Below are 562,592 nucleotides of genomic sequence, written 5' to 3' on the forward strand. Positions count from 1 at the left end.
TTGTTGTTCGTACTGTGACGCAGCAGTTATCACAACGTTTATTATGCGTCGGAGATGCGGTGAACCGACCACACCAAAAGAACTAATCACACTCAAGAGAAAGCCCCCACGTACAAGCGATGATGAAGAACCCCATGTGAACCCCACGTTATGCTGCTCATGTACAGATGACAACAAATAGCTTCATAATTGCCCACACTAATGTCCCCCCACGCGATAGCAGCCATCTTGGCCGCAATTCAGAGGGGCAGAGAACGCCTCGTGAAAGGCTTCATGCGGTAAACATGGGCAACCTCCGTAGCGCGGCAGCGGCAGTCATTCGGAGCAATAACAGGTGCCACACGATAGATAACCGGAGAGGTCTGCTACAATATTTTGTAGGGGCCGATGAACCGAAGCTGAAACTTATCGCACAAGCTAGGATTACGAACTGGTGTCCACAGTAGCACTTTTTCGCCAGGGCGGAAGCACAAGACGCGATGAGAGGCGTCGTAATGCTGCTTGCGGTCCTGTTGCCGTGCTTCGGTGTTGATGCGGGCGAGCTGGCGACAACGCAGAAAGCGGGAAACATATTCTTCACAGGAGTATGGACATGGATTGACAGTTGGCGCGAAGAAGGAGACGTCAAGACAGGAAGAGGGCGAACGACCATTGTCAAGGCAGAATGTCGAGTAACCGGTATTATGTTGAACGGTGGTATTATACGCAAAAGTCACGAATGGCAAAATTGTGTCCCAGTTTCCGTGATCTGGTTCAATGTACACGGCTATCATGTCTGAAAGCGTGCGATGAAATGGTTCTGTTAAGCCGTTGGTTTGCGGATGGTAACTGGAGGTAGTGTTGTGGGTGGTTCCGGAGGGTCTGAGTACTTCGCCTACGAGTTGCGAGAGGCATGTTTTTCCACGGTCGCTGAGGATGACGCGAGGAGCACCGTGAAGCAGTATTAAGGTTTGAAGTATGAATGCAGCAACTTCAGAGGCTGAGGCAGAACTCACACAAGATGTTTCGGCCTAGTGTGTCAAGTGGTCAACGGCTGTCAGCATCCAGCCTTTACCGGTGAGAGTGAGGACCATACAGGTCAATGCCAACGACTTCAAATTGTTGCGACGGACACGAAACCGGTTGCAGTTCTTCCCTGGGATCTGATGTAGGGAGCTTTCGACGCTGACATAGGGCGCAGGAAGCGACATACCTCGCTGCACTGGCGGACAAGCCAGGCGAGTAGAAGCGACCTTTGATGAGGTCATAGGTTTTCTGGAAACCGACGTGACCAGGAGTCATGTCGTCATGAGAAGGCTGCACGACATGAACATGAAGAGACCATGGCACTACCGGAACGCAGCGTTGACCGTCAGGGTGATTGACATGGCAGTACAGACAGAACGCGGTTGTCAATCTTAAATTGCGTCAGCTGTCTACGAAGGCGGCCGTTGGGCGGACGCGAAGTTCCTTGAAGGTGGTCTATGATGCGCCGAAAGTAAGAGTCAGCAAGTTGGTGAAATTGGAATAATGTGTTGTCATGTAGAGGCATCTCCTCTACAGTGGCCAACGAGAAAGCATGTGAAGAGGGATCGTGCGAAAGCTTGTCACGGAAGGTAGTTGGAGGACCATTGCATGGTGTCACATGAAGCGGACAGCGAGAAAGCGCGCTGCATCCTGATGTTTTTTTATCGCACTTGTAGGTAATAGTAATGTCGTATTCTTGCAGACGAAGAATCCACCGACCAAGTCGTCCAGACAGGTTCTTCAGCGTCGAAAGCCAGCGTAGTGCATGATGCTCTGTAACGATGGTAAAATGGCGGCCGTGAAGCTAAGGTCGGAACTTCTGCACAGCCCAAACGATAGCTTGGCATTCCTGCTCCGTGATGGTGTAATTCTTCTCGGCGTTTGTCAGAACGCGACTTGCGTACGCGAAGACTCTCTGACCTAAAGAGTTATCTCGCTGTAGGAGAAGGCCACCAATGCTGTGGCCACTAGCATGCATATGCAGGAGGGCAGGAGCAGCTTCATCAAGATGGCCAATTACTGGTTCAGATGTGAGAGCGCGCTTCAGATGGGCGACCGCTGATTCACATTCGAAAGACCACACAAAGGGAAAATTAGAACCCAGTAATTTGTCCAGAGGTGACGCTATTCAGGCGAAGTGTCGTATGAATTGGCGAAAATAGGAAGCGACGCCTACGAAACAGCACAAATCGTCGGTCTTTTTGGGACGAAGAAAGTGCCGAACTGCCGAAACCATGTCAGGATCAGGATGAATGCCGTCTTTCCTTACAATGTGACCTAACACCTTGATTATTTTGCACTCAAAGTGGCATTTCTTGGTGCTTAGCTGAAGTCTAGCGGTGGCAAGGCACGTGAGAACTTCGTCCATACGTTTCAACTGCTGAGAGAAGGTTGAAAAAATAACAATATCATTTAGATAGCAAAAGCACGTCTTCCACTTCAGGCCACGAAGAAAGGCGTCAATCATGCGCTCGAACGCTGTGGCAGCATTGCAGAGGCCGAACGGCTTAACGCATCGGGCCGGCATTGCACTACATTTGGGATTGGCCAACGTTTGGGGAGTGCTTAACGCCTGCTTCGCGTCCGCCGCGGGTCCGCTCGGCATTCCACTATCTTCAGGATCGGCCGACGCATGTGGAGTGCTTAACGCCTTCTTTAACTCCGCCGTGGGTGGGCAAGGCATTGCACTATCTATGGGTCGGTCCACGTATGGAGAGTGCCTAACGCCTGCTTCACCTCCGCCGCGGGTCGGCCCGGCTTTGCCTCTTAACACACACATCTGATTCTTGCCTATTCCTAGTTTCTTCTTCACTGCTTTTAGGCTTCCTCCGTTCCTCCAGCCGGCTTTGTCTCTTAACCCACACATCTGATTCCTGCCTATTCCTAATTTCTTCTTCACTACTTTTAGGCTTCCTCCGTTCCTGAGAGCATGCTCAATTATATCCACATTATAGTTCCTTATGTCAGCTACCTTGCGCTTATTGATTAACTCGGAACGTTCTGCCAGTTCCATTCTAGCTGTAGGGTTAGAGGCTTTCATACATTGGCGATTCTGAATCAAATCTTTCGTCTCCTGCGATAGCTTACCGGTGTCCTCCTCTAACGAATGTACCACAGACTTCTATTGTACACTCCTTAATGATGCCCATAAGATTGTCATTCATTGCTTCAATACTAAGGTCCTCTTCCTGAGTGAAAGCCGAATACGTGTTCTGTAGCTTGGTCCGGAATTCCTCTGTTTTCGCTCTTACCGCTAACTCATTGATCGGCTTCATATTTACCATATAACACTTTCTTCCGTTCCCTCCTCAAGCCTAGGCTAATTCGAGATCTTACCATCCCATGGTCACTGCAGCGCACCTTGCCGAGCACGTCCACATTTTGTATGATGCCAGGGTATAGCGCAGAGTATGAAGTCTATTTTATTTCTAGTTTCGCCATTCGGGCTCCTGCACGTCCACTTTCAGTTATCCTGCTTGCAGAATAAGGTATTCATTATCCACAAGTTCTTCCGTTCTGCAAACTCTACTAATAACTCTCCCCTGCTATTCCTAGAACCTATGCCATATTCTCCCACTGGCTTGTCTCCGGCATCCTTCTTGCCTACCCGGGCATTGAAGTCGCCCATCAGTATAGAGTATTTTGTTTTGACTTTACCTATCGCTGATTCCACGTCTTCATAGGAGCTTTCGACTTGCTGGTCATCATGACTGGATGTAGGCGCGTAAACCTGTACGACCTTCAATTTGTACCTCTTATTAAGTTTCACAACAAGACCTGCCACCCTCTCGTTAATGCTATACAATTCCTGTATGTTACTAGCTACATCCTTATTAATCAGGAATCCGACTCCTAGATCTCGTCTCTCCGTTAAGCCGCGGTAGCACAGGACGTGCCCGCTTTTTAGCACTGTATATGTTTTATTTGTCCTCCTAGCCTCCCTGAGCCCTATTATATCCCATTTTATGCCCGCTAATTCCTCCAATAGCACTGCTAGACTCGTCTCGCTAGATAACGCTCTAACGTACTTAGATATAGGTGCACCTTAAAGAACCCCAGCTGGTCCAAGTTATTCTGGAGTCCTCCACTACGGCGTTCCACATAATGAGATCGTGGTTTTGGCACGTAAAGAATCGTAATTTTTTTAGGTGGGCTTGCTTAAACACCTGACAGAGTCATTTCGACTGCTCAGAGTTCTGTTATGTGGGTGTACGTGATCAATAGCAACAAAAGAACGCGCGTCTAAATAATAAACTCTTCTATCAGGAAGTGCATCGAGTAAGATGCAATCTCTGAATAAACGCACGGAAGCGCGAACCTACAATCAAAGTTCAAAGGGAAAGAGTAAAAGAATTAGCGTATGATTGCGAAGATTATTGGCCCAGAAGTGCAATATAATAATACTGAACTTCTGGGCCAATCACCTTCGAATGACTTGTCTTAGCGGAGGCATCAGTCACGTAAATTCTCACGGCATGCACTCGTGTAGGAACGTTCTGCTGCAATATCTCGGATGCCGCCAAATTTGTGCTTAAAGCAAACACCACCGATAGTGCTCGTGATAACTGAAATAATGGCTTGAGAATTGTATAGGGGGCTGACGGGCAGTAATTAGACAACCCTTCACTGCATCATAGTTGCCATAAATTCAATACTAGGCGTTACATTAAAAGCGAGAGAGAAAATTGTGCAGATTCCATTCACAGGAGTAACTAAGTCCTGTGCAAAGTATAAGATTTAAAATTATTGGCTCTATGTCTGGCTGCCTATATATATGACTGCATCGGTAGAGCATCGACGAGGTAAAAGATGACGGTTCTAATTTTTCTGTGTAAAAAATCTGCTTTTTCAATTGAAGAGGCCCCAAACCAGGAGAGACGGGAACCTACATACTGCAATGTTTCACAAAGGCGCGAAGGATGTGTTCCATTAAAACACACATTCCTATAACCACGCCACCACTTATCTATATTCGTGCGACTGACAAAAAATATGACGGTGTTAGCTTGCAGCGTAATACAGCAGGCGAGCGTTAGTATAGCTATATCAGTACTCGTCTTCAGCTCTACACAGGCACTCATGGCAACACAGTTTTTATAGCAATGCCTTCCGCTCAAAGCTGTGCCACTCTTGTCCTTCACCGTTGACATTGACGTTGGTTCTGTTGACAAGTTCCGTTGAGAACGTCGCTTGCATGCGAAAATGGATATCCCTGGAAAAGGCGCCGCTACCACACTGTGGCCCAGATAATCCACCTGTCAATTATTGTGGGCAATCACCATTATTAAATAAGACTAAATTGTCCACGTTTCACTGCTGCCCTCAATTTGCTACTCCGTCCTCAGCTATAGCGAACCCGCCCGGTGTCAACAAGAAGGAGAATCTCTCGCTGACTTTTCCACGGCTACAAGCCTAGTCAGCATATCCAGTGGTCTAGGTTATACAGCGGTGCCATGCAACTGCTCAAATACATTGTGGCTTTCTACTGTCGTGCTTGTCGCCTCCCAAAAAGCCGATGCACGATACGAGGGATACTCAATAGCAACGGGTAGTCAAACTAGCATGGGACCTTTATCCAAACGCATTTTTATCGCCACACCTAAGCATTCCTACCACAGGACTGCAGGCAACACTTTAACAGTGGCAATTACTCCACACACTGTACCTCTTCGCCTAATTGATGCATTCCTTATTTAGATGAATCTTCACCTCAGAATGAATTGAGGTTCGGGCCAGACATTCAGGGCAGATAGCATGGTTATCGAGTATATGAGTAATCGCCTGCTGCCTCCGACTGTGGCACTTAACTCTATCATACCTTCGCAAATTTTGGCCACGTTTCACAGGTGATCGCATATAATGTCTCAGCCTGGCAGATTTCTGGTTGCACCTCCAGCATCATAGTCTGCCCAGAGTAAGCCAAGTGAAACAAAAAACCTGCGAACGCCTCTTTTCTACTTTAATTGTTCCGTTACGTACGTCAAAGGTACATGCGAAGACGTCACTCACGATATTATTGTCAGCATGCTGAGGTGGCCGGTATTTCGCGATGTGAACAGCTACGTGTACAGAGTATCCTTTGCGCGCATTGATGATAGCCGAAAGTCGAGACAACGCGCCGCCCAGAAGAGCACAATATGAAGTCATTTTTTTGCTAAGCGGCATACTAAATTTTATGAAGATCGTTGTAAGGCTCATTAGACATGAGAGCAACCACGAAACACAGCTCAGTGTTGAGTGTCCACCTAGGATATGTACATCTGGGTGGCCGCGGAAAGCTCCCGCAAGTGCATGCGCGGCACTAGTTAGTTGTGGCTCCCATACCTTTCTGCCTGAGGCATCCCGATCGCTTCGAAATACTGAATACGAAATGGCGCTTTACTTTTTATTTTCAATACTGCCAGTACTATTAGAGACCATAGCAGATGGACATAAAAATTGAAATACATGGTAATAAACGTGCACGTACAAATTGCGCGTCGATAAGCCAAACAAGGAACGCAAAGGAACAAAGTGAGAATACATAAAAAACAAATATAGATATCACATGCCTAGCAATACAGAGAATACATCATGAAAACGACAGAAAATGGGAGAAAAAACCCTAACACCTTCACAATAACCAGCACGGCTTACAAGAGTTGCAAAGCATATTATGTGAATAAGACTGCGTTACTGATTGCTTGACATAGATTCTAACCGTGATGTGAACTGAGATGAGTCTGCAGAAATGACTGAAGGTTCGAGGCGATTCCATTCCCTTATCACGAGGGGGAAATAACAGTACATGAATGTGTCATTATGGCATGAATATTCTGTTAAAGCACGTACATGTTTATGTCTCGATGATCGTGATTGCGAAAAACATGTATTTTGTTAGGTCTCTCCTATAATAGTTGTGAATCAAGTCAAATAAAAATTTCAGCCGTGCTTATTTCGCTCTTGATGATAGCGTCGGTAAATCCGATATAGCCGCAAGGTTAGTGAGTGAATCTGTACGCTTGTACTAGTTTTGTTGTGCATAAACCGCAGCGCTTTTCGCTGTACTTTTTCCAGTTTCTTAATATTAGTTACTGAGTGGGCAAACCAAACTGTGTTAGCGTACTCCAAAACTGGTCTAACGAAAGTAGTGTAAGCGAGAAGCTTAGTCGACATGGGTGCGAGGCGGAGACATCTTCGGAGATAAAATGGCTTGCGTAATGCCTTCGAGGTCACATTGGCAATGTGCGCGCCCCATCTCAGGTCAGAAGTTAGTGATGTCTAAGTACTTATGCTGGTGAACTTTTGTTAGCATTGTGCCGTTAATAAAGTACAGAAAATCGGAAGGCCGTTTTTTTCTTGTTACCGTCATGCAAACTGATTTAGTTGTGTTTATCGTTATTTGCCATTTTTTGCGCCATTCATTTAGCTGGTCTAGTGAATTGCTAAGCGAAACATGATCTTCGTAGGTGTTAATTGTTTGGTAGGTGATGCAGTCATCAGCAAACAGTTTGATGTTACAGTCAATATTTCTGGTTATGTCGGTAATCAAAATTAAAAATAACAGTGGCCCCAACATGGATCCTTGAGGGACGCCTGATGTGACAGGCACTGTCGCAGATTCCGCATGCTGAAATAGTACGAATTGTGTCCGGTTTGTTAAGAAATGTGTTACCCAGTCTAAAATTTCCCCATTCCCAATAAAAGCCCGCAATTTTGTTAATAATTTACTGTGGCATACGCGATGAAAAGCTTTCGAAAAGTCTAATGATAATATATTAGTCTGGCTATAGTTATTGATGTTAAATACGAGGTCATGAGCAACTTCCATAAGCTGCGTGACGGTTGACAATCCATGGCGGAATCCGTGTTGGTGTGGCGTTAAAAAGTGTAAGTGTCAAGAAAGTTTGTTAGGTGTTTAAGGATGATATGCTCGAGCATCTTGCAAGCGGTGCTAGTGAGAGATATTGGTCGATAATTAGAGGGCAATGAAGTATCTCTTGTTTTGTGTATTGGGATTATTTTCGCATTTTCCAGTTGTCGGGTAAGGATGATTGTGATAGGGATTTTCGAAATATCAACCCCAAGTATCGGCTGCACCACTCTGCGTATCTCTTCAGAAAATGATCTGGAATGTCATCTGGTCCGCATGATTTTTTATAGTCAAGCTTGAGCTACATGTTAAGGATACCCGCGTCAGGTATGATTAACCCTTTCGCTGTCACTGACGTACCGGTACGTCATCGCGCTTCCCCCCCACGGTGTCACTGACGTACCGGTACGTTCTCTATCGTGCGTTCAAAATTTCGCGCCTGAGCGCAAAAACAGGCGCTCCTGGATTTGCCACGCCATCTGTTGACTCTTTCTACAGGTTCGTATATTCGCTCCGACCTGTGTTAACCCATGTATTGAAGAGTACGGTGCGACTGCCACTCCCCACTTTCTCTTTGCTGAGTGGCGCGGTGGCTCCGCGTTCGCTGGATCATGCGTCGCGCGCGTGTGGTTGTGGGTTCAAGGGTTGTTCTGTAATCTCCGCTGGTTTGAACGTTTTTATTTTTATTCTGTTGGTGTGCCTGCTACGGCGCGTCAAGTTCAGGCGCACGTGCCGTTGCCTCTCCAAAAAGGGTGACTCGATTGCTGCTTTCGCTCTCTCGCCGCACCCTCGCTTCCGACTTGCAGCAGTAAACGTAAAGCCCTTCGAACTTTGTTTAGCCTTTTTTCATCTCCCTCTGTCTTCTTGATCACGCAACGTCCCATTTCTCTCCGTTGCGCGGGCGACTGAAAGCGCATCCTCCCTGCGCGCGGTTACTTTCGGATGGCTGGGCGCGCGGGACCTTCGTCTGCTCATGGGAGCGTTGGCTGAATTCCGATTCAGAATACGAGCCGAGCTCGGATTCGGACTCGGACAAAGTCGCTTGAGACGAAGAGGGTTCCGCATCGTCAGATTCGGATGTTGAACAGATTTTATAGTCAGGCTGATGATGATGATGATGTTTACTAACAACAGCTGCAGAACACTGAAATGTGCATATTGCATTGACTATGTTATTTGTATACCAATCATAATCAAAAATAAATTGCTATGTTCATTCCCTGTTATGCTCGTTCCCTGAAACCAAGCCGACACTGGGGGTGCGTCACGGCCAGAAACGTCCGACAGCGAAAGGGTTAAAGGATCGATGCGCGATGTTGAACTGCTACTAATGTCGGAAAGGTTGCCTTCATCTTTTGTGAAGTTCGAGTGAAAATAGTTATTGTAGGCATTGGCGTTGTTAGGTCTTTCCTCAGGAGACAGGTCCGATAAGGTGTCCTTAGTAGGGCGGAAATGGTTCCAGAATCGCTGAGGGCTGTTTGTCAGAAAGTTAGGCAGCGTTACATGAAATTATGTTCCTTGGCTTTTTTGGCTGCCTGTCGAAAATGTGCTACTGCGCATGCTAGTTTGTTAGTTTTGAAAGGGCATGATCCATGATTTTGATAGAGTTACGTATCCTTTTTACGTGACGCTTTGCGTGGATGACTTCCCGAGTTATCTATGGGCTTGTTCTTCGTGGTCGCTATTTTTTCACGGGACATAGTTAGGCAGTAGGAAAGCATATTCTTAAAATGGAGCCAGGCTGTGTTCACATCAGTTGACGGGTCGGAGGTTATTTCAGTAAAGGCTTGAAATTCGTGCGCAAGGTGGGTTAGTATGCTGGCGTCATCCGCCTTCTCGAAGTTGGGTACTGTAGATGTACTACAACGCGTTCCTATTGAGCGGTCGAGAGGCAACAAGCATACCGGTATGTTGTGATCTGAAATGCCTTCAATAATTTCTGTTTGTGCCTGGTGCCCTGAGAAACGATCACTGATTAGTGTAAGATCAAGGATATTGTTTGCTGAACCGTGCTTCCGCGTCGGTTCTAGAATTATTTGGCGAAGGTTAAATGATAATATTAGGTCAAACAGAAATTCTGAAGATGACGTGTGATGCATAGTTACCCAGTCCACGTCGGGAAGGTTAAAGTCTCCCATAAGGATAATTCTGGAGTTCCTAGCACATCGGTGTAGAAACTCATGAATGGAATCTCATCACCCGAAGAGGGGCTTCTATAGGAGCAACCCACACATATAGTAGTATTATTACAAAGAAGCCTGCAAAACACGCTTTCAGCACCTGACACATCTGGCAGGAAAACAAATGGGAGGTCTTTCTTTATCACAAGAGCCACGCCACCGCCACGGGAACCCCGATCTTTGCAAATGACTGAATAGTTCGGTGGCATGATTTCATGGCTGGAAACATCCGGTGAAAGTCACGTTTCCGTAACGGCGGCTATATCAGGTTCGTGATTAATTAACAGGTTTTCGAAAGATTCTATTTTGTTTAGTAAGCTTCTTGCATTTACATTTATGATTGTTAGTTGTCTCATCGAGCTCTTCTCCGCGTCATTGGCGGGCCGTTTATTTTGCTTGATTCCGCGTCGTTTTTTTTTAAGGGGTACTTTGTCATTGGTCACGTCGTCCCAAACAAAGGCGCGACTGTTAATGTACAGTTTGTCCAAGGCGAGGGAGACTTTGTCGCGATTTTCTTTGGCACTGTTCCACAGTTACTTTCTGATGTCCCGAATATCAGGAGAAAAATCTTCCCCAATGGCCAATTTTGAGCCTTTAAGTTTAATGCCTCTCCTCAATATTGCCGATTTGTTAGGGGAATTTAGCAGTTTAAAAATTACCGGCCTAGTCTTTTTCGCTTGCGGTCTGCCTAACTGGTATATGCGTTCTATGGTAACTGGGTCCAGCTCTAGGATATATTGTATGATATCTCTGCTAACTGTCTGCTCAAGACTGTAGCTCGTTTCTTCTTGCGATTCCGGTATGCCGTAAACTATTAAGTTAGCTCTCCTGCTTCTGTTCTCAAGGTCATCGATTTTTTGTTCCATGGTTTATATTACGCGACTCATGCAGGAAATCTCAGTCTAACAAGAGTGTACTTTATTTTCTAGAAGTACTATGGTATCTAACTTGGTCTCTATATCTGCAAGACGTTCTTTCTTTATTTCTTTGATATCAGCGGCAATTTCCTTGAGTTGCTTAACGATGTCCCTTAGTTCCGGGCCGGGGTTTGTTTCTATGTCTCCTGATAACAATAGCAACTTCCACAGAAGTACAGCCATATCGTACCCAGCCATACAGCCGTACAGCCATAGCCATACCCCGTGGCATAGGTGCGGGCACGGCAGCACCACCAAAAAACGGTCGCTAGAGCGGAAGCATTTTCCAAAATGCCTTCTCACCTGCACAATGAAGACGAGAGTATTAGTGCACCACATACTAGTAGTGCCGCCGTGCCCACTGCCGGTGTAATGCCCATGCGGGTTATATATGGTCCACTCCTGTGGTGACGCTCGCAGCGGCTTACGCGCCGAACACTCTGCGCACGTCGCCGTCTCAAGGTGACTTGGCCGATGAAGATCTGATGATGTCAGCGTATCCCACACGTGGACATGCTTTCCATTCACTGGTGGGATGACAAAAGCTATCCCGAAATGGTCGATGCTGCTCTTGGCGCCATGAAAGCACAGACTAAGGGCGAGCTGCACAATGAAGGCGAGAGGATTAGTGCACCGCATGCTAGTACTGCCGCCGTGCCCACCCGTATCTTTATCTCATATAAAGTCCAGCTGCAACGAAATTTCACTTGGGCTAAGTTGGCTGTAAATTAGTAGCGTATATGCTCTCATAGCAGTGTTGGCACAGACGCAGGGCTGGTAATTGTCTCATTTCGTCTTTTTATTTTTAAGCCAGCAAGTATCACATAAGAAGACGGCGCGTGCACAGCGTAGTTAGCGGACATGACGCAAGCCCCAAACGTATTCTCAAAGTATTGAGCTAGCTAATTCTCATTGTTTTGAATTCCACGTTATTACAGCGAGTGGCGTTTATGTAAGTTTCAGTGAGGATAGCGTGTATTTTTCTAGCTTATTCTAACGCACCCCCTCGTGTTTCAAGCGTTTTGCGCGAAGGTTATTGCTGTCTACGCTTTCTGAAACAAGTCCATTTTTGCTGCCCATAATTTTGATGCAGTTGGTCTTCAAAGAAATAAAACTTAATTTAAGTGGCAAGGCACAGTAATTTTCTTAAAGCGAAGCTTTCTTTGCCTCTCCCTTCGACTTTCCCACTGCTGCTGCTGCTGCTGTGGGCTGCTGCTGTCGCGCACATCGCGTCGGGAGTGATTCAGAGCGATAATAGGCCCGAGTAATAGAGGAAAGGCGACGGGAGAAACTCGTTTTCCCCCCACCGCGTCGAATGTGCACAATACCCTCTGGAGCTACCTGGCCGTCACCATATGAGCCGCTTGACAGCTGTAATTAACCGTGACTCCCCTCAGGAGCATTGCACAAACTGCAGCGCTTCCCTTTCTACTAACGTGCGAGGCCAGAGGCGACGCAGATAGAACTGTAGAGAAGAGGAGAAGGAGAGGGAGGAGAAAAGCCAGCTCTCATACAAGAGAGGGGGAGAGGGGACGTGAGAAGGCAAGGAAACCACAGCGGTTGCGGGGACACAGGATAAGCTACTAGGTACAGTACAGTACGTTGTTGCTATTTCTGAAAAAATGACCGCATGAAAATATGTCACGCGGGCAACTTATGCAGGACGTGCAGAAGTAGAGCCGCATCAATTAAATCGCACCGCAGGGTCCAGGAGACACTATGGAAGCGGTCGACCGTCAAAGCAACACTTCTGTGCCCGCCGCGTCAGCTTCACGGCTGTGACATTGCTAGAGTTCGTGGATTTGATCCCAATAGCGGCAGCCGCACTTCGACGGAGGCGAAATAGAAAACGCACGTGCACTTAGATTTTGGGACACGTTAAAGGACATCGCGGTGTCAAAATTAATCCGGAGCCCGCCACTACGGCGTGCCTCATAATCCCATTGTGGTTCTGGCACGTACAGCCCCATAATCCAATTCAAGTTTAATACTTCTGCCACAAAGCGATGTGCCATGTGAGGAAATGACAACGTTCAACCCTCTCAGAGGTTATCAACTATGGCGCACAGCAACGCCTCAAGCAAACACCTCTCCCTGTGTGTTCTGTGTGCTACACAAACAGCAGTGGTGCGGGTAAGGTAAACGCTCAACATCAACTCACTACTCTCATGTTAGCCTAGACGTTGAAGAAATTATACTTTCGCCACTAACATCACCACTATTATCGTCAATGAAAGCATCGAGCCCGGAAAGCTTCCCTTACATCGATTGCCACAGTGCATGGCATCTGCATAATTTTTCTCCTATAAGACGGCGATACCTCTTTGAGCTCCAGTGAGTCTTGTAGAGAAAGCAATGCATAGCGCTGATTTGTCATTTCTGCACGTTCCTTGCCTGCAGCCCATTGCCCCTCTGCTACTCAAAAAGCCTAGATTGTTATTTGATTTCTCTGCCGCAAATGTTGAGGCCTCTAAAAGCAAGATTAGGTCACTATATGCTGCTTGTTTTGTGGGACCTGTTAAACTTTGCGTTGTAGGTGCACTCCGTGCTGCAGGGCATTGCAGTCTTTTCTTTTTTTTTTTACCTAAGCCAAAGATGTGCACATGCTTGTAGTTATGTTGTTCAAGGAATAAAATCTGATTTTTATAGCGAACACTTAAGACATGAGCAACAGAGTGCTACGTTTGAGGAAGGAAAAACAGAAAGTATATTTGAAGAGCACCACTCAAAAACCAAAACCGAAACCAAATCTTCAGTTGTGTGTTTCTGCCATCTGGTGCGAGACTGCGGCACTAAGTCCTATGTGACCTAAAAAAAAAAGAATATCCGGAGCACGGTATTTAACAGCTATCAGTACGACGCGGGACGACAGGGGCGTGCAATTAAACAAGTCAACCGCAGCTACCGATGATTCCGCAATGATACGCTTGGGTTTATCAAGACACCTTGTGAATTGGCCCAACGGCGTTTCAAAAATCGCTTTTCGGAACAATGTTCTGCCATGTGCAGAAAGCCGAGATAGGCATCGATCGAAAGCCGAGTTTCCGGAATACATACGCTCTAGTGGCTTTTACGGTAGTAGCCGTAGTTTTATCAGAGCAACCGTGTTGTTTCTAAAGTTAGGCAGAAATTTTCATCGTTTCCATATGCTTCCATTGCTGAATCTTTAACTACTCCGGGAACGAAATTCTTGCTTTCAACAAAATATTCACATTTGTCTCGTGTGGCTAGTCTTCTAAAGCCTGTCTGTCACCTGCGTTTTGCAATAATCAACCTGTACTCTTAATTATTCGCGAAAAACCCACTTGTTGTATAGAAAACGCGCTAGCTTAGCACCGCTGCCGCTTGGGGTGCTAGTTGGTACGTGTCCAGAAAAGCTGGACATGCGCTTGCCGCAGACCGAGACGTACCCTGCAACCCTTACAAGAGAAGCGTACTTACCCGTTTAAAAAAATGAGTTGTCATCTCTCCAGGCTGATCTGGCAATGTAGTCGACGGCTGGGGAGTGTACGGTGACCAGTTAGCCTTAACTTGCGGCATCTTCGTAATTCTTCATGGCTGTCGTTGAGAGAAACGCGTGAATATTCCGCTGCCTTGGTTTTACTGGCCCCAGCACTGGCGAAAGGACAACAACGAACGAGCATTTCCTTGCTAGTTTTTGGCTAGAACTAAGCATTTCCAACCGCCGGCTGCAAATCGGTGAAGTCACACCGCCGGTGCGGACAGGCACTAGCAAAGGTGCACCAGAAGGCACCCCTCCCCGCGCTACCGAGCGCCGCTGCGTTCTTGTGGCACGCGGGGGGCAATGAAGGAAGTTAATTTTTCCAGCGTGGCGAAAAAGGAGGACGATGCGGCTTTGTTTCCTGTGAAATAAGGGCGAAAAAAATAAGATTGACAATAAACGCAGGTACCATCATCCTTGAGTTGCTCATTTTCTTCATCAAAAAGAAGAAGAAAAGAGGAGGCCAAATTGGACACTTGCCCCCGTCCACCCTGTTCGGTGCAGCAGCCCCCGATGCAGGTTTTACCTCTCATTCACGGCGCGTCCCTTGGCTAGAAGGGAGTAGGGCAAAGCGTCGCTGTGACAATAATTTATCGCACAGCTATATGGCACGCCAGATTCATCCGCCGGCTTCAGTCACATCTGCCGCTGCTTTACATACCGCAAGTATTTGTGGTTACCACTGGCGCGAAGGCCGCTGCATAGGCTTGTTTGAGGGCGGAATATATTAATTAAAGATCGTCCACCCAAAGAGCGAACAGACGTTTCACTGCATCAGAGAGTGACGTGGTGGATTGAAGCCGTAGAGGTCGGTTCGATTACACGCGCGGTTAACTACTTATTCGGATGATTGAGATGGTCTGAAAAGAACGCATCGATAAAGTAACCTTAAGAAGGCTTCTGTACTGCATGGGCAGTCAACTATAGTGACAGTATCAGCTCAGAGTAGCCGGTAACGAGAGGGGAGAAAAATGTCCATTAGCGATGGCTGCCGCTGACGATGCAGCGACATGGGCGACGATTGGATAAAGATGAAGTACGTGAGATCTATAAAGCGAAAAATTAATGCGGTAAAATAACGTGAAACGGCAAACAAATTTTAGCGCGATGCTCCGCACGTGCGGCACAAACACTTCGTGCAAAGATTATACACGTACGTAGGAGATCGGGCGGTATGATGAGAAATTTCAGCAGCACATGCGTAAGTCAGCGTTCGAATGTGCACAATAAATAACAACCAACTGTTATAGGTGAATATGTCGAGACATGCTTTCGGTGCCTTATAATAACATAAATGGTTTTTGGCCTTCTTAGTTTTCGTCGCAGTGCGACATTTCAGCTAGCATTTCCGTGTTCAATACCTACCATACCAATTACAGCGGAGTAATTTAACTTCTTTACGGTAGCGAGCAAAACGTGGCATTGCCTTAGGAATTAAATGTACATTGTTAGCCATTCTCTAAGAATGTACAGACTAACAAGCAAAGCAGGCCCATTAGGAACCCAATGACAGAAAGCCCGTGGCCATTCCGTAACAGTCCACTTGCTTATAGTCGCAAGCCTATTTCATATAAAACGTGAGGAGCAACAAAACACTTTTTACGTCAACCTGGCATTGCAGAGAGGAACCGGAAGCTGGGGGCACGCATATCCTCTTCGGTCGTACAGCTCCAGCGAATCAGGGTGACCGAATTGGACAGTCGACTAGGCTGACTCTTGCTTTCTTCACATAAAAGGAACCACCTTTTACTACCACAGTAGTTAAGTACTACGAACACACCCCCGGGCTATTGAGACTTCGAAATATCATGTACGAGACCTTTCCAGCGTTTCGGCCGCAACATTTCAGACGAAAAAAATACTAATCGTCTTTCCTGTTCTGTCTTATTCAAAAGTTTGTCAGACGTACAAGAAGCACCAGCAAAAGTAATGATCACTCTTGTGAGGTCTGCATGTGGCCGTCTCTTTACCAGCACGAGCATGTGGAAGCGCACTCCCGAAGCACGCTTTTGGTGGCAGTGTTTGTGGCTTGCTGGAATTTATAATTCTCTGATGCAAGCACTGAATTATCACGACCAGTAGTCTAGTTTACAAATGGCCCATCCTGGCACATTGTTTAGAGATTATCATATGTTAGGTGAGATTATCAGTAATACACACATTATTTAGATGCGTAATTGTTGCACGAAACAAGGAATTGAAATATTGTCGTCGTTTCTTATTCGTCCACGATAATCTTGCAGTCAGCGAAGGCATTGATTGCCTTATGTCTTAGATAACTTAGCCGCCTCCCTGAATCTGTACAGAAATATCGTATGCAAAATATACATTCAACTCAAACGAGCTAGCCATTCGTGGACGGAACCTAGCGCTTGCTTGCAGTGGGCTCTTTCTGGACAAGTCGTCCCGTTTACTATAGGCTAGCCTTAGCGAGCCCCCATTAACCCCACCACTCTAGCTGTGGGTGACCAAATGGTAACCACGGGCCACCTGCTCAATCTGGCGACCTGGTGGCGCGTTTGTCCATCCTGTCACGTCCTTTGTGAGCAATACACAAATTATGCCACCCCACTTGCTTCACTACTGGAACCCCCTGATGCCGAGTGAGGGGAACACTTGCCCATCCGAGCCCGCACACGTGGAATAATTTGAGCGGGTGTCAGCGAGAAGCTTGGTAGCGTTCAATAGCGCATAAGCACAAGCAGATTTGCATCAGCGAGCGTGGGCCCAGTGCGCTAAGTGCTGAAGACGTGACCATACGAAATGACAAATTTCAAAAATATATTTATGAGCCCTGCCTCGACAAGTCAAACTAATTCTGTCGACATGTTGGTTCTGTACTTGGTCTTTCTCTCTCTCTCTCTCTCACTCGTTTTTTTTTTTTTAGAGAGGTTCAAGCATATGGCTTAAACTTCTGTCTTTATGGTACGTGTACTTTTGCGCTCTGCAGAATGTCGTGTAGCACGCGCCTACTCACAAGATAGCGCATACTAATTACGCTTACACTTGTGTCAAGGTTGTCCTTTGTCAATTGAGGGCATTCAACCCTTCGAGTATCACGGTAACCTAAGGCTCTTTGTTCCGGACGAGCGCGTCTCAGGGCGTCCTGGCATAGCAGTCAGCGCCTGCTCCCATGTACGCAGGCCACCTCTGCTGCCGGAAAGGCAGCGGGCCGGCGCATCGGTCACAGATGCACTGCAGGCGCACGCGGTACACGGTCATCTGGCCCATGCGCCGGTCGAACGGGTCGTAGGCCAGCTGGTTGTCCTCGTCGCCCTGGCCACACTCGGCCACGGCCAGCTGCTCGAAGGCGTCGTGGTCGAGCCCGTACAGCGGGCTGTTCGCTTGAAAGCGGGCCGCCTCGTGCGCCCGCATCCGCTCCAGGCAGCGCCGCTCCTCCGCCGACATGGCGCGCACGCGCGTCGGCCAGAACCAGAAGGTGGCGAACACCAGGTCGACGCTGCGCGGCCCAGAGCCCGGCAGCAGGGTTCCTGCGCAGTGGAACGCTCAACACTTGCGCTGCATCGAGAGAGATCGGCGCCGTACCGGTCGAGATGGTGCGCTGCACCCCGCCCGCGTCGTGCGGCCCCACGTGGCGACGGATGCGCCGGTATTCCGAGTGCTGCTCCAGGAAGCGGGCCCCGATGGCCGTGAAGTTTGGCAGGCCGCCGTACTCGAGGGGCCGCTTGCCGTCTGCGAGGGTGCTCGGTAAGCGGAGCTGCCTGACTGGCTGCACGGTCGTGCTCACCGGAGTCGTAGACGAGCGCACCAGGGGGGCCGGCGTCGGACCACAGGGCATACAGCCGTGTGTAGAGGCGCGATCCGAAGCGTAGCCGGCAGAAGTCGGCGCGACTCCGCAGGTACACGCTGGTGCCAGCGGCCAGCGCGAACTCTCGGTCATCGTGGTCGGCGGCCGGGCCGCGGTGGCAGTCCGAGAGCCAATAGAGGAACAGGTCGCGGCCCGTGCCGGGCATGCTGACGGCCAGCGGCGACGCCTGTGCTCCAAGCGCCGAGCGCACGGGCCGCGGAAGCAGGGGTAGACCCGTGCGGCCGTCCAGCACGGTCGTCTGGCTGGCCACGTACAGCGGGAAACCCGGCCCCGTCTGGTAGCTGACCATCACGTCGGGCGTCCCGTCGCCGTCAAAGAAACCCACGGCCGGAGTGCTGTACGACTCGGACTGGGCAAAGCGGCGTGACCAGAGCCGCGTAAAGCTCAGGCCGTCCAGCGCGAACGCGGTCGAGTTGAAGGCGGCCATGACGAGGTCCGCCACGCCGTCGCCGTTTATGTCGACCAGCGCCGGCGGGGTCATGATACCCTTGCTAGGGTCCGTGTAGATTGCACGTGCCGCGTGGGCGCGGCCGGCGAGCAGCTCGCGCAACGGCAGGCTCCACAGCGAGCCCCCGTGCGTCTCGCCGCCTGTGCCGAACAGCACCAGCTCGGTGCCGTCCGGGTAGAGCATCAGCTGCGGCGAGTAGTACGTCTCCCGGCCATCTGGCACCATTGCCCAGCTGAGCAGCCTGCCCGAGCGCCCGCTGACGACGAGCAGGCGGCCCGCCAGCCGGTCCGAAGGCGCGCCCGGCTCGCGCAGCGGGTCTCCTCCGTGGGCGACCAACAGGTCGGGCGTGCCGTCAGCGTCTACGTCGCGCATGTGCTGCGCCGTGTACATGTTGGAACGCTCGACCACGGCCTCGTCCGCTCCCGATAGCTCCCAGAGCACGCCGCCCGTTCGTCCGCTTACCGCGTACAGCCCCTGCGCAGGTACAGCGCTGCCGCCAACGCGCTTCGAGGCCGGGCCGCGCGCCGTACCGCCATGCGACCTCCGGCGACGCAGTCCGACACGCCGTCCGCGTCCAGGTCCAGCCGGCAACTGAGCGCGAACAACTCGTGGGCCACGTAGAGGCGCCACAGCTCGTGGCCCGAGCGGCCGTCGAGCGCCGCCAGGCCTCCGCCGCAGCCCCGGCCGCCGGCCGCCGGCAGGTAGACGTCGCACGCCACCCGCGGGTACCGGTACGCATCCAGGCCTGCGCGCGCGCGCTGTCGGTCACCGCGGGCGCGTGGCGAGCTCCGCGCACTGACCGGTTCCGAAGCCGAAGACCACGTCGAGCGTGCCGTCCCCGTTGACGTCCAAATGGCGGAAGGCCGACTCCGTGGTCAGCATTGGCATCGTGTTGTGCCACACGTCGTGCACGCGCAGCTGCCGGCAACCGTCGGAGCGCGCTGCCCGCCGGCGTTGCCGGTGGTGGCGCAGCACCAGCGCCGCGGCGCCTGCGAGTGCCAGCTTTCGTTATGGGAAGGCGGAGTGTCAGTGAAAACAAGTGTCGACAGCAAAACCTCCTTGCTCGACACTGTCCACTCACGGATAGAGCCAGCTATGACGTCACAAAATATGAAAACGTACGGACCATTTCCAGCGCTGCCTCATGGACTCTGACATCTTTGAGCCGGTGGCCGTACGGCTATTGAGCACCTTATGCTTTTGCCGTCCAGATCGTGAACCACATGCATGCTGAGCAAACGCGAAATAAACTGTTTTTGCTTTCTAGATGAATTATTATCCGCAAGTAATGCAACGCTTTCAACCAAAAGCGCAAGCGAAATGTTAGTGCTAGTCGTTCGATAAACTTGGCCTTATTTTATCCTGACGATCCTGAAGCGAATACCTGAATACCTTGAAGCGAATACGCCAAGTCGGTGCGTGTGCGTCCTCCGATGAAGAGACACTCGATTGCACGTAATTATTTTGCTTCTCTCGTAAAAACAGATAGCTCTTAACACCTCCATACTGGGTAATCCACTGTGACAGTAGTCATGTGCGAGAAATATGTCGATAACATTGTTTTCAATGTCATTCGATATGTATCCTTGCAGTTATCAGTGCCTCTCGGAACGAATGGTTCTGAACATGACTGACAGTCCCTCGAGATTCACAAGCAGTGATAAGAGCCCCAGCTATGCACTGCTAACTTACCTACGCTATTGTTACGTTAGCTTATCGGTCACCGATTTAACCATTAAGCTAAAAAATACAAGTAATTATCATTTTGCGTCCAAAGGGACTTGTTGTTTTGCGCTTTATGAAATTGCGATCGATTATGGATATTTCGTTGCTTTACGAGCTCGAAACAAAACTTGCAGTGAAATACATTTTCAAGTCCCGTTCTTGCCACAACATAGGAAATTATGTTTGCGCGAGAGACGTTGTCGGTATATCATCATGACTGCATGCACAGTTTACTGCGTACGTACGAGTCTAGACTAGTTGTTTCCTCCTGCTAATCAAATGTGTATAACCGGACGTGATGTCTCCGTTAAGAAGGACGTGCTCAAGAAAAAAATAGTTCGGCTTTACGTCTTCGCGTTGAATCATCGCTTTTCTGCTAGACATGGGTTTTCCACGCCACAGGGGTGTGAGATAGTTTGACTTCGGCGTCCTTTCAAAGAAGGGGGTAATATAGTCATGATACTTTTATTGCCCACAAGAGTGTGTGAAGTGCAGTTAACTAACAAATTTGCCCATTCAATAAATGTAAGCAGAGTGCCGGGCAGCTGAGTTCGACGAAACAGTCTCAACAAAAAATTAAAAGAATGGGTGGAAAGATGGAGAAAAATTTAGCTAGGAAATATTACGCTGTGTTATGACTTTGCATCACACAGCGTAATATTTCCTAGCTAAATTGCAAGGGGCAGCGGTGGCATAGAGGTAGAACACCCGCCTCGCGTGCAAGAGGTCCGTGGCTCGAATCCCGGTGCCGGCAATTTTCCACCGGAATAAAAAAAAATCCGCGTGTTGATAAAATTGCATAAACAGGCCTGATCCCGGTGACCAGAACCGGTAACGCAGTCCCTCACTAGAGCAGGATTGGCCACCCTAGTGCAGTACTTGGCCCCAATCTCCTATATGAACACAACAATCAGTCCCCGGCAGCGGCGAAGCCACTGACCACGGCGGCGCTCAGACCTGCGACGCAGCAGAGGGTGCTAAGAATCCCTGGCTCCGGACAGGCCGCCATTAGAATATGAACCTGGCAACGTTTAGCGCTCGAACGTTATCTAGTGAGGCAAGTCTAGCAGTGCCATTGCAGGAATTAGAGGGCAGTAAATGGGATATAATAGGGCTCAGTGAAGTTAGCAGGTCAAAAGAAGCATATACAGTGCTAAAAAGTGGGCACGTCCTGTGTTACCGGGGCTTAGCGGAGAGACGAGAACTAGGAGTCGGATTCCTGATTATTAAGAATATAGCTGGTAACATACAGGAATTCTATAGCATTAACGAGAGGATGGCAGGTCGTGTTGTGAAACTTAATAAGAGGTGCAAAATGAAGGTTGTACAGGTCTACGCCCCTACATCCAGTCATGATGACCAGGAAGTCGAAAGCTTCTATGAAGGCGTGGAATCGGCGATGGGTAGAGTGAAAACAAAATACACTATACTAATGGGCGACTTTAATGCCAAGGTAGGCAAGAAGCAGGCTGGAGACAAGGCAGTGGGTGAATATGGCATGGGCACTAGGAATAGCAGGGGAGAGTGATTAGTAGAGTTTGGGGAATAGAATAATATGCGGATAATGAATACCTTCTTCCGCAAGCGGGTTGGCTGAAAGTGGACGTGGAGGAGCCCGAATGGCGTGACTAGAAATGAAATAGACTTCATACTCTGCGCTAACCCTGGCACCATACAAGATGTGGACGTGCTCAGCACGGTGCGTTGCAGAGACCACAGGATGGCAACAACTCGAATTAGCCTAGACCTAAGGAGAGAACGGAAGAAACTGGTACATAAGAAGCCGATCAATGAGTCAGCGGTAAGAGGGAAAATAGAGGAATTCCAGATCAAGCTACAGAACAGGTATTCGGCTTTAATTCAGGAAGAGGACCTTAGTGTTGAAGCAATGAACGACAATCTTGTGGGCATCATTAAGGAGTCTGCAACAGAAGTCGGTGGTAACTCCGTTAGGTCGGATACCAGTAAATTATCGAAGGAAACGAAAGACCTGATCAAGAAACGCCAATGTATGAAAGCCTCTAACCCTACAGCTAGAATAGAGCTGGCAGAACCTTCGAAGTTAATCAACAAGCGTAAGACAGCTGACATAAGGAAGTATAATATGGATAGAATTGAACATGCTCTCAGGAACGGAGGAAGCCTAAAAGCAGTGAAGAAACTAGGAATCGGCAAGAATCAGATGCATGCGTCAAGAGACAAAGCCGGCAATATCATTACTAATATGGATGAGATAGTTCAAGTGGCTGAGGAGTTCTATAGAGATTTATACAGTACCAGTGGCACCCACGACGATAATGGAAGAGAACATAGTCTAGAGGAATTCCAAATCCCACAGGTAACGCCGGAAGAAGTAAAGAAAGCCTTAGGAGATATGCAAAGGGGGAAGGCAGCTGGGGAAGATCAGGTAACAGCAGATTTGTTGAAGGATGGTGGGCAGATTGTTCTAGAGAAACTGGCCACCCTGTATACGCAATGCCTCATGACCTCGAGCGTACCAGAATCTTGGAAGAACGCTAACATAATCCTAATCGATAAGAAAGGGGACGCCAAAGACTTGAAAAATTATAGACCGATCAGCTTACTGTCAGTTGCCTACAAACTATTTGCTAAGGTAATCGCAAATAGAATCAGGAACACCTTAGACTTCTGTCAAACAAAGGACCAGGCAGGATTCCGTAAAGGGTACTCAACAATAGACCATTTTCGCACTATCAATCAGGTGATAGAGAAATGAGCGGAATATAACCAACCCTTATATATAGCTTTCATTGATTACGAGAAAGCGTTTGATTCTGTCGAAACCTCAGCAGTCATGGAGGCATTGCGTAATCAGGGTGTTGACGAGCCGTATGTAAAAATACTGAACGATATCTATAGCGGCTCCACAGCCACCGTAGTCCTCCATAAAGAAAGGAACAAAATCCCAATAAAGAAAGGCGCCAGGCAGGGAGATACGATCTCTCCAATGCTATTCACAGCGTGTTTACAGGAGGTATTCAGAGACCTGGATTGGGAAGAATTGGGGATAAAAGTTAATGGAGAATACCTTAGTAACTTGCGATTCGCTGGTGATATTGCCTTGCTTAGTAACTCAGGGTACCAATTGCAATGCATGCTCACTGACCTGGAGAGGCAAAGCAAAAGAGTGGGTCTAAAAATTAATCTGCAGAAAACTAAAGTAATGTTTCGCAGTCTCGGAAGCGAAAAGCAATTTACAATAGGTAGCGAGGCACTGGAAGTGGTAAGGGAATACATCTACTTAGGGCAGGTAGTGACGGCAGATCCGGATTATGAGACGGAAATAATCAAAATAAGAATGGGCTGGGGTGCGTTTGGCAGGCATTCTCAGATCATGAACAGCAGGTTGCCATTATCCCTCAAGAGAAAAGTGTATAATAGCTGTGTCTTACCAGTACTCACACACGGGGCAGAAACCTGGAGGCTTACGAAAAGGGTTCTACTCAAACTGAGGACGACGCAACGAGCTATGGAAAGAAGAATTATGGGTGTAACGTCAAGGGACAAGAGCTGATTTGGTGAGGGAACAAACGCGAGTTAATGACATCTTCGTTGAAATTAAGAAAAAGAAATGGGGGCATGGGCAGGACATGTAATGAGGAGGGAAGATAACCGATGGTCATTAAGGGTTACGGAGTGGATTCCAAGGGAAGGGAAGCGCAGCAGGGGACGGCAGAGTTAGGTGGGCGGATGAGATTAAGAAGTTTGCAGGGACGACATGGCCACAATTAGTACTTGACCGGGGTTTTTGGAGAAGTATGGGAGAGGCCTTTGCCCTGCAGTGGGCGTAACCAGGCTGATGATGATGATGACTTTGAACATCACCGCGTTAGTCACGAGCGATGTCTAGAAGACTACCCACTTCAATGTGGCACTCTAGCGACGGTTAGCGCGGTAAGCTTTTTTTCGAATCGGCACTGAGACTTTCAGCATGATGTTACGCTTCAAAACGCATATGCGTAGGCCTCCTACTTTAGGGTGGGTGTGTGGCCTTACCGCACGTGAACGCTTCCTCTAAAGTAAGCCAAGCGGGTCCTGCGTCTGAATTTATTTCCGTCTCGTTCGAAGGTTGCGCTTCCCTTAATTGCAATAAATAATGAACCAACCAGCCTAGCAACTCATTTTTGTCAAGCTTGAGCTTCGGTTGCGACAACGACTCATTGACAGAAAACCGCATTTCAAGACTGGCGTTTACAAAAGGCACTTTATGTGCACTCTAGCCTACAAGCGTTGATCCTTTCTAACCAAATGGGACGCTTCCTAATGGCAACCGGCCGTCGACACAGTGCAGGACGTCTCGAGAAGCCACATTCGGCACAACCGCTTTACCGAGCGCGGCGCAGGCCAGCAGGAGCCACAGGGCGGCACCACAGCGCCGTCGCCGCACGCCGGCAGTCGGTCCCCGCACGCACACCTTGCGTGGAGCCATCAGCGGACGGCTCGGTTCTTCGTCCGACATGGCCGGTCGGCGCGCAGACCGGCTGGCGTTCACGGAGTCATGCGTCGAACGATGTCATGTCTCACGGATGGCAAATCCCGCTAGCGCGCGAACCGCACCTACACTTCCAGACAGTCAAGTCGATCGCGACGAGAACACACAGAACGGTCTCAGTCAATGGTCTCCGGGTTTCACAGACGTGCTCCAATATGAGCGGCGGACATCGGAAGGAAGGCACCCGCAAAGCTGGCTGGAACCGCGCGGCCAACAGCTACGCCGCGCCAGCAGCGCGAAAGCGAGGCTCGGCCACCGCGGCCTTGCCGCGCCTTTCCCTATGACTCCAGCCGCGTCGTGTGGCGACATTCGCGTTCTGGTCCTGCGCTGCGCTGTCGGCCGGCGTCTCTCTCCAAACGGCGCTCTCCGCCAGGTGGCGTTTAGTCGCGGTCGATACAGTGGGCGCCGCCTGAATCTGTCACGTGACCTGCGCAAGGTGGCACCGAGTAAGCTTGCTCATGGGTGATCCATACTTCTTTTTTTTTTCGTTATTCATTTATGTGTTCCCATCATTTCATCGCCCGGAGGAGATTAGTTAGAGGAGCGGCGTACAAAATATAAAAAAAAGCAGATACAAGGTGTGCGCAAACACACATCCACAAAAAAGCAACACTCAGGCTAAATATTGTACAACAGAAAATATTAAGGGCTCTGAATGCACTAGACACGAAAGTTACACATCGCACACAAATAAAATATTCTAAATGTCCTCAGGCAACGAAAGTAGCAATACAAGCGCTGCGACAAAAAATGAAGCGCGAGCTTTAGAACATTCACAGGCGCAAATGTCGCAACAAGAATGGGGGGAACGAATGGGCACCAACAGTAACAATCACGTTGAGTAAACAGTTCTCTGCTTCAATAGTGGCAGGGAAGAACGAAGAATGGAAAGTGTTTCTGTGCGGTAGGAGCGTTCGTCTTTTCTGTTTGTTATCCCTCCTCCTATACATGTATGACGGTGGCTTGATGTATAATTACCGAGCTATGCCAGTAAAATTATTTAAGGTGAAGTTAAAGCGAGTCCCGTTTAAGTGCTTTTTTATATAGCTGTGACACTGGCATCGGCGTGGTAAGCGGTCGTGGCAAAAGGGACAGATTTATCTTGAAGTGGACGAGCCGGAGCTGGAGCTCAGAGTCCGAGCTGCGCAGCAAGGTCTCCCACGTTTCTCTACTACCTACTCGTATTTTGTGCGTTCCCCCGGGAGAGTACGGACATTCCCATATTATGTGGTCGAGGGTCCCTCTCGCCCCCACAAAGATTACATCTATCGCTCCTGACCTCGGGGAACATGTGGGTCGCCATAACCGGGTGCGGATACGTATAAGTTTGTTGTCGTCTCCACGCGACTGCTTGTCTGTCGTTTAATTTTGGGTCTGGCGGGGATACCAGTCGGTCTCAGACCCCACAAGTATAGTCGTAGATAGGGCGAATTCTCAAGACGTATAAAGTTTCCCTCAGATCGCGGGACTTTTCGCACGTTTTTTTTTTTTTTTTTTCGTGAAGTGCTCGGCCGTCATTCATCGGGATATATTCAATATATTTGTTCTGTAATAAGCCCGAAGAAAAACAACTACTCCTAGGTATTTTTCGTTATCGGCCGACAGAACTAGTAACGGGGGACAAGCAGTACTCTGTAATAAGAGTGTCATGCTGCGGATAATTACTAAACCACCGTTTTGCCATGTGTTTTCGTGCATGTTACGAGATTCATAGTTTGTTTCTCTGGTGTCCTCGGCGAGCTAAACAAGACATCTTGTTCATATCTGGGGAAAATTAGGGGTATGGTATGGCCAATGTGTAGGCAATGTTCTAAACGGGTGGGTTAAATGCGCATTTTCCAGTACAGTACGCATGCAAGAGGTCCATAGTGTTTTTAGTCTGTTTTAGGAGGGGTGTAACACTTTGACGGCTGCGCTGGCATAATTACGACTACAATAGAGGTCAACTTTTGCGAACATAAGGGGAACAATACGCCAAGTCTATGTGCGATGGTAAATGCGTGTTGATAAAATACAGAGTTAGAAAAGTGTAAGCAGGTGTTCGAAAGTATGAGGCTGCTGCTAACAGCTAGGCTTCCTAATGTCCCAAGAGAACTCAACTCTGCGTTTCAGATATATTGCACATTAAGGAATAGGCAGCATTTTAAGTGGAATGTCTCGCATAGTTTTAACATTTCTGACTGATTTAGAAGCACTACGAATAATTATTGAACTTCCAGCTTCTTTTTTTTTTACTTTTTCATGCATTATATATTAGTTTTGCCTGGTGTCCTGACTGAACTATAAAAGGCAACTTCGTTATGTTTGCTGACTGTAAGAATAAAGTAAATGGTGATGTGGAGGTCAAGTTCAAAATAGATGAGGAATTGGGGTTTTGCCAAATAATTACGCATGCAAGCACTCCAGAGTGTTGGAGCGTGCTTGCCGAGCGGGCCCCAACACGCAGGTCAGGGGGCGAGTGCCGCCGCCTCAGATGCAAGCTGGGAGGTCTTGGGTCCCAGCAGCCTCTTCAGCCAGTTGGACGAGCCGGAGCTGGAGCTCAGAGTCCGAGCTGCGCAGCAGGGTCTCCCAGGTTTCTCTACTACCTACTCGTATTTTATGCGTTCCCCCGGGAGATTACGGACAGTCCCATATTATGTAGTCGAGGGTCCCTCTCGCCCCACAAAGATTACATCTATCGCTCCTGGCCTCGGGGAAAATGTGGTTCGCCATAACCGGGTGCGGATACGTATAAGTTTGTAGTCGTCTCCACGCGACTGCTTGTCTGTTGTTTAATTTTGGGTCTGGCGGGGATACCAGTCTACGAGCCAATCTATAATGCTGCGTGATCTCCACATATTTTTTTAGCATGCGCTCTCCGTTCCCTCGGTCATCGAGGGACCCCGTAGCGGCTCGGCGGTAGCGATCTCGAGCCAGCTCGTGGGCCGCCTCGTTAGCGGGGACGGCATCGTGCGCCGGAGTCCAAATTATTTGAATTTTTCTATCTAACTTTCTCTGGCCGAGGATTCTGGCCGCTAAGGGCGAGATCCTTCCCTTGCTAAAATTTTGTATGGCAGTTTTGCGGTCACTTACACAAATTTCGCGCCCGTTCAAGCACAAGCTAATACGATCGTAATTTCCTCGGCAACTTCTATGTTGCGCCCGCGCAGAGTGACAGCGGTCACGGGAGTACCCCGGCCGCTGACGGCCGTTGCCACCGTAAAACTGCCGCTACCTCCCGCCGCGTCTACATAGGCCACCTCACGTTCCGAAATTTTACAAAGTTTAATCTTTAATGTTTCGGCTCGTTTATGCCTTCTGTCTTTGCTATGTTCCGGGTGCAGGTTTCTTGGCGGGGGGGGGGGGGGGTGATAACCAGATTTTTTCTCACTTCCCTATCTACTTCCACCTTTTGGGTAGGGGCTCTGTCCGTATTTATTCCAACTTTGGCTAATATGGCTCTTCCTCTCCTCGTGGTGCTAAGTCTCTCAATTTGAGAGGTTCGCATCGCTTCCGCCAGTTCTGCCCATGTGTTGTGCACTCCTAGAGCCATCATTCTCTCTGTTGATGCGCACATGGGCAGTCCAAGCGCCCCTTTTACGCATTTCCTGATTAGAGAATCAATCTTTTTTCTTTCCACCACTTTCAAATCGAGATATGGCGTTGCACCTGGCTGAATATGTATGCCTGTATTAGTTTAATTTTTTCTCCTTTAGCCATCGGCCTTTGCTGGCCACACGCCTAATTAGGCTCAGGGTAGGTATTGCCTGATTCTGCAGCCTCTTGACGGTCTCGCCATTGTGGCCGTGTGACTGGAGAATCAGGCCCCAGATTCTAATTTGCTCGACTATTGGTACCTCCTTACCGGCCACTTTAATTTTGATCTCCGACGGTGCCTTGCACCTTAAGTGTTTCGGATTGTATATAAACAATTCTGATTTCTGCGGCCAGCATGCTACGCCCCTCTCGGCCGCGTAATCGACTATGATGTCGGTGGCGGCCTGGAGCAGGCTTTCGACGGCTGAATCACTTCCCCGGTTGACCCAGAGGGTGATATCATCCGTATATATACTAAATTTGAATCCCTCGAGCTTTGCCAATTGCTCGGGGAGTTCTCTCATAGCCACGTTGAAGAGTAGGGGGGACAGCACTGATTCCTGGGGCGTACCTCTACTCCCTAGCTCAATTATGGGGGATTCCAGCGTTTGGAACCTCATGCAGGCAGTTCTTCCCGTCAGGAAGTCCCTGATGTATTGATATGTCCTGGCACCTACATTAATCTTGTTCAGCCCTTCCAGGACCGCCTCATGCTTTACGTTGTCAAAAGCCTTCGTGAGGTCCATTCCCAGAATTGATTTTGCATCTTTAGACCTTGAGTCTATTATATCATGTTTGATTTGGAGCATGACGTCCTGCGTACACAAGTGAGGTCGGAACCCGACCATCTCATGTGGCCACAGATCGCCCTGCTCCATGAAGCCCATCAGTCTGGTCTGGACGACGCGCTCCATCAATTTCCCCACGCATGAAGTTAAGAAAATTGGCCGTAAGTTTTCCAATTGCGGAGGCTTCCCGAGTTTCGGTATTAAAATAATGCTTGCCGTCTTCCACTGTTGTGGGAGCTTGCCTTTATCCCAACATTCCTGCATGTACTTCGTTAGATAACTAATGGAATCATCGTCTAAGTTCCTGAGCATTTTGTTCGTTACCCCGTCAGGGTCCGGAGCCGACTTCGTTCTGAGTCTTACAATCTCTGCCCTCACTTCCGCTTCTGTGATGGGGGCGTCCAACGCCTCGTTAGGCGCTCCACCATAGTCGGGAAGTGGAGTTCGCGATGTTTCCCCCACGAACGTCTCAATTAATTTCTTCATGAAATAATCATCGTTCCCTACAAACGCATGCCTAGCTTTTGCCAATCTTATACCGGATTGAGTTTTCGAGCTTGCGAGGTCCAACAAGTGCCGGAGGATGTTCCACGTCTTGGAGAGGTTCATGCTCCCCTCCATTTCGTCACACTTGTTGGCCCAATTTTGTTCGCATAATGTAAAAGTATAATCTTCGATTTCCTTATTATGCCTAGCAATCCTCAGAAGAAGGGTTGCCGAGCGGGTAAGAACTTAATCGACTGACCTGCACTCGTAGGCAAAGTTACATCCTTCGGGGTGTATCTCTGCCACACAACAATAATCGTCACCTGCCTTGCTTGCGTTTCCTTGCTTGAAAACGCCGCGCTCGCTACTTTCCTGTCGCGAATGCTATGTCATGCTGATAACGCGCATGCCGTTCGTTACTGCAAAGTACCGGGTTCACCGCGTTAAAGAAAGGAAATGCGGACAAGACAGATGACGATTATCGTTGTGTGACAAAATGGTGTAACGTTGCTTAGAGTGTGGCAGAACTGTTAAGACGCCAAGGGCCAAATTTAGTGAAAATTGGTGGCACTCTACACTCTAAAAACTACGGAGGGTATCGCAGGAGTGAAGCGGCCGATTTATTCTTCAAAGCGTTGTTTTACTCTCGCAAAATGTCGAGTGGAGTGAAATGCATTGCTCACTCCGTGACCAAGTAGAGAGTGAAATGTGCCTTTCATTCTGCACGTCTAAGAGAGAGTAGAATGCCCGTTCTACTCTTGCGGCAATAAAGAACAAAACGTAGCGTAGTATTCAGCTTCAACTGTAGGAAGCTGGCCCCGTACATGGCAATGTATCAGTCACGCACGCTGAGCAAAGAGCACACCGTTCTGCTTCTAAGAGAACAGGTAGCCACAGTCCAAAGGAACGCGGAGCGAGTGTTTTACGTTTTCACTCGGAGTTGCTCCACCGCGCGCGCGGTCAACAACGCGGCACAGCAGAACACCGGAGAAAGGTGATCCGTCCAGCGAGCAGCAACGGAGGCCACTGGCCCCGCACACACTAAAGTTCAAGAAATGGCCAAAGATGGTGAAAAAATCGACCGCGCGCCGCTGCTAATGAAACAAGCATAGTAGAAGCACTCAAGGGATTCCCGAGTTAGTTTTAATATCTCCCGCGATGGGCGCCGTAATAAGAGCAAATTTTTTTTTACAAACTTTCTCCTACAACTACAGAAGCATGTTTATTACATAATATAGTCCATAGAATTATCATTGCAAATTAGATACAGTACTTTTGATTAGTAAGTTTTCTGTTTTTCGTCATTATAAACGCAAATAGCCTTCAGCATCATCGATCTTCCACGTGACCTCTGGCCAGTATATAAAATTTTTACCGGTATTTTCGAGTGCATGGCGGCACGGATTTATTCGTTCGTAGACGTAGACTGGTTGCTCCTTTGTTGCTAGAACTAGTTTATTGCGCTTCGATGTCTCTAGTTATTTACCTTGTGGTGAAGTGACGTATTTGCAAGCGGACATGTAAGCCCGAAAGCTACGTTTCCGTCGTGAGGCATGCATCTGCATCGAAACGGGAACCCTATTCTGCGACTGAGGACAGCAGTACCGGTGAGTCGTTTAATATCGTCACGTGGTAGTGACGTTAAAGAACACAGTAGCAATACAGTAAAAGACAAAACTAGGTTTTATTGGGGTAACCTGAGCCCACAAAGACAGGCTACACTTAAAGCACAACGATAGCGGCGAACACAGTCGGCGATCGTCGAAAATCTGATCAGCGGGTCAAGCGCTTCGGCTTTTATACATCCGTCGTCGAATGTTCCAGAGTAATCGCTGGGACCCGCGTGCCTTCCACAAAGTTCTACATTATTCGCGTCTACATTCAAGAAACTTATTTTACATGCAGGCGTGTCCTGCGCTGTACGATAACATTTGTTAGCTGGTGAGAAGTGGTCGCCCGATAAAGATGAAGAAGTACACGTGTCATTACCCCCCTCAAAACCATCGTCCCGATGCTACAAATATAAGAGAGCGAAACACAAAAGGACACTTATTAAACAAAAGTGACAAAACAACGAAAAGAAGCAAAGTTCAAATGTCATTTACGCGAAGCACCAAAGTTCATTAGCGCTGGTAGTACGGCTTGAGTCGCACAACGTGGACTATTTCAGGTCGGGAGCGGCGCCGCTGTGATAGCGAAATACAGTCTGGCACGACCTCATAGTCCAGTGCGCCATTACGTCGGATGATCTTGTACTGTCCGAAATAGCGACGCAAAAGCTTCTCGATCAGTCCTCGTCGACGTATAGGGGTCAAAACCCAAACACGGTCACTGGGCTGGTACTCGACGAAGCGTCGTCGGAGGTTGTAGTGTCGGCTGTCGGTGCTCTGCTGGATCTTGATTCGCAGGCGGGCGAGCTGTCGGGCTTCTTCGGTGCGCTGGAGATAGGTCGCGACCTCAATATTCTCTTCGTCGGTGACGTGCCGCGTGTGGCAGCATGGCGTCAAGCGTCGTCATCGGGTTCCGGCCGTAAACCAGCTTAAACGGCGTAATCTGTGTTTTTTCTTGCACCGCCATGTTCTAAGCAACAGCTGTTGTGTTGTGTTGGCAGCTGTTTTCTGCGGGTCGGGGCGTACTCCGGATTTGCTGATGACGTGGCCTAGGAACAGAAGCTCATCGTAAGCAAAGCGGCACTTTTCTGACTTCAGAGTGAGCCCTGATGATTTGATGGCCTCCAGTACTGTCGCAAGCCGCCTAAGGTGATCGTCGAAATTTCCGGCGAAGACGACGTAGTCATCCAAGTAAACAAGACAGGACTGCCACTTCAATCCTGCTAATACCGTGTCCATGACGCGCTGGAACGTTGCAGGTGCCGAGAACAGTCCGAATGGCATGACCTTGAACTCGTAGAGGCCGTCTGGCGTCATGAAGGCAGTCTTTTCGCGATCTCCCTCGTCGACTTCTATTTGCCAGTAGCCAGACTTGAGGTCCATCGACGAGAAGTATTTAGCGTTGCAGAGCCAATCCAATGCGTAGTCTATCCATGGAAGGGGATATACGTCTTTCTTCGTGATCTTGTTAAGTCGACGACAATCGACGCAGAAACGTAGGGTTCCGTCCTTCTTATTCACCAGGACAACAGGAGATGCCCACGGGCTTTTCGACGGCTGAATGATGTCGTCGCAAAGCATTTCGTCGACTTGTTGCCTAATAGTTTCACGTTCTCGCGTCGAAACTCGGTAAGGGCTCTGGCGGAGTGGTTGAGCGCACTCTTCGGTTATTATGCGATACTTTGCAACTGATGTTTGTCGAATCCTCGATGACATCGAAAAGCAGTCCTTGTATCGTCGAAGAAGACTTCTGAGCTGTTGCTGCTTGCTCATGGGGAGACTTGGATTCACGTCGAAGTCTGGTTCGGGAACTATGGTCGTCGGGGTAGATGCGGCAGAACCGGACAGAACAAACGCATTACTGGCTTCCAGAATTTCCTCGATGTACGCAATCGTAGTGCCCTTGTTGATGTGTTTAAACTCCTGGCTAAAATGTGTCAGCAACACTTTAGTTTTTCCTTCGTGCAGTGGAGCGGCGATCCCTCTTGCAACGCGAATTTCATGGTCTAGCAGTAGACGTTGGTCACCCTCGATGACGCCTTCTACGTCGGCAGGTGTTTTGGTCCCGACGGAAATGACAATGCTGGGAGAAAGGCGGGATGCTGCCTTGACTTTCGAGCACGCCTAAGGTATGGTGACTACGAGAGCTCTCCGGCGGTATCGCTCGATCTTCCGACCGCGTTATCGACTTCGACTTCAGGTCGATGATTGCGCCGTGTTGGTTCAGTAAGTCCATGCCGAGAAAGACGTCTCGTGAACACTGTTGGAGGATAACGAAGGTGGCAGGGTACGTCCTGTCATGAACGGTAATTGTTGCCGTGCAGATTCCAGTCGGCGTAATGAGGTGTCCTCCAGCGGTCCGAATTTGAGGGCCTTCCGATGCAGTTTTAACTTTCTTCAACTGGGCGGCGATGGGTCCACTCATTACGGAGTAATCGGCCCCTGTGTCCACTAAGGCGGTAACTGCGTGGCCATCGGGAAGCACGTCGAGGTCGGTGGTTCTTTGTCTTGCGGTAAAGTTAGGTCTTGGCGTCGGATCACGGCTGCGTCGCGTTGACCTATGGCTCGTATGTGGCGTCGTCAGGTCGTCTTTCGTCGTCGTATTGTTTGCTTCCACACTTGGTCGGGACGGCGGCGTGTTGTTATGTCGTCGAGGTAGTTTCTTCTGCCTCTTCGTCGGCGGCGGAGGATCTTCGTGAGTTCCACGAACAGCAACCGCGCATCCATCGGTTGCTGCTTTTAGTTTTCCGGATATGGGCTCGCTCACTGGCCCCGTGCTGGGCCAGTGTATGGACGGCGCTGCAGCGACAGGGCGCGGCCTGGTGACGGCGAACGGGGCGGTCGTCGAGGGCTCCACTGAGTAGCGGCGAAGTAGTCGGCGATGTCACGAGGGCGTTCAGCTACCCGAGGGCGCGGTGCGTTGACGGCGAACCCTCGCAATCCCAGGTCGCGGTATGGGCATCGGCGGTACACACGGCCGGCTTCGCCGCCGTGGTAGCAGAGCGGGCGGTGGTCGGGGGCGCGCCAAATGTCCGTCTTCCTCGCGTGGGTGAGCTGGGCGACGGGTGGCCGTGCTGGCGGCGGCGGCGGCGGCGGACGACGGAATAGCGGCGTTACAGGGCCCTGACGTGGTCGCGGAGGGGGCCTTGACGTCGTGCGACGGCGGCGTAGGTCATCGCTTCTGGCTGGGGATGCGGTAATTGAGGCTGCACCTCAGGAACTCCCAGCGATCGCTGAACCTCATATGTTACGATGTCAGCGATCGAAGCTACTTGAGGCTGCGATGAAGGCAAGACCTTGAGAAGTTCTTCGCGCACAATGGCCCTGATGGTCTCTTGGAGATCAACGGAGCCCAGCGCTTGGATGGCGAACTGAGGCGTGAGCACTTGGTGGTTATATTGCCTAGTGCGCTTTTCTAAAGTTTTCTCAATCGTCGTAGCCTCTGTCAGGAACTCTGCTACGGTCTTCAGTGGGTTTCGGATTAGTCCGGCGAAAAGTTCTTGCTTTACGCCTCGCATCAAGAAACGTACTTTTTTTCTCTTCGGACATTTCCGGGTCGGCGTGCCGGAAAAGACGGGTCATCTCTTCTGTGAAGATGGCGATGGTCTCATTGGGTAGTTGGCCTCGGGTTTCCAGCAGAACTTCGGCCCTTTCTTTTCGGACAACACTCGTGCACGTCCTCATATAGTTACTGCGGAACAGGTCCCATTTTGTAAGGGTGGCCTCCCGGTTCTCGAGCCAAGTCCTCCCGGCAACTTCTAAGGGGAAGTACACATGTGGTAGCTTATCCTCAGATGTCCAGTTGTTAAAGGTCGAGATCCTTTCGAAGGCTTCGAGCCAGGTTTCCGGATCCTCTGACGTAGCTCCACGGAAGGTAGGGGGCTCTCTGTGTTGTTGAAGTACGACGGGTGACACTGGGGCTGCCATTGTGGTTGTCTTGGCCACAATCTTTTTGGTCTCCTCAGGTAAAAGTCCGTGCTCCGGGGGCAGCTGTTGCTGACGACGGCTTGCTCGATGGTCCGGTACTACGTTGGTGCTGTCTTTGCGGTCCAGTCTTGGATCACGGCTTGTCGGGGGCGTCCGGTACATGGACGAAAAGCACTTCCACCAGATGTCACGTGGTAGTGACGTTAAAGAACACAGTAGCAATACAGTGAAAGACAAAACTAGCTTTTATTGGGCGAACCTGAGCCCACAAAGACAGGCTACACTTAAAGCACAACGATAGCGGCGAACACAGCCGGCGATCGTCGAAAATCTGCGGGTCAAGCGCGTCGGCTTTTATACATCCGTCGTCGAATGTTCCAGAGTAATCGCTGGGACCCGCGTGCCTTCCACAAAGTTCTACATTATTCGCGTCGCGAACACATGCGATCAGATTATACAAGGTTCGGTCACAGACAGCGGATGGAACCATCGATAACATTCCAGAAACTTCTTTTACATGCAGGTGCGTCCTGCGTTGTGCGATAACATTTGTTAGGTGGTGAGAAGTGGCCGCCCCATAAAGTTAAAGAAGTACACGTGTCAATATCGCTGCCTGAATCCATATGTAATATTGATCTCGTTAACTAATAGGCGGAGACAAGTTAACAAAATAGATGCTGCATTACATATGGGCAGTCAGGACCCAACGTTGCTGTTTCCGAAATAAACTTTTAGTTGCGAATTCACAAAAGGGAAAGCGATATCGGAACGCGCGTCACATTTGTTATCTCGTTGTAGCCGTAGCCATGGGTGACTTTTTTTTTTTTCAAGTCCCTCTGCAAGTTCTTTGGTCCACAGAGCCGAATAACCCTTTGATAAACTGAAGCTAAAGTACTGAATTTAATGTATCAAACAGTTTCACGCATACTAATTCACCCATATTTCGTACCCGTTGGTTCATAATGTTATTGCTGTGCAGTTTGGTTTGAATTTAATGTATCAAACAGTTTCACGCATGATAATTCACCCATATTTCGTACCTGTTGGTTCCAAATGTCCTTGCTGTGCAGTTTGGTTTACCTCAGGACATTTATTTTTGTATTAGTAAAGCGGTCCATCGCGTTGATGCAGAAAAAGAATGCATCATTTCTAATAGCTTCATGTCTTTGATGCATTTGATTGTGAAACTAGCAGTGAGATCTCTTCTAGGGCATAAATGAGAGCACAAGTGTTCTCATTTGTGATCTTAGTAATACTTAAGCTATTGACATGCATTGTAGTTAGGCAGACATCAATTTTATGAAGAGTAGCAATATTTATTAACCTAGCTGCTAAGCACCCTAGAACAAACAGTGTACATTTGCATGTGTTCTGTAGTCAGAAACCATTACAATATATATGTCACACCTTTTAGCATTTCATATTGCAAAATTGTGCTTATTCAATTTCTGATGCCGCCAAAATTTCTGTTCCAGACATGCAGTAATGAGGACGGCACAAATATAAAGCAACAATCTTCACGCACTGAAGAGAAGCTACTGCCTGCTACAACAAGGCCATTGTTTGGACTTTGGCTGCTACTACAAGGTAAACAACACCTGGTTCAGAAATAAATATGCTTGATATATGCTGTATTGGCTTGCTAGTCTTGAGATACATGTAATTTGTTTGTAGCAGATGATATGAACGTTTGTTCGTATTTACAGTTCAGCATAATTGGTTCGAACATAAGAGAAAATGCTACATGACTTTGGATAATCTCTGCTGTATCTCATGTGTCACTGTTCTGCCCCAAGAGAGTCTGTCCCAAGCACATCTTGGTCATCGCGGGAGCCCCCATCTACACCAACAGGGAGGGGCTGAAGCCGAATTCACAAGGCTTTACACCGCAAACAAAGAAGTCGTTCTAGAAGTATTTGGATGAGATATCAAGTCTACAGACGACTGTGGCACGAGTGAAAAGAGCCTCTGCCATCCTTCCACCAGCACGGATATTGGCGGAGTCCTCCAGGTACCTCAACAACAAAAATTCTGTGTCTTCAGGTGTACCTTCAACCTCTGAACAAGCACAGACGCTGGCCAAAAGAGTTCCGTCAGCTTGCCCTTCCTTGATGAGCTTCCTGGCCTTGTGAAATACCATTTGTGCCAAGTATAATTTTTTAATGAATGCAAGCTTTTTCATTCCACACTCTTGTTAAAGATCATTCCTCTTCCTCATCCAAACATTAAAGGTCAACCAATTCTTTGCTCATATTTAATGCCAGTCACTGTCTAGTAGCATAACATATGTGTAGCAGTATTTTCTAGTGCACGTTGCCATGTGCAATTCTTCTCCTGAAATAGCTGATGCGGCATTGGCATGTGTCTTGCATTAAAATTTGCACTGTGTGGTATGTAGCATTAAACTTTTCTTAATGCTTTTGGCTTTCAGTGCTTGCGAGGTAGAGTGGCTTCTTTCGTGAATGCAAGCTTTCTCATTCCCATATTTAATTCCTAGTTTTGTTCAGAATCGCTATTCTTGCTCAACAGCCTGTGATTTTGCGCAAGCTACATTGAAGTGATCTATTGCGGAATCTTGTTTCGCTGCTGTCCAACTTGGTACTCGTCACCATGCTACGTTTCTCGTATGTAGGAGCCTGGTCAGTTGCATTGGGAAACAGTCTCTCGAGGCAAGCACCTGCTCCTGCCAGTCCGCACAGCGACATAGACTCCGAATTTACACACACCGTGATTGGTGCTCCCCATTCCGTCCTTTCCTGCTGCTGCCATGTGCAAATTTTGCTTGTGGCCTTCCTCGGTCATGATTTGGAGTCAACGGAGACTAACAATAAAGGAAAAAAAAACGGACCAGGACAAATTTTTCTTCAAGTCTGAGGCTTTTCTTTCGAGGAACCGGTAAGGGTTTCCTTTGTAGCAGTTGCTACAAACGGGTAGATGTCCGATTTTCCCTTTATTAATTACTTCTCTCCACCTTGCGAGCTTGCGCAGAACTACTACGTCAAACGGAGACTATCATACGTGATTACATGGTCCGAAGTGTATGAAGTTGATATCCACATGGGTGGAAAGGCCTGCCAAAGTGGCTGCAAAATGGGAATGCCCACAAAACCGACCATGCCTATATTAGGAGAATGTGGGGCACCAAGTGTGAGTTACTCATTAACGGCACGCGAAAAAACAAAAAGAGATGTGCAGGTTAGAAACGAGGTAACGCTGAAATTCCGGGTACTTGTCGCTATGCTGGCTGCGGCGCCAATGTTTGCGTCACCCGATTGCTTTTCAATGCAAGTTGCTCATCTTCAGTGGCGACTGTCAGTGCAAACAGGTAGGACACACTCTTCAATGTGCTTGCGCTGTTGGTTGTTGCTTGTTACCAGACCACCATGTGCTACGAAGGCAAGCACTATGCCTGCAGTCGGATGGTTGAATGTGCCGTAAGCGACCTGTGTGCGGGTATGCTCACTGTTGTCAGGTTGATAATAGCCAATATATAGTGTATAGTGCCAGTTTGTTGTTAGAGGTATGCTGACGTGATTTGATTGCATAGCCTTATTTCAATACTGTACCACTTGGTCATGGTTGCCATGTTACATTTCTCGGATGTGGCGGCCTGGTCAGTTGCATTGGGCAACACCCTCTGAGGGTAAGCATCTGCTCCTGCACTCCGTACAGCGACATAGACTCCCTGTTTACACGCACCGTGATTGATGCTCCCCGTTTCGTCCTTTCCTTCTGCAGCCGTGTGCAAATTTTGTTTGTGGCCTTCCTCGGCTATGATTTGGCGTCAACGGGGGCTATCATACGTGATTACATGGTCCGAAGTGTATGAGGTTGATATCCACATGGGTGGAAAGGCCTGCAAAATGGCAATTCCCACAAAACAGACTATGTCCATATTGAGAGCAGGTGGTGCACCAAGTGTGAGCAACACATTGAAGGCCCCCGAAATAACAAAAAGAAACGTGCAGGTTGGAAAGAAGGTGACGCTAAAATGCTGTGTAGCTCATGTCGCTGTGTTGACTATGGCAGCAGATGCGCGCATCGCCCAATTGATTTGCAAAGCAACTTACAGCGACGGTTGATGCAAACAGGTGGGACACTGTGCAATCTGCTTGCGCCGCTGGTTGTCACTTGTTACTAGACTACCATGTATGACGAAAGCAAGCACTGTGCCTGAAGTCAGATAGGTGAATGTTCTGTAATCTACCTATAGTGCGTGAATGCTCACTGTTGTCATGTGGATCTTAGCCAATGTACAGTGTATTGTCTGAACCTTATGCGGTGATTGAATGCCGATTCTCATTTGATCATGGTTGCCATGTTGTGTTTCTTGGATGTGGTGACCTGGTCAGCTGCATTGGGCAACAGTTTCACAAGGTAACCATCTGCGCCTGCAGTCCACACAGCGACAATGACTCCCAATTTACACGCACCTTAATTGGTGCTCCCTGTTCGAGCTTTCTTGCTGCAGCAGTGGGCAAATTATGCTTGTGGGCCTTCATAAGACGTGATTTGGCGTGAACGGAAACCAGCATATGTGATTACATGATCCGAAGTGTATGAAGTTGATAGCCGCATGGGTGGAAAACCTCTGCAAAAGTGGCGGCAAATAGTGATGCCCACAAAACCGACCATTCCCATATTGAGAATGTGAGGCACCAAAAGCGAGTTACACATTAGCGGCACGCGAAAGAACAAAAAGAAATGTGCAGGTCGGAAAGCAGGTAACGCTAAAATTCCGGGTAGTCCATGTCGCTCTGTTGGCTGCCACAGCAGATTCCTGCGTCACTTGATTGCTTCCCAATGCAAGTTACAGCGACTGTCGATGCAAGCAAGTGGGGCACTGTCCAATTTGCTTGCGCTGCTGATTGTCGCTCGTTACCAGACCGACATGTGCGACGACTTAAGTGAGCTTCTCAGCGTACCTCGAGATGCAAATTTTGTTTCTGCTCTTGTACGAGAAGGTGCACTGCTTTTCTTCTGCCAATAAACTTGCACGTCCTGTTCACTCACTTGTGCGTTGTTTGTATGGGCGTCAGTAGAGGCTCTTTGGTCTCCTGGCAATTATAACGCACCAGCTACGCGGCAGCCTAGGCAATGAGGCATGCCGCATAGGCAGCACGGCGAAGACCACGCGTACCAGCGCACGCGACCGGCGGAAAGCGGCCATATTGGATTTTGATCTAAAAGAACAACCACTTCCGCTTCCTGGTTGAGCAACACCATCTAGCGTCCACCCCGCTAAGTTCCATGCGCTGCCGCTGCTTATTTTCGTACCACTGCGGAAGGTACAGTTTCCCTTCTCTAAGGTTGGTTATTTATTCTATGGAGGCCATCCAAAGGGAGATCGTGTGTCAGCCATCACGCGTCGGCGCGAAAACACGACAGTCGTTCGTCATTCGTTGGATATAACTCCAAATCCTCCACGGTAAGTGAATTCTGACTTAGGTGAACATTCTGCGTATATGGCATCCTATCGCCAGGAAGTCGTCGCGGCGCTTAGCCGACGCAATTGACTACGGACTAGACAAGCGCGCCGTGTCTCGATGTCAATCGAAAAAGTCAGTCGTCGCGATAACTGCATGTGATTCTATCACTTGCCACTATCCTTAAGAGCTTTGAAAATCGCAAACGATACCGGAACCATGGTATGTTCAATAAGACGTGAGGCGAGAGGACGCTTAAAATGGTTTGCTCACCAGCCCATGATTCCGAACCTATGCGGAGCGTGCTTAGCGTACGTTTTGTGTGTTTGAATTTATTCAATTTGGCAGTCTACTGTGCACGGAACGCTGTTGAAATAAGCAGTCACATATCAGTAGGCGTCATTTTTCTGGCGGCATGCTTTCGTTATAAATAAGCCGCGCGTATAACGGTGTCTCGCCCATGGGTAATCTGCGACCACTGAAGTTACGTGCAGCCCCAGTGCTAGTTAGAAACTTTGCCGCAGGAATTCAGCTGCATGCTGAATTCTGCGGCAAAGTTCCGCGTTATCTTGAGCTTACTGAAAACGCATGAGGAATTTATGTTTTATGCTGAATAAAGCATAAACCCCATATAAGCGATCTTGCGCGCGACAGCTACAAGCGATGCGATGAAGATGGCTGTCGCGTTCGCTCGTCGCCTACAAGTCGTACTCTGTGCGAGCGACGATTTTGAGCGACGCCTTCCCGGTGCTGCCGGTATGAGGGCTGCAAATACTTTTCGATACTAGCGTGACGCCTGCTTTAGTAATTTAAGTTGATGTATTTCACTGTAAAAAGTAGCATAAAATATTTCCCAAGGTCTTGGAGTAGGTTCTTATCCTTGCACGTATAAAAATTCAATCGTTTGCTTGTTCCGCGTGACAATCGGTTCTATTTGAGCGATCTACATATATCCAGTTCCGGCTTCGCGCTATTGGCTAGTCGCCCACAGCCCTCCCGGGAGACGAGCGACGATTTCTAGATTTGCAGAACCGAGCGATCTGTTCAAGCTACGGCCCGTTTTGTCGCTCGAAGCCGTGGCTCGTCGTCGTCGCGTACTAAATCGCTCTCATGGTGTTTAGACCTAAAAAGAGACTGAACTGTTTTTCCTCATGTATTGAAATGGTGTGATTACATGTCTGATTTTATGTCTCCTGTTGCGGTTTTCGAGGCCGGTGCGATCTGAAAGGGTGCTTATGTCAAGGAACTCGGTGAATTGTGAAGCAGCGAGTTATGCATCGGCATCGAATATAACGGCTGTTGTGTGGAATTACCATTGCAGGGGCGCTTTGCATACGCTTAATGTTTTGGAATTGCCTGTGCATTTGCTAATATGAGTTGGCGTTTCAGAGTTATGTCATATGAACAGCTAAATCAGCCTCCATCTGGCGGTTACAAGCGTTAAGTGTGCATCTTGCTACTGCATGGTAAATCAAACTGTGTTTATCGCTTTATTATTTTAAGTAGAGAAATAAAGTGTAAAAATAAAACGTTGCTTTAATTCCATGTCACCAGTCGTCTGTCGTACACAAGACAAAGAGTTGGTCTAATAAACTAATAACTGCAGTCTAACTGAAACTTTTACATGCCTTCAAGTATGTAAAATGCTAGATTTCAAACTGCAGCAGCAGTCGAGTCTGTCAAAAGTAAACTCCATTGCGCACCTCATAAATTAAAATAAGTTCATGCCTTTTAGTACGCTTTGATGCAGGGGCAGTGAACTTTCTTGTTATTGTTGAAATGTGAGTACGCTCGCCATAACAAGCCTTGTCGCCCTTTCTTATAGGCACATCCAGTCATATCCATTGAACTGGAGCATCATATTTTCATCCCTACTGAGCATCATGTTTGCAGATATGACCCTCAAATTATGGATTGAGCAGTGGCACAACCAGAGATGGTGCGGGGGGCACATTGGGCACGGTCTTAGGATGCGTCACAAGTGGTGTTTGCGACACACCAGACAAACGACAGACCTATGACATCAGACAATGACCAATATTCTATTTATAAGCAGGAATATTTTACATTGGTGCCGAACGAGTATGAACTGTCGGTTATTTCTTTTTGTTTAAATCTAAAAATGGAAGTTGGTTTAGCAGTTGACCGTTGCACTCATTTAGATGTTTCGCATGCATTTCAGTAGGAAGACTAAGAGCTAAGACTTTCTTTTAGTGCCATGACCTTGACTGTCTTGATCTTGTTCTACACCATGTCCTTGTGTTGACTTTTGCACACGATCTTTTTCAGGCACCCGCTTTATATAACGCAAGAAGGCAGCTGCAAGGACACAAGGATGTTAAAGAGCCTGCCCAGCGTGACTTCACGTAGTGCAGAGGAGCGCACGCCAAAGAATCAAAATACATTGTCATGCAATTTGGACAAGAACTAGAATCTGGGTATATTGGGTGTCCCATTTGACTAAATGTCAGCAAAATTAAAATACAGTATGTAACTCCAACATGAAAATTCTCATATATCTAAGCAGTAGGAAAAAACCTTTAGTTTCAGGTAGTTGGTTCATTGTGCAACTATATGCATTATCGCATGCAAAGTCCACGTGAATGGAAAGGATATGTGAAACAGGATGGTGCCAGTGTCAATTTATGTTTTGCTTCCTTGTTTGTCCTTTTCGTGCACTTCCCTGCCTATATTTATGCTTATGTCGCCTTTGATGCATCATATCCATCACATCTGATTTCGAATTCACATCTGAAGCCGTGCTATGCTTTAGATTGCATATTGTCACGGCTCACTGGCGTCGCGGCAATATTCAATGAGTCACAATAATTGATCATGTAATTATAAAAGCTGCTCGTCAGAAGTATAGCATTCTTACCCTTATGGGAATGAAAAGCTACCATATATGACAGGAAGTTTGATGCGCAAGATTTTATTGCCAATGCTCCTTGCAGTTTTATACTGATTTGCTACACACTGAGAAGAAGAAGTCGCCAGTGGGAGCGGAAGCTTCTCGACTCCATCGATTTACGAGTGTTTCCGCAGTTTTTTTTTTTTTTTTTTTTGAGACCTACACCCGAAAACGGCATATCATCTGAAAGATCAAGTCATCGCGAACCCAGGGATACCAACTTTTTGGGTGAGCGTGAACTGTGCGAGTTTTTACGGCACGAAAATCGCACGAGTCCCGTGTGAGCGCGGCCAGGCCTAACGACGGCTGGGCCTGGCGCATCCTTCGTTGGACGCGGGGATTGAACGATATACTACGGAGATGGAGATAGACGAGGCAGGAACTGGAGAGACACCGGACAACGGACCCAAAGACGCAAAACGCGTTTCCGTGGGAGAAGACGCTCAAGGCGTTGCGGACGGTTGGATCGAAGTTGCACACAGAAGGAGGCACCGCCCGAACGCTGCCCAGATGGCGGGAAAGGACGACACCCGCTCGCGAAGCCCTATGCCCCGAGGCGGCCGAAGCATAGTGAGCAAAGTTCTCCGAGCAAGTAGGATGCCCAGACTAGCCAGGGATGATATCAAGATAATTCTTCGACCGAAAGACGGGCTGAATATAGGGAACACGTGCGGAACGAGTCTCGACGAGGCGATACGCAAAGAAGCGGTAGTGGGCGACGACGAGATGATCACGATCTGTCCCAATCCCATTCAAGACATCCTGGTGATAAGCACACCGGACGAGACAACTGCGACGAAAATCGCTAAGATCAAGGTTTTGACGATCAACGGAAAGAGGCACGAGACCAACGCGTACGTTTCGGCGCCCGAGCAAATGGCAAAAGGGATTATCCGCAACATTCCCCTGAAGTATACGCAAGACCAGCTCCTGCATGCTCTGGTGAACTCGAGAAACCCCTCTTTAACATACACCAAGCGGCTCGACAGTACGACCACCGTAATATTGCTATATGAGGGAAACAGAGTCCCCACGTGGGCTTACTTCAATAGCGTCATGATAAGAGTATCATTATATCGGAAACAGATTGACTTTTGAAAAGAGTGCGGCAGGCTCGGCCACCGTCCCGACGTATGCCCAACACCGGAGATCGAACTATGCCCGGCCTGCGGATCGAAGAACCCGAGCATCGAACACGACTGCACGCCCAAGTGCCGGATCTGCGGTGAGGCGCACCCCACGGCCGACCGAATGTGCAAGGCAAAATATAAGTTGCCACACATAGTGAAGGAGAGAAGGTGGCGGGCGAGAAGCAAAGAAAGGGAACACTCATTGGAAGAAGGAAAGACGACCCCTCAGCGGACCCCATCACCATCGGGGTACAGTATGGCGCAGGGAAAAGGCCAAAGTCGCTCGAAATCCGGATCCCTCTCGCCGATAAGAAGACGTAGCCGAAGTCGTAACAGACCTAGGAACAGAAGTCGAAGCCGGAGTCGGAGTGGAAGCCGCAACCGAAACCGCCCCTTGCCAGACAGCGTGCGGGCCACACATGGCGAGATACAGACAGGGCCACGCAAGGTCACCTGGTCCGACATAGTCGCGGGAAGAAATGGAAACTCTGTAGAGAGCACACCCCTTTCTGGCAGCACGAGGGAAGCCCCCGACTCCCTCCTGGCGGCGAGGATGGAGAAAATGGAGCGAGAGAATAAGGAACTTCGAGAAGAGCTGGGCAGGGCCAGAAAGCAGAACGAACAATCAGCGAGGAAAATCGACGAGCTACAACAGACGCTCAACTAAGTCTTGAAGGGCATGAGAGAATCCTCCTTCACCTCCCGCGAGGCCGCCAAGCGAGGCGATGCGGCAGGAGGCGAAGTAGGGCAGATGGACATGTGTTGCGGTGAAGAAGAAGCGCAGGCGACGGCGGGCTCCAAGCGCAAGGGCACAAGCGATGCGCCACCTACGGAAGACGCTTTGGACCATACACATGCACTGAAGAGGCCCAGGTCAGGAGCCAGAAAGATAGACGCAATTGAAGAGATGGTGAACAAACTGACGTACAAGACGGAGCGAATGTTTGACATAGTTCTGACAAGGCTGAACGAATCCGACGCCGGACGGAACGCGCAGTACGCAGCGGTTAACACCCAACTCAGGGCCATGAATAAGCGCATCGAAGATCTGGAACGCGGGACGATACAGCTGAAGCAACAGCAACATCACCACCACCTGCCTGGAAGGGCCGGGGTACCATCGTCACAAGCGGTAAACGCACCGGCCATCCTCGCCAGCGACAACAACGCCAACACCACCCACACCGGGGCAGGAGGGACGCACGGACAGTTGTGTCCCCCCAACACCTCTGCATAACAATCATGGCTGTTTCCCGCAAGTCCGACAACAGATGCATAGTCTGGCAGTAGAATTGCAGGGGCTTCAAAAACAAGAAAGCAACGATGGTGCAATACATGAAAACGCTTGCCAATAACAAACTTCCTGTCGTGATTGCCTTGCAAGAACCTTTCGACCGGGCCTAGCTCCCGGGCTATGTGACGTGTGGTCCCCCCTACAAGTGCATGGGGAGGGACGTCAGGGTGTGCACCCTGGTTAAGCGCGGGACGGCCTTCATCGAACACGAACTCGTGCTCCACGAAGAGTCGGACATAGACCACGTACTGATTGAAGTCGTGCCAAGAATTTGAAGTAGGAAAACCGGCCTTTTTGTGCTCAACGTATATAGCTCCCCGTCGCAAAGATAACGCACTCACACTTTCGACGCCCTGTTTCGCGAAGCAATGGCCAAGGCCGCCTCCAGTCCCTTGCTGATATGTGGAGACTTCAACGCGCCGCACACGCAATGGGAATACGGAGCCGACTCGCCGAAAGGGAAGAGGCTAGCCGGACTGATGGACGAGCTCGGCCTGACTGTACTCAACGAACCGGCTTCGCACACCAGGATCGGACAGGGAGTGTGCCGCGACACATCCCCCGACCTCTCCGTCTGGTCAGGCGCGGGCGTGGTCACTTGGTCGAACTCCTTCGAGGACCTGGGGAGTGACCACAGGATCCTGTGCGTGACCGTGGGAGAGGATGAAAGCGAAGAGGACGTCTGCCGGAAGGCCAGAATGGTAGACTGGGACAGATTCCGGAAAAATAGAGAACAAGACAAGAAGGAGGGCCCGATCGAAGATATCAGCGAATGGTGCAGAGTACTACTACTCGCGGACGTAGAGAAAGCCACCGATGAGATTGAATGGACGGGCTGGCGACAAGAACCAACCAAAGCAGACGCAGACAGATCCCGCGGAGCCATGGACGACGGCGCTCCCCAACCGTCCAGAGTGGACAGCCGGCTGGCACATCTCGTTGCGGCCAAGAAATCCATGCAACGAAGAGCGAGTAGGCAAAAACTCAACAGGAAGATACGCAAGAAGATCGCCGAAATCAACCGGGAGATCGATACGCATTGCGCCCGCCTGTGCGAGCAAGAATGGCAGGAGCTGTGCGACACGATGAACGGGAACATGAGCGCTGGACGCACGTGGAAGATCCTCAGGCACCTGCTTGACCCGGCAAGCACCAGAACGGCGACCCGTACAGAGATGGCCAAGCTGCGACACAAGTACAAGGACGACCCTCAGGCCTTCGCGGAAGAGATCGTGCAGACGCACCTCGCACGCCCGGAAGGGTAGAGTCACCCAGAGTACCGCGGGTCTCCCAACCAGGAGCTGGACGCGGACTTTTCCGTGCAGGAAATTAGAACGGTCCTCCAGCTACTGAAGACCAACTCGGCGCCCGGTCCTGACAGGATCACCAACAAAATCCTGACGAACCTGAACGACGACGCCATCGAGAAGCTATGCGAGTACATCAACGCGTGCTGGAAGGAGGGCAGAATTCCGCTAGAGTGGAAGACCGCGGACGTTATACTGATACCAAAGCCGGGCAAACCTCTGGAGGTCCGAAACATGAGGCCGATCTCCCTCACGTCCTGCGTCGGGAAAGTGATGGAGCTTGCCTGCCTTAACAGGGTGACGACGCTGCTCGAGAAGCAGGGCGCCTTCGGCACCCACATCATCGGTTTCCGGAAGGGACTTTCCACGCAGGATGTCATGCTGCAGATCAAGGAACAGGTCGTGAACGCTCCGAGCACGCACGTGCACGCCCTACTCGGGCTAGACCTCAAGAGCGCCTTCGACACTGTGAAGCACGTGGCCATACTGGACAAGATCAGCCGACTCAATCTCGGGGTAAGGTTCCACCGATATGTCAGCAGTTTCCTGAATGGACGCGAGGCGACAGTCAAGATTGACGGGGCCCCGCCACGAACGGTCCGAATGGATGGTGCGCGGGAACGTCCCAGGGCTCCGTACTCTCCCCCATGCTTTTCAACCTCGTCATGATCGGCCTGCCGGAGCTTCTTGACGCGATAGAGGGCATAAATCATACGATATACGCAGATGACGTGACGGTGTGGACCACGGAGAACACGAGCGTCGGCGAAATGCAAGACCGACTGCAGCGGGCCGTCCGGGAAGTGGAGCGACACCTCGAAGACACGGGACTCGTCTGCTCACCCGACAAGTCGGATATCCTGCTCCACAGGCCGCTCAAGAAAGGACCCCTTCCGCAGGGCGTGCTAGACGCCCGTCGTTTGGGAGTCCGCGTCGCGACGAGAGAGGGGACCCGAATACCGACGGCGTCCAAGTTGCGAGTGCTCGGCCTGTGGCTGGAAGAGAACGGCGCCAACCGCGAGCTGGTTGCCCGACTGCAGAAGAAAGTGGCCGCCGCCACACACCTCGTGCGGCGAGTCGCGAACAGCAGGAAAGGAATGAAAGAACACAACGTTACGAGGCTGATACAGGCGTACGCGCTGAGCCACGTAGCGTACGTCGCCGCGTACGCCGACTGGAACAGGAGCGAAACCGACAAGCTGAACGTAGCCATCCGCAGGGCCTTCAAGACCGCCCTGGCTTCTCGAGTTGGGCGTACACCACACGCTCGAAGAGATCGCCGAGGCGCAGAGAATCGCGCAGCTGGAGAGGCTGTCGAGCACCGTAACGGGAAGACGAATCCTAGACTTGCTCGGGATTCGATATCACGAGGCGCGTAGACTGAAGGAATCACTGCTGCCGGAAGTCAGGGACGCCATACAGACGGAAAACATACCGAAGAATATGCACCCTGTGCATGACGTGCTAAGACGCATACGCAGGGCGGTAGCAATCCTCGAGAAGCATGGAAGACGAGAAGGCGTCCTCTTCGTCGATGTAGCCAGGTACCCGCGGCCAGTCAGTGGCTCTGATGGCGACGAGGGACGTCGACCACCACCGCCGCTACAAGGGAATGTGCGAGCTGACCGCAGTCACCAGCACCACCATCACTACTACTATTACGACAAAAACGGGAGCAGCAACAGCGGCAACATCGACACGGCCGGCCGACGGCGGCGGCGCCCGCCTTCTCCATGGCAGTCGTGGATACAAAGGGAACGATCCGAGTCACAGCGAGGCTGCCGTCGGCCGAAGCAGCGGAAGAGATGGCCATAGCCCTCGCTGTACTCCACGGAGGTGCGGAGGATAACCTGATTATCAGCGACTCCAAATCAGCGATTCGGAACTACACCAAAGGTTGGGTGTCCGCGGATGTGGCGCGCATGCTCAACGCCCGAGCCGGGGACTTTGGATCCGGCACGCTTACAAACAAGTCCCTCAAGTGGTTTCCCGCGCACGTCGGGGAGCTTGGAAATAACAACAACAACAGCCGCGACAATAATGACAACAACAATGCTAACGGCCGAAGACGCACCGACGCTTCACCCAACCACAACGAGCACGCCCACCTCGTCGCGAGGCAGCTTACCCACCGCGACGCGGTCCCCGAGAGGGCAGCCGCTGCCGTTGTTGTGCGGGACCCCAGCGGAGGAGTGACGGCGGCGGCGGCGGCCACCCCGTTAGGGTGGCTAGAAGGGGAGGTGTGAATACCGGCGGCGCAAACGTGACCCCACAGCGCACCGATGCCGCGGGGCGGCGCTGTTGACCAAGGCGGGGTCAACAGCGCCGCCTTAGTAGGGAAACGACAAAAGACGGAGACGTACAAAAGCACAATTCGCAATAGGGGATCAGAAAGTTTGGACGCGGTAGTTCATAGTGTTTTTTTTTTCGTTGGTTAACCTAGGTAGGATATTAGGCAGCATAGTAGCAAGAGCTTGGTGCCGCAACCCACCACCCCGTTCCAAAGGGGACGCTCATAACATCCATCCATCCATCCGGGTAAGCACGCAGCTGAAATGAGCGCCTCGCCAGCCTCGCGTCGGCTGCATCTCTACCACCGAAGTGAAAGTGAGCCCGTTTCGGGTATCGCGCGCTTTCTGCGAGCGTCAAAGAATGAATCTTTAGCATGAAAACAATGTTATGTCAGCCCACATCATTATTCCTGTGAAATTTTACGGGCCCAGTTCGCACTGTATCGAGATTCAAACGCGTTTTGTCTGTGCGCATTTCGTGAGCTGGCTTTGGGTGTTAGGGGCTAGTGGGGGGCTTCGAAATAATTTCGACCACTTCGGGTTCTTTAACGTGCACTGACATCATACGGCACACGGGCGCCTTGCATATCGCCTCTCTGAAAATGCGACCGTCGTCCTCGAGATCAGCAGTCAATCACCCTATGCGTACCGTAGGACCTGTAAACTGCAGACATTACCTGATAAAGTCTGGACGTATTTACAAACCACTTTTTGTCGGCTCTTGCAGACCTGAAGCATGTCATTTTGACGCTCATATAAGCAATTTACTATGATTGCAGACAGTGAAGCAACAGATCTGGTCATGAAATCATTTATTTACAAGTGAGGAAAAAAATTTACAACACACAAGGTTTCAGTGTTTTCCGTTTCTTCTCACTGCTCTGCTGATTGACACCTTTAAGCAAAAAGTGAATCCTTGTGAGGCAATAAAAACGTATAACTGAGGCTGTCAGGGTAGCAGAATGGTCTAAAGCAACCAATCTTTGACATTTAACCAATTGACTGCAAAATCTCGGCCACAGCTTTGGCATGCTAGCGTGTTACACTGAATTAAAAATTATGGGGTTCTACGTGCCAAAACCACTTTCTGATTATGAGGCACGCCGTAATGGAGGGCTCCGGAAATTTTGACCACCTGGGGTTCTTTAACGTGCACCTAGATCTAAGTACACGGGTGTTTTCACATTTCGCCCCCATCGAAATGCGGCCGCCGTGGCCGGGATTCGATCCCACGACCTCGTGCTCAGCAGCCCAACACCATAGCCACTGAGCAACCACGGCGGGTGTCACACTGAATAAACAAGTGAGCTTGTTTTCAAGGGCATTGTCCAGCTTATAGAACGGTTCTGAGGGATATAAAAGGCCCTCAAGGTCCCACTCTTTGGATGCCTCTGGTGGAAGCTCTCTGGGTACAGTGGCTCTGGGTACAGCCCCTGTACTCTGGGGATATTGCCTTTATGGTGCTTCGCAGTCTTCACAATGTGTGGGCAAAACACGCCTTCTCGCCACGTAACCTGCAATGTAATAAACTAGCCGTGCGTCGCTGCGGTGCTCAACATAACTTTGGTGGTCCACAGCATCTCGCCCTCGAATGACGGAATGTCGGGAGGAACACTCCACAACAGGCGACGAGACCAACTGACAGCGGAGGGCGCAGGCCAGCGCGGAAGTACCACGCCGTAATACGGTAATACCACGCCACGAGCAGCAGCGCCACGTTCCCCCTGGTGGCATCGGTGCGCAAGGGGGGCACGCGCGCCCAAAGGAAAGCGCCGCCGGTATTCACACCTCCCCTTCTAGCCACCCTAACCCCGTCTGGCGCGGCCGCTGTAGTTGCCAACACAACACAAATCGCGGCAGATGGAGTTGGGGATCACGTGGACGCCGACTGCGATGTCAAGGAATTTCCGGCAACATACAGAGAGGTGCTTGGCCACTATAAGAAAGAACGAAGAAAATATCCACAACCCCACGGGCGCCTAGACAGGTCCCAGGCGGTCGACCTGAAGCCTGTTTCACATGATGCGATTTTCGTCGCACCGGAAGTGCGATTTCCGTCGTTTGCGATGAAAATCGCAGTCGCAGTGCCGACCCCCCGATTTTCGGCTGCGACCAACCGGTTGGTCGCACAGTCGCACCGTCGCACCGATCGCTGCGATTTTCCGTCGAAATTGCGCGGAGAGCTGTCAACGGAGTTATTTCGCCGGTTTGTATTGGAAAATGGCGTCCCGCAAGACAAGTGCAATGCGCGGAGACGTGGATCGCCGAATTCGGTACGTACGCGAAGGGAGAATAAAAAACTTGTACCGCAGATTGCATTCTCCGATTTCTATGCGTTTTTTGACACGCTACACAGCAAGTGAAGTGCATTTTCACGTTTGCTTCGTACGCCTTTGCGAGCTGTCAGTGCTAGGAGGTGTTCGATCCCCAGCAGACGACGAGGTCGTCACAATTTGCTTGCATGCAAAAATCGTGCTTACGGAGCAGCTTGAATTATTTCAACCTCGGCAAGGGCAAATGACAAGACAGCAAAGTACCCGAAGTTTCAACGTTGCGCTGAGCGCGGTACCATTCAGTTGCATTCTTTTGTCGGTTTTCAAGCATGAATTTCCCGATGCATCTTGAAAGCTTATCTTGCCTCTTATTAAATTTGACAGAGCGAATGTGTAGGCTATCGTAATGAATTTGCTACGATAGCATTAAATCCGTGGCTTGAATAAAACATTACATGCACGTTAAGTACACCTCTTCTCTGGATAATTTTTTTTTCTTGCACAGAAACCAATAAACATCGACTATGTTACGGACTTTGTATCCTTACTGCATCTGTATGAACACTTGCTCTGCAAGGTAATTAACTGTACAGTTAGTAGATTAAGTATATTGCTTGCTATAGTGGCACAGTGACAACGTACCCTCCTGCACAATTATGTAGAACTCGTGCAACGATGCGAAAAGCAGGCAAACGGCCGGTTCTTGTGGGGATAAATCAGTATAAAACGAAACGCTGAAGAAAAGTAAATCAAAACTGTGCAGTGAAGTCAGCCAGTACAAGCAGTTCTTGCACATTCACAGCTGATCAAGTGTGCAGAAACATTCATTCCTTACATGTTTCTAGTAAGTTTCTAATAAGTTTGTGGCCACATGTATTAGTGTGTAAGCCCATATATCTTTATAAGTAATGAAATACCATGATACTTGCAAGAACATATATCACCCGAGGATTTTAGAACAAATTTCTGCATTTCAACTATACACAATATGTGGTTTATTCAATAAAAGACCACAAACTGGGCTTTTTTGCAATGACAAACTTATTCCAAACTTTGCTTACATACAGGCAAGAAAAAAAATGATAGACAGAAATATTGTTCTTCAATTTGTTCACCTGCCACTGTGGCTATAGCATTCTGCTGCTAACACAAGGCAAGGGGTTGATTTGCCAGCCATGGGAGTCATAGGTGAAAAAAAAAGCTCTTGCACTTAGATTTAGTTCATCACCTTTCATTGAACCCTTACACTTCAAAATACTATTGCATAGGGGGGCATGCTTATGCAAAATCTAACACCAACAGCAAGCAAAGGGCAGAATTGTAAAACAACCATCTTTCATGATAATTCGAGTGTGTAAATATTCATTGCATCAATATATATTGTTCAACAGCACTGCACAAATAAGCATGATCAGGTATAGCAAGTACTCGGTCAGGAAGCTGGTTCTACAGATGTATAAATGTCAAGGCAGGAATGCTCATACTACGGCGCACACATAGCACAAAGAAAACCTTTTTCAAGAGTTGTCCCTTCTGGCAGATATGAGTGGGCCATAAGCAGCAGAAACTTTATTGCAGGACATTGTGTAATACCGCTTATGAAAGAAGGAAGAGAGTGAAGAGGCTTTTAATAGCAGTACCTCATGGTACTCTAATAAGAGGAACTATGAGCAAAAACATTTCTGGTAGAGCACTTAAACAGGAACTTTCTGAAAGACAGAAAGTTCCAGGTGAGAGTTGGAGGTACACTTGGCCCACACACACCAACAACACGGGCATACTACAAGAAACACTACAGCCTATGGTCTATGGGAAAGCTATCTTATACAGAAATCAAGAATGATGCAACGAGCCCTCGACAACACTGCAGACTTTCTTGGCCAGTCTGGCCTCTTGCTTTCTGATAAGTCAGCTCATATCGACGTGGGAAAAAAAGAAAGACTAGAATCAAGAACTACCACAGATTGCACATTGTGATCCACATAGCTGGACAAATATGCCCGCAAGTCAACATCCACAAATCCTCAGCTAGTGTAAGCCCATGACGGCAGAGCCAGCATGTGGGTGAAACAATTATGCAATGCCTGGACGCAACTTCCACACCTGGTGAAAAGAATAATCTCGAAATAATGGGGGTGGACGAGTGGATACTATAGAAAATCGCAGATGCTGTGCTTGTGTCCAAGGTATGGTACGGTATGAATTACCAGCAGCACACAAAAAAGACATCTCATCGAATACAGGCATCGGGTAGTAATAACAGGTCTTTCCAACTTTACCATGCTTGAAGACCTCTATGAGAAAGAGCTAACGAACAAGCACCTAGACAGAGTAGAGTTGCAGCCTGCAGCACAAATTCTTTGTCTCAAGAGCTCAGAACCTCGTCCCAAGATACTATGCCAGCTAGCATATGAGATGCAGACGACTACCCCTCCCTTCAGAAACACAACCTCAGGAGTACCTGAACTTGAAACACAACAGGCCCATACTGTGGAATGTGGGGGCAAACAACTAGGCCAGGAGACTATATGCAACTGCCAAACACACAGAGGAGGTTGCTAATCATGAAGATGCAAGCAAACATAAGGCACATATGGCATGGCAATAGCAGTGTAACAGTAGTATGACACTACATAAAACTAAACCCCATATAAGTGAGTACCATTCCAGGTCATCCTACACCTAGAAAAGCTGAACTGAAAGCAATCAAAGCAGCACTTGTAGTGCAGATTACACCCTGCATGGATTCACCAGAAACTGTCTGGGCCTGCCCATCACAGAAGCGGGCTTATAAGCCCGACATAACTGAAAACTAGATGAGCTTGTGTGTATTCCTTATTAACTAAAGTGCAACAGATAGACAACACACAAGAACGAAGTGCTCTGTGTGTTCACTTCGTTCTTATCCACCGTATTTCTGTTGCACTATAGTTAATGAATTCATAAGGCTGCACAGGAGAAGAATGATACCTCTGCCCAAGGGCCCGATCTCACATCCAAATTCACGCGTGTGCACACACACACACACACACACACAAATGTTGCAAGAGTGCATAGCATGAAGCAGTATCAACAGGATGACACTAGATATGGATGAGGACTAACTTTCAACTGAGGTTCATTTATAAAAATGTGGCGAGTTATATAAATTACCAGAAAAAATAGGACGATGAGCAAAACGAGAACAAGGTGAAAGCAGGAGCCAACGTTTCGACAAGTGGACTTGTATTCTTCAAGGTCCACTTGTGGAAACGTTGGCTCCTACTTTCACCTTGTTCTCATGTTGCTCATCCTCTTGAATTTCCGTCTCCTGCCTTCCCTGAGTTTTCCCCAGAAAAAGAAAGACATCTTTGAAGGATAGATAAAAATTGGTGCTTGATGCAGCCAAACATAAATAAAAATGCTACAGAAAGAAAATAGAGAAAAATTCCAAGTGCAGGAAAAAATCATTACAATTGCCAATCCTGCATGCCAGCACCTTTCGAGAAATACTGTTGTTATTCCAATAGACAGACTGACAGCTTGCTGATGCAAGCACATTCTTCGAGTTCCATGCCATTGGGAAAAAAATGAGTTTCCTGGAAGGTAGCCACATGCACACTTGGTGATCGCATTGTTTTTTTTTCCTGGACTTGTATATATATATATATATATATATATATATATATATATATATATATATATATATATATATATATATATATTCTCCCTTTCCTGCTTTTATGTTTCGTTTCATCAAGCACTAGTCTTTATCAGGTTTTATTGCTGTACTACCTTGTGGTAACCTTTATAGATCACTTCATTTTCACAATAAACCTTTTAATTAGAAGTTAGCGTACCCTGTTCTTACTGCTTCACACTGTACATTCTTGCTACATTGGCCAAACAAAAGATTTTATAAGGTATCACGAGGGCCATTAAAGTGACTTGTTGCAGTCTATAAAAAAAACAAATAGCCTGGCTGCAAATGGCGCCAGAGAACACATAGGACAAACAGGAAAACCGAGATGATTTAACAACCAAAAGTTTAATGTACACATTGAGTAAATGTTCGCTGACAAGCAATAGACTGAACATACACAAAAAGAAGAAGCAAGAATTCATGTGCGTTTCCTGACAGGAAATGCATCCATTTCTAACGGAGGCCGTGCTCACAAGATTAACCCAGCATTTTTAGATCTACAGCTTCTGTAATTTCTCTAGGCAGCCGATCTGCACAGAATGCTAGCTTCTTCCTCTGCAATGCACGCTCAGATGTGGAGAGTGCATTGTAGAAGAAGAAGCTAGCATTCTGTGGAGATCGGCTGTCTAGAGAAATTATGGATGCTGTAGATGCAAATACACTGGGAGAATCTTGTGTCAGCATGGCCGCTGTTACACTTTCAGAGATGGATGCGTTTCCTGTTGGGATCTGTATGGACACGCATCAGATCTTGCTTCTGCTTTTTGTGTAAATTCGATGTATTGCTTGTCAACCAGCATTTACTTGGCATGTTCACTAAACTTTCATTTGTTAATACACCTCATGATTGTCTTGGTCTCTAGCAGAAAGGTGTTCATTCTTTTTACCGTGAAGCTGTATATGCCTAGGCGAAACACTCATGGTCCGATCCCAAAAACCTTAGTGTAGGGGTATGAGCCATTGTTTAAGGGGGTGTGAGCCATTGCATTCGTCTTGCATGATGGACGGAGACATTTCTTCTTGGGTAGACATAGCAATGCTTATGCATTTCAAACATACATTTATCTGCGTATTATTGCAGGGAAGGGACACAGAGGGGGATGGGGTTAAGACAAGATCATGATGTCATTATTATCTCGCAGCAAAGGTGTGGTGGGCCATTGGCTAGACCGATAGTGACGTCGTTTCTCTCTAGCAGCAAAGCGCGCGTGCAGCAGTCTCTCTCCGACTTCCCAATAGGTTCAAAAATGTGTCCCTGTATTTAATTAAATGAAATGTGCAGCCCCGGTGTGTCACTTGGTAACTACAGTGCATAACTGAGTCATAAACATTATGATTTACGCATTACAAAACACAAGTGCGTAACATAATTCAGAAAGACTTTGATGGACCCGCTGGATTAACACAATGAACCACTCATTGCACTTTCCATGATGGTGATCTTGCAAAGTGCGATGTGTGGCATTCCAAATAAACAATGTGATAAACCCAAGCCAAACATGTGCATAACCTCATTAAGAAACATAGACATAACCAATAATATAGAAAGAGGTAAAACACGTTGGGCTAGCTGGTGTAATGTATTGGTACTGCTTTTTTTGCTGGTTTTTTTTCTTAATGTTGTGCCCTTCTTCCTTTTGTAACAACTTTTTTATTCCCTCTTGCATAATACTCCAACCTTGCAGCCTGCGAGCTACGTAAATAAATAAGTACATAAGCACGTCATTCATTCATCTGCATACACCTCGCACCATTTCTTGCTCAACAAACGTCACTGTGTTGATGTCTCGCAGCGTGCATCTACATTAACTGCCATTTGGGTTTCGGTACGGTTTGTGAACAGTGTAATGCATAAAGATTACATGACATTAAGGTTGTGACCTATGCAGTGCATAAGCAAACCTTGCAAACGATCACATGTTGGATTGTTGAAAATAAGACAAATTGTATATACTGCAGTTGCTTTAACAGATTTAATTGACCACTTGACAAAAGCTTCACTTCGCATAGATTTCAACACGTACACTGAATCTGCAGTTTTTTTTTTGCTTATTAATGTAGTCGTTACTGCATGGCCACATAGCAGATTTCAAAACAAAGTTAAATAAATTTGTTTTTTTGCAATATAACAATGTGTAGATCACTGCGATTGTAACACCAGAACTTGATACAAACATGCAGAGTATAGGATGCAGACAAATGCTCAGGACAAACTCCAGAATGTTTGCATCCTGATACTTATGAAAGTGAACGGTTTCATTCCATGGCTGTCAATGAGAGGGAGAGAGAAAGCTTAATTGTGTTCGTGGAACAAAAACGCATGGATAAGCTTATACATATAGTTATTGCTTAACACTTTCGAACTGAATAATTATAGCTTGCTATCGACATTTAAGCAGCCTTTCGACAGCAAGAAAAGGAATCAGTTTTTCCAGCTCTGAACATTGAACTGCAGGAAATGCTAGCAGGCATAAAATTCTGCCAATATAATCTGTTTAGGAATACCAAATTGGAATAAACATTGAGACTTGCATTTGTACTTTCTCTTGCTGAGCAATCTAGTTTGAAATGACTCCCATAAGCATGTCGTAACAATGTTGATGTAATACAGGTTAAATGCATGACTAGCTTAAGAAATCTGGATGATTGCTATAAAAACAGTGAAGAAACTATAATATCTAATAACATTAATAATATAATAGTAATATTTATTTCCACGAAACAGGCTAACCGTGAGCGGCGTGCGAGGCTGAGCACAAAGCTGAAAAATTCTACGGTAAGTGCGCCTGCCGTGGGCCTACGATCCTGCATTATGAATAGCGCGTATTGATATGGTCTTCTTGTTAGAAGTTCCGAGTATACCACCAGTGCGAGACACGGGACAACAAAGTGGACGAGAAGCGTGTCTTTTAGAATGCTATGTTACAACGTACAGGGTTCTACAAAAGGGACGGTAACTGCTCGAAACATTTGATGCGTCGGCTTTTGCGCCTTTAGAAATATTTAGAGAGGGCTCCCACATATATATTCGCAGCGCAAGCACGGCGATGGACGAACCAGGCTAACGCTAAGGTTGAATTTCACAACACAATTTTCGTTCCACGTCGTAATCACACAGATCGTTTGAGGCTTCGTTCACGGGCACACGCGGACGTTCGGGTTGGTGCTTTTTGTTGCATTTGGCGTAAGAATACGGCTAGGAGCAGGCACCACATATGCGTAATGACGGGCAATGTACACGCATCATTTCTCCAGAAGCTGACGCCGAGCACGGGTAGCGCGAGGATCTTGTTGGGCTGACCCGACAACTTCGTGGCAGCCGAATTTCGAATACTGCATATGCGGTGAGGGTAGCTATATGAATTTGTCGATAGGTCATCTTGTAGATTGTTGTAGCGCAGGCAGAACGAAACGGTCATAGAAGGTAGATAAGACAACACACAGCACTGAACAATGGAATAAAGAATCGCTGAATCACCTGCGAACAGCTGTTTACGTGCGCGATGTCGCACTGAACTACAGACATTTCTCTATGCTACAGAAACCGCCGTCGCGCACTCCACGACAAATCTTAACTAACGTTTTTAAATTAGTAAACGTACATATTATTTGCTTCCAATAAAGATAAGTCAATAATATTATAGTGTAAACGTCTTATTCACTACAATAAAATAATTATGCAGCGTGTGCCACGAAACCTGGCAGTAAGCAACCCTGGGCGTCGCAACGGTCACATTGTTAAAATCGCAATCATGTGAAATGAGCCCTCTAAAAATCGCACTGCGACGCGTGCGACAGCACCGATTTTCGTCGTTGCAGTCGCAGCATGTGAAACAGCCTTGAGACGGCTGCAGACGGGCACTTTCACCAACCCCTACCACCTGCACCGCCTGTGGCCCGCGCTGCACCCGTCGCCCGGCTGCCCGTGGTGCGAGCACGAATGGGCCGATATGGCCCATGTGCTTTGGGAATGCCAACGCCATGAGGAAGAAGGACAAGGAGGAAGGAAGAAGACAACATCAGGACCCTCTGAAGCGGGGAGCCTCAGTGAGAGATGGCAAGCCGCCCTCCTGAGCGAGGCACCCGAAGACCAGGAGTGGGCCGTCCAGCGGGCCAGGACCGTTGCCGAGGATCTCGAAAGATTTTCCTCGGGCGATGGACCCCTGGCAGCCTAGCCCCGGGCCCTAACATTAAATAACCGTTGGACAAATAAAGTTTATTCCTATCCTATCCTGCTACACACTAGATAACATTGTAAATTTAATTTTATTTATTTGTGAGGAAGTGTAACGGATGAATCCCAGCAGCACCAGGAAACTACATTCTTGAGGAGGCCAACCGAATAATATAATATGTCGCTGTTCCGGTTTGAGACCGGGCAGGATATTGCTGCAGAACCACGACAAGACACACTTAGAAACAATGGCGTGCAGCCCATACATGAATAGCTTTATTTGAAATATCAGCAAAGCTAGCTAGACCTGCAGCCTCACATGAGAATATATAACACATTTCTAAATGCACTGTACTCTCGGTCAGGAGCATCCATACGCTGTATAGGACGTTATCAAATGAGCTGCTGTCTTAGAATATGGCACACAAAAAAAGTTTCTTGCACAATTTATCTACTTTACCAGCCCCATGCTTAGCAGCTCAACTGATAACCTCTGCCACATAAGTGCACGCGTTTTGTGCTAGATATGCGTTTGCTGGCCAGTAATGTGGCGCATATTTCTCTTCGATCATAGTGTCAATACTTTGTGAGTTTACACACGTTTGTTCTATGTTTAACTTTCCATTGTAAACTTTATTTTTGAAAAGGAGCTAATTGAAATTAAAGAATATTTCTACAGTCTAATACTGATGAAACTTTAGAGAATATACTTATGTTTTATTACAAGATGTGTTCTAAGTCATGGGCATCATTGTAATCTGATTTTACATGCTTGTCAAATTATTATTGAGTTTGTCTTCCGACTGATCAATCAAGATTTTGTCCTTTAAGAGAGAAAATGTTTCATTTCAGTAACTCGGCAACTACACATTACATCCCATTCACCAAGCATAAGTGCAGGAGATGCTTAATAAGGATTCAAATATTCCCCTCATGTAAGTATTGCAAATCCCTTCAAATGTGACCATGCATCTACATCTTGCTTTCACACTATTGAGGAGAGTACTAGCACTCAGTTCGAAGGAGTACAAGCACTCTGGGGGAGTAGAAAAACGGCTTGGAGGAATAGAAGTACTCGGTTCGGAGGAGAAGCACTCGGTCTGGGGGAGTACTATTACCCGTGTGGGGAGAGTATTAGCACTCTGCGGAAGAGTACTAGCACTCCCTTGCGGTGGAGTAACAAAACTCTGTCGGGAGAAGTTGACCAATTCTCTCTCAAAGAGGGTCGATATACTCTCGAAAAGAGTGAAATATGGGACAAGCACATACTCCCTCAAAGAGAGTGCCCGGAACTCTCTTTGTTTTTAGACTGCATGGAAACTCTCTCTGCGATGATAAATGCGGTTGGATCAAACACAGCCCCTGTAAAAAGTTTCTAATTCAAGTGTTAGAGCATGTAGTCCTGCCGCTGTCAGCGGTGCTACCCAGTTTCCCGACATAGCTGCAGTTTACAACAGGTTTATATATTGTGGAAAGGGCAGTGGGGACAAGCGAACTGCAATGTGCAAGAAAATTTTTGCGCTCCTGGTCCGGTTAGAAGTGTAGGAAATAATTAATGAGCCGTTGTACTTCTTCCCGTATTTTCAGCTGTTATAACAAGTTCCGATTTGGTTTCTGCGATGTCTTCGGTGAGCAAATAAGACATTTTGTTTATATTCGGCGAAAATAAGGGGCGTGTTATGCGCAATATATGTAGATAAATTTGAAAGACACGGGACTAATTATGACATTTTGAGTAACTTGTGCATGCAAGCGGTCCTGAGCTTTATGAATGTGTTTTGCGAACAAAGAATTTATCCCGTAGCGCCCTGGGATAACTGCGAAGACAACCGATATCAAATCTAGCGGAAATTGAGTAGGGCGGGGGGGGGGGGAGGGGGGGGGGTCAAGGAGCGAAGTACGACACCATGGTAAATGTTATGGTGAAGTAACGTGTGTATTAGTGAAGTACTGGCTTTTTAAAAACTCCCAACAAGAAATGCTCCGAAACATTACATGCGGGAATGTTGTGAAACGGTATAGTCATATAAATACGGGCAACTTTACAGCGTATTGGATATAATCACAAGAAACTGAAACGTCTATAATCAGCTGTTCGAAAGAAAGAGCTTCGTTCAAAATAGGGTTGCGATTCTTCAATGTCGCTCACATCTGCAGTCTTTTTCTTGTGAATATTGCAGGTAAATTATGTTGATTGTACTTCGTTACGTATCACCTCGACAATAATATTACCTAAACTAGCGATATATTTATGCTGTAGGCTCAAACACGAAGTAAAATATTTTGATTGGTTATAAAAATTGCTTGTAGCGAATGCCCATTTTTTATGTGCATTGTACTGCTCCTATTGGGCGGGATCTGGGACATCTGTGAGGCACTCATTGCCTTTTGTCCCTGTATCTGGACATTTTATATAGTTGCAAGAAATAAATGCACATTCAAATAATTTTTCGGGCCCCGGTGGTTCACAATGTGTAATTATGAATAGGTTTTTGTCTGCTGTTAAATATAAATATAACTGACAGAAGCATTTCCATGCTGTTTCACTTATTCGAATAGCAATTCGCAACACACACACACACACACACACACACATATATATATATATATATATATATATATATATATATATATATATATATATGTGCGTGTGTGTGTGTGTTTGTGTGCGTGTGTGTGTGTGTGTGTGTGGCGAATTACTTTTCACAGTTGCCAGTCTTCTGTTCCGGGCCCTTTCTCTGTTGTGGACCCCGCAACCGTAATCAATTTGCCCTCTCTCCCGTTACAACGGCGGCAAGCGCACTGGTGCTGCGCAGCGACGGTTTTCTCCCTCCTTGCCTCGTGTCAACGGGCACGTAGATACCGCTACTCTGTGCGCCCCTTCCAGTCTCCGACTTATGTCTCCTGCCTCCTGTTTCTCTTTCTTTTTTTCTCTTCACTGATCTCCTTGCCCCACATACATGGGACTCCGCCTTTTGTTTGCACTGCATCGTTGCCAATGAGGCAGCCGGAAATCTGCCGAAGCGCCGAGAAAAATCAATTACTATCACAACTCTCTCTTTCAGTTTGATGTATCTGATAACGAACGGGCACCCGGTCTGCTGTCTTCACTATCAGTGCCGAACTGCTATTTTCTTGTAAACCCATTATGAAGATCGGTCCACCGGTCGATACTGTTGAAATTAAATACCTCTGTTTACCTTGCAGCATCGCTCAAGTTCTTTACCTTGGACGGGTAGCCTGAATAATCTCTTTTTATACATATATATGTACATATATGTATACATGTATATATATATGTGTGTGTGTGTGTGTGTGTGTGTGTGTGTGTGTGTGTGTGTGTGTGTGTGTGTGTGTGTGTGTGTGTGTGTGTGTGTGTGTGTGTGTGTGTGTGTGTGTGTGTGTGTGTGTGTGTGTGTGTGTGTGTGTGTGTGTGTGTGTGTGGGCCTGTGTGTGTGTGTGTATTTCTCATTTTTCGCGGACGTGATCCGCATGTTCTTTAAATCCCACGCACAAATAAAAAATCGCCTCTAAAATTTTGATAGTGTTTCAACCTGCCATCACCCATGCACACCTGCAGATGGGCTCCCGCACGGGGGCGCTACCGTGGGGAAAGGCCAGAAAGAAACACTTCGGCACAGATAACTTCGCGCGAGAAGACCAAGAAAACTCGCTGTAAAACGAGAGCCGCAGCACGCTCCATCGCGGCGCGGTTGTCGGCCGGTGCCACAATAATGGCATCGTCTGCGTAAGATTGCATTCGGACGCCCGGAGGCAGCGGAACGTCTAAGAGACCGGAGATGATAATGTTCCAGAGCAGGGGACTGAGGTGGCGCCGAAACCTCTCCAATGTGACAACGATATGGCACCTGCCGGCCAGTAAGCAAGGAAGGGAGGCGCTAGAACAAGTTGCGCGGGCATCTGTGTCTTTGCGAAAAATTCAAGACCTAGTGGGTGCCAGACGCAATTGAAAGCACCTTTAAAATCCAATGAAATGAGAACGGCCGAATGATAACTTTTTTTAATGAAATAAATTTCGCCGAAGTTCATACAAAGCAACGACGGCGCTCTTCCGGTGTGTAAAGACGAATTGGTTTTTGTGGAGAAGGTTGGACGAATGTAAGAAGAAATGTCGCGAATTAAGTAATCGTTCTACAATTTTGCCAAAAAGCAAATTCATGACTTTCGGACGGTAAGAATAGGTGTCCTCGGGGGGTCTCTGCTTTTCCGGGATGAGCATGATGGGGCCCGTTTTCCACGCAGTGGGAAAATGTCCGAGCACCAATGCAGAATTAAAAACGAACAAAAAGAGAGCGGGGTACGAAACGAAGAGGGATATTATGACGGGGAGAATGATGCCGTCAAGGCCGGGTGCCGAAGCAGGTTCACCTAGGGTGAGCGCGAGTTCTAGCTCCTCCGTACTAAGATGATTAAGTTATAAAGCTGCACGCACGGCAGTTGATTGGGTACACGCATGTATGTTGCTGAATCGGCAGTTACACAGTGCTGCACACGCGAGCGCACCGCCTTTGGCGTGTACCGGCGAAACGTTCATAGTAACCCTTTCACGCTGGGCAACTGTGTTTAAAAAGCCTAATAAACAATCTGATCAATGCAATAGAAATAACTCGCGAAGCGGGTTGATCTGTGCAAGCCGCGACAGTGTTCTTGCCTACTAGTACAATGCATTGATACTGGACGACATAATACTCAAACAATACTCTAGCGTGTATATAAACATCATGTATATTACGTGTATATTATTGGCGAGACAAATAATTCTTCGTTTTGTGCTAGCACTCGACACTAAAAGGAATTTGTCCACCAAACTAGCCTCAAGAGCCTTCTTCCAACTGGAAGCAAGCCGCCAACCCGAAGCCTCAAAACAAGCGTGCACTTACGCGCTGCAAACGTACAAAAAACATCTGCTTGCGCCAGTTTCATAGTGTCCCATAATCGCTACTAGCACAGCACACGATAATCAAGCCTTAACTGCGGTAAAAATTCATGCGCAAGCACCCAACAACAATTTTTAACGTCTCACCTCGTGTAACTCTATGGGTGGCTTCCGAGCGAACGGCCCAACTGCGAGGGCGAGCTACAAGAGAAAGAGCGAGCTGCGAGAAGGCCAGGAGAAGGAGAGGCCAGGCGAGGAAGAATGCCACACCTTTAAGTTTTATTGAGGGACTTAAGCCGCTCGTGGTGCAAAGACTCATTTCTGGGTTAGAAACTATCGCTCGGCGCTACCCTGTATGAAGACTTTCCTGCGCTTGTTAGAACCCATCGTTCGGCGCTACCCAGTGTGAAGAAACAAAAGCGCCGTCATCTCTGGCAGTAGTCTGTAAAAGAAGAAGGTGACCGCATTCGTCTCGCATTCAACAAGCTTCACATTAATAACGATACTTATGGACGGGACACTGAGGCTGCTCGCGTATTATGTGTATCTCGGCATCCCACGCAAGAATGCTGTTCGTCTGTCACTCCCTCAAATCAGACCCCAGCTTTCCATTTTCCTTAAAGACCGCCATGTAGTGCTTCCAAAACCATTTCTTTCCTTTACACTAACATCAGAAGTGTTGTATGGAAGGATGTTGCTATCTCTTCACTAATCGACTCATGCTCCGCATCACTTGTAGCGCTAACCGAAAATGGCTGACTGTTCTTATTCCTGATAATTCAATTTATGTCAGCCAGACACGTTTTAACATCTTTCGATGCGACAGACCGTACCGTAAAGGAGGTGGTGTGCTTTTGGGGATAAGGGGTGATTTGCTAACCGTGCCTGTGATGATTAGTTCTTTTCTTCAATGTGTTTGGGTTTATTTTAAGAATTATTCAACTGATGTAATTCTTGGTGCTGTTTGCCGTCCTCATAATATGAATGATGGTTTTTCGTCTGAATTTTATCGAATTCTGTGTGAAACATGTACGCGTTTCCCTAACTGCACTTTACTCATATTTGGAGACTTCAACTTCCCTAGTATAAACTGGTTCTAACAATCCGTCACAGAGAGTGAAACCGAAGCTAACATGTGTCACCAGTCATGTCTTGATTTTTGACTAACACAACTTATTACCAATCCCACGCATTGCACGTCGTGTACCGCCAACATTATATATTTAATATTAGCGAATAATCCTGATATTTGTTCAGACATTATTCATCTAGACGGCATCTCGGATCATGACGTAATAACAGGACGCATTACCGGTTCCTTTAACGAAAAGAAAACTATTAAACAAATCAGATGTTACAACAGAGCTAAATATGAAAAAAATAAATTCCGAATTAGATTATTTCACCACCCAGTTCATGAATCAATACTTATTGCGCAATACTGAGCAGAATTGGGATTTATTCAAGAATACTTTTAACAAACTTGTTGATGACTTCGTTTGCACTTATGACCATCCAATGTAGCAGCAGTGCACCGTGGTTTAATCAGAAGATGCGACGTAAGAATAATAAGAAAAAGCGATTTTACCGAAAGGCACTTAAGAATGGTCTTCTAAGCGCGTGGGACAATTATAAGAAATGCGACAAGGACTACCAGTCACTCCTAAAATCCACTTGACGGCAGTTTTTCAATCACGACCTATCATCTCTGCTAACCAACAACCCTCGTAAGTTCTAGCTTTCATAAATCTTAACTTTCAACCTGGCATTTCGCTTACCGACAGTAACGGCATCATAATTAAAGAGTCTGAATGTGCTCAGGTTTTTAATGACACCTTTTCATTAGTATTCACCAAAGAAGACATTAGCTCAACCCCTGTCTTAAATACAATCCATGACATTTGCATGCCTGAAATTGTGATTAATGAAACAGTTATCTTAGCTTTACTAAACAATCTTAAAATTACTAGTAGTTCGGGTGACCTCAGCTTTAACAATAAGATACTTAAGAGTATCTTAAGAGCTCAATGCATTTGCGCTGTGTTGTCCTGTTTGTTTTCGCAGTCATTATCACACCGACTAATTCCAAAGTAATACCTATATTTAAATCAGGTGAGTGTTCCTCTCTATTGAAATATCGACCCATCTCTTTAACCAACACCGTTTGCAAACTTCTTGAGCATATCGTTCACAGCCAAGTCATTAACTACCTCGAAGACCATAACATTATTTTCAATTATCAGCACGGTTTCCGTAAGGGATTTTCATGTGACCATCAACTAGCTGGCTTTGTTAACGACTTACAATTATCATTTGACGCGGGCTTTCAGGTCGACGCAGTGTATCTAGATTTTTCAAAGGCTTTTTATCGGGTTCCTCATCACAGGCTTCTACTGAAACTAGCACAGCTTAACATACACCCTATCGTGCTCGCTTGGATTAAGCACTTTCTCTCATCTAGAACACAGTTCACCTCGGTTAATAATTCGAACTTCTCCTCTGCTTATGTGACATCTGGTGTACCACAAGGATGTGCGCTCGGACCTTTGCTTTTTTTAATCCATTATAATGATTTACCAGGCTGTGTAAGACCTAGAATTCGACTTTTCGCTGATGAGTGTAATTTACCGTAACATTACTAGTGATAGTGACCGACAAACCCTACCATCTGATCTCAACACAGTTCAGTTCAGTTCAGTTCAGTTTATTACCTTAAAGGTCCCCCGTAGGGGCATTACATAAGGGGTGGGTTTTTATAAGTAAGCAAAACATCGTCAGAAATAATTATTTAAAAAAATGGTCGGTTACAAGTTCGGTGAACGAAGATGGACAAGTCGTATTAGCGATGTTGGCGGGAAGGCCATTCCAGTCTGTGGCGGTACGGAAGAAAAAGGAGGCTGCGGAGGTGGTTGTACGTGCACGTGGGCGTGCCACTTGAAGTGGATGGCTGGTGCGATGAGATATGCGTGCTGCTGCTGTGATGTAAGGCTCTTGATTAAGGGAGGAAAAGAAGAACTTGTGGTACAGGGAAAGACTGGAAATGCGACGTCGACATGAAAGTATTGACAAGCCGGATTCTGATTTAAGTGATGAAACGCTGACGTCATATGAATATGAGGTATGAATGAATCTAACAGCACGATTTTGAACTGATTCTAATGCGTCGGTGAGATATGCTTGATGCGGGTTCCAGATAGCTGACGCGTATTCCAGTTTCGGCCTGACAAGTGACTTATATGCTAGTAATTTTAAATCTGATGGGACCAGCCGTAGGTTCCGTTTTAGAAAACCTAAGGTTTTGTTAGCTGCAGAGATAATGCTAGTGACATGTGCGCGCCAAGACAAATCGTGAGACAGGGTTACACCTAGATATTTATAGGATTGTACTGATTCTAATAGTGTGGTATTAATTTCATATGGGAAGAAGGAAGGGTTGCGACGGCGGGAGAAGGACACGAATTTACATTTCTTGGCGTTAAGGGTCATCAGCGAATTGCTGCACCATTCTAAAACACTGTTAAGATCATTTTGGAGTGCAGTATGGTCAGATGAGTTATTGATAGAGCGGTAGATGACGCAGTCGTCTGCAAACATGCGTATATTACAGGAGACACACTGAGGTAAATCATTAATATATATTAAAATAACAGGGGACCAAGAACAGATCCTTGGGGCACGCCAGAGGTTACTGGGAGGGGACTCGATAGGTTACCGTTGATAAAAACCATTTGTGTGCGATTAGACAAAAATTCATTTATCCAGATTAGAACGTTAGGGTCCAAGTTCAACAGTTGAAGTTTTAGTAGCAAATGTTGGTGGGATACTTTATCAAATGCCTTTGCAAAATCTAAAAAGATTGCGTCAGTTTGTACATTGATGTCAAGGTTAGTATGCAAGTCATGAACGAAAATAGCTAATTGAGTTTCGCAAGAAAAACCTTTGCGAAAACCATGTTGTGACGGGTGAAAAAAGTTATTACTGTCCAAGAAGGCAATGATTTGAGAGTAGATGACATGTTCCATGATTTTGCACGGCACGCTTGTTAGCGAGATGGGTCGATAATTTAATGGAGAATTCCTGTTACCGGTTTTGTAGACTGGAATGACCCTTCCCACTTTCCAATCACCCGGCATGTTTCCTGAAGAGAGTGACTGTGAGAACAGTAAGGACAAGTATGATGCAGCCATGTGTCTTGTGTTTCTTAGAAGTTTAGAGTTAATTTCATCAATGCCAAATGACTAAGCTTATGGTGCTCATCCTGGTTAAAGTCGATAGTATGACGGAAGCCCGTATGGTCGGGATGATGCATACTTAAAAGGATGAGGTCTGGACACCGACCAAAAATGGTTTAAAATAGTTATTTACGTTTCGGCTCCCCCATGGGAGCCTTGTTCACAATGAAAGAAGCGGCAGAGCTGGCGCCCCTTTTTATGTGCGTCTCAAAACATGATTAAGGCACCTGACATACATGGGCGGCAGATTGCCTTCGTTGCGATTAAGAGTGTGCGTCGTGGTTTGTATGATTAGGGACTCAAGGTAAAGACGCGAAGAATGATTTCGTTCCTTGGTAATCACGCGAGATTTCTCCCAGTTAATCTTATGTGATGTGGCTGCGCAGTGTTCGGACAAGGCATTCGATGCAACGTGTCGTTTCTGGACGTCATTCATGGGTTGCTTAAGTCTTGTTTTGAAGTTGCTAGTTTCACCGAAGTAGACATACCGACAGTCCGCACACGGAATGACATACACCACGCCTGGGAACTTCTCCTTTTCCAAAGGGTCTTTCACATGCACGAGCTCGTGTCTAAGTTTCCGGGAGAGAACGTGCGCAACCTGCACGTCATATGACCGCAGGACGCGTGCAAGAGTCTCGCTTATGCCGGGGACGTACGGAATCGAAGCCCGTCTTTTGGGGGGTCCAGGCTGGGTGGGTACTGTGCGAGCAAGCTGGCGCCCTACTGAGTCAATAACGTACTCAGGGTATCCGCAAGCCATTATATTATAATTCCCTCCACACAAGTGCATTGTCCGCCATGCGGTCTTCCGCTGTTGTGCACACGTTTTTTGCCCGACGAAGAAGAGAGCCGACAACAGACCTCTTTTGCGAAACAGGGTGCACCGATTTGTAGTTTAGGTAGCGGCCCGTGTGAGTGTGCTTCCTAAACACCTTGAATAACAGGTTTGGCCCTTCTCGCTGCACAAGGGTGTCCAGGAACGGCAGTTGCCCTTCAGATTCAACTTCAACGGTGAACTTGATTGCTGCTTGTATACTGTTTAGGTGAGCCGTGAAAGGGTCAAGGTTTTTCCTTTGCAAAATACTGAAACAGTCGTCGACATATCTGAGGAAGACTTTAGGTGCCGGTGTAAACGAGAACAACGCTTGAGCTTCGATAGCCTCCATTGTTAGGTTAGCTACTGCGACCGAAATCGACGCACCCATTGCTGCTCCGTGTACTTGCCGATAAAATTTCTTCTGGAACGTGAAATACGTATTTGATAGGCAAAATTTTTGTAGCCTACCTAGGTCATGCACATCCATGGAGGATCTGTCAGGCAACGTCGGGTCTTCGTCAAGGGCGGCGACGCAAACTTCCACGGCCATGTCTATTGCTACGCTTGTAAACAGTGAGACCACGTCAAAAGAAACTAAGACTTCGTCGAGGTGGACGCTTGTCCTTTTAACTTTGTCAATGAAGTCGTACGTGTTGCGTACGTGCGTGGCACGTTTTCCAACGAGTGGCGAAATGATTTTGTGAAGAAAATTTGACAGCTTGTGGAGCGGCGAACGTGTGAAGTCCACAATGGGGCGCAGGGGAACATCGGGCTTGTGCACTTTCGGTAGGCCGTATATTGCTGGAGCAGATCCATTGTGGCAAAGCAGTCTGCAGTACAACTGCTTGTGCTGAGGCGGCACCATACGGAAGACGTCGGCGAGCAGTTTCTGCAGGTCCCTCTGAAGCTTGGGTGTCGGGTCTCTTGCGACGCTGGCGTACGTGTGAACCTCACACAATAGCAAGCACATTTTTTCGATGTATTTGCTCCTGTCTAGAAGTACGGTAGCGTTCCCCTTGTCGGCGGGAAGTACGACAATATCCCGATTCTCCTGCAGCCTCTTGACGGCACCACGTTCTTGCTTGCACAAGGTGTCCACGGTGGGTTGGGAGTGCAACTTTGACAATACGTTCACAACGCGTGTGCGAGCCTCGTCACGGCGGGATTGGTCGACCAAGTTCACAGCGCGCTCAGCGGCGCATATCACTTTATTCGTGTCCGTTGCAGGTCCCGTGTTGAAGTTGAGACCGAGACTTAGAACTGCCATTTCGTAGCCGTCAGGCTGGTACGAGGACAAGTTGTACACAGAGTTTTTTAGGGCATTTGGCGAACGTGCTGTGCGGCACTGCTTTAGCCTTTCGAATTTCCTGTCGTGGCATTGCTCATCTTTCTGAGTGCGAAGATTGGCTTGAAAATTTGCATGCAGTTGTATGCGTGCCACCTCTTCTGGGCAGTGATCCTCGAGACGCCGCCGAGAAAAGAAAGCATCATTCGTAAGTCTTCGTACTTGGTCCTTGCAATCCATGATCCTCGCTTGCAACAGATGCCGTTCTGCCTTGGAAACCACGCTTAGTCCAAATCTCGTCGACACGGGTCTGTGAAGACGGAGCGAGCGCGGGATCAAACCCTGGGACTTGCAGGCAAGGTTGAACGTCAGATGCCCGTTGAATGCCAGAATGCGCGTAGTCAGTGAGACGAACCGGCGAATTTCAGTGATCACTTGCTGGCCGTACGCCTGTCGCAAATGGATGGAGTCGAGAGTATGACGGAAGCCCGTCTGGTCGGGATGATGCATACTTAAAAGGACGAGGTCTGCACACCGACCAAAAATGGTTAATCCTGGTTAATGTCATTAAACGTTTCTTAAACAAAACAGATATCTTTCACTCGTCGCACAGATCGCATTGCAACCACTTATATTCTTAACGACAATACTGTAGAACTAACAACATACAAGTCAAGGTATGTACCTTCACTTTGACCTATCATGGCATCACCATATGGACCTCACCCTAGCGTCTGCTAACCACTGACTTGGTATTCACCAGCGTAACCTCATACACGCCCCTATGCACGTTAAAAAACTGGTTTATATAACTCTAATACGCCCTAAAATCGAACATGCTGCGGCCATCTGGGACCCTCACAAGCCTACGTTATCAATAACATCGAATCCTTGCAGAACCGCGCTGTTCGCTTCATATTTTCAGACTACTCACCCTTCACAAGTGTTACAGCATTAAAAAAAACGTGCAGAACTGGAAGATTTGTCATATCGCCGCAAACTTGCTCGTTTAACACTTTACCATAAGCTTTATCACCACTCCTCCCTTAGAAGTGATTTGTTTCAGTCACCTCATGCCATCTTTCCACGCCATGATCATTCTTTCAAAATTAAACGTGTGAATTGTCATTCCTCGTCTTACGCCAATTCATTCATTCCCCGTACTATCATCGAATGCAATAATTCACCATCAGCCATCGCCACAGAAACTGACATCATAAAATTCCAAGAGTTTCTTCGCTGTGACGGAAATGTATAAAATTATCTGTTTTCGCTTGTGTTCATTTTTCCTTTTTGTGTTATGCCTTATGTTTTATTGCACTTATTACTGAAATGTATCGCGTTTATTAAAAGCTGTATCGCCCCCCCCCCCCCCTATGTAATACCCTCTCCTGGAGGGCCTTTAGGAGTAACGTGAATAAATAAATAAAACACGGCCGTGGCTTAGCTTGGTTAAGCCTGGTGATTGCGAAGCAATAGTGTGTTATTCTCGGATCAGCTGGTAGTATGGCTGGTGGTAGTCTTGGGTTATGCTAGTGTTACGGCTTACAGTGAATCATCTAAGCACCAGCACGTCCAGGTGCATCTCGGACTTGAGCACGGCGTTGACGAACTCCCGTATCGAGCTGAAGGACGAGAGGTCTAAGTAGCGCATGACGACGTTCTCGATGCTCGACACCCGCCGAACGTCGGCGGCTGCGAGGAGGCCGCTGCTGATGTCGCGACACGCGAGGATGACTCGGGCGCCGCGCCGCGCCCCTGGTGAGAGGAGCGGGAGTTAGGCCGCCGTTGGCACGGCCGGTCTCGAGGGGTGCGCGCGCTCCCCTAGAGACCGGCCGTACCGTTGGTGGCTACCGCCTCGCCTCGCGACGGCGTGAGATGGGGCCCCGTTTTTACACAGCTGGTGTGACGTCACTCTAGGTCACGTGGTGTGACGTCACACAGCGAGGTCCCACTAAAGATCAATGGTGCCTACCACCGCCTCGCCACGGAACGGGCTGAAGTGCGACCTAAAGTAGTATTGCTTCGCAATAAAAATAAATAAATAAATTGCAAAGTAACGGAAAATAAAGCGTAGTTTTCTGACCCTTTGCTTTTGTATGAATATTTTCCGGCATGCTGCGCCGCACTTACATACACGGCACGCCCGCGGCACAGCACTTCCTCGATATCCGACGCTCACTTCATCTTTATATATTGTCGCGAAAAGAGTATACCACGGACCCCCATTCTTTCTTTCCGCGAATTTTGTGGGTTCCTGGATGCGAGAGCAGCCTTTGTGTGGAAATGACCGCAACGGCACCTCGGGCACCCGCCCGGCCGCGTGCACGTGTCGCGCCTTACACGCTCGGCTGTATCGGGTCTCAAAAATTGATCAGTTATGTGCAAATTGATTTTGTTTGCGGAGTGTTTTCGCGACCATTTTCGGCCTCAAACTCTGGCCCTTATTGGATCCCGTCGGCCTGCCTGATTGGTCAAAATAACCCATTGGTGGAAAAGCCTGCGTCTATGCCGGTCCGCAGGTCCCTTGAATGCTGCAGAAACTAATTTGCGGAATGGTCTGGGTAGTTTTGAAGAGAGCAATGAGACAGCAGCGCACGGCGCCACTCCACCACGGATGTCGGGCCGGTCAGGCAGTCAGTCGACGACAGGTATGACATCATTTTGTATTTGATAAGTGTAGAGTATAAATCTTAATGCCAAGGTAATAAATCTAGATATTGAAATGACTCTCGTCGTCTTCGTACCTGTGGATCTGCACTTGCCCCTGCCAGAGCTCATCCCCCTTATTGTCGTCTGCCTGGTGAGCTGACGCGTCAGCCCACTTACAGATGCGTCACTTCGCTACTATATAAGCGCGAGCAGCGAGAGATCTTATAAAAGCCCAGTGTAAAAACTAGAAAAAAGGAGGTTAACCGAGGGGCCCGATTTTTATTAGTGACATCATAAGAAGCCAACAAACACTGACACCAAGGACAACATAGGGGGAATTACTTGTGCTTATTAAATGAAATAAGGAAGCGATAAATTAATGGAAATTAAAGTGGATGAAAAAACAAATTGCCGCAGATGGGAACCAAACCCACCACCTTCGCATTTCGCGTGCGATGCTCTATCAATTGAGCTACCGCGGCGCCGTTCCCCCGCCCACTTTCTCGAGTATTTAAGTGTCCTATTACAACCCTGGTAGTGTTAGCCAGCGCCACCACACACAGACCTTGGCGGCGGACGTGGAACGTCCTTTTTGCCGCAGGCGTCACGAGAACGTGGTCTTTTTGGGTGAAGGCAACTGGTCAATAAACCCACACATGCTACCTGAACGCATCAATGTTGCCGGATTCGAGACCCTCGTTATGTAATAAACGAGAAGAAAGGGGGTTAAACGAGGGGCCCGATTTTTATTAGTGACATCATAAGAAGCCAACAAACACTGACACCAAGGACAACATAGGGGGAATTACTTGTGCTTATTAAATGAAATAAGGAAGCGATAAATTAATGGAAATTAAAGTGGATGAAAAAACAAATTGCCGCAGATGAGAACCAAACCCACCACCTTCGCATTTCGCGTGCGATGCTCTATCAATTGAGCTAGCGCGGCGCCGTTCCCACGCCCACTTTCTCGAGTATTTATGTGTCCTATTACAACCCTGGTAGTGTTAGCCAGCGCCACCACACACAGACCTTGGCGGCGGACGTGGAACGTCCTTTTTGCCGCAGGCGTCACGAGAACGTGGTCTTTTTGGGTGAAGGCAACTGGTCAATAAACCCACACATGCTACCTGAACGCATCAATGTTGCCGGATTCGAGACCCTCGTTATGTAATAAACGAGAAGAAAGGGGGTTAAACGAGGGGCCCGATTTTTATTAGTGACATCATAAGAAGCCAACAAACACTGACACCAAGGACAACATAGGGGAAATTACTTGCGCTCAATAAATGAAATAAAGAAACGATAAATTAATGAAAATTAAAGTGGATGAAAAAACAACTTGCCGCAGATGGGAACCGAACCCACAACCTTCACATTTCGCATTTCGCGAGTGTAAAAACTAAGCGCACACCAATCTGCGCTCAGAAAAGCGCGTGCAAGCACGCAGCGAGCCACGCTAATCCAATCCAGAAGGCAGATTAGGAGGGGGAGTACTAGGTGACACTAAGCTCAGCGTTATCGTTGCCTTGTCATTCGGAGCAGAAGATGATTACTGCAGCTACAAAATCAATGAAATATATTTCCTAGTGTTCGTTCTTCATGTCGTAGTGCACGTATAACGAAAAGTTTCACGAAAATCACCCTGATACGTATGGATGTTGCTAAGAGCTTCATCTATTGTTTATTTGCTTTCTGTTATGAAGTATGCTAGTGCCGGGGATCGCTTGGGGTGAACGGGCACAAGAAATCAAGCAGGGAATGTCGCTGCTTCTGTACGTAATTTCTCAGCAAGAAATCATGTAGACATTTCTAGAAGTACGTTGATCACAGTTACGTCAACGCGTGACGGCACCCGAATGCTCAGTGTAACTCTTGAGAAGATTTTAGCTTGTATGCAAATTTTACTGTTTATAGATTGTCGCCAAGGCAACCTGAATTTCTTGTGTTTAGTGTTCTGTGTGCTTTCGTGCCTTTGACACATTAAATAACCGCCTGTGATGTAAGAATGATATTTGTCTAAGCGGATGCAGCTTCATGTAGGTGACTGTACGAGAGCTTTTCACAATTTAACGCGATGTTGTTAAATCACAAGTTTTCGCTTCCAGCAGTGATTACAATAAGCTGAACATTTCTTATTGCTGAGGTATGTCAAAATTTCCTGAGACGGAGGCATCTCTGCAACACATAGGAACCTGTGGCACTAATGCAGCCTGAACAGTATGACAAAGCATCTGATCTGCTTGCCTTGACAAGGTGCGTACAAAACGGTCACGACCACTGATGTGTTCTAGGTTCTGTTCATGTATATGGTACATGCCAACTTCCCTAAATCTCTCGTGTAATTTACAAACTCTTGCTCATTCTACAATTTTACTAACGTTCCATTAAGGAATGAGAATGAAGTTCTATTGGTGAAGATGTTTTAAAGCTGTTAAGAGATGGGGTGGCATGAGATTGCGAAAATGCATGTAAAAATATTGTCTTGGCACTTGTGCTTCTTTTTTAATTCTTAGCAATCAAAAATTTCTAACGAAAATACCAGAAGGGCACTTGCTTTAGGCAAGTTGAATAAGATACGTTCCTGAAGCAGGCTAAATTGGTCGCAACAAAAGCACTGAGAAAAACTCACTGATCTAAACACATGTCGTCAGTTTCTGCTGTTCCAAGTGTGCTGTCTGTGTGCAGCGTGTCAAGGAGACTAATGAGTAATAATGTATGCATAGAAAAATGTGGGTGCTGAGAAAGCATTAAAGAAAGTGCATTTTGTCTTTCCAACGCAGGATTTCTGTCTTGGATTTTTGCAAAATATAAAGGGCACAGGCTGGCAGGTTTGGCATAAAAATGTACACTTTTGCTTTAGATTTCAATGTAGCCAGTCCATAATATGTCCCTAGTACAGCTTAGCATCAAGATTAAAGCTGATCGCTGATGTCACATCAGTTGCAGGTTTCAATAACGTGGTAACACAAACTGCTTGTTACGCATGTCAGCCTGGTGCAGTGGTCGCAGGTGAGCGTATAACAGAAAGCTGGATATTCTTTGCCCTTCTGCACATGATGTGGGATAGAGCTTGAACTATGCTATTACTTTTCTTAGTGTCCCCATTTCCCTCACCTTCTCCTCCTTATTATTCTGTCAATTTGCTATTTTACACAACTTCTAGAGGCTTGATTATGGTGTTGACTTCTGAACTTGGCTTATGTGAGTTTCAGTAATTTGTGATACCCTCAAAGACATACTGTACTTTGCATGCATTTTAAAATGGTCAATTTGAAATACGTAATTGGCTCTGGCATTCTCAGAAACAAGGCCTTTTGTTGTGAATGATGCATATATGCATTAGTCACAAAGTGTTATATGCACGCCATGCTCAAGCCGTGGTGTCCTACAATAATTATAGCTGCTATGTCAACAGCTACACACTATTGAAAGCAGCAAACAAAGGTCATAACGGACTTTAATTTGACGGTTAAAATGTTGTGGCTAGATAAGGTTTAGCCTTAGCCCCCTCTGGCCTAGACAGAATTAGTGCAAAGGGAGGCGTATGTCATTAATAAGCCTTTGGGATAACTACACACTAAATAAGCACATGTTAAGATATTAAGGTAGTACCATAATATGGGTCCCCACTCAAAGCTTAATTTCATTTTTATTTTTCTATTTAGGCCATGAAGCCACGTTTCTCTTTAGCCTGTGCAGTTGCTTCACACTAGGGGAATCCGATTCATTTTTCACTTTACAGTGACTCCTGTTGTTCAGTTTCATGTTGCTTGGCATACAAAGGCACTTTAAGCAAGGCCGAGGATAAGTAGTTTGAATGGGTGAAATATGAGTTGGGACACATATCTCTCTGAATAGACTTATGGACATGGCCTTAAAGGAAGACTAAGGAGAAACCCTAAATCAGTTCAGATGCATGAAGTATTCTTTCATTTTGGGCTTATTTTCTGCCGAGAGGTTATTTATAGAAGAGTGTGTGAAGGTCAAAGCTACATTTTCTGCCAAATGTTGCGCCAAAACGCTGGTACGTTAAAGGGACATTATGCATTCCAGAGTATTTCACTGTATTTTGGCTGCTGCGGCTCAGTAAATTTGCTCCAAAATTGCTAAGTAGAGTATTTGGCTCTGTTAGAAGGCTATATAATCAACATTTGTCAAAAACAAATTAATTAGGCCTGAGCGGACGGTGAGCAAGTGCGGCAACTTTATTGTGGTTTCACCACCTCTATTTCGTTCTTGTCTCTTTGCTGGCTTACCAAGCCTCCTCTTTCGGTAACTGCAGTCTTCTTTTAGTGTTGCAGAAGAGTACTTTAATAATGCAGTTCAGATAATTATTTTTCTCTTCAGTGTCCCCTTAACGATTTGTCTGAATGATCTGCCATGAGACAACGCTGCCCGAAAATTGTTTTGCATGTCAGCAGTTTGTGTTGCCATGTAATCACCAGTACTGTCTGAGGTGCTCAGAGATGTCACTGCACTTGCTCCTCATTTCCGAAGTCACTAAGAAGCCATAAAGAGCATCTATTTGAAATGTCCTGCAGTAAACTATATCATACTGTGTTCGCTGGAGCTCTGGTTGCAGCAAACACAGTGTTGCAGACATAGACAGCAAACACATAATATTGCAGCAGAAAAGCACCGTCTTATTCAAAGCATTTACAGTGTGTAAGGAATATGTTTGCGCTTCTTTTTACCTCAACAATCATGGAAAGATTGATTTACTGTGTTGACTGTGGCACATTTATATCAAGCCTGATCTTTGTAGCTGACTGTATGCTTATTTATTACTCAAAAATTACGCTAGTTTTCGATGGTGCCACCTTTTCACAATACTGCAGAACCACCAGTTTGCCGATTTAGAATAAACGTAACTATATTTTCTTTAAAAGCAAACCGCTGTCTTGCACAAGAACTTGAGCAAGCTTTTTCAGCGCAGTGGCAGGCTTAGGATGTTAGTTAAGAATTAAGCCGCTTGAAGGTGTGCCGCATCGGAAGGCACGATTCTTGCTCTTTGTATCCATTGTAGCATTATATGCTCTCAGTGTTCCTTTCCATGCTATTCACAGTGCACACATACTAAAGAGATAAGGGGCAGACAGGTGATGGAATGTGCAGCGTGCAAAATCCAATAAGGGACACGCAGCGGGCTAACGAAGACATCGTTTTATCACTCTCTGCTGTTAGTTGCTTATTTTTGGGGTGTGTGCGCTATGAACACCATGAAAACGAACTCTTACCAACTTACCCGAACTTCAGCTCTTGGGATTGTTGTTTTTGTCCACAAAATGCGCATATCTCAGTAGTAGTGCTGGTGATATTTGCAGGTATGAAAAAGAGAGTGATTACTTGATTCGAGAACAGTTTGATTTGTTCTACACATGATATGGAACTTGGAAGTCTTATAATAAACATGAAATTAAGTAGGAAGCTATTGTGGTATCTTGTATGGTAGCCTGGTGCATTCAGCTTGTGCAGCTGCTTCAGTGCATGAAAAGTGCATGAAAGCCTCCTGATAGATACGCCGTGTTGTGCTGCTGTGGACACCTATTGGTTAGCCCTACTGAGTAATGGTGTTAGGGTTATGGCTGATTTGACACTGTAGGGCCTACAGGATGGCTAACATTACAAAATACATTAAAACAACTCTAAGGATTTATGTAGTGCTATGGTATCTTAATTGGTCCGAGAAGTGACCACCTTGGCTTACACTATGTGGCAGTCTGGTCCAGTTTACTTAACCTGACTGTTACCTATGCACAAAGAGGAAGACGCAGGCAAAAAAAGGACCTTCGAATATTATTTTTGCACAGATGGCTCATACATTGCATCTTTCTTATCCTGCAGGATATGTTAGTCAAAGCTTTCTATGGGCGAATATCAGCATTTTATTCCTATTTATACCTAATAAGGATTGCTTTGTTCACAGCGTCACTTTTTATATTATACTCTCGTGACACTAAGCACACTTGCTTTAATTCAGGTGTGGCTGGCCCTCCAGAAGAAGTGTAAGAAGACTGCTGTGTTGTTGATCAATGCTGATCTCCACATCCGAGATGGTCCCACAACCTCCAGGCACCACTGTGCTTTGACAAGGTACTATGATATGGACACCTTGCACCTCAGTATCAGTTTTGAGTGTGAGTTTTGATAAATATGTTAAGAAGACACAAGGGTTGGCCTTGGTGATAAATATACTCACGTTCTTTTTTAAAATGCTCTTTTTGCAGTGTTCCTCATGGACATGTTTTAAAAAGAGGCTCACACTCCTTAATTGCAAACTGCCATAGAGCTTGCCATTGCAAACTGTCATAGAGCCTCAAATCATCACTCTTTCACGAAAAGAAAGTCTTATTTAACGCACAATTAATAAGAAAGGTAAGGAGGTGACAGGACATAGCATAGTCTAACAACCACCTAATTTGACTGCTTGCACATCAATATCAAGCGAGAGGCGAAATGGCGAGAAGAGATAAATCAACAATGCATGTTGCTCGCACAACTGCGAAAAGGACACATTGCATGGCTACAATGACAGTGATAAATACAGTGATAAATAAGCAGTCTTCCTATCTTGATAATCCTCTGGAGGGGGAACCAACTTGCAGATTCCCTGTCACACATATAAGGAAAGCCTCACAAATTTCGCCAGCCCTATGGCCCTTATACATTGCCACAGTTGCACAGTTTTCAAACAAAATAGTACAAGTTAGCTGTGCACTACCAAGTGACCGCCAAATGACCTGAGCATCAAGTTAACATGGTTGAAAATCCAGTCATTTATGCATTGGGCTGTTTTGCCGACGTAGTGTCTACTGTACGATATTGGTATTTAATATCCATAAACGCCTCTGTGCTTTACGTACTCTTTTTCTTGCAAGATTTTTTTCACAGGTAGTAATGCATGCCTCTACCTTATTTACGTGCATACACAGCAGAGCAAGCTTCTGCCATGCCGAGAAAAAATTGCAGGAAAAGCCGACATGAGGCTACATTTCTCAGCACTGAACAAGCTAGATTTGTTGGTTTGGGTTTTTTTCATTGGTTCTATGATTTTTGGAGCCCCATACGGGTTCTTTGCTCACACTAAGGCAGAAAAGCTTGTCGGATGTGGTTCTGAAATTTGTACAGCGCACTAAAAGTCCACGTGTGGGCCTCATCTTAGGAAGGAAGTCCACTAATGGCACCATTCCCGACGCAAATGACTCTCATTTAGTTGTGCAAGGCACCAGTGTTGATGTTTGCTCCCTTGCCCAAAACAACAGGTTTAGGTTCAGTGTGGTTGAAGGAAGACATGTTAAACATTACTTCTATGCTTTCAGTGGGCGCATTTATCTTAGGGCATAAAGCTATTTTTTTTCTTGCAGCTTTCTGCACTAGTGCTTCCTTAGCATCGGCATGAAGTTGCGCATCAGGAAAGTCGTGAACAATGACCCTTTGATTGGCACATTGCGAAGAAGGAATCAGCTTTGATGCCCTTCATTTTCTGTTGGCATACTTGTGCTGTCAGTGATTCCTTCTTAGCTTGTTGAATTATTTTGAGGCCCCAAGCTGACGCTACTGATATCTTCAAATGCAGACTTTTCAGGATAAGGCTCCTGGCTTTGGAAGTGTGGTTGAACAAAAGGTGGCACTCACATTTCGCTATTGTAGATGTGAGTGAAACTAACTGGCGAATCTTGGTTACATCTTGTGTTTAGTTGTGTAGGAGGTAAAGTTTTGACGAAAATTCGTCTCGTCTCTAACCTGATGATAATCACTTGCTTGGTCAGTAACCGTAACTTCACAAATCGTGTTACCTGACTAAATGAATTTTCGTCGAACCCTTCACAACACCTTCTACCGAACTTATTGACAGAACATTGTAACCGAGACTTACTGGTTGGTCTCACTCCCATCCAAAATAGAAATCTGTAAGAGCCACCTTTCCTCCAAGCAGACTACCAAAGCAAAGAATCTCAATTCAAAAACTGCATTTGAAGGCATCGGTAGTGTCAGCGTGGTGCCTCAAGATAATAGGGCTAGCTGGGAAGAAATTACTGCCAGGAAGAGCTCAGTGCTGACAGAAACTCAAGGGCTTCTAAACGTGAGTGTTCTTTGCAAGGAGCGAACTATAGCAGATCATTATTTGTGTCTTCTGGGACATACAGCTAAATATGAACATCACGGCGACACTAAAAGACCACCTGTGCGGACAGTCTCAAGAAAACTTGATGTATTAAAACCAAAAGAGCCCATTGAAACCACAAAGTTATCTTTACTTGCACTAAAGCTGCAACTGCCATTCTGCCCAACAGAATCGCACCTGTGGCAATTCACCCAACCTTGACGAGAGTGACCTGCGCCATGGAACGTGCCAACAGTAAGCTCTTTCTGAAGCAAGACCACGAACTTAACCTGCCAGAACAGGAGCTCTGTTGCCTTGGGTCAGTGACCCTAAACTCGTCATTGTCAAAAAAGATGCATTAACGATTGCAAACTCAGGTTAATGTCTTCATCGGCATAATTTTGTGGACAACAACAGATGAAAGAAGGGCCAGTGTGACTAGTGATCTTGCCTAGAAGTCCGGGGTGTCAAGTGTGAAAATCATTTAAATAGGTAAACAATCGTAAAGTAAACTTGCGCTGCCACTTGAAACAATACCGCGTACGTTAAGGAGTGGTGCCAATTTTTTTAGGTGTAGTGAGCACCTGCACTGCACATATTATTTAGTTAAAAAGAAAGTAACGCTGAATGGGCCATATAAAACTAATTCCAATATTTTTTGCATAAATAGATATTTGCTCAAATCATCTGACAAATTCTTATTTTAGAAAGTTTAAAATTGTGTTAAATGTAGCTGGTGTCACACGATTCTATATGAACATTTGTCCTTACGCATATACTATTTGCCATAAGTAAATCAAATGCTGGAGTTTTATATGCGAAAATCACAACAGGAATATGAGGGACACTTTAGTGGGGCACTCCGCAATAATTTTCGACACTCGGGGTTCTTTAATCTGCGCCCAATGCACCTTATGTTTTTGGATTTTGCCACCATCCAAATTCGGGCATTGTGGCCGGGATTTTATCCTGCGGCATTTGGCTTAGCAGTGCAGTGTCAAAGTCACTACGCCACCACGCTTTCTACGTTGCTGGTAGAGGGGTAGTTTCCAAGTAATTCAGTTCTCTCGACGTGTTCGTGCTCCTTTTAAAATTACATTTAAGGCTTAATCTGTTGCTTCAATGCTAGTAATTATTACTCGGAATTAGCACCTAGCAACATCGCAGTTAATGAGGACTTTTCACCCCCAACTCGACTTGCCCGTAAAAAACTAATTGAGTTTGCTAAATCACAACCAGAGTCGCCACAGTTTAAACTCAGCTACAAGAAACTACTACTCAACAATAAATGCTACATGTACCATTCTCACTCGAATAGTATTCACTAGATGCCAGGACGCAACGTCGACCTAAACCATGTTTCGGCTGCCTCGCAACACGTTCCTACTTAGGGACGCGTGAGGGGCAGTGGGCATGCGCAACATAAACAAATCAGTATCCTTTATACTGACATCACAAGTGTTCTGAAAAACAGTGACTCATTATTATCCGCAATTATCACGTGTTCAGCCAATATAATAGCTTTAACCGAAACGTGGCTCTCGAATGACAGTCATGACTCAGAACTGTTTGATGTTAGCAAACAATTCACTATATACCGCTGTGACGGAACAGAGCGCCGTGGTGGCGGCGTACTTGCTATTTCGAATGCATCCATCGCAACCCATTCACATCAGCACCAATCTGGAATCAGTGTGGGCTACAGCAACTCTGTACCATCAACAGATAATTTTAGGCGTTTGCTATCGTCCGAACAGGCCGCCATTGGAATCTGAACTTGGCGACGTTCAACGCTAGAACTTTATCTAGTGAGGCGAGTCTAGCATTGCTATTGGAGGAATTAGAGGGCAGTAAATGGGATATAATAGGGCTCAGTGAAGCTAGGAAGACAAAAGAAGCATATTGTCACGTGGTAGTGACGGTGAAGAAAACAGCAATACGGTGGAATACAAAACTGGCTTTTATTTGGCGAGCCTGTGCCCACAAAAACAGGCTACAGTTATAGCACAACGATAGCGGCGAACACGGTCGGCGATCGTCGGAAATCTGATCTGCGGGTCGAGCGCGTCGGCTTTTAAAGAACTGTTGTCGAATGTTCCAGACTAATCGTTCGGACCCGCGTGCCTTCCACAAAGTTCTACACCATTCGCGTCAGGTGATGAAATCAGATAACATAAGGTTCGGCGACAACAGACAGCGGATAGAAGCATCGATAACTTTCCAGAAACTTCGGATACATGCAGGCGCGTCCCACGCTGTGCGATTACATTTGTTAGGCGGCGAAACGTGGTTGCCCGATAAAGATAAGTCCACGTGTCAATACCCCCCTCTTAAAAAGCATCGTCCCGATGCTACAAATATAAGATAGTGAAACACAAGACGACACTTATTAAACATAAGTAACAAAACAACGAAACGAAACAAAGACCAAAGGTCAGTTACGCGAAGCCCCAAAGTTCATTAACGCTGGTAGTACGGCTTCAGTCGCACAACGTGGACTATTTCAGGTCGTGAGCGGCGCCGCTGTGATAGCGCAATGCCATCTGGCACGACCTCATAGTCCAGTGCGCCAATACGTCGGATGACCGTATAGGGTCTGAAATAGCGTCGCAGTAGTTTCTCACTGAGTCCTCGTCGGCGTATAGGGGTCCAAACCCAAACACGGTCACCGGGCTGGTACTCGACGAAGCGTTGTCGGAGGTTGTAGTGTCGGCTGTCGGTCCTCTGCTGGATCTTGATTCGCAGGCGGGCGAGCTGTCGGGCTTCTTCGGCGCGCTGGAGATAGGTAGCGGCGTCAAGATTTTCCTCCTCAGTGACGTGCGGCAGCATGGCGTCGAGCGTCGTCGTCGGGTTCCTGCCGTAAACCAGCTTAAAGGGCGTGATCTGTGTTGTTTCTTGCACAGCCGTGTTGTAAGCGAATGTTACATACGGCAGGACCGCATCCCACGTCTTGTGCTCGACGTCGACGTACATTGCTAGCATGTCGGCGAGGGTCTTGTTCAGGCTCTCCGTGAGACCATTCGTCTGCGGATGGTAGGCAGTCGTCCTCCTGTGGCTTGTCTGTCTATATTGCAGAATGGCTTGGGTGAGCTCTGCTGTAAAAGCCGTTCCTCTGTCGGTGATGAGGACTTCTGGCGCACCATGTCGCAGCAGGATGTTCTCGACGAAAAATTTCGCCAGTTCGGCTGCGCTGCCTTGCGGTAGAGCTTTAGTTTCAGCGAGGCGGGTGAGATAGTCCGTCGCCACAACGATCCACTTATTTCCGGATGTTGATGTCGGAAACGGTCCTAACAAGTCCATCCCGATCTGCTGAAAAGGTCGGTAAGGAGGCTTGATCGGCTGTAGTAATCCCGCTGGCCTTGTCGGTGATGTCGTGCGTCGCTGACAGTCTCGGCATGTCTTGACGCAACGGGCGACGTCAGCGGTTAGGTGCGGCCAGTAATACCTGTCTTGTATCCTCGATAGCGTCCGGGAGGAACCGAGGTTCCCAGCGGTCGGATCGTCATGTAGGGCGTGCAGTACTTCTGGACGCAGCGCCGACGGAACAAAAAGAAGGTAGTTGGCGCGGACTGGTGAGAAGTTCTTCTTCACGAGTAGGCTGTTTTGAAGCGTGAACGAAGATAACCCACGCGTAAATGCACTAGGGGCAACGTCGGTGTGCCCTTCCAAATACTCGACTAGGGCTTTTAGCTCCGGGTCCCTTCTTTGTTGTTCGGCGAAGTCTTCCGTGCTTATTATGCCAGGGAAGGCGTCGTCATCCTCGTCATCTTGCGGCGGCGGGTCAATGGGGGCGCGTGATAGGCAATCGGCATCTGAGTGTTTTCGTCCGGACTTGTATGTTACAGTGATGTATTCTTGTAGTCTGAGGCTCCACCGTGCCAGCCGTCCTGAAGGGTCCTTTAAGTTAGCTAGCCAACACAATGCGTGATGGTCGCTGACCACTTTGAATGGCCTGCCATAGAGGTAAGGGCGAAATTTCGTTGTAGCCCAAACGATGGCGATGCATTCCTTTTCGGTTGTAGAATAATTGTCTTCCGCTTTTGACAACAACCGGCTAGCGTAAGCTATTACGTGTTCATGTCCATCTTTTCTCTGGACTAGGACGGCACCGAGGCCTAGGCTACTGGCGTCAGTGTGTATTTCGTTAACGGCGTGCTCGTCGAAATGCGCAAGTACGGGCGGCGACTGCATGCGTCGTTTGAGTTCTTGAAATGCGTCAGCCTGCGGCGTTTCCCACTTGAACTCGACGTCACATTTAGTTAGCTTTGTCTGCGGCTCAGCGATGCGTGAAAAGTCCTTGACAAATCGCCTGTAGTAGGCACACATGCCAAGAAATCAACGCACCGCCTTCTTGTCGATGGGCTGCGGGAACTTTGCAATGGCAGCTGTCTTCTGCGGGTCGGGGCGGATTCCAGACTTGCTGATGACGTGGCCTAGGAACAGAAGCTCATCGTAAGGGAAGCGGCACTTTTCTGGCTTCAGAGTAAGCCCTGATGACCTGATGGCCTCTAGTACTGTCACAAGCCACCTCAGGTGATCGAAATTTCCGGCAAATACAACGACGTCATCCAAGTAAACGAGACAGGTCTGCCACTTCGATCCTGCTAAAACCGTGTCCATCACGCGCTGGAACGTTGCAGGCGCCGAGCACAGTCAGAATGGCATAACCTTGAACTCGTAGAGGCCGTCTGGGGTGATGAAGGCCGTCTTTTCGCGATCTCTTTCGTCGACTTCTATTTGCCAATAGCCAGACTTGAGGTCCATTGACGAGAAGTATTTAGCGTTGCAGAGCTGGTCCAATGCGTCGCCTATCCGTGGGAGGGGGTATACGTCCTTCTTCGTGATCTTGTTCAGATGACGATAACCGACGCAGAAACGTAGGGTTTCGTCCTTTTTCTTCACCAGGACAACAGGGGATGCCCATGGATTTTTCGACGGCTGGATGATGTCGTCGCGCAGCATTTCGTCGACTTGTTCTCTTATAGCTTTACGTTCTCGCGGCGAAACTCGGTAAGGGCTCTGGCGGAGTGGTCGAGCGCACTCCTCGGTGATGATGCGATGCTTGGCGACTGGTGTTTGTCGAATCGTCGATGACGTCGAAAAGCAGCCTTTGTATCCTCGGAGCAGACTTCTCAGCTGCTGTTGCTTAATCACGGGGAGACTTGGATTAATGTCGTAGTCTGGTTCGGGAACCATGGTCGTCGGTGTAGATGCGGCGGAATCCGAGAGGACAAACGCGTTACTGGTTTCCAGAATTTCCTCGATGTACGCGATCGTCGTGCCCTTGTTGATGTGCTTGAACTCCCGGCTGAAGTTTGTCAGCAACACTTCGGTTTTCCCTCCATGCAGTCGAGCGATCCCTCTTGCGACGCAAATTTCACGGTCTAGCAGTAGACGTTGGTCGCCTTCGATAACGCCTTCTACGTCAGCGGGTGTTTTGGTGCCGACCGAAATAACAATGCTGGAGCGAGGCGGGATGCTCACTTGATCTTCGAGCACACTCAAGGCGTGGTGACTACGAGGGCTCTCCGGCTGCATCGCTTTATCTTCCGAAAGCGTTATTGACTTCGACTTCAGGTCGATTATTGCGCCGTGTTGGTCCAGGAAGTCCATTCCGAGAATGACGTCTCCTGAACACTGTTGGAGGATAACGAAGGTGGCAGGGTAAGTCCGGTAATGAATGGTTATTCTTGCCGTGCAGATTCCAGTCGGCGTGATGAGGTGTCCTCCAGCGGTCCGAATTTGAGGGCCTTCCCATGTAGTCTTAACTTTTTTCAATTGGGCGGCGATGTGTCCACTCATGACGGAGTAATCGGCTCCTGTGTCCACTAAAGCGGTGACTGCGCGGCCGTCGAGAAGCACGTCGAGGTCGGTGGTTCTTTGGCGTTGGAGTTAGGTCTTGGCGTTGGATCACGGCTGCGTCGTGTTGAACTGAAGCTAGAACGTCAAGTCGTCAAGTCGTCTTTCGTCGGTGTAGTCTTGGCTTCCTGACTTCTTCGGGACGGCGGCGTGTCGTTATTATGTCGTCGAGATGGTCTCTTCATCGTCTTCGTCGGCGGCGGAGGATCTTCGTCAGTTCGACGAACAGCAACCGCACCTCCATCGGTTGCTGCTTTGAGTTTTCCGGATATGGGCTCGCTGACCGGCCCCGCGCTGGGCCAGTGTATGGTCGGCGCTGCGGCGACAGGTAGCGGCCTGGTGACGGCGAACGGGACGGTCGTCGAGGGCTCCACTGAGTAGCGGCGATGTAGTCGGCGATGTCACGAGGGCGTTCACCTTCCCGAGGGCGCGGTGCATCGATGGCGAACCCTCGCAATCCCATATCGCGGTATGGGCATCGGCGGTACACATGGCTGGCTTCGCCGCAGTGGTAGCAGAGCGGGAGGTTGTCGGGGGCTCGCCAAATGTCCGTCGTGCCGGCGTGCTGGCGGCGGCGGTGGTGGACGACGGAATTGCGGCGTTACAGGGCCCTGGCGTTGTCGCGGAGGGGGACTTTGACGGCGGGCGATGGCGGCGTAGGTCATCGCTTCCGGCTGAGGTTGCGGTGATCGTGGTTGCACCTCAGGGACTCCAAGCGATCGCTGAACCTCTTCTTTGACGATTTCAGCGATTGGATCCACTTGGGACTGCGTCCTTGGGTAGAACTTCTGCAGCTCCTCCCGTACGACCGCTCTGATAGTCTCGCATAGATCGTTGGTAGCCAGTGATTGAGCCCCGGCGTAGTTTGTAGAGTTCGCGCGGCGATCGAATTGCCGGTTTCGGATCTCGAGTGTCTTCTCAATGTTCGTCGCCTCACGAAGAAACTCTTCGACGGTCTTCGGTGGGCTTCTTACAATTCCGGCGAAAAGTTCCTGCTTTACACCACGCATCAGTAGGCGGACTTTCTTCTCCTCGGCCATATCCGGGTCGGCGTGGCGGAACAAACGGCTCATTTCTTCCGTAAAGATGTCAACGTTCTCGTTTGGTAGCTGCACTCGGGCGTCCAGCATAGCTTCGGCCCTTTCCTTACGCACGACGCTTGTAAAGGTGCGCAGGAAGCCGCTACGGAACAGGTCCCACGTTGTCAAGGTCGACCACCTGTTCTCAAACCACGTTCTGGCGGCGTCTTCTAAGGCGAAGTAGACATGCCGCAGCTTGTCGTCGGAGTCCCAGTTGTTGAATGTCGCGATTCGTTCGTAGGTCTCCAGCCATGATTCCGGGTCTTCAGTCGCTGCTCCATGGAAGGTTGTTGGGTCCCGAGGTTGTTGTAGGATGACGGAGGACGCTGGGGCAGCCATTGGGGTTGTCTTGACCACGATCTTCTTTGTCGTCTCAGGTAGAAGTCCGTGCTCTGGGGGCAGTCCTTGCAGTCTGCGGCTAGCATGCTGGTTTTGGGCGATTTTGGTTTTATCCTCGGGCTTCGGGCTTGGATCGCGGCTTTGCGGGGGCGTTCGGTACATGAACGCACAAGCACTTCCACCAGATGTCACGTGGTAGTGACGGTGAAGAAAGCAGCAATACGGTGGAATACAAAACTAGCTTTTATTGGGCGAACCTGTGCCCACAAAAACAGGCTACACTATATTTTTTCTGGTTTTCCGGCAGCAGTGCAGCTAGTAAGGTAACCTGTAACGATATACAGGATCACTTACCCCCGTATTCAGAAATACAACTTAACTTGAAGCTCATGCTTGACTTGATATAAATGACGCCTGGTGCGAACGCGCCGAAGACGCTCATTGCGTTTCTTCTAGTGCGTTGACGACTGGCGTCCTTTAAATCAAGTCAAGCAAAGGCTTCAAATTGATATGTATGTCTGAATACGGGGGTTAGTCTCCCTGCTCGCTGGTTTCACTGCTGCCGGACGGAAGGGCGAAGCAGGGATTCCGGGCTCATGTAGGCAGCCGGACACTCTGCTCCGTCAGCGTAAGCAGAGATGAGGATGCGCAGTAGGATGCACTGGCGTCACGGTGACCAAAGGGCAGAGGCAGTCTGCGTCGTTGATGGCCAGCCATAGCGTTGATCCAAGGCCCCAGGAAACGTGTGGCTGTAACGATATACAGGATCACTTAGTCGCCCTGCTCGCTGGGTGGACTGCTGCCGGACTGAAGAGCGAAGCAGGGATTCCGGGCTCATGTAGGCAGCCGGGCACTCTGCTCCGTCAGCGTAGGCAGAGACGAGGATGCGCAGTAGGATGCACTGGCGTCACGGTGACCAAAGGGCAGAGGCAGTCTGCGTCGTTGATGGCGAGCCGTAGCGTTGATCCAAGGCCCCAGGAAACGTGTCGCTGTAACGACATACAGGATCACTTAGTCGTCCTGCTCACTGGGTGCACTGCTGCCGGACTGAAGAGCGAAGCGAACATTGTAACAAGTGTCCCAGCACTCCTATATGTGAAAAAAACAAGAACGACATTCATAGGGAAAGGAAAAGGTACGAGAGAAAAAGAAACAATATAGGCTTATTACATTAGAAAGGAAGGATATAAATGTGTAAGGGCTCCCTGTTCTGCCTTATTGGAAATAGAAATAGCTTTTTCGCATGAAAGATTATGATGTAGCTCATTTTGCATATGTATTTTTGACTCTTCTAAACACGACAATTTTGGAAAAAGGTATAATATAGCTTGAAAATTTCAAATAAACTTCCGGTCGGCAATTAGCGCCCTTCAGTGTGGTATTTGTTTCCTCGTCTCCTTGTCGTATTCGCGCTGCTCAACCTCAGTTCTAAATATGAACTAGCTAGCTCTCATCAAGATCTCCCAAATCCAAATTACTTCTACAATGCGTACTTCCTCTCATCACCATTCTTGCAAGATCCAGCTTACGTATGTGTCAACCTCACCACCATAACTATTTGCCAGTCGCGTTCCTTGGGCTTCTACTTGCGAATACGCATCACGCCACCTAAAGTCATAGCCCTTTTTGGTCTCGTGGGACCTTCTTGGGGGCATGCAAAAAGGATGTGCAAATTATTGATAACTGAAAAATGGCGCCAAATACGATTATACAATCATTGGCTGTACTTGTTGAAGAAATAAAATCTCCCCTGCAAAAAGAACCGAACGCTGCGCCAGTACAAGGTACTTGCCGGGCATCTACGGAGTTCTTAGGGCAACGCACCATGCAGGATCTTTTTACCGTAGCCGTGCGCTAGAATTACCAGTACCAACGTAGTAACCACGCTGGGAGAGGCTACAATTCCTGACCCACTTTGGAGGACCCTGGAAAAAGGCCCAAAATACAGTTTTGAGCCAAAGTTTACTGTTCCACAGCTCCTAGCCATGGCTAGAATCATTAAGCCTATTTTAAGGCGCCAAAAAACCACACAGCACACAAGAGAGCCTATTATATAGCAGTGGCAGTAGGCAGCAACCGAAGGTTATCAATCTAGGCTCTGGTTTAAATGCAGACTTTGTAGTACGATCAAGGTAACCCTTCAGCTTCACGTGTATTGGTAACTGTTTAGTTCCTTGCGGGCTGAAGGAGATACCCAGGTAGGTAAAGATCGTCTCTTCTTCTGTTGCGGGTATAAGCTCACCACCTACTTTGAAGCGGATACCAGCGTCAGCCTTCACCAGCTTTTCTTTGCCAGCTGGAACCATGGAAAGGCTCAAACATTTGGCAGGGTTTAACTATAAACAACGCTCGTCTAGAAAGCTATTCAGAGCATTGAGCTTGTACTGCAGACCCAGAAGTGTAGAGGAAAACAGCAATAAGTCGTCTGCAAAAGCCATTGCAGATATGCTGAAGTTATTGTTTTCACTAATGAAAGCCACGTTGTCCCCGCAGTATTTGGAGATGTTCACCTATTACCAAATCGAAGAGAATCGGAGAGAATGGGCCTCCGTGCGGACCCCTCTTACATGATGGACCAATTTGGTCTGGCCTTGGAAGGTTAGAATCGTTGTAGCCATTTGGTAGAACTGTTTGATGTACTCTATGAATACGGCTCTTATCCCTTCAGTCCGAAGGGCCCCCCGGAGCGCCTCAAGAGAAACGCTGCCAAAAGCCTTGGCATAGTCTACACTAGCCATATACAATGGCCGTCATTTACGTCTGCTCTCATATAGGACGGTAGATAATAAGTGCACATTCTCTGCGCACCCGTAAGCAGGAATGAAGGCCCTAAATCGCATTAGAAAGTGCACATAGTGTTCTTGTGAGGCATACTTTTCTGACGCGCGGATTCTGGCCAGAAGCAGAGGTACGAAAGCTAGGGAATTAATTGAAGCACTTTATATCAGTAAGAAAGGTAGCTTGTGTGTTAGTGAAATATTGCTATCATTCTATAAGTCAGAGATACAGTTTGTTGAAAAAGCCTTGTTTTACCGTACTTGATGCTTGAGTGTGCTTGTTGCGCAGTAGCTGACAGGGGGTATATATGTGCGTGTCTGCTGCGAAAGTAAAGTAGTTGTGAGTGGCAATCTTACCTATTGTTCTCTCTTGCGTGCTGGGTGGGGTGTTCTGGCACCTTAAAGCTAGATATAATGAGTCAATACCTACTTGCCCAGCAATATGTTCTCGTAAGCCATGGCTAGAAGCATACGAGAGAGAGCGGAGGATCAAGACCGTGAACATGTCATCAGTGAACCTGTGGACAGCGTTCTAAAGCAGGCCACATGTGCAAAATCAGGTATGCCACCAATAAAGAAAATTGTAACGACCCTGAAGAATGATGCGCTTGAAGTGCTAAAGCAGGCAAAGAAGGCAGTTTTGTTGTTCTGCCTATAAACCTTATGAACCGAAAATCCAAGCAAGCTAGAGTGAAGAATTTCAAACCTGTTTCTTTGGAACCTAACTGGAACTCACTGGAACTGGAACTCACTATACTCTGTGTCCATGACTTCAATGCCCAAGTGGAGAGAAAGCAGACTGGTGAACAAGCAATTGGCAAGAACGGCGTTGATTCTAGGAACGCTAGAGGATAGATGCTAGTATTTTCGCAGAAAGGAATAAGCTTCGAATAATAAACACCTTTTTCAAGAAGCGTAGCAACAGAATGTGGACCTGGTAAAGCCCTAATGGTGAAACAAGAAATGAAATTCATTTCATATTTTCTGCTGATCCCAGCATAGTGCAGGATGTAGAAATGTTAGGTAGGGTAAAACGCTGTGATCATATGTTAGTGAGTGCTAGGATTCACCTCAATTTGAAAAGGGAAAGAGTAAAATTGGTCAAGAAGAAACAGGTCAACCTAGAAGCAGTAAGGGTAAAAGGAGATAAATTCAGGCTGGTACTTGCAAACAAATATGCAGCCTTAGAACAGAGAGATGAAGATGACATAGAGGTAATGAATGAAACCGTAACTAGGCTTGCTTCAGAGGCAGCAATTGAAATGGGAGGCAAGGACCAAGGCAACCAAAAGGCAAGCTGTCCCAAGTAACTAGGGACCTAATAAAGAAACGACAAAGAATGAAAGTGCCCAACTCAAGAGATAAGATAGCATTCGCGGAACTGTCAAAACTGATCAATAACGCGGAAATAGGTGATATCCGAAACTATAACGTGAGAAAGGCTGAACACCCCGTAAAAGAAGGGACGCAGCGTGAAATCAGTGAGAAGAAAACTTGTGATAGGACAAACCAAGATGTGTGCACTGAAACATAAGCAGGGTAATATCATCAGCAATCTCAAAGATATAGTAAAAGCAGCGGAAGAATACCATACTGACCTGTACAGTACCCGGAGGAGTCAAGATGCCTCAGTTAGAAACAGTAATGAACAGAATGCAGAAACCCATATAACTACCAATGAGGTCAGAAGGACCTTGGAAGACACGAAATGAGGAAGAGGATCAGGAGAAAATGGAATAATAGTCGATTTAATGAAAGAGGGAGGACACAGAATGCTTGGAAAACTGGCGGTTCTTTGTACGATGCGTCTATCGACTGCAACGCTCCCAGAGTGAAGTAACGCTAGAAGCAGTTGGCAAAGAACGAGCGCTTTATTAAAGGTTAGTGTAGCTTTTATAGTCTATCTTGTGACGTCAGCGCAGCCACTGCCGATTCACAAGAGGCATGGCCGGTGAATCTAACAAAACAAACACGTGTCAGCGGCGCATGCTGCGTCACAACAATTGTTCCCCCTTAAGGAGTGAAGCGGTCCGGGGGCCGGGGCTTCCGCTTCGACCTTACGCAGTGTCACTTCAGCCCGGTCAGTCACTTGCGGCTCGCTGGCAGCAACCTCGGCTTCGGCCCTCCCGTCTGACGGCATTCGAATGTCGGTGCCTACTTGAGCCTGACTGTGACTGCTGTAGTGTCCTTGAGACAGCGAGTCTGCCGCTGTGTGCTGGCTGCCTTTAGTCGTTGGTACTTGCGTGGGGGCCTCGGGTTCCACCGCTTCTCCTCCCACGCTGGTCCTCCTGGTTTTTAGTTGGTCGAGGTGGCGGCGATGTTGCTCCCCATCTGTTGTTGCGATGCCATCGATGTTGCCATCGATGTTGCGTCTGGTTTCCATTTGTCACCCACTCCGTAGTTCTTGAACCAGACGTCTTTGCTCAGTGGTTGGCCACTGTTGCACGCACCTGCAGAAGGGAATGGTCGTGACACGACGTTGTGCAATAAAGAACGTGGCTGATATCCGAGAAGCATAGAAGCTGGAGTTTGCCTATTTGGCAAGGGAGTGCGCCGATAATGCGAAAGAATGTGGCCCAGCCGAGCTTGCAAACTGCCTGGTGTGTTTTTGTTTAACCCCTGTTTGACAGTCCGTACTGCTCTTTCCGCCAGGCCATTAGACTGCGGTTTGTAGGGAGCTGTCCGCAAATGAGCGATGCCATTGCGCTTCATAAATGCCTTGAACTCTTCGCTAGTAAACTGCGGCCCGTTGTCCGTCACCAGGGACCTCGGCAAGCCGAACCGGCTGAACATAGTCTGCAGTGCTTCAATTGTCTTCGCCGAACTGGCGGTCTTTATTGCGGTAACCTCGATCCATTTCGTATGGGAATCAACCACGATCAACAACATGTTACCTTCCACCAGACCCGCAAAATCGACATGGACCCTAGACCATGGCTCCTCTGTGTCCGGCCAAGGCACGGTTTGTCGGGAAGGAGGCATGCTGCCCCATTCTATGCATGTTGGACACGCGTTGACCAGCTTCTCAATGTCTCGATCGAGCCCTGGGTACCAGAAAACAGAACGTGTCAGGTTCTTCATAGCCGTTATCCCTTGATGTGCATCATGCAGCATACGCAGCATTGACTGCCGCGCACTTGTTGGAATAACCGCTCGGTGGCCGCAGTACACAATTCCGTGGCTGTACGTCAGTTCGTCTTTCGTGTGCATGTGCACGCGTAACGGCTCCTGAGCCGGTTGCAAGTACCGTGGCCAGCCATTCTAAATGTCATCGCGGACTTGCGCAAGGTCGCTGTCGTCAACAGTCATTTTAGCCAAGTCACTCGCCGACAGAGGACAGGTATTGAGATGATCGGTCAGAAGAACATACTCACGAGCGTCATTTTCTGCAGCTTTAGTGTTGTTATGCTCCTGCCGCACTGGTAAACGGCTGAGGGTGTCTGCAGGAATCAAGGTCTTTCCTGGCTTGAACTGAATTTTGTAGTTGTAGGCGCTTAGCAAGAGGGACCAACGCTGAATCCGGGCAGCGGCCATGGCGGGAACGGGCTTGTCGGGACTGAAAAGGCTCAGAAGAGGTTTGTGATCTGAAACAAGCGTGAAATGATTCCCGAGCATATATTCCCAGAACTTTGTAACACCGAAGACAACTGCCAATGCCTGTCTTTCAATGTGCGCGTAATTACGCTCAGCAGCTGAAAGCGTTCGCGACCGGCACCCAATTGGTCGATCTTGCCCATTTACTCTGCGATATAGCACTGCGCCGACGCCACACGACGACGCATCGGTTTTCAAGATAAGCGGCTTACTTGGATCGTAGTGCGCCAAGAACTTAGCTTCCTCTAGCAGCCGCTTTGTTGCTCGGAACGCGTTATCTTGTCTCGCTCCCCACTGCCAGCGCGTGTTCTTTCTTAGCAGTTCATGCAGCGGCTCAAGAACAGTAGCCAAGTTTCCCAGAAATGAGTGGTAGTAGGTCACGAAGCCCAAAAACGCCCGTAGTTCCGCAACACCGGTTGGCTTCGGCATTTTCATTATTGCAGCAATGTTGTCCAGCTTAGGTAACAATCCGTTCGTATTTATACGATGTCCCAGAAATTCAACTTCTGCTTGTCGGAACTTGCATTTCTGCGGATTCAGCTTGACACCGTGTTGCCGGAAACATCTGAAAACTTCACGCAGCGTCTCGCAGTTGCCGCGTTTCTCCGCGACTACCACATCGTCCAAATATACTTGAATGCCCGGAATGTCTTGCAGGATGCCGTCCATACGTCTCTGAAAAATCGCAGGAGCAGAGGCTACACCAAAAGGAAGCCTATTAAAGCAAAACAGGCCTTTCGGAGTATTTACGACCAATATCTTCTTCGTTTCCTCGTCAAGCGGCAACTGACTGTAAGCATCCTTCAAGTCGATGGTGCTGAATACTTCACCACCATTTAGGTTTGCAAAGATATCCCTTATTTTTGGCAATGGGTACTGCTCCGTGACACATGCATCATTTGCAGTCACCTTAAAATCGCCACACAACCGAATGGAACCATTCTTTTTGATAACGGGAACCAAAGGCGTGGCCCACTCTGCACTGTCGACAGGCGAGAGAATGTCATGCTTAACAAGTCTGTCTATTTCATTTGACACTTGCTCCCGCATTGCATACGGCACAGAACGTGCTTTGCAGAACCGCGGCATCGCATTTTCCCGCAACCGCAAATGGACTGCGGGGCCATCAATTAGCCCTAGACCTGGCGTAAACAAATCGCTGAACTCCTCTAAGAGTGCGCTAACCAAAGTACTGTCAGGGACATTTTGCTCACCGGAGGTTTCCTCGACGACAATGCTCAAGACGGGCCTTCCGCTACGCTCAAATGCGCTGATGACATCTCGCCCGCACAAGTTCGGGCCATCGCATTGCAGTACGGTTAGAGTTGCATCTAGGGTCTTTCCCGCGTACGAGACCGGAAGCTTCAGCTGACCCCTCACGGGAAGCTTGCCAAGAAAGCAGGACAACTGCAAGGATGTCTCGCGGAGTGCAGGCCAGGCATGCCGTTGCTTGCAGTATGTTTTCCACGTAATGGTGGATACAGGTGATCCGGTGTCCACTTGCATTGTCAGCGGAATTCCACTCCAGCAGAGGGTGCGAACCATAGGCTTGACCAAGTTTACCAACGTAGTGTACAAACTCAGTAGACAAAGTTCGTTGCCGTCGCTCTCTGAAGAATGCTCCTCACAAAGGGCCACCCCTTGTTTCCATACACACATCTTAGCTAGGTGCCCTTTACGTCGGCAGCGAAAACACTCCGCCCGGCGAAACTTGCACTTTGCTGCCTTGTGCTTAGTGCTACCACAGCACGGACAAACGATGTCTTCGCTTGGTCGAGAAGTGCTCGGATGAGTCTTTTGGTAATACAGTTGACCTTGCACCTTGCTCCTCACGGCATGGACGTGGCCATAATCCTGTGTCCACTTCATGTGATCAACGTTGAGAGCTGCCATTCCTGCTGCTAATGCTATATCTTCGGCTTCTTTCAGCGTCAGCGAAGGTCTTGCCAAAAGCTTCCGACGAACGCCGGCATCACGTAGACCACAAACAAGTCTGTCTCGTAGCATCCTGTCCCGTGCCTCGCCAAAGTTGCAACTGCAGGCCTTCTTCCGGATTTCCACAACGAAGTCCTTTGTTGCCTCGTCGGGACGCTGGCATCTGGTGAAGAACTTGTAGGAATCCGCTATTTCGTTGCCCTGTGGCGCAAAGTCTTCTGCCAGCAGTTCAAGCAGCTTCTCATAGGTAAGGTCTTGAATCTTCGCCGGCGCGCACCGTACCGTTATGCCGACTGTTGCCGTGCTTAAGGCTGCCGTTAGCAGGGCTCGTCGTTTCTTCGAGTCGACGATATCGTAAGCTTCAAAGTAGGACTGCAGACGCACCTGGTAGGCGTCCCAACTGTCTTCCGTTTCGTCGAAACCCGGTGGTCCGGCGTGGGCCGCCATGGAGCAGGCACGGCCCGGTGGTGGGCAGCCTCGTCGCCACTGAAGTAACTCGAGAAGCAGTTGGCAAAGAACGAGCGCTTTATTAAAGGTTAGTGTAGCTTTTGTAGTCTTTATCTTGTGACGTCACCGCAGCCACTGCCGATTCACAAGAGGCATGGCCGGGGAATCTAACAAAACAAACACGTGTCAGCTGCGCATGCTGCGTCACAACACAGAGAACTCGAATAATGCAAACAATATACTAATCCACAAAAAGGGAAATGTTAAAGAATTGAAAAATTACAGGCCCATTAGCCTACTCCCCATATTATATAAAATATTTACGAAAATCATCTTCAATAGAATAAGGGCAACACTAGACTTCAGTCAAACAATGGAACAGGCTGCCTTAAGGAAGGGATACTCTACACTGCATCACATCCACGTCATTATTCAGGTTATCGAGAAATCTGCAGAGCACAATAAGCCTCTGTATATGGCTTTCATAGGTTACGAAAATGCATTTGAATCTACAGAGATACCAGCAGTCATAGAGGCATTACGTAATCAAGGAGTAGAGACCGTTTACGTAAATACCTTGGAAAATATGTACAGAGGTTCCACAGCTACCTTAATTCCACACAAGAAAAGTAGAAAGATACCGATAAAGAAAGGAATCAGACAGAGACAAACAATCTCTCCAATGCTATTCACTGGGTGCTTGGAAGAAGTATTCAGGCTGTTAAACTGGGAAGGCTTAGCAGTAAGGATCGACGGCGAATATCTCTGCAACCTTCGGTTTGCTGATGACATTGTTCTATTCAGGAACAATGCAGACGAATTACAACAAATGAATCAGGACCTTAACCGAGATAGTATCAGAGTGGGGTTGAAGATTAATATGCTGAAGACAAAGATACTGATGAATATCCAGGCAAAGGAACAAGAATTGAAGATCGCAAGTAAGCCTCTAGAGTCTGTGAAGGAGTACGTGCACCTAGGTGAATTAGTCACACAGAACCCTGATGATGAGAAGGAAATTCATAGAAGAATAAAAATGGGTCGGATCGCATATGGCACAAATTGTCAGCTCCTGACTGGAAGTTTAGCAATATCGTTGAAATAGAAGGTGTACAATCGGTGAATTTTACTGGGGCTGGCATATGGGGCAGAGACATGGAGACTGACAAAGTAGCTTGAGAACAAGTTAAGGACCGCGCAAAGAGCGATGGAACGGATATTGCTTGGCATAACGTTAAGAGACAGAAAGAGAGCGCTTTGAATCCGAGAGCAAACGGGTATAGCCGATATTCTATAACTGACATTAAGAGGAACTAATGGAGCTGGATGGGTCATGCTATGCGCCAGTTAGACAACCGTTGGACAATTAGGGTGAGAAAATGGGCTCCAAGAGAAAGGGAAACGCAGTCGAGGACGGCAGAAGACAAACTGGAACGATGAAATTAGGAAATTCACGGCACTAGTAGGAATCGGTTGGCGCAGGACTGAGGTAATTGGAGATCGTAAGCTTCGTCCTGCAGTGGACATAAAACAGGATTATTATTATTACTATTAATATTATTACTATCATTATAATTATTATTATTAACAGGTGAGACAGCTTGAAGTTTTCACTTGCAAAACTGAGAAGCCTGGCTACCACTTTAGGGTTATTGTGTCCGAGAAGACGTCATGGCAGTGCCCTGTAGGAAACGTCCTACAAGGCCATCTGAAGGAGTCGCAGATAAATGGCCTATTTCCTGTAAGAAGCTCCGAAGAAGTTACCTTGACGATAAATGAAGACCAGGGTACTGCACTAAGCGCACTTTCAATAGATATAGAGGGTTTGTAGTATTCTGCACCACGTGAATGTTTGGTGTGTTCTGTGCGTGGAAGGATAGAAGATTAGGGAGAACTGAATTCTCAAACTCTGTCGGTGTTAACAGCAACCATATTTTAACGCTTTTAGGTTTAATGGCCAGTTCTACATCCAACGTACTGGCATCTGTATAGGATCAGCCATAGGCCCAATTTTGTGCGACATCTTTTTAAACTTCTGTGGACAATGTAATTTCTGCTAAGTTGGTGGCCTGTAACACGCCTGTAACACGAGTATATAGGTACGTTGACGACTACCTAATTATTATGAAGAAAAATATCTGTATACATATTTATGGCGCAGTCGAAGAAATTTGGGACATGTTCATCAACTCATCGGGAGGACTTAAGTTCACGCACTAATTGCTAGTTAACAACCGCATTAAGTTTCTCAATTTTCCTCTATTTTTCTTTGAGTGAGCATGCATGCTAAGCATATAATCCCAGATCTAAGAAAACCTTGTTGCGCTACGACAGCGCACACTCTACATTGATTAAGAGGGGCAAGCAACCCCGTCAATCAAGGCAGCACTAAAACACGGGGAAGGCGGGTGATGGAAATTCAAGACGATGAAGAAAACAAGAACACGGTGAGAGCAGGAGCCAACGTTTCCACAAATACACTTGTCTTCTTTAAGGCGCTTTGAAGACCACCTTGAAGAAGACAAACCAACTTGCCGAAACGCTGCCTCCTGCTTTCACTTTGCTCTCGCTTTGCTCAAGGCAGCACTAAGTCGTGTGAGCATGAGTGCGAGCGAAGATTTTCAACTTAGATAGCACGATTAGAGAACGCAGGTTTTTCCCGTTCTGTCATCACTTCCATATGCGGAGTCATCTTGCAGAATGAAAGGAGCCTAAGTTCGGAACCAGCACACAAAGAAAAGAATAAAGACACGAGACCAGCGCCCGTGGTGCCATCCCTGCACAGTTTGTCACACAATCTAAAGAATGCTTCGAAGAGACATAATGCTAATTTACTTTTCAGTGCCCCGTGCAAGCTTTCTTCGATATGCAATAGTATGAAAACGCTCGAAAGGCCCCTGTGCACCACAAATCATAAATCTCGTTTCACTGACTGCAGGCGCAACGTTATCTATCAGATACTGCTGAGTTGAGGAAAAACTTATAAAGGGCAAACGGGACAGTGTTTCAATGACAGAGCTCGTCAGCAGAGCAAAAACCTCAACAATGGCTATGAGAGTTAGTTAGCAGGACATTGTAACAAGTGTTCCTGCACTCCCATATTTGAGGAAAGAAAATTCCTGGGGAAAGAAATAAGTAAGAGGGAAAGGAAAATAATAAAGGGGTATTACATTAGAAAGGAAGGAGATAAATTATTAAGTGCTCCCCCTCTTGCCTTGTCGGAAAAAGAAATTGCTTTTTCGGATGAAAGATTATGATATAGCTGATTTTGCAGATGTATTTGTGGCTCGTCTATGCATGCCAGTGCTGAAAAAGGTATAAAGTGGCTGGAGAATCTCAAATAAACTTTCAGTTCGAAGTCCGCGCTAGTCTGTGGTATTTGTTTCCTCGTGTCCTTGTCTTATTCGCACTGCTCAACCTCAGTTCTCAAGATGAACCAACCATCCCTCATCAAGATCTTACTAATTACTGTTTACATATCGTACAAGGGATAAATTATCGAAATTGTGCCGTCTTTGAAATTGTGGGAGCGTACTTTTCAAAACAAATGTTGTGGGACAGAAAGATAAATCATATTTCCATGAAAGCCTCTCAAGTTATAGGTTTTTTTAACACGGCGCTGGTATGCCCTACCGCATAAAGTAAAGTTGGTTCTGTGTAATTCCTTATTCTGCTCTTATCTAAATTACTGCCTATCAGTGTGGACGACCACCACCACTGCAACCTAAAACAGATATCGGTCCTAAAAGAGTAATTCTTCCTATTGTGTATGATGTACTTCACGGACATACAACCAGAGACGTGTTTAACGAACGGGAAATCATAGATGCATTCAACTTATGTGTTTACGAGTTATTGCGCAATGATCGAAAAAAATTCGCTACAGTTCATATCAAAATTAGTGTCTTTACATCCTGTCGAATCTCCGTATCCACTCCGACAGATGACAGCCTGGGCGTTGCCTACTGTAAGGACAGATTACGGCTCCGAGTTGATCAGGTTCTAGTTATTCGCGCTTTTAAATAAACTGAATAACGCGAACATTTCCCTTAAGGACATTTCAAATGCGCATTATGCAGTTACATTATTGGTTGTCGAGTAACAGAGACAGCTTCTTAAGAGGAAGCTTAAGCTCGGGCCCAACTCTGACGCGGCCTATTCAAGTACATGTAAAACGCAAAAACGTTTTTCTGAGATAATCCCTGGGCCGATTTTAATGAAATTTGTTGCATTTGAGAGGGAACGTTAAATTTTAATGACTGTTGGAAGCGGAATTTCGATTTAGGTCTTGACTTTTGTTAAAAATATTTTAAAATATTCGAGAGCTTAAAAAAATTGAAGCACGAAGTTTACAAATTCATAGCTCTGCATCAAGAACAGATATGGCGGTTATATAAACGGCATCCATTAGATCCTTCCAGGCGGACAAATTTGCTACGTCATTTTATATATTACGTGATTTTTACGTTGTTTACAAAGGTTCTGCAAAAGCTGTATTTCCACATTACTAAGTATTTGGAAATTCATGTGTAACATACCAACTTTGTCCGCTTATGTGTACTATTAGATGCAATTCACAGAATTGTATTATCGTTTTTCGTTACTGAGTTACAAAGTTGTAAACGTGATACTATCGTTTTTGAACATTTTCGATTTCTGCCAATTTTTAATAAACATTTCACGACATTAATGAAAAATTAGAAACCAGCAGCCACTATAATTTAAGTTTTTCTTTTCAATACAACAAACCTCGTCAAATTTGGTGCAGTGATTGCCGAGAAAGAACGAATTCTCCTTTTACATGTATTTATATAGGAGCACCCGAGCTAAAGCTTCCTCTTAACGTGGTTCATCGACAATGTCTCTCTAAATAAACAAACACGCTACAACTCTCAACATACTTGCAGAGTTATTGTTCCACCGTCAAGTGTGATCACGTTTCATTATTTTTATTTTACCATTTTTATTTTATTTTATTTTACCATTTTTATTTTCTTGCTGAGGGCTTGCGAACTCATTTTGAAAGATTCAAAAGAGGCTTGGCTCTTACCGAATGCTATCGGTTTTGTACGCGCGGTTCGTGTAGCAACGGAAAAATTCTCTTAGATTGATGTTCTTATGCTTGAACTGTACTTTCTCTTTAGTTTTGAAGTTTGTGAACTTCACAATAACATGACGGGATTTATTTAGCGTATATTAACCTAGGCGGTGCGCACGTTCGATTGCATCTGCTCGAGAAGCGTCGGTAATACTTCAATACTTAGTTCTCAAAAACGCGCCGTTATAGCCATGTTCCATCAACCGAGTAACCAACTAGTCCATCTAAGTCTGTTAATCGCTACGAAGTGGCGATATAGTGGTTGAGAGCCATGCCCACGGTACTTCTCCCATGCCTACTGAAGGCGGACGCGACAGGCGGGCTTTTCCTGACACCAGGCAATGCCACCGATGAGGGTAAGGGGAGGCCGGGGTGATTTGCGCAGATACAGTCATGTCGATGAAAGGCGCAGCATCCAAGATCCGAACGGGCAATACCGGCTGGAAATGCTGAACATGTCATGCAAGTTCGCCGTCTGTTAAGGTTGATAACTAAGAAGGCCATGAGATAAGTAACGCCTGCGAAGTGTCGCGATCCGCCCCGGGTTCTTGAACGAGGGGGGCTCTATAGGCATCCACCGTTCGAGAGATGCTCCGCAGCGTGGTGGTGGTGAACGGTGACTGACCGCCTAGCAGCTGTGCTCGTCGGTGACCAGCGTTGCCCACCGAGTTTGCCAGGCCAACGAAGATTATGCCAGAGGGGGCGTCACATGCTCGTTACGGCCCTTACCCCCCGTTTGTTCAATACAAACAAAATAGATCCTGGCTCAATGCATAAAATAGGTTCGCGCCTGGTCGAGGCCCTGCCGCCGCCCCAGTCGGGTCGACGGCGCCTGCTATCCTGGCAAGTAACGGTCCGGTGGCCTCCACGGTCCAGTACTCCGCATGGCCAGTGTTGTTGACGGGCCCACTGTGGCAACGCCGGGTGCTTCCTGAGCCAGCCTCTCACTCCGTCCGGAAGGTCCGCAGTGGCCAGCCTTACGAGTGCCGCTGGACTTGACGCCGCACAACTGGCAACGCTTGACACCTCCGATGCGGTCGGTGCTTCGCTGGCAGCGACGGATGTTGCCCTAGGTCCCCCTGTTAGCTGGACTTCTGAAGTGGCCGTCGAAGGTGCAAGCCAGGTCCAGAGGCGAGGCCTAAAATGGTCGGCGTGCCAGTGCCACGTGGTCCCATACGGCTTGCGGATGAGCGACGATGAAGCGCTGGCAGGAGATACCATTTCTTTGGCGGACCAGGATGGAACAGGACGGAAGTTCCTCGCGAAGACTGGAGCTCCCGACTCCGGCAAAGGCCTGGAACGGCACCCTCGGTCAGCAGCAAGCTTCTGCTTCAGCTACTTCAGGTGCGCCGTGGATTGGAGCTCCAGATGCAAGACGTCCAATGGCGTCTTGACCATCCTGCCCAGCAGAAGCTCACAGGGAGCATGGCCAGTGACATCGTGGGGCGTCGTCCGGTATTGGTAGAGTACCCTGTCATCTTGCCTCCGGAAATCCCCAACCTGGCTTTTATTCAGCTTGTCCTTGATGGTCTGTACCACCCGCCTGGCTGCACCGCTTCAAGCAGGGTGGTACATTGTAATCATCCGGCGGATTCCATTTTTCGTCAGCTACGCCAGGTACTCCATGCTGGCGAAAGCGGGACCATTGTCAGACACAATGACGACCGGCAAACCGTGGGCGGCGAAGACCTCTCGCCGTACCGCAATCGCCACGCTTGCTGATGGAGTGGTGAGACGTAGAGCCTCCACCCACTTCGGAAAGGTGTCCACCCCCACCAGGAAATAATGGGCCTCGAAGGCCTCCACCCACTTCGGAATGGCGTCCACCCCCACCAGGAAATAATGGCCCTCGAAGGACGAACGAAATACACATGCAGGTGGGACCAGGGTCTCTGTGCGAACGGCCAGGGGGTGATTTATGTGAGGGCTGCTGATGCTTCTGCAGACTTGGCAGCTCTGCACCATGTGAGCGATGTGCTTGTCCAGGCCAGGTCATTAATTTGGGACCGGGCTACCATCTAGGCTTTTTCCACGCCACGATGAACCGCTTGCAGCAACTGCAGGACCCTGGACAGGAGACTGTGAGATCACCACCCTGGAAACCCACAGTACGCAGCCCTGCTGCAGGCTCAGCTCGGCGGTCTTGTGGCTATAGGCCTGCTAAACCAACTCCTCTCCTCGGGACACCATTTTGACCACCTGAGACAGGACTGGGTCACGGCTGGTCGCCTGTGACACGGCAGATCTCGAGAGTATGTCCGGGTAGGCATGCTCCAGCATGAACACTTCAGAAGGCTATGTAACAGCAGCAGGCACCTCTAGCAAGGGCAAGCGGCTCAGGTCATATCCCAGTTTCCTTCCCGGAGGGTTGACCAACCCGCAGCTGTAGGCTACCAGCCTCAAGATCCAGCGTACCACTCTAGGTGATGCTTGCACGGGAACCGCCTTGTCAGGCCCCAGCAGCCCCAACAGTGGCTTGTGTCCCGTGACTGCTTCGAACTTCCGGCCCCACAGGTACTGGTGAAAGCACTGGATCCCGAACGTGAGAGCCTGGCCTTGCTTGTCCAGCTGGCTGTGAAGTTGCTCTGCAGCATGAAGCCGACTAGACCAAACGACACAGGGCGTTCCTGGCGATCTTTGTCCCGGTGTGCCAGGACGGCTCCCACGCCGTACGGCGACGCATCTATGGTCAGGGCGACAGGCTTGGCCGAGTCGAAGTGTATCAGCACTGGAGCCTTGATAATTAGCTCCTTGCTGCGCTGGAAATCCACATCCTGCTCCCTCTTGCAGACCCCCTGCTGACTATCTCGAAGCAGATGGCGCGGCTGTAGATGCGCCGACAGGTCCGGCAGGAAACTCCTGTAGAAGTTTATCAAGCCTAAGTAGCTCTGAAGCTCTTTCTTGTTCTGAGGCTTAGGCACCTTCAGCACAGCATCAACGTTGCGGGGGCTGGGGCTAGGATGGCCTGGGAAATGAGATCTCCCAGGTACTCAACATGGGAGGCCAGAAAAACGCACTTTTCTAGCTTGAGCTTGAGACCGGCGTCCTGCAGTCGTGGCAGGACGTTGTGCACGTTCTGCAGGTGATCCCTTTCGCCGGTGCCGATAACGACGATGTCGTCCATGTACACCGCCATATGCCTGATTCCCCTGAAGAAGTTGTCCATCTCCCTCAGAAAAATGGCTGGCGCTGAGGCCACGCCAAACGGTAAGCGTGTGTACTGAAAGAGCCCCAAAGTTGTCGATATCGTGACATAGTTCCGGGAGGAATCCTAGAGCACCGGCTACTGGTAAGCGTCTCTGAGGTCTAGCTTGACGAACTTCTTTCCCCTGGACAACGTTCACCAGAGATCTTCAATCCGGGGCAGCGGGAACTTCTCGACGGTAGCGACGGGGTTGTTGGTAATGTTGAAATCCCCGCCGATCCTGATGCTGCAATTTTGCTTGACGGCTGGTACCCCACTGAACGCACATTAGTCTATTAGCCGTCTACAATGAGTTTTGGTAAGACCACCAAGACGTCTTGAAAATCATTATAGCGTGTATAGGACAATTCAAGAATATGTTACCGTACCAACTCGGCCATCTTTCTATTTTTTTTGCATGTTGAAGACGGCTTACCAAAAGATTGTCGGATTTCTTAAAACGTTTTGTCGCCGTCTTGAAGACCGTCTAATTCACCACCAACTAATGGATATCAGACGCTTTGCAAGACATCTTGTAGCCGTTTTAAAAACAGCTATAAGACGCTTGGCGACACGCTTTGTAGCCGTTTTAGAAGCGGGTATGAGATGTCTTACAAAACATCTGATAGCTGTTTTAAAAACACCTGTAAAAATTTGGCGAGACGTTTTGTAGCCGTCTTTTAAATGTTTTCCTGCTTAAACAGATTTTTGAAGGGCAAGGCACCATACGTTCCAGTCAATATTTTGTAACGTAGACCTATAACTTAGTAAAGCAGTCTGTTGTGTGACAGCTCATTTAGGGCCCCAAGGCGACGTACGTACAAACCATTCAAAGATTTTTAAAAAGTGGCTGCACTTCTAAGGAACATTCATTGCATGTACCAGCACCTTAACACTGTATCGAAAAACACCACTTGTTAACTGGGCTACGGACTAGTTGCAAAAATGACAGCACGATATACCAAGCTTGTCGATTTACAGAGAAACACTATCATCAGAGGAAGCACTAGCACAAAAATGACATTTTAAGTTGCCTCTAGACTCTAAAATTCAGTCATAACATTTCAATCCAGAGTGTGTTTCCTTCCAGATCAACTGCCCAAAGAAATGTTGCTGAATTTCAGTGATCTGGCTAGAAACAGCATACACTGCACATATCCTCACCTTGTCAGCATTGTTCGAGATTCGCGGGTGGAATAATATCAAGGAGTCTATCAACAATATCACGGAAGTTTTTCTTAGATGCATGTTTGGCACACACATTAATTTAGGAATACAATACGCCCTTGCACTATAGCATTAATTATGAAGGAGTTGAGTGTCTCCCGATACTTGCCAAATGGTCAAATCAATGCGAATATCCCTAACCCTCGCCATGTTGAAAAACGTTTGGTTGTACTGACAGCACGAATACCTATGGCCCATTTCTGACAACCCACCAAAGCACCACTGAAATATTGGCAAGGCCACAAAAGTGATAACACATGTTAAAGGAACTATTGACATAAAGCATGATTAATCAAACAAATGAAGCACTAACGTGGCCAAAGGTGTCAAAGAATATTTTAAAAATCTGATCAGTAACACAACTACATCAGTAAAATGTTTCCAACGCACCTTCTAGAGATTTGCTTTGTGACTATTATCACACACTGGTCGCTTCATGATTCACTGAGCTGGCTTCGACATTTCCACAAGCTGGTGCACCCGCAGACAATGTAACTTGTTCGTAATGTTGCTTGAGCTCAGATCGGGTACCTGTAATCAGAAAGACAATATATTAACGAATGCATGTTACCCTGAAAGTTCATCATAACGAAAGGGGACATAATAAATTATTGGATGTAAAGAAGTGAAATCCCCATGAAATCTCTGTAGATATCTACGTTCTAAAACCTTGTTTCAACGAACTAAAATTATCCTCCCAATAGATTTGTAGAACCTGATTTGTCTCCGAAATACAAACTTGATTTGTCTCCGAAACAAGAAACGCCCGAGCTTTGCAGGCTCATTCGCCTTCCGAGGGGTTCGGCACACATTCGGTGCTAAAACATTTGGGTATTTGCGTTGAATGTGCCCTGTAACACTGTTCCTTCTCCCCACTGCGCGTAGCTGCGCATAAGCAGAGCCTCATTATAGCCATAGCAATTTCTCTCATTGCGGCACCGCGCAGGCTTGTGCAGCTAGGAGTGACATCGGAGATTGCACCGGTGCAATCACAAAGACCACGCCTCCCTGTATGACATGTGCTGCTCAAACGCGACAAACGCTGTTGGTGTCGCAGCGTGCAACCTATTCAACCGCGTCGCCATTTAACGATGCTAGAGACAAGCAAACCGAAAGCGGAAACGAAAGACCGTCACATTGAAACATAGGGCAGCTATGCTAAACGCAATCGTTTTAGATGCTAAGGTGTGTGTTGAGGACGCCGAAATTTCTTTTGCTGTTTTCTGGTCAGCGCACGTGGCCATATAGCGGTTCTACTGGCCACAAGGCCGTCTTCTATGCTAGTTCAAATTTGTGCACCTAATTACACATGCATTGCTGTGAAGGGCTGTAATGGCAATAATGAAGTAATTTCGGCTCTCCCTTCAACGTCGTTATAGAGAGATTTGATAGCATATGACTGATAAGAGCTCCCACTCATTTGTACGGAAGCTTTGTTTGCAAACAGTAAGTTAGAAATTCGACCTAGGCATCTTGCCTATACATGCAGAATAATGCCATCACTGCCTTTTCTGTAGTCTGATAGGAGGCACCCGGGATACTGACGTGAAATCGAGATTCGCGATAACGAAAGCCTTATCGAATAAGGCCAATGTCATGGTTACAGGATGCCATGATATCAGTATATCCATATATCCGTGTGCTCATAACGTAGTAGACTTGTAGGTCAGCCATTTTACTAGCTGAACACTTTAAGACCAAAATAAAATTGCTTCATTGGCTACTATCATTTCACATAACTGTATGCCGTGATTTTTTTGTGCCTCTATGTAGCTCGCTTTACCATTCCGAATGCACAGTATCTTTCTTCGAGTGCGCTGGTTGGCTCAGTGTGGCCGCGGGTGGTTGTAATTTGTTCGTGAGTCGTCGCGCACATCGATTACCTTCCTCGAAAATAATAGAAATTGGGCGCGCAGGTACTTTGGAACCATTTTTGATGCACAGGAATAGTGTTCGGCCCATAACCACGCAAAATTATTGATGACTACAAGGACATCAGCTACGGAACTCTTGGCCATTGCCAGCAGTGCACATAGAAAGCAGCTAATAACGTAACGGTTTGAAGCAGTGATGGCTGGCCCGTTGCGCATGTCCACATTTAGTCTCAATTAAATTGAATGCGCTGTTATCGGCAAGGTAAATCTACCGCTAAATAAGTTGAGCTTACTGCCATTCAATATGTGCCGAAAATAAGATCTTGGCAGCGTTAACCCAAGATCGCGCGGCCAAGCGAGGTAACTGGCCTGCCCAAACGATGTTTTACGCAACGAATGAAACTTCTGGGGTAACTTCTGAAACTTCTGAGGGTCCTGATCACAGCAAATTTTCCAGCCTCGCAGAAAGATGTTTGCTTTAATCCTGACTACCAGATCACTGACCGTTACGTGAAAAGATTACGTCCCAGTCAGCATAAACCAAAATTTCCCTTCGTTCCATGGAATTTTGTTGCGGCCTGCTACCTCGACGGCCCTCTAGCTCGCGCCACCCTTCCGCACGGCCCTTCATTCAGCGAGGCTTTCGCACATGTTATGAGAACCTATAAAGTTGACGTAGCCCCCGTTTCCGCGTTACTAGTTGCAGCATGAACTGGTAGATATGAGACAAACTTATACAGGGCACACTTATCAATTTATTTATTTAGAGGCGCAAACAACATAAGTGCACACACAATAAGACATTACATCCGTGTGTTTTCTAAAGTCCTACTTCATTATCGGGGCCGCAATGACGTATTCACCTTCTCCTGGCATCCTCGCCTCAATGGTAAGCTCGACCTACTTAGTGGAAGACTTAGGTTGCCTGTAACAGCACACTCAATTGAGATTAATCGTGCACACGAGCAATGGGCAAGTCATACCACTGCTTCAAACCATGGCGTTATTAAGCTGCTTTCTATGTGCACTGGGGGTAATGCCCAAGAACTTCGTAGCTGATGTTGTACCAGTCAACAATAATTGTGAATAGTTATCGGCCAGACACTATTCCTACGCATCAGAAATAGTTCTAGATACCGGCGCACACCATTGCCATTGTTCTCAATGAAGATAATCGACGCACGCGACCGCTCACAAACAAATTACGGCCATCCGCGGCCACACTGAGTCAACGAACGCACTCGCAAAAAGAAAATAATGCGCGTCAGGAGCGGTAAAAGCGAGCCCAGGGTGCCATCTGGTTGACATTTTCAAGTTCCCTGAGTTTTACAGATTTTCACTAAGCGACACAGAACTTAATTTTATGTCAAGACATGCTGACACCACATCGCCCGATGCGGTCACTCTCAAGTAAGCATTCTAAAAGATAAAAAAAACTTAATCCACTTTGAATAGTACGGAAGAGTGCTTATTTTATTCAAAATTAAAAACTGGAGGGAAGGGTTAGTAAAATGCACTAAAATATAATATATTGGAAAAAGACAAGAGATGAAGTCCATTGTAAATCGAGTCAAACATTTTCAAATACGAATAAAAAGAGATGCATACAGAAGCAAATATTTTCGAAAATGAACTATTTCAATCTAGTGATAGCAAGATGATTGGTATTGGGCCTGAACTTTGACACAAGTGAGATTTCTTTCTCAGCAGTTGGAAAGAAAACCTCAAATGTCCTCACAGACTCTCAGCCCAAGCACAATGCCTCCGTTTCGTGTTTCACTGCTTTCAAGAGTTTATATTGGTTTGGATGAGGGTCACCTGCATCTTTGCGTCAGCCAACACTGCTCTTTGAACTCAAGCTCCTTCAAAGAAGAGGCGGCACAGTTCCTTTCCCGATCATTCCTCATTTAGACGGTGATTTCTGTTCTTGTCCACGTTCTGTCGCGCGTTTGCCCCACGGACCATTTGAAGCATCCTCTTGGTCAGTTTTACAGTCAACGTCCGATTTTTCGAACTCCCTAGGGGCCACGAAAACGACAGAAAAATCAAATCAGGCAGTCCGAAAAAATGAATGCATGACTCTCATGCCTTTAAGGGCTCGAATCCTCACAGGCACGTCCAAAAAAGCTCTGAAGTCCTGCCAGTACGCTTATAAGGCATATCGGTGCTCGTGCTGTGACAGGAGACGGCGGGTGCACGCGTGTATAATTATGGAATACGCAGTGTCGCGTGACAACAGCTCCTTCCCATGCTTGTCAAGCTTCACCACAATTATTTGCGTGCGATTCAACGCGTAACATCGCCGTGCTGAGGCGAAGCTGCCTTTCGGGAACCGGCATCATGCAACGCACCATGCTTTCCAAGCTTCGAAGCGAATCGCGAGGATTACAGAGGCGGAGTCGGTGCCATTACTGAAAGCCGCGAATTCTTTCAATGGAAAACATGGCACCGAACGGCAAGAACCTTAATAGCGAAACGTCGAATCGCCTAAGCCTAGCGCTGCCGCAGTGGTGGCCACGGCTGCCAGCGGATCTGCGTGCGAGAGCACTGGTTCGAAGCGGCGAGATAGTTCAAACAGCGGTGTTGGCTTTTATTATTGCCGTGTGGGATCTGTGGTCGCGGCAAAAAAGTCCAGAAAATCAGGCAGCGAAGGGTTCTTCCGTCTGAAATTACAGACGTTCTGATACATTGATCCTATGGGACACGTTGTGGTGCCGCGAAGCCGTCCGCATTATCGGGCATTTCACACAAATCGGGCGTCCGGAAAATCGGTCGTTGACTGTACACTGGCAACTCTTCCAGCCGACGACACGGCGTCAAAGACAATTCGTGACGATTCCTTTGTTTCACTCGAGCCAGCAGTAGCGTGACCTTCGCTCCCTTTCAATAATGTGACAGCTAATTCTCCCTGATTGAAGCACAAATTCCCTCAGTTTTCCCTGAGCTTTTCCAGACTTCAATATCCCTGAGAATTTCCAGTTTTCCCGGTTGGTAGGCACCCTGGAGCCACATAAAGGCACAAAGAATATCACGGTAATACAGTCACGTGGAATGCTAATAGCCAATAGAGCAATTTCACTTTCGTATTTCTAGCTACAAGTCCACTGCGTTATGAGCACACACAGATAAATGTAACATAGCAAAGCAGCTGATAACAAGCGAGGGAGAAAGTTCCAGTTTGCTGAGTGTACCATGACACAGCTGCCGTGCCGAACGCGTGAAGCGCGCGTTGTCGTTGGGGGTGACCTCTCTTACCAAGGCGTACGTCGCCAGTACGAATCCGTGATGCACTACCAACGCAAAATAGACCAGCACGCCACTACTAGGCCCGACATAATTTCATCCTAAACTGCGCACAACCCGTTATTATGGCACACACAGCTTAATGTCGGAAGGGTCATATGCGCGACATGGTGTTTCCTTCCCCCATGATGCGCGAGCATGTGCTGGCGCGCGGTACTGGATTAGATTAGCTCAGTGACTCTACAGCTCATTTAACCTTATGAATGGCAGATGTCACGGCCCTCGTCACATAGATGGATGGATGGTATGAGCGTCCCCTTTGGAACAGGGCGGTACGTTGCGCCACCAAGCTCTTGCTATTATACTGTCTAGTGTCTTACCGATGTCAAACAAAAAAAAGCAAAAAAACACACTATGAACTCCCACAACCAAATTTTCTCATCCCCTATTACGAACTTTGTGTCTCCGTTATTTGTCGTTTCCCTACTTCCACCAATCCTCCAACCGCCTCTTACTAATCCCTATTGCGCACATGTTTACTTTCCCACTGCTCTCGCTAAGCCCAAGGGCTTCAAGGAGATGCCTGAATCGACGTGGTAGCGACCGCCACGTGGCGGCGGCCACAACTCATCTTTGCCTCAGATATTGAGCGGCACGGCTCATCCTGCAGCAGCTTTTACGGAATGTAACAGATTTGAGGAATTGTAGCAGCAATACCAGCACTTCGTGTGCGTTGTCATTCTACATTGAATTCTTTTAACTGAACTAAATCTTTCAATAATGCCTGTGGCAGGTCGCACAATCCTAACCCTTGTACTAAAATACTCGATGAGGCGGCCCATTATTCATATGAAAAATCTAAATGCTTAATTGAATCATTGACATAATTGCGCTAACTCTTGATTAATTACTTTACTGCACATATTTCAATCTACTGTTCAATTTAATTTTAAGGAAACACTGTTTCATGCACTGAAGCTAAAACTACTTGGAACGCCAATGCATTTTGTTGGACACATTAAGATTTCTCGCCGATTGTCTCCAAAGATTTAGAGTAGTGCCATCTGCCACAGTCAATTACTATAAATTTGGTGAAGCTAAAAACAAAATGTCAGGTATGTCGGAACGCATAATCCGTTTTGCAAGAAAAATGGGACATCGGGTCCACATAAGTATGTTGCCTGATGAAATGCAGACGCATGTAAATTACTTTTGCGCATGTCTATGGCACAAGAGTATTGAGAAATCACCTTTACTGCCTTGCAAGTAATTAGTTTTCCGATAATAATGACCTATCGATATGGGAACATCACATGGAATAGCTGCCTATCGCATCGTTATGTTCACCAGAACTTGAGGTTACTCATGCAACGTTACAATCCTCTGATTTTGCTCAACGCTTGACGCTTCGTGCGAGTAGGCACACATGCCTAAATTTATTTGTTTATTCAGATACCTCACAGGTGCCCACCGGAACATTAAAGAAGTATCCACCATATTCCTCTCGGCCATTGTCGCTACCGTCTCCACCAGCTACCAGCTGGTTTATGTGCATTAGCTGAACCGCGCTGTGCCTGCAACAGGCGCCGCTTAGCGAGAATACACCAACCAGACTTGTGCCGAGGACCCTCGTGGCAACGGTATAGAAAAATGCATAGCTCTATGCTAAACGTTTGTAACAACTTTAAATTGCAATGTGTGTTCACATCTCGCTAAGAGCGTTGGAGGAAATGGCTGTAGGAGACTGACACTTCACTGGCCATCCATGGAGCGCTCATAAAATAAAAGCTAACAAGCAACGAAAGAGCAGTTAACAACATCGTGGAAACGCGTAGCTGGCCTAGTGGGATTTCCTTAACCAGCGAAACCAACACGGCTACAAGGAAGGGGTGCACAAAGGGGGCGAGCTGTGTGTACGTGCGTACGTGCGCACATCTGCCAAATTCACAGATCGAAGAAATAGCCGTCCGTAAGATGACGGGGCATGTATCGCTATTTCTATCTGGCGACGGCTAAACCGTACAGCATCTGTTTCATTCTGGCGTCATAGTACATGTTTTTGTAATGTTATACGATATGACCATAAGAAAATCCATGGGTTAATGATTCCCTTGAAGCACAACACGATTCGCTATCATGACTTATGTGTATGTGACTCTGCTACTCACAAAACTAAATACGCGATGTTTCTGACATTATTAATCACAATCGCAAGGTTAAAATTAGACTGGGGTGCGAATTCTGAAAAGCTGTGTATCAGACGGGTGCTCCGTGCAACACCGACCTGTTTGGCTTGAGGGAACATAGGGCAGTGCTTTAGTGGCTGGTGGCCACCTGTCTGATCATCGCCATAGGTGCTCATGCACCGCACAGTTTCAAAGCAATCGAGTGCTCAGGCGGCTCCAGAACCAGGCTGATAGGGAAATATTCGAAGCGCTTGGCATCAAAAAAGCGGGGGATACGTGTGTAAGCACCCCGTCTCTGGCGCTTACCAAGAGTGTTCGTATGTGAAATTAGCCTCTTCATCGAGTTCTTCCGATAGCTGCTGTGTTGTTTCCGTGGGTCGAAATTCTGGCATTTTATGAATCCCATGTCTCTGTGTACCAAAAATTTCAGTTGAAGTCTAGAGTTCTGACTTATGTGCTTCTTGATGTCGTGTCTTGTCTTTTTCGCGCTAATTAATAATGTATCAAGTCTGTAATGATCACCAACTAGCCCAACTGTCTTCTTTAACCATGTACTACATAGAGCAGGTAACCAGTGGCATACCTGAGTTACAGAATGGATGCCAAGGGAAGAGAGGGTAGTCGAGGACGGCAGAGAATTACTGTATGATGAAGTCAGGAAATTTGCAGGCTTCACTTCGAATCAACTAGCGCAAGACAGAGGCAATTGGAGATCACTGGGAGAGGTCTTCATCCTCCAGCGGAAAAAAATGTAGGCCAATTTGATGAAAAAAGTATGCCTGTCTGCTCAGACGTCTTCACTGTCTTTTCAGCAATGTGTGGGTCCAAGATGGTCAGACGGTTCCCATGCAATTGCTTCATGCTGACTCTAAGTGCATGGGCACAGGAAAACGACTCACCGTTAATACCACCCGATATTGACCACTTAATAAAAGAACCCTACAAAAGTACAAATACAATTAAGCATTTACTACCTTATTATAAATATATAAGGACCAAGAATACTTACAATAACCATAATCTTTATCGCTAGACATAAGAATAAGGTAATGAAACGTACAGTAGCCGTAGCACATTCAGGGAAATTTATTTCAGAAATACTGCCCACCACTGACACGACGCCTTAGGCAGGGTCCAGACATACAAGAAAGCATAAATAGTAGTAATAATAAGCATGCCTGCCTGAAACCAAGAAAAAAATTCAAGGACGAGAAAGATCGATTAACCTGCGTGTACTTGTACAATAAAGATAAATTTATTAATAAATGCGTAATTGCGCGTTCATGCGCAACAGCACGAGAGCTTCTAGAGCAAACAAGCAGAACTGAAAACGGAGGATAAGTACACCGTCTGGATGGTCGTCGTTATTCAGTTCTGTATTAGCTCTAGCGATGAAAGCACAAGCACTGCAAGCTACCTTCGCCATTACCTACCACCTGATCTCCGACCGAAAAAGCAATTGAGTGCAGGTACAATAAGTGACATTGAATACGGTTGTCACACTGCACACTTTTGACCGCAATCGATCCCGACTGGGATCGAATTTCTGGTCGCTTTTGGCTTCCTTGCTCAATCTGCGGATGGGAGCCAACCTGGGTCGAAAATTTTGATCCAGGACGGGCTCAGTCGTGATCGATAGTGACCGTGTGATACCGGTATAAGTCTGAGCCCATGTTTAGTTACGGAATGAACCAACTAGCCAGACCAAAGTATCATTTACCTGCCTGAGCCGAATACTGACGGGTAGCAGAACTGAACTCTCCCCAACTCTATGTGCTATAACAATTGAGAACATGTGAAGAATCAAAAATTCAAATGTTTTTTCTATTTCACATTCAGTGGCCGTATACTCCGTCTGGACTACACATAATTCCCTCACATCCAACACACCTTGTGCTGGATGCGAGTCCTTCGAAGAAATTACGCGAAAATTGTGCCACAATGACGCACCACAATAAGGCGACGCTGAGCGTGACTGCGCACGTACCTGCCGTCCATGCGCCTTGCAGACGGCCCTCGGTTTAACGGCGAAGCGCTGTCACGATGTGTACTCTGTGCACGCCATTTGGTCTACGCAGTGGATGAACGTATTCGTGGATTCCGCCGAAAAACAAACGTCCGCTTCATCACTGTTCACGTCTAATGGAAGGTGTTTTCTCCTTTGCCACAAATCAGGGCCGTCGTAGGCATAGTAAGCACACGGTCACAAAGAAACACCGATGTTGTGGGCCACTGCAGCCTTTCTTTTTCGCGCATAATCACGTCGCCTTCAGTCCGGACGCTCACTTAAGAGTCGATGAGCACAAGCGTGCACGAAAACAACTAGGTGCTGCAACAGAAAACAGAAAAGAAACAATCTAATTACTCACAACAACTTCAAGACTGTCACGCAGACACACACATGCACCAGGCGGCCCGGCGCGAGATTCAGCAGCGATAGTGGCGACACCCATCGATGTAAGTTATTGCAATTGTGGTTTTGTTTTGAAAACATAAAGACAAATCTTTTAAACTACGTGTACATATTACTTCCTAAGCTATTTATTTTACACTACCTCTAAGCCATTTCCTGGGTTTACGGGCTATTTCGCTGGAAATTTATTCGCATAAACATTAGCTGATATCAGATTAAATGGAATGACAAGGGTGGGCTGGTAACAGCGTGTAACTATATATAACGGATAAGTGAATTCATTTTCTCGCTTTTTTTGTTTGTTTGGACGTTCATATGCAAAAACGGGGGGCCCTCTCTAATGGTATAAGGTGCAGAGATACACTGTAAGAATATTTACACCCTTAAGGGTGTTTTCTTGTCGCAGTGCTAACGATCTTACCGTTAGGGCCTTACAAAAATTTGTAGAGGACGACAACGGAGCTCTAACTAGGCGTGCGATGAGAAAAAGCGTAGTTTAAAACTATGTAATCATTCTGACAGCGGTGGGTATATAGAAATATCCAATAGGACGCTTTCATATCTCTCCTTGTGAACTTCTCTTGTCGAATATCACTTTGCGCCCAAGGCTTTCAGAATGAGTGTATAGTTTTCAACTACGTTTCGTCATCGTACGTCTAGTGAGAGCTCCGTTGTCGTCCTCTATAAATTTTTGTAAGGCCCCAGCGGTAAGGGTGTTAGCAGTGTGACAAGAAAATACCCTTAAGAGTGCAGGCATTTTTACAGTGTAGAGTCTGTCTTTCCTTTTATCCCCAGAAAAAGAGACAGAAAAAAAACGTTTAATTGGTATTCTCAAGAAGCTCGCAGTGCTCGTATTTTTCAATCGGCGTGCTCACGCTTATCTTAAATAGCTTGGACGAACAACAGATACAGAAGTACTTGCATATTAGCTGTCTAAACGTAGGGCAGTATAGACAAAACCACGAAATATCGCATGTAGGAACTACACGAAAAGCTCAAGTCTCCAAGTATGAAAAGTCTTCCTTTCTTTGCGTGGTGTCATGAGCGTGGAGCAGGAGCGATTCCAGTTCTCGTTTCTTTCTTTTTTTTAGAGCGGGCGAGCCAGCGGGGCCGATGACCGCTCAAACGAACGAACAAATATAACAACGACGCCCCATGGTGGACAACACCGTGAGTTGTCGTTGTTATAGTCGGATATCGGCCTTTGTCTTATTGCAGTTGCTTAAAATACCAATTTCACGGGTAATGAGGAAGATATATTCACAATCGAAGTATTTTCTGCATGCAGTAGACAAGTCATTTTCAACCCAGCTACTCTCGTGCTCAAACTATCGCTAGCAGAGCAATTTAGCATTGTTCGCATCCAAATCGCCGAACCCCTCTACTCTGCGTGAGTGCAGCTGTGCTAAAGGGTTTTCAATGACAACAATTTATTCCTTCTTGGCAAAGTGTGGGAACTGTGATGACTGGCAGAGTGATACGCGAAAAATATTCGTGCTCCTTCTTCCTCCATTGATATGGACAACTCTAAAAATGCAGACCACTCTAACATCTCCAACCAAAACCTCTCGTCCACAGACTGCGTACGTCCTGCGTGTGCGTCCTCCCAATGCACGTAGGTTTCTTCTGAAATATCCCCCCAAGCAACAGAAAACCTACAACTACCAGTAAAAAAGAAAGAGAGTCAGATCCCAAACAATGTGGGAATCGACACAAGCGTAGCCTGTTGGTCTATTTGTTTCATTGGCGATATTTGGCGTTGATGTTTACGGCCTACCACAGTCGTCACGTAATGTTGAATGTTACAACACAGAAAGACGCGTTTGCTCCAGGCGCTGTTGTGTGCCATTGTTCGTAGCTTGCGTGAAAGTTACCGCTCTAATAACCTTACACGAGAGCATCGCATCGGGGCTGAAGCGTTGATTTGCCGGACAGCCACTTGCGTCGAGACGCTGCGGTGCTTTAGTGCGGCTTCGCGTCTGCACGCCTTGCGTCAGTTATCCACGTGTACAAAAATGTACGGTGTTTGTTTTTTAGAAATGGCAGAAACGTGCATATCACAGCTTCAGGTAGAATGATTACTGTTTGTCCGCAACTGTGGCCATGTCTAGTAGTAGCGTTTCTTTTATTGAGGAGACCCCAAACCAAGCATGCTTTGTGACAGCGCCCTTCCCTTCTGCGTAAATCCCCCCGTGTATGAAAGCTGCCACGTGCGAAGGGTGGCTGTTATTCACCCATTTCGTCTGGGTGTTGGCTTTACACATTCTCTTGTCTCCTCTCAGTACCATACTATCTCTGCTCTGGGCTGTTGCATGCGAGCACAAAAGTAACCGCTGCACCTTCTGCAATACTTTTGCAGGGGCGGGGGGCGGAGGGGTAACGCGTAGTTACAGTCTTCCAGAGGGCATTGTGTCGATGGCCAGGGTGTTTCAGTGGGCATTGCGATAATGACCAAGGAGCTCCAGCGAGTATTGTTGCGACGCCCACGAAGTTCTCGCTAAAAGGGCTCGCACACGCCTCTCCTGCGTCCCTCTCCTGTGCATTATACACGTTCTCAAACCACCGACCGACGGTGCTTGCAAGGCAGTGACAGCAGCAGCAGCAGAAGTGGAGAAGTAGTGGGATGAGGCATAAAAAGCTTCGCTTTAAAATCTGGCCGAACGCCCCAGTGCACACTGTAACCTGTCATCCAGAGCTCTAGTGCTTTGACAGAGCTCAATTTCATTATACAAAATATTTATTTCCTGTATTCAACATCTGCGCCTGTCCTGCTCCTCTCGCGAGGGGAGAGGGGCGAGTCTCGCGCAGGTCTGCATATGCCAAGACATCGCGAATGTACTTGGCAGGTGGGAAATAGCGTGCATATTTTAAAAATGCCTCAGCACTGTTCCGTGAACAAAGATGGGTCTGCAAATTCCCCGCCAATTTCTGGAATCTCATTGCAGGTACAATGATTGGCTTAATGTCCTATTCATGCATGGATTAATGCTGTCTCCAATTTGGGAGGAGAAATATTTGAGTAAATAGCGCTACTAGTCGGTGTTGTAAATACTGTGTCCATCGCAAATTGTATGTTTGTTCTCTATACTTTCTCACATTCTTCTCCCTTCCTTCTTGCGAACTTCGTTCTGGCAGGTATTTCTAAGCAAGTAGAACTTTCCTACAACTACGAACTTAATTGTTTCTTTTTGTACAGCCAGCTTCGTAAATGAACCCGAACGCGAAGCCATGAGCGTTTTGCACGGCTACTTCTGTAGATGCTGTTTGAGCAAACAATTGTGTGTGGGTGAGGAAGCTCAAGTTTGCCATACGAAGCTACCTCGCTTATAAATTTGAGATGAGCAGAAGGATTGGGGTTGTTTATTCGGCGTAAGAAAGTCAGGTGGGGTCCGAGCTTCCCCAGTCGGCTTATCTTTTGTACCCGTTGGCAATTATAATTAATGGTTCGTCGCGCCCTTTTATATTCTGTTATATATTCTTTATATATATATATATATATATATATATATATATATATATATATATATTATATTCTTTTATATTCTGTCTTTTATTTTTCTGTTGTGCTTGACAGACAAGCTAGACGACCACATTGCTTTGGAGCAATTGTGGCGCGCTCAACTGCATGCTGTCACGTGGTTTATTCATTTTGCTGGATTCTTGGCGTTCCAAAAGCAAGAGCTGCACTAGTTCTGCCTTGCTGAGAACATTTTGAACATTTTTCTTTTGGTTAAATATTCAACACTAGAAAAAGTATGTGCGCACTTTTGGGTTCCGCGAAATTTGTGCACGGCGACATTTGAAAACTCTGTGCCACCTAGCCCACTATGACATAATAGATAGTGGTGCTTCAGCAACAAGTTTTTCGCAGGACATTTTTAAAATGGCTGATCAAAAAATACAGTGAAACAGAGAGTTGGGATAGGGGAGGGCCCGCTTCTGTATCCACCACGGGTTTGTAGTGCCGTGGGACACGATGTCTCTTCGTACAATAACTGTCTGTTTCTGAATGCAATGTAAATCAATAAAAACATCCTTGCACCATACCTCAATATTCTTAGTCAGTGCACCCTTTTGGTGGGTGTAAGGGTGTTGTGACATATAGAACTGCCCTATGATTTTCGAGAAGTCGTGATAATAGGATGTTTCTTGAATGAAAACACCCTTCAAGGGTGCTATGTTTCGCAATTCCCACCCTCAAGGGTGTAAATTATTTTACTGTGTAGGGAAGACGCTGGCCTCTGTGGGAGTGGGCATGAACACGATGTCACCGGTGTTTGGGACAGCCCGGCGGTCCACATACCTGCCAGATGCGTCCCGCAGACAAACGCCATGAACCGCATTTACACGAAGTGGAGCTCATGTTAACTAGCCGCTAAATTTTGTTGAGTAATGTGATGTCTCGATCGTTTTTTTTTTAATTCTACTCTTGCCGTAATGCTGCTTCTGTACCCCAGTAATAAGCACCCGTCGTTAGTGCAGACATATCTCAAACAAATCCACACGGTGTGATGCCTTCCCATGCCGCTGTGATCTTTCTGCCGGTGAATACATGTGACATCACCGAATAAGTGCAGTCAAAGTCGCTTCAAGAAGAGTAATTGCGAATTTATTGATGGAAACGCGTACACAAGTCAATGAAGTCACCAAACGACGGGTTAATAAGAACGCGTGTTAGCGCTGTACCGCCGATGCAATTCTGCTGCATACGCCGATGAACTGCCGTTCCCGCTGCAGTTTTCGCAATTATGAATTCACTAAGGAAGCTGCTTGGAAACGAACAAAGCTAAAGTCGGATGAACATTACAGTACTTTTTTTGTAATGTTACTAGAGAAAGATGCCACATGTTTAAAGTCAGAGCAGTGCCAGTCAAAGTGGATGAGCGCTGGCGGCAAGGCCAGGTTTAGTCCTCTGCGGCGAAAGCGTAATAAGAAAATACAGTTGAGTACAAAATTCACATGCAAAAAGGGTCTACGTTGTGAAAGAAACAAATCACATGGTGGGGTAAGTCTGCTCAGACAGCTTCGAGATGTGATGCCTTTCGAAACGTGACACGAACAGTTCAGCGAAAATGGAAGAAAAATATCATATGCAGTAACTATGCTTCATGCATAACTGTTGTTCATTTTTTTGAGGTGCGAGGTGTATCGTATCTTGGGCGCCGAGCGCCACACGTGTTCCGCGCAAGCGCATTGTATGTCAATACGCATGCACCATGTGCATGATGTGCAAACAACTTATTTGTTCTTGATAAAAAGACACACCCCTTCCTAAAACCTATATATGTACACATGTTCAATAAATCGGGGTTCTTTCCCCCACTGCCCCGGCCCAGCATGTTCGTCTTCCTAGGCGCGACGATACATGGTGTCAGAAGTGGGATGCGTAGTCAAGCACGGCTTTGATCTTCGATGGGCAGCACTGTAGGGACTACGTAATGGATTCATTGAGAGCGCCTGGTCCGTTAAACATGACGGGAGAAGCAAGCAAGAATTGGCAGACGTTCAAGCAGAGATTCGAACTCTTCCTTGCGGCATCAGAACCAGATGACAAGAAGCGATCAGTGTCGTCGAAGACAGCGCTGTTTCTCAGTGTCGCAGGTGAGGACGCCATCGAGATATTTAATACGCTGAGCTTCGCAGAAGGCGAAGACAAGGCCGACTACGCGACGGTCATCAAGAAATTTGACGATTACTTCAAGCTGCAGACTAACGAAGTACATGAACGCTACATATTTCGGAAGAGAGTTCTAAGTCAAGGTGAGCCATTTGAGCACTTCCTGCGGGACCTGAAGCAACAGGCACGGGCGTGCAATTTCGGCGCGCTTCAGGATTCGATGGTCCGAGACCAGATTGTGTACGGAACCAACGACGACAAGGTGAGAGAAAAGCTTCTCAGGGACTGTGAGTTGACATTGCAGAAGGCTGAACACGTCTGCAAGGCAGCCGAAACATCGGCTCTCCGCCAAGAAACTTGGGAGCGAGGTCAAAAGCAAGTAGACACCATTCGCAATGCATGCTCGAATCCAAAAATGGCGCAAGCCAAGATGTACAAATGCTTCAAGTGCGGACGCACGCATCAGCCTAGAGACTGTCCCGCGTACGGACGAACGTGCAGAAACTGCCAAAGGAGAAACCACATTGCGATTTGCTGCAGAGCCACCGAGCTGGTCGGTGAAATTCAAGATCACGAAGACGACTTAAGCGTCTTAGATGTGTCTGCAAGAGCCGTCATAAGCGAACGCGACTGCATGGTTTGAATGAACGTCAATAACGTTTCGGTCGAACTAAAAGTCGATACAGGGTCTCGGGTCAATTGGATGCCCGTTGGAATACACAAAAGGATGCGCCCAAGCCCTGAAATGAAGCAAAGTAGCGTGGTGCTACATTCGTACGGTGGAGACACGATCAAACATCTTGGAGTCATCCAAACGGAAGTAACGCTGGGTGACCGAACTGTTCCTCTCGAATTTTTTGTGGTGCGCAAAGGTCGCGCAATCCTAGGTCTACGAGCAACCGAGTGACTTGGACTGCTCTCGCGCGTCCACAGCGTATCACAGGACGACTGTGAAGAAATCGTGAAAGAATTTCGTCACATTTTCACTGGGACAGGCTGCGTGAACAAAGTGTATCGCATGGTTCTTCGAAACAACGCCGAGCCAGTCATTCAACCAGTTCGACGCGTACCGTTGGCCCTGACAGAACGATTACGGGGTGAACTTGAGAGGATGGAGCACGCCGGAATCATCACAAAAGTCCCCGAGCCTACTCACTGGGTGAGTCCCTTGGTGATTGCTAGAAAAAAGAATGGGAAAATTCGTCTCTGCATTGACCCTCGTAAAATCAATCAGTACATAAAGAGGGAGCACTACATGATGCCGCGACGAGAACATATAGAAGCTGAGTTAGCTGGTGCAACTGTATTTTCCCGCTTAGACACTAACTCTGGATTCCACCAAATCCCCTTGGATGACTCGACATCGCGCATTTGCACGTTCTCAACCCCATTTGGTCGTTATCGCTTTTTACGATTGCCCTTCGGCATATCGTCCGCCCCTGAGGTGTTCCAAAAAACGCTGAATGAAATTTTCGAAGGCCTTCCCGGCGTGAAAATATACGTGGACGACATTCTGGTATGGGGCTCGTCGGTAGAAGAGCACAATGAACGTCTGAAATATGTGCTGCTAGCAGCAACACGCGCCGGCTTAACCTTCAATCCTGATAAGTGCAGTATCGGCGTCCATGAAATCGAGTTTCTTGGAGATGTCATCGATAAAGCAGGCATCAGGCCGAGCCAGGCGCTGATTAATTGCATGCTGCACATGCCGACCCCAGAAGACAAGCTCGCGGTGCAAAGGATGCTAGGTGTCGTCGATTATTTCGGCAAGTTTCTTCCATGTTTAGCTCAAAGAACAGCTCTTCTGAGGAGCTTGATCAGACAAGACGTTGTCTTTGAATGGACCAATAACCACGAAAAGAAATGGCGAGAACTATGTGACTACCTCAGCACACAGCCCATGTTGTCGGTATTCGATCCGGCCAAAGCAACAAAAGTGTCATGCGATGCATCCCGAGACGGAATCGGAGCCGCTTTGTTACAGTGTCACAACGACACATGGAAGCCCGTGGCATATGCATCGCGAGCGCTTACCGAAACGCAACAGCGTTATTCTCAAATTGAGAAAGAAGCTATGGCCGTGGTCTTTGGCTGCGAAAGATTTAATCATTTCGTCTATGGTCGACAATTTACTGCTGAAACAGACCACCGCCCTTTGATCGCTATCTCGCAGAAGGCGATTGGTGATATGCCGCCGAGGTTGCAAAGATTTTTTCTGAGATTGCTGCGTTATGACGTTAAATTGAAATTTGTTCCAGGTAAGCAGCTCCTCCTGGCCTACATGCTGTCCCGTGCCACAACCAAGACAACGGCCTGCGACTTTGACAGCAACGATGTAGAGGTGCATGCCGTGAGTACTGTTTCCTCACTTGTTAGTGAGAACACATGGAGGCGGCTGGCTGCGGAAACGGCGCGTGACGAACAGCTAAGAAACGTGCTGCGAGATCTAGAAGCTGGAAAATGCTTGGAGGGGCTGTGGAAACGATTCGAAGGCGAGTTATCACACGAGACAGGAGTGTTGCTCAAAGACTGCAAAGTAGTTATTCCGGCTAGCATGAAAAGAGAGACACTGGAAAGAATTCATCAAGGGCACTTGGGAATCAACAAGAGCAAAGCCAGGGCAAGACAGTTAGTTTTTTGGCCAGGAATGAACTCGGACATAGAATCTTTCGTGCAGACATGTTCTATCTGCAAACAGTTTGCATATAGCCAACCTCGAGAGCCTCTACTGATGCGCCCTGTGCCGGACCAACCGTGGTACCGTGTCGGCATTGACATTTTTGAATACGGCGGGAGATCGTACCTGTGCGTTTAAGACGCCCTGTCCAACTTTCCCGAAGTGCAACTACTCAAAGACACCACGGCCAAAACAGTGGTTGACGCAACAAGTTCGATCTTTGCTAGACACGGCATTCCCATAGAAGTTTGTTCTGACAATGTCCCTCAATTTTCATGTCGCGAATTCGCGTTATTCTCACAATTGTATGATTTTAGGCATGTCACGTCTAGCCCGGGATACCCACGTTCTAATGGGTTGGCAGAAAAAGGTGTTCAGATAACTAAGCGTATCCTCAAGAAAACGACTGAAGCGAAACAAAATTTCTGGTTGGGACTGCTCGCTTTCAGGACAACTCCACTCGAGGGCGGCGCATCGCCCGCTGAGCTGCTGATGGGGCGAAGGCTCCGCACAACAATTCCCGACGTTCAAGGCAACCCCAGTCACGAGGTGATCCGGCGCCTTCAAACAGACCACTCTAGGGGATCAATGGCACGCCTGAGCCCTGGAGATACGGTCCGGATCAAGAAAGGTGCATGGGACACGACAGCAAAGGTTCTCAAGCCTGCTGGTTACCCGAGGTCGTATACAGTCGTCACAGAAAACGGCACGGTGTTGAGGCGCAACCGGCAGCACCTGCTACTTACCCGGGAGCCCTTCCGACGCATCGTACAGGAAGACGACGACGATGACTTCAAGGGAAACTCGGGCCAAAGAAATGGGTCGGCACCTAGCTACACAGCATGTACAGCCCCGTCTATTCCCTCTGAGCCCTGTGCCCCAATTAGTGTCTCGTCCACACCAGCCCCAAAGAGGTCGCTCAGACAACGTCGACCGCCTCAACGTCTGGCCTACGACGAGAACTTCGCGCAAGTGCCTTGAACTAAAGTGCCTCACAATTTTCATTAATTTTCTTTTCCCATTTCTTGTTTTGTTTTTCGTACAAAGGAAGATGTATCGTATCTTGGGCGCCGAGCGCCACACGTGTTCCGCGCAAGCGCATTGTATGTCAATACGCATGCACCATGTGCATGATGTGCAAACAACTTATCTGTTCTCGATAAAAAGACACACCCCTTCCTAAAACCTATATATGTACACATGTTCAATAAATCGCGGTTCTTTCCCCAACTGCCCCGGCCCAGCATGTTCGTCTTCCTAGGCGCGACGATAAACGAGGTTTTCACTCTGGCTCGTTTTACGGAGTCTAAATGACGTTGTGTCTTATCGGAATGATCCCACGCAAGTGCTTCTTTAACAGATTTATTCTTTTCGCACGAAGGCATCTACGAGATTGTGGATTTTGTGAAATGTGTTTAAGAAATAGGTAGTTAAGCAATTCTCCGCTTAACTACCTATTTCCTAAACACATTTCACAAGAACCACAATCTCGTACACGCCTTCGTGCGAAAAGAATAAAGCTGTTAAAGAAGCACTTGCGTGGGATCATTCCGATAAGACACAACGTCATTTAGACTCCGTAAAACGAGCCAGAGTGAAAACCTCGCACCTAAAAAAATGAACAGTTATGCATGAAGCAACTAGCAACAGTTCAACATGCGCGAAACCACACATAAAATAGATAAACAAACATGAGGTGTGTGACAGCTTGTGCGTGGATTTACCGGAACGCCTAAAACGAATGATTTCAGTTTTTGCAAGCTTCAGTAGCCTTACCATACAACGCAATGCGCTCATGCAGTCGTGCTGCCTAGCTAGCGCAACGCTTAAAGAAGGAGCAAACGGCATTCAGAACTTTAGTGAAATGCCTTTCAACCGCATACTGCACTGCAGACGAACTTCGTCACTTACCCGTCTAAATATGATCGAGTGCAAGAAAACACCGACAAGACAAAGGAAAGGACGACAACAAGAAATTTCCGACCGAACGGCGGCGATCCGCTGCTACTGTTGCCTCCGCTCTTGAGGCTTTGTGGGGAATGATTAGAACCGTATCGCCGGCACGTATTTGCCAGCATATTGTAACCAACAGTTACGACAACCGTTTCTACGAAAACTAATTTATTCTGGGCGAACCTGTGCCCGTCAACAAAAACCGACTGAATACTCAACAAAAACGTCCCTCGAGCTTCGCTTCTTCGAACGTCGTTCTCCTCTTCGTCGCCTCCTGTCGCGTGCCAATCATCCGATTCTCGCGCACGAGCCGCCGGTCTGTCAGCACCGGCCCAGCGTTGCCTTGCGGTACTTTGCTTGACGCTCGCGGTGTGGCGGCACTTTGAAACGCAGTTGGGATGTGTCGATCGTCTGTTTCTTCTCGCAATGCTGGCGGCATTAGCCCCCTCCGAAGAGCCATCGTCCCGATGCGTAGAAAATGCCTAGAGAGGCCAACTGCTTTGAAAGGAGTGGTCAGATGATGGCCGGTGCTAGGCTTGATCGTACGTGCAACTTCTGTTAATGCTTTTCATGGTATGGTTTCAGTCGTACTACGAGTACGACCTCTGGGCGAGTCCTGCTTCGTGTGGAGCAGACTTGGCCTTCAGGAGTCACCTCGTAATTTAAGGGACTTAACCGGCGAAGTACTCTGTAGGGGACAAAGTAACGGCGCAGTAACTTCTCCGAAAGACCGGGAGTACGGATAGGCGTCCATACCCACACTTTGTCTCCGGGTTTGTACTGTGCCTCTCGTCGCCCTAGGTTGTACCGGTTTGCGTCGACGTATTGCTGTTGTATGATACGGTGCCTTGCTAACTGCTGTGCTTGTTCTGCCCTTTCTATGTATTCACTAACGTTAGAATCGTCTTCGGTGGTGTTGTTTACAGGTAACATCGCGTCTAGTGTCGTTGTTACTGTCCGACCGTAGACAAGTTCAAATGGCGTCAAATGTGTTGTCTCTTGTACTGCAGTATTATACGCAAAGGTGGCATATGGTAGAATACAGTCCCATGTCGGATGCTCGACGTCCACGTACATTGAGATCATTCAGTCAATGGGCCGTTCAGTCAGGCCGTTTGTTTGCGGATGGTACGCTGTGGTTTTTCTATGAGCACTATGTGTTAGTTTTCTAACAGACTGCCTCAAACGGGCCACAAAAGCTGTTCCTTTGTCTGTTATGAGTACCTTAGGTGCGCCATGTCGTAACACTATGTGTGTGATAAAAAACTGAGCCACTTCAATGGCGGTTCCTTTTGTAAGAGAAGAGGTCTCAGCATACCGGGTCAGATAATCGGTTGAAAACACAATCCAGCGCTTTCCTGAGGTTGAAACAGGAAATGGCCCAAGTAAATCCATTCTTATTTGTTCAAATGGCGCTGCTGGTGGCTGTATCGGTTGCAGAAAACCTGCTGGTTTCAGTGGCGGTGTTTTGCGTCTTTGACAATCTCGGCACGATTTGACATAGTGCTGCACTGAATTCATCAACTTCGGCCAGCACTATTTCTCGCGGATTCTCGCCAGAGCCTTACTAACGCCTAAGTGGCCAGCTGTAGGGTCATCATGGCAAGCCTCTAAGATCTCAGCTCGCAGCGATGATGGTACGAGAAGTAGAAACGTCTTACCACTGTGCTTGAAGTTTCGTTTGTAGAGTACGTTGTTCCGGAGGACATACGAACACAATCCGCGGGCGAAAACTCGAGGCACTTTCACTTGTCAACCCTCCAGGTACTCGATGAGCAGGAGTAATTCCGGATCAGTACGCTGATGATGAGCCATTTCCGTCGTATTCACAGCCCCAAGAAATGGGAAATCTTGCTCGTATTCAGGTGACGTAGCTTCGATTGGTGCGCGTGATAAGCAGTTAGCATCATTGTGCTTGAGACCGAACTTGTAAACGACCGTGATGTCATACTCCTGTAGACGCAAACTCCATCTAGCGAGTCTTCCAGAAGGGTCCTTGAGGTTCGCCAGCCAGCACAATGAGTGATGGTCGCTTAGGGCTCGAAACGGTCTGCCATATAAGTATGGCCGGAACTTACTGATGGCCCATATAACCGCCAGACATTCCTTTTCTGTAGCTGAGTAATTTGTCGCGGCTTTCGATAAGGTACGGCTTGCGTACGCAATGACTTTTTCTTCGCCATTCTGCTACTGAATAAGTATGGCACCGACACCAACGTTACTCGCGTCGGTGTGGATGTCCGTTTCGGCATTTTCATCAAAATGGCCAAGTATAGGAGGACTCTGCAAACGCCGTCGTAACTCGGAGAAGGCGTCTTCTTATTCTTTCTCCCACACAAAAGGGACATCTTCTTTTGTCAGTCGCGTGAGTGGTACGGCAATTTTAGAAAAATTTCCTACGAAACTCCTGTAGTAGGCACACAGTCCTAGGAAACGTCTAATAGCTTTTTTTGTCTCTTGGCTTCGGAAACATTTCTACTGCAGTGATCTCAGGATCGGGGCGGACGCCTTCAGCACTGACAATGTGTCCGAGAAAGCAGAGCTCGCGAAAGCCGAAGTGGCATTTTTTGGGTTTTATGGTCAATCCCGCCGTGCGAATAGCATCCAGAACTGCTTTCAGTCTCTGCACGTGCTGCTCGAATGTAGTGGAGAAGACTACCACATAATCAAGGTAGACGAGGCACGACTGCCATTTCAGTACGGAGAGAACAGTGTCCATCATCCGCTGGAATGTGGCGGGTGCAGAACACAAACCAAATAGAAGCACCTTAAACTCGTATAGACCACCCGGTGTCACAAATGCCGTTTTTTCGCGATCTCGCTCGTCCACTTCTATCTGCCAGTATCCGCTTTTGAGATCCAAAGAGGAGAAGAAGTAAGCATTGCGTAGTTTGTCCAAGGTGTCGTCGATGCGTGGGAGTGGATAAACATCCCGCTTCGTGACGAGGTCGAGTTTCCTGTAATCAACACAAAATCGTAGAGTGTTATCCTTCTTTTTGACCAGGACTTCGGAGATGCCCACGGGCTATTGCATGACTGTATCACATCGTCCTTGAGCATTTCCTGTACTTGACTTCTTATCGCTTCTCTTTCTTTGGGAGCCACTCGGTACGGGTGTTGGCGCACTGGTCTTGCAGGTTCTTCGGCCACAATGCGGTGTTTTGCGACGGGAGTACGACGGACTTTCGATGAAGTCGAAAGCCATCTGCAAACTCTGTGACCAAGTTCACAATCTTATCTCTTTGTAGTGATGACAGCTCTCGGTCAATGTCGATAGAGGTAAGGACACTGTCTAAAGTGACAGAAGCTGGTGATGCTGCATCGAGGGTTGACACATCCGCAAGTTGTGCACAGTCATGAAGAGACGCTATGGCTGTTCCCTTCGCCACGTGTTGTGCCTCATTGCCAAAGTTAGTCAATAGGACGTCCGCACATCCGTTACGCAGTTGAACTAGGCCTCTTGTCACGCATATTTGCTTTTCCAGTAGCAGCCCGATATTTCCGTCTGCAAGTCCCTCATAGTCACGAAACGCGTTGCTCCTGACAACGACAGTCACACTGCACCGTGCCGGCACCGTCACGTGTTCATGCACAATACGTAGAGAGGAAATATGTGGCTCTTCTGTATCAGAAATGGTAACAGCATTTTCTGTGGAAAACAACACGCGTGATTCTTGCAAGTCGATAATTGCGCCATTCGTTTGCAAAAAGTCCATGCCCAGTATCAGATCACGGGAACACGCAGAGAGAACAATAAAACTGCTGACGTATGTAAAGCCTCTATTTCCGATTCTTGCGGTGCACATTCCTGCGGGGTCGACTAAGTGTCCCCCAGCTGTACGTATTGGAGATCCGGTCCAATGGGTCAATACCTTTTTCAATTTTCTGGCGAGTACACTGCTAATAACTGAATAGTCCGCACCAGTGTCTATCAACGCAGTCACTTCGAAGTCGTCGATGATGACGCGCAACTCGGAAGTAACGGCGTCATCGTTGCACTTGTTTGTCGTTTCGTCACTGCCGTCGTCTTGTCGGATTGGCGATGGAGGGCCTTCGGTGTTCCGGGCGTCAGCGGCCTTGCCTCTACAGGTCGCTGGCTCTAGTTTTCCCGTCGCGAACTTTGTGAACGACGCCTTGGTGAAATGGAAGAGGGTCGCGGACTCGGCGACTTATGACGCATAGGCGCTGCCGATCGAGGTTCGTGTTGCTGGGGGTTCCGAATAATTTGGCGCGTAGATAAAAAAAGCTTCGATTTCATAGGGCCGCTCACCGTTTCGAGGGCAAGGCTCATTAACAGAGAAGTCACGCAGTCCTACTCGGCGATACTGGCATTCCCTGTATAGGTGACCAGCCTCTCCACAGTAGTAGCAGAGGGGACGCCGGTCTGCAGCGCGCCATACATCGCTTTTACGTGGACTTCCTTCTGGCATGGGCGGCCCATTGCGAGGAAGTACCTGGGGTAATGAGGCCGTTCGTCCAAAGTCGGTGCGTCCTAGGTCCTGACGTAAAGCTTGGGCGTGCGATATCCGCGGCTGACGCTCCGGCTGTGCGCGGGGCCGTACCTGAGGCTCTGGCTCACAAATTACTTGCCGGACTTCTTCGCGTATGACATCAGCAAGTGAAGACACCGTAGTAGGGCCTTGGGCCAGCTGCAGTTGCTGCAGCCCTTCCCTTACGACGGACCTCAGCAGTCCGCGTAGGATGTCCATGTTGTTGGGGAGTGCTCCTGACCCAACGTCACATGATGCGACGCTTACATCTCAGTTGTACTGCCTCGCGCGCTGCTGCAGCGTCTTCTCCATCGTCGTCGCCTCTGATCGAAATTCGGCTACAGTGCGGGGCGGATTACGAACCAGGCCGGCAAAGAGTTCCTGTTTCACACCGCGAATTAGGTGCCGCAATTTCTTGTCCTCGGCCATGTTTGGGTCGCCTCGGCGGAAGAGGTGGGTCATGTCTTCAATATACATAGTCACACTTTCGTTGTTCCGCTGGTTCCTCGCCTGAAGAGCGGCTTCTGCCCGCTCTTTGCGATCCGTGCTCGGGTACGTAGCAAGCAGCTCTCGTCAGAAGTCGTTCCACGATGATAACGACGCTTCGTGATTTTTAAACCACGTGCGTGCAGATTCCTCCAGCGCGAAGTACACATACCGGAGTTTCTTTGTCTCGTCCCAGCCATTACACCGGGCGACACGCTCGAAGTTTTCGAGCCAGCCCTCGGCATCCTCGAATGTCTTTCCTTGAAAGGATTCTGGAGTCCGGGGTGAGTCAACGACGACGATGGCTACTACTTCAGTAGCCATCGCACTGGTACCTAGGCTGACTGCCGCCGCTGCCCTTGGTGAATCGGCGAGAGGACCAAACTGGGGGGCCTCACCTTGTATGCGGCGGCTCGTGCGTTAGTGCACAGGCGTCAATTCCGTTGGCTCCAAACTTCGGGGATCCGGGCTACGTTCCCTGACGCGTGTGGGGCTTGGAATCATACCCCGGCACCTCCACCAGATATGTAGCCAACAGTTACGACAACTGTTTCCACGAAAACTAACTTATTCTGGGCGAACCTGTGCCCGTCAACAAAAACCGACTGAACACTCAACAACAACAAAAACGTCCCTCGAGCTTCGCTTCTTCGAACGTCGTTCTCCTCTTCGTCGCCTCCTGTCGCGTGCCAATCATCCGATTCTCGCGCACGAGCCGCCGGTCTGTCAGCACCGGCCCAGCGTTGCCTTGCGGTACTTTGCTTGACGCTCGCGGTGTGGCGGCACTTTGAAACGCAGTTGGGATGTGTCGATCGTCTGTTTCTTCTCGCAATGCTGGCGGCAATATGAGCCCCCCACCGTGCAACAATTGTTCTTCGATATTCTTCGAAGATTTGGCCACCATACACATGCGAAGGGCGTTGCTTATTTTGCTCTGAACAGATGGATAAGGCAGAGAAGCGCTATCAACGAGGCAGAAAACAGCCGCCGTTCCTGTGACCCGGTCGACGGAGTGGAAAGGGGGGGTAAGCGTTATAGTGCCCTGGTCGTACCCACGCTTAGGGCCCGAAAGCGTTAGGTTAACCCAAATAGACGCTAAAAAATGGTTTGGCTTGGCTCCGTATAGTATTTTTAAATAGGTGGCGCTAAAGCGATGAACGCGACGAGAGCCCTGAATCGGTGCTTCCGTTCTGCCCGTGCGGTCTTCGTGCTTCGCCTGTGCCCGTGACTGTGGAGAAGTGATTGTGCCTGTTTGATGTCGTTAAATGTGAGAGCTTGTGGCGAAGTGATTGAGTGTGGCCGTAGTAGTTCTGCCCATGTAGTGTTTTGCGGACTTCACCTGTGCCTGTGACTGATCGTGTTGCCCAATAGCTTTGTGGAAAGCGACGTGGTTTGTGCGGATGTCATCGCAGCGTTTGCCAGCTCCTGGGTGGCCCATGTGCCAGTTATTCAGAGCTTTGCCCAGTAGCTTTGTGGAAGTTGATGTACCGTGTGTGGATTTCGTTGCCGCTTATGACTGCCTTAATTATAGGTGGTCACGCTGCCGTTTGAAGCGCGTACGAGCGCGAGAAACTTCACCGATTTTTGTGTAAACAACGTGGACGTCTCGAAATGTTAGCTAGAAAATCAACCAGCAGCAAGCCAAGTCTGTGTTTTGTGGTTTTGCGAGCTTATGCTCATGCGAGCAGCAGAATGACAAAAGATCCGTCACATAATGCGAGTTCCATAAAATCAACTTTGCCGCAACACAGTCAAGTTATGCGGTGAAGCTTACGTATTGTATTGCGGTAAAGTATATGAAAAAGTAGGCAGGGACCACTGCGTTACTGTGGCGATTTTCTTGTATGATGGTCATGGCCGTGCGCGAACAAGGAAGAATAACGGTCGAAGCGCATGGCACAAACCTTGCCAATGCTTCAATTGGAAAAAAAAGAAAACGAATTGGAGTGGGTGATGCCAAAAACAAAGCCTTGACTTTTGTATTATCAAAGCAGTTACAAGAATATTCAATCATTTTCAAGCTCCTGCCTTATTTATGATTGTTTAAAGTATATGCATATATTGTGCACCAGCCTTAGCACCAATTCTAATGTACTTTAATGATGTAAGTTTAATAACACGTGGCAAATGTATAATTTGTACTGTATGGTGTTGTGCTGTTTATAAGCTGCTGCTTTCATGTGGTAATGTGTACATTGGCTGGAAGAGTTGATGCATCCTCCTCATAGAACTCATTAAAAGGTCAACCACCTGTCAAGCCATCATTGTTCTTGCGGTTGTACACCAGATTTCACAAACATGGGGATAGTTATGATACACAAAGAGTAGCTGAGGCTTAACTTATCCAAATGCATGCACAGGAGTGCGGGAGTCGACCATCTATCTCTCTAACTCAGGTTCAATGTGCATACTTGAGTAACATGTAACACTTGTCGAGTGTTTGGTTTCTTTTATTGTTAGCTTAGTTTGTGTTTTTTGTCACATTTGTAGGTTTTAGTGTGTGTTGCTGTGTATGTATATAATTGCTTCCAGAGTGGCTTTCTTGTTGCTAGTAAATTTAGAGAAGGCAGCATTCTTCATTTTGTGCATCAGACAGCAAGTGAGCGTGTTTCAAAGGATGTTGGATTTTGTTTCCATAAGCAACAAAAAAGCATAAGCATATAGACTGCTTGCTGGAGGTATTCTTTATAGCATTAAGGATATTATTATGCTGATAACTGTGTGCACAATAATTAGAAAGATCACATCATGTCTGACATGTCTTTTTGCCACCATGAAATCTTGTCAGATGCATAACACGGGACATACACCACAGATCTTGGCCAGCCATTCTCATTTGTGGTCTCGACCTTCTACCACTGAGCAGACTGGTCCAAGCGACAAAACATGCAACTTTTATCTGATTAAACGTAGTGTATGTTGCACAAAATTAGATGTCATTTTATAATTGACACAGATACATATCTGCGAGCCTCATAAACTAATGTCGAAAGAAAGAGAATAATACCCATGAAATGCACTCTTGGTTGGATGGCAGGACCATTCTCTTGCAGAGTTAAATAACAACCATGCAGCAGTACCATGATATCAAGATGAACAATAATTTGCACAAAGAATAGTTTTGTTTACGCAACATTGCACTGATAGTCTTGAAATACAATACCCATTGCTAACAGAAGGCCTTCCAAATTATGCATGACAGGAGGGCATATTTTGGGAACAAAGAATGAAAACGGAGCCCGTTAACTATGAAAGTTGTGAATCTAACTCTGCAGAAGTTAGAAAAATGAACCAAATGGAGTATTTTAAAAGTAAGTAGTTTAGAGACAAAGGGCCGTTATATTCCATGCCAGAAAAGCAAGCAGAGGTTGAACTGCTTTCCACATACATATCTTCAAGGTACATGTACAGGGTCTGTCCTGAAAGTAATGTCAGTAAGGTGATTAAAAATCATTTATTGCATTTGTTTTGTTACAAAAAGTTTAAAAATCTTCAAAATACTCCCCTTTTGCGTCAAAACATCGGCTCCAGCGAGACTTCTAGCACTCGAATGCGCTGCGGTTGTCCTCCTCCGGATTGGCCTTTAATGCTGTGGTGCTAGCTGCTTTGATCACGTCCGCTATCCCAAAATGATTGCCTTTCAGGGGTGTTTTGAGGCGTGGAAACAGAAAAAAGTTGGGGGAGCCAGGCCCGGGCTGTACGGGGGCTGGGGGATCGTTGGCACCCCTGCTTTATCTAGTTAGTCGGTGACGAAGGCACTGTGGGCCAGCGCATTATCATGATGCAACTTCCAGTTGTGTGCAATGTCCGGCTGGATGTGTTAAACCCTGCGTTTCAGTCCTTCGAGGACATCCACATCAAATTTGGAGTTCACAGTGGTTCCAGGTTCTTCAACCTCATGATGAACCAGTCCGTGGATGTCAAAAAAACGATGAGCATGATTTTGATCTTTGATTTGCTCATCCTCGCTTTCTTCTAGGGAGGGGACGAGTGCGTCTGCCACTCAGATGATTGCCTTTTGGTATCCCGGTCTTATTCAAATACCCAAGTCTCGTCATCTGTAATGACGTTGTCCAAAAATTTTCGCTCATGTTTGCACATGTTGAGATTTTCTTGGAACGTTTCAACGCGGCGTGACTTTCCGTTGTCAGTGAGCATGTTTAGAACCATTTTTGTGCACGCCTTCCGCATGCCGATATCGTTTGTAACGATTTCATGAACTTGAGTTTTCGGAATGTTTAACATGTCGGCCATTAAACGAACACTTAATCGTTGGTCTGAGTTCAACAGTTCCCTCACTCGTGTCACATTGTCAGTCGTAGTGGTCGTGGATGGCCATCCAGCGCAGTCCTTGTCGTCGCCCTCTTCCCAGCCTTCAAAAAGGCCTTGTGCCACCGAAACACTTGCCGATCTGACAGGGCATGTTCTTTATAAGCAGTCTTGAGCATAGTAACAGTTTCCGCAGCGGTATTGCCAAGTTTCACACCAAACTTGATCGCAAATATTTGTTCTAATGAGCGCAGCATTTTTACTTGCACAATGAAAAACAGCTCTCACGGACAGGCCCGTCCAACACTCTCCGATGTTCGGAGCACACTGAGTGACGGAGCGCTGCTTAGCTGGATTCCGTCACTACCAGTTTCAACCAGTTAGACCGGTCTGACATACAGTCACATCCCAATAAATTTACTGACATTACTTTCAGGACAGACCCTGTATGTGGTGATAGAAAAGCTTTTTAGATATAAATGTTGAGAACCTGGATGGAGGTGAGGGACATGTACAGTAAAAACAAGATGTACAAGGTCAAAAATTAATTCTTTTAGTCAAAAATTCGTCAGTGGTGTCTGGATTCTCTTGTATATATACATATATATATATATATATATATATATATATATATATATAATTGTGTACACTCAAGCATAGAATCATTGCATTCTACCTGTGCTAACGTATGGGGCAGAAACTTGGAGGTTTCTTGGAGACATGAAAGGGCATTGTGTTGTCATGTTGGAAAGCACTTTTTCGGAGGAGGGTGTGTCAGCCACTGACATAAATTTTAATGACATTTATACCAATATAGCTGACATAACATGTTGAGCTGTCACAAAGGTGAATCAGTTTGATTTGAAAACGGTCTCAAATGATGTTAAGGTGGAAAAAGGTCTTCTTTTATGCGCCTTCTTCGGTGCAAAACACACAAGCTTAGGGAATCCCTTTCAGAACCATTGTGTCGGAATATAAATCATGGCTTCATGTTTCAGAATTTCTGCAGACACACTTTGACAGGCTGAGAATCAACGACCAATTCCTTGCTCCCAGCTCTCAGAGGGTTGTACACTTCCTGCAGGAACATAATCTGGGAAAATGGACAGGCTTTATTATAGATGCAGAAGATCTATACAATTCTTTGCCGCAGGTATGTCTCCTGCAGTTTGTTAAGGACTGCATACACAATCAAATAGGTTAGCCGGAATTCGCTGAAAGGTGTAAAACTCTGGTTGCAAGCTTTCTGGAGCTTGTTGATTTCTATTTAAGGTCAATTTCGGTCTGGTGGGGAGGTAAAATATGTGTCCAGAATGCTGGCATCTGCATAGGTTCCGGTGTTGCACCAGTGCTCAGTAATATTTTAAGTTATGTTGACCAGAAAATAATCAAAACCTGAGTGGGCTTGCTCTTAAAATTTTCAGATACGTGGATGTATATTTGATATCATGAGCAAATAATAACTTTCGTAGAGCTGTCATCGAAGTACTGAAGCTATTTAGAGAACAAGAGCAAGATTTCAACTTCACATTAGGAGTTCCAGAAGAAAATGCGCTGCAACTTCTTATATCAGGCTTACTTTTATGTGGGATCACGTATGCTGGGGATATCAGTCGAGAACTTCTAAGTCCCTTCTTTAATATAGGTCTAGCCATTCAAAACTTATTAAGTACAGTATTGCCACTCACGCAATTAGAGATGCCCCAACCAAGAGCTATCCTCACCTTATCCTTGAAAGTGTAAGGAATCTGGTGACAAGGCTTAATGAGGCAGGTTATTCAGTTTCAGTGGTTTCTTTATGTTGAAACACGTTAATTAAGGAACTTAAAGTGCAACCAGGGTGGAAGAAGCTTAAGGAGCAAGAGCGGAACAAAGTTGCCGTTATCCTCTCCATTGTCGCACAGGCAGAAAAAGGTTGCTTCTAAGTTCCAGGTCAGGATCGGGTTCTCATTTAAAAATAAGCCGAAGGGAATATGTGACGCAATAAACAAGCACATTCTTCACAACGGGTGTCTGAGCAGGGAGGACTGCAAAGTGAAATATAGCATACAGTTTTTCTCTTGCACACAAAATGTTGTTTATTCGATTCCGTTTTCTTGCACCCTACAAAATATGTATCAGTTATACTGGAAGGTGCTTAAACATTCGACTAAGGAAGTACCATAGTTTTCTTAAGGGTTTTTGCACATTTACACCTTTACGTTCATTGTTGCAGCAGTGGGCGTCATCCAGTTTTTGAAAGTACTATTCTGCTGTTCACACACTGTGAAAAGCTCTGACATGAATTAATGGAGGCTTATCACATTAGAAAGAAAGGCTCACTATGTGTTAGCCAGCCATCCATCTCGCTGCAAGATAGCGAGGTTGCCGTGTTTAATCTTAAGTAAAGCGACTGAGTTGCATTGTGCCTTAGTGATTGTTTTTTTACGTTGATTAATCACCCGTGACATGTGTGTTGCAATCAAAACATGTGCATTCGGTGATGTGAAGGTTGTTTTGGTATGTATCTGCATATGCTAGGGGGCCGGGTGTTGGTCACGTGATGTGTGTTATATATTGGTTGTTTTCTTTCAATAAACTTCATTTGATAGTGCTGTATCCTGTCCCGTTCTATTCTTTTGTCGGCATCTGTCATGCAGTAGCTACCATGATGCTTCACCAACTTGCCCAATTTTTCTATCTTATTGAGCTTAGCGCAGATAGCCAATGGGGCATTAGAGTTACGGAATGGGTGCCTATATATATATAAATATATATATATATATATATATATATATATATATATATATATATATATATATATTGTAAGGAAGATAACGAACGTGCGCACTGGGTCAGCAGCATCGGCAGCATCAAGTGCGCAGCAGAAGCTCGAGCTCGGGAACTGATCGGTGCATCGTAGAACCGGCTGAACCCTAATAAATCTCCTTTACAAGTGGTGGAGCCGTGCGGGGTAACGTTCCACTCTACCATCCTGGAACTCCGTTCTCGGACGCTACCCTCTGCCATGCCGGACGCCGACCAGCAGACTCTTCCACCGCCACCCGTCCCTTGCCCTGGTACCGTTCGCCAACGGGAGCCTCCCATCTTCGGCGGAACCGACGACAACGACGTTGAAGAGTGGCTGTCGTCCTACGAGCGGGTGAGCGTTCATAACAAATGGAATGACTCAGATAAACTGGCTTACGTATCATTCTATCTCGCGGGCGTGACCAGTCTCTGGTTCAGAAATCAGGAGAGGGATATCTGAACGTGGTCGGTGTTCAAGACTTCGATTACCGAAGTATTTGACCGACCCGCCGTCAGGAAACTCCGAGCCGAGCAGCGTTTGCGTACACGCGCACAGGACACGGGTGAGACATTCACCAGCTATATAGAAGACGTTCTAGATTTGTGCAGGCGCGTGAACGCTGTCATGACGGAAGCGGAAAAGATCAAGCACGTCATGAAGGGAATCGATGATGACGCGTTCCAGATGTTTCTGGCCAAGGACCCACGCACTGTTGGCGACGTCATCAGCTTGTGCCAGAGCTATGATGAGTTGCGTAAGCAGCGAGCTCTGACAAGGCGACATCCCACACCAAATGCGACGTCACTCTGCAGCCTGACCACCCGCCCAGAACAAGCCTCCCTGATAACCCAAATCAAGGATTTCGTCCGCGAAGGAGTTGGACGACAGCTATCTCTGGTGTCCGTTACTCAGGAATCTGCCAGCACTTTGCCGTGTCATCTCCGTAAAGTGATCCATGAAGAGGTCGCGGAAGCGCTGCCGGCTGTTCACCAGCAAGATGTCGTGACTACACCACTCACTTATGCTACGGTTGCTGCAATGGCCCCTAGCACTGTGCCCGTGCGTCGCTTCCAGCAGCCTGTGCAGCACCACCCTCCCCCTCCCGTCCCCTGGACCACCACTTCCGTCACTAACCCGTGGCGCACGCCGGACAATCGCCCTATATGCTTCGCCTGTAGGCATCCCGGTCATGTCGCAAGGTTCTGCCGCCGCCGATCGCAGGCGTTCGATGGCGATCGCCGCGCGCCCTATGTGCCGCCTGATCCACCTGCGCCTTACGGATCCTTCGACCCATCACCAGCTCGCTCCCAGACTGATCGCCGTCCTCGCTTCGAACGCCTCCGGTCACCCTCCCCACGTCGCCGATCGCTTTCCCCTATGCGTCGACGGCCTGTCTCTAACGAAGAGGGAAACTAGACGACGCAGTTCCTGAGGCAAGAACTGCGCAAGTGTCGACATGTTGAAGTCCTCCTGCTTTACCTGTTAATGTCATTCATGCGTTTATCGCAGATGTCGCTACAGTCGCCCTCGTCGATAGCGGTGCCGCTATTTCAGTTATGGATGCAAGATTTTGCCGTTCGCTTCGTAAAGTGACGACGTCTCTGTCTGGATTGTCGCTCCGAACGGCGAGTGGTCAACCCATTCGCCCTACCGCCGCTTGTACTGCCCGTGTGACCATACAGGACGTTTTGTACACAATTGAATTCATAGTTCTTTCATCGTGCTCCCACGCCGTTATTCTAGGATGGGATTTTCTCTCACGCCACAACGCCATCATCAATTGCGCTCGGGCTTAGATTGAACTTTCCCATCTTGGTGACCTGGCCTCAGTCGATGCTCAACCTGCCGCTAAAATTGTCGTGAAAGAAGACACCTGTATTCCTCCGCGCTCTTCAGCATTCGTGCCAGTCTTCTGTAGTATCATATCCGACGGGACGGTCTTCTTCATGCCCTCTCATCACTTTGTTACCCGAAAAGCGCTTCCTTTGCCCTTTGCAGCTCTTGACCTTGCCGCCGGTGTCAGCACGATGCCCATTTACAATCATCTTTCATCGCCGCTATCACTGTTCCGCCGCGAATGCCTTGGTTACGTCGAGTCGGTCGATTCAACACGAATTGTCTCCGTCCTCGACGAAGCGCCTGCTACTGCCGTCCATGAACTGAGTGCCCTCTGTACCCGACTCAACATGCACTGGTGTGTTCAGCCCATTCATCGCCGAAGATCTGCCGCATTCGCAGCGATCTCAACTTCTCGCACTCCATCAGCACTTCCGCCGTTCTGTCGACGTTGCGCAACCATCTCTTGGCCGCGCATCGACGGTCGAGCATTACATCGACACTGGCTCTCACTCACCGTTGCGACAAAGACCATATCACGTGTCCGCTACGGAACGTCGCGTCATGGCAGACCAGGTCGATGACACGCTCCGTCGAGGCGTCATTCAACCTTCCCAAAGCCCATGGGCCTCTCCCGTGGTCCTCGTCCCAAAAAAAGACGGTTCCATCCGCTTCTGTGTTGATTTTCGACGATTGAACAAGATCACGCTGAAGGACATCTACCCATTACCACGCATCGATGATGCTCTGGACTGTTTGACTGTTTACAGGGAGCCGAGTTCTTTTCTTCGCTGGATTTGCGGTCAGGCTACTGGCAGGTTCCGATGGCAGAGGCCGATCGCCCGAAAACTCCCTTTGTTACACCAGATGGCTTGTATGAATTCACCGTCATGCCTTTCGGACTTTGCAACGCTCCTGCTACGTTCGAAATGATGATGGATAATGTTCTACGTGGCCTCAAATGGAAAATCTGTCTTTGCTATCTTGACGATATTGTGGTGTTCGCCCCTGATTTCGCAGCGCATCTGCTCCGTCTCCAGCACGTACTCACTTGCTTGACCAACGCCGGGTTGCAACTTAACCTGAAGAAGTGTAGATTTGCTGTTCGTCAGCTCACAATTTTAGGCCATGTCGTGTCCAAGGAGGGCATTCGCCCGGATCCCGAGAAGCTACGTGCTGTTACTTCGTTCCCAAAACCTACCACTATAAAAGAGCTACGCAGTTTTATCGGCCTCTGCTCTTACTTCCGACGATTCGTTCGAAACTTTGCGTCAATTATATCGCCTCTCACGCAGATCCTTGGTGGCGCTAGAGATCTCTCATCATGGTCTCCAGAGTGTGACGACGCTTTCGCAACCTTGCGCCGTCTTCTCACGACGCCACCCATTCTTCGCTGTTAGAATCGCACCGCTGGCACGAGTTGTTGTAATCTCAGCGCTGACGCCCGTTGTTGCAAATGGGTCGCAAGCCCCAAGGGTAGCGTTGGCCTGGCGGCCTGGGGCACAACTGGAAGCATCCGAAGGTCCCGGCAAAGCATGAGTCGACTGGTAACAGAACAACTTGTTTATTCTAACATCGCAAAAGAGCGGGCGGTCAGGTCGACCGAAGTGAGAGACGGGAGAGCACGCTACTCAACGGAAGATATCGGAGCCTCTCTTTCGGCATCCGGGGGCAGCTGCTCTTATACTCTCGGAGTTGAGGGCAAGAAGGAACGTCTCGGGATGAGACCACGTGACTCTGGGCCCGGACAGGCTGAGAGACATGTTGAGACGAGTGTAGTGACGCATCGCCGAGCCGGCGCCGATCAGACCTCCTCGCTTCACACTTGGGGAGCTCCTCTCCCCGGCTGCCGCGCTTTGACAAGCGTGGGCACACACACACACACGCACACACGAAGACACGTGGCACTGAAACACGCCTGGACGCGCTTAGCGGGGAGGCTTTGCGGCAGCTCCGAACGGGCCAAAATGTCCGCCGCTTTGAACGAAGCCCCGGCGTCCGTTGCATCCGCGCCGGCTATACCGCGCGTTGTAGGCGAAACGTAACAGACCGCCCCGCCGGGGGAAGGAGATCCCGATGGTCAGGGGACTGCATCCGCTGTCCGGAGGGATGTCACTTGATGATGCTCATACCCGAAGTCGGTCGTCCTTCGGCGTTTCTTGAGCGCAGCGCACAGAGAAGGCCTCGTTCTCTCGTTCAGGTTCACACAGGACACTGCAAAGTGACTTCGGGAGAGTTGACAGTTTTGTTCTTGTTCCCGGCAAGCGTTAGAACTACGCCGAAACTCAACCGCTCAGTCAGCAAGCACGAAACAACCCTCACTAAGCCCTGCCAGGCTCTTTCCCCTATTATACTACTGCCTAGTTCCTTACAGTAGTTTAGCAGCATTCAGAACGCGTCCACAAATTGGAAAATTGCACTAGAAAGCACGTCATCACTTTGAAACACCACACAAAAGCAACATGTTAAAAATCCTGCCTCAGGAAGAAAAACACAAGTAACAAACAATTTTGAGGCTGATTCCCACGTTAGGGGCTTCGACTTAAGCCATCGGCGTTACCGTTGAGACTCCCCTTTTTGTAACGCACCTCAAAGGAATATTGTTGCAAAGCGAGGCTCCAGCGCAGGAGGCGGCCATTTTTGGGAGAGATGGTCTGCAGCCATTGGAGAGGGCAGTGATCCGTCTCAATGATAAACCTCGAGCCAGCTAGGTAACATGACAATTTCTGAACGGCCCACACGATACACGCACACTCTTTCTCGGTGGCGCTGTACGCCTGCTCACGACTGGTCAGCTTACGACTAGCATACAGGACGGGGTGTTCCACTCCTCCATTTTCCCGTTGGCACAGTACAACGCCCATGCCTCGCTCACTAGCATCGCACTGAACAACGAACCCTTTTGTGTAGTCTGGCGATCGTAGCACAGGCTGGCTTGTTAGGGCGCTCTTTAGGGCGCTAAAAGCTCTTTCCTTTGTCTCGTCCCAGACGACTGTTTGCGGCTCTGTCTTTCTTAGAGCATCCGTTAGGGGAGCCGCGATATCAGACTACCTGGGAATGTACCTCTGATATTAGCCGGCGACACCTAAGAACGACCGAATATCGGTCTTCGTGCGCGGTTGCGGGAAGTCTCGCACAGCGGCCACCTTTATTTCAGAGGGGCGGCGACGACCCCGTCCAATCACGTGACCGAGGTAGACAACCTCGGCCTGTGCTAACTGGCACTTGGGAGCCTTGACTGTCAAGCCCGCATCGCGCAGGCGGGTTAGCACTGCCCGCAAGTGGGCCATATGCTCAGGCCAGGATGCGGAGAATATCGCTACGTCGTCTAGATACGGTAAAGCGAATTCTTGCTGTCCCCGCAACACTTTATCCATGAGGCTTGAAAAGCAGTATGGCGCGTTCTTCAAACCAAAACTCAAAACTTTAGGACGAAATGTCCCCATTGGTGAAATGAACGCCGCATACCTACTACCCTCTTCTGTAAGTGGAACCTGCCAATAACCCCTGACAAGATCTAGGGTGGAAATAAACTGAGCGCTACTAACTTTCTCAAGGCGCTCCTCGATGTTAGGGATCGGATAAATTTGATCCTTAGTGATGGAATTAAGCCTGCGGTAGTCGACGCAAGGACGAGGTTCCTTGCCCGGTACCTCAACTAAAATCAAAGGGGAGGTATAATCACTCTCACCCGCCTCAATAACACCGAGCTGTAGCATTTTCTTTACCTCAGCCTCCATAATATCGCTCTGGCGGGGTGACACCCGGTACGCCTTGGATTGTTCATCGTAAATGCACTGCTTATCACCCACAGACTAACGGTACCACGGAACGCTTTAATCGAACTCTTGGTGACATGCTCGCCATGTATGTTTCACCTGATCACTCTAATTGGGACCTCGTTCTTCCGTTTGTCACCTATGCCTACAACACCGCGACTCAGGCCACTACCGGATTCTCACCCTTTTACCTTCTTTACGGCCGTCATCCTTCGCACACAATCGACACCATTCTGCCCTACCGGCCAGACCCATCCGAATGCCTGCTGATCTCGGAAGCCGCCAGACACCCCGAGGAATGTCGCCAGCTGGCCCGCGGATTCACCTCGGACGACCAGAACCGTCAAAAAGCCGTTCACGATGCCCAGAACTTGACTCCCACTTTTCTACCGGGCGCTCTCGTCTGGTTGTTAGTGCCACACCGCACGCCTGGGCTCGCTTCAAAACTCCTTCCGAAGTACGACGGGCCATACCGCGTTCTCGAGAGAACATCACCCGTGAATTACCTGATTGAGCCGCTAACGCCGCCGTCCGACATGCGACGTCGTAACCGCGAAGTCGTTCACGTTCAGCGTCTCAAGCCTTATCACGATTCTACCGTCCTTCCAGAAACCTAAGTCGCCAGGATGGCTCCTTTATTTCCGCGGGGCCATTGTAAGGAAGATAACGAACGTGCGCACTGGGTCAGCAGCATCGGGGCAGCATCAAGCGCGCAGCAGAAGCTCGAGCTCGGGAACTGCTCGGTGCATCGTAGAACCGGCGGTCGCTACAACCCCTAATAAATCTCCTTTACAATATATATATATATATATATATATATATATATATATATATATATATATATATATATATATATATATATATATATATATATATATATATATATATATAACGGTAATATGGTGGTAAGGTAGGGTGGTAAAAGTAAAATGAAGCGATTTTCACATCATAACTAGTTACATTAAACACTCTGTTCTTATTAAGCACCTTGTACATAGGTATTCATATTACTAATAAACTTTCAATGCAAATGCATATCAACTTGTTGAGTAATGCTAATAATTGAACACATGGCTTCTTGTGCTGCAAGTTTTCTTGGACTCCTGCTTCCCTTAAACTTATACTGTATAATATGCTTGCAAGATCAAAACTGGAGTATGCTTCATCAACCTGGGATACACCTACAAAAAACACAACTCTCATATTTAGTTGAAGCCATACAAAACCAACCTGTAAATTTTATTGTAGCTGCTTATTTCCATACTGCCAGCATATCAACAATTAAAACTTGCCTTGACGGGCCAGGCTTGTCAACAAAAAAACTTACCCGTTTATTTCACAAATTCTCAGTTGAAACATGTTTTTATTACCGCCTTGTAGCTCATTGGTGTGTGTGTGTGTGTGTGTGTGTGTGTGCGCGCGTGGCGTGTGTGTGTGTGTGTGTGTGTGTGTGTGTGTGTGTGTGTGTGTGTGTGTGTGTGTGTGTGTGTGTGTGTGTTCTGAGGCTGCCTTTGACAGGAATAGTAAAGATTGGTTTGGCAAGTTGGCACCTGTACCTTGAGGTTGTGGTTCAATCTCAATGAGATACAAGGAGGTAATAACATAGGTTTCAATTGAGAATTTGTGAAATAAATGGGTAAGTTTCTTTGTTGACAAGCCCGGCCAATCAAAGCAAGTTTTAATTGTAGATATGCTTGCGGTATGGGAATAAGCAGCTACAATAAATGTTACAGGTTGGTTTTCTATGGCTTCAACTAAATATGAGAGTTGTGTCTTTTGTAGGTGTATCCCGGATTGATGAAGCATACTCCAGTTTTGATCTTGCAAGCATATTATACAGTATAAGTTTAAGGGAAGCAGGAGTCCAAGAAAGCTTGCAGCACAAAAAGCCATGTGTTCAGTTATTAGCATTAGTCAAAAGGTTGATACGCATCTGCACTGAAAGATCCCTAGCGAAAAATCTGATAGGGCAACCTAATAAAAATTCTATCAGTTTTCCTCTATTGCATTATGAAACGATACAACTGATACACTGATAAAGTTCCTTTTACTTATATTCTGGACGTATCTGTGCTATTCTGCTTGTACAAGTATACTTGTGTATTCTTTTTATTATTGTAATAGTGTATTCGTATTAGTTTGCCAGATATATAGTCTATCAGTATCTATATGTTGTGGGTGTAATGTGCTTCAAGGAGAAGCAAGCTTCCTCATTTGTCCAAAAAATCAGTCAGAAATAATGCATTTATATTATCACATATACATATACATATAAATCAAATATGAAGCCCAGGATTCGGGAAGGAAAGATTGTTGGAACAAATATACACCATACAACAGCTTAAAAAGAATAAAAATGTGATCACATTTAAAAGAGAAAAGATGCTTACATTGGTTCACAACAAAGTTTAGCCTCTTTAAACAGGAGGTTATTGGCAATCAAGCCACCGAATTGGTTCACACGTACACTACGAAGATTATCAGAGTTCACAATCTGGAAAGCTAGTGAATGGAAGTGGTGGGTTCTTCATTATTCATTACCATGCCTTCATGGCTTTTTGCCGGATAAGTATGTCAGACATTCCAGTTTGCTTGTGGAGGGTGTCTATATACTTCTACTGGACACCGTCACTTCAGATGACCATAATGAGATCATCCGATTTTCTCTAGGAGTTTGTTGTGAGAACACAGTCTTTGTACGGATTGGGTGCAATGACATACAATGTACACCAAATTCTGGATCTTCCTAAAAGTGCGGCTAAACTAGGACCTCATTGGTCGCATTCTTCATTTGTATATGAAGGTGAAAATGGACTTCTTGTGAAATTGGTCAGCGGAGCTAATGATGTTCCTTTACAAATATTGGAATGTTATCTACTTGATCGAAAGTTACAGGCAGCTAAAGCTAGTTTAAATCTCTCACCAGAAGCAGTGAGTTTTTTTTTTGGTGTACAGGAGAGGAGAGCTGGTCAGCAGACAGTTTTGTTAGGCACTGGAAAGCTGTGCCTGAACTTCGTTGAAAGTGAAAAACAGGCTGTAGTCCACAACCGTGGCTGTGACTCAACAAGTGTCACTGAATATTACCGAATGGTCATCAACCAACGAACATTCCACTCTCTCCAGTACACTTGGACTATAAATACTGAAAACAGTGCATTTGTCAGCTTCTCAGGTGCGTGTTTTCTCATTTGTAAAATTCTTACTGGAGTGAATTCTTGTATAATTCTGCAATGCCAGAAACTATTTCCTGTTGAACTTCTCCATGCGAAGCACCTTTCAATCTGCGTCAGGAGAGAGGAGCCACTAGTTTATGTAACACCCAGTGAAGTTATGCACCTTTGTGTGTTTATGGAAATATGCCACAATATTTTTGTAGCGGCAATACCAAACCTTTATGAAAGAGACTAATTCCCGTGCTCAAGACATGGCAACGATGAACAGCATGTCTTCAGCTATGGTACATGAATGTCTGGTAATAACAGGTTATAGCTTTAAAAAAGAACAGTTGGCAACAGTGCACCACGCTTTATGGCGTTCTATAATAATCAGTTTTTGATGTTTGAATACATTAAACAAGCCAGAGCCATCAAAATTCTAGAGTGTTTAGTTTTTCTTGCGATAGCTTCTTGTTTTCCTAGTGAACCAGCTAGCCCAATTTGCCACTCTTCATTATTGTACTCTTGTTGAGCAAGTGCTTGGGAAATTGCATGGTCTCCATGTTGGCAGTAGTGATGCAGCTGCTGATGAACAGTCGCAGTATCCAAAACATGACAATGTTTTACAGGACTTATGCACGGTTTTGGGTCGGTGTCCTTACATGTAGCGAAAGGCCCTACTTAACCAAGTGACTGCCTTGAGTGGGTGATCACAGTGAACAAACAGTGCTTCACTAGCAGATGGTGAAGAAGTAAAGCTTCTCAGTCGCTATGCAGAGGCATGGAAAGTAGCTGAATGTTAAGTGAGCAGTTATGCTACTTGATACAACAGCATCATTTTCACACCATGCACCTGTCTTCCTCACTTTATTTTCTCCTTTGACTCAATGTAGCTGGTGCAAGTTTGTCCATTAACTGTGGCGGCATGACTAAGACACTATCTTTTTTTCTGCATGAAACAAGCAAACTCTGAAATTTTTTTTAACAGTGTATTACAGTTTGAATCAGAGTCCGAGCACTATATATGAAGCCTGTTGCTGATAGTCTTCTTTGCTGTCGCGTGCTGAAGGCTACACAGGTTGAACTGCTTTTAAACATTTCGACGCGCGGTGTTTGCACTAGCACCCAGTGAAGAATTGTGTCTTCTGATTTTGCAATATGTGCACTGATGTTTAGCTGTTTTTGTTCATGAATATGTGGTTTTAAAAATGGTAAGTCCATGTTCTTACTTGAATAAGTTCTCAGATCTTTACTCACTTTTGCTTAAATAATATTGCTGTACTGTCATGTTCTGATATATTGCTGTAGATCTTGTACCAATAGCGATGCTTGTCCTGTTTCCTTGCTTCCTGTCAGTGTGCCATGCCAGTTTGTTCTTTTTGTACAAGCTTACTTGTGTTCTGTCACATATCACAACACTTTTGGGATGAATGCAAAAGTGCATAGTCTAGAGAAAATAGCTTCATATGCAGTTGTAATATGATAAAAGCATGTGCCAATTCGACCTGGCGTTCTATAGATCATCCGCGAGCACAAATGGGCATGGTGAAGTTGGTACTTCAGTCTGTGTTCTTCCTCTTATGTGTTTGTTTAAATGTGGCTAAAGTTACTTGCTTATTCTTTAGACAATGGAGTGTGAAATAAACCCTAGTCATGTTGGTAGTCATGTTGCTTTTGTCTTGTCCTTGTGCCTTTCTGGATGGATGCATTAGCGTTGTTATAATTTTCAAATCAAGTATGCACCATCTAGCCCAGAAAGTAGCTTTAATGAAATCACGTTGGTAGTGTCTAATTTATGGCATTCACGAACTCAGCTTGACATGCTAGAGTTACAGTTAGTATCCACTGTCTTGAAAGTGCTTTGTTTTGCTTTTGTAAATAAACTTTATTACAACAGTAGGAAGATACTTATGAAGAAAGGAGTCACACAAGGAGACACAATCTCTCCAATGCTATTCACTGCGTGCTTGGAAAAAGTATTCAAGCTATTAAACCGGAAAGGTTTAGGAGTAAGGATCGACAGCAAACACCTCAGCAACATTCGGTTTGCCAATGACATTGTTCTATTCAGCAACACTTCGGACGTGTTGCAACAAATGATTCGGGTCCTTAACAGGGAGAGTGTAAGAGTGGGGCTGAAGATTAATATGCAGAAGACAAAGATAATGATAAATAACCGGGCAAAGGAACAAGAGTTCAAGACTCTAGAGTCAGCCTCTAGAGTCTGTGAAGGTGTACGTTTACCCAGGTCAACTAATCACAGGAAACCCTATCCATGAGAAGGAAATTCACAGAACAACAAAAATTGGTTGGATTGCATACGGCAGACATCGTGAGCTCCTGACTGGGAGCTTACCGTAATCATTGAAAAAGAAAGTATACCTTCAGGGCATTTTACCAGTGTTGACATATGGCGCAGAGATTTGGAGACTGACAAAGAAGCTTGAGAACAAGTTAAGGACCGCGCACAGAGTGATGGAACGAAGAATGCTAGGTATAACTTTAAGAGACAGAAAGAGAGCAGTTTGGATAAGAGAGCCAACGGGTATAGATGATATTCTAATAGACATTAAGAGAAAAAATGGCGCTGGGCAGGTCATGTAATGCGCAGATTAGATAACCGTCGGACCATTAGGGTGACAGGATTGGTACCAAGAGAAGGGAAGTGCAGTGGAGGATGGGCGAAGACTAGGTGGTGCGCCAAAATTAGGAAATTTGCGGGTGCTAGTTGGAATCGGTTGGCGCAGGACAGGGGTAATTAGAGATCGCAGGGAGAGGCTTTCGTCCTGCAGTGGACATAAATATAATGATGATGATGATAATGATGACAGTAATCTTGTGTTGGATATGCATTAAATGTTGCACATCCATCTCGCAAAATTTGTAAATGTAATTTTGTATTAATGGAACTGGAGCACACCTGCTACAAAAATGGACTGATACTTTTCTCATGCAACTTCCCCAATGTAGTTTCACAGAGTAAGTAATGCTGCTGTGCTTTGAAAACGTGTGGTTTAATTTATGTTGAAACATGTTTAGGATAATATATCTGCATACAAGCTGTAAAAAGTTTTGATAATTGCACAGTTTACACACTTCATTTTTCTTTGATGCTCTAATATCCGAACTGTGTTTGTTAATCTGTTCACGTGGCAGGCAATGCATTCAGGGTTGTATATTCAGTTCATTTTAAAAACGTCTCTTCAGGCGTGTGGGCACCGGCGTGTGTGCTATTTCTAACATGCTTTATCAGTGCCTCAATTAGGTTTCTGTATGTCGTATGATGATCTCTATCTCGGTTTAAAAGACTGAAACATCATGCTATTTGGTCTTGTAGGCAGCACAGTGAGATCTATCTGCTGCCTCCCAGTCTGGTAAAGAGTTCTATGTGTCAGGTAGGAATATATATCACTCTTAGAAGGACCCGCACAACCTATACATATTCCTAAGAGACTTGTAGAAATTTCTATCAGTTCTTTTTTTGCTAGGGTACTGATGTTAGGTTTTTAACTAGTGATGGCACTCCGGAGAGACATTAGTGGAGACATTGCCCCACTGGGCACGTGCAGCACCTAAGCCCATTGGGGGGAGGGGGGTAGTTATGGACTGGGCGGCGGCTTACGAGAGCAAGGATGACGTGGCGTCGCGGCGACGCCCTCTCCCCTCACGCAACACCTGGTGCACTATAGCGACAGCAGGTGTACCCTTTCACCCGCTCTGTTTCGTCGAGGCGCGCTCGTGACGTGGTCGCAGCCAATGGGATTTTAGGTGCTGTTTCGCTGAGACGACAGACGCCGGCTTTTTTGCTCAATGGGCCGTTTGACGCTTTCGCATATATAATCGCTACAGAATAATGACGACGTGGTTATGTTGAGCTCGCGTTCACGCTTCGTCTACACGGACCGCCATACTTGTGTACTTTTGGTAGTGGAGCCAATTCTGTACCATGCAATACACTCAGCCATGGAGCACCCGCTACGATCACGCGATAGGCAAAAAACGCTTTGTTTTAAACATGCACCCATAGAGTGCCCCAATATTGCAACCAGCCGATCCGCGCATAGTGAAGCGTCCGCATGGCCGCGTTTGCCACGTGGCCGTGCTATGCGAGTGTGTGGCTGATATATTGAGTAATCGACAGACTGGTTCCGAATGCATTTACTAACCAATTTGAGTCCGTGGCAATTTTATGTGCTGCTTTGAATAACTGCGTGCGGTACCGCGGTTCCCGCAGTTGCCCAATGCATGCGGCGCGTACTTTATCAGCAGCGCTCGGCGTGTTTCGACTAAAGCAATTTCATTTCAATTCTGCTCGCCACTCGTGCCGGCTGTAGCTGCTTATAGTTATACAGTACTTTGGTTATAAAGTACAGTAGGTCTAGTTAATAAATTTTATTCGGATGTGAGGTTTTATTTTGTTAAATCGAGAACTTCGTCAAATTGAAACCACTTGATTAGATCACGCAACATGTCATAAAATCGATGCAAGAGCCAAAAATGTCGTTTTTGCCTACGTTCACACTTATTGTACCAGTTGAGCATGTACTCTGCCTTAACGGAGGAAACGATTAAACATTCTTAAAAGATATATGTCAGTGATACTAAAATCACCAGAACTCAATTAGACCTACTATACCCACATTTTTCTTTTTAATTATGGCAAATCAGGCAAGATATTAGTTGATTCTAGGTTTTCAGTGCTCATGAATGTAACAGTGAAAGTATTGAATGGCATGTAGTGTAATGCAACGAAAACAAGGACACAAGAAGAAACAAAACACTGACATAATCAGGCGCGGGTGTCTGTGTTTCATTTCTTCTTGTTTTCTTGTTTTTACTGCGCTACACTACATGCCGTTCCATGATGATCAACGAACAAGCCCACATTGCCACCCCCGTGTAGAGAACAGGAAATTTCGTTATGCACTTAAACCTTGATATAACAAAGTCGGTAAAATCGGCAATTCGCTTCGTTATATAGGAATTTCGTTGTATAGAAATTCGATCTGTTATGCAAATGAGTAGAGTCGCCGATCGATTTTTGTTGCACGGAAAAGGGCCATGCCATTTTCCGAATTATTGGGCAATAAAAAAAAGCAAGTTTGAATGACAAAACTTTTTATTTTGACGAATATAGGAGTCAGCGATGAATGATACGGTTTCATGCCACGCTGATATCTTCACGTCAGCGGTACGAATTAAGTGACGCCATGCTTTCGCGCGCACTCCTCCCCCAAAACGTCGCCCGGTCGCACTGCGACGACGCTATCATGAAAAGCGCCGGCAGCTGGGAGCGAATGCTTCGTCTGCTTCTCGTTCCAACGGGTCATCAAAACTCGAGATTGCGCAACCTTCAATACTAAACGTGCGGGAAAACAGCTTACATGATGCCACGCCGTCTTGGCATGCCCGCTCTTTCCACACGCAGCAGATTACCTGTAGAGCTGGGTGCGCTGCTGCGTATGCGCTCAGCCGCGCTTACAGCCCCGCGCAGTCATGGCAGAGACGCGCGCCAACTTACCCCCCCCCCCCCCCACTTCGCCCCCTCGCGCGCGCTTGATCGCGTTACCGCGAGCTCGCTTTCCTCCCCCACTTTCCCATTGCTCGCGTGGGAAGGCCGCACTTATGAAGCCACCATCTTTCTTCTCTCACCCTCGCACACTTTCACTCGCACCTAAAGCACAAGTGCGCGAGGCGCGATAGGATCTGATCGCACTTGGACTTAATTCATACGGAACATGATGCGGCTCCAAGCTGTTGTTCTTGTCGCGCTGCACGCAGTTTGAGAGGTGCGTTTGCAAGCAGCCCCTTGTAATTCAATCATTTGACTATCTGCGTCTGTGGAAGTTACCATTGATTGTCTTGGCATTGCTCTGCGGCCGAAGCGAAATTTCGTTATATTGAAATTGCACACAAACGCACTTCGTTATATTGAGGTTCTAAATGCATAGTGTTCTATGGAGAAGAGGTTATGAAAAGTTAAATATTTCGTTATATCGAGAATTTCGTTATACTGAGGTTTAACTGTATAGAGATTTGAATTTATATACCTTGTTGTGCAGCACCTTGGGTCATGGTTTCCATGACTATGACTCATATGACTCTGTATCCGTTGCGTAGAAAATCTCTCTCGCCCCGTTTCCCTCCCGTTCTCCTATTGGAGGAGGCACCTTCTTGATGCTACCCTTGTTCCACTCTTGGCCCACATCATTTCATAATCGAGGCATGTAAGGCCTCAGTTCCTTATGCGATGCAGCTCTGACATCATGCGTACCACACAGAATTGTACATGATCCTGAGCCCATGCATAACCATTCTTCTGATCAAATGTTAATTTTTAGACTAACGTCCTTTCCTCTTCCATGACAGTTATCTCTGCTGTATTGTTGCTGCTCTCTCATGTATGTATACCAATAACTTAGCTTAGTCAATTTCTTCTTGAACATTGAGTCCAATCTTTGCCAACTTAAGTGTGTGTTGAATGTTAATTTTTTAAGACCTGTCTTCACAGTTTGCCTCCACCTCATCCCTTTTAGCATCCTCAATTCAGTCACTTCTCCATCCTGACTTCTAGGCGACTTTATTAAAATTGTTTAGGCTCCATACAGTGTTGCTGGTCATGTATTGTCTTATAAGTTTATTAGACAGTGAAAATCTTCAACTTGACTGGAACCTGTGTAACATAAATATCATAATGCATCTTTTCAGTTTTTCCAAACTATGTCAATTCTGCTGATTCTGTGGACTGTCCAAATTTTCCATGTTGGCGTTTTCAGTTATCATTGAATCAAGGTATCCGTCTTCTCTATGGTTTACCCTCAGGCTTCCCTTTCATCTACTCTGAGAAATTGGCATGCGGCTACCAGATGTGGGCAGCTTGCCTCACAATACATGCACATGCTCAGCTACTTTTGCCAACCTTTGTGCTAGCTGTCAATCAGCATGAGCAAAGCAGCGAGAATGGGGAATTATGAAATTAAGGCAGCGGTTCGAGCATTAAGGGAAGTCATACTTATGAGGTGAGTACATGTGAAGAAAAGTATTCAGAAATGTTGGGAATTTGCAGTTTTCTGTTACTTGGTCTATTAAACTCTCCCTAGTTATTTCAGTTATTTCATCATGTGTTGCAATTTTAGTTGCAATATGTTTTTATTAAGTGCTGCCACACTTACTACTAGAAGTTTCAGAACCTATATTTCTTATTCACTTGGTTCATTCATACCTACAAGCAGCAGTCGTTTCACTTTACATCAGCTATTGAATGCAATGCCCAGATATGCTCTCAGTCTACTTCAGTGGGAGTCACTAACACAGTGAATGATTATACAGCATGTGTGTCCTTAGAAAGTGCCTTCATGTGATGCAGCTGTAAGTTAAATTAGGGGATGCTTTGGAAAGCATGTTATGTGGCTTACTTGAGAATTATTTTATGCCAGAAAGCACACAAATATTTGTGTTTATTTCTGGTGTTCTTCTTCCTTAATTACCTTCTTGATTCAGCGCATATATATGAAGCAAGAGATCCTGGCTTGTTATTTCTTTACATTAGCAAATTACATTAATCATATAATAGCACACTTTACATAATTGAGCACACTAAAAGTCACTTGGCGAGCAAAACATGTACTTGTCTTTTTGAATATCCCAGCTTAATGTTTTAGTGTGTGCAGTGTGGACGTGATTCTTGAGAAGCACTACATCTGCTTCAAGTAGATGAGGCATAATTACTTTTGCCTAAAAATAATCCTAATCTTCCTTGATAGCTGTCCTTTTTTACTAGACAATACAAGCATGGTGCTTAATTTCAAGATAAATATGCCTGCTGTAACTGTATGCATCAGTGTTTGATTATTTGATAGCTACTATTCCTATTATAAAAATGTATTTGCCAACCTCCAATTATGTGCATTGAAGTAGTGAAGAGTTTGACGGCAGCCTGTCTGGTTTGGTCAAAAGAGGCACGGTAAGTAGTTTAAAATTAGATGCCAACCATAAAAATGAAAAATAAGAGCTGGTTCGACAGGAGCTTTGTTCACAATCTTTGTGAACAAGGCTTTCAAGTGGGAGCCGAAACATCTATCTTTTATGCCCGATCTTCATTTGCTTATTATTATTATTTGAATTCATCTAGCCCTAAAGAGGTGGCAATATATTTCGAATACTACTCTTTGCATTTTGTTTCCATTGCTGAGTTTTTTTTTAAATAACTCCATGCACCACACAAGCACAACTCAAACATTTTCATTCTTTCAAGGACGTCACAACTAGTGGAATGTATTCTGCACTAACATAATTATTTTGAGATTTCCAGTAAATATGTAGTCCTCATAAAAAGTATCTAAATAATTTTGGCCTAAGCGGTTATACATTAACAATGTAGACTTCATCAACTTCTGACATCACTTGGTCTTGGCAAACTTGTGAGCTGACAAGTTTGAGCATGCAGTCACTTCCCTCCATATTTGTTTCGATGAAGGCTTACCCTTTGGTGCTACTCTGGATCCACCCCCGTTTGCTGTGATTACCACTACGGGCTTCAAGGCACACCCCCTCAGGAAAACTTTTCATGCACAAACCTTGTTCTTTCACACTTATTACTAAGACAGACATTGAAAGCAAGGATGGCATAGCAGGCATGTGGGTTACAGAAGTACTCTATTAAATAGCTTTGTAAGTATTCATCTAGTGGACATGTCCATATCCTCTTCTGCTGAAGTGCAAATTAGCTGGGGGAGCATGTCTCCTCCTGCATACCCCAGCCCAGCCAATCAGAACTTCAGGAGCGGATGAAATGGACATTTCAACTAGGTGGACACGGAATACATCCCCTGTGCTCTGTCCTATCTTTCCAACCTTCTCCATGTATATTACTCAGTAAACTATTGGTTCAGCATGTTGGTCACCTTAATCAATCTTCCAGTAGCTCAGCACTTAAAAGGTATACAATACAAATCAGGCACTGTAAACCCAAGCAGTTAGGCTGGCGATTGCTGCTGTTATGCACCATACAGGCTGAAGCAATGGCTTCACCGTAGCTTTCTAAGTTAACTTTACTGAACTTTGAATTTATAGAAGGCAGAATATAAAAACAGACTAGCATTTTTCTTATGTGCTTCACCCCTCTGCTTTTCTGTGTTACTCAAATCAGTATATTGAACCCAAATGAAGTAAAAAGAAAAGGAAATCGTGTAACTAATTTCATTTCACTGTCTTTTTAAAAGTATAGCAAGATTTTTAATTGCATTACGAGTTGTTACTTATCTTTCGATCTTAATGTTCATTTCTCATGCTCCAAATAGGGCTACAACTGTTCCCTCATCCACAGCTTCAAGGCCTTATGGCAACTTTGGAAGCTCTCTGAACTGAGTAAATGCTATGCATTGCATAATTTCTTAATACATTTTCATGGCTCCCTTTAACCTCTATAGTTCCTCATTAAAGCCAGCATCTCTCTTGTGACCACCTTTAAAGAGCTTGTGGTAATGTATGCCTTACAAGAAAGATGGGTACTTTGTAGTGCTAGTATGCTCTAAGTAAATCGTTTTCTGCAAAAATTGCTGACCTAATTGTCTAGCAAATAGTGCATCATGTTTGCTATTTTGCCTTCTGTTCCAATTTCACTGCATCTATACATTTTACCAGTGCATGAGTAGTGTTCAAGGCTGTGCTTTAAAATGCTCATGAGCACTTATCATGATCAGTTCCCCATATAAGTGGTTTTGCCGAAGAGAATACAGGAATACGATCAAAATTGACATGGAACCAACATATAGATAACGTCTGCATGACTGCCTATCAAAAGTTACATTTTATTAAAAAAACTGGAACGTGCATCGCGTAATGTAAAACTTATTGCATACACCACCTTCATTAAGATGATACTAGAATCTGATAGATGATACTATCAAGTGACGCTTAAGAGGAAGTTGGAAAGGATACAGAGTCTGGCGGCGCGTTTTATTTGTTCGACGTACCGAAGGAAGGAATCGGTCACGCTTATGTTACAGCGTTGCAACTTGGATCTTGAGGTACGTAGGAAAAAATATAGGCTGAAGGTGTTTTATCAAATAATGCAGGATCAACTTAAGATTGATAAGCTCAAATATCTACATGCTCCAGGCAAAAGAAACCCGCGAACTTACCACGACTACGTCATAAAGCCGGACCGTACCAACAGTGATACATATCGATACTCATTTTTCCAGGAAGCGATAGAAATGTGGAACCAATTGCCAAACGCTATTGTTAGCCTAAAAGATGTGACCTGCTTTGAAAATGCTGCTGAGGCATATTTATGGGAGTTTTAGATTTAGTTTTGAAGTGTCAAGTGATATGTGCGAATTGATATTCATTGTACGTATTTTGATAAATGTCATAAGTGTGCTGAACAGCATTCAAGTGAACATCTTATTCACTGTGAATTGACAAGTGTTAAGCAACTTTGCGTACATTGACATTGTCCATATTAGATTTATGTAATTGTATTGCCCTCTCTGTTATGACCCTCTATGAGGGTTGACAGTATTAATAAATAAATAAATAGACAACGAGGAATGTGGGTAGGAACGCTTTATTTTCAGCACACATTTTTTTTTCATGAACTGTTGTTATACTGCTAAAATCTTCACATTTAATAAAAGTACACTGCTCTGCTTCATCACTCCATGCTAAGTGCAAGTATCCTCTACCAGGAAGTCAAACCAAGACGTGGGATGTTCAGTCTGTGAAAATAAAAACGAGTTTGAAACATTAACGTGCAAAAACTAAAGCGCACTCGAGAACAGCACAGGAACATATCCAATGAATCAGAATTACTTTTGGGAGCAAACATATAGTTTCTATGGCACAGTGAAGAAACCTTATTCCTCCGGCTTTTTTTTTTTTTTTTTTTGTGCGCGAGAAAATATGAAAGTGGATGTGTTCTCCCCATTTTGTGTATCTGTCACCTTTTCACACACAACAAAGATGTTGTCTCAATGCGCCCGACTATCTTTGCATATCCATTTCTATGCTCTCATACCATGATACCTACAGTTAAAGGCTGTAGTAATGCTTAGCTTGAATGAACCAACACAAGCTACATGCACTGTGCTGTTGAACATGGCATTGTAAGTTAGATTCATGCACAGCACATTCATGTGCTATAAACATCTGATTTTCATTGTAGGCGAGATAAATAAAAAGAAGGTATGTAAATAGGAATGTTCCCTAATAAGATATGCAGAAGTGCTCTCCCGTTTGGACAGAAGCCGAGCACAGCTGCAGTGAACAAGAAGCCAACTTATGCAGCATTTAAAATCTAGGTTCTAAATGTTCTACAGATTTTTCTGAATTCATGGCCGAAAATCTAGGTGTTAAAGGTGACAAACATTTAAACAGGTCTCTATTCGGACTGGTAATGCTATGTGTCACCTAGGTTGATAAAATATGCCATATCACTGGTCTCCCAAGCTAAGGCGGCTGTTCAGTTGCAAGTGCAAATCACTCAATTATGTCTAGGGCTCGTTTGAGCAAAAGGCAGCCAAGATTACTGTGCCACTGAGGTCTATTTCCTGACATCTGATTTCTTCTCAGAAAGCTACCTCTCTAAAAAAACCTTCACAACAAAATAACCCAGACCTTTCTTGAGAAAAGCCATCACACTGGTCCTTGAACACTATTTACACAGTGGCTCCTTGTGATGTAATGTTATGTACGTCAGCACCTTACAAAGTACAGGAAAATTTAATAATGGCAGCGTGACAGGTACACAAAGAAGTAAAGGGATAAAACATCACACAGGCTGCCATCAGTGTTCAAATCTCCATTTCGATGTGGATGTCTTTAGCAGTGAATACATGTTCTCATTAAACTGAGTCATAATATTACAAAAGCGAAAGGCAAGGGTCTTTACATTCTATACTGACAAATGGGCTTTATTACGATTCACCGCAATACAGGATGTGTTTCGCAGTGAACGGTCACGTAAGGTTTGGCTAACTACGGCGGACGTGTCCTGCAGCGAGGCCTCTTGTGTATTGCGGTAAAGCGTATTATTGTGACAAGAGCTAACCTGGCATGTATGGCTTTAGCCAACAAAAGTCCTCAAGACATCATGCATCCTGCCACGAAAATCTGCTTTGTTGAGAGTAGAACATTACGTTCGTCGCTGACAGAAACCATACATTCCAGATTCACTTAAATCTTTCCCAATATCGGCATGCTTCACCGCAACACACAAATATGTTGCGGTGATAACGGTGGTCGAACAGGCTGGTTCAAATGTTTCGACAGGGGAGCGTGCCTTCATCAGGGCAACTGCTTTCCTTGGCAGTTTTGACATACGTGAGTCTCCCCCACTCCCAACAGGGGAGATTTAGCTGGACCTTTGCCAAGAGACGTACCGACAAGCGTTTGGTAGTGGCTGGTAGAGATGCAGGAGTCTAAAAAGCGTTGCGAAATTCGGTTCCGTAAGGTTAGCTTCACCGCAATACGAATATGTTAAGCGGTTAGACATACAAAATGTTTTGCGGTGAATCATAGCAAGGGTACTTGGCCTTTGATGCAAAGCAGCTTCCCAAGAGGCACGCTAATCCCATGGCTAGTTAGGCAGTTCCCCGCATGCGAGTGAGTTCCCCGCATTCGGTGGTTTCCCAGGGACATACAAAATGACATGGATTGACTGTGTCGTAAATGGGCGACGGCACTATATGCTGATGCAAAAGCGTCGTTTCGCTTTCGTAAACTGCGCTCGGCTAAAGAGAACACATTGAATCGCATATGACCAAAGCAGTTGAACAGGAAACTACGAAATTACGCAGATATTATGGAAGAAATTAACAGTTCAGAAAAAGATGGCCGTGTAAACATTAACTGGCTTACGAGGTCGACAAACCAACGGCTCAAAGCATCACAGCCACGTCCGAAATAGCGCTGAAGGCCGGTCAGTACAATTAGGCGCCTCGGCGCGCGTAATGTAACAGGAGACGGCAGGTGCACGCGTACATCATTAAGGAACACATATTATATATGTCGGTGAAAGCGGGCACTCGTCAGTTTTGGCATGCTTCACCGCGTAACACTACTCTACTGCGGCGAAGCTGACTTCAGGACGCCGATTTATTCAACTCACCTAGCGAGGCAGGTCCGTTTATCACGCTTGGCAACGTTTGACATTTTCTGCATTAATTTCGTTTGTTCTTTTTAATTTTCTTATCATAGTGACCCTGTCACACGCAGTAGCAGAGCTGCTGCTGCTTCTTAACTGAGTTAGGAAAGGTAAGCGTGTACGCAGCAGGCACGGCGGCACTGGCTCTTGTTTGGAAACTTCAAGAGACGCTCTTCCGCGCAGCGATGCCATTTGTATTATTAAAAGAATGCAGGTTATGATTAAATGAGCCGCAGTAAAGCTGTAAAAAAGCAGTAGTAATGCTGTTTTAAGACCCTCTCACTCTAGCGAGATAGTCTTAGAAGAAAAGCGCGATGTAACACGATCTGACGGAACAGCTCGTCATGCCAGTGTTTTATTACGTACTCGTTCTTTCGCGCATCCTCCCCTGAACGAGACTACTGAATGGTTCTGTCGGAGGCAATACCACTCACCTGACGGAGGCAATACCACTTACATGAGTAGCTCTATATAAGATGCCACGGCCCATTCCACATGCCGGCTGCAATTTGACGCGGACAGGAGGCAAAATATGCGCACAAGGTACCTAATAGTAACGCATCAAACAGCTCACAACCCCAAGCTTTTATTACACTCATATAGCGTGGAAAGATGAATTACTCACGCTCTAAGTGGGCACGGAAAACGGACCGCTTCGCAGGGCAACCGGCTCCGTAAGACAGACGCCATGGAAATGAACGGATGTGACATCATGGGTTATAGCGGACGTGACGTCATGGGTGAACGTAGACATTTTGGGCACCTTTCGTTTGCTGTGCGCCGGTCACACCAGACACAGCCGCAGAAAACTGTGGCGCTCAGCCTCCCTTCCCAAGTGCACTGCGCAAGGCCGCTACCAGTGGCGCGTCCATCGGCGCACACTACGCTCATACTCGCGGACAACTTTTGGTGGCAATGAACGGAAAGCTACGAAGGCACAGCCAGCAGAAGTGAGAGCGCTTCTGAAGTGAGTCTCGTGTTTTCATCCACGTAAGCTTGAGTAGGTGAAGGGGAAACATAAACCCCTTAGTAGCAACAGTTGAATAAGATAAAACAGACCACTCAATGAAAGCGTTTACTTAATTTGCGGTTGTTCCCTTCTGCGAATGGGCAGATGCGAAACCGTCACACGTGGAAGCTGTGTCGCTTCAGAGTCTGTTCCAAGAAACCAAAAGCACTGTCAAGCTCTGGCGGACTACTTCGCGAGGTAACACATGTGCAGAAGCTCCGCCCCCGTAGCTTTCCCTTCATAGCCACAGAAGCATGGAAGAACGAAAATCCATACACTGAAAGTTGTCCGCGAGTATTCGGGGTGAAGACTTACGGAGTCGCCGTCTGTCGGAAGCACCCCCGTTGCGTAGTATGAGGGATGACGCGACGCGCACCTCATTGGTTTGGCTTACAGCGCTCAGTAAGACACGGCGCGGCAGCCCTCCTGGACATTTCTGTAAGCACTCTCAAAACGGGGATGTTTTCTTACTGTCGAAGTATTAATCTTGGGCAAACTGAAAGTACAGAATCGTTTACAGATTATATCTGTTTACCGAATACGTATACAATGAACGCCACTGCGCGCGATCGCCGCGATGGAGTCTCCCGAACCGGCTTGCGTGAAAGGTAGGCAACGCTATGTGCGAACTGTGCGAAATATGTTTTTATAGTGGGCTGTCTGTATATAACAAAGTGGAGCACAACAGAATGAAGCCTCAATGCAGCGATCGCACGGGTTCGCAGCGACCGACTGCGCGTCTGCATGCATGTCCACGCAGAATGTTTTGCTTTCGCTGTGAGTGCTTTTGCTGTGAGTGCATACCCGAGTTGTAGTCGATGGCTATTTGCCGGTTCTAAGTTTCGCGAGCCAAGCTTCCCGCAGCTTCTTCTCCTGCGGCTACGTGTGAATAAGTCCGACACCGGGCTCGGTTGCGTAGGTCCGGCACAGCGCACCGAGCAGTAGCCTACCATGCTGCACGCTTCCAAAGGCAGCCACTACCTATTATAGTGCTTTCAAATGTTGTCAAGCATACACCCAAGGCAAGAAAGCCCCACCACTTAATCAGAACCGCAGCGCCGGTGGGACATTAAACTTTCGTTTTAAGCTCGCTTCGGCACTTCCGAAGCAGCCGACGCGGCCGCTGTGTCCACTCGATCCCTCATGCGACGTCACGCCGACGGTGGCGCCAGCTTTTCCATTGGTGGAGCTCGCCCCCATATTGTACTAGACGCCGGTCAAGAGGGCCGAAAGGCGCTTTCCCGCTGAGGCGCCGGGTGTGGAAAAATTGTGTGAGGGCGCTGCGAACGAACTGAGCTGGGGCGGAGATACGCTTCCCGGCATATTCAACGTAATGGCACTGCGGGCGCTGAGCTCAGTTACGCACGTACGCTCTTATTATGGTGCTTTCTTTTCAACTGCAAGTTTATATTGACACCATTCTGCTACATATACGTATATGAGGCATGGGTTATACAACATGGCGTCTTCAATTTTGCTGTCGTTGTGTCTGCTAGCAAGCGCGCGTATTTTGCGCGGATGCTGGCGGACGCCCAGTTTTTCTTGCAGAAATTGTGTGTAGTACAATTTTTATGACTTTACTTGCTTTGGTGCGCCCTCGACTCTGGTAGTCCGATGCCAATTGTAGTTTACGCCAGGTGAACTGCTATTTTTAACACTGTTTGCTAAAAGTGACACGTAATTTTTTCCACAAAAGCCACCTCGGCAACATGAAGCTTTTATTATTTTAATTATATCGTATCATTGTACTCGCGCGTTTTGTTAATGGAATATTGATCAGGGGCAATGATCAAAGAAAACAATATTATAGTTAAATAAACGAGGGTTAACTGTGTGGCGTGAAGATATGTAGATGACCAATGCACTTCTAGGTAAATCTAAGGGTACACAAACATATATATCCACGACATATGTAAGACAAAAATTACCAAATATTCTAAATGCACTGATTGAAAAAGCGAAAACTCCCGACCGGAATAACCGTGTTTCTTTTAAACGCTGCCCCAGCTCCGGGTAAACCAATGGACTTCCCGAGAAGAGGAATCAAGGCAATTATTGGACGTTAATATGAACAACAGTGTTAGAAAAAAGATATTGCCAGTGTACTCAGACTGAATCGGGGAGACCGGGAAGTCTTTACCAAAGTAATCTCCGTCAACGTGCAACAGGAGAAATGAAGCAGAAATATATAGTCTAATCGTATGGTATTTTCTGTTTCGATCGTATTCAACTCCAGCATTCACTACTAAAATGATAGCCGTTTCCGTTCTAATGTAACTCACAACACCACTTTTGAAGTCTTGAAGGTTAAGGCCGATGCAAGTGAGGACTCTTATTCCGAATGATTGCGCTGCTGGAGAGTCGTGGCTGTTGCGCCCAGGAGCAACAGTTCCTGAGAGAATTAACGCGCGGGTGCTAATCCATTTTTGCTGAACAAGTTCCTAGCTGTCATTCAATACAAACGCCCCATTTCGCGGTAGCCTGTAAATCTGCTAACTTGATTCAGGCAAGGAAAACATTTTTTTTTTTTTTTTACAGTCTCGCCATATCTAAAATCCATTAAAACTGGGTGCCCAATAAGCAACCGCACTCTTCTTCAACGAACGCCGCATATCTACAAATATCTCTACGTGTATGTGAGGCCTCCCGTTCTTTTATTTGCTTCATCATTGTCCTTATGATAGCGCACCGAATAACTGAATACAGCCGTTTATAATACAGAAGCTTCTTAGTTGAGCGGACGTACAATTGGAAACGGTATTACATTTAGGCATGAAAGCGTAACAATAAATGAAATTGATTTGCCATTTTCTGCCGATCCCAGCATAGTGCAATATGCAATAGGTAGGGTAATGTTCAGTCATCATAGTTTACTGAGGGCTAGAATTCACCTCAATTTGAAGAGAGAAAAAAAGTTACATTAGTCAAGAAGAAACAGGCCAACCTCTAGAAGCAGTAAGAGTAAAAGCAGAAAAATTTAGGCTGGTACTTGCAAGCAAATATGCAGCCTTAGAACAAAGAGAGGATGATGATGATGACATAGAGGTAATGAATGAAACCGTAACTAGGCTTGCTTCAGTGGCAGCTATTGAAGTGGGAGGCAAGGTACTAAGGCAACCAGTAGGCAAGCTCTCTCTCCCAAGTAACTAAGGACCTAACAAAGAAATGACAAAGAATGAAAGTGTCCAACTCAGCAGATGTGATAAAATTCGCGGAACTGTCAAAACTGATCCACAAGGCGAAAATAAGTGATATTCGAAACTATAACGTGAGAAAGACTGAAAAAGCCGTAAAAAATGGACGCAGCCTGAAATCAGTGACAAAGAAACTTGGCATAGGACAAACCAAGATGTATGCACTAAGAGATAAGCAGGGTAATATTATCAGCAATCTAGAAGATACAGTAAATACAACGGAAGGATTCTATACTGACCTTTACAGTACCCAGACGACTCAGGAGCGCTCTATTCAAAACAATAATGAGCAGTATACAGAAACTCCTCCTATAACTAGAGATGTGTTCAAAAGGGCCTTGCAAGACACGAAACTGGGAGAAGCGGCAGGAGAAGATGGAATAACCGTCGATTTAATCAAAGATGGAGGAGACATATTGCTTGAGAAACTGGCGGCTCTCCATACGAAGTGTCTATCGACTTTAAGGGTCGCAGAAAACTGGAAGAATGCAAACATTGTACTAATCCACAAAAAGGGAGATGTTAAAGAATTGAAAACTTATAGGCCCATTAGCTTACTCCCAGTATTACATAAAATATTCACCAAGATAATTTTCAATGTAATAAAGGCAACACTGGACTTTAGTCAACCAAGGAAACAGGCTGGCTTCAGGAAGCGATACTCTACAATAGATCTCATCCATGTCATGATTCAGGTAATCGAGAAACCCTCAGAGTACAATTAGTCTCTCTATATGGTATTCATAGATTACGAACAGGCATTTGATTCACTAGATATACCAACAGCCATAGAGGCATTACGTAAAAAAGGAGTTCAGACTACTTACGTAAATATCTTGGAAAATATCCACAGAGATTCCACAGCTACCTTAATTCTACACAAGTAGGAAGATACCTGTAAAGAAAGGGATCAGACAAGGAGACACAATCTGTACAATGCTATTCACCACGTTCTTGGAAGAAGTATTCAAGCTATTAAACTGGGAATACTTAGAAATAATGACTGACGGTGAATATCTCAGCAACCTTCGATTTGCAGATGACATTGTCCTGTTCAGCAACACTAGGGAACTTCTGGGCGGCCCAAACTGAACGAGCGCATTCCTTCTCTGAAGCGCTGTATGCTTCCTCTCTACAGTTAGTTTACGGCTGGCATAGAGGATAGGATGCTCCTCGTTATCGTCACCGACCTGACTAAGTACCACACCCATATCTCTGTCGCTTTCGTCGCATTGAACTATGAATTCCTTTGTGTAGTCTGGTGCGCGAAGCACAGGACGAGAAATCAATAGCGTTTTCAAACTTTGGAAAGCGTTCTCTTTGTCCTTATCCCAGTGTACGCTGCACGGTGCTCCCTTTCGGAGGGCATCCGTTAATGGACTTGCCATTTGCGAGTAATTCGGAATGTACCGTTGATAGTACCCTACAAGTCCCAAAAATGAACGAAAATCTGTTTTCGTGCGCGGCTGAGAAAATTCCCCAATCGTAGCTATTTTCAGCTCGGCCGGCCGTCTCGTGCCCTGGCCGACATTGTCCAGATAAGTAACCTACGAACAATCAAATCTACACTTTTCCGCTTTCATTGTTAAGCCGGCTTCCCTCAACCGTGAGAACACCTGTTTCAGGTGCGATACGTGTTGTTCCCAGCTGTCCGAAAAAATTGCTACATCATCAAGATATGGCAAGGCGAACTCCTGCAAGTCTTTTAGGACAATATCCATTAACTTAGAGAAGCTAAACGCCGCGTTCTTCAGCCCGAAGCTGAGTGCGAAAAGTGCCCACAGGTGAGTTGAATGCGGCATAGCGGCTGGCACTTGAAAGGCGAACTTGCCAGTACCCCCGCACGAGATCTACAGTTGAAATGTATTTAGCAGCGCTCTTTCAATTCTTTCCTCAATGTTGGGTATCGCGTACAGCTGATCCCTAGTGACGGCATTTAACTTCCTGTAGTCAACACATGGCCGAGGGTCCTTGCTAGGGGTTTCTACCAGCATTAGCGGTGACGTGTAGTCACTCTCAGCAGGTTCAATAACTCCCAACTCTAGCATGCGCTGTATCTCTGCCTCCATATTTCTGCCTTGGAGACACCCTGTGAGGCTTTGATCTTACGGTTTCGGTTGATTTCAGCTCTATTTCTTGCGTTATTAGTTCGGTTCTACCTGGGCAATCCCTGAATCTGTCGAGATATTCCCCTAACGCCCCTTTTAGCTCATTTAGCTGCTCGGGTCTAAGAGCGTGCGCGCTTACCGAATGTTTTACTACTTCTTCTAGGCCGATTCCAGAGTTGGAGGTCGCCTTATACTCCTTAAACTTGTTACTAGTGCCATCCTGCTCTTTGATGGTATAGTTAACGACTCCGCTCCGTTCTACATACGGCTTCATCAAATTGCAGTGATATATCCTCACCTCCTTCTTGCGACCGGGCATTTTCAGAGCATAGTTAGTATCTGAAAGCTTGTGCAACACTTTAACAGGCCCGTCCCAGTGAACTTCAAGCTTGTTCTTTCTTGAAGGTTTGAGTATCATTACCTGGTCTCCGGCGTTAAACGTACGAAGCCTCGCATTCTTGTCGTAATAAATTTGGCATTCTTTTGAGCTACTCCCATGTTCTGTTCGACTAGTTCTTGGGTTGCGCTTAGCCGTTCCAGCAGATTTAGCACGTATTCAACCACTGTTGGACTCTCTTTTCTTTCCTCCCAGATCTCTCTTAACATTCTCAGTGGAGAACGGAGTGTCCTCCCATACACTAGTTCTGCTGGCGAGAACCCTGTAGACTCATGTGAAACCGTTCGCAAAGCAAACAAAGTTGCCGGCAGACAGTTCTCCCAGTCCTCCTTGTGCTCGTAACAGAGCGCACGCAAAACTCGCTTAAGCACCGAATGCCACCTCTCTACACTGTTTGACTGAGGGTGATAGACGGAACTGTGTATCAACTTTACCCCGCACTTTTGCAAGAATGTGCAAGTCAGTGCGCTGGTGAATACTGACCCTTGATCCGCCTGAATTTCGGCAGGAAACCCAACTCGTCCAAATACTGTCAAAAGCGCATCTACTACTTCGGTGGAGCTGAGCTCTTTCAGAGGGATTGCTTCTGGAAACTTTGTAGCCGGACACAGCATGGTCTGTGCAGCGGTGGCGTAGAGGTAGTACGCCCGCCTCGCGTGCAAGAGGTCCGTGGTTCGAATTCCGGTGCCGGCAATTTTCCACCGGATTTTTTAAAAAAACCGCGTGTTGATAAAATTGCACAAACAGGCCTGGAGTGTGGCAGGATCCCAGTGACCAGAACCGGTAACGCTCTCCCTCACCAGAGCAGGATTGGCCACCCTGGTGCAGTATTTGGCCACAACCTCCTATATGAAAACAACAATCAAACCCCTGCCCTCAGTCCCCAGCAGCTGCGAAGCAAATGACCACGGCGGTGGTCAGACCTGCGACGCAGCAGAGGGTGCTAAGAATCCCTGGCTCCGGACAGGCCGCCATTGGAATATGAACCTGGCTACGTTTAACGCTAGAACGTTATCTAGTGAGGCGAGTCTAGCAGTGCTATTGGAGGAATTAGAGGGCAGTAAATGGGATATAATAGGGCTCAGTGAAGTTAGGAGGCCAAAAGAAGCATATACAGTGCTAAAATGCTGGCACGTCCTGTGTTACCGGGGCTTAGCGGAGAGACGAGAAATAGGAGTCGGATTCCTGATTAATAAGAATATAGCTGGTAACATACAGGAATTCTATACCAGTAACGAGAGGGTGGCAGGTCTTGTGAAATTTAATAAGAGGTACAAAATGAAGGTTGTACAGGTCTACGCCCCTAAATCCAGTCATGATGACCAGGAAGTCGAAAGCTTCTATGAAGACGTGGAATCGGCGATGGGTAGAGTGAAAACAAAATACACTAAACTAATGGGCGACTTTAATGCCAAGGTTGGCAAGAAACAGGCTGCAGACAAGGCAGTGGGGGAATATGGCATAGGCACTAGGAATAGCAGGGGATAGTTATTAGTAGAGTTTGCGGAACAGAATAATATGAGGATAATGAATACCTTCTTCCGTAAGCGGGATAGCCGAAAGTGCACGTGGAGGAGCCTGAACGGCGAGACTAGAAATGAAATAGGCTTCATACTCAGCGCTAACCCTGGCATCATACAAGATGTGGACGTGCTCGGCAAGGTGCGCTGCAGTGACCACAGGATGGTAAGAACTCGAATTAGCCTAGACCTGACGAGGGAACGGAAGAAACTGGTAGATAAGAAGGCGATCAATGAGTTAGCGGTAAGAGGGAAAATAGAGGAATTCCAGATCAAGCTACAGAACCGGTATTCGGCTCTAACTCAGGAAGAGGACCTAAGTGTTGAACCAATGAACGACAATCTTGTGGGCATCATTAAGGAGTGTGCAATGGAAGTCGGTGGTAACTCCATTAGGCAGGATACCAGTAAACTATCGCAGGAGATGAAAGATCTGATCAAGAAACGCCAATGTATGAAAGCCTCTAACCCTACAGCTAGAATAGAACTGGCAGAACTTTCGAACCAACAAGCGTAAGACAGCTGACATAAGGAAGTATAATATGGATAGAATTGAACATGCTCTCAGGACCCGAGGAAGCCTAAAAGCAGTGAAAAAACTAGGAATTGGCAAGAATCAGATGTATCCGTTAAGAGACAAAGCCGGCAATATCATTACTAATATCGATGAGATAGTTCAAGTGGCTGAGGAGTTCTATATAGATTTATACAGTACCAGTGGCACCCACGACGATAATGGAAGAGAAAATAGTCTAGAGGAATTCGAAATCCCACAGGTAACGCCGGAAGAAGCAAAGAAACCCTTGGGAGATATGCAAAGGGGGAAGGCAGCTGGGGAGGATCAGGTAACCGCAGATTTGTTGAAGGATGGTGGGCAGATCGTTCTAGAGAAACTGGCCACCCTGCATACGCAATGCCTCATGACCTCGAGCGTGCCGGAATCTTGGAAGAACGCTAACATAATCCTAATCCATAAGAAAGGGGACGCTAAAGACTTGAAAAATTATAGACCGATTACCTTACTGTCAGTTGCCTACAAACTATATACCAAGGTAATCGCAAATAGAATCAGGAACACCTTAGACTTCTGTCAAGCAAAGGACCAGGCAGGATTCCGTAAAGGGTACTCAACAATAGATCATATTCACACTATCATTCAGGTGATAGAGAAATGTGCGGAATATAACCAACCTTTATATATAGCTTTCATTGATTACGAGAAAGCATTTGATTCTGTGGAAACCTCAACAGTCATGGAGGCATTACGGAATCAGAGTGTAGACGAGCCGCATGTGAAAATACTGAAAAATATCTATAGAGGCTCCACAGCCACCGTAGTCCTCCATAAAGAAAGCAACAAAATCCCAATAAAGAAAGATGTCATGCAGGGAGATACGATCTCTCCAATGCTATTCACAGCGTGTTTACAGGAGGTATTCAGAGACCAGGACAGGGAAGAATTGGGGATAAAAGTTAATGGAGAATACCTTACTAACTTGCGATTCGCTGATGATATTGCCTTGCTTGGTAACTCAGGGGACCAATTGCAATGCATGCTCACTGACCTGGAGAGGCAAAGCCGAAGAGTGGGTCTAAAAATTAATCTGCAGAAAACTACAGTAATGTTTCACAGTCTCGGAAGAGAAAAGCAATTTACAATAGGTAGCGAGGCACTGGAAGTGGTAAGGGAATACATCTACTTCGGGCAGGTAGTGACGGCAGATCCGGATCATGAGACGGAAATAATCAGAATAAGAATGGGCTGGGGTGCGTTTGGCAGGCATTCTCAGATCATGAACAGCAGGTTGCCATTATACCTCAAGAGAAAAGTGTATAATAGCTGTGTCTTACCAGTACTCACATACGGGGCAGAAACCTGGAGGCTTACGAAAAGGGTTCTACTCAAATTGTGGACGACGCAACGAGCTATGGAAAGAAGAATGATGGGTGTAACGTTAAGGGATAAGAAAAGAGCTGATTTGGTGAGGGAACAAACGCGAGTTATTGACATTTTAGTTGAAATTAAGAAAAAGAAATGGGGGCATGGGCAGGGCATGTAATGAGGTGGGAAGATAACCGATGGTCATTAAGGGTTACGGACTGGATTCCAAGGGAAGGGAAGCGTAGCAGCGGGCGGCAAGAAATTAGGTGGGCGGATGAAATTAAGAAGTTTGCAGGGACAACATGGCCAGAATTAGTACATGACCGGGGTTGTTGGAGAAGTACGGAAGAGGCCTTTGCCCTGCAGTGGGGCACTACCTATTGTAAACTGCTGTTCTCTTCCGAGACTGTTCAACATTACTTTAGTTTTCTGCAGATTAATTTTTAGACCCACTCTTCTGCTTTGCCTCTTCAGGTCAGTGAGCATGCATTGCAATTGGTCCCCTGAGTTACTAAGCAAGGCAATATCATCAGCGAATCGCAAGCTACTAAGGTATTCTCCATTAACTTTTATCCCCAATTCTTCCCAATCCAGGTCTCTGAATACCTCCTGTAAACACGCTGTGAATAGCATTGGAGAGATCGTATCTCCCTGCCTGACGCCTTTCTTTATTGGGATTTTGTTGCTTGCTTTATTGAGGACTACGGTGGCTGTGGAGCCGCTATAGATATCTTTCAGTATTTTTACGTACGGCTCGTCTACACCCTGATTTCGTAATGCCTCCAGGACTGCTGAGGTTTCGACAGAATCAAACGCTTTCTCGTAATCAATGAAAGCTTTATATAAGGGTTGCTTATATTCCGCACATTTCCCTATCACCTGATTGATAGTGTGAATATGATCTATTCTTGAGTAGCCTTTACGGAATCCTGCCTGGTCCTTTGCTTGACAGAAGTCTAAGGTGCTCCTGATTCTATTTGCGATTACCTTAGTAAATAGTTTGTAGGCAACGGACAGTAAGCTGATCGGTCTATAATTTTTCAAGTCTTTGGCGTCTCCTTTCTTATAAATTAGGATTATGTTAGCGTTCTTCCAAGATTCCGGTACGTTCGAGGTCATGAGGCATTGCGTATACAGGGTGGCCAGTTTCTCTAGAACAATCTGTCCACCATCCTTAAACAAATCTGCTGTTACCTGATCCTCCCCAGCTGCCTTCCCCCTTTGCATATCTCCCAAGGCTTTCTTTACTTCTTCCGTCGTTAACTTTGGGATTTCGAATTCCTCTAGACTATTTTCTCTTCCATTATCGTCGTGGGTGCCACTGGTTCTGTATAAATCTCTATAGAACTCCTCAGCCACTTCAACTATCTCATCCATATTAGTAATGATATTGCCGGCTTTGTCTCTTAACGCATACATCTGATTCTTGCCAATTCCTAGTTTCTTATTCACTGTTTTTAGGCTTCCTCCGTTCCTGAGAGCATGTTCAATTCTACCTATATTATACTTCCTTATGTCAGCTGTCTTACGCTTGTTGATTAACTTCGAAAGTTCTGTGAGTTCTAATTCTATCTGTAGGGTTAGAGGCTTTCATACATTGGCGTTTCTTGATCAGATCTTTCGTCTCCTGCGATAGTTTGCTGGTATCCTGCCTAATGGAGTTACCACCGACTTCCATTGCACACTCCTTAATGATGCCCACAAGACTGTCGCTCATTGCTTCAACACTAAGGTCCTCTTCCTGAGTTAAAGCCGAATACCTGTTCTGTAGCTTGATCTGGAATTCCTCTATTTTCCCTCCTACCGCTAACTCATTGATCGGCTTGTTATGTACCAGTTTCTTCCGTTTTCTCCTCAGGTCTAGGCTAATTCGAGTTGTTGCCATCCTGTGGTCTCTGCAACGCACCGTGCTGAGCACGTCCACATCTTGTATGGTGCCAGGGTTAGCGCAGAGTATGAAGTCTATTTCATTTCTAGTCTCGCCGTTCCGGCTCCTCCACGTCCACTTGCGTCTATCCCGCTTGCGGAAGAAGGTATTCATTATCCTCATATTATTCTGTTCCGCAAATTCTACTAATAACTCTCCCCTGCTATTCCTAGTGCCTATGCCATATTCCCCCACTGCCTTGTCTCCAGCCTGCTTCTTGCCTACCTTGGCATTAAAGTCGCCCATTAGTATACTGTATTTAGTTTTCACTCCACCCATCGCCGATTCCACGTCTTCATAGAAGCTTTCGACTTCCTGGTCATCATGACTGGATGTAGGGACGTAGACCTGTACAATCTTCATTTTGTACCTCTTATTAAGTTTCACAACAAGACCTGCCACCCTCTCGTTAATGCTATAGAATTCCTGTATGTTACCAGCTTTATTCTTATTAATCAGGAATCCGACTGCTAGCTCTCTTCTCTCCGCTAAGCCCCGGTAGGGCAGGACGTGCCCGCTTTTTAGCACTGTATATGCTTCTTTTGGCCTCCTAACTTCACTGAGCCCTATTATATCCCATTTACTGCCCTCTAATTCCTCGGATCGGTCTAAAAGGTTCGAATTTTCTTTTATGTTCTTTTTGTACGGTTTCCCCGTTAGGTTTCTCCTCGCACTTTTCTGCGGTCTTTTCCTCCACGTCTACAGGCTTAAATCGTCTAGTCTGCGAACCCCTTTTGAATGGAAATGGTTTCAGCGGTCCATTTCGACCGTCCCAATTACCACCATCGGCGTTCAGCTTTCTACGCGTTGCGTACTCTTTGTCCAAACCCGCCTCCCTTTCCAAAGCGTTAACATTTCCTATGTCTTACATCCACAGCTTCACAGATGGTGGGATGCTTTTGTAAAACTGCTCTAGACACATGCATTCAATGATCCTGTCTCTGCTCTCGTACGCTTCCGCGCTTTTCAGCCACTCGACTAGGTTTGCCTTTAAGCTGTATGCAAGCTCCGGATACCCCTCGCTATCTTTCTTGCCTGTGCTCCTAAAGCTTTGCCGAAAAGCTTTGGCTGAAAGGCGGTATTTCTTCAGGAGACTAGCCTTAACTTTCACATAATCATATGCATCCTGTGCACTGAGTCTGGCGATTACTCCCGCCGCCTCACACGGCAACATATACAGCAACCGCTGTGGCCATGTACTCGGACCGAAGTTAATCTTCTCGCAAGTCCTTTCAAAATTGCGTAGGAACAAGCTTATGTCGGTCGCGACCTCAAATTGCTTTAATAGCCTGTCCATGCGGTATGATTCTGCCTCACTTGATCGTCCCAGAGCCCCTTCACTTCCTTGAGGCAACTCCAAACGTTTGCTTTCAAGTTGCATTTTTCTTAACTCGCGATCTTTATCGCGTTCCTCTCTCTCTCTCTCTCTCTGTCCCGTTCATCTTTCTTCTTTTTAGAAGTTCCAATCCCATTTCAATTTCTTCCTCACTGCCCTGTTCGGAAATTAGCTCCCATAATTCCGATTTTAGCATTTCCTTGCGCACATCTAGGCCCAGTTCCTCACCAACAATCAGCAATTCGTCTCTCAGCAGTGTCCTTAACTCCATGATTGCTGCTTTACTGCCTTGGTCCTGCTCGCTAAACCTACCTTGAAAAACACAAATTAGCTAACAATCAACAATCTAGCTAGCTTCCCTACTGTTCTAAACAGAACAACCACAAAATGAAGCCTAGAGAGTCAAAGCAAGAACCAAGCACTCACCGCAGACACAGCACCACGTCGCAAAGTCCGTCTCACCGCTGTCAGCCAGTTGTGAGGATTGGGAGGTCAATCTTCCCGCTCGTAACCAGTTGTCAAGATTGCAGTCGGGCATGAATTAGATGGTAGCTGGCCCATGCCGCCGTCAACTAGTTTATCCACGCTCAGGATGTTGTTGAAGGGAAAGACTGCTTCTCATCGAGAGCAAGGAATATGGGTTTATTTAGAGTATCTACATAAGGAAGTTGCAGTTCATCAGTCTAGCATGGCTGCGAGAGAAAGTACCCTGAGCAGCCGCACAACGGCGGTTTATAAACACTCGGTCCTCCCTCGATCCCTAGGTGAGGGAAACGTTCGACCAGTAGACGAGCCGCCTCTTTGCGGGAGGGCTTACACACACACTACCGCACCGGTTTCACGGACCCCACCGAGGCCAGACGGTCTTCGCAGAACTCGGGGCTTACTTCAGGAACAGTGCGTGGGAAGGGGCCTCCAACTACGTTCCCTCGGGACCTCCCTTGCTCACAGCAGACCGGGTCGGCGGTGGCGTGTTCCGTCACAAAGCCTGGTTCGTCGAACTCATCTCGGCAATCCCGCCACGCAGAGTGGCGGACGCGGCGCATTGTCCTTGGTACACAGTAGACTTAGTGACGCCGTGTGACTAGAGTATGACGGTGGCTTTCCAGGAAAAGTCGACGCCGCTGTCGCAACTGCCTGGCAAAACTTGCACCTCAGCGGGCCGTTCTTAACACCATGCATTTTTATTCTCCGTGAACAGAAACTATCATCATCAATGGCTCATAACCCCGTAAGCATTCATACAACCGTACGCAAGCAAAAAATACAATGGCTCATAGTCCCGTAAGGCAACGACTACAAGCACTCAGCAAAGTGAAGTGAACAGTGCCTAAATTCTTTCTAATCACGCACACAGCTTATACGAAACAGCGTGTCGAAAACTGTCTTCTTCAATGGCTCATACCACCGTGAGCAATGGCTCATAGTCCCCTGATCAATGGCTCATACCCCCGTAAGTAAGCAAAAAATGCGATCACTCATAGTCCCGCAAGGTTCATGGCTACTGACTTTGCATGAATTAGCTTGCATGAACCTTTGCAAGGTTCATGACATTACCCCTGTTGTCGGTGATTTCAAGGTGGATGTGTCGGTACCGACAAGGGTACTTCGTGCTCCCCAATTTAGGGTGGGGGAGAGTGAGCTATGAGTACATAAGAACGCTGCTAGGGACAGCAGTCGCTGCCCTGATGAAGACGAATCCCGTTGCCGAAACGTTGGCTACAGCAATGGTTCCATTTTCGACCAGCACTCATCATTTGCAGCCTACATCTTCCTGTGAGCTTTTGTAACGTTCAGATGAGGACTAACAATGCCACTCCCATTCTATACATGCTAAAAACATCGTCGTTAAAGGTGAATTTTGTAGCTGATAACGAAACATCGCCTACAAGTCTAAGCAACACACAAGCTTGCTACCGGAACGCAAAGCAGTCGAGCAATGGAGTGTAAGCAACACGTATGAGAGAGCTAAGGTGAAATGAGTTTCTAGGCAAGTAATGAAATCATTTCGTTAAAAAGATTCAGTGACTAATGACAAGGCGGTACAAAATGTTCGAGTCTGACAGGTTGCGAAGAAACCGCGATATCTCAAATTGCTCAGTAGGGCAGTAGATCGGTCAAATCCAAACTGCATTTCGGCCTCGTTTTAATGACTGTAAGGGGCATGTGCATTCAATCCTTCATTTGCCACTATCAAGACATATCACTAGCACTGGGCACACCTTTCAGTGCTTTAGGACAACGCTTATAGAAAAATAAGTTTCCCTTGTCTCCTTGTAAGTGTAAGTGCAGAACGCACTTACAATTACGTAAGAGACTTTCTATCAAATCGAAAGGCCTTCCTGTCGGTCGGAGACATTCGGTCGGAGGAACTCTCCCTCGGCAGCACGGGCACGCCGCAGGGCTCTGTCATTTCCGTAATACTGTTCAATCTGGTTATGCTCGGATTAGCACAAGAACTACAAAAACTCGACGGCATTGAACACACCATATACGCCGATGACATTACATTCTGGGCTGCAAAGGGCAGTGACGGCCAAATCGAAACTGCCCTACAAGACGCCATTGACGTCGTAGAAAATTATCTTGAAGGCACGGGACTCCGCTGTTCCTCTGAAAAGTCGGAGCCTTTCCTATACCGCCCCACACTATGTGGACGCCCCCCGCGGGGCTCCACGAATAAACGCCAATACGAGGAAATAAAGCTCAACCTGAGGGATGGCATACCTATACCCGTGGTCCCTAGCATCCGCGTTCTTGGTATGACCATAGAAGCCAACGGAGCTAACTCTACGGCTATCTCCAAGATCCTTCGACAGACCGCTAATACATCCAGACTGCTGAAACGAGTGACCAACCGGTGAGAGGGTCTGAAGGAAGAAAGCCTCATCCGCATTGTCCAATCTTTTATCGTCTGTCACATTACTTACGTTGCGCCCTTTCTCGACTGGTGCAAAGCTGAAAAGACTAAACTGGACATCATCATCAGAGGAGCCTATAAGCAGGACTTAGGACTACCCAACCACACTAGCACGGAACTTCTACTACAATTAGGCATCCACCACACGCTAGACGAGTTAATCGAAGCCCAACGTCGATCTCAACTAGAGCGGCTTACCCTCACGGAAACGGGCCGCAGCATTCTAAACAAGCTTAATATAACCTACCACCGTCAACATGGAGACAAACACCCAATACCACGCGACATTCAGCAATGGATACACGCCGACCCTATTCCGAAAAACATGCACCCAGACTGCAACAAAGAACGCAGGAAGGCACGAGCTACCTCACTCATCAAAGCTTATGCCAACACCGCGGACGTCACCTTCGTCGACGCAGCTGAGTACCAAGATGGACGGCGCTTTGCGGCGGTTACCACAGCAGGCGGCTTGCTCCGACATGCTGCCAGCATCATTACCAAAAATGCCGAGATTTGGCCGAGGAAGTGGCCATGGCCCTGGCCACTCTTGACCCAGCCTGTCACACCATACTGAGTGGTTCTCGCGCAGCAATCAACAACTACATCAAAGGTCGTATTTCTCATCAATCACTCCGTATCTTACGACAAGCTCCGCATTCGTCTGAAAATCAAATCGCCCTCGTCTGGATCCCAGCACACGCCGGCGTTGTCCAACCGCACCTCACCAACCTCAACGAGGTTACACACTCCGTAGCACGAGGACTAGTCAACCGTGCCGGAGACGGTGCAGGTGCACCCGCAGGACGCGACCGCCTTACAAGATACAACGACCTTGTGAAGTCATTTTACCTCGCACGAAGAACCTTCCCCACCCCTCACCACAAGTTAAACAGGGCACAGGCAACCACCCTTCGCCTGTTACAGACGAATACATACCCCTCCCTCACGCTATCACACTATATACCCCGACATCTACCCGAGCCAGACGTGCAAGGTCTGTAAAACTGAATCGGCAACACTGCCCCACATGCTATGGGAGTGCAAACATCAATTCCAAGACCTTAATCCCGTGACCCTCTCGTCGAGATGGCACGCCGCCCTGCGCAGATCCCATCTAGACGACCAACTCTGGGCGACCCAGCAGGCCTACGAAGCGGCGAAGAGGCAAGACCTCGAGGTCCCATCGTGGGAGGCCTAGGCCCAGCCGACTGAACTGCTGGTGCTCATTAAAGTTCACTCTCTCTCTCTCTCTCTCTTATCTCCTTTCTTTTTATGGGTAGCCATCACTCGCACACAGAACATTTTACCATGTTTATTCTTTTTCACATATCGTCAGAACCCGCGGTTGGTTCATAATTGTTCATTGGTCGTGCCATGAGGATTCTCTAATATCCAAGGCACAGCAAGAAAAAGGCGAAGAAGCAATGCCTGAATCTCTTCACCGGTAAATTCAATAAACGCCCTTTATGCGATGCCATTGTCCCTTACCCGCGGACAGAGCAGAGCGAGTAAGTTTTCCTAGGGCTTTTTTCAAACATTTTGTGCTTTGGGTTTTACCTAAAGATCCATTTTATGTAATTTTAATTTGTTTCATGCCCGCTATCGCACAGTAGGCACGTGATTTCGGCCCCGCCTTTTTTTTATGTTTATTTCGTACCAGGACAGCGAGCGACGACATCAGAGAGGGCAGCATGGCCCCGTTTTCAGCTACGAGGCGCCCAGCGTTCGCCGACGAGAAGGGCCCGCGGGTGGCGCTCGTGGCCAGCGAACCGAGCGATGCAAGGTGGCAGCACGCGACGTGAACACGGCCCCTTGCGAGACGCCGCTTCTCGTCGACGAGGAGGCGTGTCGTGTCGGATGTCGCTGTTGTCGCGAGCAGGAGCACAACCGGCTGCGACGCGACGCTGCACTGACGGGCGGCATGGCTCGCCGATCCAGGCTGCACAGGGTGAGTAGCGACCGGCCACTGATGCGACAAACTCGTCGCACTAGTCTAGAAACTTCAACCGAAAACAGGAAAAACGCCAGCCGGTCAGCGCGGCCCGCATGATCGTCGGCAGGCCTCCGAGATACGATGCTGTGCACTGGTAGCACCCGAGGGAGGTTCTTCGTTTCGTTTCGTGAATCTCTTGAACGTAGCCTCTCGATATATTGACAGACACGATGGTTAGCAAGGGAACGATTAGAACACGTGTATTTGATATAGCCATACTTGGAAAAGAAGCCCTTTTTCTTCTTCCTTGCTCTCTGACGTATAACACGCAAGGCTGCGTTAGAAACGGGGTCTTTAAGACTCTGTTTCCATCGTTATTGTGATTATTAACCCCGTATTTCAAGCAGTGATATCAATACACGCACCTGCAAAGACAGTAGTTTTCACCCGGTTCGACTCCGTGAGCACCGATGCGCCATTTAATTGACGAATGACTTCCTTCAAATGTGTGCCATCTCTGCGTGTGATCGCAGTTGCTTCCAATCTACGTCATTCTCCAGAGTTATCTTTTATGCCTACCTCGTTTACTGTATACAGGATGTGTTGGAGCGGAGTACTGTCCAAAGACGGTTTGTTTCAGTACACACACAATACAGACGGGGTTGGGCGCAAGGACAAACAACCGAATGAATATTTTGTTGGCTCGTGTACTGCGTATATTGTGTAACCTTGAATATTTTAGCGCTTGTGAGGAATTTTAAAAAAGAGAGGGGGGGGGTACGCGTGTGTACATGGGGTGGTGTTGTTATTGTTTGTGCTTCGCAGCGACTAGAAGAACCTAAACTAACTCGTTTCCTCCGGCTGCATATGTTATCATCATCATTATCATAATTGGTGAACCCCTAAAGGCTCGGGTATTACATAAGGGCCGAGCATACATGGTGTATCGTGCAGACTACGCATGCATCGCACGTATCGGCCTGAACTGACTGACAGCACGAAGATTACGGCAACACGTGCCTGTGAATGCCGACGACTATATATACCCTGGGTGTTTCCTGAATAAACGTTCTTTTCATTCTTGGATTCCGTCCAAACGATACATGGTGTCCGCAGTGGGATCGCTGGATGAACGTAACCATTCAGAGCAATGGAGCTAGTCAAGCCACCGGAGCATCTGCAACATTCCGGATCATCCGACAACATCGCGAAGAATTGGAACCTGTTCATCCAGAAGTTCGAACTGTTCCTACAAGCGACAGCATCTACGAAAGAACCAAGGTCAGAAGCTGTCAAGGCTGCGCTGCTGCTGAGTGTTGGTGGCGACGATGCACTTGAGGTTTTTAACAACTTCACCTTTCTGGAGGCGGAACGCAAGCATGATTACACGACGGTCGTGCGGAAGTTTAAAGAGTACTGTGAAGAACAGCAAAACGAAGTCTACGAGAGGTACATTTTCCGGTCAAGAACCCAGGACGAAGCGGAGCCCTTTGAGCATTTCCTGCGCGACTTGCGAAAGCTGTCCCGAAGCTGCAACTTGGCTGAATTAACCGAGTCAATGATCCGCGACCAGGTTGTATTCGGTGTACATAACCCCAAGTTGCGGGAGAAGCTCATCAAAGTAAAGGACCTGACGCTAGCCAAGACAGAACAAATCTTCAAAGCTGCTGAACTGTCCAGCCAGCAGAACGAGGCATGGGCTCAGGCAGAAAAACAGGTCGCGTCGGTAAAGAAGCGTCCGTTTAAATGCATAAAATGCAACCGCTCGCATGAACGTAGTAGGTGTCCGGCGTTCGGGAAGACGTGTTTTGTATGTGGTGGCGCCAATCGTTTAGCAGCGTGTTGCAAGAAAGGGTCTGCAGTAGGCGAAGTGGTCAACGTGCAGGACACTTTCGACATCCTTGATGTAAAAACTTGCAGTGTGAGAAACTCGACGGACTGGATCGTAAACGCTAAAGTGGCCGGCCAGGATGCCTTCTTGAAAGTAGACACAGGCTCCCAAGCTAACTTACTGCCTTACTCGGCCTATCGGAAGTGCAAAGGGATGCAAAGTTTGAAGCCGAGCAGTTCCATTCTGCGGTCATATAGCGGGGACGCCATCAGACACTTCGGTGTTGCGTCGTTACCAGTCTCCATAAAAGATCAAGCTCGGAGTTTCGACTTCTTCATAGTCAAAAAAGGCAACCAGGCAATACTAGGACTATCTGCAAGTGAGGCGCTCGGACTGGTCGCGAGGTCGGTGGATGCAGTAAACGCAAGCGCTGCCGACGGAATACTGCAGGAATTTCCTCAACTCTTTCAAGGAACAGGCTGTGTTTCCCGCCAGTATCGGATGGTGTTACCCACTGGTTCGATACCTGTAGTCAAGGCAGCGCGGCGCGTACCCTTGTCATTACAAGAACCACTGCGGGAGGAGCTGGACCGCATGGAACGGGGCGCCATCATCGCGAAAGTGACAGAACCAACGGACTGGGTGAGCCCGCTTGTTATTGTACGTAAAAAGGACGGCACACTACGTTTATGCACTGATCCTAGGCATATCAATGAATGCCTGAAACGTGAGCACTATCACGTGCCTAAACGTGAAGACATTCAGGCTGAGCTCGCCGGCGCTCAATATTTTTCCCGCCTCGATGCGAATTCAGGTTTCTACCAAATTCTTTTGGATGACGCCACATCAAAAATATGCACATTCGGCATGCCCTTCGGTCGCTACCGCTTTCTGAGGCTGCCCTTCGGTATCGCCTCAGCTCCTGAAGTCTTTCAAAAGACATTGAGCGAAATTTTTGACAGGGCTCCGGGGGTGCGTGTATATGTAGATGACGTTCTTGTCTGGGGCGTCACTAAAGAAGAACATGACACACGCCTTCGGAATGTATTGCAACTGGCAAAAAACATTGGCTTAACTTTTAACGCAAGCAAGTGCAAGTTCGGGCTTACTGAAGACTTTTTGGGTGATGCCATCAGCCGAGACGGAATAAGGCCAAATGCCACACTGAGCATGTCCCTTTAAGAAATGTCGCAACCAACGGACAAAGCTGCAGTGCACAGAATGTTAGGTGTTGCCAATTACTTTGGGAAATACATTCAGAATCTGGCAGAAAAGACGCTACTTTTGCGCACTCTCATCAAAAAGGACACCAAGTTTGAATGGTCGGACAACCACGCAAATTAATGGACAGCCTTCTGCACATGGCTCAGCAGCGCACCTGTGTTGGCTGTTTTCGATGCTGCCAGGGAAACGAAAATTTCTTCTGACGCTTCTAAAAGTGGACTAGGCGCTGCACTTCTACAGCTTCACGGAGACAGCTGGCGGCCTGTTGCGTATGCATCACGCATTATGAATGAGACTGAGCAACCATATTCGCAAATTGAAAAAGAGGCAATGGGCGTAACGTTCGGGTGTGGAAAATTTCACCACTTCGCATACGGGCATAAGACAATCATAGAGACCGACCATTGACGACTGCTAGCCATTGCATCCAAAGGAATCGGTGACATGCCGCCGCGTCTTCAGCGTTTCTTCATGCGATTACTGAACTACGACTATGTGCTTGAATTTGTACCAGGGAAGCAACTGCTGCTGGCCGACATGCTCTCAAGGTCGACGCCTATCAACCACCCAGGGGACACGAGTGGCTCGACAGAAGAAATAGAGGTTCACACAATTGGTGCAGTCTAAGACCTGGTAAGCAGAAAAACTCTCGACCGCTTAATTGCCGCAACTGCAAGTGACCCGGAGTTACAAAAAGTGATGCGCTACATCCGCGGCAGCGGCAATCTTGATGGCTGCATGAAACCTTTTGCTACTGAGCTGTCACTAATAGAGGGAGTGGTACTAAAAGGAACCAAAGTAGTTGTTCCAAATTCGATGAGGGACGAAATACTTCAACGTATACACGAAGGGCACTTGGGCATAAACAAATGCAAAGCACGAGCCCGACGATTAGTGTTTTGGCCCGGAATGAATGCAGATATTGAAACTATGTTGAAAAGTTGAGCCGTCTGCCGAAAGTACGCATACAGGCATCCAAGCGAGCCTTTTATGCTTAGACCAACGCCGGGTCACGCTTGGTACAGAGTCGGCGTTGATATCTTTCAGCATGGGGGAAGCTCGTACTTGTGCGTGTTCGATGCGCAGTCAAACTTCCCGGAAGTGGGAAAAACTGGGCGACACCACGTCGAGCACGATCATTGCCAAACTGAGCTGCATTTTTGCGCGATATGGAATCCCAGTCGAAGTATGCAGTGGCAACGGCCCCCAGTTCGCGTCTCACGAGTTTGCCACCTTTGCGTAAATAAATCAATTCATCTGTTTATAGCACCATTTCGGGCAGGCGAAGTAACACAGAACTTGTGCTGACTATGAATAAATAAAATATATTAAATACGGATTAAATAAATCGAGGTACCTTAAACGGCGAAGCTAAAATGACTGTTAGTAAGTGTCGAAACACTGAAGGTTTACGTTCCGCTCTTCAATACCTACCGGCACAAAAAGATCTATTGAAAGCTTTTGTTGAACCTTGAAGATGCTGAAGACTGAGAAAGTTTAAGCGACAGCGTGACATCATTCTTGATTGTACTAGCTTGTTTCTCCTTTCGTCACACCCAGCCATAAGGTTTCTAGATTATCGTGAAAGAAGTGTTAATTGTATGTACGAAACAAAAGGTAATCGCCCTGTTAATAGCATTGCGCTTTTCCGCCAGTAATCGCGAGATTAACACACACACACAAAACTTAGAGCCATTCCACTCTGTGAAGGTGGATGACCAGCGAAGCGGTATATAACCATAAAGAATATAAAATAAAACAACAAAGCAATATTGCACAAATAAGCGTTTTTTATGTTTATTTATATTATCTTGTGACCACAGTAATCATTACTTGGTGGTTGCTATGATGGACGGCCATGGGCTCTGTGACGACACTGGAGATCCTCTCAGCGAGCGCTAGGTCTATGCACGACCACATAATCCCCGAGGCCAGGAATGATAGCTGTAATCTTTGTGGGGCGAGAGGGACCCTCGACCACATAATATGGGAATGTCCGTACTCTCCCGGGGGAACGCACAATATAGGTAGTAGAGACACCTGGGAGACCCTGCTGCACAGCTGGGACTATGGCGAACCACATGTTCCCCGAAGCCAGGACTGATAGCTGTAATCTTTGTGGGGCGAGAGGGACCCTCGACCACATAATATGGGAATGTCCGTACTCTCCCGGGGGAACACACAATATAAGTAGCAGAGACACCTGGGAGACCCTGCTGCGCAGCTCGGACTCTGAGCTCCAGCTCCGACTCGTCCAACTGGCTGAAGAGGCTGCTGGGACCCAAGACCTCCCAGTCTGCATCTGAGGCGGCGGCACTCGCCCCCTGACCTGCGTGTCGGGGGGTGTGTAGATCACCTTATTCGTTGGAAAATAAAGTTTATTCTATCTATGCACGACCGATGGCGCGTCGTGGATACCTTGGTCTTGGTGTAATTAACATTGAAAGCCGAACCTTCCCAAGAGAAACGCCAAGAACCACTTTCCGTCGGGGAAAGAAAGATGGACGTTAATGTCACCCACAGTATTGAGGGGATTGGGGTCCACGAGGAGAATCCACCCAAATGTGTCGTTCATAAATTATTCAACATCTCACTTTGACGTTCCGGGATGAATGTATACGGTGGGGACAACGATTCCGTCTCCAGTCTGTACGTTGACAGCACTGAGATTGAACCATCAATGGCCACACAATCGGCCGTGATATTGATCCCTCGTCTCCGAGCAGCATGCGCGAAGGGCTTGGCTTTTATCTGAGCCAGACGGCTAGTATGTGGCACGTGAAATTTCACCCAAATGTGGACTGCATCGCGCGCGTCGCGTTCCCTGTGCTTGACCTATCGAAGTACACCGACTGCACCATACACGAGTCCGTCCTTCACGTCCATGTTCAACGTGACCATGTAGGGCTTGCCCCGAGCAAGCAGTATCGTATGGGGTAAATTGCTCATTTCGAGATGCGTCATACCGACCACCTTGGCGTTGTCGGACACACTCGTTGTCGGACCGGTATCCCAGGAAGACATCGACTGCTCTAGCCTCGTGTGCGTCTCCAACACCCTGTAGGGCAACATCGGTGTTGAACGCATCGATGTACTCATTTGAGTAGAAAAATCGCACCGCACCGGGCGCGACGACAAAGGCTCACTCGGTGATGACGAACGGGCACTCGATGACGCCCATGATCCACCTCTTCCCATCCCCAGCCGTCGTGAGGATAGCCGAGAACGCGGCGTCCTTTTGAACGCGACGTATCTTCTGCATATTATACTTCCACCCCACTCGTATACTCTATCTATTAAGGTCCTCAATTATTTGTTGTCTCTCGTCCCCAGTGTTGCTGAACAGAACAATGTCGTCTGCAAATCGAAGGTTGCCGTTGATCCTTACTCCTAAGCCTTCCCAGTTTAATAACTTGAATACTTCTGCCAAGCACGCAGTGAATACCATTGGAGAGATTGTGTCTCCTTGTCTGACTTCTTTCTTTAGAGGTATCTTCTTACTTTTCTTGTAGAGAATTGAGGTAGCTGTGGAATCTCTGTATATACTTTCCAAGATAGTTACGTAATCGTCCCGTACTCCTTCATAACGTAATGCATCTATGACTGCTGGCATCTCGATTGAACCAAATGCCTTTTCGTAATGTATGAACGCCGTATAGAGAGGATGATTGTACTCTGCGGATTTCTCGGTTACCTGATTGATGAAATAACGCAATAACGGCCACCACGCAATAACGGCCCGAGACTCTTTCTAAGTGTCTGGAAAGGGTCGGCATGCATAGGAACCGTGGACGGACTGACGGACGGACGGACGTCCGTCCTAAGGATGGATGGATGGATGGATGGATGGACGGAGGGACGGACGGACGGACGGACGGACGGATGTTATGAGCGTTCCCTTTGGAAAGGGGCGGTGGGTTGCGCCACCAAGCTCTTGCTGTTATATTGCCTGATGTCCTACCTAGGTTAAAAAAGAAAGAAAAAGAAAGAAATCCACGATGAACTCCCGCAACCAAATTTTCTGATCCTCTATTGTGAACTTTGTTTTTGTACGCCTCCGTTTTCTGCTGTATTTTTTTTTTTGTCGTTTTCCTACTTTTCTTTCACTCATCTTCGAATCGCCTCTTACTAATCTCTATTGCGGACATGTTTACTTTCCCCCTGCTCTCGCCGAGCACAAGCTCTTCAAGGAGGCCAGTGGTGCCTAAATCGACCGCTGGGCAGATATGTTCACATTATAATAAAACGTGCTCCATCGTTTCCCTAGCTTTACCGCAGAAACCACATGCTTCTTTTTCCTTCTTATATCTCGCTTTATACGTGCGTGTTCTAAGGCAACTGATCTCCCTTCAAAAAGTAATGAGCTTCCCTTTGAGATATCATAAGCTGTTTCTTTCCAGATTTCGTTTTTCATCTAAAGTAGTTACTCATGCTAGCGTTTCTTTCCATTGCCGCCACTCATAAGATTATTTCTGCCTCTCTGAAGTTCCGCTTGACATTATTTGTCGCTGTGTTGCTCACCCTAAAGGTCGCATACTTGCTCGTAAGCTTCCTAGTTCTTTTCCTCCACTGTGAATCAATGTTTTTCCTGTAGAGATACCTCAACACTATCGCTGCTCATTCACTTTCTTCCATATTCCTCAGTCGTTCTTCCTAATCAATTTTACTGTGAGTTTCTAACACTTCAAAACTTGTCCAGCCTATATCACCCTGCACAGCTTCATTTGTAGCCTTCCCGTGAGCGCCCACAGACATTTGGGTGTCATCGAGTCCTGATTGTACCCATGATTTCAAGCAAACAACCACATTTCCAAAAGTAAGTCTTCGAACCATTAAACATTTCCACATACCCCGGAACACATTGTACCTATCGTATCCCCATAACGCTGTGTGTCTATATGGCTATATTTCTCTTCCTCTTTGCTGTTATAGCTTTCTCCTGTGTTTCCATATATCTATTGTCTTCGTTTATCCATAGACCAAGGTATTTATTTTCTTTTACTAGAGGTATTTCCTGGCCCTGTATTGCCACTGTCTGTTCACTGTTTTCATTGAATACCATAACACCTGATTTCCTAACACTAAATTTCAAACTTAAATTGTTGCCTTCCTGTCCACGGATATTAGCCAGACGTTGCAAATCACTTTGCTTATTAGCTAGCAACACAATGTCGTCCGCATAAAATAAACCTGGGAGTTGCTGCTCTACTACTGTGCCTGCCTGTTTGTATGAGAGATTAAAACCAATATCACTTCCCTCTAGCACCCTTTCTATCTCCACCATGTACATCATAAACAGCAGTGGAGATAAAGGGCATCCCTGCCTCAGTCCTTTGTTGATATCAGCAGTAAACAGTATTTTCTAGGTAAATCTCTCACAAAAGCAGCATACAATCATCGCCTAAGCCTTCCCCTTTGAGAGTATCCCACAGAATGTTGCTGTCTACGTTGCCGTGCGCTCCTCTAATGTCTAAAAAAAGTCACATATAATGGTCTCCTTTCTACTCATTTCAGTACACTGAGTAAGGAGAAACAAGCTATCATCCAGGCGACTACCAGTCCTGAAGCCATTCTGAAGTTCTCCCCTCAATGCTATTATTCTCTGCCTATGCTTGCAGCATTAATTTAATTTCCTGCATTGCTAACCTGTATATTACCGATGTAATGGTCAATGGTCTATATGAGTGATTTTTGTCTTTTCCCCCTTACCTTTATAAATTAAATTCATTCTACTTTGTCGCCAACTGTCTGGTGTTCGTTTTTTCTACTGCTTTCACCAGAGCGTTCTTACTTTTCGGTCCTAGTTCATTAATCAGCCTAACGGGAACCTCGTCTAGCCTGGTGGCTGTGCGCTTAGGAATTTTCTCTTCCGCATTCTTCCAGTTGAAATTTGTCAGCACCAGCTTCTTTTCTACTTGGGTCTCTTTCATGCTTTTTTTTTCTTCAAGTACAACCTCGTCAGCCTTGGAATACAAGGCTGACGGCAAATACAGCCTTGAAAAGATTCGGCTGTTACTTTTCGGAGGTAATTTATTGCCGCTTCTCCTTCCAGTCTGTTTTCATCTTCGTCTAGGATACGTTGTTGTATTGTTGTTGACATCCTGCCTTATCATTTTATGTGGTTCCAAAAAAATTTAGGCGCTGCTTTCTTTTTCTCACGTATTTCTGACAATCAACGTTCACTTTCTCCTTTTAATTTTGCTTGCACCAGTATTTGAACCATAGACTTTTTCTGCCGCTATATTTCTCATTTACTGGTTACTTCATCCTGCGGCAACTGCGCCTTCTTTGCCTGCCTGTGCTCTCGAGATGCTTTCTGTCGTTCGGCGATCGCTTCTCGTATCTCCCTGTTGCACCAGCTTTTCGGTTTCTTTTTTCCTTTCCAACGAACATGTTTCTCTTTCCGTATTTCTATCGTTATTACACTTAGAAGCTCACCATATTCCCATTCTTTACTTGGCCATTTGCCAAGTACTTCCTCAACTCTAGTGACTATATTTGCTATTTGTTCAGCGTTCAAATTTGGACTGGCCATTTTGCTCTCCTTGCTCTCTTTCCCAACTACATATCCCATCTTTAAAATTATGCGTTTATGGTCACTCCCTATGCTGCTATACGCTTCCTCATCAATAACCATTTCTCTAAACTTATCATGAATTCTTTCTGTCATCAGACAGTAATCGATGGTTGATTGCCAGTTTCCCACGTAATCTGCCTTTCACGCTTACGCCCTGTATTCACAATAACGAGGTTATGTTGCTCATAAAGGTCTAACATTGACTTTCCTTTGTTGTCGGTATAGGCATACAAATCTTGTATGTGGGCATTCGTGTCACCGAATAGGATAATTTCAGCACCATTCCCGAAACCCTTAACATTAGCGCTTATGCATTTCACTAACTTTTTATTCTTCTCTGTGCAATTATTTCCGGTCCACAAATACGTAACGCCCAGCCGAGTTTTTTTGCCACTCATTCAAGTTTCTTTCCCACTCATTGTACCTGATAACCAAAGATGCTCTTGACATTGTGAATTTACTCTTTTCCATTTGGCTCCCTGATGGATGAGCATTCCGACTCCCCCTCCCTTTCTTTCCGACTTAGTTCTGTTGCACCCTTCCCATACATAATTCTCAATAACTGGCGGCTCTTCTGAGTCTCTAAGGTGCGCTTCTGTAACCGCATACACCCCTATTTGTTCTCTGTGTAACTGCTCCTCAATCTCTGCCCACTTTTCCTTTCTTCTGCCGTCCTGCATGTTTATGTAGCCTATTGCATGGCGAGCTCTTTTTGTTGCTTTTCTCCTTTCTCTGTTTTCGACGGCGATGGTCTTCTGATGTTCCCCTAGAGGACCTTCTTCATTACTATCTGCTCTGACCTCCTGAGCGCCGGCGGGCCCCCTAAATAAGCTACAGCGCGACCACCAAGTCGCCAGCCCACTTCTCGTGCCAGCCTGTAATTGAAGTGGATCCCGTCTCGTTTAAAACCACCGCAACCTCTCACTTCCCTGTTTGCTTCGACAACCTTAAAAACTTTATCTCGGCTCATTTTTCATATCGCCTCGTTAGCACCCACTACAGCTTTTTGTACGTGACTGTCACGTACAGGCACCTCCGGCACCGTGCACACCACAATCTGCACCTGAGGGGACAGCTCGCGTAAGTCGTCGGCCCCCTTCCCCATGCGCTGGGCAATTCCTGTCCATTTCCGGTTTAGCACGCCATTTAGCCTACCTGCTACTTTGACAAGGCTACGCACGTGAGCATTTTCCGCGAGCTTTGCTTTTGCTCGCCCCATGACAGAACCCAGCGTCCGCCCTAGGAATGTCCCTACCGCCACTCTTTTATTGCATTTCACCCTCTCCACAATTGCTTCTGAGCCCCTAGCCAGGCTTGAATCACCATCGATAATAACCATCTCAGTCTCTCCAAGCTCTCCCTGCTTCCCTTTGTCCTTTTCCGCTCGATTCGGATTTGACAAAGGGCACTGACCCCTGCGCTCCTGCATTTTTTTGTTTGGCACTCTCAAGGTAGGTGCCGCTATTTCCAAAAACCCCTTCCCCACATTGTACGCATTCCACGTGCTTTCCTGACACTCCCTCTCCAGTCATGTCGGGGGACTGCGTTCCATTGTCACCATTTTCGTTTGCAATGGCGGCCCTGTTCAGCTTTTCCTCGGTTGCTTGAAGTCTTTTTTCCGCTACTTTCCGTGCATCACGCTTCATATATAGCTCATTTTCGAGCTCTTCGACCTGTTTCACAAGCTCATCCTGGAAAGCCTCCATTTTCTTCAGCCTAGCATCGACATCACAGCGCGGGCCGATTGATTTGATTCCTTCTCCAATCTCATTCGTCCCCTCGTCTGCCCTTGAGGAAACCCCCGCACACTGCACGCTTTCCCGGCTTTCTTGCCATGTTTTGCATGACTTTTTCTAGTGCAAATACTTTAAGACTATAATAACGCAGAGCACGTGCCTTCTAGCAGAAACCGATACGCACAGAATCTAACTCCTTAAAATGCCGCAAGGTAGTTCTCATCAATGTTCTAAAAGCAATAAATCCCGCACAGACTTAAGATATGACACGTTTCGCACGTGTTCAAATACGCAGCCACGCTCTCACTTTCCTACCAAAGCAATATTCCCGATACCAAAGCACACACTGTAAAAAAAAGTAATACGTATTAGTCTTGCCATTTCCATGCTACTACTTAAAGGCTATAAATGCTTAACCTCCCACCTGGTTGTACGTTTTGAAGCACGCGGCTCCAAAGGACGCTCTGACTATCCTGCAAAACGAAATATACACGAAGCACACCCGCGCACACGAAAAGAGAGAGAGAAAAAAAAGAAAACTACCTAATTAGTATTTAAAGGCTAAACAATCGGCAAATCAAAAACAGAAGCCCGCTCAAAGCATGCACAAAAAATCTTATCATTTCTTCGCTGCCACGGAGCCCTGGAAAAACACGTCCATTCGCCACAAGATCTCACGTTACTCGAGGGAGGGCTGCCATTGCCGCGTGTGGCCCGCTCCTGAAACCAACGTTCTTAGACGTGTTCTATGGATGGATGGACGGACGGACGGACGGACGGGATGGACGGACGGATGCGCGGGTGTGCTTCACCCAAGCTCTTGCTATTATACTGCCTAATATCCTACCTAGGTTAAAAAAGAAAAAGAAAGAAAAAAAACACACTATGAACTCCCACAACCAAATTTTCTGACACCCTATAGCGAACTTTGCTTTCGTACGTCTCCGTTTTTTGTCGTTTCCATAATTTTCTTCCACCAATCTTCCCATCGCCTCTTACTAATCTCTATTGCGGACATGTTTACTTTTCCCTTGCTCACTCTGAACGCAAGGACTCCAAGGAGGCCAGTGGTGCCTAAATCGACCGCTGGGCAGATGTCTTCACATTCTAATAATACATGCTCCATCGTTTCCCTAGTTTTACCGCAGCAAGCACGTGCTTCTTTTTCCTTCTTATATCTCGCTTTATAGGTGCGTGTTCTAAGGCGTCCTGATATCGCTTTGAAAGGTAATGAGGTTATCATACATTGTTTCTTTCGTGATTTCTTTTTTTCCTCTTAAGTAGTTACTCATGGCAGGTTTCTTTTCCATTGCCGCCACCCATGAGATTATTTCAGTTTTCTGACTTTCCGCTTTACGTTCTTTATTGCCGTGTTGCCCACCCTGAAGGCCGCATACTTGCTGGTAAGCTTCCTAGTTCTTTTCCAATACTGCAATTCTACAATCCTATAATAATGCTACTACTGATGCAATTAGTATAATACTATATCAATGCAGAGCGCGTGCCTTTTAGCGAAGACTGATACACACAGGATCCAAATCCTCAACATGTCGCAAAGCAACTCTCACCAATGTTACCAAAACAATCAATGCCGCGGAGACCGAAGGTATGACACGCTCTCGCACGCGCTCAACCACGCGGCCACGCTCTCACTTTCCTACCAAACCACGCACAGTAAAACCACTAATAGCTATTTGTCTTGCCAGTTCCAAGCTACCATTTAAAGACTACAAGCACTCAACGTCCCACCCGGTCGACGCCAGCGCCGCCACATCGTTCTACGCTGAAAGTCCCGCTCCCAGGAACCCGGTCGCGCCACTAGAAATTCTTCTAGTTCACTGTACCTAGAGTGTACAAGACTACGGTTGAATAGCGCGGATGGCGCTTTCTCGCTGAGGCGCCGCGTGTGGAAAAATTTTGCGAGGGCGCTGCGGCGAACTGAATAAGCGTGGAGACCCGCTTCGCGGCATATTCAACGTAATTTTGCTGCGGGCCCTGAGACCAGTTGCGCGTGTACGCTCTTATAATAGTGTTTTCTTTCCACTGCAAATTTTGATTAACACATTTTCGCCACGTACGTATATTTCAGGCATGTGTTATACACCACGATGTGTTCAATTTTGCTGCCGTTGTCTAGTGCGTCGTCTGCTAGCGTTACACGGACGCTGGTGGGCGCCCCCTTTTTCTTGCAGAAAATCTGTGCAGTACATTTTTTTATTGTTTTACTTGTGTTGGTGCGCCCGCGACTCTTGTCGGCTAGAACCAATTGTAGTTTTAGCCAGGTGAACTGCTGTTTTTAACATTCTTTTCTAAATGTAACGCGTAATTTTTGCACAGAGGCCGCCAAACGGCAACATGAAACTGCGTAAGAAAACGTTAGTGATATCGTGTCATTTGACGCGCGTTTCTTGGTGGTGGAATATTGATCAGGTACAATGGCGAAATAAACTAGGTTCATTAACTGCGCGGCGCAAAGAGATGCAAATGGCCAGTGTACTTCTAGGTAAATGTAAGGGTACATAGGCATATATCTCCACGACATATATGCAAGAGAAAAATTATAAAATATTGTGAATGCACTGACTGAAAAAGTGAGAACTCCCGTCCGGAATAAGCGTGTTTCTTTTAAAAGCTGCACCAGGCCCAGGTGAACCAATAAACTTTCCCAAAATAATCAAGGCAATTATTGGGCCTTAATATGAACAACAGTGTTAGGGAAAAGATGTTGCCTATATTCTCTGACTCAGTCGGGCAGGCCGGGAAGTCTTTACCAAAGTAATCACCGTGGCTTGTCTGGCGATGTCCTTGAACGTGCCATCAGGCGAAATGAAGTAGAAACCTGTAGTCTAATCGAATGGTATTTACTATTCTGATCGTATTCGACTGCAGAATTCACTATTAAAAATTATTGAATAGCCGTTTGCGTTCGAATGTAAGGAATAACAGCACTTTTGAAGCCTCGAAGGTGAGGGGCCGATGCAAGTGAGGACTCTTAGTCCGAATGATTGCGCTGCTGGAGAGTCGTGGCTGTTGCGCCCAGGAGCAACAGTTCCTGAGAGAATTAACGCACAGCTGCTAATCGGTTGTGGTGAACAAGTTCCTAGCTGTCATTCAATATAAACGCCCCGTTTTGGGACAGCCTGTAAATCTGCAAACTTGGTTCAGGCAAGGAAGACATTTTCTTTTACAGTCTCACCATGTCTGCAAGACTGTAACCCATTAAAACTGCGTGCATAATGTAGTACAACGTTTATATTCTTCAACGAACACGGCAACAAATATGTTCACGTGTATGTGAGGCATGCGTTCATTTAAATGCTTCAGTATTGTTCTTATGATAGTGCACCGGATAACTGAAAGCAGCCGTTTATTTTGGAGAAGCTGCTTAGTTGAGCGGACGCACAGTCGGCAACAGCATCGCATTGAAGGTATGAAATATGACTTTGCGTGACATGTTTTTCTCCATAATGAGACTCGAGAATAATTTCTTTCGTTTACACCTCTAGAAAAAAGCCGAAGGACGCAGCTACCTTTTCATCTTTTTTTTTTTTATTGAACAAATTCTACCGTTTTACGTCAGGCGATATGCTTATGAGGCAACCTGTTCTGTTCACCACCTGGTGTTCTTTAACATGCACCTAAACAGAATTACGAATCGAATTCCGCGACGTCATTTGGGCCTGTGAGCTCGAGTTTAGCAGCGCAACACCATATCCAATTAACAGCAAAGGTGTTAAGGCCTACTTTCCCCACTATCGCGTCCGCGTGCAGAAAAAATCCCGAAGATAATACAATACCGGGCCGACCCGCTGCAGAGGTGACGTTAAGCACTCCCCATGCGTGGGCCGATCCCGAAGATAATACAATACCGGGCCGACCCGCGGCGGAGGTGTAAGGGGCCCACATACACAGCTGCGCTGGTTATCCTTCACAGATTGGAAGGGCACTGAGTTTGTTGTTGTTAAGCTTGAACTGGACATACAATTTCACACGGCTTACGGGCATATAAGATTAGCATATATAATCGCTACCTAAAACTGCTTTCGGCTCCCGAGTGGCGTCCGCTAAAAAACAAAAAAAAACTGTGCCAATTACTCCGCTTTCTGTTGCGCGAGGAAGACGGAAACATGAATGGTATGCTGCACTGCAGCTTTTTTTTTTTTTCTATCAGAGTACTTCCCGTAAATCTGAGTACAGGGCGCCGGATGGGGCCGATATGTTTTATTTGTTTGAAGCGGCAAGCAGGACGCTTACGTATGCTTTTTTCTGGTTGTGCTTCGCAAAACTTACGGATGAAAAACTATATGCGCAAAGATACACCCGAGGGATACATACTGTTTTAAGAACAAGAACAATATTTGTTCTCCAAAGTGAGCCGTACCATAACATAGTAGAACAGGAACGTACCCAGGATTCTTTTTCGGGGGGCACCCAACCCAAGGCAGCTTCTATGCAAATGAGGGGGGGGGGGGGGGTACTTTACTAATATGAATGTGAATAACGTCCACCATTCGCCATAGAAACGCGTAAACCCACAAAAAAGAAATGAAATAAGGTGTATTTTACAGGCACGCCTGTGCCATACACCTCTCCTTTACTTGGCAAACAAGGAACTACATCAAGTGGACTTGCGCAGGGAAGAAGCGCAGGACGAACCCTGCCAAGAACAAGTAAAGATGCCAAAGTGTAAAATAAAGATTACTTTACTAGAACACATCCTAGAAAAGAACAGCAGTTGGCAACCATAGCACACAAACCGGGAGGAGTTGTGTTTCTTCGCCAGCCAATCACAGAAGCAACAAAATCGTTGTCATGCGGCCTTTTCAAAATGGCGCCGTACTTGATAGCGCCGGAGCGTCTGCTATTCTTGAAGAGTCTTTTCATCAGCGGAAGCAATGAGGTGTGCAACAGACATGGACAAAGTGTATGGAGTCTGAGCATTTCACTCTTCAAAAGCCTGCAGTGGGTTCATTTCACTGCTGAACCCGTTTTACTCATGAAACTTCACTGCCAACTGAAGTCAAACTTGACAGTGAATAGTTGCAGCAAAGCAAGCATGTTATTTCAGTTCAATAAAGAATTAGGCTTTGGCCATTCCACTATAACGCTAGAACGTTATCTAGTGAGGCGAGTCTAGCAGTGCTATTGGAAGAATTAGAGGGCAGTAAATGGGATATAATAGGGCTCAGTGAAGTTAGGAGGCCAAAAGAAGCATATACAGTGCTAAAAAACGGGCACCTAACCTAACCTAACCTAACCTAACCTAACCGTTGCAGTTGTAGACGAAAAATGCAAAGCATTGACCAAGTACTCAGGATGAAAGATTTATTTCTTGACGGGCAAGCATATAGTCAGCATCGAGTACAAACTTGTCATACAAAAGCACCAGGGACATGGGGTGCACCTTCTTTGCATGAGGCTTGAGCAATGGACAGGCCTTCCACTTGTAGCGAAACATGCGGTGGTTAAAGGCATCGTCAGCAGGAAAGACTTCATTGTTAGAGAGGACAATGACAGGCGTTCTCGAGATGGTCTGGTCGGGTGAGTACTTGACTGCCACAGAGTCCACGTCGCCGCCAAAGATTTTCTTGACCGTGTCAAATGCAGAAGACTCACAGTTTGGCTCGTTCCACACCAGTATGCGGCGGCCTACAGTGTCTTGTAGTGGAAAGTTTGAAAAGCGGTTAAAGTTGCGTATAGTGCCCCTGTTTATATAAAAAGAAAGCACAGCATCAAAAAAAAAGTTCTTGCCAGCACTCGGGGTAGACACCACTTCCATACAATTCTTCTTGGGCACCAGCTTCTCGACAAGCATATAGAGGTTGTTTACAAAGTCAGACAGTTCGAGCTGGTTGTCGTCAAACTGAAAGTTTAGCAGTTCCAAGACAGCATCCAAGACATCAGAAAAAGATACATATAGTATATTTTAAACACTCTCAGAGTTAAAACGACGACAACTACAACTACAATTGTGTATATGCAGCCAGAAGAGGAGGATTCAGAAATGGTTCCAGCTGAAGGAGATGAAGCGACGTTGCCACAAGAGGGCGCAAATCCTTTCAATTTTCGCGCCATATTACTACCGCTGTATTATGAAGAACTAATGGACGAAGAAGAAATGGAGGAAGAAATGGATATAATAGAAAGATATATCCAAGAAGAGGAATTTTTGAATGAACGTGTCGAAGACATGCCACTCGATGTATATGAAAGATATATAGCAAGACAAGAGGAATAAAAAATATTTTATTTTGGCGGAAATGGTACAGTCAATGATCGTGCAGGGCGCAGATTGGGAGCATGGTTGGCGACGGGTTCGCCCCGTTGCTCGGCTGCAAGGCGCACAATTTCTGCCTCGTAGTTGGCAATGTCTTCGGCCGTGTTGGTCAGGTGGGCAGGGCGACCATGGCGTGACAGACCGCTGGGATTCGTCTTGATGTGTTTGCGCGTGTGGCGCAGGTATGGACCGGCACTAGAGGGTAGCATTACCTTGTTGCTTGCAATAGTGTCTATGTTACTGTGTACTACAAGTTCCGTGTCGACTTGAAAGAATGCAGTGACATCCTGAAACTTGTCAGTGCTGCCAAGGTCATCTTTGTTTGACTTGGATACAGCCATAATGCCAAAGCCGAGACTCGGTTGAATAGCATCGAGTGACATGGGCGCGAGACCTCGGCGATACGAAGACTTTTCTAGGGGATCGAGATATTTGATGTGTCTCTTGTTAAAATCGTCTGGCCGGAAACGCATTACAATGTTGTCCTCGGGATCCTGAGGGTTAGCTTCGACGTGAGAGAGGTTGCTAGTTGTGTAAGTTGCCACGTCTGCGGGTAGACCAAGTTGTGAATGAGTGAGTAGTTCGTTGCCAGCAGTATAAGTAGGACCCATGCGAAGCCAGGCGTTGGTAAACTGGTGCTCGTAGTTTAGTATCGGAGTGCCCACTTGAGCCTTGAACGGAAACTGATTGACAAATTTAGTCAAGCGGGGTGAAGTGTTTTCAATGTGAAGAAAGTTGTAGGCAAAGTTGTGGCGGGGTGCGCCCATGCTTGTTGGGATGTTGTCGGTATCGTCCGTTAGTTGTGATTCTATTGCCGGGTCTAAATTAAGACCCCAGTAGCTCTTGGCCAAATCGGCGTGGTCTTGTGCTGTAAATGGCCGAATAGTTTGGGGCTTCATAGAGTTCTGTGGTGCCCCATGCGTGATGCGGCACAAGGCTGTGTCCATGTGATGGTTTAAGCCAACCGAAGCGAGGCCATAAACCAGCATATCCGAATTGACTGGCTGCACGACCGAAGAGCCCGTCTTCCAAGGGGTACGCAAGCCATGAGGAGTCACCTTCACAGAGCACTGCAGTGCCTTTGTGTGTACCGGAAAGTTCAAGTAAGTGCCGTGAGGAATGTAAAGGTAAGGGCGGTCAACGGGTAAACGTGACAGACTTGTTACGATACCGGGAAACGTTTTTTCCTTGTCATACTTAAGCGAGGTCTTTAGCATAGAGTAGCCCCAAGTGGTGACAATCTTGCTGTCAGGAACACTGAGACCACTCCGTGGTCGCGAGGTACTCGCAAAATCTGCTGAACCCGCTCGGATGAAGACGGATGGTCACTTCCAGCACCTGCTCCCCCAGGTGTTGCGGGGGCGTCCGCTGCCTCCTCCGAGGGCATTTGCTCGTTGGCTCGTTTTGGTGCTGTAGGATTTGCGTCCCAGTTATTTGCACGCTTCCGTCCGGTTGGCATTCCATATAGACTGCGGCCTAGTACGTGCTCCTCGACCAAGTTCTTCGCACCCAAACCGGCTGCGCCCAAGGCAGAGTGCCAATTGCCTGTCGATAGAAAGTCGCCGAAAAACTCCTTTGTAGATGCCTGGTCGGCTGCAAACACGTCGGAATCGCTTTGCACTTTTTCGTACGCCTCGTCGTGCCGCTTGGCGATGCGGTCGTCCTCGTCCACTGGAGTCCTTCCCTTGTGACTTCCGGGGCCCAAGTAATGGTGTCCTGGAAACAGCATCACTGCATAAAATAACAACATACGGTAGCGGTAGCGACCACAACACCAGCATCAGATCCTAAATTAGACGCATCTATTTAACCTAACCTAACCTAACCTAACCTAACCCAACCCAACCTAACCTAACCTAACCTAACCTAACCTAACCATTGCAGTTGTAGATGGGCTTAGCGGAGAGACGAGGACTAGGAGTCGGATTCCTGATTAATAAGAGCATAGCTGGTAACATACAGGAATTCTATAGTATTAACGAGAGAGTGGCAGGTCTTGTTGTGAAACTTAATAAGAGGTACAAAATGAAGGTTGTACAGGTCTACGCCCCTACATCCAGTCATGATGACCAGGAAGTCGAAAGCTTCTATGAAGACGTGGAATCGGCGTTGGGTAAAGTCAAAACAAAATACAGTATACTGATGGGCGACTTCAATGCCAAGGTAGGCAAGAAGCAGGCTGGAGACAAGGCAGTGGGGGAATATGGCATAGGCACTAGGAATAGCAGGGGAGAGTTATTAGTAGAGTTTGCGGAACAAAATAATATGCGGATAATGAATGAATGAATGGATAATGAAGTGGACGTGGAGGAGCCCGAACGGCGAGACTAGAAATGAAATAGACTTCATACTCTGCGCTAACCCTGGCATCATACAAGATGTGGACGTGCTCGGCAAGGTGCGCTGCAGTGACCACAGGATGGGAAGAACTCGAATTAGCCTAGACCTGAGGAGGGAACGGAAGAAACTGGTACGTAAGAAGCCGATCAATGAGTTAGCGGTAAGAGGGAAAATAGAGGAATTCCAGATCAAGCTACAGAACAGGTATTCGGCTTTAACTCAGGAAGAGGACCTTATTGTTGAAGCAATGAACGACAATCTTGTGGGCATCATTAAGGAGTGAGCAATAGAAGTCGGTGGTAACTCCGTTAGACAGGATACCAGTAAGCTATCGCAAGAGACGAAAGATCTGATCAAGAAACGCCAATGTATGAAAGCCTCTAACCCTAAAGCTAGAATAGAACTGGCAGAACTTTCGAAGTTAATCAACAAGCGTAAGACAGCTAACATAAGGAAGTATAATATGGATAGAATTGAACATGCTCTCAGGAACGGACGAAGCCTAAAAGCAGTGAAGAAACTAGGAATTGGCAAGAATCGGATGTATGCGTTAAGAGACAAAGCCGGTAATATCATTACTAATATGGATGAGATAGTTGAAGTGGCTGAGGAGTTCTATAGAGATTTATACAGTACCAGTGGCACCCACGACGATAATGGAAGACAGAATAGTCTAGAGGAATTCGAAATCCCACAGGTAACACCGGAAGAAGTAAAGAAAGCCTTGGGAGCTATGCAAAGGGGGAAGGCAGCTGGGGAGGATCAGGTAACAGCAGATTTGTTGAAGGATGGTGGGCAGATTGTTCTAGAGAAACTGGCCACCCTGTATACGCAATGCCTCATGACTTCGAGCGTACCGGAATCTTGGAAAAACGCTAACATAATCCTAATCCATAAGAAAGGGGACGCCAAAGACTTGAAAAATTATAGACCGATCAGTTTACTGACCGTTGCCTACAAAGTATTTACTAAGGTAATTGCAAATAGAATCAGTAACACCTTAGACTTCCGTCTACCAAAGGACCAGGCAGGATTCCGTAAAGGCTACTCAACAATAGACCATATTCATACTATCAATCTGGTGATAGAACAATGTGCGGAATATAACCAACCTTTATATATAGCTTTCATTGATTACGAGAAAACGTTTGATTCAGTCGAAACCTCAGCAGTCATGGAGGCATTGCGTAATCAGGGTGTAGACGAGCCGTATGTAAAAATACTGAAAGATATCTATAGCGGCTCCACAGCCACCGTAGTCCTCCATAAAGAAAGCAACAAAATCCCAATAAAGAAAGGCGTCAGGCAGGGAGATACCATCTCTCCGATGCTATTCACAGCGTGTTTACAGGAGGTATTCAGAGACCTGGATTGGGAAGAATTGGGGATAAGAGTTAATGGAGAATACCTTAGTAACTTGCGATTCGCTGATGATATTGCCTTGCTTAGTAACTCAGGGGACCAACTGCAATGCATACTCACTGACCTGGAGAGGCAAAGCCGAAGGGTGGGTCTAAAAATTTATCTGCAGAAAACTAAAGTAATGTTTAACAGTCTCGGAAGGGAACAGCAGTTTACAATAGGTAGTGAGGCACTGGAAGTGGTAAGGGAATACATCTACTTAGGACAGGTAGTGACTGGGGATCCGGATCATGAGACTGAAATAATCAGAAGAATAAGAATGGGCTGGGGTGCGTTTGGCAGGCATTCTCAGATCATGAACAGCAGGTTGTCATTATCCCTCAAGAGAAAAGTTTATAGCAGCTGTGTCTTACCAGTACTCACGTACGGGGCAGAAACCTGGAGGCTTACGAAAAGGGTTCTACTTAAATTGAGGACGACGCAACGAGCTATGGAAAGAAGAATGATTGGTATAACGTTAAAGGAGAAGAAAAGAGCAGATTGGGTGAGGGAACAAACACGAGTTAATGATATCTTAGTTGAAATCAAGAAAAAGAAATGGGCATGGGCAGGACACGTAATGAGGAGGGAAGATAGCCGATGGTCATTAAGAGTTACGGAATGGATTCTAAGGGAAGGAAAGCGTAGCAGAGGGCGGCAGAAAGTTAGGTGGGCGGATGAGATTAAGAAGTTTGCAGGGAAAACATGGCCACAATTAGTACATGACCGGGGTAGTGGAGAAGTATGGGAGAGGCCTTTGCCCTGCAGTGGGCATAACCAGGCTGATGATGATGATGATTATTCCACTATCATAGGCGAGGCAAAAGATATAAAATACGCGCTAATAAATTTATTTTTGCGGTTACCGCCTTATTTGAGTTAAAGAAAAAGTTTGAAGTAAATAATTATTTGCAGCCTCGCGGAGGAACAGTGACTGGCTGTTATGAGGGCATGAGTGGGGCTTCACTGGAGACTTGTATCCAACTATAGTAGCGTTTTTTGAGTTAGCTCTGGAAGAATTACAGAGAAATATATCTTTGGGGAACAATCACAGTTATTTTGAATCCCTCGTTTACTACTCTACCAAGTGAAGTGCCACAACCGACTCGTATTGTTATTTGGGAAGTTACATAACGATGCGTGGCTGCTAGTCCCGTACAACCCCGTAGGGAGCAGGTCGGTGCGATTCTAGACGTACTACGCCCACCGCGGAAGGTTAAAAAAACACCTACATAAGCACAGCAGAGAAGTGGCCACGTTAGACGGCTCGAATGATAACTGTAGAAGCTTTATTCAGAACACACGGAACTGTTATCCACTTCCTTTTTCTGCACTACTTCCTTTTTAAATAAAAAAAATGTTGATCCATAAATATTTTTACAAACAACGGTCAAATTTGTTGATTTTCGCTTTCCCTTCCTGTTTGGCTGTTGCATTGGCTGTCTGCCTTAGTAGAACGCTTCATTTCTGAACTCCTCGCGACTCTTGTTTCCAGTTGGCAATTTTGCACGAAAATAGGCCTACAATTAGGGAAAAACTAGACGAGATAACAGGTGACAGTCATATTGCCTATGAGTTTAAGGGTTATTGCAGGGTTTGATGATGGGCACTGTCCCGTATTATTTTATTTTCTACCTTATCTAATCCATATCGCGCGTATATGGTTCCGATAATCTGTCATCGTAACGGCGAGCCGTTACTCGAGGAAATAATGAAGCAAAAGAAAAAGTTAAACGCCAATGGCGTTTTCTCTGGCCGCAACTCGTTCCATGTGCATACAGACTACCTCACCCTGCACGAACTGAATCCCATTCCTGGTCGCTGAATTAGTCTAAACAAAGAAAGTTGAACTAACGAAGCAAAAGCGGTGCGCGTGACCGTCGAAAAGACGGTGACAACTGAATGCATCTCGAGTTAATCGCGTGGGCACCGAATCGATGAGGAAACTGGCCTTCACACCCCAGGAGATGCCGATAACTACCGCCATCCAACAGGAGTGAAAAAGGCAGCAAAATGTTGACCGCCGAATAGCTGTCAAGTTTCAACATTTATTTGGTGGCGCTTTAGGAATGTGTGGGAGAAGTGGTGGCGTGGGCGGGGAGGGGGGGTGTATGCGTCTTAATTTCGGGAGGGGGGCGGACCCCCCCCGGGGCCCCCCCCTTGGGTACGTGCCTGTAGTAGAATGAAAGCCAACACTGCAGCCGCAATGCACGTGCAGTCACCGAGGAGCATTAAAATTATAAAATGAAATGCAGAATAGCAAGATATGGAATCTATTCCTAAGGCATAAATACATTTTATATCCAATTATAAACACCGTTTGGGCGGTCTTATCACAACAGCAGCGCGCGAAGCAGTACGAACGACCCCGCCGAGCAGAATCGCCAGCAGTTTCCGACGGCGCTACCTTGATGCGGGCATATCGAGTTCGATCACAACGCCGCCATAGCATCTTTCGTCGTCACGCGCCTCACCGCAAAGCATGCGCCGCCCCAGCCGCTCGTCCAACACAACCGTACACACAACCGTATTATGGGGCAGTGTACCGTCTGTACGAAAAACCATCATAGACTCTATGCGAAAAACAATGGGAGAACTGGGGACGCTTCCGCGATGACGCCACCAGCAGGGCGCTGCGAACGACCGGCGTATCTAGCGCGCGAATTTTAAACATGTTGTGCAAAACTTCCTGCATTTATAAACTAAAACGCTTTCAAAACACAGCTGAAATTCTTATAATTTACAAACTGTTAAGATACATCATACAAACATCATAATAATACAAACTGTTAAGATACATCAATAACGCCGTCTATGCTTGCACGCATAGAGTTTCTCACTATAACACCTAGAGGGTAATCTGGCGCCACCGTCTATGGGCGTCTTGCGCTGGAGTTTGAGGTATAGTAGCGGCGCCTGGTGGCGGCGCGGGAATCGACATCTGGGTCGTACCAGCTTGGGTCGTATTGAGCCCTGGCTGTGGCGAAGCACGTTTCTAGGCCGAGTTTTGCGTCGATTCGCACTTTTTCTGCCCTGTTGCGAGTGCGAAAAGGCTCGTCACTTCTCACAGACCACGTCGACCACGCTGCGAGCTGGTCGCAGCCTATAGTTTAACGAAAACGGACTCTCCGTGTGCCGTGGGACGTAATGCTGGAAGCAGAAGGAATCGGCGACGCCGATCCGGAGGGACCTAGCTCAGCATCGAAAAAGCGTCACCGTCGATACTGCTGCGTCGTGGGCTGCCATGAACAAGAAGGCCTGAATCCCAACATCCGATTCTATCGTTTCCCTTCAAGGCTTCACGAAGCACTGCGTCGGGCGCGCTGTATAACTGCAGTTCGTCGCGCTGGGTAAGCGAAACTTCGCGCCATGCTGACTGCTTCACTTGTCTTGAAGCTTGCTTGATTATAGATCTGCGTTCTAAAATTCGGTCTTTTGCACCTACAGTCCCGACGGCAGACCGACATAGCAGCAGGCATGGCTGGTGATTCACGATTCGAAACCCGGCCACAGCGACAATTAACAATTAGACCCAGGTGTGTGCCCAGGTGTGTGCAAATGACCACAAATGGCCGGGCTGATTCGGTTACAATTCACTACCCCACTACGAGCAGCACAGGTTAGAGAGTTAAATGTGCTCATACTTGAACTCAAGCTAGCATGTTGAGGCAGCGCAGCAAGATAGTATTGATTACAGCTGATCGATTTTCGAGCGTTGTCATTAAAAGCTACATCAAGCAAGCAGCGCATGAGCTCGCGCTGCAGCACGATTCGCACGTACGTGCGAGCTCATATGCATTGCATCAGTTATTGCCAGTTACTAAAAGGGACAGATGGCCGCTACTACAACGCAGTCATAACTACTTGTCTAGCGGCATGCAGTCAACAAAGATTGCAGGAGACCCGCCGTTTCGCGGCATGTCGAAAGACCGCTGCCGTCGCGGCGCGTACGATCGTGCGCTCGAGCAGTTCGTACATCGCGGCATGCTGAAAGACCGCTGCCGTCGCGGCGCGTACCGTCGTGTGCTCGAGCAGTTCCGTACACATGATGTCTGCTTATCGCTGCTGTGGATTCATTTATAGCAAGCATTTCCTCGCGTTTGTGCGCCTGAATCTAGCAGTGTGCAAACCTTACCTGAAGTTCCACTTCGTACGCGACTCGCTTCACTTGCGATTGACACCGCGCTAACACTTCGCCGCTTAATTCTTGAACGGCATACACGTATTCGGCACTGCATAATTTCTTGCCTTTACGCAGCGTGCCAGTTCTGGAAAAATCTTCGGCGCCCGATATTCGCTGCAGGCCGTGACAGAACACAACCGAAAGTGGCGGGTCCATATTGTAAACGTGCTTTCCGAAGCAGACGACCGAGCTTGGTACGACCCATTTTAGGACAGAGGGCGTTTTTTAGCACCTTTTTCGCAGTGCCCCCTGGGCAATGCAAGAGCCCCATGGGAGTTTCTTAAGAGGAAGCTTTAGCTCGGGCCCAACTCCGACGCGGCCTATTCAAATACATGTAAAACCGCAAAAACGTTTTTCTGAGATAACCCCTGGACCGATTTCAATGAAATTTGTTGCAATTGAGAGGGAAAGCTAAATTCTAGTGACTGTTGGAAGCGGAATTTTGATTTAGGGCTTGAATTTTGTTCAAAAGAATTTCAAAAATTCAGAAGTTTGAAAAAAATAGAAGCACGAATTTTACAAATTTATAGCTCTGCATCAAAAAAAGATATACTGGTTCTGTAAACGGAATCCGTTAGATCATTCAAAGCGGACAAATTTGATTTGGCATGTTGCATCTTACGTGAATTTGTTACGTTGTTTACGAGGGTTCTGCAAAAGTTGTAATTATATATTAATAATTTTTTTGAGATTCATGTGTAAGATGTCAAATTTGTCCGCTTTAGATGTGCTATCAGATACAATTCACAGAATTGCGATGCAATTCAAGAGGACGCTTTAGCTTCCTCAAGAGGAAGCTTTAGCTCGGGCGCTCCTATCTAAATACATGTAAAAGGAGAATTCGTTTTTCTCGGCAACCACGGCACCAAATTTGACGGGGTTTGCTGCATTTAAAAGAAAAGCTTAAAATCTAGTGACTGTTGGTTTCGAATTTTCGATTTAGGTCGTCAAATTTTTATAAAAATATGGCAAAAATCGAAAATTTTCAGAAAACGAAACTATCAAGTTTACAACTCCGTAACTCTGCAAGAAAAAATGATATCGCAATTCTGTGAATTGTACCTGATAGCACATCTAAAGCGGACAAAATTGATATGTTACACATGAACCTCAAATAATGGAGTAATGTGTAATTACAACTTTTGCAGAACCTTCGTAAACAACGTAACAAATTCATGTAAGATGTAAATTGACATATCAAATTTGTCCGCTTTGAATGGTCTAATGGATGCCGTTTACAGAATCGCGATATCTATTCTTGATGCAGAGCTATTAGCTTGTAAACTTCATGCTTCTATTTTTTTCAAACGTCTGAATTTTTGAAAATCCTTTTAACAAAATTCAAGCCCTAAATCAATATTCCGCTTCCAACAGTCACTAGAATTTAACTTTCTCTTTCAAATGCAACAAATGTCATTAAAATCGGTCCAGGGGTCATCTCAGAAAAACGTTTTTGCGTTTTTACATGTATTTGAATAGGCCGCGTCGGAGTTGGGCCCGAGCTAAAGCTTCCTCTTAAGGGGGCACCGTGCCGTCATGGGAATGGCGGTATATGTATGGTGGGCGTGCGTCTATTTGTCGTACAAAAATCCCTCACGTGACCTGATCCTAGGTGCCTAGGGACAGCATCGTTTAGGGATTTTTGAGAAGGCGCGATGCTGGCGCCGAGCGACGCCGTGGCGTGTTCGTCCTCGGCGTGATCGTTCTCTGGACCGCGCGTTGTTCAACATTGCTCATGTAATCGTGCGTGCGTTGCTTGTGTGTTGGTTGTAGGTTCTGTGTTACTTAGCGGAAAGCCGTGAGTAGTGGCGGTGCGGCAATGCGGCTTTGGCCTCGATGAGCTCTGGCACTACAGAATCTGCGTTGTGTGACCCGTGCTTTCTTGAGAACCCGGCGGTGGTGACAATTGAAATATCGAAGTTATCTAGCCACCATATCGAAGTGGCCTAGCGCCTCGGCAGCGAAGTTCTGCGAACCGCGATGTGGCGTCGCCGTGTCCGACTTTGCTTAACGGACATCGAGGCATGTGCTGCTCGCTGCAAGTCATGTAAATGCAACTGCGTCGACCGCCCACTGTTCAGCGCTGAATGTGTGTTTGGTGTGCTGTGCATGAAACGATTGATGCAGCGGGGGTGGCGGAGGAGCAGAGTGGCTTAGGGTTTGCGCGTTCACAGACATGTGCTCCCGTCTTGGTCTCATTAGTGGCTGTCGCGGGATTGTGGTGTGCTAGCTCCTTGCCTAGTATGAAGTTTACGACGCTAACACACAGCATGTTCACGCTTTTCCGCGCTATATGTCATTTGCATGACGGCCGAGTTGAAAACGAGACATATAGTGTTCTTTGCGTTTGTGTGTTGTAAATTACTTTCTATTGTGGAAGTTCTGGGAGTCTTATTACGCAAGGAGTGCGAACGTAAACATAAACACATATGTGTGTCTGAAATTTTGAATTACCCATAATGCCCTTTACGACTGATAAGTGGGCTACACGGCCTGTGTGAATCAGCTACCGTATGTTGCGACGCTCTTTCGTGTGGTAGAATGATGCATGGTGCGCGTTTATTTCTGTACTGTTGTAAAAACCATTTGTTTATTCACTCAATACAAATGTACGGCTTCTTCGCCGCAGTACGGCTTAGTTGTGCGGCGAAGCATACTAAATGTCGGAGGGGGCCGCTATCAGCCAGCATAGTATGTCCACTTAGGCGACCTCAGAGGCGGCGGGTGCGCGAGTGTATAATTTAAGAAGTCTTATTATGTCCAGTGACAGTGGAGATCATTAACTGTAGCACCAAAGTAGTGGACCACTACCAGAACAAAGGCATGTAGTATGCCCATCTCAATTCTTGTGCTTATGCCAGTCTTCTTTTTTACAGCAATAGCTGCTATGGGCTAACTCCCCTGGTTGTTCCGATGTCTACTGGTGTTGTCACTGGAATTCCCGAATTTCTTGCTAGAATATTGCAAATAAAGTTCTCATTGTGCTGCGAGGATTCAAACATACGATCAAAAGAGTGGCAGTCCACAATTCTACATTTCAGCCACTCTGCTGAAGGTACAATCGTGGTGAATACTGATACCGGAGAGCGTGATCTAGCCAACAGGTGCCTAGATTGGCTAACACCTGCTCAATGTCTGCGTACTGTATATAGAGCTGGCATCCACACCTTCAAGTTCTTACACATGACCTTCCCACTTGTGAAGGCAGTCCTATGTTAAGTTTTCTTCTTGCATGTGATGACAATGATTGAGTGCATCTGCTTCATTAATCTTCTTCTAGTGCTTGGCTTCTCAGATTTACTGGATGGAGCTGTTGGTGTCTTGTTTTCCTCAAGCAAAGTGAGAGGCCTAGCAATGGGTAGCCCAAATATAGATTTGAGAAAACCAAAACGAATTCAGCAGTAAGAAGCTAAAGGGTTGTTTTGGTGTGGATCAGTGGCTAAGTCCGGATATGAAAGAGGAGGAAGAAAAGCCAAGTATTTCCACTTCAACACTGAGGCACAACTCCCACATATAAATACGACTCTTACTTATTTTACTTTTTTAAGGAGATTACCGACTTGCATTGGCAAGTGTTCACTTCAACAAACACTGCATGAAGTAAGCTTCCTGCGCATATTTCACCAGCTACTGCATCATTGTTTCACATTATGAGTGAAACTGCAATTTTCTTTATGCCACAACTTGCCCAATCTAGTGTTTTGCAGTAGGATGTTAGCAGTGCTATTAAGGCACTTAAATACTCATGAATAGTAGTACAGAGAAAATAAAGTAAGAAAGCAGTGGCTTTTTGTGCGTAGACTATGCATACACCTGGTGTTCTTATGGTCATTTTTTCTCTATCCGCTAAACCATTCTAAACAAGAAAAGTTTATACACAATTAGTTTATACACAGACCACAACTAAACCACGGGTATCGTTGGTAAGCAAAGTATATTTATTCGGTGACATTTTCTGCAGCCCTGCTATTGAGCTTTCCTTCCTTCCTTTTCAGCTGTGCAGGTTCATTAAGAAGTGATGATACAGTTTGACAATTTTAATCGTTGAAAGACTTAGCGAAACCTTTTTCGGGTTGTTTTTTCTTGGTTTCAGACTCTTCACATTGCATTTTAAGGCGTGCTTTCTGTGTTTGTTGCTTTTTCTTTATGGGTAGGGCATGTCAACATATTTTACACCATTTCAAGTATGTGGTACCATAGACTGTTCTTAGATGGAGTCTTGCCCTTTCATTCTGTACAATATGATGTCGGTTTTTTGTGTCCAAGGCCGTTTTACAGCGTGATTGTAGCATTTTGCTAAGTTTTGCCTCTGTCACCCAAGCTTGAAAGATTGCTACCCACTGGTGGTGGCATGACACATGTCGCGTTTCTTCTTCAATGAAAGGAATTCTATCACTTATCCTGTGCACTGTTTGTCTTTTGTGTCTTTGAATTGCAATTTGTTGCCTATATTTGCTCTTTTGTTGCATTTCAGATTAGGAATGGGTATCATAATTGACATTTAACCATATTGCACACAATGTGGATATGTAATTGCAATATATGGCCACCATAAATATAATAGAAGTTAATAATTCAAGAATAGTGCCTTTGCATGGTGGTGCAGCCATGAATTGTGGCTATAAGGTACCAGCGCTGCAGATAGCACTGCTTGTGCAGAATGTAGTTCAACTCTACTACTTTCAAACATCATTGTTTTTATCTGCATTTGTATAGCTCCAGTTTCTGTGAACAACACACATCTGGTGGAAGAGTGGCTTGCACCTGCAGTTGGGTCCAATGAATAGCCAAATTTCTGCCTGTTTTCATGTTATTAGCATATTAGTAAAGGCAGTCGTTTTTATAGTAGCCTGTTTGCCCAGTGTAGAAGCCGCTGCAGGGTGTCAGGATCTCATACACATCTTCAGCTTTGCAGGGGACACAGCATCTGGCACATAGTTTGTCACAGGCCATGTATTCGGGGCAAGTTGAGTTCACTCACTAGCAAAGGGAGAACCAAGCTTCTCGGATATGAAGTAAACCGCCTGTATACTCAGTGGCCTTCATTTCGTGTTACATATGTGGTTATAGCGACCCTTGTTTTAAGCACTTCTTGTCCAGCAGCGGTCGTTTGCTTTTGAAACACTCAGGATAGCTTTCAGCAAGCTGGACAGGAATAACACTGAAAAACCAGCAGATGTTAATTGTTGCACTTATCATGCGAAGCTTCGTACAGTATGATGAGGGCGTAAATAAATTAGGGTGTTCCTCAAGGCCTTGTAGCACATGTCACGAGTTTGGAGCAACATGATGTATAGCACTTTTTTGATCGCATGCTATAGGTTTAGCAGGTGTGGCCATGGTTGAAGTGCAGTGCAAGGTCAAGAAAACAGATATCTATGAGCAGCACCCTGGTAAAGGAGACTCTGGGAAAACTAGTGGGAAGCCTGTTGAACATCTGGTTGACCCACTTGCTGGCTCCATCAGGCAAAGTATGATAAGGAAAAGGGAGTCATCAACACATCAGAAGGTTTTTACATATAAACACTGCTAAGGTCATAACATGCCAACAAGTCTTAGTGCGCAGGCTATGCACGACCAACTACATATGCCTTCTGTTCGGACATTGCTTATTGTAACTAACCAGGATGGAGTGGACAAAAAAAAGAACAGCAGCTCCATTAATTTGGTTTCACTGGTATCAACAGTGTTTTGTAAGTGTACATTGCCATACTCTCCAATGCCTTCTTGGGTGACATCAGCAAGGACCAGCTTGAGGCAAGGGGTTAATAGACGTCTTTACAAGCTAAAAATGCATGCATGCATGGAGAGCACATTGTGTCCAAAAAGTAGGCACTTCACAGGGGCACTGGAGAAGGAACAGGTTATTAACAGTGGGCAAAGACAAGCTACTAAACACCCAACACTGTTGCCATGTAACAACCTCTGAAACAATCCCTCTTAAAGAGGAAATCATGTTTGTGTATCCATAAAGAGGGCAGATGGGCAAAGCCCCTTCAGTAATGCTCCCAGCTTCAAAAGCCCATTTTGCACATCCTGAATGCTTCCTTCTTAAGACTTTGCTGGGTGCAAGCATTCTACTGTCCAAAAGCTCTCATTGAGAGCACTGTTGGTTTGGTGGCAATAAAGTTCAGAAGCAATTGCAACAAACCTCCCTTCCTAGTTGGCCTGGATGCTCACGGTGCTTATGAAGCAGCACCATGAGGCAAGCAAGGTGAACCGATGCCTCCAAGCCCTTGTTCATTTATCACACTGTTCTGTTAGTAACAACCATGAGACTTGAAACCAACAAGCTCAAGCTCAGCACTCGCATGGTTACTGCGGAGGATCCATAAAAAGCACAAAAACAGAAAGAAAACTCAAGGGAAAGGATAAAGCACCATTTAACACTTAGTATTGCTACAGCCCACCCCCTTCTTTTATTTTGTCTGGTCGTGCTACATCTTTTTACTATATATAGGCATGAACTTAGGTGATATTCCCAATCAGTGTCCAATTTTTATATACACTATGTGCTGGTTCAAAGAGGTTCGAAACACTGCAATGGAAGCTTCAAGTAGAAAAGGTGCCTGGAAGAAAAAAAAAAGCTGTGCTGCAACCATCTCGGCAACATCTTGTCCCTTTAATAAGAATTGTGCTTCCATATTATCTTGAGCCCTCCAGTTTAGAGTAAAATACCAGTGCACTTATGAACAATGAATCAATTCTCAATGAGCATGTGCAGTCCAGCAAAAAGCAGGGGCAAGAATCCGCATTGTGCTCCTGCATTGAAGGTGAATAACACGTACCATAATGGCGAATGTGCTTTAGTAAGCTTCCCTGCAATATGAATTTGTGATGTACAAAGAATTGTCAATGAAGCTTACCACGAGCACAGATGCACTTGCAAATTAGGTCACAATTGAAAATAATGAGCACAGTGTAAACCTATGTGCCCTTTCCACTCTTAGTATGCTTTACTGCATGACGCTAATTTTCACCCCTGTATTGCGGTGTAGCAAGCTACAATAGAAACTTTGCATAATTAGGCTTTTTAGGATTATCTTTCTCGCAATACACTAATATTTCGCGGTGAAGCCTAAGCAATGTACGGTGAAGCATACTAAAAGTGAAGAGGGGCCACTGTCACTGGACATAATAAGAGTTCTTTAATCATACGCTCGCGAACCCGCCGCCTCTCAGGTCATACTATGCTCAAGTATGGCAGCATAGTATGCCTCAAGTGGACATACTATGCTGGCTGATAGTGGCCCCCTCCCACTTTTAGTATGCTTCACCGCGTAACTAAAATGTACTGCGGCGAAGAAGCCGTACATTTGTATTGAGTGAATAAACAAATGGTTTTTACAACCGTACAGAAATAAACGCGCACCATGCATCAGTCTACCACACCTAAGAGTGTCGCAACATACGGTAGCTGATTCACACAGGCCGTGTAGCCCACTTATCAGTCGTAAAGGGTATTATAGGTAATTCAAAATTTTAGACACACATATGTGTTTATGTTTACGTTCGCACTCCTTGCGTAATAAGACTTCCAGAACTTCCACAATAGAAAGTAATTTTATATGTCTCGTTTTCACCTCGGCTGTCATGCAAATGACATATAGCGCGGAAAAACGTGAACATGCTGTGTGTTAGCGTCGTAAACTTCATACTAGCCAAGGAGCTAGCACACCACAATCCCGCGACAGCCGCTAATGAGACCAAGACGGGAGCACATGTCTGTGAACGCGCAAATCCTAAGCCACTCTGCTCTTCCGCCACCCCCGCTGCACGGCTGCACCACTCGTTTCAAGCACAGCACACCAAACACACATTCAGCGCTGAACAGTGGGCGCTCGACGCAGTTGCATTCACATGACTTGCAGCGAGCAGCACATCCCTCGATGTCCGTTAAGCAAAGTCGGACACGGCGACGCCACATCGCGGTTCGCAGAACTTCGCTGCCGAGGCGCTAGGCCACTTCGATATTTCAATTGTCACCACCGCCGGGTTCTCAAGAAAGCACGGGTCACACAACGCAGATTCTGTAGTGCCAGAGCTCATCGAGGCCAAAGCCGCATTGCCGCACCGCCACTACTCACGGCTTTCCGCCAAGTAACACAGAACCTACAACCAACACATAAGCAACGCACGCACGATTACATGGCCAATGTTGAACAACGCGCGGTCCAGAGGACGATCACGCCGAGGACGAACTCGCCACGGCGTCGCTCGGCGCCAGCATCGCGCCTTCTCAAAAATCCCTAAATGATGCTGTCCCTAGGCACCTAGGATCAGGTCACGTGAGGGATTTTTGTACGACAAATAGACGCACGCGTATGGCGGCTCTAGCCACCATAGTATATGCGAGGCTCGTGTTGGCTGGTGTTGTACGAGGCTTCGTCTAAAACGTGGATACGGCTACACAAATAACGCGTTCTCAAGGTAAAATCTTTATAAAATGTTTCCATTCACGCATGTTACATCTTTACTCACCTACAATGCATGACCAAGCGAAGAAAAGCAAGAACAGACGACAAACTGTTTCAAAGCGATCGCGAACCTTGTCGTCTGTCCTCCAACTTTAGCGGCCCGCTGATACTTTTTACGGATCATATAATCGTACACGCAATAACAAGTTCTCATAGTTAAACAAAACATGTGTTTTTGCGTAATAATAAAACCAAAACAGCTTTTCCCGTGCTGTTTTAGTAGAAAATGAATCATTGTGACATACGGAACGGTACTTGCCAAGCGCGTCTTCAAGGTGTCCTGTCTCTCCGAGAACGATGCCAATCCGAAGTCACAATATACCGGCATTCCCGTGCATACCACAGCGCAGCAGCGCCAGATTTCCCCCTAGGTAATGTAGTGAGAAACTCTATGCTTGCACGTTTCCGACCACTGATCCTGCAGTGTTATTGACCGTCTGCTTAGCCAACGGCTCAGCGCTTCGGTTGAAGAAGACAAACACTCGTCGGCTCGTTCCGTTCAGTATGCACGCATACGTTTTTTAGTGTTTTGAAAGACACGAAAATGAAAATCCCGGAAAGAGCACCTGCACTGTGCTGGTCGGTTGCACGGTATTCCTTTCATTTTGTATCAGCCAGAAAAGCAGTCGCCAGGTTTCACTGAAGAAAAAAAAATACTGCCCTGTGACGAATGCAGCCGCTAACGTTTCGATATCATCATCAGCCTCGTTATGCCCACTGCAGGGCAAAGGCCTCTCCCATACTTCTCCAACTACCCCGGTCATGTACTAATTGCGGCCATGTTGTCCCTGCAAACTTCTTAATCTCATCCGCCCACCTACTTTCTGCCGCCCTACTTTCTTCCTTCCCTTGGAATCCATTCCGTAACTCTTAATGACCATCGGTTATCTTCCCTCCTCATTACGTGTCCTGCCCATGCCCATTTCTTTTTCTTGATTTCAACTAAGATATCATTAACTCGCGTTTGTTCCCTCACCCAATCTGCTCTTTTCTTATCCCTTAACGTTACACCTATCATTTTTCTTTCCATATCTCGTTGCGTCGTCCTCAATTTAAGTAGAACCCTTTTCGTAAGCCTCCAGGTTTCTGCCCCGTACGTGAGTACTGGTAAGACAGAGCTGTTATATACTTTTCTCTTGAGGGATAATGGCAACCTGCTGTTCATGATCTGAGAATGCCTGCCAAAGGCACCCCAGCCCATTCTTATTCTTGTTGGAACCTCAGTGCTGACGCCCGTTATTGCAAATGGGTCGCAAGCCCCAAGGGTAGCGTTGGCCTGGCGGCCTGGGGCACTGGAAGCACCCGAAGGTCCCGGCAAAGCATGAGTCGACTGGTAACAGAACAACTGGTTTATTCTAACATCGCAAAAGAGCGGGCGGTCAGGTCGACCGAATTGGAGAGACGGGAGAGCACGTAACTCAACAGAACAAATCGGAGCCTCTCTCTTGGCGTCCGGGGGCAGCTGCTCTTATAGTCTCGGCGTCGCGGGCAAGAAGGAAGGTCACGGGATGAGACCACGTGACGGCGGGGCACGGACGAGCTGAGATACATGTTGAGACGAGTGTAGTGACTCAACCGCCGGCCGGGCGCCGGACAGACCTCCTCGCTTCACACTTGGGGAGCTCCTCTCCCCGGCTGCCGCGCTTTGACAAGCGTGGGCACACACACACACACGCACACACGAAGACACGTGGTACTGAAACACGCCTGGACGCGCTTGGCGGGGAGGCTTTGCGGCAGCTCCGAACGGGCCAAAATGTCCGCCGCTTTGAACGAAGCCCCGGCGTCCGTTGCATCCGCGCCGGCTATACCGCGCGTCGTAGGCGAAACGTAACAGACCGCCCCGCCGGGGGAAGGAGATCCCGATGGTCAGGGGACTGCATCCGCTGTCCGGAGGGATGTCGCTTGATGATGCTCATAACCGAAGTCGGTCGTCCTTCGGCGATTCTTGAGCGCAGCGCACAGAGAAGGCCTCGTTCTCTCGTTCAGGTTCACACAGGACACTGCAAAGTGACTTCGGGAGAGTTGACATTTTTGTTCTCGTTCCCGGCAAGCGTTAGAACTACGCCGAAACTCAACCGCTCAGTCAGCAAGCACGGCACAACCCTCACTAAGCCCTGCCAGGCTCTTTCCCCTTTTATACTACTGCCTAGTTCCTTGCAGTAGTTTAGCAGCACTCAGAACGCGTCCACAAATCGGAAACTTGCACTAGAAAGCACATCATCACTTTGAAACACTACACAAAAGCAATATGTTAAAAAAAAATCCTGCCTCAGGAAGAAAAACATCAGTAACAAACAATTTTGAGGCTGATTCCCACGTTAGGGGCTTCGACTTAAGCCATCGGCGTTACCGTTGAGACTCCCCTTTTTGTAACGCACCTCAAAGGAATATTGTTGCAAAGCGAGGCTCCAGCGCAGGAGGCGGCCATTTTTGGGAGAGATGGTCTGCAGCCATTGGAGAGGGCAGTGATCCGTCTCAATGATAAACCTCGAGCCAGCTAGGTAACATGACAATTTCTGAACGGCCCACACGATACACGCACACTCTTTCTCGGTGGCGCTATACGCCTGCTCACGACTCGTCAGCTTACGACTAGCATACAGGACGGGGTGTTCTACTTCTCCATTTTCCCGTTGGCACAGTACAACGCCCATGCCTCGCTCACTAGCATCGCACTGAACAACGAACCCTTTTGTGTAGTCGGGCGATCGTAGCACAGGCTGGCTTGTTAGGGCGCTCTTTAGGGCGCTAAAAGCTCTTTCCTTTGTCTCGTCCCAGACGACTGTTTGCGGCTCTGTCTTTCTTAGAGCATCCGTTAGGGGAGCCGCGATATCAGAGTACCTGGGGATGTACCTCTGATAGTAGCCGGCGACACCTAAGAACGACCGAATATCGGTCTTCGTGCGCGGTTGCGGGAAGTCTCGCACAGCGGCCACCTTTATTTCAGAGGGGCGGCGACGACCCCGACCAATCACGTGTCCGAGGTAGACAACCTCGGCCTGTGCTAACTGGCACTTGGGAGCCTTGACTGTCAAGCCCGCATCGCGCAGGCGGGTTAGCACTGCCCGCAAGTGGGCCATATGCTCAGGCCAGGATGCGGAGAATATCGCTACGTCGTCTAGATACGGTAAAGCGAATTCTTGCTGTCCCCGCAACACTTTATCCATGAGGCTTGAAAAGCAGTATGGCGCGTTCTTCAAACCAAAACTCAAAACTTTAGGACGGAATGTCCCCATTGGTGAAATGAACGCCGCATACCTACTAGCCTCTTCTGTAAGTGGAACCTGCCAATAACCCCTGACAAGATCTAGGGTGGAAATAAACTGAGCGCTACTCACTCTCTCAAGGCGCTCCTCGATGTTAGGGATCGGATAAATTTGATCCTTAGTGATGGAATTAAGCCTGCGGTAGTCGACGCAAGGACGAGGTTCTTTGCCCGGTACCTCAACTAAAATCAAAGGGGAGGTATAATCACTCTCACCCGCCTCAATAACACCGAGCTGTAGCATTTTCTTTACCTCAGCCTCCATAATATCGCTCTGGCGGGGTGACACCCGGTACGCCTTGGATCGTACTGGCTCTGGGGAGGTGAGTTCTATGTCATGAGTAAGGACAGAAGTCCTACCAGGCCTCTCAGAGAACAGACCTTGAAACTCTTGTAAGAGCTGGTGTAGTTCGGTTTTCTGCTCAGGCGACAGCGATGCTTTACTTATTAAGTCACTAATGACTTGATCGGTGTCTTTCCTGTTCGTCACTGAGCCTAGTCCCGGAAGCTCGACCGGAAGCTCTTCGGGAACGTTTACCATCATGCACACCACTGCTTCCCGTTGCTTATAGGGTTTGAGCAGATTACAGTGGTAAACTTGCTGTGCTTTCCGCTTTCCTGGCAGACTCACCACGTAGTTAACGTCCGACAGTTTTTGAACAATCCGTGCTGGGCCCTCCCACTGCACGTCGAGTTTGTTCTTTAGCGATGTGCGCAATATCATGACCTCATCGCCCACCTCAAAACGACGGGCCCTGGCTGTCCGATCATAATAAACCTTGGCCCTCTGCTGGGCCTTTGCCATTGCTTCACCTGACAACTCCTGTGCCCTTCTTAAGCGTTCGAGGAGCTTAAGCACGTACTCCACCACGACTGGGTCGTCGCCCCTGCCTTCCCACGATTCTCGAAGCATGCGAAGCGGAGATCGCAGCGAGCGACCGTACACCAGCTCAGCTGGCGAAAACCCCGTAGCCGCATGCGGCGCGGTCCTTAATGCAAACATCACTCCAGGCAGACACAGCTCCCAGTCAGTTTGATGTTCAAAACACAATGCTCTCAACACGCGCTTCATGACGGAGTGGAGCTTCTCAACGGAATTCGACTGGGGGTGGTGCACTGAGCTGTGTAACAGCCTTACCCCGCACCTTTCGAGAAAGGCTGTCGTCAAAGCGCTCGTAAACACCGTGCCCTGATCTGACTGGATTTCCGCAGGAAAACCAACTCGCGCAAATATGGACAGTAGTGCATTGACTATCTCAACTGAGCTGAGTTCTTTAAGCGGCACTGCTTCAGGGAACTTTGTCGCTGGGCAGATCACAGTCAAAATGTGTCTGTACCCCGTGGCTGTTACCGGCAGAGGTCCCACTGTATCAATAACGAGCCGTCTAAAAGGCTCCGTAATGATAGGTACCAACTTCAACGGCGCCCTCGATTTGTCCCCTGGCTTGCCCACCCGCTGACAGGTGTCGCATGTCTTCACAAAGTGGTCTGCGTCCCGAAAACACCCTGGCCAATAGTACTCTTGCAAGAGACGGTCCTTAGTTTTCTTAACTCCTAGGTGTCCGGACCACGAACCCCCATGCGACAAGCGCAACAGATCCTGACGGTAGCACTGAGGCACGATCAGCTGATCGAACTCCACTCCTCTGCGGTCTAGATACTTTCGGTACAGGACCCCACCTCTTTCCACAAAGCGAGCATTTTTCTTGGCGACACCTTCCTTGACAATGCAGCGTATGTTTTCTAGGCTGCCATCCTTCTTTTGCTCGGCTATCAAAGCCGACCGGCTGACTTTTAGCAACCTATTAAGTCCATCTGACGTAGGCGCGATGAGCAAATCTGCAGATAGCTCTTCTAACTTTCCCACATCGGGAATTTCCTCTCCAGTATCTGGTGCCTTTAACGCTACAGGCTCAATTTTATTCAGTTCGGGCGTGCTCTGAATATCAGCTTGCTGCGCCTCTGACCCTTTCTCATTGTTCGACAACGTCGGCCCCGCAACTACCGCCTTTGCAGCGAGCTCCCGAACCTTCGATCTGGTTAAGGCCTGAACGCTAGCCTCACCAAACAAAAGCCCCTTCTCGCGCAGGAGGTGATCGGACCTGTTCGAAAATAGGTACGGTTACTGGGGGGGCAGCATAGATGACACTGCCGCCTCCGTCTCAAGCGCTCCGAAAGGTCCTTCAATCAGCACTTTTGCTACGGGCAGACACACGCTATGAGCTTCCACGGCTTGCTTGATCCATGCTCACTCGCCCGTGAACATATCGGGTTCTACGTAAGAGGGGTGAACTACATCCATTGTAGCTGCGGAATAAGCACTCGGCACTCTTTCCCGTTCACGAGGAGGTCTCGCATGTAAGGCTCGAGAAGCTTCATGTTCTCGTCAGTGCTGCATAAAGACAAAAACACGACTTTTGTTTTTGTTTCTGGACACTGCGCCGAAAAGTGACCCGGCTTCTGGCACGTATAACAAACGCGCGCTTGCCTCATCTCGAACCGTTTTCTGCGTTCGGCTTCGGCTGCCGCCGTCTCCTTACGTTCGGTCGGACTGCTTTCACTCGCATCCGAACTACGTGTGTCCCCCTTTGCTCTCATGGGCGTGAACTTCGGCCTCTCAAACTTGGAGCCAAATTCACCCTTTTGACCGTCCTTAGCTCCACGAGCCCGACGCGTCACAAACTCCTCGGCTAGCTCAGCGGCTCGAGCCACCGTACTAACGTCTGGCCTATCCAAGACCCAGTACCGCACGTTCTCAGGTAACCGACTATAAAACTGTTCTAGCCCGAAACACTGCAGAACTTTCTCGTGGTCACCAAACGCTTTCTCTTCTTTGAGCCACTCCTGCATGTTTGACATAAGCCTGTAGGCAAACTCTGTATATGACTCACTTTTGCCTTTCTCATTTTCCCGAAACTTCCGACGGAACGCCTCCGCTGACAGCCGGTACTTTTTTAGCAGACTCGATTTCACTTTGTCGAAATCCTCTGCCTCCTCTCTATTCAAGCGAGCGACTACGTCGGCCGCCTCGCCGGGTAGCAAAGTGAGCAAGCGCTGTGGCCACGTTTCCCGAGAGAACCCCTGCTTCTCGCACGTTCGCTCAAAGTTAACCAGGAACAAACCAATGTCCTCTCCAAGCTTAAACGGCCGCATCAGGTCAGTCATTTTGAACAATACTCGTTCTCCTGCACCGTGTGCCTGACTTCCATTACGAGCGCGTTCCATCTCTAACTCGAGACCCTTCATTTCCAAAGCGTGTTGACGGTCGCGCTCTCTTTCTTTCTCTTGTTGCTCTCGTTCTATCTGTTCTTTACGTTCGCGCTCCTGTCTTTTTGCCGTCTCCCTCTCCTCAATGGTCTCAAGGCATTCCGACAGCTCGTCATCCTCAGCTTCTAACTCAAGAATAGCCCTTAGCAGTTCTGGTTTTCTGAGTTTGTCTGAGACATCCAGACCCAACTCTCTTGCAAGCTCCAGCAATTTCGGTTTGCGCAACGACTTCAAATCCATGGCTGCTCTGAATGCTGCTTTCTCTACTGCCTACTATTGTCTTGCCGCAAACTAACCCGGCAGCAACGACAACCACAATTACCAGCTCTGTTTCTGACACTAACAAAAGCCTGGCAAAACTCAGAAGAAGAAAGTCCCGCACTCACCAAACCTCGCAGCCAAGAATTCAGCGCAGTCGTTCCGCTGCAGGCAACCAGTCATCACACAGGGCTCGTTGCACTGCTCCCGGATGGTCGTTGTGCTGCTCAGCATACAGCCAACCGCATCTCTTCGCTGCTGGCCTCCGTTGTCGCGATCTCACCGCTGCCACCAGCTGTTGGAACCTCAGTGCTGACGCCCGTTATTGCAAATGGGTCGCAAGCCCCAAGGGTAGCGTTGGCCTGGCGGCCTGGGGCACTGGAAGCATCCGAAGGTCCCGGCAAAGCATGAGTCGACTGGTAACAGAACAACTGGTTTATTCTAACATCGCAAAAGAGCGGGCGGTCAGGTCGACCGAATTGGAGAGACGGGAGAGCACGTAACTCAACAGAACAAATCGGAGCCTCTCTCTTGGCGTCCGGGGGCAGCTGCTCTTATAGTCTCGGCGTCGCGGGCAAGAAGGAAGGTCACGGGATGAGACCACGTGACGGCGGGGCACGGACGAGCTGAGATACATGTTGAGACGAGTGTAGTGACTCAACCGCCGGCCGGGCGCCGGACAGACCTCCTCGCTTCACACTTGGGGAGCTCCTCTCCCCGGCTGCCGCGCTTTGACAAGCGTGGGCACACACACACACACGCACACACGAAGACACGTGGTACTGAAACACGCCTGGACGCGCTTGGCGGGGAGGCTTTGCGGCAGCTCCGAACGGGCCAAAATGTCCGCCGCTTTGAACGAAGCCCCGGCGTCCGTTGCATCCGCGCCGGCTATACCGCGCGTCGTAGGCGAAACGTAACATTCTTCTGATTATTTCAGTCTCATGATCCGGATCCGCAGTCACTACCTGTCCTAAGTAGATGCATTCCCTTACCACTTCCAGTGCCTCACTACCTATTGTAAACTGCTGTTCCCTTCCGAGACTGTTAAACATTACTTTAGTTTTCTGCAGATAAATTTTTAGACCCACCCTTCGGCTTTGCCTCTCCAGGTCAGTGAGCATGCATTGCAGTTGGTCCCCTGAGTTACTAAGCAAGGCAATATCATCAGCGAATCGCAAGTTACTAAGGTATTCACCATTAACTCTTATCCCCAATTCTTCCCAATCCAGGTCTCTGAATACCTCCTGTAAACACGCTGTGAATAGCATCGGAGAGATGGTATCTCCCTGCCTGACGCCTTTCTTTATTGGGATTTTGTTGCTTTCTTTACGGAGGACTACGGTGGCTGTGGAGCCGCTATAGATATCTTTCAGTATTTTTACATACGGCTCGTCTACACCTTGATTCCGCAATGCCTCCATGACTGCTGAGGTTTCGACTGAATCAAACGCTTTCTCGTAATCAACGAAAGCTATATATAAAGGTTGCTTATATTCCGCACATTTTTCTATCACCTGATTGATAGTGCTACGACGTTCATTGTATAATTTCACAAGCTAAATCGGATACATTTAATTTAGTTTGTGAGCGGATACCGCGCGTTTTGATATATCACTCCGTAAAAGGGCGCCGAAGGGCAAGAATACAGCCAATGTTCTCAATCTGCCCGATCTGAAGCAGCTCGGGGTTGTTTTGTGATCGTTATGCAGGAACCTCAATGCACGCACGCACACACACACACACACACACACACACACACACGCACACACACAGATAGAGAGAGAGAGACACGCACACACACACACACAAAGTACATTTGTAAACCCAGTGCTTGCCATGCACATAAAGGATGTGCGAACGCGGCAGGAAAAACCACAGCAAGCAATCCGCGAACCCCCAATGTACAGTCGCGTTCATAAATTTGGAGACCATGTGAGCCCGTGGCTGTGTAGAGTCACTGGAAAAAAATGTCAGAGTACCGCAAAGGTCGGGATTTGACTGGCAACACTGAGCGGCCACCGCCATACACCTTCCAAGCCGACTGCTTCGCGGGAAGGCCGCCGTGTTGGAAGAGCTCGATATTCGGTTACACATCGGGTTGAGTGTTTACTGAAGTACAAATACTTTGTGCCCGGAGATAATGGTTGCTAAGAACGAAAATAAAATGTTATTTTGTGCGAAGTAATGCAGCCGGTGGTTGTTTTGCACGCCGATCGTGTTTACTGCTGGAACTGTGCTACGATTGTGGGCAGCAGCTTAGCGCTGCTATCGGGAGCTTATGCACGCGTTTTTTTCCCCTTCCGCGGAGCGAGCAACGAAGGAAACATTTCGTCACTTCTAGCCGGAATGAGGCAAGCTTGTGCTTTTGGGCATGAATATCGTGGACCGCCGTCGGCTTCTATTGAATGTTTCCAAGCATGACGAAACTAAAAACTAACACCTGACAGTGTCACAGGCACGTACGTTCATTGTATAATTTCACAAGCTAAATCGGATACATTTAATTTAGTTTGTGAACGGATACCGCGCGTTCTCGATTCTGCCGAGCGACTTCGTCCGCCGTATACGCACGACACACTGCGACTGCCGTGTGCGCACCGGTGTTCGGCCGTAATCGCAAGACGATCTGTGCACAGCAGGCGTAAAAACCAACTTCGATGACCATTTTGCGCAATAAATCTTGTGGAAGGCCAATATGAGCCATTTTCGTGATTACAGCAACGTATATATACTTCTGTACACTGATAATGAGCGAGAGTTTGCTACATTGCGATTTATGAACGCGGCTGTCTAGTGCATTCATGAGCGGCTACTCTTCTCAACTTATTTATGACTGTTTACTTAGACTTCCTAGATTTGCTGCCTGAGTAAAAAAATAAGCAGGAACACCCGCTGGTGACGCAGCATTTTTTTTTTCTAAGTTACAAAGACGATGTATAACATTCTTGTGCTTTTAGAGCGGTTTATGTAACATGCATAGCGACAGAATGAAACTAAAGCTACTGGGTGTTCTGTTGTTTTGTATTTCTTGTTATGCATCAAGCACAACATTATTTGAGTATGCATCGTAGCATTTCAACATAAAACATGATATGTATGCTGACTTCAGTTCATTGCCTGTGCTCGGCTTACAAGCTCAACATGTGAAGCATGTGTTGTGGATATCACCTGGCCATTGGTTTCAAGCTCGAAATGCGTATGCATAAATGAGCAAAGAATAAGTGGGAAAAAGGAAGTATCATGGGCCTCGTATTGACCATGTTTTTATTGACTGCGATCCTCACGATCTGCGAAAAACAAATGCCATATGGGTCGAGTGACACGAGGCGAGAGCGCGCTCACGTGCGCGGAGAAATCATGCAAGTACCTGGTGCACGTGAGGTCGCGGAATTCTCGCGCGACAAGTGTGCGTTCGCGTGCCACGAGCACGGAATAACCGCGTGTTGAGCAACAAACGCGTACACTTGTACCCGCGTCAAGCGTGCAAGACGCGAACGATCCCTGCAATGAACTCCTATTTTCGTAGCATCGCTAATACCGCGTAAGTAAAAGCAAACATGTCCGTCATAGGCATTAGTAAGAGGCGATTGGAGGATAGGTGGAAGAAAAGTAGGGAAACGACAAAAGACGGAGACATACAAAAGCACAGTTCGCCATAGGGGATGAGAACATTTGGGCGTGGTAGTTCATAGCGTTTTTTTTTTTTTTTTTCCATTGTTTAACCTAGGTAGGACATTAAGCAGTATAATAGCAAGAGCTTGGTGGCGCAACCCACCGCCCCGTTCCGAAGGGGACGCTCATATGATCCATCCATCCAGGAAACACCTCGGGTAAGAGCATAGAGTTTAAACTCTATGGGTAAGAGAATATAAATACCTTGTTATATGGATAAACGAAGACAATATATATATGGAAACACAATGAAAAACTATAACAGTAAAGGGGAAGAGAAATGGCGCCATAATAAAGCACAGTGCGCTATAGGGATACAATAGGTACAAAGTGCTCCGGTGTATGTGGAAAGGTGTAATGGTTCCAGGACTTAGTTTTGGAAACGCGGTTGTTTGCTTGAAATCAGGGGTACAATCAGGACTCGATGGGAACCGAGGGTCAGTGGGTCGCCTCGCATTGGGCGCTCACGGTAAGGCTACAAATGAAGCTGTGCAGGGTGATATGGACTGGACTAATTTTGAAGTGAGGGAAGCTCACAGTAAAACTTATTGTGAAGAACGACTGAGGAATATGGAAGAAAGTAAATGGGCTCGGAGAACGTTGAGGTATCTGTACAGAAAAATCATTGATTCACAGTGGAGGAAAAGAACTACGAAGCTTACCAGCAAGTGTGCGGCCTGTAGGGCGGGCAACACAGGAACAAAGAACGTCAAGCGTAAAGTCAGAGAGGCTGAAATAATCTCATGGGTGGCGGCAATGGAAAAAAAAAAAAAAAACCTGCCATGAGTAACTACTTAGGAGCACCCGAGCTAAAGCTTCCTCTTATCTAATAGCGTCCTCGATCACCTTGCCCCGCGGGGTTGCCCCGAAACCAGAATGGTGCGCTTTGCACCGCCGTGGTGGCGCACTGCGGATGGTCAACATCGAGGACAAAACTGCACCCCGTGCAGGGTGCTTGCATGCAGCGCTACTTTGCCCCTGGCGCGCACGTGCGCGAACACGCGCGCGCGCACATGTTATTGTTTGCAGGTGCTGAGCATCTGCGGCAAGCGCTCGAACCTTGTCAAACTGCGTGCTCCGACATAGCTGGTTGCAAGCAAACACCAATGGATTTTATAATTAATCCTGACGACCCGTTCCTGACGACCCGTTCAACGAACCTGTCCACTTTCGGCCGCTCTTCACCACATTGTTTATGGACGAGGTCGATCAGCATGCCGTCTTCGCTGTCAGACGAACTTGAAAAAAAGCTCATCAATTGCGGCAATTAGCAGCGCTTCCTTTCTCATTGCCGACATCTCCACTGGCTAACTCCGTCAACTCCGTTGCAACCGCAGCTATCGGGCCAGAGCATCCGCGGTTCTGCAGTCGGCGGTGCGCGCGCGTCCCGCAGTGCTTGCTGGGATTGCACCCCCGCGCACCGCCGATTTTCTCGGCGCGAGACGGGGCAATGGAAAACCGCTCCAACTGGGTGCGCTTCCGGTGATCGAGGATGGTCGGTGCGCGCCGGTGCGGGTGATCGAGGACGCTATAAATACATGTTAAAGGAGAATTCGTTTTTCTCGGCAACCAATGCACCAAATTTGGCGAGGTTTGTTGCATTTAAAAGAAAATCTTAAAATCTAGTGATTGTTGGTTTTGAATTTTTTATTTAGGTCGTCAATTTTTTATTAAAAATTGACAGAAATAAAAAATTTTCAGAAAACGAAACTGTCAAGTTTACAACTCCGTAACTCAGCAACGAAATATGATAATACAATTCTGTGACTTTCATGTAATAGTGTATCTAAAGCGGACAAAATTGATGTGTTACACATGAATCTCAAAAAAATTTTGTAATATGCAAATACAGCTTTTGCAGAACCCCTGTAAACAACGTAAAAAATTGACGTAAGATGTAAAATGACATATCGAGTTTGTCCGCTTTCAATTGTCTAATGGATGCCGTTTACAGCACCGCGATATCTGTTCTTGATGCAGAGCTATAAATTTGTAAACTTCATGCTTCTATTTTTTTTAAACTTCCGAATTTTTGAAAATCCTTGTAACAAAATGCAGAACCTAAATCAAAATTCCGCTTCCAACAGTCACTAGAATTTAATTTTATCTCTCAAATGTAACGAATTTCATTAAAATCGGTCCAGGGGTTATCTCAGAAAAAGGCTTTTTTTGTTTTACATGTATTTGAATAGGCCGCGTCAGAGTTGGGCCCGAGCGAAAGCTTCCTCTTAAGAGGAAAAATACGAAATCAGGAAAGAAACAGTTTATGATAACTCAAAGAGAAGCTAATTACTTTTCGAAGCGAGATCAGAATGCCTTAGAACACGCACGTATAAAGCCAGATATAAGAAGGAAGAAGCATGTGCTTGCTGCGGTAAAGCTAGGGAAACGATGGAGCTTGTTTTATTAGAATGTGAAGACATCTGCCCAGCGGTCGATTTAGGCACCACTGGCCTCTTGAAGCCCTTGGGTTCTGCGTGAGCAGGGGGAGGATAAACATGTCCGCAAAAGAAATTAGTAAGAGTCGATTGGAAGATTGGTAGAATAAAAGTAGGGAAACGACAAAAGAAAAACGAAGACGTACAAAATTAAAGTTCGCAAGGTCAGAAAATGTGGTTGTGGGAGTTCGTAGTGTTTTTTTTTTTTCTTTAACTTGGGTACGACATTAGGCAGTACAAGGGACAACCACGTAGGTTGTCCCGTGTCGCCTTCCTTCGTCCGTTGTTTTATTTGGTGCCTTCGATATAATTATGTATAACCAACTCGTCCACCAGCACGTGTTCAATAAGCGATGGAACGAAAATTATTAGGCGTGACGTTAAGAGATAGGAAGAGAGCGGTGTGGATCAGAGAGCAAACGGCGATAGCCGACATTCTGGCTGACATTAAGAGAAAAAAAAAATGGAGTTAGGCAGGTCGTGTAAGGCGTAGGCCAGATAGCTCACTCACACCAGGCCGACCCGACACCGATTTCGGTCTGCCGAGTGTGAGTCAGCCTTTTAGAGTTGCATCTGCCGACGGTCGGGATTGTTCGGCGTCGATACAATGTGACAGAGGCGCCGACACGAAGGACAAACGGTGTCGCCGACAGTCGGCAAACCGAAATCGGTGTCGTTTTGGGCTAGTGTGAGTGAGCCTTTGGTGTTACAGAATGGTTGCCAAGGGAAGGGAAGCGCATTCGAGGACGGCAGAAAATAAGGTGGGGTGATGAAGTGAGAAAATTCAGGCGCAAGTTGCAATCAGCTAGCGCAAGATCGGGGTAATTGGAGATCGCTGGGAGAGGCGTTCGTCCTGCAGGTGGCATAAAGATAGGATGACGATGATAGCGCAAAAGTGTACGCAGCACGACAGAGAAGACACTGTGTCCCTCTGTCGTACTGCCCTTAGGTTATGCAGGGTCAACTAGCCCACCAGCCTGCTTTGTATTCATCGCCTATCATTCAGGATGAAATGATAACTCATCTTATTTACATTGAAAACATGGCGGAAGCGAATCTGCGCAGCACTCTCAAAATTACAATATGTAAAGTACGATATGTCGCCTTGTTTAAACTGAGCAATGTCATAAAAAAGAGCCGCACATCCTTCTTTATGGCATAGAGTCATCTAAAAGCGTTTATTTGCTGTTTCGAGGCGAAATTGAATTACATTCACTTGTATCGCAATTTGGATACCGACACTTGTCACTAATGTTTCGATTCTTCTTTTTCTCCCGCATTTTAATCGACCTAATCTTGAGCGCAATTTTCTTCAGCGATGCCCTTCACGCTGCCGACGCATTCCGAGTGCGGGCTCTTACGCGGGGAAAAAAATTTTCCATACCTCTGTGCCCGAGGCGACAGTCGCGGTGTCGTTGTTCATGGACATTACGCGGGACACTCGTCGCGAGACGGTGTACCATCTTGTATGTTCGTAACAAGTGAATACCGGGACGAGCTCGGACTGCGTGGCTCCGCCGCCAGCGAGACCGGATCTGAGAGCGGGGAGACCCCCCTCCCTCGGAGGGCCTCCGTTTTCAAAACTTCTCTGGCGTCCCATTGGCCAAGGCGGCAACGGCCGCGCAGTGCTGTCAGCGCTGCGCGTGCGGACGGCCGCCGTGGGCCGTGTTCGTCGCCACCGAGCCAGCGGCTTGACCCGGCGTCCGGCACCGCGTGTCTGTGCGTCCGAGTGTGTGTGTGTGCGTGCGTTCCCTATGAAGACGCTCTGTTTCGGATTTCTCGCCATGGACAAGAATAGCGTTTCTCCCCTCGAACAGGTCGGTCCGCTACTACCCCCACTCCTAGCGTGCCTACTAGTTGGCTTAGGTTGCGCTAGATGGCCCCAATATCGCATGCCGCTGTAATGAGGTTCTTTTGTTCCGCTCGTATCTCACATCACATGCGCCTTGGGTCGGGACGGGCGCGCGGCACGTCCGAGGTGTGCGCCGCGTACTTGCACGCGCTGCCGAGTCGAGCCTCAGGGGGCTGCTATGCCACTCCGGGATGCTTGCTGTCATTATACAGTCATGTTGGCACATGCCACGTGTGTGTCAGTGTCGACGAGTTTTGATCCTTTTGCAACACGGCTAGACAGGTATTACCAAGCTGATACTCGGTGATCTTAAATGGCATTGCTTCTCAGATACGTCAGGAGACCAACGTTAGAATGCTGAGCAGAAAGAAAGCACGCTAGCAGCTACGCAAGCCAATGTCCAGGCGCGCTAGCTTATGACAGCTTCAAGAGTTCGTGCCTGCAGAGTGCAGATTTGCATCCAAAATGCGTGATCTGTCGTTAACGAGCTCTTGTGTTTTGCAGGAGTTGCGCTTATCTCGGCTTTTCTGGCAAATATCTAAATGTATGCAGACGCCGGATATTTGTGATGCCGTACGGCAGCTACCCTGGTCAGCGCTTTCATCGAATATGCTTCTACGGATGACCGCATACTTTGCTGGCGCAGATCGACACTTAGGTACAGAAAACTAATGTACTAAATTTTCAGATTTTGCGGCAGTCATATCGCTTTGGTTTTTGGAAGGTAAGATATTCAATATGAGGCCTCAAATTTCGCAAATGTGTACGTGACTACCGTGTGCGCGCCGTGCGCGTGCTGTCGTGTCTGCGGCCAGCGCGCGCGGCAAGGGCCCGCAAGCTCATTCGACAACAGATTATCGATCGTTGACGTTGCAATAGTTTGGTTGAGCGGTGTGATAGCGTTCCGATCCGTGGTCGAGCGTGCCGTTTGTTGACATTGCGCCACCTGTCGGTGCCCAAGCAAAGCGGACGTCGAGAGGAATGCGGGGATTGAGCAGATTGTTTTTTAGAGTAGTTTGTTCTTTAACTGCTAACTTGTGCGCGCTACTGGTTTCTGTCTTGCGCGGGTATGGTTATGCGGCTAATGAAAAGCTTATTGGGCATTTATATACGTATGACCGCTAGATGAATTCGCTGATTTACTCTCCTGTGCAAGACTTCCGTTGGATGCAAACTACACCTTTTGAAACACTGCCTTCTGATGTTTGTCGCACACATTTTCGTGTTGCGCATTTTGCAAAGTAATCAGAAGCTACACCAAAATTGTGCTCTTCCGAATTCGCTGATGTACGGCTATTTTAATGCTAATCAATGACCAATTCGCAAGTCGCACCGGTGCACCCCAATGCGCGGTTTCATCCAATCGTGCAACACCGAGGCGTTCGTCGGTGCGATTTGCCGAATTCACCGTAGGGGATTTTGTCACGCTCAATATATGATTGATAAAAGCAGAAAAGATTTAAGCATCCTCAAAAAAGTGTTTGTTGCAGTAGTAAACATAAAATACTGGATTTGATTGACAAAGTTTATTACACTTATTACCGTCTCAACTATGTTGTGCTTTTGAGTTGACTTACCCCTCCCTCCACAGGGATGCCAGCATTAGCTGACTGTGGCAGGATGTGTGTGACGCTTCCCCTCTCCTGTGTGAACAGCATTTAAAGGGAATATTTAAATTTGCATTGAGAAGACCATAATGGCTCGATATTCTTGTCTAGCAGCAAGATGTTCCTGCAGAGGAAGTAAGCTCTGGAAAAGCTAAATGTGTGTCCTAATGTATACATGTGACGTTCATGTGTGCATACTGACATTGACGAAGTCCATGTGCCATGACTGCCTGATGTTTGAAAACAAGCACGACTTTTTGTCATGTTACTCATGGGTGCACGTACATCACTGCAAACATGTTTGCACTTCTGCCCGTACGAAAGACTGAGGGGCACAGTTGCATGAAAAGGGGTGTGAGTGCGAACAGAACCCTACAATTTTGGCGTATAGATGTCATATTTTATGAGCTTCTTGTGCTTATTAACGCCTGTTAGGACATGTGGGAGTCTACAGTCAATGCATCCTACTAACCTGTGGGGCTCAAAGGATAAACAGATAATGACATGTCTACTTGATCACAGCGCACAATAAATTGACAGGGACCAACAGAATAGACACCACAAATGGCTGATTGCAAACTGGTTTATTGCTAAGCAAAGCACTTGTAAGTGTTGTGTGCTGTAATCAGATAGACATGCGTAACCAACTAGCCCAGCTGTTCATCCTGAGGAAATGACAGCCGCATACATTAAATGCAGAGGAGTTGTGTGCACTAATTGAGTGGGGAAACAAAGAATTCATAAAGACCGATGTACTTGTAGCTATTTCCTTTATCATAAGCAGGCAATTTGATGTGTAGGCTGGTAGTTCTCAGTAATAGTACCTGCTTGTCGGCTGCATGGTTAAGGTAAGACGTCAAGTATGGAATTAATGTAGGCAAGTTTTTGTTGCAATGAAAGGTTAGGCCAGCCAAGTGAGCCTTTTGTTTCAATAATACTAATACCAGGAAACCTGTAATTATGAGTCTCAAAGGGAGCAGCACGATTCTAAATTGCTTCTAGACGGTCAACAAGATTTTGAGTGTGTGGATCTCACTCAGTGAACTCAAGAATAGGCTGAATGTTGGATAAATTTAAATGTTCTTTTATTCCACCAGGTGCACATCTAAAATTTCTGCAGATGAGGTCGCATGCAACTTTGAAAATTATTGCTTTTATGTGCCAATTCCAAGTTAGGTCTAATGAAAAGATTACTCCTAAATATTTTGCTTTAGTTATTTATGGGATGAGCTGATTATTCAAATGGTATTGGGCTGGAGGTGCTATGTATTTCCTAGCAAAACAGATGTATTTGCATTTAGCAATGTTTAAAGATAAAAACCGTGTGTTGCACCAAGTATATATTTTATCAAGGTCAGCTTGTAACACCAATATATTAGAATCATTATTTGCTCATTATTTACGTAGTGATTTCTCTTTGATCTTTATCTGCATAAAGTTAGATTTCTGACGTTATGTGAATGCCTTTGTAATTGACACATATAAAAAAATAACCGTGGCTCCAGCACTAACCCCTGAGCGACCCCTGAAGACACAGAAGCTGTTGCAGATTCGATTCCATTAATCACAACTTTTTGGTAGCATCCAGAAAGGTAGTGCTGGAGACATCAAAGAAAGTTCGCAGGCAATTCAACGGAGTACAGTTTATGCGACCAATGAACATGAGAAACCGTGTAGAACGTTTTTTGAAAATGTAATAATCTGTTTTATGGCCACAGTCAAATGAGTTGAACACATCTGGTAAACTTGGATTAGCTGCATGGTAAAAGAATGCCGTGCCCAAAGCTGGGTTGTTAAGCTACGAAGAAGTTATTGCTTGGAAGGTGACGAATAATGCTTGAAGTTTTGCAACAGGCAGTGGCGTAGCCAGAAATTTCGTTGGGGGGAGGGGGCTCATATTGCAGCTCGGCCTCCTCCTTATGGAATTTGTCGAGGGATCAAATACATGAACAATAATTGCATTGCCATTGCCAAAGATGCTGCAAACGAATTCTTGAATGCTATGCACTGCCAAGATAAGTAAAATATGTATATTTTCGATGTTTTTTTGTCTATTCAATAAGAAAATATCACACGAACTTTAGAACTATATCAGTTCAAAACCAGCAAAGCAGTGCATGCTGCTGATATGAAAAATGAAAAGGCCATGAAATGAACAGGTTGAGGACCAATATTTCACTGAAACTTTGTTATTCAAGAAGATTGTTTACATCTTTGCACACATGGAATGGCCAGGGAAAAGTGTCAGTGTCCGTCGTTCCAATGTATTGCGCAGGAGCAGCTGTCCCCGGTCGTGTATTGTGAGTAATTGCACTGAAATTATCGTCACAACAGAGGGCGCATATAAAACACAGGAGTTCTACAAAATATACATCAGTAATGCGAAGATACAATGGAAATACAAATGCGAAGTAACAGCTTGATGAAGGGCAAAAAAGTGTCACTAGAAACAAAGTTCACTGCATGTATACCCAAAACCTCGCAACAAGATGTTTAAATATTCATGTAATTATCTAATAAATCTATGTATCTAAGCAAGAGTCACTGTATATAATGCATCAAACAAGGCAAATAAACATGTTGCTTAATCACAGATCATAGAATCCTAAGGCCTCTCCCCCTCCTTCGACTCCTCCCTATGATTCCTCCCCACTTTTCTCCCTTGCGCACACAAGACTGAGCCACCATCATGGGCTCACACATCCCTCGCTTCCATCTTGCATTTTCGCTCGCAGGATACAGCATATGGTGTGCGGTGACGATGTTATTGCCCTTGGACTTTATACAGAACATGACGGCAGCGGCGACGGCAGGAATGTGCCTGGAGTTTCCATATAATTGCCGTCACAATCATATGATAAGTATCCGGCAAATGAAGAGTCCCGTGCCCCATCACATTCCGCAAGAGAAGAATTTACAAAATTGAACTTTCACCATGCGACAATTCGCTGCTCTGCAACAATGTCTTTTTCTCTTTTACGGGGCAGAGGCACCAAAATGGAAAGAAAGAGGCAAAGGAAAGCATGTTGGCCACAATTGAATGCCTACTTTGGGCACCTGATGTGGCTACTGAAGGAATATCGAAGCAAACGTGAGAGGCTTAGTCAACATACAACCATACGCATACTGCTTGATATCCTACACCGACGAGACAAAAGACTTTCTGGTGAGGTTGCGATAACATCGAAGTGAATGTGATGTCCTCAAAAGAATGCGTTGCAATCCTCCGAGTCCCCACAGTGATGGCGGCGAGCAACCATTGTTTCTTTTTCTTGTCCGCTAGCCAGAAAGCGTCCAAAACTCTGCCAGGCCAAAATCCACTCGGCCAGAGAAAAATGAACATGCACTGAAGTGTGCAGCATGGTGGTCAGGGCAACACGAGAAAAATGCATGCGCTCTGGCTGGCTCTGGCAGCTCGCGCTTAGTGAAAACAAGAACATCGAAGAGGCTCAATGCGTACTCGCGAATAAAGGTCAAAGTAGAAAAATAAACAAAAACGTAGTTACCTTTGCTGGCTTTAGTGTCTTGACATGGAGACTTTGGCGCAGGTAAAAAAAAAGGCTGATATTTTTTCCTGTGACATCACGGTACAAATGATCCACCACAACACTTCGTCTGATCGGACCTCGCTGCATGCTTTGTCAACTTGTCTGATAGTTTGTTAATTTGGCTTGTCTCATCGTATGGTTCGATGTACGACCTTAGAAAAGTCGATGCACCTTTGGTGTCAAATGTTCATAAGAGTATTAAACCCACAAAGTTTCGAAATGGAAAATCTAAACCGTGACTTTCGAAATGTCAATGCACCTTTCGCACCAAAAACGCCGTGGAACATTTTTTTGTCAGAATTTTTCTATGTACAGTGAGGATGTAGTTCACTGGAAGCATGCTGAAAACAGTCATAGATGGGTACAATAGCAATTATATGCCAGCATTGGTGGGTGGCAGACGACAAGAGCTGTTGCAGTTGTGAGAAAGTATTATATTGTTTATCAAGCTGATGTTCCTGCAATTCATGTTTTCCAATGTGTTCAGTTATTTCTACAATAATAGCTACATGCTTTCCTGTCCAACAAATTTGTCCATTAACATGTCAAGCATGTTTTTCAATCAAGCGAAGTAAAGTTCCCCAAAGTGAAATGACTCTTTCACATGCGATACACAGTTCAGCGTGTTGCTGGAGCCATGCGTGCACTTTTGATTTCCGAAGCATGTTGTCTCTTGAAGTGCTGAGCAAGCTACAAAAATGATTTTATCTCACATGCTGGCTCAGAATCTTCTGCGCATACAACAGCAATCATGTGCGCTGTCATGCATTGAGCAACGCAGGCGCCGCCAATTAACGTGGTCTTTTTTTTTTTTTACTTTGTAATATGCATAGAATAAAGCACAAAGGCCTAATAATATACGAACTACAATTTTAAGCAATAACTATGTGGTACTTAATAACAGCAACTTAGATACACTAGTCTAATGCGCTACATCTGAAGTACAAAGGCTTCACCGCCAGTACATGCCACTTACTGATTTTTGTGGCTTCATTGCCCATTTTAAATTTTAATTCCTAGCTAAATTGTGAAAAGCATACTCGATTATCTCACTATAAATCATGGTAATTTAATTTCCACCAACGTCTAACAACACATTCTTGCCAGTTTTCAGTCTCTTTAAAATGTGGCTTGCACATGACATTGTCCTGTTAAGCTATGCTGCAGATGAGGTACAAAAGTGATCAGAGGCCTTTAGCGTAACCGCTATTCCGGCAAACCAGGGTGGTTTGGGCGGATTACCAGATGGTCGAGGGCATAAACGTGAGCAGCCAGATTGATGGCGCCAGCTGGTGGTGCAAAGCTCAACCACCTAAACACAGAGCCAATTACTATATTCTTAGCTTGGGTGTAAGTTTTCGACAGCAGGGTAATTGTGAACACAATTACGCCGCTGCCCAAAAATTTGCACCAGCAGCGAAGCAGAATAAAGTAGGTTACTGCAATTTTAGCTCTGTGTTTGTCTGATTGAGCTCTACAACACCAGGCGGCTACATCGCTCTGGCCGCTTACGTTTACACCCCCCACCATCCGGTAATCTGCCTAAACCGCCCCGGTTTGCCGGAATAGCGGACACGCTAAAAGTCTCTATTGAGTGCAGTCGAACCTGGATATATCGAATCTGAAGGGGATCACAAAAAAGTTTGATATATAGGTAATTTGATATACAAAATAAACATTTTGCACAAACATTCTCACGGGGATTTTAGAGCTGTTAGAGTGACACCATAATACATTATATGTGAATTCGATATACCCAGGTTCGAAGGTACTGACCTGAGCGAGCAAAGATTAAGAGCAGCTTTAGAGATTAAATTAAGCAAATTTAATATGTAATGTTCAGGAGCCTGGCCAGGAAACATGAGTTTGTGATTGGCAGTCAACCTCTTGAAGCTGCGCAAGAACACATTCCTCTGGGCCCAGTAGTCACTTACATGGTGAGAAGGAAACATTCAGATGAATAGAAGTGGGCTGGAGCACACTTGCAGGTCGTAAACAGCATGAAATGAGAGTGTGCAACGAGTGCCAAGCTGTGGGGCTGACACCTTGAGGACAGTAAAAATTAATGTAAAAGCAAGCTAAATTCAGTGCACAACAGTAACAATTCAAGAAAAAACAAATCTGTCAAGTGGGCTGCAAAATAGCTACCTAAAAAGAAAAGAAAGACGTTACAAGCAAGCTAAGAATGTGCAAGCAAAAATGAATACATGAGAAAAGCAACAGATGCAAATGTAGATTGCTGCTGAAAAATTTTTCTTTAAGGCCTTCAGTGTCAGAGATGCATGTGGTTCTACTTTGCCCATTCTTTTGAAATAAAATAATTTTGAGTGAAGTGCTATACAGTTCTAAGTGAATCCTAAGAGATGTTCCTCTTCTCTATAAATTCGTATTTTCACTGTAAAAGCCAGTGGCAAGGAAATTTCACTTTGGCTTAATTTGCTATAAATGAGTAGTATATACCACTGAAGCAATCTTGGCAAAGGCGTAAGGCTGGTAATTGCATAGTCTTCTTGTTAAGCAGCCTTTAACAGCCCCTAAACAGATGATGTGTGTACCTAGTGATCATTGCTATGATGTATATTTTAGCACGCCAGCTCTGAAAATTTTCATCGTGCCGTGGGCCTCACCTTATCTCAGAGGTCATGTCCAGGAGTTGTACACTTTAATTCATCACTTCCGGCGACTGGCAATGGCGGCATCTTCTTTTTTTTTTTTTTCAGTTTCGGTATCAAAAATGGCTATTCTTGAGAGATTTTCGCAATGGTTATACTCATATTTCCATTGTCAAACTTTGCGCAGAGGTTCCAATACATTTCCACCATCTTAAACTATGCTCAGTATAACTTGTTCCTTGGTGAGTTGATTAACATTCGATTAAGGCTTTGTAGTGCAAATAGGACAAAGAACAGAGAACCAGACAAGTGCCCGTGGCGTCTGGTTCTCTGTTTTTTGTCTTTGTCCTATCTGTGTTGCAGTGGATTCATTAAACTAGGCTTTAGCAAAGGGAAAATCAGGCATCCGTTCGTAACAATTGCTACAAAGGAAACCCGTATGGGTTCCTTGAAATAAATGCCTCGCAGTTGAAGAAAAATTCTTCCTGGTCCAGGACAGACCAGGATGAATTTTTCAACTGCGAGGCTTTTCTTTCGAGGAGCCCGTATGGGTTTCCTTTGTAGCAATTGCTACAAACAGGCGGATGTCTGATTTTCCCTTTATTAAATACTTCTCTCCACCTTGCGGGTTTGCGCAGAACTATTGCGTTAAACTAGGCTTTGTGTGCATTCGAAAATTTCATTGCAGTTTGCCCTTAAGTGAAATTTACCTATCCCAAGCAAAATTCAATAGTATTGGGTTCCGGACAATCTATAAGTATTGTTGTCTTGCATTTGGATACTTCACTTTTACGGATGTGCGAGATGAAGTTTGGCCGGCAGGTCATGTGCACGCATCAACCTGGTGCCGAGCAGCCTCGTGCCTCTGGCAAGGCAACTGCTGCAGATGCCGCCAGCGAAGCTCAGTTCACAATTCAGTTCAGTTATGTGCATCGAATTGCAACAGCCTCAGGTAACCGAGATTGACAGCTTGTTTACAAGCAATATTACCTAAACATCAAAGATTTATTTGACCAATGCTTATGCGGGTATTTCCACCTTTATACTTACGGACAGCTTTCTGGGGCAATGAAAGGAGAGCTACAGGGCTGGAGCACATGCCAAAAGGTGTGTCAGCATGTGACAGTGCTTTTGGGTTCTTGGAACAAATGCTAAATCAGAGGAGCTATCACATGTGACAATTTCGCATTTGTGCAAGTGATTCAATGCTCAGCCATGTGTTTTGCTGCTGCGGTTTCACTTCCCCAGCTTAGCCTTTCTCAGAAGCACTCCCGCTTGTGCACACATTGCCTCCATAGTTTTCTCTTCATTGTCACAGAAAGTTGTTTGTGGGTGTAGTCACTGGGACTCTGACACGGAGAAACCTAATTTTTAGTTTCCAGGTTTATCTTGTTTAGTACAATAAAATAGAAAGGTTGTTTGACTGTTTCGGCATCTTCATCCGAGGTACCAAACAATTCTTAGTTAGGTTTTGTATCATTGAGCAAATAAATGTGTTGAGTCTATGCAGCTTTCACATAACCTTTTATGTTTTTTATTTAATATTTCGTATAAACAGAAGAATGCAAGGACTTCAATTGACATCTGTTTAAAGTGAAGCATTTTTGGTGTGATTGGCTCATGAGCTATGTGTGTGTGTGTGTATAGGTATATGAAGCATGGTTTTTAAGGTATAAATATTTGTATTAATGAGCAGCATGTTAAACAAAGAAATTGTTTTATTTGCAGTGAATTATACACAGCATGGATACCATATACACATCTTTGCATGCACTACATTACATACCTATATCCTTATTATTATTTTTAAAATTTTGAGTGGTGATTGATAGCATCGCATGGCACTTGTGTTTCTGATGTGTTGGTCTTTTCTAGTGCAACTGTGAATTGAAACACGCTGGCTTGCCCGCGAGAAATGGTGTTCTATGCCACGTGTTGACACTTGTGACCATGGTGTAATGGTTTCAATATCAGGCTTGTGTGCTAGAAGTCCTGTGTTCAAATTCAACCACCAGGCAATTTCACTAATGTTTATTTAATTATTCATACCTTGTTGAAAATCAATCATTTGCAAAGCCTTTTGAAGCCAATAAGACAAAGTTTAGGCAAATCCATGTACTAGTATTAAGCATCATTCTCAAGCTGGCTGAAGTGCCCTGCTTGCAGCTCCTGTAGACACCAGCCATACAGTTCCCTCTTGTAAGTATTGTATGAAACTGCTTCAAACAGTAAGCTACTACCTTGCAGCACCGCTCCTAGGTGGCGTTATACGCATTCGGGGTTAGAGGCCAGATGTGTACGAAAGGTGTCTGAAACTCTGCGTGAAAGCTTCGCTTTAAAACAGCTTTTGTTTTCAAACCACTGAAGAGTTCCACAGCTCTAAACTCTGCATGCAATGCAGTTTGCCTTCTTCTCCAGTGCATTAGTAATAATATGGTATACATGCAATGTTTCTGTCAGCCTTATGTAATGCCGGCATTAAGACATTAGTGACCACAAGAAGACTCCAACAGTGATGGCACCACATACTGTGGTGTCCATATTATATGTCCATCAGAATTATTAACCGGTCCACTAAAATATAAGATAAGATACGAGCTATGCAAAGATGAGATATGCCATACCAACAAGCCCCTATAGCTATCCTTAATAAAATTTAAAGTACAGGGCCAAAAGCTATCTTGTATTAACTATGAACACTCACATTATATGTTCAAAGAATGTTTAATGACAAACCTCATATAAAGTTAAGCTATCAGCTTTTTCTTAAATTGATGTGAGCAGCTGGACAATTTTTTCGGGATTCAACAGTATGGGGCTCCACTATGTACTGGTGGTTATAAAGTCATAGCTTGTCAATATATTTTTGTGACAAAGAGAAAAATATTCAATTCCTTGTTAAAATTGGTGCTCGTTGAATGTAGGGACAGGTATGAGAGAGTGCCGTTAACAGTGCAACTGTCTTGCCCACAGTCACTGTGTAATGCATATACTCATGAGATACGTCGCAATGAATGTCGTCGCGAGCCCTTCCAGATAATGGCTCTTCACACTGCCCTTAAGCAGACAAATGATCGCAGCAGCATCTGGTGAGAATTGGGTGTAACATATCAGTGAAAAGTAGAACAAAAGGAAATATAGGGTCTCCAGCCATGGAACCCGGCCGATGTAGTCTGCTTGCTTATCCCACATAAGACCAGCGCCAATGTTTTTGCCTTGTGGGTTACTGGATACGGTTGAATAGCACGCCAAAAGTATTTCTTTTTAGTAGCTCCTAAATTAAGGTTCTTTCTATGAATTTGCACAAAACCATGCACAGACGATGATGGTTTGACAAATGAACAGTCATATCATTTCATTCATTGCGCAAAACAAGAGCGTGCAGAAAACAACGCAAGAACAGCAGACATTTTCCATAGAAAAGCATTTCTGCCTCTCACGTGACTGAGCTATAATCAAAGAGTCATCTCATGGTGGCATTAAGGGGACATTATCAGCCCTTCCTGCAAGAGGCGTTCACACCCAAGGAGTATCTCTTACACCATGCCCAAGGGTGATTCCTAAACTATTTTATGGAAGAACAGAAACCATCAGTCTTGTTAGACATAGTGCAAGCACCATTTTCAACTGATAAATATTACTGAAACTCTTAAGCAGAGCAGAGTACATTTGAACTTTGTGAGCAAAATTATTTACCTGACTCTTTCATTTCCCAATGTTAGTTCCATTAAATTCTGTGCATTTGTGACCTTCTGAGTGCAATTTGACACAGTAATATTGTCTCACAGTTTCAACGTAATGGCGGACATTACTTGCACAATAAATTGAAAAGCATAATTGACTAAATAACATTTTACTAATCAAGTTTATAACTAATTAATTGAGGGCACATATTGCAATTTACAAATTCTAGTTGGCGAGTTTGCAAGGCTTATTCGTTTGCAACTAATTCTAAGGATGTTCAGTATATGCGATGTCAAACTTGCTGTAAAAGTACACTCTTGTTCTACTTATCCTGTAAACAGATGCCATTTCATGCATAGAAGCACAAAATTAACTGGAATCCCAGTGTATTTCATTGCACACTTTGGAAATAAATGGTATCTTGGAACTGTTGCCATTCTGAGAGCTTGTTGCCAGTGGGTGGATACACCTTGTGAACACCATGACCTACTGAACTCCAGACTTGCACAGATGTCCCTTGCCCAGCATGCCTGACATAGTTCAACCGTCTTGCCACTAGGGACAGAACGTATGGGAGTAGCACTAGTCATAACCTGTGCGCTGTCCTCTGCTTCCGCAATCTGTTCGAATGCTTGTGCTGCCATTTCGACAGGCACAAAGTGCTTGTATAGGTGGTGAATGAATAACTTCACAAATATAAAAAGAAAACAACATTTTCGAATGTTTTGCATTTGAATAGTGAGGTTAGAGGAGGAAGGGTGGTGCGAGAAAGGTAAACAATGAGTACAGGTGGCAGCTGCAATGCTAGACGGCATAAATTTCCCTTTCCTAGCTTCCATAAGAGACTGAAAAAATTGTTTTAAAAGGTTCATAGGATAAACTAGCTTTTGTGAGTAAAAACAGATAGTCTAACGTCAAGGAAGACATTAGGATTTACTGCTGTGTGCTGCAATGAAAGACAGAGGATCTGGTTAACGTTTTCACAAGCATTTCCTGTGCCTGATGTGTGCGAGAAATTGATTGAGTCTGTTTCAAGGAAAGGTGAGCATAGCTTCTTTTTAAAATATTGTTTGATGTCTAGTTGAGTTGAAAGCTTGTAAAAGGGATGCCAGTGCTTTAAAACATGCTGCGCTGCAGGCCTTTGGTCATGCATAGAACTCTTTCCAAACTGCAAAGCTAGCCTTTCTGCTCGGTATGGCAGCAGCATAACAGTGGTGTGAAACATACGTACGCAGTGAATCTGTGTGCGTAATTCTCTTTTTGAACTCGCGACACACTCACGGGCAACTTCTAAGAGTTAAAATGAGTGGCAATCATTGCATCCTCGAACGTTGTGGTGCTTTCCAGTTCCTAAAATATGTAGAGGTGAATTTTACAGTGTAAACAATGAAACTGTTGTGAACTTTACAAGCTCTATAAACAATGTGACTTAATGTGCACAAGAGCTGTGTGGTTTGTTACTGCATGAAAAGGCAACAGTATTCGCTATTGAATGCTATTTTAGAGCGCAGCGGACTACACGCACCAACATTTTTCAGGTTCGGGCCGTCAACTTTTGGAGCCAGATGACCAGTCAAAGCCTTGTGACATCACTGTCACTGTGTTCGCAACAGTCATGAACTATGCAAGCAGGTCATCACAACACAACAGCCACCATTCTAATTACAACGCCGCCCCAGTAAACTGTAGAGTAGCAGACGAACAGGTCATAAAAGCGACACCAACAGCCAACGGTTGAACGAGAGTGGGCGCAGGCAGCTCCCATATAAGTTCGTTATCTGTGCTGGTCTAGAGTTCCATTAGGTCGTGAACAAACTGGCTGCAATTTGTTAATTAAAATATGTGCTGTAAAGAAATTACTTAAACAATTGATTAGTGAAATGTTGTTGGTCAATTATGTATTTCTATGTATCGCGCACATGTCTGCCTCTTTGAGTAGACCACCTCAAGGGCAGTCACTGTGCTATTTGCCACAGGCAATTTTTAAAAATTCTGTACAATTAAAAGAACACTTTGTATGTTTTACGCAGTTATCAAACGAACTGGATACCTTATTGTACACATTTCAAGCGAAATTGCTGTACGCTCTGAAATGGATGCACTTATGCCAGGCAGTGCCACATAAATGATATTGTTACATACGAGGTATTTAATGCAGAACCAGATGAATCAGGTTGATACGCGTGTTTCGAGAGTGGTCCCAAGGCAGCTTGGCTAACATCGTTCTCATCTTTCTTCCACCTGGTTGTCTGCGTGGCAGCCGTGGTTCATGACAGAGCTCGTGACATTTCCCCGCTGGCAGACGAAGCCCACCGGGCGAGTCAGTCACCTCATGGATTTTAACGCCTCAGGCGTGCGACGCGTGTCACTTCAGCCTTGGCCGAGCGTCATCCATTGCTCATGAGACTCACAATGCGATATTTAACTTTGCTGAGGCACTCTAGAATAACGTAGGGGCCGACGTAGTGGGTGAGAAACTTCTGGAACAAGCCACGCTTCCGCAACAGCGTCCAGAGCCACACAAGGTCACCAGGATTGAAGTAAACGTGGCGGTGACACCTGTCATAGCGTATCTTGGACCGGCCCTGCAATGCCAGGGTGCTTAGCCTAGTGAGGCGTTGCGCTTGTTCTGCTCAACAGAGGATCTCATCAATTGATTCATTGTCATGAGCGAAATAGGGAAATATGATGTTGAGGGTGTAGCACGGTGGATGAGCATAAAGAAGGAAAAATGGTGAGTAACCAGTAGTCTTGTGTCTTGCGGTATTGAAGCCATAGGTAATGAAAGGCAAGATACTGTCCCAATTCTTGTGTGCTGAATCAACGTACATGGACAGCATGTTGGCAAGCGTTCTGTTTGTGCGCTCGACCAGACCATTAGTTTGCGGATGGTAGGGCGTAGAATGGTGGAAGCTACATGAACACAGACGAAGGGTTTCTTCAACTACGTCCACGGTAAACTGTCGCCCACGATCGCTGATTACTATGTGAGGAGGTCCATGTCGGAGTATAACATGAGCCAGCAAGAAGATAGAAACTTCTGTAGCTGTGGCCGATGGCAACGTGGCGGTCTCACAATAGCGGGTAAGGTGATCTACGCAAACGATAACCCAATGATTGCCCTTGGAGGATCGCGGGAAAGGGCCCAGAAGATCTATACCAACTTTCTCAAAGGGGACGCTTGAAGGGGGAACTGGTTGAAGAAGGCCGTGTGGCGCTTGTGGCGGACGCTTGTAGCGCTGGCATTGAGAGCAGCTGGTGACTTATCACCGTTCGATATCAGTCTGCATCTTAGGCCAGTAAAACGTTCTTGAGGTTCTTGAGCCTGGTAGAGCGTACGTGTGGAACCAAGATGACTGGAAGTTGGGTCATTGTGCATGGCATATAATACTTGGTTGCGAAAGTTCTTGGGGACAACTAAAAGGTAGCGTGCACCAGTGATCGAGTAGCTCTTGTACAGCGCGCCACCATCATATAGGCTAAAGCGACTGCCTGCAGGTGACTCCTGTGCTGCTACGAAGAGCGGTTGTAAGCTTTCGTCCTTGTGCTGCTCGGATATGACGGTACCCATATCCGGAAATTCCGGGGACACAAAAGTGATGTATTCATCAAAGTTGTCCGCATCACGTTCAGTTGTTTGAAGTGGCATCCGAGAGAGACAATCAGCGTCAGCATGTCGCCGGCCACTTTTGTAGCAAATAACGTAATCATATTCCTGTAGACGCATGGCCCAGCGCGGTAGTCGTCCTGAGGGATCCCGCAGATTCACAAGCCAGCATAGCCAATGGTGATCTGTTATCATAGTGAAGAGGTGCCCGTAGAGATACAAACGAAACCGTTGCACTGCGAAGATTACCATCAGACACTCTTGTTCGGTGACTGTGTAGTTGCGCTCTGAGCGGCTCAAGGACCAGCTCGCGTACGAGATCACGTGCTCACTGTTGCCAACACACTGATCTAGCACAGCACCGATGCCTACGCCTCTGGCATAGGTGTGAATCTCAGTTGGTGATGAAGGATCAAAGTGGCGAAGAATTGTTTGGGACGTCAACAGGAACTTGAGCTGGCGAAACGATGAGTCACAATCTGCAGTCCACTCAGAGGAAACGCCTTTTTGGAGAAGGCGTGTAAGGGGATGAGCCATGTCAGCAAATCGGGGAATGAATCGGTGAAAGCAGAAGCACAAGCCCAAGAAACTTCTTAACTGCTTGACAGAGTTGGGTACCTTAAATGCTTCTACGGCCACAGTCTTTTGTGGATCTGGTTGGATGCCTTCTTTACTGACCAGATGTCCCTGCACAGGAGTTTGTCGTTCCCCAAAATGGCATTTTTTTAATATTGAGCACAAGACCCACTTTCTCCAAGCAGTTCAAGACCAAGTCCAAATGTTTGTTATGCTCACTAAACGTTCGCCTGAACATCACAACATCGTCTAAGTAGCATATACAAACTTCCCTTTTTAAGCCGCGTAATATGGTGTCCATGAACCTTTCAAACATTGCGGGCTCGTTACACAACCCGAAAGGCATCACGTTAAACCCAAATAATCCATCCGGCGTTACAAATCCTGTCTTTTCTCTGTCGTCCTTGTGTATAGGAATTTGCCAGTAACCTGCCCGTAACTCAATAGAGGAAAAGTAAGATGCCACAAAAAGACAGTTGATGGCGTCGTCAGTTCGTGGGAGCAGATATACATCTTTCTTAGTAACGGCGTTTAGGCGACAATAATCAACGCAGAACTGCCACGTACCATCTTTCTTCACCAATATCACGGGGGCTGCCCAAGGACTAGATGATTCTCGAATTATGCCTTTGCATAGCATTTCTTTGACTTGATCGCTGATTATCTTGCGTTCTTATGAGGACACATGATAGGGTTTTTGTCATATTTACTGGGCGGCTCCTGCGTTTATGCGGTGACGAGTTCTGGACGCAGGAATCGATGGCGGGCCATCGTGCTGCGCAAAGTCGAATACCGAGGTGTGTTTCATAAGCAGGGCCATCAACACTTGACACTCGTGATCACTGAGTGATTTATCAATCATAGAAAGTATCTTCGAGCTCCCGGGGCTTGAGACACTGGTTGCTCCTCCATCGGGTAGCTCTGTAAGTACTGCCACCGATACGGGTGAGTCTTCCTGAAACGTGGCAACCTTTAGGCCTTGAGGTAGCACTGCCGCTCAAATAATCCGTCGTGGAACAGTTTAGCGCCCACAGCCCTGCGCATCCATTGGTCACTGAGACCACACAGTGTGGAACTAACACGTTTTTCTTGAGGCAGTTCCAATGTACACATTCCACTGCAGGATCGAACGAGATAGGAGTCGGAAATGAACAGGCGATGGCAACACGCATCACGGATAAGGCGGGCACAACTGTATCATCACACACGCACAACACACTCTCCGGACAAGCTGCACCTTCAAAGAGCACAGGCAAAACACTGGTGTCAACACTGAGTTCTCCCGTCCGGCAGTCAACATTGGCACCACACAATTGCAAAAAGTCAATCCCCAGAATCACGTCATGCGAGGAGCGAGGAAGAACAGTAAACTCTGCATTAAAAACTTTCCCACCCAAAGACACATCCACGTTACACACACCAACCGGGTATACGCCTCGTGCACCGCCTATAGAGGCGCCACTGAAAGCCACCTAGCGGACGCTTCCAACAGTACACGCGGGAGCAGTAGCAGACGACAACCCTTTGCAGCAAAGATGGCTGAAGTTCACGGCTGCGATTTCTCCTTTGTTCGGGTACCAGGCTGCTTCTTCTGCGGTGACAGCTGTAGGGAAGATGCTGACCTCTGTGTGAATCGGTATGAACACTATGTTACCAGTGTTTGGGACAACATGGTCCACATACGTGCAAGGTGTGTCCCGCAGACAAACGCCATGAACCCCATTTACATGACGTGGAGCTCATGTTCACTAGCCGAGAAATTTTGTTAAGTGATGCGATCTCTCGATGGTTTTTTTTTTTATTCTACCCTTGCCGCAATGCTGCTTCTGTACCTGAATAAGAAGCACCCGTCGTTAGTGCAGACTTATATCAAACGAATCCGCACGGTGCAATCTCTGCATATGCCATTGTGATTTTTCTGCCGATGAATACATGTGACATCGCCGAATAAGTGCAGTCGAAGTCGCCTCAAGAAGAGTAATTGCCAATTTATTGATAGAAACGCGTACACTATAGCCAACGAAGTCACCAAACAGACGGGTTAATAAAAGCGCATGTTAGTGCTGTACTGCCGATGCAATTCTGCTGCATACGCCGATGAACTACCGTTCCCGCTGCAGTTTGTGCAATTTTAAATTCCCCAAGGGAGCTGCTTGGAAACGTACAAAGCTAAAGACTGACTAACTTTTCAGTACTTCTTTATATTACTAGAGAGAGGTGCCACATGATATATTTAAAGGCAGAGCAGCGCCAGTCAAAGTAGATGAGCGCTGGCAGCAAGGCCCGGTTTAGTCATCTGCAGCGTAAGTATAAGAAAGAATTCAGTTGAGTACAAAACTCACATGCAAGAAGCGACTTTGTTGTGAAACAAACAAATCAGTCGGCGGGTTAAGTTTGCTCAGGCAGCATCGAGGTGTGATGACTTCCCAAACGGGACGCGAACTTTTCAGCGAGAAATGGAACAAAAATACCGTATGCAGCAGCTATTAGCAATTCTCGCCCTGAGCTACCTATTTTCTAAACGCATTTCCAAAAACGCAAACAATATCTAAGATGCCCTCAAGAGAAAAGAATAAAGCTCTTAAAGAAGCACTTCCTTGGTATTGTTCCGATAAGACACAGCATGATTTATACCCTTTACAAACAAGGCAGGGTGAAAACTTCGCAGCTGAAAAGAATCGACAAGAGTTATGCATGGAGCAACTAGCAACAGTTAAACATGTGCGAAGCCACGCATAAAATAGATGTAAAAACATTAAGTGCACGACAGCTGGTGCGAGGATTTACCGCGCCACATGAAACCAACAATTTCAGTTCTTGCAAACTTCAGTAGCTTTAACATACAACGCAATGCGCTCGTGCAGTCGTGCTGCCTAGCTAGCACAACGCGGTAAAGAAGCGGAAAACAATATAAGTGGCAAACAGCATTCCGAACTTTAGCGAAATGCCTTTAAACCTCATGCTGCACTGCAGACGAACTTCGTTGCTCACGCGTCTAACTATGATCGAGTGTGGGAAAAAACACCGAAGAGACAAAGGAAAGGATGAGAACAAGAAATTTCCCTTCGAAGCGACGATCCATTTTTGCTGCCGTTGCTCCTGCTGATGAGGCTCTGCCGGGAATGATTAGAACCATATTGCCGGCATGTTTTCACCGGTATTTGAGCCCCCCACCCTGCAACAATTCTTCTTTGACATTCTCTGAAGCTTTGGCCGCCCCATTTGTGCGAATGGTGTTGCCTATCTTGCTCTGAAAACGTGAATAAGACAGAGAAGCACGATCAACGACACAACAAACTACGGCGCGCGCCAGGCTCCTCTCCCGCGTGTTCTGCGCAAGGCCGCCACCAGTGGCGCGTCCGTCGGCGTGCACGGCGCGTATAATGATTCACCACTGACTCCATGGAAACTTGTGCACTGGTCCCAACGAAACATAACCTTGCGTTCCAGAAGGCCTTTAAACCCCACACTCATGACCGAGACAGTTGCTCCCATGTCGACTAAAGCCATTGCAGAGACCCCATCAATCAGTACATGAACCTTATTCTTCAGTTGAGTCAGAAGTGCACATTTTCCAATGACCTCACCTCCATCGGCCGCGCTGGCTAGTTTCCCGCTGGGGGCAACACGAAACGGCGCCTAGGCGATGGTGACGGGAATCGTGGCCGAGGGGATGGTGATCGGGAGGCTCGGAAGGCTGGTGGTGGCGTCAGAGTGTGGTCGGAGGCAGGGGAGTGGTAGCGGTTCCGGGTTCTTTCTTCTCCAAATTAGGTCTCCTGGGCGGTGCATCGGTCCTCTCGGAAGTGGCTTCCTGAAGTGGAGTCTCCTGGCCACTGAGTGCGCAGTGTACGAACGCTAGGACGCATAGTCGGTGCTGACGGTCTGTAGTTCGATGCTCGGCGTTGGCTACAGTACCTAGCTATATGGCCAGGCATATGGCCAGGCCAGTAACACATATATGGCCAGGCCAGTAACACACTGGCAAAGGGTGAACTTCAGAACGCGGATTGAAGTATTCTGCCGAAGACATTGGTTGAGGGTAACGAGGCTCTTCCCCTTGAAAGTTGTAGGTTGCGGCAAGTCTTTGTGGACGAAAGTTGCGTGGCCGTGGATCAAAACGTTGAGGGGGCAAATCATTGCGTGGTGGTTCGGTCGTACTGTAATGTGGTTGATCTCTGGAGCCGTTAAGATCCACGACATTCACCGACTGGTTCCAAGTAGCCGAAGGGGGTTCCCAAAGAGTGCTCGGAAAACGGAGGAGCTGCAACGTGGCGCCGCATAACGTGCCTGTTCGTCATGCCGCTGGAGCTCCTCGTGGACTATCTGGCGGAGGGCGAACGAAAGGTCTGGGTGCGCAGGACTCGCATCAACACTTGCTATGGTTGTTACATTGGCCAGCCATCCAAACTTTGTTGTAATTCGGTGAGTCTCCAGTGCCTCGAACGTATGGCAGTGCTGTATCAGTTCTGATACAGTGTTCAAGTTCTCTTTACCAATGAAAAAGTTGTACACGTCTTCCGCTATACCTTTTACGACGTGCCCCACTTTATCTTCTTCTGTCATTTGAGGGTTGAAGGTTTGGCACAGCTTCAAAATTTCTTCAATATAGGTAGTGCAAGTCTCGCCGGGCACCTGAGCTCTCTGGGCTAATGGGAATTCTGCACCTTTCTTCTTTGCGTTCGAGTCTCCGAAACACTTCTTGATCTCCTCAATGAAGCGTGTCCATTTAGTTAGCATGTCCGTGAGGTTGTCATACCATACCAACGCCGCGCCGGCCAAGAAAAAAAACAACATTCCTAAGTTGACTGGCAGCGCTTCAGTTATTGTATTGGCTTACCCTTTCATAATGAGTTAGCCACTCATCCACATTTTCTTCTGCCTTTGCCGAGAACGTGCGTGGCTCTTGGTAGTGCTGGAAGGGACTGGGCTCGCCGAGGCACTGCTGGTGAGAGTATTTTGCTCTGTGGCCATGATTGAGCGCAACGGCGAAAGTCCGGCGAGGCGACGGTTTCGGCTTAGTTCTTGTGCTGATGGCTCCATTGTAGGTTGTGGGAGTTACCCCGCACAGCTCCACCAAATGTTACACACGAGGTATTTAATGCAGAACCAGATGAATCTGGTTGATAGGCATGTTTTCAGAGCGGTCGTGAGGCAGCTTGGCTAACGTCGTTCTCTTCTTTCTTCCACCTGGTTGTCTGCGCGGCAGCCGTGGTTTATGACAAAGCTCGTGACAATATTACAGAGTCAAGTTCTTATTGCCGATTCTTTCTATCTGTGGTGCCATGAGAAGGTGCTTTTTTTATTGCCAGTCATTGAGCCTTACACACAGAGCACCATCTGACTACTATTTTTCTCTACTAAGGATGAGCCTGGCCCGTCAATAAAATTTGTGCCGATCCTGCCAAAGACAATTTAGACTAGTCTAGAGTAAAACATTCAAACAGAAGTTCACAATGCATAGTTCAAGTTTACTGCATTTATGTTTTTTATGTTGCATGAAAGGGATATATCGACGAACATACCCAATTTTGAGAGCAGCATGTTGTCACAGAGCAGAGGCCGTATAACGTAAAACTATTCCAATCTGTTTGTATTCCTATCTACTGACGTCAAATTTATGTAATCGCCAACGCAAGCATAAGGTGGTGACCTGAAACATTGTTTGAACAGCCCAATCAAATGCTCTCCTCTTTTATAGGAGGCCACTTACATTTGTTTTCTAGGAAATATCATTGCCTACCTTGACAGGTTCTTCTTATCTAATTGACTGACCAGAGGCAAGGAGCACACAGAAGTGTAGAGTATTTCAATGGGACCGGGCTAGAGCAGTGAACGTAGATAAACGAAGGACAAGGGCGGTGCAGACGTCTGTGATTGGCCCGTTTCTCTTTACTTAGCTTGCGCTGGCTGGTTGAAAACCGTCGTGGTGTGCTAAGGAAGAATAAAAATGCCGCTAAAACGGAGCATTAGTGGAGAAGTCTCAGAGGAGTGATGCCGTATACATATCAAAAGAGCTTGACAACATTATACTGCCACGCAGAAATGTTTACTATACGCAAATAAACCCATTCTCTCCGACAGCTCCGAGTAGCCAGTGCCAGAGTTATTGACGGGCAGCCATCTAATATTCCTTTCAGAATGGTGCAGTCTTTGGCTATTCTGGAAAAAATCTCAATTTTGCTTGGCATAATAATGCATATTTCATACGAACACGTCACTTTGAGTTGGTTTGCGCGGTTTAGTGATGTCGCATGGCAGACAGGTGAAGTGGGTGTATCCCAAAAACTTTCGAGCAATAGCAGAAGGATAATGGCGAAATGGGTGTAGAACCGGAAATAACTATTTTTATTTTGTTCAATGTAGTCATGCATAATCAGTGTGTGCATGTCATAGCAGATGGGGAGTTCGTTGCAGTTTTCGTGACACTGCTTGACAGACAGGGGAAGTGGAGGTGGCCTGAAAAATGTTTGACGAATCATGGAGGGCTGATGGCAGAAATGGAATAGAAACATTTGGAATAGCTTTAAATTATAGCGTCCCAGATTACTTCAACGTCACAACACAGGAAAAAGGAAAGAGGCACATTCTTGTACTGCCATCCAACTTTTTCAAAATGACATTGTGGTCTGGCAGTATTTCTGGTGGGAAGCGGTTCCTAATAGCACTATGGTTAAACCAATGTAGCGTTCAGTTTTTAAAAATATTTTTCCAGACCTTTCTTCTGAAATTAATATATTCGCAAGTTTGTTATTGTCATTGTGATTTTGCTTTAAGTATATGTTTGTGAGGACTAATAAAAAAAAGTCAGTTTTTGTTCAGGTTGCTTTCGCAAAAACGTCATGGTAGTGAAAGGGTTAGACCACTGGGCATGGCTTGTGCCATTGCTCTATTCCGCACGGTCTACAGCATTTGTTCAAGTGTTGACAAAGGGATTATCGTAGTTATAGAGAGACACTGTGCAGTACATACATACATACAACAAGCAGGCCATTCTCTAGAAGGTGTAAATATGTGAAAAAATTTGCTTAGCTCTAAGCTGAATTTCTCAATTGGGCTTAGGATGTTCCTTGCCCAAGTAAAGTGGTGCACAGGGTTTCTTAGACATGCGCGCATCTGTACACCGACTGAACAGGACACTGTCTTGCTCTTGAAGCGCACAGCATTGTCCCTGTAAAATAATCACACTTCCCAGCATGCTGCAAGGCTGTTTGCCCTACCTTGAAAGCCCTTTATCGTGTCCGCATGTAGAAAAAAAAATTAGCATCATCAGCAATGGCTGAAGTTGGCATCTTCTTCTACAACTGGCTCGTTGGCGCCCCTCAGTGCTACCGTTTGAATGCACTCGGGCCACTGCTTCCACGTTGATCATCGGCGTCATCTTCTTCCACAGCTGGCTCCGTTGCCGCTCATCATTCCAGCGTAGAATTTCACTTCTGTTCTGTCGTCGTAATGGGGAGGCCGCATTTACGTGGGTATAAGCCATTGCTTAATGGGGTCTGAGCCATCATCATCAGCCTGGCTACACCCACTGCAGGGCAAAGGCCTCTCTCTGCTGAGGCCTCTCTCTCACTTCTCCAAACTACCCCGGTCATGTGCTAATTGTGGCCATGTTGTCCCTGCAAACTTCTCTTTTTCATTGTGCTTCCCTCTTGCTTTTGTTGCGCCCTACACTACTGTATAAGCAAAATACTTTGAGGTTCATGTGTTGGGGTCTGAGCTATTCGTTGTCTTACGTGACGGACAGATTTTATTTTGAAGAATCGCTAGTGGCAATGCTGGGTGGACGCTGCTTACCACACCACCGAACAAGCTCGATACATCAAACGCAACTGACAACGGTGGACTGTGAGCATACCGTCACTAATGTCATTCTTTCCGTTGCAGCCGAATGTGTGTGTAACCTCATTAAAAAGCACAAAGACGTAACCAATAATTGAGAAAGACTAATGAAACGTCGGTATCTACCCAGTGAACCCTCTGTATAGATTGCTTGGGCTGATAGTTTTTTATCTCTTTTTCATTGTGCTTCCCTCTTGCTTTTGTTGTGCCCTACACTATAAGCAAAATACTTTGGGGCTCATGTGTTCCCCAGATGATGATAATCATCAGTATCTTGTGTGTCCTTCCTTTCATTAAAGCTGCATGCTTGATACTTCCAGGTCACGAATGGCATGCGCATTATCAGCGTGACACAGCATTCTTGACGGGAAAGTATAGCAAGCATAGAGTTTTCATGAAAGCAAACATGAGCCCTGGCCTATTATGTAGAAATGGTTTTCAATAAACAACAGTAGCTCATAATTCTGGCTTCTCCGTACGATCTGTTGGTGACCCACACTGTCGAGACAGTAAAGAAAAGTGTATTTATAAGAAATGTCCTTCGCTACTTTTCAAAATTTTGGACTCACTATTGCAGAATGCATGTTTTTTTGTAATTACTACCACTAATTAAAAAATGTACAGGCACTGTTACCAAACTTTGCATGCACTAGATGGTTTCAGTATTGGGGTAATCTGCTTCAAAATTCAGCCTAAGGCATTCCTTAAGACGGTTGCAGTACAGCGCTTATTTTGGTTTATTCTGTGGTATTTCGTGGTTTTGAAGTTCACTGCCATATTCCGTATTCTACAAAAATTCAGATTGGCCTGCTCCAAACTACTTCAAAATGAAATTTTATCTGCTCCAAATTGTTCCAAAATGAAATTTCATTGGCTCCAAGCTCCTCCAAATGCAATTTTGTGTGCTCCAAATAGCTTCACAATGCAATTTTACTTACTCCAAAATCAATTTGGGCAGTCTCACCCCTGTCCTTAGCATTGCTGATTTTGTAAAAATTAATGTACAGTCAATCTTCATGAGAATTAACCTCATTTGAATGAAGTTTTTGGCTGAACAAAGTCTTCTAAAATCTTCTATAGGCATTAAAGTGAACTCTGTGCAGAAATGTTGCAGTTGAAGAAACTCGGTGGGAGGCAAACTTCAGTTCTATGAATCTTTCACAACATTGTGGTGTGCAGCCCAATTTGTCGAGTTACCTGGTAATTTTTTTGCTTTCCTTCAAGGTGGCTCACAGTTGCAGTTTTTACGTCTTGGTAACATCTGTGAAGTATATATACTTGTCTTGGGGATATATACCAATATGCCTCAAAATTTTAAAATGGAATGGTAGGTAAATATGTTAAATTTATTTTGAATGATTTGGTTCTTGATAAAGAACTGTTGTACCCATGCCACAGCTAAGGGAAGTTTCATTTAGACATCAGTTTCTTCTGGTTCTTGTGAACTACATTAAAGTGATTGTTTCTTGTATCCAGCATGACACAGCCACTGATTCCAAGTAATCTGTTTTATGTATTTTCTTTTACAAGCATTGTGGGATTGTTCATATGGTGCTTGCAGCATCTGGAAAGTGTCGTGTGGTTGTACAGACAGCTCCTACCACAATAAGTATTTTAGGGCTCCATAGCACAACACACAGCACGCTAGAGAAGACAACAGGACAAAGCTCTTAAGGAGAAGTTTGTCGGTTGTCTTCTCTTGTGTGCTGTGTGTTGTGCTTTGGAACCTTAAAATACTTAGAATTAATCGATACCAACTTGCCCAACAAGAAATTTTCTTACTTCTACCACGAGCACTTGCTTTGTTGTTTCCGCGTTCTGCTTTTTATATAGGTACTTTGTGTGATACCGTCTTTTTTTTTTTTTGGTGGGGGGAGGGGGGGGGGGGGGCTTTAGAGTGTGGAACATGTCACAGCGATCATGCTCCAAACCTAATCTCAGAGCTGCTCTTTCACTGATGTTGTATATTGTCAGTTTAGCTGCCACATGCTTAGATTGAATATTTTACCACATTTATTTATTCAAATGCCCTAAGTGCCTGATAGCATTACATAGGGGAGCACAACATGAATGGAACAAGATAACATGACTTCTTAGCATACACTACTAAAGAAGAAAACAAAGTGAATCAGTACAGAAAGGATTTATGTACTGCAACGGAACCACAGTGTGTTCGACCGTAATGAAAACGCGTGCAAATTAGTTGCGACGTTAGAGTTTCAGAAAACACTTCGGATAGCATACAATTCATTGTGATCCGTAATGCATGCAATGTCAGCCGGGAGTGGCAATAAGCACAAGGCAGCACAATTGCTTAGTGCACAGAACTGAAAAAAAAAAAAAGAAACATTAAATCAGTACAGCAGCAAATCACGTATTGCCACGGAACTTAAATGTGTCAGATGTTGAAAATTTGTGGAAGGATTACTAACAACCACAAATTTAGAGTTTTAGGAAGCACTCCAAACTGTTTGCAAATGTGTTGGGATCAGCAATACATGTGATGTTAGCATGGAGAAGATTCCATTGTCGGATGGCGAGGAGGAGCGGTGAATGATTAAACAAATTAGTACAGGCGGAGATAGGTTGTACTTTAAGGGGCCTCTCACCAGACCATGTAGCAAACTATGGTTAAACGTTGGAATTTGTTACATGCCCTCTTGCTTGCTTGCTTGCTTTCTTGCTTTCCTTCTCACACGTAGCACTAATTGGAGACAGTCACTACAAGTACATTTACGAACACTTCCTACCAAGCCAACATTCACCTCACATTAGCTTTAGGAGTGGCGCCACAGCACACACCATCTGATACCTCATTGCCACAGCACCACAGCACATCACACATTTCGTGATTCACTGCGGGACTATTGACTTTAGCCACGAAATTGGTGACAACACAGTTAAGGCTATTATAACGCTCATAAACTATTTGCATGCCAACAGACCAAACGCAGGAATCACCCTGACAAGAGTATTTCCTGGGATCACAAACAAACACAGGCCACTTACTCAACAATCAGACACTCCTAGCTCACGCACTAAGGACATATAACCTCAGTGATTTTTGGGGGGACGTTGGAAACCAACACGAAAACATTGACGTCATCCACCGCACTGAAATACACCAGGACCCCGACATTCTGCTCGCCCGGGGATGACCACCCCAATTTTTATGGCATCAAAATAATGGCTAACAATATCAAGTACAGGCTCAGGAACTCTTTAAATCAACGCAACCAATAACACCAGTAAATCCTTCCTACCAGTTAGCTCCAGCACAGAAACACACGCCTGAAATTTTCAACACCAGCTCACACGCACGTTCCGCCAAAGCTAGAACTCAAGAAGCATTTACAGACGATGGACATGGAACCAACACCACCTGAACAAGACCCTCTCATACGGAAACCCACAACCACCTGCAAGCCTTCACGCAAATGCCTACATACACTAGTAAGCAGACAGATACACAGACAGACATCGGTGCAGGTCTAGACAAGAAAATTAAACATAAAAAGGCACTACCTGAATATGTTTCACCCTGGAGGTCTGCCCGAACCAAACAGAAATGACTACAATGTGCTACGGATGACACACGAAACAACAAATCTCACCCATTCCTCCAAGCCCAGAAACTCGCCGCCAAACAAACAAATTACAGATTTCACCTAAAAGCTTACACTAGCTGCATTAAACAGAGGACAATCCCAAAAAGTCTCAGAATTAATGTTTATATGCCCTCAGTTCTTTACCCTCCAGGCTATTATTGAAGTGGAATGCTGTCCTAGAAAATGCATCTCTCTCTTTTATTGATATTCTCGAAGAACACTCCAAGGGGCAACTTACTATAATTACTGATCAACTCGACAGCATAAATTTATATGAACCGGAAAAAAGAGAACTTGAATGATTCGACCAAACTAGGGAGAAAAGATTACTGGATAAATACCAGCATAAAGGTATTAAGCTGCTGATCCACCCAACAAAACTAATGTAACCCCTACAGCACGTAGCTCCACTGATAGGGCTACAGGTGAGCATGCAGAGCACTGCAGCAACGTAGTAAACATAACCCAGTCTAAGCCTCGATGAAGTTGATCTCCTGAAATGTGGCCTAACATTTTGTCCCACGAACAATGCGGTAAACGAATACTAACTGCACAAAGATATAACAGAGTTTTCAAGACACATGTGCATCAAGGAGTTCTTTTTCGATAAGCCAGACGCAGAAAAACAGGATAGAGACTCTCTTGGCCACCTAGCACGTGGACGTTGGAAGGCGAACAGTGCCCAGACCTGGATTTATACATAAAGTTAATCTCAAAGGTAATTCTAGTCAGCGTGGCATTGCCAGAAACGCAAAAATTTCAAAGGTAATTCTAGAGTCAGCGTGGCATTGCCAGAAACGCAAAAATTTGACCCCCGCTCAGTACCAAATCCTTAGGTAACTCACAGAAAGGAATGATATTGTAATAAAACCAGCAGACAATGGTGGCAGTATCGTAATCTGGCCTATATAAAAGTACAAATAAAGGGGTTTATTAAGGTTGGACGGCAGGGGAAATGACCGCATGACGGGCACAGCAAAGACAGTCTCAGTCGGCGTCAACAGCTCGCAATCTGCGCTCGCACCTGCCGCCTAGACAGTGTCCCACTGCTGCGCGCGTTGCTTCATCCCCACTACAGGACCCTGGCGGCGAAGGGAAGCCATCCTGGTGACTCAAGGCGACGTGAGAATAATCATCACCCCACCACGCTTGTTGCAGGATGGGGTGATCGGCTCAACAACATAGGCGACGGTAGATAGGCACTCAATGACATGATACAGGCCTTGGTACTTGGGGGCAAACTGAGGAGTCAGGCCAGGGGAATGAAACAGTGTGCGGAGTCAGATGAGGGAGACGATGGCGAAAGCTTGTGCAGTCAGATTGTGGTCATGGCGATCTTTTTGAATGGCTTGATTGTCTGAAGTAAAGGAGCGGGCCAGCTTCCGACACTCTTCAGCATGTTGAGCCATTTCAGAAACTGGGCTGAATTTCTTTTCTTTATTCAATACTGCAAACCTTGTACAGGTCCACGCAGGGTGGGTTAAGTAGCAACAAAACAATAATAACAAAGTTTAAAACATCAAAGTGGGGCGAAAGGCAATAAAGAATCATTCCAGTCGGTTACAGTGCGAGGAAAAAATTAAAACTTGAATAAATCGGTTCCCGCAAAATACGGTGTCTTGGAATTATGATGATGGTGGTGTGTATGCCTCGATGTTGAAAGCGACAGATATGGAGAAGGGTTAATAGCTAGATCTTGATTCCAAAGCAAGAAAAGAAATTGCAAGCGTAAATTTTTTCTTCGTTGTTCAAGACATTGGATACCGTTAATCTGCATTAATTCAGAGGGTGAGTCATACGGGGAAAATTTAGAGTAAATAAACCTTGCAGCTTGTCTCTGTACTTTTTCTAGGCGGGTGATATTGTGTTAATAAACGGGTCCCAGACAACGCATGCATATTCAAGTTTCGGTGTAATTAGTGAATTGTAAGCAAGTAATTTTACGCTAGGGGGAGAATTTCTAAGCTTATGTCTTAAAATGTATAGTTTACGGAATGCAAAAGAGCTGATGTTATCTATATGTAAATTCCATGATAAAGTATTAGTAAGTGTGACACCCCAATACTTATATTTAGTCTCTTCCAGCAAAGGTGACGAACCTAGCCTGTAGTTAAAAGAAAGCGGAGCTTTTTTGCGAGAGAAGCGAAGAAAGATGATCTTATCAGTGTTAAGCTTCATGTCCCACGTTTCACACCATTAAAAAATCTTATCAAGAGAGGAGTTAAGATGGATTTGGTCGTTAATTAAAGTTATTTTTTGAAAAAGCATACAATCATCTGCAAACAAACTGATTTGGACATTCGGATCAAGTTCAGTAGTAATGTCATTAATATATAATAAAAACAATAATGGCCCTAGCACACTTCCTTGGGGCACGCCAGAGCCGACCGGAAGGCAACCTGATTGTTGCTCATTAACTGCTACGAATTGGTAGCGATTGGTTAAATAGTTTGATATCTATATGATTAAAATTTCCAGGAGGCCAATGCATCTGAGTTTTAATATTAGTTTATCATGGGGAATTATATCGAAAGCTTTACTGAAGTCAAGAAATATTGCATCAATCTGCCCGTTCTTATCGAGAATATTGTATCAATCTGCCCGTTCTTATCGAGACGTGAAGCGAGTGAATGTATTACTGTCACTAGCTGTGTAATTGTTAAATATCCTTTTCTAAACCCGTGCTGGAAATTAGAGAGGACTGCGTGCGCATCTAAAAATTCATTGATCTGGTTGGCAATAATATGTTCGATTAGTTTACAACATGATGATGTAAGTGATATTGGACGGTAATTTTGTAATAATGTGCGGTCACCTTTCTTGTGTATTGGCACAACCCTGGCTATCTTCCAGTCGCTCGGTAATTGTCCATGAAGTAATGAAATACGAAATAGAATAACTAGAAACTTTGCAACAGATTCAGCATATCTCTTCAAAAACACATTAGGAAGGTTGTTGGGACCACATGATTACTTAGTTTTTAAATTTAGTAACAAAGAAACTACGCGAGCGTATGAAATAAAATTTGCATCACAGGGGGAAACACTGCGTCATTGGATGGACAAGCACCAGATTTAGAAAACGCGCTGTGAAAGCAGTCATTGAAGTGGTGCGCAATCTCCCCGTGATCGGTAACCACAGAACCATCAACCAAAATTTGCGACACCGGTTTCTTTCTTTCACCTATATAATTCCAATACTTTTTTGGTTCCTCTACAATGAAATTTGGCAGCACTGTATTAAAATAATGTTCTTTTGAAGAGTGTACTGCGTGTGCAAGACCTTGTGTTAAATCCTTTAAATGACCTAAATGCAAGCGCTGTTTCTTTAACCTTTTTATCTTTCATATTAAGTGGATTATTTCATGCGTCATCCACGGTGTTTGTCTACGAACAAATTTATGTTTGCTTGGCACAAACTTATTTATGCAGTAGTGGCACACATCTTTAAAACGGCGCCAAAGTGTGTTCAAATCAGTATCATTAAAATCAATAAGGCATGTTTTCCAATGTTCTATAGTGGATGCATCATCTGCATGTGAGTAGTCTTTGAAAGAACGTTTCACAGTGTTATTAAATTGAGTACAAGTGATAATTGAGTAAGTGAACACTGACAAGCAGGTGGTCAGAGATGCCTTTCACAACTTCAACAGTGTAATCAGGTAATCCTCTGGGCAAAAATACCAATCCAGTACAGATTTGCTAGTCCCTTGCACACGTTCCAGAACTATTTGAATTAGGTCATGTGCTAACATCATGTTAAGTACACTGTTTAAATTATTGCTGTTTTGAGGAAGGGATTCAAAATGCTCACAATTAATGCCTGCCAGGTTTAGGTCACCAATAAGTAGCAGTTTGCTTCTTTGGAACCGAGACATGTGCTCTTCCAGTTTGAGCAGATAATCAGCTGACGTATCAGGAGGTCTGGAAATGGCAAACAGAATGAAGGTATGGCCCCAGCATGAGATCTTTATGCACAAACATTCAGACGCGTCCGGGCGATACGGCAAAATGGTGTCGAGTGTAGTGCATGGTTCGCTGCCATACAAAAGAAAGAATGGGAAAAAGCCTCTTGTCGACTGTGTCACAGTATTATACGCGTAAATGATGAAGGGAAGAACGACATCCCAATTAGAGTGGTCATGTACATGGACAGCATGTCTCCCAGCGTGCGGTTAAAGCGCTCTATTAGTGCATTGGTCTGCGGGTGGTAGGCTGTACATGTGCGGTGAGCTGTACGGCATGAACGAAGCAGTTCCTGAAGGACATCGGATAAAAACACACACCCTCTGTCGCTGAGTAGTTTGCGTGGTGCGCAATGCCGGAGGATGCGGAGGACGAAATGACGTAAGATGAAGTTCACAACATCACGAGCACCAGCCAAAGGAAGCGCAGCCATTTCCACATACCGCGTTAGGTGGTCGACGGCGACGATGACCCATCTGTTACCAGTGACAAAGCACGGAAGTGCGCCATAAAGATAGATTCCGACACAGTCGAAGGGGCATGCAGGACACAGTAAAGGCTGCAGGAGACTGGGCAAATGGGGAAATGGTTTCCGTTGTTAACACAATTAGCAAGACCGAATCTATTTGCGGACATATGTTTAATGCCATGCCAGTAATAACGTTGTTGGAGCCGCTCATATGTTTTCAGTGTATCAGCGTGAGCATGTTGAGGGTTAGCATGAAAGTATGCGCAGACATCGGACCGTATATGGCTAGGGATGACAAGCAGCCAATTACGGCCATCCAGTTGATAGTTGCGACAATGTAATAGTTTGTCCCGTATCACAAAATGTGTGGCTTGGCGGTGAAGTGCACGTAGATGTGCAGAAGTTGGCAGAGCGGGAAGAACATTCAGGAGGGAGATGACCCAAGAGTCTTTTCACTGTTCAGAAGGCATGTCTATGGTGGTAAGAGCAGCCAAGGGAATGGCACCAGTTGACTGCCGTTCTGCAGCCGATTTCATGCGAGATCAGGAGTGCATTTGCATCAGAGTGGTTTCGCCCCAATTTATACACCATGTGAATGTCAAACTCTTGCAGGCGAAGAGCCCAACTTCTAAGACAACCAGAAGGATCCTTCAAGGATGCCAACCAACTCAGTGCGTGATGGTCAGTCACCACGTCGAAAGTGTGGCCGTATAAGTAGGGACGAAACTTGCTTATTGCCCCCACAATTGCGAGACACTCCTTTTCAGTTACCGAGTAGTTGGATTCCTCCTTGGTCCTTCACCTCGGGCAAACGAGGTGAAGCCACGTTTGCGTTGCGCGAGTACTGCACCAAGACCGACGCCTCTGGCGTCTGTGTGTACTTCGGTTGGTGTAGTTGGGTCGTAATGTCGCAGAATGCGTGGTGAGGTAAGCAGATGCTGTAATGTAGTGAAGGCGTCGTCGCAGGCTTTAGTTCAGTAGGAAAGGTTACCGGGCTAGCAAGGAGTTTCGTAAGCGGTGCTATGATGGAGGCAAAGTTGTGGACAAAGCGACAAAAATACGAGCGTAAGCCCACAAAGCTGTGCAGTTCCGTTACGCTGGTCGGCTTAGGAAACTCCGTGACAGTGCGAAGTTTGTCAGGGTCAGGAAGAATCTCGTGTTTTGAGACTACATGACCTAGTATGGTGAGCTGGTGAGCCCGGAAGTGACATTTCTTCAGGTTGAGTTGAAGGCTTGCGTTAATAAGGCACAGGAGAATCATGCGCAGACGGGCGAGGTGTGTAGCGAAATCTGGGGCGAACATGATGACGTCATCTAGATAACACAGATATATGTGCCATTTTAGACTGCCTACGGTGCTGTCCATCATTCACTCGAATGTTGCAGGCGCATTGCAAAGTCCAAATGGCATGACTGTGAATTTGTACAGACCATCTGGGGTGATGAACGCCGTCTTTAGACGATCACAGTTGGCCATTGGGACTTGCCAATAACCCGAACGCAGGTTGAGTGAAGAGAAGAATTTGGTGCCCTGCAAGCAATCGAGAGCATCAGCTATGCGTGGAAGAGGGTAAACACCTTTTCTAGTAATTTTGTTGAGACGCCAGTAATCCACACAGAACCTAATTGAACGGCTTTCTTCTTGACCAGCACAACGGGGGATGACCAAGGACTACAGGAAGGCTGGATGACTCCACGCTGAAGCATGTCATTAACTTGCTCTGTAATTATACAACGCTTCACTGGTGATACACAGTAGGGACGCTGTCACAAAGGGGTGTTGGTTCCGGTGTCAATTCTGCGAACAACGGTGCTCGTTTGACCTAACAATGCTTAGTGGAAGTCAAACGAACTTCTGAACTCGTTCAGAAGGGTAAGAAGCTGCACACGTTGATCCGGAGCGAGGTTGCTGTCGATGGAAAGGAAAAATACGTCCGAGGACACTTCAGCGAATGCAAGATGCGGTGTCAACGCGTTCAGCTCAGGCTTCGGAATTGGCTCGGAGGAATCAATAGGAATGATAACATCATCGGCGATTGACTGAACATGGCCAAGCGTCTCATTGCAGTGTAACGGCAGAGGGCATGAGGTAGCGTTGGAAATAAGTATTCTGGAGGCATCCTGCTGAAGTGCTAGAACGGCAAATGGCAGCAATGCATGGTGGTGGTAACTGAATATGTCAGACAGCATGAACAGAACTGTAGTTTCAGAAAGGGCAGCACAGTAAACAGGAACGACGGCACTGAGAGGGGGAAGGGTAGTGTCAGTAGCCACAACAAGCATGTCAACACCAGGCGTGGGCACATGGGTAGAAGGTGCATCGCCAAACACGGACAATTCCACCTCAGCACGAGTGCAGTTTATAACGGTGTGATGGCGCCATAGGAAATCCCACCCGAGGATCATATCATGTGAACACGAAGTCAACACAATAAACTCAACGTTGTAGAGTACGTCTCCAATGATGACTTCAGCCGTGCAGGCTGCAACCGGATGAATTCGCTGTGCGCTTGCAGTATTTAGGGAAAACGCTGTAGGTGGCGTTGTCACTTTACGAAGAAAGCGGCAAATTATCCGGCTAATGACGGATATAGTGGCACTGGTATCGACGAGCGCAAGAGTTTGAACATCTTCAGTAAAAACTTCTACGAAATTGGCGGGGGACAAACGAGGACTTACACAGGTTGACAACGATGCAGCTCGTGTCTCCGGAGCTGTGGCAGTCACTTTTCCATCTCAGCGCTGGGTCGGCGAGAGATAGGTGACAAATATTGGTGGCGTGGTGAGGGCGAGCGACAGGAAGGGAAGGGTTGAAAGATGGAGTCAGGTTGGGGGTCTCGGGCGTACACATCAGGTGGTGCGTCCTGTGGCGTGTAATACTGGAGCCGGAAAGAATTGTCGTAGTATCGTGGTGCGCCTGGGGCTGCCGCAAAGCGCTCACTACAGAAGCGTGCAACGTGACCTGGAATTCCACAAACGTAGCATATTTGTTGGTTGTCAGCAGTGCACCACGGATTTACGATGGGCTACTGTGCACTAGGAAGTGGTGCCGGTGGCTGTCGGAAAGGTTGAGGGGCCAACGCTGACAGTCGACGCGGTGGCTGTGCAGCAGCAGTCGCGTATGTGAGCAGTGCGGCAACAAGTGCCGGCTGAGAGGCAGCACCTCGAAGACCTGCTCTTGAATAACTTTTGTGATAGATGGCACTAGATTGTGCGAAGGCACTTCTGGAGTTGGCAAATACGACAAACACGAGAGCTGCCGTGCCACTTCCTCATGCACATATTTTTTTATTTGCGACAGTAGCGTATTGTGATCACCACTTGTGGTTAAAGCGATGAGAGAATCGTCTGTTGTTGTCGGCCGCCGAACTAAGACGCATTGTTTGCGTAGCTCATCAAAGCTCTGGCACAAAGTCGTAAGCTCAACGACAGGGCTTGGGTCCTTAGCCAGCAACATTTGAAAGGCATCGTCGTCAATGCCTTTCAGGATGTGTTTTATCTTCTCTTGCTCGGTCACGGAAGGATTCAGGCACTTTCATAAGTCGATAACGTCTTCTATGTAGCTAGTAAAATTTTCGCCTTGCTGCTGCACACGTCCGCGGAGGCGCTGTTCGGCGTGGAGTTTGTGTGTGGTGGGGTGGTCGAACACGTCTGTGAAGCGTTTCTTTAACGCACTCCATGTAGCGACGTCGTACTCGTGGTTGTGGTACTACAGGCTTGTGACGTCTTTGAGATAAAACGAGACATTCTGGAGTTTCAACAGGTCATCCCACTTATTGCGGCCGCTCACCTTTTCGAACGTCACCAACCAATCTTCCACATCATGGTCATCTGTTCTACTAAAGAAGGGAGGACAACGCTTGCGCAGTGTGCCGGTTAAGAAAACCTGCAGGGATTGCCTGCTGGGTGGTTTTGTCAGGCATTGTTGGGGCAGTTGGTAGCGTCCGACTTCGGAGTTCCAGGTTTGAATACCCCACACCTCCACCACTTTGAAAGGGGGCTTATTAAGGTTGGACGGAAGGCAAAGTGACGACGGGCACAGCAAAAACAGTCTCAGCCGGCGTCAACAGTGCGCGATCTGCGCTTGCGCCTGCTGCCTAGACAGTGTCCCACTGCTGCGTGCGTTGCTTCATCCCCACTACAACAAGAATGAGGCCTCCAAACATCTGAGCAACCACACCCATTACAGAAAACTCGACTCTAACCCAAATTCAGACTACAGCAATACTGTGTGAAGCACAATAGCGGAGCTCCTGTCCAGGGAACTAATCACGCAATCTGAATATCTCTTCATGATGCCCAAGAACAAAGAAGCAGGCCGCTTTTATTTTCTTCCTAAAATACATAAAGTGCCCGTCGAAGCAATATTTACAGCAGAAATTCCAGCTCGGCCTATTATGTCTTATAACAACACACCTACCGATACACAATCTAAATTCTTAAATCACCACCTGTGAAACTTCCCCACCACCCTCCCACCTTTTGTTCAAGACACACCGCACTTCCGTCTTATTATCGATGGCATCAACTCCAACCAAATCCTTTCCGACTGCACTGTTCTAGTCACTTTAGATGTTGCTGCCCTTTACATTAACATACCCACGGGTGAAGGAATTGAAGCCGTATCGAAATCCCTCGCAATCAATCCCCAAGCGCACGCTCCTGAAGTTTACTTGTCACCCCTTAGGATAGTTCTCACGCTCAACCAATTCGAATTCTATTCTATTCCATGGGAACACCATTCACTCCCATGTGTTCCAATATTTTCATGGGACAGCTTCAACCAAACCTTGTAAAATCACACCCTATAACATCCCACACCTATATGCGTTGCAATGACGACATATTTATAATATGGAAACACGGCACAAGCATGTTAACCGATCTAATTAGCCCTTTGAACCGCTTTCACCCGAGTATTAAATTCACTGCTGACCACTCTCCTAGTCAAATCTACTTCCTCGACTAGATGGTCTACATAGGAAGCGGAAAACTGAGAACGACATTTTACTGGACGCCTATGGATAACCAGCAATACTTAGACTACAGCAGTCATCACCAGTGACACTGCAAGCAAGGAAGTTATGTTGGACAAGCGAAACGAATAATAGGAATCTGCCGCAAAGATAATGATTATATCCACCACCTAAATTACCTTAAAACAATGCTAGCAGAAGAAAACTACCCACAAGTTGTTCTTGATAGAGCTTATGATGTCGCGTCAAGATTGGAAAGACAGTTGGAATTAGCTAAGAAACAGCCTACACCAGAATCTGACAGACCGCCGGCCTTTATAATAAAATATTCTAATGCACTCCCTAACATAAACAACATCCTACGAAAATACCACCAAATATTATCAAGTAACGAGCGTCTGAGAAAAGCATTCCCAGATGTACCAAGGATTACCTATCGCCACAACAGAAACTTGTTAGTGCGTGCAAAGGTCAGCCAACATCATACCCCGTAATAAATGCACGTTGTTGCCCCAACTGCAAAACCTGCAGGCATCTTAAATGTGACATCAAAATTAAAAGCACCGCAAATAGTTATACACACGAAGTAAAAACTAGCTTTACTTGTACAAGTTCGGATGTGATTTATGTGCTTGAATGTTCTTTCTGTAAGAAACAATATATTAGCGAAACGGGACAATCAATGAACATCACATCAAACAGACGTCGCACGGACACAGCTAAAAAGCTTCCCAAAGCAGTCACCGAGCATATCAACCAACCAGGTCATAACATTGATGAACTGTACATCTTAAAGTCAAATTTTCGTTCTGCATGAGAAAGAAAATACAGAGAATCATACCTTATCCTTACGTTGCAACCAAGACATTGCAACCAATAGGCATAAATGTTTCAAAGGGAACGTTAGAATCTATTCGCTATGCTAAAGTTCAAGCTATAGGCTACAACACTTAGTTTGGTTGCTTAGTTTTTATTTCCCCTTTTCTTCTTTCTTTCTTTTTTTTTCATCACCTTTCTTTCCTTTTTTTCCTTTGTTTATTTATTCCATTTCAGTATTCTTATATGTAAATTTCTTTTTTCACAAGCACCGGTTTCTGCCACTCCTTATATTATCTCTTTCACAGACACGGCTACAAGCGGAGCAGGTAATAGAGGAATGCTGTGCACGCCGTTGACCCGCCGACTGACGCACGGCCGTTGACATGTGAATGACAGGCAGCTGTGTCACTGGCCTTGTGTGCAGCACTCCTTTATTCTTATTTCTACACCTTAGCCATTAAGACACCTTCGCTCATTGCCACACCCACCCGCTTTACCTTCTCTCCCCTTTAGAAGAACCCCACCTATACATATATTGTGCCCAGGAAAGCATATGTCGCCCTGAAAAAGACAAGTCCATATGTCGAAACGTTGGCTCCCGCTTTCACCTTGTTCTCGTTTTGCTCATAGTCTGGAATTTCCATCTCCCGCCTTCCCCCTGTTTTCCATGCCCTCTAAGGACCATTCTACCACAATAATTTTTCTAATTGGCTCATTAATAGCCAAGATAAAAATATTTCAGTGCCGCAAACCTATGATTTCAGAAGGCGAGTGTCGCCATCAACATAGACACTCTCACCACTTGCTCTGTCTAGCCTCCACAAGCGAAATTCCTTCCTTGCGTTCTCCCATACTGGAGCTCAAGGATCACGTCTTCTTCTTTCTTTCCTTTTATTTTTTTCCCCCTCACATTCTTGCTGCACGGCACATTTCTGCTGACAGTCTCACACGCGAGCTGTTGCATTTGCCTCGTTTCGTGCAGTGCAGAGTTTCGTGTGCTGCGCATGAAAACACCTGACTCGCAGTATAAATCGGTGCCACACGAGCACTGAGGCACATGCAAGTAGATCGCAGAGCATGATCGTGTGTTGGATCACGGTAGAAAATGACAGTTTCACTCTCAGCGTGCGTGCCTGCACAACATGGGAACAAGCAGACGAAATGGAAGTACATCTCTCTTGCTGCGGTACGAAGTAAAACAACAACACAGACATTCTGTTTGTAGGTTTTATTATTTCTCTAAACTTTAATTTGTCTATTGAAGCAACAGATCAAACAAATATCTGCTGTTGCCTCGAATAATTCTCAAAGTCACGTGCCACTGTGAGTGACGTCACAGCATGGTGAACTACGTAGGTGCACGATTTACGTCGACTCTCCCACTGGGAGTGCCGCAGCTGCAAGAAAAACAGTGTAGGGCATTTGATTTGAAATTTGAACTCTTTTGGCAGTGCGCAGCTGTGTAATACGCCTGTCATGCTGCATGTTTTAATGTAATTTGAACTGAATGGCATTAGCATTGAATGATGTTGTTTGGCAGCTGCGCAGTGATATTTAATGGCATTAGAATTGAATTACTTCCGCAATTCATTGAGTTCAAAAAACTCGTTTGGCTTCGCACTAGAAGTGAATGCATACTCTACCCCTGAGACAAGGTAAAATATGACATTGAGCATTTGCAATTTGAGAAGCGTTCATGTGAAAGGTAATTATTTTGCTTGTTTTAAGGCATCTGTCATTTTAATGAGAGAAAAGCTGTAGAACAGGCTGTCACAAAATGTTTTTAATCTCCACCTCAGTGGCATCTGGCCACCATCGCTTTACTATAGTCGGCATAACTGCAAACAAATAGACTCCTTTGTGCAGCTACAAAGCAAGGTACACGGCAACTAACTGCTTCGCTCGCTGCAACTGGGCGTCGTCGTTGAGCGCTGCCGTGTCAGTCGTATTGTTTCTGTTCAATTTATCGGCTATGACTACTAAGCTGGCTAAGCCTTGTCTTAGCTTATGGTGGACAGACATTCTGAAACAGAAACTTTATATGCATGTTTTTTCAGTAAAGTGACACCCCATGTTTATTTTCAGATAGATTGACTTTTCAGACGTTCACACATACCTTGTTCTACATTTTTTGCAAATTTTTTGGGAATGATCGCCATTGATATCATTACCAAATTACATTAATTTTTCTTGTGTAGCACCACCGCTAGTCGAATGGCATTGCTTGCACCGAATGTTGTTTGACTATAATGACATTCAATTCAGTTCAGTTCTTTATTTGCAGACGTAGAACATACAGAACTACCAAAACTGGTTGGACCCATAGGCACAGGCTAGATGCAGGCCCGTTGAAAAATAATTAACAATTACAAGTACAAAACAAGCAAGATACATCGCGTGCATGCACATACTTGCCATACACCATTAGATTATATGAGTGTACAAAAGGAAATGTGAATTAGTGACAAGCATGGTATAGTATTAAACATTTCTAAGTAAACATATAAAACACTAGTTAAGAGGATTGCAGGGAAGTTCTGCATTATTATGAAGGTTCAAAATATACATTATTAATCTCGACAAAATCGAAACGCCCACTGTGACAGGGGTATAATACTTTGCAGGCACGATCGTTAGTGGGCATTGTATGCGCTGCACTTTTCAGTTCGAAATGGCCAGACTTGGTGAGGAGCCCTTTAAGTTGGTGATCGAGTTGTAAGGAAACATGATGGGCTGATCTGATATGTAGTGCAGTGTGTCACAACTGATTGTGGTAAAGCTTGTAAAAAAAAAGGACAGAAGTGTGAGTAGTGTGTGTTTTTCGAGAAGAGCTAGATTAATAGACAGTTCATGTTTGCAAGTAATTTTTTGTGATGAAGTGAGCAGCTTTATTCTGCAGAGACCAGTTTCTTTATAAGGCTGGCCTGATGTGGGCTCCAAAGTAAGGATCTACCATATTTACTCCAATCTATTGCGCACTTTTTTTCAGATAAAATGGGTCCAAAAATTGTGTGCGCGTTAGAACCAAGTACAACTTTAAGTCTGCACTACCATATCACCATCGGCATGTCAAAATGTCTGCCTCGTATACACTTCGAGCCATAGAGTTTCCTACAATATACTAGGGGAACTCTGGCGCTGCAGTTGTTGTCTTACCATGGGAATGATGGAAAGTACATGGATTTGTCTGATGTTCGTGCTTGTGGATTCAGACGTTTTTGTGGCTTTGTATATTACGCTATAGAAATCTTATTGTTGTAAATTTCAGAGCAATCTATACTCTTCAAAGTGCAGAAGACGCTGCGAACACACGCAATCACTACTAATTTCAACGACTGAGCTTGTCGAGGTGGCCAAATCGAAATGCGCCAAGCATCTCAACGTGTCTCATGCCTGCGATAAATTCATAAGGGCATTTCACATCGCTTGTCAATACATACATCTGTGGCTTAGTGATTTCAATATCCGGCTTCTGTGCTAGAGATTCTGTGTTCAAATCCTGCCATCAGACAATTTTAATAATGTCTATTTAGTTACTTATTACACAGTACATTGTTGAAAATGGTGAGTTCCAAAGTTACAAAGCCGTTTGAAGCCAGAAGGACGAAATTTAGGCAAGTCCATCTACTTCCCACAATTCCCATCCTGGTACAACCGTTCTCATTGCAGCTCCGATAGACACTAGCGTCAGAGTTCCCTCTAGTAATTGTTGTATGAAACTATGCTTCGAGCCTAGCTGCCTTAGCTTCCTCCAAGTGCTGTAGTTGTACACCGTCCGTCTTCCCCTTGGCTGCATTTGCTCTATCAGCATGGAAGTGCCAACTGTGAAGTCACGCGATGCTGCAATTAAAAGGAAAGTGATCAGGTGTGCGGAGACGGATGGAAATCGGGCTGCGTCATGGGTGTTCGGAGTTCTCAAAACCTGCATGCGGAACTGGCGCGAACAGGAGAGGCCTTCTACTCCGGCGACTGCTACGTGCGGTGTGGCCGCAGGGCCCTTATCTTGAAAGTGATCTGCGATGGAGGCAAGAGTCTACGCATCTAGATGCACCGCGCTGTGTTCTCGTTGCTTAGTTCGCGTTGAAGCGAGAGGCCGCACAAAGGTCAATTCGCTCGCTCCTGCTACCGCACCTTCTCGCTCCAGCGTTTTCATAAAGAGTTTCGGCGGTCATAGAGGGAGACGTGTTCATGTTTGCTTGTGCCCGCATGACACCATGCTTGTTAATTTAGTTTGTAAGTGAATGTTTAAAAGTTTATATGGCCGATAAAACCACTATCCTTACTTTTCGTACAGCTTTCTACAAATTTGCTATTGCAATCGATGCTTTGCCTTTCATGCGATACTGCAACTTTTTCTATTTATAGCAACCTTAGCGTATTGGGAGTAAATCTTTGCTTTTCCAAATGAGAGAAAGTTGTATTTCTGTATGAAAGAATGCAGTGCGCGGTACTGTAAATGACTTCTTTTTTTAGGTTACGGCAAGCGGGTGCGCGTTAAAATCGAGGGTGGTTTTCTTTCCTTTTTTGGGGGGTTGCGAAAGACGGGTGTGCATTGCAATCGAAGGTGTGTTAGAATTGAGTAAATACGGTATATTCAATTTTAAAGCATACCACGGTAATGTAAGCAAGATGTTTAGTGGCGGAGTTAGCCAAGTGCTAATTGTGCCACTCGAAGCCAAGTGTTTTAGATGTCTTGCTAACTATCTTGTCTACATGAGTGTTCTACGACAGATTGGACGACAAATGTAGTCGGATATCTTATAGTGCCTGCTGAGGTTATAGACATGTTATTTCATATGTAGTTACATAGCATGAGGCTAGCTGAAGTCGTTAATCTAATGACTTTTGTTTTATTCACATTAACATCTATTGCCACTCGCTCATTGTATCATTTACTGAGGCTGTCTAAATCAGATTGTAAATAGCACGTATTCACAGGGTTAGTAAGTTGCCTAGAAATCAAAGAATCATTCGCAAATAGTCTGACTGTGGAATACAGAGCACTAGTGATATTGCTAATATAAACTTAAAACAACATCGGCCCAAGCGTAGAACCCTGTGGCACTCCAACATTGATTTGTGAATAACATTGATTTTCATGGTTGCAGGGGTAGCACTAAGCTGACACGGGACGAATGAAAGACACAGTACGACATGGATGCAGTGCTTTCTTCATTGTATTGTGTCTTTCTTTTGTCCTGGGTCAGTTTAGGGCTACTCCTGCAACAATGAACAGCTGCCAGCTCACGCAGTTTACTATTCTTCTGAACACTGATTTATGTAAACAAAGTTGTAAATGTCTTGCAACACTTGAGTTGAATCAAGCATCCACAACACATTTAACTAAGCTGACCTAAAATCACTGTTTCATTAGTTAACTAAGAAAATTCATTATTGTAGTCGGCTAAGAAATGCATTATTTTCAATATATCAAAGCAGTATAAGTTGACTACTCTGGCATTTGTTGGGTGCAGCATGTTTAGTCTTCATATTGAGTAGCGCAGGGTGAGCACAGACGCAAGAAAGATTTGACAGCGCCTGGTGTTGTCGTGTGTTATTTTGTCTGTGTTTGCTATGTACACTACTCAATAAAAAAATAATGTGCAACCAACCCGAATTTCTACCATAGTGCATCTAGTATAACCAAATGCTGAACAAGTTGGTATTCCATACTGATGAAGAATAGTGCAATAAACAAGGGACGCTATCACGCTATTCTTCATCAGTGTCTAGTACATGAGCTCAGTTTGCAACGTAATGACAGACCACTTGTCCAAGCTTTTTAATCTATGCTTTTGGCTTTCTGTTAACATGGAAAGCGTTGAGTTATAAAAAAGATCTATTTGTTGAAAATCTTTTCACATAGCCCAGTCTGCACTGTGGGCAGGGCATGGGCCACCAAACTCTCTCTTGTTTTGGGTTGGGGAAATATCAGACAGTGCAATTGTCATGGGACTGGCGGGACGAGCAAACCAAATGTGGCCCTACATTGGTGTGCAGATTGCTTGCTTGCCACTGTGAATGTTTACGTCAAGTGGTGCTATCTGAAACAGTGGAAGTCATACTTACTGTGTCCAGTTTTGTGTTACTGTTACTTTAAGTGCTTCCAATATTCCTTTTTTTAGACTACAATGCAATTCTATAGATAAAAATGCTCTTCCCAAGTGCTGAGACCATGCGCACAGAGCTTTCGTGAACTATTTAATAGTGTCTAAGCTAGATTGTTGTCTCTGAGACATGCTCCTTCTGTCACTATTTCCACTGTGCTAAAGGCAAGGCTGTCTTTCCAGGCTTTTCCTTTTCTTCCAGTAATGCTTCATGCCACTCCATTCTCTTCCTCCCTTCTTGTACCTTGTTCTCTCATGCAGACATAGATGGCATTGTGCCCCTTTGGAGGCAGTCTTCAAACCTTTAGCTTGTGCTTGCCTAAATCTTACAATAACACTATAGTACAACCTTGATAAACAAATTATCGGCTATATCAAATTAAATTTATAATTTAGTTGATCATGCTTCTTCTTTCAATGAGAATTTTCTTGCTATAACAAAACAGAAAATACAAGATCCGAGGTGGTATTGGCTACAATGAAGCAAGCATTGGTTAGCTTTAGAATATGTACTCTGGTAGTAAAAACGTGAAATACTCTACAAAAGCAACTTGAAATGATGCATTTTAGATGCTTGTGTATGTTCTGGCTTGGCTCACCCATGGCTCGCAAGCCAATATGCCCATCTTTTATCCTCACACTGACCATTCAATCAATGTCGACGGGAGAGTCTTTGCTGGCCTTTCTAAGGCACAATGCTTGGTTTATTTCATGCAGATCCCAGCATGACTTTTGTTTTGCTGATATTGGCATGTACACTTGTATTGAGTATTGGATATAATAAAGGTATTTTTGTGTCAAATGTGACTTTGTTATAATGAGGTTTGATTGTAATAATAACCATCTGTGCATACACTAGCCTCTTTGGTAATGATGGCTCCTGTGGTGAGCTTCTTGCACTGGTGTTGTTGCAGGGTGGAGAGCGGGCCCGCTGGGAGCAACACCACGTGACATTGGCGCGGGTGAGTGCTGTTGCAGCGTTATCTGGGGCTAGTTGGTATGGCACTTGATGGCACTGGAATTTCATACATGCCCCTTTCCTTGTGTGAAATTCCAGCGCAGAGCCAGCAGTGGCAGGGCGACCACAAAATTTTGCTCCTCCTTTCCACAGGTGCCCGGATACGGGTTTGGCATTGCTGTCAGCGGTGGCCGTGACAACCCACACTTTACCAGTGGCGAGCCATCCATTGTCATCTCCGATGTGCTTCGAGCAGGGCCTGCTGAAGGGAAACTCCAGTATGTGTGCCTGCCCTCTACTTTTGCTGAGGGCATTGTGAGCTGTGCTGCCTTCTGCCTTTCCACTTTGTTTGCCTATGTTACCCTCAGGGGGCATTACAGAAGGTCAGAAGCGGCACATCAACGCACAAGCAGAACACATGAATATTGTTCTGAAAATAAAAAGAAATAAAGGACAACAAAACAATGTTCTGGCCATAACATATGCACAGGTCTTAAAGCATGTTTATGTGTGGCCCCTAAAGTGAACAGTAAAATCTTATCTAACCAACTTTTTGCCGGAAAGAGACACAAATGGTCTGGGAAGGTGGTTCGAGTTGTTAATCATTCATGGACAAGAGTAGGTTAGTCCTCCAGCTGTCAATTATTGACAATTCTTTCTCTTCTGTGCTGTATGTTATGTTATTCTATAGGCAGTTTTTTCATAGGCGCCACCATATTGCTATGCAGTGGTGCCATCTATGGGCAGTCAGCATGCTGGCTTGGGCGAGCGCTTCATTTTGCATGGCAGGTATACGCTCGGCAGTAGTTTATGGTTTCTTGTGTGGTCTATTTAGTATGATGTGGCATCTTCTACGTGGAAAATTGTTCTGTGAGACGTACTGAAGTGGTTTAAGTCGGTATGGCTGGAATTTCTGCTGGCATTCAGGCAGACGGAGCACACAGCGTGATGTGTGCGCGCATGTTTGAGGCTACAATCAGCCTCGGAGATCAATTGTGCATTTCTGAAAGTTCCATTCACTAATGTGACTTTATTGCAGTATTATTCTCTAGTTCTAAGTTGCGGTTCAGCAGCAATGAAACATACACGATGATTGTAACAGCATGGTTACTGTTCTACTACGATAGTCCTGAGCTGTGCTGTTATACTTTGACAAGCGTTCAAACTGTTAGCTGCAGATTACATTGCGTGACTGCTTGGTTCTGTGGATAAAGTTTCCACTCATGAATAAAATATTTTTGGTTAGTAATAACAGCATACTTTGCAGTGTGAACTATACTTGTCCAGCAAAGCGACTGCTTACGAACTGTGCGAGCATCCTAAGCAGTGGTAGGTGCTGGATTACAGATATCTTTGTTCTGTATAGCGCATGGTCTAAGCATGCAGCATCAATGTTTATAGATCTATAAACGTTGTGCGGCGTGACCATGCGAGGTCGTACTGTGGCGTTAGCTCTTTTTTTTTCGATTGTGTTTGTTCTGTTCTCTGTGACGCAATCACACGTATTACGGAAATTTGGTCCTCAAAAATAGCCATCACATTCTCGTTATGCCATTCATCTCAGATATTATGGCTTTACAGGCAAAAAGGCAATGCCGAAGCACATAGCTTATATATGTATTGTGCTGGTTCACCAGCCACGGTGATCACTGTGTTGAGCAGCGCCATCAGCCTCATGCAGGAAGCTAGCACACACATACAGTGATATCAAGCCTACTAGACTTGAAATACCTCAGAAGGATGCTGGTGTATCACTAATATTTGATAGCACATGCCACTTAGATGTTTCGTGGTTGCCTTAGGTTGGCTGTACACTAGCATGCACTCTTATGTTTTAGTCCCTACGCCAAGCGATTAACTAGTGAGCAGATTTACCATTTCATGCTGGTAATACAGAGACGGTGGTTCTCTTCGTTGAATTGAAACTGATATATGCAAAACAGTTCACAACACATACACACACCGCGGCTGATAATGCGCGTCGCGTGTTTGCGCCCCCAAGAGATGTTTCCGCATACTGTAGTTACCAATGCACCGAAACATTCCCTGACGACCTTATATGAACGGACATCACGTAAATTTCACAAAATACGATCTAAGACATCTCGAAATCGTTCCGCAGCACCCGACGGCAATACTTTCAAGCAGCGCTGCGCCGCATCGCACAAGCCAGAGAGGAGGAAAGGCTCGCCGTGCACCAATGCCACCTAGAGGAAATTCTAGGTGGCGTTGTGCAAATTAGCGCTAAAACGAACCATGCAATGAAAACAGAGAGAGGGAGGCGCGCGAAAAAAATTCCCTGTATTGCCACATAGTGGCAGCACATGACAGAAAAGAAAAAGTTAGGAAATTGGCGCGCTTTTTAAACGTACAGACGCCGCCGTATATTTACGTCATTGACCGTCACAGGGTTAAGGATTTGGAGTGAGCACTTTATAACAGGTATACGTCATGAGTTTTGGCCTGTAGTGAGTCCTTTGTATTAATATTTGTCCTTAAATTTTGGGCCAGCCTTCAAACTTTTCTAGTGGCCCAGACTACGTGACCACTGTTTTTACATACACCTGAACTTCCTGACCGGCTGCACCGCAGTGACGCATTGGTAAAAAGGCACGTAACAGCACATAAATGACAGCGAAGTAGAATTGTGGTGTGGCATGCGCACGACGGCATCGGTTAGTGGTTTGAAAGTGCGCTCTCGCGCTTGGTGTATACGCTCATAGCTCTCGAGATGTGAATGTGGGCCTGCGCTGTTGGCGTCTCGCCGGCTTAAACCACGCGCGCAGCAGCTTCGGGTAGTCATTTAAGAGTGCGCTGTTGGGGTCAGTGTACGCTCGTATTAGCTCTCAGCACGCGAGCTCGCTTTCTGGCGTCTCATTAGCTTAAACTGTGCCCGTGTGCACGTGCGAGTACATGCGTTTTTATTATGAAATTAAAATCAAGGACCATATTTGGTAACAATTATTTTTAAAGTCATGTCGTACCATCTCGCATGTCGCTACACATCTGATAGCACATAGATTGGCTACTTGATGCGACGAGTTAGACGACATAAATGCAATCTGTTGGCAAATGTGGTTCAAAGTCTGCGATCATTCTATGCTGCCACTCGAAGTGTGAAATAAATTGGCAAATGAAGCAAAGGCTAGCCAACTGAATGCAGCCTGCTTCGACAGCTGCCGATGCGACAGGTCGCATGAGTTAGTGTCTCCTCAAGCCACTCCATTTCATCACTAGACTTCATTTTTATCTTTGTTTTGATACATGCATGTAACATTTTGCGCAGCACTAAATGCGCATTGTAATGCAGGTGGTTCAGCATCTAGAACACTGCAGGAACAGATGAGCAAGAGTGAATCTACGGATGTCAAATCCAAAGGTGCTGCTGTGAGTTGCCACACTGCTACAAGCTGCCCGAACAAGACCCACTTGTGGGTCACTGGCACTCAGATTAAGCATAATGTTTTTCACATAACCCTCTTTTTTAAATGCTCAACCACTATGGGCCTTAAGCATGATCGCGGTTGTTAGCTCCACACCTGGTCACTGGCGATCGAGCATCGCGAAAAGTCATGAAGTCCATCCCATTTCCCAAAAGTAAAACGAAATACAGCCTTCCTCCATCATTTTGACCTGACGTAAGACAACTAAACAAACAACGCAAACTGAATTTCATGCGATCAAACTCGATGGCACAGGTAGCAAGAAGGTGACGACGGGTAATGTTTTCCTCACAAATACTCTCACACCCAGTGCCCTGAATGCTTCCTCAGGCCTACGGTAGGGCCGGGGCGCTCACTTTATTGCATAGTGTCCATTCAGTGGTGGTCCACTTGCGCCATCTGTGCCATTTTGCTACAGTTCGACTTGCCTGCTCCTGGCTGCACCCACTCAAGTGCCATTTGCGCAAAAGTGCAGTATTTTCACGTTTTCACGATAATTCAGTGTTTTCCAGTAGGGTTATGCAGCTACAGTCAACGACCGATTTTTCTGGACGCCTTCACGGCACCGCCATGGTACCCTATAGGGTAAATGTATAAGAATGTCTGAAATTTCGGACGCAAGAACCCTTTCCCGTCCGATTTGCCAGACTTCTTGCCATGACCGCAGGTCTGAAACGGCATTGATTGAAGCCACCACCACCTGCATTTTGATTATCTCACCCAAGAAAAGTTGCTTTTGCTCGCAGGTCCGCTGGTAGCCGTAGCCACCACTGCGACAATGCTAGGCCTAGCTACTTCGACATTCACTACCAAGCTTCTTTTTGTTTTTCAAAAAAGCAATTTGCCGCTGTTAGCAATGGCGCTGACTCCGCCTTTGTAATCCTTGCCAATGGCTTCGAAGCTCGGAAAGCACGACGCATTGCATAATGACGGTTTCCAAAAGTCAGCTTCACCTCAATATAGCGGTGTTACGTGGTGAAGCATACCAAATGTAGGAAGATGCAATTGTCACGGGACACAGTATGTATTTGTTAATTATACACGTGTGCACCCACCATCTCCTGTTGCAGTACGAGCACTGATATGCCTAATAATTGTACGGGCAGGCCTTCAGACCTACTTCGGACGTGCCTGTGGCAATTTCAGCCCTTGGGGGCAGTAAAAGGCAGTGCTTTGAAAGGCCGGTCGGGCATTGGCTACAAACCTTACGGCTTTATGCCGAATCGACTTGTATCTATTTGCAGAGGCCACATGACACACGAGAAGCCGGCAAACCACCTCGCAACGAAAGCTCGTACGGGACGGTACGAAAGTTGCTCTCGACCGCCATTACCATCTTTGCGACACACCATTTGGAGGCATCTCATCATGCGCCATTCATAGAAATATAGTCTCTTGTCGAGCTTCTAGCATTGTTATAGGCTGTAATACACATTTTGTCTTGTGCAGTAAAGCATATCAAAGCACATCTGTCATTTGGAATGCACATAAGACATTTTACATTGCTTTTTCTCTTGTTCCTGACAGCGCAAATTGTTCTAGCTAATTTGTAATTTTATGTCTGTCTTGCACCCAGGCGCATATCTTTGTTCTCGTTAGCCTACGAAATCTTTTGGAATTGTTCACAAAATTAAGTTCCTTGCCTACACAAATAAAAATGTTTGCAACCTACCATACATAGTATACTGTGCGTGGGAAGGCAAGCTTAATTGGTCATTGTTGGCTTTGTGTCTTGCTTCACTCTTGCGCAGCACACACTGATTGCTCAGTAATAACAACGTTCACCACATAGCTACGGATTACTGCTGTACTACTCTAAGTGTTACAGAAAGACCAATTTTTCTGCTCGAATACTGCTCCAATACTGCTCCAAAATACTGGTGTGGCTGCTCCTAAACTGCTCCAGAACGTCATTTTTCCTGCTCTGGAAATTGCTCCAAATCCTAAACTGGCTTGACCACCACTGGAAATGATTTGTGGGGCCGGCAGACGTAGTCTGCTCGTTTCAAGGGCAGTGCGCCACGTAACTTGAGCAGCACTGAGCAATTACTGCTGCTAAAATGCCCAGGACTTATGTTTCTTGCCATTATGGATTGAAATCTGGGAAAATTGACAACATTTGACACAATATTGCAATATTTGTGCATGGCACCCATAGGGAAGCATGTAAATGATGAGAACATGCCTGCTGCATCATCTGTCGTGTTGTGATGAACACTAAATTTCCTGCTCACCAAACCATGATGTTATCACACCGTCTGCGCGCTGTCATGGCCAGACAGATTTCCCTCCTAAAGTACTTCTTTTTCCGTGGCAAGAACGTCAAGTAAGCTTTGCTTGTGCTGCACATCTTTTCAGGATCAACGACCGGGTAGTCAGTGCCAATGGGCTGTCACTGGAAAATGTGGACTATGCGACTGCTGTTCAAGTTCTGCGGGAATGCGGCCGCACTGTCAACCTGGTGAGGATATTTTCCCAGCTAGAGTTAGTGCTGTCAGGCCCAGTATGTCTGGCACAGGGGAACCAGCGGGCACAGCCCAAATGAAAATCAAGAGCTGAGTGATTTAGCATGCAGACATGTTGCAACAGCACAGGAGATTGAGGAAAACAAACAAATGCAAAGCCCCAATTAAATTTTTGTTAAATAGGGGTGCACTTATGTACTACTCAGATTTTGTTGCGGGACAATCTTTTTTTTTTTTTTCGTAGTTCTTGTTTGTCATGTATGCAGATTTCTACACATGGAGCTTGCTTGTTGCCCTGTGTCTCTCATCTAGAGTGGTGCATAAGTGTGCCTTTCTTCTTCAATAAAATGTTGCTTGGCATATGCAATTTCTTTATTTCTTTGTTAATTGCCATGCACCTTCTGTGTAATGTATCATGCTGTCCAAATATTTTCATTTTCTTTACTAAGTGAAAAACATCCTGAAAATGCCATTCACCTGTAAATGGGGCAGCCTGGAGCCAGCCCTATCCAGCTGCTGCGGTGAAAGAGTGAGAATGTGTTTATCGTATTATGCTTTGCACATGTACTATTGGCTAGTGCACATGTCACTTGTCCAACAAGGACCCTCCCCTCTTCTTTATAGCAGATCAATTAATCAATGAGAGTTACTGTGCTGTCAAACATGATTATATTGAAGTCGCATCTGACACGAGTCTGTTGAGATGAGAGGAACGGTGCGACCTTCGGCTGGGCCGGCAATGAACGAAGTGCCCGGCGCTGTTTATTGACACGTTATTACACAATTGCCCGGAACCACTTTAGTGGCGCTCTCTGTTAGATGGGGAAGTTGCGTTAGTGTTGTCAGTGGTGTTAGTGGCACCACCATGGATTAAATTTAATAAAACACAGCACACTACATCTTCCTTTCCGAGATCGGAATTACAGATTCAGTCTTTTGGGTGGCACCACACGCCTTCCGGACCTTGTAACCTTTTTGGGGATGCCACCCGTGGCCAGCCTCGTACTCCTCTCATGCTTGCCGGGTGATGCTTGCTCCTGGCTTGACTCCGGGCTTAGAAATGAGGTTGGGGATGTCAAGTTTGATTTGCCGGGGGATGATGCATTGAATCTGGAGTGGGCTGCTTGGTTGCAGAAGGCGCAAGATGCCGTCAGTTTGAGATTTGGTTTATTTCATTGCATCAGTACATTTGTACCACAATAGAATTTACTATGCGCATGCGCGGCTAAGTAGTTAAGGGTATATATATGCGTTGTCATAAAAAGAATAAAGCTGTTGCTGGTCACCACCAGTGCTTGTCTTGTCTCTTCGTTGTAAGTTGTCCTGGGTGTTTGCGCTGAATTTTTTCACCTTAAGAACACATGGAATTGGCACATTGGCTTGCTGGTTGTGGGCCAGCCAAACTGAGCTGTTTGCCAAAACGTGCATGTGTGTCCAAAATTTGCTGTTTCAAGTTCTTGCTTAGGGTTTATGATGTCCCTGCTACCAGAATATATGCTTTGAACTGCGTGGGAACAAGTGTCTTGCTTTGCTGTAACCAACATTGCCTCTGATCTTGCATTTTCAGTTTTGTTGTAGCCATAGAAAACCAACTGAAATAAAGCACATGGTCAACAAAATGTTAGACTTATTTCATTTTATCCAGCAATTCATTATAACACTATATTATGTTATATACATTATATTCATTATCTCAAGGTTTATCTCAACGAGCTGTCACAAGGAGCAAATAATTTGTCAATTGACTTTCGACTGAATGATCATATTGTGCTGGAAATTCTGCTGTCATAAGAGGCACCAAAATTTCACATGCCTACCTTCTGTGAATTATAGCTGCCAGCTCCTAATGAAATGCTAGGCCGATTGGTATTAAAAGAATGGACTCGAGAAAACGACAAGCAGGATGGGTGTAATGGATGAGTAAAGGCTTTGGAGAGAAAAGGGAAACTGGGAAATATGTTTCAGTAATTATCGAAAGACAGCACGAAAACTAGCATAGCTCTAGAATCGTGTGATAATGAGTGCTATCTGAGTCGCTGTTTGCGCAGACGAACGACCTAAATTATCTCTCCTATCGAGAGTCTTCTCTTTCGGCTTCGGGCTGCCACCCAGTTCATCTCACTGTTTTCTTACTCGACGCATAGCCCATTTCTCATGCCTCAGGTTTCCCGGCGTGGCACCTAAATGCGTTTTTTTGCTTACCTTTTCATTAATAGATGGAAGATATGATGCCCAAGGGAAATGTTCGTTCTTGTTTCTAATTGTAAAATTTTTAGCTGCATTATGTTATATACATTATATTCATTATCTCAAGGTTTGGCTATATTTTGAAAGCTTTGACAGTCCCACAAGTTAAATGTTTTGTAAGGCCAAGGTAATGTTCGCAGATTTTAGTGGCACTACTGTTTCCTTCACAGCTGGTTGCAGCACAGTTTTTCTGTTTAACCTGTGTGCAGGTAATCAAGCGCCGTGTTGTCCTGGGCCATGCAGAGTCTGTGCGTGTGACCCTGACAAGAGCCAAGAAGAAAGATGGTGTGTTCAACTGTATTTTGAGATTTGGTGTTTTTTACCACATTAGTACACAGCAGAATGTATCTAGATGGCTAGGACAGCAAGAAAGAAAGCTGCATTTTATCAGCTAGACTAGCCCTGCGACCCCCAGGTAACAAAGGCAGCAACAAAGGCAGGTAACACAGGACAATTCAAAATGATGGTTTCATTGTTTTGTTACAATGTGGAAGGAACGGTGACACAGGGAACTAGTGGAAAACAAGGAACAGACAACAAGTGAGGCACAAATCGGAGCGCTCATCTCGTAAGTTAGGGCTTACATCGAGGTCTTTGTGCGGCTTAGGATCACACGCATGAAGTGTGCAGAATGTGGGAGTTGGGCAGATCCCAAAGATGCAGCCACTGTGACTTCCAATAGTTGTCATGCTTGCTGCACCTTTCCCCCGTTTTTATGCTCCCAAAGAAATGCCAGGTGTCAAGGCTTCTGGCGCCTCTGGTGTAGGATATGAATACGTAAGTGGCCTACCGTTAGTGATTGCTTAAATTTCAGTTAGGGTCTTGATCATGTGATCATAATCTAGCAGTTACTTTAGAAGAACTCACCTCAAACTGTCTTTCACTGATTGCACTATGCGCTCTCAAAATCCACTTCACTAAGGAGCATGTTCAGCAAAGACTTTTCACATAATGCTATGCATTGACAAGTTATCTCCATCCTCGCTTTCCCCAAACAGCGTCATACAAACTGCTAAGTTCATGAGACACATGCTTAAAGCACTGTCAAAGCTTAAAGCGTTGTCAGAGTATACCACAATGGGAAGTAGACGATGTGCAGCAAAATGGCAGAAATCCTCTAAGAAACTGTCGGCTGTTGAGCGTAAGACAATCTCTAGGGGAACAGCATAAACCACCATGCACTTGAACGACACAACCTCGTAAAGCAGCCATTCCGGGTGGGTTGCTGCATGTTACCTGCTGCTCTGGTATATGTGGCGACACTTCTGAAAGGGCTACTTTCCGCAGCAGGCAGCGATGCAAGTTTATGCTAGCGCCATCTTTACAGCAGCTAGACGAAAGCAGCTTCGAAGGGTTTTTGTCGTACATGTATGTTGCCACTGATCCATCCCACACTGTTTTCAATGTACATGTACAGTGGCAATCTTGTGTTTGATATTTCGCGTGCGTGTGACACCACTGTTTCTGGTAGGGTGCTTCCATCGCTCTGGAGTCCCACAAAGTAATTTGAAATTGTGTTCCAAGATGTCGTTTTTATCCAGTACGACGTCACGGACTTTGTCCATCAAGTCGTAGGAATTGCATATGTGAGTGGCATGTTGTCCGACAAGGGGCGAAATGACACAATGTAAAAATCCTGATAGCTTGTGCAGGGGCGAACGCGTAAAATCTACAATTGGACGCATGGGAACGCCTGGCTTGTGAACCTTGGGGAGGCCATAAAAAGCAGGCGCCGAACCATTATGACAAAGTAATGTGAAATACAGTGACTTGCGTTCAGGGGGGACCACACGAAAGATATCGGCCAAAAGCTTCTGGTAGTCTCTTTGCACCTTGGGTGTTGGATCCCGGTCAAGTTGAACGTACGTATTCATGTCTTCTAACAGCGTCAACATCTTCTGGGAGTAGTCGACTTTGTCCAACAGAACAGTCATGTTCCCCTTGTCTGCGGGAAGGATCACGACCTGGCAGTTGCCGCAAAGCCTCTTCACCGCTTGACACTCTTGTGAAGACAGGGACGAAGAAGGGGGGCCCCGCAGTCTGGAGAGAACAGACACAACATGAGTGCGGGCCTCATCACGGTGCGCGGGATCAACTTGGCTAACGGCGTTCTCCACAGCACATACAAACTTCTTTTTATCCCTTGCAGCTCCGGCGTTGAAATTGAGGCCAAGGCTGAGGACCGAAAGCTCAGTTTCGTCTGGTTTGTACGAGAACATGTTGAGAACCGTGCACTTCCCTGCTTTGCGCTGAACGTCGCTTTGCTGGGCTTGAAGTCTGCGAATCTTGTTGTCGTGTGACAGATCATCTTTCCGTGCACGAAGGCTTGCTTGAAAATTGGCATGTAGCTGTACGCTTGCGAAATCGTTAGGCAAGCGAAACTCAAGCCAACGGCGAGCAAATAAAGCTTGGTTCTCCAGAGTTCTTACTTTTTCACGGCAGTCTTGGATCCGTGCTTGTAAGAGTTGCCGCTCAGCTTTGGCGATGACGCTGAGACCAAAGGGTGTCGATACAGGTCTTCCCAGACGTAGTGAACGAGGGATCAAACCCAGAGTCTTGCATTTAGAGTTAAACTTGAGGTGGCCGCAGAACGCTGCCATTCGCGTCGACAGTGATACAAACTGGCTAATCTGCTGAACGATCGGTTGGCCATACGCCTGATGAAGGTTAATGAAGTTCAGTGTTTGATGGAAGCCCGTCTGGTCGGGATGAAACATGGTTAAAAGGTAAACAAAAACTAGGGGCACTTCGCCGACCAGATGAAGATTTAAAAGAAAAGAAGACGTTTCGGCTCCCACACGGGAGCCTTGTTCACAGGTAACATAAACAAAGGTGTTTGAGCAGCTCGCTTAAATAGTCTTGAACACCTGACGCAGGCAGCGTGCATACACTGACGGCAGATTGCCATCGCTCCTGTTCAGAGTGTGTGGCGTAGTCTGAATCATGAGCGACTCAAGGTAAAGGCGTCGAGATAGCCCTTTTTCCCTCTATGGCAACATTCCAAGACATCATGCTCTTGAGGGTGTCAGATGTTTGTTGCTGTTTGCTTTCACCTCCTTGTATGGCCAGGTGCTTGAAAAGTACCCCAAAAAGTAACAAAATTAATTACAACAATGTTGGGGGTCAGAGAAATCGTTACGAACTTGTCCCAGCAAGATTCAGTACACGCGAAACTAGCTGGGACACATGGCTGAGCTGCTTTTTGCTAACTGCGTTACAACCTCGGGCGTGGCCACTGTGCTTGAGAAGTACCCCAGGAATTAACAAAATTAATTACGATAATGTTCGGGGTCAGAGAAAGCGTCGCGAACTTGTCCCAGCAAGATTCAGTATACGTGAAACTGCGTCACACAGCCGAGCTGCTTTTCGCTAACTGCATCATAAAGCTGGCGGCGGTGAGTGTGCCCAGAAACTACCGAAATAAGTTGCAGTAATGTTGGGACCTATAGAAAGCGTCGTAAACATCTCCCAGTACGAGTCATTAACTAAAGTTAACTGCTAAAAGATGGCCGAGCTGTTTTTTGCTAATTGTGTTACACATCTCTGTTTATGCCATAAATGCCAAAATTGCTTGAAATGCGCCGCAGACTGTCAAACAAAATTTTTCACCTTGCTGTAGTCTAATAGTGCAGTGGTGTGGTGTTGAAGTGCAAAAGGAACGCAAGAATACGTTCGGAGCCGAACAAATAGGCTACATTCAAAAGAAACGGGTCGCTGAATAGGCGAACTTCACAAGCACAGCCAGCCTCGCTTGCTTTGGTGGCGTGTCTGGCGCGTGACACATTCATCTGGCGCATCTGACATGCCATAGCTTGTTGCTAGGTGACGCAAGAAAAATAAGTCGCAAAGTATAAGTTGATTTATACGCAGAACACTTTAGTTTTAGTGGGAAAGAATAAAAGATAAAGGCCTATAAGTTCATTTCACATTCTTTTTATCCAATGCTTGCGTCAGCCAACGGATGGGCTGAACACTAGGCGGGATGTGTTCCTGTTGCGAGTTTTCGCCGAGTGTCCCCTGATGTTGAGTTTCTTTCTCTATGGTTCTGTGTAGTTCCGCTATTGCTCAAAACGAGAGAAAATGGTGATGATAGAGCGTCAAAAAAAAAAAGAAGACTAAAATATTTATATACATCTTCAATTTGTGCATAAAGATAGTTATGTTTACACAATACTTATTTTTTACTAGTATTTGGATAATAACAAATTAAATATTTACTATAAAAGGTTGAAGTAAAACCGAAACAATTAAACCCTCATTATTTCGGTATCACGAGCAACATGCTGTGGCAATCTTGCGAAACAGAGCGCTGCACTTAAAGAAAAAGAATGTTCTAAAGTCAAATAGTGCGCCCACTAAGTCAAGAAGGATGGCTCAATCCTTTATATAAACAGTCTCAATCCGTTCACAAATGCACTAAGTTAACAAACATAATGAATTTTATTTTTGCGTTCCCCATTTTACAGGACTTGCTAAAAAGGACGCAAAATCAAAAAAGTGAAAACAGGGCTCACACTGTAACATATATATATATATATATATATATATATATATGCAAGTTACAATGCGCACAAACGAAGTGAGTATGCTGTGTCCAAGTTAGGCCCCACAAGGGACGTTTTTCGGAACATCTCCTGCATGCATCTACTGCATCTCCCGTGTGAGACATCCACAGGATGCCTGTAGGACGTCTGGTGTAGGACATGGGATGTTGGTGCAATTTTGGGACATCTCTTGAAGGTTTTTTGTTGTCGGAGAACATACTCTTAGACAAATTCAATGGGCAGAACTCCCACGCAGTAAGGTCAGATGAATTGTATGCACGCATTATGTCCACATGTGTACTCACAGAAGAGCAGTGTACTTCCTATTCTTGTAGGCCTCCTACCAGGCACAAGAAAATGTTGAAGTAACTGACATTTTCAAAGTAAATTGCGTGAGAAAATATGCAAGGTACAATGAACATGCGAGCTGCAGGCATGGTAGCTTCTGATTGTAATTCGAACATACGAGAAAACATAATTCTGTTATGGGGAGACTCAAAGACAAAAAAGATTCATGTACAAATCCTTGGGATGTCCGTGGTAGGATATCGAAAATTGGGATCCGCCGTGGTTGATTAGTGGCTACGGTGTTGGGCTGCTAAGCACGAGGTCGCCGGATTGAATCCTGACCCTGGTAGCCGCATTTTGATGGAGGCAAAATGCAAGAAAGAGCTGTGTACTTAGAATTAGGTGCATGTTGAAGAACCCGAGAAGGTCCAAATTAATCCGGAGTCCCCCACTACGCCATGCCTAATAATCAGATGGTGGTTTTGGCACAAAAAGCCCATAATTTATATGTTATCCAAAATTGGACGTCTCGTGGATGTCCTATTTGTCTTCGAAACGGCACACAGATATTGAGGAATGATTTGGATGTCCTATGAAGCATTTTCACTCAGACTTTTGTCCTTGTGGCTGTCTGTGCCCACAATTTATTGTTGGTGAGCTTTTTGGCCATCTGTAGAGGCAATACTCTCCAGACACACAGAGAGCAGTCACATACAGCACACTTAGGTCTCATGCATTCTTTACCTGTCCCTGACGACAGTTGTGATTGAGAAGTAGAGTGAGGCACTTGATGTAGTGCGTGAAAGAGCAGTCTCTTATAGTAACAGAAGGGTGGACAAGGCCAGGGATGGTGCGGTGAGATATACAAGGTGACTTGGGTTCAAACAGCATGTGGTAATTGGAGATAACTGGGTGATGCTTTTGTGTTGTGGTGAGATCTGAAGCAGCATGATGGTTTCTCAGATTTATTCATTTTGAGTGTAGTGAGTGACGAAGTGCATTCCCATGAGCAGCCGAGGCCACATGGTGCAGCAGCTTATAGCCAACCCTTCTCTGCAGACTTTGGCATTGTGCTTGGCTGCCGCATCTTTGTCAAGGAAGTGTGCAGTAGGTCTGTGGCCGAGCGGGACGGCACGCTGCAAGAAGGCGACATCGTGCTCAAGGTGAGGCACTCGCATGGGGTCCCAGAGATGGCTGTGCTATGTGGCCATGAACACTGCATGCTCTGGCTGCCACCTAGTTTGAAAGAACAATGGAGATTGTTTAATATTATCATGTTTTCCATTCTTTGAACATGTCCCAGTCTATGCAAGCGATACTTATCTATAATTTGTATAAATTCTGTTTCTCCATCTGGAATTGAATACTATCTGACCAAATAATTCAGTTTGCTTTGTATATAGTGTTTAACAAAGAGTTTCTGAAAGACAAAGCAGTGCCATAGATGGAGGTCACATGGAGGTTACGGAACTCCTCAGTTTTGGTGCGGGCATTTCAAATGCGGGGAAACAGCAACGTGATCTTCAGCGGCACATGCAACTGCTCTGTTAAATGTGACTTCTCTGTCACCATTTTTATGTGCACTTGCCTTGTTGTCAATGTATATGTGGAGGCCATGGGCTAGTCAAGCTCTTGTAGCTTTTATCCTCGGCCCCTTCATCCTTGTGATGAAATCAATCAATCAATCAATTAATTTTCTACGCTACAGATGGACAGGTGTTAGAAACAGGTGTGCCATGGTGTTAGAAATAGGTTAGTTGGAGTGACGACATGTCAAAAGTGAGAATTTGGCACCAGTTCTTTTTCTTGCCGAAAGGTGGTGCGACATATGTCGGGGCTTGCCTGGCCATGCCTAGAGGCTTATGCAATTCGGTTCGTGAGGGTATTTAAAGCGATCATAGGGGCTTGTGAAGAAAGTGTGGTTCTGCTATATCGTGCGCATAAGTTAAAGATGAATGCTTTGAAAAGTTTTATTCGTGTGGGCTCAGCATGCAGCAATAGAAAGCTCATAGTCATCATGCCTGGCTTTGGCGATGCGCCTACCTGGTTAATGGACGAGCAGCTGATCCCGTGGCGTGTTCTAGTAAACCTAAACATGCATTGATTGTTTTGCATTTGCTCTTAATTTGTTCTCAACAAGATCACTTCTCCATATTTTATGGTCAACGTCGTTTAAAGAGTAAGCATGCGCCACTGATGCGTAATGTGTGAGACGTATTTCCACTCCATAACATAAACAAACGGGTATCCGTGTGAAACTGACACTCGTTTTGTGCAGCAGCAAAGATGGTCTGTGCAGAAACATTTGAAACATATACAACGAGCAGCTATGATGAATCACCCAATTAAAGCCCAAATATTTATCGGAACATAGTACAGGTGTCATATTGTGTTGACATCAACATTGCAGCTGAGGTCAAGCAACCAAACAGAATATGTGCCGTGCACCGCTAATATATTTGCTAATCCTGTACACATCTGCGGTGAACAGAGTGCTTTAAGGTGCAACCGGGTTAAGGGAGAATGCAGTCAAGTGGGCAACAGCTTGCGACGGACGGCTATGAAACTGTTCTCTGAAGCAGGTGACGTGCTTCTGTGTTTTTAAATAAATTAATAGAAACAAATCTGTAATAATGCATTGACAAGTTTATTCACAGTATTGACATTACCTATGCAATACACAATTTTGCCTTAAGAGAGCAGTTATAGCTCGAGGATTAATAGCACCACTATCTGCCCTGTGGAAAACTATATTGTATGGGGATGCCAAATAATACAAAAGAATGCAGAATGGTGCTCAATACAGTCAACCAGAAGAAGAAAACCCACTTTGTTTATTGGATTGTGCATTATTTATACCAGCACAGCACATGCACAACATAAAGGTGTCGGAACAATGGATAACAATCGGCATTTTAAAACAAAAAACAATACTAGACAAGCTTCGAAATCTTCTGCAGCTTCTGTGTCTGTGTCTCGCAGCAGCTTGCAGTACTGTCTCATTCTGATTATCAAATAATAATGAAGCGCTTGCGACATAACATCAATCTTGTGCTGATGACAGGGAAGAGATAAACTGTAATTTTCTACTACGTAGTCTACTGTTATGTCATATGCGGGCCTTTCACCAGCATGTTTGTGAAATACTTTTCCTGCTTCTTTTAAAAACATGAACAGGGAAGTGTTTGGTTGCCCTAATCCTTCTCGCGTGTTGCACACTACTTATGCTGCTTCCGGCCTTGATTTTGCATTATTTGTAGCTGTAAAGCCAGTGTGGCATTGTCAAGCCAGTGCTTTGGGCAGCCTAGAAATATTGTTGGGACAGCATCTTTTGCCAAAGCAGTCCTCCTTGGCATACTTTCAAGAACATCTCCTTTGTATAGCACTTCTCATGATGTGCTGACAAATCGCGCATTGTAATGTTTTTTGATAACAAAATCTGTTGCTTGCAACTCACGATCCTTCCGTGGAATAGCAAGTTGCCAAACCTTAAAGCGGTCCTCTTCCTTCGGAGCAGCAAAAAGGGACACTTTCTCCGTGCACAAATTGTAGCCCGAGTTACACCGCAGTACAAAACACTTCTTGCCTGTCTCATATTCATTCACTGTACTACTTACTCCAAAATCAGAGTGACAAGTGCGGTCAGTAGCAATGAAACACGCACACAAGCACAGTGCAAAGAAAAACTGGTAGCAGTCGTCACATGTTCAGCTGTGTAAATGATGTGGCCACCATGGACACGGCTCACGTGGTTGGGAATTGAAAGCCTCGAGACACCTAGCACTCCCTGATGGAGAAAAAGAGAAGCATGTCTTCATTTCCCGTATGGCGGCTGCGTGGCAGAGGTGGGGTGTCGTTTCACCTAACCTATTCTAACACCATGGTACACAAAGAAAATGATGACAGACTTCTAAGATGAACGCTCTATTGATCTAGCTCGACTTAAAGGCCCCCACACCAGGCCACATAGCAAGTTTTGGTTATACACAGGAAGTTGTTATGTGCCCTCTAGAGAGCGTTCTACTGGAAGAATCTTTCAAATCTGCTCATTAATAGCCGAGATAGAAATATTTCACTGCCGCGAACCCATGATTTTAGGAGGTGAGCATCACCGCCAAAAGAACGCTCTCTCCGCTTGGTCCCGTCTAACCTCCACAAGTGAAATTCCTTCCCTGCGTTCTACCACACTTGAGCTGGAGGATCGTGTGATGCATCCGTCATGTGCCCCGCCTTCTTCCTTTTTTTTTTCTTCTCGCTTTTTTGCTACGCACTGCGTGCTTTAAAAGGTGTGAGTGAAAGTGTGTGAAGATGAGACAACAAAGGTGGTCACAAGTGCTGCCTTCCCACACCAGCAAACAGAAAGAGGGGGAGCTCGCTCACAGTAATGGATCAAGTGTGTGTGAGGGGGCTGGGGGATAGGAGAGTAAGTTGGCACATGTCTCGGCCATGGCTGTGCATGGCTGTAAGCGTGGCTGAGTGCATACGCTGCCACGCACCCTGCTTTAGATGTAATCTGCCGCATGTGCAAAGAGAGGGTGTGCCGAGATGGTATGGCACCATGTAAGCTGCTTTCCCACACGTTTAGTACTGGAGGTTGCGTAATTCAGAGTTGCGGTAACCCGTTGGAACGAGAGGCAGATGAGGCATTTGCTCCCCGCTGCCGGCGCTTTTCCTGATAGCGTCGTCCCAGTGCAGGCGACGCTATCAGCAGCGGGGTGGAGTGCACCGGAATGCGTGACTGGCTTCGCTTGGTTCGTATCGCTGAGAAGATATTGTCAACGTATGTGGCATAAAACCGTATCATTTGTTGCCGTCTCCCAAATTTATCATAATAAATTGCCTTCTTATTAAAATTCTATTTTTTCGATTGCCCGATAATTCGGAAAATTCTGAGGACCCTTTCTGTGTAAGAAAAATTGATCAGTGACTGTACTCATTTGCATAAAAAATCAAATTTTAATGCAACAAAATTTCAATATAACGAAGCAAATTGCCAATTTTACCAACTTTGTTATATCTAGGCTTAACTGTACTAGCACAATGAGAATAATTGGACAAAATAAAACAAGAAGCAGGATTTTGAACACTTTCAATCTGTTGAATTAAAGTAGAAAATTTTATTTATTTGTTTAATTTTCTTGGTCACAGTGTCTTGAGCTACACTGCAGGTCAGGATGTCCTTGCTTTTTCGGCATATTTACTTCAATTCGGGCACACCCAAAGGCGTGTGTCTGCACCTGTGTCTGCACCCAAAGGTGTGTGTCTGATGTGAAGCTGCCAAGAAAAATGAAAAGTGCAAATGCAAATCTCTATATACAAAAAAAAAAAGAAAAGGAGGAGAGGGGCGACCAAGAATGTCATATTTAGCTATGCTCAGAACATTCAACAAACCTTCCACTGCATTCCAGCCCCTCAGAAGGTTCAAAGGAAAAAAGTTTGTACTACACATTCAAAGGAGAAAAAGTTTATAGAATACAATGTTCTCAACATATGTGAGCCTGAATGGAATTATGGGGTTCTATGTTCCAAAACCAGGATTTTATTATGAGACACACCATAGTGGGGTCTCCGGATCAATTTCCACCACTAGGAGATCTTTAACGTGCCTTAAATGCATGGGACACAAGTGTCATTGCATTTCGCCCCCATCGTAATGCGGCCGCGGCAGCTGGGATTTGATCCCGCGACATTGTGTGTAGCAGCACAACACCATATCCGTTAGGCCACCACGGCGGGTAATATGTTAGCTTGTGCATACATTAGGCCACAAAAGCACAGGATGAACCTTCACATAAGTGCTGGCTTGCAAGGCATGTATGTTCCAGCTGCGTTACTGCCCGTGTATTATTGTATTACTCTCAGCTCCTCAACCATTGCCTTGGGAAAAAATATGATAAAATGCTGCTGAAGGCCTTCATTTAGTCATCTGGTTACTGCTACAAAAAGATGAAAACGCCCCATTGAATGCGACAGAGACATGTGAGTGATGCTGCACCACTAAAGACAGCCCTAAACAAGGCAGTCTGCAAATACGATTCTGGGACCCACTGTGCTTTTGTGCAATAAGAACATGTTGGCGAGCTAGTTGGTTAGAATCCACGATAGTGCAATACTGTGCAACATATGCTGCTCTTCACAGAGCAGCAGAGAAGGATGTCTTGCGGAAAAAGAAAAGAAGGCAAAGCACTTTAAACTAAAGGCAAAACACTCTAGAAGCCCCACATCTGATAAGACATCAATGACTACCACCCCGATGCCTTTTGATAAAGTAAAATCTAAAATGCAACTTTGAAAGCCATTTTCTCAAAACTGCTTTTCTTGCTTCCTGCTCAGCTTGTCCTGCTCATTTCCTTGCGACTGCTAGATATATAATCAAACCTCGATATAACAAACTTCAGTATAACGAAGTTCTCGATACAATGAAGCATATAACTTTTGATAACCTCTAGTCTATAAAGCACCATGTATTTAGAACCTCAATACAATGAAGTCCGTTTGTATGTGATTTCAGTATAACTAAATTTCACTGCCGCCTCAAAGCATGCCGAGACAATAAATGGAAACTTCTGCAGATGCAGATGGTCGAATGATTGAATGACAAGCGGCTGCTCGAAAATGCACCTCTCAAATTGCGCGCTGCTTGACAGTGTTCTGTACAAAGTCCAAGTCCACCCGTTTGTAGCAATTGCTACAAACGGGTGGATGTCTGATTTTCCCTTTATTCATTACTTTTCTCCACCTTGCGGGTTTCCGCAGAACTACTACGTCAAAGTCCAAGTGCGATAAGATCTTATTGTGCCCCACGCATTGTGTTCTGTAGGTGCGAGTGAAAGTGTGCGAGGGTGAGACAAGAACGATGGTGGCTTCATGAGTGCCACCTTCCCGTGCAAGCAAACAGAAAAAGGAGGAGGGGAGCAAGCTCGGCGTAAAGCGATCAGGTGCGGGGGGGGGGGGGTGCAGAGGGGGGGTAAATTGGCACGCGTCTCAGCCGTGGCGGCTCATGGCTGTAAGCGCGGCTGAGCGCATACGCAGCCGCGCACCCTGCTTTAGAGGTAATCTGCAGCATGTGCAAAGAGTGGGTGTGGCACCATGTAAGCTGCATGGATCTTTTATCACATTTCTCGAGTAGTTCAGGCTTAGGACAAGTTCAAAAGGAGAAAAAACAAGAATTTAAATAAGAACATTGCGTAGACAAAGCTTTGAAACAGAAACATCAGCTCTGCCAATTTTCATCAACATCCGTGAAGAAAATAAGGAAGCCACGTCCCCCCTTGTTAGTGTTTTCCTTCAGTGTCCCTTGCTAAACACGAGCTGCCATGTGGTTCCAGATCAACAACACCAGTGTGGAGGGGCTGAGCCTGAAGGAGGCCCGCAAGCTTCTCGAGGCCAGCAAGGAGCGCCTGCAGCTGGTGCTCCAACATGAGGATGTGTACGGCAGCAGCAAGGCCCCCATGGCCAGCCTGTCCCACACTCGGCCCATGGAAGAGCGTGCAGCCAGCCAGAATTTGTACGTGCAGCCGCCCACTCGTGCAGATGACAAGAACAACCTGTCCAGGTACTCTTCATTGCACGGCACAAGCACCGTGGCTGTAGTGTGCAGTGTTCAACTGGTTGGGGCAAACCGCTGCCTCACTGGCACCACAGAGGTGTCACTTTGCGGTGCATGCTGCCGCATTTGGTTACTTTGCTTTTTTTGCTTACCCAGAAAATGTCACGTGTTGGCACTTATGCGCACTTTAGATGTGTGGTAGAATCTGTAAGAATAAAATGGTGGCACCACCTCTCATGTCTTTGCTGTCCGCAGGAAAATGGACAGTTTTTGGATAGTCTAGTAAATGATTTTTTTACTGCTAGAGCAATTGCTTTATATTAGATTCTATGGTATCAATTTGTAGAAAAAGGAATGTGCTTTTGAATGGTACTATTTTCAAGCAAACATTTATTAACTATTGTATGACAAAAATTATTTAATAAAAAGCATTTTTACGAAAACAAGAAAGCTCTGTAAAACCATCGATGCTGCTTTGCACCAAAAGAACATTGAAAAAATTTGGGATATACATTTTGAACAAAAAGGCTATAAACCACATTCCTGCAAATATAATATTTTTATCAGGAGAAGTTCTTTATATACGAAGGAAAATGTTAGCCCTAGTGGCTATCGTGCTCGTGTGAGAGCTCTTACAAACCGCTGCGTGGCACTCTGGAGTGCAATAATTGCGCAATGCCGAGGTACATTCTTGGCCGCCTTGCACAAAACTGCAGTCTTTGTGCCGCCACCGGCAAGTGGTCCTGCTCAAACGATGTTGACACCCTGCAGACAAGAACTGTGATCTTTAGAACACACCGGATATCTTTTGATCTGAGCACGGCAGCGACGAAACAGTTCTGAATAGAAAACGAAACCTGCCGGCGGATACCTGTTGACATTCCGGGGCTATTTGGCGCACTTTTGCCGTCCGTGCTGAAGTCTGATAAATCAAAATCATCTTCTGAGTTTGTGCTGCTACCATCATCAAAAAATTCTCACACAAGCTTATCGGATTCTGCCAAAATTTGCTGCTTTTGAAGGGCATCTGCGCGCGCCGTTGATGCCATGTCAGAAGCTACGAGCGCTCGTCACACCCGACTAAAAGGCTCTTCAAAAGTCTCCCCGCAGTGAAAAAAGAAAAACGTGAAAGCAAAACTAGAAAAATAGTTCCTCTTTTATGCACTGGATGACGCTAGCTGTCCGAAAGCGCCCCGAGCACAGCAAAATTTCATGTTGAAACCTTCAATAATGGGCTATCGATAGGTGTAGGCAGAGACAGAAAAGTGTTGAAGGGACACTAAAGCGAAACAATAAATCAGTTTAGACTAATGAAGCATTGTTTGAGAACCCTGCAGGCACTCATTTCAAGAAAATAGTTTTATTATTAGATGAGAAAATGAAGGTCCAAGTATCAGTATTTGAATTTCGCGCCAAAACCCCAGCGCCGGTACGTCATGGTGACGTCAGGGATTCCTAAGTATGTTTTCACATTTGGGCCGCGTTGGATGAATAAAGGTTTTCGAAACTTGCCATGTTTAATATTTGGTTCCTTTAGAACACAATGTTGTCCATCTGTACTGCTATATATAATTAGTAGGCCCTAGAAGATGCCCTCAAAATCCAAGACGTCACAGCCCCCAGGTGTGGGAACTTAAGTAGGCGTCGCCACCCGTATTTTGTTCATGCGCTTTTTCTGGCTTACCAAACGTCTTACAGTTGCAAGAGTAGTGTTTTTGGTGTTATGGAACGGTAATTTACTGATGCAGAAGAAATCATTTTTCACTTTAGTGTCCCTTTAAAGTGATTCATTGAACAGCATCCAATAAATACCTAATTTTTAAAATCTTGAAGTCATTCAATATTATTGACTACAGTTTATGTTCTTAAATAATAACTAATGCTAGCATAACACCTTCCACCAGTAACCTTATGTAGAATGATAGCATGTTTCAGCTTGTCCTGCAGGTTACACCACCATTCCTTCCTCAACAATGAATTTAATTTTAGACCTTTTCATATGTTGTGCTGCACTGATTATTGCCACAAATTACGAATTGAACCAGGCAAGCCCTTCATGCAGTATTTTTTCCGTAGATGATTGAAAGAATGAAATCACCTTTTATTGTTCCTGCGCTGTACTATATGGCACACACCAACGGGGACAAAATGAACGGCGACTGGGAACGAAGACGCAAGCGGACACGAACGAGTGCAGATTTGTCGCCGTTGGTGTGTGCTCTGCGTAACGCATGAACAATGAACTTGCACTGACTTATCTCAATTCATCGCTCTGTGAAATCATATTACAGCACACATCGATGCCGTCACTGACAAGGAACTTTTTCACCATGTATAATTGTATAATTAGTAGGGGTGTGTGAATACTTGTATATCACCGAATTGAATTGAATAGTGACCGTTCAAATAATTTCATTCGTGAATCAAATATCTACTACAGTCGAACCCATTTATAACAATATTCAGGTGCCACGGAAATTCCATTGTTTAACCGATAATTGTTGTAACCAGGTTGCTTGAAAAAATCGAAATAGGGGGCTGGCAGAGCTGATGTGGGAAAACTATAATGGCGGGGAGGCCAGTGCTCCTCCCCACCACCTTCCTCCATCCGGCTGCTGATTGTGCTCACTCGTTTAACTGCTTCCTGGGCACCCCGATTGCATGTAATAAGCTGCGGCTGTCGGCGTTATCCCTTTGAGGGTCGATTTTTTTCGCCATATGTGACCACCCAGGGTCGATATATTTTATTGCAGATTCTGATTCTTCTTAGGGACTTATTTTGAAAAAAATTTACTGTAATTTTTCTAGGGTGACCGTAAAGTGAGAAAAAAATCTTTTGTGTTGGTGTATATGCACTCTTCATTCATGAATAACAATAATAAAAAAGGAAATAAACTTATCAGAATTAAAAATTGTATGCATATTTATGCAGATAGTTCAAGGCTTTGAAAATCCGCACACGAGAATATTTCGCAAGCCTCAAATGTTCCTGCTCTTACACTAATATCTAATATGTACATCCATAGCGTAATCGAACTGTGTAGGTGCACGCACTCAAGAAAACTGTTTGGTTGTGTGCCCGTCAAAAAAAGCAACACGTGTGACAAACTTCCGCTAATCTTCATCTTATCGCCAGCTAGCTAGGGCAATTAGTTTTCGCCAGTCTTAAAAAAAAGAAAAGAAACGGAAACACATGCGGCATCCTTCCTATGCGCACCCCTGTGAGCACTAAACGAGCGAGAAACAAGTGGTCGCCCTTTGAGCGATTAGGAACGAGATAACCATCAGTTTCACAAGCGCAAAATCTGAAACCGCCCGTGAAACAAAATCCAAACAGCCACCTGCCTATGCGCGCGCCATTGTGCGAGTTGTAGTATATGGACGCGCAAACCATGCAACAAAAACCGAGAGGTAGGCGTACGAAAAAAATTTCCTGTGTCCCTACATAGTGGCAGCACATGACAGAAAAGAAACAGTTAGGAAATTGGCATCCTTTTTAAACGTACAGACGGTGCCATAAATATACGGCATCGACCATTTTCGGACTTGTTCACGGCGCCGTATATTTACGTCATTGACCATCAAAGGGTTAAATGGCCCCTCACCAGGCCACATAGTAAACTTTGGTTATATGCTGGAAGTTGTTATGTGTCCTCTAGGGAGCGTTCTGCCGTAAAAAAATTTTCAAATCGGCATATTAATAGCTGAGATAAAAATATTTCAGTGCCGTGAACCCATGATTTCAGGAGGCAAGGGCCACTGCCACGAGAGACACTCTTTCCACTTGCCTGTCTAGCCTCCGCAAGTGAAATTCCTCGCCTGCGTTCTCCAATACTGGAGCTCTAGGATCGCATGACGTGTACATCACAGGCCTCGCCTTCATTATTTTTTTTTTCTCCTCACTTTCTTGTGGCGTGGCACACTTCTGCTGACGGCATCACGCGCGAGCTATTGTGATGTCTGGTTCCACGCAGCGCATGATTTTGCGCGCTGTGCATGAGGACACTTCACTAGACGTATAAGTTTGTGCTACATGAATACTGAGGCAGACACAAGTAGATCACATAGCATGATCCCGCACTGGAACACAGTAGAAAATGAGATAGTTTCGGTGTCTGCGCAGGCGACTGCATGACGTGGGAACGAGCAGACTAAACGGAAGTACACCTCTCTTACTACGTTGTGAAGTAAAACAAAAACATGCAGACATTCAGTTTATGTGTTTTATCATTTCCCTAAGCTTTAATTAATTTACAGTCGAACCCGGCTATATCGAACTCGCAAAAGAACACCTATCAGTTCAACATAGAGCATAATTTGATAATCCTGCTAAATGATTGGATGTCATAAAAGCACATACCATTTCTAAAATCACTTTATTGATGAAACTAGCTTAGTTTCGCATGAAATAGTCCTGCATTTTCTTCTGCTTGAGCAATTTCGCTGCCTGCGACGCACGCACTTCTCCACATTGTCTAGGAGTCTGAGCAGCTGAGGCTGCAACCTTCCGCATTTGCGCAGAAGCACCAGACTAGTGCGGGCGCACCAATAACTTCGGAGGATGTGGGCAAAGGACCGTCGTTGCTTTCCTCATTGTGCCCACTTTCACTTGCGCTCGGTACGATGTTGGCAATGTAGTCTTCGTTTTCGGGCTCTCTCAGGGTCGTGACACCATCATTTGCACTCACAAACTCGTCCACCATTGATTCGTCAACAGCTTCCGGAAATTCTGACAGCTCGCTCCAAACTTCGGCAACACCGGCAATGGCTTCGTTGCATTCATCAGAATTTACAGTCATCACCGAGCACGCGGAAGCCGGCACGGCTGAAGCAATTTTAGATGAACCACTCGTACCCGGCCACATGTACACGTCGGGTGCCACGGGCACCGAGTCGCGAGTTTGGCCGCTTTAACCCTAATCTCCCCCTTATTCTTCAAGATCGTGCTGAGAGTGCTCCTCGGAACCTTGCACGCTGCGGGGACTGGCTGCCGGGCTGCGGGGACGTGGCTGCCGGTCACAGCGACTTCTAACCGCTTTCGACCCGATTTATGATTTCGAGCTTCACGACGAAAAACGAATTCTGCCGCTTCATCACGGCAACACTGCGGGAGAAGGCCCACAAGGTGCAAACACAATGAACCAGAAAAACAGCGAGACAACTTGCACCTTTGCCATCTTGCACGATGAGGGCACATATCGGGATTGGCTCTCTGAGCAAGCACGGCGGGTGGGCTAGGATCATGTTTTGCAGGGGGGGGTGTCAACAACTCGTCCGAGGCAGCGGATCACAACAGGGAGAGCGGTTGGATGGAGCCACGCCGCCGGGTTTAACCACTCTTGAGAGGGAAAGCCAACTTCTGTCGGCACTTTTCCGCCACTTGATGTTAGATATATCAGGAGTTGCTGCTATTTTTATTCGATCTAAGCGTAACTTTTGCTATATATACTCATTGTAACTATACTGTGTCCAGAAATTGTTCGATATATAGAATAATTCGATGTCAACGGGTTCGATATATTCAGGTTCGACTGTATACAAGCAACATATGACACAAATAACAGATGTTGCCTCGCAAAGTACGGCGTGTTCATTTGTACGACAGCTTCAGGTAGGTAACTTGTTGAGCTGTCCAGAAGAACAACATGGCTCGTTCTTCCCATCATGTACATCTCTGGAACGAGTTCTCGTCTGACAATTACCGTATTACAATCGGTGTCTCGTAATACACGAACACTTCTTCCCAGCAGCCGGCCTTCAACCACTGGCATACCGTCAATGAGGAAAGTTACAGCAGTCCCAGGGTTCTTGTCGTCGCTGTCACTTGATCGGCGAGTCTTCTTTCCTGGCCGCTTTGATTCTTTCACTGGACGAGTCCGCACTGGTTGAGATTCGGTGAGTGCACACGCAGAACTTGGTTTGTTGTCCCCGTACCGAGTTCGGCAATTTTCAGCTGTATGTCCCGTTCTGTCGCACCACTCACACTTCAGCATATGCTTAGGTGGGGCACGGCAGTCAGGAGCCAAATGTCCGAACCGGTGACAGAGGGTGCGCATAAGTTGCAGTTTCCTGGGAGCTTCAATGTTTTTCCTACCAGAATCCTTTGTGTTATTGGGACCCTTTCCTAGTTTTGTCCAGTTCTGCGCTTCGAGAAAGCGATCCGTCAAGCTAGCAAGTTCGTCAAGGGATTTACACTCTCACTCCTTCAAAAAAATTACTAGCTTTGGTTCACAACAACGCAGAAACTGTTCAGAGATCATGTGATCTCATAGACCTTTATATGTTTTAGGCACGTTAGCCATCTCAATCCAATGATCAAAATAGGCTGAAATCCTTGCTGCTAACTGTCTTCCAGTTTCACCCTCTACTGCTCGTGCTTTCCGAAACTTCTCTTGGTAGCCTTGAGCCGTGATTTGAAACCGCTGTAGCAAAGCTTTCTTTACCTTCGGGTAATCTAATGAATCGGCAGCAGTCATCCGACCGATCACAGTTAACGCTTCACCAGTTGGACACATGCTCACAGCAAGAGCCCATTTTTCTTGTGGCTAGTCCTGCCCGGTTGCTACGCACTCAAATCGCTGTAAATACGCGTGTAAGTCATTGCGTTTCTCGTCGAACAAAGGAAGTAACTTCTGTGGATTGAGGGATGGCGAGGAGGTGCTGGGCGCAGTCAAAATTTCAGAAGCTGCTGCCGGCACATTCCAAGCTCCTTCCTGAAGCTGCAGCTTTATCTGGAGAATCTTGCGCTGCCTCTCGTCAGCTTCCTTGATTGCCTCTCGCTCCGCAGCTCTCTCATCCCTTTGTTTTGCCTGTTCGGCTTCAATCCATCTGCGAAGTTCTGCACCTGACAATCCTAGTTGGGGTCCTATGGCCGCGAGTTTCTCTAAATCCATGGCGCCGTCTACTAATGTGTGTCTGCGCTCAAGCGAAACTGCCCTCTTTCGCTGTATTTACGAGTGAATCCTGGCAGGCTCGCCAGTTTGTGATGTTATTGGGGCCGGATCACTCCAGAAAAAGGGAGAAGCAGCACACCGAAGCAAAAACACACATCAGACTTGTATTGACGCACACAACACAGATAACGGCACACACACGTGACAGTTCCCCAAAATGCCTCATAGATGACATGCACTATATCTATGGATCGGTAGATTATAATTGGCCTACAGTTCTGGCGGAAGCGTGTGTCACTGTGTCGGAGACCTCGTGGAACTGATGTCGGCCAGCGGGGTCGGACAGCAGTGTCGGACAGCCGTGTCAGACGGCCGGGTTGGACAGCCGGGTCGGACCGCCTCACGGGGCTCAGGTGGCCCTGCGCAACAGTCGATAGACGGGAGCGTCCGCGTGCCTGGTTTCCCTCCGGCGGGTATGCGCTCGGGAGCCCACGGCCGCAGTCACCGGGTCGCGTCCACAGCTGGCGGGGCAGCACTGTGGCCGCTCACCCGAACGCTCGATCGCTCCGGTTCAGGACCGCCAGCCCTCCTGGACCAGTTGCCCAGCAGAAGAGTGGGGCGAGGTAACCTGCTAGCGAGTGATAGCTTTGACTTGGGTGCGGCGTAGCGGCGCGGGCGGCGATAGCTCCTATGGGCCAGACGCCCAGCAAGGAAGCTGCTTTCCGTCGAACGCCGAACCTCGCGCACTGCTCACGCCACGGGCCACGCTCTCTCGCGCCACGCTTTTTGAGGCGGCACTGCCGACGCTCCCAAATTGGTGTTGATGATGATGATGGCTCTCTTGCAGGTATTTGCAAAGAGTTGCTGTCCTCTTCACCACCGCACAGCGCACTGCCTTATCTTTATACTTTCTACTCCCGCGTACCATATATTATCACAATGATTTCCTACACAAAATGGTGCAGGGTTGGCCGCATCCGAGGACCCCTCATGGACTCCAGCCAGCTGGACCAACCTGAGACCCCTCCAAGGCCTGTGCTGCCTCGCCCGGGTATGTCTTCAGACATTGGGCACTTGTTTGCGTGTGTGTTTAGTTTGTCTCAGCATTGTTACGTGGCTGTGCCACAAAGGGCACAGCACAGACCATTGTTAAATTGTTCTTGCGGGCCTGAAGAGGCACACAGATGCCCTGAAGTGCAGGCAGTACATCATCATCATGCTGCTCATAATTACGAGCTGACTTGAATTGGAGTCTGTTTACTTCAGCCAGATCTACGCTCCTATACATCTAAATATAGCTCCAGATATATAGTCTAACCTCAATATAATGAACTCAAATATAACAGATTATTGCATGTAAGGATGCAAATTTTAAATATTTCTCACAGATATCAGCGTAAAATATACATAATCCCAAGTTCGATGAAAACTCGTCAGGCGAGAGGGATACATTGTCTAAATAAAACAGGCACGTGCCTAAGGTTTGAAAGGAAATAAAACTTATTCGTAATTTATTTTTATACATCAGGCGCATGCCTGTTTTATTTCCACAACATAGACATAACCTTATAATGAACACAGGACGTAATGAAGGCATCTTTGTGTCACATGTCACTTCATTATAATGAAGTTTGACTGTATCTGTGCCTGTCTAAGTTTATCACATAGATCAAGTCATATCAGAGGAGAAGCTGCCTCTCATCGTCATCAGCCGGCTCATGTCAGCTGCATGACAAAGGCCTGTCCCAATGATCTTCAGTTAAATATGTCTTGCACGAGCCAACAGATTCCTGCAAGTTTCCTAATGTCATCACACTGCCTGCCACACTTGACTGCCTTACCTTGGCACCCATTCTGTTCCAGGCCACCATCTTTACATGACCTGGCCAACTTCACATCTTGCAGTGCCAGTAGAGTGTGGATGTAGAGTGGTGGTGCACCCAAAATGGCATGCACTTGACTAACTAGCAGTGTCACGTGCCACCAGATTTCGGCCCAGTTGGCATGAAATTATTGGTAAATCTTTGTTGTCAGCTAAAAAGGGTTTGTTGTATACCTTTATAGAAATGTTTTACTTGTTCAGTGTGGTGGCTAGGCTCCGTTGTGCCACATTACAGTGATATGTGACACAGCAGAGCACAGCCACAATACTCAAAACATGAAAAGAATGTTTTAAGTGCATGGATGTTTACGGTAATTTGAGGGAAATTACAATGACTTTGTGACATCTGTTTGTAATTCGTCTTTATAATGATGTTTGACTGTGCAACAAAGATGTGACAGTTGTGTCACAGGAACTCTGAGACACATAAGATTAAAGTATCTGTACCTTGTCTTCGGCAGTACGCTAGATCTGGACGGCCTTGAAGGCCCAGCATGGCTTCCACTTCAGTAGTGCAGAGCTTGGGCGGCTTCAGCAGTAACCTCTTACCAAAAGAATGGGAAATTGTCCTCATCATCGGTGTCCTCTATCTGTCCTCATCATCGGTGGCTCCAATAAACACTCTTACCCTCAGAGAAGATGATACAATTTCAGACCACCAACTGCTGCCCTAGAATAGTGAAATGTCCAGTGTGTGCAACCTAATCACAAAGGCTCAACGCAGCTGGCTTGGAACTCGGTTCACTTAATTATCAGCACCCATCAGCCCTTTGCCGCAGTCTCACCTAGTGTCCACCAGCATAGCCTTTTCTAAACATCTTCTAGCTTCTTTGTCCTCGTGGTGGCTCACGTAATCTTATTTAATTAATTAATTTATTTATTTAAAATACTCTCAATGCCTGGTGGCATTACAGAGAGCAGTGGGGAATCATTATACAATGTTAGATATAGCACTCTGAAAGGATGGATGAACTGGATTGCTGGTGACCGAGGTGGTGAGGTGGTTTCATTCGGATGCTGTCTTGGGCAGAAATGAATTGAAGAAAAGGTTTGTGCGGCAACTCGGTACTTGTATCTTGACGTTGTGGCTGATTCACAATGAAATATAAGGGGGTGATATAAAAAGGTCATTTTTTAATTCTCGCTTAGTACAGTACATTCTATGAAAGAGTTATAACTGGGCGAGTTTCCTTCTTGATGATAGGTCTGGCAGATGAAGGCTAGTTTTGATGGCGGTTACACTGGCACTGCGGGAATAATTGCATACAATGAAACATGCAGAGCGGCTCTGAATGGCTTCAAGTAAGTATGTTAGCTGTGCTGTAGAGGGATCCAAAATTGATGAAGCATACTCTAGTTTAGACGTTACTAATGTTTTATAAAATGTAAGTTTTAGGAAAGAGGACGTGCGAGAAAAATTGCGACATAAAAAACCTAGTGTTCGATTGGCAGAGTTTGTCACGTATTCAATGTGAGTTTGCCATGACAGATTGTTAGTAATGTGAACACCTAAATATTTATAGGAAGTTACAGAGGACAGAATAGAGTTGTTAATTTTGTATGAGGATCTAGAAACAGCACTACCGTGAGAACGATTCATAATTTTACATTTGTTGACATTTAATTTCATTAACCACTGGTTACACTACGAAGAAATGGTGCTAAGGTCAAATTGAAATAAAAAGGAATCATCTGGGTTAGTTATTTCACTATAAATAATACAGTCATCAGCATAAAGATGGACGTTAGATGTCAATTTCTCCGGCAGATCATTAATGTAAATAAGAAATAAAAGAGGCCCAAGGACTGAGCCTTGTGGCACACCAGAAGTTACAAAACTGGTTGGTGAAATGGCATTGTTAGCAAATACGAACTGAGTTCGTTTGTCGAGAAAGCATTCAATCCACTTAATTAAATAGGGGTCAATGTTAAGTCTGCTTAACTTCAAAAGAAGGATATGTTGGCATACTGTGTCAAAGGCTTTTTCAAAGTCTAAAAAGGTACAATCAATGCAAAAACCTCAGTCTAGAGATGAGAACAGGTCATTAGTAAACATAATTAGTTGTGTCTCACATGAAACATTTTTTCAGAAACCATGCTGATATTTACTAAAAAAGTTATGTTCAAGGAAAAGCACGAGATTAGAGAACATGATGTGTTCCAGAAGCTTCCTGGGAATGCTGGTTAACGAGATGGGTCTGTAGTTGATAGCGCATGAAGGGCTACCTTGTTTTGGAATAGGCACCACCTTCCCTGCCTTCCAGTCATTTGGCAGCACACCGCATTCTAAGGACTGCTTGAAAAGTTTAGATAAAATGATAAGTGAGTTACAGTGCATTTCAAAAACTGAGCAGTCATTTCATCAGGGCCGGGTGCAGATACCTTTAGATGAGTTTTGTTATTTCAACCCAGTCGATGATTGTAGGATCCATCGTGGGAAACAAGGGGCTATTAAATACGAGTGATGAAAAAAACAGATCATCAGAAAACGAACATGTAAATATGTTATGCAGAGCAACACAGCACATATAAGATGGTATGACATTCCTCGTTTCATCAAATAGTTCGATATATTGTTTTGGTTTACCGCTAACCACTTCCCAAAATTTACGTGGTTTATTTTGAAGCAGCGAAGGAAGAGTGCTTGAAAAGAAATTGCGCTTGTAAGTTCATGCTTGTAATCAGAGACGCAATTTGGATAAGCTGCCCAGCGCTCGGCTTTATCAATTGAACTGCTTTTCTGTAAATTCTTTTTTTCTTGTTTCGTAGACAGCTGAGCAGTGGAGTGAACCCGTGCACCAAATTTTCCTTTACTTATTTGGTGCATTGTTATGATTCACTGTTCATGAATATAGGTGCTTTATTACTAGACCCGAACGGATCGCAAGGGCCATCGGCCTCAGATCCCACGGCGACCGATCTAGGCATATACTGTTTCTCAGTGATTGCCAGCTTGCCTGGCCTGCTCGTTCGCTACCATCGGCGTCGATAAGCGACAGAAGTGGTCCGAGTTCATGCTTGCCACTGGACGCTTAGAATGGACCCTGTTGAAGAGCAACCAAATTTGCTCTTCATTTCGAGCGTGCCTGGTATAAACAAAACTCGCCGAGCTTAGAGCAGTCCGATGATCTTCCACCAAGACTACGCACCCCCAAGCCTGATGCTGTGCGGACAAATCAAATTCCTGACTCAGGAGCCATTGAACATAATGCGTTTTGTATCTGCGTAAACCGTACCAGCTTATTGCATATGTATCGGTTAACACATAGTGTTTCCACTTTTCGTCGTGCAATCACGGCAGAATGCCGTCCCCATTGGGCAGCCCGTCAGAACAACGAGCCTCAGAGATCGGAACAATGGCCTCCAAGCACCCTGTGAATTTGAGCATGATGTCACATCAACATCAACATCATTTTGGCATTGTGCAAGCCAAGGTTACTAGACTAAGCTCAGTTTTCAAACTACTGTGACTGCGTGGACCCACCTCCAATCCTCGCATCTCATGGCGCTGCTGTCACTTTTTGCTTGGCCAGCACAGTGCAGACGGGGCGGTGCTTTTTGTGACACCTTTGTGCGTATTCAATGCTGCATGCAATTTGCAGGGTTTATGGCCCGTATCATCCAATTTCATTTGTTGACGTGAGTGCATATTCATGCTCTGCTCCTGCAGCGAGAACCTGCATTCAATGTGCAGATCTGCTCGCAGGCGAGCAAAGCTCACGTAGGTTTTAAAATTGCACTTGTGAATGTGGTGCTCTGATGAAAGGAATAGTGCTAGCTTCATTTTTTTTTCCATCTCGAAATGAAGTACTGAGAGTGTGTATTTACAGGGTGTCCCAGCTAACTTTAGTCAGAGTTTAAAAATGTACAAAGGCTCGTTTGTCGATGCTTGGAGATACTCAGATTATAATTCTTTTCATTCCACCCACCGTATTTACTCGAATCTAGGCCGATCCCGATTCTAAGCCGACCCCCTAAAGTCTGAAACCAACAACAAAAAAATATATTACTTCGAATGTAGGCCGAACAAAAAAAGCGAGGACAGCATTCACAAAATGCAAACAGCAATTATTGAATATGAATGTGCCGAGCTCATTCAACGTCGTCATTGCTGCTAGACTCGTCGCTGTGTTCCTTGTCACTGTCACCTTCAAACAGTGCACTATCTTCGGTAGTCAAGCGTATTAGATATGCTGCACTTTTTAAAGGCGCGCACGATCAAAGTACCTGGGATGTCGTCCCACGCTGCAGCTACCCAGCCCGCCAGCTGCGATAGCGATGCACGTTTGATGTGGCCCGTTGCCGTTAGCATGCGGTCTTCGTCAGTCAACCAGTCCGTGTAATATTTCTGCAGACAATCCTTGAAAGGTTTGTTGATGCAGACATCAAGTGGCTGCAACTGGCCCATCATGCTGCCCGGTATAACAGTGAGGTCCATGTTCGCTTGGGCGAGCGCAGCCTTCACGTTGTCGGTCAAGTGCCCACGGTAAGAGTCGACTGCTTCTCGTAGCCCGCAGAGCGCACCTTCACCTCCTTGGCACCCTTAACATTCACGGTGTACGCCACTGGCATATCAAAATACACAGCTGTCTGGTCGGCGTAGCCTATTTGCCCAAGGTTGTAGCCTGCCGCTTCTCTCTTTCGCAGCATGTAGTGCTTAAAAGCTATCAGCTTTTCTTCGAAATCGCTTGGCAGCTTCTGGGTAATTGAAGAGCGACGTCGGAGGCTGAAGCCAAAGCGCTTCATGAATTTCTGAAGCCAGCCCTGGCTGGCTTTGAAATCCTTTGGCGTTAGGCCTTGCTCCCTCGAAAGTTCCCTTGCTTTTGCTTGGAGCACTTCTGTTGTCACTTGAAGGGCAGCTGCTCTCTGCGTCCAAACAAAGTCGGCCAAAACTGTCTCCACTTCGTGGTGGCGGCCTTTCTTTGGTGCACTAAATGCCATCCTCGTTGCAGCGCACGGAAGAAGCTGCTGTCGTTGTCCCCTTTAACAACAGATGTTTTTCTCGTCGTCGAAGTCCCACCCAGCTTGAAGGTTCGACGATGCCTCTGTGGCTATCACAACTTTTCGCTTGAAAGCGGCACTGTAGTGGCATCTCCTACTTGGTGCCATTGCGATAACACCATGCTACACACCAATATGGCCGACACGACACAGGTCAAAATGGCGACCTCACTTGTGTCCGGTTGGCTACTGGTATGACTAGTAGCGGCTGCGATACTGACTTTTCTAGATGGCGCTAGCTATGCACCATATTTAGCAGTTTCAATGAAAAACTGGCATGTTTTTGAAATCCTCGAATCTAAGTCAGCCCTAGAGTTTGGAAGGTGATTATTTGAAAAAAACTATCGGCCTAGACTCGAATAAATATGGTACTTGCACACTGCCAGTCATACCTTTTCGCCCTCTCTCGATCTGGTGCTTTCTTTCTGTATACAGGTGGGAAGATGGTAGAGATGTATGATGGATGCTGACTTAGGTCACTCTTGCAGTTGCCACTGAAATGGGTGCTGCAAATTCGCATGCTTTTTGATAGCTCCCATGGAGTGCCATCAGCACTGTGAGCACAGAAAGAACACATGCATTAGGCACCTATAAGCATGGCACTATACTAACGAGAAAGACCCTCTTCCCATCTTCAGCAACGTGGCCTAGCTTATAGCTCTTTATACCCTCTCAGCCTTAGGTCCAGGCAAATCACAAATTAAGATGTTTTTGGCAAACTGTACAGGCCTATAATATATGGTGATTCAGAGATGCTTGTAACGTGTGCTGCCTATTTCTTGTCACATAACATCACTGCATGGCACGAAGAGGACTGCATTATTATAAAGCTAACGCAGTAATGTGGAAAGTTGGGTGAGTTGGTGATTAATAATCATACCGGGTTGGTGAAGCAGCGCACTGACCAGTACAAAGCGAGTGTTACAAGCACAGCGAGGGTCATGTATTCGTGTGTGTGTCTGCCTTGTCCTGGTCAGGCCGCTGCTTCACCAGAACACTAAAGCGCCATAACACTTCCCAGAGTACACAATATCCTAGAGCACAACAGCCAAACACACATCTGCTCAAAATTAACAATTTGAGTACTACATAGGCGCATATTGCCTTATATCATGCTGCAGTAAATATTTAATGTATATCACACCTTATTCAATGCAGATGTTGGAGTCATTGCAACTAATTGCATTAGTCAGCAAGGTATCTTTTCACTGCTCACGAAAAATGGCTCGTACAGACTTCTCTGCAAAATGAACTGAGACCACGTTAACCAAGGATTAACTTGGGAGCAGCAGCACGAGTGGAAGCGTTAGCGATACATGCCTCACCAAAGCAAATCAAGTTCCTCGTCGGTCTAGCAGCTAAAGTAAGCTTACACCGATGGCCAGCTACTACAGGAAACGAAGATTTTTGGCAGGAAGAGTGAATCAAGAGGAATGTGCAAGGTGGTAATTACCTTAAAGCATGCTTCGATATTGTGAACTTCGAAAGCAGGGCCAAACAACAAACATAATGCGCACGTCTCGAGCGGCTGCTTTCCGATCTGCCGCTTACCGACGCATGCGACGACCACGGCTTGCTTAAATACGGACTGATATCACACAAAAGTAGTGCGCGGCCCCTTTCGTTGCATGCACAACTCGTAATTTAAGTTGCAGCATTTGGAAAAGGGAAATAATTATCTTGAGCTCAACCATGCCGATCGCGAGGGAAGGCACAGTGCAATCAAATAAATTCGGGGGTTTTAAGGGCCAAAACTATGCCAAAACCATGAAATTATTATGAGCCACGCTTTAATGGGGAGTCTTGGGAATAATTTTAACCTCCGGGGGTTCTTTAACGTGCACAAAAATCAAAGCACACGGTAACAAGGGGGTTATTGCATTTTGCCCTTATCGAAATGCAGCCGCCGTGCCTGGGAATCGAGCTCGTGTCATCAAACTTAGCGGTGCAACTCGCATGCATTTACCGCTAACATACGGCGGATGTCACCACAATTCAACCATGCGACATGACCAAACAAATGGCCGTGTGCTAAAAACAGGCATATCACTATTCTGTTTTCACAAAGCGGCCATGGTATTGCATGCGAATGCGAAAGTATCAGACTTACTTGACTCAGTGCACTGCAGTTATCCATGCTTGTCGTCTGTCCTTCTCGTACCACTTCCCTGGAAATCTGTAGAGCTTCACGGGCGGCGTTCAACCTTTCGGGTTTTCGAGGCTGCTGTGGCAATCAACAACACAGCAGTATTACATGCCACCTTTCCTGGCTGATGAGGTCGCACTCGCCAACGCGAAACTAACGTGCACGGGCGCTCCCGCCGTACAGAACACGGGCGCGTGCTAGCACAGCGACGACGTTCGAAACTTCCACCAGTCCGCTAGGGTAGCATTCGGCGCTGGTGCCGCGCAGGCAAACTTTAGGTTGCCTCGTCTATAATGAACGTCTTTCAGCCCTGCCAATCGGTTATCAGTTTCGTGCCCCTTTACCCTCTCCCTGCTGTCACGCCCTACCTACGAGTGTCAGCCTGTGGCTTCCAAGATCGCCCTCCCGCCCGTCCTCGCAACTTCGCTCCCCTCTCCTCGCTCTTTCTTGCAACTCCCTTGCTTTCTTGGTGCACGCACTACGGCACCGGCTAAAGTTCAGAAGTTTTGTTTTTCGGCCGTTACTGCGAAGCAAGCCTCTCCACACTAGTCTCCGTGCTTCCTCGCTTCTGCGCTTCGTGCAACCTAAAGAAACAGGAGTTGGCAACCAAGGCACTCGGACCGCATGGGATTGTTACTCCGCCAGTCAATAACAGAAACAAATAAAATTGTCATGTGACCACTTCAAAATGGCGTTGTACTTGATACCTTCGTAGCATCTGCTGTTCTTGAAGAAATTTTTTATTGGCGGAAGCGATAGGGTGTGCAAGAGACACGGAAAAAGTGTATGAAGCCTGAGCTTCTCACTCTTCAAAAGTCGGCATCACAGTTCATTTCACTGCTTACTCCGTTTTACTCATGAAACTTCATTGCCAACTGAAGGGAAGCTTGACAATAAATTGTTGCAGCGAAGTGTGCATTTTATTTTAGTTCAATAAAGAATTAGGCTTTCACCGTTCCACTATAATAGATGAGTGAAAACGTACAAAGTTACGTGCTTATAATTTTATTTTTGTGGCTACCGCCTTGTTTAAATAATAGGGAAAGTTTGAAGTACAAACTATTTGCAGCCTCGCGGAGGAACAGTGGCTGGCGGTAACGAGGGCATTGGGTGGGGCTTCACTGCAGACTTGAGTTGTATCCGACCAGTGCCTCCTCCATTTTTCTGTGCCTGGGAAAAGGAGCAGAGAACAAAGGGAACTGGCCGTCGGCTCTAGTATGGCTTTTCACCGCCATGTGCCGCCGCCAGAGTAGGATCATTGTCGCGCATGGAAATGCAGGGCGCGACTGTATTCGCAGCTGTTAAATGGTTGCGCGGCTGACTGTATTCGCATTGTTTCAAGTACAATCAAAGCTTTTGTAAATACGAACTCTGAAGCACTTGTCGCTCTGGGCAACCAGCCCATTTTAGAGGCATGTGTTGTTCACGGCTATTGCTGTTCGATGTGCTCGTGCGGCGTCTGCTGTGCCGATATGAGAGCGCACACCAGTTGAAATCCAATGTGTAAAAATTGTTCTGTCACCATGATGTTCGCTTATCTGAAAGTCAATTTTTGGAAGCAGTGCTTGCCACCATATAATGAGAAAGCGTGCGCTCAAATAGTCCCGGTGCGTGCTAACATCTACTCGTGTTGCAGACTGCATGTAGGCTGGGAGTTTATGTGCTAAATGGCACGTAATGTCGTTAGACTGCCTTTAAAGCAAAATGTGATGCCGCGTTCCCTTCATAAAGTTTTTCAGAATTACATTTGTTGCCACCATAAGGAAGTCACAGTTGGTGCCAGAAAATGAGGAGCTGTCCCGTGTCATTTAGGAACTCAAAGCAGTTAAATCATGATGGTGCAAAAACAAACAAAAACAGTGCGTTCTGCCATGCACTTCCTGCAACACATGAAGCTCTGCGGAGCCTGAATGCAGACATTACTCCGCAAATAGAGAGGTTCATGTTTTCAAAATTGATGACTTGCGTGTCATGGCTTACATTGATTGGGCCATTTCAATGGTGGAAATAAAAGCATTTATTGCAGAGGCAAACTACCACATGTGATTGATGTGTATGCCACTCTCACAGTTTCGTATACTTTCGCGAAAGGGACTTTCTTACAAAATGTTTAACTGCATCGTGCCTATCAGTAACATTGAAGGCGTAGTTGCAGAGGAGCATGCTCAGGAAACGAACCAATATGAGGTTCATGAGCTTAAGCCTGTGCTCGTTGCTGTCATTGCTCTTACAGTTTAGCAACTTTGAAGCACAAAGAGCTGGGACGGCATACTACACTAAGGTAATCAGTTCAGTGGCTTCTGCAAGGTCTGGTCCTCCTGCAAGGCACGGTCAGCGAAATCTCTTAAAGAGTCCAGGACAAAGAGAAGTTGGTCCAACAGGTGGAGCAGCCCACCTTGATCTTGGCTCTGAGTGAACTGAAAGAGCAGCTGTTTGCTCACCGGCTTCGTACACGAAGTAACACAGTTCTTGCAGTCAATATGCTTGCCTACAACCCTTGCAATGTAGCCCCCCACATAGGCGGTAGCTGAAATCTGTAGCGATAACAGCTGCTGTGGCAAAATTGTGGTATTAAGTCTCTGCAATGCCAGTCTTGCTCTCGAGAGCTGCAGCACTGCTTGCATAGTCGATGTCAGGGGAGGCATTGGAGCTGAAGCACAAGCTGGTTGTGCAGAGGAAAGTGTATCAAACAGTATGTGTCCCGACATTGCACCACATTCTTTGTGGGCAATATTAACCCTTTCGCTGTCGGACCTTTCTGGCCGTGACGCACCCCCAGTGTCGGCTTGGTTTCAGGGAACGAGCATAGCAGGGAATGAACATAGCAATTTATTTTTTATTATGATTGGTATACAAATAACATAGTCAATGCAATATGCACATTTCAGTGTTCTGCAGCTGTTCTTAGTAAACATCATCATCGTCATCAGCCTGACTATAAAATCCGTTCAACATCCGAATCTGACGATGCGGAACCCTCTTCCTCGCATGCGACTCTGTCCGAATCCGAATCCGAACTCGGCTCGTATTCTGAATCGGAATTCAGCCACCGCTCCAATGAGCAGACGAAGGTCTCGCACGCTGAGCCATGCGAAAGTAACCGTGCGCAGGGAGGATGCGCTTTCAGTCGCCCACACAACGGAGAGAAATTGGACGTTGCGTGATCAAGAAGACAGAGGGAGATGGAAAAAGGCTAAACAAAGTTCGAAGGGCTTTACGTTTACTGCTGCAAGTCAGAAGCGAGGTTGCGGCGAGAGAGCGAAAGCAGCAATCGAGTCACCCTTTTTGGAGAGGCAACGGCACGTGCACCTGAACTTGACGCGCCGTAGCAGGCACACCAACAGAAGAAAAATAAAAACCTTCAAACCAGCGGAGATGGCAGAACAACCCTTGAACCCATAACCACATGCGCGCAACGCATGATCCAGCGAACGCGGAGCCACCGCGCCACTCAGCAAAGAGAAAGTGGGGAGTGGCAGTCGCACCGTACTCTTCAATACATGGACTAACACAGGTTGGGGCGTATATACGAACTTGTAGAAAGAGTCAACAGATGGCGTGGCCAATCCAGGAGCGCCAGCTTTGGGCTCAGGCGCGAAATTTTGAACGCACGATAGAGAACGTACCGGTACGTCAGTGACACTGTGGGGGGGAAGCGCGATGACGTACCGGCACGTCCGTGGCACCGAAAGGGTTAAAGGCTGCATTGGACACAGCAATCCTGGTCTTCAGTAGCTTTTCGAGACCTGACAGTGCAGCCCGAATGTGCAACATGTTGTTGCACCCAGATGATATTCGCAAACTTCCAAAGAGCGATTCAATTGGATCGCTGTTGAATTTTCGAGTGGGCACAAAAGAAAACTTCTGTCAACAGATATCTGACTCATGCCACTGTCGAATAGGGGGTTAACAGAATTGCTTCATACGGTTCGGCTGTGAGGAATTGACGGGCATGTCCAGATTTTTTCTTTAATGCCTCTAAGTGCATAGGGAAAGTGACCTCAAGCCATTCAAGCCGCTGATAAACATTGTCGTCGAATTCACGGCCATCCTAAAAATTGTGGCGCATGTGCTGCGTCGTGTTGCTGACATCGTGAAGCATGAACCACCAATAAACGTTCTTCATGAACGTAATTGTGGGGCCACCGGCTGCTAATCACAGTGCACAAGTGTGTCCAGCCTGATCCTTGAGATGTTCCAAGGCAGCGGTTGCACTTGCAGACATGAGCTGGATGGCTCTTGCCGCGTTAATCTTTTCTATGTTACTTGGATAAACGTACTTCCTGCTTAAAAAGCAAACAGGCTTTACAGACAAGCCTTTCTGCAGTTCGTAGTATGTGTAAAGCAGAAATTTCACCTTTCGGGCCAAAGTCACGCGATAGAAACTGACCTCACGTTCTTCAGTGTGTGGCATAAATCAAAGCTAATGAAAATAATCCTGCTGTGGTCACAGGGGTATTCAATCCAGTAGGTAGGTAAGTAGGCCATTTCCAAGCAGTTTCATGCAATTCACTTTATGATTGCCTGTGATGAGGCGAACAATCCTAAACCCACAAGCTTCCACTTTTTGCATGATGAAAATCAGCAACTTGTGGAGTTGGGGGACAGTTAGCCCTTTGTAAAATAGTAGGCAACTGGAATTCGAAACTTTGTTGTCAGTCCACTGATGACAAAGCACAGGAGCGAATTGGCTAAGACAAGGTCACCGTTTTGCTCTTCCAGTCCAATGTCTCACGATCCACCCGGGTTCGTGAACAAGGGAGGGCTCAAGGCACCCTCCGTTAGACGGACACTCCGCAGCGGGACACTCCGCAGCGTGATGGTGATGAACGATGACTGACCGCCGAGCAGCTGTGCTCGCCGGTGTTTATTGGTATGGTGACGAATGTTGCCTAACTGAGCCTGGCAGGCCACCGAGCCTTGTGGGCCAACTAAGATTATGCCTGAGGGGGCGTCACATGCTTGTTACACCCCCTTACCCCCAGTTTGTTTGTCAACAACAAACGTCCAAGTTCAAAGTGCGAGGCTCTGGCTCCGCCTGGGCACCGGTGTTGACCGGCCAGGGGTGGCAACGCCGGGTGCTGCCTGAGCCAGCCTCGCTCCATCCGGACGGTCTGTAGTGGTCAGTCTTGTGAGGGCTCGACATCGGTCCAATGGGCACCACACCACTGACAACACTTGCCGCCTCCGAGGTGGGTGGTGCCCCGCTGGAAGCGACTGGTGTTGCCGCTAGTCCTCCTGCGGGCTGGAACTCTGATGTGGCAGTTGAGGGTGCTAGCCAAGCCCCGAGGTGAGGCCTAACATGGTCAGCGTGTCTGTGCTACGTGGCCCCGTCTGGCATGCGGACAAGCAGCGATGAGGCGCTGGCAGGAGACACCACCTGTCTGGCTGACCAGGGTGGGCCAGGACGGAACTTACTGGCGAAAACTGGAGCTCCCGACTCCGCGAAAGGCCCGGGACGGCACCCTTGGTCAGCAGCCAGCTTCTGCTTCAGCTGCTTCAGGAGCACTGTGGATCGGAGGTCCGGATGCAAGACGTCCAAGGGTGTCTTGACCATCCGACCCAGCAGGAGCTCACAGGGAACACGACCAGTGACATAGTGGGGCATGGTCCGGTACTGAAACAGTATCCGGGCAATCTGTGTCTGGAAATCCTCAATCTGGCTCTTCTTGAGCTTGTCCTTGATGGTTTGCACCACCCGCTTGGCTGCATCATTCGAAGCAGGGTGGTACGGCGGAACCATCATCCAGCGGATTATGTCCTTCGTCAGCCAGGCCAGGTACTCTGCGCTGGCGAAAGCAAGACCATTGTCAGACACGATGACGTCCGGCAACCCCTGGGCGGCGAAGACCTGTCGTAGTGCCGCGATGGTTGCACCTGCTGATGGATCGGTGACAGGTGGAACCTCCACCCACGTTGAAAAGGCGTCCACCACCACCAGGAAGTAATGGCCCTCGAAAAGTCCCCCAAAATCCACATGTAGGCGGGACCAGGGTTTCTGTAGGAACGGCCAGGGGGTGATTTCCACATGATGTGAGGCCTGCTGATGCTCCTGGCAGATTTGGCAGCTCTGCACCATGTGAGCAATGTCCTGGTCCAGGCCAGGCCACCAAACATGGGGCCGGGCCACCATGTTGGTCTTTTCCACGCCAGGATGACCTGCGTGCAGCAACTGCAGGACCGTGGACCGGAGACTTTGTGGGATCACAACCCTGGAACCCCACAGTAGGCAGCCCTGCTGCAAGCTCAGCTCAGCGGCCTTGTGGCTATAGGCCTGCTGAACCAATTCCTCCCCACGGCACACCGCTTTGACCACCTGAGACAGGACTGGGTCCCGGCTGGTCGCTTGTGATACCGCACATCTGGAGAGCACCTCTGGGTACGCGTGCTCCAGCATGAACACTTCAACAGGTTCTGGAACAGCATCAGGCACCTCTGGCAGGGGCAGGTGGCTCAGGGAATCAGCAGGTCTCAGGTCCTTTCCCAGACGGTAAACCAGCTGGTAACTGTAAGCTGCCAGCCTGAAGGCTCAGTGTACCACTCGAGGTGATGCCTGCACAGGAACTGCCTTGTCAAGCCCCAGCAGCCCCAACAGTGGCTTGTGGTCCGTGACCGCCTAGAACTTCCGGCCCACAGATACTGGTGGAAGCGTTTGACACTGAACATGAAGGCCAGGCATTCCTTGCCCAGCTGGCTGTAATGTTGCTCTGCAGCATGGAGCCAACGAGAAGCAAATGACACAGGGTGTTGCTGGCCATCTTTGTCCCGGTGTGCCAGGACGGCTCCCACGGCGTACGGCGACGCATCTACAGTCAGGATAACAGGCTTAGCAGGATCGAAATGTACCAGCACTGGAGCCTTGGCGATTAGCTCCTTGCTGCGCTGGAAGGCCAGGTCCTGCTCCTTCTTCTATCTTGAAGCAGAAGATGGAGCGGCTGTAGATGCTCCGACAGGTTTGGCAGGAAACTCCTGTAGAAGTTGAAAATGCACTTTTCCAGCTTGAGCTTGAGGCCGGCTTCCTGCAGTCGTGCCAAGACGTGCAGGTTTTGCAGGTGGTCCCCGTCGTCGCTGCCAGTAACCAGGATGCCATCCAAGTACACCGCCACGTGCCTCATGCCCCTGAAGAGGTTGTCCATCTTCCTCTGAAATATGGCTGAGGCTGAGGCCACGCCAAATGGTAAGCGTGTGTACTGGAAGAGCCCCAAAGTTGTCGATATTATGACATACTTCCGAGAGGCATCCTGGAGCACCAGCTGCTGGTAAGCATCTCTGAGGTCGAGCTTGGTAAATTTCTGTCCACCGGACACCGGCAGCGGGTACTTCTCGACGGTAGCAACGGGGTTGATGGTAACCTTGAAATCCCCGCAGATCCTGACACTGCCGTCTTGCTTGAGGACTGGTATGATGGGAGTGGCCTATTCAGACAACTTGACAGGCACCAGGATATCCTCTCGCTCCAACATTTGCAGCTCCTGGATGACCCCATCCTTCAGGGCGAATGGCAATGGGCGAGGCTTGAAAAAACGTGGCCGGGCTCCCTCAGGTACATAGATGCCAGCCGTCATGCCGGCGAATGTGCCCACCCCTGGCTGGAACAGGGACTTGAACTCGGTGAGGAGGCTGGGGACGTCTTTCACAACATGCAGGCTGGCTTCCAGGTACTTTGGCAGACGAACGTCCAGTGCATGAATCCAGTTTCGGCCCAGCAGCGTCGGCGACAACCCCTTGGTTAAGTAAAGGGGAAGAGTTGCCTCCTTGTCGCCAAAGTGAACGCTGACCTGTGCCTGACCCTGGACCTGGGAGAGCTGCCCGGAGTAGCTGCGCAGCATCACGCCTGAAGCTTCGATGGACACGCCGGGGAAGGTACACTTGAACCGTTTCCTGGCCATGACAGACCTGCTGGCCCTTGTGCCGAGCTCCATGGAAATGGGGTGCCCGCAGATTTCGATGGTCAGCATGTACGGTGGCACAGACAACGGTACAAAGCCTGTGTGTCACATGTCGAAAATCGGCGGGTCCTCGGCCACGACATGGAACCTGGCCACAGAAGAACTCGGGCCTGCTGCACGCCCCCGCCACGTACACTTGTGACGGCTACCCTGACCGTGGGCTTGTGTGGTACCTTGGCTTGAACCAGGCTGCTCCTGCTGTCCATTGTTCGTCTTCTCCCTTCGGCATACCCGTGCCAGGTGCCGAGTTTTCCTGCACATAAAGCATTGTGTTATAGATAACTGGCACTGTGAGGGGGAGTGCGCACCACCACAGCGACCGCAGGTACTGCCCTTTGTCGCCAACTTGTTGACCGCCGCTTCCACTGACGGTGAGCCAGTCGCATGGGCAATCTCGCCGGAGTCTTTGGCGGCAGCTTCCATTACCAGTGCTGCCTTCGTGGCGTCGTCCAGCGAGGGGTCGGGAAGCTCCAGGAGTCGCGTCTGCATGGCGGTGTTGTTGATGCCGCAGACGAAACGGTGCCGGAGCAATGAGTCCAGTTGGTCCCCGAAAACGCAGGCACTCGCTAACCCTCGCAGCGCAGCAATGAACTGCTCGAGGGTCTTTCCTTTCCGGCGGTTCCAGTTGTTGAAGCGGAAACAGCCCATTAGTGTGGACGGTGCTGGGTTGAAATGCGAGTGCAGTATGGCGAGCAGCCCACCCAGCGTCTTAACATGTGGCGTGGCTGGCTTGACTGAAGATGACTGAAGAGGCTTGACTGAAGACTGAAGATGTGGGTCCCGCAGCTGGCCAGGAAAATGTCCCGCTGTTTGGCCTAGGGTGTGTCGTTTGCCCGGAAGAACATGGACTTGTTCCTCTTAAATTGGCCAGGCGGACCCATCTCCCTCAAACGGCTCGAGCCTTCCGTACAGCAGCGTGGCGGCAGCAACAGGGGGCGGTGTTTCGCTGCTCTCGGCGGCGTGGGACGATTCGTGGGTACTCGTCGCCAGTGTCACGATTCGCCCGGGTTCGTGAACAAGGGATTCGCCCGGGTTCGTGAACGAGGCACCTTCCGTTAGACGGACGCTCCGCAGCATGGTGGTGATGAACGATCACTGACTGCCGAGCAGTTGTGCTTGCCGGTGTTTATTGGTGTGGTGACCAATGTTGCCTAACTGAGCCTGGCAGGCCACCAAGCCTGGCTGGCTAAGATTATGCCTGAGGGGGCGTCACATGCTTGTTACAATGTCCACTTTCCCAACAAAGCAGTCACATTGCTTGTTGTATTGCAGCTCCTGCTTTACCCTCATCTCGTCAACGATGAGCGAGCAGACCTTTGATTGCGGTTTGTCAAAGTTTTCGGCTTCACATATCAGCCGAGCTTCCACCAGTTTACCGAAGCCGATCTCACCACTTGTAGTTCCAATATAGTTGGTTAGGGCCTTTGGGTTTGGAAGCTTCAAAAGCATCTCCCCTCGAATATGTTCGCAGGCTTTCGTTGATGAATGCCTCTATACCACACAACGTTGAGTGGTTTTTTCAGACCAGGTAGTTCTTTTTTTCTTGTAATTGGTAATTTGGTCCTCGAGAAACGGCTGAAGCCTCTTTCTCTGCCGCTGTTTCTCTAATGTAGGAAATGTCTGCAGTCAAAGAATCCACCTGCAGTTTCTTGAGCTTCTCTTTGTACTCGTCAATAGCCTGCAGTATCTGGCTCCTCAGATCTTTCTTCTCTCTTCCATTTGGCCTTTTCGGCAGTGAGCAAAGCAGAGGCCAAATTGCTGTCAACCTTCTGTCGCATGGGGCAGCCTGGTCAGCCTTGTGCACGTATTCATTCTGGCACTGTACAGCATGATTGTCTCTTGTTTCGCAGGTAGCGCTTGTAGTGTCCATCGGCTCCGATTCCTCAGATTCAGGACCTGATGTTGCCAGCGTTGCACATGGCGGCGTTTGCGAGGCAGTGTGGCTACTGGTGCAATCATTCGTTGACTGCTCGTTCGCAGCACGGTCACGTTGAGTGATACTTGCCATGCTTCGTTTAATTGTTGCCTTCAGCTGCAAACGTGAAGGGTAGTCTGCGAAGACTGACGGTACTGCACCCTTCTTGAGCCGCCATTTTTTTTCCTTCCATGAAGTCTTCTGTTCTGAAATGGCAGCTGCATACTCTAGTGTAGTTTGAAGCTGTGTTAGGCAACCAATTACCCCGCCTAATTACTGCAGGCCACCTCTCTCGTAAACCAGCGGCCGCTGGTATTTTGTGGAACGACAGCCTGACAATCGTTTTCTTTCCGTTTAATTTGTACAATGGTATGCAACAGTAAGACTTACTGAGGCATGCAGAAGACATGCTTGCAAAATCCTTAAAAAAGAACAGTACGAAGTCAAAGCTTCGCACTGTCAGCGCGGCCGGACAGACTGCCTGTGGAATACGTACCTGCAAAAGCCTGAGAAAAACAGGAATGCAATCAAACGCGGATGCAAACACAAATTCGTGAGCTTCGTACTGCGCATGGAGCTTTCTGTATTCTCACACAGCACCACTGCATGGCAGCTGCGAGCGGCAGCGACACGCGCGCCCGACGACCTGGGGAGAGCGTTCGCCCAGGCACTGATCTGACTATAGTAGAGCCCGAGGATGGCAGACGGGAATGCCGTGCCTACAGCAGTCACAAAATAAAAAGTGCTGAACAAGGCAACGAAGCGAGCAATTTTGAAGGAAGTGTCTCAAGGTACTAAAAACTGTGAGTTGATGAAGAAGTACAACGTGTCTAAATCAACCATCTCAACGATTCGAAAGAACAAGGGAAAGATCGCTGGCTCTGCCGTCGACTTGACGAACAGAAAGTGCCTGCAGAAGGCCATCTAGTTCCAGTTCTAGCAAGCGCTGGCCTATTGGCCATGCCTGGTTATTCTGGCCACCAATAGACGACGCCACAAGCGGACGTGCTTCTCCTTCCTGCCACTTGCTGGCACTCTAAGCAGCCTCCACGGAGCATGGGCCATGCGCTCGCGTGTACCCTTTCATAAAGGACCACCTCGTACCTGCGTGCTACAGGCACAATACTAAGGCGTTGATGACGCTCAATTTATTCGCAGAGTGGCTGGGCGAGTTTGACCACGACATGCAGAGGCAAGGAAGGCGCGTGCTGCTTGTGCTCAACCTTGCTCAGCGCACAACGTGTGAATTTCTCTGACAGCAGTTACTCTACTTTTCCTGCTGCCCAATACCACTTCAAGCGTAGCCGCTTGATTTGGGCATAATATGCGCATTTAAGGCATCGTGTAGGCGCTGAATTCTGGAGCGCTTGCTCATCACTGTTGAACGCCCGGCCTCCATTTGCCGCTTCGAGTTTCACTGTATTCAGCCATTGTGATGGCGAAAGCGGCCTGGGCAGAGGTGACGGCCACTTGCGTTCAGAACTGTTTCCGCAAGGCCAGCTTCATAGACACAGTGCCTGAAGCCGAGCCTGATGCTTCCGAAGATGATAGGTCCGGCAGTGATTTGTGGCAGCGCGTCGTCTACTCCAACATGGGGGGCTACGACACTGGTTGGGATTACTTTATTTCTGCTGATGAAGATGCTGGTATTGTAGAACCGTGCATGGACAAGGGCATCGTTTGTGAAGTGCGGGTGGAGAGCGATGTGGAGGAAACGGATGATGATGAAACTTCGGAGCCAGCAGCCATAAGCGTGCCTGTAGCAATGGGCTACGTAGAGAGCCTCAGGCAACTTGTCTATGCCAAAGGCCTCGGTGAAGAGCACGCTTCTGCATTAAATAAACAGGAGACCGCCCTCATCGGATCTCCACTGCAAAACCAGATGAGCATGATGTACTTCTTTGCAAAGAAATAAATCTTGTGTTTTAATTAGCCTTTTTTTTTTGAGCTGTCCACTTTTTACAAACTTCAGGGTATACCAAACCGTGTAACGCTCATCAGATTCGTTATAAGCGGGCTCGACTGTAGATAGATACGCTCGACACCGCTGAAGTGGGCAAATAATGCTATTTGCATTGAAGTAAAGCATAAAGTTCAAAAGAAATCGTACATACAGCAAGTACAAAGATCATCATCATCCGCCTATTTTACGTCCACTGCAGGACGAAGGCCTTTCTCTGCGGTCTCCAATCACCCCCTGGCCTGCACCAACCGATTCCAACTTGCGCCTGTGAATTTCCTGATTTCATCACCCCACCTAGTTTTCTGCCGTCCTTGACTGCGCTTCCTTTATCTTGGCACCTATTCTGTAACTCTAATGGTCCACCAGTTATCTATCCTACGCATTACATTGCCTGCCCAGATCCATTTTTTTCTTTTACTGTCAATTAGAATATCAGCTATCCCCATTTTCTTCCTGATCCACACCACTCTCTTCCCGTCTCTTAACCTTATACCTAACAGTCTTCATTCTATATCGCTCTTTGCACGGTCCTCAAATTGTTTTCGAGCTTCTTTGTCAGTCTCCAAGTTTGTGTCTCATATGTTAGCACTGGTAGAATCCATTGGCTGTATGCCTTCCTTTTCATTAATAGTTGTAAGCTTCCAGTCAGATCTGACAATGTCTGTCGTATGCACTCCAACCAATTTTTATTCTTCTGTAAATTTCTTTGTCATGATCAGGGTCCCCTGTGAGTAATTCACCTAGGTAAACATACTCCATCACAGACTCTAGAGGCTTACTGGTGATCCTGAACTCTTGTTCCCTTGCCAGGCTATTGATCATTATCTTTGTTTTCTGCATACTAATCTTCAACCCCACTCTTCCGCTGTCTCTCTTAAGGTCCTCAATCATCTGTTGTAAGTCGTCCCTAGTGTTGCTGAACAGAACGATGTCATCTGCAGACCGAAGGTCACTGAGATATTTGCCTTTGGTCCTTAATTCTAAGCCTTTCCAGTTTAATAGCTTGAATATTTCTTCCAGGCATGTAGTGAATAGCATTGGAGAGGTTATGTCTCCTAGTCTGATCCCCTTCTTTATAGGTAGCGTTTTACTTTTCTTGCGGAGAATTAAGGTAGCTGTGGAATCTCTGTAGATATTTTCTTAGATATTTACTTAAGCCTCCTGTAATGCCTCTATGACTGTTGGTATCTCTACTGAATCAAATGCCTTTTCATAATCTATGGAAGCTGTATAGAGAGGCCGATTCTATTCTGCAGATTTCTTGGCTACCTGATTGATAACATGGATGTGATCCATTGTACATTATCCCTTCCTAAAGCCGGCTTATTCTCTTGGTTGACTGAAGTCAAGTATTGCCCTTATTCTATTAGAAATTATCTTGGCGAATATTTTATACAATACTGGAAGTAAGCTAATGAACCTATAATTTTTTTAATTCTTTAACGTCTCCCTTTTTGTGTATTGGTATAATGTTGGCATTTTTCCAATTCTCTGGGACTCTTGGAAGTCGTGAGACATATCGTATAAAGGGCTGCAAGCTTTTCCAGCATAATGTCTCCTTTATCTTTGATTAAATCGACTGTTATTCCATCTTCTCCTGCAACTTTTCCCCAGGTCATGTCTTGCAAGGCCCTTCTAACTTCATCATTAGTTATAGGAGGAGCCTCTGTATCCTGTAATTAAGAAGGGTGTAGGATTGGGCTTATTGGTAAAACATGCTTTAAAGTTTGAATAACAGCGCAAGGATGGCAGAGGGGACGGAATAGAGAACAGAGCGCCAACTTCCAACTGTTTATTTTCTTTTCAGAAAGCACAGCAAGATATATAGCCACGCACTAGCACACCAACCATGCACAGAATGCCGTGACAAAGCCATACAAAATTCAACGTGGCATCGATAGCCTGAGGTATCTGACCTCCTTGTCAGCTATCATCAATGCTGGCCCTTCAAAGTTCCAGACTCAGTCTGGTATCTGTGTCCGTGGTTTTTTCGAATTACTTCGCTTTTATCAACAGTTGACTTACACCCATTGGGATGATAAACCTCACCTTCAAAAAGAAGGCATTTGCATTGGATGATGCATCATCATCAGCAGCAGCAGCAGCCTATCTTGATGATGATGATGATGATGATGATGATGATACATCGCTCCCATATTAAGTGATTTGTTTTTAGCAAAACTTGACAGATCTGTGTCGAATGTGTTCTAAACACTTCTTAATGTCTTAGCTGCTTTTAGATACGTGGATTACTTTTTAATTTTTCATGACAGTGATGCTAGTTCATACGAGTCTTATGCTTTTTTAGTTCTGGACAGCGCGCCCAAATGTTTTAAACCACTAGAACTAACCCATAAATTTCCAGAGAATGGTGTAATAAGGTTCCTAGACATTAAACTATTTCTGCTCGAAAACCGTTCTTGTTGGATGTGCTACCCACGTGGCAACAAGCCACTCTTTCCATTAAACTCCATGCACTCTAAACTTATAAAACGTGGCATTGTTAGCTCATGTTTTAAAAATTGCTTAAGAAACTCCTGCGAACATAAAATGATTGACAGCTTTCGTGAGCAGTCTGAACGGTTAACTTCGGCAGGCTATCCATCTCTTGTACAAGTCTCTGTTGGTGAAGACCTGCTGCACAGCTTTTCATCCGTGGTGAATGAAAATACAGATAGAGCAACTCGGAATAGACAAAAAATTGCGGTAATCCCATACAAGCATAGAAACGCGCACAATCTGGAAAAGGTCATTCAGCATGTTAACGTCAAAGTTGTCTTCTCTGCCCCCTCAAAAATTGGGCAACCTTTGCAATATGGCAGTCCCAGCATCTAGGCCCAAATGAGGGTGCCTTATCACACACAAGAATAAATTAATAAATTGCACAAACAACGGGGTGTATCGGATCTCCCTGTCCTGTGGTAAATATTACATTGGACAGGCGGGCCGATGCATTAATGAAAGACTGAAAGCGCACAAGTACAGTGTTGACAGCACGAAACAAGGTTGGCTTTCTGCCCACTGCTGCATGTGTGGATGTAAGCCAAGGTACAAAAAATGTAGTATCATGGCAAAACACAGTGATCATGTCACGCATGAAATAATTGAAGCGGGAAAAATTCTATGTTTAAACCCTTTGTTGCGGTAACTGACAAGGAGGTCAAACACCAACAGGGTTCAACATTTCACTTCCGACTCCACGATAATTTTCTTTGCGATCCCACGTGAACATAACTTTCTGTCCTAAGTGATCTTTGAAGCGAAAGCTCATAACAGAAATAGCGGCACCCATATCAACAAGAACAGTAGTATTTACACTGTTTTTACACACATCTTGTTCTTAAGCATTTTTATTTATTTATTTATTTATTTATTTATTTATTCGCCTGCACAGCATTATCGTAGGGGGGTTAAAATACAGGGCTACACAATGGAAAAATATTCAGCAATATCAAAAGAATACATCAGTAAATGCAACATTGTTTAAACCCTGAAATTCGCAATAGCGGAAGACGAACTAACAAAGTACACCAACATCTAAAAAAAAAAGAGTGCACACAGTGGTGCATGTGCAGAGATGAATAACAAAACATTCAAAGAATATGGCTCTCAATAGCATTTTCAATACTAGATGCTGCCATTACTTCATTAGGGAGCTCATTCCAATCAGTAATCGTGTTAGGAAAGAATGAATACTTAAATGCATTGGTACGGCACTGATAAGCTCTAATTTTGTTAGCATAGTCTCTCCTGGATGAAATGTAATGCAGCTCCTTAATGAACAGTGTTTTGTAAATACCAGTTTTATTTTTGTATATATTGTAAAGGAATTTCAATCTTAGGATAACAATAGATGGAGGAATGGATGAGTCGACTGTCCCGCGACCACACCTCCATCGGCCGCACCAGCTAGTTTCCCAGCTGCGGCGGGGAAAGCGACCGACGACGGCACGGGGATGGCGAACAGCGCAGTCGGGTAGGTTGCGGTGTAATGCTGCGCTCAGAGACAGGGGACTCATCGCGCAATTGGTACGACCACTGTTGCCACAGAGGATGTACTCAGAATGGCGCGGGCGCATCTTCACGCACACGAGCTGTGTACACTGAAAAACGTGTCGCTTGGTGCGGGCGGTGGTGACAAAAGCGCGCAATATGCCCTCGCGAACCGCAGGCATAGCAGATGAGTAGGTCGTGGTTGAAACTAAATGGAGCAGGTACACGTGGCGCTGGGATGATAACACGTCGTGGTATTGAGTAGTACTCGGTAGTGTCACGACGGACTGGTGAGGAATGGTGGCGACTGAGATTCACCGGGAGAGACCAAAATCTCGTGTTATTTATGTGTAGTTCTTCAGAAGGCGTCTGGCGCTCTATGCGATGTTCTCGTGACCAGGATGGTGGTTCGGGAATGCACTCGTCAAATGCGCACTTATAACCAGCGTCTACTCCATCAAGTCGTGCTAGGTCTTCTTGAACTACTCGACACACGATTGAGGCGATGTCATCACAGGCAGCGACATCAATACTTGCAACTGTGGTGACGTTCTCCAAGTGCCCGAAATTCGGCAAGATCCTTTGGGTCTTTTGAGCTTTGAACACACAACATTGCTGCCTTAATTTGGAAGGAGTGTTCAGGTTTTCTTTCATTATTAAAAAATTGTAGACGTCTTCAGTGATGCCTCTTAACAGATATCCTACTTTGTCTTCATCCAACATATTTGAGTTGACAATCCCGCAAAGCTTCAATATTTCTTCAATATTTCTTCAACACATGAAAGCGTGTGTTCTTTCTTCTTTTTGGAATTGCAGTCACCAAAGCAGGCTTTCAATTCCTGGCCAAAAGTTTCCCAAGTGGTCAGCACGCATTCATGATTGTCAAACCAAAGTACAGCGGTATAAGTGTGAAAAAATGCAACGTTCGCAAGCTACGCTGACGTACTCCACCCGTTATGCCGGCTTACTCTTTCGTAATGTCTCAGCCAGTCATCCACGTTTTCGTCTTGTTTTACCTGAGAATATGCATGGTTCCAGCATCCAGTAACTAGGTTTCCTTGGTCTCTGGCTGGTTTGAACAATGCCTTCTTCGATGGTTTTCGTTGACCGGCCTGCTTGGGCGTCTGCCATGCTTGTTGGCTCTAGTGGTAGTCCAGCCAGGTGTCTGCTTCCTCGAAGATCTTGTAGGACTGGGTTGTCCAGGGCGCACAGTACCCAGCACTTCCACCACTTGTTATGGATGTAGAATGGATTTATTTACAGTGAAAAGGTTAGGGAAGACATGGAACAGTCTGAAACAGCCGATCACCCAAAAACTCGGCTCTGAAGCTCTGTCCTCCAATCGCAACCAAAACTGAACAAACACCAACAGATTTAGGGTGCCAATAATCAGTAAATATTGATTGGATTATAAAGCTGGGGTTGCTCTCCTATGAAGAGCTTGAAATGTTGAAACGGGAGCTGTCGTTTATAGAATGCTTGAGTTACAGGCAGTTATGCCCTTGTCACATGGGCACTTTCAATTGCGATCAAGCCTCGATCTTGCTCAGACTTTCAATCGCAATCAAAAATGATCACTACTACACAGTCCAAGGATCGGGATCGTGTTGGTTGAGCTCTAACACTTAAAGTGTAGAAGTCCAAAGCAAACTATAAACCTGCTTAATAGGTATTAAAAGTAGTTGTATAAAACCTTTTTCAGAAAAATAACTTCTTCATTCGTTATCTTAGATAAAAAATGTAGCATGCCTGCCAATTCTGATCATCTGCAATTCTCAGAACTACATGCATGGTGTCATCACAACAGACAGATTTACAAAATTATATGTAAATTTTAAAAAAAAGTTCACTGTTCGTTAAACAGCCTTTTTAGGGGGCTATCTCTTTGGCTCTCTTTCTTACTCATTGTACCTCATTTTCTAACAATGAGCTAGATGCTGCTTATGTCAGTCTCTGATCGCAATTTGGCAGTTCGATCGCAATCGACAACCGACCAGATTTGGATTGAGACTCGATCACAATAGAAAGAGACTGTGTAGCAGCACCCAATCTGGATTGACTTGATTGCGATCGAAAGTACCCTTGTGACAGGGGCATTACTATGAAACAACACCCGTTTGGGGGCATGCAGTTAGTGCATTTGACAAACACAATCTGCGACTCTGAAGTCAACTGTACAAAACTGTTGCATCCCCACCACACTGGTGAATTCCGCAGAGATTATTGCACCAGTATCGAGGCAAGCACTTACCTTAACATTTGTGGGAAGCTCAAATATGAGCAAGCGAAATGTCACACAAGCGGACAGGAGTTTTCACTCAGTGCTCAAGCACGTACATTCGAGGCCATCGAGCAAAGCGCAAAAGGCTGGACAATCACTTCAAACAGATCGTAGCATAAATACACCATACTGGGCACTAAAGGAAAACAAACAAAAAGAAGTGTAAGTGACGAGCGAAATGATGTGAAATGCACGCAAGACACCTTCATGAGCTTGAACTGCAAAGTGCAAAGAAGAGACGCACATGCATGATGATCAAGTGTCAGAGCACTCCAGCGCGAGCACATACAAGGTTAAAATGAGAATGGTTCACTTTCATGTTCATTGAGCCATAGGTCAACACTTTGCGATGTTGATCCAGCCACTATCTATTGGTGGACCTGAAACAATGGCACTTGCCGCACCGTCGCCCATGCCCACAGCCATATGGCTGCTTTGCTGGCCTTCAATCCAAGGCCAGTCATGTTGGCATGATCACGTGATCAAGCATGGCTGTACCCATAGGCCACAGCTGGAAATGGTCTATACAGTAGAACTTCAGTCTAACGAAGTTGTACTTGCAGTGAAAAACTTCATTAAATCATGAATTTCTATATTTCGAGGTTTTAATGTTTCAGTGGTAAAAATAATTTCACAAATACCCAGAACATTCCTGGTGGATAGTGTCATGTCAGTAATCACCTTTAAACAAAATGCAAGGTTGGCCCATAATAGTATGGCTTTGAGCCACGCAGGGCATGCGGTGCAGATCATCTCTAGAGCAACGCACCGCGTGGCTCATGGCATCTGAGATAAGCATTTTGCGTTGCACAGTGCCGTAAATCTCGGATGCCATAGCTGACCCACTTAGTGCCCACAGCCTTCATCAGATGGTGCCCTCGAATTAAAAACAAACGTGCAAGATACGGATATTCACTCTGAGAGAAAGAAAAAAGATAGGTTGCAGTTTTGTTGGAAAGGTGGAGCATTGATGGCGACAGCAAAGCAACAACTGCAAGAATTAAAGGTTTGCAGCCTTATCAGTATCACCTGCGGCCAGACAAAGATCACTCGATATCCAAGAACATACTGTTGCAATGTGAGCGAACACTTTGCACTATGCCTCGGAAACTTGAGATTACGCAACTACCAACGCTAGACATGAGAATTAAATGTGCATGAAGGCATCAACAATGTCGTCTTTATCTTTTCACTTGCCGAAGATAAAAGTAACTGGAATTACCTGATAAAAAGCATGGAGATAATTATTTTTTTATTCAATACAATTCTTTGTTCAAGTACAGTCAAACCTCAATATATCGAACTGCGGCAGTGATCCCGAAATAGTTCAATATAGCCAGAATTTAATATATAAGATCATGTAAAAGAACGCCTCAAGAACTTCTGCAAATCAATCAATGAACCAAGGCCGCGATCGGGGATCGTCGTTTGGAGTGCGCATTCAGGCCATGCCGACTTCGTCCGCCGGGAGCATGCGGTCGATTGTGCTGCACACAATTAGCGTAGGCCACGCCCATTTCGTCAGCTGCGCGAAGTCAGCGTGGTCTAGGCCAATTGCGCGCAGCGCAACTGAATGCGGGCTCTGACCAACGATCCTTGATCGTGCCCCAATCGTGGCGCAAGAAATGCTCACTTAAAGCTTCACACAAAGTATTTATTTATTTGGCTGAAAGTACTGCAACAGTGTCTAAACGATCCACAAGCGATCGACCAGTGCCTTCTATTGTGCCGCAGTAGCAGAGTAGAAGGGCAAAGCAGCTACAGCCTCAGTTGAAGTCGGAGGCTGGAAAACATCAGCGCTTGCGGGATCACCCTTGGCAGCGCCTTCGTTTGGCCGCTATTTCTGCTGTGATCTCCACGTCCGTCAATCAAAGCATTTTGAAACACTGTCAATAACAAAGTATCAAGTGGCATCTACCAAGGCGTCTATAAGTGAACCCAGTGAATGCGTGCTGTCGCACGTCTTTGCGGATGCAAACAGCAATTTCTCGCGAGGCACGCCAGGTGCAGAGCATGGCACCGAGGAGGAGTCAGTGTGACAATTGCAATGCGTCGTTGGCATTGTCAAACTAGCCAAGCCACCTCGTGTGTAAGCCATTACATTCAAATGGAACCCTCGGCGCAATCTATGTGTGCAGCTGTAGTGCGCAGCAATCGGGAACACCTGTCGCACCACCGCTATCTTCGAGAGTGTTGCGGGAAAGCTACTGTCACTAGAGCGCACGTGGTTTAGGGTGGCGGAGTTTGATATATACATTTTATGGCCAACCCCATTCGAAATAAAAAAATTTAAAATACATGCATTTTTCCAGGTGATATAGAAAGTGTTCGATATACACAATAATTCGATATATCCGTGTTCGGTATATTGAGGTTTGACTATACAACATTAACCACCCTCAAAGTATTCTCCATTGGTACTGATGCACTTGTCCAAACATTCATTTCATCGTTGGAAGCACCTTGCAAATTCGGCCTTTTTATTCCTGTCAGTGCCGTCATGACATTGCATTTGACTTCGTTGACATTGGCAAAATGCTTGCCTCTCAAGTCCCTTTCCATTCGACCAAACAGGAAGAAGTCCGCCGGAGCCAAATCTGCCGAATAAGGCTCATGGGTCAAGGTAGTCACCTGTGTTGAAGCCAAAAACCGGCGAACACTGAGAGCCATGTGCGCGAGAACATTCTCAGGATGCAGGAACCACTCACCGGAATGCCACAAGGCCAGACATTTTTGCACCACACTTCTGTGCAGCCGTTTCAACACTTCCAAATAGAATTTTTGGTTGACGGTTTCGTTTTGAGTCTGAGTATACGATCCCTCTGATGTCAAAAAACAACAATAACACACACACACAAAAAAAAGCCAGATCAGCATCGTCTTCGAATTCTATTTAACCTGACGAGCTATTTTTGAACAAGTGAGCTAGGTGTGTTCCATTGACTTGCCTGTTGTTTACTTTCACGGTCATACCCATAGCGCCGTGACTCGTCAACTGTGATGATTTTGTTGAGAAACTCTGGATCATCTGTGACCTTGTCCTTCATTGCACGACAGGCTTCCACGCGATGATCCCTTTCCTCTTCAGTGAAAAGTCCGAGCAAAAACTTAGCAGCCACTTGTTGCATTCCCAAATCGTCATGCAAAATGCGCTGAATGAAGCTCCAGGATAACCCGGATAAGTCTTTGAATTAGTTGTTTGTTCTGCGTCATCTTCCCTGATGAGATCACGGATTTTGGTGATGTCCTCGGTTCACACAATTGAAGGACAACCGTAATGGGGCTGATCTTCAATGGTCATTTCCCCCCTTTTAAACCGAGCAAACCATTCGTACATTTGTGTTTTACTGAGAGCATGTTCTTTGTTAGCTGTGTGCATCATCACAACATTTCTGCTGCGTTCTTGTAGAGTAAAAAAACAAAACTTCCCAGTTGCACGTTCAAGAGAGTCTGCCATTTCTTCATGCCACGAGTGCACTGCAGACACTCACGCAGAACTGCCAGAGAAACTACATGCGTCGTTGTTGGTTGACGCCATTTGGCATACTGACTCGGGAACGGCCCTCCCACAAAGCCCCAGCAGCGCAACCTCGTAATACAAGTACATGATCAGCAGGAGTACAATCCCGGTTATTTTGGGTCCCCCCTTGTACAGTGTGCGGCCCACATATGGACAGCGATGCGCAGCTACCAGCTACAGCCTAGGGTAGAGGAGAGAAGACGTGCACTAGGGGGCAGGCCGGATAGGCATGCATCCTCTGCCCCCCTTCCATCTCTAGCGTTTGCTTGATCACGTTACGGTGTGCTTGCCCCTTCCCACCCCCCTTGCACTCAAGGAATCGTCAGCTCTCGTGTTTCTCCAAGGGTTCTGTGCTGCCGCGTGCCCGCCACCTCCACAAGTTATTATGCCACAAATGTCACAGCGCTGTTTCCTGCACACTGCATCCTGGTGCATGCACTTCAACGGAATTTTTGCTGCTCGAACTTTTCATGGGGAAGGACGCTTGCAAATAACTTTTTCCTCTGCCAACATTTTTATAGTGTTTTGCTAGATGTACCAACCATACAGGCTTCAAGTACATACTTCAAGCAGCCAAGGTGTCCGAAATTTCGGTCACCCTTTCACATTAAGTCTGTGGGGCTAGTGGTGGTGCAGCAGGGCTGTCCGAACTATCATGTCTAAATAATCAGTTGTTGACTGTATATTCGTATCAGCAAGTTCAGGGGTGGTTGCACTGTTGCAGTTCATTTCTCTTTTTAGACAAGCCTCACTCCTAATGGTGCACTCGTAATGAAAAAGACTTGTGAGGGAACTAAAGGCCACACAGTGGCCTTTAGTTCGATATCCGCACAGTAAGTGTGGATATCATTTGGCTATTGTTAAGAGACAGCAAGATCGCAATGGGGATTAGAGAGCAAACAGGAGTGGCTAATATTTTGGTTGACACTAAGCGTAAGAAACTGAGTTGGCCATGTAGAGTGGATAACTGCCGATCTGTTCGAGTAACAGCTTTTGGGCGCCCTCACGGACGGCATAGGATGAGGTCAGGAAGGTTGCTTTCATATTATGATGTCTGCTGACAAGAGATCACTGGGGATTGCTGGGAAGAGGCTTACCATCAGTAGGCTGTTGATGATCATCCCCTGTACCCATTCTCATTGATGGGGTGTGCACTAACCTGTGCATATGGCACGTGAAAAGTGCCGTGTATGAAAAAGTGATTCAAACACCCTTACTTCAACTTTTCCGAGTGTGTGTGTGTCAGTGTAGCTTTTATTCTGTGTAAGGTGGTCTGACGCAACACTAGAGGGTATTCTGCATGTGTCCACTTGTTGGACATGCCCATTTCGTCTGCTGCTGAAGTGCTGATTGGCTGGGGGCGCCATCTCCTTCTGATGCACACCCAAGCCTAGCCAATCAGAACTTCAGCAGCAGACAGAATAGATATGTCTGCTAGGTGGACTATTATAAAATACCTCCCCTCCCCCTCCCCGTATATTGATGGCTTTGCACTGCAGTTGATGTGTGAACAAAAGGATTAGTTTGAGCACACGTGTGCTTTTGATTTTTTCTGAGAAAAAATGATAGTTTATGGAGTAATATATCATGTATATTAGAAACACGGCTATGCAGAGTAATAATGCATGTTATTGCAGGAACTTGAGCACACACTGTATTGCACACATTTAAGAGTGACTGAGATGAAGGGCTGTGTGAAAAGCACATGCTATTAGGCTGCTAATTAGATAGCAGCAGTCTTATTGCCATTACATTTTGCATTGTATTAGTGGCTAATATGGTGCACAGGTGTTGATCACCTTTTTGATGATGATGATGATGATGATGACTTTTAGCTGGTAAGGGTAGGCACAAATGAAATAATGAATGTACCTGACATGCTGCTGAGGGTTGTTTGTGTCCTTTCTGGTGCCTTTGAGAATGTTACCTGCTGAATTTATTATGCCACAATTCATCGACTCACTTGCATACAAACCATTTTAATGGGAAAGTCACAGTCATCACTGATCGGCCTAATTGGGCTAGCAGTTGGCAGAGTCACAGATGGATCGTGGAAAATGCTGGGTTCAACACTTGATCCTGTTTGACTGTGCCCCAATTTGTGTGCAGAGTATGGCCACGAAGGGGAGGAGGACCCATTAGCACGACGGAGCTCAACGTAAGTCAAGCTGAGACAGAATATCCACTTGGTGAAACAGTCTTTCATCAAGGAAAAGCCTTAATTTCTGCACAGTTCATAAGGAAGTCCTTATGTGTGTCCTGTCTGCCTTCTTTTCTGCCTTATGAATTGTGTGCAAAATACAGCTTTTCCTTGGCGAAAAAACAAGTGAAGACATGTTCTGAACTTGCCAGCTGCAAAGCAATGCACAAGGTTATGACACACATGCGACACACCAACTTATGACATTTTGATGATATTGTGTTGTTGCCAGGAGCATTACAATGTTTGTACAGAAACAGATGGCATCAGCAACAGTGTGTACCATATATACTCTCGTAATGGATGCAGTTATTAAAAAAAAATGAAGCATAGTTGGGAGTGCATTTATTATGTGGGTAAATCTTATGAAAACTTTTTCAGAACAGCTTAAATTGAAATGTAAGACGGTAATGATGTGAAAAATGCATTAGATAACTTATCTTTGTAGTAAAAATATACGTATACTATTTTCAAACCATAACAGCATTTTTATTGCACTTCGCAACCACTTTGAACCAGCAGACCTGTTGTCCAGGTCGCTGGCTGCTTCATCCACATTGTTGATCTACAACAGCTCATCCTCACAGCTGCTTCCGGCCGTCTGCCGTTGTCGCAAGCATCACACTGAAGCACCACTTTTCGACACTTGTTGTTTTGACAAGCACACTATGTGTGTCTCTTTCCTCGATTGTCCTGCTCATTGGTATGTGCAATTTTACCAGTGTCTGTTCAATGTTTCCATTTTGTGAGCAGATAAACTCTGTCCAGCAGCAGGCATATAACTCAACTTAAGGCCTGTCACATACAGCGAAACAGTCAGAAAAGAAACGTTGGCATGCGTCTCAGCTGCGGGGGCTCATGGCTGTAAGCACGGCTGAGCGCATACGCAGCCGCGCACCCTGCTTTAGAGGTAATCTGCAGCATGTGCAAAGAGTGGGCGTGGCACCATGTAAGCTGCTTTACTGCGTGTTTAGTTTTGGAGGTTGTATAATCTTGAGTTTCTGTGACCCATTGGAGCGAGAGACAGACAAAGCAGTTGCTCCCCACTGCTGGCACTTTTCCTGATAGTGTTCTCCCAACGCAGGCGATGCTATCAGTCGTGGGGGCGGAGTGCACACGAAAATGTGGCTGGCTTTGCTTAATTCATACCGCTGAGAAGATATTGTCGACGTACGTGGCATGACACCGTACCTTTCGTTGCCGGCTCCCAAATTTAACAAAATCAATTGTTTTCTCATTTAAATTCGCTTTTTTCTATTGCCTGATAATTCGGAAAATTCTGCGGCCCCTTTTCGTGTAAGATAAATCGATTGGTGACTGTATTTGCAGAAAAGGTCGAATTTCAATAGAACAGAATTTCGATATAACGAAGCAAATTGACACTTTTACCGACCTCATTATATCAAGGTTTAACTGTATTTTTCTTAAGCACAGTAGTGCCTGCTTACTTAGTGGAACATATGACAGAGTTCATGTATGGCGGTCATTTAACCACATTTGATTCGATGAGTGTGGTTTTCAAGTATAGTTAAACCTTGATATAACTAAATGGATAAAGCTGGCAGTTTGCTTCGTTACATTGAAATTTCATTTGATTGAAATTTAATATTTTATGCAAATAAGTACTGTCGCCAATAACTTTTTGGGTGGAAGGGACTGCAATATTTTCCGAATTGGAAAAGGCTAATTTGAATGTGAAAAGAAATCCTTGTTGAATTTAAGATTGGGTGACAAAATATGCTCCCCAGCATCAAGGAGCAAATGCTTAGTCTGCCTCTCGCTTCAACGCATCTCTGACATTCGAGATTACGCAACCTCCAGCACTCAACGCGTGGGAGCATAGCGCATAATGCCACGCCATCTTGGCACACCCGCTCTTTGCACATGCGGCAGATTACTGTATTTACTCGAATCTAACATGAACCTTTTTTCCGATAAACAGGTTCAAAAACTTCGTGAATGTTAGAATCGAGTTCGACCCTAAATCTGCAGTACTGTATCGCCATCAACATTTTAAAATGGCTGTCTCATACGCACTTCAAGCTCAGCATCCGTAGCTTCCTCCATGTGTGTCGTACACTTAGGTTAGTTACCTTCTGTCTTCCCATTTTCTGCATTTACTCTAGGGCAACTTTTTTTACCTACACTTCGTGCAGGCTCATGTAAACGAGTGTAGTGCCGAGCAGAGGCTATGACGTTATGTACTGCACTTGGCTCGCTGGGCTGTAGCCAATCAGAGCAGACAGTGTCTTCTGCATCAGCAGACGAAAGCGCCTGACTTCACACTTACTGACTGCGTATATGCCCTTTCCTGAAACTAAGCACCAATGTACGAGTTTCCTTTTATCAACAAATCTAGACATACTGCAGCGAAATGCATCATCAGATGGTCGCTCTTGGTCGTGCGGTACGCTCTTTGAGAGCTGCATACTTCTATGTGTAACTACTAGATGGCAAGAGCTACATGTTTATCTTTGATGCAATGGTACATCCGAGGATTTGGGGTGTGCACAAGTCGCCTCCGTGCCGGCACCATTTTGAGCAAAATGTTCACAACCGCTTAAAGGCCACATCTCATCAAAATTGTGAAAGAAAAGTGCGGCCCTTGCACGAGTCTAAACCATATGTGTCACAACTACTGGTCATTCCACTGGACATCCTCAGTCCTTAGTTTCCCTTCATGTTTTTAAAGCGAAGCTTTTTGTGGCTAGGCGAAACGAAAATCCGAATGAAAATATGAGCGTCGTCGTCTTCTTCCACAGGTAGCTTGTTGGTGCTCCTCTGTGCAACCGCGCGACGCGCTCATGCCACTGCTCCCGAATTCATCGTTGTGTTCTTCCACAGCTGGCTCCATTGCCACATTGCCACATACATGATCTCTTTGGGTGAAGGCACCTTCACCCAAAGAACACGAAAAGATCACATTTGTGATGCCTGCGGCAGAAAGGATGGTCCACATATGCTGCCAAGGTTTGTGGGTGGTGGCGCTGGCTAACACTTCCAAGGTTAGTTCTAGTAGTAAAAACATAAATACCCAAGAAAGTAGATGGGAAAACGGTGCTGCGGTAGCTCAATTGGTTAAAGCATCGCACGCGTAATGCGAAGACGTGAGATCATTCCCCACCTGCTGCAAGTTGTTTTTACATCCACTTCCATTGCCATTAATTTATCATTTCTGTAATTCAGTATACACGTAATTTGACCTATGTTGTCCTTGGTGTCTTTGTTTGTTGGCTTTTATATGATTAATAAAATTCGGGCCCCTCGGTTAACCCCCTTTCTTCTCGTCCATTTCCCTTAATTAGCTACTTCTCTCCAGCTTGTGGGTTTCCACAGAACTGTTACGTCAGGCACCTGACGGTTAGTATACCAGTGTGGGGCCAAGCCGCTGCTGTTACAACACTGTGCAGGGGGGCCGAGCCTCGGCTGGTGTGCTTCCACAAGGAGAGTGGCAGCAACGTGGGGCTGCGGCTGACTGGCGGCAACCAGGCCGGCGTCTTTGTCACAGCTGTGCAGCCAGGCAGCCCTGCCTCCTTGCAGGGCCTCCAGCCAGGTGACCGCCTCCTCAAGGCAAGTCTCAGGCAGAGAACTCTTCTTCCCCAGGGGTCCTCTGAGGTTGTGTTCCAATACTCACCATAAACGGCAAAGTAGACAGCTAAGCAGACCACGGCCCTCTTAAGTTTAAGTTTGATGCTGACCAAGCTCGCAAAGGAGCGAGCTTTGGGAAGACAGCATTGAAGTTAAGAACGATCAGGCTGCTTTGCTGTCCAACCAAGATGGCAGCTGAACAAAAAGCTTGGAAATAACGGGATGGATGTCTGTTCACAGAAAAACGTAGTCACACTTTTTATGCACTTAATGTAAGCGCTATTGTGTTTTTCATATGTTTGCACATGAAAAGTGTTAAAATGCAGTGATGAAATGTGGTTTTCTTAGCTTTTTCTGATCAACTTTAGGTGGCATCGTGACGCAGAGACTTCAGGATGGTTCCAGATGCATTGAATTGCTTGGGCTTGAAGCTGTCTTTTTAGCTGTCAACGTAAACTGTTACAATGCTGGCCAGAATTGTAACGCACCCTAACAAATAATCTGAATAGAAGATTGTACTTTGACTTTGCTCAAGTTTCACTACAAAACTACATTATTGTCCAGTGAAACACTTTGCCTGGCTTGACCAGGCACAGGTGACACCTCCTGTGGTAACTGACACCACCAGGCATGCGATGAACAATAAAAAGCAGAGCACATGACCTGTGCAGGCAGTGTGCCTACTCCACTCACAGCGACTACTGTGTCTTCACTGCCGTGTGCTATGGCCGCGGGTCTGGTCACCACAACTGGCGACGAGGGAAAATGCTTCAAGTAGCCAACACCGGTGACGGTGACGCAAGAACAAGCACGCCGGTCATCGGAAAGATAGGCGAGTTCAACGTGGACACTGCAGACTGGACCGAGTGTGGGCCATCGAGGCTGCTTGCAAGGATTCTCGTACTCTGAGCGCTCACCCAACACCACAGTCCGAGTCAGCCCAATTGACAGTCAGAACTGTCATGGAGGCAACAAATGTAGTGCAACCTGGGCGTCATGAAGGCGGGTGTTTCCGCTGCAGTGATGCCCATCAAGTGCGCCAGTGCCAAACGTCAACTCAGTTTGCTACAAATGCGGGCGGCAAGGGCATCTGGCAAGAGTGTGCGATGGTGATAGTGAGTTTGTAAACAGACAAGTGTGGCGCACAGATTCAAGGCGCGTGAACACCGTGGATGAAGTGCTTGGGGCACCTGCAGCAAGTAAAACGCCGGAAGCGTACGGCCCTTGAGCTCTTCAGGCAGCTGGGCCGGCACCTATGCGCATTACAGTTATCATTAACGGGGTTCCACTAGAGATGGAACTTGATACGGGTGGGTGTCAATGCCTTAACCATAAGTGAAACAAAGTTCACGCCACCTTGGAATGATCGGCCACCTTGGAATGATCCGACGTACAGCTGAGGAGTTCTTGCGGAGACACACGACGAGTCGCCGGAAAGTTTGCAGCCATTGTAAAGCTTGGGGAGCAGGAGAGATGGCTACCTCTGTTTGTGGTAAAGGGGCAGTGCCCAGCATTGTTTTTTAGAAGCTTCATGAAGGAATTCCAGTTAGGAATTAGCAAGCCGGAATCTATTTTGTCTGTGTTGTGTGCAGAAGAAGCTGTGAACTGTTTTCAAGAGGTGTTTTCAGATGGTTTAGGCACGTTCCGTGGGGTCAAGGCTCGCATCTTGGTGCCGCCAGATGCCAAGTCGAGGTTCTTTGAGCCCCGGCGGATGCCCTTTGCTTTGAAAGACAAGTTTGAGGAATTCTTGCAGAGACTGCTCCACCAAGGCGTGGTCCAACCAGTGAAGACTGCCAGATGGGCAGCATCTGTCGTTCCAGTGCTAAAACAAGATGGGCAGTTGCGCATATGCGGCGGTTTGAAGCTGACTGTAAATCCCATAGCACTTGTGGAAATGTATCCCATGCCACGCATAAATGAATTGTTCACAAAGCTCCATGGAGGAGTAAGATTCATAAAGCTAGACCTAAAGGACGCCTACCAGCAGGTCGAGCTGGAAGAACAGTCACAGGAGTTCGTCACTATCAATACCGCCAAGGCCTTGTTTCAATACACGAAACTGCCATTCAGGATTGCTTTCACCCCAGCCATATTTCAACGAGAAATGGAAAACCTCCTAGGAGGTCTTGATCATGTCGCAGTTTACTTCGATGACATCTTGGTAACAGGTGTCAATGACGACGAACATTGGGCAAACGTCTGCAAGGTACTAGAGCGCTTGCAAGAGGTGGGCTTGAAGCTGAAACTTGCAAAATGCAAGTTTTTGTTACCTGAGGTCCAGTACTTAGGCCACATAATAAGTGCTGCCGAGCTGCATCCAAATCCTGCCAAGACTAAAGCAGTAGGGAATGCTCTCAAATCTCAAGATGTGAAAGAGTTGCAAAGCTATTTGGGTTTGGTGAACTTCTATAGAAAGTTTCTCCCCAACCTGTCAGATGTACTGCAGCCATTGAATGGCTTGCTTACCACAGGAGCAAAGTGGCGCTGGACGGCAGTTGAGCAATGTGCATTCATGAAGAGCAAGGAGCTGCGCATCAGAACTCTGTGGTCCGGGGAAACCGTGTTGTGGTACCCTCCAGTCTCCAAGGGAAAGTCCTCAAGTTACTACATGAGAGCCACCCTGGGTTCACAAAAATGAAAGCCATTGCCCGAAGTCATGTGTGGTGGCTGTCGTTAGATAGCGAGGTTGCAACCACAGTTCAAGAGTGCTTTGCCTGCCAACAACAGAGACCATTGAGACAAGTGCCTATGATGTTGTGGTCATTCCCAGACAGGGCCTGGTCAAGGATCCACGTGGACTATGCGGGACTTTACCGGAATTCTTATTTTTTTTATTGCAATTGATGCATTGTCCAAATGGATAGAAGTTCTTCCCATTTCATCACCCTCAGCGGTATGTACAATTGCATGCATACGGGTCATGTTTGCGAATCAGGGCCTCCCAGACATGGTGGTATTGGACAATGGACCCGCATTCGCGAGTGAAGCGTACGAGACATTCTTGAAGAACGACCTGAACAGGATGCCAGTACCGCCCTATCACCCGGCTTCTGATGGTGCAGCGGAAAGAGCTGTTCAAACTACGAAAGTAAAATTACACAGTTGGCCCAGGGGACCTTCGTGCACAAAATTGCACGAATACTGTTATCATATAAGTCGACCCCTTACGAGGTCACCAGGTGTTGCCCATCCGAGCTGTTGATGGCACGGAGGCTCAAGACTGCATTGGATCTGCTGCGGCCGGACCTAAGTAAAACAGTCCTCCAGAAACAACTCGCTCTGAAGGTGAAGTATGATCAAAGAACGAAACTGAAGGTGCCAGCACAACCACGAGACAGAGTATTCACCAGGAATTTTCGGCCAGGTCCGAGCTATATTCTTGCTGTTGTCACCAGGCAACACAATTCACAGGTGGAGGTACAGTTAGATGATGGGGGACAATGGACCCGGCATCTCGACCATGTAAGGCCGCAGTCGATGCCCGACCAGCACAACCGTCGGTGCTCCAGCCCTTCTACCGCATGCTCGGAACCACATTTGACTTTATCCTCAGGAACCGGAGGTACAACTGACAGTGGTTTACCCGAAGCAGCGACAAGCTTGGAGAGTCAACCACTACTATCTGGCGAGCCCTATCAGCTGGAGACCAGTGACATTATAACATCAACACGCACCAATTGCTCCCCACCTCCTTCCACACCTCGGCTTTGTCGGAGCACTAGGGAATGCCGTCTGGTGCTTTGGTTTTCTCCTTGAACTGCAACTGCTTATATGCTGTTAATCTGTTGTATTAAAGGGGGAGGAAGTGTGTCAACTGACACCACCAGGGGGCACGCGATGGACAATAAGAAGCAGAGCACATGACCTGTGCGGGGAGTGTGCCTACACCCCTCACAGCGACTACTGTGTCTTCATTACCGCGCGCTATGGCCGGGGGTCTGGTCACCACATCTCCGCTGGAGCTTTCTTTCGAATGGTAAATGTTGTAGCTTCGATGGGGTGGCCAGATGAAAGGTTTACGGCATGAGGCCTAAACGGCCGTGGCGCGCAGCGCTGCAAGAAAGAGCCGGACTGCTTCAGTTGGGGACCAAAGAATCCATGTTTATTTCTGCGGAGGCAACTTACAGGAGGCAACTTACAGCGTTGGGCGCTGAGTGGCGCCCTGATGTAAACAACCCAAAACCGAAACCAGAAGTTAACACAGGATACCACATCACCTCTCCCTTGAAAGGAAAAATGCTCTACTCGCTCTCCTCGCAACGAAAGTAAGTCATGAGTCAAAGAACACATGTTAGCACTGTAACATACATGACTAGTGATGACATCTTTACACAATAGAAAATGACGTCTTTGGCTTCCCCATTTAAGAAAAACCCACAACATGAAAACTGAATATGAACTATTGCACTCCAGTTCTGAAGAGTTTCAGTACCCGTCTTGAGAAGACGATGAGATGCAGCCTTGCACACACAGATAACACATGAAAAAAAAAATTCACGAAGTACAGAAGTATACAGTAACAAACATCTGTGTGCCCCCTGGGACAGCACTGATGGGTGGCTCATTCGCCCTGAGCCTGACTCGAGACAGTCTCTGTGGCTGTCGTGGATTGGGCATTGTGCGTAAAAGCACTTTACACTCCATAGTCCCCCCATAAGTATGCTAACGACTTTTAATGTTAAAAACTTTTTGGCATGAAAGACAAATTAGTATGGCGGCTACTACCGTAGTGAAAATGTGCGTACTACATGTTTATGCTACAAGAAACATAATATACAAGAAATGTATGGTATCTCTTCTGCGGGTATGCTAAGAAATGAAGAAAAGTGTTCCTACCACTAGGATCCACTGATAAATCTGCAGTATAGCAGTAAGTACAGCGTGCGCATAGCACCGTTTATGCTGCCAGAAATCCCCCCATTTGAAGGATACTACTTATGTCCTATTCACCTAACAAACATGAAAGGAAATACTTTTGGCGTTAAGAGCCGAATTCGCATGGGAGGGTTGAAACCTCTGTAGACAGTAACCCAAGGCAACAAGCTACTTGGAAACATAATCCTTAAACCGTTCCGGAGGTCGTCTATGGCATGTAGACCTATGGAGGACTGGTTCAGGTTGTAGAGGAGGAACAGCAGAAGTGTTACTCGTACCGGGACTGGAAGGTGTGTCAGAGACCTGAGTGCCTTCAGGGGCAGTGTCTTGGAGAGGAGTGTCTCATGAACGTTCAGGAGACTTTTCTGCACGGGGTGAACCCGGTGGTGGTGGTGAGACAGGTGGTTGCAAAGAAGGGGTTGCAGCAGGAAAATGAGTACCAATAGGAACTGGAAGAAAAGGTGGAAAACTATCGTCAAAGGATGTCCCATCATTGAAATGACTCCTTTCATTTGTTTCACCCTGACTTCACCAGTTTAGACGCGTTCCAACACTTGCCATTTTCAAGCTGGAAAGTACTTCAACCTACTTTGCGGTAAATCTTGAACGGACCGAAGTATTTAGGACCAGATTTCCGTGAAGTATGTACCCTAACCAGATCGCCCGGCTGAAACTGAGGACATTTAGTTGCGCGACGACGATCCACATACTTTTTAGTATTTTCCTGTTTTTCACGTACTCTACTCTGCACTTCCTGGCGCAACTTTGGAGAAGCAAATTCAGGATGATTGAAGGCATGTTTGCAACGTCCAGCCGAGTTCGTGGTTGTCGACTATGGAGCAGCATAGCTGGAGACACACCAGTAGCCGTATGTGGAGTAATTCTGTAAATTGCCAAGTATTCTAAGACCGCAAGTCTGAGGTCTCGCTGTTCCAAAATAGCAATCTGTATGAATTCCTTAAGGACACGGTTAAATCTTTCTACCTGGCCATTGGCCTGTGGGTAGTAAAGAGAGGACAAGAAATGCTTAATGCCTCTTTCCTTCAGGAAGTGTTCGAACTGTGCAGAAACAAACTGTGGTCCATTATCGGATACTACAGCATCGGGAAATCCTTCCCTACTGAATATGGACATGAGACTGTGCATGATGGCTTCCGATGTGATGGAAGGCATAAAAGCAACTTCGGGCCACTTGGAATGATAGTCAACCATGACCAAAGCAAAACGAGCATACTGTGGAGCACAATCAAGAGGGCCTATTATGTCGATGGCTAACTTTTCCCATGGTCTTAATGGCCATTCGACAGGTTGTAATGGGGCAAAAGATGGTTTGGCAGATTTATCTGCTTGTTGGCACACAAAGCAGTTTCCCACAAGTTCCTCAACTTGCCTATCCATGTGAGGCCACCAGTAGATGCCTCTCAATCTGAGCTTAGTTTTCGTGATGCCTCAGTGACCTTCATGAGCAATAGACAGGAGTGTCTGATGCAAGGAAGCAGGAGGAACGATACGTTCACCTCGGAGAAGCAGATTATCTATGTAGGACATTTCGAACTGTACGGCAGCATACGCCTGCAACTCTGGCGGAAGGTCCGCCGCAGTTCTCCATCCTTTTACTATTTTGTCTTTTAATGCTTGGCACACTGGATCTGCCTGTGTGGCTGCTTGGAATTCCTCCTTTGTAATACAAGATGAAACTAAAGACACTATTTCCTCATCTAGTGCTGGTTCACATTCGGGAGGGACAGGCAGGCATGACAATGCGTCCGCAATGACATTTTGGTCACCTTTACAGTACTGAATGGAGAAATTGTAATATAGCAATCTTGCATTCCACCTTGAAATTCTTAACGATCGCTGTCCAGGACCCTTTGAAGATAGCAATGCGACTAGAGCTTGGTGATCAGTTCGTAGAGTGAACTGTCGACCCCACAAGTAAACATGCCAATGTTCACATGCAAATAGACATGCCGATGCTTCCCGTTCACCTACGGAGTACCGTCGTTCTGCGGAAGATAACGTACGAGAAGCAAAAGCTACTGTAAAGAGCTCATTTCCGCATTTTTGCTGTAGGACAGCTCCTATGCCAACGTCACAAGCATCAACCGTCACAACAATAGGCAGATGCGGTTGAAAGATGCGTACCACCGGGCGTGATGCAAGTACGTCTTTAATAGCCTGAAAGCTGCATTCAGTATCCCGATCCCAGACAAAGGCTTGTCCTTGCCTTAGGAGTTTCCTTAGCGGTTCCACTACGTCGGCATACTGCGGGATAAATTTAGCATAATATCCCGTGAGGCCCAGAAATGAATGTAGAGCCTTCTTGTCCTTAGGCTGTGCTGCCTCCACGATTGCCTGAATTTTACTATCCATCGGCGAAATGCCGTTTGCAGAAATTTTATGTCCTAGGAAAGTCAATTCTGGGACACTGAATACGCACTTGTGGTTAAGCTGCATGTCTGCATTAACTTATCCTAGACAGGTCTGTTTGCAAATTTCTGTTGTGGTCGCGTTGAGTGTGACCCCATACAAGCACATCATCAAGGTAGCACAAGGTGCCTGGACAGTCTTTCAGAACAGATGACATGATCTGCTGGAAAGCGGATGGCGCAGATGCCAAACCGAAACACACATGCTTGAAGCGGAAAAGACCGTCGCGAGTTGTAGAAGTAGTAAGCTCACGGCTTTTCTCGGATAATAAAACCTGATGATAAGCGGACTGCAAGTCCAACTTACTAAAGACAGTAGCACCAGCGAGTCAATGCAACAGTTCGTCAGCTCTCGGTAGTGGAAAGGCGTCGATGATGATAGCCTTGTTGGGGTCTGTTAGCCTTGTTGAAGATCGACGCAAAGTCGAATGGAATTGTCCTTCTTTCGAACGACGACGAGCGGAGAAATCCACTCGGACGCAGTGACTCGTCCAATGACATCAGCTGATTCCAGGCGTTACAACTCGGCGGAGACTTGCTCCCGGAGAATCAGAGGTAGAGGACGCAGTTTCGCTGAGACTGGTTGCATTGAAGGTCGGAGACGAACGTCGTGGACGAAGCCCTTTACAAGTCCCAATTGTCCCGAGAACAGATGGGCGAACTCTGTTGGAGCGTTGTGCGGAAGAGACGGAGGCTGAACGCTTGGGTCAGCTGGAAGTCCTGATACTTGACATGTGAGCGAAGACCCTTGAATGTCAATGCCCAAAGCTTGAATGGCATCTAAGCCCAGAAGAGAAGTGCCTTGGTTCGTGACGTGAAATGTCACTACTGCAGCGTTGTTGCGATACTTGACGAGCACAGAGAAACGTCCTGAATGCAGAATTTCTTGCTGCGAATAATTCTTGAGTCGAAGACTCGAAGGATATAATGGAAAAACCTTGAAAAGTTCTTCGTATAGGAAGCTGTTCATCAGCGACACCGTAGCTTCTGTGTCCACGAGCAACTTGAGTGTAGTATTCGCAATGAGGACTTTGCCGCAAATTGTTGCCGGACGGAAATTCAGTGCTTGAATTGTAAGCACAAACAGGACTGTAGAGGCTGATTCTGTATCAGCGGTAACGGAAACAAGCTGCGTTCGAGCAGGAGACTGTCGCTGCATTCGGTTCCTCGAACGGCAAACCGAAGTGTAATGTCCCACTTTTCCGCACGCATGGCAGGTAACGTGCTTTGCCGGACAGGCTGGATCAGATGCGATGTGGTGAGGTGAACCACATCGGTAACAATGGGGTGCGAATTCTCCAGTGGCTTCGCAGAGTTTGGGCCGGGCGTCACGTTGGCCGGCCGCTCGATGCGACTGTCCGCCACGCCGTTGATCGCCATCTTGAAGGCGGCGGGTCGAGGGAGAAGGGGGGCGATGATGCCATCTTGCGCGCCCGGGCGACGAAGGAGATGGCTGCCGACGCCATCTTGGCGTTGCGTCGAGACGCGCTGAACAGCCGAGCTGCTGAAGACTTGAAGTTCCTTGTCAACTTGCTCCACGCTTCGTCCGATTTCCTCGGCTTTCTTGAGCGTGAGGGACGATCCTTCGTGTAGTAGCCGTTCTCGTACTCTTTTTGATGCGACGCCTTGGAGGATTTGGTCGCAAAGAGACTCGTCGTGCCAAGCGCCGAACGCACAAGCAGGCGCTAGCCTTTGTAGTGCGGTGACGAAGTCCTGGAAGGTTTCCTCAGGTAGTTGCTTCCTGTCCCAGAAGATAATGCGGTGCACCAGAGGATTGGAGCTTTCTTCGTAGTGCTGGTCGAAGATGCGAAGAATGTCTTCGAACGTAGCGGCCGTCTGGTCCGTTTGCGACGCAAGGTCATAGTAGAGACGCTGCCCCTCAAAGCCTAAATTACTCAGTAAAATGGCCTTCTTCCTCTCGTCTTGTAATGCTTCGCATCTGGTCGCCTGAAGAAACGTGCAAAAAAAATGTTTCCATGAGAGCCACGGTACTGAAGGAGTACCGGGTAATGCAAGGAAAGGCGGCATGGGGGGTGCGAACGCCATGCTGGGCACCGGGAACAAAGGCGGGGTAGTTGCGGTGGACGACGTCGAAGTGGACGTAGCGTCTTGCAGGCCGGAAGCAGGGGAGTAGCAGAAGTAGAAAAGCAAGGGGACGTAAAAAGTAACGTGAGCGGTTTACCTCGTCGCCAGTTTGTTGTAGCTTCGACGGGGCGGCCGGACGAAAGGTTTACGGCATGAGGCCTAAACGGTCGGGGCACGCAGTGCCGCAAGAAAGAGCCGGACTGCTTCAGTCGGGGACCAGACAAAGAATCCATGTTTCTTTCTGCGGAGGCAACTTACAGGAGGCAACTTACAGCGTTTGGCGCTGAGTGGCGCCCTGACGTAAACCACCCAAAACCGAAATCAGAAGTTAACACAGGATACCACAGTAAAGTAGATGTGCAACTGTGTGTTGACATTTCTTTCCAGATGAACCCGGAAATTTCGAAGTAGTTGAGCAGGACTGTAGCCAGACATTCCAGGGATGTTTCGGCATGGCAGCAATGCCCGGAACGGGCCTTTGGCTTTCTGGAGCGAGTACTTGATTGTTCAGATCATTTGCTCTGCTTCACCAGTAAACTGGGGAAAGCAAGGACTGCTCATAGCGTGCCTAAACCTGAAGGCAAAGTCCTGAAGGGCCTTGCAGGCAAACTGAGGCCCATTGTCAATATGCGCAGTGTCCGGAATGCCGTTTCTGGCAAAGATGCTCTTCAGTGCCACTATTATGGCTATGGCAGACATTAACCGGAGGGTGATGACTTCCGGGTAACAAGAATGGTAGTCCACCACTAGTAGGAACTCCTGGCCATCCAAACGAAAGAGGTGTGAGGCCACTCTCTCCTAGGGTACTGCAGGAGTTTCTGTCAGCGTTATCGGTTCGCCATGTTGGATCCTTGTTGTAGCGCACACACCACAGTTTGCCACTGCAGTTTTCACTTGGCTGCTGAGACCTGGCCAGCACACAAACTCACTGGTTAGTGCCAAACACCAGTTAACACCCAGGTGACTATCATAGAGCAGGCTCAAGGGACACTAAAGTCAAATATTAAGTCAAGCTAAGGTAATAAATTAGTGCTCGAGAATCTGTAAGATCTCAATATTATCGCGAACAGAGCCTTAATAATCGAGAAATTGAGATAAATGCAGGGCATGATTAGAGACACCCGGGAAATTCAAGTATTTGCCTGATGACGAAAGCACTCCTCAGTTAAATTCTGTCACTAGTACTCAACCACTCCTTGCTCAAAACATCCTTGAATTGTAAGATGAAATGAAATGCTACCTGTCCAGTTCTATTTCATTTTTAGACAAAAGAACTCATTGAAATTACCTTTGACAACAACGCTGGCAGTCGACGGTTTCGTTTTCTCTCGACTTCGTGCCGCCCATGCTTTCGCGTTTCAGGAGCTATCATGTAGTGCGGCGTTTGCTGGCTTGCAAAACTCACACAAACTGCAAGTAGCAGAGAATTCAACTCCCACATGATGTTGCGGGATGCACGAACGGTCTAAAACCACTTTAGAACGGTCTACGCTGCTTGGCCAAAAAGCAGCTGCAGCGGGAAATCTGCCACTCTGTTTTTATCTGTCTTGGCTCGGTGCCGCTGTCTGTCGGGCGCCGCAGCAAAGGGTGGGGATGGCGTATGCAACGACACCACTTCCCCGGTTGGGTGGCAACAGATGCAATTTTCTCATGAACTAAGTCTTTCCGTGGCACAAAACAAGCATTGCAAGGTTTCCGGAATGGTATTTAAACACTCCATGTCGAATTAGTGTTAGACTTTAGTGTCCCTTTCACTGTGTCTTAGCGCAGTAGAGCTGGCACAAGAGGGCATTCTCCTATGAGTAGGAGACCATTGCAGATGGAAAAGCTGCCCCAGTGTTCCCAATAGCGAGTCATGTTTAATGCCAAGCAGTCAGGTCTAGGCCAACCATTGGAACAATAGTTCTTTATTGCTGAGCATTCCCCATCTGATTACTGAAGAGCTCTAGAGTCTTCAAGGCGCACCGTCACAGTTGAACGAAGAGCCTTCCCAACTTGCTGCACTAAGAGCTCAACGTTGTCCACATAGGCAGCAGAGGCCAGGATGGACTTCTCCCGCCTGACCTCCGGCCTCGGAGCTCAGGGTTCCTTGGCAGTGTCAACGGACAGTCTCTTAACCTTGCCGGTCAGTGCCAGGTGACCATGCCCTCCCTGGTGCCATCCAGTTCGTGTACTATAAGCGTTGCATGTTGTCCTTAAAAGGCTTGTTCACACATACATCCAAGGTCAGGGAAGTGAGCCCACCCGGAATGATCACTTCTCAGTGTGTAGCTCCTGTAGTGTCTGGTGTACGTTTTTTTCTAGGTGGCCACGATAACTGTCAAGCATGAGGAGGGACGAGAGAAGCAGGAAACCAGGTCCCCAGACAGTTCAGACCCAATCAGCCATTAAATGTCAGGAAGTCAGCTTTTGGTATATCCTTCTTCTTGAAGATAACGTACGGTGGCTGCTTCCGGCCATCTGCCATTATCACAAGCATCCCAGCGGAGTGCTGCTTTTCAGCACCTGCTGTTTTTACAAGTGAACTCTGTGGAGTTCTTTTCTCGGCCGTCCTGTTCATCAGCATGTCCAAGTTTATCACTGTCTCACCAGCATTTCTAATCTGTGAGAGGATAAACTCCCTGTCCCACCCCAGGCGAATCACAAATTGATGATGGAGCAGCTGACGGCAAAGCCATGACGAGGGAACACTGAGGGGGATGGGCATGCGCGTGGTAAGGACAGGCTTAGCATTATTGTGGTCGCCCTTTCTGCCAGGTCCCAAGCAACCGCGATAACGCTCAGTCTGTTCTTACTGCTTGCTTGCTGCACCCTGTGGGGTTCTCCTCCCATACTCTTGGGACAAAGGAACGACAACATAGTAGTGCAAACAATCACAAGGGCATTTATTGCACCTTTCATAGATCAATGCCTGCTAGCCGAGTTCCTATCCACAAAACATGCCGATGGGCGCGCGACAAATCTAAAAGTCCGACTCACCGCGACCGGATAGCAAGCGAATATGTTCGCCCCATGCTGGATCCCAGTGCCTGGTCGTTCACACGTACAGTCACGCGAACGGTGGTGCGTTCGAAGGCAGACCACGCGAGGCGGTCTCGCAGAAGCATGGATCGGCGAACGCGCGGCACGGCACGTCCGCACTGCTTGCAGTCCCGAACCCAAGAGAGAGCGCCTTGTCTTTCGGCGCCCAAGTAACTCTGCCTGTCGGCGGCGTTAGCAGCGCAACACTCGCGCCCTCTCTCGTACTGCGCCTCAACCACTCCGACCGCCGCGGCCGCCAGGCCACACGGCGAAGCCGGATTACAGGAGACGCGCTATGCGGAAAAAACATAGGGGACGCGCGAGAGTCGCGCATCCCCACATCTCCCCAACCTTAAAATCATTACATATTCTGGCGAAACATGTCACACGGTCTAACATCAACGCGTGCTTCGCGAACAAGGTAGTACATGCAACAGTGGCCGCGCTGAGGTAATGTGCACACGCTGTCCATAACATGCGAGCCAACATTATCCCTGGGTACACCGCTGGCGTCTGCCGGTCACAGCAGCTGCTTTGCAGACTCGATGGCACGATTCCAGGCCAGGACTCCGGAAACGACGACGCAGTAGTCGGTACGAGCAAGCGTCGCTCGCGCCGACGCGCCCTGCTGGCAAGAGCCGCCGTAGCTGTCGGTGACCGCCGCCGAGGGTTGTGAGCCGGATGCAGGAGGCTGCCGAAGTCGCTGCGCCGAACTGGCCACAGCATCACCATCGCCCGGTGGCTCGATCGTAGTCCGGGGCAGCAGCGCAGACGATGTGCAGGTGACGGCAAACCAGGGGTGACTCCAATGACGCTGCGTACACTCAACACACTCGGCAAACACTACAGTAGTGCAAGGGAGAGGAATTCTGCATGCGCATCACCCACATGGTACAATGTTCAACTCGGCTAGCAAAAGATCGGGCAGCTACTCAGATGCTAAGTTCACGTGAACGAAGCTCGCTTCCTTGAGTCGAACGAGTAATTTCAATTCGTGCGAGGCTAAATAGAATGAGGGAAGCAAATTGCAACACCTCAACGCCACGGTCCACCAGGTTGTGTCCCTCCACGTGCGACAGGCAGCTTCGTAAAGCCTTAGGCCTAAAGCGTCACTACCCTGACAACAACCGGCATCCAAAAACAACACCCAAAATGGGCGCAAAACAGGCAGCCGCGAGGAGACGTCAGCTCTGTGAGGTGGTCCTACCCCGCTCGGTGCACACAGCATCCGAGTTGACGGCGCCCACCGTCCCAGACGCTGTCGGAGCGCCCGGTGCCAGGCCGCAATACCAGTCAGCCCGTCGTGGCACCCGTGGCCCGCGGCCACCCGGCTCCCAGAGCCGCGACTTCATCAGAGTCAAAGAGATAGAAGAAGCTATTTACATAAAAAATTCGGACCACCCACGAGGCTTCCGTACTCACTCGCTTCAGGCTTGCGAATGCTCGGCGGGCGCCACGGAGTAAGAAATTTAGGAGGTGAAACTTCCGTCAGCGCGAGCGAGCGCGGGCGACCAGATAAAGTCACAATTGTTGTATACCCCAACGGGACCGTATACAGTGGCGGCGCGTCGTAGAAGCCGCAGCGAAAAAAAAAAAATGCAGCACCCGGGCAGGCGGCTCCGGCCAACTCCGGCGCGCTCTCAACGGCGGTAATTTCTTTCCAGGCCACCAGGCGCCGCCAGCACGATAATGGCTCCGCGGGCTTGTGACCTTTTCTGGTCGCCGCAAACAGCGGAGTTTCCACTCCTAAATATTTCTTGCTCCGTGGCGCTAAGCCTCGCTCTCCCAGGATGCAGACCATGTGGCTCTCGTACAGACGAATGTCAATAAAAAACACTTTCGAAAAGGCTTAGCATGTTGACATGTTCAAACACAGTTCAGCCACCGTCGCCTCGCTCAAGAAAGCACGCCGCCAACGCTAGCGATAAAAATCCGCGCTAGCCCTACGCTTCGGTTCAAACAAAGGTCTCGAACGAAGCAAAACTGTTAAATCTATCGTCCGATGCCTCAAGAGCCCCTTGTTGGGCGCCAGATGTGGGGTTCTCCTCCCGTACTCTTGGGACAAAGGAACGACAACACAGTAGTGCAAACAATCACAAGGGCATTTATTGCACCTTTCATCGATCAATGCCTGCTAGCTGAGTTGCTATCCACCAAACATGCCGATGGGCACGCAACTACATGATGGCCCAAAAAGCCAAGGGAGCTCAATGAGCCAATTGAAGCAGTTGACAGCATCAGTTAAGGCAGAGCGATTCAGGCGAAATTAATTAAGGCGCAGTTAACTAAAATAGAGTTAAGGCACTCGAACCCACGACTATTGGTGGAAATTGAACCCGCGACCGTTGGTGTTAATTAGGGCGAAATTAATTGAGACCCAGTTTCTAAGATATAGTTCAGGCACTCAAACCCCCGACCTTTGGTAGGAGTCTAACACACGGCCTTTGGCGTTAAGGCGAAGTTAAAGTAGAGTGAATTAAGGCACAAGTTTAATTACGATAGGGTTCATTACAGCACTCGAACCCACCATTATTGGTAGGAGCCGAACCCACTAACTTTGTGGGAATTGAGACAAAATTAATTAATATTGAGTTACATAAAGCTCGCACCCACTAACTTTGTGGTAATTGAGATAAAATTTATCAATATTGAATTAATTAAGGCACTCGAACCCACAATCATTGGTGGGAGTCGAATTGTCGACCTTTGGTGGTGGCAATGCTATTGCATTCATCCACCTAGGGTTAACTCTTTATTATAACATAAGATATACAAATGAAATATTTTGTCAGCGCAGTGCCCCTCAATATTTATTTAGTCATCTAATTAAACAATTAGCTTATTAATACTAAAATTGCTATAATCAGCTGTTGTAGCTGTCCGCAGGTCAGTCGGGTAATTAATTACTCAGTACTAATAGGTGCTACTCATCAGCAGCTGTAGAGGTCAGCAAGCCGATCAGTGCACTTTTGAAATAGTAGGAATAAATCCAAGGCACCTTCTGTCTATCTACAGGGTGGCCCAGCTAACTTTAGCCAGAGTTTTAAAATATATGAATGCCACATAGCTGGACAGAACGAAGGTAATGTTGTTTGCGTCACTTGTAGATACTCAAATTATTCTTTTTCATTCCGCCTAATAAGATCATTAGTCTGAATTAATGAATGAACTTCTCAAATATAATAACTAGATTAAAAGTGTCAATGAGAAAATTGTAGAGCGACATAAAACACTTCCAATACAGCTTTCTGTTGCTCAATACGCGCTATATAAAAGTGTTTTTCCGAGCATGAAATGAGCCTGCGAATACACACAAAGTACCTTGAGCGGCCAGTTACGCAGCAATTTTACGTGCATTTGTGGGCTTCTTTCACGCTCAGAAAAACTTTTATGTAGCACATTTTGAGGAACAGAAAGCTGTATCGGAAGTCTTTCATGTCGCTCTACAATTTTCTCATTGGCACTTTTAACCAAATCATAATATTTGAAAAATTGATTAATTGATTGAGTGTATTATCTAATTAAGTGCAATTAAAAACAATAATTTGAGTATCACCAAGTGTCGGCAAACAAGCATTTGCAGATCTTTAAACTTTGACTAAAGTTAGCTGGGACACCCTGTATATAAACACTCTCAGAACTTCATTGCGGGATGAAAAAATGTTTCCCCTGTGGGAATCGGTATAAGCGAAGCTTTCCATGTTGGATGTTTTGATTGACAATAATTAGCAGTGCTGTTTACGGTTAAGTTTAATGTCTTCAATGTTTAGTCTAACACGAGAGTAGTGAGTGATGTTAAACGTTAGCTTGCGGGCATCAGTGCTGTTTGTCGGCGTAGTACACAATACACACAGGGAAAAGTGTTTGCTTGAGGCATTGTTGTACGCCCTATTTTATAACCTCTGAGAGGGTTGAGCATTGTCATTTTCTCATATGGCACATCGGATTGTGGCAGAAGTATTAAAGTGGAATTGAATTATGGGGCTGTACATTCCAAAACCACACTCAGATTATGAGGCAAGCCGTAGTGGCGAACTCCAGATTAATTTTGACACCATGATGTCCTGATGTGTCCCAAAATCTAAGTGCAGGTGCGTTTGCTATTTAGCCCCCGTCAAAATGCAGCTGTCACAATTGGGATCAAATCCGCGACCTCTAGTAATAGCACAGCCATAAAGCTAATGCGGCGGGCACAGAAGTGTTGATTTTACGGTCAACCGCTTCCGTAGTGTCTTCTGGACCCTGCGGTGCGCTTTAATTAATACGGCTCTGCTTCTGCACGCCCTGCGTAAGTTGCCCGCTTGACATATTTGCATGGCGTTTATTTTTCAGAAATAGCACCAACGTACTGTACCGTACCTTGAACTTAAGCTTATCCTGTTTCGATGTAACCGCTGTCGTATAGCAGTGGGGTTTCCTTGCCTTCTCATTTCAACTCCCCCCCTCTTATATGGGAACTGCCTCTTCTCCTCCCTCTCCTTCTTCTCCTCTTCTCTCTACAGTTCTATCTGCGTCCCCTCTGGCCTCGCACGTTAGTAGAAAGGGAAGCGCTGCAGTTTCTGCAATGCTTCTGAGGGGAAATCGCTTGCGCGTCGGCACGGGATTGTACGGTAACCGAGGGAGAGGAAATGGCTGTTGCTCTAGCAGCTGTGGAGGGCTACCGCACAAATAGATCCCTTATAATTCTAACAGACTCCAAGGAAGCATGCTGAAACTACATTAACGGCAGAATCGGTCTAAAAGCGCTCCAAATCTTCCTCCGCGCTGGCCAACAGAATAAACGCATTAGACACACCATCTTTTGGGTACCGGGGCACACTGAGATTGAGGGCAACCAAAGGGTAGATAGGATCGCTCGCGAGCATACAAACCGAGCGGACCTAAACACTTCGCTTTAAAAAAAAAAAAAATGTGAAGCTAGCCCTATTTCTTTCATCAGAGCACCACATTCACAAGTGCAATGTTAAAACCTACGCGAGCTTTGCTTGCTTGCGAACAGATTTGCACATTCTGTGCAGGTTCTTGCTGCAGGAATGGAGCATACATATGCATTCACATCACCAAATAAAATTGGATGATATGGGCCATAAACTCGTCAAAATGCACACAGCATTGGAAACCCACACTAGTATCACGAGAAGCACCAAGACTGCAGCGAAACCCTCATGTGTACAAATAGCCAAAACATGGGAACAGCCACAGACCGTGCTTCGCCGCGCCGTCTGCACCGTGCTGACCGAGCAAAGTGCGACAGCAGCGCTACGGTATGTGAGGATCGGCGGTGGGTCCACGCAGTCACAGGAGTTTGAACACTGAACCTAGTCTAGTAACATTGGCTTGCACAACGCCGAAATGATGTTGATGTTGATGTGACTTCACGCGCATACGCACAGGGCACTTGGAGGCTGTTCCGACCTCTGAGGCTTGTTGTTCTGACGGGCCACTTAATGGGGACTACATACCTACGTGACTGCGGAACGAAAAGTGGAAACACTACGTGTTAACCGATACGTACGCAATAAGCTGGTACGGTTTATGTGGACACAAAACACATTATGTTCAATGGCTGCTGAATTGGGAATTTGATTTTACTATTTTTAAAATGAAACCACTGTTTAAGCAGGAATGATTTAACGAGGTTTTACTGTATTATGAGTGGGAAGACAGAAATCCTAATATTCAAGAGTAAAGTTGGGTGTGCGTTTATCATGCGAGTGCATTTATTGTGCAAGTATTCAGTCAAACCTTGATATAATAAACCTCAATTTAACAAAATTTGTGATGCAACAAACTACTTTAGTTTCCCAATCTTAGTTCCATTGAAAACCACATATCCTTTTTCGCAGTTAAGCAATTAAATTTCTTGGCATGGTTTTGGTTTACCAAATTTGTCGGTCACTTCAAGCAAGTACTTGGAGCCCGCATGGCTGGTAAATCTAGCAAAATACTATGAAAATGTCGGCAAAAGCTTTTTGCAAGTGTCCTTCCACATAAAAGTTTGAGCGGCAAGCGCTGTCGAAGTGTGTGTGGCAGGATGTGGTATGCAGCAAAGAATTTGTTGAGGCCGCAATGCATGGCAGCTCGCCAGAGCGCATGGAGAAACACAAGAGCTGACAATTCCTTCAGTGCAAGGGGGTTTGGGAGTTGCTGAACACGCAGCAACGTGGTCTAGCACATGCGAGGGTGGGGGGAAGAAGAAGCAGGAGATGCACGTCCATGTGCCCTCTCACTTTAGCACATGCATCTCCTCCTCTACCCTTCTAATGGCTGTGCATGGCTGTCCATATGTGGGCCGCACACCGTATCTTAGAGGTAATCTGCGGCAAGTGCACAGGGCTAGCCGAGATGGTGCCTTGATGTGCATCGTGTTTCTGCCCTGACGTTAGTGGTCGTGTAATCTCAAGTTTCCGAGACACAGTGCAAAATGTTCGCTCGCATTGTGACAGCTAGTGTTCGGGGTCATCGAGTGAGATCGTTCATGTTTGCCAGAGCGTGTGTGACTCCGATAAGACCAAAAACCTTACTTCATATAGTTCCTTTGCTGTTGCCATCAATGCTATGCCTTTCTGGAGAAACTGCAACATTCTCTCTTTTTTTTTTCTCAGGATGAATATCCATAGTCTTTTACACTTTTGTTTTTAGTTTGTGGGTGTCATCTGTTGACAGCCATGAGCACTAAGCATGATCAGCCATGGCGTCCAAGATTTACGGCCCCGCGCAATGCAACATGCTCAAATCTTGGATGCTTGAGCCATGCCAATGCGTTGCTCTCGGGCGCGATCAGCACTGCACGAGACGGCGCGCATGACCGTGCAATTATGGCTTGACCTTCTTGTGATTTGCTGATAAGCACTTGCTGAAAAGATACTATCCACCAGAAATCTCCTGGGAATTTGTGAAATTATTCTTACTTCTGAAATTTTAAAACTTCAAATTTGCGAAATTTACATTTTATTAAAATTTTTCACTGCAAGTACCATTTCTTTATAATATAAGAAGCCAACAAACACTGACACCAAGGACAACATAGGGGAAATTAGTTGCACATGCCTAATATGGCAAATAGTTTTTTCATCTACTTCCATTTTCCATATTAAACACAAGTAATTCACCCTATCTTGTCCTTGGTGTCAGTATTAGTTGGCTTCTTATGATATGACTAATAAAAATCGGGCCTCTTGGTTAACCCCTTTCTTCTCGTTTATTACATAATGAGGGTCTCGAATCCGGCACCATTGATGCCTTCAGATAGCATGTGTGACCGTTTGTCTTAACCCAAAAAGATCGAGTTCATGTGACGCCTGCGGCAGAAAGGATGTTCCACATCCGCCGCCAAGATCTGTGAGCGGTGGCGCTGGCTAACACTCCCAGGGTTCTACTAGTAAACATAGATACCCAAGAAAGGGGAAACGGCGCCGCGGTGCTCAATTGGTAGAGCATTGCACGCGAAATGCGAAGGTTGTGGGATCGTTCCCCACCTGCGGCAAGTTGTTTTTTCATCCGTTTTCATTTTCCATATTAAGCACAAGTAATTTCTCCTGTGTTGTCCTTGGTGTCAGTGTTCGTTGGCTTCTTATGATACGTATGACAAATAAATATCGGACCCCACGGCTAACCCCCAGATTCTTTATATTGAGGTTTGACTGTACACAGTAAGTGCCGTCTGCAGCCATAGTCTTTCGGCACTGGCACAGTTGCTCCTTCTTGCTTCATTCACTCATTCTGTGCAATTTTCTGTTTCTGGTGTCCACCAAGGCTGCATTTGTGGTTACGTCCAGAGCCACTGATGATCTATGTTTATTAAAGAGAGCTAGAAAGTAATGTGCTAAATCAGGGAAAATAATTCATGTGTGCCCAGTTTGCAGTGAAGACTCCAACAAAGATTTGTCATGAGTACTTGGTAATGAACTCTTTCAAATTAGCTTTGCATTTCAGTTCCTTTAGGCAGCAGAACTGAGAATTGGGCGAGTTTGATTGTGTACATTGTGGCTAATCAGTGGAATACGCAACAGAAGACATGGCTAGGACACACTCATCCTGTGTAGGACTTCGTCTGCCACACAGTTATCATGGATAATTTGTGCCTCCGGTTAGCGTGTACAATGATCAGCTTTTGTCATGTAGAGGCTAACTGCAGTGCTTCAACTCACAGTGTGGCTGACAGTGCGCTCTGCCGCAAAAGATGTTCTGCCGTCTTGGAAAGTGCCGAGCAATCTACCAGTGATTCCGGCTTTGGTGCAGTTGCGGTGATGCTTGTGTGGATAAACACTGGAAATGCACAGAGGGGTGGTGGTGGTCTTGGCAAAGGACATAACCACCAACAGCCATGCCTTGCACGACTTATCACCGCTGTTGTGAGCGCACCTCAAGCCACAGCGATCACTGTCAGGAAAACGCCCCCGACCATTTATTCGCACCTCTATTTATACATTTGTATACCTTATACAGATTCAGTACTGAGGAGAACAATGCGCCAGAATAGTATGCAGCTCTGCCTAAGCTATGCGGCACCACCTGAGCTATATTAGTAGAACCTAATTCGTACGTTTTAAAAAAAATAAAATAAAAAAATCCGGAGGGAAAGTTTGTTAACTGGGAAAACATACGATCCGAAGGAACTAAAAAGGATTTGACAGACTCAGCTATTGTTGTTATCCACGTAAAGTTATCCACAAACGCATATGCATCAGGGGAAGCTTAATGAGTGTAACCTTCTTGGTCGATACGTCGTCTGCTCTGCCATGTTGCTCCCTCCAAAAGTTTCAAAATGGTGCTCTTGTCCTCCATTTCACCATCGTGCGAAAGATGTACTGTTGCTTTTTCTCTAATTTAAAAAGATGCAAATTTGTAGTTGCTGGCCCATGCATGCTATGTATAATTTAGTATGCAATTATGCCATACTCCCACTAGGTACATATTAAGGAGGTTCTGCTGTATACTTAGGTGTATACTTTGTACTAAACCAGTTATAAGTTTAGTTTAGTTTGCTTCTATGTGTTATGTCTCTTTTTGAGCTAATGAGTTGGGGGAATGACGTTGAAATCAAGAGCTCGATGACATCTTGTCTGGTCTTGTCCAAAGGAAAAGGTGATGCCGACAATAAAGCAAAAGAACGAATAAGCATACACTCGCAAGGCTCTCACCACTTCACCAGGTGAGCTTTCGACGACCTCTAGCCATGATCTTTGTTTTGTAATGCGCAGGTGAATGGCGTGGACGTGCGGTGGGCGACCCGTGAGGAGGCTGTCCAGCTGCTGGTGCAGCTTCAGGGCCCCGTGCAGCTTCTCGTGCAGTCTGCTCGCGAGGAGTACGAGGAAGTGGTGAGCAGCCAAAAAGGAGACTCGTTCCACGTGCGAGCACACTTCAGCCACGAGCCCACCAATAAGGGCGAGCTGGCATTGCACCCGGGTGAGGTGTTCCGTGTGGTGGACACCCTGCACAATGGCACTCTGGGCAGCTGGCTTGCTTACCGCCTTGGCCGCAACCACCAGGAGATTCAGCGCGGCCTCATCCCGAATGCAGCACGTGCTGAAGAACTGGCTGCGCAACAGGCCAGGCGCAGAGATGCCGACACCAGCCGTACCTCCTTTTTCCGGCGCCGCCGGAGGGCTGCTCGTGCAAAGAGCGGTGACCCCTGGGAAGACCCAGGTGCGTTCACTTTGTGTTCACTGATTGAGCTGCTCTCGTGTCTTTCAACACCTGCTGGCTAACCATCTAAGTTGTCACGCTTAAAGGACACTACAGTAGGATGTCGACGATATGAATCTTGCGGGACGGTGAAAAAAATTCAACTCGTCCAAAACTCATGTCACCCAAAAACATAAAAAATATCTAGAAATTGCAGCCTTGGTCGGTGGTAACGCCGTTAGACAGGAAACCAGTAAGCTATCGCAGGAGACGAAAGATCTGATCAAGAAACGCCAATGTATGAAATCCTCTAACCCTACAGCTAGAATAGAACTGGCAGAACTTTCGAAGTTAATCAACAAGCGTAAGACAGCCGACATAAGGAAGTATAATATGGATAGAATTGAACATGCTCTCAGAAACGGAGGAAGCCTAAAAGCAGTGAAGAAGCTAGGAATTGGCAAGAATCAGATGTATGCGTTAAGAGACAAAGCCGGCAATATCATTACTAATATGGATGAGATAGTTCAAGTGGCTGAGGAGTTCTATAGAGATTTATACAGTACCAGTGGCACCCACAATGATTATGGAAGAGAGAGTAGTCTAGAGGAATTCGAAATCCCACAGGTAACGCCGGAAGAAGTAAAGAAAGCCTTGGGAGCTATGCAAAGGGGGAAGGCAGCTGGGGAGGATCAGGTAACAGCAGATTTGTTGATGGATGGTGGGCAGATTGTTCTAGACAAACTGGCCACCCTGTATATGCAATGCCTCATGACTTCGAGCGTACCGCAATCTTGGAAAAACGCTAACATAATCCTAATCCATAAGAAAGGGGACTCCAAAGACTTGAAAAATTATGGACCGATCAGCTTACTGTCCGTTGCCTACAAAGTATTTACTAAGGTAATTGCAAATAGAATCAGGAACACCTTAGACTTCCGTCAACCAAAGGACCAGGCAGGATTCCGTAAAGGCTACTCAACAATAGACCATATTCACACTATCAACCAGGTGATAGAAAAATGTGCAGAATATAACCAACCTTTATATATAGCTTTCATTGATTACGAGAAAGCATTTGATTCAGTCGAAACCTCAGCAGTCATGGAGGCATTGAAGAATCAGGGTGTAGATGAGCCGTATGTAAAAATACTGAAAGATATCTATAGCGGCTCCACAGCCACCATAGTCCTCCATAAAGAAAGCAACAAAATCCCAATAAAGAAAGGCGTCAAGCAGGGAGATACGATCTCTCCAATGCTATTCAGAGCGTGTTTACAGGAGGTATTCAGAGACCTGGATTGGGGAGAATTGGGGATAAGAGTTAATGGAGAATACCTTAGTAACTTGCGATTCGCTGATGATATTGCCTTGCTTAGTAACTCAGGGGACCAACTGCAATGCATGCTCACTGACCTGGAGAGGCAAAGCGGAAGGGTGGGTCTAAAAATTAATCTGCAGAAAACTAAAGTAATGTTTAACAGTCTCAGAAGAGAACAGCAGTTTACGATAGGTATTGAGGCACGGAAAGTGGTAAGGGAATACATCTACTTAGGACAGGTAGTGACTGCGGATCCGGATCATGAGAGTGAAATAATCAGAAGAATAAGAATGGGCTGGGGTGCGTTTGGCAGGCATTCTCAGATCATGAACAGCAGGTTGCCATTATCCCTCAAGAGAAAAGTTTGTAACAGCTGCGTCTTACCAGTACTCCCGTACGGGGCAGAAACCTGGAGGCTTACGAAAAAGGTTCTACTTAAGTTGAGGACGACGCAACGAGCTATGGAAAGAAGAATGATAGGTGTAACGTTAAGGGATAAGAAAAGAGCAGATTGGGTGAGGGAACAAACGCGAGTTAATGATATCTTAGTTGAAATCAAGAAAAAGAAATGGGCATGGGCAGGACACGTAATGAGGAGGCAAGATAACCGATGCTCATTAAGGGTTGCAGAATGGATTCCAAGGGAAGGGAAGCGTAGCAGAGGGCAGCAGAAAGTTAGCTGGGCGGATGAGATTAAGAAGTTTGCAGGGACAACATGGCCACAATTAGTACATGACCGGGGTAGTTGGAGAAGTATGGGAGAGGCCTTTGCCCTACAGTGGGCGTAACCAGGCTGATGATGATGATGATCGCACCACTGGCTTTCTTATGACACAGCACCGTGATCTTGTTAGCGCCGTAAACGCTGGAAATCAGAACTTCACATCATTGCAGCGCCATATTTTCTTACTTGGAAGTAAAATTAAACAATAATAAATAAGTCAGCGGGAAAATGGGAAATTACTGTTACAATTTGTTACTGTAGTCAGGTGGTGTGAAGGGAATGCTCCTATCGGCTGATGTGAATTTGAATAACTGGCATGCTTGTCTCATGCACATTTTGGCAGCAGTGAGCTGCACACTTTGTGTATTCTGAGGCCAACATTTAAAAATCTGCCTGATTGTCTTGAGTTTATTTCTTTGCTCCCTCCTAGCTGCTACCTACATCATTTGTGTAAGATAAAAGAATCTGTTTAGTTTTCTTTGCAGCGGTGAAGCTACTTCATGTCGTGTGATTTGACGGGTGCAAAGATACAAAAAAATTCGAATTGTCACCAGGCATCGGAGACAACAGATGGCATAGAATACAAAGGTAAGGCTATCCTAGAAGCAAATGCCGCAAACACAGTCCCTGAAAGATTTCGCATGCTGCTTCTGGCAGCCCCGTGGCCCATCGCCTGTGATCCGGGGGGGCACAATTGAGCCAGCTTGTTGGTTGTTGGGAGCCGAAAAGACAACTGGAATGCCATATCTGGTAGCCACCTTGAGGTTATGGCTCACATGGTATACATAATGGACTATCTCTGGCTTAACGCGCTCCCTTTTCTTCGTGTGTTTTCGCACTTGCAGCGCTAGTTTTCAGCTCCTGCAGCTGAGACTCAATCAGTGAATTTAAGACAGACTGAGGATAGCCTGCGTTTAAAAGTTTCTCTATTTGATTGCAAAAACTCGCCTGCATCACATGCACCCATGACTTGCGCAGAGCCGGTTCCAGGCCAATGTAAGGCGATTCCATGCTTCACAGTCTTAGAGTGCGCTGAGTCATATCGTAACAATTCTTTGTTACCTCGAGGGAGGTATGCGCAGCAAACATGGTCACTCGAAATTGTTAGGTTAACGTCTAAAAACTGCAATGTACTGTCCTTCGGAAGCTCATTACTAACATTAAGTCCTTTTGTATTTGCTTTAAAAATGTCTAAAACTGCTCGACCACTTCATGGCGTGGCAAAGGGCACCTATTGTCAACAACAACTAAAAAATCAATGTATCTAAAAACTTTAAGAATATTAGGATGAGATGAAGTAAAAACACATTGTAGTGCATGGTCAAAGTCAGATAAAAAGATGTCGCATAATATAGGTGCTACACGTGAACCAATGCAGATGCCCTTTTTCTGTCAAAATATGTCATGTTCAAAAGTTACAAAGGTGCAGTTGAGATAAGCTTCCAAGTGGGAAACAAAATTCGAAGCCGACATTTCCATTTTAGGCACAAAACCAGCTTCGCCACTTTCATCAATGCACTGTTTAACGGCTTTTAGAAGCTCAGGATGCGGAACCGAGTAAACAAGGTCACTTACGTCAATGGAGAACACATAAACTCTTTCTTGGCTATCGCGGAAATATTCAAAAACTTCATCCGAGTTTCTAGTCAGGAAAGGGTCACTCAGTTCAAGAAGCTGCAGGGCTTTTAGCAAAAAACTACTGACTTGATGATGCCACGTGTCCCGTTCACTAATAATAATTCGAAATGGGACATCAACCTGATGGGTCTTGGCACTGAAGGAAGCTGTACGAGAATCTTTTTCACTCTTTCTGATCTGTTTTAGCTAATCTTTCACAGCCAATTTCTTCACAGAACGAAGGCATGGTTTCCTTGATTTTTGATAAGCTGACTCTAATAGGCTTAAAATTCTTCTTGATTGCCTCTGGTGCATTTTCGTTTGCCTAGGCAGAGCCAGAAAAGCACCTTCCTTATCGGACTGCATTGGACAGAGTTTGTTGTCCTTGAAAAAGGACACCACACCGGATGACCAGTTCCGACCTTGGGGGCAGCTGTGTGCAGGCTGTCTACACCATCTAGCAGGCAACGCTCGCACTGTTCCTGGGGTGCTTTTCTTGCGACTTGCCGATTTCACGCTAGAAGTTGTTGTGCTGGAGCTTGAGGCTCAAGACCATATTTTGGTCACTTATTGAGAAGGTTGAGAAGAAAAGGACTACCACCACGTGAACTCACTGCTATCTTCGGTTCGTTAATTCCGTCCTGGGGCCACATCAAAAGAATGTGCAAGATTCTACGTTTGGAGCTGGGCCGTCAAGTCTGGCTTTTCGACGATCTTCTCAGTGCATGTGCTACACCCTGCATGGGTGGCGACAGGTAAACTAAAGGACCACCGGAGGATGGTGAGCACTGCCATAGAAACAATGTGGAACACTATGCGGTCTTGCCTTCTGAGGAGTGCGAACAAGGCAACCACCAGGAAGAGACGGACAGAGAGACTGAAGGTTATTGGTGAAACCAATATTCCAGGCAATATAGCCAACCTATACTGTACACCTTACTGTGTATAAAGTAACCTTCAACTGTGTTGAAGGGGTGGTCTACGAGATACCCCTAGACTGCAGCAAGTCCTACGTCGTACAAACGGGACATTATATTAATGACAGACTGAGGGAGCATGCTAATAGTATTGGTAAGTGTGACAATGCGCATCTTCCTGTGCACTGTAAAGCCTGTCGTTGCACACTATGCTTTGAGCAAGTTTTGATTCTTGGCAAAAGTAGGGCCCAAACTGCAAGAACGTTGTTGGAAGTGTTTTATATGCAAAAGGAAGGGTCTGATCGTGTCAGCGATACATCTATCCTATTGTATTCTGCTGAAGTGTGCTTTCTTCAAAGTATGTTATCATGACCATGTTGTTCTATGTCACACCTTTGCTCTCTGTGCTTGCGCGGAAGTTGTCTTTTCTTCTATACCTTTTTTGAGGCTGTCATAAAACAATTGGTAGTTTGGCACTTCACTGTCTTCTTTTTTATGCCCCTTTTCACAAAATGTATTTTGCGCCACAATCAAGTATACCGGAAAGAAACTGCAGCGCCTGTGTCGACAAGCAAAGACAGCCTTATCTTCCCGATAGGAATGCTGGCTCGAATATCTTTTGCCGAGGTATTGCGATCGCTGCTTTGAAGCACCATGACAGTGTTGGCCTTCTCAGGTTTTCTAACGGCATATTTCTTTTTCTCTGATTTGCACATGCTTGAAAACTGGCCAATTTTTCCGCAAGACCAGCAACGCTTGTTTCTGGTCGGGCATCCAGATGAGTTGGCCATATGCGATGACGAGCCACACTTGTAGCAGCTTCCTTGCGGAGAGTTTGACCTTTTTGCAGATTTTGACTGTGAATGTTGTTCACACAGCTATGTGCGAATTCCCTAAGCTCTTGTTGCGTTTGCTCAATTTGCTTCCTGATATCAATAGCACACTGCAGCGTAAGCGAAGACCCTTCATGAAGCATGCGTTCAGGTGTTGTTCGTGAAGAAGTGCCTTCCAGCAATTGGTCTCAAATTATGCACTGCCGAAATTGCAAGTTTACTCAAATGCTTGAAAGGTTTCACCAAGTTGTTGCCGTCTTTGGCGAAACCAGCACCACTCTACCAAATATTCATAGCGCTCGCGAAATATGTGCCCAGTGCAGCAAGGGTGGCTTTGAAATGGTCCCCCATGTTCTCGGTCTTGGCGTCCGTGGTCAATATCTGCTCCGTGTGCAAGAATGCTGTAGAATATTCGCTGGCCTTCAACACCAAGCGAGTTTACCAGAATTGCCCTGCGCCCCTTGCTGCAGTTGATCACCGCCAATGGCACAGCCGGGTCACCTGGTGCAGGCAAGAAAGGGGGTGGTGCTGGAAAACACCCGAGTGTCATGGCTCCGATACTGTCCCTCGTCACCAATATGTGGCATCTGACACAGGCTGGATGCATGACACTGGATCACGCAAACATTGCATATTACATCAGCATTTATTTGTCACAGTCAAGCCATTTATATATCAAAGCATGTTGAATGACGATGACGATATGTGTACTAGAAAAACAACACTGAAACAATGAAGAAGGGTACTGCAACATATTTACTACATTTAAGGATTTCATACCTCATCTGTCAAAGTGGTACATAACCATTTTATAGGATTGGCTAACAATGTGCACGCACCTAGGGGTGCTTACCCGGCAATCAATTCCACAAAAATGAAATCAATCAATGAAGCCATTCAATATAATGTGCTATTTCATTCAGAGGTAGCTGGGCTTTAGAGATACCATGATTCGACATGCAAGAGCAGGTTTTATGTGAAATTTTATTTTTTATTATGTCAAACAGAAGTGTGCTTAAAGGCGCAACTTTCTCGGTCAGCATTCGCTTGTACAGTGAAACCTCGTTAAACAGTAGTTGGCCGGAGCTCAGAAAAAGTTGTTACTAAATGGTAGTAATGCTTAAGCAAAATAGCGTGAGATCGCCCACTTACTTGTCAGAAATGGAACTCAGACAGAATGCAATGAAAGGGCAAAATACATGCTGTATTTATTCACTTCATTCGACAAAAGTCTGTTATTTTCGTTTGACGCTACCATGGCCTAGCAGCGACGACATCGGCCTCAAAGTCACTCAAGCTGCGAGCCAGCTTTTCCACCAGCCCCCTCTTTTCGGCAAACACTCGCATGAGGCTGACGTAACGCACATCATCTGTCACTGTCAAGCCTGAACCGCCCGTGCCGTCGCTTTCCGTGTCGTCCTCACCACTGTCGTTAGGCGACACTTTGGCAACAGCAGAGGCGACTGTAGTGTCCCACCCAAAGCTGGCTGATGGAGAGGCCTAGCGTCTGGGAGGGTGATGCAGTGAAGTTGGCGGAGACACTTCTTCCGGGCAAGAAGGTCTGGCCAATGTGGTGTTTATTCAACTTGCATAGCATTTCAAGGACAGGTTGCATCATGCCATTGGCTGTTACACAAGTGGTGTGATCACACTTGATTGATGGTACACAGGTGGTGGGATCACACCTGATTGGCCTAACGAATTCATACAAACGCACAGACAAGGAGGTCACGGCTCCATCATGCGGACATTGGATATAACAATGGTAGCGAGTGCTACTTATGACGCCAGAGGACAGCATGACACAACAGCAACGATGGCAAAAAGTCGAAATTCGGAAAGTCAAACCTCGTAGCTGACATCGTTTCGCGGTCCCAGCAGCACTGCCAAGCATCTTTTCCTTCGCCTTCCAAATGCCACACACCGCAGTCAGTGGTAGATCCCTCTCGCGTGCCAGCGCTGACTTCTTTGTGCCACGTTCGATAGCACGAATGATGTTTAATTTCTCTGCTATGCTGAGCACCCGGTTTTTGTCGTGAGCTTTGGCATGACGTGAGTGCTAGGCTCTCTGGCACGGCACCGAAATGATGCTGATGTTGATGTGGCTTCACCATTCCAAGCACCTTCTGCGTTTGCACTTGTAGGCCGTTTTTTTCTTTGAGGCTCGTTCTGCCGGGCTTACCTCGTGAAATGTGGACGCTGGGCATCTAGTTCACTTTGCTCTCTCCCTCCGCTCATTTCCTGGCATTTGCACATGCTTTCTCCTCTCCTTCAGAGTCTGGCCACATTCCACAGGTTGCTTCCATGTGTGCATGCGCTATACTGGTGGAGAACACTAGTGGTGGCAGTGCGGAGCTGTCGGGGTGGCATGCATCTAGTTTGTCGTCTGCTAGAAACTCGGGCCGGCGGTGTCTCCATTTGACAGCGATGAAACAGAAAGTTATATGAACATAAATAAAGAAACACAAATGAACACATGGCCCTGCTTTTTCTGCACATATGCTAAGAATTTGTACATGTACCTAGAGAAAGCAGACGAAAAATAAATTAGTGTGAAAAAGCACAGTAGAAGTACACATTTTCACATCCGAATGTCTGCGCTTATTCACAAGCTGCACCTACCTGCTCAATTCTCTGATGAATTATGAACAAAATGAACAAAATTTGTCACAAAACAGGTAGCTGTCTCTCAGAGAATGATGTTTGTGCAATCATTTGCTTCATTTAACTTGTGTTGAACCTGTTTATTTGCAGAAGGCTTGTCCAAATTTCCAGCCTACGAGCGTGTGGCCCTGAAACACCGTAAGTACTTCCGGTTAGGCATGGGCTCTGTCTGTGTTCTTAAGGTATCCCCATCTAATCACATCAGTCACCGTAAGAACCTTTGTGTGATAAAGATCTGGACATGAGTGGCATGTTGTGAAGAGAAAAGAAATTTGCCCGATTATTGTATAATCACTCATTACAATTTAAAATGGACTTGCATGACATATTATTTATACGAGAATCGTGCAGTGTTGGCATGACTTGAACATTGGCATCTTTTCATACGAAGTTTTGGATGTAGGCTTGCGTGTTTTCATGCCAGCTTCCAGTCAAGCCTGAAATCAGAGGTAATTAGAATCCAGCGTGAGACAAGCCACAGCCTGGCTGCCAATGTACTATTAGGCCTAGCTATAGCAATCATTGCTTTCAGCTGCACTCTGAATGATTGCCAGTCATAGCACTGCTGTACAGAAAATAAATTGTCTAAATTACACTCTGGCACTCTTCGTGAGCAGCAGGTGCACCAGTGGTGAAGGCTCTCAGGTCGTGCATTTTGTTGGTGTTGCACGTGCAGACATTGCAGCTTGCAAGGCACATGTCTTCTCAAAACTTTCATGATGCACTCTTGTCAATTTCAGGGCCCGTGGTTGACCGTGAAAAGCATGCCAATGTTCGGAAATGGCTTTAGAGAATGATGATGGTACATAGGACAGAAAATAGGACAAATTGTCTGTTGTCAGTGTGTCCCTGCAGTGTGATGCTCAAACATTCTCACGTGGCTCCTGATTTGCTTCTGAGGGCATTGACAAGCTTTCTTGTTTTGCAATAAGTGAAGCTATGACTGAGTGTATAAGAAAAAAAAAAGCGCATTATACTTGGTTTTTATGGTAAATGGGACCATCCTCTGAAGTAACTGTTTTATATTAGCCCTTTGATGGTTGAATATTTTAGCATAAACTGTGGCCCTGTGGTCAACTTTCTTTAAGTGCAGATTCCAGTTGTAGGAAATGATTTAAAACTGATCAATACAGCAAGAATTAATTGCAAGCAATATTTTGTCTGAAGAACACTAGCAGTGTACACACAATATACTGCACTCGAAGAGGACGAGAAAAATGTCTAGCAAATTATAAATTTTGCTAGACATAAATTGATCACATAAATAATTTATAATTGATAGACATAAGCTGATAAAATTGATAGCCCTAAGGCTATCAATTTGTTGTCTCCAGAACACATTTCATCCGCAGAAGAAATGTGTCAGAAACAAGTTAGAAGAAACGCTTGAGCAATCGCTGTGAGAAAAGGCACCGCACACGGCCATATCGAAATCGTGACTGCATGCACCCAAGTATATGCGTGAATATGTGAATGGCAATCAAAAGGATAACCACAACCGAAGGCAAAGAAAAAGAAAACTTATCAGTATCTCTGAGCTTTGGCCATGCCATGCTGCTGGAAACGCGATAGTGGCAGCCGTAAGAGACGATAGCATCTGTTCAGGGGCGCCGAATGGTGACACGAGGGACTCTTCCTGTGACAACAAAAAGAACCCTTATTTCTGTCTGCCCGTTATATACTTGTGGCAAGGTGCCACCCCTTTGCTCTCAGCACCACCTCATAGCTGCAAATTTAAGCACCAGGTGGTGACCATCACGTCTTGCTTCCCAAAATAGCTACAGATTCAACCTACGCAGTGGTCTCATTGCACAACCGTATTGCGTTCGCTTTCGTTTATCATGTTGAGGCAAACTTCCTTTAACAGGCAGTCCCTGCATTTCATACAAGGAAGGCGTGGCCACAGGTTGCACAGGCGATGGGCAGGGAGAACTCTGTAGCAACGTTCCTGGTGTTGGTGGCGAGGCTACAGTCTGTCCTTGGATATTCTGGCCTGCTGAAAAATGCACCATGTGGCAACAATTCCTCTGAAGAACGCTGCTAGAAGTCTCAACCACATACGATGAAGGTCACTGAGCAGGGCTGAGGACACGACTGCTGCAACCAATGTCCTTGATCCACACATCGTTGCCTGGATCCACACATCGTTGCCCTGAACTTTCCATGATTGGCAATGCCGGTAGAAGTCGTTCTGGTAGCCCCGGAAGGTTAGTTTGCAGTTTTCATCCCATAAGTAATTGTGCTGGACAGAAGCACAAACTCCAGGTGTGTCTTGGTAAGTGGGAAGGGAAGCAGGTACTTCACGGCCTGCACCATGCTTTCTGCCTCACCATTACTCTGAGGGTATCAAGGACTGCTTGTCTCGTGGCGGAATACATAAGATCGAGCAAATGCGGCAAAATCTTTGGACACGAACTGAGGTCCATTGTCTGTCTGCATGGCGTCTGGAATCCCAAAATGGGCAGAACAACTCTTCACAGCACCAATCACTGCTGGTGCTGACGTAGTCCTTAGTGTGACTACTTCAGGGAATCTGGAGTAGTAATCGATGATCAGGACATAGTCAAGTCCTTTAAATTGGAACAGGTTGATTCTCAAGCGTTGCCATGGTCTTTCTGTGTCGGAGTTGGTGTCAGTGGCTCGGAAAGCATGACTCAAGTCTCGGCACAATTGGCACATAGATCCACAAGGTGTTCAATATGCAGATTGCAATTTGGCCACCAAACGCACTCTCAGGCACATTCTTGACAGCGGCGTACCCCTTGATGCTTTCGTGCAGCAGTGCAAGGATGTCCTATTGAGCAGATGGAATGACGATACGGCGATCCAACAAAAGCAAGCCATTGTGCACACTCAGTCTGTCTCTCTCTTTCCGGTACGGTGGTATGTGGGTTGATATTCTGCTCTTGGGTGGCTGGCCTCTCTCACAATATGTCACAACTGAGGAACACACTCTATCCTGAGCCTGAAGACAGTGAATATTGTCTAGTCGACTGCCACAAGTCGAGGTAGACCCTTGAAGACCTCACCTACATAGATTTTCCAAGCTGTTAGCGGCTTTTGAGTTTGGCGAGCTTCAGGGTGCTCGTGACTGTGTATCAGCTGTAGCTAAGAGTTTCCCAGGCACATATTTGACAATGTACTGATAGTGCATCAGCTTGATCCACATTCGCTGTGCTCTAGGTGGCAAGACTTCCAGGTCCTTGCTTGAAAGGAGGGCTACAAGCAGAAAATGATCCGACTCGACCTCAAAGCTTAGACCAAGAATGTACTGGTCGAACCTAGTCAGGCCCATGGGACAGCCAGAGACTCATTTTCCGCTTGACTGTAACATCTTTCTGTGGGAATGAGGGATCTAGAAGCATAGGCAAGTTGGAATACCAGAGGGTTGGTCCTGGAGCGAGGTGGCTCCCAGGCCATGAAAGCTTGCATCAGCCGATACTATAGTCTGGTAGGGTGGGTGGTACTTTGCCACGCATGTATTGGAGCTGTGCAATGACTTGATGCAGGTGAAAGCTTGCTCTTGGCTGTAACCCTACTTCCAGACGTTCTTGTTCAAGAATGAATGAATGAATGACGTCAGACAGGTTTGGAATGAAATGGGCCACATACTTACCATTCCAAGCAATTGGCAAACTCCACTGACATGGACTGGCTGTAGGAGGTCCGTGATAGCCTTGGCTTTATCTGGATCTCATGAAATTCCCTGTGCGTTCACAACGGCTCCTAGGAACTTGAATGAAGATGCCCGGAACTGACATTTCTTTTCATTGAGAGTAATGCCTGCTTGATTTAGGCAAGCCAAGACGTCAGCTAGGCGTTGGTCATGCTCTTGGTGGTCCCTACCAAAGACTAGTATATTGTCTATCATATTGACGACTCCAATAGCACTTTTTAGTAGACGTGACATGAAGTGCTGAAAATATTCGCACACTGTCGTGATGCCAAAGAGAAGACATCTATAGCAATATCGGCCAAAAGGAGTGGTGAATATTGTCAGTTCTTTTCTTATTTTGATTTGGTGGAAGCTGGATCTCACATCAAGCTTGAAAAAGACTCTTACCTAAGATATCTTCAAGTGTTGGTAGAATGTAGTGTTCCCACCGAATCATTTTGTGAAGCTTCATCAAGTCGACACAGAGCCTGTACCCGCTTGACGGCTTCGGCACAACGACAAGGCCCGAACACCATGTGGTTGCCGTGTCGCCTTTCGGATGACCCCTTTGGTTTCCATGTCATCCAGTTCCTTCTTCACGTGCTTGAGCAAAGGGAGGGGTATTTGTCTTGGAACACTCATTGAAAAGGGACAAGCATCTGGAGAAAGGCGGGTGTGGTATTCCGCTTGTACTTGCCCCAGTCCGTGAAAGATTTTGGTCTGAGTTGACAGAATGCTCTCAGTCAACTTCAATAATTGAACAACACCTAAGTCTTCGATTACCGGTAGTCCCAGAAGATGTGTCGTCTGATTCTTGACAATGTACAGTGTCTGCACAGTCACCCAGTTGCGCCACTCCAAGGTTGCATTTAAAGTTCCCTCCACGTGCAACCTAAGATTTCTGGGACTGGATACCTCGGCTTCCACTTCATCCAACACAGCAGGCAATCCCAGTAAGGAAGGTCATGCTAACATTACTTCTGTTCCCGAGTCTGTTTTTAAACTGTGCAAGGTGTCCATTCACATGTACATCAGTGTATCTTGCGTGATGCATACTAAGCACATGAACTTCAACAGAATCCAACAGTTCTTTCCGCTTCTTGGCCTTGCAAACATCAGCGAAGTGACCCTGCTTCTTACAGAAATTACATGTAGCCTTACAAGCGGGGCATTCGTTCTGTCGGTGGCGACAATGGCCACAGTAACCACAAATTGACTGAGTTGGTTGCGTCGACTTGCTACAGCATGACAATGCCACATGGACGTCTAAGCTATTGAAAGCTGCACTCTCGTGGAAGCGTGGAACGTGTTGCCGCGTCCAACAAGTGGGATGATGCAGACAAACTGAAAAACATATATTTCAGCCTTAACGATGGTGCACGTGTTTGGTATGAGAACCGTGCAGATGCCCTAACTTCATGGGCAGAATTCAAACGTCAGATTCTTGAGATGTATGCAAGCCCTGATCGACGAGAGCGAGCTGAGCGGGATCTCCAGTCCCGTATACAATTGCCGAACGAAGGTGTCGCAATGTATGTCGAGGACATGACGCGTCTCTTTCGACGAGCCGACCCCAGCATGTCGGAAGAAAAGAAGGTGCGGTACCTGATGCGCGGAGTGAACGAGCAGCTGTTCGGCGGTTCCGTATGCAGTCCTCCCAAGACTGTGTCAGAGTTTCTTTCCCACACCGTCACCATGGAACAGACTCATCAGCAGCGGGCACCGTCATACGAACGCCAAGTGAACGCTGCCTTACCTACGGACTTCTTCGGAGCTCTCGGGGGCCACGTCAATTTCTTTCGAGAGCTCATTCGTTCTGTAATCCTGTAAGAACTCCAGAAACTGTCGGTACCCTCACAGCCAATCCTCAGCTCCTTGTCGCCGACCTACTCGCCGATGTCACTGAGTGTTTTGTGTCTGAGGCACTCGGCACTGCTGAAGCGCTTCTACGCAACATCAACATTAGTCCAACGCTTCCTGAAGAGAACAAACAACCCCTGCGCAAGCTTGAGTTCCACTCTTGCTTTGCACGGTCGTCGAAGATACTTCAAACATTGATTATGGAACATTGTATCATCACCTATGACAAGGTGCAGCTGAACCAAAGACGTAGGTGCTGCATGGTGGCGGTGGTGATATGGGGGGAAGGATGATACTGTCACATTCTAGTGACATTTGTGAACACAGTGTAGCAAAATGGTGTATCACCAAACTAACTGTTTATTGGGCGAACCTGTGACAGACTACACTCAAAGCATAACGGTAGCAGCGAGCACAGTCAGCGATCGTTGAAATCAAATTAGCGGGTCAAGTGCGTTGGCTTTTATACATGACTCGTTGAAGGTTCCAGTGTAATCGCTGGTGCCCACGTGTCTTCCAGAAAGTACTACACAATTGGCGTTGCACATACAATTGAATTATAAAAGGTTCAACAACAACATACACAACAGATGGAATCTGCGATAATATTCGAGTAAGTTCCAAATCATGCAGGCGCGTCTTATGCCAAGCGATAATTTTAAGTTGTTAGTGGGTGAAATGCACTCCCCAAGAAAAGGATAATAAGTAAGCACTTCAGCATGGTGGAACAAGCATGCGATGTATCCCATCCTCGTCGCCAGTTGACACGATTCCCGATGGTCTAGCCCTTTTCTTCTGCGGTCCAGGCTTCTCCGGTCACCACTATGCCATCCACACATTATCAGAGAGCTCCAAGTTCGACTAGTTGGTTTATAGAAAAATGCATGAGCAGCGAAGACATGGCACGTATGGGACAGATTTGGTGACTATATTCCCTGATCTTTATTTGTAGTCGTACAGTGCATAATTAACCTGCTGTCATTAGCTGCTCAGCTTGCTAGCAAGAAAACACACTGAAAAAAAATAGGAATAGGAGGGCAAGGTCAAACATTGCAAAATACGAGAGCACCCACCTTGTAGAGCGCTCCGGGAGGGTTTAGGTTCGATTGCCAAAGGCGCCCATTAGTTCCCAAATGCCCACAAGTGTACTCCAGGCCTGGCATTTGGCTTCCTTCAGGGGTGATATGCTTGTGAAAGGAGCCTGTGCCCTAAACTCCAATTGAAACCCTCATGAGCACAAAAAAAAAAAGTGATGTTTGACCCGCTCTTATGGTGTCCATTTCCCATGTGGCCCTCCATATGCAACTGTGGAGATGGGGATGCCTTCGGGTTAGAGACAAGCACCCCTTTCCAAGCGCTGAGGTCCCATAATGGCTGAGCACCAGGCCAGGAGCACGCTTGCCAATAGGAACCCGGCAGTAGCACTTGCCTCCCACAGCTGCGGTGGTTGATCTTCAACAGGGTCCCCTGTGGTTGTACAACCAAGAGACAACTCATGAAATCTCATTAGGCCCCCTATATTCGAGATGTGAACCCCCATGAGAGCCGAGCTCCAGGCAAGGGAATGATATTTAGCAGCTGAAAAACTAGAAAAGGGCCAACAACACAAATGTGAAGGCCACAACATGAATGGAAAAAAAAGATTGGTCCATAAACAATGTGACAACAATCCATCTGTCTGTCCATTTGTGTCATCTGTCTCTCATGTACTGTATGACTGTGAATAAAAATTAGTTAATGGTTGCTGCATCTGTCCAGTTTGTACCACTTGTCCTGTTTTCTGTACTGTTTGCCATGTTGAACAGGTTTCCTTGTCACTGTTTGCTGTATTTAGAGCACAGTCCAAATGTAATGCGAGGTGCTTTTGCAGATCTGTAATCGCATGAAACAAATGTTATTATGACCTTGCAAGTATGGTAATATGCACAGCATTACAAAATTAATGTGTTTGTTTGGTTCCATTGGTCCTTCGATGAACATTACTCTCCACTGGTCCTTATTTACCGAGATATTCAAAGATATTAGTTGGTAATCCAGAGATATCATAATTCCATAGCATTTACTGTATGTTTAAATTTAGAGTACACCATTCTTATTCTGTGCCTGCTAAATCTGTGTCATGTTGTCATACTTCATTTTGTCTATTTTTGTGGTGGTACACTTTGTTTACGGTAAAAATGGTATAAAACTTTTACATGCAGGAGAGCTTGAATTTGGTAGTTGATGCAGATCAAGCGTTTCAGGACACAGCACCCAACTGAAAGGTTTTGAGGAAGCAGCAATGAAAAGTATTCTGGTTTATTTCCTCTTGCATATTTAACAGGGCTTGATCAGCCCTGGTATAGTGCATTTATTGTACAGCTTGTGGTGCTAATCAGTGGTTAAACAAGGGATGTCACTGGAGTAAACGTTTTGACAAACCGGCTTGTCTTTGTCATGGCAACAACCTTGTCTTCATCAGGAAGTCTACTTGTCAAAATGTTGTCTCCAGTAACATCCCTTGTTCGACCACTGATCACATTTCAAATCTCTACCTTTGTAAGGTCCTGCTGTTCACTCCTTACGTGTTCAAAAGAAGTGAAGGAAAGGGAGAGTTTCCTTGATGGCAAGCCGAGCATATTTTGAGCATCAAGTGATGTAACGAGGATTCCCCGCTTGCTTGTCTGCAGCGGGCTTCATCCGGCCTGTGGTGCTGTTTGGACCCATGGCAGATGTGGCCCGGGAAAGGCTTCTCAGGGACTATCCAGACAAGTACGCCTGCCCACGTGAGTGTGCTCCCTACTCACAACATAACTGCGTGTACAGGCGGGTCCACTGTTAGAGGGAAGACACGAGCACATGGCTCATGCTCTGTGCAGCGCCATGTACAGGAAGCTAGTACATGCGCGAAACAAAGCATGGCCGGCGCATGCCCCATGTCGTCTGCTACTGAACCACCCCTTTGCTTTGCTCGCACATGGCCACCCAGCTGTGCAATTAGACATCAACAGCACTCCCCCGCTTATTGGAGAAACATTTAATTTCCTGCATTGCCAGCCGTGAGATGTAGAAAGCACATAAGTATACTTACTTCTATTGCAGTGGCACAGGATGCGAAGAAGCAGCGGCAGAACTATTTTGTTTTGGATATGTCAAATTATGCCATTGGTATGTTGCTGTGCTGCATCTCGCATGAGCATTCAGCAGATAGAATTACCTTCAGAACACCATTGGCAACTGCAAATTTTTCTGTCTCTGTTTGCTTATGTATGCTGGTGTCACTCCCTGACTGGCATTTCAGAAGGAAAGAGCGATACCTTCCAGTGGTTTAGGCTACAGATATACAATTAACTCTCGTTAAGACGAACTCAGTTAAGCTGAATTCTCACATATAACGAACAACATGGGAATGTTTCTTTGGTTTTCGATAGACTCAATGCAAAAAATTCTGCTTAATATGAACTGCCTCAGACATACCGTATTTACACAATTGTAAGTCGACCCCCTCCCTCCGATATCGCATGTGACAGGAAAAAAAAAAAAAAAAACAAGAAGAGCATACCCGAGGGCGCATTCGATAACGAAAATTTATTGGTAGCTGGCATGGTCACTCGAATACTCATCTTTATTTGTGCCATCATCCTCACTAGTGCTGCCATCATCATCGCTGCTACGGTCCCACAGTGCGTTGTCGTCCATCGAAATTCCACATTTGGCAAACGACCGCACCACGACATCTTGTGGAACAGCAGCCCACGCCGAATGCACCCAACCACACGCAGCCGTCAGGGAGGCTCTTTGGACAGGTCCGGTTGGCGTAAGTTCGCAGTCTTCTGCTGCAAGCCACTCCTTCTGCTCATGGCGGAGCAGGTCCTTAAAAGACGAAGAGCCGGGATTGTTTCATGATCATGTCGCACTTCACTGGCAGGGACCGATCATGCATTTCAGTGACGTACGCCGCAAACTTGGCCTACAGCTCTGGAAGGCATCCAGACTTCGGCTCATGGGAAAGTCACTTGCTGTCAAAGGTGAAAATTTTGCTTCGCTGCAGTCGCCACTCTTTCACCACCCGTTCAGAAACATCGAACTTGCAGCCCACTGCGCAGTGATTTGTTTCTTCGGCGTAAAGGATGGCAGCCCTCTTGAACGCTGCTGTGAACGAGCGCCGAATGTTTAGTGGGCCTGGGGCACTCATGACGACTGAGGAAGCATGGAAATAGCATGTAGCCGGCAGTCAAGTCGAACGCGTCAAACTAAAAGCTACAAGGAAAGAGAAACACGTGAGTGGTGTTTGCTCTTCCATGAATTATCGATACTCCCCACAAGCGCCGCCGCGACTGGAACAGCGGCACTTCTATCAACTATCAACACCCCTCCATAAGTGTTGTGTGCACTGTAAAACTCTCAAAAATGCTGAAAAACCTTTCCAAAAAGCGAACGCATGAGATAGCAAAAAAGCTATGGGTAGGGCCACAGAGCAAACATAAAATTGCAACTACGTTGTTGCTCCTCTGATATCTCGTTAGTCTCGCTTTTTTTGCAAGTGCCATGTTTTGGTTTTGATTGTAAGTCGACCCCCCCCCCTCCCCCCCACTTCAGATTTTCAAATTTAGAGAAATAGATCAACTTACAATCGTGTAAATGCGGTACTCTTTGGTTAAGATGAATATTCGTAGTGACCGCTACTGATCCTGGAGGCACCCTACTGGAGGCCTGCAGTGCACATCGCCCGTGGACAGAGGCAAAAGCAAGAGGAGGAAACAAAAATGTTACAGGGACGTTTCACTTCGTGAACGTGGGTGACATGCAAGTGTATGCATGCTATAGCGCACACGAAGCTATCGGCCCTCAGTGCGCTTAAACACCTACGCTGTCCGCATTGCAGATTGTATTCAAAACAGCAGCTGCCGGAGTAGGATGCCCGCTTGTAAACATTTGCTTACTAACTAAATTAACAAGCATGATGCCAGCGTGCACAGGCAAACATGAACACATCACACTCGATCGCCGCGGACACTCACTGTCAAAACGCTGGCATGGGGAATCGCGGCAGCAGCGAGTGAAGTGAGCTTCGTGCTGTCTAACGCTTCAACGTAAACTGAGGAACGAGAACACAGTACACGCAAAGCCACGAGCCATCAGCCCAGCTAGACTGTACTCCAAAACAGATTGCTTTCAAGACAAAGCCCACGCGCCCCCTTCCCTCCCCCGATGCCATGAACACAACAGAAGACGGCACGCTTCCTTCCGCCTTTCCTCCCTTGCTCATGCAAGATTGAGTCACCATGGTCGGCTTACCATTGCACGCTTTCACTGGCACGCAGCGTACAGCACGCGAGGGCAATGTCAACACGAGACGAAGCCAGTATGTTCGTATCACAAACAAAACCTGTAGAAACTGTTAGAGGAGATCAACCCAGCACGCCTCCACCCACCTTCCTCCTCCATGACGCTCCGCCTCATTTCTCCTTTTTTTCTTTTAAGTTCAGCTAAATAAATGCTTTTTATGTCATTTTCCCGCTTCGTAAGTCTACTTCATGGACCATTTTGAAGTAAGATATTTAGATGCACCTGGTCATGTTGCCAATTATTCTTCTGATAAGACGAACTGCTGATAAGATGAACAAATTTTTATGGTCCCTTTGAGTTCATCCTAAAGGGAGTCTACTGCATAACATTTTTGCATTTCTGATTCGCCAATAGTAGCTTTACACAACGTTTCATATCTTCCAGTAGCTCAACTGACTGAGCTCAGCGTACACGGACATCACTGAAACTGCAGTGCCTAACAGTGCCGAAAACAAACTGTGCTGTGACTCATGCTCATTTCGTTGAGTTGCCATGCTTCATACATGAAATGAATGTCTGTCAGTCTGTCGTGCAATAACGTCAGAATGCAAAACATCTACCACAAAAACAGGGCTTGATGTCGGCAAGTCAGTTCTGAAAGCTCAATCATTTCCAAGCTCTTAGCATCCAGATGGCTGGCAAGTCAAGCGCAACTTTGTTTCTTTAGTTCGTGTTCATAGCAACCATGGCTGAAGACCTGCGGTCGCCCAGCCAAATGGCCGGTAGCCAAGCGCAGCCAGAGCAATAGGGTAGTTAGGCAGCAGACGAGGCACAGCATGGGCTGTCCCTACGCTATTTTGCGCATGTGCTATGTTTTCGCCGCTTCTTGTACATGGCGCTTCACAGAGCATAAGCCATGCACTCGGGTATTCCCTCTAACAGTTGAGCCACCTGTATTTATGCCTGAAATGCTGATTAATACGCAGCAATTGGTCGAGTGACTGATTGAGTAAAAAAGCTCAAATACTTTGCATGCCGAGTGTCCACCTTAGAGGCACTCTGCAGATGTCCCTCAATAATGTGCAGATTTCAGCCTTCCTTGGCTAGTTGCATGCTTTCTTACTACAGATAAATTTGAAGCTTTTGTAGGCCTTGGAACACAAAGCTGCGCACAGCACTTGAATATATGCATTTACATAGTTGGCATGCCTTTATGGAAGTAATCTTTTATGCACACACTGTAAAGCATGGAAAGAGACATAGAAGAAAGGTTCAGAAAGCCAGAGGACAAATACACAGCAAGAAAACAATATCTTTGAAAGGGACAATAGGTTATATTGAAATACCACGGTCGAGACGACGCTTTATTCCAAGAAGGAAAAATGGCGCCGATGCAAAATGAGCACGAGCCGATGATTGATGATGACTTTGTACAGATGAAGATAAAGTCCGCATAAATGCTTACACTAATCTCCCCCGTGGACGGAAGCTTCCAGCCTGGCCGCACATTAGACAGTGGAACGGAGATGAAAGGGCTTCAGGTGGGAAACATGCACGATCTCTGTTCCGCAGCAGCGTTGGTCGGTTGGGGCCTCAACAGGTGTAACGCGATAGTTCACCGGCGAGGTCTGCTCTATGACTTTGTAGGGGCCAATATATCGAGACTCAAGCTTCTCACATAAACTGGGTGTTCGTGCAGGTGTCCATAGGAGCACATCGTCACCAGGGCGGTAGGAAACGACGCGGTGAGAGGCATCGTACCGATGTTTGCGATCGTCTTGGCTGGCTGCAGTGTTCATACGGGCGCGACGACGACATTGGGCAAGACGAGACACAAACTGGTCGCAAATGAATGGTGAAGCGTTGACCGGGCCAGAGAAGAAATAAACGTTGAGTGATGAGGTTGGGTGGCGGCCGTATACTAAGAAAAACGGAGAGTATCTGGTGGTCCGTTGAACAGACGTGTTGTACGCAAATGTTACAAATGGAAGAATCGCATCCCAGTTACAATGATCAGGTTGAATATACATGGATAGCATGTCACACAGCATGCGATGAAATCGCTCTGTTAGGCCGTTGGTTTGAGGGTGGTAGCTAGACGTTGTCTTGTGCACGGTGTTGGACGCTTGCAGAACTTGATTAAGAGTGCTTGAAAGAAATGGCTTGCCTCGGTCGCTCAGAAGAACGTGAGGCGCCTCGTGACGTAAGTAGACAGCCTGCAAGAAGAAGGCCGCTACTTCTGAGGCAGCTCCTGAGCATATTGAGGCTGTTTCAGCGTACCGGGTCAAATGGTCAACAGCAGTGACGATCCATCTGTTGCCGTCTGCAGTAGGTGGCAGTGGACCGAAAAGGTCAATGCCAACGACAGAGAAGGGTTCTGCTGGACAAGGAAGTGGTTGTAGCGTCCCGACCGGAGCAGTAGTAGGTCGCTTACGGTGTTGGCAAAGCGTGCACGAGGCAACGTATCTAGCTATGCTCGTGGAAAGGCCTGGCCAATAGAATCGGCTGCGTATGCGCTCGTGCGTTTTGTGGTAACCCAAGTGGCCTGACGTAGGGTCATCGTGTGAGGCCTGCAGAACTGCAGCGCGAAGAGAGCGCGGTAGAACGGGAACCCATCGATGGCCTTCCGGGTGAAAAATGTACCGGTAGAGCACGTCGTCTTCAAACTTTCACGTCTTCATCTTCATCTCAAACTTCTTCATATTCACGTCTTCATCTTCAAACTTCAAACAGTTTGAGCTGTTTCTGTAGCCTGGCATTGTGTGGAGATGAAACACCGCTAAGGCGATTGATGATACCATGGCAATAAAAATCGGCGCGCTGGTGAGTGGAAAGCACTGAAGGGTGGTTTGATGGAGTCAAGGAAGAAATCGGTGTAATAGACGAAGCGTCCTCCGTGCGGCCAATTTGACAAGGTGATGTGATGTGCTCCGATGATGGTGGTAATGGGCATCGCCAAAGAGCATCAGCATCTTGGTGCTTCCTTCCGGACTTGTATATGACATCGAAATCATATGCTTGTAATCGGAGTATCCAGCGGCCAAAGCGCCCAGACAAGTTTTTGATCGTCGGCAACCAACATAGGACATGGTGGTCGGTCACAACCGTGAAATGTCGACCGTGGAGATATGGACGAAACTTCTGAATGGACCAGACAACAGCCAAGCACTCTTGTTCGGTTATCGAGTACTTCTTTTCCGCGGAAGTGAGAGTGCGGCTTGCATATGCAACAACCTTTCCGCAATATTCGTGGTCGCGCTGCAGCAGTACGGCACCAATTCCTTGACCGCTGGCGTCAGTATGCAGTAATGTGGGCGCCTTGTCATCAAAATGACAAAGAACAGGTGGGGATGTTAGTGTGCGCTTGAGTTCTTGGAACGCGGCTTCACACTGATCATTCCAATCGAAGGAACTGGAACTAGCAAGGAGCTTGTGGAGGGGCGAGGCAATGCTGGCAAAGTTCCGGATAAAACGTCGAAAGTATGAGGCGAGTCCAATGAAGCTGCGCAGTTCTTTTGCACGAAGTGGGCGTGGAAAGTTGAGCACCGCGGAAATTTTATCCGGATCGGGCTGGATGCCGTCTTTGCTAACGAGATGACCCAGGACTTTAATCGTTGTGCTAGCGAAACGGCACTTCCTCGTGTTTAGTTGAAGTTCGGCATTAGAAAGGCACGTGAGCACTTCATCTAAGCGTTGCAGATGGTCAGTGAAAGTCGAGGAGAACACGACGATGTCGTAGAGGTAACATAGACAAGTTTTCCACTTGAGACCGCGAAGAACAGTGTCGATAATTCTTTCAAATGTGGCGGGAGCATTGCATAGACCAAAAGGCATTACATTAAACTCGTAAAGACCATCCGGAGTAGAAAAGGCGGTCTTTTCTTTGTCCGCTTCGTGCATTGGAATTTGCCAATATCCGGAGCGAAGATCAAGGCTGAAAAAGTATTGCGCACCTTGCAACGAATCAAGGGTGTCATCGATACGGGGCATCGGATATGCATCCTTACGGGTGATCTTGTTTAGCGCACGGTATTCAATACAAAATCGTACCGAACCATCCTTCTTCTGCACTAAAACGACGGGTGATGACCAAGAACTGGCGGAGGGACGATGTAGGGAGCACGCGTGCCCATCTTCCAAGCTGGCATAGACAGGGGAGAGGCGCACTATGCCCTCTCCCGATTCTCCCTCGCTCTCGCGACGCACGCGCGCCCTTCCTCCCGACTTGCGGGCAGGTAGCTGACGGGCGAGGAGGACATTCCCCTCGCCCAGGTAAAAAGGTACAAAACAGCGCGACCGGGGGAGACCCTCTCTCTTGGGACGCCGACACCTGGACCGCCTGGACGAAAGCACCTGCCGCATCCCGTGAGTGATCTCGTTTGTCTGACCCACCCAGACAACGAGGCAAGCCTTTTACTACTATTACTGAGAGGACGTCCCTCTGCGAGTGTTCGCTATTGCTAATAGCAATAAACGTTATTACCGTTGACACCGCTGGTTGCCTTATTCGTTCGAACCCGGCGTAGCCGCGATTCCCGCGCTACGTGTTGGGAGTACCACGAAGCGACTGCGTGGGGCTAGATCCGGAGCTCGCCTTCAGCCCTAGCCACACGCAGAGTGGAACCCCCACAACGTATGACATTTCTTTTCAGCATATCGGTGACATTCTCCTCGATGATTTTGCGTTCGGCCAAAGAGACTCGGTAGGGATGACGGCATACAATAGTCTGGCCATCGGTGTCGATACGATGGAAGGCAATGGAAGTCTGTCCGAGTGACGAAGTATCCATATCAAAGGAGGCCTGGTGCTTCGTGAGCAATTTTAGCAACGCTTCATTTTGAGCAGCAGTAAGGTCGGGACTTATCACGGAAGCAAGGGCAGATGAAGCATATTTGCCCTGTTGATGAAGAGCTTGCGAGGCGGCAAGAGGAAGCAGGGAGACTGGTTGGGTATCCACATAACAGGTCATTGCGGAGCCTTGAAGTAGGAGGATTGTCTCAGTGGTCGCGTTTAAAGCAATGATTAACGCAGAGCTTTCTTTGAACCACACCAGGCAGGAAGCGAAGACAATCCCACGGGCAAGACAGCGACCGTAAGGAGTGATGAACACGTCGCCATTGGTGATGTCCATAGAAGAGAGACTTATGACTTGCTCGTAGCCGGGAGGCAGTACAGAATCGGCAGCAGTGAGAAAATGCAGTCGTGGCTCATCGGCACTCCCGCTGCAATGAACTGTCTCGGTCATATGGACTACACGTTGACGGCAAGAGATTAAAGCGGACGCTGAGGAGAGAAAGTCCCAACCTAAAATTAGTTCATGAGCGCACGGGAATAAAATCGCTAACTTAATGTGATCACGGATACCATCAATGAAGACGCGTGCTGTACATTGGGCTGATGGTCGAATGATTGCTCCGTTAGCCCCAATCAGGGATGATCCAATATAAGGCGTCTTCACTTTCCGCAGACGAGAGCACAGGTGCGCATGCATGACAGATATAGTAGCTCCCGTGTCAATCAGAGCTAACAAAGGCACACCCTCCACAGACACCCATAACATGTTCGAAGGACGTTCAGGAGGACTTGGAGCACTTCGCGGCGATGCAGTTTTCCCTCCAAAAACTGCACTGGTTAGTTTTCCAGTCGGTGGACATGAAGTTGGGAGACAGGTCGAAGTGGCGAAGCAGAACGTCTGAGCGGAGATGGGGAGCGGCGTCTTGAGGCACGTGTGTTGTGTGCGGTGTTGGAGAAGTCGGCCAGAGATGGAGATCGGCGAACGGGAGGATTATCGTCATAAGTGCGGTAAACGCGAAGAGGTGGCTCATCGCGTTCAAAGGCCGCATAACCACGACGTTCGTTTTGCTGGCGGTGTCGGCAAAACCGGGAGATATGTCCTCGAAAGCCGCAGTAGTAGCAGATAGGCCTCGACGAACGCCAGGCAGAGTAGTAAGGCGGGTTCGGAGCTCGGGTGACTAAAGGGGCCAGGTGATCGTGAACAGACGCAGGTGGTGCGATTGGAGACGGCGCGGCTGGCATTGCAGCAACCTGGGCGTAAGAAGCCGGTTGTGGGCAAGGAGAAGCGTTGGTATGCTGGGCGTTCTGCAGGGAGGCCAATTCCTCCTTAATAATACCACGCAGGTCAGTAGAAGCAGGTTGGACGTGAGCACTGCTGCAAGGGGGTGAGCCATGCGCTTGCAATTCCTCACAAATTATGGCTCGAATGATAGACCGGAGCTCAATACTGTTTACCAGGGGGTTGTCGGAAAAGTCCGGCTGCAAGCGGATTGATTGCAGGGTGTCGAGGCGCTGACAGATGGAGACGATGTCTGACACCGTCGAAGGGTTTTGAGCGGCGATTGCGTTGAAGGCAGTAGATCCGATACCCTTAAGAAGGTGTTGCACGCGATCAGGTTCTGGCATGGCACTGTCGACACGGCGGCAAAGCGCGAGGATGTACTCAATGTACGAGGTATACGACTCGCAAAATGCTGGACGCGCTCAAACAGCCTCTTTTTCGCAACTTCCGAACGAACCGTGAGTGTGCCGAAAATCCGTCGTAGCTGCTCCCTGAAAGACGACCAATCACGGAAGTCTCTCTCATAATTCAGGAACCATGTCTTGGCTACTTGAGAGACGTAAAATGGCACATTGTTTAACCTCGATGTCTCGTTCCAGTTGTTGTATTCGCTGACACGATCGTAGTTGTCGAGCCAGTCTTCAACGTCCTCACCAGGCAAGGCAGAGAAGATTTCAGGATCGCGATACCGGTTGTTGGCAGGGCTGGGAGTGGGGGTGGCTGGCACTTGAACCGAGATGGTGGACGCTGCGGTCTGGTCTTGCGACATGGCGGCCTCTTGGCTTAAGCGGCGTCCCGAACGTAGCTCCAGGAGAGATGTTGAAGTGGATTGAGGTCGAAGGGATCTTAAAGCGCCTCCACCACTTGAAATACCACGGTCGAGATGACGCTTTATTCCAAGAAGGAAAAATGGCGCCGATGCAAAACGAACACGAGCCGATGATTGATGATGACTTTGTACAGATGAAGATGAAGTCCGCATAAATGCTTACAATATACCTTTGTTACAGTTTCATTTTAGATGCATTTTATTTGCATGGTGCAACTTGTGCCACCCTGTAAAGGCGGAGAAAATAAACAACACAGGATCAATTGCAAGGGCGATGCCAAGTGTATGGTCGTGCTGCAGTACATGTCATCGGTTTCTGTTCATTGGGCGTAACCGTTGACAGCGACTGCAGAGTTGGTTCGCCTCTTGTAACTGCTCGGCTACACTCGTATCAAGTGGCTAGAAGGGAAAAAGCATTCAAGCTTCTCATTCAAGTTCCTTCAAGTGCGTCGTTCTACCATGGCCACTTCTATGCATGTGAGTTCATCATTCGTCTAGTGAATTTTTACGCAACAGAACTTCGTTGTGCCAGTGTTCGGCAACCTCGAAGCATTCGATGTAGGAGATGGAGATGCGTGGCCCTGCTATGTTCAATGCCTTGAAGCTTTCTTTATCTTCAATGACGTCGCAGCAGAAAAAAAAAGAAGTCAGTCTTCTCTAGTCGCTGTGGGCAGAAGACATATGCTCTCTTGCAGCATCACATTAAGCCCGCCCAGCCGCAAAACAAGACCTTGCTAGAAATTCTTTCCATTCTGGGTGACTGTTACTGCCCCAAACCGTCTGCTGTTGTCCAGCGTTTTCATGGTGACACTCAAAAGTATCTCGAAATATTGCAACTTTGGAACTGAGCTTGTAAATATGTTGGACCGTATCGTATATGTTGGACCGTATGGGACCGTGTCGTGTTTGCCATCAACGACACAGCCGTGCAGACAAGGCAGCTCAACAAGCTGCTCGGGTGCACCTTCCCACCTGCATTAAATCAACAATCAGGCTATTTGTCGATGATTGTGTCTCTACCGCATCATATCTAACCGTCATGATTCTTCTCACCTTCAATCTGATCTTGACAGCATTAATTTTTGGTGTTCACTCTGGCCCATGAAATTGAACGCTAACAAATGCAGAATAATGAGTATTTTCCAAGGAACTGCTGACTGTACTATCCCTGTTTATTCCATTACGAATATTCACTTGCTATCTGTCATACTTAAAAATACCTAGGTGTCCATCTAGGTGACAATTTATCGTAGAATACTTATATTAACCACGTCATTACAATGCGAATCGCACTCTTGGTGTTTTGCGACGTAACTTTGCTTTGGCTACTGTTTCTTTAAAACTTCTTCTTTATAAAACTTAAGTCAGGTCAAAACTCGAGCACGCTTCTTCACTCTGGGATCCTCACTCTTCTACACTTGTAAAAGCACCAGAAGCCATAAAAAATCGTTCACCTCGGTTCATTGTTGCTAATTATTCCCGCACTGCCAGTATTACTTGAATCAAGATTTCTCTAGACCTTCCTAACCTTTCTATCAGAAGGAAGCAGGCCCATTTATGTCTCTTTCTTAAAATCTTCTTTACGAATCCTGAACTGAAATGCGCATTGTTCTCGCCACCTTCTTACGTTTCATCCCACACCGACTGTGACTTCAAAGTTCAAGTGCCGTTCTGCTTGACCAACATGTACTTCCATTCCTACGTGCCGAAGACATCATCCGAATGGAATCACCTTCCTGCCTCCATCGCCAGCAACCCTGAGCACGCATCATTCAAGACTGCCATCTTGAACATGTATAACCACTCTCTGTAACGCCGCAATGGCATTGAGAGCATTTAAATGAATAAATAAAAAAAAGATGCCGTGAAAACTGCATTTACCTTGCTGTGAAGAAAGATGCCGGCGAGATAGCCAGTTCTAGGCAGAATTTTGTTTCCTACGCATAAGGTTGTGGCATCAAAGGGGCGCATCTCATGCTACCGCTGTGGGGAGGAACACCTCGCGACCGAGTGAAAGCACATCATCACTATGTGCAATTAATGCCGAAAGCAGGGACGCATTGCTCGAGTGCACAACTTGAAGAGAAAACATGGTTCATTGTGGAAGGGCAAGTCTACAAAACTACGTGGTCCCGTGCCTCTAGTTCGTAGAACTTCAAGTCACACGGACTAGGTCAGCACTGTTGACAACAACGCACGTGCCGATGTGTTTGACGTGCAGCCAGTCGACACTGTCACACCTTTGCCACCCTTCACCATGACCGTAAGCGTTTGTAGCAAGCCGCTGCATATGGAGCTGGACACCGGTGCAAGCGTTTCTGCCCTTGCAAAATAACGTCTTCAGGAGCTACTACCGTCGGTCACTGTCATGCCATCGGATGGGCTCCTACGAAGCTTCTCAGGCGAGCTCACACAAATTCAAGGCAAAGCAGATGTAGCAGCATATTTCTGCAACAGAAAAGCTGTCCTACCTTTGTTCCTGACTCGGGGAGGTTCACCAACACTGCTAGGTCGCAATTGGATTTGAGAACTGGACATTGACATTGCTGTCTGGGAAGCAGGTGTTCATGCTGTTTCTGATGTTAAGGATGTTATTCAAGCATTTCCTGAGCTATTTGAACAGAGCTTTGGAACTTTCAAGGGCCCAAAAGCCACAATTCATGTTCCGCAAGATGTGGTACCCAAGTTCTTGAAGCCACGTGCCCTGCGCTTTGCCCTGAAGATCGGGGTGTCACAAGAGCTTTAGCACCTACAAAGAAAGGGTATTTTCGAGCCAGTTGCTTTTCAGCTAGGGCTGCGCCTATTGTTCCAGTGGCTAGGACGGATGGTCGCTTCAGAATTTGCGGAGATTTCAAGATTACTGTTAATCTAGTGGCCATGTTGTAAAGGTACCCAATTCCGAGAATTGAGGACCTTTGGGCCATGCTGCCGGGGGGGTGAAAAGTTCACCAAACTGGATTTGAGGGATGCCTATCAGCAAATAGTGCTTCATGAAGACTCTAGGAAGTATGCTACCATATTCACATATATGGGGCTATTTCAGTGTACACGTCTTCTTTTTGGAATTTCATCAGTGCCTTGTTCCAAAGAGAAATGGAGAACTTTCTTTGAGGACTGCGGCATGTTGCAGTATATTTAGATAAAATCCTTGTCACTGGTCTGAATGATTCAGAGCACCTTCACAACCTCAGTGCTGTTCTCTCTTGACTTCGTGAGGTTGGACTCAAGTTGAAGTTCGACAAGCATTACTTCTTTGTGCCGCAGGTGGAGTACCTAGGGCACATCATAAGCAAAGAAGTGCTGTCTCCAAGCTTGAGCAAGGTACCTGCAATCTTTCAAGCACCTGCAGCCCGTGATGTCAAGAAACTCCAAAGCTTTTTGGAGTTTGGGAACTGCTACAAGCATCTTCTTCCAAACATTTCTGGACACCTCTGCCCTCTGCATCTGCTTCTCATGAACAAGAAGAAATGGCTGTGGGGAAAAGAACACAAAGATGTGTTCACTACAGTGAAGCATTTGGTAACAGCTCCAGTCCTAGTATATTTCGATCCAGAGAAACCAGTGTGTCTCAATTCTGATGCACTTCCGTATGGGATAGGTGCAATTTTGGCACATCGAGAGGATGATGGTCGAGAACTGCCCGTTGCCTTTGTATCCAGAAGCTTTGTCTCATGCACAGCAAAACTACAGCCAAATTGACAAAGAAGCACTAGCCTGTGTATTTGGTGTTGAAAAGTTCCACCAGTACCTGTGGGGCATTCCTTTCACTGTTTACACGGATCGTAAACTGCTACTGGTATTGGTGAGTGCTGATAAGCCCATTCCTGGGCAAGCTTCACCATGACTAGCCAGATGGGCACTGAAACCTTCTGCTTACAAGTACAAGCTCGTGTACAAGCCTGGTCAAGACTTAGATCATGCTGATGCCCTCAGTAGGTTACCGCTGCCAACAAACAGGGCTGATCTGCCTGCACCTGCTGAAATCTTCATGCTTGATAAGCATACCCGAGACTCTTGTCACCAGCTGTTGTAGCACAGGCTACAAGAAATGGTCTACTCCTTAGTCACATAGTTCTTGCTCTCCTGCAAGGAGAAGGGCTTCCAGTCAGACCAGAGGGCAATGCATTCACAGCAAGGAGCTGTGAACTCAGCTTCCACGAAGGTTGCTTGCTATGGGGTTCCAGAGTTGTTATACCAAAATCTCTACAAGGCAAAGTCCTGTCCATTCTTCATGCTGGGCATCCTGAGAATGAGAAAAGTAAGTCGATTTCCCAGAAGCCACGTCTGGTGGCCACGAATTAATGGTGACATTACTAAGAACGTAAAAGGTTGTGTCACATGCCAAGCTTACCAACATTCACCTCAACGCATTCAGCATACACCCTGGCTATTTCCACAGAGACCTTGGCGAAGGTTTCACATTGACTTTGGGGGCCCTATATTGGGACATACATTTCTCGTCATTGTTGACGCATGTTCAAAATGCGTTCAAGTCTCTCCTGTGGCATCAACATCAATGAATGCTGTCATCACAGCACTGCAAATAGCATTTGCACAGCGTGGACTGCCAGATGGCATTGTGTCCGATAATGGACCCGCCTTTGCAAGTGAGCAATACTTGGAATTCCTGGCACGGAATGGGATGCGTCGCATGCTCATACCACCCTACCATCCAGCTTCAAATGGTGTGGCGTAGTGTGTTGTACAGGCTTTCAAGAACAAGATCAAGAAGAGCGGTTGTGGATCCTTCCAAAGCCAAATTTCAAGGTTTTTGTTTCATTATAGAACCACAGCACATGAGGTCACTGGCAGAGCACCACTTGAAATGCACATGGGAAGGATGTTCAAGACACCTTTGGATGCTTATCGCCCAAGTTTACACACTTCAGTCCTGCTGAGACAGCTTAAGCAGAAGCTGCATGCTGACAGAAGATGCCGTTCTTCTCCACTGCCAAATGTGGAAGACAATGTACTTGCAAAGAACTTCCGGCAGGGCTCACCGTGGGTTGTTGTAAGCACCGCAGCTCAATCAGCAGCTACCATCTGTCTCAGTGATGGCACTGTCTGGCATAGGCACGGGGACCACCTTCGTCCTTAACGCGAAGAAGTCTCCGCACCGCCTGCGAGATCGTTGGAGCCTGAACCTCCTATTACACCAGGTGTTGATAACCGTCCAACAACTGTGTGTGATACTGATCCAGCTGTTTCTGCAAACTCGGAGCCAGCCGTGAACGTGACTGGTGGCACAGAAAAAGGGTTTGGCTATAGGCTAGTTGGTGTCACAAGGCCCCTTGGTGTCACATGGCCACTTTTGATCACGAACGAGCCCAATTCAGATGGGAATTCTCGACCACGGTTGGCTTCCTCCCACAGCTTGCACAAAGGATCCCATCACGACAAGAGAAATTTGATCCTGCTTGAGCTGAATCGCCATTGAAAGTGCACCGCATGATACCTTTATAAAAGGCATATGACATATGTTTGGTATTGTAACGGACACACGGCTGGGCATGTTCATCTGCGATTTGCAGCACAAGTGTGCTGATAGTGGCGTATATTCCACAGGCTGGTTTACTTCCATGGTGTGTTCATTTCTACCTTATCTTGAATAAAAACATGCAACAAATGCTTTGAAGCATGCAAGGTGCAACGTGCTCACACGTCAAAACAAGCCATGTAGGCTTTGAGACTTAATGTTGTGATCAGTGTATCAAAGACTATTCCGCAGTGCGAGCGACTTGCGTCATTCGTATGCGAAAAATAGCTAACTTTTTTGTGGTCAGCACAGCTTTGGAGAACCAAATTGGTAATTTCCCACCTTTCAAGATCTCGAAAAACTCAGAAACGTGCACAGGTCTCAGATAATTTTCGTATAAACATAGTTTATATTTTGAAATATTGATGTATTGAACTATTTCACAGTCCCCTCCGACTTCGACATACTGTATTTGAATGTGTTGTGTACAAGTGGAGTTGTTGGTAATCACACTTGAACTCCTCAGCAATAGCACTGCTTGTTCCACATCATGCATGCTAGAAATTACATTCATGAGAGATGAAATTTGGGCTACTTGGTAGCGATGCATGGCGTAAAAACAGTGCAACTTTACACGGACGAAGAATCAGCACTAGTTTGTGTCTACTAGTCTGCGTCACAGGTCTGACCGCCGCCATGGTCAGTTGCTTCGTAGCTGCTGGGGACTGAGGGCCGGGTATTGATTGTTGTATTCATATAGGAGGTTGTGGCCAAGTACTGCACCAGGGTGGCCAATCCTGCTCTGGTGACGTTCTGGTCACCGGGATCAGGCCGCACTACAGGCCTGTTTACGCAATTTTATCAACACGTGGATTTTCTTTTTTTTTAATCCGGTGGAAAATTGCACGGCACCGGGATTCGAACCACGGTCCTCTTGCACGCGAGGTGGATGCTCTACCTCTATGCCACCACTGCCTCCTAGCAGTGCTATTGGAGGAATTAGAGGGCAGTAAATGGGATATAATAGGGCTCAGTGAAGTTAGGAGGACAAAAGAAGCATATACTTTACTCTTCGAATGTATTCTCACCCCTCCCCTCTGCAATGTACATTTATGTACCTTGAGGGTATCACAAATGAATAAATATACAGTGCTAAAAAGCGGGCGTGTCCTCTGCTACCGGGGCTTGGCGGAGAGACGAGAACTAGGGGTCGGATTCATAATTAACAAGGATATATCTGGTAACATACAGGAATTCTATAGCATTAATGAGAGGGTGGCAGGTCTTGCTGTGAAACTTATTAAGAGGTACAAATTGAAGGTCGTCCAGGTCTACGCGCTTACATCCAGTCATGATGACCAAGATGTCGAAAGCTTCTTTGAAGACGTGGAATCGGCAATGGGTAAAGTCAAAACAAAATGCACTATACTGATGGGCGACTTCAATACCAGGGTAGGCAAGAAGCAGGCTGGACACAAGTCAGTGGGGGAATATGGCATAGGCTCTAGGAATAGTAGGGGAAAGTTATTAGTAGAGTTTGCAGAACATAATAATATGTGGATAATGAATACCGTCTTCCGCAAATGGGATAGCTGAAAGTGGACGTGGAGGAGCCCGAATTTCGAGACTAGAAATGAAATAGACTTTATACTCTGCGCTAACCCTGGCATCATACAAGATGTGGACGTGCTCGGCAAGGTGCGCTGCAGTGACCATAGAATGGTAAGAACTCGAATTAGCCTAGACCTGAGGAGGGAACGGAAGAAACTGGTACATAAGAAGCCGATTAATGAGTTAGCGGTAAGAGGGAAAATAGAGGAATTCCAGATCAAGCTACAGAACAGATATTCGGCTTTAACTCAGGAAGAGGACCTTAGTGTTGAAGCAATGGATGACAATCTTGTGGGCATCATTAAGGAGTGTGCAATGGAAGTCGGTGGTAACTCCGTTAGGCAGGATACCAGTAAACTATCGCAGGAGACGAAGGATCTGATCAAGAAACGCCAAGTATGAAAGCCTCTGAGCCTACAGCTAGAATAGAACTGGCAGAACTTTCGAAGCTAATGAACAAGCGTAAGACAGCTGACATAAGGAAGTATAATATGGATAGAATAGAACATGCTCTCAGGTACGGAGGAAGCCTAAAAGCAGAGAAAAAGAAACTAGGAATTGGCAAGAATCAGATGTATGCATTAAGAGACAAAGCCGGCAATATCATTACTAATATGGGTGATATAGTTCAAGTGACTGAGGAGTTCTATAGAGATTTATACAGTACCAGTGGCACTCACAATGATAATGGAAGAGAGAATAGTCCAGAGGAATTTGAAATCCCACAAGTAACAACGGAAGAAGTAAAGAAAGCCTTGGGAGCTATGCAAAGGGGGAAGGCAGCTGGGGAGGATCAGGTAATAGCAGATTTGTTGAACGATGGTGGGCAGATTGTTATAGAAAAACTGGCCATCCTGTATACGCAATGCCTCATGACCTCGAGCGTACCGGAATCTTGGAAGAATGCTAACATAATCCTAATCCATAAGAAAGGGGACGCCAAAGACTTGAAAAATTATAGACCGATCAGCTTACTGTCCAAACCAAAGGACCAGGCAGGATTCCGTAAAGGCTACTCAACAATAGACCATATTCACACTATCAATCAGGTGATAGAGATATGTGCGGAATATAACCAACCCTTTCATATAGCTTTCATTGATTACGAAAAAGCGTTTGATTCGCTTGAAACCTCAGCAGTCATGGAGGCATTATGGAATCGGGGTGTACACAAGCCGTATGTAAAAATACTGAAGGATATCTATAGCGGCTCCACAGCCACCGTAGTTCTCCATAAAGAAAGCAACAAAATCCCAATATAGAAAGGCGTCAGGCGGGGAGATATGATCTCTCCAATGCTATTCACAGCGTCTTTACAGGAGGTATTCAGAGACCTGGATTGGGAAGAATTGGAGATAAGAGTCTTGTAACTTGTGGTTCGCTGACGATATTGCCTTGCTTAGTAACTCAGGAAACCAATTGCAATGCATGCTCACTGACCTGGAGAGGTAAAGCAGAAGGGTGGGTCTAAAAATTAATCAGCAGAAAACTAAAGTAATGTTTAACAGTCTTGGAAGAGAACAGCAGTTTACGATAGGTAACGAGGTACTAGAAGTGGTAAGGGAATACATCTACTTAGGGCAGGTAGTGACCGCGGATCCAGATCATGAAACTGAAATAATCAGAAGAATAAGAATGGACTGGGGTGCGTATGGTAGGCATTCTCGGATCATGAACAGCAGGTTGCCATTATCCTTCAAGAGAAAAGTGTATAACAGCTGTGTCTTACCAGTACTCACGTACGGGGCTGAAACCTGGAGGCTTACGAAAAGGGTTCTACTTAAATTGAGGACGACGCAACGAACTATGGAAAGAAGAATGATGGGTGTAACGTTAAAGGGACACTAAAGTTTACCAGAAAGTCAAGTTAAAGTGATAAAGCAATGCTCTAGAACGTCCAAGGTGTCAATGTAGTCGCGAACAGAGCTTTAGTAACGGATAAATTGAGGTAAATGCATGACACTATTTGAGACGCCCCAGCGACATTCCAGTACTAGCCCGATGACGAAAGCACTCCTCATCATAATTTGTCACTAGTACTCAACTACTCGTATTAAAAAGATAATTTCATTAGATTATAAGACGGAAGAAAATGCTACTTGTCTATTTCTATTCGATTCTAAGAAAAAAATAACATTTTGACCCTTGAGTAGTATGGGTGATCGAAAGGTTTCGTTTTCGCTCGACTCTGCGCGCTCGACTTTGTGCCGCGTGCGCTTTGGAGTTTCAGTTGTTTCTTTATCGCGTCGTGCTTCGGTGGTCCTGCTGGCTCGCGAAACTTGCATTTGGAACAAGCAGCGAGAATGCCACGTCCATGTGATGTCGTGGGATGCGCAAACGGTCCATGGAACTTGGTCAAGGGCAGTTGCAGTGGCGAATCCAACGTTACTTATCACTGTGTGCCAACCAGTGAACCTCTCCGTTCGAAGTGGTGAAGTGCCATACCTCTGCCACGTAGTGCGCTCACGTAGTGCGCTCACATAGTGCACTCGCTGCACTTTCGTCCAGAGGATTACGAGTTCAACGCCGACTTACTGAAGTCACGTGAAGTGCCTTTCAAAGCAGGCCGTCGTCGTAGTAGTACGCAACGATGCCGGCAGCGCGAGCCCTCAACAGCAGGTCACGTTCCAGTGCTTAAATCGCTGAACTCGAGCCCAGCATCGCGAGCTAATGTGTCGTTGTCAGGGTCATTCATTGCAACGAGTGTCGAAGTTGGCGTCATAAAATAAAGAACCAGCTTATCGTGGTGCGCTTTCCCTTCCGCTAGCCACCATAGTTCCGCTTTCGCGCTGCTGTCGGCTCTGCCTTGGCTCTGTTTCTGGCCGCGCGTTGGCGTTTTGTGCAGAAAAGCCGTAGCGCCTCCTGCGGACGCCGTTTTACTCACCGACGGCGCAACGTCACTATGAGACCATGACGTCAATTCTCCTCGATCGGAGGGCGGGTGACTTGAACTGCGCTAGAGGTACACGGACGCTTCAGAACGCATTTTCTCTTAAAATAAGTCTCTTCTTCGCACGAAACAAGCGTTTCGAGGTTTCTGGGATGGTATTTCAACAGTCCACGTTGACTTAATATTGACCTTTAGTGTCCCTTTAAGGGATAAGAAAAGAGCAGATTGGGTGAGGGAACAAATGCGAGTTAATGACATCTTAGTTGAAATCAAGAAAAAGAAATGGGCAGGGCATGTAATGAGGAGGGAAGATAACCGGTGGTCATTAAGGGTTACGGACTGGATTCCAAGAGAAGGGAAGCGTAGCAGGGGGCGGCAGAAAGTTAGGTTGGCGGATGAGATTAAGAAGCTTGCAGGGACAACATGGCCACAATTAGTACATGACCGGGGTAGTTGGAGAAGTATGGGAGAGGCCTTTGCCCTGCACTGGGTGTAACCAGGTTGATGATGATAAATATGCATATATGCATTGATAAACATAACAATGAAGACGCGCATCCCTTGCCATTTGAAATGTCATCCCGTTCTCGTGGAAGCCCAAACAGCTATTGTTATGCATTGAAGTGCTACACGGACACTGAGAAACAAACGAACAATAAGCATGATTGCTGCTGCATTGGCATCTTGTGGTGCTCAATATAGAACCATCACATCACCGTTGGTGCCTTTGCAGCCACCAACAGATGCGTTCCATTGTTAACAGAAATTATTTCACACTATGTTGCAGAACCCGGGGGACCTGTCGAAGAGCCAGTAGCCAAGGGGGCCCCGGCTGTTCGGCTCAGTGCCATTCGGGAAGTGGTGGAGCAGGGAAAGCACGCTCTGCTCGATGTCAGTCCGGGGGCTGTGGACCGACTCAACTATGCCCAGTTCTACCCCATTGTGGTGTTCCTGCGTGCCGAAAGCAAGCAGGCCGTCAAAGAGCTGCGATCACGGCTGCCTGTGCGGCAGAGTGCACGTAAGCTGTACGAGAGGGCACTCAAGTTGGAGCGGCTGTGGGGACACCTGTTCACCTCCACGGTGGCCCTGACGGGCGCCGACATGTGGTACAAGAAGCTGCGCGAGACCCTGGACAAGCAGCAGCAGCTCAGCATCTGGTGCTCCGAGAACAAGCCCGAGGAGGCCATCGGAGACGACTTCCTCTTCCCGGTCACATCGCGGCTAAGCTACGCATCATCACCTGAGAGTGACCTGGAGCTGGCGTCGGAAGGGGCTCGACGATTGGGCCTGGTACGAGCTTCCAGCGACCCCAGTGTGGCCACCCAGGAAGATGCTCTGGCACCGCCACCCTACCTGCCCCCTCTGCGGCAGCCACCGCCTGTAAGAACCCCAACAGCTTCAGCAGAACTGATAGTTGGGCGAGTTGGTACGAATTCATAGTAAACTATTTAGCCCGCACAACTGACAAGGACAGAGCGCTCGCGTGTCCCCCTTAACTCTGTCCTTGTCAATTGTGCGTGCTAAATATTTTACTATGAACCCAACAGCTTGGTCACCCAAACATTGCTGCATCATTGGCAATTAGTGCACTGTTCTAGAAATGCATCATTCGGACTGGAGCATCAGAGATAGAACAAAGGGCAGCGCAGTGGTGTGAGCAATGTAATGGTGAGAATTGCTGGACAATTGCGCACAAATGGCAACGGTTATGTCAGGTTATGACTGGTTATGTTGTTGTGCTTGGGAGTTAACCAATAAGTCAACCAATGGCCTACTACACAAGCACTAGCCTCACAGTTCTTGCAAGTCCACGAAAGGCAGCACTCTACCTTTTCTGTCATCCTTTTATCTCTGCACCTATTTTCATTTTTCTTGTGTGCTGGAACTTGTCTTTATAAGCATTGGTGCCTTGAAGCATGCAGATGGGTGCAAGGGCAGAGCAACATGCATACAAAGTTTTGCCCATTCACTCAACATCATTTGGTGCATGTGCCTGCTTTGGCAGCACCCACTGTTCCAACCATTGCACCAGCATAAGCACCCATGTTTGCTTCCTTTTCTTACATCACTGCATTCTTTTCCACTTATTCACTCTATAAGGTTCTGTTCAGTGTCGAGCAGTGTGTTGTCGTCCACTGAAAGATCCCAGCTGTATGTTTTTTTGTTTTTGATCTACTTTGCTAACTAATTTACATTGGTCACTCACTTCACAAGAAGTGTCTGTTCGTTTTTCAAGTCCTTCGACGTGACGCTCCTGGCGCTGGACCCGGTGAGGCTTGCACTGCAAAATCCCATGGTAAACAGCCACGGCATCGGACGGACGCCATGGCCCACACCTAAGAAAATTTACTTTGCCCTATTCGAAAATTCAGTTGACCCACATTCAAGACTGATCTGGCCACTCCCAAAATTGACTTGGCCCACCTCCAAAATGACATTGCCCAATTCAAAAATTAAGTTGACCCATGTTCAATACCTACCTGGCCCACTCCCAAAATTGAATTGGCCCACCCTCAAAATTGACTTTGCTCAATACGTGCACACGACCAAGTGAAAAGTATCGTGCGGAAGAGTCAGAGCTTTCGCATTCAATGCACATAAAGGGACTTAAGTGTCTCTTTAACTTTTTGCAACAAAAAGAAACAATGAGGTTTTGGCGATAAAAGGTGTGGCCACTTTTTTTTAGAGCGCAGCTCCTAGGCACCTGTTCCTGCATTGAGCATCGTCATGCCTCGGCATCTCTCGTAACCGAGCGCATGAGTACAGCGAAGCTTGAAAGACAGCGATAGCAAAGAGAGTACAGGGGGGAAAGTGGAGAAGGAGAGTATGGTGAAAGCGTGAGATGGAAAGTGGAGGAGGAGGGTATGGCGAAAGCGTGAGAATAAAAGCACAGTGCCGCACAAGTTGTGCTCTGCGGGCGACGGTGGCTACTAGATGGCGCCAGAGTAGTGTGCGTCAGACGTATCGAAACAATGCTATTTATGAACAGAGGTATGTTTGCTACTGTGAATCGTACCCACGTGTCACCTATGCGCTGCCTCTCGTGACCTCCTAATTAGCGAGGCAGTCACGCCACAGTTTGCTCTATTTGCAGCGTGCCACACGAGACAGATTGTCTGCACCAGCCTATATTGCGAAATGAAAACACTTATGAAGCTCCGTTCAAATTTCACCTTAGGGAGTATAGTACCTAATCATTGATGAATTTTTTTGCTCTTTATTTTCTTTGGTGCACATCTTACAGCATGTGCTATGTATCTGTGCTGGGTTTTTTCCCCCTTTTGTTTTGATTACAAGGCATTCCAACAAGGTTCATGCCCTATGCTATCTTTTCTTGAAGAGAGAAATTGTCATCTGCCCTACTGCAGCATGAATCTACAAAAGAAACCCACACAGATTTCTCACAAAATAAGCTTTGCAATTGAAGAAAAATTCCTCCGGGTCCGGCATTCAAGCCCAGGGCCAATGCCTTACCAGGACAGTATACTATCTGAGCATATCTGGAGGCTAGCACATTGCAGAGCAAAGGTGAAGTACTCTCAATCGACGGTGAATTAGTAGCTTAATTCACCCTCGATTGAGAGTAATTCACCCTCATGATTTGTAGCTCCATGCTGCAGTAGAGCGAATGAAAATTTTTCCCTTTCATAATCTTTCCTCCACCGTGTGAGCTTCTGCAGAACTGATTTTCTGTCTTTTCCTGTATGTAATTTCCACTGGGCAGCTTGCAATACACATCAGTACTGAACGCTTATCACATTGTATTACCATATTTACTCAAAGCTAACGTGCACTTTTTTCCAATAAAACGGCTTCAAAAATTGCGTACGCATTAGCAACGACTACGACCCCAAATCTGCTTTATGATATTGCCATCGGCATTTCAAAATAGCTGCCTTGTACGCGCTTCAAGCCTAGCTGCTATAGCTTCCTCTGTGTGCTGTAGTACATGTGCTTAGGTTAGTCTCCCATCTGGCTTCCCGTTTTCTGCATTTGCTCTATCAGCATGCAAGTGCTGACTGCGAAGACACGCCGAGTTCATCATGATGCCGGAATTAAAAGGAAAATGATCTTGTGTGCAGAGGCGGACAGAAATCAGGCCACATTACGAGCATTCGAAGTTCCTGAAACTTGCATGCGGGACTGGCGCAAATAGATGGAGAGGCTTTCGACTCTAGTGGCTGCTGCGTACGGCACGGTTGCGCAGCCTCTATCTTGAAAGCCATCTGGAATGTGAACCTAGACGTCCAGGCACACGGTGCTGTGTTCTCGTCGCTTAGTTCGCGTTGAAGCGAGAGGCAGCACGAAGGTCAATTCGCTCGCTCCCGTTACTGCACTTCCTCACTCCAGCATTTTGATTGCGAGTTTCTGCGGTCATCAAGTGAGATGTTTTCGTGTTTGCTTGTGCGTGCGTGACACCAGGCTTGTTAATTTAGTTAGTAAGCAAATGTTTACAAGTTTATATGGCCGATAAAACTACTATCTTTACTTCGTATAGTTGTCTAGTAATTTGCAATCACAATCAATGCTTCGTTTTTCGTGCAAAACTACTGCTTTTTTTTAATTCATTGCAATTTCAGTGCATTGTGAGCAAATCATTGTTTTTGCAAATGAGAGAAAGTTGTATTTCTCTATGAAAGAATTAGGTGCACGGTTTTGTAAAAGACTTCTTTTTTTTAAGTCATGGCAAATGGGTGCGCGTTACAATGAAGGCCGTATTAGAATCGAGTAAATATGGTACTTCTCTAAGACACCTTAAGCTATTCGTGACTCCAAGTAAATGCTCGCTACCGACAACATTATACTAATCCACAAGAAGGGAGATGTCAAAAAATTGAAAAATTATAGGACCATTAGCTTACTCCCAGTATTATATAAAATATTTACCAAAATAATCTCCTATAGAATAAGGGCAACACTGGACTTTTGTCAACCAAGGAAACAGGCTGGCTCCAGGAAGGGATACTCTAAAATGGATCACATCCATCTCATCAACCAGGTTATCGAGAAATCCACATAGTACAATAAGCCTCTCTATATGGCTTTCATAGATTACGAAAAGGCATTTATTCAGTAGAGATACCAGCAGTCATAGAGGCATTACGTAATCAAAGAGTACAGAATGCTTAAATACCTTGGAAAGTATCTACAGATGTTCTACAGCTACCTTAATTCTACACAAGAAAAGCAGGAAGATACCTATAAAGAAAGGGGTCAGACAGGGAGACATAATCTCTCCAATGCTATTCACTGAATGCTTAGAAGAAGTATTCAAGCTATTAAACTGGGAGGGCTTAGGAGTAAAGATCGATGGCGAATGTCTTAGCAACCTTCGGTTCGCCGATGACATTCTTCTATTCAGCAACAATGCAGATGAGTTGCAACAAATGATTGAGGACTTTAACAGAGAGAGTGTAACAGTGGGGTTGAAGATTAATATGCAGTAGACAAAGATAATGGTGAGTAGCCGGGCAAAAGAACAAAAGTTCAGGATCGCCAGTCAGCCTCTAGAGTCTGTGAAGTAGTTCGTTTACCTAGGTCAACTAATCACAGGGAACCCTTATTATGAGAAGGAAATTCATAAAAGAATAAAAATTGGTTGGATCGCATACGGCAGACATTGTCAGCTCCTGACTGGAAGCTTACCATTGTCATTGAAAAGGAAGGTGTACAATCAGTGCATTTTATCAGTGTTGACATATGGGGCAGAGACTTCGAAACTGACAAAGAAGCTTGAGAACAAGTTAAGGACCGCGCAAAGAGGGATGGAATGAAGATTAGTAGGCATAATGTTAAGAGACAGAAAGTGAGCAGTTTGGATTGGAGACCAAATGGGTATAGACAATATTCTAATTCACATCAAGAGAAAAAAATGGAGCTGGGCAAGTCACGTAATGCGCCGGTTAGATAACCGTTGGACCATTAGGGTTACAGAATGGGTACCAAGAAAAGGGAAATGCGGTCGAGGACAGCAGAAGACCAGGTGGAGCGATGAAATTAAGAAATTCGCTGGTGCTAGTTGAAACCGGTTGGTGCAGGGCAGCGGTAATTGGAGATCACAAGGAGAGGCCTTCGTCTTGCAGTGGACATAAAGCAGGCTGCTGATGATGATGATGATGATGATGATGACAATGACGACGACGATGACCGCACAGCCACACCGAGAAAGAGCCGATCCAGGTTCAAGCTTGAAGTAAAAGAGGGTCTCCTATCATGGCATGTGCTGAATGCCTCGTAGTCCTCAAATCGTCCTGATGCTGCCGCGCATAAGCCCGAAAATGAAAAGGACAGATGTCGAAAGACTTTTGTTGTGTGCCATTATGCGTGTCATCGCGGTGGAAAGACATGTATGATTTCATCATTTCCCTAAAGAAGCAGACGACGCACGTCGGACAGCAACGTGAATAAGTTACTTCCACATTGGGAAAAGGTGACCGACACTATGCTGGTTTGTTCGAAACGGTTCACTCAGGATGACTTCTTCCCGACGAGTAGAACATTCCTTTATTTTTATTTATTGTACATATCTTGCCTGCACTTCAAGCAGCAGAGTGCACTTTATTTATAGGCAGGCACTTTGATAAATTATAGTGATGTATGCATGCTCTTCATTTGGTTTTGTTAGTTTATAGTTTCCTGCCACAGCATTAGTTTTACTAATACTTTAAGCTCCATAAATATTCTCGCTAATGTACTTTTGTTTGCAGGCACTGTAGCAGGAATGATAGCTACCTGCGAAGGTCTGAAGTTGATCGGGACACACATTGTGCTGTGAGGTGACATATCGTTTTCATAGCATCCGTTAGTTTAGTTGTGCCAGCAGAAGCTGTTTTTTCATTCAACGCAGGGAGTTGTCAGCTTATTTGCTCGCAAGAAATTTGGAAGCAACTGCAAACAGCACTTGTTCCAGCTTTGGAGCTTTCGACCTGCGCACAGTGCCACTAGTTTGCTTTCTGACACTGTGCACACATGTAAATTTTACTACAGCTGGTTCAATTCATTTCCAAGCCATGCATTTACAGTAAGACATGTAACTTTGCCAGAAAAAAGAATCCTCGCTAAATTTTAGAAACCTGTTGGAAGAAACTCAACTTGCTGTGATTGGTTGTTATTCACTTATTATTTTTTATTATTTTAACATACTGTTAGTCCCACTGGGACTGTTACAGGAGTGGATTTATCAGCAAGATACAGGAATACAGTACAGTACAGTAATATGCCAGTTACACATCAAGCGGGCAAAAATACAAACAGTATACAGTACAGTACAGTAATACGCCAGTTACACACCGAGTGGGCAACAACACAAAATCAATACAGTCTGAACATGATCATCAGGTCTAGATTGTTGACAAGACTGACGAGGCTGCGAGCTCAGCGAATTTTTTCAAGGAATCCTGCGCAGTTATAGATTGATCTAGGTCGTTCCATTCTCTTATGGCTCCAGGGAAGAAGGAAAAGTAATATGTGTTGTTAGCACAAGAATATTCATTAATCGTAAAGTCATGCTTGGGACGTGTTTCTCTAGAACGATTAAAACTAATGTAAGTAGCAGGATCCATGTTAAATGCGTTATGAATTAATTGATAAAGAAACTTCAGTCTATGGAGCGTGACGCGGCTTGATAAGGTGGCTAGGCTTGCGTAGGAAAGCAGCTCTGTGGGAGAATCAGTGCGCCGGTATCTATGGTAGATAAAACGAACAGCTTTTCGTTGAAGTGATTCGAGCATGTGTACATCTTTTTGCATATATGGAAACCAGACGACGTTTGCATATTCTAAGATTGGACGGATAAGAACTTTATATGCGAGTAACTTGGTATCTGAAGTCGCAAAGCGCAAGGTGCGCTTAAGGAAGTATAAACTTCATTGCTTTTTTGGTAATATTTTGTACTTGGGTTTTAGAGCTGAGATTATCAGAGATAATCACACCAAGGTATTTCTTTTCAGTTACTGTTCTGAGAGCACCGTTGCCAGTACCGTAAGGGAAATTAAGTTTTGTTTTCTTATTTGTGACAGACATCACTACAGTTTTTTCCATATTGATTGCCATTTACCATGTATTGCACCACTTTATGACGTTGCCCAAAGCTGTGTTTAACCTTATTTGGTCTGCATGAGTGTTTATCTTTTGGTGTAGCACGCAGTCATCCGCAAAGAGATACACCTTCACATCAACGTGGTATGTTATGTCGTTTATGTATAAAATGAACAAAAATGGTGCTAGCACAGAGCCCTGCGGCACGCCAGAAATGACCGGAACGATATCAGAAGCATGGTCATTGTATTGCACATATTGTCGGCGTTCTGATAAGTAGCTGGCTATCCACCTCGTAACGGGACCATCGCCAAGTATTTTGTTTAGTTTGAAATTCAGTTTAGCATGTGCCATGCGATCAAAAGCCTTTGAGTAATCAAGGAAAATTATATCAGTTTGACTTTGATGATTGATTCCCTCTGCGAGGTCATGAAAGATTTCTGCCAGTTGGGTAACAGTGGACAACCCTGCTCTGAAGCCATGCTGGTTTTGGTGAATGATGTTTTTAGTCTCGGGATGTTCTTTAAGAAATCTTAATAAAATGTGCTCAAGAATTTTACAACAGGTACATGTGAGGGATATAGGCCGGTAATTGGATGGGGACGTTACGTCGCCTGATTTGTGAATGGGCACAATTTTTGCTACCTTCCATTCAGCGGGCAGACAGCTGTCCTGAAGTGACTTAGAAAATATGAGGTAGAGATATTCACTGATTGGTTCGGCATAGTGCCTAAGAAAGCAGTTTGGAATTCCGTCAGGACCACAACTCTTTCTTTCATCAAGGTTCAACAAAAGAGAAAGAATCCCAGGTACACTTATGACCGGAGCGCCAGAAAGTTGTGTAGACTCATTACTATAGCACGCTAATGTTCCTAAAACACCGTTATCGGCGGTGAATATCGACTGGAAGTAATTGTTAAATGAGTCAGCTTGCTGCTTTCCACGTGTAGGCGAACTAGCAGTAACATTCTTTCTGTTTGAATACCTCCAGAACTTGTCCGGCGAATTTTTAATGAAGTTGTTAAGTGTAGTGCCACAAAATCGTTTCCTAGCTTCGAGTACTTTATTCTTTAATTCTTTTGTTAGCGAAGTTATGTTTACCTTTAGTTCTAAGTTTGGTCGTTGCATATTTCGTTGCCTCAACCTATTAATTTTTCGTTTCATGTGGATTATTTCTCGAGTAATCCACGGATTGTGCTTGCATCTTGCCTTCTTTTTCAAAGGGATAAAATTTGTGATGCAATGCATCACGTGCTCTTTAAATTGTACCCACAAGGCATCAACAGTTATGATACTCTGAACATACAAATCATAAAAATCATTAAATTCATGAATAAGATACGTCATAACAGCCGCGTCGTTCGCTCTGTTAATGCGCGCACATATTTCGTCGGACCGTGCTGGCGACCCAAGTTTGGCAAGAACAGCGTGCACAGTACCGTTTCATGGTCAGAAATTCCTTTTGACACTTCAACTTTACAATCATCTATTCTGAAGTAGTTACTAACAAACACCAAGTCTAGTATAGAATTGGATGATCCTTGCGCACGAGTAGGCTCTCTAACAATTTGTACAAGTTCTAAAGTGAATAGGATACGATACATGGCATTACTTGTTGCATCAGTTGAGCTTAAAGTATTCCAGTTAACTAGCGGACAATTAAAGTCGCCAGCTAATATGATCATAGAGCCATAGACATATTTATACATGTAATCAAACAGAAGATCCAAATACACAGTTTCAGCATTTGGTGGCCTGTAGACCGTGCCCACATTAACAGATTTACATTTCAAGTGAACTTTGCACCAAACGGCTTCTACACCAGGAATGTCAGGCATTTGCATAAAGGGTAGATCACGTTTTAAGACCAAGGCCACTCCCCCACCCCTAGATTCCCTGTCTTTGCGAATGATGACATAGCCCGGGGGAACGATTTCAGGAACTTCTCGCGTTTCACCGGGGTTTGAGAATTCCTGTGCGTGGCAGGTGTCTGTTGTGTTCCCAAGCCTGGGCTCTTACCTCAAACACTGCGTACTGCAAGCATGCACAAGTGACCTTAGCACACAGTGACTTTATCACATGTATCAGCTAACTATAAGAAGAAAGGTGCACCCCAACTCACAAATGGAACTCTCATTTGTTTTCATACCAACAGATACACTGACCAGGTAACTTAAAAAAGTTTTTAGCGGCATTCTGTCAGTGAACAATATCCGTCCGTAGCTTCTGAAGGCACGACAGGCATTCCTGCCTATAAGTTGTGGGATGTTATATGACATACTGCAACACAAGTCGCAGTGCAGAGTTACTTATAAGAAGGTCAAAAACAGTCAAGTATTGTACCTGTAGCAGTGGAGCAATGCCACGAACAAGTGCTTGCACCTTTCGTGGAGGCTCGCTATGCACAAACACTTACCTTTTCTTAACCTTCGGCTCACTGATAGGCTCTTTGTTTTTAAAGAAGCATTGATACAGCTCGCTAGGCAGGCTGGGCGTTTGCACACAAAGCACAACTATATCCGCAGTTTCATCACTGAAAAACTTGAGACCAGTCAAAATAAGGTTATCGGCAGTAAAGACCCTTTCGTCATCTACAAAACACCTAGATTCTACGCCACCGAGAAACTTGAGCGCACACCAAGCGAAAGAGCTGCCGTAAACTGGGATGCCATAGCCATTCTTGTTTATTTAGACAGTGTTGCCAGCACAAGTGATGAATTTTGGAGTTGCCATTCACGAATGAGAACTGAAATTTTATGTCTAAATGTGCAGCGTGGTTATTCTGCATTTTTGTTGTGCAGCACATTGCTGGTACAAGTGTGCTTGTGTCTTGCTTGTAAAGCTCTCTACTGCGATTACTTTGCATATCACCTTCTATACCATCAGTAGTATCCACTGCTTTCTCACATATTCATGGTGACGTGTCCTACTGACACATGCAGAAAGGCTTAAGCTGTGATGCATGAGTTACTTCATGACACAGAATTTGTAGAGAAGGCAAGTGTTAATTAAGGCCCTAATGTAGCATTGCCCAACAGTTGGCCAAATAGTTTTTGTTGAGAATGTGTTTCCCAACATTTGTTGGTCATTGACAAGGCCATTGACAGCGTACTTCTCGTGCTGTTGCATACAACGTTGGACAACTTGTTAGCCGGTGTGAATGGGCCGTATAAATAATTTTGATACACTGTACATAAGAATGCAATGGCCATGTAGCTTTGTGTCATGTGGGAATGCCTAATTTAGTGGAACTCCATTAAGGGAAGTATATTAAAATCTTGTTAATTTGGAAAATCGGATAATTTAGACTCGTCCTTTGGTCCCAGCTGGCATGTGCATTAATTAATTCAATCAAACTCTCGTTAATTCTACACATATCCGCACATCTGGCCACATACCTCCAATAGGGTAGCTCCGTCGGTCATGGAACTTCCGTTCCATGAAAAAACAAATGCGCTTCTGACAACTCTCAGACAAGAAGGTGGAGCTTTCGAAGCTGTCTGAGAAAAATCGAATGTGGCACAACGTACTGTCCCAAGCAGTCCGGAACTGATAATGGAAGAGACCCAATTAATTCGGACAACCCTCGGAGCTCTGTGAGCGTGGAGCACCTAACTTGTGCTACACAAAAGAGCAAAAAAGTGTTAGCGTTTGACTGAAACAAAGTGGCGGAGTCCGTATCACCGTAGTCATCATTGGAAATTGTATATGAATGACAGCAACGCCAGAACGCTTCGTGCCTACTTGTACCTTTAAAGCCTTTATCAGGGTGTCTACCAACCAGGAAAACCGGGAATTCTCAGGGAATTTGAATAGTCTGGAAAAACTCGGAGAAAACTCAGTGAATTTGTGCTTTTATTAGGCAAAATTAGCTGTAACTTTATTGAAAGGGAACGAAAGTCGTGTTAATGCTGGCTCCAGTAACAGAGGAATTGCAACATATTATCATTGACACCGTGTCATCGGCATGAGGTATTGCCAGAGTAGTTAACGACCGATTTTCCAGACGCCCGATTTTTCGAACATGCCCTATAATTCGCATGGCTTTGTGGCACCACCACGTACTCAATACGGTCAGTGTATATTGCCCTGACTGCATGTCTCAAATGGCATTAATGAAAGCCACCACCGCCGCCATTTTGATTATCTTGCCACCTTGAACCGGCACACTCGCACCAGATCCGCTGGCAACCGTAGCCATCACCGCGGCAACGTTAGGCCTAGCTGCTATTACGTTCGCTATTAAGCTTTTTGCCGTGCAGTGCTGTGGTTTTCATTGAAAGAATTCGCCATTGTCAGCTATGGCACCGACTCCGCCTTTGTAATCCTCATGATCAGCTTCGAAGCTCGCAGAGCACAACGCGTTGTGTAATGCGTCTCCGAAAGTTAGCTTTGCCTTAGTACAGCATTGTTACGCGGTGAAGGATAACAAGCGTGGGAAGGGGCAATTGTCAAGGGACACAGTATGTATTCCTTAATTATACACGCGTGCACCCCATCTTCTGTCACAGTACGAGCACCGATATGCTTAATGAGTGTACTGGCAGGCCTCAAGAGCTTTTTCAGGCATGCCTGAGGCAATTTTAGCCCTTAAGGGCAGTTAAAGACACGCATTCATTTCTTTCGGACTGCCCGATTTTTCGGGTGTTTTTGCAGCCCCTAGGGAGTCCAAAAAAATCGGACATTGACTGTACAACTGACCAAGACGATGCTTCAAATGACCCATGGGGTGAACGCGTGGCAGAAGGAGGATGAGAACAGAAAGGACCGACTCACCGAGGAATTAACGGGAAAGGAAGCGTGCCACCGCCTCTTTGAAGGAGCTTGAGCTCAAAAAACAAATTTTCGGTTGGTGCCGAGATGTAGGTGTCCCTCATTGAAACCAAAATAAACTCTTTAAAGCAGTGAAACCCAACACTGAGATGTTGTGTACGGGCTGAGAGTTTGTCAGGACAGTTGAGGTTGAATTTCCAGCTGCAGAGAGAGAATCTTAGTCGTGACAAAGTTCAGGCCTCATACCTATAAGCTTGCTATCAGTTGATAGAAATAGCTCATATTCAAAAATATTTACTTATGTATGCATCTCCTTTTCATTCGTATTTGAAAATGTTCGACACAATTTGGAATCGGTTTCGCCATTTTTTTCGCTATGCCCTCTGTTTTCTTTTTAAATAAAATAGATATTACTCCTTACTATTCAAACTGGATTTAGTCATTTTTTTGTTTCAACATGCTTACTAGAGAGTGACAGCACTGAGCAACATGGTGTCAGCCTGCCTTGACATAAAATAAAGTTCTGCATTCAGGGAATTTTGCAAAGGTGCTCAGGGAAAACCTGGAAAACTCGGGGAATTTGGAAATGTCAACTTGGTAGACATGCTGCTTTATTCTTGCATTTACCACTGTTCATAACACTGCATTGGCCACATGCCTTCATAACTGCATAGTCACTATCTTTGATCATGTAGATAGCCACCACAGTTTCTCCCGCAGCGGTCGCAGCAAACACTACTTTTGTTTTGACTCGGTGCGCACATCGGCTGCACATCGGCCACGTATCTTCATAACTATGTAGTCGCCATCCATGATTGGCTCCATAGCGACTGCGCTTTCATCTGCAGTTGTTGCAGCAAAGGGCAGTTTCGTTTTGACTCGGTGTGTACGACGGTCACGTGCCTTCAGAACCACAAGGTCACCGTCCATTGTTACATCGATAGTGACCGCAGTTTCATCTGCGGTGGTTGTCGCAAACAGTAGTTTTGTTTTGACTCGGTGTAAAGCTGTCAGGGATAAAGAGCACTGGCTACATTGTGGTGGAGGAACGATCTGTTGGTGACCAGCTCACTGGTGAGAAAATAATCGGGATGTGCGCATTGTAGTGAAAATTGCGCCTCAGATGAAGACAGGCCATGCTGCGAACAAAGTTGTAAGTCCTTCCTAGCTGCGAGCACTGATCAGTCACAGAATAATGAAAATTGCGGCTACCACTCTGTTTTTGTGCAAAATAGAAACAGGATTTGCTAATTCATTTGGTAAATGAAGGCGTGTTGACATAGTAAGCATTTGTTTATTGTTTTCTTGATACCCTCGGTAATTTGAAATTCGGTTAATTCAGACATTCTTTTCAGTCTCATGAAATCCGAAGAGGTTTTACTGTGTTGCATATTGCCAAACTCCATGCAATAGTAAATGGAAGTTTCCAGCCCTGAATGAATTTTTATGGTTTCTTTGTCATGAGTTCTTGCAATGAGTTTGCATAGACGTAATCATTTACCAAAAATGAGTTCATTCAAGGCCATGTGAATTGCGGTGGATGAGAGTGCTGGGGAGCAGGTAGATCAAGTTTGAATGAAACTAGCAAGCGTAGGTATGCTTAGTTGACATCTTGGTACACTAAGTGACCCAAAGATGCTGAACTCTTTGATTCTGTGTATAGATTATTCTTATCTAGGTGGGAGCAGCACTAAGGACACATACAACAGTGAAAGCAGATAGAAAGTGTTTGTTGCACTGCTAGGAATGAATTCTATTAAGGTGAAAGCATTGGCTAGTTAATTGTTCAACTAGTTAATTATTCAATGCTTTTACATTAGTAGTTTATTTTTGCCTATTATTTGTCTGCAATTTTCATGTGTGTGACTTGGTTGCTCTTTTATTTTTATTTTTCTGTGTTAGCACTGACTTATTCAGTGAGTTTTAGGGAGGAGTAAAAGAGCGTTTTGTCCCCTGTGACGAGTAACACAAACAAACCTTGCACCATGCTCTCTGCTTGCAGGCTGGGCCACCAAGCAGCTGTAGTCCATCTCAGGCACCAAGCGAATGCCGGCCATGTGGTGGTGTGCTAGAGGAGGACTATGGCACCCGTCGAAGCAACACTCGTGAGTGGCTGCTTGAATTGTGCACTGGTCAGCCCAGTTGAGGCCTGTTGTAAGTTGTAGTAGCAACTGAAGCTTTGCTTCCTTGGGGATAAACTCGCTTAAAGGCCAACTGCAACAAAATTTTGAACCACATAAAAAGCCTAGTTTAACATAATGTAGCTATAGAGGCGCCTCCATTCAAAATTTCACGTTTTATATAGAAGTGGAAGCGTAATGAAAAGCTAAAAAGAAATAGCATTTTTCATAACAAAACATGAAACAAACAAACAAAAAAGTTCACCAATGATTATGATATTCCCTAACGCAAAATTTGAGTGCAGCTCTATATGTGTTTTCATTTCACAACATATTGGCTGGCCTGGACAATGGGTCTTGTGCTGCACATTGCAAACGAAGCAAAGTGTGACGCCACTGCCTCGCTAATCTGCAAGCCGCAAAAGCCAGTGCATGGGTGACACGTGGGCGTGGTGCACAGAAGCCGCCAGACGACGCGCACTACTCTGGCGCTATCTCGTAGCCACCGTCACCGCACTACACTTTTCTTCTCACGCTTTCGCCATACCCTCCTTCTCTTTCTGCCTCATGATTCAGCTGCACCCTCCTTTCCACTTTCCTTCTCGTGGCTCTTCTCTCTCTCCACTTTTTCCATCCCCCGCTGCGTGCCACATTCACTTTCATCTTTCACTGTGTTCGTTTGCTGGGAGCGCCGACGCTCGCCGCAGCAATGAATGCCTAAAAGCTGCACTCTAAAATGCTGTCTTTATTGCTAATGTGAATTGATGCATGACCTTAAGGGGTGTGAGGCTTCCTGATGTGACCTCTGAGATAAGGTGACTGCCCGGCATGCTCAAAAATCTCGGAGGCACCATGTTGAGACTTGCATCATAGCAACAACCACCAGGAGCACATCCTGTTCGCTTAGGTGCCGAGGCTTCTAACAAAAAAACTGTGCAAATACCTACCCTGCACCTTTGCCAAAATTGCTTTGGGGCATACAGGGTGTCCCAACTCACGTGCCATGTTTTAGAAAAACCTAGATCGCTCTACGTGAATGAGACGAAGTGCGTGTTGTTGAGAGTCTTGTTGAGGAACCACCAGTAACTTTCTTGTCCCTGATATCCAATGAAATAATTAAAAGTAATTATACAACTTTTTAATTATTGTTCAAGTTGTCAAAATGTCAATGTTTTAGAGAATAGTGAGACATCAAACGGAGGCGTTTCGAGTAAGGCCTACATCAGGCGTAAACTTTTTCCGACAAATAGAGAAAGCCTGCGAAATATGAAAAATTCCACGTGACTGCACACCCATGTAAACGGAATAGCAGCTAGACCAATGTGAATTACACAAGGAACAAGTGCAGCTGCTATTATAAAAGAGGTCAATGAGAAGGAGTGTAGTTTTACAGAACACTTAACCAGTCTAGTATAATAGTAATAGGGTAATGGAAAGGAAAAACCAACAGCAGATAATTGGGTGGTTTGACAGGATTAGGAAATTATCCGGCATAGGATGGAGTCCACTGGCAAAGGAAAAGGGTTATTGGAGAACGCTGAATGTTGCCTTCATTCTGCAGTGGGCATAAAATGGGTTTATGATGATTGTGAGTTTTTCAACTTGGCCATCTTTGGAGCCTACTACAGGTAATGGTCAGTTTTCCGATGCGGTCTTGCATGGGAGACTTTGCAACTCTGTTGTGCAGTTGAGACACGGCTGCCATATGGACGCCCCGAGTCTGACCTGTACGAAGAACCAGGCAGTCGGCCAGCGCTAACAAATGATGGCCGTCGTCCTTTGGGTAAGTCGTGCAGTGGTCTACACCGTTGTTTTTTAAAATATGGCACGGCATGCAGGTGTAGCCTGCTGAAATACAGTAAAAGCTCATTAATTTGAATTCCGCGGGGATGCTATGAAAATTCAAATTATACAAAAGTCGAACTAATGAAGTCAGAGAAAAAATTGCTTGGTTAAAACGCATATATAGTCCAACATTGCGTGAGCATGCGCGCACACACGCTACGCCACGTTGGTGTGAACAACGTCTATACTTCAAATCACTGGCGCAGCCAATGTAACCGGACGTGGCCAACGTGGTCCGACATGCCCGATGTTGAGATGGCTCTTGCTCCATCTGCGTGTTCATCGCAGTTTCACCCGGGAAACGAAGCATCGATTGCGGTAGCACATTAATAGATAGCTATACGAAGTAAGGATAGTAGCTTTATCGGCCGTGTAAACTTGTAAACATTCGCTTACTAACTAAATTAACAAGTACGGTGTCACGCACGCACGAGTAAACATGAACACATCTCCTTAGGTGACCACGGAAATTCGCTGAAAAATGCTGCGCAGTGAGGAATTGTGGCAGTAGCAGCCAGTCAATTACAGCTCTCGCTTCAACACGAACGAAACATAGAAAGCGCATTGCATACGAAGCTACCAGCACTGCAAGCACTCTGCAAACATCGCAGATTGCTTTGAAGATGAGGCCCACGCGGGCGCTCAATTTGGCCACATTGTATATCGCTTTCAAGATACGGCACTCGCATGGCCGCACAGTAAGCAGTAGCCGCTGGAAAAGGACTCCCCTGCCCCTCTGCCTCACCTTTGCTTCACCTCCATGCCTCGTGCCTCACCCCCATGAAGGAGAGGGCACACATCCGCTTTGCCTTCCTCGGATTTTCAAATTAAGCCCAGATCACGTGTACGCTTGCAGATGCGCGTAAGCTCGTGTCTGTGCACCCATACATGCGGAGACTGTGCGACATGGCTTGTATGCGTGTAAATGCAGCACGGTTCCGGTGCCGCATTTCACTCGCACTCTGGCTGCCATGCATCAGCGCACTTGGCTATGCAGCTTCGACGTTGTACAATCAATGCTCTCTGAGCCAGATTTATATCTTGCGAAAAAGTCTTTTTAAGGCAAAAGCCTTAGACGGCTCACAGGTAAAAGAAATTGACAGTCCGGCATTATGGCACCAAAATTGATGGTGCCACCATTGATGGTCGAGCTATTGACCTTTGGTGTTAATTCATGCAAAGTTAATGAATATATAGTTAATTAAGGCACTCGAACCCTCAACCTTTTCTGGGAGTTGAACCCCCGACCCTTGGTGTTAATTAAATAAGTTAATTACGGTATAGTTAATTAAATATAATAAGTTAAGGCACTCTAACCCACAGCCTTTGCTGGGAGTTGAATCCTCTACCTTTGATGTTAATGAAGGCGAAGTGAATTATGGTACAGTTAATTAAGGCACTTGAATCCACAGCTTTTTCTGGGATTTGAACCCTCGGCATTTGATGGGAGTTTAACCCACGACCTTTGGCGTTCATTAAAGTGAAATTAATCAAGGCAGAGTTAATCAGGATTACTTAATTAAGGCGCTTGAACCCACAACCTTTGGTGGGAGTCGAAACCTCGACCTTTGATGTTAATGAAGGTGAAGTTAATTAAGGCACGGTGAAGTTAATTAAGGCACAGTTGACTAAGATATAGTGAATTAAGGCACTCAAACCCATGACCTCTTCTGGGATTTGAAGCATCGACCTTTGGCGAGCTGGACCCATGACCTTTGGTGTTAATTAAAGTGAAGTTAATTAAGATATAGGTCATTAAGGCACTCGACCCCACAGCCTTTGGTGGGAGTTGAACCCACGGTATTTGGTGCTATTTCAGGCAAAGTTAATTAAAATATAATTAATTAAAGCACTCAAATTCACGACCTTTTCCGGGAGTCGAATCCTCAACCTTTGATGTTTATGAAGGTAAGATAAATAAGGCACAGTTAATTAAGATAGAGGTAATTAAGACACTCAAACCCAAAACCCACTCTGGCAGTTGAACTCTCAATCTTTGGTGGGAGTCAAAACCACAACCTATGGTTTTAATTAAAGTGATGTTAATTTAGGCACAGATAATTAAGATATAGTTAATTAAAGCACTCGGGACCCACAACCTTTAGTGGGAGCAAACAAGTAATAGGAAGTGACAACATGTTCAAGTTATAATGTAAAGTAATTAATGTCTCGTGAGCGTGCAGGGTTTCCCTTTCATTCTCTGTATCGTATGCTAAAGTGACTGTCAACTTTTTATTTTTGTGCTGCTCTTAACAGCTCTAAGAATATAACTGTAGCAGCGGGACTATCACCTCTAGAGCCAGTGAAGAAGAAGATGGCTCACGGGCATGTAGCACGAGAAGATAACACTCTAGTGCTTTTGTGTCCGTGAGCCGTCTTCTTAACCAGCTCTGGAGGGGATGGTCGCGCCGCTGTGATAACAATGCCGTTCAAAAATATTAAAGCATTCTGAAACACTGTCAAAACAAAGTATGAAGTGGCGACTGCCAAGGCGTCTGTGAGTGAGGCCAGTAAGTGTGCACTGTTGTGTGTCCCCTGTAGATGCAAACCGCCATTCTTTGCGAGGCGTGGTAGGCACAGGGCATGCAGATGTGGGCTTGTGCATGTTGGCAGGCATACATGTGGTCTGGGCTTTACTCAGAAAAAAGGAAAAACCAAGAAGGGCAAAACTGTCACACAAGCATGCCACATTTATTTTCCGTGCGGCAGGAATACTTAAATAATTATTGTGCAATTGCCTGGTATGGCAGTTCGCTGCACCGAGGGTGGTGATCTCTAGACTGCTAATTATGTTCAACACAGAAGTTAGGGCTAGTGGATAATAACAGAACTTGGACATCATAACAAGCACTAAAGAATGCGAACACAAAGAAGAGACAGAAAGGCTGGATGGGCACTTGACATCAACACAAGGTTTAATGACGAAAAAATAGCGTCATAAATGCTTGAGCAGAACCCTAGAAAAAGAAACAGAAGACGCAGTTGTCATTGAAAGGAATTCCTGTGCTGCTTGAGATAAGCTTTTTTCTTTGCATGCAAGGCCACTGAAAGGCGTACTCACACATTTATCAGTTTCGTTGCTAATGCACAAGGCCTGAAAGATTTCGCTAGCTTGCTGCATCGCAAAGCTGCACAAGACGCGGATGCCCCGAAAGTCGGGCATGCATGAGCACTGCCAGCAGTGATCCGCCAAATGTCCGCACCCCCACCAGTGACTTAACACCTGCGCGATGCTCTCCATATTTAGTTGACGCAGCAGCTGGTCTGGCCGACATAGCACGTGAAAGTGGGATCCAGTACACTACACCCACTCTACATTCCACGAAATGTGCTGTGTGCTTTGTTGTGCAGCTGGCCGTGGCAGCACCATTCACGATATTGCACATACACGTAAGCTTAACAGGATGCCGCATTTCCCAGCCACCTTCTTGAGCTGGTGGGACAGGTCATGAACGTGTGGCACAACCACAGACCATGCCTTTTTGGATTCAGTCTAATTGTAGCATGTCTAGCTCCCTAGGTTCGCCTCTATAATCAGGCTTCCTGCAATAGAAGCCAACAGTTCTGTGGGAAAGCCAGCAATGCACAGGCGTAGCACTTGGAGCTGCGGGTGGCACGCAACCTGATGGGCACAAGACTTTTTGAGAGCAGTGCGCATGCAGTTTTTTGCAACATGCCTTTTCACCATCTTGGAATGGGCCGAATTGTAGTTAAGGGCTGGCTTTTTGGACCGTGGTGGTATCTCCAGCACACCTGACTGTCGTGAATCATGATACTATTGATATATGGTATCATGACGCATGTTAAGAAAAATGCTGTGTTAGTTTTTTGCGGAAAGCTATGCGGCTGGTGCACAGCTCTCTTGGAGTCCAATATTGAAGGCCATGCATTTATGTACTGCAAGCACCAGAAGCAATCAACATTAGCAGACAGAAACAATCACATGTCATAGCTGCCGTATTTCTGACACTGCCTCTGAGATTTGTAAGCCGAAAGTGCATTGCGAGCATGCCAGCATCGGAGGCCACAGCCGAAAACTTCAAATTGCCCAGATGAATGCGTGCAGGCTTTTCAAGTTATTCAGTATAATTGGCATTGCAAGTTATGAGACTGCACAAATTCGACGAACGTCCTGAATTTTCAAATAGACCGAGATCGAATTATCAAGGTTTTACTGTATGTATAAAATAGTACTGTACCAAATACAGCTGTTATTATTTTTATATGCTTGACGTGAGCTGTAATGTTGCCTCTTGCATGTATGCAGGTGGTAATTTAGTAACACACTCTGCTGTCGAAATATTAGTCATTGTCTTATTTTGTGCCTCAAGTCCCTTCTAGCAGGTAGTAATGATTACAGTGTGATATATTGTTTTATAAAATTAATAAAAATTGACAGTGACCAGGCACAAATAAAGATGCCCTGCAACATTTTTAGAATGTGGCTAATAAACAATACTTTCATGCGCATCTGGCCGTAATATCATTCTGCAGTAGGATACCACTTTAAGAAAAGCAATTGGCGCCCCGCATACACGAGCACACGAGGGTTGGACCCTCCTGGGTCCAACCGTGTGCAGCTCAGCCATGTCCAGGGAAAGGGGGATCCTGGGGGTTGAGCCGATGCTGGGCCGACGCCAGTTTTTGCTCAAAGAAGAAGTGGACATTTTGACGCAGCTGAATGCTGGAAGAAAGCAAGTCGACCTGTGCGGGGAGCATGATATTCCTCCGTCAACAATCGCAACGATGCTCAAGGATTGGGAAAAGATTATGAAATTGCATCGAGTGTCACAGTTGGCTCCCTCAAGAAAACGCTTGCGGCTTGGCAACTACCAGAACGTCGACGCCGCCGTCCTCATCTGGTTTAAGGATGCCAGACAAAACAATGTGCCCTTGTCAGGCCCGATTATTCAAGAGAAGGCGCTACAGTTCGCGACCACCTTGGACATCTCCGGTTTCGATGCAAGTGCCAGATGGCTTTACCACTTCCAGCGAAGAAATGGCATTGCGTGGCAGGTTGGTTGTGGCGAAGAAAAGGCAGCACATGCCGAGAGTGCAGTTGCCTGGCGGAACGAGCACTTTCAAGAGATAATTGAGTTTTTATCTCCAGACGATGTTTTCAACGACGATGAAACGACGTTCTTTTATCAATTGTTGCCTGATAAAACAATGAACTTCAAAGGTGACAGGTGCAAGGGTGGAAAGAAATCACATCTCCCCATATTGGTTCTGTTCTGCTGCAACTCTACGGGCACATAAAAACTCAAGCCGCTAGTTGTTGGCAAGTCTGCTAAGCTGCGCTGCTTGAAAAACGTCTCGTTGCTTTGCGACTACCGAGCCAACAAAAAAGCATGGATGACGCGACAATTGTTCACTCAGTCGCTGCTGCAGCTCGATGACACAATGGAGAAGAAAGACAGAAAAATTCTCCTCATCGTTGACAGTTGCTCGACGCATACCGTGAACATGCAATTGAGCAATGTGCAACTTGAATTTGTGCCCCCGAATTGTACTTCTTTGCTCCAACCTTTAGACCAGGGCATCATCAGATGTGTGAGGGCCGAATTTCGGAAGCGTCTTGTGCAGCACCTACTGATCAATATTCGACTGAAGCTGCCCACACAGGTAAACGCCTGTCAAGCTGCAGAAATGCTTACAGGTTCGTGGTGGAACGTGAAGGCAAGCACTATCAGCAACTGCTGGTGAAAGGCAGGCCTTTTGAAGGCTTCACCTATGCCACAAGACTGCAAGGACACAGAGGAGCTCAACCCATAACTGTGGAATGAGCTTACCGAGAAGCTCCCCATTGACACCGCGGTGACCTTCTATGATTACATTGACCATAACAGCGCGGCGGCTACATCCGCAGAGCTCACCAACGAAGACATCGTGAATAAACTGGGTGAGCAAGAAGATTGCAGTTGTGACGAAGACAATGCTGACACTGGATCAACACACGAAGAGGAAGAGACTGTTTCCAGCTCGGATGTTTTAGTTTTTCTAGAAAAGACGCGATCATTCCTCGAGCGCTGTAAAGATGTCCCCGATGACGTTCAGAGGAAGGTCAAGGATGTGGAGACGTTTGTTTTGCAGTGCTTGCTGTCTGCTTGCCAGAAAAAGATTAGACTTCTTCGAGCAATATATTGTAGTTAAACAGTGCCCAGCGTTCTCATTTATTATTTATGTTTGAACACGCGTAGCTGCTGCAAAAGTAGTAATTTTCGTTGTTGTGTTACATTAATGACATGAAAATATAGGTTTTTCAGTACTACAATAATTCAAATTAACGAATTAAATTCGGCGGTCCCGCGATGTTCATTGTAACGAGATTACACTGTACTTACAAGGCCTCTCACGTCCCCTTGTTGGGCTCCACGGTGGGTGGCTGGCACCACTGCCGAAACCACTCCAATTTGTGTGACTTCCTCTTTCCCCAGGCTTCCTGATCGCCCGCTCACAAAAAGAGGGCACACCGAAGAATCCTTCGACTTCTTTACTAAGCGCACTAAAATTTTCCCACATTTCCACGTGATTCACAGTGAATCCCCTGACAAGACCGTTAGAACAATATCACCTTTTGTTGTCGTGAAATGCCTGACAGACACTATAGGTGGTGGATACAAAGTCACGAACATGGCCAGTGGGGACATTCTCTTTGAAGTCTGTGATAAAGCTCAGTATTAAAATCTGCCAAAACTCATCTCGTTTGGTGATACCCAAATTTCTGTAAGCCCTCATCGTTCAATGAAAAATACATGAGGAGGAGTCTCAGATAAGGACCTGCTGGAAATGACTGAGACAGCTCCTGGAAGGCTGGAAAGAGCAACATGTCACGAATTTGCAGTGAATTAAGATCCAACGAGACGACAAGGAAATTCTGAAAAAACACCTCATAGTTACTTTTTGTATGAGCATGTTCCCAGAACACATTGAAAGAGGTTACATCAAAATAAATATAAGGCCGTACATTCCAAACCCTCGATGCTGTTTTAAGTGCCAAAAATTTGGTCACGGCTCTCAGAGCTGCAGGGGCCGTACCACCTGCGCAAAGTGCACATCACATGAGCACCCTGCAGATAACTGCAATGATCCACCCCACTGTGCAAACTGTGACGGTGAACACCCGGCATATTCTCGCTCCTGTCCCTTATGGAAGAAAGAAAAAGAAATTATCACGCTCAAAGCAAAAGAAAATATTTCCTTCAAAGCAGCTCGAAAAAGCCTCTCATTTGTGGGGCCTTCTTTCTCTGACGTGGCACGGCAGGGGGCAGTGCCACAACGGTTTTCGGCGGCCATTAGGACCACGCAAAGTGGACCGACGGTAGCACTACTTGCCCCCACTGCGGGATCAGCTAGTGCTGTTCCGCAACCCAGCAAGAGCCAGCAGTCCACCGAACCTGCAGGCTCTACGACTTCTAGGGCCTCTATTCGTACAGTGAAGCCCGAAACACCAGCGAACGTACACCGCGAGTGGGCATCCAGCGCCTCTGTGGAGGCGATGGATACATCAAGTGTATTGGCGACTCGGACGCCGAAGGATCGGCGTAGCTCACAGGAGCTCGCCAAGAAAGGCAAATCCCGCATCACAGGGCCTGGCACGGTTCCTGTGGGCTAACATAGTTTTCCTCTGTTGAACACACATCGCGATACACTTTCACTATGAATACACAAATATTATATTGGAATGTCAGGGGTCTTATTCACAATCCAGATGATGTCAAGGAACTCCCACATAAACATAATTCAAAGCTGCTGTGTGGTCAAGAGACTCATCTGAAATGCACACAAATAAACTGTTTTCATCACTATGCTATTTTAAGAAAAGACCATGAGGAGGCTAATGCCTTGTGCAGTGGTATAGCAATCATTGTAAACAAGTCTGTAGCTTGTCATCATGTAGCCTTACAGACACCGCTTGAGGCAGTGTCAGTGCGGCGAGTTCTTTTTAATAAGTTGCTTACTGTTTTCTTCCATATACATACGTATCTCCAAACTATCGCCTCCAAAAAACAGATTTCTATAACCTCATAAATCAGCTTCTGGAACCCTACATACTCGTGGGTGATTTTAATGCCCACAACACCCTGTGGGGAGATTCCCATTGTGATGCAACAGGTTGGCTGATAGAGCATTTCTTCTGAGATCTGGTGCTTGCCTATTTCATGAGAAGGAGCCGACCTATTACAATGTGCAACACAACTTATATTCATCCATAGACTTAGCAATTGGTACTGCTTCTCTTCTGCCTGATCTGGAATGGAATGTCATCAACAATCCTTTTGGAAGTGACCACTTCCCTCGAACCATAACCCTTTGAGGGTCAATTTTTCTCGCCATATGCGACCGCCCATTGCAGATTCCAATTCTTCTTAGGGACCTATTTCGAAAAAAATTTACCGTAATTTTTCTAGGGTGACCATAAAGTGAGAAAAAAAAAATATTTTGCGTTCATATATATGTGCTCTTCATTCATGAAAACAACAATAAAAAAGGAAATAAACTTATAAGAATAAAAAATTTTATGCATTATTATAAGCATAGTTCAAGGCTTTGAAAATGCGCACACGAGAATATTTCGCAAGACTAAAATGTTCCTGCTCTTACACTAATATGTAGATCCATTGGGTAATCGAACTGCGTAGGTGCACACACTCAAGAAAACTGTGTAGTTGTGTGCCCATCAAAAAAGCAAAACGTGTGAAAACTTCCACTAATCTTCATCTTATCGCCAAGCAGAGGCAATTAGTTTGCGCGAGTCTCAAAAAAAAAAAAAAGAAGAAGAAGAAGAAAGCAACGGAAAACGGCGGCATCCTTCTTATGTGCCCCCCTGTGAGCACTAAATGAGCGAGAAACAAGCAACCGCCCTTCAAGCGATTAGTAACGAGATAGCCATCAGTTTTGCAAGCGCAAGAAGCCGAAACCGCCCACGGAACAAAACCCAAACTGCTGCCCGCTCGCACGCGCACCAATGTGTGAGCGGTAGCATATAGACACGCGGGAGCAAACTATCTCTAAAACAAACTATGCAATGAAAATCAAGAGAGGGAGGCACATGAAAAAAATTCCCTGTATTCCCACATAGTGGCAGCGCATGACAGAAAAAAAGAAGTTAGGAAATTGGCGCGCTTTGTAAACATACAGATATTTATGGCAACGACCATTTAAAACTTGTTCGCGGCACCATATATTTAGGTTATTGTCCCTGAAAGGGTTAAGCTTATTAGCGCGGCATGACAACCCTCCCAATAATCCTCGATGGAAACTAGCATCAGCTGTCTGGGAACATTTCAAACAATCAACTAATTTATCACCCGATATTATGAACAATTCTAGTATAGATGATGCTGTAGCATATTTTACCGCTTTTATTATTGATGCTGCTGAAAAGTTTATCCCGCAAACGAATCGTGGTTCACTTAAAAGATGTGTTCCCTGGTGGAATGAAAACTGTGGAGATGTGCGAAAAAGGCAGGATAAAGCATGGGCAAATTGCAAAAATCTCCGAATACAGAAAATCTCATTGACTTTAAACACAAAAGTCACAGGAAAGGCAGATACAATGTCAGGCGAAGAGAGAAAGCTGGCCAAGGTTTCTTTCAGGTGTAACTTCATACACACAGAAAGCGAAAGTTTGGAATGGCCTAAGAAGGCTAAAAGGGCAGCAAATAAATTCGTTGCCTCTGGTCAGGCAGACTCCCTAGGGGAGCACTTTGAGCATGTGTCAAGCTCAAGCCACTACTCGCAATCCTTCATCAGGTACAGACAAATAGAAGAACATAAGGGTTTTGAGCGTAAAGCCCCACAAAACGCACTACAGTCGGAACCCGCGATAACGAAATACCGCAACAACGAAATCCCCACGACAACGAAACATTTTCGTATCCCCGGCGAACGCCCATAGGATTCAATGCATTTCGTACCTCTCGGCATTGAAATGTTGCTGTAGTGCAATCCCGCATCAACGAAATTTGCCAGAACGTAACTCCGCATATTGCGTAAGGCTAGCAGGCTCCAAAATGTGCTCAAATGCGATTGTTTTGCATTAAAATTGCGTAAAATACCACCACATTACACTTGCGTGGGCGCCGCCATTTTTGTTCACCAGAACAACCAAGCGCCGGAAGCGATCAGTGCGCTGGAAACACGTCATGGCCGCCATCTTGTTTGTTGATCGCCCGTTTGAAGCGGCACCATGAGCGGCACACACGTTGCTACCGACATGTGACGACGGTGTTCGCGCACCGTGCAGGAGAGATCGTTGTACGCGCGTTCATTTTGCGTTCCCCACGGTTGATGACTCGGCGAGGCCTAGTCCAATCACGTGAGGCGAGACTGAACGCAAACTGGACGCGCGTTTCGAACAACAATCCCCGATCGCGGCAGTACACTGCGTAATGTGCGCCTCGGTGGGGAAAATGCAGCAAAAACAAAGAAAGCCACGTCCCGCCTATGTGGAATTGTTTATGGCGCTTGAGATGGCGGTCGCGGCATATGGAGTGTCACGCATGGGGCCATGATTGACCGATCGTCCGGGAATACGCATCCCTAGAACGCTGGTTTTGGTGCCACCCGACAGGCATCGTGTGCGGATTCTACGCTGGATGTAGATTTGCTCGAAAGGGCCGTTATCTCGATCGTTTGCCTTCACGTACACGAGATACGATCACTTTTGCGATCGGCACTGGCCGCGTCGGCGCCTACGGGCAACAGCGTGCGCTGGAGAAATGCTGCTGCATGCGCTGTTGCTCTGCGTCCGGTGCCGAGTTACGCAAAATCTTGGCAAGTGATTGCATCTCCGAAAGCAGTTGACCGTAAATTCTGTGCTACGGCACTACTCCCACTGCTGGTCGACGCATGCGGCACACTTTGTACTGTCAACAATGCGGTTCTATATCCTCGAGCAAAGCTTGCAAAGTAAACTAACGGAATTTGGACAGTAAAGTTTTGTTCTGCGATGCATTACCTATCTGTGCTGTCTCTTTTCGCAACAACGAAATTCTCGCGACAGCGAATTTTTTCGCGTTTTCCGCCGATTTCGTTATTGTGAGGTTCAACTGTATATAGCCGTCCTTTCAGTATTGCCGAGCTGAGAGCTGTCTTGATCGCATGCAAGAGCTCTGCACCGGGACCTGATAGAATAATGTACAACATGATTAAGAACATACACACTGATACACAACTGACACTACTTGCACTTTTCAACACTATTTGGGTTGCCGGATGTTTTCCACCCACATGGAAAGAAGCAATTGTGGTCCCCATTTTGAAGCTAGGTAAAGATCCTTCGACGGCAGCAAGTTACCGCCCAATAGCTCTCACAAGTTGCCTTTGTGAGCTGTTTGAGAAAATGATTAATCGGCAACTTATACATTTCCCTGAACTAAACCAAATGCTTGATTCCTATCAGCTTCAGAGAAAGGCGGTCCACAACCGATCACCTTGTGCACATTGAAGAAAATATTCCGGAAGCATTTGTGCACAAACAGTTTTTCTTATTCATATTCCTCGTTATGGAGAAGGCGTATGACACAACGTAGCGCTACAGAATCTTGAGATACTTGTCAGGAATGGACATCCATGGCAATATGCTAATAGTCATAGAAAGCTATTTGTCCAATTGTACTTTCCGCGTTAAAATCGGCCGCATATTGTCGCATACATTTTACAGGAAACTGGTGTACCTCAGGGAGGTGTGCTCAGCTGCACACTCTTCATAGTTCACACTTCGTGCTTCATTTCCACCAGCCATATTTTATTCGGTCTCCGTGGATGACATTAAAATAGGCTTCAAATCCTGTAACCTTGCAGTCTGCGAGAGACAAGTACAGCAGGGCTTGAACAAGGTGTCTAACCCCCGTGTTCAGAAATGCAGCTTAAGTTGAAGCCCATGCTTGACTTAACCTAAGTGACGCCTATCGTGAACGCGCCGAAGGAAACGCAGTGAGCATCTTTGAGCACGTTAACGCCAGGCGTCATTTAAATCAAGTCAAGCATGGGCTTCAACTTAAGTTGCATTTCTGAATATGGGGGTAAGTGGGCCAACAAAAATGGATTTAAAGTCAACCACCACAAAAGTTCTTGTGCTCTCTTTACAAGAAAGAGAGGCAGGGTTCCAGACCCGTGCATGGAACTGTGTGGACAACAAATACCTGTCAACAAAGAGCATAAATTTCTAGGTATAATACTTGACTCTAAGCTTACTTTTATCCCACACATAAAATATCTCAAAGCAAGGTGTCTAAAAACAATGAACTTACTGAAAATGCTATCTCACACAACATGGGTTAGCGACAGGAAGTGTATGATGAATATTTACAAGAGCCTCATTAAATCACGGTTAGACTATGGTGCCATAGTATACAACTCTGCCGCCCCGAGCACACTAAAGATACTTGATCCTGTCCACCATCTGGGTATCCGCCTGGCCACATGCGCCTTCAGAGCTAGCCCCATTGAAAGCTTATATGTAGAATCAAATGAGTGGCCACTCCATCTGCAGAGATCATACATCAGCTTTACATGTTTCCTTAAAGTGCACTCTAATCTTGAACACCCGTGTCCTGAAACTATTAACGATTCAACATGCACTGCACTTTCCATAATTAACCCTCTGTGAGGCAGCGTTTTTTCACTCCGTGTGAGGGAGTTTAGCGTGGAAATGGATATTCCACTCTTCGAACACCGCTTAACACCTCCACTGAAGCAGCTACCGGCTTGGGAGTGGCAGGAGATAGAATGTGATATATCTTTTCTAAGAGTTACAAAATACGCACCGGAGCTCGAAATTCAAGTGCATTTCCATGAACTCCAATCGAAGTACCGTTGTTCTGAATTCGAAACCGATGCATCAAAATCGCATGTTGGTGTGTCTTCCGTGGCCGTTGGTCCCTCTTTCTCTGAAGCAGGTGTACTGAACCCCCGTACAAGCATCTTTACTGCAGAAGCCTATGCAGTACTGTCTGCAGTTGAACACATAAATAAATTAAAACTAGTCACGGACTTGCTAATTCACGGACTTGTTAAGTGTTGTAAAAGCACTAATATCCTTAAGAAAAAATAAAAATCATGTTTTCATTGAGCTTTACTCTTTCTTGTGCAATATTTATTCATCTCGTAGACATGCGATAATATGCTGAATTCCTGGTCATAGATGCATCGAGGGTAATGTGCTGGCAGACCAAATGGCCACATCAATTACATCTCAAGCTTTTAATCCCACCGTTGCTATTCCTACCACAGATCTCGTGCCTTTCTTGCGAACAAAACTGCGAAGCTACTGGCAATGCAAGTGGACAATGAAACAAATAATAAGCTCTACTTGATTAAACCATAATTAGGTTTCTGGCCCTCCACTACAAAAACAAGACAAACTGATGTTCTATTCTGTCATCTCAGAATAGGATGCACATATGGCGCTCACAATTTTCTACTTACTAGCAATGAACCTCCAACCTATGGTACATGTGGTGAGAGGCTCACCATCCTCCATGTCCTCGTAGAGTGTCGGGAAGGTGAAAGAGAAAGAAGGAAACATTTTCCTTTAGCATACCATTATTGTCTCCCTCTCCATCCCGGTATGTTTCTCGGTAAAGAACCTCTTTTTACCACCAAAGCTGTCCTAGGTTTCTTGAACGATGTGGTCTTGCATGTTAATAGCCCCATAATTTCGTAGTGCATTCTCTCTGGAGGGTGCAGCTGTGATAGTAGTCCTTGTATAGCATACGTCTTCAGGTCCTTGTGCTGCAAGGTCTCTATTACGGCAGTAGTGCTTTTTGGAATTTTTAGCATGTGACCAATTTTAGCACATTGTAATTCTTTCAGAATGTACCTTTCGCGTCCTTGGCACCCTTCATAGTAATTGTCATACTTTTATTACATGTAGCTCTTACGCACTTTACAGCGACCATCTTTTAGGCCCCTTTACAGCCCTGTCATCCATTGCTCGTAATTTATCGCTTCATTTTGATCTCATTACCATTGGCCTGGCGCTTGTTGGTCATATTCGGCCCTTGCACCACAAAACACTATATGCATCATCACCAAACAGCAGTTGGCGACCAAGGCACACGGTTGTTACTCCACCAGCCAATCACAGAAGCAGACAAAATCGTTGTCATGCGATCATCTTAAAATGGCGTCGTACTTGATACCTCCGGAGCGTCTGCTGTTCTTGAAGAGTCTTTTTATCAGCGGAAGCGATGAGGTGTACAACAGACATGAACAAAGTGTATGGAGTCTCAGCATTTTATTCTTCAAAAAACCGCGGTACAATTCATTTCACTGCTGACCCCGTTTTATTCATGGAACTTCACTGCCAACTGAAGTGAAACTTGGCAATCAATGGTTGCAGCAAAGCAAGCGTTGTGGCAGATATAGGATTCTCCTCCGTACTCTTGGGACAAAGGAACGACAACACAGTAGTGCAAACAATCACAAGGGCATTTATTGCACCTTTCATAGATCAATGCCAGCTAGCCGAGTTGCTATCCACAAAACATGCCGATGGGCACGCGACAAATCTAGAAGTCCGACTCACCGAGCGACCGGATAGCGAGCGAATATGTTCGCCCCATGCTGGATCCCAACGCCTGGTCGTTCACGTGTACAGTCACGCGAATGGTGGCACGTTCGAAGGCGGCCACGCAAGACAGTCTCGCAGAAGCATCGGACGGCGCCCGCGCGGACGTCCGCGCCCGCCGACGATCTCGAACCAAAGCGCACGCGCCTTGTTTCTCGGCGCCCGAGTAACCCCGCCGCGGCGCGGCAGTCGCGCCATCTCTCGCACCGCGCTTGTACCACTCCGACCGCCGCGGGCGCCAGGCCACGCGAGCCGTGCGGGAAAACAGAATATCGGGGGATGCATGAGAGTCGCGCATCCCCACAGCGTTTTATTTCAGTTCAATAAATAATTAGGCTTTCACTGTTCCCTAATAATAGACAAGTGAAAACGTACAAAATTATGCGCCTATAATTTTATTTTTCTGGTTACCATCTTATTCAGGCAACCAGGAAAGTTTGAAGTAAAAACTATTTGCAGCCTCGCAGAGGAACAGTAGCTGGCGGTTATAAGAGCATTGGCGGTGCTTCACTGCAGAGTTGAATTGTATCCGACTATAGTGCTTGCAGCCTACGTTCCCATTCAAAAGACAACGTGCGCTCTTTCCTTAAACTTCCTGAAATAGCCCCAACATCTTTTTTTAATATATTCCTACACACTTAACACTATGGTCATTGGCTGGGCCTCTTTGGGCATCATGACTATACTCCATCTCACAAGCTGGTTGCAGCACTGTGGAAGCTATAGTAGGATACAACTTAAAGCTTTAAAAAACAGCAGTTGGCAACCAAGGCACACAAACCGCGTGGGGTTGTGTTACTCTGCTAGCCAATCACAAAAGCAAACTAAGTTGTCATGCGACGTTTTCAAAATGGCGTTGTACTTGATACTTCTGGAGCATCTGCTGTTCTTGAAGAGTGCAGGACAAAGCCTTTCCGTACCACGTAACACAGCCAGACTTAAGTACGTGTGCGCAAGCTTACACTCAAGCCCTGTTATGCACAAAGCAAACGCTGCACATACGCACTACAGTTGCATGTAGCTGGGGTCTGCTACGCAGCATAGATACCGTAGCCCCTGCGGGGTGCTGAAATGAGCCTGCTGGCTGAGTGCACATTGGTTCGCTGAAGACAACCGTGTTTGGTGCGTCGTAGGCACCGAAATCGGAAATAGTTGCATCTACGTGAACATCCAAAATAAAATTTGAACTGCACGCCATGGTGACGTTCAGTAGGCGGAGTGCTGTGGGCACGCTCCACTACGCTGTAGCCTATGCAGTGCAAGTCATTGAAGAAGGAGTGGAGCACTGTGAAGGGTGTGTTTGATTGCTTATAACTCTACTTCTGCAGAATGCACTGAAGTAAGTTTCACAGCAAAGTATTTCTAAAATAATCTACTTAAACTTCGAATGCATTTCTTGACTTTGATAATAAGTGGTTCAGGGCTCCTTTAAGGAACACTAGCAGCAATGAAGAGGCCATGTTGCCTGAGGAATGCTAGTTATAACAATTAAAACTATTAATTATCACGTCTGAATTTTTGTTTGAATTCTTAGACTTAAACATTTGTAAGACGTTCAGCGACATATCACCATTATATACAGTGTATGAATTTAAAGCCTGCTAATGTGTTACTTAGAAATTGAATTTGCTGTACTATAGCAAGCATACTCGGCACCAATAAGGCTAATCAGTCCGTGGCATGCATACCAGATCTACATGCTTTCCATCCATGCAAATGGATCACCTCTTCATTATACTGTCTTGTAATACTGGGGTTACTGCTCTAAGACACCCAGACAACAGAAGTAGAAAAAGGACAGGATGTGCGCATTATAGCCTATTCTATGTTCAAAACACACGCCGCACAATTCTGTTCATAGTGATGATTTGCATATTAACGAATTTAAAGAATGTGGCCATCTATAGGCATTGCTGTTTCCATTGTGTGGATAGCGAGTTTTCATATGAACAAGGTATAAATGCGCAAAAAGAAGTAGTTTATAGAGTAACAAGAAAACTAAATTCTGGGGTTCTACGTGCCAAAACCACCATCTTATTATGAGGCACGCCATAGTACAGGACTCTGGAATAATTTTGACCACCTGAGGGTTTTCGACGTGTACCCAATGCACATTACACAGGCGTCTTTGCATTTCGCCCCCGTCGAAATGCGGCCACGGTGGCTGGGATTTGATCCCACGACTTGATCCCACGCCACGGTGGGTAGTTCATAAAGTTGTTCATAACAGTAAGGCATTGCTGGTATTTAACGAGCATTCTGGCTCTACAATGTGCACTTTCCCTGGCACTGCTGCCCCAAGTGACTGTGAGACCGTGACCATGCCTCATGTGCAAAGAGGCACGATCATACTGCATTACTGCACGGCTATAGTCTGGCAGGACAGTCAGGCTTATGGTTACACCGAGTACTTGGGATGCATAATAAATAGTCACAACGTCATAATCTAACACAGAATTTTTTGGTGTTTTATTTTAATCTAGATGCCCTATCTTATAATATTCATTTAGTTATTTGTTAAGAGGCCATGCCTCAGCCACCTTGTCAGCACGTGCTGTGCCATGTGTGCACGCATTGCATGAGAGTGCTTGGCAAAAATAACCGTATGATTGCCTCGGTGCTCGGCCCTCCATTTTGGCATCCTTCAAGACGGTGCAGGTGGTGAAGTTAGCACTGGTATTGTGAAATTTGGCTGGAGCAACTTGGCATGCAAATATTTGCCACTGCATAACTTGTAGATTTGCAGGTTTTTGTTGCAATTATTTTTAATCTATAAAACACAACAATGGATGGAAAAACTTTATTGAGGTCCATCGAAACGTGCACTACCACATAGCGGGCCGCTCCCACATCGGGACAGAAAGACCTAGCCTCTTCGCCACGTTGCGTGCCCTTTGGGCTGCCCATAGTTGGGCTTCAACATCGGTACAATCACAGAAATTATTAGGGGTGGGCAGAGGTTCAGTGAGCAACTGTCACGGGCATTTTTTTTTATTGTGAGTTGTACTTTGCAATAACTTTGGTGCTTGAATGGTTCGAAATTCTGCTAACCTAAGACCTAAGTAACCTAAGAGTGACCTAGGAATGAGCACTGTGGCCAGCAGCAGTGAAGCTCATTGTGTTGCTCACTGTGTGCGCACAGGCATGTACTCTCCACCTGGCGGCGGTGGTGGCAGTGGTGGCAAGCTGGCCCGTGTGCTGCCGGAGCCGCCTCAGGTGGACCGCGGCAGCAAACCTCCCCGGTTTTCGCGCACTGCTCAGGAACGGCTATTTGGCTCCCCAGGTGAGTGTGTCAGAGGCACGCAGTATTCAGTGACATTTTGTGTAGGCAGGGTATGAGCCCTTGATGAGAGCAGAGAGTGATTCTCAAAATAACGGAAAATTAAGTGAGCTGGTGTTGATTTGTAGTTATGGCCAGTGCAAACGACCGGGACAAAGAACAGGACAACTGCTGAACTTCAGACTACAGTCGAACCCAACTATATCGAACTCGTTTACATTGAATTATTCTGTATTGGGGACAAGCTCCACCACTGCAAAAACTGGCCCCACCGTCGGCGTGACGTGGCAGGAGGGATCACGTGGACACAGCGGCCGCGTCGGCTGCTTCGGAAGCGCCGAAGCGAGCTGAAAACGAAAGTTTAAAGTCTTACCTGTGCCACGGTTCTGATTAAGTGGTCAGGCTTTACCGCCTTGGGTGGCTGCTTGACAACATTTGAAAGTATAAAAGAGATTTATTGGGGTTCGTAGCGACCGCCGGTTCTAGCATGCACCGAGCAGTTCCCGAGCTCGAGCCTCTGCCGCGCGCTTGATGCTGCCGATGCTGCTGACTCTGAGCGCACGTTGGTTATCTTCCTTACAATGGCCCCGCGGAAATAAAGGAGCCATCCTGGCGACTTAGTTTTCTGGAACGGCGGTAGAATGGTGATACGGCTTGAGACGCTGAACGTGAACGACGGCGCGGTTACGACGTCGCATGTGGGACGGCGGCGTTAGCGGCTCAACCAGGTAATTGCGTGCGTCTTGTCCGGCAGCATCTGATAAAATAACGCAGTTTTGTCTGTGTTATACGTCCTGCTCTGCGTAGCTTGCAATAATGGCTCAGTTTTTTAGAAGCCATGTGGCAACATCTTGGTCACTTACCGAAGCTGCCTCAATGACAATCTATTTAAAAACAATCCTATGCCGCACTTTGAATCGATGCAGCCAGCCATTGCTCAGGCTGAAGTCAGGAAAGTCTAGCAGGAATGCAAAGTTTCGTGGGCAGTGCGTGAAGGCCACAAAGTCATTGAACTATAACGTTCAATGTTCTTTCTTGGCAATTAAAAACGGGGTGCCACAAGGGAGTGTTTTGGCCCCACTATTTCTTAACATGTTAATTACTTAGTAAATATTAATGCTACAGTTAATTTCTTTGTATATGCAGATGATAGCACTTTAGTCTTTGCTGGAAAGGATGCAGAAGAACTAATTATTAGTTTTAATGCACTGCTACTCAAACCAGCTGAGTGGTCACAGTCAGATGTGATCAGAAATAATCCTACTAAGACGAAAGCTGTTCTTTTTAGAGCAAGAAATAAAGCTTTTAAACTGGAACACTCAATAACTTAATTAGATAAAAAATATTGAGCTAGTTGACAGACATCAAATACTCGGTGTAGTTTTTTCATGTCATTTAAGTTGGGATACTCACTTTAATCAACTTTGCAGTAAGTTTTCTGCAGTATCCAAGGTGCTGGCTCACTGTAGAGCTCTCATGCCGGTAAAAACCAAGCTACACATTTATCATGCATTGTTTACCTCGCAGTTTAATTATTGTTGTTTAGTAGGGGGGACCACAACATAAACAAACAGAAATAAAATAATTACATTACAAAAGGTGCTCCTCCGACAAATTGCTAATATCGATTCCACATCGGTGACAAAAACTCGCCATCACAGAAATACCAAGTTGTATGGGTAGCTTGACAGTATGAATATGGCATCTTACAGTAGGTTTTTATTTTGCAAAAGAAGAGTTCTTACATCAATAGGAACTCTGCAAAATACCAGTACATCTCAGAAACCCAGATTCATTGTCTGTACCATGCTTTTGCACTGAATACAAATTGCAATCTGTTAAACACAATTTGCCAAGAAGTCTTAATAATTATGTTCACACTTCTAATTTGTGTCACAGAGAAGTGGAGATGTATTTTGTTCACTTTTAAACATATAATATGCATGCATAACGATGCATATTGCATGATATTTTTTTTTATCTCTATCAGATATGCCTGAATGTTGTCTGTTCTTGTATTGCATGTCAGTTATCCTGTCAAGAGGTCTGTATGTAAAAAATGTTAAAATTTATCTTTTTTAACCTTGGTCATTGTTTTGTAGTATTAGTATGTTTTGAACTGCTTTAGTTTGTTTAGTGTTGATTATGTATGTTACAAAGTACTAGCTGTTATCGCACTGTCATGTACAACGCCTCTTGGGTCCAGTCAAGCTGCTTACGGCAGCCTTTAGCCTAGGAGGATGTTTCTAGTGTATACTACAGGAATAAATAAAGTTGAAGTTGAAGTTTGTGTTCATGCGTAACATGTTGTTCTTGGTGCAAATTGTCATCATGAAATTATGAAATTGTCGTAAAAAGAATTGCCATCTTGAGTGTTGGGCACCCTGCGCAGGTCGTGGAGGTGGAGAACCCCCACCCACTATTCCCGGTGGCCCTGACTACATCAACACAGCACACAAAGCAGCGTCCTTGGAACGACCCAATGGCCGCACACCTCTGGTGAGAAATATGCCAAAGGGTCATGTTCAGCTGAATGGCCCTGTAGTGTCTTGTTTGTGTTCGCTTCAACAGTCTGGTACTCATCGCCACATGCATCATGGACTGAAGCATGGTGGGACAGACACAGACTGACAGCGATCATCGTATTTTGGCAGCAGGAGAGATCATCAACATACATGTTGTATCCAAGTCAATCCCTGCATTAAAGCTGTCTTTGAGTTACTACAGGGCCAGCAGGGCCTACGTGGCAAAAGGCTTATGAGCAAGCTGGCTCAAATTGTGGTGTACCGTAATTTGAGAACAGAAATGTTAAATTAAAAATATAGCTGCGTTAGCAGCGCAGCAGGAAGTCCTTCACCCTAACACAGGTTGTGTGCAGTGTAAACTTGCTGCTAAACATGCAAACTCTGCAGCTGCAACAAAGTTAATTTCAAGACATTTCTCGGGCTATGCTTAGTCACCTTGAGAAGCAGCAAATTAAGTGACCACAAAGGGCTGCTGTCACTGACCAAGTCAAAAGTTAGTTGACATTTCCTAAACCATCCATACTCTTTGTTTGCATTTTCTTGTCAACGCGCTTCAGGTAAAAAAAAAAGCCACAGTTTTGCCCAAATGCCGGAGCATTGATAGCGACAGCAAAGTACTATTACTCAACTACACAAAGCAAGGTTCATAGTTTTATCGGATGTATAAATTGCAGTAAACATTTGCTTGCTAATTAAATTAACAAGCATAGTGTCACACGTGCACGGGCAAACATGAGCAGATCTCACTCGATGACCGCGAACACACGCCGTCATAACGCTGGCGAGATGAAGAGCAGCGGCAGTGGCAAGCGAATTGCCCTTCGTGCTGCCTCTTGCTTCAGTGCGAACTAGGCGCACAAGGACACAGCACACATAAAGCCATCAGCCCTCCAACCTTTGTGTCCACTGCAGATTACCTCCAAAATAAAGTGCACGTGGCCACACTCAGCTATGCCGTTCGCACCTGCGGCCAGACTAGAGGAGACATGCACTAACGTAACCCCTTCCTCCCCCTCCTAGCACAAACTCCACTGCCTGCCTTTCCCCTTGCATGCATGATCAGATGGCATGCATCCTCCCCACACACCCTTGTACTTGCGAGAAAACACTGCTGCACCAAGCCGCCATCCTTCTAATTCACCCTCGCACGCTTTCCCTGGTGCCTACAGCCACAATTTTATAGCATTTATACTTAGACGTTATAGACTTCATATGGAACATCACAGCGACAGCAAAAATTTACCTGGAGTGTCCATGTATTGCTATCTCAATAAAACTGCGCAAAATAAACTTGGACAATAGGAAGGCTCAGAAATGACAGACTAAATGCAACTGGACCAATGCAGTGTTTTTTTATGAGCAATGCCATGCAAATAAAGAACACGATTGGTTTCTAAATGTGAATAATTAAATGCCAACTTTCTAAATCTCGACAAACCGACTTGGTCATTACCCTTTTCCATTCGAAGTCTGGTTCCCTCAGTGAGTGTAAAAATAAACTAAATAAATGGAGGGAAAAGCCCGCTCCTACAATTGCAATAATGGGCATAAGCCAATCAAAAGAAAATGAACGAGGGTAAAGAAGTAATACCCAAAGCTCATATTTTCAAGATGTAAAGAACCAATTGGAAAAAGAAAGTGTGGGGATGGTAATTCCTAGTGTCCTAAGTTCCGGTCAGCGAGGGCAGAAGTTCCTTGCAGAGAGCGTTTGTTGTGTTTGAATGACAAGTGGATTGTAACGAATGAAAAGAGGGATGCAGATGTGCCCAGGCGGAACAGGGAGATGATGATGATAATGAAGTGGAATGCATCTATGATCATTTAATCTGCACCTGGTCCATTAGTGGTTCTGGAGGTATTTGCCTGAAAGTATTCTGCATAACAAGGTATGAGAGAAAGAGGTGATGACTGCCAGGTTAGCATATGCTGGCAAATGGTCAACCATGACTGCAAAGGCTGGCATTATATACAAGCATTTGGGATGTTAAGGCCTCCATCAAGCAAAAGGCATCAAAATGACAGGGGGAAAAGAAATGAAAATACAAAAATGAAAGCTACGTGACCTCACTCAGATGAAGGGGGACAAGCTTATCACTAAGAGACCTCCCGCCGGAGTCAACCTTTTCCAAATAGAAATCAGACAGAAATCAAAAATAAAAACAATGCAAAATATAATGAGTTAATAGTCAGCAAAACAAAATTTAAAAGAGAGTACAATACCAATAGGGGCGAGCCTTGAAAATAAAAGTAACTTAATAAGAAATGTAAAAAGGAAAGAACAAAAGAAAAAAAGAAACAAATGGAGGAATTGATGGCGGAATTCGAACTTCTGGACTTAGAGTTGCACATTGAGCACAGCACGGGGCATGCGTTTATCATGGCGCACTTGAAGTTGGCGCCACGACATCATTGGTTACTGGAGGGCTATGTTCACCGGGCACACACAGCTTCTGGCGGACACGCCAGGGTGACCGCGGCACCGCGGTGTGAGATCTGCCCTGAGCCGCTAAATGGGCACACGCTCTGAGTACACCTGCAGGCGCGCAAACGGGCAGTCGTACTCCAACTACCCGTTCATGCGGCGCCGCCGAGATGCAACCGCGGATGTGACACCGCCGCCCATGAAACTATCCAGAGCTGCATGATGCCGCCCTATGCGTGTGCGGCGGTTTACAGGTCCACCCCATCGCCGGAGCGCATGCTGCCGAGTGGACCCCAGCAAGACGGTCACTAGAGGTGGTAATTAGTATGCATGTAGCGGGCAGTAACAACAAAAGTCAGAACCAATGTCTCAGAAAGCACCGGGAGCAGAGAGTGGTGTGCCATGTAGCAACAGAGCTCCTGGTCTCATCATCAGTTTACTGGGATGTATTGATGCAGGCACAGGGCCTGCATCAATAAGGGTTATGAGGTTCATAACTCATAACCCTGACATCCTTTAATCCATTTGCTGTTTACCCGAGATCAGTGATCATAAAGTCATCCATGCCACTTTCTCGCTCAATTTGTTGGCACGGGATACTTTTAAGAAAACAATATGTCTATACGACAAAGGAAATTACGAAGCAATGACAGCTATGAATACATTCTTTCCTGTATTTGAATCCACTTTCCAAAATCATACCATTAACAGCAACTGGACACGCTTCAAAAACAAGCTAAGTGAACTTACAAACAAATTAATTCCTAAAGTGACCAATCGTTCCTCTCGAGAAAAACCATGGCTCATGACAGCCCTAAAACAGCTAGAAAATTTTAAAAAATTATCGCACTGCCAAGCAAAGAGGACGCCCATGCACCTGGGATAAATATTATGAAGCTGAACAGAACGATGTTGACGCACTATGTTATGCTAAACACTCCTTTTACCACAGAGATCTACCAATCTAATAAATAATCCAAGGCAATTTTGGAGAGTCACAAACAATAGCAAAGTACCCACTATTATGATAACGAATCGAACAAAATTATTAATGATTACAATTATGCTGACGTGTTTAATTCTCACTTTGGCACTGTGTTCACTAAAAAATCTGATGCACCTCCCATTTTGCCATCGCTTAATATATATTCCTCAGTGCCAGCGATCGTTTTCAATGTAGATGGTATTTGTGTGGTCATGGACAAAATCAAGTGTTCATCATCTTCAGGAATGGACAAGATTAATTCAACAATTTTAAATAACACGAAGCATATTACCGCAGCGTATCTGTCTTTGATATTTGCCCAGTCTCTTTCTTCAGGTTTCATTCCAGATGACTGGAAAATTGGGAAGGTCGTTCCAATCCACAAATCAGGTAACAGAAACTCATCGCTAAATTACTGCTCCATCTCCCTAAAGGCGTCCCTTGCAAAATCATGGAACATGTCATCTACTCTCTTATCATACATTTTCTTGACTCAAATCACTTTTTTCATCTCACTCGGCACAGATTCTGCAAAGGTCTCTCGTGTGCGACACAGCTGGCCATCTTCCTGCATGATGTTCGCACTAACCTTGGCACTAACATACAAATTGACGTCATTTTCGATAAAGTCCCTGATTAGCATCTAATATTGAAACTTACAAGACCTAATTTACATACTAATGTTTTGAATTGGGTTATAGAATTTTTAGTAACCACTTCCAATCTGTCATCAATAGTCACCTATCTAGCCCTGAACCAGTAACATCAGGTGTCCCTCAAGGATCTGTTCTTGGCCCTCTATTATTTTTAATATATAATAATGACTTACCTTCACATGTGTCCACTAACATCCGAATGTTCACTGATGATTGTGTCATTTATCGCTCTATATGTAACACCCTCAATCAAACAGCCCTGCAGAAAGACCTCGCCAACATACTAACATGGTGTGACGATTGGTTAATGACAATTAATGCTAAAAAATGTAAAGTTATGTCAGTCACTCGTAGCAGTAATCGTCTGGTATTTCTTTACCAAATCGGAAGCATGCCTCTAGGACTAGTCGACTCATAACTACCTAGGTGTCACTGTGTGCAATGATCTGTTCTGGCGTAAACATATTTCTAACATTATATCCACTGCTAATATGGCACTAGGCTTTTTGAAGTGTAATCTTTGTGGAGTGTAAGCTCCACAAAATGTAAAATTGCTTGCATACAAATCGCTTGTTCGAGCAAAACTGGAACATGCATTTGCCATCTGGAGCCCACATCGAGCTTATCAACTCACTTGAATCTGTTCAAAACCGCGCTACTAGGTTCATTCACTCACAATATTGATATGATGTCAGTATTTCTGCTCTTAAAGCAGAATCCAGATTAACACTACTATCTAATCGCCGATGCTTTGCTAGTCTTGAGCTCTGTCACAAGTTCTTTTTCAGCACTCTGTCATGCGCCATACATTGTTCCTACAGCACAGATCTCTCACCACACCAGTCATCTGCAGCAAGTCGCACGCTCGTGTGCCCGAAGCGCTCATTCTTCCCCTCGGTAATTCCTCGAACAGCTGAAGATTGGAGCGGCCTTCCTGCTGACATTGTTGACGTCGCTTGTCCGTCTTTGTTCCAACAGCGCGTGATTGATCACTTAGCATATAGCTAATGATGCATGCATAACATGGAACTTATGTAAAACCCACCCCTTATGTAATACCCCCTCTGGGGATCTTTAAAGGGCCCCTCGCCAAGTCTGGCCATATTGAGCTGAGAAGCGCAGAGCATACATTGTGCGATTGTACATTGTGCATCTTTCCATCGCTGTGCGCTATGGAAAGATGTGAACTTTCAATCCGAACGCCGTTTCCCTCTTCACTCGTGGCTGCCGCGCTCCAAGCCGGACGGTGACGTAATCGTGCCCCTGCGCCTATGTAATCGTGTCCGCAGTATGACGTCGCTCGTGGTGACACGTGACCATAGAATAAAGAACAACTTTAGAGAAGGGAAACTGTACCTTCCGCAGTGGTTCGAAAATAAGCAGCGGCAGCGCATAGAACTTACCTAGGTGGATGCTAGATGGCGCTGCTAAAACAAGAAGCGGAAATGCGTCTTTTCTTTTAGAGCATTATCCAATATTGCCGCTTTTTGCCGGTCGTGTACGCTTGTATCCACTCGTACGCGCCGTACTCGCCCCGCAGGCATCTGCTGCCACAACCAACACAGCGAAATGGACTATCCGGCATTTTAGCGTTAACTCCTTTCCAACCTGCACGTTTCTTTTCTGTCGAGAGCCGCTAATGTGTGGCTCACATTTGGTGTCCCACTTTGTCTCAATATGAACAAGTCGCTTTCGTGGGCATCACCTTCGGCAACCATTTTTGCGGGCCTTTCCACCCATACGGCTGTCAACTTCATACACTTCGAACCATGTAAGCACATATGCTGGTCTCCGTTCTGAGCAAATCATGGCCGAGGTAGGCCACAAGTACAATTTGCCCATGGCTGCAGCAGAAAAGAACGAATGGGAAACCAGTTACGGTGCATGTATACTGGGAGTCTATGTCACTTTGCGGACTGCAGGAGCAAATGCTTACCTCGAGAGACTGCTTGCAATGCAACTGACCAGGCCCCCACATCCAAGAAATGTAACATGGCGACCACAACCAAACGGGGCAGCAAAACCAGATTCTGCAATCAATCATTCAGTGTAGCTTGCGCAAAGACCCAGGCTGTCGAGGAAGAAGAGCAATCATCAACGAGACTGGGAATATGGAAAATGAGAAAGCTTGCATTCAAGAGAAAAGCCGCTCTGCTGTGCAAGCATTGAAGGCCAAAAACATCAAGAAAAGTAACATGGTGCATAGCAAACGGTGCGTAGGTTAATGCAAGACACATGTCAATGTTGCATCAGCTATTTCAGGAGAGGAATTGCGCATGACAACATACACTAAAAGGTACTGCTACAGATATGTTATGCTACTAGACAGTGACTGGTATTAAGTATCAGCGAAGAGTCGGTTGACCTTTATGTTTGGATGAGCATGAATGATCTCTAACGAGAATGGGCAATGAAAAAGCTTGCATTTATAGAAGAAAAATTACACTTGGCACAAATGGAATTGACATGGCCAGGAAGCTGATTAAGGGCAAACTGACGGAACTCTTTTGGCCAGCGTCATCCGTGCTTGATCAGAAGTTGCAGGTGCATCTGAAGACGAAGAATTTCTATAAAGTCCTTTTTGAGTTACCTGGATGACTCAGCCAATTTGTCCGTGCTGGTGGAATGGTAGCTGAAGCTCTTTTCAGTCTTGACACAGTGCTCTGCAGACTTGATATCTCAGGCAAATTCTTCTGCATGCGCTTCTTTGTTCGTGGTGTAAATGCCTTGCAAATTCGGCTCCAGCCCCTTTCTATTGGTGTGGATAGGAGCTCCTGTGATGACCAAGATATGCTTGGCATGGACTCTGTTGGCGCAGAACGGTGACACATGAGATACAGCACAGATTAGCCAAACTCATGTGTGTTTTCTTTTATCTTCGAACCAATTGTACTAAACCATAAACGTGAACAAACATTAATTTCTGCTGCAAACAAATGACATGTATCTCAAGACTAGCAAGCCAATACAGCATATATCAGGCATATTTATTTCTGAACCACATGTTGTTTACCTTGTAGTAGCAGCCAATGTCCACACAATGGCCTTGTAGCAGGCAGCAGTTTCTGTTTAGTGTGTGGAGTGTGTTGAGGATCCCGACAGCTTTATACTGGTGCCATCCTCATTACTGCATGTCTGGAACAGAAATTTTGACTGAATCAGAAATTGAAAAAGCACAATTTTGCAATATGAAATGCAAAAAGGTGTGACATATATATTGTAATGGTTTGCGACTACAGAACACATGCAAATGTACCCTGTCTGTTCTAGGGTGCTTAAGCAGCACGTTAAATAAATATTGCTATTGTCCATAAATTTATGTCTGCCTAACTATACAATGCATGTAAACAGCTTAAATATTATTAAGATCACAAATGAGAACATTTGTGCGTTCGTTTATACACTGGAAGAGATCACACTGCTGGTTCCACAAGCAAATGCATGAAAGTCATGAAGCTATTAGAACTGATGCATTATTTTTCTGCACGAACGTGATGCACTGCTTCACTACTGCAAAAATAAATGCCCTACAGTAAACCAAACTGAACAGCAAGAGCATTTAGAACCAACAAGTACAAAATATGACTGAATTATCACGCTTGCAACTGTTTAATACATTAAATTCTGTACTTTCACATCATTTTACCAAAGGATTATTCGGTTTTGTGGACGAAAGAAGTTGCCGGTGGACTCGAAAAAAAGTTTTATATGTATATTGTTAAGTCTACCCAGTCACCTATGGCCACGGCTACAATAAGATGAAAAATAAGACGCGCGTTCCGATATCGCTCTTTCTTTCCCAAATGTGTGTGTATAACGACAGCCTCGTAAGTAACGGTTTATTTAGGAAACAGCAACGGAGGATCCCGACTGCCATATGTTGTGCAGGATCTAGTTCGTTAACTTGTCTCCGCCTGTGAGTTAATGCGACGAATATTATATAGCGATTCAAGCAGCGGTGTTAAACGACTCACCGTTATTGCCGTTGTCAGCCGCACCAGAATCCAGCTCCTGTTTCGATGCAGACGTGTTCCGAACGGCTCACGACTGATACCCAACTTTCGGGCTTACATGTCCGCTTGCAAACACGTCACTTCACCCCAGGTTAAATAACGCGAGACATCGAAGCGCAATAAACTAGATTTAGCAAAAAAGAAGCAACCAGTCTGAGTGCACAAACGAATAAATCCATGCTGCCATGCACTCGCAAATACTGGTAAAAATTTTAAATCCAGGCCAGAGGTCACGTGAAAGATCGATGATGCTGAACACTATTTGCGTTTATAGTGACAAACAAAGAATAAACTTACTTACAAAGAGTACAATATTTAATTAGCAATGGTAATTTCGCCCTCTTTTTTATGTAATAAGAATGCTTCAGTAATTGTAAGAGAAAGTTTGTAAGCTAAAATTGCGCTTATTACGGCGCCTCAAGCGGAAAATGTTGAAACTAACGTAAGCATCCCGAAGTGATCCTACTATGCTGGTTTTGTTAGCAGCAGCGCGCGGTCGATTTTTTTCGCCCTTTGTAGCCATTTGTTGAACTTGAGAGTGTGCGGAGCCTGACGGGACTTTGAGAATCATTCAAGGCACCATCTGGTATTTGTGTGATCTCTAGCTTGAATTGATGGAATTGAAGTTTAGAGATATAATAAAAGACACAAACAGAATGTCTGCGTGTTCTTTGTTTTAATTCGCACCGAAGCAAGAGAGATGTACTTTTGCTTCGTCTGCTTGTTCCCATGGTCATGCAGTGACGTGCGCAAATACTGAAACTATGCCATTTTCTACTGTGTTGCAGTGCATGATGACGCTCTGCAATCCGCTTGTTCTGCCTCAGTATTCGTGTAGCACGGAATTATACCACTAGTCATGTTTCCTTGTGCACTATGTGCAAAATCATGCGCTGCACGAACGAGACAACAGCTCGCGCGCGGCACGGTGTACGGAAATGCGTAGCGCAGGAAAAAAAAGCGAGGAGAAAAATAAGGTGGGGCCTGTAATGTATGCATCACGCGATCCTCGAGGTCTGGTATGGGAGAACGCAGGGAAGGAATTTCGCTTGCGAAGGCCAAGAGAGGTGGAGAGAATGTCTTGCTTGGCAGTGGAGCCCGCCTGCTGAAATCATGGGTTCATGGCACTGAAATATTTCTATCTTGGCTATTAATGAGCCCATTTGAAAAATTTTTGTGAAAGAACACTCCCTAGAGAACACGTAACAACTTCCAGCATATAACCAAAATTTTTTTTGGAGCTTGGTGAGGGGCCCTTTAAGGACAATAAACTGAACTGAGCTGAACTGAAGGATGCTCAGTAGCGTTCAATTGAACGTTGGACCACCCCCAAATTTAAGTTCGCCTACTCCGAAAATTGATTTTATAATATTGCTTCAACTTTACCTTTCCTCAACCTTCGCCGAATGGAATGGGAATTTTTTTCTTCAGAAAGGCGGGTTATGTATAGGGTCTTGTATCGTGCCCTTGTTGAGCAATTTATTTTTGGCTTACCTAGACAGAAACGTCATATCACGGTTGGGCAATACAAAGATCGAAAAAGCCTTTTGTTTTGTGGATGATTTTTTTATTCTGTTTAACTGTTAAGACAGCTGTGTTGCAGCTTCCATTCATCAAACGTTGGTTCTGTTTGAAGAATGCCTAGCTTTGCTCTCACTCACACATGAACTTCTGGAGAATGGGTCCCTCAAGTTTTTAGATCTGAAACTATACTTTGCCCGGCAATATGTATGCTGGATGTATAAGCCACATGCCAATAAGCGTCTATTATCCTATGCATCCAGCCATTCAAAACTGATTAAGAGAGGTATCGTTCAGGCTTGCTTGCATAATGCACCAACAAAATCCTGCTATCATTTGATAGAGCCTAGTTTCAGTTTGCAGATCGCTCGGTTGAGGATGGCAAGGTATCCTAGCAAACTTCTTGTTCCAGTCTCAGAGAAGTTACGTAGTAGGTTAAGCACTGATCTTCACAGCACTGAGCCTCAGGCACATGATCGAAGAAACAAAACAGCTGTTATTCCGTACGTCCATGGGATCTCTCACAAACTTAAAAAAATAGGACAAAGAGCAGGTATCGAGTATCAATGTTGTTTTCTCTGCGCCTACAAAACTTGCACAGCTTTGCGTTGGAACTAATTCTGTTGCTAAGGCATGTAGGTCTTGCAGTATCAATCACAGAAAAAAGTATACAGATTGTTCGAAAGGTGTAGTTTACAAGATATCCCCAAAATGCGGTCAGTCTTATATAGGGCAGACAGCTAAATGTCTAAATGTTAGATTGCAAGAACATAGCAATGAAGTGAGCAAAGGGCAAGAAGGGTTTCTAGGTGTCCATTGTGCACAATGCGGCTGTAATCCACTCTTTTAAAAGACCAGTATCTTAGCTAGGCATCCTAATGAAAACACTGGACTTACCATTGAAGCAGCAGCGATAGCTGGAGGTGACTCGGTTAGCAAGTCGTCAAATACATTAACAGATAAATAACTTACTTGTCTGAGGTCGCACATGTGCGCTTGTTCATCTTAAGGAGGCGGTTGTGGTTCCTTTGAATTTTGAATGCGTACTCGTGCTGGCTTCATGCTTTGGAGGGGGTGCTTTTATCTTGGTGTGTTGGTATATATGGTTGTTACTCAAAATAAAAATCAATTGGAAGTCAACGCTTGTCTTCATCGTTCTTTCGGTCCCTCTGTCTATGTATGCACTGTAAGTGATGTTTACAATGGGCTACCAACTAGCCTGTACCCAAACCCTGCTTCACTACCCCCAAAGTTAGCCCATCCTTAAATTTTAGTTGGCCCACCCCCAAATTTCAAGTTGACCCACTCTCAAATGTAACTTGGCCCACCCCCAAATTTAATTTATCCCATCCACAAATTTCAAGTTGACCCATACCCAGATATGTTGGTCCATCCCCAAATTTCAAGTTGGCTCATCCCCAAATTTAGGTTGGCCTGCCCCTAAATTTAAAGTTGGCCTACCCCCAAATGTAACTTGGTCCACCCCCAAATTTTCATGTCATTGCTTGCGCATTTGTCGTCTTCTTCTAGAGCTGGCTGGCTCTATCTGGAAAGCCATCATCTTAGAGTAACCTAAGCCATCATCATCTAGGGTAACCATAGAAATGCTTACCCATTTAATATTGTTGAAAATTGCAGAATTTCAAGAAATGAAACTATAAAGCGTACAAGCCTGTAATGTAGCACTGAAAACAATATCACATTTCTGTAAACTGCACATAATACAGTAAACTCTCAGTTGTACGAACGTCGATTTATCGAATATTTCAGAATAATTAACTTTTTGAAAATCCCTGGCAGTTTTCTTTAGATTCTATGTTAAAATGTTTCACTTAAACGAATTTCGGAACAGTCAATATTTCAGTTTAACGAACTCGTTCAGAGGACCAAGACTTATTTTTATGACCGGAACCGATGCCCGCCCTCATCAAACCGCCGCTCCAGCGGCAATGTAACGTCGCTGGCGCTACAGCGCCCCTGGGGCAAAGCGGCGGCGCGGAAAACGAACGGGAACGAGGCATGGCCTCCGAGATCGCCCGCACAAAACGAGCAAGCATGTAATCTCGGAGGCCATGAACAAAGTAACATCACCGGCGCTTACAATGCTGCCAGAGCAAAGCGCCGACCTGTCACACCACAAACCACATGGTGTGTGTTTTTTGACGACCAAGTAGTCGTGGCATGGTCGTCGTCTCTTTCTTTTGAAGAAGAGTTGAAGAAGAGAGAAGAGGCAACTGCCGAGCCAATTTCAAGCCCTATAACTCAAGCTGAGGTTGTAGGGTACATAGGAAAGTTGAGAGACTTTGTGTCTCAACAGCAAGCTGTGCCAGAAGAAGTGTACAAAAACATTGACTCTTTGGACAGTTTTGTTGCTTCCTCTGCTTTAAACGTACGTACAAGTGCAGAAGATTACAGATTTTCTTTCAAAGTGAGAAAGGCAGCATTATAACTGTTACGAACCTTGTACTTATTGATATGTACAAATTCGATTTCACACATTTCTAACACTATGGATGCGATGTCTTTTGCTCCATGAATTCCACTTCCAACGTTTGACTCTGTATGCCATGTCTTATGTCGGTCTAGTGCATACTCAGTTTAGTGAACTTTCAGTTAAGTGAACTATTTCCTTCGGTCCCTTGAAGTTCACTCAAGTGAGAGTTCACTGTAATACATATGAAGTGGACGAAATTGATGAAATACACACCCCTATGAAATATATCACAAATATGTGAGTAAAGTTCTCCAGACATCTTTGTAAATATTGCAACAAATTCACACATGCTGTAAATTTATATGTTAAATTTGTCCACTTTGGATGCTGTAACAGATGCAGTTTAGAGAACTGTGATATCTGTTTTTTGGTGCAGAGTTACAGATTTGTAAACTTCTTACGTCTATTTTTTTAATGCGATTAGTATTCTCTGCCTACTTCAGGCTTCAGACAGACAGACAGATCTGTGTCTGTCTGTCTGAAGCCTGAATGTAAGAAGTTTACAAATCTGTAAACAGACAGACAGATCTGTGTCTGTTTGTAAACTGTTCACTGCAACGCATGTTTTGGAGGGGTGGAAAGAAGAGAGGCAGACAAGGTGGCCGATGCACAGCATGCATGGCATGCAGACAACTTTCATTTTCTCTATTCCAAGGTTTCACTTTTTCTTTTGCCATAGACACCTAGCATTTAAATGTAGTTGTTTTAAGCAATAATACCATTAATGCAGCATGGGAACATTGTGGTAAACAGTTCATTTTACAATATAACACACACAAGAGTTCAAGATGCCACAGCTACTAATTGTTGCATCTGAGTAAAATTGCTAAAATCAGTAATATTATAAGTGTATTCAACAGTCCTTCTTTCTGTCTAACTCAAATATTTTGATATCACTCCTCTTATTGTTTTTTCGTGCAACCTGGTTATAACAACTGTCGTTTGTCACAGTGGAATTTTCTTGGCACTTGAATGTTGTTATAAGCTGGTTCAACTGTAAGCACAGTCATACTCTCTGCAACTAGTGTTTTCTTTATCTCTGACAACTGTCGTTTGTCACAGTGGAATTTTCTTGGCACTTGAATGTTGTTATAAGTTGGTTCAACTGTAAGCACAGTCATGCTTTCTGCAACTAGTGTTTTCTTCATCTCTGAGCATACAAATGCACTTTCGGCTTTGTTTTAAGCACAAAGTGAGAAAAACAACCATCCCCTCATTCTTCTTTTCACATTGTCTGCTGGAGGTATTGGGGTTCCTAAGCCCATAACAATCACGTGCAGGCTGGCTATGAAGCTCCAGTCTATGATGCATATGGACGGCAGATGGCACCACCGCCACATGACCCGTACCGCTTCACTCGTAGCACAGCGCAGCCTGCGACGATTGCTCTGAGGCCACCTACAGCACGTCCGCCACCTAGGTAAGCTCGCGCCACTCACACCGTGAATTGTGGCACAGCGTATCCTGCCTCTGCAAGGCTTTTCAAACACTGTGGTGCTCAGCGCTTTCCTCCTTTGACAGCAGTCCTTGAAATCCTTTAGAAGCCTTCAATATTGGTGTGATATGTAGTCAAGACCTTCACAACCCTTTGCGAAGTACCTAGAAGTCTCCAAATGTTATTTTCCGCTATGCATGCTCAAATTTGTTTGCAACTGGCCACAAGTCCAAAAGTCAAGGCAATCTCATCTGTTTAGTAGCTTTTCAGTAAGAAAAAAAAAAATGATGGCTTTGATGTCACCGGTTCTTTCAAGGGAGCTGCCGTGGGTGGTGAGGGTTGGGAGGAAGGGGTTGTGAAGTTGATGTTCTTGTCATGGACAGAATGTTGCTTTCTCAGGGCCTGAGAAGCCCTTGAAAACGTGTTAATCTTTTTCACAATAGCTGCTATAAACTCTGTAATATCTTATTTCATTAATTCTACTCCTAGAGCTGAAGCGTTACAGGGAGAAGCAGCTCAAACATAGTATGACAATGAATAATGCAATAAACAAAGAGATGCACAAATGGTTCATCTTGAAAGCGGTGGCATATCTGTGAAAAATGTGATGGAGGAGACAGGAAGGTGGTTCCACACATTGGTCATTTGAGGGATGAGGAAATGGCTATGCGAATTGGTTCAGCTACTGGGAATGCAAATGTTGAGTCTGTGGTTGCTACGTGCAGAAATAGGGTTGAATTATAAAACTGCTGCGAACTAAATTAAGATGGTACATTTTCCGAGATACTCATTTGGAAACTTTTGTGGTGTAATGGCAAACTGTCTGTTTTTATTTCCTTATTGCGATTACTATAGAAATAACAAGGGTGAAAGCATTTCACAAAATTCCAAAGGGGGAATGGTGCTCGCTAAATTCCTTAATGTGACAAACATGCACAGTACTTACTGACTAGCTTTTCAAGCCAGTTGACAATGCATGTACAGCATTTTGGAAAAGCTGAGGAATCTAGCTAATGAACTTCCACACAATCACATAGGACAAAGTTATTGTGGTGCCCCCAATCATCAGAATTATTAGAAACTGTACCACTGGCATTCCCTGCATTAATTAGTTAGTTTGTTTAAGGAGTTGCACTCTTTTTCTCAAAACTGTAGTGTACAAAAACATGTAAGCTGCATTTTCAGTGTAACATTGTAAGAGTCACTGCATGCTTTTAACGTGACAAGACATGGACAGAAATGGAGTGAAATGATGCAAACCCCATCTAAGTGCCACACTTGATCATAGAAGCTATTCCAAACTTAATGTGTTACCCAACTAGTGAGTGTGGAAACACTTGAATTCTGAGGTCCCCCCCCCCATAGTGAAGACTTGTGTCAAGTTGGTGAACGTGTGCCAGCAGATTGGGGAGGTTAGGCCCCAGTACTATATAGCATGCTCACATGCCGTTGTGGCTGCCATTGCTCCTACTTTCAGAGTCACCTGTACCCATAACTTCATACCACATGCCTTCGAGAAATACATTTTTTGCTGCTATAGCTGGCCTGCTTAGAGTGCAAATGTTATCATTGTTGCCATGGCCACTGCAAAACAGAGATATGAACTGCAAAAGAGTGTGACACTGGGATAGTTGGTATTGCATCTTATTGTAGGAAACAGTATGAGAAACAAGGACCTAGATGCACGCATATTGTGTGTGTCTCGTTCGTCCTTTCTCACGCTGTTTTCTACTACAAGAGCCAAACAGAGGCTTCCCCCAGTGATCTCCTATCTTGTGTCAGCCGACTCCATCTGTTCCCTGCAAATTTACTTCTTTCCCTGTCGTCCTCAACTGTGTTTCCCTGCCTTTGTTCCCATTCTGTCAACTCGATAATTAACCAGCAGTCATCTTCTGTACACATTACGTGACTTGTACAACTCTACTTCTTCCTCTTAATTCTAAATAAAAATAGCCGGCTTCCATTATTTTGACCTTGATGAGACTGATGGAATTGATTGAATTATCCAGCGAGTCAAATTAAAAGAAGGAGGAGAAAAAGTATCCAAATGCAGCCTATCTTAAATATATCTAGCTTGGATATATAGAATTATTGTCTATAACAAACAGTTGTAAAATCCTTTACGCATACATCGAACTCCTATTCACCGCCACATTCGATGGATCGAAAGCTACACTGCATGCACTCCTGCAAGTGCGTTTTTTCTCATGGAGACACCATCACTTCTTGCATAGTAGGAAATATTTAATTCTGACGAAATTGAAATGGCATTGTTTCATCAGATGTTGCTAAGCAGGAGATGGAATGTGAATGGCAGTATATATGGAGCAAAAGTAAGCACGGTGCTTTCATTTTTGCTTGCTGCACATATGGAACCATGGCTCACGCAAACTGCAGCCATTTTTTATCGGCAAGAGAAGATCGCCACTCCGCTTCAAGAATGCGAAAGACCTCCCGGTCCGATACGCGTGCCACCAGAAAGCATGGATGATGCTCTATCTCTACATTGAGGGGTGCCAAGCACTGGAGATGCTGTGCCGCCGGAGGCAAAGGCATTCCTGAATGGCATTTTAGAATTTCACGACCAGCAAAACGAATCAGATCCCAACATCCACTTAGATTGTTATACCGTTGCCAACCAATAAATCGGACACCGATAATCTGGACATGCTCGGTAATATGGACAGCTTCGCGCCGCTGCCAATGCCCCCATAGGCTTAATGTGTAAAGATGACCACTATTTCGGACAGCCACCATCTCTACATTCAATTATCTAGACCCCGTCCGTGGCTGTAGTGTATGCCGACTCCGCTGCCGTTATCTCCTCTGGCAAGATCGACAAGACATCAAGTATGGCCTCAGAGATTACACGTTAGATGGTAATCTCTGAGGCCTTGCCTTGGTCACAGCACTACAGCTCAGAGATTTAAGTGCAAATGCCAGTGTTGGAGGCTTTGCCTGAATTATAGGTAGCATCAACATCGCAATCATCACATCCTATTTCAGCAACCTTGCACATGGCCCAAGGTCAATCCAAATAGGTTGTGAGGCTTTGGGCCAAATGCGCTTTAGAACACATTGTCACCGACATCAGCAAGAGTGGTTATGAGAGCAGCGATTGAAGCGCGACTCTGTATCTTGAAGCGCGACATGTATCTTAACACAATGTTTCCCACCTGCTATGATCTTGTGTACAAAATCGCAGTATTCATAGATAAAAATTTTTAAAAATGTTTGGAGGGAACAAACATTGGGAAAGAAAAAAAGCATTTTTTAATTAAAGTGAGACACAGTTATATGCATTCAACGAAAATAAAATTCCTGATCAATTTTATATATGCATGATGAGTAAAGAAAAGACAAGTCTATTTTATTTCATTATTATCAATAAATACCTTTTTTCAGCACCTAGCACAAGAGGTTTGATTTTTGAAGTGTGCAGAAAGGCGCGCTCATAAAGTTCACCTGTTAGAATATGTCCCCCTCACACGTGCTGTTTTGCTTGTCAACGTTTGTCTGAATTTGGTGACGCAGGTAGCTTCATCGTTTCTTAACCTCTTCAGTCAAAAGTAGTGAGTGCCTCCTGTAGGCTAGACTTCTGAAGTGTTGGCCCAGGGTGCAAGCTGGGTCTCGAGGTGAGGCCTAACATTGTCGGCGGGCCAGTGCCACGTGGTCCCGTCCGGGCTGCGGATGAGCAGCGATGAAGCACTGGCAGGAGATACTGCCTGTCCGGTGGATCAGGGTGGGCCAGGATGGACGTTTCTGGTGAAGACCAGAGCCCCTGACTCAGACAAAAGGAGGTCCACACTCAAGACATCCAAGCATGTCTTAACCATCCAGCCCAACTGGAGCTCACAGGGGGCATGGCCAGGGACATAATGGGGCATGGTCCAGCACTGGAACAGTATCTGGGCAATCTGTGTCCAGAAATCCCCAGCCTGACTCTTCTTGAGCTTGTCCTTGAGGGTCTGCACCACCTGCACGGCTGCACCTTTGAAGCAGGGTGCTACGATGGAACCATCACCCGGGATTCTGTTCTTCGTTAGCCAGGTCAGGTATTCTGTGCTGGTGAAAGCTAGACTATTGTCGAGCCCAATGACATCCGGCAACCCCTGGGTGGTGAAGACCTGTCGCAGTGCCGCAATGGTCGTGCCTGCTGATGGAGTGGTGACAGGCAGAACCCACACCCACTTCGAAAAGGCATCCACCACCACCAGGAACTGCTGGCCTTTGAAGGGCCCCCAAAATCCACATGCAGGCGGGACCAGGGTCTCTCTGGGAACGGCCAGGCGGTGATCTCCACATGACGTGAGGCCCGCTGAAGCTCCTGGCAAACTTGGTAGCTCGGCACCATGTGAGCATTGTCCTGGTCCAGGCCAGGCCACCAAACGTGGGACCGGGCCATCATCTTTGTCTTTTCCATGCCAGGATGGCCCACATGCACCAACTGCAGGACCCCGGACCAGAGACTTTGTGGGGTCACCATCCTGGAACCCCAGAGCATGCAGTCCTGCTGCAGGCTCCGCTCAGCGGCCTTGTGGCTGTAGGCTTGCTGCACTAACACATCCCCTCGGGACACCGCCTTGACCACCTGGGACAGGAATGCGTCCCGGCTGGTCGCCTGCGACATCGCAGATCTGGAGAGTGCCTCTGAGTTCGCGAGCTCCATCATGAACACTTCAGCACGCTCTGGAACAGCAGTAGGCACCTCTGGCAGGGGCAGGCATCTCAGGGCATCAGGTCCCAGGTCCTTTCCCAGACAGTAGACCAGCTGGTAGCTGTAGGCTGCCAGCCTGAAGGCCCAGCATATCACTCAAGGTGATGCCTGCACAGGAATCGCCTTGTCAGGCCCCAGCAGCCCCAACAGCGGCTTGTGGTCCGTGAATGCCTTGAATTTCCGGCCCCACAGGTAGTGGTCAAAGCGCTCAACCCTAACCATGAGGGCCAGGCCTTCCTTGTCCAGCTGGCTGTAACGTTGCTCTGCAGCATGAAGCCAACGAGAAGCAAACGACACAGGGTGTTGCTGGCCATCCTTGTCCCAGTGTACCAGGATGGCTCCCATGCCGTACGGCAATGCATCTATGGTCAAGATGACAGGCTTGGCCAGATCGAAGTGTACCAGTGCTGGAGCCTTGGTGATTAGCTCCTTGCTGCACTGGAAGGCCATGTCCTGCTTCTTCTTCCAGACCCACTGCTGACCATCTTGAAGCAGAAGATGGAGTGGCTGTAGATATAACAGGTTCGGCAGGAAACTCCTGTAGAAGTTGATGAGGCTGAGCTAGCTCTGAAGCACCTTCATGTTATGGGGCTTAGGCGCTTTGTACACAGCATCAACTTTGCGGGGGCCCAGGGCCAGGCAGGCCTGAGAAATGACATGTCCCAGGTGCTCAACACTGGGTGCCAGGAAGACACACTTTGCCAGCTTGAGCTTGAGACCGGCGTCCTGCAATTGTGCCAGGACATTGTGCAGGTTGTGCAGGTGGTCCCCATTGTCGGCGCTGGTAACCAGGATGTTGTCCAAGTATACTGCCACATGCCTCATGGCCCTGAAAAGGTTGTCCACCTCCCGCTGAAAAATGGCTGGGGTTGAGGCCACGCAAAACCTAAGCATGTGTACTGGAAGAGCCCCACAGTTGTCGATATTGATACATGTATACTGCGTGTTTCTTGTGGCCGATGCACGCGGGCGCCCCGACGAAGATGACGAACGCTCTCTGGCTCTCGAGCTGTCGGCCGAACTGGCCAGCGCTGCATTATCCTTTGTAAATACACTTTGTAAATAGTCTCCAGTTCTTATTCCTTCGTTCACTTAACATTTTGGTGAAGGGCACCATTCCCCATCCTCGCCACAGAGCTCCGCAGCGGCCGCACCGTCCTGCTTTCCGCAATGGCTCCCCGTGATGACACCTCGTCTGCTTCTACTCCTGTGACCACACCAATCACGTACGTTACGGTTATCAACCCCCGCGATCCTGGCATATTTTCCGGCCAAGATAACGTCGACGTTGAGGACTGGCTCACCCTGTGTGAGCGTGTTAGCCAAAACAACTGCTGGGACCCTACCATTATGCTAGCGAATGTCCTATTCTACTTGGACGAAACTCCTCATGTCTGGTTCTGGACACACGAGGTCGAGATCTCTAGCTGGGATGCTTTCAAGGAGAAGCTCACCGACCTCTTTGAAAATCCCACCGATCAGCAGCTGGCTGCTAGAAAAGAGCTTGCTACCCGAGTTCAGTCTTCTACTGAATTGTATGTCTCGTACATACAAGACGTGCCCACTCTTTGCTAAAGAGTCGACGACAAAATGGCCGAGGTTGATAAAGTTGGCCATGTACTTAAGGGGATCGCGGACTACGAGTTCAGCTTGTTGATCTTCAACAATGTGTCCACCATCGACGTCATTGTCAAGGAATGCCGCCGCTTTGAGCTCACCAAAAGCCACCGCATCATTCCACAATTCTCCCGGCACCCTAACACGGCTGCGATGTTGTCTTGCATCGACCTTACCGCTTGACCACCCTTAAATGAGCACGTCACCCATATTGTTTGCTGCCAACTCGAGGCTACGAGTGCTGCGCCGTTCCATCCACGCCCACTCTACTCCACCATTGACCAACCAGCCTCAGCGATCTCTCTCATTCAGGCAGTAGTGCAGCAAGAATTTGCCAACTGTTGTGTCGGCAGCGGCAGGCAAGCGGGGGGCCCCAACGGGCGAACGCGCGGCTAGCGCCGGCGCAGTGAAGGAGACACGGAGCTAACTGCTCCCGATGAAAACCGGAACGAAGACTCAACCGACCTGCGGCCGTTTATTACTTATAAAGGCTTCACATGCCAGATGACACCTCCCGATTGGTCCAAGCTTGTCACATGACAGAAGGGGGGTGCGCCATCTAGCTAAACAACTACAAAACATACATGTACGATGACACAGAGATCTGACAGGGGGAGACACTATACTACATCATCCCCCCCTGGAAACAAAGCAAGCATACAGTGAAACGCGCACACAAGGCGCGCACTTAAGTCCAAAAGCAATTTCAGTTCGTTCCCCCCCATGTTCACACACACGCACCAGTCACACACAAAGCACGCACTTAAGTCCACAACAAATTCAATCCGTCCCTGCCCAAGTTCACATACACGTGCACCAGTCTTGGGCACCAAAACACAGGCAGTCACTCAAAGTCTGACAAGGAACACGGCACAAAACTCACTGCACCGCAACAAGGAGCACATTTTATACCTGTGTTAATGAAACATGTGGACTGTCTGCTAAATGTCACAACAAGGCCGTGGCATTTCGAAGACGGAAATACACTCTACACTACAGAAACAAAATCATCGAGCCACGGAGGCCGTTTTCTGTCACGATGAGGACGCGTGCGTACCTCAGAAGAACTTTGGGGGTTGCAACGTGTATCGGTCGACTTTAAAGACCCAGTCGTCCCACTATTATTTACCTCCCCCTGGTTGGAAAACTGAATGTGGTTGTCGCTCAAAGCTGGAGAGGGTTGCCCAGGAAGCTCCTCTCGACGTCCCAACAAGTCCTGGGAGGCTACCGATTCCCCAACGGAATCAGAGACGACTGCTGACTGTGTAGACTCGGAAGTGATACAGTCAGACGCACAACTTAACTGAAGCTTATGACTATGAGAAGACACTGTCACTACAGACAAGTCATCGGAATGACTATCCAAGTTTGAACATGAGTACAAAAAGTCTCTATCACTTGTACACAATGTACTACCTGCTGGATCCTTCATCACTACGGTTAACTTAGACACATGCCACGTTTGCCCATCACTGAGTAGAAAAGTAGATGGTCCTATCTGGGCCTTGACTTTACGAGGTTTACTGTACTTAAAAATTCCTTTCCTGATAAATCTTAGTCTGACGATGTCTCCCACCTTTATACGAGTGGCCTGAGCACCTCTACGTTTGTCTACATACTGTTTAGTCTGCGACTGTTTCTGCAAGACCCTTTCTTGAACTTGAGACACAAGACTGTCCTGTTCCCGTAGATCTACACAGAGCCGCATGGTTCCATCCTTCATGCGCACCACCATGAGTGGAGACACCCACTCGGAAGCCTCGACGCGCTCGATGACGTCGCAGTCCTCGAGACGTCGCAATTCATGTGTGACCTGGTCACGGAGGGCCAGGGGTAGTCGGCGCAACTTTGAAGATACTGGTTTCGCATCTTGCTGCCGATGAATTCGGTGCACAAAGTTGTTGACGAGTCCCAACTCGCCACTGAAGAGGTGATCAAAACCCGGAGGCACACCTGTGGGGCTCTATACTGGAGGAAGCGTAGCTAGGCAGCATGTCAGCGAAGTACCGTCGATTTGTATCCCCAAGCGCTGGATGGCGTCAAGACCCAGCAGTGATGTTCCTGTGGACGTTACATGGAACGTGACTGAGCACGACCTTTGAAGAAACTGGACAGTGGCTTGGAAAAGGCCTTGAATGTTGATGCGTTTTTTGGAGAAATTCCTCAGGTCCACTGCTGCTTTTGACAGTCTGTGCTGTCGACCAAAGTGCTTTCCAAAATCCCCGGCCGTCATCAATGAGACAGACGCTCCTGTGTCCACGAGCAGCCGCATGGCGACGTCATTAACCACGACCGGGACTTGTAAATCCCTTTTAGCTTCCAAGGTGCTCACCGTCAAGACAGACGCGGACGGCTGTCCTGCGGAAGTTGACGAAGACCGCGTCTCTGCGGAAGAGACGTGCTGGACAGTACGGGTTTTTCGGCATACTGATGCAAAATGACCCAACGTGTGGCAGGCGTTGCACCGCCGGTTCCTTGCTGGACAATTCCTGTACGTTGCAATATGCTTCGTGCTGCCACAGCGGTCGCATGAACTATGCTCGAAATTAGGGTCCTTCGCATCCTGTGCTTCATTGCGGGTCCCGGAGGAGCCTCGCGGAAAATGTCGATCATCTGGGCGGCCTCTTGGAAGACGTCGGCCATCTTGGCGGCTCCTCGGAAGAAGTCTGCCATCTTCATGGCCTCCCGCACTACGTCGGCCATCTTGGCGGCTCCCCGGAAGAAGTCGGCCATCGTCATGGCCTCCCGGACTACGTCGGCCATCTTGGCTCGTCGACGGAGCGCCAAGTTGGGCTGCCACGATTCTTTGTATTTTCTCCGAGTCGAATGCGCGGTTCGCTCGATGCAGGGCTTCTAACGAGCGTCCAATTTCCTCTGCCTTGTCCAGGGTCAGGGTTTCACCATGAGCCAGCAACTTTTCGCGAACGCTGACGTTCGCTACCCCATGTATGATTTGGTCTCGGACGCGCTCATCATAGGTTGCGGCGAAGTTGCACTGTACCGCCTTCTCCTTCAATGCGGTCACGAATTCCAGGAATCCTTCTCCCTCGAACTGTTTTCGACTGGTGAATTCGTGCCGTTCCGCCAGGACATTTGTTGACGCGGCGAACAGCCGGTCAAGCCGCTCCAAGAGTCTCGGAAACTCTGACGCTGGCGGGACCACATCACTTGACGTTGACGCTGCGCCGGTCGACTGCCTTGCTGCTTCACTTGACGCTGATGCTGCGCCGGTTAACTGCCTTGCTGCTTCCTGCTCCTCGTCTGCAAAGTACTTCCGGTGTCTCTCACGCCCGAGAGCGCTGACGAGCGCGGACGCTCGTCGCGCGTCCGTCCAGTCGCCACCGCCGGCCGCTTCGAGGTGGGCCTGAAAAATTTTTTTTCAGCGATACCAAGGGATTAACGGTGGGCCGGGCACTTCAAGAAAAACGGGAAGGTTCGCCGTAAAAGCCATGCCGGGTAGCGTGCAGGAGACAGTGCAGGAGGCAAGCCAGAGCTCGCCACAGGAATGGGCAAGGACGAACAAAGGGGGCGAGAAGGCCTAGGCTCGGAAGCCTCGCGACGCCAAGTGCGTCGGCGGCGTTTGCCTGCCGTGCGGACACGGGAAGGGTCGCTTCACTTACGAAGCTCGTTGGTTTCCCGGGGCTTCGGTCGGAACCGCTGCGGGAATCCCATCTTCGTCGCCAAAAGATGTGTCGGCAGCGGCAGGCAAGCGGGGGGCCCCGACAGGCGAACGCGCGGCTAGCGCCGGCGCAGGGAAGGAGACACGGAGCTAACTGCTCCCGATGAAAACGGGAACGAAGACTCGACCGACCCGCGGCCGTTTATTACTTATAAAGGCTTCACATGCCAGATGACACCTCCCGATTGGTCCAAGCTTGTCACATGACAGAAGGGGGGTGCGCCATCTAGCTAAACAACTACAAAACATACATGTACGATGACACAGAGATCTGACAGGAGGAGACACTATACTACACCAACCTCAGTTTTCCTGCTGCCTGCTCCGTCTCCCAACCTGACGCCCGACCGGTGCCGACACCTACGCCTCACAGCGATCAGTATTCCCCTCCCAGATACCACAACCCTACTGAGTCGAGAGCTCCGGACGACAAGCCCATTTGCTTCCGTTGCCTCCACATTGGCCACGTCGCTCGCCACTGCCACAGCTCTTGGACGTAGCTGTATTCGAGCTTCCTTTCCCCATCTCCTCGCCCATATGCCGACCCATGCCGCTACTCGCCTCGCCGTATGCCTCCTACCTCAGGTGTATCCGTCGATGACAGTTGTCGTGCTCGCTCGCTGTCACCTCAGCGCCGTTGGTCCCCGTCGCCCCAGCCACGCCGCTATTCATCGCCGACCAATTATGGACCCTCCCAGACGGAAAACTAGACTATGCAGCTCCTGGGGGTAGTGCTGCATTATCTTCGTCGTGTAGAAATCCTCCATTGATGCTCCCAATGAACCAGAACTTGCTGGATGTTCACATCCACAGTGTCCCTTTGATGGCGTTCATAGATACTGGAGTCCAGGTGTCCATAATCAGTTGTAACCTCCGTCATCGACTGAGGAACGTTCTCACACCTCCTGCTACTCGAGCCGTACGCACGGCTGATGGTAGCACTGTTGACATCACTGGAATGTGTACTTCCTGTATTAGTATCGCCAACCGCCACGTGCCTGTTCTCTTTACAGCGCTTACCAATTGTCCCCATGACCAGCCTTGACCGGACTCTACTTTATTATGGCACATTCAGCTTTGATCGACTGTTCTGCCGGTACCCTTTGCCTCGAACTTCTTCTACTCGTGCATATTCGTGCCGAACTGCCGAACAACTTTAGTACAACCGCCTTCGTCCGCCTGCCGCCTAAAGCCTTGACTTTCGTCGATTTGCTATCATCTTCTCCTGTGCCCGATGGTGATTACGTCGTCACAACTGCTCCTGATGTCCTTTTAATGCACAATATCACTGTGCTCCACTTCGTCGTCACTGTCGCCGATAACTGGACATGCCTCCCCATCGTCAATTTTGACCTGTCAAAGGAAGTTCTACTCCAAGACATCTCGGTTGCAACGCTGTGTGCTATAGGAGATGACCACCTCACAACGTTTTCAATTGACGTCTGCTCAGGTTCTTCACCATGTTCACAGGATGCTATTTGCCCTGACGCAACATTTCGACCCATGATTGCTAAGGACCTATTGCCTGAGCAAGCAGCAGCTCTGGGCCGCCTTTTGGGTTCCTACTACGACATCTTCAACCTCAACAATCGCCAATTGGGCCAGACTTCAATTGTGAAGCATCACATAAATACTGATGATGCTAGTCCGATTCATCGCCGGCCATATCGAGTTTCTGCTTCAGAGCGTGAGGTTATTCAAGATGAAGTGAACAAGATGCTTGTCAAAGGTTTTGTTGAACCTTCATCGAGCCCTTGGGCATCGCCCGTGGTACTTGTTAAAAAGAAAGATGGCACATGGCGTTTCTGCGTAGATTATCGTCATCTAAACCGCATTCCCAAGAAAGACGTCCACCCCTTGCCTCGCATTGACGACGCCCTCGATTGTCTCTACAGTGCCAAAGACTTTTCATCAATAGACCTTTGTCTTCCGTGAGGCTGGGCTGCAACTAAATTGATCGAAGTGCCACTTCGGTCGTCGGCAGATTACGGTGCTGGGCCACCTCGACGACGCTTTCAGTATTCAACCAGACCCAAAGAAAATTCGTGCTGTCACATCTTTTCCTGTACCTCAGCGTGTCAAAGACGTCCGAAGTTTTGTAGGACTCTGCTGCTACTTTTGATGCTTCGTTAAAGACTTCACATCTATTGTCCGACCTCTTACTGATCTTCTGAAGAAGGACGTGCCGTTTATGTGGGGCCCCGCTTAAACTGCCGCGTTTGCCCAGCTCACCAACGTTCTCACCACTCCACTTATACTGGCCCACTTTGAGCCGTCCTCTCCTACAGAGGTATGTACCAATGCCAGTGGTCACGGTATTGGAGCCGTCTTAGCTCAGTGCCAACAGGGTCAAGATCGTGTTATCGCCTACGCTAGCCGCCTCCTCACAGCAGCGGAGCGCAACTATTCGATTACAGACCGTGGCTCTTGTCTGGGTGGTTTCCAAATTCTGCCCGTACTTGTATGGCATGCACTTCTTTGTAATCACGGCCCACCACGCGCTCTGCTGGCTTTCCTCACTCAAGGATCCTACCGGCCAGCTTCGTCGCTGGGCTCTGCAGCTGCAAGAATATTCCTATGCAGTTGTGTACAAGTCAGGCCGATTACATCAAGACGCAGACTGTTTATCACGCTATCCAGTGGAGAACCACCTGTCGACCCTGACCCCGATACTGATGCTTGCGTTTTCTTTGTTTCGCAGCTGCTACGCGTTGCCGACGAGCAACGGCGTGATGCCACCTTGCACGCCAACACCGATGGCTTGGAATCGTCGTCTTGTGATTCGTCCCTTCACCTGTTTGTTCTCTGGGATGGTGTATTATATCGCCACAATGTACATCCCAACGGTCCTGGTCCTGCCCTACTCCTCGTCATTTCTAAGCACCTCCAGTCAGCTGTTCTCCAAGAACTTCACCATTTACCAACGGAAGGTTACCTTGGCATCTCGCGCACCTACGACCGGATTGACCCACATTTCTTTTGGCCAGGCCTTGCCTGCTCCGTCTGGAAATACGTTGAGACGTCTGAGAAATGCGAGCGCCGAAAAACACCATCGACGCTCCCTGCTGGGTGCCTTCAACCGCTCGACATTCCTTCAGAGCCGTTCTTTCGTGTTGGCTTGGACTTACTTGGCCCTTTCCCTCTATACACATCTGGCAACAAGTGGGTCGCTGTGGCAACAGATTACGCCACACGCTACGCGATCACCAGAGCACTTCCAACAAGCTGTGCCGCAGATGTCGCCAATTTTCTTTTACGCGACGTGATTCTGCAGCATGGCGCTCCACACCAATTGCTCTCTGACCGTAGTCGGACATTTCTTTCTAAAGTCATTGCCAACATCCTGCAGTCCTGCTCAACCAAGCACAAGCTGACTACATCTTATCACCCACAGACTAATGGTCTCACGGAGCGTCTGAATCTACCCTAACAGGCATGCTTGCCAAGTATGTCTCGTCCGACCATACTGATTGGGACCTTGGCCTACCCTATGTCACTTTTGCGTATAATTCTTCGCGTCACGACACTGCTGGTTATTCCCCGTTCTTTCTGTTGTTCGGCCGAGAACCTACATTGCCACTGGACGCATCTCTCCCATCCTCTGCAGCAGAGACCAGCAAGTATGCACTTGCCGCCATCACCAGGCCAGCCCAAGCCCGCAATATTGCCTGCGCTCGCCTCCTGATCGCACAAGAAAAGCTACGACGTTTGTACGATCGCTAACACCAAGACGTCCACTTTTCGCCTGGATCTCTGGTATTCCTGTAGTCCCTGACTCGTCATGTCGGCCTGTCAGAAAAACTCCTGTCTCGGTACACAGGCCCATATCAAGTGCTGCGTGCTGTGACTCCAGTGACGTCCGAAATCGCCCCAGTCAGTGCCAGTGCCGCATCTGCCCCGAATTCCACTGACGTGCATGTCGCACGCCTCAAACCATATTACTCAACTTTTATCACCAATATTTAGATGCACCGGGACGGTGCTTCCGCTGTCGAGGATAATGATACAAGCATACTACGTGTCTCTTGTGGCCGATGCATGCGGGCCCCCTGACGAAGACAACGAACGCTCTCTGGCTCTCAAGCTGTCGGCTGAACTGGCTAGCGCTGCATTATCCTTTGTAAATACACTTTGTAAATAGTCTCCAGTTCATATTTGTTCGTTAGTGTAACAAGAAAACGAAGACCAGTAAACATGCTTGCGGTCCCGAGTAGAGGAAGGAAGAAGAGAACGATGCTGAGTTGATTAACCAGCTGGCCGCTCTTGCGCTCATTTTCGCGACCTAAAGTAAACGGTCCCCTTCATCCGTAAGGGTTAAAAACGGTCTCCTTCGCGCCTAGCAAAGTGGTGGAGGTGCGGGGTACCGCTCACAACAACGGCACCGTCACTGCCACAGCTTCGTCGAAGCCGTCGACTTGCCGGCCTCCCGCCATCAGCCATGACCGTCTTCGAGATGCCAGAAGAAGGAGCCGCTCCGAGGGCAGCGTCTAGCAGTCCACTGCCATACTACCGAGTTCCAGCCACCTTCGGAGGCAAAGCGGGGGAAGATGCCGACGAGTGGCTTGTCCACTACAAACGAGCGAGCAAGTCCAACGGGTGAGATGCAACCGCTCAGCTCACCAATGTGGTGTTTTCCCTGACTGATACCGCCCTCGTGTGGTACGAGAACCACGAGGACGCGCTTATGACGTGGGAACATTTTGTTGACGAGCTAAAGGCGTGTTTTGGGGACTCAGTCGCCAAAAAGAAGCGTGCGGAGCAGACACTGTCGCAACGGGCGCAGCTACCAGGTGAGACGTGCACAACATATATCGAAGAAGTGTTAAAGTGGTGCAAGGTGGTCAGTGCTCGCATGTCGGAAGAAGATAAAGTTGGACATTTGCTGAAAGGAGTGGCTGCGGATGTGTACAATTTTCTAATTGGAAAGGAGAGCCTCAGTTCTGTGTCTGACGTCATTCGGCACTGCGGAACTTTTGAAACGCTCAAGATGCGTCAGATTGCGCGGAAGTTTGGTCGGTTGGCAAACGTTACGACGGTTGCCAGTGTAGACACGAGTGCTCGCCTCGACCTCCCTTCCACCATCCGACAGATTGTCCGCGAGGAACTTTCCCGCCGCGAGGAGTTGTTGCATTCAACTGCTGACCACCATGGCGTGTACACCTCACGTGAGGCTAGGACAATGCCACATTCAACCCCTTGGCAACCGATGGTTACCACAGTGGCCGTAGAGTACAGCGCAGCCCCACAGTCGAGGATGACAACATGCCCTCCGACTCCGTGCTATGACCAACGCGCTCAACGCACGCCTCCTCGACGGCCGATGTATCGTCGTGACACACGCCACGAATGAACCCACTACACGCGAGAAAATGATAATATCCGCTTCATCGCCGAACAACCAAGGTTTCGACCTCTCCCGGTGTGTCATTCCTGCGGTGTCCCGGGTCATATATCGCGGTTTTGCAACCAGCGTATGACCACGTGGTATGGCCAGCCCTCAGAGTTTTCTCGGCCCTCCGAACGGCCACACGGTGCCCCGTGGCCAGCACACGTATCATCTGGCGATGAGTATTGGCCGAGAAGCTCCCGGAATCGCTCCCCGGCATCAGACAGGAGTTTGACACCCCCACCGCAACGTTGTGCTCCCCGTTTTCCCTCACCGCTGCGTTGCACCATGTCCCCTTCGTCACCGGAAAACTAGCTAGCGCGGCCGATGGAGGTGAGGTCACTGGAGACGTGCTACTGACAGAAATACCTAGTGACAGAAAAACAAAGTGCGCGTTCTTTAGATAATGTCCCTGTAATGGCTCTGGTGGACACAGGCACAACAATTTCGGTCATGAGTGTCTCTTTTAAACACGTGTTAGGACGAAAGGTTTTGTTTAAATGGGACGAAGATTCAAAGTTCTGTGGAGTGAGTGGCGAGCCGTTGCGACCTATTGGTGTGTGTAGTGCTGACATGTTTTTGGGAGGCCATGTTATTACGACAGAGTTTGTAATTATTCCTCGGTCGACCCATGATGTTATTCTCGGCATGGACTTCTTGCAGGAGTGTGGTGCTACTGTCGACTGCCGCACAGGGAAGGTATTCATAAGTGGTAGGATTCCATCAGGACTCCTGGAGAAACCTGTAGATCGCGAAGCTACACTATGTGTTTGTGGTGATACGGTCATACCTGCATCATCTACCGTTTGCGTTCCCGTTGTCTGTTGCGGCACCGATTCCGACAGCTTCGAAGCTGCCGTAGAACCGATGCACTTTAACTGTGTGAAGAAGAGTGTGTTGGTGCCACATTGTGTGGTGTCGATCAAAGGCGGACGCACTGGCTTATGGACCGTAAACTGTTCTAAGGAACCTGTTATACTACCAGACGGCATGGAATTAGCCTTCGCCAGGGAACACGCGTCCTTATCAGTGGCTGAACTTACAGATGTGCCGGAAGAACCTGATGGCCACAGTTCGGAAACGGCCCTTTTGTCGATGGTAAACAAATCGCTCAGCACGAGTGAACGCCGAACGTTATTGAGTGTGCTTTCGAAGCACATTACGGTTTTCGACTTTGCGCAGGACAAAATATCTGCAATCCCTGCGTCTCGGACGCGCCATGCCATCAACACGGGTTCGGCAAATCCGATTAGACAAAAGCCATATCGTGTTTCACCATCAGAGCGCCAGATTATCAACGAATAAGTGCACGAAATGATGAAAAAGGGAGTTGTACAAGAGTCAGCGAGTCCGTGGGCAGCTCCAGTGATTCTTGTTAAAAAAAAAAAATGAATCTTGGAGATTTTGCGTCGACTATCGCCGTTTGAATGCTGTAACAAAAAAGGACGTGTGCCCACTCCCACGTATTGATGACACAATAGACTGCCTTCATTCTGCCTCTTACTTTTCCTCAGTAGATTTACGATCCGGCTATTGGCAAATTCCCATGCATCCTGACGACAAGGAGAAGACTGCCTTTGTAACCCCTGACGGGCTCTTCGAATTTAATGTGATGCCATTTGGATTGTGCAACTCTCCGGCAACTTTCGAGAGATTTACGGACACTGTTCCGCGCGGCTTGAAGCGGAACATCTGCATGTGCTACCTCGACGTCGTCGTCTTTGGCCGCACCTTCAGCGAACACAACTCGCATCTGGATATTGTCCTGAACTGCATCAGAAACGCTGGTCTAGTTTTAAGCTCTAAGAAATGTCACTTCGGTGAACGCCAAACCCTTGTGTTTGGGCACCTTGTCGACAAGGATGGCATCTGCCCTGATTCCCAGAAAACAGCAGCCGTTGAAGCGTTCAGTGCACCGTGCTCTGTCAAGGAGCTCCGTAGTTTTCTGGGGCTTTGTTCCTATTTCCGCCGATTTATTCCGAAATTCGACGTCACGTATCCGCTGACATGCCTGCTGTGAAAGGACACCCCCTTTAAGTGGACTCCGGAATGTGACTCTTCTTTCGTGAAACAGTTGAAGTTCCTGCTGACGTCACGACCGGTTCTTCAACACTTCAGTGCTTCATCTCCGACGGAACTCCATACGGATGCCAGTGGCATAGGTATTGGTGCCGTCCTAGTTCAGCGCTACGGTGACCGCGAACACGTGATTGGATATGCAAGCCGCTCATTAAGTAGGCTCGAGCAGAATTACACTGTCACAGAACAAGAATGCCTCGCGGTAATATTTGCGGTTCAGCGGTTTCGTTCTTACCTGTATGGACGCCCCTTTACAGTGGTCACCGACCACTACTCATTGTGTTGGCTTGGGAATCTTCGTGACCCTTGTGGCACCTTGCGCGCTGGGTGCTCCGACTGCAAGAATACAGCTTCACCGTATCTTATAAGAGCGGTCGACGACACGCTGATGCAGACTGCCTCTCGCGTATGCCACTTAGCACTACGGACTGTGACACCGACGACTTCGATCACCTCGTGGCTTCTGTGTCGCCGCGTTTTTCAGACTTCGACTGCTTCAAAGCCGAACAGCGAAAAGACGATAAATTAACACCGCTCTTCACGGCTGCGACCACCTCAACGACAGCAAACCATTTCTGTGTACCTGATGGACTCCTATATAAGAAGAACTTTTCCAGCACTGGCGCACGTTGCCTTCTAGTGGTACCGGAGAGCCTTTGCACAGCTATTCTGAGTGCTATGCACGATGACCCTACGTCTGGCCATTTAGGTTCGGCGAGGACGCTCTACTGGATTCTGGAACGCTTTTATTGGCCTGAAATGCGACAGTCTGTTGAGACGTATGTGGCCAGCTGCATGCAGTGTCAGCGCCACAAACGGCCATCTACTGCTCCAGCTGGTCTGCTGCAGCCGATCCCGCCTCCAAGCACGCCTTTCCAACAAGTGGGCATTGACTTCGGAGGTTCATTTCCAAAATCAGCCAAGGGAAACCGTTGGATAGTTGTTTGCGTCGACTGCCTCACGCGCTACTGCGAGACGGCGGCCGTGCCCTCCGCAACTGCCACTGACGTTTCAACATTCCTGCTGCAATATGTGATCCTGCGACATGGTCCGCCTCGCGTGATCATCAGCGACCGTGGACGACAATTCACAGCGGACGTCGTAGAGGAGCTGCTTCGTTTGTGTGAATCCCACTTGCGTCACTCGACACCATACCATCCACAAACGAATGGGCTTACGGAGCGCACCAACCGAACAATTGTAAACATGCTACCTATGTATGTTTCATCCGACCACAAGAACTGGGATGACGTACTGCCTTTTACCACGTACGCGTTCAACACCGCCAAGCACTAGACTACCGGCCTTAGCCCTTTGTTCCTGCTGTAAGCACGGCCACCCCGGTTCACAATCGACACTGTTTTCCCCTTCTATAGTCACGAAAATCCCAATGTCGCCGAGACTCTCTGCCTTGCCGAAGAAGCTCGTCGTATTGCTCATTTGCACACTTTGGCATCGCAGGACAGATCAAAAGCACACTACGACATTCGCCACCATCCGGTAACCTATCGCCCTGGTGATTTAGTCTGGCTGTGGACTCCAGTACGGAAACGCGGGTTATGCCAAAAGCTTTTGGCCACCTACGATGGACCGTTTGTTATTATTAACAGACTCACGCAAGTCACGTATAACATAGCTCGCCTCACGGCAAGTGGTAGAAGAGCTGCCAAGACACAAGTGGCCCATGTCGCTCGCTGACACGCAGGCTCGCAACATTCCGATAAGTGGACCAATAATGCTGGGCAAAGCCAAAAACATTGCGTTCCTGTTAGATTTTCCTGACTTCTGCCGAGGCAATGGCTGGCTACATCGATGCAAAGTATGACGTGGGATTGTTTTTAAATTGATTGTCGGTGAGGCGGCTTTGGTAAGTGACCAAGACCTTGCCATGTGACTTGTAAGAAACCGAGCCATTACTGCAAGCTACACGGAGCAGGACGTGTATAACACAGACGAACCTGCATTATTTTACTAGATGCTGTCAGACAAGACGCACGCCAAGAAAGGCGACTCATGTACTGGTACCAAGCACAGTAAAGTGGGCATGGCAGCGACCGGCACGTGCCCTTTGTAATTGGATAATCAAAGAAGCTGCATTGCTTTTGGAGCTATGTACCTGTGCGCTACAGGCACAATACTAAGGTGTGGATGACGCGCAGTCGCAGAGTGGCTGGGCGAGTTTGACCGTGACATGCAGAGGCAAGGAAGGCACGTGCTGCTCGTGCTCGACAACTGCTCAGCACACAACAGCAGTTACACTACTTTTCCTGCCACCCAATACCACTCCGAAAGTGCAGCCGTTTAATTTGGGCATAATACGCGCATTTAAGGCATCGTATAGGTGCATCATTGTGGAGCACTTGCTCATCGCTGTTGACCTCCCAGCCGCCATATGGCCGCTTCAAGTTTCACTGTATTCAGCCGTTGAGATGGCGAAGGCGGCCTGGGTGAAGGTGACGACCGCTTGCGTGCAGAACTGTTTCTGCAAGGCCAGCTTCATCGATGTAGTGTCTGATGTCGAGCGTGATGCTTCCGAAGATATCGGTCCGGTGACGATTTGTGGCTGCACGTCGTTGACTTCGACGTTGGGGGCTACGACACTGGTTGGGATGACTTTATTTTTTCTCATGAAGACGCTCATGTTGTGGAACTGTGCATGGAGGAGGGCATCATTTGCTTTTTATGTCCCCCAGTTGGAAAAAAGAAAAGGAAAAATTAAGTTGGGGGAAACCCACACCACCTTTGAGGTATAACGGGCATAAAGCCTAATAGAAAACAAATGAAAAGGGGCTGCAGAGGCAACTCAGAATTAATTTAGAGAAAAAAACAATATATAATTTTTAAAGAAACAAGGCAGAGGTATGCTTGTAAATGTCGGAAATGAATAATTGGACAGACAAGTTAGTGGGAGGAAAAGGCACTAGAAGGCTCTCTGAAAACTGCCTCCGGAAAGAAACAAATTAGTACCGTCTGCAAGGAGCGCCCGCACTCAGACCCAGACCGCCCCCCAGGGCCACCCGCTGCCGCCCGCGCAGGGACCCGCAAAACTTGCATGTTTTATTGCAATATTTCATATGCGCTGGTGTGTTCTTCCTCTCAGCTGGACTCATGTTGCCTAGACTCAATGCCAGTGGTCTGGTAGGCAGGGGTAGTACGTAGTAGGAGGTGACCATGAGGCTCATCAGGGTGGTGCACTGCAAAGTTCTGACACAATGATAGGTGGCAACAGTGCATATGGTGTCATAGAAATTTGGCATTTGAATGCTTTCTATATATATATATCACGGTTAAACTATACAGCAGTGAGCCAACACTTAAGAGGAGATGAAATGAAGTGCATCTTGCGTGGTCTATATGTGTGTTTCGTTTTCGTATGTGCATATTGGTTGGTGGTCAGCTAAAGATGGTTTCTGCAGATATTCTCCGCTTTGTGTTGTTTTTAATTGCACAAGTGAAAAATTGTGGGCACAATGCAACAGCAACACCCTTGCTGTGCAGTCAGATGCCGGAGTGTTGAGCATGGCATGCAGATGGTTTCGGAATGTTTCGGAGCAGACGACACAGCCTTTTTTTTTCCTGTGGGCAACTTTCTGTGGCAGTGAAGGGAACGCTACGAAGACAAAGTGCGCGTAAGTGAGAGTGCTCCTGAATATAGTCTGATATTTTCATATGCATTAGTTTCAAGCTGAGAAGGAAAAATCATAAACACGTTATTTACAACTACCAATTAAGACAGAAAACACCAGTGAGTGTTAAATTTCACTTATGTTGCTGCTTTTCTCTTTTGCATCTGGGAAAATGCAAAATTGTTGCATGTGGAAGCTACGCTAAGTCAGCGTCTCTTTCAAGAAGCCAGAATTGCTGTCAAATGCTGCGAGACTACTTGGCACGGTAGCACACATGTGCAGAGGCTCCATCCTCGTACCTTCCTCTTCATTGCCATAAAAAAATTGTCTGCAAGTATAGCCCCACATTTCTCGATGTCCCCAAGCCATGACAAAATACCGGTCATTGTCAGTGGAAAGGTTGTAGAGGCAGCAATTTCAAATTAAGTTTTGGGTTAAAATGTGCACTGAGAGCCCAGCTTTTTTTCTTTTAATGACCATACTGGCCCCTCTCAGCTGCAGTGATAAACTGAGTATAGTTGGATGTCCCTTCGACTGTAATTTCTCTGAGAGTGTCCAGTTGCTGTTGTGCAGGACCCCCGAACGGCCAAGCCTTCCCAGCCAACTGCAGAGGGCTCCATACCAGCCTAGGTGAGTCCCAGCACTTGTTGGCACAGCTCAGGCTGCATGCTGCCCCAGCAGTGGCATTTCAGAGCTCAAGAGGTATTGGTGGGGTACCTGGATTGTCATTATCGATTCAACGCACTTGCCGAGACATAGACGAACAATGAATCACACACACACGAGTGCTCATTTTCTACAACTGGAGGTTTATTGCTGCGCAAGGCTCATTTATGGTCATGCTTCAAAGCAACACATGTGCGCATGAAAAGGAGGGTGGGGGAAGGGTCTGGAGGTGCACATCAAATGGGTAAGACCTTAAGGCTGAAAGCATCGACTAAAACATACAACTAAAAAGCAAAAAGGCAACAGGAGAAGGTGTTCATGTTTATGCGATTTAAGTTTATCTCTCAACAAGTGTGCTGCTGTTTAATCAATGACAGATAAAGTAAAGCTTTGCTTTGGGGACTCCTGTTCTAAATACATGGAAAGAGAGAAATTGTTTTCCTTGGCATCCACTGCACCGTCTTATTGCTATAGCAATTATATGGACACTCCAGGTGCATTTCTGCCATCAACATTGCCGTGAAGTTCTGTATAAAGTCCAAGGGCTATAAAACCGTCGCTGCACGCCATATGCTGTATGTGCAAGGGAAAACAGCCAGCGAACACAGTTCAATCTCGCATGCCCGAGCGAATACCGCGGCATGGATGCGGGCCCTATCCTGTCATGTGCAAGGCAGGGGGTTCAGGCGAGGGAGGAAGGGCATTCCCCGGTGGCTGCTAGGGTGCCTCGATGTCCTCCTTGCCCACCGCTCTGTGCAGAGTAGAGACAACCGCAGTGTCTAATACGGTGTTTGCCACGTGAATCGGGGACGCCATAGTAGACGCCTTAGGGGGACGCTGTAGGCCGTTGCCGGCGCTCGTGTGTCTTGAAAGAAATCTGCGACGTGGCCAAAGTGCGCACCCGCACAGGCCTCCTCTTCAAAGTGATCTGCGATGTTTCCAGAGTGAGTGTACAGTAGTGCCGGTAGCTTCGTATGTGCTCTGCTTTCGACGTTTCGTTCACATTCAACCGAGATATGCTTGAAGGTCAATTCGCTTGCTGCTGCCATGATTCCTCATTTCAGAATTTTGACAGCAAGTTTCCGCGCTCATCTAGCAATCTGTGTTCATGTTTACCTGTGCATATGTGACACCATGCTGCTTAATTTCGTTGAAACGCGTTGGCGCGCTAGTTGGTTTGAATTCATAATAGAATGTGTTAGTGCGACTGAACAAGGGCATAGGAAGAAGCAGACATACGAAGACAGTGCTGTCTCTGTGTGTCTGTTTCTTCCTATGTACTCATTCTGTCATGCTTACATATTCTATCATTGTTAATTTAGTTAGTAAGCGAATGTTTACAAGTCTATACAGCCGCTAAAACTACTGTCCTTACTTCGTACAGCTATACATTAATTTGCTATCACGATCGGTGCTTCGCCTTTCGGGTGAAACTGCAACATTTTTGATGAGGTTTGTTGCATTTAAAAGAAAAGACAATATATACAGTAGGAAGCAGACTCTTCTTCTAGTCTGTCAATTTCTGAGTTTTGGAAAAAGAAAGAAAATTCCTAGTTTACAGCTCTGTAACTCGGCAACGAAATGGACATCACAATTTTGTAAGCTGCACTTATTGAGACATCTAAACTGCATCACTAATTTCTGAAGCAGACTTTTACAAAACCCTAATAAACGTAACGATTTCACATAAGCCTCATATATCAAATTTGTCTGATTCACATTCTCTAGCAGATGCTATTTACAAAATTTCTATATTTATCATAGGTGCAGATTTACATGTCTGTAATCTTTGTGCTTAAATTTCATTAAGGCACCACTTTATGAGCTCCATTGAAACATCTGAGCTCCAAAATAAAAATTCTGCTTGCTAGAGTCGGTGCTCCATTGTGTGGCCTGGCCAGACAGGATCGAGTTTTGTGTGCTGTTGGTGATGTCAAGCGCCAAGGAGCTAAATGATAAAATGTGATGCTTGTCACTTCTTTTTATGGGACTTTAAGGGCCGTAATCATGCGCGTCCCAGGGATGAGAGGAGGGACGGTCGTGACGTCATTTCCGGCGAACCTTCCTTTCTCTCTGCCCACAATGTCTCATGCTGCCATCGAGCAGATGCATGCGCAAAGGCTTGGCACCCTCCGTGGCTGTCAGGGAGTGTTTTTAACTCTGGAGGGAATGCTCCCCCAATCTGTGGGGCCACGCCTCCTGACAAATGCGTGATGTCATCAACGCCTGGTGGGCTCCCCTTGCACTGGGGAGGTAGATTTTTACCTCGTGTGTGAGTACTCCTCAGAGACAAACTGAAATTTTTTTTTGAATGCAGTGAGAAAATCTAGCGACAATGTTGACCAAAAAAAATCTGTAGGCAATGCTATCAGGAACATGCCAGCCAAATTTATTTTCTCTATATGTTAGCATAATTCTCTGTATGCAGAAGGGAACATATAGAGGTGCATAACAGAATGCTTGTACTCTCCTGTTGCTTTCTAAGCACTGCTTTTCTTCCATTTTAGGCCATGTCAGCAGTGACATGTGAAGCATGAGGATGGCCTGTGTAGACACCAGCTGTTGGGCACATGCATGCACACCCTTCCAGATTTTTTACGAAGTAGCAGTTAACACCTGTCGTGTCACCACTGCTTCATTGCTGTAGGATGCGTTTGTCAGATGCAGCCTCAAAGGTTTTGGATAAGCGCATTGCAGAGAGAATAAAGAAAGGAGCAGGGCATTGGCTGTTGATTGGGGTCTGAGAAAAACCACTGAGTTGTCAGAAACAATAAACCAGCACTGTGATTGTTGCAGAATTTGTGCCAAACTATACCAAGAGATGAAGTCTGCATTGCCCTGCTACATTTGGGCGAGAATTGTATAATTTACGCTGAACCTGTCCTAAGAAGTCATTTTAGCGGTCTTTCGGGGAAAGAGAAGAGTGCAAAATTAGAAGAGCACTAAAAAAGGACACATACAAGACTGAACAACACAAGCAGTCATGTTGCTCATGAGTGTTGGTGTTGTTCAGTCGGTTCCGTCTTCTTCTTTTGTGCTCATTTAATTTTACTACATACCACAAACCAACTAGCACAGCAGCAAGCCTTGTTAAGATTTGCAAGCCCTAGAAATCCGTCATTCAGTATCCACTGACTGCAGTGCCATTTTGAGGGGTCATGAGAGCCGAGTGCTGTGGAGTAAAGGAACCTCTGAAGGCCAGTACTAAACAGAGGACAGTATTTCATTAAATAACTTAGAAGACTGAATGCAACTTTCACTGCATGCAAAAAGGTGCTGCACCATGATTGAGCAAGAAGAATCACAGTTGTCACCACTTGACAGATGCAGCTTACCACAGTTGTAAGTTTAATTATACCATTCATGCTGCAGCTGAAAGATAGCATTTTTTGTGGCAATCACACTGAATGCTTAGCTACAAAGACGTGTGCCTTAATACCACATCTTGCAGATTGTCAGGCCAGCTAACATTGAGATGTGGGCTCTGCCTTGAACTGCGTAACTGTTCACCTCACAGAGCAAGAGTACACATGTAACATTTGCTATTGTAAAGATGGCTTATGGCACACAAAAACTTGAGAACATGCATGAGGGCTTTGCATACTGATGCTGATGCACATAGATAAAAGAGGGGAGAAAGGCATGGAGGTTAACCGGAAGATACCTAGCTATCCAGTTTGCTGGCCTGCACTGGGGAAGGGGTAAGGAGAGACAGAAAGGTCTTAAAAAAAAAAAAAAAAAAAAAAGTGCGCGCACATGAACATAGTTGGAGAGGGGAAAGGAAAAAAATGAAAAACACACACACATAAAGGAACACAGGAGTGTCACAGTCGTTCAAGCAAGTCGCCTGACCGGAGAAACTTCAGTAGCACCTTCACTGCCTTCTAGTGGGAAGGGTGCATCAGCCGACACTCCAAGATCGTCTGCTCAGAAAGCGGCCGGTCATCGAGGCATGCCAACATTGTCACAAGTGACTGTATCTGGGAGCTGTAGCAAGGACAATGACAGAGGATGTGTACAATTGTTTTCACGCTGCCTCAACTATCACAGGCAGCACTGTCAGTCATTTCAATGCAGCAAGCGAATGCATTCGTGAAAGACACTCCTAGCCATAGTCGGCAGAGAACAGTTGTTTTGATTCGGGATAGTCCAGATGGAATGCGTAGTCGGAGGGATGTGTCCACGTGGTGCAGTCAAGTAGGTCATAAAGTTGGCTTGTTCCACATGGATCATGTGGCATCACGCGCTAGTATGCGAAGCTTTGCTGCTGCGTCAGTTCTTGATAGGGGGACGGGTTCCTTCACGGCATCTTTGTGAACCCGCCTAGCAGCTTCATCAGCGTTTTCATTGCCCTTGATGCCGCAGTGGCCTGGGAGCCACTGAAAAGTGATGTCATGTTCTATTTCTGCTAGCTGGTGATATAACTGCCTTATTTCTAGTACAAGTTGGTCCTCTGGTTCACAATGTAGAGCGGATTGCAAACAATCCAGGGCTGCCTTAGAGTCGGTGATTATGCTCCATCTTTGGGGTAGATCTTCATGGATCATGCGAAGTGTGCTGCGAAGTGCAGCAAGCTCCGCAGCAGTCGACGTTGTCCAGTGAGTTGTCTGAAACTGAATGGTCATGGCCTTTCCAGGAAAGATCACAGCTCCTGTAGATCCATCCATAGTTGTCAAGCCATCAGTGTAAATCTGGAGATGGTCCTTGTATGTCTCGTGCAGCATGAGTAGAGATAGCTGCTTGAGAGCTGGCGACAAAAGTCCTGCTTTCATTTGAATTCCCGGTACTGAGAGTCGAACCTGTGGGCGAGCTAAACACCAAGGAGGTGCAAGGAGCCTCTCGGCAGGCGTATAATCTCTAGGAAGGCAGTCATGGTACGCCGATATCTCCTGGTAAAAAGAGGCACTGGGCCAGACTTTCAGTAGCACGGCGAGGTGGTAGAAAGGGGTGCGGGCAACATGCCTGATGTGTGTTCTGAGCACTTCCAATGTCATATGAGCTGTGACTGGGTAATCTTGAGCTATCATTAATTGTCTCTGCTGCTGATGTGCAGCGTGACAATGCAAGACAAACCCTGAGTGCCTGCGCCTATGCACTCTCAATTGTGCGGATGTTACTTCTGCAGGTATTGCTCAGTACAGGTGATCTGTACCTCAGGTACCCAAGAAACAGAGTCCTGTAGAGTTGTAACACCGCTTGTACTGTGGTACCCCACGTTTTCTCACCAAGAGATTGGAAAAAAATGTGAAATGGCCGTTAGGCATTTCTTCATATAGGCCACATGGGGACTCCAGCTGAGGTCTCAACCAATGATCACCCCTAAGAATCTGTGCCTCCTGACATAACAGATTTTTCTCATTGATATGTATGGTGTCGGACATCCTTGGCTTCTGCGTAAACGCGACCAGCGCACATCTCTCGGGGTGAAATCTGGAGACCTTGTTTGCCAAGATATGCCGATATTGAAGTCATGGCTTTTTGAAGCTTCGCACGCACCTGAGGACGTGTTACACCTGATGTCCACATGCATATGTCATCGGCACACTGATAGCTGGACAGAGTTAGCTATAGCTGGACACTGACATCTGGACACGGATATCTGGACAGCACTTGGTATGTGTTCTGCGAGACCAACAAGGACAAGATTGAATAGTGTGGGGCTCAAGACGCGACCTTGGAGAACACCACGGTGTGTGTGGTGCGGAGAGGTCAGACTGTCATCGGTCTGCACAAAAAGGACCTCATGTATAAGTAGTTGCAGGTCCACCAGTACACTTGGCCACCAAGACCAACCGATTCAAGAGCAACATTGTCATAAGCTCCTTTTGTGTACAGAAACAGGGCTACAGATAACCATTTACATCTCTTTTGATGTTGAACGTAAGTGACCAGATCGATGATATTATCAATGGAGCAGCGGAGATGTCGAAAATTGGCCATAGCATTCCTTACGCAACTAGCCAGTGCGATGGGCTGGTATGACGTGAGTTCTAGTGGCGACTTGCCATGTTTAAAGAATGGTACCAGATGGCTTGTCTTCTATTCTTGAGGGATGTTTTCATCCCGCCAGGATTCATTGAATATATCCAGCAACGCCTTTCACGCTCGTTCACCCAGAAGGCACGAGATGTTGTACAATATGCCATCTAGTCCATGCAACAATGAGCAATTACACAAAGCAAAAGCCGCATCAAGCTCCTCAGTGGTGAAAGGCAGGTCCATGCATGAGTGTCCATACCAAGGGAGCCTGTGTACACTGGCTGACCTGCAATCTTCCTGCAGAAATCTGCTACCTCGACGTCCTCTTGACATCGGAAAAGCGCCAAGGTTTTGAATGGCACGCATTGTTCAGGAAGTACACGTAGGTGTCGCACGGTTCTCTATATGTAGGAGAGAGGTTTTCGGGGGTCTAGGGATTCACAAAATTTTGCCCAACGTTGAGACTCCAGTTTGTCTATTCAGCGCTGGATCTTCTTTTGCGTGTGTCTTAGATCATGGATGGACTTTGTGCGTCAGTATCTATGCTCTGCATGCCAACGAATCGCACGGAGTAGCTCCAACTCCACGTCAGATTCTGAGAACATTGGAGCACATGTCAGCATGCACATCTCATTCTGCATTGCTTCCTTGATCGCTTGTTGAAGGCCAGAAGGGAGGCCTTTGCAACAAGCTTCTTCCATACTGGTTTCGAATGTAGATCAATCAATTTGCCAGATTGCGTCTGGCGAATGACAGCTGGCCAACCCTTTGATCTTAAGATAACTGGGAATATGATCACTCCCATGCATCTCAATGTCTAAAAACCACTTGACACGAGTAGCGAAGCCTAAGCCAAGCCTAAGCAGCTGCTGTACGATGAGCCTCACAGAAAGGTAGGGCTCCCATCATTAAGCAGAGACAATCCATGAACGAATACAAATGAAGCCAGCCGCTGGTCCGTTGCGTTAATTTTGGAGCTTGCCCAAATAGGGTAGTGGGCATCAAAATCTCCTGTGATCATTCATGGACCAGGGGTTGCTGTCAAGATGTCTTCTAGTGTCTTGCTATCAAACCGGGTTGAGGGGGACAAGTAGGTACCCACTAGTGTAAAGGCTAGCTTTTTCTTCTTAACAGTCGGGCAAACAGACTGGTTTTCATCATGAGGCTGCACATGTTGAACGACGTAGGTAAGCTCCCAACAAATAAACACAACCTCGCTGCTTTCGCTGTAGGATGATGACATGATTGACTCGTAGCCGGATAGCTGGATTGGGTTTGATAATTTCAGTTCACAGATTACGATGATTGGGAAGCAGTTCGAGTATACATACTGACAAAAATCAGGCATCTGACATCTCAGACCTCTGACATTCCACTGGATAATCGATGCTTCTGTGACCTCTTTGTGGAACGATTGGTGATTGTCAGCCATGATCCTACTCGAGGGCTGCGAGGACTGGGCTCAGTGTGTCCAGCATTTGCAGGCCACTTCAAGCGGTTAGAGTTGCAATAGTTGTCAGTAATTCTTTGATTACATTCACTAGGGACCGCAGCATCGGTATGATCTGTCAGTCAACCTTTGGTGCTTCATCAACCAAAGTATGCGTAGAAGTAGACATCAGGCAGGGAGGCTCCTTGGCAGGCTGCATGTGCAGAAGCACAGGCCAGTCACTCGTGGCATTGGACCTCTCCATATCATTCCTCTTCATGTGTGCTGGCTTACTTGCGCATCAAGGTGATGAGTTGGGCCGAGTCTGCATATTAACAGAACCCCATCCTGTACACTTTCGTCGCCGATTACGCCGATGTTGTACTGTTTCAGCAGCTTCTCTGTAGGATGAGCTGTCTCAGTGCATGCAATGCTTTTTGCTGGAAACCTGTCCAATTGGTTCCCTTTTTTTTTTTTTTTTTTGAGATGCTGAAATTACTTTCGTTGTTCTGGGGCTTTTTGTAATATACCGTACATGTTGTACGTGTACTGTACTGTACACGTTCATGGGGTCCGTGGAATTAGGATCTCTTGCAGTCACACAGTGAATCAATGATTTAGCTAAAATTTGTTACCACTTGCTCGATCATGAAACATGGTAGGAATAATTCTACTGACCACGACAGGTGTTATGTCGCGTAGGAGCATGTCCTCAGTGAAGCTATGACTTGGTTTGGCCTCAAAATGTTATTGCCCTCTTTGTTCTTGAATCATCACAAACGCTTGCATATCAGTCTTGGCTGAATGCACCATCACTGTTCATTTTTGGAGTCATTCAGGGAAATTGCCGAGTTCTGCTTATGCAGCATGGCACAAAAGGTCAGGTGAACTTTGTGTTCTGAACAAGTGTGGCAACAAGTAGGCTACAAAGCTGAGCTAGTGCTGATGCTTGGTGCTCAAATGCATTGTTCAGAGAGCAGCATGGGTTCCAAAAATTTAAGCTGCACCTTGTATAGCTTTTGTAGTAGCCGCACATTGCTGCAACTTTTATGTCCTCATTCAGTTGCGTTTACACATTCTATCATGGATTCAAACCAACTAGCCCACCAGTGTGTTTTAACCAACATTCAAGCTTTCGAAATCAATTGACAGAAATGATGAGTTTGTAAAGTGACACCACTGAAGTAATTGACATGGAGGTGGCATATTCTCAGTTAATACCACGTCTTGGTGGATTACTTGGTTGTTTAGCCCAGAATAAGTTAGGAGCATGTGTTTCATCTGGCAATGCCAGACAAAGGTATGTCAATTTTACTGCAGTGAAGCAGTGATGCTCTCTGTTGAAGCAATGCACTGTGCATGCATGCTTTGTTTTGCTATTGTAATGAAAAATAATTCCACTGCTCCTGTCATAAAAAATCTACATTTTTTCTGATAATACCACATATAAGGTGTACCTATGACTTATTCTGGAAGATACAGGCAAGTGTAGTAGGCCCAGACATTGTATTCATACAAGCTGCATTCACCGTGAAATGCCACCTGCATGTAAAATTTCAGTGCCAATGAACCTGTGCTTTTGCTGGAAACCAGTTAACAGAAAAATCAGTTGGGCTCCTTTATTAGATCACCCTTGCACAATAAGCCACTCTTGCCACAAGGCTTGATAAGTCAGAAAAGATGTAAGAACGAAAGACAGATGGTGATGTCGCATTAAAGCTCCCACACGAGTGAGGTCATGGATTTTGACAGTGTCTGCTTGGGCATAATAGCATGTTGGATTCCAGATGAGCCAAAGGCTTTATTTGGCAAGTTTTGATAATTTTTACCGTCCCACTACAGTCCAAGTACAAAACAAATACATTGAAACTTCCGATGTCACCCTGCCATTCTGATGCAGGGGTTTCAGTGCAGAGTTAAAAAGAAAATTAAAGTTAGGCATCAATTTTCTCTTCTAGTGATCAGCCTCTCACAATGAAATTATTGAAAGTAGGGTTTTGAATGTTTGTCAGTTTTAAACTGTCTCTATTTAGCGTCACCATCTCCATGCCCCGACACTTCCACATTCTGGTACTGCAGGCTCTCTGATGGGCGACCCGTGCCCCCACCAAAGCCAACCCGCCCACGGCCATGGTCGGGGGCATCGGAGGAGCCTCCGCCCTACGGGGGCCCCTACCTCAACCTGCCGCCACGTTCGGCACTCGACCTGTCCAACCGAGAGCACAGGGGTTCGGCCTTTGAGCTGTACCGCAAACCAGAGCCACTCCGACCACCACCTCCCCCGGCTCTCTAGTGACCATCGTGGGAACAATGGCCATGCAACCTGTGCCATCCTGTGCGGAAGACCAGCGCCAGTGGGCGATCAGGACAAGGTCCAGCGATGCCCGATCACAAATGTGCTAGTGCAATTGTCTTCCGGGGCCAGTGTGCGTGCAACAAAAGGAGTGTTATTCTTCCTGCAGTGCATAAGCTGCAGGTCTGCTCAAACTGCCCGTGCAAAGAGCACCAAACGCTACTTCGTGTTTTAAGTCCATTTTACTTACAATGAAAGTTTCAGCTCGGGGCCAACTCTGATTTCCCTCTTAAGATACAACTCTGATGCAGAAATGTCATCTTTGGGCATTGAACTGAGCATCTAAGAGAGAAAGTCACCTGTTTGATTTAGGGTCTGAAATCCAAAATGAATATTGGCAATGTGTGAAGTTTGCAACTCTAACTCTGCATTGAAAACAGTTATGTACACTTATAACAGTTCTGTAGGCTATGTCTGTTAGGTCAGCTAAAGCAGACAAATGTGATTACTAGTTTTTGCAGAGTCCCGTTTACAGGTCATCAGTATAATGCAGTGCAGTGTATAACAACTATTTTGGCCTCTTTGTATATCACATAGTATTTTCTTATTGCTGAGTTAGTGTTGTAAGCTTGATTTCTTTTGCAGCAATTTTTTTTAAGCGTTCATCAACAGTTTTGGGATTGTAAAAAAACAAGCATGTTCATTATGCATAAAAGGTGAGGCGTGCGGACAGGACACAAGAGAAGAGAAGTGGACAACACGAACGCCAATTATCAACTGAAGGGAGCACTGAGACGAAAAAAGAAAGAAGACACAAAACTAATCTGCGCAAGTTTTGTGTCTTCTTTCTTTTTTCACCTCAGTGCTCCGTTCAGTTGATAGTCGGTGTTTGTGTTGTGTTGTCCACTTCTCTTCTCTTGCGTCCTGTCTGCAGGCCTCACCTTTTTTGCATAATAAATCCTTACCAACTAGCTCAGCTTTCTGTCATTCCAAGCATGTTCATGTGGCAATAGTCATGTCTGCAAAGTATCAAACCGCTGCACAACTCAAAAAGAGCTAAAATTTATAAAGTGAAAGCCTGTGCATCCTTCCTCACGAGAGAGCCCTGCTTCCTGCTGGAAAATTACACGCACAAATGCTTCTGTGTCATATACACTGCCTGCATTGTCACCACTTATAGTGGAGTTTGAAAAAAAGAAAGAGAAATATGGAGTCTGGGCTTGTGACATGAACGTGATGCAGTTTCTCAGCTTCAGTATGGGAGAAGGCAGGGAAGGGCACTCAATGCGGACATTTGTCGAGGCGAAGGGGAGTGTCTATGTTGGCAGTGTAGTTTGACTCCTTGCAGCATGGCAACGAAACATTTCAATTTATTCTATCTGCTCTAATTAATTCAGTGAATGCTAAACATAAAGTTATGCTTCAATTGTCATGTGTTCCTTGTTTTCTGCTAACTTCGCGTATCACCCCTGCCTGCCACAACACAACCAAACGATGATCGAAGCTACACCAGCTAGGCCCTTTCACTGTGTCTACCAAGTTGACGTTTTGAAGCTCCCTGAGCTTTCCAGGTTTTCTCCGAGTGCCTTCGCAAAATTCCCTGAGTGACACAGAACTATGTTTTATGGCAAGACAAGCTGACATCATGTCGCCCGCTGCTGTCACTCTCTAGTAAGCATGTTAAAAAATAAAGGAATGACTTAATGCAGTTTCAATAGTAAGGAGTAGCGTTTATTTTATTAAAAATAGAAAACTGAAGGGATGGGTTAGTGAAATACCCAACGAATAAAATATCTTCGAAAAGAAATGGTAAAGCCCATTGCAAACCGAGTCAAGACATTTCCATATACGAATAAAAAGAGATGCATTTAGAAGCAAATATTTTCGAAAATGCGCTGTTTCTATCAACTGATAGCAAGCTCATTGGTATTAGGCCCAGACTTTGTCTCAAGTGAGATTCTCTCAGCAGTTAGGATGTCAACGTCAACTGTCCTGACATACTGTCAGCCTGTGCACAATGCCTCAGTGTTGTGTTTCACTGCTTTAAATAGTTTATTTTGGTTTAGATAAGGGTTATCTGCATCTCGGCATCAGCCAACACTTTGCTTTTTGAGCTCAGGCTCCTTCAAAGAAGAGGTGGCACAGTTTCTTTCCTAATCATTCCTCAATGCAATGGTCCTCGTTCCACCACGCGTTCACTCCCTAGACCATTTGAAGCATCCTCTTGGTCAGTTGTACAGTCAGTGTCGGAAAAATTGGGCAGTCCGAAAAATTGAATGCATGTCTTTTACTGCCCTTAAAAGCTAAAATCACCAGAGGCATGTCTGGAAAAGCTCTGAGAGTTTGCCAGTACACTTATCAGGCGTATCGGTGCTCGTACTGTGACAGGAGACGGCAGATGCACGCTTGTATAATTAGGGAATGCGTACTGTGTGCCGTGACAATTGCCCCTTCCCACGCTTGTTAAGTATCGCTGCAATACTTTACATATTGGAAGAGGAGAACGACGCTGAGTTGATCAACCAGCTGGCCACTCTTGCGCTCACCTTCGCGACCTAAAGTAAACGGTCCCCTTCATCCGCAAGGGTTATAAACGGTCTCCTTCGCGCCTAACAAAGTGGTGGAGGTGCGGGGTACCGCTCACAACAATGGAATCGTCACTGCCGCAGCTTCGTCGAAGCCGTCGACTTGCCGGCCTCCCGCCATCAGCCGTGACCGTTTTCGAGATGCCAGAAGAAGTAGCCGCTCCGAGGGCAGCGCCTAGAAGTCCACTGCCATACTACCGAGTTCCACCCACCTTCGGAGGCAAAGCGGGGGAAGATGCCGACGAGTGGCTCGTCCCCTACAAACGAGTGAGCAAGTCCAATGGGTGGGATGCAACCACTCAGCTCACCAATGTGGTGTTCTCCCTGACCGATACCGCCCTCGTGTGGTACGAGAACCATGAGGACGCACTTACGACGTGGGAACATTTTGTTGACGAGCTAAAGGCGTGTTTTGGGGACTCAGTCGCCAAAAAGAAGCGTGCGGAGCAGACACTGTCGCAGCGGGCGCAGCTACCAGGTGAGACATGCACAACATATATCGAAGAAGTGTTAAAGGTGTGCAAGGTGGTCAGTAATCGCATGTCGGAAGAAGATAAAGTTGGGCATTTGCTGAAAGGAGTGGCTGAGGATGTGTATAATTTTCTAATAGGAAAGGAGAGCCTCAGGTCTGTGTCCAACGTCATCCGGCACTGCCGAACTTTTGAAACACTCAAGATGCGTCGGATTACGCCAAAGTTTTGTCGGTTGGCAAACGTTACGACGGTTGCCAGTGTGGACACGAGTCCTTGCCTCGACCTTCCTTCGACGATCCGACAGATTGTCCGCGAGGAACTTTCCCGCCACGAAGAGTTGTTGCATTCAACTGCTGACCACCATGGTGTATACACGTCACGTGAGGCTATGACGGCACCACATTCGGCCCCTTGGCAACCGATGCTTACCGCAGCAGCCGTAGAGTACAGTGCAGCCCCACAGTCGAGGATGACAACACGCCCTCCGACTCCGCGCTATGACCAACGTGTTCTGCACACGCCTTCTCGACGCCTGATGTATCGTCGTGACACACGCCACGAACCAACCCACTACACGCGGGAAAATGATAATATCCGCTTCATCAACGAACAACCAAGGTTTCGACCTCTCCCAGTGTGTTATTCCTGCGGTGTTCCGGGTCATATATCGCGGTTTTGTAACCAGCGTATGACCGCGTGGTATGGCCAGCCCTCAGAGTTTTCTCAGCCCTCCGAACGGCCACACAGTGCCGTGTGGCCAGCACACGTATCATCTGGCGACAAGTATTGGCCGAGAAGCTCCCGGAATCGCTCCCCGGCATTTGACAGGAGTTTGACACCCCCACCGCAACGTTGTGCTCCCCGTTTTCCCTCACCGCTGCGTCGCACCATGTCCCCTTCGTCACCGGAAAACTAGCTAGCGCGGCCGATGGAGGTGAGGTCGCTGGAGACGTGCTACTGACAGAAATACCTACTGACAGAAAAACAAAGTGCGCGTTCTTTAGATAATGTCCCTGTAATGGCTCTGGTGGACACAGGCACAACAATTTCGGTCATGAGTGTCTCTTTTAAACACGTGTTAGGACGAAAGGTTTTGTTTAAATGGGACGAAGATTCAAATTTCTGTGGAGTGAGTGGCGAGCCGTTGCGACCTATTGGTGTGTGTAGTGCCGACATGTTTTTGGGAGGCCATGTTATTACGACAGAGTTTGTAATTATTCCTCGGTCGACCCATGATGTTATTCTCGGCATGGACTTCTTGCAGGAGTGTGGTGCTACTGTCGACTGCCGCACAGGGAAGGTATTCATAAGTGGTAGGATTCCATCAGGACTCCTGGAGAAACCTGTAGATCGCGAAGCTACACTGTGTGTTTGTGGTGATACGGTCATACCTGCATCATCTACCGTTTGCGTTCCCGTTGTCTGCTGCGGCACCGATTCCGACAGCTTCGAAGCTACCGTAGAACCGATGCACTTTAGCTGTGTGAAGAAGAGTGTGTTGGTGCCACATTGTGTGGTGTCGATCAAAGGCGGACGCACTGGCTTATGGACCATAAACTGTTCTAAGGAGCCTGTTATACTACCAGACGGCATGAAATTAGCCTTCGCCAAGGAGCACGCGTCCTTATCAGTGGCTGAAATTACAGATGTGCCGGAAGAACCTGATGGCCACAGTTCGGAAATGGCCCTTTTGTCGATGGTAAACAAATCGCTCAGCACGAGTGAACGCCGAACGTTAGTGGGTGTGCTTTCAAAGCACATTTCGGTTTTCAACTTTGCGCAGGACAAAATATCTGCAATCCCTGCGTCTCGGACGCGCCATACCATCAACACGGGTTCGGCAAATCCGATTAGACAAAAGCCGTATCGTGTTTCACCATCAGAGCGCCAGATTATCAACGAACAAGTGCACGAAATGATGAAAAAGGGAGTTGTACAAGAGTCAGCGAGTCCGTGGGCAGCTCCAGTGATTCTTGTCAAAAAAAACATGGATCTTGGAGATTTTGCGTCGACTATCGCCGTTTGAATGCTGTAACAAAAAAGGACGTGTACCCACTCCCACGTATTGATGACGCAATAGACTGCCTTCATTCTGCCTCTTACTTTTCCTCAGTAGATTTACGATCCGGCTATTGGCAAATTCCGATGCATCCTGACGACAAGGAGAAGACTGCCTTTGTAACCCCTGATGGGCTCTTCGAAATTAATGTGATGCCATTTGGATTGTGCAACCCTCCGGCAACTTTCGAGAGATTTACGGACACTGTTCCGCGCGGCTTGAGGCGGAACATCTGCATGTGCTACCTCGACGACGTCGTCATCTTTGGCCGCACCTTCAGCGAACACAACTCGCATCTGAATATTGTCCTGAACTGCATCAGAAACGCTGGTCTAGCTTTAAACTCTAAGAAATTTCACTTCGGAGATCGCCAAACCCTTCTGCTTCGGCACCTCGTCGACAAGGATGGCATCCGCCCTGATCCCCAGAAAACAGCAGCCGTTGAAGCGTTCAGGGCGCCGCGCTCTGTCAAGGAGCTCCGTAGTTTTCTGGGGCTTTGTTCTTATTTCCGCCGATTTATTCCTAAATTCGACGTCACGTATCCGCTGACATGCCTGCTGCAAAAGGACACCCCCTTTGAGTGGACTCCGGAATGTAACTCTTCTTTCGTGAAACAGTTGAAGTTCCTGCTGACGTCACGACCGGTTCTTCAACACTTCGGTCCTTCAGCTCCGACGGAACTCCATACGGATGCCAGTGGCATAGGGGTTGGTGCCGTCCTAGTTCAACGCTACGGTGACCGCGAACACGTGATTGGATATGCAAGCAGCTCATTAAGTAGGCCCGAGCAAAATTACAGTGTCACGGAACAAGAATGCCTCGTGGTAATATTTGCGGTTCAGCGGTTTCATTCTTAACTGTATGGACACCCCTTTACAGTGGTCACCGACCACCACTCATTGTGTTGGCTTGTGAATCTTCGTGAACCTTGTGGCTGCCTTGCGCGCTGGACGCTCCGACTGCAAGAATACAGCTTCACCATCTCTTATAAGAGTGGTCGACGACACGGGGATGCGGACTGCCTCTCGCGTATGCCACTTAGCACTACGGACTGTGACGCCGACGACTTCGGTCACCTCGTGGCTTCTGTGTCGTCGCGTTTTCCAGACTTTGACTGCTTCAAAGCCGAACAGCGAAAAGACGATAAATTAACACCGCTCTTCACCGCTACTACCACCTCGACAACAGCAAACCATTTCTGTGTACGTGATGGACTCCTGTATAAGAAGAACTTTTCCGGCACTGGCGCACATTCTCTCCTAGTGGTACCGGAGAGCCTTCGCACAGCGATTCTGAGTGCTATGCACGACGACCCTACGTCTGGCCATTTAGGTTCGGCGAGGACGCTCTACTGGATTCTGGAACGCTTTTATTGGCCTGAAATGCGACAGTCTGTTGAGACGTATCTGGCCAGCTGCATGCAGTGTCAGCGCCACAAACAGCCATCTACTGCTCCAGCTGGTCTCCTGCAGTCGATCCCGCCTCCAAGCACGCCTTTCCAACAAGTGGGCATTGACTTCGTAGGCCCATTTCCGAAATCAGCCAAGTGAAACCGTTGGATAATTGTTTGTGTCGGCTACTTCACACGCTACTGTGAGACGGCGGCCGTGCCCTCCGCAACTGCCACTGACGTTTCAACATTCCTGCTGCAATATGTGATCCTGCGACATGGTTCGCCTCGCGTGATCATCAGCGACCGTGGACGACAATTCACAGCGGACGTCGTAGAGGAGCTGCTTCGTTTGTGTGAATCCCACTTGCGTCACTCGACACCATACCATCCACAAACGAATGGGCTTACGGAGCGTACCAACCGAACAATTGTAAACATGCTACCTATGTATGTTTCATCCGACCACAAGAACTGGGATGACGTACTGCCTTTTACCACGTACGCGTTCAACACTGCCAAGCACGAGACTACCGCCAATAGCCCTTTCTTCCTGCTGTACGCTCGGCCACCCCGGTTCACAATCGACACTGTTTTCCCCTTCTATAGTCACGAAAATCCCAATGTCGCCGAGACTCTCTGCCTTGCCGAAGAAGCTCGTCGTATTGCTAATGTGCACACTTTGGCATCGCAGGACAGATCAAAAGCACACTACGACATTCGCCACCGTCCGGTAACCTATTGCCCTGGTGATTTAGTCTGGCTGTGGACTCCAGTACGGAAATGTGGGTATTCCAAAAGCTTTTGGCCACCTTCGATGGACCGTTTGTTATTATTAACAGACTCACGAAAGTCATGTATAACATAGCGCGCCTCACGGCGAGTGGTAGAAGAGCTGCCAAGACACAAGTGGTCCATGTCGCCCGCTTGAAATTGTTGACGTCAAGACAAATGGATTGACTCGCCCGGCGGGCTTCGTCTGCGACGAGAGGAAATGTCACGCATGAAGAAAACGAAGACCAGTGAACGTGCTTGTGGTCGCGAGTGGGGGAAGGAAGAGGAGAATGATGCTGAGTTGATCAACCAGCTGGCCGCTCTTGCGCTTACCTTCGCGAAATAAAGTAAAAGGTCCCCTTCATCCGTAAGGGTTATAAACGGTCTACTTCGCGCGCAACAATATGTTTCACCGCATAACATTTCTGTGCAGAGGCAAAGCTGCCAACTGGGAACTGGCATTATGCAACACACTGTGCTTTCTAAGCTTCAAAGCCAGTGACGAGGATTACTGAGGCAGAGTCGGTGCCTTTGCTGGCAGCAGTGAATTCTTTCAATGAAGAACACGCCGCCGAATGGCAAGCACCTTAATAGCGAATGTCAAAGCAGTTAGGCCTCGCGTTACCACGACGGTGGCTACGGCTACCAGCAGATCTGCGTGCGAGAGCGCTAGTTCAAGGCGGCAAGATAATCAAAACTGCAGTTTTGGCTTTGATTAATCCCGTTTCAGACCTGTGGTCGCAGCAAGAAGTCCAGAAAATTGGAGGGCGAAGTGTTCTTTCACCCGAAATTTCCAATGTTCTTATGCATTGACTTTATGGAGTACATGGTGGTGCCGTGAAGCTGTCCTCATTTTGGGGCATGACCCAAAAATTGGGCATCCGGAAAATTGGTTGTTGACTGTACACTGGCAACTCCTCCAACTGACAACACGACATCAAAGACAATTCGTTACGATTCCTCTCTTTTACTCGAGCCAGCATTAGGGCAACTTTTGTTCCCTTTCAATAAACTGACAGCTTATTTTCCTTGATAGAAGTACGAATTCCCTGAGTTTTCCCTGAGTATTTCCAGACCGAAGGGTGGGTCTAAAAATTAATCTGCAGAAAACTAAAGTAATGTTTAACAGTCTCACAAGGGAAGAGCAGTTTACAATAGGTAGTGAGGCACTGGAAGTGGTAAGGGAATACATCTACTTAGGACAGGTAGTGACTGTTGATCCGGATCATGAGAGTGAAATAATCAAAAGAATAAGAATGGGCTGGGGTGCGTTTGGCAGGCATTCTGAGATCATGAACAGCAGGTTGCCATTATCCCTCAAGAGAAAAGTTTATAACAGCTGTGTCTTACCAGTACTCACGTACGGGGCAGAAACCTGGAGGCTTACGAAAAGGGTGCTACTTAAATTGAGGACGACGCAACGAGCTATGGAAAGAAGAATGATAGGTGTAACATTAAGGGATAAGAAAAGAGCAGATTGGGTGAGGGAACAAACACGCGTTAATGACATCTTAGTTGAAATCAAGAAAAATAAATGGGCATGGGCAGGACATGTAATGAGGAGGGAAGATAACCGATGGTCATTAAGGGTTACGGACTGGATTCCGAGGGAAGGGAAGCGTAGCAGGGGGCGACAGAAAGTTAGGTGGGCAGATGAGATTAGGAAGTTTGGAGGGTCAACATGGCCACAATTAGTACATGACCGGGGCAGTTGGAGAAGTATGGGAGAGGCCTTTGCCCTGCAGTGGGCGTAACCAGGCTGATGATGATGATGATGATGATTTCCAGACTATTCAAAATCTCTGATAATTCCCAGTTTTCCTGGTTGGTAGACACCCTGCCTTTTCAGGCTCTGCTTACTTTCATAAACACGAAGTTTGGGCGGTTGCCACGCATAAGTGGATAGGAGCTTCCAAGGCATAACTTGTTCTTAGGTGCCTTCTTGTAACTATAATTGCCTCAATAGAGCATTATATTATGCTGCCACCTAAACCATTAAGAAATTGCCAAGCAGAGTTATTGGCTCGGCCTGCCCATAACGAGGAAGAGGGGCTAAGGTAACAGAGTTGCATTCTTGTTGGCATACCAGCCACCAATCAGGCTGCTTTTGTGAGGAATCATAGCTGCAGTAAAATACACTGAGTAGTTCGGGATATGAAAGCAGTGGCATCTTTGCAGGCATTCTGCTGCCCTCCATTACTGTCTGAGTTGCTAAAGCTTCTGCACGTGGATGAATCTACAGAATGAAGCACTGCTAACTATTGCACTGGTTATTCGACGTCTGTAACATTTGGAAAAATGGTCCTTGCATGAGAAAAATAGCTGTGGTCATCAGAATGTGCTGTTAAGCTTTGTAAAACAGTACAAAGCTCTCAATGTGTCACATTGCTGTTGCACTGCCTTCAGTGTCAATTAGGTCATCTGCATTTTGAGGCACTGAGTTGAACCAGGTGGGTATTTATTTATTTATTTATTTATTACAGAACTCGCAGCACCAGTGTGGCATTACAGGGGGGAGGGGGGTGTTGAAATGGTATACAACAAACGGTATAAGTCATTCCACAATAAATGCAAAATAACTTACGGCACAACATTCACATCCTAAGACACAACTTCAGTCATCAACAGAATATAATACAACAAGAAAAAAAATGCATCGTTAGACAGATTGTTAGAGTCCTGTGGTAACCTGTTCCAGTTCAAGATCATCCTGGGGAAAAAAGACATTCTTACCATTTTGGCTTTGCATTTTATTTCTCTTACCTTATTCACATGATCTAGAAGTAAAGATACATAATCAGGCTTAAATATGTACTTATCGCGTTCAATACCAGTCCTAGAATGAAATATATTATGAAATAACCTTAACTTGAGTGATTTTCTTCGTTCCTCTAATAGTTCCCAACCAAGATTCTCTTTTGCACATGATACGCTGAAATGCCTAGAGTAATTACGGAACACAAAACGAGCCGCTAAATTTTGCACTCTTTCTAACTTCTGTATATCAACCTTTAGCCAAGGGTCCCACACAGTGCAAGCATAATCAAGGACAGATCTAACATTCGTAGTATACAAGAGTCGCTTAGTTTCCAAAGGAAAATGTTTTGCATTTCGTCGCAAGAAACCTAGTACCCCACATGCCTTGGCTGAAACGTATTAAATATGATGGTGCCATGACAGATTGGAGGTCAAAAAACATCGAGATATTTGAACTCGGATACAGATGACAGCTGTTGAGTGCTTATTTTGTACTTAAATTGATGAGGAGTATGTTTTCTTGTAGAAGACAGGTGAGCAGTTTTCTGCAAATTTATACGCATGCCCCACTCTTTGCACCAATCCGTAACCCTGTTCAGATCCTCTTGCAAGGCAAAACAATCATTTACATTATGAACGACTCTATATAACATGCAATCATCTGCGAATAAACGTACAGGAGATGAAATATAAACACATATGTCATTCATGTAGATTAAAAATAGCAGAGGGCCCAGGACAGATCCCTGTGGTACTCGTGATGTTACCTCAATGTTATATGAGTGTTGGCTGTTTAAAACCACTTTCTAGTGCCTTGAGCTTAAATATTCCTTAATCCAGGCACTAACTGATGTGTTTAAATGATACCATGATAACTTCTCTACCAATAAATCATGGGGAACAACATCAAAAGCTTTCTTAAAATCAAGAAAAGCCGAATCAATAGAGCAGTCATTATCTAATGCACTTGCTATATCATGTGTTAGTTCTGTTAGCTGGGTAACGCAGGAAAAACCCATACGAAATCCGTGTTGCCAAGGACTTAGCAGTGAATATCTGTTTAAGTGGTTTATAATGGTAGTAAAAAGTATATGTTCAAACACTTTGCAAACAATACATGTCAAAGAAATGGGTCGATAATTGAATACACTGTTACGGGGTCCAGACTTGTGCACAGGGGCAACATTTGCAGTTTTCCAATCATCAGGTAAGGCACTTTCTTGTAATGACCTATCAAAAATAGCGCGAAGATATTTTGAGACTGAGTGAGCACACGATGACAGTAATGCAACAGGTAAGCCATCAGGTCTGCAAGCCTTACCAACATCCAGCTGCTTTAGTATCAGTTCTATTCCTCTCTGATCAATTATAATGTCTTCCATGGGTTCACCTCCCATTTTGCCAAAGTTCGTATTCATTTGGCTGCTGTTTCCATGTGCAGAAAACACTGAAGCAAGGAATGAGTTTAAGCATTTTGCTTTGGCCAGATTTTCATGAACAACGGTGCCAGCATCATCAAGGGGGGAATTAATAAGTCGTCCTTTCTATTCATTTTGATCAGCTTCCAGGGTACTTTAGGCTGGTTTTTAATACGCGAGGGGAAAGCTGAAAAATTTTTCCTTAGCCTGTTTCACTGCGATTTTCATTTCTTTTGTAAGTTGATGCAATTTATCTTTTCTTGTGGCCAACCAATTCATTTTGTAGGTAGCATAAGCATACTGCCTTCGTTTGGCGATTTCGCGTACTTCCTTCGTATACCATGGCTTACTTTTACCATGCCATGACGTCATCAACCACGATGGAATGTATCATTCCCGCAATTCAAAGATTTTGCTTTTAAATATGCGCCACAGTTCATGCACATCATTATATTCTGACAAGGTTTCAAAAACATCATAATATGTGTCTAGTGCTTGACATAAGTCAAGTGTACGGGCTTTTTTGTAAGCATATATGCGTCGCTAGCCACAGTCAACAATTTTAGCATATCTGAGCTTTATGTTACAAACAACAGCGTTATGATCTCCTATTCCAGGTACTATCATTGTAGAGTGTACTACCGTGGGAAGGTTAGTGAACAGCAAATCTAATATATTATTTCAGGGTGTCTACCAACCGGGAAAACCGGGAATTCTCAGGGATTTTTAGTACCCTGGAAAACTCGGGGAATTTGTGCCTGTATTAGGGAAAATTTGCTGTAATTTTATTGAAAGGGTCGAAAGTCGCGGTAATGCTGGCTCCAGTAACAGACAGGAATCGTAATGAATCATCTTTGACGTCCTGTCGTCGTCTGGAGGAGTTGCCAGTGTCCAGTGAACGACCGACTTTCCGGATGCCCGATAATTTGGACAGCTTCGCGGCACCACCAACGTACCCCATAGAGTCAATGTATCAGAACGTTTGAAATTTCGGACGCTAGAATTCTTCGCCTTTCGATTTTCCGGACGTTTTGCCGTGACCCCAGGTCTGAAACGGAATTATTCAAAGCCAGCACTGCTGCCATTTTGATTACCTCGCCCCCTCAAACCGGCACTCTCGCACGCAGATCCGCTGGCAGCCGTAGCCACCACTGCGGCAACGCTATGCTTAGCTGCTTCGACGTTCGCTATGAAGCTTCTTGCCGTTGGGTGCCGTGTTTTTTATTGAAAGAACTCGCTGCTGTCAGCAATGGCACGGACTCCGCCTTCGCGGTCCTCGCGATTGGCTTAGAAGCTTGCAAAGCACAGTGCGTTGCATAATGCCGGTTTCCGAAAGTCAGCTTCGCCTCTGTACAGATATGTTACTTGGTGAAGCATATGCAAAAGTATTGCAGTGAAGCATAACAAGCGTGGGAATGGGCTATCGCCACGGGACACAGCATGTATTCCTTAATTATACACTCGTGCATCCGGTATTTCCGGTCACAGCACAAGCGCCAATATGCCTAATACCTGTACCGACAGGCCTTCAGAGCGTTTTCGAATGTGCTTGTGTAGGTTTGAGCCCTTAATGGCAGTAAATGACATGCATCTATTTTTTTCCAACTGGCTGATTTTTCGGATATTCTCGCTACCCCTAAGGAGTTTGAAAACTCGGACATGGACTGTGCAACTGACCAAGAAGATGCTTCAAATGGTCCATGGGGCGAACAAGTGACAAAAGGAGTACAAGAACAGAAAGGACCTACGCATTAAGGGATGAATGAGAAAGTAAGCGTGCTGCCGCCGTTTTGAAGGAGCTTGAGCTCAAAAAACAAATTGTCGGTTGATGCCGAGATGCAAGTGTCCCTCATCCAAACCAAAATAAACTCTTCAAAGCAGTGAAACACAACACTGAGGCATCGTGCGTGGGCTGAGAGTATGTCAGGACAGTTGAGGTTGACTTACGAGCTGTTGAGAGAGAATCTCAATTGTGACAAAGTTCGGGCCTCATACCACTGAGATTGTTATCAGTTGATAGAAATACCTCATATTCGAAAATATTTGCTTTTGTATGCATCTCCGTTTTTATTCGTATTTGAGAATGTCCGACTTGACTTGCAATTTTTTTTCGAATACATTTTATTTGCTGTACATTTTACTAACCCCTCCATTCTATTCTCTTTTTGAATAACATAAACACCACAGCTTAGTATTCAAATTGGATTAAGTCGTTATTTTTTATTTTTTTCATATACTTACTAGAGAGTGACAGCATCGGGCGATATGGTTTCAGCTCGTCTTGACATAAAAACATAGTTCTGCATCACTCAGGGAATTTTGCAAAGGCACTCAGGGAAAACCTGGAAAACTCAGGGAATTTGGAAATATCAACTTGGTAGACACCCTGTATTTCCTCGAGTTGGTTCTAGCACCAGTTGAGATAATGCAAAGGAGTGGCATATCTTTATCATTTCTTTACTTGACGCATTTCTTAAGTAACCTGTAATGCTTGGTCAGGACCAATGAATTTCAGGTAAGTTAAAGTCACCACCTACGTATAAGATATTGGCGTCTATTGTCTCCACGGTATCAGACAGGTCACTCAGCACTTTGACCGGGCTTCCAGGTGGGCAATAAAACAAACACATTGCAAGAGATTTCCCATTCTACTGTAACCTAAGTTGAACCCATACTGACTCACTTTGGCCAACATCAACTTCAAGCTTCTGGGAAAACTGTTTTATAAATTAAAATAAAAACCCCTCCTCTACGACGACCATGATCCTTCCCATAACAGACATAGCCCTTGGGAAATACTTCATTATCACCTATATAGCCATCCAGCCACGACTCAGTTCCAATTACTGCAGTTGGCTTCGCAGTTTCCAGAAGACTGAAAAAGTCATCGTTTTGTTGCAAATACTTCTGCAGTTTTCTATGAGTATTGTGAAAGTGGAGTACTGCGGGCCATGCCTGTCAAGCAGACTGTAAAACCTGTTTGAGTGACTCATCATATACATACTTCGTCTCGTTTAAGTATAGTGCGTCATACTTTAGGTTTACCTTATCGCCTTCTGTTCGGTGCTCCTTCGCGTACTCCCATAGCCGTTTCCTTTTTTCCACACACCTTCCGAAAAGTCTTCCGATATGCTAATTTCTGTTTCTTTCAACTTTTTTGCATTCGCCAGTGCAGCCTGCTTGTCCTTGAATGTGGTAAATTTGACGATTATTGGTCAATTTTTTCCCGACTGGAACCTTCCAAAGCAGTGGGCTCTTTCAATGTTTACAGCGACACACTCCAACGTGGACCGACAGATTTCCAAAATGTGTTTTTCAGATACTTGATACTTTTCATGCTCGTCATTATCTTGGACCTCATAAAAAAGCAAGTTGCTCCTTCAGCTCCATTTCTCGAGATCATCTACCTTGTTAACCAGGGACTCCAGCTTAACTTCTTGCGATTCACTAATTTCTTTGCACTCCCTGACAACATTCTGCAGTTCCTTTAGCTTAGTAATTTGTTATTCAAGTTTGGTCATGTGCACGGTAAGGTCGCACATTGCCTTTTTTTTATCACCTTGATACTGCTCAATAGCATTTAGCTTACTCTTTATCTCTTTCTGTCCATTCAAAAGCTGGTTTGGTGTGTCATCTCCGGGATCCGGGTTTCTTTCAATGTCACCGCACAATAGCAATAACAAAAGATAAAAAGAAAGAAATGCTGACGCCTATGGCAATGTTTTCTTTGCACATTCGAGTTTGAACTGACACTTGCAAAAAGTACAGGGGGTGAAACCGGCAGTGCAAGAACAGGATGAGTGCAACATATATCATCGTAACTAACCTGCATGAAGAACAAGAAGTTTGTGAGCAACGCAGTCATGGCCGCACTGGTTTCACTCCCCGAAGGCGAACTGAAGATCAGCTGCTTATATAGGCAGTAGTCATCCTCGATGTTAATCCATGGTTGGCTAACTAGCAGCGGGCAGCGACCAAAAGAGGCGGCGGTGCAGAATTCCTTGCCAGTGAACTCTCCGCTGCTCTCGTCGATCCCTTCACAGCGCCAAGAACTGCACCACGAATCAATGTCCGATGATGCAGATTCCTTTATGCTGGCTAGTTGTGTCTCAATGGGGCATTGCCACGAAAATTGTCCAATAAGCACCTGCACGAAGAACAAGAAGTTCAGGAGTGACACAGTCATGGCTGCACTGGTTTCACGCCATGGCAAGTATCGAGTAACATAGTGTTGCATGTTACCTCTGGTCATAGTAAGCCAAGTCATCAGCTGTGCTAAGAACATTTCTAATACATAACACTATTATGCATTACTGTCATAATAGAGTTGCATGATCAATGAAAACTAACCATTTCATTCTTTGAATTTGGCTTTAAGTTGGTATGTAATTGACAGCTTGACAAGAATGTTACTGGTCAAATCGCAGAATAAAAAAAAAATGAAAGTGGGTATGTCAGCTTTTTCAGCCAGTCTTAAAAGACAAGGTGTCAACCACGGGTGTTTTTCCTTCACAGAGCTGTTTTATGAGATTGCGTAAGCCAAGCACAGCCAGTTTAGACATGCAACCAGAACCACAACCATTCTGCATGTTTCAGCAAGTGCCACTAGCTCAGCAAGTGCAATTATACCACGGCGGGCCATTGTCGGAGCAGACAGTCCTGGAACACCAACCTATACAGTCATCACACCACAAGTCAATCAAGAAACTGTTGAAGTTTTTATATTCGAATGGCCTATTAGAGAAACTAGTTCTCACAGGTGTTTTCCAGCTCTGTTTCTTAACAGCGGAGCTGTTTAAGCTTTTAGTTCCGCTGTGGGGCGTTACCAGAAAACTCAGCCCAGCTGTGCATTGCGTTGCCTAGCAACCATCTGCGAGAGCACCAAGCCACGTAACCTCCTCACACTCCACACGCATAGGGTTGAGTCATGACGTCACAGGTGAGTAAAAACTCGGAACAGTCAGTGTGGCGACACACCTGTCGCCTCCTCTACTCCGTGCATACGTGCTGCTGCCATGGCAAAACTGAAGAAAGTCCGGATGCCTGAAAAAGAAGCGGCCTACCAGGAAGAGTGCCGTACTGCCAAGCGAGAAGCAATGCGTTGCCACCGAGTCAAGGATCCTGAGTTTCAATTAAGCGAACGTGAGAGTCGGCGCCTGAACGCTTGACGTTGCTGAGAAAGCGATCCTGGCCGCGACTGCTCGAAACTTCCAGCATCAAGCCCACCGAGAGAACAACTTAGCAAAACCTAGCATAACCTCGCAAAACATAGAAACAACTTAGCCAAGCCTACCATAACTTCCCAAAACTTATAGAAACGACTTAGCCAAGCCTACCAACAACTTAGCAGAACCTAGCATAACCTCGCAAAACCTACAAACAACTTAGGCAAGCCACGTAAAAGCTAGGGGATCACAAGCTCTGCTGTTGACTCCAGCTTTGCACCACTAGTGCAAGTTGCGAAATTTTTTTTTCACTTTTGCTTTATCTCTTCGCTGTTCTTTCCATCTGTCTTTTCCCTTTCCCCAGGGCAGGATAGCCAACCAGAACCTCTTTCAATTAACCTTCCTACCGTTCCCACCACATTTCACTCTCTTTCACTGCTAACAGCACTCAATGTACGGGCATATTTCCTTTCCTTTTTTTTGTTGTTCCCCGTCACTTCTGATACATCATTTTACATTTTAACCGCCAGTTAGCTTTATATTTCTATTGCGATCATCATCATCACCCTGGCTACACCTACTGCAGGGCAAAGGCCTCTCCCACACTTCTCCAACTACCCCGGTCATGTGCTAATTGTGGCCATGTTGTCCCTGCAAACTTCTTAAGCTCATCCATCCACCTAACTTTCTGCCGCCCCCTGTTACACTTCCATTCTCTTGAAATCCAGTCCGTAACCCTTAATGACCACCGGTTATCTTCCCTCCTCATTACATGCCCTGCCCATGCCCATTTCTTTGGAGCGAGGTAGTGTCAGGCAGAAGGTTGCCTGAGGGCAGTAAATTGCTAAGGTCGGTCATCTCGTGGACCGGAGTCGCTAAATGTTGAGAACCGAGAAGTTGCAGCGTAACACCAGGACCAGAGGACCAGCGTAGCAGGCTCTTAGAAAGGACTAGGGTGTGCCTTGCTCACACCCTGAGCACACACCGCGCAACTTTATTTTCGTCATCTTTTTGCATTGCCGACCGAGAGCGCCGACCTTTAGTGTCCAAGCATAGTGGTGTCGCTGTCTGCTACAATGTAACTATGACGTGACACACAAGAAGGTGATATGATCTTTAACCGGCTAATTAATATAAAACAGTTACCGCTGAAATGTGTTCGTGCGTTGCATTCGCCTAAAGTTAACCTAAAGAACACCAATGCCGAGGTGTGAGTGCCACTAAGAGACACCCAAGTCAAAGATTAGGGTCGCCTAGTTACCAATTCTTTTTCCTATAAAAATTACGTGGCACTCTGCCTGCGCTGAGAGAAAACGGCGAGATCCATTTATTGTACCACGCGCATGCGCACGTTCTGAAAAGACACAAAAAAAAAGGGTGAGAGCGCAATGTCTGTAGGAAAAGTCATGTGTGCACGCACAACCGATATGCGCAGTTTTTCCTCCGCCCGCCCCGACAAGCCTGTAGCGAATGCTGTGACAGGAAGCGTTCTGGAGTGGTGCAAAAAATAGCTGCTCTTGAGCAAAAAAGTGAGCAGCTGTGTGTTGGGCGGCAGGAGATTTCTATTGTTGCACAACTTCGTTGGAGGGGTGGGCTAGAATTGTGTCATCTACGTCTGCCGAGCGGCTACAATTTGATGAATACACTTTCAGTTTGATAGTTTTGAGAGTTACGTACGCTTACTAAAAAAATCTTGGTGCTAGGAAAGGAATAAGCAATACTTTGCATTTGTAGTACAACACACATACTCGCAGAACTGGGCATTGTTGTTGCGTGCCTCGAGGACATCGTTGCCGGTGAGGGTGGCGTTATCTGACAACCATGCTGTGTCATTTTGATTTTTTCATAGATTAGCACAGGTATTGTATTATGTTTTTTTTTAATGTTGATATTTCTCTCCAACAGGACCTGGATCTCGTAACTGATTGGTGCTCAAGCTAAATTTGTCTCTTAATACCGATAAATGTAAACTAATGACCTTCACCCGCAAGAAATCAGCTTCAGCATCTAACTACAGTGTTAATAACTGCCACGTAGCATGCACAACGTCTTACAAGTACCTTTGTGTGCATCTTTCAGCCAAACTTTCTGGGACAACTCACATAGACAAAATCATAGTACAGCTAGGCATCACGCACCCTTGGCTACCTTAAATGAAACCATGATGCCCTACTTCGACCAACCCACTAGCATATCTAACATTCATCCATCCTCAACTTGGATACGCCTCATCAATTTGGTCACCTCATCAAACCTATCTACTCAACGCTCTTTAACGTGTACAAAATCGTGCCGCGCGTTTTATAACCAAAGACTACAGCCGTCATTCCAGTTTTATGAATATTAAATCTTCTCTGTCCTTATCCTTCATCGAACCACGCAGAAAGATTGCTCTAATCTGCTTATTTCATAAAATAACAAACCGTCAGCACCAAACTGCCCTCCCTCTCTCCCAACCATTACGAATGTCTTGCCGTTTGCGCAGCCTCTCCTTCAAACGTATCTTTGGGCATGCAAACGCCTTCAATTCATCAGCGGTACCACTAGCAAATGAACTATAGAATAGTCTCCCTGATAATGTACGTCATCCACATTCATGACCCTGTTAAGTTTCGTCATAAAGTAACCGCTATTTTATTGTGGCCAGTTGCTTTCATTAATTTTTTATTAATTATGTACACGCGTCTCGCTAACTTCTGTATTAGGCAATATTAAGAGATGTACCCTTACATTACTTTTGTAAAATTTGACGGTATTAAATGATGTACCCCTACATTGTATATGTCACCATTCATTCCGATAGTGTATTTCGCGTTCCACTAACTATTATGTAACGTCTCCTCATTTTATGTACCTTAGTATACGTCTCATATACTAGTTATCTCTTTGTAATGCTTCCACTTATGAAAATATATATTGTCACGTAGTGGTAACAGTGAGAAGGCTGCAATACCGTGAATGACAAAACTAGCGTTTCATTTGGCAAACCTGTGCCATCAAAAGCAAGTTACACTCAAAGAACAACGATAGTCGTGAGCACAGTCGGCAATTGGCAAACATCTGATCAGCGGGTCAAGCGCGTCGCCTTTTATACATCAGTCATCGAAGGTTCCAGAAAGTTCTACACCATTCGCCTCGTGCATGCATAAAATCAGATAAGGTTCAGTGACAACAGACAGTGGATAGAACCATCGATAACATTCGAGAATCTTTTATTTGTTAGAATTACAAAAGAATCTAACATTTGTTTGGCGGTGAAATGCGGTCACCGATAAAGATAAATGAGTACATGCGTCAATGTCCCCCTCTTAAAAAGCATTGTCCCAATGCTACAAACAGGAGAGCAAAACACAAAAGGACACTTATTAAACAAAAGTAACAAAAAACAATGAAACAAAGTCCAAAGTACCACCATCTAAAGAAAGTCCTAAGTTCAGCTATGCATTCCTTTTTGGTCGTAAAATAATTGCCTTTCGCTTTTGACAGCGGCCGGCTAGCGTAAGCTATCACGAGTGGTGCACGAAAGCTATCACCCTTTCAAGTCCGTCTTTCCTCTGTACTAGGACTGCACCGAGGCCTAGGCTACTGGCGTCAGTGTGGATTTCTGTATTGGCATCCTCATCGAAGTGCGCAAGTACCGGTGGCGACTGCATGCATCGTTTGAGTGCTTGAAATGCGTTGGCCTGCCGCATTTCCCACTTGAACTCAATATTACATTTAGTTAGAAGAGTCAACAGCTCAGCGATACGTGAAAAGTCCTTGAGAAAGTGTCTGTAGTAGGCACTCATGCCAAGGAATCTTAGCACTGCCTTCTTGTCGATGGGCTGCAGGAACTTTTCGATGGCAGCTGTCTTCTGCTGGTTGTATCCATATTTGCGGATAACGTGGCCTAGGAACAGAAGCGCATCGTAAGCGAAGTGGCACTTTTCTGGCTTGCTAGTCAGCCCTGGAGCCCTATAACGTAGAACTATTCAAATATGTTTTTATTCCAATCTCCTGACGTCAAATTTGCATGACCGCCAACGCCAGCATTGGGCAGTCACCCGCAGGGTTGTCTCAACAGACCAATCAATCACTCACTTTGTTCATAGGAGGTCACTTTTGTTTGCTTGAAAAATGAATAACATTGCCTACACTGAGCGGCTTGTCTTATCTAATTGGCTCACGGCTCGAGAGGCGCGGAGCGCGCTCAAGTAGAGAGGGATTTGATGGGGCCTAGCCACTGCACTGAAAATCGATAACCGGATGAAGAGGGTCGTGCCAGTGTTTGTGATTGGTCTGCTTTCCCTTACTTAGCTTATGGTGGCTCGTCAACAATCGCGGCAGCATGCAACGGAAGCTTAAGAATGACACTAAAACGGATCCTCAGCAAAGAAGAGTTGGCAGAACGAGGTCGTAAACGTGCCGAAAGTGCTCGAAAACGTTACACGGCCATGCAAAAGGTTTTATTGCACGCAAATAAACCCATGCTCTCCGGCAGGTGGGAGTAGCCAGTGCCTGAGCGATCGGCGGCAGCCATCTTTTATTCCTTTCGAAACGGGGCAGCCTGTGACTATTCAGAAGAAAACTCAGTTTTGTTCGGCATATTAATTCATCTTTAACGTGTACACATCACTATGACACGGTGAGTTATTGCGGTTTTATGACGTCGCGGGCCAGACAGGTGAAGTGGGTGCAGTCGAGCGATCTCTATTGCGACGCAAATTTCACGGTCGACCAGTAGATGTTAGCCGCCCTTGATGACGCCTTCCATATCTTCAGGTGTTTCACTTCTGATGGAAATGATAATGCTGGAGCGAGGTGGGTTGTTCACTTGGCAGTCAAGGCAGGCAGACTGGAAAGCTTCTCCGTCAGTATCGCTTAGTCTGTGAACAGCGTTATCAGAATCAGAATTTATTGTTAGAAGTTGGGTCACATTACAAGTATTTAGTATGCTGAAGGAGGTCCCATAGTCAAAGACTGTATCGGAACCTCGTTCGACCTGAGGTCGATGATGGCGCCGTGTTGGTTCAGGAAGTCCATGCAGAGAATTGCGTCTCGCGAGCACTGTTGGAGAACAGGGAGTGTTTCAGGGTAGGTCCTCTCATAAACTATAATTCTTGCTGTTCAGATTTTCGTCGGCATTATCAGGTGTCTTCTAGCTATCCGAATTTGAGGGCCATCCCATGCAGTGTTGACTTTCTTCAGCTTGGAGGCGAATAATCTGATGATGGAGTAGTCGGCTCCTGTGTCCACTAAGGCGGTGACTGCATGACCGTCGACAAGAACGTCGAGGTTGGTTGTTCTCTGTCTTACGTTGCAGTTAAGTCTTGGCATCGGATCCCAGGCTACGTCGTGTTGACGTGTGGCTAGTACGTCGCATCGTCAGGTCTTTGGTCGGTGCATTATTTGCTTCCAGGCTTCATCGGGATGGCGGCGTGTCGTTATGTTGTCGAGATAGTTTCTTCAGCGTCTTCATAGGCGGCGTAGGATCTTCGTCAGTTCGACGAACAGCAACCGCACCTCTATCAGTCGCTGCTTTTAGTTTTCTGGATATGGGCTGATGGACCAGCCCCGGGCTGGGCCAGTGTATGGACGGCGCTGCGGCGACGTGTAGCAGCCTGGTGATGGCAAATGGGACGGTCATCGAAGGCTTCACTTAGCAGCGAGATAGTCGGCGATGTCACGAGGATGTTCGCCTTCCTGAGGACGCGGCCTCTTGACGGCGAACCTTCGCAGTCCCATCTCATGGTGTTAGAATCGCACCGCTGGCACGAGTTGTTGCAAACTCAGCGCTGACACCCGTTGTTGCAATCGGGTCGCAAGCCCCAAGGGTAGCGTTGGCCTGGCGGCCTGGGGCACTGGAAGCATCCGAAGGTCTCGGCAAAGCATGAGTCGACTGGTAACAGAACAACTGGTTTATTCTAACATCGCAAAAGAGCGGGCGGTCAGGTCGACCGAAGTGAGAGACGGGAGAGCACGTAACTCGACAGAAGAAATCGGAGCCTCTCTCCCGGCGTCCGGGGGCAGCTGCTTTTATAGTCTCGGAGTCGAGGGCAAGAGGGAACGCCTCGATAGAGGCGCACGTGACGGGGCACGGACACGCTGAGAGACATGTTGAGACGAGTGTAGTGACGCATCCGCCAGTGGGGCGCCGATCAGACCTCCTCGCTTCACACTTGGGGAGCTCCTCTCCCCGGCTGCCGCGCTTTGACAAGCGTGGGCACACACACACACACGCACACACGCACACACGAAGACACGTGGCACTGAAACACGCCTGGACGCGCTTGGCGGGGAGACTGCGGGAGCTCCGAACGGGCCAAAATGTCCGCCGCTTTGAACGAAGCTCCGGCGTCCGTTGCATCCGCGCCGGCTATACCGCGCGTTGTAGGCGAAACGTAACAGACCGCCCCGCCGGGGGAAGGAGATCCCGATGGTCAGGGGACTGCATCCGCTGTCCGGAGGGATGTCGCTCGATGATGCTCATAACCGAAGTCGGGCGTCCTTCGGCGTTTCTTGAGCGCAGCGCACAGAGAAGGCCTCGTTCTCTCGTTCAGGTTCACCCAGGACACTGCAAAGTGACTTCGGGAGAGTTGACATTTTTGTTCTCGTTCCCGGCAAGCGTTAGAACTACGCCGAAACTCAACCGCTCAGTCAGCAAGCACGGCACAACCCTCACTAAGCCCTGCCAGGCTCTTTCCCCTTTTATACTACTGCCTAGTTCCTTACAGTAGTTTAGCAGCACTCAGAACACTTCCACAAATTGGAAAATTGCACGAGAAAGCACATCATCACTTTGAAACACTACACAAAAGCAATATGTTAAAAATCCTGCCTCAGGAAGAAAAACATCAGTAACAAACAATTTTGAGGCTGATTCCCACGTTAGGGGCTTCGACTTAAGCCATCGGCGTTACCGTTGAGACTCCCCTTTTTGTAACGCACCTCAAAGGAATATTGTTGCAAAGCGAGGCTCCAGCGCAGGAGGCGGCCATTTTTGGGAGAGATGGTCTGCAGCCATTGGAGAGGGCAGTGATCCGTCTCAATGATAAACCTCGAGCCGGCTAGGTAGCATGACAATTTCTGAACGGCCCACACGATACACGCACACTCTTTCTCGGTGGCGCTGTACGCCTGCTCACGACTGGTCAGCTTACGACTAGCATACAGGACGGGGTGTTCTACTTCTCCATTTTCCCGTTGGCACAGTACAACGCCCATGCCTCGCTCACTAGCATCGCACTGAACAACGAACCCTTTGGTGTAGTCGGGCGATCGTAGCACAGGCTGGCTTGTTAGGGCGCTCTTTAGGGCGCTAAAAGCTCTTTCCTTTGTCTCGTCCCAGACGACTGTTTGCGGCTCTGTCTTTCTTAGAGCATCCGTCAGGGGAGCCGCGATATCAGAGTACCTGGGGATGTACCTCTGATAGTAGCCGGCGACACCTAAGAACGACCGAATATCGGTCTTCGTGCGCGGTTGCGGGAAGTCTCGCACAGCGGCCACCTTTATTTCAGAGGGGCGGCGACGACCCCGTCCAATCACGTGACCGAGGTAGACAACCTCGGCCTGTGCTAACTGGCACTTGGGAGCCTTGACTGTCAAGCCCGCATCGCGCAGGCGGGTTAGCACTGCCCGCAAGTGGGCCATATGCTCAGGCCAGGATGCGGAGAATATCGCTACGTCGTCTAGATACGGTAAAGCGAATTCTTGCTGTCCCCGCAACACTTTATCCATGAGGCTTGAAAAGCAGTATGGCGCGTTCTTCAAACCAAAACTCAAAACTTTAGGACGGAATGTCCCCATTGGTGAAATGAACGCCGCATACCTACTAGCCTCTTCTGTAAGTGGAACCTGCCAATAACCCCTGACAAGATCTAGGGTGGAAATAAACTGAGCGCTACTCACTCTCTCAAGGCGCTCCTCGATGTTAGGGATCGGATAAATTTGATCCTTAGTGATGGAATTAAGCCTGCGGTAGTCGACGCAAGGACGAGGTTCCTTGCCCGGTACCTCAACTAAAATCAAAGGGGAGGCATAATCACTCTCACCCGCCTCAATAACACCGAGCTGTAGCATTTTCTTTACCTCAGCCTCCATAATATCGCTCTGGCGGGGTGACACCCGGTACGCCTTGGATCGTACTGGCTCTGGGGAGGTAAGTTCTATGTCATGAGTAAGGACAGAAGTCCTACCAGGCCTCTCAGAGAACAGACCTTGAAACTCTTGTAAGAGCTGGTGTAGTTCGGTTTTCTGCTCAGGCGACAGCGATGCTTTACTGATTAAGTCACTAATGACTTGATCGGTGTCTTTCCTGTTCGTCACTGAGCCTAGTCCCGGAAGCTCGACCGGAAGCTCTTCGGGAACGTTTACCATCATGCACACTACTGCTTCCCGTTGCTTATAGGGTTTGAGCAGATTACAGTGGTAAACTTGCTGTGCTTTCCGTTTTCCTGGCAGACTGACCACGTAGTTAACGTCCGACAGTTTTTGAACAATCCGTGCTGGGCCCTCCCACTGCACGTCGAGTTTGTTCTTTAGCGACGTGCGCAATATCATGACCTCATCGCCCACCTCAAAACGACGGGCCCTGGCTGTCCGATCATAATAAACCTTGGCCCTCTGCTGGGCCTTTGCCATTGCTTCACCTGACAACTCCTGTGCCCTTCTTAAGCGTTCGAGGAGCTTAAGCACGTACTCCACCACGACTGGGTCGTCGCCCCTGCCTTCCCACGATTCTCGAAGCATGCGAAGCGGAGACCGCAGCGAGCGACCGTACACCAGCTCAGCTGGCGAAAACCCCAATGCAAACATTACCCCAGGCAGACACAGCTCCCAGTCAGTTTGATGTTCAAAACACAATGCTCTCAACACGCGCTTCATGACGGAGTGGAGCTTCTCAACGGAATTCGACTGGGGATGGTGCACTGAGCTGTGTAACAGCTTTACCCCGCACCTTTCGAGAAAGGCTGTCGTCAAAGCGCTAGTAAATACTGTGCCCTGATCTGATTGGATTTCCGCAGGAAAACCAACTCGCGCAAATATGGACAGTAGTGCATTGACTATCTCAAGTGAGCTTAGTTCTTTAAGCGGCACTGCTTCAGGGAACTTTGTCGCTGGGCAGATCACAGTCAAAATGTGTCTGTACCCCGTGGCTGTTACCGGCAGAGGTCCCACTGTATCAATAACGAGCCGTCTAAAAGGCTCCGTAATGATAGGTACCAACTTCAACGGCGCCCTCGATTTGTCCCCTGGTTTGCCCACCCGCTGACAGGTGTCACATGTCTTCACAAAGTGGTCTGCGTCCCGAAAACACCCTGGCCAATAGTACTCTTGCAAGAGACGGTCCTTAGTTTTCTTAACTCCTAGGTGTCCGGACCACGAACCCCCATGCGACAAGCGCAACAGATCCTGACGATAGCATTGAGGCACGATCAGCTGATCGAACTCCACTCCCCTGCGGTCTAGATACTTCCGGTACAGGACCCCACCTCTTTCCACAAAGCGAGCATTTTTCTTCGCGATACCTTCCTTGACAATGCAGCGTATGTTTTCTAGGCTGCCATCCTTCTTTTGCTCGGCTATCAAAGCCGACCGGCTGACTTTTAGCAACCTATTAAGTCCGTCTGACGTAGGCGCGATGAGCAAATCTGCAGATAGCTCTTCTAACTTTCCCGTGTCGGGCATTTCCTCTCCAGTATCTGGTGCCTTTAACGCTACAGGCTCAATTTTATTCAGTTCGGACGTGCTCTGAATATCAGCTTGCTGCGCCTCTGACCCTTTTTCATTGTTCGACAACGTCGGCCCCGCAACTACCGCCTTTGCAGCGAGCTCCCGAACCTTCGATCTGGTTAAGGCCTGAACGCTAGCCTCACCAAACAAAAGCCCCTTCTCGCGCAGGAGGTGATCGGACCTGTTCGAAAATAGGTACGGGTACTGGGGGGGCAGCATAGATGACACTGCGGCCTCCGTCTCAAGCGCTCCGAAAGGTCCTTCAATAAGCACTTTTGCTACGGGCAGACACACGCTATGAGCTTCCACGGCTTGCTTGATCCATGCGCACTCGCCCGTGAACATATCGGGTTCTACGTAAGAGGGGTGAACTACATCCATTGTAGCTGCGGAATCGCGAAGCACTCGGCACTCTTTCCCGTTCACGAGGAGGTCTCGCATGTAAGGCTCGAGAAGCTTCATGTTCTCGTCAGTGCTGCATAACGACAAAAACACGACTTTTGTTTTTGTTTCCGGACACTGCGCCGAAAAGTGACCCGGCTTCTGGCACGTATAACAAACGCGCGCTTGCCTCATCTCGAACCGCTTTCTGCGTTCGGCTTCGGTTGCCGCCGTCTCCTTACGTTCAGTCGGACTGCTTTCACTCGCATCCGAACTACGTGTGTCCCCCTTCGCTCTCATGTGCGTGAACTTCGGCCTCTCAAACTTGGAGCCAAATTCACCCTTTTGACCGTCCTTAGCTCCGCGAGCCCGACGCGTCACAAACTCCTCGGCTAGCTCAGCGGCTCTAGCCACCGTACTAACGTCTGGCCTATCCAAGACCCAGTACCGCACGTTCTCAGGTAACCGACTATAAAACTGTTCTAGCCCGAAACACTGCAGAACTTTCTCGTGGTCACCAAACGCTTTCTCTTCTTTGAGCCACTCCTGCATGTTTGACATTAGCCTGTAGGCAAACTCTGTGTATGACTCACTTCTGCCTTTCTCATTTTCCCGAAACTTCCGACGGAAAGCCTCCGCTGACAGTCTGTACTTTTTTAGCAGACTCGATTTCACTTGGTCGAAATCCTCTGCCTCCTCTCTCTTCAAGCGAGCGACTACGTCGGCCGCCTCGCCGGGTAACAAAGTGAGCAAGCGCTGTGGCCACGTTTCCCGAGAGAACCCCTGCTTCTCGCACGTTCGCTCAAAGTTAACCAGGAACAAACCAATGTCCTCTCCAAGCTTAAACGGCCGCATCAGGTCAGTCATTTTGAACGATACTCGTTCTCCTGCACCGTGTGCCTGACTTCCATTACGAGCGCGTTCCATCTCTACCTCGAGACGCTTCATTTCCAAAGCGTGTTGACGGTCGCGCTCTTCTTTTTCTTTTTGTTCTTTTCGTTCGCGCTCATCTTTCTCTTTCTGTTCTTTAAGTTCGCGCTCCTGTTTCTCTTTTTGCTCTTTTCGTTCGCGCTCCTGTCTTTTTGCCGTCTCCCTCTCCTCAATGGTCTCAAGGCATTCCGACAGCTCGTCATCCTCAGCTTCTAACTCAAGAATAGCCCTCAGCAGTTCTGGTTTTCTGAGTTTGTCTGAGACATCCAGACCCAACTCTCTTGCAAGCTCCAGCAATTTCGGTTTGCGCAACGACTTCAAATCCATGGCTGCTCTGAATGCTGCTTTCTCTACTGCCTACTATTGTCTTGCCGCAAACTAACCCGGCAGCAACGACAACCACAATTACCAGCTCTGTTTCTGACACTAACAAAAGCCTGGCAAAACTCAGAAGAAGAAAGTCCCGCACTCACCAAACCTCGCAGCCAAGAATTCAGCGCAGTCGTTCCGCTGCAGGCAACCAGTCATCACACAGGGCTCGTTGCACTGCTCCCGGATGGTCGTTGTGCTGCTCAGCATACAGTCAACCGCATCTCTTCGCTGCTGGCCTCCGTTGTCGCGATCTCACCGCTGGCAACCAGCTGTTGGAATCGCACCGCTGGCACGAGTTGTTGCAAACTCAGCGCTGACACCCGTTGTTGCAATCGGGTCGCAAGCCCCAAGGGTAGCGTTGGCCTGGCGGCCTGGGGCACTGGAAGCATCCGAAGGTCTCGGCAAAGCATGAGTCGACTGGTAACAGAACAACTGGTTTATTCTAACATCGCAAAAGAGCGGGCGGTCAGGTCGACCGAAGTGAGAGACGGGAGAGCACGTAACTCGACAGAAGAAATCGGAGCCTCTCTCCCGGCGTCCGGGGGCAGCTGCTTTTATAGTCTCGGAGTCGAGGGCAAGAGGGAACGCCTCGATAGAGGCGCACGTGACGGGGCACGGACACGCTGAGAGACATGTTGAGACGAGTGTAGTGACGCATCCGCCAGTGGGGCGCCGATCAGACCTCCTCGCTTCACACTTGGGGAGCTCCTCTCCCCGGCTGCCGCGCTTTGACAAGCGTGGGCACACACACACACACGCACACACGAAGACACGTGGCACTGAAACACGCCTGGACGCGCTTGGCGGGGAGACTGCGGGAGCTCCGAACGGGCCAAAATGTCCGCCGCTTTGAACGAAGCTCCGGCGTCCGTTGCATCCGCGCCGGCTATACCGCGCGTTGTAGGCGAAACGTAACAATGGTAAGGGCATCGGCGGTAGTTGTGGCCGGTTACTCCACAGTGATAGTAATGTGGACGGTGGTCGGGGGCTCGCCAAACGTCAGTCTTCCTTGGAATGCTGCGCGGGGCGATGGGTTGGCGTGCTGGCGGCTGCTGTGGTGCACGACGGAACTGTGGTGTTACTTGGCCCTAGCGCAAACACGGAGGGGGAACATGATGGTGGGCTACGGCGGCGTACGTCATTGCTTCCGGCTGAGGCTGCGATGATTGAGGTTCTCCGAGTGCAAGAAGTCGGCAAGCGAAGCCACTTAAGGCTGCGATGAGGGGAACAGCTTCTGAAGCTCCTCCCACACGACCGCTCTGATAGTCTCGTGCAGGTCGTCGGTGGCCATTGAATGAACTCCGGCGTAGTTCGTTCAGTTCATGCGGCGGTTGAATTGCCGGTTCCGCATTTCCAGTGTCTTCTTATATTGATGCTGGTGCCCTCGCAAAGAAACTCGCCGACGGTCTTCGGTGCAGTTGGTATCATTCCGGCGAAAAGTTCCTCTTTCACAGCATGCATAAATAGGCGGACTTTCTTCTCCTTGGACGCTTACCAGGGGGTCGCGTTTTACAATTGCTAGTAGGTACAGCGGGGCGTGGCACTTTTCACGACGCTCGACATTTCTGCGCAGGCGCGAGTACGAGCGGGTGCGAGAGAGAAAATCTGGGGGCATTTGCTCCTTGATTCTGTGAGTTTGCCTAGGCACAATGGCGCAGGTTTCTTAAAGGAGTGTTGAAAGGGAAAATGATTTCTTCTGCACCAGTAAATTACATTTCTACAACACTAAAAAGACCACTCTTACCACAATAAAACGTTTGGTAAGCCAGAAAAAGCGCAAGAACGAAAGACGGGGGGCGACACCTCCTTGAAGTTCCCGCACTTGGTCGCTGTGACGTCATGGATTTTGCTGGCATCTTCTAGGACCTACTTACTTACATAGCGGTAGAGATCGACTACATTGTGTTCTAAAGGAACCAAACATTAAACATAGCAAGTTTCGGGAACCTTTACTTAGCCAACGCTGCCCAAATGCGAAAACATACTTTGGAATCCCTGACTGCTCTATGCACTTCTCTGTTTATGTCTGCCACTTCAAAGCCTTTCTCCTGGCTTAGCTTTTTTATCGCCTGATTAACAGCCACAATGTCCTTGGAAATTTCTCCGTTCCGTCCTTGCACCTCTGGCACTGTGCATACCACGATCTGGACTTGCTGTACTATCGCCCTTAAATCATCAACTCCCTCCGCTAATCCTTCCACTACTTTTGCTGCTTGACCATTCAGGACATGATTTAGCCCCGCCGCTACCACTACCAAATTGCGCTCTGCAATATTCATAGAAAGTTCGCTTTTTGTCTCTCTCAGTACTGCGTCCATTGTCCTGCCTTGGAACGCCCCGACTGCTACCCGCTTATCCCCCTTTACACGCTCTATTATAGTTCTTTTGCACCTACTCATATTTGAGTCACCACCGACAAGCACTAGGATATTCCCTTCCTCCCTCCTAACTTCCAGATTATGCTGCCTCTTATCATTGACTGTGACCTCATTCCTTGGGGTTAGCTTGTTCCCCTCCTCTCCATCGCCTCCTGACTTCCTAGTTGCTACGTGTGCGTAGCTATTCCTGTCTGGACCAACCTGACCTTCTTTGCTATCGCTGTCCATGCCAGTGCAGGCCCCATCCACGTGGCTGGTGCTGGAAAGTCCGCCAATGTGACTTCGCATGGCGGTGTCATGCTAATTGTTTTCGTCCAACAATTTACTAAGCTGCTCTTGGAGTTTGCGCTTCTCTGCCCTCTCTACCTGTAGCTCCTTTTCTAGAGCATCTATACGTAACACTAGGCTGGTGTTCGCTTCGTCAGCCCTGTCCAGGCGTGCACTTAATACGCAGCATTTGCACATAATATTTGCGCCTTCGGCCTCCTTTTCAGATTCGAACCGTGTTTATACTTCCAATTCAGCGACGCCTCACACTCCTTGCATTTTACCTTATGTTGCTTGACCATCTTAGCAGCACTCTTTTATCGTTACAACAAAAGCTAGAAGAAAAAAAAAAACACTTTCAACCACGTGCTCAAGTAAAAGTCTGCTACCGCAAGAAGCCGATCACCTAGAAGAGAAATATTAACTACCTGTCTAAACTAGTTAACTCACAAATCACCCCTGCAAATCTATAGCTGCAGGCCGGAAAAGACCCGGCCTTTAGGTCACTGACCCGTGAGCACTTCACCTGACTAGCCTAGATCTAGAAACTAGTCTAAATCTAAATTCTCAAAATATTAATGGAAAGAACTGATCTATTTGTCGTAGTCGCGGCGCTCTCGCGTGGTGACCGTCCGTCCGGTCCCGGTCACCACGCGTAATCCGAAGAGCACCGAAACAAGCGTCCGCACCGCACAGCTCTTGTACCTCTTTCATGTTCCTGTGCTGCCCTCTGACGCACGCTGCTGGAAACGTTTTGGAAGGGTGCCGGGGATTTTGCCGGTTGATTTGTGTACCTGCGTCCATGTTTAGTGTGCGTCGGTTATGCGTTTCGTGGATCGCGAACAATTATTAATGGTTTCTCCGGGGCAGCATGTCTAAGTAGTGGGTGAACAGGCCCGAGTGCGCTGTTGTGATAACAGCGCGGCTGAGAAAGGCACGCCGAGTTCCGTCGGCCGATGCAGCTGTGTGTGTGTGTTCCCTCTTCGTCCCGTCGTTGTCGCGCCGTCACTTCAGATCCGACTGCCTTAGAGTTCGCTGTCGCGGATGTCTGCGAATGCACATTGCTTTTTGTATTCATTTTACACATTCACTAAACATTGCGCATATTCAAGAAGCCTTCGAGCGCAGCCTTCCACGTGGGATGGACGTCAGACTTGGATTTGTTTGCAAGACGCATAGCGCCACCTGCCGGTGCGAAGAGGCAGTAATTGAGTAGTGCGAAGCCCGACTCCCTTGCTAGGTTGCCTATGCAGCTAGCGAGTGCGAAACAACGATTTAACTAGATTTTGGTCCATATTGCGAGTGTTTTACGCATTTAACACCCAGACAGAGAGCTATGAATTTCTACGCTAGTCGGACGCGCCGTCGAACTGCCATAAAGCGTTTCCTGGCTCACTCGTCAGACTGATGGTATAGAAGCGACGCCAACCGCGATAGCTCCGCGCGCTACGAAGATACGCCGCAACCGACGCTACTGTTGTGTTGTAAATTGCCATGAACGTAACGGACGGAATAACAACGTTCAGTTTTGCCGATTTCAATCGCGATCGTATGAAGGGGAAAGGCGAGAGCGCTGGATACGGGCCGTTCAACCTGTTGGGTAATCGGATTACTTGCATTCCCCACAACACTGCGGCTCGCATGAGAAAGTGCGACAATTTTGTTCTTCTGTAATTGTGTTCCGTAGCCCTGATGGAGGACCGTGGTGACCAAGCGAAAACTCAAGAATCTGCAGCCGCCACTTCGTTGGTAACAGAAAAAACAACGTTGCGAACCATCCTGTTTATGTGCCATCGATATCTCCACTTTTTAACTGACGTCCGCCTCCGCTTGACTCAACAAGTGGAACGGAGAGATTTGACATGTCAGCTTAACCAAACATTTTGATTCGTTTATGAATTCAAAATCCTGTTCTAGAGCATCGTTGTATCGCGAGCTCATTTCTACTTTCGGTATTTTGAATGTCCTGCGCCGATACAACAAGCACGCTTCGCGGTGTGCTGATCCAGTGCCAGGAGGCACTGGCTGAGCCTGCTCGACTGCGTTTTTCAAATGTGAGCAATAAAGTTGTTGTAGGAGCACCGGATGAGAAATTACGAAGTAACGCACATGTGTAAAGAAAAAAAATGTCGCGTTTATTTACATTTATTTGTGCGCGCTTGTTGCTCGAAGCGTCTGCGAAAAGTTCAAATTAAGGTACTGAGCGATGCTGTAGCTCCTCCGAGAAAGAAAGATGCAGCGCGTAGGCACTGTAGGAAGCTTACTTTCGTTATGATCGCACGCTGTTTGCTGCCTTGGAAAACGTTTTCTGTTTGCTGCCCTGGAAAAGGCTATGAAAGGATTTACTCTCTGTAAATAATTGCGAGACAAAACATTACGAAAGATACATAAAGGTATACGAGATAGTTAAGTCTTGTGTTCAGGACATATTCAATATGAACCAATTTGAAATGCTTAGATTTTTATGCTGTATGCCAATAGACAAACCTGATGCTCTCTGTACTTGCGAGTTGCAGCACGCCGAAATAACACTTGAGCCTTTATTTTATATTGTACACGTACTTCGCCCTGCTGAGCTTCCTTCCCGAAGCGTGGATGGGCGGAAGAAGCTTTCCAGGTCCTTGATTTTTAGGAGCCGTGCCTCAACACAAACGAAAGAGGAGGGTCCATTGTGGCCTATGCACATTCGCTTGCGGACAGCTCTCCTTGCACTACTCAATTCTCGCCAAGGCTCCGATGGGGGTGCTGGTGACGGGTTTATCCGCAGCGCCGCCTTGGCAGAGTCTGAGGTCTATTTGGCAAAGCGGTGCATTTGTTTACATTTACATCTACGGCTTCAGATCGCTGTTAGCTCTTCGAATATTGTAGAAACGGCGCATCGCTCGCCTCCAGTAATGTTCGTGTTTGCAACTGCTTAAGTGGTCCTTGAGTAATTTTTTTAATGCCCTCTTTCTGTTTCTTCTGCTTCTGTTTACTTGCTTGGAGGCTTGAAGGCCTCTAAGCAAGTAAACAGAAGCTGAATGTGACCTTTCCGTGGTCACACCCAAATATTGCTAAACCGTCACAGGTACCTTGGCGACTACACAATTAACTAAAAGCTTGCAGCATGATCGCTTCAGCATTATCTGAGTTCACCCATATGAAAAGCTAATAGAGGATTTGTGTGGGCTTGCTTCAGCGGCCACACATAAACACACTTTCATCCTAAAAATTCACGGGTATCAGACAGCCTCGATGGAAGTTACCAGAGGCAGAGCGTGGCTGTTCTTCCATGGCAGCAGATACAAATACTTGTGAAAACATTGCAGGTATCTTGGCGACTAAACATTTTACTAAGGCTCACTGCAGGCTGGCTCAGTGGTCGAAGACAACTACATTGCAGTTCACGTGTACTAAGAAATTTAGTGGGGCATTTCTGTGGGCTTGCTTGAACAGTCCCAGAGACAAAAAGTAACCCAGAGTTCAAGGGTATATCAGCCCATAAGGAAGTCGTCACACGCTGGGTGAAGTCCTTCGTCCATATTCAGATGCAGAACAGAAGAGATCCGGGGTACGCTACACAATTTACTAGTAATCCTGAAGGATCGGTTCCAGTGGTCGCAAACAAGAAAATACATTGCTGAGACCAGAAGTACCAAGAAGGTTAGCAGATTTCCGTGGGCTTGTTTCTGTGCTGGTCATCAACGAAGAATGATGTCGACTCAAAGTGACACCAGGCTCATGGCAGGAACACAGCATGGCTGTAAAGTATGCAACAAAAACGTGTTAGAAATGTTTACGAAAATTGCTATCTTAACCTGCACATTTAACAGCAATCTGCAGGTTCTGACAGCAACTTTGCTTCTTTGTGGCTTAATACAAACTCGTTGAGCGAACAGTTATCAGAAAAGTAATGATTTCATCTCTGTACAAAGATAAAAGGAATTCTCCTAGTCACTACGTCAGCATAGCATAGTTTCGTCCGAAAAGCGAAGCAGCGATTGGAACAGCAAATCACCAAACGGCTATATTTAAGCAGCTGTACGTGTTATCGCCACTTTAAATTACAGTAAACCTTCGCTTCCTTGTTAAATTAACAAACAGTGTCGTGCGCAAAGCCAAACATGAACACACCTCCCTGACGGTAAACACGCTGTATGAACGATGGTGTGAAGAGGGGGTGGTAGCGACACGCGATCGCTTCCTGCTGCTTCCAGCCACAATGCCTTTCCAGAGCCAAATTTACGCGAACTGCGACACTAAGCTGCGCGGGAACGGCGCCCACGAAGCCACTACCCACCGCGGTGCACGTCCGCGTCAGCGGAATTTCATCAGGAGTGTCCGTACAATTCCTATCGCAATAATAATACAAACACTAGGCGATTGTCGACTATGTAACTCCAGTAAATATACAATGACAATATGGAGTTGCAACAGGCTCGTAATCTTGTCCAGCGCGTCGCGCACACATGTCAGCACATACGCTGGCCCAAATGATAGCGAATGCGAGAAAACTGAAGCAGCACGGCTGATCAACCGCCCTGTGTGCGAGGTGCTGCCATTGAAATACAAATGCCTACAATATAGTTCCGTTATTTGGAACTTCCACGATTGTATTGGTCTTGCAAACGCGATTATGCGAATAAAACTCCAACGATAGACAAAACTTAGACGACACGGTAAATCACCTGACAGAGTGAGTGAACAAACTTTTAGTGTGTCCAGCAAAACGCGATAAAACGCGCACCCGACAGAAATTTAATTAACATTCAAATTAAATTATGGGGTTTTTACGTGCCAAAACCACTTTCTGATTATGAGGCACGCCGCAGTGGAGGACTCAGGAAATTTCGACCACCTGGGGTTCTTAACATACACCTAAATCTAAGTACACGGGTGTTTTCGCATATCGCCCTCATCAAAATGCGGGCGCCGCGGCCGGGACTCCATTACTAAAAATAGGACAACGTGGGAATTCGGAGCGATAGCCTAATAGGCGTAAACGATTCGATCGTTACCGACATCTGAGACGTAAGCTTGACCTCACCAGCATACTAGCATGCACCTTAGAACGTGTAAAAGATGTCGCCCAAAATTTCGTTATTCCGAGAAACGAATGTGTAGGGCATTGTATGACAGAAACGCGGGGGAAAATGCAGCAGCGCGGCAGGCCAACCATCACGTGCAACAAGTGCTGGGATCGCGGTAAAAATGCCCACAAATATTTAGTTATTTCAACCGCGTGCTATTTTACGATCGCTCTGGCAGTCGCAGTTACGCAAAGAAAACTCAAACGGCAGACGAAGCTCAATTGGCGACACGGTTAATCAGTGAGGGCGGTAGCGTGACGCAAATTTAGCAGTCAACGAAGATCGAGAAACGTTCCCCATTATTAATACGAAATAATACGACCACGTGCGAACGAGCTATAGTATAAGTAGCGTAAATGTGTCAATCGTTACAGGAAGCTGAGGCCTAAGCTTGATCTTATTACCCTCATAATAGCATGCATCCGACCACATGCAAATAGGCAGCAGCCTAACAAGTCATCCCAAAGTTTCGTTATTTCGAAAAATATGCATGTCACTGTTTGGTACATATATGTATGCTGTACGTAATGGTGAAGTGGCCGGCCGCACTGCTGAACTTTACCACGCTTGTCTTTACGGTTGGTATACCAGCCGTAAAGACTGTGGGGATGCGTGACTCTCACGCCTCCCCTGAGATCTAGTTTTCCCGCATAGCTCGTCTCCTGCAGGGCGGCTTCGCCCGCCGCGTGACCTGGCGCCCGCGGCGTCGGAGTGGTTGAAGCGCAGTGCGAGAGATGGCGCTAGTGTTGCGCTGCTAATTAGCTGCTAACGCCGCCGACAGGCGTGGTTACTTGGGCGCCGGGAGACAAGGCGCTTCCTCTTTCCCGGCGGGTCGGCGAACAGCGTGGACATTCCGCGCGCGCTGCGACCCATGCTTCTGCGAGACCGCCTCGCGTGGCCGCATTCGAACGTGCAACCGTTGGCGTGACCGTACACGCGAACGAGCAGGCGTTGGGATCCAGCATGGGACGAACATATTCGCTCGCAATGCGGTCGCGGTAAGTCGGACTTCTAGATTTGTCACGCGCCCATCGGCACGTTTTGTGTATATATAGCAACTCGGCTTGATCTATGAAAGGTGCAATAAATGCCCTTGTGTTTGTGTGCACTACTGTGTTGTCGTTCCTTTGTCCCAAGAGTACGGAGGAGAACCCCTTATCTCCCACAAGACAAGCGTGGTAAAGTTCAGCAGTACGGCCGGCCCAATTAGCCATCACGCGCAGCAAGTGCTCCGATCGTGATACAGATGCCTACATCTGTATTCCACGTCCCAAGTTCACGTACAAACGTGCACGGTTATTCCTACTTCTAAGGTCAGCGACAAGCTGTCCCATCATACTTCAAAACCACGATTTCCACTTATTGTATAGGATCCCACCCCTCTTTATAACGCCCTGCGTGACATTAGGAGTATTGAAATATGTAAATTCAGTTAATCCATCCTTACGCAGTTTTTACGATTGCCATCGCGATCGTTAAGCAAACAAAACAGCAATGGCAGACGAAGCTTAAGCAACATGGTGACTCACTACGAGCGTGTGATGGAGTCAACCCTCACAAACTCTTATATTAAAAAAATTGTGACCACGTGCGAGCGAGCTCATCAGCGCGCACGTTTCGTCGTTACAGAGCTGAGACGTGAATTTGACCTTAACACCATACTAGCATGCATCCGTTCACGTGTAAATAAGCAGAAACCTAACGAGTCGCCCAGATGTCCCGTTATTGCGACAACGTGCACGACACTGTTAGCCAAAAAACAATACCAGCCGTAAATACACGAGCTGTTAAATTCAGCAGCGCGACCGGCCATCACGGGCAGCAGAATCTGAAATCGCGATACAAACGACAACGAAGTTCTATTATCCCGAACGTACGCAGTTTTACGATTACTTTGGAAATCCCTGTTACGTAAAGTTCTATGTAGTCCTCAGTGTTACAACAAAAAATGAAAGTAAACAATCCGATCGTGGAATTGTGTTTATTACAGTGATTCCTATGACAGTTACTGACAAGTTGACAATTTGAACTGGTAAATCCGTCCATAGCCTCTTCTATTTTTCAAAAATAAAGGAGGCTATGATCCGTCATGGCAAAGAATTATATGTATACATAAAAAAGGGGGTATGTGAGTGTGTTTGTAGGGGGGGGGGGGTATAGGATTAGGGCGGTACGAAAGAATGTACCAACACCGTCCTCTAGACCCATTCCGTTAAGGTACCGTAACAAAGCGTATTATGCATAAAGTTCATACAACCAACTCTGATATTACTACACACGCCAGGCGACGCGAGCTACATGTGCCATGACGCATTCGCGACTGCACCGGATGCCCTCCATATTATTCTCGTTAATCGTGCTCACTGCACCGAGGCAAAAGAAAGATCATGGGCGCAGGTGCCTTTAAAGTACCTCGACCTTGCGAGGCTGCGCGTGCCAGGGGAGCTGTCCGTGCGAACACCCCCCGGAACACACCTGCCTCGGCGGCCCCAACCTACGTACCCTTCTGCTTCGAGAATCGTGTGGATGTCTGAAGGATATGTCTTAATTAGGACATCCCGAAATTATTGTCCACATGTTATCCACTGGACATCTTGACCGGACTTGGACGTTCGGATCTAATCGGGATGTCCAGAGGATATTCGTGGTTCAATGGGAACCTTCAATCTCTTTGTTCAATGTAGCAACATACTGCCTCGTTACTTCTGTTAGGTCTTTCTCCTGCGAAATGCTTTTCAGTTCCTGCCTAGCTTTTTCCTGCTCTTGCCTAAATTCATCCTGTTCTTTCCTAATTGCTTCCTGTTCCCGTTTTTTGCTTAGAATCCGGTTACCTATTTGTTCGACGAATTTCACATCATTGTCACTTTCAAGAATTGTCTTACGAATCTCTGATTCCGTCAAGTCCTCCTCTACGTCTGCCTCGACCTCTTCACACAACCACAACAGGTCAGCTCTGGTCAAACACATTAGGACCATGGTCGCTACTTTAAGCTTTGGCTCTGCTGTCACACAATACTTGCTGCGATACCCACGCAAATCAGAATACAAGTAAAAGATCAAAGCGAATCAAATCAACAAATACAGAGAAATTGAAGCCTGGTAAATCTTACAGCCAAAACCAAACGCTTATCCACTGAAGTAGCACCATGTCACCAGCCCTTCTCCGCCGTACCCAGTCAGTTGCAAGAGGTGGTCAATCCCAAGTCACCTCCAACTTGATCAGGATATCGGTAGGTCACCATGTGCCAAAGTCCGTGAGCTGCTGTTGCTGTCTCCGAGTCGTAGGCCGATCTACGAGCCGTAGGCCGATCTCACCGAGCCGTAGGCCGATCCCACCACTGCCATTCAGTTATTAGGATTTGGAGGTCGTTCCCACTGCTGTCAACCAGATGTAGGAGTTGTCGGACGATCTCGCCGCTGCCACCATTTGAAGGAGTTGAAGGTCGTAGAGAGGAACTTGGGAGGAACTAGGTGAACAGGGTTTATTTACATTATTTACAGTTAAAACAAGACATACATCGACAGTCTAGCGTGGCTCCCAAATGAAGCCCGTAAGACGAAGCATACAGCAAACGAGCACACAGCTCACGAGTACATTTCGAGCACGACAACGAGCACACCCTAGCAGCCGACAATCGCTGCTTATAAGCACTCCGTTCGACGTCATCGTTCGACGTCGTCGCAGACTACATACCTTTTTGGAGGAGGAGGGCTCACACACACGTTCAGTGCTCTCTCGAGGGCAGACGACCTTTGCAGCGCAGTCATCGTGGTATCCATTGTCCCGCGTCCCCGTAGTCAGATGGTCACGCCCGACCCCAGCCGGCGCCTCTAAATTCCAGAGCTGCCTTTTTCCTCTAGTCGCCACGTGTGTCGGCAGACTGTGACGAATCCTGGGGCCCCCGTACCGCAAAGCACCCTTTTGCCAGGGCGGCTCCCCCTGCCGCAGAGAGACCATGACGACCCGGCAAATTAACCAACAATGCACGGGGCGCCAAACGTGGCCAGCCCTGCTGTCGTCACCGATCCTCCAAACGAGGCGCATGGTCGGTTAGCGCTGTCCTCGCTGGTTCTCTTCGGGGAAGATCGCAACGCTCGCAGCTGCAGCTGGCTGAGAAAACCTGCAGGTCCGCAACTCGGCAGGCCATTCCTAACAGTGGTTAGTAACTCTCGAAATTTCGAAGTGTTTCGCTCTACAACAATGGATTCCGGGAGCGAGTTCCATTGTTCTATTGCAGAGGGAAGGAAGGATTTGTTGAAAGCGTTTGTAGAACCATGAAGGCGTTGGAAACATAAATAATTGAATAGACGATGTGATGAGCGAATAGGTGGAAATAAAAGTGAGGAACGAAGGTCAGGAAAGTTATAGTACAATTTATGGAATAGGCAGAGTTGCGAAATTATGCGTCTTGATGCTAAAAGGGGTAGACCAATAGATAACTTCAAGTTAGTAACGCTGATAGTGTTGTCCTAATTCGATAAGATAAAGCGGGAGGCACGATTTGAGTAGCTTCTAAAGTGTCAATCAAGTACTTTTGATGCGGATTCCAAATTGTAGACGCGTATCCTAATTTGGTACGGATGAAAATTTCGTATGCTAGTTTACGAATCGACGGAGGAGGCAAGGATAGGGATCTTTTAATATAGTTAAGGGATCTTGAGGCATCGGCTGTTATTTGTTGAATGTGGTTCGACCAATTTAGTTTGTTAGTGATGATAACGCCAAGGTAGCGGTAACTGTCGACCTCAGATAAATTCACAGAGCCCAAAGAGTATAGAAATTTGGATGTAGATTGTTCACGTGATACATGCATTAACTTGCATTTGGAGACATTTAGTTCCATCATCCAGCGTGAGCACCACTTGTCAATAGAATTTAGGTCATTTAGGTGCAACAGTCATCGGCGAATAGACGTATTGTGGATGATATGTCTGTTGGGAGGTCGTTAATGTATATTAGAAAAAGGAGTGGGCCGAGGACGGATCCCTGTGGTACACCCGATATTACTTTGGTAGTATCTGAACAGCGACCGCCAGCACAGGTGAACTGGAGGCGATTTGTCAGGAAGCAAATGATCCATGATAGGATTAGTGGGTCGAGGTGAAGGCATGAAAGTTTGGACACTAGTGGGTGATGAGGGACGCGATCGAAAGCCTTTGAAAAATCTAAGTAAATTACGTTAGTCTGAAATGAAGAATCTAAGTTTAGGTGGAGATCTGTGGTGAATTCAAAACGTTGTGTTTCGCATGATAAGCCCGGAGGAAAGCCATGTTGTTTGCTAAAGAAAAAAGAATTTCTGTCGAGGTGGGACGCTATTTGGGAATATATGACGTGTTCTAAAAGTTTACAGGCAATACATGTAAGTGAGATCGTGCGATAATTGGATGGATCGGAGCGCTTACCAGATTTAAAAACGGGGTTTACTTTGCTTAGTTTCCAGTCTTTGGGCATAGTACCCTCGCTTATAGACTGGGTAAAAATCATTTGTAATATCTGGCTAGAAATGACGTTAGTGGCTTTTAGTATCTTCACCGGTATGTTGTCAGGTCCGGGGGAGCTAGATATTTTAAGTTTATTGATTAGGCTTGCGATACCTTCAGCAGTTATGGGAGGCATTTCAGTGCCGCAAAATCTTGGTAAAACAGGAATGTTGGTGGAAGATTCACAAGTGAAGACGGAAGAGAAGTATGAATTGAAGACGTCAGAACGCTTTTCAACTGGAACATGGGGCCCATTAGGATTAGTTATGGTAATGTTATGCGACTGATTTCTACTTGGTGTGACTATTTTCCTAATTTTTTTCGGGTTTACACGGATGATATTGAGAAGATCCTGGTGATAAAATTTTTTCTTAGAAAGCTTCAGAAGGCTGTTGTACTCGCGCAGGCAGGTGAAATACTTCTTCCATTTCGGGGCAGAACCACATTTTTTTGCCCCTCTGAAAAGGCGCTTTTTCTTCTGTGCTAGTTTTCTTAGTTGGTTTGTGTACCAAGGCTTTCCCATGACACCACGAATGCACACAAGGGGTACGTGATTATTGATTAAGCTGAGTAGCTTATGCTTGTACAACAGCCAGTTTACAACAACAGACCTTCTGAAGGCAGTTTCCTTGAGGTATTAAAAAAAATATTCAGTTCACTGTTAATTTTGGAAAAGTCCGTTTTTTTGTAGTCCCGTATTAGTTTTATTGAACGCTGTTTGACTGGAACTGGGATTTCCCAATTGAAAAGGACAATACTGTGATCGCTCAGCCCATTGACACATGCTATCGACAGAATGTATTCGGGTTGAGAAGTAAGGACCAGGTCAAGGGTGTTTGAGCCACGTGTAGGCAAACTTACTGTTTGTGTAAGGTTGAAGTTTAAGGCTAAATCAAGGAAATATTTTGACTGGCGGGATGATGCTGTTAGATTGTCCCAGTTTATATCCGGAAAGTTAAAATCACCACAAATAATATAGTTAGCACGCGGGAATCGAGAGGATGCATCTAAAACGACAGTGTTAAGTTCGTCGATAAAGGAAGGATCACAATCGGGTGGGCGATAACAAGATATGAGAATGCATGTGCATGTAGGCATGGATATGTGCACACAAAGAATTTCGTGAGTACAACTGTTCGGGAGCTGGTAACAAGGAATGCTGTTTTTCGTGAAGAACGCCACCAACCGTTCGTTCCCTCCTATCGTGTCTGTAAACAGTGTAGGGGGAATCTGCATGCAGTAGCTCAGTGCTATCTATGTCAGGGGTTAACCAAGACTCAGTGAAAATGGCCATGTCTGTGTTATTGTCGTCGAGAAGGGCTTCAATGGTATCTTTTTTTGACATGTAACTGCGAACATTAGCCAGTATAAGAGAAAGCATGTGACTGCGTGATGTTTCAACAGGGTTTAGTAGTGGCTGGGAGAGAAAAGAGAGCGCTGGGCAAGCCTGCATGCAGGCTTGCCCAGCACTCATTTGCATGCAAACTTGCCCAGCAACATTTTTACAGTGACACTAAGGCCGCCATCTTGGAACTAACCACTGCGCCTGAGCGGTTGCGCATCCAGCAGCTTTCGTCACCGGAAGAACAGTGACCGTCGTCCTAGCCAGCTGCTGCGCCGCATGACCCATGCCGCTAGTACCTCCGGCAACACGCTGCTTCGCCAGCAGCCCTTGCAGAGATCTAACGTTCAGATGGTTTGACAAACGAAATTTAAATTTCAAGAAGGCGCAGAACGCTCACAGAATATAACTGTCATAGAATCAATTAAATTTCTGAAATTAACCATAGCCACAAAGATCTAACATTACAGAGATGTTGCTCCCAAATGTGGAACGTTACGATCAAAGCAGCAGGTGGTATAGCGGCATGCGCAAAATGCGTCGTCCAGGAGAGTTCGTCAGGGACGTCAGCGCTTCCTGCGTCCGGGGTAGCAGAGGCTGTCCATGAGAGCGGCGCGCACGCGCAGCTCGTAGGCCCGCGCGTCGGGCCGCCTGGCGGCCGCCTCCTGCATTTCCCGCTGCAAGGGTCCGCGGCGGTGCCGCGCGTAGCCCTGCGACAGGCTGTCCAGCAGTGCTCGGCGAAGCGCACACTGCGCGTTGCAGTCGGGTGGACGCGGCTGCACACGAAGACGGAGCATTGTAAAGATGACAGAGTTTTCACAATCGCGAGCTGATTGTCGTAAAAGGACCATTTATCCAAGCGCATGTCCGATAATATGGTATATTGCCAGGATTGAGCGTTGGTAATCGGTTATGAATATTTCGAATTAGGTGACGTTTTCAAGATTAAAAAAAACAGTGGTACATGAAAATGTAACTGCCTCTCAATTTCCCATGTAAGCAAATACCCCCAGGGCACAAATAAAGAATCTCTACACTTTTCTTTATTAGGCTTCTGAAACTCGCGCTATTCACCGCAAAGTATGTTCGCCCAGCCTAGGAGCGCCTCTGCAAAAACGACACGTTCGCCACGCTCATAGCCTTTTTATAAAAAAATATGTGTGGTATAAAAAAGAGCTTGTCTAAATATATTGTTACGTGTAGAAAGACACAGACGAAAGAGGCTATTTACAGGCTATTTACACTGGACTGAAGCCAGGCCGACATTGACTCGCGCCAAGGGCACAGACCCACTTCGTCGTCGTTCTCGCGGCGGCTCGTCTCTCGGGTATCTACCGATAATATCGTAATACTACCTCCCGGCGGCAAAAGCGCCGCCACAGTGCTTTTAAATATCCAAGGCACGTGGAGAGTTGTAGGGCTTGAGTCGGGTGACGTGGACAATGTCACTGGTTGTCACACTGGAGGACGTAGTGGGCGTGGCTAGAACAATTTCATAGGTGACATCGGTCACTTAGCGGAGCATGCGATATGGGCCGGTATAAGAGGAAAGCAGTTTCTCACAAAGGCCAACTTTACGCGATGGTGACCAAAGCAACACGAGGGTGCCGGGCTCAAAATGGACATCACGGTGACGGAGGTCGCAGCGTCGCTTCTGTTTGTCTTGAGAGACTTGTAGACGAACGCGTGCAAGTTGACGAGCATGGCCAGCACGGGCGATTGCATCGCGGGCATACGCGCTAGTTGAAGCTGTGGTGGACGGAAGCACGGTGTCTAGTAGTGGCGTCGGTTCGCGGCCATACAAGAGGTAAAACGGGGAAAAGCCGTCAGTTTCGAGACGGGAAGAGTTGTATGCAAAGGTAATGTAGGGAAGAGCCCGGTCCCAGTCACGGTGGTCGTCTGAAACGTATTTGGATAGCATGTCTGTAAGGGTGCGGTTCAAACGCTCAGTGAGGCCGTTCGTTTGAGGGTCGCAGGAGGTAGTAAATTTATGCTGAATGGAGCAGGCCCGCATGATGTCGTCAATGACTTTCGCCAAAAACGTACGGCCACGGTCTGTTAGCAATTGACGCGGAGCACCATGCATCAAAATGATATCATGTAGAAGGAAGTCCGCAACGTTAGTTGCGCAACTGGTCGGAAGAGCGCGGGTTACGGCGTAGCGGGTCGCGTAGTCAGCCGCGACTGCAACCCGCTTGTTTCCTGATGTAGATTCCGATAATGGGCTGAGAAGGTCTAAGCCAACACGATGGAAGGGCTCGGCAGGGATGTCGAGCGGCTGCAGGTAACCAGCGGGGAGCTGGGAAGGCTTCTTGCGTCGTTGGCAAAGTTCACAAGCGGCGACGTAACGTCGTACGGAACGGGCAAGGCCCGGCCAGAAAAAACGGCGACGTACACGGTCATAGGTTCGATATACGCCGAGGTGTCCTGCGGTTGGTGCGTCGTGGAGCTCTTCTAGTACGGTTGAGCGGAGATGTTCAGGTATGACAAGTAGGAACTCAGAGCCGTCCGGATGAAGGTTACGACGGTACAGAGTACCGTCGCGGAGGACGAAGAGGCGTAGAGTGGCGTCGGTCGATGAGTCCTCTGATGTTGGCGTCACGACGTTGCTCGTCGGCGAAATGAAGCAGCTGCGACACAGAGAATACACAAGCAGCACTGGTAATAGTGGAGGAGTCAGGGTCGTCAACAGGGTAACGCGACAGGCTGTCAGCGTCTTGGTGCAGGCGGCCAGACTTGTAGACCGCAGAATACGAAAATTCTTGTAGTCTCAAAGCCCATCGACCAAGCCGGCCTGTAGGATCCTTTAGGGATGAGAGCCAGCAGAGAGCATGATGGTCAGTGACTACGGAAAAAGGGCGACCGTAGAGGTAAGGACGGAACTTCGCAACCGCCCAGACTACAGCAAGGCATTCTCGTTCCGTAATGGAATAGTTGCGCTCCGATGGTGTGAGGAGGCGGCTTGAATAAGCAATAACGCGATCCTGGCCACGCTGACGCTGGTCTAAGACGGCACCTACGCCATGACCGCTGGCATCTGTACGCAATTCTGTAGGGGCATCAGGGTCGAAGTGGGCGAGAATGGGTGGTGAGGAGAGAAGAGTGACGAGACGAGAGAAGGCGGCGGCTTCTGCAGTACCCCTTGAGAATTGTACGCCTTTCTTCAAAAGATTAGTGAGGGGTCTAGCAATTGCCGCAAAATCTTGAACAAAACGACGAAAGTACGAGCATAGCCCGACAAAACTTCGAATGTCTGCGGCTGTCTTCGGAACCGGAAAGTCTCGGACAGCGCGAGTTTTGTCGGGATCAGGCTGTACTCCGGAAGGATCAACGAGGTGGCCCAGAACAGTAATTTGGCGGTGGCCGGTGGCTTTGCGGAGTGGGATCGAGTTTGTTTACGCTCGGAAGCTCGCTGCCGGCGCGGTAAAGTAGGTGAAGCAGCGGGCTAAGTCGGTCGTGGCGGATCGTAGCTTTCTCGTGCCTTACGGCAATGTACTTTGTAAATAACATCACAGATGTTTCTATGAGAGCAGTAGCGACTGTAGTAGAGCCTGGGCCGCATATATGGAAAATCTAGAAGGCAGAGCAGAGTGCCTTAGCAACCGCAGTTGAACGCAAGTGTCTGAAAGGCCACCAGTGACGATGACTGGCCCAGCACCAGCGCCGCAGGCGCGAGAAAGTCTTTCCGACGTACCTTCAGAGGCAAAGTTCTCACTGGTATTGCAGAATTCGCGGGGCGCGGTGGTGCTGAACTTAGCGTCACAAGCTGGCGGCTGGACGCACTTATATTTATTCAATCGTGTTTTTTACTAATTGTAACAACGTGTCATTATTTCCCATTATTGGCGGTGCCTCCGGGGCACCAAATGACGCCTCCAGGACACCGCCGACCCTGCGCGTGCCAGGGGTGTATAAGATCGGCTGTCCATCGCTGACAGGCAATTTTTTATGCGAACACCCGCAGGCATGCTTCGGCCTCCGCTGCCTCAACCCACGGGCCGCCATGCTTCCAGCTTTGATCGCCCCGCTACCCTTTGGGTGCCCTGGAGATCCTGCGCCGCCTGCTTTAGTATAACCTCAGGTGCTCTCCTGAGGCCTCCGTTTGCCGGTTACATGTGCCCTTCTGGAGCAGTGCTTGTAAAAGTCCGAGCTATCGTCACGACGAAAAAAGCGACCCACGATTTATACAACACCAGTAAGAACATTGCCCCTTGAGACACAGTGATCACCAAATGGGGCGTCCGTGCCCTGCCTCATCGCGCGGGCAGCCAGCGGTGGAGCGTAAGCAAACTCGACCGCACTCCGCAATGCCGGCATGTCTAGGGGACAAACGCATACAACATGCGCTAAGAAACCTCCTCCTTAAGTGCCTAGGCAGAGTCATATATTCAAGGAGCAAAATCCCCCAGATTTTCTCTCTCGCACCCGCTCTTACTCGCGCCTGCGCACAAACGACTGGCGATCCCTCAAATGAACGTCTCGTTTTCTCCACCGCATAGAGTTTCTCACTATAATACCTAGAAGGAAATCTGGCGCCACCGTCTATGGTTGTTTTCTAATGGGCGCTGGGCCGTCATGGGAATGACGGTATTAGGGTGGCTAGAAGGCAAATATGAACGACAACCTTGCCGTAGGAAACGAAACGATGAGCTCTTAAGCGCGCCAGTGTCAGTGGGCATGGGAACAACGCTACAATGCGGCTGACAAATACCTTCCGCTTCTGCCTGTTTCAGCTCGTGACAGCATCCAGCCCAAGCACCGCTGCGGCGCCTTATCGGTGCTGCAATGGCGCTTTGCCACACGTGTTGCACACTGAAAACCCAGCGCCAAGTGACGCATCCTCCGCCGATCCACGAGTTGCCACGCCAGCGCCAGTTCCTGTGACTCTCCCTGGACGGTCTACTGCATCACCATCGACATCAACGCCCCCGCTCTACTTAAACTACTGGCATCGTCCGCAGCAGTTCAGTGGGCATGGGAACAACGCTACAATGCGGCTGACAAATATCTTCCGCTTCTGCCTGTTTCAGGTTTGTTACACATCTTCTAAACGCTCAGATAACGCGTTCCTTGTCGTGTTCCCATGCCCACAGCTGCTTTTGAACCATGTGCATGAGTGTTTCTGCGTGATGAAAATGTTGCTGTCCGGGGATGTCGAGCTGAATCCCGGGCCGAATAAATCCGCGAAAGCTTCAGGTGATGACAGTTCTGTTTTAACGCTGCTTCATGATCTTCGGGACCGTTCCGCCAACATAGAACAAGGACAGGCGCGCATAATTGATTCCCTGCAAAGCCTTACAGCAAATCAGAAGGAACTAAGTAAAAACATTACAGAAATCTCCGCCCGCCTTAACGCTGTTGAAAATAAATTGCAGTTGCTCGACGCAGTTCGGGAGGACATGACCACAGTGAGCGAAAATGCTGAAAGAGCATTAGCTCAAAATGACATACTAAAAAGCCGTTTAAGTGACCTTGAGGATAGGTCTCGTAGAAACAATATTGCATTTTATAATGTTCCAGAGGGACCCAATGAAACATGGGCAGAATCCGAGGAAAAAATAAGAGGTATTGTTCAAAAGAACATGTCCTTAACCTTAGCCGAACTGGACATTGAACGCGCGCACAGGATCGGTAAGGCTGTAACGGGGAAAAAGCGACCAATAATTATTAAATTCACGCACTACAAAACTAAAGAACAGGGCATGGGCGCAAAAAGCAAGCTAAAAGAGTCCGATTTCTCGATTAATGAAGATTTTGCTCTGGACACCAGGCATGCACGGAAAAAGCTTGCTGAATTCGCAAAGCAAACTGAGCCCGGTGAACCGTTTAGTCTTCGTTTTAACAAGCTTATTCTGAAGAGAAAATGCTATACCTACTGCCCTATAACTGATAGCGTTCAAGAAAAAGATGAAAAACGTGTTGTAACTAACTCTGGTCCTTTGTCTCCTAGATAGCTCAACGAACATGAGCACCGACCTGCGCAAGCACCACATAACGTCTCAGTTCTTTTTACTAATATACGCAGTGTCATTGGCAATCGTGATAGTTTATCTTGCACGGCCGATACTACAGCAGCTGACATCATTGTACTAACAGAAACTTGGCTCAATGAAACTGTGCATAATAATGAAATATTTCCAACGAAAAGTGTTGCCGTGTATTTCGCTGTGACCGTTCTTTTGGTCGCGGCGGTGGTGTATTAATCGCTGTGTCCGACAATCTAGAATGCTTTGAAGTTAGTGCTGATACTACACTGGAGTTCAAATGTGTACAGGTAGCAATTAACCATAAAGCTCTATTATTCTGTGCATGCTACCGCGCACCATGTACGCCCGTCGGCTTTTCTAACGACCTTCATGATGTTCTGAACCTAATTCAAACAAAGTTTCCTGGTCGGCATATCTTTATTTTTGGTGATTTCAACTTCCCGAACATTAACTGGTCTAGCCCTGCAGTGGACGGTGACGGATCTTCCGAGTCGGCAGGTTTTTCAGCCCTCTGCTCCTTCTTCTCGCTAACACAAATGGTTACCCAGCCGACAAGGACGACAGCTACCAGTTCTAACGTATTAGACCTTTTAATAACGAGCGCCCCAGATTTTGTTTCCGAGGTAAAATACTTGCCAGGCTTAAGTGATCATTGTTTACTGCACATCACGTTGAATTTACCGTCGAATAAAACGCCAAATAAAACGAAAATCATTTACAATTATGCTAAAGCAAATTTTTCAGTTAATGATGGCCTCCAGTTTTTTCTCGACGATTTCGTCCTGGCATTTGCCGAACGATCTGTTAACGACAACTGGTGCATGTTTAAAGAAAAACTGCGTGAATTAATCGAATTGCACGTCCCTCGTAATATCATCACGACTAATCGTAGGTCCCCATGGTTCACTCGTTCCTTAAAACGCCTCGGGAACAGAAAAAGGCGGTTATATGTCAGGGCGCGGTCGTCCGGAAGATCGGAGCATTGGTCAGCTCTGAGAGCCGCAGTTGGCACTTATAAAAAATCGTTAAAAGATGCTAAACAACATTTCTTTAATGTCACACTGCCATCATTTCTTTTAACTGATACTAAAAAATTCTGGAACGTTGTTAATGGGTCAGATCAGCCATCAATCTCTCTCCTGGATTCTCAATCAAATCCCATCCCTAACAGTGATAGTGCTAATGTACTTAACGAGACTTTTGCTAATGCATTTTCTGTCCCTTTTAGCGCATCACCACCAGACTATACTCCCGATATCATATTTCCTATGGATCCCATTCGTTTTGACTTTGAAGGCATTATAAGTATCATAGATCGTTTAAAGTTATCCTCTTCATGTGGTCCCGATAATATCAGCACTAAAATCCTGAAAAACACTGAAGTATATTCTTCCATCATACTATCGAAAATATTTCAGCAATCCCTTCAAACTGGTGACCTCCCAGACGACTGGAAATTGGCTAAGGTGGTTCCACTCCATAAATCAGGCGACAAGCACCTATCACTCAACTATCGGCCAGTATCACTAACCAGCATCCCTTGCAAGATAATGGAACATGTAATCTTGTCATCCCTAGCAAACTTTCTTGAGTCATCATCCTTTTTTACTCATGCGCAGCATGGATTTAGAAAAAACTTTTCTTGTGAAACACAGCTAATAAATTTTACAAATGATATTAACTTCATACTTGATCGTGGCAGTGAGGTTGACTGCATCTATTTAGATTTTTCCAAAGCATTCGACAAAGTCTCTCACAGCTTGCTTCTTCACAAACTAAGTAAACTTAACATCGACCAAAATGTACTACGATGGATTGAATGCTTTTTGTCTAACAGGTTCCAGTACGTGCACGCTAAAGGCATTAACTCATCACCGGTATCTGTGACCTCAGGCGTCCCACAAGGTTCTGTTATCGGTTCCTTGCTCTTTCTGGTATATATTAATGACTTGCCTAACAACGTAACATCCACAGTGCGACTTTTTGCGGATGACTGTGTGGTTTACCGGGAAATAAAAAATACTAATGACACTGTACTACTCCAGGAAGACTTAGCTACTATATCTAACTGGCGTTCACAATGGAAGATGACACTTAACGATACTAAATGCAAAGTAAACGATACTAAATGCAAAGTAATGCGTTTTTCGCGTCGCGTCAATCCGTGCCCCGCTCCCTACACTATTTGTTCTTCCCTGCTAACACCGGTAACATCTTACAAATACCTCGGTGTCATTATAACGTCAAACCTAGCTTGGAAGGCACATATCATTTCTATCATCGCGTCCGCTAACCGCATGCTTGGATATCTGAAACGGAATCTTTCCTTAGCCCCGACACCTGTTAAACTTCTTCTGTACAAATCGCTTGTCCGCTCCAAATTAGAATATGCTAACTCAGTATGGGACCCTTTCACTAACTCTCTTATCGACGCCCTCGAAGCCGTACAGAACAGAGCAGCCCGTTTCATCTTTCGTAACTATGATCGTTTGTCCAGCGTCACAGAAATGAAAAACACATTGTCACTAACCCCTCTCTCAACGCGCAGAAAAATATCACGCCTGTGTCTGTTTTTTAAAATTTACCACATGAATTCCACCCTTAAAGATACATTACTCACGCCACCAACATATGTTTCATCCCGCTTAGATCATCCATGCAAAGTTGGTGTTTCACAGTGCCGTACAACATCCTGCAGGAATTCTTTCATTCCAAAAACATCGTTGGACTGGAACCAGCTACCATGGGATATTGCACTTTCGAAAGATTTTGATGAATTTAAGAAGAAACTATCAACATATTATTGCTTGCCATAGCTTTGGTTCCATTTGCATTTTTCTCGTTATCATGCGCATCCTTCTGTATTTTCCCCCCAGATTTGCTGTGTTCATGTTTGTGCTAATGGTGGCGTTTTGCAATTTTCAACTTTTCTGTGCGTGACTTAGCGTTTCTTGGTAATTGTATAATTTTGAACTCACTTCATGTTCCGGGTTGTGAATTATGTATTTGTTCCGGTATATATATATATATATGTTTTATATATATGCGTTGTCTCCTTTTGTACAAATTTATTGAAATGTGTGTACCACTCCCCTCAATAATGCCCTGTGGGCCATGAGGGTATCTGAAATAAATAAATAAATAAATAAATAAACCCTGGGTTTTGCTACGATGCCGATCGGCAGGCTTAGATGAGTGGAGCGCTCGACCGGCTACCGCTCACACTAACATCGGCTGTTTCGGATTGCCAACTTTCCCCAGGAATCGAAAACCGGTCAAAAATATTTCGGTTTCACTAGGAAATAAAGTAATAAATAACATTCCGGTTATGTTCTTGCTCCGGTGAAAAATGTCGTTTTCTCTACGTTTTTTTTTTCTCGCTCTGTTCCCACACACTGGGAAGTGGTCTGTGTGGCTAATGTACCTTAGCACAGCGGAGCCGAACCTCGCAGATTACTTCTCGGGCGCCAGTCGTCGTGGTTGCTTAGTGGCTATGGTGTCGCGCTGCTAAGCAGGAGGTCGCGGTATCAAATCCCGGCCATGGCGGCCGCATTCCGATGGGGGCGATATGCAAGAACGCCCGTGTACTTAGACTTAGGTGCACGTTAAAGAACTTCAGGTGGTGCACATTATACTGGAGTCCCCCACTATGGCATGCCTCATGATAAGATCGTGGTTTTGGCGCGTAAAACCCCATAATTTCAACTTCTCGGGCGCAGCAGATGAAAGAGATCGTTTACTGCTAATCGCATTACCGTTTACAGTCACCTTACATTTCGAGGTCCCACTGCTGCTTGCGTCCGAAAGCAGCACCGGCCGAAATTTACGTCAAGTAGGTTCATTGAAGAGCGCAACATACACAGTGGCACATACCCAGTGACTGAAGCTGGTGTGAAAGAGTTTCATTGAAGGGTGGCGCGCATACCCATGCAATGTTACAAGCCCAGTGATCCAAGTTGATCCGACTGTTGCTTCATTACCCAGTTCACTCAAAACAGCAGCCGAATAGTCTACCCATTAGAGTATGGCTACCCAATGGCCAAAGCTGGCGGGTAAACGTTTGGGCGCGGACAAGATAAGCAGCCCTCCTCGAAAACAATATGACATACATACATACATACATACATACATACATACATACATACATACATACATACATACATACATACATACATACATACATACATACATACATACATACATACATACATACATACATACATACAAACTGCGAAAAAGCAAACAGGCAAACTGAGTTAAGTTCCTAAATGATGCTAATCGCAAGAAAAAGTGATGGCAAACGCAACGAAGTATGAGCCCAAGAGTAAATCCAGTTATGCACTTGATACATGTTCAGTAACCGCGGCTTTTCGTTATTGACACCCGACAAACTCGACAACGATGTCCGATCCCTTTGAGTATTCGCATTCTTTGACTTGGCACACTGTGCACATTTGCCATCCGCCACTGACTCACCCTCGCAGTACTTGTTTGCAGGAGGAACAGCACCAGATGCAGCAACAAAAGGGGCCGCATCACTTCTTCAGCGCCCAGCAGCTCCTTGCATCTCAGTATTTTTTTGGTGCTGTTGCCCCTCAAACATGAGCCATACCCACTAGAGGGATGGCCGAAAGATCCTATAGTAGGGACGAAAGCAATAAAACATATATACATTAATGAAAAAAAGCAGAATTAAAAAGGGATCGATAATTGAAAGTATTATACGTAGTTGAGTAGACAGCCTACATACGTGCGTAATGGATATAATTTAAATGAATGAAAAGCTTCGTTGAATGGCTCGGATCAGTATAAGCATTTGGTATAAAGGCTACATCGACGACAAAAAAAAAGTGGCAGTGTCGCCCGAAAGACGAAGCATCACTTGCAATAGAAAATTAGTACACAGCTATACGAATTAAGGATGGTAGTGGGAAAACTTGGAAACATTCGCTAATTGAATTAACAAGTCAGCGATCGCAAGCTGGCGTGGACACATCACACTCGATGAGTGCGGACAATCGCTGTTAAACACCGGTGTGAGCAAGGGCGGCAGCAACGGCGAGCGAAGTCACCTTCGTGCGGCCTATCGCTTCAATCCAGAGCTGTGTGAATACAGCGCCCGCAAAGCGATGAGCCGTTTGCAGATCCCTTCCAAGATACGGGGCGCGCGACCGCGCGCGGCCATGCAAACTACACTTAAGAACAGTTGCACTCTTTGGGGTGTATATTTGTCCCACAACGATAATCGTCCTCTACCGTGCTTACATTTGCTTTCTTAAACACACTGCGCTCGCTAATTTCCTATCGAGGATGTTGTGTCACGCTGCTAACGCGCAAGCGTTTCGTGACTTAGAAGTACCGGGCTCGCAGCGTTAAAGGAAGGAAATGCGGGCAAGACAAGTGACGATCCCAATTCTGTGGTGCAAGTCCCTCGGCGTAACGCTCTGGGTCAACCTGAAATTTGGGGTTGGGCCAACTCAACATTTGGAGGTGGGACGACTGGAATTGCCAGGTCGCGTCATTTTTCATTAGCATAAACATTTCCAGCTAGCATATCGCCCTTTGTGCCAAAATTGGTTTGGTAATTGAGGAACCCCATTATTCCAATTTAGCAGCAAATATTGCCCGCTTGAACTTTTAGTGGTAGAACTAGCACCTCTACTTTTAAATGTTTCTGTACGTGCGCATTTTTCTGCCCAAGTTTTTTTAACCACTTCCTCAAATGACTTCCTCTTGTCGAAGTGGACTAAAAGCTTTGGCAATCAAGATTGCTGGCCTGACGAAGATCTTGAAAGAGCAATCTGTAAAAATATATGCTGTGCTAATAAATGCTTCTAACAATTTTAGGAATTACGTTGTTGTTTACACGTCTTTATTCACATTTTTGCCCTTAAAGGGCTGCGGTGAATTGGTTTGGGGAGTGGCGGGAGTGAGGAGGTAAGGGAAATAATTGGAGACTTAATTATCTAGATCATGGGGTCTGATGCTTTCGCTGGTACGCTCGAGATGAAGAAGCCTGGTCCCAGTGGCTGGAGCCTCAGGATCATCCAGGAATTCGTACAGTGACCGCCAGAGCTCGTTGGCGGTCGCAGCACTGCAGTGTCTCGCTAGCGCCCAGGTCTGTAGGGAGGTTGGTCGCCATTCCGTTGGAAGCGAAGCAAGGGCCCTTTGCCTGGGGCCAGAATAGAGCGGGCAGTCCCAGATTAAGTGTTCGAGGTCCGCCCTGGTGTTGCAGGGGCTGCAGGTACCCGCACGCGAACATTCCAGGCCACGAGGGTCCTCCTTTCTGCGAAAACGCTGCACGAGGAAGGGAGTAAGGAGGGTGCTAGTCTGTACCTGCCGGAGCAGAACCTGCTGCCGACGAGTAACAGCCTGGGAGGGAAGGGGAGGAATGTCCATGGGATTGGACGTAGTGAAGAGATAGCTGCGTCGGTGGCGCTTGGCTTCGGCTATTGCTTCCATGGGATCGTACCACTGACTGTGTATTTCCGTGTCTTCAGGTACGTTGTTCAGTAATTGTTCGGGCGGTTTCGATAGCGCGGATAGTAGCGTGGCGCGCGCTAGTCGATGGGCCCGTTCATTTCCTGGTATACCCGTGTGCCCCGGGATCCAGTGTAACTGAAAATCATGACCTTGGTCACGCAGACGACGCACGTGGAGGCGGAGTTGTTGGACCACAGCAGTGGTTGTGCGAGTGTCCTGGCAAGCTCTAAAGGCATTTTGAGAGTCCGTAAACACTTTGTAGTGGTAGCAATTACGCCTGTTTTTGTTCTGTATCTGGTACAATGCAATGTTTTCTTTCACACCAATAGACGTATTAGACTAATACACCAATATACCAATAGATCTATTACACTGATACACTAATAGCCCTAATAGACTGTATTGGTGTCAATAACCTCATAGGCTATTAGCTTTCCTATTAGAACTTTTGCAAGGGAGTGAATTAGTCTGGAATTGCTAAGCCGACACCGACGCCCGTGACAATCTCTAGATATTGTTACATCATCATCATCATCAGCCTGATTACGCCCACTGCAGGGCAAAGGCCTCTCCCATACTTCTCCAACTACCCCGGTCATGTACTAATTGTGGCCATGTTGACCCTCCAAACTTCCTAATCTCATCTGCCCACCTAACTTTCTGTCGCCCCCTGCTACGCTTCCCTTCCCTCGGAATCCAGTCCGTAACCCTTAATGACCATCGGTTATCTTCCCTCCTCATTACATGTCCTGCCCATGCCCATTTCTTTTTCTTGATTTCAACTAAGATGTCATTAACGCGCGTTTGTTCCCTCACCCAATCTGCTCTTTTCTTATCCCTTAACGTTACACCTATCATTTTTCTTTCCATAGCTCGTTGCATCGTCCTCAATTTAAGTAGAACCCTTTTCGTAAGCCTCCAGGTTTCTGCCCCGTACGTGAGTACTGGTAAGACACAGCTGTTATACACTTTTCTCTTGAGGGATAATGGCAACCTGCTGTTCATGATCTGCGAATGCCTGCCAAACGCACCCCAGCCCATTCTTATTCTTCTGATTATTTCACTCTCATGATCTGGATCAGCAGTCACTACCTGTCCTAAGTAGATGTATTCTCTTACCACTTCCAGTGCCTCGCTACCTATCGTAAACTGCTGTTCCCTTCCGAGACTGTTAAACATTACTTTAGTTTTCTGCAGATTCATTTTTAGTCCCACCCTTCTGCTCTGCCTCTCCAGATCAGTGAGCATGCATTGCAGTTGGTCCCCTGAGTTACTAAGCAAGGCAATATCATCAGCGAAGCGCAAGTTACTAAGGTATTCTCCATTTACTCTTATCCCCAATTCTTCCCAATCCAGGTCTCTGAATACCTCCTGTAAACACGCTGTGAATAGCATTGGAGAGATCGTATCTCCCTGCCTGACGCCTTTCTTTATTGGGATTTTGTTGCTTTCTTTATGGAGGAGTACAGTGGCTGTGGAGCCGCTATAGATATCTTTCAGTATTTTTACATACGGCTCGTCTACACCCTGATTCCGCAATGCCTCCATGACTGCTGAGGTTTCGACTGAATCAAACGCAGCGGTGGCGTAGAGGTAGAACACCCGCCTCGCGTGCAAGAGGTCCGTGGTTCGAATCCCGGTGCCGCGCAATTTTCCACCGGATTAAAAAAAAAAAAAATCCGCGTGTTGATAAAATTGCATAAACAGGCCTGGAGTGTGGCCTGATGCCGGTGACCAGAACCGGCAACACACTCCCTCACCAGAGCAGGATTGGCCACCCTGGTGCAGTACTTGGCCACAACCTCCTATATGAACACAACAGATATTGTTACGAATGATGTTTATTTACAGGGTGAAACGAGGTCCGAGATGGAAGCTACAGGCCAGGCCCAGCCAGCGCAGAGTACCCCGAGATCACCCGCGCACACTCTACTACTTCTTTCTCTGCCTCAATCGCGCAGTGCTGCGACATTTTCCGCGGGGGAAGACGAAGCTCGCTGAGCGAGTTAAAGGGATTTGTGATGGTACTGCTTGAGTCTGGCCACGTGAACAACTTGCATCGCACGTGAACGCTGATTACTTGCCGTCACTTTGGCGACGACATCGTTCACATAACTCAAGCGGCTCAGTATAACATATAGTCCGGTGTAAGTGGCGAGAAACTTGCGGTACAATCCCTTTTTGCGAACAGGTGTCCACAACCAAACACAATCACCGGGAGTAAAGCTGACGGGGATATGCCGCGCATCATAGCGAATCTTGCTGTGGCTTAGTGAGGACAACGTCCTAAGATGCGCCAGTCGACGTGCTTCCTCAGCACGACCCAGAGTTTGGGCGATGGAAGGATCTTCTTGGCACGATAAAGTTAGAATAGTGTCCAGAAAGCTCTGGGGAGCGCGTGCGTACAGCAAAAAGAACGGCGCATGTCCAGTAACTTCGTGCTTGGCACTATTGTACGCGTACGTTACAAAAGGTAAGACGGCGTCCCAATTCTTGTGGTCAGCAGCGACATACATTGATAACATGTTGGTAAGGGTTCGATTCGTCCGCTCCGTGAGGCCATTGGTTTGCGGGTGGTAAGGAGTGGAATGACGATATGCAGAACCACAAAGCCGTAAAAGTTCTTCAACGACGTCGGCGGTGAATTGCCGTCCACGGTCACTGATGACAACCCGGGGAGCGCTGTGACGGAGACATCTGCTGAAGAGACATCTGCTGCAGTGGCAGATGGAAGTGCCGCCGTTTCCGTGTGGCGAGTAAGATAATCTAGGCATACTATAATCCAGCGGTAGCCAGCTGACGTCTTTGGGAGCGGGCCAAGCAAGTCGATGCCGACTTTTTCGAAGGGTAACGTCGGTGGCCTAACTGGTTGTAAATAGCCTGCTGGGGCCGTCGTCGTTTGCTTGTGGCGCTGGCAAACAGTACAGCTGGCGACATACTGTTTCGTTGTTTTCCAGAGCTTGGGCCAGAAAAATCTCTAAGTCGGCGTAGTGTGCGTGCAAAGCCAAGGTGCCCGGACGTGATATCGTCATGCATGGAACGAAGGACAGCAGGGCGCAGGTTTTCGGGCACAACTAGAAGCAATGGGGGACCATCAGCCGAGTAATTTTTTTTGTACAGCAAACCATTATGAAAAGTAAACGGTGTTGTTCCTGCTGGCTCATGTGCAGCTGCCCGTAGGGATTTCAAGGTAGGGTCGCAACGTTGCTCGCTCTCGAAGGTACGCAGGTCTGGAATGTCGGAAGAGATGGAAACTAGGTAGTCATCGAAGTCATCATCCTCAGCTTTAGTGTGCGGCGAAGGGAGACGGGATAGGCAATCAGCATCCGTGTGACAGTGTCCGCTCTTGTAGTTAACGGAAAAGCTGTACTCTTGAAGGCGCAAAGTCCAGCGGGCCAACCGACCAGACGCGTCACGCAGCCCAACCAGCCAACAGAGTGAATGATGGTCAGTCACTGTCGTGAATGCGCGGTCATGTAGATACGGACGGAACTTCTGAATGGCGAATACGACTGCTAGGCACTTGAGTTCAGTAACGGTGTAGTTTGTCTCCGCTTTTGTAAGTGTCCGACTAGCGTAGGCAATGACATGCTCACGGCCATCGCAGAGCTGAACAAGCACAGCGCCAACACCCGCACCGCTGGCGTCAGTGTGCAGCTCAGTTGACGCCTCCGGATCAAAATGCCGCAGTACCGGTCCAGCAGTCAACAAAAATTTCAGCTGTTGAAACTCCGACTCGCAGTCAGCAGTCCACAAGTATGGAGTGTCTTTGTGAAGGAGAGACGTGAGGGGAGAGGCAAGCTGTGCGAAATTCTTGATAAAGCGCCGGAAATATGAGCATAGGCTTAAAAACCTTCGCAGATCTTTCACCGTTTGTGGCTGTTGGAAGTCGCGAACCGCTGCTATCTTTACAGGGTCTGGTCGTATGCCGTCTTTGTCGACCAGAAAGCCTAGTACGAGGGCTTGACGCTCACCGAAATGGCATTTCTTCGAGTTTAAAATAAGGCCAGCTTGCTGGATACAGTCAAGAACAATCGACAGGCGCTGATTGTGCTCGTGAAATGTCCGGCCGTAGATAATGACATCGTCTAAATAGCACATGCAGATTTCCCGTTTGAGTCCGTGGAGCACGGTATCCATAAATCGCTCGAACGTCGCTGGAGCGTTGCATAAGCCAAAGGGCATAACGTTGAACTCAAAGACCGTCAGGTGTCACGAAGGCTGTCTTCTCCTTGTCTGAGGGGTGCATGGGAATTTGCCAGTATCCTGACCGCAAATCAACAGAAGAGAAATACGATGCGTAGTGGAGGCAGTCGACGGCGTCATCTGTTCGTGGTAGGGGGTACACGTCTTTCTTTGTGACGGTGTTTAGGCGGCGATAATCCACACAGAATCTCCATGAGTTGTCTTTTTTCTTCACTAGGTTCACAGGAGCAGCCCAAGGGCTACATGATTCCTGGATCAATCATTTCTGTAACATTTCTTCGACCTGCTCGGCGATGACTTTTCTCTCTGAAGGTGAAACGCGGTAGGGCTTCTGACGAATTGGCGTTGCTTGCCCTGTATGGATGCGGTGTTGCATCCCAGGTAGCACACAAAGTCTTGAAAACGTCGTATTAAGGGATTCAACGTCTGAAACGGATTTTCGACCAAAATCGACGCATCAAAGACGTTCCAAACAATACAGCTTAAAAACGAGGGGTGAATACGTTTTGAAAACGTTGAAAGCCAAACAGCTTAAAAACGAGGGGCGAATACGTTTTGAAAACGACTTCACATAACTCGCTCTATCTGTTTAGTTATCAAGCCTACCGGGTACGTTTTCGACAGCGCCGTTTTTGGCGGGAGAATTACTCGCTTGTCAAACAGCACTCGTCGTGTCAATTGCTCCTCTATTCGACCTACATCAGAATGAGTGCGGCAAGAAAAAGAAATTCTTTTGTGGTGTTAACCTCACGTCAGAAGAGACGAAGGATTGCAAATGAACGTGGCATCCCAAGGGGAAGTGTTTTGCGCCAGGAGGAAGTGGAGCGCGAGTACAGAAACATCGAAGCCGCCCTTACGGCAATGGTAGCCGGCCGAGCCTTCAACAGGAAGAAAATCTGTATGACTACCCGGTTCCTTCCAGTGTGTTTGGCATATCAAAGGTGTCATCACTAAATGTGACAACGAGCTCCTGGAAAATGGCAGCGTCGCATGCGAATGCTTCAAAATTCCCGCTGGACAAAGTCGCTTTGCCGTGTTTCCTTTTATTCACAATGAAGTGATGTGAATACCTTACCGCTGAACGGCGCAATGTTTTTTTACGGCTGAGGCACGAGTGCTGTACAGTTTTCGTGCGTATAAAGGTAACATTTTGTGCCCAGTCGTCTGAATAATGAAAACTGCGGTTTTAATATAAAGAGTCCGAGCACTTATATATGTATATATATATATATATATATATATATATATATATATATATATAATGTATATATGTGTTTGTTTAACTCCATATGAAATTGTAGGTGATAGCTTATGCATATGCAATACAGTAAGCGTACATTATTCATCAAAGAACGCGCTTCCCCGTGAGACCCATGAACAACTTGGAGCTTGGCTCCAGAGCGCTAAATCATGCAAGTCACATGCAGCATAAATAAAAGTATCGAGTTAATAAGCGAACATCGCTTTTGGTGCCAACGGAGGGTCACATCGGTACAGTCGTTTCTGGTAACGGTGCTTCGTAGGAAGTGTGCCTACGAATTCTATACTGTGAGCACAATGTACGCAAAAAAATTTGCAGAAACCATCGTCGATGATTGCTAATGCAAGCGATTAGTCCCAACGAGCGAGCGAACAAAAGAACGCTAGAGAAAGCGAGCGAGAGAGAGAGCAAAACATAGCGTGTGAGCGAACGAACGAACGAACGGACGCGCGAACGTTTTCCTTGCAGATCAACAGTCCGACGACTGACCACCGACGACTGAACTACGAAAACATCCGACGGGGAGGAGACAGAAAGCTATTCGCTTTAATATTTCTGAAACTCGTCGTTATAGACTCGCCACGCTTCGGCGCAGAGGGTGGTGTAATCGCACCTATATAGAAGCGGCGATTGTTTTTTAACATGCTGTAACCACAATGACGCGGCACTGAAAGCGGAAAGCGTCCGAAATGAGAGAGGAAACTGAAAGGCCTTGCAGAACGCCCAGTGGCAACTTCCAGCTCGCCACTCTTGCTGCAGATGGAGTGGCTAAAGAACAATGGAAGAGCGCGCGGCGTCTGGCTCTGCGCAACATGATTCACGGGTCGAGAACTACAGAAGCGCAATGCGCACGACACGCAAGACGCGCACACCAAGGCGCCACACCACGGCGCGTCAGCCTCTTTAGCGGCTTGTACAGTATTCAACAACCTATCAACATAGAACACCTATACAAACGCGATCCAACCTTGCGCAAGGTAGCGATACCGTCGTCACATCATGTGACCAAGGCGGCCACGTGATTCGTGATGCCGGGCAGCATGCAAGAGCATGCCGGGCGGACGGGCGAGCCGGGCATAGTTGCGTTATCGCATGGCGCTATGGTCTCTTTGCGGCTGTTCTGAATGTGCTGCCGCTGCCCTCTGTCATGTGAGTGTTGCAGTGTTTTGCCGTCAAGAAAACGACATTCTATGATTAGTTTGGGTTGTGCGATCTGTTTGTGTGGTTTTAATTTGGAAATCAGTAGTGTTTTCAATTGGAGGGCGCCGAGTGGAGGGCACTATTCAGCTCTTCAAGTTCATTGTCATGTTATGTGAGGCGCCTGTTCAATAACGCTGTAATTAAGTTAAGGCCAGTATAAGGACGAAAGTTCGAGGGACGAAATCGTGCTTGTGTGTCCCTATCGTCGGGATCGGCCGCTATGCGTGATCCTAACAAGAAAGTCGCATTTTGCAGAATGCGAAGAAAGGCAGCAAAATTGCTGTCTCTGCGCACCTTGCCGATCTCCGCAATAGAGCCGCCGTCGTGGTATTTTAGTCTCCCGTTTAGCAAGAGTGTTGCAGACAAGAGAACTTGTACAAACGGGCTTTTTTAAATGATTCAGTACTAGTACGGTATTCCAAGAGTTAAGGTCAAGTGCCCGCCCTATTCCCTCGCGCTTCAGCGCACTGACAGAATTTTTCGTGCACCATATATACCGTGCTTTTATCGTTTGCGCTTCAGCTTCTCGATTGTGTTTTCGCTCCCTTTACCCACGTGATGGGTATTTCATGGTCTTACGGGGAACTTGTGTCCAATATATGAAACGGTCAAGTTCAATTTTATTTGACGCCTCAAATGGTAGTAATATAGTGAGCCCCTTGTAGCTTTGTGCTTGTTATCAATTTTTCTACTTGGCGAATGGATACAGCATGTACGCTGCATAACTCGCTTGTGGATACTGTGTACGTGAGTCGGGTATGCCCCTGGTATAAAATAACTTGTATGCTCCAGGTAGCACGATTGTTTGCAGTTTGGGACATGTGCCGGACTGTACGCTGTGCGCCCTTCGCGCTTTACTTAGTCGGCCGCCTGCCCAGTTCGTGCGGGTGCCATGTGTGCGCATGGAGTTTGCGAAGAGCTCGCGCGTTTTTTTTTTTTCGATTTGTGTTCTGTTCGCGCGCTTCGCACAACAGGGCATGCCGCAGTTCTTTGTCCTTGTGCAACACATTTTCCTAGCGTACGTATGTGCATTATTTGATACCGGTTTCACACAGGGTCCTTTTGACCGCGATCCAGTCCGTTACAAATCGAATTTCTCGGTCGTGATTGGCTCCTTTGCGCAAGCTGCGCGGGTGAGGGAATCGCATCGATCATTTCGATCCGGATCGGGCTTGATCGCGATCGAGAGTGATTGTGTGACACCGGTATTACACATGGCTCCCACATAGGGAACACTTTAAGTTCAATGCTACTGAATAAAGAGCAAGTGCATATATAGGCCAGCGGTGGTATGTGGGCAAGTCTTTCTGGTGAATCCTATGCTTGTGCATTCAAAACATTTCAGCTACCAGTGTTGTGAATCAATGTGTCTACTTCGACAAAATGGAGCACCAGTGCAGATATCTGGGCTTACCTGTCCAAGGCAGCAAGTGTGGCTACATTGAAACCACTACCAGCATGTGCGGCTGTTCTATTTCCAGCGGGACTGCAGAATATTCAGTAGTGTGCTCTCAAGCTGTTCCTCGATGAAGCTCTGCCTGGACTGTGTGCCGAATATTTTTGGACGTGAAAGTGGGGGTCAACTGGTAAACATTAGTGGAACTGTGCCTGGACTCTGTGGCAAATATTTTGGATGTGAAAGTGTGGGCGAACTGGCTAAGAATTGGCTCTGGACTACATGTGTTAAACCTTTTTGTCATTCAGAGTGCTTTAGTAGACTGGAGATGTGCGCAAACTGTGACATGTCAGTGGGCTAATTAATGTATTTGCTGGTTTGCAAATTATTCTTTGCAACTTTGTTTTTGCCAGAGTGCTACAAATTTGCCTCTTGTACGGGGCTTTTTAGATAAACCAATTACTATTTATTATGACCATTGCTTCCTTTGTTACGCAAATACAGCTTCCAGTGCGTTCCAGTTTATTTCCATGTTTATGTAAGTTTCTAATATGAGGCTTGCATATTCATTTCTCACGTTCATGAGTGGAAAGATGCAGCAATACTCAGTCTCATCGTTCACCGTTCTACAGTAGTGCTTACTTGTTACACTGACTCCCCCGTTTAAGTATTCTGTACTAGTTTTACTTTATTGCTTTTTTTTGTTGTATAGTTCTTTTTCTAGCCATACCTTCTGTGATATAACCTAAAGGCAATATTTCCAATTTTGCATTGTTCCCATTGTTTGATTTCTGTCACATGATTGTTTTATGATGGTATGCGGTGGTATTTCTTATTGTGCTCTTTTCAGGTTTCTAGCTGATTGGTAACATTGCTTGGAGGCATGCAGTTACCATCCGATTCAAGCTCTTGCATTTTTCAGTCTACTTCTTCCATTCGTTCCGATGTCACTTCTGGATAACTCTAGTCCATCTAATAGTACGTGCTCTTTACTATGATAAATGAGAAGCTTTAGTACACTCCATGTTTTTCTTTTCATTTTTGTATGTGTACTTGGAATTTTGTTTATGTACTAGTGAATGCTCACTTTCGAGTTCATTACAAATCCTTTCTGCGATTTTTGTCATTGGTGATGTACTTTTACTTCTATTTGCATTTCTCACACATTTTGCTTGAACCTTGCATAAGCATTACATTTTAATAAAGTGTTTTTGCTTGGTCACAATGTTCTCATTTCATGCACTCTTGGCATGAATGGCTTGGTCAGGCCGCCTGCCAAGACGTGGCCATTTGTTCTTTGCAGGATGTCATTCCCATTTTGGCTGTAAGCATCGTAGCTTACTAAAGGCGGTATTAAGGATTCATGATTCCTAACAGGTTCATTTTCATGTGACTTGGTATAGGATGCACCGGCCATGTAGGCAACAGTGCTTGGCACTGTGCCATGGCTCTTACAGACATCGCCGACGCTTCTACTCATCCCGGGCGCGATTGGAGATCGTTGTTGGAAACGCCCGTTCAGTTTCACCTCACGCGATTGGCCTAGGCCGTGCCGACGGGTGCGGCTGACGACGTCGGCGCGGCATAGGCCAGTCGCGTGAGGCAAAACTGAACGCGCGTTTTGAACAGCGATGTCCGATCGCACCCCTGGCACCCGCGAAAATTCGCTTCAGATTATCGTAAACCTTTCAAGACCACTTCTAGACCAGCTTTTTGATAACGTCCTAAAACGTTTAGAAATTGATTACGAATAGTTTTGGCAAAGGGATTATTTGTGTCTTTCCCAATCCTATTTCTAGACCAGCTTTTCGAATACGTTTTGCGGACCTGTTCTAGATCGTCTCAAGAGAGTAATTAAGCCGGACATTAGCAGACATATACGACGTTTTCCCAACGAAGTTCTCTCATTCGTGTCTTCTTTAACCCGTTTTTATCGTCTTGGATAAACGCTACGAAAACGTTACGTATCTCTTTTGTGCTACCTGGGATACGAGACGCCGGTGGTGTATGGGACGCTCGTTGGCCTTGAGTAAAATCAAACACTGTGGCGTAGCGAGCGAGCACAGCTTCCAGCAGACACTGCTCACTAGAAGACAGCGTCTTCTTAATCATGCGCTTAAAGTCAGCAGAATTATCACGGTTGGAATCGGGGTTGGATTCTTTTTCGGCATTTGACATTTCGACCGTTCCGACGCTGACAATGGCTTGTTCATCAAAACTTGCCAGTAAGTCCTAGCGGCAATGTTATGGATTGGGTTGAAACGTTCACTGTCCAGCGAAGGCGTGTTGGCGGCGACGGTGTAGAATTGAGAATGAAGGAGTGCTGTGCACAAGGCCAGTGACACAGCCGTCTGTCAATCACATGTCAACGGCCGTGTGTCAGCCGGCGTGTCAGCGTCGTGCACAGCACCCCGCTATTACCTATTTCATATATAAAGCATATGTCGCCTTAAATAATACAAGTTCGCTTGTCGAAACCTTGGCTGCTGCTTTCCCCTTGTTCTCGTTTTGCTAATTCCCTTTGCTTATGTAACTTTTCTTATAAGGTCCTTTTTCCCTGAAGAAAAAAGAATCAAAAACCTTTTTTTGTGTATCAGGTGAATTTTTTTTCTGCGGAGACATGTTATGATGCGGCAGAAAACAAATTTGCTCAATTTGTTAACTTGTCATCATCAGGTTGTACGAACGAAGTGTATATTAGTAGAAATGCAGGCATTTCTCGGATGCACAACTATTTCCGAAAAAAAAAAAAAGAGTTCGTTTTTATATGCATGTCGAAACTGTTTTATAGTTCAGTGCAGCAATCGTTGTCAGCTGCATTCAGTTTTTATATGAAAGCTATAAAGAAATAGCAACACGCAGTAGACATCTAAAAATATTTTTTTTTACACGCAAGAATGCATAAAAGCTCATTCGAATGGAATGACCAGAATAATGCGAAAACTTCCAACCGGCATCTCGAACACATCGGGGGCAGAAATGTCTATCTTACTACAAATTGCGTCTCTACATTGATGCCGCTATCGGACATATCGCCACGTATATCCGCCGCTACAATGCATACGACCCTAAAGCCGTGATTCCGACATTCTGAGGCCACAATTTCTTTTCGTTTCGCCATATTACGCTTTTGGAGAAGTTTCGGAATCCAGCGTTTTGCTGATTTATGACGACACGCATGAGCAGACATGTGGAGAGCAGGGTTACTTTCGTTTGTATTGTGTTGTTCATTGCTCGCCAGCTTGACATGATCGTATACTTGAGGTAGGCAAAACAATTAAACAAGTCAACACAAAATCTCAGACGAAGCTGGGTTGACTGAAAAAAGAATTGTTTATTCCTACTTATATAGCGCACCGATCTCGCCAACAACAAACATCGGCGGCGGCGCGCCTCGAGTGGGAGCCCGCGTGCAACGAACGCTGAACGGACGCGCCTCGCGTGGGCTTGGCGGCACTTCTACTCGCAGCCCAACGTTCTTAGACATACTTCAGTGGGCTTCTTCGATTTTCCACTTCTGGCTACCCGCGGGCTGCCAGAGCCAGCCAGAGCGCCTTCGTTTTTCTCGGGTTGCTCCGCCCACCGCGCGACGCACTTTCGCCGGGCGTTCGTTTTGCTCGGGCTGGACGGTTCTGGCTACCCGCGGGCTGCCAGAACCTGCCAGGACGATTTTGGTCTGGCTGCTCTCTGGAAGTTCTCTGGCTAGCAGACGACTAAAAGAGGCGATGGGCGCTCGCCGCCATCTTTGCTGGGACTTCACGGATTGCAACGCGGGCGCTTGAGGACTTACATTTACCTGGCTCAGCCAACTGTCTACGGTCATTTTCAGATTTCCTTACTTCTAGTGTTATCTTTTTAGGTGCTAACACTCCGTTCCGCATCGCTAAGCGGTGTGATACGAGCCGTGGTGAACCGTTTGAAGCTTTTGTGTGTGTGTATATTTGTGTGTGTCCCCTGATTGCTTCTTCGCGGCGGTGAACAGAGCGCCGCGCTCTCATGCGTGCATGTTAACTGCATCGTGTTCCACGCAAGTTGTAGACGCTCATTCACACATTGCGGTACATTTGGGGTTCGTCTTTCACTGGTGGCGTTCCTTTTCACATATCTCGCGTATGTATATCTCTCCTTTCTCTGCAGTTAGCGAAGGCTTTGCAGCTAGCCCGTGTTCGCTCCGTCTCTCCGTCGTATGCTTAGGTGGCAGCTCGAAACCGATATGTGTTCGGACTGCAGGCCGTTGATATAAGAATACACTAATTGCACTCGGCACATTAGACACACGTACATTGGCTTATTGCTCTCATGATTGCGACCAATGTTTTTCGTGTGAAACGTTTCGCTGGTCACAGGCGACGTGCATTTTCATGCGCCAGCCGCGTCCCCAGCTCCTTATGGCAAAATGGGAAGCACCATCAGCCACAACAAACTTTCTGAAATCGAAGCCCAAGCAGGTCGGCGCGAAATTTTATGCGTATGAGATGTACCCGATAACCTGCTTTTTCATGTCTTGTGATGGCACCGCGCCAACTCATCAATGTCGCCGGTGGTCGACGTGATCGCTGCGAACAGGGATCCACCAACTATCGCTTTCGAGTATACAATCACGACTTCGCGTCTTGTCATCCGCCGCGTCGGAGGCCATCTATTGCGCTGCGCAAGGCGAGGTTGGCCCAGTACTCGCCCTGCGCCGAGTCGCGCGAAGTCGCGCGAAAATGATCGTATTCCTGAATGCAACTATATATTTTCAAGCTGGCAACGTATAAATGGGCCGACTACGCCGAGCGCGCGCCGGCCTCGCCGGGCGCTGCCATGCTGGTAGCATGTTTACATTCGGCCAGCTGTACCAGCGTTCGATTTTGCCAACTTCGGGTACAGTGGATTCCAGCCACTGTACTTCGGGCAAGTTCGGGTTGTCTTGGGATCCCAGCCCACGTGACTTCCTATCAGAACCGGAACTAGCTGGCTGCCATCTGGCTGCCAGCGGGCTGCCAGAACTAGGGTAGCCACCCTACCAGAACTCCGAAAATCGAAGAGGCCCACTGTTCGCAGCTTCCTATGCGAGCCCACTGGCCGACGGTGCCGCAACGGGTGTCACTGAAACTACCGGCGCTGCAGTCGCATCTTTCGTCATGCGCCGCGCGTCGTCTGCTCCTGCTGCGACGCGTACGTCGTTTGCACCAACTGGCCTGTAGGCGCTTATCCGTCGGTAAATGAAGTTTAGATACGCAGTCTGAGTTTTGTGACAAAGCTGCCGCGCGTAAGTAACGGGGACTTCACGGTGTCTGTGCACTATCGGCGCTGCAGTGACGTATCTCTCACGCAGTGCGTGCGCGTCGTCTAGTCCTGCGATGTGATCTCTGCGGTGGGTCGTTTTCCCCAACTGGCCTGTGCCGTTCGCTCTGACGACTGTGTTTTGGGTGCCCGCACAATATTTTATGCCAAAGACCCTTGAATGAAATGTCTAGCTAGTCTTTAGAGGCTGCAACTACACCGCAAATGAGCGGTCGTGCACTGCGATGCCGCCTTTCAACCAACTTTATCCCTGTAAAAGCGCTCCCTTCAGCGGGGGCTCTATTTCTTGCTGCTTATTCTTAAGATGTGCCGTAATTAAAGTCGGCGAACGCCTCTGCAGACGTAGGGACATTCACGGCATCACGCCCAGCAGTCGCTTGAGACAACGCTGTGATGAATTGATCCGCCCACGTCTACGCTTCTTCGCCTAATAAATTTAATTGACACATGTGTTTTTTATAGTTGTCTGCGGATATTATGGGACGTGCAAAGGCGTTGGAAGTGATCTGTGGGTAGTGACAAAAACGAAGTTAAATACTATGAACGTATTTAGGTCAAAGCTTAATTCATTTTCTTTTTGACGAACAAAACAAACAACAAACGCAGTGACCCTTTGTATTTACTTTGTGCACAAACAAAGTAATTTTGAGCAACTTTTGCTCAAAGCAATTTTGCCCTCTTTCTGGCTGCTTGCACCTGCTCTGTCAGCGATGCCCCACTGTTCATTTTTGTGGAAGAGAAGTGCATGCGCATGACAAGATAGAAGTTGATGACATTAGCAGCCACCTCCTCATAATGATTATCACATCCTAGTGCCGGCACAGATGCTTTGTCTAGCCCGTCCAGGATGCTCCAAAATAAGTTACCAAAACTGCGTTACTGTCGAGTGTGTGACCAATTATTTCTTCTATGTGTTTGATGACGGTGAACATTCTGAAAGACGGTTCACGTAAGCACCCTGGCTTCAATGACCTCAGCTCTGTCAAAAGGCTATGCGAGGGGCGTGGGTCACGCGCACTTGGTGGCACAAAAGCACTTTCCAGTGATTCAACGCACCGTTCGCAAGACACGGATTTGGTAACTTTCTTCAGTGTATATCCAGCCAGGTAGTAGACAACCATTTCTTGTGTTCTTGCTTTCTGGTACCCGTGTTCGCTCAAGTCATCCATGTGGCCTACTGAAAGACTCATCCCACAGAGCTTCTTGTATAGCTTTGCTTCAACTGCACCTTTCAGCTCAGCAGCAGCCTTCGCCTTTTGCCCAGGCTGTCGTGAAGAGATGCCATAACACCATCGGGAGCGCCAGAGCAATTTCCTCTCACTGCATTTTTCACAGGCGTGAAAAAGATAACAATCTATAAATCTGGCTGAATTGAACTAGGGATGGGTGGTCATCGTCGCCATGAAATGAATGGACAACACCGAAAAATTTCTGAAATTAATAAAGAAAGCATTCTGTGAGTGATTTTGCCGACGCACTTTTTAATTTAATGGTCCTATAGCGTGCAGTAATAAAAGTAATCACGATAAAACAAACTTTGCATTTGCGGTTTGTACATGTATTACAAGTTCAACAGCTCTTCACATTTTCAACAAGCATTTGCGCATTACCTCTAGGAGGTCTTGGTTGAGCTTCACTATCAGTATGTAGGGGATACCAGCTTCGTGGAACTCATCAATTATGTCGAGTACCGACACCAGCGTAACATGCAAAAGCTTCGGTTGTCTGTCGCGAAGCAAACATAAGCATGTCTCGGTGGTGGTAATTGTGTTCCGTGATGTTGAGCAGGTCGAGAAACTTCTTGGTTATCTGCGCAAGTAAATGAATTTATAGTTTGCACTAAACTGTAGGGCTTCCATTAAAACGTTATTACACTGAGTTGGACGCATGTACACTGGCTTAAAGCGCACCTCAATCTTCGGTGAGCCCTTTCGTAGGATGTTTTGCAGGATGTTTTGTGTTGAGTGCATCAAAGACGTCATTCATTGTCATTGTAAACGCTTCTGTTCCCTCCGAGTCTTGGAGGCCTTCAACGCTTTCTGCCCTGTATAACTGCAATCCAATAGCAGTACTACGGCTGAACAGCTGTGGAAGGCAAACAAAGTGTAACAGTTGTAGTTGAAAAAACTTACAAAGCAACAAAGAGCCACCTTCTATATTTTGGCATATTACTATTTTTAATAGCTCACCTGTGCAGCGAGTCGCACGTTCATTCTCTGCAAGTTTGTGGGGTTCACGTGCGCTGCTGAGAGCTTGGGGACGACTTTGAGATTATGCTTTCTTTCGCACTCACAGAGAAGGTGATAGTGGGCAAAGCTTATGCGGCAATCTCCCGCCTGAAAAACAGTTATCGACGCCAATCAGCACAGGTTATATATGAAATAAACTACGCTAGCTCACCTGTCCATATTTGTGCTTGAGCGTACACACTTCAGGGCATGTGGCACATCACACAGGAAATAAAGGTACGCGCGCTCAGGCAGGCATGGATGTGGAATCTTGTGAGAAGGTGAGGTTACGCTGCCGCTGATTCCCATCTGCTGCCACATCGAACGATTGTTCGCAGGTGCGTCACTGACTACGGCGATCACCATAGCACCATGTTTATGCAATTGCATTACTGCCTGCAACACCAGCTCTGCTAAAATCTTGCCAGGCGCAGCACCTTTCGTGGCAAAGGTGGCAATCGGTTGCACCCAGCTCTCCAGAAGTGGTACGAACATCAGCACGAGCGCATGATCTGCAAGTTGGTCAGTTCCTTCATTTGAAATACCACCGTAGTCCACAAAACCATCAAGTTTGAAGGTTTACTTGTTGAAATCGTACGCCTGCCGTAATTTAATTTCATCCAAAATCAGTGTGCCGAATTTCTTCCCATCTGCTCTGTTGCCAAGCTGTTTTCCAATAGCTTCCATACAGAGAGGATTGAAACCATACTTGCATATATATGGTATTCATTTCAGAATTTGTGAGACGGCTCAGGGAGGGCAAGGGCAGCATGTTCATGTCAGATAGAAGCTTATATGCTCGAGGGCTCGCTATCCTCAGCATTAAACAATTCAGAAGCCAGTCCGCATTGTACCGCGCGCCACACGGAGACTTTGCTTTCAACTGTTTAAACGATGTCATAAATGCAAGTCGCTGTAAAGGCGGAAGTTCGGCCAACGTTTCCTCGATTCTGTTATCGGGCATTTCAGAAAGCCTTTTCTTCAGAGCCAAAATTTCCTACTTTTGCTTTTGATGCGTAGCAGCCGCCCTAAGCAGCCTCTTCTTCACATTGCGTAGTTTCTGATATCGCTTGAGCGTTGCGGTCGAAGCCTTAATGCTCAGTCGAAGTTTCCTTTGTAGACGCAGACAACGCGCGCAGACTAGTTGCTTTGTAAGTACATTGCACTGCTTGTGATGCATATTATCTGATGTCGCCGTGTCACGCTGGCCTGCTTTCACGCCCGCACATATGTTCAAGCTGTCTGCTTCTCTCAGGATTCTTTCCACACTTGCAATGCTAGTCGCAGCTCGAAATAGCCTCTTGTGAATTTTGCTGTAGCCGTTTATGCAGCAAGCACCATCCTCTTCAAGCACAAGTTTTCATTACTCGCAGATGCCCGGCTACCAGTTGCCTCATATAAAATGCTCCACATCGCTTTTGTGTTGCGTCGTCCTCAACAATTTCGAACTTCCAGAGCGCAAAGGCAGTGTCACGTTCGTGAGCTCGTTGAGCGCAAAGTGTGTAGCGCATATTTCTGAAGTTCCTTTTTCCAAGCCCAACAGCAGGTTTGAAGTTAAAGCGCTGTCACTACAAGCTTCGCCCGATGTACTTGCCGGCACTTGCACTCGTTGTTTTGGTGAACGTCGCTTTCGCTTCACATTTTTTGGCTTTGAGATGTGCTCAGGCAGCCCAGGAAAGAGCCGAGGAAGTGCGCCGGGAACAAGCATCCATTTCCCGCGAGGAATCAATATTTCTTTGTTACCCACAACATGCTTGTAGTATTTCAACATGTCGTCGTCCTCATAGTAGCGTTAACACACTTTTGGTTTGTTTGTGAGGCATTTGTCTTTTCGGTGTAGCATCCGTTCCCAACTTTTAAGCTCTCCAGCGTCTTGCAGCGGTGCGAAAAAAATGGTGACCAGCGGCATCGTGTCTCAGGCCGCTCGTGCAGCCGGGGGCAAAACAGCACGGCATAGGGAACTTCTTGCTGTCATGAGACGTAGAAACGCTTCTTCAAGAAGCTTTTCGAGAGAGCAAATCGCGGCACATCACACAACACCTACAAAACGGAGAAGGATAGCGACAGACGATGCAGCGCAACCAACATGAAACCAGAAGTGAAAGCAGAAGTTTCAAGTTCCTTACCAGAAACGCATTTACAATACCTAGCAGAGATATGACAAATTTCCACAAAGTAGCTCAAAATTAAGAACTGTGAAATAACTACTTCTCAAAATATAAAACGGAAATCTACCAGAAATGAAGCAACTTCTATCAGAAACGAAACAAAAAGTGACGAAAGACGCGATCGCAGCGCTGCTAGTTCACGTGACCATCACTTCGGCCACCTCCCGAGCGGAGCTGTGAAACTGAAGTATGTCTAAGAACGTTGCATACCACTAAAATCCCTTGATAATTTGAAAGTACCGACACTCTTTGAACCATGGAGGAAGGAAACTGAGGAGAGGCCCTACCCCCTCCGCGCGCTAGGAGAAAAGTGTGGAGGAAATGACGTAGTAGGTTCTCCTTTGTTTTGCTGTTTTTTTATTTCTTTGCTGTAGTGGCCCCACCTTTCGGGCCACAATGGCGGCTTTGTTATTGTTCTGTGCGCTCACACGTGTTGCTCCATAGGTTTCGTACGGTGGCAAAGGCGCCGTGCGGGCAGGTTTGCGTTGGTCTCCGTGATTTGTTGCGCTGCGTTATCTGGACCGTGCTCTACCGGATGTTGCTGTGGCCAGGTGGGACAGGAGGAACTAAAGTTCGTGAAATGAACGCGCATGCAACGCTGTACGCAATGTACCGCGCCACGGCAATGGATACGGACGAATGAATATCCGCGGGAAATGTTGCCCTCTATGGCGGAATCATGCTAACGTGCTAAAGATTGCTTAGTATTGCTGCGGAGCGCGCGGGTCCGGGCAGCACGGTTGCGCGCAGCGCGGCGTGGTTTCGCGAGAAATGTAAACAAGGGAGGAGAGCTGGCCCGATAGGCGGAGCAACGCCATGAGCAACACCAACTTCCGGCTTCACTTTTTTGCTTCACAAAGAGTAACGTCAGGGCCTCTCCTCAGCTTTGAACTCTGCCACCGCCGCGCGACCTCCTCGCCCCTTGCGCATTCCCCCGCGGCAACCAGTTTTTCCCCCGTTTTTCTGCACGACTATTGGTCTCCCTGCCGTTGCCCTTGGAAACGCGCGGATCTTGAGTTTTGCTTGTGTTTTTTCTTTTTCGTTCGCGCCATTTTCCTCCTGAGCCCGGCTGGCTCGGCGCTTTAGCTCCGCGTAGCGAACGTTGTACGCTGTTTCCTGCTCTATGTGCTAGCGCTATGCCGGGCTGTTGCGCATATAACTGCAGCAAGAAGCCTGAAGATGGTTATGCCGTTTTTATGATACCACAAGGAAAGCGTGACGGCTTGCGCAGGAAGCAGTGGCTGCATGACATTGGCCGAAAAAACTTTGTTCCGACAAAGAACAGCGTTGTTTGCGAGCTGAGGCGTCCTTCTTATAGCTCGTAGCAAAGCATCCCGTATAGCTGCATTTTTTTTTTCTTCCGGCCTGCTCACCAGCGTTTTTGTTGCGGTTGTCCTCAGTATGCTTAATATTCTGGGGCGGCTCCATCACCTCGCATGTCGCTCACTGTAGTTATTCAGTCGGAAGTGCAGCATTATAGATTCTGCTTTGCGCCCTGAAAAAATTAGTGGCAAGTATACCCGTGGTATTGCAGGTGATGAGCGTTAGCTAGTCAACATTGAGTTTTTTTAAAGTTTTAAGGCGAAAGCCTTTAGATTTCTATGTTTCAAGGTAGCGTTGTAAACTGGAAGTATCACGTGACCCAAGGAAGGCCAGAGGTGACCCAAAGCATGTCCACCCCTGTATAAGAGAATGATTACCGAAGTTAATTAATCATTTGTGATTGACATAAGGTGGATTAGGGAAGATTAAGGTTGATGAGAGTGCATTGAAGATTAAGGTGGATTCGAGTGCATTAAGAAGGATTAAGATGCATGAATAAAGAATAAGGTGGGTTGGGGAGGATTATCGTGGATTAAGGTGAAAGGTTGATGAAAGGGTATGAAGACCGATTAGGGTGGATTAGGGTGCATGAACAAGGATTGGGGATGATTAAGGTGGATAAAGGAAGGTTAAGGTTGATTAATGTGAATTAAGGTGAATTAGGGCTGATAAAGGAGGATTAAGGCCGATTAGGGTAGATTACGGCGGATTAGGGACCATGGAGCTGGATTAGGTTTGATAGAGGTGGATTATGATGTATTAAGGTAGATTGGGACTATTAAGAAGGATTAAGTTGGATTAAGGTGCATGAATAAGGAGTAAGGTGGATGAAGGAGGATTAAGGCGGATTATGATGGATAAGTGTTGATAAAGGAGGATTATGACCGTATAGAGTAGGCTAAGGTGCATTAGGGGCGATGTAGATTGATTCGATTGTATTAAGGTGGATTGGGAGTATTAGGCTGGATTAAGGTGGATGATGGAGCATTAAGGTGGATTAGAGCGGACTAAGGTGAATTAGGGTTCATTGAGTGTTCATTGAGGGTTCATTCAACCTTAGTGTTGAAGCAATGAACGACAATCTTGTGGGCATCATTAAGGAGTGTGCAATGGAAGTCGGTGGTAACTCCATTAGGCAGGATACCAGCAAACTATCGCAGGAGACGAAAGATCTGATCAAGAAGCGCCAATGTATGAAAGCCTCTAACCCTACAGCTAGAATAGAACTGGCAGAACTTTCGAAGTTAATCAACAAGCGTAAGACAGCGGACATCAGGAACTATAATATGGATAGAATTGAACAGGCTCTCAGGAACGGAGGAAGCCTAAAAACAGTGAAGAAGAAACTAGGAATAGGCAAGAATCAGATGTGTGCGTTAAGAGACAAAGCCGGCAATATCGTTACTAATATGGATGAGATAGTTCAAGTGGCTGAGGAGTTCTATAGAGATTTATACAGTACCAGTGGCAGCCACGACGATAGTGGAAGAGAAAATAGTCTAGAGGAATTCGAAATCCCAAAGGTAACGCCGGAAGAAGTAAAGAAAGCCTTGGGAGATATGCAAAGGGGGAAGGCAGCTGGGGAGGATCAGGTAACAGCAGATTTGTTGAAGGATGGTGGACAGATTGTTCTAGAGAAACTGGCCACCCTGTATACGCAATGCCTCATGACCTCGAGCGTACCGGAATCTTGGAAGAACGCTAACATAATCCTAATTCATAAGAAAGGAGACGCCAAAGACTTGAAAAATTATAGACCGATCAGCTTACTGTCCGTTGCCTACAAACTATTTACTAAGGTAATCGCAAATAGAATCAGGAACACCTTAGACTTCTGTCAAGCAAAGGACCAGGCAGGATTCCGTAAAGGCTACTCAACAATAGATCATATTCACACTATCAATCAGGTGATATAGAAATGTGCGGAATATAACCAACCCTTATATATAGCTTTCATTGATTACGAGAAAGCGTTTGATTCTGTCGAAACCTCAGCAGTCATGGAGGCATTACGGAATCAGGGTGTAGACGAGCCGTATGTAAAAATACTGAAAGATATCTATAGCGGCTCCACAGCCACCGTAGTCCTTCATAAAGCAAGCAACAAAATCCCAATAAAGAAAGGCGTCAGGCAGGGAGATACGATCTCTCCAATGCCATTCACAGCGTGTTTACAGGAGGTATTCAGAGACCTAGATTGGGAAGAATTGGGGATAAAAGTTAATGGAGAATGCCTTAGTAACTTGCGATTCGCTGATGATATTGCCTTGCTTAGTAACTCAGGGGACCAATTGCAATGCATGCTCACTGACCTGGAGAGGCAAAGCAGAAGAGTGGGTCTAAAAATTAATCTGCAGAAAACTAAAGTAATGTTTAACAGTCTCGGAAGAGAACAGCAATTTACAATAGGCAGCGAGACACTGGAAGTGGTAAGGGAATACACCTACTTAGGGCAGGTAGTGACGGCGGATCCGGATCATGAGACGGAAATAATCAGAAGAATAAGAATGGGCTGGGGTGCGTTTGGCAGGCATTCTCAGATCATGAACAGCAGGTTGCCATTATCCCTCAAGAGAAAGTATATAATAGCTGTGTCTTACCAGTACTCACCAACGGGGCAGAAACCTGGAGGCTTACGAAAAGAGTTCTACTCAAATTGAGGACGACGCAACGAGCTATGGAAAGAAGAATGATAGGTGTAACGTTAAGGGATAAGAAAAGAGCAGATTGGGTGAGGGAACAAACGCGAGTTAATGACATCTTAATTGAAATCAAGAAAAAGAAATGGGCATGGGCAGGACATGTAATGAGGAGGGAAGATAACCGATGGTCATTAAGGGTTACGGACTGGATCCCAAGGGAAGGGAAGCGTAGCAGGGGGCGGCAGAAAGTTAGGTGGGCGGATGAGATTAAGACGTTTGCAGGGACGGCATGGCCACAATTAGTACATGACCGGGGTTGTTGGAGAAGTATGGGAGAGGCCTTTGCCCTGCAGTGGGCGTAACCAGGCTGATGATGATGATGAGAGTATTAAGACCGATTAGTCTACCATAATCCTCCTAATGCACATTAATCCACATTCATCGACCTTAATTCTCCGTCATTCACTTTAATCCACCATAATCCACGAAAGTCCTCCTTAATGCACCCTAAGCCACCTTCATCGACCTTAATCTACTCCAACCCTCCTTAATGCACTTTAATCCTCCTTAATCAACCCTAATGCTTCCTCATTCCCTTTAATCCACCATAATTCACTATAATCGTCCTTAATTCACCTTAATCCACCCGAATCCACATTCATCTACCTTAGTCCACCCTAATCCTCCTTCATTCACTTTAATTCACCCTAGCCCACCATAATCCTCCTTAATATAATATTAATCTTTATTTCTCTCTTTCCACATAATACAGAATAATGCACCTTAATTCTTCTTAATGCACCCTAATCCACTATAATCGTCCTTAATGCACCTCAACGCGCCTTCATCCGCCCTAATATACCTTCATCGACCTTAATCCAACCTAGTCATCCTTTATGCACCCTAATCCACCTTCATTCACCCTAATGCACCTTAATCCTTCTTAATACCCACGAATTCATCTTAATCCAATCACTAATCAATCATTACTTTGCTAACCATTAATCATCTCTTATACGCGGCTGCACATGCTTTGGTTAGCTTCCCGCCTTCCTTCGGTCACGTGATATTTTCTGTAGCTCACAACGGGACCTTGAAACAGAGGTATGGTGGCTAGATCGCGCTTTCTCGGCGGATATGCCGGCGCTGGCGTCACCTCCCCCTTCTAGCCACCATAACAGAGGTCTAAGGCTTTCGCTTAATAAGCCACACACAGATGGATGTATCACAAGCAATACTACATCAGACGCACGAAGTAAATCATCTGATCATGTGGCAGAAAATTGTCTGGAGTATAGAACTTGCCTCAAAGCTCCCTTTACATCGGTATACCCCGTTCATACGGCTTCAAGAAAAAACCAACCTCCTGATAAACGTTGCCTCCAGCATTATCGATGCTGTTATTAGCATTTCTCAAAATTTTCAACCCCACTGGGGCGCGCTACTGGCCCAAAATAACGTCTCAATAAAATCCTGCGGCCCGTCCGCAGTGAGGAGGAGAGTGTCGCTACTTTCAAATTATCAAGGGGTTTTACATGGATGGATAGAAGGTAGGAGCGTCGGCCCCGCACACTCTCAAGTTCAACAAATGGCCACAGAGGGCGAAAAATCAATCGAGGCGTGTTTCAGCGTAAGCGCGCAAGTGGAGCTACTGTAATTTGGTCGAATACTTTAATTTGTGCTTTCTCTGCTAGGGGCGCTAAACATGCTGAATTTTTTACTTTACACAAACCATTAACATAAACAATCGAGGTGTCTAAAGATGTTTTTTTACCTCAGGCAATGGGCAGTTGATTTATTAAAAATTTGATTGTTGAAGCTGCTTTTTAGTCATAGCGTCAAGGTTTTTGTACTTGATTAACCACCGACAGCCTATTGGTACCGATGTGTTTCCTGGCCGTTGGCGTTCGAATACTACGGCGGTAAAACATTTTCGAAAAGCATGCTGGTTTCGTCTGCGAGTCATTACACAGACTTGCTGTAAAGAGGTCTACTCTTGGCAAAAAAATAGTGGCTCATTTTGTTTAGGCGTTGATTATCATAATGAATGCGGCGGAGGTTGAGGGAGTACGCTTGAAGGTACGTTTTTATGCCGTTGATCTCCATAACACCGTAATTACGCAAACCGATGTCACAGAACACCCGATGCATCATTGTGTGTTCTCCGTCATCGCTTGTTTGCTGTACGCCTACTAATTCTTCATTTCTTCAAGTGTTGTATCCTCCTTTTGTCCTTGTTCTCTTGTGCTTCACTTACAGTATGTCGTTTCGTCAGCTGTAATGTGCATTTGCAAAACCAATACATGTTTGATAAGACGCAGTGGTTATCATAATTTCACTACACATGTATTAAGCTGGCACATATGGTTCAGATACAGATACCTGTATGCGGACTTGCACGACGTTGATGCGGAGATTAGGATAATTATGACACCCGTAAAGAAGAGGCAGCTGACGGCCGTAAGCTGTTGCGTTCTTTCCGCCAAACTACCCGGTCTGGTAGTGCCGTAAAGATGCTGTATAAAAGTGACACGCGGTGACAGGGAAATTATTATACTTAGCAGCCGACCGTACGTTTTGTAGCTTAGGTCTTTCTTGAGCGTTTGTGCTACCCTTATTAATGAGCCATTTCTTTACTATGTTCTTGACTATGTAACCGCGTTTGTGTGGATGCGTAGACGCGTGCTTTTTGTTGTACTTGTAAAATGCAAATAAAATATTTTCAAGCTTACTCAATCTTTGGTGTCGTGTGCGTTTATTCCAGTTGAGGCCATCGTGCCACCTGGAAACCGCATTCTGTCAGTAGCCCTACACAAAATGCAACAGCTGGAGCGCGGAGGCACAACTCAGGGTAACGGCGGCGAAATAAACGAAAACCACTCGGGATGCCCTTAAAAGTCAGTTCAGAGTGTGCCTTAACTCGATATGACTCAGCGCTACATATATTCTGCTGCGCCTCGATCGTGCTCCCGCCAGTTTGGTTGCTGTGTGGCAAACGTAGCGCCTATAACCCAGTAAAGCCACAGAAGCAATACTGTTTCCGGATGGATGGATGGATGTTATGAGCGTCTCCTTTGGAACGGGGCGGTGGGTTGCACCACTAAGCACGGATGGATGGATGGATGGATGGATGGATGGATGGATGTTATGAGCGTCCCCTTTGGAACGGGGCGGTGGGTTGCGCCACCAAGCTCTTGCTACTATGCTGCCTAATATCCTACCTAGGTTAACCAATGAAAAAAGAAAAAGAAAACAAAAAACACTATGAACTACCGCGTCCAAACTTTCTGATCCCCTATTGCGAATTGTGCTTTTGTACGTCTCCGTCTTTTGACGTTTCCCTACTTTTCTTCCACCAATCCTCCAATCGCCTCTTACTAATGTCTATTGCGGACCTGTTTGCTTTACCGGATGGATGGATGGATGGAAGGTAGGAGCGTCCCCTTTGAAACGGGGCGATGGCAGTTGCCACCATGCTCAGATTTTTATTTTGCCTTTTATTTTTATCTGTGTTGGGTGTTATTGAATTTCTCGATTTTCTTTAAATACGTCTTCCTACCCTTTTAACCTTATGTCACCTCTCTGCTTTTGAGCCACCAATCCTCCAATCGCCTTTTGCTAATTTCCACCGCACCTTTATTTACATGACTATCATTATCTCTGAACCCTAGGGCCCCAGGAAGGGTGACTGTGGCCGCATCAACATCGGGGTTGATACCATCACATTTTAGTATGAGGTGTTCCATTGTTTCTACATATTTACCACACACAGTACATGTGTCTTCTTCTTCGTTAAATTTCTTTTTATAGCTCCGCGTTCTAAGACATCCTGATCTAGCTTCAAAGAGTAGGGCACTGCCTCTTGAGTTATCATAAAACGCTTCCTTCCTGATCTGCTGTTTCCAGTATCGATATAGTTCTACACTATGCTTCTTTTCCATTGAATTTATCCAATTTTTACCTTCCGCATTTTTAACCTGTCGTTTAATGCTCTGTCCTTTTTCGTCCTCGTGTCTGGCCTACTTACTGGTTAGCTTCCTAGTTCTTTTCCGCCATTGTGAGTCAACGCTCTTTCTGTATAGGTATTTAAACACCTTAGCTGCCCACCTGTTATCATCCAATTTCCTCAGACGTTTTTCGTATAGGATTTTACTCTGAGCTTCCCGTGCTTCGAATGATGCCCAGCTCATATCTTCCTGTACTGCTTCGTTTGTGGTTTTCCCGTGGGCACCTAGTGCTAACCTTCCCACAGCTCTCTGATTTACCTCTAGTCTCGACTGAACCTCTGCCCTTAAACACAGGACCGCATTCCCGAAAGTGAGCCCCGGCACCATTACTCCCTTCCAAATGCCTCTCAGTACCTCATACCTATTGTAACCCCACAATGCCTTATGTTTCATTATCCCGGCATCTCTTCGCCCTTTTGCTATTAGAGACTGTTCGTGCTTTTCCGTGTACATCTGCCCTTTGTTTATCCATACCCCGAGATACTTGTATTCGGCCACTCGGGGTATTTCGTGGCCTTGTATTGTAAGCTCCTGATCAGTTGTATCGTTGAAAAACATCCCACCGGACTTAGCTACACTAAAACTGAAACCTAAACTGTCTCCTTCGTCCCCACAGTAATTAACCAGAGTTTGCAAATCTTCCTGGCTATCTGCGAACAGTACAATATCGTCCGCATACATTAAACCCGGTAGTCGTTGCTCAAAAACCTTTTCGCCTAATCTGTACGACAGATTATACCCTAGATTGCTTCGTTGTAACCTTCTTTCCATGCTTATCATATAAAGCATGAACAGCAGCGGTGATAGAGGACAACCTTGCCTTAATCCTTTGTGAACCTCGACAGTTGTCGTACTCTTGATTCCTTCCCATGTTATTTTAACATTATTTTCTCGATATAGTTCCTGTAGAAAATCAATTACCTCATTACCGATACCTTCAGCTTTTAATATGTTCCCCAGGAGTTCCCTGTTCACATTGTCGTATGCACCACTTATGTCCAGGAAGGCTAAATACAGAGGTCTATTTTCCGCCTTAGCTATTTCTATGCACTGGGTAAGCACGAACAGGCTATCATCTAAGCGCCTACCACTTCTGAACCCGTTCTGAAGTTCTACAAGTATTCTATTACTTTCTACCCATGACTGCATTTTTAATTTCACCGCCTGCATCGCCAGCCTATATATAACTGATGTTATCGTAATTGGTCGGAAAGATTTTATGTTCTTCTTATCACCTTTTCCTTTATAAATCAAATTCATTTTACTCTGTTTCCAGCTGTGCGGAATTTGCTTATTTGTTATGACTGCCTCCAATGCTTTTATCAGCGTTTCCTTGCTTCTTGGGCCAAGTTCATTAATTAATTTGATTGGAATTTCGTCTATCCCCGCGGACGTGCATTTTGGAACATTTGCTTCCGCCTTTTTCCAGTTAAGATTGGTCAATTCTAAGCTGTTTTCTATTATGCTATTCTGTGTTGCTCCCTCACTTGGGGCGATTACCCTATCGTCTTTCCTAAATGACTCTGCTATAACTGAACCAATGTAGTTCACAGCGTCATCTCCCTCTAAACGATTTCCTTCGGCATCGTGAATCTGTTCCTCTTTTCTGTGATTAGCTTTACCCAGCCAGCTTATATGGTTCCAGAATTTTCTTGACCCCCCTTTAGTTGCATCGCGAGCTTCAGCCAGCCAGCGATCAGAGGACTGCTTTATTTTAGCCTGGACGAGGACCTGCACTTGTTGTTTCTTTTGTCGATAAAGAAACAACAAGTGCAGGTCCTCGTCCAGGCTAAAATAAAGCAGTCCTCTGATCGCTGGCTGGCTGAAGCTCTAACCGTTTCCTGTTGTACAGCGCCGTCTGTGGTCGCATACTTTAGTTCACGACGCCATCGCTATGCTTATTTTCGTTGCACTGTGGAAGGTGCAGTTTCCCTTCTCTAGGAGCGTCCCCTTTGAAACGGGGCGATGGCAGTTGCCACCGTGCTCAGATTTTTATTTTGCCTTTTATTTTTATTTTTATCTGTGTTGTGTGTTATTGAATTTCTCGATTTTCTTTATTTTCTTTATTTATTTGTGAAATACCTTACAAGGCCCCTACATGGGGATTGACTAAGGGGGCATACAATCAGTAACATACAATCTATTAACAACAATAACAAATGAAATCAGCAGCGAAGTGCACAGCCTAAAAGTCAGAGAAACATATTAGCTACATACAGCTGCATATGATTACAATAAAAAGGAACAATATAAGTTTGTAACAAACGTATTACAGTGCAAAAAGAGGTAAATAAAAGTTAACACAGAGCAGTGAGTGCGATATTAATGGTTAACATGGGTTAAGCGAGTTCAGTGAGTGCTTGAATTTTTCACGGTCAGTTTCCGCAACTATGTTGTCGGGGAGGTTGTTCCAGAGCCGAATGGCACGTGTAATTGCAGACGAGTTAAATGCTTCTGTTTTACCATAGATGCGCGTGAAGCTATGATGGTTGTATAATCTGTGCGACGTGTGCGATGACGTCTCTAGGTGTAAGGAACGTTTGTTAGTGTGGTGGGCGTATTTATGAAATAATGACAAAAGGGCTATGTCGCGACGATTACTTAGCAGCTGAAGTGAAAGGTGAATCTTTATTTGAGTTACGCTAGAACGGTAGTCATAATTTCGGGAAATGAAACGTGCGGCTCTATTTTGGATTGATTCCAGCATGGTAATTAGGTAATTTTGGTGGGGAGACCAGACTGGAGCGGCGAACTCAAGTCGGCGAAATACGTCTTCCTACCCTTTTAACCTTATGTCACCTCTCTGGTTTTGAGCCACCAATCCTCCAATCGCCTTTTGCTAATTTCCACCGCGTATTTATTTACATGACTATTATTATCTCTGAACTCTAGGACCTCAGGAAGGGAGAGTGTGGCCGCATTGACATCGGGCTTAATACCATCACATTTTAGTATGAGGAGTTCCATTGTTGTTGTTGTTGTTGTCCTGAGTGGCCGTGGCACATACCCACAGTGGGGGTTTGGCCAAGAATCGGGTGGTTTAATTAGGTGCATAAAAGTAATAATGATAACAAGGGAGTTAACAATTTGAGCGTGTGAGTTTAAAAGTAAACGTTTTGTGTTTGGAGAAAAAAGGAAATAATCAGATGAAAACCAGGTATAAAATAATAACAATAATAACAATATTAATTAATAATAGATAAGGAATAAAAGAAAGCTATGATTGGGAGGGAGAACGATCAATCTAACATGGAAATCGATTGGTTTCAATGAGGTAATTTTGGATCGCCAAGCAAACATTTCTGTGGCTGAACCCAACAATGGAGGCACCAAAAGATAGGATCACAGCATTCACAGGCACTGATAAAGTTAGACCAATAGAGCGAAGCGGGATTTCGAGTGGTCGTTTTCTTATAATAGAAAAACGTCTGCAAGACAACAAGAAATGGTCGCTTGTCTCCGCTTCGCCACAGAATGAGCATAATGGTGAGGGGACCATTGTTTCTACATATTTACCACACACAGTACATGTGTCTTCTTTTTCGTTAAATTTCTTTTTATAGCTCCGCGTTCTAAGACATCCTGATCTAGCTTCAAAGAGTAGGGCACTGCCTCTTGAGTTATCATAAAACGCTTCCTTCCTGATCTGATACTTTCCTTCCTGATAGGTACTATAGTGAGAAACTCTATGCTCCACCGCTCTCCCGAGCGCCGCCATATTGGTGTTGTTTTGTTCATGCATTCTTGTGCTTTTTTTCCCCGCCACCCGCGGCAGCGTGGGAGAAGCGTAAATCACTCATGATTGGAGGACTCGCGAGAGCTTTCAAGTTTCCCGTGGCTGAGGAGAGATTCTTGGTTTGGGAAGGAAAAACATGGGGTAAAGTGCAGCGCAGTAACTGTCTCTCAGATGAGGACACCTCAACCGCGCTGCACAGGTGGGAAGGGGAATAGATAGAAGGGTGAAAGAGGGGCGGCGGCGGCGGCTAGGACGCCGTGCGCGAGCAAGTCGGTGGCCTTCGCTTATGAAGCGCGGTGACGCGCCTAGTCGTGACGGAGCAGTGCTTCCTGCGCGGCGAGAGCCGCGTCACACATTTGACGAACGTTGCCGTCGATGGCTGGGCACTGGACGAGCAGGGCCCGCAGTGCAGCAGCGAGAGCGGCTATTAGCGCGTCTCTGGGGTCGCTGATCGCAGCGGTTGGAGGGCCGCATGACGGCTCAGCTGCGGCTGTCTGGTTGTTGCGGCCGCGCAGGGCGTCACTGTACGATCGGCCCTGCGGGGAGCGAGCAGACGTAGACGGAGCGGCCGTACGCGGCTCGGTCGTTGCGGCTCCGGCTAACTCAAGCGCTTGTTTGCGCGAAAGGGGCCGCTGAGACGAAGACAGCAACACGGCCGCCTTTCTCTCGCGCTGCCACTCGGGACAGCTCGGTTCCGTTGAGGGGTGACGGCCACCACAATTAACGCAGCGTGGTTTCTCGGCGGGGCAGTCTCCTGTGGCGTGCGACTCACCGCAGCGAAGACAGCGGGCGTCGCGGAAGCAGGTGGCGCCGGCGTGGCCGAAAACGCCGCAGCGGTCACACTGAAGTGGTCGGGGCAGACGGGCACGAACGGCGCGGAGCTGTTAGAAGAGCCGCACGTTCGTGGGTACGACGCTCCCGACAAAGGTAACAGTGATGCTAGCGCCACTCCTTGAGCATGACAGCACCGCGACGGGGGCTTCAATGTTTTCTTTCACTGAGACGCGAAGCTGAGATAGGGCGAAGCGCGTGCTTCTCAAGGACGCTGGGGAGCTCGCGACTCCCATTGGCTGCAGCGTGCGATGACGTAGTGGTCTCCTGCATAATACTATCATAATAATACATCTGGCCGTCGTGACGAGCACATCATTAGTGGATTTCTCCGCTCTTTCTGCGCATGCGCGAGGAGCAGTGGTCGCGAGAGAGAAATATAGGGACATTCGGTCCTTGAGATTTCTCTTCGCGTAGGTACTACTGAGAAGTAGTAGTAGTAGTAGTATAAAACTTTTATTTAAAAAATTACATTCAGGTCCAGTGGGTTGGTCCCTCAGTCCAGGGCCCCACTGGCGATCGCGGCACGCCGGGCTTGGTCGAGAAGGGCCAATTGGTCCTCCCGCACCGTGCTGGCTATATATAGCCACACCTCCCACTGCCTACTGTTGGAGTTTTGCCCCATAAGAGGTGATTGGATTTCTGGTGGCCGACTCTGGCACGACCATGTGATATGGTCAAGAGATGGCCGCCCTCCGCACCAAGGGCAAGTGTTGGGATACCGGGTGGGGTGTATGTGGTGTAGTAGGAGTAGGTGTGGGTATGTACGGGTTTGTAGT

The 562,592-nt window shown here is 46.7% G+C and overlaps 3 protein-coding genes across 5 annotated transcripts; 1 reads left to right on the forward strand and 2 right to left on the reverse strand.

Annotated features, from left to right (window-relative positions):
- Window positions 1–17,221: 17,221 nt before the first annotated feature.
- On the reverse strand, window positions 17,222–25,331 carry LOC126530119 (protein FAM234B). 2 transcript variants are annotated; one of them, XM_055070108.2, is made up of 6 exons: window positions 24,726–25,331; window positions 19,535–19,723; window positions 19,265–19,479; window positions 18,206–19,208; window positions 18,004–18,150; window positions 17,222–17,948 (listed from the first exon to the last, which is right to left on the reverse strand). In XM_055070108.2, exons 1-6 carry the CDS (start codon window positions 24,937–24,939, stop codon window positions 17,554–17,556), a joined length of 2,163 nt encoding a protein of 720 aa, XP_054926083.1. In that variant the 5' UTR covers window positions 24,940–25,331; the 3' UTR covers window positions 17,222–17,553. The 2 variants fall into 2 exon arrangements, with proteins under 2 accessions (XP_054926083.1, XP_050033514.1); XM_050177557.3 differs by having other exon boundaries at window positions 24,810–25,330.
- Window positions 25,332–179,453: 154,122 nt separating this feature from the next.
- On the forward strand, window positions 179,454–477,936 carry pyd (zonula occludens-like protein polychaetoid). 2 transcript variants are annotated; one of them, XM_055070109.2, is made up of 21 exons: window positions 179,454–179,539; window positions 272,660–272,707; window positions 272,857–272,981; window positions 278,505–278,607; window positions 281,068–281,143; window positions 286,750–286,853; window positions 293,019–293,245; window positions 301,098–301,183; window positions 332,892–332,940; window positions 336,393–336,552; window positions 358,184–358,628; window positions 366,774–366,821; window positions 374,868–374,963; window positions 395,137–395,729; window positions 409,162–409,264; window positions 410,967–411,062; window positions 428,845–428,985; window positions 431,375–431,481; window positions 444,879–445,018; window positions 466,711–466,767; window positions 476,291–477,936. In XM_055070109.2, the coding sequence occupies exons 1-21, from the start codon at window positions 179,513–179,515 to the stop codon at window positions 476,502–476,504; spliced, it is 3,045 nt and encodes a 1,014-aa protein (XP_054926084.1). In that variant the 5' UTR covers window positions 179,454–179,512; the 3' UTR covers window positions 476,505–477,936. The 2 variants fall into 2 exon arrangements, with proteins under 2 accessions (XP_054926084.1, XP_050033520.1); XM_050177563.2 differs by lacking the exon at window positions 179,454–179,539 and adding an exon at window positions 228,087–228,293.
- Window positions 196,204–196,797, reverse strand: LOC140218381 (uncharacterized; the record flags this gene model as incomplete). The annotated part of the gene is made up of 1 exon (XM_072288105.1): window positions 196,204–196,797. A coding segment is annotated over one exon (594 nt), but the record flags the coding sequence as incomplete, so codon positions are not given.
- Window positions 477,937–562,592: the final 84,656 nt, after the last annotated feature.

The sequence above is a fragment of the Dermacentor andersoni genome, chromosome 5, assembly GCF_023375885.2.
Source record: "Dermacentor andersoni chromosome 5, qqDerAnde1_hic_scaffold, whole genome shotgun sequence".
NCBI classification, from domain to species: domain Eukaryota; kingdom Metazoa; phylum Arthropoda; class Arachnida; order Ixodida; family Ixodidae; genus Dermacentor; species Dermacentor andersoni.

Coding starts and splice junctions, on each gene's coding strand:
- LOC126530119 (XM_055070108.2), bottom strand. CDS start 24,939: ATGTCGGACGAAGAACCGAGCCGTCCGCTGATGGCTCCACGCAAGGTG. Junction 19,724..24,725: donor ATTAGGAAGCGTCCCATTTG/GTTAGAAAGGAT, acceptor TGGCACTCGCAG/GCGCCGCGGCGCTGGTGCTG. Junction 18,151..18,205: donor TGCGCTCGTCTACGACTCCG/GTGAGCACGACC, acceptor GCACCCTCGCAG/ACGGCAAGCGGCCCCTCGAG.
- pyd (XM_050177563.2), top strand. CDS start 228,231: ATGAAGACGCTCTGTTTCGGATTTCTCGCCATGGACAAGAATAGCGTT. Junction 278,608..281,067: donor GCGGCCGCACTGTCAACCTG/GTGAGGATATTT, acceptor ACCTGTGTGCAG/GTAATCAAGCGCCGTGTTGT. Junction 281,144..286,749: donor AAGAGCCAAGAAGAAAGATG/GTGTGTTCAACT, acceptor CCTTCTCTGCAG/ACTTTGGCATTGTGCTTGGC.